Source organism: Hemicordylus capensis, chromosome 4, assembly GCF_027244095.1.
Source record: "Hemicordylus capensis ecotype Gifberg chromosome 4, rHemCap1.1.pri, whole genome shotgun sequence".
Classification (NCBI taxonomy): Eukaryota; Metazoa; Chordata; class Lepidosauria; order Squamata; family Cordylidae; genus Hemicordylus; species Hemicordylus capensis.
In genome coordinates this window covers 62,299,123-62,875,838 of record NC_069660.1, presented here as the reverse complement: position 1 = coordinate 62,875,838, position 576,716 = coordinate 62,299,123, and positions in this window count along the sequence as shown.

Below are 576,716 nucleotides of genomic sequence, written 5' to 3'. Positions count from 1 at the left end.
TGTGCAAGCTCAATTCCGCCGTGAATTTATCTACATGCAGCAGTAAAACTAAGTGGTTTCTAGGGCTGGAAATAGCCATGTTTGTTTTCTTATTCTTTAAGTACATAGAAGTCATTGGAGGAAAATACAAAACAAAGCCCAGCTTTCTGGTAGTCTAAGTATTGGGTTGTTTTAGTTGGAAGACAGAATTCAATCATTTGGAATATATTTTCGAAAGGCAGAGCTTTTTATAAAAGCAAGGCTTTCTGTGGTACTGCAACATAGCAGGAGCTTTCAAATGAAACCCCATGGAATAGCCAGGTTCCTTCCTTTTGACCTACCCAGTTGTGTGTGTGTGTGTAATTTTTTAAACTGAAAATGCGTGTTTGGATTTTACCAGTAGCAGCTCCATTTCTTGGAATATTTAAAGACAGGTTGAGGCTGGACACAGCAGTGAGAACATGTGCTATATGGAAATGGTAGCAGGGCAAGGAAGATTTATGGCCCTGTCCCATGGATGTGCCACGTGCTCAGGCAGCCACTATCATTGCTTCAGACATCCAGGTCCCGGAAGCAGCAGCATGAGGGGACAATTCACCTCTTGTGCTAGTGTAGAGACCTATCCCAGACTACAAAGCTTCCCCAGTGAAGTGCAGCTGTCCCCCCCCTCCCCCAGGGCAGGACAGGGAATAGATGACAGATGGGCAGGGAGGGAAGGGCTGGGGATAGGCCTTTACATTTATTATTTATTTATGTATTAAAACATTTTTATACCGCCCAAAACTTACATCTCTGGGCATTTTACAACAGAATAAAAACAAAGTAAAACATTTGTTAAGACAAAAATGGTGTGTGTGTGTGGGGGGGGGGGCACACACATTACAACAATTTAAAAATTTTTAAATAATATTTTAAAACAGCATTAAAACCATTAAAACAACATTAATTAAAAGCCTGGGTGAAGGGATGTGTTTTTAAAGACTTTTTAAAAGCTGTCAGAGATGGGGAGGCTCTTATTTCTGATGGGGAGGCTTATTTACATGGAGGTTTCCCAGACAGCAGGCTTTACAGCGGGTTTTCTGTGGGGCTTTACTGCAGTGGTGGAGGAAGCTAGCCGGCGACCCATGTTCCTCTCGCCGCAGCGGCCTCCCTGCCACCCCCCCCCCATGTCTGCCTTTAAAGGCAGGGAGAGCATTCCTGGCCCTGTTGTGTACTACATGCTTAAGTTTCTCCTCACAACAACCCTGTGAAGTAGGTTAGGCTGAGAGAGAAGTGACTGCCCCAGAGTCACCCAGCAAGTATTTGGCTGAATGGGGATTAGAGCTCGGGTCTCCCCCGTCCTGGTACAGCACTCTAACCAGTGCACCATGCTGGCTTTGCGAGTGAAGCAGCCTCCCAGATGGATGCAGGGGTCTGTGGCTTTGCTCGCAAATGGGGCTGCGCCCCCCATTCGGGAGCATATTCTGGCCAGCGTCACGTTCACAGCGCAGGCAGGGAGAGCAGCTCCCGGACATGCTGCGAATACAGCACTGGCCAGTATTTGCTCCCAAGTGGGGTGTGTGGTCCTGTTTGGGAGCCATGCCGCCCCCCACTGCATCTGACGTCTGACGCAGGGGGCATGGCTGGGGCCCCAGGTATGGCCCCTAGTTGGCAGCAGCCTGGGTTCTTTGAACCCATTCTCTCCACTGAGAGTTCACTGAGAGTTCATAGTTGCCCTCCCAAAATGACACAAAAAGTGGATTTTTTTTTACCCTGGATATAAATCTGGTTACACTCTGTGATGAAAAACCTGGATTGGGTGTGAATTGCTCACAGGGACTTTGGGGTAAATTTGGCCAATATATGAACACACACCTCCATTCCAGAGAAGATGTGAACAAAAAGCTGGGTGTGAAAAACTTCATGGCATCCTAAAGGGCTATTTATCAGCTCCAGAGCCCGAAGCAATGGAACAATCTTGTGCTGTTGTTCCCTAAAAGCAGCAGGGTGTAAGGGCCAAGTGGGTTAAAACAGAGCATCCCAAGGTAATATGGCCAAAGAAGGTCCATAGTGCTTATGATTGTTTATTATAATTATAAGATCTTAAGAGCGAGATTCTCAGCTCCAGCCCTCTGCACTTTTCCTTGAAAATATAGCCTCCTATTAACTTGTATTGATGACTCATAGCTTGAATAATCACTGGGTACAGAAGCACAGTGCACCCATCTTAAATAATTATTGTATTACTCAAGTGCTAAAATAATTAGTTAGATGAAGGCAACTAAGGACAGGCTGATGATTTCAAGTTGCTTTTCTGCCATAGAGGCCAAGTGGTTATTCCACTGAGGCTTCACATGTTATTGGCTGACCTGATGTGCAGAATTGTTGTTGCAAAGAAGGATTCCTGTGGAAACTCTGCTTCCTCATTTGCTGGTTCAGAACAGCGTCGGGACTTGCTTTGAAGTCTGCATCAGCCCTGGGGCACATCATTGCAGCTCTGTAATGCTGCACATCACGTTAGGCACTGTAAATAACCTCCAAACTACCTCTTATTGCAGAGAGCCCAAGGACAGTAACCAACTGGTGACCCAAAGGCAGAATCTGGCTCAGTCCCCTTTTAATGAGGTTTCTTCCCTACCTCACTTGCTCCAGAATATTCTTACATGCTCCATTGGGCAGCACTGGATTTTCTTGAGAAGGGGTGCTGTCAAGATCTAAAGCAGACATCAAGTAGTCTTCCACCCATCTATGAGATGGTGGGAAGGAGAATTGAGCCCAGAAACTATTACAGAGGCTTCTGGTGTGTCAATTCTGCATTTTCTGAGTCTTGCCCCACCCCTTTGCACTATCCGAGTCTCCCCCCAACACAAACACACACACACACACACACACACACACACACACACCGGCACTTCAGTAATGAGGTACACGGCCACTTCTGTCTAGGAAGCTGGCAATCCCTGTTCTTGGTTATAAAGGATTCATCAAATCTATTCCCACATAACCTTACTTCTAGAGAGGGGCGTGTGGCTTATCATTTAATGGCTGTATTTGCATTTAACATGGAAACTAGGGGTATGCAATTCGGGTTTGCGGGTGATTCGGCTCAGACCCAAACTGAATCACCCCTGTTCTGTTTTTTGCCCGAATCTGGGTCACCCGAATCACCCTTGATTCGGTTCGGATTTGAAGTTAATCTGAATCCAAATCCGAATCGATTTGGGGGGTAAAAAGGGGCCCAGGGGCAAAATTTTGGGGTGGGGTGGTAGTGCCCAATGGGTAGAGTTTACCACCCCAATTTCAGGGGGATTGGGCAAAGTCCTGATTTTTGGTGAATTTTTGAAGTTTTAGTGACTTTGGGGCAGTTTGGGGGCAGAAAGTGGATCTGCCCCAAAAGAGTGGGGTGGGGTGGTAGTGCCTAATGGGTGGAGGCTACCACCCCAATTTCAGGGGGATTGGGCAGAGGGCTGATTTTTGGGGGATATTTGAAGTTTGGGTGTCTTTGGGACAGATTGGGGGCAGAAAGTGGACCTGCCCCAAAGGAGTGGGGTGGGCTGGTAGATAGTGCCTAATGGGTGGAGGCTACCACCCATCCCCAATTTAAGAGTGATTGGGCAGAGGGGTGAATTTTGGTGAATTTATTTTTATGAGGTTTGTCTTCATAAGGTGAAGTGTGCTAAATTAATTACTTCCTCTTATTATTCATAGTAATAGAGAGTGTGAAAAAGTGAAAGTGGGGTCATGAGAGTTGTCTAATTGAAAAAAATCTCATTTGCTATGATACAATGAGAATTTGCTATGATACAATGAGAATTTGCTATGTTACCATGAGAATTTGCTATGATACAATGAGAATTCACACCTCAGAAGTTTTTTCTGAGGTGTGAATTCTCATTCTATCATAGCAAATGAGATTGTTTTCAATTAAACAACTCTCATGACCCCACTTTCACTTTTTCACACCTCAATTACTATGAATAATATGAGGAAGTAATCAATTTAGCACACTTCAAATTATGAAGACAAACCTCATAAAAATAAAATCACCAATATTCACCCCTCGCCCAATCACTCTTAAATTGGGGATGGGTGGTAGCCTCCACCCATCAGGCACTATCTACCAGCCCACCCCACTCCTTTGGGGCAGATCCACTTTCTGCCCCCAATCTGCCCCAAAGACACCCAAACTTCAAATATTCCCAAAAAATCAGCCCTCTGCCCAATCCCCCTGAAATTGGGGTGGTAGCCTCCACCCATTAGGCATTACTACCCCACCCCACTATTCTGCCCCAGGCCCCACTTTCTGTCCCAATCTGCCCCAATCTGCCCCAAAGACATGAAAATTTCAGAAATTTACCAAAAACCAGCCCTTTGCCCAATCCCCCTGAAATTGGGGTGGTAGCCTGCACCCATTAGGCACTACCACCCCACCCCACTCCTTTTGCCCAGATCCCATGCTATGCCCCCAAAGTCACTAAAACTTCAAAAAATTGCCAAAAATCAACCATGAACCGAATCACCCGAATTTTTCAGGTCCGAAATTTGGGTGATTCGGCTTGTGCCCGAAAAATATCGGGGGACATCGGGGGTGATTCGGTTCAGCCCCGAATCACCCAAAATTGTTCGTTTCGGGCACAGATCGTTCTGTGCCCGAAATTTTTTGCACATCCCTAATGGAAACCTTGCTCTCCTGTCTGAATTCAGACATAACAGAGAGCACTCTCTCAGCAGTCAGCGAGACTGCAGAAAGGAAGGGGAACTGGCTGTGTGGGCTTTCTTCTTGCATGAAGGATAGCCGCACAGCCAATCACGGTCGGAGAGAGGGAGGCGCTTCCTCCCTCAACTCTGGTTGAAGGGAACACAGTCTGTGGTTCCATACAGATGCAACACAGGCTGCATTGAACATCAAGTTGGGGTGATGAAACTCACTGCAAACCAAGGATTCATACTGGAGTTTCAGAGAGGAAACTTTGGGTCGCTTGCATCATGGAACTGGAGTTGCATGCATTCAGATGTAACAGTAGGACTAGGGATGTGCAGACCAGTCCGGTGGTCCGGTCTGGGGGTTCGGGGTTGAACCCCCCCCCCGTTGGACCGGAAACCAGACCACCGGGTCTGGTATGGCCGGTCTGCGAATATTTTTTTTAAATTAAATTAGGTGATAAGTAACTTTAGCCCCTTCGGGGGGCTTGCTAAAGCCATGGGGGGGTTACGCATGGGTTCCCTCTCCCCCTGCCGGCCTTCTTCATCACTGCCGCAGCCAGGTAACTTGAGCATTTTCAGCCCTTTCAAGCCTCCGTAAGAGCGCGCGGCCGCCATTTTGGTGGCCACCGCGCATGCGCAAATGCCCTCTGCGAGGCCACAGCATTTGTTAAATAAACGTTAGTTCACACAAACTGTGATTCCTTGTGGAATCACGATCACATTCCTTGTGGAATCACACTCACTCATTGGCTGCATTTGCATATAACGCGGAGCCGGAGTTAAAGGGGCAACAGGTTGTCCTACTCGGGGTGTGCACGGAACAGGGCCAGTTCAGTCCGGTCCCCCATTGAACCCCCCCTCCCGGTCTGGTCCTGGGACGGTGCACAAATTTTTTGTTTTTAAATTAAATTAGGTGCTAAGTACCTTTAGCCAGGGGCGTAACTACTATTAGGCAAGGGGAGGCAACTGCCTGGGGGCCCCCACACCTTGAGGGCCCCCCCAGAGGCAAGTCACATGTGAAGTGTGTGTATGTGTATCAGCGAGTGGCCCATTTTAAAATTTTGTCTCTGGGCCCACTCCAGCCTTGTTATGCCCCTGCCTTTAGCCCCTTCGGGGGGCTTGCTGAAGCCACGGGGTGTGTGTGTTTCTGCATGGGTTCCCTCTCCCCCTGCTGGCCTTCCTCATCACTGCCGTGGCCCGCCGCAGCTGGGTAACTTGAGCATTTTCGGCGCAATGGCGGCCACGCCCTCTTACAGAGGCCTGAAAGGGCCGGAAATGCTCAAGTTACCCGGCTGCGGTGGGCTGCGGAGGTGACGAGGAAGGCCGACAGGGGGAGAGGGAGCCTGCGTGGACACCCACCCCCCATGGCTTCAGCAAGCCCCCCGAAGGGGCTAAAGGTACTTATCATCTAATTTATTTTTTAAAAAACAACAAAAAATTTGCTGACCGGTCCGGGACGGGACCGGGGGGGCATTTGATGGGGGGCCAGACTGAATTGGCCCTGTTCCATGCACACTCCTAAGTAGGACAACCTCTTGCCCCTTTAACTCCGGCTCCACGTTATGTACAAATGCAGCCAATGAGTGAGTGTGATTCCACAAGGAATCACAGTTTGTGTGAACTAAGGTTTATTTAACAAAACTAGATAGGCATCACAACTATTACTCAATCTCAGTTTGTTTCCCATATTGTGCTTTGTTCACTTCTCACCCCTTCTCTCTGCTCTACCTTACTATTGCCAAGGCTTCTCCTCTTCAGCTAATCTCCAGTCTTTGGTCCTGCTTAGAAGGTGTGTATGGCAACCCAGCACAAACTCCTTCAGAGTTCTCCATCCTCTTTCTGAGCTCTTTGGCAGCTCTCAATATGCTCGCCAAGCAAAAAAACCAACAACATTTCTGCTCCTAGCCACTCTTCTCTCATCTACAGTTGCTCACCATTTCCAGTGAGCCACCAGTTAACCGTTTCCTACCCACTTTCCTGTGTGGCTGATTTTGCCCAAAGTGTACTTTTAAGTTCTGATTTGCTGTAACACACACCACTGCTTCCTCCCCTGTCTTTGGGAATCCCATGAACACCAAGATGTGATTCATCAGAGTCAAGGGCAGAGCTAATGGTGTTCAAGGGTGTCCCAAGAACATGGGCCCTTCTGCCCCTGGGAACTCCACTCTCTTACCTCCCCCTCCCTTTCCCCCTCCAGCTGTTCTTGCCACTTCTGTGCCTTGCTCTGGATTGCTGCCACTTCTGCACCTTGCACATCCACCTCCTATTTGCCTACCCGCTACACCTGCCTCCTTGCACTCTTCCTTTGCCTTCACCTGACCACTGCTGCTATTTGCCAAAGCAGGAAGAGCTGGCAAGCAGTGGGGCAGTAGGAAGCCAGGAGGGACACGAGAGCAGGTGAAAGGGTGGGGTGGGGGTCATGTGCACAAAAGCACGTGCCACTGTGGAGGGGCTGCACACCTCTGGGGGGAGGGCCACGTGCCGGGGGGGGGGAACACAGGTCCCAGTGATCAGAGTACCCAATTGGTGAACATATACATTATATTTTACAGTGCTGAAAATTTCTGCATGACTTTGAAGCAACAATGCAATAATTAGTGTTGTGATGTCACCAATAAAAGGAAACAATGTGGATTTAATAAACAACAAAAACCAAGATCAATTTAGGAATTTTAAATATAACTTTTAAAAATCAAACCACACTGCTTTCTTTAACTAATGACACCACAGCACTCTAATTATTGTATAGATCTTGGCTGGAGGTATTTAAGTTTTTTAGTTCTCCGTTTTTAGCTTTTTTAATTAATAACTTTTAATTTGACACTTTAAAAAATTGTGATCTTAAACGTGGTTTTAGTCTGGTCTTTTAACTTGTTAACTTTATTAAACTTTTCCTTTACATTGTATCTATTTTGTATCTGGTTTGTTGATGTTGTGAGCTTCCCCAAGCAGTACTGTACTGGAGGGGTGGGGTATAAATATTTTAAATAAATAATAAATAAATAGACTGCCCAAAATAAATTGTGGTTAGTTGACTAACCAGATGTGCATGTGTTCAGATGTACAAGCTAACCGTAGTTAGACAAAATACACTGTTCCATATGTTGGCTGAACTCATCCAATTTACCACATAAAAAGTAGAGATTTGACAGCCTGTTTGTTTGAACCACTTCATTAGACAGTACTAATTCAATCAATCAAAGCTCTTAGACCTTCTAATTCTGTGTAATCCTGCTTAGGTGCCCAGATAACATGGATACTGAATGTGTATAGATAAGGGTAGGAAGCTCTGACTCCCAATCTACATGTGTTCATCCAAACACTGGAAAGGAGCCTAAGGTGTGTAACTATGCAGACAGAAAGTTATGTGACTGGGAATCCTACCTTGGCAGGTTCCTGGTCCTTTGTAGAAAGACTTCTACATGCTCAGCTGTATGTATGGGGATCCTGTTCAGGTATTTGGATGAATGCAAGTCGCTTGCTGGGCTGAGCTTCCTATCCTGGTCTTCACACCTTCACAATATCCATCTGATCTGAATCCCGGAATAGGGTTACTGTAAAGTCCACAACTTAATTGGGCATGGACTCTACTACTGCTACAATGATGACTATGACTACAACTACAAATATTTATATACCACTTTTCAACAAAAGTTCCCAAAGTGGTTTCCATAGAGAAATAAAAATAAATAAATAAAACGGCTCCCTGTCTCCAAAGGGTTCACAATCTAAAAAGAAATGTAAGGTAGACACCAGCAACAGCCACTGGAGGGATGTTGTGCTGGGGTTGGATAGGGCCAGTTGCCCTCCCCCTGCTAAGTAAAGAAAACCACCAATTAAGAAAAGTACCACCTTGCTCAGTTAGCAGGGGAAACTAGACAGGGGGGCTATTCTCACGACCAGGAGAAAACAGGGAGCCTAGTCCGATTTCTCCTGGATGTCTGCTGCCATGGGAGCTGCGTGGCTCCTGGAAGCAAACCACCCAAACCACTCCTCCCTTAAACGAGGTTAGTGTAACGCCGTTTAGTTGATCATGTGCCACCACAGCATGGATGCGCACCATGGCAACACATGAGGAGACCCCCACCGGGAGGCTGAAACAAGCCTCCCTGTCTTGTAGGTCTCCCCAGGATGCCCCACGCACTCGTGTGGGACAACCTGGGACTTCCGGGGGCTGCATGGGATGGAGCTGGTAGTCGTGTGGGTGGCCAATCCGGCCACCCAGGGCTTGGAGGCTGCTTGTGTGTGGGGAGAGTGGGTAAAGCCCTCTCTCCCCACACAAACCCTCCTGGCACTTCACACGGGTCACGTGAAGTGCTGCAATGGCTGACATGAAAAATAGCCTACCACCTTTCTAAGGGTTCACTGAGGGGCTCTTGCGGACGTCAAAGGACTTTCCAGTACTGCCTTGAGGCAGCAGTTGCAAAAGCTGTGTTTCTGTAGGTTTCCCCATTCAGGACAATGAGGAAACCTGTGGAAGTGCAGCTTCCACAATTGCTGCCTCAGGACAGTGTGTATTGGAGGTTCCTTTGAAGTCTGTGATGTAATGCACAGCCTACCACCTTCATAAGGATCTGCTGCTGGGCTCTTGTGGAGCTTCCTTTGAAGTTCACAAGAGCCCAGCAGCAGATCCTTACGAAAGCGGTAGGTTGTACATTATGCCAGCCATTAACTGATATCACTTTGGATCTTCCTATGCAGGAAGCACTCTATCCAAGCACAATCAATTGAACTGATGAGACTTGTACAGAAGCACAACTTGGTGAATTGGTGTATGTGTATCTTCATCAGTTAAGAAATGTATTACTGAAACAAAATTTAGAGCAAACTTTAATTCCATTAAATATCCCTTGTTCAAATATTTGGAGTCAATGAAACATTGGATTTGAACTAATATTTGGTATTTTAACAAATACCAAATATTTGTTCTAATCCAAAGTTTCACTGACTCAAATTGAAGTTATATCTGGTTATTATGTTGTCCTTTTTCAAACTCATTAAGTCACTAACTCATTAAAATGAAGTCACATAATGAAGAAGAAACAACTTCTTCATAAGATCAAATCAGCTTATGGATACAGAACAGTGTAGTGGCGTTTAGACACAATTGGTAATATTCTCAGTTTTAAAAAATGTGAATATCCATTGTACAGAAATAAAAAGAAGCTATTCCCATGATGACTAGAAACCGGGCTAAGGGAGCCCAACCCGGCTTCTAGTGATCATCAGAACCACTGGGCTCACAGGCGAACTCGGTGGTTCCACAGCGGCTAGCCCGCCTAAGTAACCCTCCCACTAAACAAGATTAACAGAGCGAGCGCTCCATTAAGCTCGTTATTTTGATCATGTGACACAGTCAGGATGGGGGGGAGGGGAGGGGGCTCTGGGGGCTAGGGCATTGTGTGGTGGCACTCCTCTTCCCCTACCCCTGGAGCTTCCCAGCAAGCTATGGCCGGGTGCGGGAGTGCCCGACCAAAGCCGCCACTCATCTGGGCGGCCAATCTAGTCGCCCAGAAATGAGTGACTGCTCGTGTGTGGGGAGAGTGGGCTAAGCCCACTCTCCCCACCAGACCCCTTGGGGTTCTACACCTTCATCATGTGTAGAGCCTCAAAGAGAGGCTTACTTTATACAAATTATACTTTGCTTTTAGAACATTTGTGTGTACTGGCACCTCGCCCCAAACATACAGTACATATTCTTCTTCAGTGCAATGGAATCACAGTACTTTTATTTGTATAATTGCCAAGTAAATGCTTTCTCACATATTGAGGCTCTTCTCACAATCAGTGAGAAGAGCCTGGATGGGGTTTGTGGGGAGAGTGGGCTAAGCCCACTCTCCCTGAAGATGACCAGTCAGCTATCCCTGGGTGGCCACAGTGGACACCCACATGACTGCCGGCTCCATCATGGAGCCGGTGAGGGCTTGGGAGTTCAGGGGTCGCATGGCCCCCAGTAGTTCCAGCATGCCCTGCACAAGCTGGGAGGCCACTTTTTAGCCTCCTGGTCGGGGGTCTCCTTGCGAGTTGCTGTAGCATGGAGCCGCAGAGCGGCAGCACACAATCCGGTAACCCTGGTTAGCGGAGTGCTCACTCCGCTAACCTGGGCTAAGGGGAGGGGTGGTTTGGGCAGTTTGCTGCCGGGAGCCATTCGGCTCCCGTGGCAGCACATGACCGCCAAAAAGTGGGCTCGGCTTCCTTAGCCCGCTTTTTGGCGGTCGTGAGAATCACCTCATTAACTCATAATTTCTTCTCTTTTGGCAGAACTTTCTGTGGTACTTCATACAAAGTACAAATCTCCAAACAAAATTTTGCTCTACTATACGCAACGTCTCCTTGCTCTTTGCTGCTGATCCGTTTCTGTGGCTCATATTTCTGTGCATCCAACAAAAAAATAAATAAATCATGTATTCCAGCACTTCATCATGTTCCATTCATATTAACAAATGGTGCAGGCCTTGTAGGTGGTTATATAATTGCTTGTTAAGGTTAATAGGCCCTTTTCTTCTTTCTGTTTTGAAATCTCTGCTCAAAAAAACCCTGCATTTGTGGGTGGTATGTGGGTTGCATAAGAGTGGTTTTCTGGCAACTTCAAAAGGAGCTAATGCATTTGCAACCAAAATGTTAACAGTGATTGAATCCACAAGCATATAATGGATTGACCAATTTCTAATAGATAACTAGCTTCAGGATTTGCAGTGATTCACAGAAGGAGCTCAGCATGGAGGCTGGATGGTTGAGTGATTCAAGGGTATGCTTAGGACACTATAATTTTGTGTAGCCATATTTATGTGCAGCATCATTTTAGTGATGTTGAGGAAGTTCACAAATTATGAGCTTATAATATGAATTGTCACTGCTTGAAATACTGATTTTTATTATTCTGAGCACCCTGAAACTCTTCCTCCATTATAGTCAATGAGCAGCATCTGGATTAGGTAGCCATGCCTAAGTACCATCGGAACTCATTCATGACTAACTTAGTCTGGATGCTGCCCAATTTCTCCCCCTAAACCAGTCATGCAGAATGGATCAATTGGAACAGGATGAGAATGTGAATTTAAATATAGATCTAAATGCACACCTCATTGAATGCAATGCAGTGAAGATGAACATCTGTTTCCCTGATTAGCTGGGTTCACATGAAGAAGGCACTCTCCAGTTTAAAACAAACGAACTAATGGTGTGGCAGCAGAATGAGAAACAATGTCTGAAAAAAGACATGCATGTAAAATTGTGAGTTTTTTTGTAATGGCTGCAGCCCTGGAAAAATCTACTGTTCTGAAGTAATCCTGTGCCTTTCCCAGGATTTCAGGGGGTGACATTTAAAAACACACACTAGTGGAAGTGATATTAAAACTGAAGCTGGGAAAGACACTGTTCCCCCACCAGGAGTGAAGATGGAAGTGTAGCCTGCCCAGTTTCATGTCTTGACCCCACTACATAGTACAGGGTTCAGAGAAGAGGTGAGGGGCAAAGCCTGAGACTGAAGACTGCCCTTTTTATCCAGGCTTTTGGCCAGTGAGTTGACCCCTGCTCTTTAGGTTGCAGCTGTGACTATTTAGTTTTATTTTTTTGGAGAATGCTTTTATTGATGTTTTATGCTTGTTTGTTCTTAACTTGTTCACCACCCTGGGTTCTTTGGATGTAGGGTGGTAAATAAATAAATAAGCAAGTAAGAAAGCTTCAGCTCCAAACTGAAACGACTAATTTGAATCAGACCGAAGCAAAGTAGGACCTCCCTGAAGCATCGAATCGAATTGGAGCTCCTCTGAAGTGCTGAGGTAGCCCCCCAACTGAATAGGAATTGCTTCACGCAACCTTATATATCTATAATAAGCTAGAAAGAAAGTCATAACCATTCACACAGGTGACACACATTTAGATGAGAAATAGAGCTTGAAAGTGAAATCTTCTTTTCTGTGGTCTTCTTCATCATCCTCCTTCATTACTCTCCTTTGCCCTTGTCCAAGCTTGAATCCATCCTTCTTGAACACAGATGATAAGAGCTGTGTCTGTTAACAGTCGGTAACAGTACTGTATAAATGAGCTGCTGGTTAAATCAGCCAAGTTATAAAATATTCAGTGTAGTATTTGACAATCCACTTTCTTGATTTAATAGTTTGCATATGAAGGCAACCTGAAGTTTCAGTTCAGCGATTATCACTGATTTTGCAGCAAGTATTCAGCTATCCCTACTTTATTATGGATATGCCTGGATTTAATCCCAGAATAGAAACCACTAACATAAGTCTTCTGTAATGAAGCAATTCTATGTAAGTAAATCCAAGTTACAAATGATTCAGTCTGGCTGGTTGTTCATTCTGAGAACATAAGACAGTGACAAGCAACATTCTCCACCACTAACACTGCACTCAGCATTCTAAATAAGAAACATTCTTTTTTCAGGAAAGACATCAACATGTCAATGGCTGACATCCAGAGCAGACATCTCAAGATGCAGCTGAACTGTGTCCCAGCATGGAGAGACTGCTCTGAGCAAAGCTAGAGTGTTGCTGAGCAGCAGAGCATGCACACGGAGTGGGGCGGGAGGGGAGGAAGGAGTGATGTCGGCTACTCTCCCCTGCCCAGTAAGTTATTTTGCCTTCCCACTTTCAATCCCTCATGAGCAACTATTGGCAACAGTCCCTATCTAGTAACTGGAATGCTGCTATAGCAGTCTCAAGCACTGGGGATCCTGGAGGATGTCATTTTCCCAGGGCACCTGTCCTTCATTTGGATATAAGGCACCCTGAGAACAACATATCGCAGAGCCCTTGGTGCCAGTATTCCATGCACCATAGGAGTAAGCAGAGAGGCAAAGACAGGCATGTAAATGGATATGTGGTACTGGTATAAGTTTCTGAGCCAAAGAAGAACCATCATGTGTGGGGGGTGGGGGTGGCATTCAGTGTGGAATATAAGCTTTCATTCTGGGTGCACTGAATACAAGTAATGACAAGTTTCAGTGGCATCACTAGTTGTGGGGTATGTATGAGTGAATGATTTTTACAGCTAAAGATGATGTTTGCATGAATGAAATACTTTCAAGTCCAGAGCACTGAATATAAGCCAAATATGAGAGAGAGAGAGAGAGTGAGAGAGAGAGAGAGAGAGAGAGAGAGAGGTGTTCTATCAAAGCAAATACACTAAGGGATGTTCCTGAATCAAACATCTCATCCCATTCTTGTGATGGGTTGGAGCAGAGAGCATAGAAAAAACAAGTTGTCTGTGTGATAAGAATTCCCGCAGTACGGCAAAAATATGAGCTGAAGGCATTTACAGCTGAGAGCCTGACTGCTTCTCCTATATTGCTTTTAATCGGGCGTGCAGCCTCGGTGATTTGGTCTTTAATATGTGACAAACATCTGATCTGTTCTCCATTCTTCAGGCCTGTCTTGTTTCCTTTCTTGTTCCAGGGGGATGATTACAGAGCACTTTGTCAATAAGTCAGCAAACTTATCATACAGTAGATCAATGGGAGGTGGTTTTGTCCTAACCAGCCTCAGCATTATGGCCAGCGAATGCCAGATGGATTTAAAATGCTTTGTTGATGACTGTGTAGAGATATTCCTATCTCTGTGAGCTTTGCAAAAATCTAACAGTCCTGGTTACATATGAGAAATAGTCGTAGTATTTTCCATATCCATATGGCAACACAGAGAACCCTTGCTTGTATCATTGGCAGGTCTAGGAGTCAGCCCGGTAGGGTACCAGTTCAGGGGTCTACATACATAAGAAAGCCCACCTGACTTACAGTACCTCAGAGCCCCAGAGTTCACCTTTGTGTGGGGACAGCAGCAGCATGACTCTTTGAACTTAGAGAGTTGCTTTGTTCACCCTCCCTGTCTACAACTAGGCTTCCTTCAGAGGCCCCTGCGATTACCCAGTGGCCTCGGAGAAAGACCATTTGCAGATAGAGAGGAAGGGAGGAGATGACAACCGAGCAACTTGCTTAAGTGAGTGAGTTGCTCTGTCATCATATCCAATCTCCAGGCAAGACCACTGAAGATACGCCCCTGAGGCATGTCCCCCGCTGCCCACTGCCACCTGGTAACCCTTCCCCATTGGCCTCTGATAAGCTTCCATATGGGCAACACTGGAAGTGGTGGGTAACAGCAATGGGCAATCCTCCTCCAGCACTGGTGCCATTCCCATGGCCCACCTGCGATGCATATCAGGGTGCCAGGGCATCTGGGAAATCTAAAATAGCACTAAAGGAGGAGCCCCTCTTCAGCTGATTAGTAAGTTTTCAAGGGTACTGAGAATGCACCATTGGGGTGGGGGCTAAGTGGCAAGCATGCACCATCAGGTGATGCAGGTTGAGCAGCAAGCATGTGTCATCTGGGGACTGAGCAACAGCATGGAGGGTGCAAGTGCACAGCTTTGTCCTCGAGCCCACTGCAACCTGGTGTCACACCAGGCCATTGGGCATACTGGCTATACTGTGCAAGAGTACAGCAGCCTTGTAATGTTGCATTTGTGCAATTTGTGTAAGTTGAGCAAGTTGTGCAGATGCGAATTTGCAGAAGTCATGTTACACAGGAGCAAGTCCATGATTTCCAAAGGGCATACTCTTGTATAGTGCAAATTTTGCATTCGTTACTAGGCTGACGAACTCTTCCACAATATGTGAGCCACTGCAACAGTACTAAATATACGCTTCACCCCACTAGGCAGAGGATGGATTAATGCAAGCCATCAGCCATCTCATGGGTCCTCATTTCAAAACACATACCTGAAGCATGCCAATCATGGAGCCATCCATCCCATCTGATTGTATCACCCCTTTTGGAGAAACATTGCCTTGGTCCTCTGCGTTTTTGCTAGGGGACTGCTCCAGTGTAGAGCTGAAATCTTGAAACCAGCTACAGATGAGGGAGGAGAGAATGTGAGTGTTGGGGAAGGCATGTAAGGGTTTTGGCCAAGTAATGTCAAATGCATATCTATCCAGTCGACCAATGCCAACTTTCAAATGCATGTGTCACAGATGCTGAAGCTAGCTGTGCTGTCCTAGGCCCTACAATCTATCCCAAACCATGTGGATTACCATCTTTAAAGAAGAGCACCAACACAAGAACCAGCCCTGAAGCATGTCATAAGAGGTTCTTTGAAACCTTCCCATAAGAAGGCACATAGCAGGGTTTGTGTATCCTAGAATTATCACATTTCATTTTACCAAACAAATGTTTTTCTAAATGGGTAGCACCTACAATGCAATCCATAGTCAGCTTGTTTTGGGCAGGCTTTTCACATAGGACTGTAAAAATAAAAAAGGAAATGATTTATCCCCATGGTGCTCAAAAGCAATCAGTGTCGGCTCATGAGCTGTTGCCCTCCATTTCTCTGCAGCAGAATAATATCCTCCAGACTGAAGCCACTATGTACATACCAGACTGATCAATACACCCAGCTTCCTGGATCCATGTTATGTCCAGCATAATGTTTGACTTTTAGTGCATGCTGATATTATAGATGATTGATGGAGTTTTTATTGTTTTTAGTCCTGTTAGTTGATGGTTTTGCTGAATGTTTTATTGTTGCATATTATATAGGAATGTTTTAATGTTTGTGAGACGCTTGAGCAATCTTGGTTGGGAAACTGGGTAAAAATTCCAGGAATAATTATAAATAATAAGCAAAATTGCAGCCAAATTCCTTTAAAGTGAATTGAACAGCTTGAAGTTTCAGCAGTTCCAGGATGTCAGAATAGTGTTCTAGTAACACAACCCACCCCAGCTGCTTGAGACCTAGGAACATAAGAAGCTGCTTTACCAGATCATTGTCAGTCCAGTCAGATTATTGGTCCATCTACTGTAGCTTGCCATTGCCTATCTACAGTGACTGGCAGCAGCGCTCCAAGGTTTCAAGCAGGAATCTTTCCCAGCCCTACCTGGAGATGCCAGGGATTGAACCTGGGACATTCTCATGAAAAGCAGATGCTCCAACTCTGAGCTACAACCCCATCCCCAAAGGTGGCACGCATGGATCTCCCACCCAGACACTGAGTACACCAAGACTTGCTTAGCTTTAGCAAGGTGGCTGTATCATATGCCCTTAGGCCAGATCTGCTCAATGTTGGCCCCCCAGCTGTTTTTTTGACTACAACTCCCATAATCCCCAGCGGCTAATATCCAGGGATTGTGGGAACTGTAGGCCAAGATCTGCAGGAGGGCTGAAGTTGAGGAGCCATGCTCTGGGACCCAGACCTCTACCCAGGTGCTGCAGTGTGCATGAACTTTTTGGATTTTGCCATCTTCCCTTCTTGGCCTCAGCTTCACTAGCAAAGGAGAGTCACATCAGTACTATTCAAAACCACCATATGCTCTGATAGGCTTCCAGTTACTGTCAGCAACAGATAATGTCATTGGCTCACGCTGGCCACTTAGGGCCCCTGCCCAGGCACAGAATCTTTGTGAACTGGACTTTCCCTTCCTCCCCTGCTTACCCATGGCTTTTGGACAAAGGGATAGTTTATTTGTATCTGTTCAGGGCCACACACATGAAGTTGCCTACAGAACCTTTTCTGTGTGTTTGCTCATCCCTCATTATATATTTAAATACTGGCAGACATCCAGACTAATGAAGTGCTGGTCCTACATTGGTGCTACAGGGAGGGGTGATTTTTGTCCATCTTCTCTCTCTCTGAAGCCCACTGTGACTTCTGAAAATATGTTCCTGAGGGCTGTGCAACCTTCAGGGACATATTTTGGGAAGGCACAGCAGGCTTCAGAGGGAAAGGGAGATTGCAGCTCTCCTGTAGCACCAATGCAATGTTGATGCACAAATGCTAAGAGATCAGCCACTGTGTTTTGACCCTCTGTAATGGCTTTCCATGACACAGTTGTTTTTGACAAGACAAGCCAGCAGTTTGCTTATCAGAAAACAGCTTCCATTATACTTGGGTGTCTGTCTATGGTTGTTCCCATTATTAAGCACAGTGGAGTCTCTTCGCCAGCCCCTTAGCATCTATGCTTTCATTTTTAAAAAAAATAAATAGAAAAAATAGGTTTTTGCCCCCAGCTTACATTGCTCTGGGCTTCTTGAAGGAAGAGTGGGATATAAATGTAAATAAATAAGTTAAGCCCCAGAGGGCAAAATCTGGGATCTTCTCCAACCTTGGAAAAAATGGAAAAAACCATGAGCCCACAAAGCAAGGTTCAAGGAAACTCTATGAACCGATTAAGCAAAAGCTGGGCCAGTCTGTGTTTACGCACAGCCTCTGTAAGACCTCCCTTCACTCTCCATGTAATTGTAGGGGGCCTGCTCCTGCCCCACTCACAGTCAACTGGGCCAGATAGAAGCATATTTCTGCTTTTAAAACCAGGGAGAATTGCATCTGGATAAACCATTCAGATGCCTGTATATAGTAAATTATCATGGCTATCCTGATTGACTACTGGGCAGAAGAAGACTTCTAAACCCTAAGCCAGGGAGGCTCCACACCCTTTGGGCTCCACACTCTTTCCTGCCTCAACACCTGGAAGCAAATATGCCCTTCTTTCCTATTTAAATGGGGGCACCTGGTAAATTGTAAAATTGTAGCAATAATAGTTATAACATACAGCCAACTAGATTAAGCTATTGATACTTAATGGTTGGGTCATCAAAAAGGATGGTTGCATTCCTGAAAAACAACTTTGCAATTGTTCTATTTTGAACTCAGCCTCCTATATTAGATCTATATTGTTTAGATTAATGCATGGGTACACTAGGCAGGAGATTTTGAAGCTTTTAGGTGCCATTATACTGACACGTACTATAACTATTGAGAAATATTTCCTAATAAAGGTGGAATAAAATAGCACTTGCAATTATTTTTCCAAACTAGTGTCTAGAAAGCAGAATCAGACATAACATACTATCCAAACCAAACTAGAGGGTTGCATTTACAGAGCTGAATCCCAATAAAAGTTGGAGAAAGATACAACTTCCTCACTTTTTCTCGATGCTTACATTTCTGCTTGCACTCAACTTTCCCATTCACCATATTATTTAATCTGTTATTTCATTGTTCTTAAAGGCACAGATTCACTAGCCACATTAACAGGCTGGGGAAAGAAAAAACAAACAAATGACTTAAAAAGATTTGCGCCTGATTTGGACAGGAACTGTGACATATCCCTCTTGACTCCTTGGTTAGAAAACACAATTAAGTGAAGTAGAGTAGGGCCACTGGGAAGAAAATTGGCTGGATAGAAACGTGCAGAATTTAGGCACTCAATGGGAAGAAATCAATCGTTCCCGTCCCACTGGGATATGACACTTTGGGGGAAAGTTTGCTTTGTTATCCCTCCACTGTGTAGAGATGTGTGTTTAGTGTACAGTAATTCCTAAGCCAATCAATACACATCTCAGAATGAAAGATTGAAGCCGTCAAAGGCAGGAGCATCCCAGAGATGAGAAATGCCTGTGCAGGTTTTTCTTGGCCAGCTGTCAGTTCACATCCCCAGACTCCTTATTCTGACAAACTATGACTGCACTGTACATTATTTAACGTGGACACAGGCTTGCTGTGGTGTATGCCAGACCAGATGTGGCCACAAGCTGCTTTCTAGGGAATGTGAAGGACTCAAAAAAGTATCAGTGGTGATAGATTGATTGATTTGGTACATTTCTGTACTACCCCATATGCAAATCTCGGGGTGGTTCACAATCTAAAACACAACAATTAAAACTTTAACACAATTAAAACAATTTAAAAATAGATAACTCTAAAACATAAAATGCTAAAACTGTAAATTAAAAGTTTGATAATACAGGTATTTTCCAGGTTTTTCTTAAAAACGTCCAGAGAAGGAGAGGCTCTAATTTTGTTAGGAAGTGTGTTCCAAGGTCCTGGAGTAACCCTACAAAAGGCCTGGATTTGTATCATCACCAAATCCATTGGCAACTGCAACCAGACCTCCCCAATGATCTTATTAGGTGGTGGAGTTCATGAAGAAGAAAGTGTTATCTTAAATACTTGGACCCAAGCCATTCTGGCCTCTTTCACTGTTGTTTCATGACTATTCAGGGTTGAGGTTTATTAGGTGGGATATATATTTGAACATTATCTATCTATCTATCTATCTATCTATCTATCTATCTATCTATCTATCATATTTAAATACTGCCTGATATGTGTATCTCTAGGTGGTGTACACAATTTAAAACACAACAAATATAAAACAGAGTAAAAGCAATTAAAACAATTTCAGAATTAAAAAGTTTAAAACAATCATGGGATGAAAACAATTAAACAGTTTAAAACCAAAAGTCTTAGAAAACATATGTGTCTTGAGGGTCTTCCCAAAAGCAACCAGAGATGGAGATGTTCTCATTTTGACAACGAGCACATTCCAAAGCCCCCGGGCAGCAACAGAGAACACCCAGTCACCACCAAATGAGCTGGTGGCAACCATAATTGGGCCTCCCCAGATTATCTTAATAAGTGACAGGGTTCATGATGAATAATGCACTCTCTTTACTACCCCGGACCCAAGCTGTTGAAGTAATAACCAGCACTTTGTATTTCACTCAGAAACATATTGGCAGCCAGTGTAGTTCTTTTGAAATTGGTGTTATATGGTCATAAGAACAGCCCTGCTGGAACAGGCTGGAGGCCTATCTAGTCCAGCATTCTATTTCACACAATGGCCCACCAGATGCCTCTAAGAAGCCCACAGGCAAAAGGTGAGAGCATGCCCTCTCTCTTGCTGTTGTTCCCTTGATATTTAGAGACATCTTGCCTCTGAGGCTGGAAGTGGCCTGTAGCAACCAGACTAGCCATGGTTAAATCTGTCCTCCATGAATTTGTCTAAGCCCCCTTTAAAGCCATCCAAGCTGGCAGCCATCACCACATCCCATGGCAGAGATTTCCATAAATTAATTATGCACTGTGTGAAAAAGTACTTCCTTTTGTTGGTCAGTTTCATGGGATGTCTCCTGGTTCTAGAGCTGTGAGAGAGGGAGGAAAATGTCTCTCTGTCCACTCTCTTTACTCCATGCATAATTTTGTACACCTCAATCACGTTCTCCCATAGTTGCCTGACAAAAAAGCTCCAGACGCTGTAGCCTAGCCTCATAAGGAAGGTGCTCCAGCCCCTGATCATCTTGGTTGCCCTCTTCTGCACCTTTTCCAGTTTTACAATGTCCTTCTTAAGATACAGTGAACAGAACTGCAAGCAGTACTCCAAATGTGATTGCACTATAGATTTGTATAAAGGGATGATAATATTAGCATTTTTATTTTCGATCCCCTTCCTAATGATCCCTAACATGGAATCTGCTTTTTTCACAGCAGCTGCACACTGAGTTGACACTTGTTGTGAACTACACCTGGTTTTGCACTCTGTACATGCTCAGAGGGAAAGAGGGAAAGTCACATCATAAATAAACTGGATTGGTTCTTGGAGATGGTGACCATGTAGGACCATCTGGTGACCATCTGGGTGACCATCTGGGCATGCAAACAGAGGCAGAGAGAGACACACTCAGAAAGTTTAATGGGCTTTATTATAGAAAGTTGCTCATCAGGATAAAATTAAAAAAATATTTCCGATTCTAGTGTAATGTGCCTAACTAACATATGTGTGTGCAATCAGTAATTACAGTTATCTAACAATCTAACAAATCCTAATAAAATATTTAGAGAGAAACAGAGAGAGAAAAAGGAGGAAGGGGGGGCTTAGGAAGGGGGTAGCAGTGATTAGTAAGGAGGAGGAAAGTGGGGAGCAGGCTAGGCTGTGCGATGAATAGGCATCTCACCAGGTTCACGAAGAAGGCTTCAAAGGAATAGTTCATTGCTGGAACTTGAGAGCGATGCAGGCTTCAGATGGAGGAGAAACGCAGGTGCTGGAGAACAGGAGCCTGGGGTGCAAGCTTCAAGCAGTCAAGCAGGCTGGGGTCAGCTGCTCAGAGCAAAGTGAAGCACCATAGCTGGGTAGTCTGGACTTCTCACTGCGCAGCAAAGTCACAGACAGTTCCTGTCCATGGAAGGAGTTCCTGCTTTTAGCCGTGCGGCTTCAGCAGCAAACTCTGGGATGGCTCTTGTGCAAGTATGCTTGTTAGGCAAGATTGCTTGGCAGTATCATGGCTGGGGAGTCTTGACTTCTCACTGTGCAGCAGATGTCACAAACAGTCCCTTCTCCCTGGAAAGAGTTCCTGCCTCTAGCCCCACGGCTTGGGCAGCAAACCCTTGGATTGCTCATGAGCAAGTCTTGCTTGTAGGCAAAAGATTGCTAATCTGCCATGTCCAGAGACTCCTTCTTATAGTGGTTCCATCCTTTGATGTCCATTTGAGTCTCCTGGATCACAAAAGGTGTCAATTCCTGTTATCCTCTGGATATTGTCTTTTAATTATCAAAATTAGATCAGGATATTTGGTCAGTCCAGGGTAATCTCAATCCCATTTTTGGTTAGCTGTTATCTTGGGGAGGGGATGTTCTATTTTGCCCAAAGCAAATCTGTATCTCTGAGCTGCAAATGGACATCTTCTCTTGTCCCCAGATTCCTGGCCTGGTCCCAGAAGGTGTTAAAAGGTGTTAATAAAAGGACTAAATCTACAGGAGTTTTCCTAGAGTGGACTTTCTATAGACAGCAACAGAGTGTCCCCTTTGGGCATAGCAGAGCAATCATTGACAAGGATTAACACAGACTTCTTGCAACAGGAAAGAGGAGATCAGCCTCTGGCCTTTTCCACAGACATTATCTGATAGTGGACTGGGTCTCACGATCAGTGAGATCCGGTTTGGGGCAGTGAGCGGGAAGGGAGCCCTGGGCGGCCGGATTGGCTGCCCACACGATGGCTGGCTCCGTGACGGAGCCAGCGGGGGGTGGGGGAGCGGGGGCCATGTGGCCCCCGCAAGCCCCAGTATGCCCTGCGTGATTGCACAGGGCATACTGGGGAGACCCCTGGCCGGGGGTCTACTCGTGAGTAGGCGTGGCGTGAAGGCGCACCACGGCCACTCACGATCCTAAAAAGCAGGTTTGCTGGAGTGCTCGCTCTGCAAACCTGCTTTTTAGCAGGGGTTCTTGAGCGGGTTACCCGCTCAAGAACCACCAGGCTCGGCTGCAAGCCTGGTGGCTCTTACGGTCAACAAAAATCGGGCTAGCCTCTGCTAGCCTCTGAACCATCTCTCAGGTCCTGACCCCCCACCCCTGGCTCAGAGACATGTAGACATGTCACGGCATCTAAATATCCTTTCCAAGGCCTCTGCAACCCTACCAAGTGCTAATCTGAGGAGTATTTCTTGACTGCTGGATCGTTTACTGTTGATGGTTGATCCTAAAAGACAGAAGCTATCCACCACTTCAATGTCTTCATTGTCAATTCTGAGGCTGGTTGCTGTACTTGTTGTCATCAGTTTAGTCTTCTTTACATTTAGTTGTAGTCCCATTTTTACACTGTGCTCCTTGACCTTCATTACTAGAGCTTGCAGATCATCCACATTCTCAGCTATCAGAGTGGTGTCATCAGCGTAGCGCAGGTTATTGATATTTCTTCCTCCAGCTTTAAAGCCACGCTCATCTTCTTCCAATCCAGCTTCTCTCAGTATATATTCAGCATATACATTGAATAAAGAAGGCGAAAGTATACAGCCTTGTCTTACTCCTTTGCTGATCTGGAACCAGTCTGTTTCACCATGTTCCGTCTGGACTGTGGCTTCCTTTCCTGTATATAGGTTTCTCATGGGAACAATGAGGTGTTCTGGGATGCCCATTTTCCTAAGGATATTCCACAATTTGACATGGTTGATACAATCGAAGTCTTTAGTCAATAAAGCACATATTGACTTCTTTTTGGTATTCTTTGGCTTTCTCAATGTATTTAGTATCTGCTTAATTTAATAGACTTTTGCACAGCTGGATGGGTAATCACATGTGCAAATTGGTGCTACACATGGAACTCCCAGTCTTATCCAACATCTGGGTCTGCACATGGTGGCCTTTTCAAAAATGTGGAAGGGTACTAGCTGCAGAAGGAGATGTAAGGCGCTGGTGGACATGTTGAGTCAGAACTCTAAGCAGTCAGGCTCCTACAGCTCCTCTCCTTTACAACCAGGGCTGTGTTTCTGCACTGAACTTGTGCTCCTGATGTGGGAGCATGGCTAGATTCAGTTCCTTTGCCCCCCAACTCTGTCTAGCAACTAATTCATCAGGTTTGGGGTTGATTTCTATGATGGTTTTTATTGCATTGTTGATATTATGTTAATACTTTTGCTGGTTTTAGTGGAGGGTTTTTTGTTATTGTAATCAGTTTTGAACTTTTCTGAAGAGTGATGTATCACCATTCACAAACACACATATTGGGTGGACAGTCAAACCAACTGAGACACTTTTTGAGACACAAAGGATAGATGGGTCAAAGATTGGCCTCAATGGGCTGGAACTTCATAATCTATGGGATATGACCAAGAAGGCCTGCATTTACCCCTCCCCCCACCACCAGCCTGCTTAAAATGTGGAAACATCAAACATGGCTTTAAATGATGTTGGATTAGGGCTATTATGACTTCAGTGTAGCTGGAGAAAAGTGAACGATATTTTGGATATTTTCATGTGTACCTATACAGTTTTGCACTCACATAACAAGTGGAGTTGGACTGTACCTTGATGCAGTGAGTGGGGCTTTTTGTGGTGGGGGTGTAAGGGAAAGGGCAATTATACTCCCACTCTCACAGCATTACACTCCAGTCTGTCTTGTTTCTCACCATTCAACAGTATATATTGCCACTACAACTTCATAGTCAGTGTTATGCAACATGCATATTGCAAGGAAGTTTTGCACAGCCAATTTCCCATTCAAAAATTGAAGGTAAAAACTTTAAGTGATGATTTTGTCTCCCTTACAAATGATTCGTAGATTGCCCCCAATTTTGACAGCTACTTATCCTTTCTTTTTATTGAATTTCAAACTCATCTTTCAACTGCTGTAGATGAAGAATATTAGTTTCTGCAAGACCTCCCAATGGTAATCTCTTCCTTATGTGTTTGGTCCTTCACATTTATATCTCCTCTAAAGGTTATACTCCTCTAGCCACATTACATGTTATGAAACACCAGCTTACTAAGTATATATAGAAATCAATTACATTATATCACTGTGCCCCATGTCTGATCTGCCACCATCTTTTATACTTCCAGTGATGTGCCAGATCAGAAAATAATTAAAAATTGCGTTGAAGGTTGCAACCTAGTCTTTTCTCTTTCCCCTGTTGTCTTTTATGAGATTGGAGGAAGAATGTATTCTTCTATGAGTTGGCATACCAACTTCTTCTGAAAAGTCATAACTGTGGCTGGTAACATTGTAGAATAATATACAAATATCCTGAGATCATATAACTTTCCCCTCTCTGCAGAATGTTAGGGCTGAAGTTGTCAGAACAAGAGAGATGGATTGGGAAATATAAAACAAAATGCATCAGGAGAGACTGCTGAATTGGATGAAAGAAGCCCAAGAGGGGGAACACACAGTAAGATTGTGATATTTTAGGAGCAGTCTTTTCTGGCCATATTGCTTGGCCAGCACATTAAAAATATTCTAACTGCTAATCTTCATCTAGTCTTATTCTTAGATGATTTAAAAAATAAAATAAAACCAGGGAGCCTTTTGCAGGGAATTAAACTGAACCAAGTCTCAAAATCCAGTTCAGACACATTTTTTTTCCAGTGAACAAGAACTGAAGCCAAGTCTAAAAATCACTTGCTTGCTTAGAATCTGAACTGGAATGGATCCCCTAAACCCAAAGGGCTGAGTAGGACAATACTCAGACAGCTCTTCTAAATGCTTGAGGGAATAATGTGGGTGTACACATATCTCCCCACATGGAGTGTTGCCCCGTTACCACCAAATCATGCTTAGGGGAGGTTAGGATCTACATTATAGTAGTGTTAAAAGTGACTGGCATACTGTGCAAGCTTCCATTTACCTTGTAATGAAGTGTGAGTATAATGTGTAAGTGTTCTTGCACAAATGTGTGAAATTGTGTAAATTTCAGGAGGCAGATCTGTCCACTGTTACCCACAGTCCCATCACAGATGGATTACTGTAACACACACAAAGTGGGGCTGCCTTTAAAGAATATTCGGAAACTGCAGCTAGTGCAAAATGCAGCAGCTGGGATGTTAGCCAGAGCTGCCTGCTGGGACCATATTACCCCCATTTTGAAAGAGCTACATTGGCTCCCAATCTATTTCTGGGTCCAATTCAAGGTGCTGGTTTTGATCTTTAAAGCCCTAAATGGTTTGGGCCCTGGATACCTAAGGGACTGCCATATCCCAAGGGTTTCTGCCCTCTCGATGAAGTCACTGGGGGTGACCTTATTTCCGTGTGCTGAAAATGAGGGAGGCTTGCCTGTCGTGCACGTGGGACAGGGCCTTCTCAGTCATTGCCTCCAGACTTTGGAATGCTCTCCCGGTGGGCCTCCACTCCCCAATCTCCATCACAGTTTCTAGAAAGCAAGTAAAATCTTGGCTTTTTACCCAGGCTTTTAAATGAGTGTTTTGTTTTCTGCTGCTTCGTATCATATGGTTATATTATACATGTTTTTAAAAATTTAAATTAGTCTTGTATTTTTATATTTTGTATTCCATTTTAATTCTTATTGTGCAATTTATTATTGGTTTTATATTATTTTAAATGTTTTCTAAACCGCCTCTAGATTATTTTAATGAAAGGCAGTATTAAATTTGAACTATAAAATAAATAAATAAATGCAGTTGCAAGATAGACAGCCATTATTTCCGATGGTCGTCCGTTGTGCAACTTCCTTTGCAAATTTTGATTATTTGCACCCTTAAAATAAAGGGCATGTTTCAAGCTCAAAACTGAATCACCCTGTTTCAACTTGAAACGTTTTGAGTGTTTCGAGCACCATTTTGGTGGGCTGTTTTCCCCTGACTTATTTGTTTTCTGGTACTAGCTTCTTATTGGCTTGCAGTCTCCTTGCTTCTTGGTTGGCTTGTTAGCATCCAAATCAAGAATTGTCATGAGCAACTGTGCCCCCATTGGCTGGGGGAAGGAGGGGGAAACATTTTTGGACGAAATTTCAAAATATATTCAAAGGGACTGGTAGGCAGAGAGGGAGCCTTTCTAAACATTTAAAATTCTAAAATGTAATTTTAAATGAGGGTTTAACTTGGTCTTTTAACTTGTTAACTTAAACTTGGTCAACTCTGTTGGTCTTATTTTGCATTATATCTTTTTATTATGTTCTGAACCGCCCCGAGCTGTAGTGTACTGGAGGGATGGAGTATAAATACTAAATAAATAACTATTATTTATTAGAGACAGAACTATAATAGGATGTACAGGTCCAAAGAACCCATGTCCTCCTGCTCTGGGGCTGTCACACTCTTCTCTGGGGCCAGCTCACTTGCCTCCACTTACCTGCTAGTCAGCCACTCCTGGGGTTGCCACACTGGGGTTGTGTGTGGTGTGGGCTGGCAGAGAAAGATGACACAGAGTTTATTATTTTGTTGCAGACTATAAGGGAGAAACCTTTGAGGTTTAGATCACTGTAACACAACCATCAATTGGAGTGGGCTAAATAACAATATTTAGAAACCACTTATCCCATCCCACCCCCAATGCTGTTTTTCAGATATTTCTGTTCTGCTCTCTCCCAGAGTTTGCTGAAATTGAGTCAGGAAGGAAACAATGATTGTGAGAAACACTAGAGGCCATATGCTAAGGTAGAAAATTGTGTTCAGTATGACTGATAAAAATAAGGTGCAATTACTACAGAAATCTGAATTTACACAAAGGAATAAGAAGCATCCTTGAAATCATTCAAGCGTAAACTGAGGTCATAGCTAGGTTACCTGCTGACAGTTTTGTGCATGCTTTCAATCAGAATGAAACTCCAGGCTTTGGGAGGATATTGCCCTGCGCCAGCCTTTTGCAAGAGAATTGTCTTTGCCCTATGGGAAGGTATGAGGCTGTGGGTAGGATCGTGGAACACTGTTCAAAATGGATAACATAACCATTACCCTAGGTGACCCTAGGCCAGAGCTACCCAACTTTGACCCTTCTGCAGATGCTGGCCTACAGCTCCCATCATCCTTGATTATCGGCCACTATGGCAGAAGATGCTGGGAGCTGTAGTCCAAAAATAGCTGGAGGGCCACAGTGGAGTAGACCATACCTAGGCAGTAAAAGGCATACCTAGGTAGTGTCCCAAGTACTAGGTACTAGAGTGACTTTGCTTACCCTGGGGGTCCACTGGGTCTCCTCAATGGTCTTCTCAAAGATGCAGTGCTTAGGATGCACTGAGCTTCCCTCACCACCACCACCATTGCTAGGCATTTCCATGCACTAGTGAATGCTACAGAGCCAACAAGCCCACATCCCTCTTGGGTGTGTGCCTGGCTGCATGAAATGCAAGCCACTATTCTGGTTCTTGGCTTGGTCTCATTCTGGTTCTGACCTTCCAGCTCTGGCTCTCACTTGATGACTGTGAATAATAGCAAGGCCAATATGAGAAAATCAGTTAACAGAGAGGCGACATTCACACATAACACGGAACCACGGGTCCAACAGACCTGTGGTTCCGCTCCCCCTTCTGTCTGAATGTGAACATGACGGAGAGCTCCCTCTGCAGTCAGCAAGACTGCAGAGAGAAGGGGGAATTGGCTGTGCACGCTTCCTTCCTTCTTCCATGAAGGACAGCCCACCCAGCCAATCACAGCCAGAGTTGAAGGAGGAGCTTCCTTTCTCAACTACAGTTCTAGGAGATGCAGCCTGCAGGGCTCAGTTTGGACATACTGCTGGCTGCAGCACTCCTTGGGTTGCAGCGACAAAACTCATTACAACCTGAGGCTTCAGATTGGAGTTAGAAATCTGAAACCTCATGTTCATTGCCGCAACAAACCATAATTGCTGGCATTAGCATGTAACACTTCAGGAACCTCTAGCCTATTGAACTGCAGATGCGGCCAGATACTTAAAAGTATCTATCTGATTCAGCAAAATACAAAATAGACATGACTCACAAGTAATGATGGCAGGGGAGTGCATGGAATGGAACCGTGTGCTGCTGAACCGGTAAATACAGATCTTTGCGCACTTGGGCAGTGCCGGGGAGCGGCCAAGTGGCAGTGCCTCTGCCAGCAACCACACTGGCCAGTAAGAAGTACTTTATATTACTTTTCTCCCTCTCCCGGCTCCCTTCAATGTAGAACTGATCCACTTAAACTAGGCGTGGTTCGGTATGATTGCAGACTGAACCAGCCCACTTCGGTCCATGATCGAACTGACGAAGTGATCTGGTTGAATACAAACCGATACACCCCTAAATTATGGTGACTAAAGGAATCACAGTGTTCTGTGAGTGGTTGTATCTCATGGAGAACATCGAGCATGGAACAGAAACCTAGAGCATTTGACATTTTATAATACCATTGTAAACTGCAGAGTTTAACAAAAGTTCCTTTTGTTTTTGCAAAAAGTATTTACAAGTTTGCAGCAGCAAGTATTACACCATCATAAGATTTTAGCAGCATGAACTTTGCTCACTGACTAATTGAATACTTCTAAACACACCCCAATTGTTAGATGTTGGGCACATGCAATGAATACAGTTGGCTTCAGTGGGGCTTGCAGAGACCAAAGTGGATAAAGAATCTGTCTCTTCGTGTCCAAAGTTCTTTCATGAAAGGATTACTTTGATCTTGAATTAAATCTACATGTGAGAAGAGCCCAAAGGGCAGAACTGCTTGATTTGCCTTAGCTTGGTTTTCCCCGCCTTTTAAGGATAATAAATACAGACATAGAGAAGAAAGGACACATATAAATGGCTGGCATCAAAGAGCCACTCTTTAATGCCATTCAGATAATGTCATAGCACTCAGTCTTCCTAAATTTAAATTATTAGCAATGACCAAGCTCTGCTCCCTCTTGATGCATCACTTAACCCCATAATCAGAAAATCTATTCTATTCTCTGTCTTAGATTGATGATGTCACATTACACTTGTTTTTTCCACCAGACAGAGCAATCACGCTGGAGTGAATCAGTCCTGAGTGTGGCTGCAGAATGCCTATCATGAGTGTGATTAATATCTCTGATTCCTTTGGTAAGCCACAGCCTGCATTTCAGAACCTACTTTATTTGGGATGCATTAAGATGTCACTAATGGCTATTTTCCCCCAATGAATGATTTTGTTCCTATTCTTTAGATGATAACTCATTGCAGATGGCTTTAAGGTGCATATTAATAATTGTTCAAAATACAAGGTTTCTTTCTTTTATTGTAAGAAATTACACACAACAAGAGAATCAAAGCTTGCATGCCTTCAGTTACCCAAATGCAATAAGTAAAACACCGGTTTTCTCACTATAGTGTAACTAGGAAAATTCAGTATGATGTGGTGGGGAGAGAGTAGCCACTGACACATTCTTTGCATGGGCCCACCTTTTGTGAAAACTCATGATGTCCTATATCTTCAGTGTGGATAAGCAGTGAATTACCACTGGCTGCATATAAGTGTTGTGTGGCTTGAGGGTGCCACACAATGAATGAGCAAGCCTGAGACCCAGAAGAAAACCCCATTCTCCTTGTTTCTGTTGTGCACTAAATTTATCCCTTACTCTTGGAGTAAACAGATCTATGTGGGTGGCAGATATTGCATCATGCTTTGCTGTCCTTTTTTGCTTCGTTCTAATGTTTTAAAAAATTTGCTAGCAGTTTAAAAATTAGGGGTGTGCAAATCTATTCACTGTCAAATCAATTTGGGCAGAATCAGGGATGATTTGCAGATTTGACCCCAAATCAAGTCACCCTCAAAATAGAGGGCCCAATACGGGGTTGAGGAGAATCACCCCGATTTGACCCAAATCGATTCAGTGATTTGATTGCCATTTTGATGCCAGTTTTGATGCCAGGAAAATGGGCCTCAAAATGCCTCTCATTTCCAAGGAGAGCAGGTCTACCAATTGGGATCAGTGGGTAGACCAACCCTGTGCTCTAGATTTAGTACATCAGACCACCTTGGAGTACAGGTCCACCCAGGTAGACCTGTCCTCCGAGGTGGGCCAACGTGCTGACCAGAGCTGAGGGCTGGTCTACCCACTGATCCCAATTAGTAGACCAGCTCTCCCTGGAAAAACAGGAGAGCTGGTCTACCAATTCAGATTAGCAGGCCAACCCTCCACTCTGGACTTGGCACATCAGCCCACTTGGGAGGACAGGTCTGCCCAGGTAGACCTGTCCTCAGAGGTGGGCTGACACACTCACCGGAGCAGGGGGCTGTTCTACCTGCTGGTTTACCAATTGGTAAACCAGCCAATTGGACCTCCTGGTATTGCCCTGACTTTACCAAGAGGGCCAGTATTTCAGAAATTTAAAGTTGGAACCTCTGTCAGTAGCTTTGGACTTTACATTTCCCACTTCTGAAGAACAAAATTTTCAGTCCAGATGGGCAAGAAATAAACCATTTTGAAGCAAGAGACCGCTCTTCATTTAAAGAATTATATATTATTTTCCACAGGAAAAAATGGATGCCTTTCACTATAGAGTAGTACATCTCTATAGAAAACAGCCCCTCTTTTCATGAAAGAAAGGAATTGCTGGAAAGGCAGGCAGTGGGGATTATCCTTGTCCCTTCTGTATTCTGAAATGAGTTGTAACCTATGGAGTTTGCCTTCTCTTAAATCTAGAATAAATACAAGCAGCTTTGGTGAGAGAGTACCACTGAATGCAACCACCTAATGGCTCAGTGGGGAAGTAACTTACCTAGGGAGCAAGAGGTTGCTGGTTTGAATCCCCGCTGTTATGTTTCACACACCTATATTGGGAAGCAGCGATATAGGAAGATGCTGAAAGGCATCATCTCATACTGCATGGGAGTGTGATAAATGGTAAACCCCTCCTGTAGTCTACCAAAGAAAACTACATGGCTCTGTGGTTGCCAGGAGTCGACACCGACTCGATGGCACAACTTTACCACTGAATGCATCTTTTTACCATTGCTCAAAGAACAGTATTTTGCTGGGTTAGTACAGCAAAGGGAAAATAAAGAAATGGCGGGGGGAGCTCTTGCTACAATGACATTAGCCTAACAAACTATCTTGCTAAAAATACTTCTTTTCCTTTGGCCCTTAAAAGGTATTTTGAAGAATCTAATTTTAATTTGCTTTTGAAAATGGTGGTGGTGGTGGTGGTGGGGAGCCAGAGGCTTATAAAGCCTAAAAACATACGCTGACATCCAAACTAAGGAAGTATTGGTGTGATGTGAGAAGCAGCAGTGTTTCTAAGGAGTTCCTGACTTGTGCAGTACAGTGCTCACATGGAATTTCAGTGACCTCCCCTTTCCCTAAAAATGCTCTGTGCCACATGAAAATATGGCACAGAGGTCCAGAGACTGCATGATATGGGATCATAGCAACATATACTGAGTCAGACCATTGGTCTGTCTAGCTCAGTATTGCCTACACAGACTGGCAGTGGCTTCTCCAAGGGTGCAGGTGGGAATCTCTCTCAGCCCTATCTTGGAGAAGCCAGAGAGGGAATTTGAAACCTTCTACTCTTCCCAGAGCAGCTCCATCCCCTGAGGTGAATATCTTACAGTGTTCACATGTGACCCCCAGATAATATTTTTGTGTGGCACAGAGCATTTCTAGAGGAAGACAAGACTCATAATTCTTCTTCTATGCACAGTCACTGCTACTGAATTAGTTGAAGTCACTGGGAATACCACTGGTTTTCATGTAGCACTGGTGCTTCCTTAGTGTGGATGTTGGCCACTGAAATTGTTTAGTAGAATATGATGGTGGTGTTCATAATAAAGGCTGCTCTGAGCTGCTAAAGTATATCCTGAGAATTAGTGAATTCATCTCCAATCAGATTTGACATATACAAGTACTTAAATTTTGCACATATGCCATTGTTAATCCTATGTATCAACTCATTTATTGTTACTGGTGTATTTATCTCATGAAGAGTAGGCGGAAGCAGGTGTGCTTAAATTAAAATGTAGCCTGGGTGACATCTTCTTCTGTGAGAAAGGGGAAACTGTCCAGAAGATAATCAGGCTTCTGTTCTCTTGTGGGTGGCTATAAATCACTCATGGATCCAGATTAATGCATGGCATATTTATGTGTATACAGTTTGTATGCATGTATTCATGCAAGCAAAGTTCTATTGAGTTCTGAGAAAAATATTTCAAAATTCAAGAGTTGTAACATAACCAAATATTCTAAGTGTCAGATAGTCTGGAGTGTTTGGGCCCTTTGTTATCATGATTACATATGTTAACGTAGCTGGTATTGTTGGAAATTCTCTGTGGTGAGAGAATCCCTTTTTCAATATAGCAGAGTGCACAGAGGCACAAACACAGCGGATTTAGTTATGCATGCATGTGTGCTAAGAGTAAAGTAACTTGGAGCCAATTGCTAGTTTCAAATCAATATAAAAGGTATTTATTAAGGAACTCCATTCTAGATAGGAAAGTGAGGATTTAGGATCTCTAATCTATCTATCTAAATGGATGCAGATGGATTCACCATCTTCTCTGCACATATGGTGCAGGGCAAGAGACTTGCCATGTTGCAAGGTCAACAGCCAGGTAGGAAGAGAGAGAAGGAGGAAGGAAGTTGAATCCCCTAAGATTAGCAATCTACATTTCAAAGGGATAGCATCAGAGCAGCAGGAAGTGATGACCAAATGTCTTTGACCTTCTAGCCCTCTGACTTACTAGTCTGTCCTCCACTGTCTGAGGCAAAGAGACAGCGCAAAGTCCTTTACTTCCAACACCCCCTCTCGTTGTCTCGTGACTCAGTTCACAATATTCATTTTCTCTCTCAGCTTTTCAAAGCAGGGTCTTGGTAGTGGCTTAGTGAGTAAGTCTGCAAGCATTTCATTTGTCGGGCAGTAGAGCAACTTGATTAGTCCATCTTTCTGCAGACTTCTCACTACATGGTACTTCACATCAATATGTCTGGTACTCCTCTTTACATCTTCTTGTTTGGAGAGTTGAATGCAGCTTTGGTTGTCTTCATACACTGGTATGGGCTGTGGTACATCTGTACCTAGGTCCTTCAGTAGTTGACACAGCCATTGTATCTCGTGACAGCCCTGTGCAGCTGATACATATTCCGCTTCAGTGGTTGATGATGCTACTATGTCTTGTTTTCTGCTTGACCAGCTTATCGCTCCATCTCCATAGAAAATTATGTGACCACTGGTGGATTTCCTGTCTGTTATATCTCCACCCCAGTCTGCATCTACGTATGCTTCTAGTTTTGGTTCACTATTAGCTGGCAGCTTGAGCTTAAAGTGTGCAGTACCCTTTAGGTACCTAACAAGTCTTTTCATTGCATTCCAGTCCTTGACTGTTGGTGATGCAGTCTTTCTACAAAGTAAACCAACTGCTGTACTAATATCTGGCCTAGTGAGTGTACTAATGTATAAAAGCTTACCCAATGCTTCACGATATCTATGGTTGTCAGATAGTGGCTCAGTTTGATCTTCTTGCTTTATGTAGTTCACTTCCATTGGAGTTGGTGTAGGATTTGCATTTTCCAGTCTGAGCAAGTTTATCAAGTCTTTAATTTTCTGTTCTTGGTTGATCAGGAAACTTCCATCTTTCTCTCTTTGTACTTGAATGCCCAAGTAGTGTGCAATGTTGCCAAGTTGCTTGACTTCTACTTCTTTGTTCAGATGATCCATTATTTCCTTGCTGTCATCTGGATTTTCATAGGCAAAAATCAAATCATCAACATACGCCAAAATGTAAGTCCATTTCCCATCTCTGCATCTCGTGTACAGGCAGGGATCAGCTTCACTTCTTTTGAAGTTTGCTTGAAGCAGCATATCATTCAGTTTTATATTCCATGCTCTGGCAGCTTGTTTTAAACCATAAATGCTCTTTTGCAGTTTGCATACATAGTCCTCTTTGCCTTCCTGTAAGAAACCTGGTGGTTGTTGCATGTAAATGTCCTCTTCCAGTTCACCATGCAAGAATGCAGTTTTCACGTCTAGGTGCTCAACATGCATTCCTTTGCTAGCAGCAATACTTAACAGAGTCCTTACTGTGGTATGTTTAACCACTGGTGCAAAGGTTTCATCATAATCTTCTCCATATTTTTGTGAATATCCTTTTGCTACTAATCTGGCTTTGTAGCGCTGAATCTCACCATCAGCATCATGTTTGAGTTTGAAAACCCATTTGCAGCCAATAACTTTTCTTCCTTGTGGTAACTTAGTAAGAGTCCAGGTTTTGTTTTTCTGTAGAGCCTCAAGCTCTTCAATTGCAGCCTGTTTCCACTTCTGGGCTTCTGGTTGTGGTAGCTGGGATATTTCCTCCCATGATGAAGGTTCTGGTTGTTCCGCTGTTCTTGCGAGGTAGGACAGCCTCGGAGCTGGAACACCTCTGTTTGAGCGCGTTGATCGCCTCACCTCACCCTCTGTGGTCTCTTCTATCACCTCAGGTGCGTCTGGTGGATCGCTGGGGGTCTCTGTGTCAAGTGTGGTTGGATCTGGATCTGCTGTCTCCTCCTCCTCCTCAGTTCCTCTGAGATCAGGAAGCATAATCCAGTCATCAGGGTGCTTGGTCTGGTTGCTTGCTTCAGTGTAGGCCCCCTCTGAAGGTGTAGCTCTTTCATCCTCTTCAAAACACACTGCTCTGCTTATGGTTATCCTGTTGGTGTCAGGATCCAGAATTCTGTAGGCTTTGGATTGTGCTGCGTAGCCTACAAAAATCCCTTTTGTGGCCCTAGGCCCTAACTTAGTCCTTTTTTCCTTTGGGATGTATGAGTAAGCCGTGCTTCCAAAGACACGCAGATGCGTCATGGACGGCTTATGACCATGCCAAAGTTCATAAGGTGTTGTTTCAATAGGTTTTGTGTTCATTCTGTTGTGTATGTATGTAGCAGTCATGATGCCTTCTCCCCAGAATTTCTGTGGGAGGTGTGCGTCAGCAAGCATGCATCTTACCATGTCCAGTAGAGTTCTGTTCATTCTTTCTGCGATTCCATTTTGGGGCGGGCAGTAAGGCACCGTAGTTTGATGCACAATTCCATGTTCTCTCAAGAACTGCTGTGTAGCATTGGACATGTATTCTCCTCCATTGTCTGCGCGCAGGATCTTTGGCTTCCAGCCAAATTTGTTGCTTGCCATCGCCACATATTGTTTTAATTTCTCCAGCATCTCTGATTTTTCCTTCAGTAAATAAACACACGTGTATCGTGAGAAATCATCTGTTATAGTTAGAAAATATTTATGATTACCTATGGTTGCTGGTAGTGGTCCAGATATGTCACTGTGGATCAGATCCAAGGGTCCTTTCGTCTTCCTTTCACTCTGCTTTGGGAATGGCTTGTTTACTGCTTTGAACTCGAGACAAGAAACACAGTTAGTTACAGTGTCACATGGTACAAAATCAATGCCATTAGCTAATCCCTGTTCCTTCATGTTTTGAATTGATTCAAAACTTCTGTGTCCTAGTCTTCTGTGCCATAATTGTAAGCAGTTTCCATGCTGACACAACTTGGCTAGGTTCATTACATTAGGCTGGTATGCCTCAGGTCTGGACTGGGCTGGTCTTTCTCTGTCTGTAAATTGCTCTTCCACATGATAAAGACCTTGAAATTCCGAGCCCACAAGGCAAACTTTTCCATTCTGGGTAACAACACATTGTCCATTTTTAATATACAATTCACAGCCTTGTTGCTCTAGCTTGGATATTGAAATCAAGGAGCTTGAGAATTCAGGGATATACAAAACATCTCTCAGAAAAAATGGTTTAACAGATCCATCCAGCAATTTGCAATATACAATTCCTTCGCCCTTTTTCTTTGCTTTAATTGTAGTATTATTGCCCAAATAAACAGTCTCTTCAGGAATATCAAACAGTTCAGTATAGAAACTTAGATTTTTAGAAATATGGACAGATGACCCAGAATCTAAAATCAGCTTTTCATTATTTTTCATTAAATTAACACTATAGTTCTTGTTGAAATGTCTGTCTGTATACTTGGAATCTCTATTTTCATTCTCCTTTGTTTGACTGATATTCCCAGACCTCCTGGTCTGATTCTTGGGACAATGCGCCACCCGGTGGCCAAATTCGTTACATAGGAAACACCTGAAGGCTTTGTTTCCAGCTGACCTCATTTCAGCACTGGCGGTCATGTGACCTCTCTCTCTGGGCTGAGTTTCTCTGGTGTAATCTGCTCTCTTTGTATGCAAATGTGAGGTGCCCATGCGGTTCCCTCTTGCAGCATTTCCTCCAGCATTCCCTCCCCATCTCGGGTTACGTCTGGAATGATCAATTGTTGCTTTAAGAGCAAAGTTGCTAGCCAGTTCACTTTCATAGCGTGAGTTTAAAAGGTTTCTTCGGTTAGCCTCCGAAGACAATGTTTCTACAGCCTTTTCAAAGTTTAGATTGGTGTGGGTTTCCAATTGCCCAATTATAGTGCTATAGGAAGCAGGCAAGCTCAAGAACAGAGTCTCCAGCTTTTGACTCTCTGTAAATTCCTCTCCTGCTTGTCTAAATTGAAAAAAGAAATCTTCCAAAGTCCCAATAAAAGTAGAGAAACAGTCCCCATCTTTATATTGGAGATCTTGCAATTTTCGGCGTAAATTAAACGTGTATGCCCATCCTTTCCTCATATGCATAGAATCTAGCTTGTTTAGCATCTCCTTTGAGGTTCCAAGATCACAAATAGCATAAAGGAAAGTTTTACTCACGGAAGCGGCAATCATCGCTTGTGATTTTCGGTCCTTAATTAGCCAGAGTTCCTTCTCCTTTTTTTCAGCGTCCGAGGTTCCATCTGGCGGGGGGTCTTCCTCAGTAACTTGGTGGAGTCCCTCTGCTTTCAGTGCAATCCTCAGTCGAGTCTTCCATTCCAAGTAATTATCTGCTTCCAGGATGGTAAGCCTGAGTTTTCCCTCCAGGTATGCAGCCATGCTCACCGGCTCCAAAAGGCAGTTGCTGTAGATTAGCAATTCAAAGTGTCCACGCTAGATCTCAATGGATCTCCTGGAACAAACCTAACTATCTAGTTGCAGCACACGCAGCTCAAAATACTGCTCCCATAACTTGCTGGGCCCATAACCTGTTGGAAATTCTCTGTGGTGAGAGAATCCCTTTTTCAATATAGCAGAGTGCACAGAGGCACAAACACAGCGGATTTAGTTATGCATGCATGTGTGCTAAGAGTAAAGTAACTTGGAGCCAATTGCTAGTTTCAAATCAATATAAAAGGTATTTATTAAGGAACTCCATTCTAGATAGGAAAGTGAGGATTTAGGATCTCTAATCTATCTATCTAAATGGATGCAGATGGATTCACCATCTTCTCTGCACATATGGTGCAGGGCAAGAGACTTGCCATGTTGCAAGGTCAACAGCCAGGTAGGAAGAGAGAGAAGGAGGAAGGAAGTTGAATCCCCTAAGATTAGCAATCTACATTTCAAAGGGATAGCATCAGAGCAGCAGGAAGTGATGACCAAATGTCTTTGACCTTCTAGCCCTCTGACTTACTAGTCTGTCCTCCACTGTCTGAGGCAAAGAGACAGCGCAAAGTCCTTTACTTCCAACAGGTATGGGGTTGACTGCTTTCTTATGAGCTACATTTGCATAAAACAGAAGATATTCATAGAAATAGGCATGGGATGAATACTACTGCATGTTATAAAAGGCTCAAAGTAACAAGATCACTGAGCTAAATTGGAACTTCTTTTCTGCAGCGATCTATCTAGTTGGTCAACATTTCATTTCCAAACCACTGCGTATTCCAATCCAGATTCTGTGAGGACTGGATGTTCAATTCAGGATAGTTTCCATGGGCTCCAGTTCTTTATTTAAAACTAATATCCCTAGGCAATGAAATAACATGAAATGCTAATGAATCCAGTTGTCAGATTGGGAACCTCCATTTGCATCACATATCTTATGAGTCTCCATATGTGTGGCAGCCTGCTTGAGCGAATAGCATTATGCAAACAGAGTGATTGCTATGACACCAAATATTATTTTTTAATCACAGCAGAGCCCCAGTGTTCACCCCAGTCCCACGTTCATTGTTGCTTCCCCCAAGCATTTCTATTCTAATGGATTCATTTTGAGAAGATGAATTTCCAAGGGGTAAGATCCATCATTGGAAAGACTGTAATGCACTCTAACAATGCAAACATTAAAGCAGAGCAAAGATCATTGGTCCAGCCATTTTTCACATGTGTCTCTGGTTCTGTATAGATTGATGATGCTACTGCATTTATCAGCTAGATTCATGTCACATGTGGAGGCTGTTTTACAGTCTCCAACTTAACCTTGCTAGCACTGCTATATCACAATATCTTGAGTCTCCCTTAACAGTTTATAGGGCTCTTTCAGCAGTGTGGAGTGTAATGACATTCCAAACTGATATGTACATTTATATGAATTCTATCTTTCTGCATTCCCAGTGTGGGAAGCAAAAACTGTTTTCTTTATTATTTTCTCCCCCCTCTTTTTTATTTTTTTAAAAAAGCAATCTGGGTTATAAAGTTTGACTTAAATCAGCACTGACCTTTGTTCAACAGTTACTGAGTTAAAAACACACACACACATAAAACTGTCCATTTAGATATTGGTAGGGGAAAGAAAATGTATTGATTTTCTTAGTTTGTTGAGCCCCTCGGGCTTTTTACAGGTATTTGTATTTGCAGAAGGGACAGTGCAAAATGGGTGAGTTTATTCTTTATTCCCAGATAAAATTAAAATTCTGGTGCAAAATTGATGAGGCGCCTGTTCGATGCAGCATTGAATTTTGCTGGCTCAGTCGGTCTCTTGGATAGCAGACAGAACGTTTGTTTAAATTAAAGCATTGCTTGTCTAATCTTCTCCAGGAAAAAATAAAACAAAAACACCTTTACAGAAGAAAATCAAGGGTTTTTTTTTTAACCCTTCATGGTAGGTGAGAATGCAATCTCAGAGACAAATTCACTGCGAGTTTGCATGCAATTTGTTTTAAATTAGGACAAAAATGAGGGTAGGAAAAACCAAACCATTCTGAGATTCAATCAGAAATGCCTGGGGAAGAAACCTACTAAAAATGACCTGTGCTATATAGTCCTTATATAGTTCTTTCTTATCTAGGAAATGCCTCATATCTCCTTCTTCTAATACATCGATGTCTCACCCAACATTTCCTCTCCGTTAATAGCCTAGGTTTGTAAAATATTTGGATATAATATACTAATTTTTAAAAATTGTTTACCGAACTAGGTTGACATTTCCCTTTGATGTGAAATATTTCATTCAGATTTTTTTGGCCTATTTCTAATTGTAGAATTTGATTAAAATATTCTAATATATTAGAATGATATATTCTATAATGTAATATAATAACATAATGTATTGGGAAAGCTAAGTCTTACATTTTCATATTCATGCACAAGCCATTATCACACAGCACAACTGCACACAATAACCCAAGCCATTTCATATTGGCTGTTTACAAATTATGGCTGATTCTCATACATGATTACCATGGATTCTCTTGTTTTCTGCTTTATCTAGATGATTAGAGGTCAGATTTCCAAATCTGAATGCTAAGAAATAAATCCTTCCTCTTTTCCCATGCATACCAAGTACCCACATTGCACCCACATCAGTTAAAAAATGCTCCCAAAAGCTAAAGACCTCTAGATGCAGAGAAAAATAATCTTCAAGCAGGTATTTCTTACAAAGGTATATAAACAACTCTGGAAAAAAAAAGCCCTACAAAAAAAGCCAAGTCTCAGCTTGTAGTGATCAGTCACTGACCAGCTCCTCGTTCTCCTAAAGAGTGAACCGGAAGCGTACCCTGTCCTGACTGACAGGCAGTAACCTCTAGGAATCAGCCACTTAGCATACGATGGGTGGGATCTAGAGGGCCATGAGGCAGGAAGAGAAGCATTTCTTTGTGCAGTCAAAGCTAGGCTGGGCTGGCAGTCAGATGGCTGGCCAGGGAAATGGCTGCTGAAAGGAGATCTGCAGTTCTTGGAAGATAAGACTGCAGGGGTTTGAATTCTGTCCTGGAGTTTGGGGTGAGTTCAAGGGGAAAGGGAGCCAGGGCTCTTGACCTCGGGAAGTTTAGCCTAGGGAACAGTTTGTTAGTCAGTTTGTGTTAGATTTTTATTTTCCTTACATGTGCTCTGTATATCTGTGCAACTGGTCTATTGTTGTTTGACCTAGAATGGAACTAAGCTAAGGAAGCAATAGCCATCACCCATCCATTCAGCTAGGGTGTTGAAAGAGTCTATGCAAACTTTAAAGGTGCTTTTGTATTTTCTTACATCCATATTTTTTGCAATTGGGTAACCACGATTTTTAAAGTGTGCCCCTCCAATATCAGCTGCAGTGCTTTCTGGAAGGAACCTTGTAATCAACTGAGTGTTTTTACCTGTAACTAAAAAGAAAAAGCCTCACACAGAGACTGATTTATTTATTTTTAATTATATTCTTCGCAAATTTAAACCAGCCTCTTTGAGTGGATTTTTAACGCAGGAAAGGGAGGCTGGAAAGGGGTTTACTCAGTGCAAACACACGTCAATTTTATTGTTCAGCTACCAAGGTTTCTCACCATGTGTAAGCTTGCACATGGAAGGTTTTTGTACTTCTCCAATAGAAAGAGAGTCTCCCTGGAATTCCACCCAAATCCAGGTGTGTGGATGTGCTTAAACTCTGTAATAATTGCATGGTGGCGGCAGTGAATACTAAGTACAGAAAAGTTTAAAGGAATAGCCTTTGTGGGTGAAAGCATAGAGATGGGATGATTCAGCATTTTTTTCTTCCCCTCACATTGTCTTGCCTTAGGGCAAAGGCTGGGTTAAATCCACTACACAGCTACAGAAAAATATAGTCACATATCTGCGCAAAAGCTTTCCAAAATATATAATTTACTTATTATTTTTCTCCAGCCAGTGTATACAAACAACATTTTGAAAAACAATAAATCTCAATTTAAAACCAAAACAATAAGCCTATTCACACTAGAGGCTATTCATATGAGAGGAGAGCTGATCTTGTGGTAGCAAGCATGACTTGGCCCCCTAGCTAAGCAGGGTCCACCATGGTTGCATTTGAATGGGAGGCCACATGTGAGCACTATAAGATATTCCCCTCAGGGGATGGAGCCACTCTGGGAAGAGCAGAAGGTTTCAAGTTCCCTCTCTGGCTTCACCCTCTCTGCCCCTGTTATGGTTGTAAGAACAACCTTAATGACTAAAACTAACAGGGCACACATATTCAAAGCAGGAGATGACATTAATTCTAAATTCAAACAGCATACAGCCTGAATTTCTGTCTTACCCCAGGTCCAGGGTTGTGCAGGCAGCCTGAGCGTACACAGAGCAGGGCAGTTAGTGTGCCCAGCTTGAGAGGGAATCTCTATGCACGGTGCTTCTTGTACTGTGCATCTTAGGATTCCTGGAGGCCAGGACTCATTTTCCTGGCCTCCAGAGATCAGTGTTGCTCGGAGCAACAGAAATTTTGTGGGCTCATGGTAGGGGTGTGCAAACAGGTTCGAGGTCGAACAGGTTCAACCTTGAACCTGTTTGGTTTGACGGTCCAGCACTAGATCGAACTGGGCCAGCTGGTTTTGTGCACACCCCTAGTGCATGGCTATGCATCAAAAAGGAGAATATAAACCGTCTGGGGCGGGAAAGGAAGGATCCATCCTGCCTCCCTGCCACAGCCCACAAGTTTCTGCACCCTCCTGTTACATGGCCCCTTTTCTTGGAAACAATACTCTGCCCCACCTGGCTAGAGATAAGCACCTGTTGACCATCCTTTGCTCTGCCTGATTAGGGACATGCATAGCTAAAGCTGATTGGTGCATTATTGCTGGTTTCTACCTTGTAATTGGTTCTCCTTGTATACCAATGGCTGAGTTTTATTCTGCTTCTACAAGTATGATTGGTGTAGACCATGAAACTTGGCCTCTGATAGGCTCCGTATTCATTCCTATGGCCTGTAAACAATATAAAAGACTCTTGCCAAAAAGCCTGAGCATGTGCTCTTGGAAGAGAGACACTCAGCATGTTGGGATCAACAAATGCTTGGACCTGATGGATGGCTTTGCCTCTGCTCATTAAACGAACCCAGAATTCCTCCATCAGTGTGCTTACATTCCTACCCAAGATTCCTACAGATGCAGCTATATCTGGTCTTGTTATCATAGCTACATATAAAAGTTTCCCAATAGCTGTCCTATACTCACTGTTGTCTGGCAGAAGTTCGCTTTCCTCTCTGTTTTAGGTAACCTGTAGGTGTACATGTTTCTTTGGGCTCTGTAAGTCCCAAATACTCTAGGAATTCACCCCCCCCCCGTTTTTGGTTAAGCAAATAGCTTTCATCCTCTTCTCTCTCTCTCTCTCTCTCTCTGTATCCCAAGATAGTGTGAAATAGGCCCAAGATTTTTTTTACCTCTCTCACTATTCAGGTGCTTTTTATTTCAAGGCTGTCCTCTCTGCTTTCATAACAAATTATCAGATCATCAATGGATGGCAGTATATAGGTCCATCTGTTGTCTTTGAGCCTCGAGTACAGGCAAGGGTCAGCCTTTCCTTGGGTAAATCCCTCATTGACTAGCAACTGGTTTAATTTGACATTCCAGGCTCTTGCAGCCTGCTTTAGTCCATAGATACTTTTCTGCAGTTTACATACAAGTTTTTCCTTACTAGGTTCTACAAATCCTGGAGGCTGCTCCAAATAAATATCTTCTTTGATGTCTCCATGAAGAAATGCAGTTTTCACGTCTGTGTGATCCACTTGAATTTTCTTTGCTGCTGCAATGTTTAGGAGTGTCCTTACTGAGGTGTGTTTTACAATGGGACAAATGTCTCATCATAATCTTCCCCATATATTTACAAGAATCGCTTTGCCACCAGTCTTGCTTTAAAATGCTGGAATCTCCTTCTGCATTTTGCTTAATTCTACAAATTCACTTTCACCCCACAGTCTTTCTTCCCTTGGGTAGCTAAGATGGTTCATGTGTTATGTTTGTGCGATGATTCCATTTATTCTTTTGTAGCTTCCTCCCAGTTTTGTGCTTCAGTTACAGGTAAGTTATCCATTTCTTTCCACATGCTTGTTTCTTGAAACCTTTCTCTCTTTGCAATGTAGGAAAGTTTGTGCAATGTGTGTGTGGCAGAAGATCATCTATAAGAATTCAAGACTTTGTCACCAAATTTTAAATGAAATTCTTTGTCACCAAATTTTAAACAAAATTTAAATGAAATTATAACACAGTTCCGGTGTTATAAAGGTGGTGGTGGGGAATGTGTTGTATTCTATCTGCTAACTTGGCAAAGAGGCACCTTTTAATGTGGTGATTCTCTTTATTTAGCAGGGGGAGGGTAACTGGCCTCAAGTGACTGTTGCTGGTGTCTATCTTATATTTCTTTTAGATTGTGAGCCCTTTGGGGACAGAGATCCATCTTATTTATTTATTAATTATTTCTCTATGTAAACTGCCCTGAGCCATTTTTGGACGGGCGGTATATAAATTGAATTATTATTATTATTATTATTATTATTATTAATAATAATAATAATAAAAATAATAATAAGAAGAAAATAATGATGATCAATCATGCTCTGCACACCTGCAGTGATGTAGATAGGCTATACCTCCCTCGCAGCTCAGGTGGAAGAGGAATGCTGCAAGTCCATTGAATAATAGAGAAGGAGAAAAGAGGCCTTGAAGAATATATAAAGGACAGTGAAGAAGATGTACTTCAAATGGTCAAGAATGAGAAACTATTCAACACCAATGAAACAAAGCAGGCCTACAAGAAAGAACAAGTCAAGAATGGAGCAGAAAAATGGAGAAATAAGCCCCTGCATGGTCAATATTTGCACAATATAAGTGGAAAATCAGACATCACCAAGACCTGGCAATGGCTTAAGAATGGCAACTTGAAGAAAGAAACAGAGGGTTTAATACTGGCTGTGCAAGAACAGGCACTAAGAACAAATGCAATAAGAGCAAAAGTCGAAAAATCCACAACAAACAGCAAGTGCTGCCTTTGTAAAGAAGCAGATGAAACAGTGGACCACCTAATCAGCTGTGGTAAAAAGATTGCACAGACTGACTACAAACAAAGGCATGACAAGGTAGCAAGGATGATACACTGGAACATCTGCAAAAAATACAAGCTACCTGTAGCCAAACATTGGTGGGACCATAAAATTGAAAAAGTTGAAGAAAATGAAGATGTAAAAATATTATGGGACTTCCAACTACAAACAGACAAACATCTGCCACACAATACACCAGATATAACTGTAGTCGAGAAGAAAGAAGGCTTAAGAATGGCAACTTGAAGAAAGAAACAGAGGGTTTAATACTGGCTGCGCAAGAACAAGCACTAAGAACAAATGCAATAAGAGCAAAAGTCGAAAAATCAACAACAAACAGCAACTGCCGCCTTTGTAAGCTTGTAACTAACTTTGTAAGGTTGAGACTAACACTGGAAGAACAAAGAGGGGAGGAGTCCAGCAGTTTTATCCATGTCCCCCCACTCCCCAGTGCAATATGAGACACTGCAGTTGAGAGCTGATGCTGTCATGGTCCTAGCTCCAACAGCTTAAACCTGGCTACCATTTCTCTCCCAAAATGCTTCTGATCAAATATCATTCTAGGACATTGTGGGGGGAAATGGTGATATGTATTTTCCCCCACAATGCCTTGGAATAATTCTACATTTAAAGGCATTGGGTGGGGGGAAATGATGGCTGCCAGCTAGTGGCTATTGAGGTCAGTGCTGCAACCTCTGTTGTATGCCTCCACCAAAGTACCCCAAACCTTAGGGGATATGCCTTAGGTGACATAGGAGGGGGCCCACTGAAGGATCACTTACCAGGAGGCCTCTCAGAGCTGAATCTCTAGTCCTGGCTAGAGCCTCTTTTTAATTGCCTATGCCTTCTTTTGCAGGGGCCCAAGGAGAGATGTAACAGTCTGATAAACCAATTCCAGGCAGCATTTAAGGCCTCTTTGTATATACTCCTTCAAGACTCTCAGACATGGCAAAGAAGCCTTGGCATCTTTACTCATATAAACTGAAATCTGTGAAATGTCACGTGTCTCCCAGTCTTGGAAAGGCATACACCCCCAATTATGTGAATCTTTGTGGGCCTCCCCTTGTTCTAATTAATTGAGAACTAGGTCTGACTGGAGATCAGGATTAACTGTCAAAGAGATACATGAGGCAAGTGAGAATACATTTTCAATAGATTTCAATAGTGTACACAACATAAGCAAACATTTCTCATTGTTTATTTACCTGGATGGTCACCATTTAAATAGGGGTTGCCAAAAGCAGGATAATTTATTGAGGATTCAGCAAATAAAGCGTGATTTGAATCTGTCAGAGATAACCTTTGGAACACAACTGGACTACAGAATGAGTCCTGAGAAGCCAAGTGCTGGATCTGCTCTCCTCAGTTTCAGCAATGCCAGAGAAAAGAGCACATCTTGTGAGTTACAAGTGCAAAATGGTAGGCTGGCAAATGATGTCCCCCCTGCCCCAATGTTTCAAACATCATAGTTTGTTGTGCTTTCGAAGTGGTCTGAATCAAGAAAAGTGATAAATCAGAGTTCATTTCTGCAGCTTGTAAAATGTCTTTCTCTGAGCAACCTGGGACCATCGCAAGGGAAAATAAGAACATCCTCCTAAGTTCTCATTAAGGAAACAGAGACTCTGAGAGAGACCTCGGGGTCCCCTTGCTCCTATTTCTCCTCCAGATCTGGATCTGGAACACAATTCTATTAAAGTAGAATAAATAGCTACAAGAGAAATATTTAAAATATTTCTGAATATACTTGATTCATGAATATACTTTAGTATATTTATATGAATATACTAAAGTATGAATAAAGTGTGACTATATGATTGCCTCCCTCCCATGGAGAATGCTGTGGTACCCATACTGAGCAGGGAACTGACGATCCAAGAGAGAGGGGAACATGTTTTTTGTGAGTCACACAGCTTGCAGAAGCGGGGCTGCTGTGTGCCTGTTAAGCACTGCAGAAATGCAGCTGTTTAAATGTTACTCTCACTGAGAATGAGAAGTAGTGTTGCAACTTCATTTCCACAATGCTCAGTAGGCACACTGTAGCCCCACCTCCGCAAGCTGAGTGGACGTGCTTTACAGTGTCTCGCAAGGGGCATACAGGCCTCTCCCTTGGATCAGTATGGTATGGACAGTATGGGAGCCTGTATCTTTAAAGGCATTTGGGTTAAGCAGCACTTGTACCTTGCTGGATCTGCATCTTAGGGTGCCAATACACAGCTGATCAGTAGAACAGATAGACTCATATAATCATTGTGAAGGAAAAGATCCGATGACTGCTAAGATGTAGGCAAGAGGGGCTATGGTTCTTGAGACACAGATGTGCCTTCTGAAAGTTTCTCAAATGTGTTGTCACTTGAGGTTCTCAGAATTGTTCCCCTGCCTCATGCACAAAAGGTTTTATGTCCAATGGAAAACGATATATTTTTTAAGCAGGTCAAGGGTGAATCCAACAGTTTCCATAATGAGGCTAGGTGGATGCTTTCACTTTTTACATGCTGCAGAAATAAACTCTGATTTATCTCTTTCCCTTATTCAGACCATGTCGAAAGCATACCAAACTATGATGTTTGGAGCATGAAAAAACATCAGTCATGTTTTCAAGCAAACTATAAAACAGAGATAGCAGAATGTTTCTTGAAAATCCATATCATTTCCTAGACAAGAATGGTTTTCAGAAATCAATACATATTAGATTAGCTCAGCTTCAATCCTGACCCAGTATTTCAGACTTCACCAGTTTTAGGTAAAATAAAATGGTGATGTTGTATCATTCTTGTAGTTTGAGGTTAAACAATTGACCCACTGAAAGAACATGGATTATGGAATCCAAATGGATGGAATGCATTAGACTTGAGAGAAAAGTTTGACTTCATCCCTGCATCATGGCATAGATAGTTCCCTTTGTGATTTTGGTACTATGGATTTATTTATTTTATTTACTTAGTTGCTTTTGCAAAGGAGGAAAAAAGAGTTTTTTCAAACGTGCAGAGGACTTTTGGCAAGCAGAAACGCTCTCTAGGCCAAATGAAGGGCTGCTGGTAATTTGCACATTTTAGTTCCATGTAATAGAGATCATTTACATATCATTTTCATGAGCACAAGAGATGCCAAGCTACAGCTGGTGGACGAGTCACACTAATTCCAAAATAAGCTTATATGTTAACATTTCTGATACGAAATGCTATGAACTTTGAGTCAGCCTCTCCCAAAAAACTGAAATGGTATTAAAAATGATAATATAAAGTGCCTTCTTTTTTTTTTTTAATGCTTGCTGCCTTTTTTATTTTTAAGCACACATTCACATTGTTCACAGCATCATCACCACATTTTCAAACTTCTATCTGAAACCAAGGAGACTGGAAGCACAGATGCAGCTAATATCCATAATTTTAGGTTTCTGAAGCAAAATCTACAGATCCACAGCAGGGGATAAACATCTCAAATATAGTGGCTGTGTTCTCAAGTCCAGAACAATCGTGGTTAAAGAGTTAACCACAATCAGCCAGCCCCCCAGCCTTTTGACAGTGTACACATAAGCAAACATTTCTCATTGCTGATTTACCTGGATGTTCACCATTTAAACATGGGTTGCCAAAAGCAGGATAATTTACTGAGAACTCAGCAAATAAAGTGTGATTTGAATCTGTCAGAGATAACCTTATAAACTAGTGTACCCCTTCTGTCTCAAACCTTCAGCTCTGGTACCCCATAGAGATTTTGTGTACATACATGTGTGTACGCACACATGTGTGTGTGCAGCAGGTTACTCCAAACACTGGCTCATATCCAGACTAAGTACTCAGGAGTACTCAAATTGAAATTAATGGGACAAGTTTATGTGTTGATTAATTTCAATGGGAGTATTCAGTGCTAATTTTCTGAAAGCTGTTGGTCAAGCTGAGGGGAGGGGTAAATTGAACTTCAGCACATAGCCTGCCAATCAGGAGCAAAGGAGGGTCTTCTTTCTTCAGTGGACGCACAGCTGAAGACATATCAGCTACAAACCAGCAATCCTCAAATGGGTAACAAATAGTGCAGCTGCTGCACTGGGAGTCAGAAGAGCCCTAAGTAAGGAGAGACCTTGGGAGCCCTTCAAGTATCCCTAGGGGTACACCATACTAGTACCCCCTGTTGGGAATCTCTGCTGTATACAATACAACAATTAATACAACAAATAATTATATACTGCTTTTCAACAAAAGTTCCCAAAGCAGTTTACATAGATATAAACAAACAAACAAATAAAAATGGCTCCCTGTCCCCAAAGGGCTCAAAAAAGAAACATACAACAGTAATCAGCAACAGCCACTGGAGAGATGCTGTGCTGGGGTTGGGTAGGGCCAGTTGCTCTCCCCCTGCTCAATAAAGAGGATCACCACTTTAAAAAGGTGGCCTCTTTGCTCAGATAGCAGGGGAGAGAATACATCATCTATGCTAAAATATCTAAATAGGGCTATTATCTGAGAATCATTCAGTGCAACCTTGATTGGGAGTGGAAAAATGGAACAGGATTTTTAGGACTTCAGAATCTTTCACTACATTTTGCATCTTCTCTTGCCTAAGCAGAAACAGAATAAATTATGCAAAACAAGTGAATATATGCAAATTCCATTTTGATCGGTGCAGTATTTGTGTTACACTAACTTCTTGTTTCCTTCTGAAATGGCTAAATTGGAAGAGTTATTTTGATTTGTTAAAACCAGCACATGGCACTTTTAACCCATAGTATCTGAAATTCCATGACCCTTGCCAAACCTTAAACAAGAATAGGCAAAGTTGTTATTCTTTATCATGATCAAACAAATTACACTCTAAAAATTATGTGTGAGAAAGAGGAGGAGGTGGAGGATCAGTTGCAGACTTTGACTCAGGAGGGGTCAGGCTGGCTTAGTGAGATAGCCCCCAACTGTGAGTATATCTTGGCATCAGCAGGGTAGCCTGATGATGTGCAGTAGATTCTATGTAGTGCCATATGGAATGAAGAAAAACACGGAGACATTTTCATCAAATTACCTTTCCTTTAAAACAAAACACAAAAGAGTGAGATTCTAATTTCATTTCACGGCCCAAGCTGTTATGCAAAAGCACATTTAACCCAACTGCTAGAGAGGTCACTTACATCTGTAACTTATTTGCATCGAAAAGAGGCTGATTTCACCCTTAGTCAAAGGCTAACCTGGCATCACCATGCAAATATATTTAAATGAAATGTATCCAAGGCTGCAATATTACATTTCCAGGGAATAAAGGATAGTCCATCGGTTGTGAGTGAGCACTTCGTTTTGTTGATTGAAAACTCATTTCCAGAAAACGAAAAGTGCTTAAGAGAGTAAAAGAGGGATCATTCAGTGAGTTAGAAAATTACTCCAGTTCTCAGACCGTGTCCAACTAAATATAAAACAAACAAACTAGCAGAATTGAATTATTTAAAGTGCTTTTTACATTACCACACAGGAATGAACTGCAGAGAATGGCTTTGTGGCATCATGCAGTTTTCTTGCCACATGCAAAGCAGGGATTGTGGAAAAAAGAAATGTACCTTATTTACTCCAATAAAAAGACTTGTGACACCTTGAAAACAAACAGATTTATTCAGGGGCATAGATACCATAGAGCATGGTGAAACATTTGTCCTGGGACCACCAACCAAGAGAAGCCACCTGTTATGAACCTTCCCTCCCAGTCCTCATGGATGATAACTCTCTATGCATTGCACAGAAGAAGCTGAAAGCAAGAAGAAGGTGATGTGAAAGTTGCCAGCTCAGCTTTTTCCAATTCATGGGTTGACAACCTTGAATCTCCCCTCACCCTATTCATACATACACATTCTAACCTGCAATGGAAACCCTTTCAGGTCAGTGAGAAGGGGGCTGAGTGGGCAGATGGAGGGATAGGCAATAAGATGCCATTCAAGGCAATTGATCTGTTGTCTAACTCCCACTGGTGACCAGAGAAAGGCAAGCCCAGATTAAGTCAAAGTCACAGCAGTGCTCAACCCCAGTGGGGAGTCTTGAGACTTGGAGAGATCTGGCTTCAAGCTCCATAACGCTTACCACATTGACTTGCCTTCAGCTCCACAGCACACACCAAGGCTGTTCTCGTGAGTAGCCAAGACCGGGCTAGGGCACAAAAACTGGGCTTAGCTGCACTGTGTGAGCCATGCGGCTCCCGGTAGCACCTCGGTGGCAAACCTGGCTAAGAAGCCTGGTTGTTAAATGAGGTAAAAGGAGTGGGCACTCCCTTCTCCCCATTTAATTGACTGTGTATCAGTGCTGGTTACTTTCAGTCGGCACTGAAACATTGATGGGCACCTGCCAGTCATTGAGGGGATTCCCACAATGCACCGCAGACTCACTGGGATGACACGTCCTCATCTTTACTCCTCTGTGCTGTCCATGGCAGCCACAGACCATCTAGGCATGCAATTTGCACACCCAGCAACTCCACGTGGATCGTCTGTGGGGAAGACAAGCTTCTGCTACCTTCCACACCACCCACCCTCGAGTCCTCTCACTGGATTGTGAGAAAGGACTCACTGCCTCTTCCCTGAAGGGGAGACCAAGGCTGAGATGAAAAGACTGAAGTCCAGTTCAGGTGCAATCCATAATTGACCTCTCTGAGCCTATCAGTGAGCTAGCCAAGGAGCTATGGAGAATCCCACCCCTTTCTCTGATGAGTCCATGCATAGCCGGAGACATGAGGCACAAGGTGTGGATTGGCTCCCTCTGCATGTAACTTACAAAACCACACTGCTGTGCTGCTCTTCACCTATACTGACTGAAGAGCATACAGTGAGAGGATAATACCAGTAAAGTAAGTAACTGCCATGCTGCCTGCTGGGCACTAGATAGTTAAGTTGTTCATGACCATCATTCATGATAGCGAAGTTGTTCATTGTAAACTGCCCAGAGAACTTGCGTTTTGGGTGGTATAAAAATGTGACAAATAAATTAATAAACAAAATTATCACTTCTCTCCTCTCTTCTAAAATGGCCCCTGTGACTGGGGAGAGGAGGACAAAAAGTTCCCTCAGCATCTAGGGACTTTTGTGCTTGGAAGGCTTTCTCTTCTCAACCTCCCTGTTGGGGCATTTCAGTAGAAGAGGAGGAGAGTGATGACAAAGAGTAGCTTAACTCATTGGTTCCAGGTAGGCAGTGGATATAGCTATATATAATCAAAATACTGGCTGACATGATGTGCAGTGTTATGTTATGATAATCTCTGCCTCAGGGCTGCTGCAGACTTGTTCGGTGCCCTCTTTCACCCACTTGCAGGCTTCCCAAATGCAGCTGGCTGGCTACTGCATAAGGCAGGATGATGGACTGGATGGGCCTTTGACTTGATCTAGCAGGGTTCTTGATCAATCGTGTGTTCTTATGTTTTAAAGTTGTAGAACCTTTAATATTAATATTAACTTAATATTTCATGTGATTTTGAAAACTGATATAAATGCTAGGAACATAGGAAGCTGCCATAAACTGAGTCAGACCATTGGTCTATCTAGCTCAGTATTGTCTACACAGACTGGCAGTGGCTTCTCCAAGGTTGCAGGCAGGAATCTCTCTCAGCCTTTCCTTGGAGAAGCCAGGGAGTGGCTCACCGAGCAGCAGGGAATTTTCCCAGTGCGCCTCACCTGCTGCACTCGCTGGACTCTCCCTGCACCAGCTGCCCAGCTCCCCTTTCCCCCTCTCCCTGTCTGGAGAGCCCCACCTCCTCTCCTTCCAATTGGTAGTGAGAAGCAGGCTCAGACTGCCCTCAGGGCAACAGGGCATATTCCCATTACGCCTCACCCACCCCACACCACCTGGTGCACCCCACCCCAACACCCACCCTTAATTACCCATTCTGCTCAAACCCTGGCCCCCTCCCCACATACATTCCACCACCCTCTCAGTTCCTCCAATCCAGCCCTGGAAGCCAGGGAGGGAACTTGAAAGCCTTCTGCTCTTCCCAGAGCGGCTCCATCCCCTGAGGGGAATATCTTACACTGCTCACGTGTGGTCTCCCATTCAAATGCAACCAGGGCAGACCCTGCTTAGCTAAGGGGACAAGTCATGCTTGCTGCCACAAGACCAGCTCTCCAATGTTAGGAGCACTGCATCTTCAACTTTTTCTTTTAATCTCTATAGAAGTTCTTTGAGTAATTTCCCTCAGCACGTCAGCCACTAATGATAATAATAACAATGATAGCAGCAGCAACTGAGGGAGATGGATGTGGGAAATCCGTGGCTGGATCTCCTCACTTAAAAACAAAACAAAACTGTGAAGCTGCTATGGGGGCATTTAGTTTGGTTGGAGTAGTGCTGCTGTGTGACAGGGGCGTCTTTTCTCCCAGACTTCTGGGTAGAGGTCCGGTCCCCACAACCCTTGGGGCCTCTTAATTATGTGTTGGGTGGCCATGCTGCCCTCTGCCACTGGCCTGCGCTGTGTTTGGTGGCTGAGTGCAACTGGGCTCTGAGGGCTGAGTGTGGTTCCTGGCCAGCCCACTGAGTGCAGCCAGCCTGCAGCCTGCCTGAGACTCCTCCAGTTCTATGCACAGCTCTAGCAGTGGGGCCTGGCTGGGCCTGGCTGGATGAGCAGCCTGCTAAGCCGTTTCTGCCCGGCCATACCAGTGTGAGCATGTGCAGCCAGTGCACACACATGTATTGGTGCTGGGCATTGAGCAGCCTGCTGGAATCACACAAGGGAGCAGAGCAGTGCATATCTGCATAAATATACTTATTTTACATTCTTACATTCTTGTGAATCCAGTTGGTGTTTGGGCTCTCAAGAACATATGTGTTAAATACTGTGTGGTGTCATGATGTGTGTGCGTAGAGGGATGTTGATTATCTTGCGGGGGGAGGGGGCATAAGGCCTATAGGTCCAGGCTCCAAAATTACCCAACTGCACCTCTTCTGGGTGAAGAGGTGTCCAACTATTCTTATCCATTTCATTTTCCCAATCTAAATCACCCCTTAAATCTGCTATTAGTTCCACAGCAATGAAAGAAAGAAAGGGAGAGAGAGAGAAGAAAAGTTGCACAATACCGATACCCAATTTTTTCCTTGGGAGGGGGCTACTAGCAGCAGCTGAGGGGGACAGATTTAGACTGTGAACATTTTGGCTTGTGGTTGTAACATTAAAGAAAGCCCCATGGAAAGACTGTGAAAATAGCGTGGAGGTTTAAATGCCTCCCAGCACTGTTACTCTGATAAAAATTGAACTATCACCCCTTTAAAGATTTTTTTTTTTTTAAGTCAGATCTCCCACATCATATCTCTTTTGGCCCTAACCATGTGGATTTTTATTTTATAAATAATAGTCACTTACAGTACATTCTAATATTTTATTTTTTTTACAAAACAGCTTGTTGACCATCTGTCTCTGAGTTTTGGTTCCAAAAATAATCGTCTCACCTGCTTGTACTCTTTACCTCTGTGGCACCATGCTGCATGTCTCCTTTTATCTGTATTTATGCCTTTCTTGAATTAAATATGCTTAATAATTGCTTTAATTGATCATTTTTAATAATTAATTTTAATGCAATATTTAATGCACTCCTGCTTGAGGTCTTGTGGGGGGGGGTCGGGGAGAGTTAAATCTTTTTTTCTTACTTTTTTCAGCCACTGCTGCACAGTAGGGACAGAGGCAGCCAGTGGGGTGTGCAGGCACTTGCTTGAGGGGAGACCAAGGTGGGGAAGGCGGTCGCAGTGTTTGTGGCAAGAGCTCCTTCCTTGAGCCCACCTGCCTCCAAAATGAGAGGTTGGGTCATTTTTGGCCCATTTCAGGCCTCTGCACATGCATGTTTGGAGAGATCTTTTTGCAGCTCCTCACTATCTATTTTGGATTTTACTATCCTAAATTTGGCCACTTCTCTGTTTACCCCAAATTCTAGATCATTTATGAACAAGTTAATAAACCAGTTAACCCCACTTCCTACTTCCCTCCATTGTGGAAACTGTCCACAATGTCCACACTTACAGTATTCCTACCCTCTTTTCTGACCATCAACCAGTTACCGATCCACACACGTACTTGTCCCCTTATCCCATGACTGCTAAGTTTACTCAAGCCTTTGGTAGAGAACTTTGTCAAAAGCTTTTTGGAAGTCCAAGTATACTATGTCAACTGGGTCACCTTTATCCACATGGCTGTTGACACTCTCAGAGAACTCCAAAAGGTTAGTGAGGCAAGATATTCCCTTGCAGAAGCCAGGCTGGTTCTCCTTCAGCAAGGCCTTTTCTTCTATATGTTTAATAATAATGCCCTTAAGTATGCTTTTCATCAATTTACCCGGCACTGAAGTTAAGCTGACCAGTCTGTAATTTCTTGGATCCCCCCGAATCTCTTTTTGAAAGTCGGAGTTACATTGGCTATTTTCCCGTCCTCTGGTACAGAGTCTGATTGTAGGGACAAGTTACATATTTTTGCTAGGAGATCAGCAGTTTCACATCTGAGGTCCTTCAGAACGCTTGGGTGCATGTGATTTGTTAATTTTTAGTTTTTCAAAACAATTTAGAACACCTTCCCTTGTCACCTCAGATTGGCTCAGTTCTTCAGCCATTAAACCACCTTGGGATTGTTTGAATGAAAGGCGGTATATAAATTTAACAATATAAACAAACAAACAAACAGACCTACCTAAAAAGCTCAGTTCTGGAGAGGATATATGGTCAGTATCCTCCATTGTGAAGAAATATGCAAAGAACTCATTCAGCTTCTCTGCACTCTCCTTATCCTCCTTAATAATGCCTTTCACGCCCTCATCATCAAAGGGGCCAACCAGCACGCTTTCCTTCTTCCTGCAGGTAATGGTTGAGTCACCTCTGCTCTTAAAGGGCTGAGAGTCTTCCTTCCCACCTTGTCCATTAATTGGGAGTACTTTTTTCATTGATTAAATATGCATTAAAAAAAAAAACACAGCCCAGAGAGTGCTGAAGAGAGTCAAAACTCAGGTAAGTGGGAGTGAGATTCAGAGCTGCAGAGAGGGAGAATTCTGATTATTCCTCTCTTACTGTTCACACTATGGGAGACTAAAGAACCATTTGACTAGAGCAACTGAAAGGCATAATAAGGGAAGGCCTCTGTTGCTGTTGATACTGGGAAGGAAGAGAGCAGAGAATTTTTCCCCTGTGTCTCAATTCACATGGAAGTGAATCAGTAGAGGAAACCAAAATTGCTGTCCCTTTAATCCTTTATTCAATTCAAAATATGGCTCCTGTTAAAATTAATGACCAATGGCTGAATAGACTGCAAAATTCCCTGATTAAAAGCTGGACTCTGTGGGATTGTTTCACAGCTCTCACATTTCTAGCAACATATTCTTGCCACTGAATGAGGGTAATTTTGCAAACACTTGGCATTTTTACAGCACTTTTGGAGTATGCAAAGTGCTTTGTATATATTAATCCTTAAAACAGTCCTGTAAGGTAAGTATTGATGACTGACATACTGCACAATGCTCCATCTGCCTTGCACTAGAGTATTTGCATAATTGCAGAAGAGCGCTCTTGTGCAAAACCATAGAATTGTGCAAATGGAGTTGTGTGACAGAAGACATTGGAAATAATGGCTTCCTGTTGAACATCTCTGTTTGTGCAATTCTGTGATCTTTCACAAGAGTGCTCAATGGAGTGCTGTGTAGTATGTCAGCCATTATACACCATATTGCAGCTGAGGCTAAGATTTAGCTAAAGTCACTTAATGAGTTCATGGCAGAAGTAAGATTCAAACTTGGGGAGGCCTGATTCATGGCCTAGTCTCTTAGCCACTACACTATACCAGCCCTCTTCAGAGCCACTGACCTTGCTGTGAAAGGCTCCATATCTCATAAATTACCAATCCCCATGAGCTATCTAGTAATAAGGAAAATGCTGAGGATAAGGAACATCTTAGATAAACAGCGGACCATAAATAAGCAATAAAAATGACATAGAGAATAGATTAGGTAAAGACATAAAGTAAACTCTGTGGGAAGGTTAATTGTTGTTCTCTTCCCCTTCGCCTAGAGGCACTGAAAATAAACAAGAGGAGACATGTAAGCCATAGAATCCTGGGCTCAGGCCAACTGCCAGAAAAGACAATGAAAAGCCTTCAGTAATTCATTAGGTTTTGTATTGGTGGCTGATATCCTGACTAATGAAGGACCAGTGCAATGGGAGAAGCACCCAGGTAGCATCAGTGCTTCTGAAGAATCCCTGATAAATGCAGCACCAAAGCTAGTGAGTCTGTGTGTGTGTTGAGGAATTTCTTCAATGTCACACAAAAATATGTCCCTGGGTCTGTGTGTCCCTTAGGGGCATATTTTTGGGTGGCACAGAGCACTTTCTAGGGAAGGGAAGGTTGTCAAAATTTGCCCGCACTGCTGAGCCGCCAGTGTAGGTGAGCTAGATGAACTTTTTGGAAGCACCAGAGCTTCTTCTGTTGCACCAAGGATTATTCTGCATAATCACGAGCTCACCCAACTGAGGGAGCTGACCAGAGATTTATAACACAATAACCAGTTGTAGTTGCTGCTCAAGTTTCAGCTTTACTGATAAATGGCAAGTTTCAACAAACAGTCTCACCACGAATACAGAAACAAGAAGTCAAAGCACCACAGTCCCAGTAAATTTCTGATGACCCAGGCTATCCAGAACAACTCCAGAAGTCCAAATTCCAGGGCCACAAACTATCCGGGAAAAAGCACAAAGCTGATTAGACGTGTTGTTTCCAGCAGTCTGTTCAAGGCATAAGCAGCCACAGGCACATAATCAGCACTCTACCCCCACCAGCTGCCATAAATTCAAAGAAGGATCTTTGGATCCTTCCCTCCAAAGATCACTTGGCCCTGTTGTCTTCTTGCGAATAGTTGGCTACTTCTTCATAATTCTATCACCTGGCATTGACGCCTTTCCCGCCTGCGTCCTCTAGGTTATAATGGCCATTCAATCTCTGGCTCTGATCCTTCCCTCCAAAGATCACATGGCCCTGCTGGCTCCTCCGGCAGCAGACACTTACCCTAGCCTGTCTCCAATACCTCCCCACTCAGACCACAGACCTGATCCTCCTCAAGTGCTTCCCCACTTCCGGTAAGTCCCCTGCCTCCCACTCCTCTTCAGAATCCCCAGATGGGAGCATGACACTTGTTAGGATGTCAGCCAGTGAAAAATAACAGTGAACAATAGAAGAGCAGAGTGGGATATTCAGTAGTAGGGACATTTCAGAATGACCTTTGAAAGATCACACAACATCTGAGTCACACAGAGGCCAATTGCACAGGCATGGCGGCCTCCAAAATGGCCGACTCGCTGGAGGGGGAAGGCCCGAACAGGCCAAAGAGCCAACTGAATGGTCGGTGGTGGCATAAAGGGAAGCTGGTGGGGGAGGGGGAACCTCCATGGACCTCCCTCCAACTCCCCCAAAGGGGTTAAGTTAAAAAAACATCTTTTTTTAAAAACCCATCCGGACCGGACCGGACCAGACTGGGGGAGGCATTTTCCAAGGGGATGCCAGACCGAACTGGCCCAGTCCAGTTCGGGTCCAGTACAGACTTGAAATTAACTGGACCAGCCGGTTCCATGCACATCACTATCATCTGTTGAGTGAACAATAGAAGCTCTTGTATAGTGTGAAGAGCAGTTGCTTTGGCTTAGAGCAGGGGTTCTCAACGTTTGGTCCCCAGATGCTGCTGGACTTACAACTCCCATCATACCCAGCCACAATGGCCTTTGGCTGGGTATGTTGGGAGCTGTAGTCCAACAACAACTGGGAACCCAAGGTTGAGAACCTCTAATTTAGAGGCTGAGAAGCAAATAGTAGGCTTGTATGCATTCTGATTTGGATCTGACTGATCTGACTTCGGCAATGTTGGATTCTGATTCTATGGGATCTGCCGATTGTTGAATGTTGGATCGGATTTGGAATGACCCCCGTTTCTAGTGTTGTGAGAGAGGGAGAAAATTCATCTGTGTTCACTCTCCACACCTCTATCATGTCTCCCTGTAGGTACCTCTTTTCTAAAATAAAAAGCCTTGGCTCATAAGGAAGGTGTCCCAGGCCCCTGATCACCTTGGTTGCCCTCTTCTGCACCTTTTTGAGCTCTACAATTAGGGATGTGCGGTTCGGTCCGGATCCGGACCGGTTCGTCCCGAACCGGTCCGGATCCGGCGGCTCGATCCCGGACCGAATCGGGCCCTTCTGGGACCGAGCCGGACCGAATTCGAGCCGGTTCGGTACCGAACCGGCTCGGGTTTCCCGAACCGGTCCGGGAGTGCCGTTGAGTCTCTGGAGTGTCTCTTGAAACTTTAAAGTGTGTCCTCCATTTTGTGTCTCCTTCCCGAAACTTTTGCTCCTCCTTGCATCCATTTTGTGATGCTATTTCCAGGCATTGTATTGGCTGCGCTATTGATCCTTGATTGGCCAGAATGAGTCCTTTGGTCTGGTAGGCTGCTTGGCTGTTGCACTGTTGAGAGCTGGCACCCTGTTGGCCGTGGGGGGAGTGCAAAGGTGGGGGCTCCCAAAGGAGGGAATTTCAAACCTATATAAACCCAAGCCTCTTCTCTGGAAACTTCTCTTGGCTGCAGTTGTGGGATCATCTCTGAGACCTTGCTTGCTCTTTTGCTGCTGGTGTCTGCTGTGAGTCCCTGACTGTGTGTCACATTAGTGTGTGTCTGTCTCTCTGCTCTCTCTGTGTGTTGTTGTGTGCCACCTTGTCCATCTGCCCTCTGTCTGTCTCTGTCCAAACCTCTTTAATACTTTCCCCTCAACTTTTTCCAACTTTCCCTGTTGTGTTTTCTGTTCTCTTCACCCTTTCTCGCTCAACCCTTCTCCCAAAGTTTTGGCTTGCCCTCCTCCCCCCCCACCCCCCCCATCTTCTGCATTGCTTTCCTGTTTTTGTGCCTTGCCTGACTTTTGTTCCACTTTTTGAGTTTCATTCAATTATTGCTTCTGTGTAAATTTATATATTTGCTGATTTTGGTTTTTAATTAATAACTTCTGCTATTGTTATTGCTGGCTGCCTGTCTGAGTTGTGTTCCTGAGGATTTAGTTTATATTATTGCTGCAATTGGATTCCTTGTGTTCTGATTTTGATTGTTAATTTGTTCCCCTCTGGCCCTGCTCCTAGCTTCCCCCCTCCCTCCCTCCCTCCCTCCCACCCAGATAAGATTGTTTCCCTCCTGTGCTGCTGCCTGTTGAGTCTTGCATTCTTTGGATTTCTTTGTGGAATTAGGTTCTGGTTTTGGTTTTGCTCCCTGTGTGTGTCCCACCCACTCCCCCAGTCCCTCCCCCTGGTAGTTGTTAACCCCCCCCCCCCCCGCCCTGAGACTTTCTGGCTGGCCTTTGGTTTCCTTTTTTTTTACTTTGTGTATAGATTCTTTTGATTCAAATTTGATTGTTCCCCTGTGTGGCCCTCTGCTCCCAGCTTCCCCCTCCCTCCCCTCCAGAAACCCACTCCCCCCACTGCCACCTCCTCCTCCTCCACTCCTGCCCTGCCTGCCCCCTCCCACCCAGACTGAGTGTTGTTCCCCATCCTCCCTGGTGCTGCTGCTGCCTGTTGAGTCCTGTCTTAGTTACTTTGGTTTTTTGTGTGAAATCAATTAGCTTCTTTTGGTTCTGGTTTTGCTGTGTGTGTGTGTGTGTGTGTCCCATTCCTCCCTGCTGGTTGTTGTTGGTTCCTCCCCCCCCCCCCGACTTTCTGCCCATTGGTCCCAGGTTTTTTTTTTTTTTTTTGACTTTTTTTCATATTGTTTGGTTTGCTTTGATTGATTCATTGATTGTTCCCCTCTCTGTGTGGCCCTCTGCTCTGCTCCCAGCTTCCCCCCTCCCTCCCCTCCAGAAACCCACTCCCCCCACTGCCACCTCCTCCTCCTCCACTCCTGCCCTGCCTGCCCCCTCCCACCCAGATTCATCCCCCTTTACGCATACTAATCCCCCCAAAACACACCCTGCCCTCTGGTCTCTCCCCCTCTTGCCCCCCAACTCCCTGCTACATACCCCAGACCCCCTGAAACACACTCCACCTCCCAAACACCCTCTGGTCTCTCCCCCTCTTGCCCCCCTGACTCCCCGCTACATAACCCAGACCCCCTGAAACACACTCCACCTCCCAAACACCCTCTGGTCTCTCCCCCTCTTTCCCCCCTGACTCCCCGCTACATACCCCAGACCCCCTGAAACACACTCCACCTCCCAAACACCCTCTGGTCTCTCCCCCTCTTTTCCCCCTGACTCCCCGCTACATAACCCAGACCCCCTGAAACACACTCCACCTCCCAAACACCCTCTGGTCTCTCCCCCTTTCCCCCCTGACTCCCCGCTACATACCCCAGACCCCCTGAAACACACTCCACCTCCCAAACACCCTCTGTTGGTCTCTCCCCCTCTTTCCCCCCTGACTCCCCGCTACATACCCCAGACCCCCTGAAACACACTCCACCTCCCAAACACCCTCTGGTCTCTCCCCCTCTTTCCCCCCTGACTCCCCGCTACATACCCCAGACCCCCTGAAACACACTCCACCTCCCAAACACCCTCTGTTGGTCTCTCCCCCTCTTGGGACCGTCAATGCTGCTGCTGCTGTTCTCCTCCCACACCCGAATCCCCCTCCCTGCTGCTACATTACAGCTCCTCCTCTCTTCTTCCTCTCTCTCTCTCTTTCTCTCTCCTCATCCCTTCACTTCTTCTTCCTCCCACAGCTGCAGCCACACAGTATCCTACCTCCGACCTCACCTGGAGGTCCCCGCCATCGGTTTTTTTTTCTTTTGAAAGTTGTTTTATTTCATTTGTCTCTGCTTGGGGGTGAGTTGAGCAACAACACATAAATAGTGTTGTCTCCTCACTTCTGCCCCTCCATCGTTGAACTACCCCGGTTGCCTGTGCCTCGTGCGGCCGCCCTGTTGTGTCCCAGCCCAGGGGGTTGGCTGGCGGCGGCGCATCCGTGACCAGCAGTGAGCGGCAGGAGAAGGACCGGAAGAAGAGGGGTTAGTGCGTGTGCAATTGTGCACCTTTTGTTGCCCCCTTTCTCTCCCTAGCTGGCGGTTTTAAATAGGGACACCCCTATCTTGAAATGCATTTGGGTGTGGGGAGGAGGGAGAGGAGATGTACCATTGCAACTTGTGTCTTCATGCCCAATAAAGAAATTGCTGCTGTGTGTTGCGTTGCGTTGCATTGCATGCGTCTTGCAGGTGGTTTTTGAACAGGTGCCTTCTTCCAGAGTATTTCCTTGCCTCTGGGGCAGTCTGAGTGGGGTCAGGGGATCGGATGCTGCCACTACATGCTGGGCCAATGCCACGCCAGAGTGCTTCCTTGCCTCTGGGGCAGTCTGAGTGGGGTCCTGGGTTCTGATGCTGCCACCACATGCTGGGCCAATGCCACGCCAGAGTGCTTCCTTGCCTCTGGGGCAGTCTGAGTGGGGTCCTGGGTTCTGATGCTGCCACCACATGCTGGGCCAATGCCACGCCAGAGTGCTTCCTTGCCTCTGGGGCAGTCTGAGTGGGGTCCTGGGTTCTGATGCTGCCACTACATGCTGGGCCAATACACACATATGATGATGATCATGATGTTCAATCCATGAGGCTGCCATCAAGTGTTTGCTGCTGCTTGCTTGCCATGGCATTGGGTGGGCAGAATCACAGAGTGGGTGGGTTCAACCTCTGTGTAGGTGTGACTGGGTTCTGGTTTTGGTTGTGTGCAATTTAGAGTCACTAAATAGGCTGCATTGAGTTTGATGCTCCCCCCACAGGAGCATTACTTGAGAACCACCCCCCAGAACCCACACTTTGTGTTCCAGTTCACTAAATAAGGGTTTCCTCCTTTGATCTGCAGGTTCCCAAGCATTGACTGCGTCCCTCCCCCACCCCCGGTAGGTGCTGTGCCCTCCCCCCATCCACCCCCCCAAAAAAAGTTAAAAACTTGCCACCCACACCACAACTACTCCACCCAACTGCCCGTGCCACCCTCCCACACCGGGGGTCCACCCTTTAACCCCCTATTTTTTTAAAAAAACCCTCCCAGACCCATCTCCCCAATTGGCTTGGTGGTTGACTCCCAAATTCTAAAAGGACACCCTCCCCCTCACTTCGATTGGCTTCCCCCCCCATATCAAAAAGTCTTCCTTTCCCCCCAATTGGCTTCCTTTTTTGAAAACAAACTTCCCCCCCGCCGCCTCCAAATCAGCTGCCTTTTTTTTGGCCCCTAAGCCCCTCCAAATTATTTTTTTCACCCTGTCTGGCCTTCCTCCTAAAGTCTCCCTCCTTCTGACCTAGCAGCATGTCTGAGCGCCGTGTGGCGGGCAGGGCTCGCTCAAGGCTGGCAGGCAGAGGTGGGAGAGGCCAGGTGCGGGGTGCGCCTGCGGCACGGGGAGGGAGAGGACGCGGGGAGCCTGAGGACACCCCAGTTCTCCCCATTGGAGAATTCTTTGCTCCGGCCCCATCTTTGGTGCGCAGGATTCAGTTCCCCACGCCTGCTGCCGCCAATCGCGGCAGAGGCAGAGGCACCGTTAGGGCTGTGGCGGGTCCCTCCTCGCCGGCGGCACCAGGTGCTGCTGAGCTACCGCCAGTTGTTGAGGTGGAGGAGACTGTGGAGTTGGAGCAGGTAGAGGGCGGTGAGGACCGTGCGGCTGGCAGCGAGGCAGCCAGGTTCTCCCTCCCTCTGGGGCCCCTTCCCCCTATCCTTTTGCCGCTCAGTGGGGCCCCCCCTCGTGAAGCCCGACACTCTCGTGGGGAGCGGTCTGGCAAGGTGGTGGAGGAGAGGCCTGCCTCTCCGATGCCAGTTGAGCCGGGCCCTTCCTCCGCTGTGGAGGGCGGAAGGGGCGGGTTGGGTGGCAGCAGTGGGCAGGCAGCGGTGGCCGCCCCCCCCCCAGGACTGCAGCCACCCTGCGAGAAACGGCCTAGGACGGCGCCCAGGGCGCAGGAGGCCAAGGGCAGTGGTGCATGGGTGCATTTTGAGGTCCCTCAAGATGACCCATTCCACGCCCGCTGTGTCCACTGCAGGATGCTTGTCAGCCGTGGAAGGGACCCTGCGCACCTGGGTACGACGCCTATGTGGAGACACCTAGAGCGTCACCACCCAGGTCTCAGGGGACAGGCTGGCAGCGCTAGTGCGCCTTGTGCATCTGCCACTAGGGCGGGCAGCGGCAGTGTGCCAGCCAGCAGGCAGGCTACACTGCCCATCCAGCGGTGGACGCAGTCCTCGGGCAGCCAGCGTATTGTTCGCGTGGACCATCATCACCTCACCCGCCTCATAGGGGAGATGATTTCCACCGATGACCAGCCGTTTCAGGTGGTCGAGAACAACGGCTTCCGCCGGATTCTCCAACACCTGGCTCCCGAATACGTCATCCCCTCAAGGACCACGTTCAGCCGGAACGTGGTCCCCTCCCTGTACCGCCGGTGCAGGGAGCTCGTGTCGGCCGAGCTGCGTGCAGCTCTGGCCGGGACAAGCGTGCATTTCACGACTGACCTCTGGACCAGTGTCAGTGGGATGCACGCTTCTTTCCTGGCCCTCACTGCCCACTGGTGGGGACCGGAGAGTGAGGGGACCTCCGCGGGCGATGCTTCCGGGTCCGGCGCGGCTCCCGCTGCACTACGGCACAGGTGGGCCGTCCTGCACGTGGAGACGATGGACACGAGGCACACCGCGGAGGAGGTGGCGGCCGTACTCGACTGCCAGATAGAGGAGTGGATTGGCGGGTGTCCACACCTCTCCCGCGGCTTCATTGTCACCAACAATGGAGCCAACGTTACCGCCGCTGTCGAGACAGTCATGGACTGTGTGAACATACGGTGTATGGCACACACGCTCCATCTGACCGTCAGGGACTCCCTTAGCCTTAAGGAGCTGAAGGCGTCCCAGGAGAAGGGGGCCCGCCCCATCCCAGCTGCTGTTGCTGCCACGGCCACGCTTGTGGATAAGTCTTGCAAGCTGGCCGCCCACTTCCACCGCAGCGAGAAGTCCAGGAGACTGCTTCGCCAGAAGCAGGATGACCTTGGCCTTCCTCGCCATCTCATCCCTACGGATGTGGAGACGCGGTGGAACTCCACCTTCCTCCTGTTCCAGCGCCTGTTTGAGCAGGAGAGAGCCCTTGTCGCCCTGGCGAGGGACGAGTCCTTGGATGTCTGCGACTTCTCGAACGCAGAGTGGAAGCAGATGTCCGAGGCGGTGTCGGCACTCGAGCCCTTCCAGCTTGCCACGAAGGGCTTGTGTGGCGACACCACTCCCTTGAGCCAGGCGCTGCCCACAGCTGTTGGTCTCGAGAAGCTGATGGGTGGACTCCATATCTCTCTGACCACGCCAGAGGGTCGTGCTCTGGCTGGGAGGCTGAGGTCTGGGGTTGACAAGCGGCTCGTTGATGTGCTGGGAGACAGGGAGGAGTATGTCCTCGCTTGTCTCTGTCACCCAGCCCTCAAGGGCAATGCCGTGAGTGCCGACAAATTGCCCAGGTGGAAGGGCATCCTGGTCGAGAAGGTTAGGGAGGAGGAGGCCTCTAGGGCCCGCAGAGACCAGGGTGTTGGTAGTGGTGCGGGGGCAGCCCTCGCGGCCCAACCCGCACCCAGCAGCAGCATGGGTGGCCAGCCGGCGTCAGCTTCCCCTTCCCCTCCCTCTTCCCAGTCCAGCAGCGCGGCATCCCAGGCGGCGCCATCGCAGCAGCCACTTGCTACCGACTCGAGATCCGCCCAGTGGTTTCAGCGGTTCTGCTATGGCGCCATGCCTGGTATGCAGGAGGCTCGACCTGCCAGGCCCCCCTCCAGTGCTGAGCAATGCGTTGCGCAGTACTTGGAGGAGCCTGTGGAGGGAGACGGCATGGACTGCGCACAGTTCTGGGCGAGCCGCCGCCAAGTCTGGCCGGACCTGGCGGTGGTGGCTGTGCGCCTCCTCTCCTGCCCCCCAACCAGTGTCCAGAGCGAGCGGGTGTTTTCACGTGCCGGGGACGTGGTGACACCCTCTCGCTCCCACTTGGACCCTGGTCTGGTGGAGCAGCTGGTCTTCCTTAAGGTGAGCCTCCCCCTGTTGGGCTACCCCAAGCTGGAGTTTGAGCCGGGCGAGTGATTACCGTGGGTTGCCCCATGGTTGGTCACCTGCCTGGCTCGACCTCTGTGCTTATCCCTACCCTCCCCCCTTCCACCTCTAGCTGAGCTGACGTGACAGATGCTGAGCCGTGCCAGCCAGTCGCAGCGTGTAGTGTGCCCACACAGAGATGCAGTTGTAGTAGTAGTTGTAGTGCTGCGACTGGCCAGATGTTTACAATGCCCACGCCCACCTAAAAAGAAACCCAATGGTGACCAGCACAGGCCCTTTATCTATCCACCTGTCAGCATTTGGGGACCTGGCGTGGGCATGGCACACCCCCCCAAAGTAGCACAGCCCACAGAGTACTAGACTTAGCGGCAGCGGCGGGTATACGTTCTAAAATGCAGTGTAGATATGTAAATACTGTATGTAAATAAACATGTAAATAATTTTTTCTTTAAAAACCCCATGTTAAAATCAAGCCTCAAAATTATGCAAACGAAAGAAAAAAAGGTGACAAAGGGAGAACAAAATGATGAATGCCAAATGAATTGATTTTATTGAAAATGTTACCAGAAATCATGTGTGGGGGGCTTGGTTTACATGGAGAAAATGATTGGGTGATTTTTTCAAATGAAACGAATGAATTATTATCATCTTATGTTCATCTTGATTGTGGTCACTGTTGATGTTGGCTGATGGCAAAAAACCCAAAACCATCAGAATAGCAATGAACTGGCTGCCAACACAACATATTGATTGATAACTGTGCAGGGGGGGAATTGGGTCTGTGTGTGTGTGTGTGGTGCAGGCTCAGTCTGTCTCTTCCTGTTGTGTGTCTGTCTGTCTGTCTGTGTGAATGGATGCCTAGCACTGTCTCTGTGTGTGGATGTTTTCTGTGTGTAGTGTGGTGTGTGTCTGTCTACATGTTTTTTTTCCTCCCCCCCATGCCTCCCTCCATCCTTCCCCTCTCATCCTCTCCCCTTCCTCTTCACCACCTTCCATCCTCCCTCCCTTCCAGCCCACCACCGCCTCACCTGCCCCCAACCCCGGTCTGGCAGATGATGAGAGTCTGGTCTCTCCCACCGAAGCACACACGTGAGCACGTGTGTGCACAAATATGTGGCTGACCAACTCTGAGCCGGACCCTCCCCCCTTCAATCCCCTCTACATCCCTCTCCCCCTCCCCTTTCCTCCCCCCTGCCTCCCTGCCTCCCTCCCTGCCTCCCTCCCCCCTCCTAGCTAGCAGCGCACACATACACACACAAAACACCTGTGGTGGCAAACACCACCAGCACACATGCACTCACACTGGTGCCACCACCTCTGCCTTGGGCCTCTGTGTCCTTGAGCAGATATGTGGTGGTGGACCAGAGAAGCATTTCTTTCCAGCAAGGCAAAAGGCATGCACTCACTGCACACACACACACACACACACACACACACAGAAGGGGTGAAAAGACGAGAAGAGGCAACTTCTAGAACCAGCAGCAGCAGGTGAGTGTCGTGTAATTGTGTTGCTTCCCAAGGCCACTGCCCATGCTCAATGCTCAGTCTGCTGAAACTAAAGAACTAGCTACAATCATCCTTCCTCACACGCAGCTCAGCTCAGCTCAGCTGCACAGCACACTGACTAACTAGACACTACAGCTGGTGGTAGAAAAAACAGAAGTCTAGATTCTAGAAGATGTCCTGGTGAATTTTAAACTTTCAAATCTGTGCTAGGATTGCCTCGCCTCCTCCTCCTCCTCCTGCCCGTAATTGTGCCCTCTCCCCTTGCAGTTGCGCCGTCGTGATGGGTTGGTGATGTGCGTGCGCCGTCTACTTAGCTCTCTCCTCCTCATGTTGGCTGGGCTTGCCAGGCACTGGCTGGCAGCAGCTGTTGGCTGTGTGCTAGGCTCAGGCTGTGGCACACGTGACTGGACTGGGAATGTTATTGTAGCGGCAACACTGGTTGTGGTAGTAGCAGTAGTAGCTGTTGCTGTTGCTGGGCTGGTGGCTGCTGGCCTGTGCTGACTCTGCGCACTTGGTCTGGTCTGGTAATTTGGATGCAGATGTAGGGTGTGTGTGCATCATCCATGGGGAGCATCAGAGCAGAGCAGAGCAGGTTGGCTGGCTTCTGTCTGTCGGGCCTAGTCAGTGGCAGGCACTGAGTGAGGCGGTGGTTTCTTTGGGCATCACATCACCCATCATGCAGAGCGGCAGGTCTGCTGCTCTGCTGCTCCGCCTCCTGCTTCTTCTCTGTGTGTGCTGCTCTTGTGCTTAGTGTGCTGCTCCGCTGCTGCTGCTGTGCTGGCAGGCAGCACAGCAGTGGCCTTTTTGTTAGATCAGAGAGTGGGTGTTGTCTCTCTGAGTGTCCTCCTCTTACTTGCTTGGATAGGAGTGGTGGTAGTAGGTAGGCATTAAGATGGACTGACTAGGTGTTACGTGTTAGGGCGCCCAGAGAGAGGGGCCAAAAAGATGGGGTGGCAATTGTTGGGTTGCTCCTAGTATTATTGGTGAATTTTTGAAGAAAAATTTTTTTCCATTGGCTAGAATGGGGGTTTGGGGCTGCCCCAGACCCACCTCTGTGGGGTGGCAGCACCCCCAAAGTGGGTCCGGGGCCATGGCAAAAATGCCCTCAGTCCCTCCCAGCAATCCCCGGAGAGATAGGAGTGATGGTTCTGTTGTTTTTCTGAGGTGTTCTGAGTGAGTGTAGATTCTGTGATAGCAAATGAGAGTGGATTCATGGTGTCTCATTGGAAATCTCATAAGCTATCATAGAATCTACACTCAGAATACCTCAGAAAAACAACAGAACCATCACTCCTATCTCTACGGGGATTGCTGGGAGGGACTGAGGGCATTTTTGCCATGGCCCCGGACCCACTTTGGGGGTGCTGCCACCCCACAGAGGTGGGTCTGGGGCAGCCCTAAACCCCCATTCTAGCCAATGGAAAAAAAATTTCTTCAAAAATTCACCAATAATACTAGGAGCCACCAATTGCCTTGTGATTTTTGGGGGTGGAGGACACCCATGGGTGGCTACCACCCACCCCAGCTTTTTTGCCCCTAAGGGCTCCACATTGTGAGTTATGGTCAAAAATTAATTTTTTAAAAAAAAATTGTAAAAAATCAGAGGAAGGTCCAATCGACTTGAAATTTGGGTGGCAGGTAGAACACAATGTCCCCTTCAAAACCAGCCACTTTTTGTGATCCGAACCGGTTCGGTTAGGATCCGAACCGGTTCGAAACCGAACCGGACCGGGGGGGTGGTCCGGCAAAACCAAAACCGAACCACCCCGGTCCGGTCCGGACCCAGTTCGGACCTGAACCGAACCGGGAGAACCGGTTTTATGCACATCCCTATCTACAATGTCCTTCTTAAGATAGAATGTCCTCCTGCACATCTGTACATGGTACTCCAAATGTGGGCTGCACCATAGATTTCTATATTGGTATTTTTATTTTCAGTCCCTTTCCTAGAATGGAATTCACTTTTTTCACAGCTGCCACACACTGAGTTGACACTTTCAATGAGCTGTCCACCACGATCCCAAGATCTCTCTCCCGGTCAATCACTAACAGCTCAGATCCCGTCAGTGTATACATAAAATTGAAGTTTTTTGCCCCAATAGGCATCCGTTTACAATTGCTTACATTGAATCTCATTTGCCATTTTGTCACTCACTCACCCAGTTCGGAGAGATCCTGTTGCAGCTCCTCATAATCTGTTTTGGATTTCACTATCCCAAATAACTTAGTATCATCGGCAAATCTGGCCACTTTGCTACTTACTCCAACTTCTAGATCATTTATGAATAAATTAAAGAACACTGGTCCCAGGACATATCCCTGGGGGACCTCACTTCTTACTTCACTCAATTGTGGAAACTGCCCATTTATTCCTACCCTCTGTTTCCCATCCTTCAACCAGTTACCAATCCACACATGAACCTGTCCTGTCTTGTTTACTCACGAGCCTTTGGTGAGGAACTTTGTTACCTGTTGACACTCTCAAATAACTCAAAAGGTTAGTCAGTTTGGAAGCAGCTCTTGAGAAGACAAGGCTCAGACCAGGGGAGGCAACAAAACTTTTGTTTTCTTCCTTAAATAAGCAATCAAGCAGGCAGCCAGGCAAACAGGCAAACAGGTAAACGAATCAACGAGAAAGCAAGGGGGCAAGGACAAGGGGAGTTTGGTACGGCTGGTATTTCACTAGAGCTTGATTACTGCTGGCTAGGGGTTTATTTTTGACATGGCAGTTTCAGTTTCAGTTGTGTCTCAAGAGACAGTTGGTGGGGATTAGCTGCTGGTGAGCTATGCAGTTTGTCCACATTGCTGAGGAGGCTCAGTTTGGAAGCAGCTCTAGAGAAGATGAGGTTCAGACCAGGGGAGATTTGATACCTGGAGCTTTGCAAATAGGAGTTCGCTAACAAATATAGATTGAGTTTTGCTGGGAAGTGTGCGGGGGAGGTGCACAAGCAGGGGTAAAGCCAAGGGGAAGTGCAAGGGTGCAGTTGTACCCCCTGTGAATCTGGCTCCAGATTGGTAGTTCCTCCGCGGCGGCGGCTGCATAAAAAAGGGTTAATTTCACTTTCTGGTGCTATTCCTGCTCTTTCCCAACAGAGGGAGCAGCAGCAGCCTGATTTGTTCTCCTGGGGTCTTGTGCTCTTCCCCTACTCTGCCACTTGCCATGAGGACAATGGAGTTTTGGGCTGTTGGGCTTGTCTTCCCCCGGGAAAGTAAAGCATACAAAAACCCAACTCTTATCCATTTGTGTTGTGTGTGAGAGAAAGAGATTAAGCAACCAACCCCTTGCTTAAGCCATTGTATTCCTCTTCCCACTCCCACCCCCATGAGTGTGTGTGTATACACACACGTGAGAGAAGTAATCTCGATTTGTAGGCATGTATTTCTTTGTGTTTGTGTGAGAGAGTTTTACACTTTAAAAAAAATCAATTTCGGTTCTAATACAAACTTGTAAGAAAAACTGTCTCCATCCCAACAATATATCTTCTTGTGGGAAATTAGTCAGTTCTAATGTATTAAAAACTTTTAAAAGAATGAGAAGAAGAAATGCTCTTAACAAAATGGATCTGTTTCTGTTTCTGCCTTTTGTTCCTGCAGATACTAAACTCCTTATAGCTCTGATCTGGTCTCTGTATGTGGGTTTCTATCACCTTCTCTCTCTCTACAAACACACACACACAAATTTTAAATATATTTACATGCTACTTTCTCAACATGTTTCCCCTTACAAGCATTACTGTTTTATTTTGCTTTGTGCTAGTAACAGTAGCTCATATATAAAAAGCACATATTGAGGCCATTCACATGATGGGAGAAAATCGGGTTAGCCTGATTTTCTCCCATTGTGAGAACCACCGGGCTCGGCTGCGAGCCTGCTGGTCCATAAGCGGGTCACCAGCTTAAATAACCCTCCTCTAAGCCCAGGTTAGCAAAGCGAGCACTCTGATAACCTGGGCTCTATGATCGTGAGTTGCCACGGCACAGCTCCACAGTGCAGCAACTCACGAGTAGACACCACAACCTGGAGGCTTAAAAGCAGCCTCCCGGCTCGGGGGTCTCTCTAGCATGCCCTGCACACTCGCTCAGGGCATAAGAACATAAGAACAGACCTGCTGGATCAGGCCTAAGGCCCATCTGCCCAGCATCCTGTTTTGCACAGTGGCCCACCAGATGCCGCTGGAAGCCACAGGCAGCAGTTGAGGGCGTGCCCTCTCTCCTGCCATTACTCCCCTGCAACTGGTACTCAGAGGCATCCCGCCTTTGAGGCTGGAGGTGGCCCACAGTCCTCCAACGTAGCAATTGATAGACCTCTCCTCCATGAAGTTATCCAAACCCCTCTTCAAGCCATCCAGGTTGTTGGCTATCACCACATCCTGTGGCAGAGAGTTCCACAAGTGGATCACACATTGTGTGAAACAGTACTTCCGTTTGTTGGTCCTAGACCTCCTGGCAAGCAATTTCATGGAGTGACCCCTGGTTCTAGTGTTGTGTGAGAGGGAAGAGAATTTCTCTCTATCCACTTCATGCATGATTTTATAGACCTCTATCATGTCTCCCCGCAGTCGTCTTTTTTTCTAAACTAAAAAGTCCCAGGTGTTGTAGTCTTGCCTCATAAGAAAGGTGCTCTAGGACCCTGATCATCTTGGTTGCCCTCTTCTGTACCCTTTCCAGTTCTACAATGTCCTTTTTAAGATGTGGTGACCAGAATTGTACACAGTACTCCAGGTGTGGCCGCACCATAGTTTTGTATAAGGGCATTATAATATTAGCTGTTTTATTTTCAATCCCCTTCCTAATGATCCCTAGCATGGAATTGGCCTTTTTCACAGCTGCCACACATTGAGTCGACACTTTCAACGAGCTGTCAACCACAACCCCAAGATCCCTTTCCTGGTCCGTCATCAACAGCTCAGATCCCATCAGCATATACTTGAAGCTGGTGTTTTTCGTCCCAGTGTGCATCACCTTGCACTTGCCAACACTGAACCGCATTTGCCATTTTGTTACCCACTCCCCCAGTCTGGAGAGATCCTTTTGGAGTTCCTCACAATCCGTTTTGGATTTCACTATACCCGGAAGAGTTTGGTATCATCTGCAAATCTGGCCACCATGTTGCTTACCCCTGCTTCTAGATCATTTATTAATAAACTAAAAATCACCGGTCCCAGTACAGATCCCTGGGGAGGGATTCCTGGGCATGCTGGAGCTTCTGGGGGCTGTGTGGCTCCCGATCCCCCCCAGCTCCATAACAGAGCCAGCAGTCATGTGGGTGGTGAGTTCGGCCACCCGGAGCAGACTGATAGTGGGATCCGCCTTATTGTCTTTTTAATAAGCTTGTAATGGACTAAAATACCCCAAATTTTTGAAAGTAGCTTCACCAATTGCTAAATGAACTTTAAGCCTCCACCACCACCAAAAGTCTATTTTTATACACTTGCTTCAAAATAAGTCTTTGCAAATCAGATCACAAGAAACTCATTTTAAAAACTCTCTCGCAAACGAAATGCTTTGTTGTCTTTAAATCCTAAGAAATTGGGGTAACCATATGTGACATTCTGCTGTCCTGTTTGAAATTCAGCTGGTGGCCTTTCCTTCTGTAGTATATAGACAAACACTGTAGTTTATGCTTTTTGCTTGAACAAAATGCAAACTGGGCTGCTTGCTGCTATGATAGGTGTAAAAGAGCTGTTTGAGTTTGCTTCTGAGTTTACATGTTGAGGATTGGAGTGCATGTGGCTAAAAGTCAATATAAATATGTATATGTTACAGACATATATATTTTATATGTGACATATCACATATCCTGTTCTTCCTCCAAAGAGTCCAGGGTGGTATACATGATCTTCCTCCCCACTTTTATCCTCACAACAATCCTGTGAAGCAGGTTTGGAGGAGAGAGTGAGTGAGTGTGTGTGTGTCTCACCTAAAGTCCTGCAATGGGTTTCATGACTGATTGGGTATGCCAGGTTCCCCAGTCCTAGTCTTAACACTCTAATCACTACACCATACTGATTCTGAACAGTGTGTGGATATTGACTGCGGGAGAAAAAGGAGATTAATTATTAGTGGTAAAGTAAACTAGTGGGGAGAAGAATTTTAGATAGCATGAAATGGTTTAATTATCAAAATATGGGGAGGTTGTGGGCCCTGGGCAGGCTCTGTTGGCCTAAGCCCTAAATCTTTTAAGTACCTAGCAACACCTCTGTAAGGGAGAGAAGAAGAGGGGAGCGAGGCAGGATTATGCATGCAAAATCTGGTATCCGCAGGTATGTTGTTCAGAATTTCTTCTAAATATAATTTTTTAAAGATTCAATATTCCTCTGAGTGTTTTGGGGTGTAAAACGTAGTGCAATCAACTAATTTATGTTGGGGCTGTAATTTTTACCCCGATTAATTTGCATAGCACTAAAGAAGCTACTCACTTCAATTACAGAGTAGAATGCAGAGTTTAGTTGTTGCAGCTATTTAGAGAAGACACATGGAGATTCTTGTAGAACTAAATAATAAATAGATTTATTGGTGAAGTACACTTTGGATAGGAAAGACCTAACCCTAATCTATAGAAGTACACAATGAATAGGTAGGGAGAGATGTTTCCATCTGCTCTCTAAGAGGAAAGGAAGGGAATCTGACTCTCACAGGAAATGCCTGAGGAGTCCTATCAAGGGTCACAGAGTAGAGATAAAACAGCCACTGGTAAGGAGACGCTTACTCACTATCTCTGCTCTCAATGCCCCTATTGGTCATTAGGATAGTTGGTGCAAAAAGTCGATGTACTGCAACTCTATCTCCTTCAATTTAAATGGCAGGGCAAGGGACAGGGGCAGGGGAGAAAGGGAATGAGAGAAGTGGGGGAAGAGGAAGACAGAAAGTGGTGTGAGGTGGGCGTGCAGTGGCAGAAGGTGGCATAAGACTATGTGCGGTCTCCCAGAGGTTTATCGGAATCCAATCTGGCCCTCCACCAGATTTGAGTTTGACACCCCTGGCATAGTGCATTTCCAAGAGAGAGAAAATCCAAGCCCTGATATTTTTATATTGGGGGGTGGTATTCCTGTCGCACCCCCTCACTGTTCCCTTTAAGACGTGCGCACGCTCTCAAGTTTTCTGATGTCTGCTCATCCCGCTAAGGTTGAATTAGGAAGGCCTCACTCTGAATGCATCTGCATGCACAGTGCCTTGATACATCCACCCAGAACAAAACTCATTCCACAGAGATGAAAAAAATTAGAGGGGCCACTGCACCCCCTGTAATTTCATCCTGGATCTGCCCCTGCACACAAGCAGTCCCCCCCCTTTATCACAAAAGAGACACTCAGCATGAGGAGAAGGTGAGTACTATCCCACTTCTGTAATTTTTCTTGGCAAATGGAGCTTAAAACATTTAATTCGCTGACAACTGCAGCTAAGACCTAGCTTTCAAGTAAACAATTTTCATACATTCTAAATAGCCAATAAACATAGTTATGAAAGTAAAATGCCAGCATGAGAGGGAGTGTTTCCCAGTGTATTGCATATATGACTAAGGGGCAGAAGTCATGGGTGTGCACTCAAATTCCTGGCTCTCAGGGATCAAGTTCATTCTCTTGAAGGCAATGTGGCTGACCCAGAAAAGTTCAGAGGCAGAGAGGGATGTGGATGAGATCCTCAGGGATGTGATAGAGGCTAGGCCAATTTCAAGTGATGAGAGAGGATGTTCTAAACTGTCTTGAAAAACTAAAAATTAACAAATCGCCAGGGCCAGATGGCACCCACCCAAGAGGTTTGAAGGAACTCAGATATGAAATTGTTGATCTCTTTGCAAAAATATGTAACTTCTCCCTACAATCAGGCTCTGTACCAGAGGACTGGAAAGTAGCTAATGTAACTCCAGTTTTCAAAAAGGGATCCAGGGGGAATCAGAAAAAACACAGGCCAGTTAGATTAACTTCTGTGCTTGGTAAATTGATGGAAAGCATACTTAAGGACAAAATTATTAAACATATAGAAGAAGAGGCCTTGCTGAAGAAGAACCAGCATGGCTTCCACAAGGGCTAGTCTTGCCTCACTAGCCTTTTGGAGTTCTTTGAGCTCCAAAGAACTCTCTGGGCAGTGGATCCATAGAGCGTTGGTGGTGATGTGGTGAGGTGGGTAGGTGGGTGGGGCTTGGCTTCAGGTAGGCAGGAGATCTGTTGCACAAGGATAATAAAGGGATCTGTTTTTCTCCCCCTCCCCTCAGCACTGTGATTGGAGGAGAAGCATGAGGCCATTTGATGAAATTCTTCTTCATTGGCCACTGCCCTCTGCCACTCAAGACAAGGGAGAGCCATCTGAGACCACTCCCATAAAACCTTTCTCTTTAGATTTAAAGAAACACAATCTAAAAGCATTGATTTTTTTAAACTTCTGCATTTTTCTCAAGCTCCCCCCTTAAAAACATGAAAAATACACCAAAGAACATGATTTCAGCCTCTTTATTGAACCATGAGTAACAATCCCACAAAAATGTGTCATTTTTTAGGGATATTTGGTTGGAAAACATTGAGGGGAAGCTTTAACCACCCTACTTGCAATACCAATAGCAACAGCAAACACTAGTACTTCCTGTGTTAGAAATCCAGGAGCCTATTTTCCTCCTTCAATCCAGGGAAGGATATTAAAGGGAGAATAATTTTCACTAAACCCAAAACTGGAGCCCCCTTAAATATATATAGTTGTATAATTATAGGAAAACAATTTGGCTACCCTGTCCTGCACAGATTTATTTTAGATGAAATCACAGGCTACTCTCAAATAATCAAGAAACTTCCAGCATCTGGCACATGGCAATGACACCTTTGTTGCATACCAAGACCTGGAGTCTTCAATCTCTGCTGTTTCACTCCTGCTGCTAAGGGTGGTCTTCCCCTGGATGGCAGTGGTGAAGGCTACAGCACAGATTGCTAAGCACAAACAGTGTTGTAAGCCGGACAGTGTGGTAAGCCAAGTCTGAATACATCTTATTCATTTTGAGGTTCTGTGAATTACTCAGCAGAGTAATTCCACTCCATAGAGCATCTATCTATCTATCTATCTAAAACATGGTTCTGAACTATTTTAAAATTGTGTGTGTGTGTATGTGTATGTGTATGTGTATATGTATATGTATGTGAGATATATATATATATATATATAAAATTGGGCAAGTGATAATGGACTTCTATAAGTGGTTGAAGGGCCCTGGAATATTTTGCAAATGTTTTGAGTGGCCAGAAGAAAGAGTTGTTTAGTTAAGCTTCTTTGCACTAGTAAAGTGGTCTTGGTATCAGTCATCAGCCATATAACATGGTTTGCTGAGCATTTAACTAATACTTTTCTGATCTTTGGGTAATTGTTGCATGACGGGTGGCGCCAGAGGATTAAAGTGCTGCCAGAACACAAGTGTGTAGAGGAGGGAGCACACTGAAGATTCATGTCCTCCTTGGCTAGACGCAGGAAATAAAAAATTAATGCACATAAATATTGATCGGTGCAGACATGGAAATCAATTTGTACACTTCCTTGCTAAATGGAATAGGAACAATGTTCTATAGTTGTTTGGGAGTGAGTATATGAATATGAAATAGAGAGAGGAGATTCTGAATACAACTCTGAAGGGCCAAGCAAAACAGGTTTAGGAAGACTGTGGTGAGGGACTGACTCCAGCTTCTGAGATACACATTTCCATGAACAATTATCTGAGGCTGTTCTCATAAGCAGCCTAGCCCAGATTTGTGTGGAGTGCCAAGATCCCTGAGGATCCTGGTGCGCCCACCCTGCTTAACCCTGCTCCCAAGTCCAACTCTTAGCCAAGGTTAAGGGAGCAAGCACTCCTTAAACCCGGCTGCCAGGATAATGCATCTCCTCAGGCTCCATGCAGCCTGAGAAGCAGCATTCCCTCTAAGGTGTGTGCATGTGTGCACACTCACAAGTTTTTTAATGTCCACTCAGTTAATTTTAGATCCATCTCAGTTTGAATCAGGAAGGCCCCACTCTGAATGCACATGCACACACACTGCCTTGATACTGCCACCGAGAACAAAACTCATTCTGCACACAGATGAAATTAATTAGAGGGAACACTGCTGAGGAGACATAGAGATGGGCACCTAGAGCACACATCTGATGGGGGAATCCCCCAAGGCACTTTGCTCATTGTTAAATATCTGGAGGCTGGGAAAACAAGTCCCAGCCTCTGTTGATCTATGCTGCCAGGAGCAGCAGAGATAATTATTCACTCTGCTCCCAGAAGCACAGGTTGTGTGGGTGCACGGCTCGTGTGCTGAAGAAATGAAACTCGATCATCTGGGGGAAGGTAGGTTGAACCCTGCCTCCCCGCCCCCCTTCCCCACCACCCACCTGCGCGGTTGCATGAATAGCCCCTCTATATGTCCAAGCACTAAGCACTAAAAGGCTTAGTTCCATTTCCTGTTTCACTGCAGGAAGTGATTTATGATTCACGTACAGGTGGCCCTCATAGGAAGCTGCCATATACTGAGCCAGACCATTGGTCTATCTAGCTCAGTATTGTCTTCACAGACTGGCAGTGGCTACTCCAGGGCTGCAGGCAGGAGTCTCTCTCAGCCCTACCTTGGAGATGCCTGGGAGGGAACTTGGAACCTTCTGCTCTTCCCAGAGAGGCTCCATCTCCTGAGGGGAATATCTCACAGTGCTCATATGTGGTCTCCCATTCAGATGCAACCAAGATGGACCCTGCTTAGCTAAGGGGACAAATCATGCTTGCTACCACAAGACCAGCTCTCCTCTGCTGATTGAGGTTTCACGTATCAGCAGACGGGTCTTAGAGACCCATTTTATTCATCCATGGTATGAAAAATAGGCAAAAATTGCCTATTTGTGATTTTGAGTGGCTGGAAATGACCTGGAAATGACTTTTCTGATGTCAAAATTGTTTTTAAGTATTGTAATTGGTTTTAAATGGTTCTGAACTCTTTTAAAATTGTTTTTATATTGTTTTAAGCAGTGTTTTTTAAATGGTGTTCGTTTTTACCCATTGTTGCTGGGTACCAGGCTTGGAAGAAAACCAATGATCTAATATCAACAAAACGTACTGAACAGGATAGCTGTGAGAACACTGTTGTTTTATGGAGTGTCTGTAAAAGCACTCTTTGCCCATTTCGTTTTATGTTTTACTCTTAAACTCATCTTCCTGCACATGCCTGGCATGCCTCCTCCTCCTCGAATGAGAATGACTGAATTGGTGCAACCCATATACCAATAAACCCATAACCACACCAACAAATGCACTGCAATGTGACAAAAACCCCAGCAGAATGGGACTGGAGACAGGATTGTACAGTAGTCAAATTTGAGGTCATGAAGCAGCCAGATGTTTAGCTTTTGCTAGCCAGTTGATTGATTGATTGATTGATTGATTGTATTTCTGTACTACTTTGTATAGAAATCTCTAGGCAGTGTACAGATTAAAACATAATATGAAACAAAACATTTAAAATTCATAAAAACAGATAAAAATCACAATAGATAAGAACACGCATTAAAATTTAAAATTTCAATTTCAGTTAAAAGCCTGGGATAACAGGTATGTCTTCAAGGTCCTCCTAAAAGCAAACAGAGAAGGAGATGCTCTTATTTCAGCAGGGAGTGAGTTCCAAAGCCCTGGGGCAGCCACAGAGAAGGCCCGGTCCTGAGTTGCCACCAAACGAGTTGTCAGCAACCATAACCGGTTGCTGGTTATGGTTATCCATATATTATCTTACTAGGCAACAGGGTTCATGATGAAGAAGAAGGTGCTGTCTTAATACCCTGTACCTAAGCCGTTAAGGGCCTTATAGGTAATAACCAGCACTTTGTATTTCATTCTGAAACATATCGGCAGTCAGTGCAGTTCTTTAAGAATCAGTTATATGGTCCCTTCAGGTAAACCCAGAGACCAATCTGGCTGCTGCATTCTGTACCAATCGTAGTTTTCGAACTATGTACAAAGACAGCCCCACATAGAGTTCATTACAGTAGTCAAGACTAGAGGTTACCAGCATATGTACCACCGTTTTAAAGTCATTTGTCTCCAGAAATGGACGTATCTGGTGTATCAGCCAAAGCTGATAAAAAGCACTCCTGGCTACAGCCTCAACCCTGGAAACCAGGGAGAATTTGGGATCCAGGAGCACTCCCAGACTATGAAACTGATCTTTTAGGGGGAGTGTAACCCCATCCAAAACAGGCAGATCTAGCTATTAAAATTAAAAACTTAATTTGTCATTGCATACACTCGGGTTTGTATGTGTGTTTTTCATCCCACTTCCAAGGGCCACCCCATTCTACCTATAGCTATAGTGAGACTACTAAAGGGTTTTGGGGCTGTTTGATGGATGCATCCATAGGAAAAAAGGGTTTTCAGCAGCTGTAGAGACCATAGAGAGAAAGGAGTAAAAATGTTATTTATCTCATCAATTCTCCCACTCACAGTGCAGGCCAATGTTGGGCCATATCACACTGTATTTCCATTTCTGTTTTATATCGTAGGGTAGGGTTGACAGTGAATTACTCATTTGAACAAGAAATTGATTAGCTTTATTGGTAACCTCAGCACTAATAGATGATCAATTGATTGATCTTTTTTTTTAAAGTTACCAGCCAACTTTTTAAAAAAAATCTCACTCTTTTCCTTCACAAAAGAAGACTCACTTTTCAATCTGCAAGAAGAGCTGAATCAAATGTATCCTTGTGGATGAGGAGGGACACTAGTTAGAATTTTTAAAAAAAGCCTTGGACATTATATTAAAGGGATCCCACCCACCCCTTATGGCAACATGTTATGTAATTGTCATCACTTTTTAACACACCCAAAATGTTTTGCTGAGTAACATTGACAAATATATCAAATAAGCCTGTATCAGCATGTCTGATGTTTTGGACTCTCCAAAATGATTTGGGTTATGTATGCACAGAGTGATACTTCCAACACATGAAACTGCACATTAACAACATTTATACAAGTACATACAGCAGGACAATGCCTCAAGGGTGCATTTTGAGCCATATACAGAGAATCTCCCCCCAGTAATAAGGACAGCACCTCACAACCAATTGGTTAGAAGAAGAACAGATGTCTTTCCATCATATTATACCTCTGTTACTAATTTCCAAGCACTGAGACTGGGATTCAAGTTTGTTGGTTAAATCTGATTTCTCTGTTCTTGATAGAATTAGTGCTCCCTGGTTGTGGGGCAGACTATTTCACAACCAGGTTATACTCATTGGATAGTGCCTCTGACATCATTATGACATTACCTATCTGCATTTCATTCCTAAATACTTTTTCCTGTGGTGTTTTTTTTTAAATACTGCAGGGTTAACAACTTTATCCCATACAACAGCTTTTAAAAAGTGCCCAATGAAAGCAAAAGATACTCATTTTGTTACCATCTTGAAAGAACATTTCCACATAATTTTGATGGCTGACACTGTCAGCACCACGGAAGCTGCTGTGTGCTTGTAACAGCAGCATTTGTGCAGTTGTGCAAGAGTGCTGTTGTGCAAATGTTGAAATTGCATCCCATCTTCCATGATGGAACACAGGAACACAGGAAGCTGCCATTTACTGAGTCAGAGCATTGGTCCATCTAGCTCAGTATTGTCTACCCAGACTGGCAGCGGCTTCTCCAAGGTTCCTCTCAGGAGCTCCTCTCAGCCCTATCTTGGAAATGCCAGGGAGGGAACTTGGAACCTTCTGCTCTTCCCAGAGCAGCTCCAACCACTAAGGGGAATATCTTACAGTGCTCACATGTAGTCTCCCATTCAAATGCAACCAGGGTGGACCCTGCTTAGCTAAGGGGACAAGTCATGCTTGTTACCACAAGACCAGCTCATGCATATACGTAACTTCCAAGTGATATAGGTATACAGGTTTTCTTTGAGGAAAAGAAATTGCTTACAAAAAATAACAACCCGTTTAAGGTGGGGATAGAACTTAGAATAGAAGCTTAGTCCCTTACATTATGCACCAACCTAGTACATCCACAATGATAACAACAATAGCTTCCGCAGCTGTGATAGTGAGCATCAAAAATAACAACTGCTATCATCCTCATGCTTCAGGGCATAAAGAGATTGGGGTCAAGATGCAATGTTCTTCAGCATATTGTTCAGAGGCTAGGTGTACTGGTGGATTTTTCTTTTTTCTTTTTGCATCTTCCTTAGAAATGCTGGGCACAGAACAGATCACTCTAAAAGAGAAATTACTTGATTGTATATTTGCTTCTGTGAAAGCATGCCTCACAGGATGATCCTCTGAGAATTCCTGGCATAAAAACACCTATTATCTAATCCTTTCTGCATATATAAATAGGATTTGTCACAATGAAAGCCCCAAATGTAAGTCATCTTTCTCCTTGTTAGATGCGGTGGAGAAATATTTGGCAAAAAAAAGATAAGAGGCTCCAGTTGCCAGCAAACAGCTTTGTTCCATTTAGTCCTGGCGTCAAAAAGAAGCTGCCATTCTCCCCCAACTTTGCTTTCTCTTTAGACAAAGATTAAAATATCTAAAGATCTTTGGTTTAAATTGAGAGTAATATTTTCACATGTGCTTTAAAACGTGTGGAAATCGAGTTCTGCACCATGGAAATCAGCACTATGCTGGCTTTACAAATTAAGCTCCACCCACACTTGATTCTTGTCTTTCAGCTTGATGTTGGATGGAGAAGAGATTTGCTTGATGTTGGATGGAGAGATTTGTCCAGGCAGAAATTCAAGCGGTGCAGTTTTCCCAATCACTTGCTAGAGATGCATCCAATTAATTTCTGCCAGATGCATCTCTAAGGAGCAGTACTTTCCCCAAATGCTAGGGTAAATCCTATGCTGTGGAGTTTACTCTGGAGTAAACATGCAAAGGATTACTATTAGGCAGCTGCTGCAGATACCCAGAAGAAGCTCAGCAAACCAGTAATCTCTGCTCTGAATGAGGGTCAGATTAAACACACAGCCCATCTTGCTATGGTGGCTCAGTTGGCCCACACAGATAAGAAGAAAGGCAGGTGGCAGCCGTCTGTGGAGGAAATAGGCGGATTCTTCTCAGTAGCAATCAAGCCATTTGACATGTGCTTTGCTGTGCACTCTCAATTCATTACTCTGTTATAATGAGGACTTCAAAGACTAATCATTCTAGAAATACTTAACAGATTTCTAGTCAAAACAATAAAAGCATGAACTATTATACAGATCTGAACTTTTGAATATATTTAGAAGGATAAGAAAAATATATATGAAAGAAATGTATATTACTCTTGGCGACATTTAGGTCACCAACAAGTGAAATAAGCTCCCTAGAGGTCAATTTGCAAGTTGCTGTATCTTAGTCACAGGGGTGTAGCTATAATAGTTAATGGATGGGTTCAAAGAACCCAGGTCCCCCAGCTCCTGAGGGCCCCCCAGCTCCACCTCGCCCTATTTTCTTCATTATCTCCCTCACTCCGAGGGGCCGCCAGGGAGAGGGGCAAACATGGGCCTCTCTCCCCTAGCTATGTCCCTGCTTGATCATGTTTTAGCAGATTTCCCAGAAACATGCAGATAATAGCACTTGTTGCCTGATTGCTCCATGCCAAATTCAGTCAGAATGGATAGATGATTCAGATTTTATGACTAGAATGTTCAGGATTTATACGGTAGAATGTGGGGTTTTATATCTCTCCTTCAGTATACAAGCACTATCACAGGCCTGCTCAACTTTGGCCCCCCAGCTGTTCTTGGACTACAACTTCACACAATCTCCAGCCACAGTGACCAAATAGCCAGGGGTTATGGGAGTTGTAGGTCAAAAATCTGTAGGAGGGCCAAAGTTGAGCAGCCTGCACTATCATGAAGGGTGTGTGCATGGATCTGGGGGGTTTGGTTCAAGTCCAAACTGGACTGGGCCAATTCGGTCTGGCACCGCCTCAGACCCACCCACCTGGTTCGGTTCAGGGTGGGTGGGTTTTGTGCGCCTAAAAAACAAACAAACAAACAAACAAACAAACTTATCGTCTCTGGGGGAGTTGCCCAAGGCGGCTGGCGGTGGGTGTGTGTGTGTGTGTGTCTGCAGAGGTTCCCCCTAGCCTGCCAGCTTAGTCCATTGCGCAGGTGCGAAGGCCTCCAAATGGCTGCCATGCTGGTGAGGGAAGGCTGAAAACTGGCTAATTTATGGACTAAGAGAGGCCGGTGGGGGGAGGGGGAACCTCTGTGGTCCCCCCTGCTGCCTTGGATAAATCCCCGGAGGAAGTAAGTTTAAAATAAATAATTATAATAATAATAATAATAATAATGTGACGCACTACCTTGGCATGATTGTGGGGCTTGTGTGCTCTGATGAAGGTGAGAGATATGCCAGAGGTCCAACCATACTGGACAGGTCTCACCAGAGGAGCAGACAAAGAGTGCCTCTCCCATCAACAATATGGTGAGACGTAACTTTAATAAATCTATACCGGATCAGTCGTCGCCGGGTCAACAAGGGACCGCGCCAGGTGCTATAGTCCCTGGACATCTGGTGGCAAGTGGGCTACAGGGACTCAGGATCTTCAGTTGAGCAACCAGGGCTTGGAGACAGCAAAATCTACTGGACGAAACGTCGCTTAACCGAAAAAAAATATACAAAAAAACGCCAACAAGGAAATAAATGATCTGCTATTGACAAGTCTAGTCCAACTAGAAGAGTTTATTTTAAAAGAATGTACCAAATTTTGGAAAGAGAAGACCTCCAGATACAGAAATAACAGAAGGCTAGCAGACTAGAGAAGATACATAATAAGAAATAAAGTATTCACAGGAGTTGAGCTGGAAGAACTGCAATGAGCAACACAGGCTCAAGATATGAGAAGAAGAATTACCACCAACTGAAGCAGTTGCTCAGGAGCAGATGGAGGAGGTGTTGGAAAATAGCGAGGATACCACCGTTGACTGAACTGTTTCAAAATCCAAACGCAGGCAACCTCTCCCTTTGGCCTGTCACTCATCAAAAACCCAAATGCCGTTTAACAGAAAAGCAACAAGAACTAAAGCAAAAAATAACTGAGCACATGAACCAAACAACCACCAGGGTTCGACTTCCTGCTCTAAAAACAGTTGCCAAATACAACTTGCTCAGGCATTAAAAGATGTCAATGCTGCACTTGCAGAAATAACAACCAAGAATTTGCAAGAAACAAACCAACTAATGTACAGTGCAGCAACAATAACAACACAAGAGCTCTGATATAAGATCAGTGGACCCGTCAAAAAAGAAAGCAGTACATCACCTAAATGGAAGATTAGATAAGAAAATAAAATCTCCAGGGCTTAGATCAGATGCTAGTAAATTGAAAGCTATGAAAGACAAGAAGCTGAAGAATGAAAACACCAAACAGTATCTGATCCAAAAATACCACCTAGATTCAAGGAAAATTAAAGAAGTCCTGGAAATAATAATAAAGCAGCAAATAACAGCAGTGTCAAAGAAGATTAGCAGATATGAAGCCAGAATTACACAACACAGGCAGAATCTCCAATTCCAGTCGAATCAGAGACGTTTCTACCAAAGCATAGAAGGAGAAACTGCAAGAAACGTAGAAACACCAAATAAATAAATAAATAAATAAATAAATAAAACACCAAATAAATAAATAAATAACACCAAATAAGAGCCTCTGGTGGCTCAGTGGTAAAACTGCCGCCCTGTAACCAGAAGGTTACAAGTTCGATCCTGACCAGGGGCTCAAGGTTGACTCAGCCTTCCATCCTTCCGAGGTCGGTAAAATGAGTACCCAGAATGTTGGGGGGCAATATGCTAAATCATTGTAAACCGCTTAGAGAGCTTCCAGCTATAGAGCGGTATATAAATGTAAGTGCTATTGCTAAGTGCTAAATAAAGAAGAAAAAGTGCAATTGTGGTGGAAAATATGGGACAATCCAATAGATTATAATAAAAAAGCAGGCTGGATGAAAGAGGTCAAAAAATGTAACCAATAAATGCAAGATCTAATAATAACACCAGAATTAATAAGTGAAAGAGCAAAGAAAATTAAAAATTGGACTGCGCCAGGTGACGATGAACTGCATGGCTTCTGGCTTAAACACCTAACAAGCCTTCATAAACAACTATCAAAACAGTTCAATCACATTATGCAAGGAGGTGATATTGAACAATGGCTAACAACTGGGAAAACTCATCTCATCATGAAAGACCCAGCAAAAGGTGCAGTTCCAAGTAATTATAGACCGACAATCTGCCTGCCAACCATGTTCAAATTATTAACTGGAATAATAGCAGATGAAGTGATGCAACACTTATTAACTAACAAACAGCTTCCAGTTGAACAGAAAGGAAATTGTCCAAACACCAGAGGCACAAAAGACCAGCTGCTGATTGACAAAATGATTTTAGAAAACTGCAAGAGAAGAAAAACAAATCTAAGTGATGCATAGATTGACTACAAGAACGCCTTCGATTCATTGCCTCACACATGGATACTAAAATGTTTAGAAACAACTGGTGTCAGCAAAAATATTCAGATATTTATTAAAAAAGCAATGAGCATGTGGAGTACACAGTTAACAAAGCATTAAAAGAGGCATTTTCCAAGGGGACTCACTATCCCCTCTATTGTTTGTAATCGCCATGACCCCAATTTCACAAATACTAAACAAAACAAGCCTTGGATACCAAACATCTAAAACATCCAGTAAAATCAACCATCTGCTGTACATGGACGATCTGAAGTTGTATGGAAAGTCCCAGTCAGAAATCGAATCACTGCTAAACACTGTCCGTATATTCAGTAGCGATATAGCAATGGAGTTTGGACTAGACAAGTGTGCTGCATTAATAATGAACAGAGGGAAAATAAGAAAAACAGAAGGAATAGAACTGCCCAATGGAAGCAACACCAAGAACCTGGAAGAGAAAGAAACTTACAAAAACTTGGGCATTCTCCAGGCTGATAACATCGCACACACTGAAGTTAAAAGAAAAATTGGAAGTGAATACATCAGGAGAGTCAGAAAAATCCTCAAGTCCAAACTCAATGCCGGGAACATCATACAAGCCATAAACACCTGGGCTATACCTGTTCTCAGATACACTGCAGGAATAATAGACTGGACCCAGGCAGAGCTAGAGATGCTAGATCGTAAGACCAGGAAAATAATGATCATCAATCATGCTCTGCACTCCCGCAGTGATGTAGATGGGCTATACCTCCCTCGCAGCTCAGGTAGAAGTGGAATGCTGCAAGTCCATCAAACAGTAGAAGAGGAGAAAAGAGGCCTTGAAGAATAAATCATGGACAGTGAAGAAGATGCACTTCAAATGGTCAATAACACGAAACTATTCAACACCAATGAAACAAAGGAGGCCTACAAGAAAGAACAAGTCTAGAACCAAGCAGAAAAATGAAAAAAGAAGCCACTGCGTGATCAATATTTGCACAATATAAGCGGAAAATCAGACATCACGAAGATGCAAAAATATTATGGGACTTCCAACTACAAATAGACAAACATCTGCCGCACAATACACTAGATATAACTGTAGTCGAGAAGAAAGAAAAACACGTCAATATAATTGACGTAGCAATACCAGGGGATAGCAGAATAGAAGACAAAGAAATAGAAAAAAATAACATAATACAAAGATCTGCAAACTGAAATTGAAAGGCTGTGGCAGAAAAAGTCCAAAATAATCCCAGTGGTAATTGGCACCCTAGGTGCAATTCCAAAACACCTTGAAGAGCACCTCAGCACCATAGGTGCCACAGAAATCACCACCAGCCAATTACAAAAAGCAACTTTACTGGGAACAGCCTATATTTTGCGACAATATCTATAATAACCAACAGTATTGATGATAAAATTCAGGCATCCCAGGTCCTTGGGAAGGACTCGATGTCTAGATAAAACAAACCAGTCAATAACACCTGTCTGACTGTGTAAACAAGAAATAATAATAATAAAAACAACAACCTCACAAACCCCCAGGGGTTTTTGGTCCCGAGTCAGACCGAACAGGGTTTGGTTCAGTTCGACCCTGAACATTTTAATCAAACTGGTTCAATGTTGAACATGTTCACCATCGAACCTGTTTGCACATCCCTACTATCATGTCTAGGTGAGGAGACCTGGTCTTGTGGTAGCAAGCATGACTTGTCCCCTTAGCTAAGCAGGGTCCGCCCTGGTTGCATTTGAATGGGAGACTTGATGTGTGAGCGAGCACTGTCAGATATTCCCTCAGGGGATGAAGCCGCTCTGGGAAGAGCCTCTAGCTTCCAAGTTCCCTCCCTGGCTTCTCCAAGATAGGGCTGAGAGAGATTCCTGCCTGCAACCTTGGAGAAGCTGCTGCCAGTCTGTGAAGACAATACTGAGCTAGATAGACCAATGGTCTGACTCAGTATATGGCAGCTTCCTATGTTCTATGTTCCATGTCTGTATAATAACTGTTTTGAACTGTTTAATTCTTTTAAAGCCAAATTATGTTTTTGTTTATTTTTAAAAAGTAATTTTATGGCACTTTCCCCATAAAGACCAAAGCTGCAAAATGCAAAATACAATGGCCCATATTCAATGCAGTGAAAGACAGATGGTACTGCTGTATGTGTGTACACACTGACAGCAGTATTACAGAATGACCCTGTGCCACTACACAGCTGGTCGTGTTTGCATGCAAAATGGCAGCCAGTTTCATAGTAAACACCTTCATAGTTAATGAATCAGTGCCGTGATAAAGCATAAAGACAGAAATAATATCACATGGGCCTAACAAGGTTTTAGCATGGCACCTGAAATAGCACAGTGATGAGGCTAAGCAAATCATTGTGGGGAGGGCATTTCATAGTATTGGTGCCACTACTGAGAAGGCCCTGCTTCTAGTGGATAACCAGTGAACATTATTCAGCAAAAGCACACAGATCAAAGCCTCAGCTGTTGAATGGGACACCCAAGGAGGAACACACAGAAGATGCCCAGGTCTAACGTTGTGCAAGACTTTAAAGGAAGAACCAGTAATTTGAATTGAGCCCAGATTAGGGGGGAAGGGGGGCGGGATTTGAACATATTGCCAATAGGGGTGTGCACAAACCAAAAATTGAGTTTGGTTCGAATTTGGACAGAATTTGAACCAAACTGCCTTTCCTGAACTGGTTTGGTCAAACTGATGGCTGGTCCATTCCACTTGACCGAACCAGTTGGGTGGTTCAGGGGGCTATACTTGTAAAGGGGATTGAGGATTTCTTTTTGAGGATTGAGGATTTCTCTTTACAAGCAAAGGGATAGGGGAATCCTTGCAAAGTGTTCTAAAGGGGGGCCTGGAGGTGGTGAGAGAAGTTTCTTACTGGCCTGGCAGTGGTGGACAGCCCTTCCACTTGCCAGGCTGGTGCAGCCCATCTGCATCAAGCTGCCTGTGTGGCAGTGGTGAGGTTCTAGCCTCCATGGAAGGATCACAAACTGGCCCTTGGAGCTAGAGGTGTGCACGAACTGTTTGATCCCAAACTGGTCTGCCTGAACCAGGCTTCATTTGGTTTGATCACTGAACTGCCTCCAGTTGGGCTCATGATTGAACTGCCGAACTGGCCAGGTTTGAGTTCAACCGGTTTGGGATTGAACGGTTTGTGCACACCTGTAGCTCCCAATAAGGAGCCTAAGCTAAAAGCCTGGCTGCCTTATTTTGAACAAGCTGAGGTTTCTGAGTCCTTTACAAAGACAGCCCCATTTAGAACATCTAGAACAATAGTCCAGTCTAGAGATCACCAGAAGGTGGATAACTGTAGCCAGGTCTGATTTCTCACTCATCTCCTGTAATAATCAAATCCATGATACCATGTGTTACTTTGAGTGAAACCCTGGGCTAATCTAAGGGGGTTTTTTTTGCTGCCGCTCCCCCAATCCTTGGGTCTAATGCTGAGTGGCATAACAATGTTTATTTATTACATTTTTATACCTCCTGAAACTTTGGTATCTGGGTAGTTTATATATAGTTTGAAGCAACAATAAATAACAAAAAATTAAAAGAGCTAGAACAATTAAATTGTATATTAAATGATCAAGTCTTCTCTTAATTCTGTTTTAACATTGTTTTAATTATTACCATTTCTGTACTGACTTTCCTTTACAACTGTTGGTCAAACTATGTGTGACATTATGGGCATCTTTGAAAGACAGATTTAACCAGGAAGTGGCTCAAGAGCAGTCCTTTTATATATTTTAAAAAATCAGCTGGTGGTGGGGAGGAAGCTACCCTAGGAACTTGGTGCATGGTAAGAGACATGTCTCTTCAACCTACAGCAAGGACAAGGCATTTGTGCACCTTAACAAAGTTTGAAACTTATGCCCTCAGAGAAATGCACACAATTTTACCTTTCAAAACTGGTTCCTGCACTGGTTCTGATTTCTGCCTGTGATTCTCTGCCCAACTTGCCACTGACATTTGAAGTTGGGCAGATAATCTTGAGTAAAAGTCAGGCAGAAGTTAGGAACAGGTATAGGATCCAGAGGTTGATGGGTTCAGATGACACACCCACCAGAAGTGCACGTTCCCTGAGAACATCTGGTTTCCATCTTACTTACTTTTGGGCTGCCGTGTGAAGCAGTCCTATATAAAACAGCATCCTGCTATTCCCCTCTTGCCATAAGCAACGTATTTATAGCTTTAGTGAGAATCAGTCAGATCATGCATACATACCTACAATCAGATTGTAGGATTAGTGAATTACTGTTGAAAGGAGAGTAAGATTCTTGTTTTGCACTGCAGCTATATTTGTCTGCCTTCTGTAATGATTCAGCTAACCCCTCTTTCCTGCACACCACAAATGGTCAAATACCTTTGTGGTACTGTCCACTGAATGGTTTTGGGCCTTCATTTTAATACCTACAACTCGAAGCTTTAAAAATATATGCCATGGAATCTTAATTTTCTAACATTAGAAATATGAACGTGTTATAAAGTACAAGTGAATTTTGGCCCGTTGAATAACGGGCGCTAGTAACGGTGCTCCTTTGTGTCCCCCCTACCTTTAAGGGACAAATCGGCCCAGGGACTTGCCCCCGCCGGGCTGAGGAGACGGAGGCCGGGACAGGGGGCAGAGCGGAGGCCATGCAACTTTTTTTTAAAATGCTCCCGCCGCCGACGCCGCCGACCGCCCACCCTCCCTCCCAGCTGCCGAGTCCCCCTTACCCTGGCCGACTGCTGTCGGCCGAAGGAAGTCCTTAATTTAAGAGGCAGAGAGGAGCTCGCAAGCAGAGCTCCTCTCTGTGCAAAGCCTCTTGCCGAACTGCCGCTTTGGGCGCAAGGGACGCAAGCGCCCAAAGCGGCAGTTCGGCAAGAGGCTTTGCACAGAGAGGAGCTCTGCTTGCAAGCTCCTCTCTGCCTCTTAAATTAAGGGCTGTCTTTGGCCGACAGTAGTCGGCCAGGGTAAGGGGGACTCGGCAGCTGGGAGGGAGGGTGGGCGGTCGGCGGCGTCAGCAATTTTTTTAAAAGTTGCATGGCCTCCGCTCCTCCCCCGGCCTCCGTCTCTTTTGGCCGAGGCGGCGGCTCTGCCGCCGCCTCGGTCAGTTTCCCCCGCCGCCGCTTCTCCGGCTTCTTCGGGGCGGCCACTTCTGGCCGCCCAAGATGGCCGCCGGGTCCATGTCCAGAACAGGCCAGGCACGAACGCACGCTTGGTGTCCGTCCACGGACGGACACCAAGCGTTTTATTAGAGAGGATAACACTTGTTTAAACTGTCATTGGTTGATCTGTGATGCATGCTGTGTCCTAGGTGGCTGCCTTACTTGCCTACCCCTAGTCCTGGTTCTGCCTCTACTCTTTTTGTGCTGAAAAACAGCCCTTCCTTCCGAAGTGGCTATTTTCCCTTGAAGCAGCTCTTTCCAGCACTGATGAAGATAAGAAGGATGTCGACATCCTCTGGGCTATCACCCAACTAATGAGCTCTAAACTGCCTTTTGAATCTTCTCTGAAAAACTGCAGAAAGGATTGTTTTCCCCTCCAAGATATTTGTATGAATGAGAATCTCTGAAATTTTGGCACCTCAAGTCTAGTTCGCTGCTCTATAGCTTGACCAGCCCTAGAAAAACAGGCAAATGTGAGAAAAAGGACAAAACTCAACGCATAATTAAATGCCAATTGAAAATAATGAGCTGAAGCATAAACTCTACATTTTATTGTGTCTAAAGCATTTGTGCTATTTTAAGACTACAAACATCAGGTTTGACCTAGCAGAAAATAAACATGTACAAACTTAAGTTTATTATCACCAATAAACATTTATATTGGTTTTATAACAGTTTAACTGTCATGGTGTCTCCCAGAAGATCCTGGAAATTGTTAAGAATTGTTGAGCATGATGAGAATTTTCTGGTAGGGATCAGTAATTCCCCAAGCTGAACCATGGTTCCTTGGGGAGAAGGATTAACTGCTAGACAATGTTAAGTTTTTATTATCGGCACTACCTTAGGGTTTATGCATCTTATGGACTACATAATACATATGAGCAAAAAATACATGTGAAAACGTCATCTGGTACCTTGATGAAATTGAAAAATTGAGAAAATATTGAGTAAAAGGATATAGGGATGTGCACAGAACCACACCTCCATAGTTCGAAGGCGGCAGGGGTACCTCTTTAAGGGCAGGGGAGGGTGCACTCACCCCCCCCCCCCCACTGCTTTCCCCCTGCCAGCGCTGTTTGTTCCTAAAAACCTTTGGGGCAGCAGTGTACCTCCTTGCCACTCTGTTGCCCTCATCGGCCAAAAGTGGCTGGAAGTACCAGATGCGCATGCATACGTCACGTGTGCGCACATGCAAGTCATATGAGTGCACAGACAATGTGTGCACACACACCTGGTACTTCCGGCCGATGAGGGCAACTCTGCCACCTCGAAGGTTTTTCAGAACAAACGGCACCGACAGGGGGAAAGCAGTGGGAGGGGTGAGTGCACCCTTCCCCACTCTTAAAGAGGCACCCCCCTATAAAACTTCGAACCGGAGGCTGGTTCAAACCTGTTCAGACTCAGAGGTTCAAGGTAAAAGGACCTCCGAACAGGTTCGTGCACATCCCTAAAAGGATATGCAGCCAGAATCAAATCATATTGATTGATTGGTTGTTAAATGTGCATACTGCCTTTCATTAAAACAACCCCAAGGAAGTTCACACTGAAAAATTAAAACAAGAATATAAAAATTACACAATTTAAATATTAAGCTCAAATATAAAAACATAGATCTGACTAAAAAGATTTAAAATAGAAACACAATATAACAATACGAAATACAAAACAGCAGCAGTAGAGTCAATCATATAAAGGCCTGGGTAAAAAGCCAGGATTTCACACGCTTTTTAAAAACTGTGATAGAGACTGAGGAACTAATAGCTACCAGGAGAGCATTCCAGAGTCTGGGGACAGCAACTGAGAAGGCCCTGTCCTGCGTGCACGACAGCCGAGCCCCCCTCATTGTTGGCACCCGGAGCAGAGCCTCCTCAGATGACTTCGTCAAGCGGGTAGCAACCCTTGGGAGCAGGCAGTCCCTTAGGTAGCCTGGGCCCAAACCTTTAAGGGCTTTAAAGGTCAAAACCAGGACCTTGAATTGGACCCAGAAACAAAATGGCAGCCAGTGCAGCTCTTTCAAAATGGATGTGATGTGATCCCAGCTGGCAGATCCAAATAAAATCCTAGCTGCCACATTTTGCACTAGCTGCACTTTCTGAATACTCTTCAGGGGCAGCCCCACATAGAGCACATTACAGTAATCCAGACATGACGTGACTAAGGCATGGGTAACTGTGGCCAGATCTGCCTTTTCAAGAAAGGGACACAGCTGGTGCACTAGCCGAAGCCATGCAAAGGCACCCCTGGCCACTGCCTCCACCTGAGCTTCCAAAAGCAGAGCTGGGTCCATCAGTACCCCCAAGCTGTCTACTTGCTCCTTCAAGGCGAGTGCAACGCCATCCAGAACTGGTAGAATCTCCTCATCCCTATTGGCTCTTCTACTGACCAACATTACCTCCATCTTGTCCAAATTCAGTCTCAATTTAATAGCCCACATCCAACCCATCACTGCCTCCAACCCCCGATTCAGGACATCCACTGCCTCCCTAGGACCAGGTTACAAAGAGAGATGGAGCTGAGTGTGCATATTGCTGACAAATCAGTCCAAATCCCCAGATGACCTGTCCCAGTGGTTTCATGTAGATGTTGAACAGCATGGGGGACAAAACTGAACCCTGCAGGATCCCACAAGCCAATGGCCACAGAATTGAGCAATAGTCCCCCAGCACCACTTTCTGGACCCTTCCACCAAGAAAGGACCGGAGCCACTTCAAAACATTACCTCCAATTCCCATACTCAAGAGGTGGTCCAGAAGGATACCATGATCAATGGTATTGAATGCCACAGAGAGGTCCAGCAGAACCAACACTCCCCCTGTCTAGTTCCTGGTGTAGGTCATCCACTAGAGTGACCAAGGCAGTTTCAGTCCCATATTTGCAGTGCAAGCCAGATTGAAAAGCGTCTAGATAATCCGTATCATCCAAGACCCTCTGCGGCTGGGATGCCACCATGCGCTCTATCACCTTGCCTAAAAAAGGAAGGTTAGAGGCAGGTCTATAGTTGTCTGGGTTGGAGGAATCAAGGGAAGGCTTTTTAAATAATGGTCTTACCGTCGCCACCTTGAGGCATGATGGCATCCTGCCCTCCCTTAATGAAGCATTAATAATCACCTCCAAACATCTGCTTGTACCCTTCCTGGCAGCTTTTATTAGCCATTAAGGGCAAGGGTGAAGAATGCAGTATGTCACCCGCACACTGCCCAGGATCTTGTCCATATCCTCAGGCTGCACCAAGTGGAAAGAATCCAACACAATAGGACCAGACGGTACCCGAGGCACGTCTGACAGAACTGCCAAAACTCTGGAGTCCAAATCAGCATAGATGTGAGCGACTTTATCTGCAAAGTGACATACAAACTGATCAAAATGGGCTGTAGATGGTCCCTCCCCCATTACCTGGGGAGATGTGTGGAACAATGTCTTTGCTAAATTAAAGAGCTCCACTGGTCCGCACTGAGGAGATGCAATGGATGTGAAGAAAAAGTGTTTCTTCGCCACCCCCACAGCCACGGTGTAATCCCTAAAATGGGCTCTTGCCTATGTTTGGTTGGATTCATCATGACTCTTCCTCCAGCATTGTTCCAGCCATCGCCCGAGTTGTTTCATCACCCTAAGCTCCAAGGAAAACCAAGGAGCACAATGGGCTCTACCAAGCCAGAGAGGGTGCTTAAGAGCAAGTGTCTCAACAGCCCAGGCTGTCTCTCTGTTCCAGAGATTCACCAGGGCCTTGACAGAGTCACCAGCTCCAGACACTGGCAACTCCCTGAGGGCTGTCTGGAAACCAATCGGATCCATAAGCCTCTGGGGGTGGACCATTCTAACCAGTCCACCACCCCTGCAGAGGGGTGCAAATTAAACCCCACTAGATCTGTCCATTACAATGGAATTATCTCAAACTCCCCCACCTCCTGATCATTTATTTCCAGGTCAGCATAAACCAGATCCAGAGAATGTCCTGATATCAGCTGAGATATGCCCATGATTGTCATGGAAGCCATGAAATCCTGAGCCACTCCTACTAGTGGGTCCTGAGCATGGACATTGAAATCTCCCAAGACAATAAATTTGGGGGCACGCAAAGCCACCTCTGAGACCACCCCTGCCAGTTCAAGTAGGGAGACTGAAGTGCAGCAAGGTGGTTGGTACACCAGCAGAATCCCCAGCTTATCTCGAAGGCTCACTCTCAAGGACAAACACTGAAATTCTGAGATTGCCTGACCAGGCACCTGGAAATGGGAAAGGTCTCAAGATAGATGACCGCTATGTCCCCTCCCCAACTCTCCAGGTGGGGCTGCTGCATGATCAGGAAACCTGGAGGACAAAGCTGAGAGAGACCAACCCAACCCAGCTCATTCAACCAGGTCTCCATCACACATACCAGGTCAGCATGCTCATCCACAATCAAATCGTGGATGAGAGATGTTTTAGTGTTTACTGACCTGGCATTCAACAGCAGCACACTAATCCTCGAAGGAGTGTTCTCAGAGCACCCTGGGGCCAAAGGGTTGGGAGAAGAGCTGGAAAAAGGAACAGACCTCAATTGCCTGGACCGTTTTCCCCTGTAAGGGCTGGGATGCCTTTACATGCATCCCAGCCAACTCCCACCACCATACCTCCCTCTGCCCGCTACCTGTGATATTGCCACCCCCAACCATCCCCACTTTTCTGCTCTCCCAGACACATCTCCTCAACCAAACCAACCACAGCTCCTCTGTTTGATTTTTTTTTTAAGGTCCAAGACTAGCTTAGTATACTCTTTTGTTGGCTTCTTGATGGAAAAATGGAAGGTCTTCCGAGGCCTCAAGTTGCTCACTCCAAGACTGAGAGCCCTTGTGTTCTCTCCTTTAAGCTCATGCCAAGAGGCTCACACCCCTGGCCCAGTCTGCTCTTTGTAGCAGCAGCAGCCTCAGTAATGGACATACCTGTAGGAGGTGAGGCAGAGGCAAACACAACAGTCAGTGCCCCACCCAAGCTGTCTCTGTTCCATTCAAATATAACGGAATGGCTGACATCTTTTGCTTCAGTCTGAGGACACAAGACAGGCTCTGCAGTATTAGACCACAGACCATCTCTTGTTTCCAACAGTTGCCAAACCAGAAAGAGCATGGAGACAATTTTTGCTACCCAGCTACTGATATTCAGAAGTACAATTCGTCAGAACATGGAGGTTCCTTTTAGCTATGGAATCATTCAGCTAGGAACATAGGAACACAGGAAGCTGCCATATACCGAGTCAGACCCATAGGACCATCTAGCTCAGTATTGTCTTCACAGACTGGCAGTGGCTTCTCCAAGGCTGCAGGCAGGAATCTCTCTCAGCCCTATCTTGGAGATGCGGGAGGGAACTTAGAACCTTCTGCTCTTCCCAGAGAGGCTCCATCCCCTGAGGGGATTATCTTACAGTGCTCACATGTGGTCTCCCATTCAAATGCAACCAGGGTGGATCCTACTTAGCTAAGGGGACAAATCATGCTTGCTACCATAAGACCACCTCTCATACATTAAAAGCTATGTTTAATAGCTTTTGATAGACCTGTCCTCCACAGATTTGTCTAATCACCTTTAAAGCCATCTAAATGTGTGGCCATCACGACGTATTCTAACAGCAAATTCTGTAAATCATACAGAAAAGGTATTTTATTTTGTCTGTCCTGAACCTACTGCCCACAAATTTGATTAAGGCCGTCCTAGATTTTAATATTATAAGATTGGGGGGGGGGGAACCCAACTATTCACTTTCTCTTATACTATGCATGACTGTATAAGTCTCTATCATGGTTCTGGTTTGATTGTCTTGTCTTTTTCTAAACTAAGAAGCTCCAATCACTTTAACTTTTCCCCACAGAAAAGATGCACCAACAAATTGGTCATTTTGGTTGTCCTTTTGTGCACCTTTCCTAGTTCTGTGATATATTTTTTGAGAGGAGGCATCCGGAAAAGGGTTGAAATTCTCCCATTGGCCATATTCACATGTAACGTGAAACTACAGTTACATGGGGCAGAGGCTGGAATTTCTGTATGTCTGAATGCGTGAAACCACAGGCAAAAGCAACCTGCAGTCCCCCTCACCATATTCCAATTTGAACCTTTGGTTTGTAGTAAGTTTCACTGCCCCAGCTGAAGTTTTGCAGCAGCAGCATTATATCCGAATACGGATGCCGTCATAAATGCAGTTTTGTGCTCTTTCTGGAACCGTAATCATAGATAGAATGGCTCAGGCCTGCCCGGGATCATGCCCGCTCCATGCCTGAAGCACTTCTCACTGGCCATCTCTCTGAGCACTAGCCCTGCCCCCCTATCTCCAATCTAAGACAGCAGTTGCCTAGCAACGGGAATGCCACCATATCCCATCCCAAACTTGTAAGCCTGTCAAACAGGAAAGTCACATGAGGGCATACCCTCTTCCCACTCTGTCTCTTGTTCCCCACTCATAGCAATCAGGCGAGAACAGAGAGGGGATGGCAAGATGGGCACTATGTGCTTTGTTCTCTGAAAATGAAGTGATAAAAATGTATGTCCACTACCTTCTCTGATGGAACATCTCTGAAGTAAAGATATACATTACTGCCTAGAGCTGTATATATCAGGATGTATAGAAATACAATAAATAAATAATAAATAAATGTTCACATGCAGATGCAGTCGTGGTGGAAACATAAACAGGGCAACCCTATTAGATGTCTGGGATGGTAACATATGGTAGGGCGGTGATACCTGGTGTCAGGTTTAAAAGGCAGCCCCACACAGGAACTCTTGGATGGCTCAGGACTACTTTTTGTGCAAGATGTTTGTGAATGGGGGCCCAGCCCTTCCCCCTTGGGTTAAGATGTGCAGTCCCTAGGCTTACTAATGAGAAAGGCCAGGCATCAGGACCAGCATTGCCTCTAGTGAAAGGAGTGATTCTACATGGGTGATGACAACAGATGCTGCTCCTAAGCAGACCGTTGTCTCATGAGAGTGTAAGGCCATAGAGATGGCCTTCACAACTCATGAGAAGAACCATCTGGGTGGGGGGATCAGGAGATCAGGCAGAATCATTAATATTATGTGATGAAAGCCCTTCTCCCATGGACTGCTCTCTCACGGGAGTATTAGGCTATGGAGACACGCATGTAGGCTGGACATCAGGTGGGCTGGACATCATAAGCAAGCAATGGGGACGTGCACCTTGGTGATTCCATTCTCTTGGGGTTGCAGACAACTGGGGCTCCCCTCTCCCACAATTCTCCATGGTGGCAGATCTGCATATCATCATCATCATCATCATCATCATCATCATCATCATCATCATTCATTCATTCATTCTGTTTCTATACCGCCCTTCCAAAAATGGCTCAGGGCGGTTTACAGAGAGAAATAATAAATAAATAAGATAGATAAGATGCATATGCCACAACTCTGGTCGGAACCTGGGAAATTTGAATGATAGTTAAGATCTGTCCCCAGGTGTCATGGCCCAGACCCCTGAGTCAGAAGAGTCAGAGGAGGAGCGGGAGGATTTGGTTGGGAGAGCAGGATCAGAAGCACAGCAGGAGGGTTTGGAGGTGAGAACAGATGGATGTGAGAACAGGAGAGTTTGGCTGTGTGAACAGATGCTGCGGTGGAACTGCAGCAGACAGGGGAATCTGAACAGCTGGCAGAGATGAGGGCTGGGGAGACTGATCAGGAGGAAGCTGCAATTTCACCTGTATTAAGAAGACATCTCAAGAGAAAGGCTCAGTGGGAGACACGAAGGTGTAAGATCTCACGGGAGAGTGAATATAAATGCTGAGTCAGGACAGCCTGATTGGCTGCCAGTTATCTCGAGCCCTACATCAAGCAAACACTGTTCCTGAGACGATACTGTCAGCAACGTTGCTTACCGCAGACAGTGTTCCTTGTGCTTATAATTGTTCAACCTTTCTTGTTTCAGCCTATCCTTGTTCTGTCCCTTCCTTGCTCCTTTATTTCAGTTATTTCTCAGATGTCGTAGAGCGGGGTACCTAGTTTAGTTTCAAGGGGATTTTATTTTGTTTCTACTACTTTATTTTTGAGAGTCATCCTTCGCTTTCGTCCATGCAGCTAAGCTGCTACTTTCTTATCTACAGAATTTATATCTTGACTCACAGAAGTGGAGCTGGAGGGACTATAAATCCTGTCGAGTCAGCTGTGCCAACAGATTTACAACACCAGTCCCATTGTTTCTACGGTCTGCCCACCTGGCAACTCCCACACACATGGAATGTCAAAATCTCCTTGGGGTGTGTGAAAATCTTCTCTTGAAAGGAAAGGGGGTCACTGTGCAAAGGTTCTATCATTAACCAGAGAGAACAGTGGCCTCACACTAGCGAGCCCCCCCCTTTTTTGGATGGCTCAACTCATAAGCATGTAGTCTGACAGAAGACCAAAGGTTTTAGAGCCTAAGGTCTTCCTCAGTAGACTGGCCCTCTCATGAGAGGGCTAATCCCTGGGCAGCAAGCCACCATGGGGGCAGGAGTGTGGCTTGGTCTCCGTGGACTGCTTTTCCAGGGTGAGCCATTGCAAGAACGTTCTTGGTTACAGCCGGACAGACCCCAAGATCCTTTGGGATGCCCTCCCTCATATACATATCCCCTCCTAGGAAGTCATCATGTTCCCTTCCCTTCCCTTCCCTTGTAACAGAAAAATAGTGCCCTTCAGCTTCCCCTCACTGCCAGAAATTGTGCTTGTGCGAGAATGTTTTGTTGTGGGACTCTTATGAGGATGGTGGTGCTATTGCTGTCAGATAAAGGGCTTGCATGACATTTAAAGGGATCTATGTGCCCTTTCCCTGATGAGGGCTGCTAGTCCATTCCAAAAAGGCATGACCATGCTTGGCATGCCCTCTTGAAGATCATGGCCAATGGCTGTCACCCTGCAGACCTTTCTCAAGCCCACAGTCTTCCAACATGAGAGCTATGGAGCTTGCTGAGATGTAGACTCTGTGGAACAGGAAGAGGGAGGGGCTCCCCTGCCCTGAAAATTGAGGTTGCCAGGCTATGGTTGGATGGATGTCTGCAATGTGATTCATGGTTAGAAAAAATAACCGTGGGTTTGGTAACCTCCAGTTTCATGTTTCGTGCGTATGCGGCTATAGAGTTTCCCTTTTAACTTGCAGCTATAGAGTTTCCCTTAAGTTTTTTTTAAAAGGAAGTTTCCTCTTTTGAGATTAAAATGACCATGATGGCCTTTCTGGGCAATTCTTCACCTACATTCTGTTCAGTAAATAGAACTGGAAACTGAATTTCTCCTGCCGGTTTCACACCTGACCAGCTTAAATCCCCATTCAGTCATGAAATCCACTGAGTGACCTTGAACAAGTCATTATCTCTCAGCTTAACCTACCTCACAGAGTAGTAAGGTAATATAAAATATTTTTAACACACTGAAATGTTCTTTTGAAATTATTATTAATAATAATATGTAAAATGGGAATGATAGCAACCGACCTCACAGTGCCATTGACTGAATGAATAAATTGAAGAAATATTATTTGTCCTGTACTTTAAGGATACAATGGGCTTATTAAGTCATACAAAAATCCTACTATTAAGTGAAATATTATTAAGAGAAAATGTGGGATAGAAACAACTATGACTACACGACATGAACATATGATATTGGGCCAGTTCATACAATCCTCCAATCACCCCACAAGTGAGAGAAGTGCATTTATGCACAAGTCTCCCTGCCATTCCCATGTGCCATCCCAGAATTTAATCCTAGAATTCAGAAGAATGAACCCACAGCTTATGTGGCTGTGAGGTGGTGTGCCAGGAAGGAGAATATGTACATGCCCACAATTGTCCCTCACTTGATTGAGGGGGCCAGTTGGAGTATTGTCTGAACTGCCCCTATATATTATTCGAGAGATAAGTTTTGCAAGAAAAAAGTATCATCCTAACAAAACAACCAGGCATACAGATTGTAAAAAATAAACCACTGTTTCAATCACTCCTAATTGAAGTGAGGAACACAGAGTACCTCTTCAACATGAAAAACCACTCACAAAGAGAAAGAAAAAATAAAGTACAAACAGCAAACAAAAAACCCATTCAGTCTCATTATCTCACCAGAAAGAGACATCTATGATTTATACTAGCAAAAGCAGTCATGTTTATTGATTTCACTGGGATCACAGAAGGAGGAGGAGGAGGAGGAGGAGGAGGAGGAGGAGGAGGAGGAGGAGGAGGAGGAGGAGGAGGAGGAGGAGGAGGAGGAGGAGGTTTGTCATTTCAATGACAAATGATGAATCCACTCTCATTTGCTACCAGGGAATCTACACTCAGAACACCTCAGAAACAACAATACCCAGTACCCCATGGGCTTGTGGGTATGGAGGTGGTTGGCACCCTATATGCACTACACCACCACTCGCTCTGGGCCCAAGTGCCCCCCAAGTGGAGTTATGGGGCTGCTGAAACCCCCATTATTTCTTATGGGGAAAAGCTTAAAGACGTGCAAAATTCAGAAATTCTTTAATAATCAGCTCTTTGCCCAATTCCTTTAGAATCTGGGTGGTAGCAGGCATCCATTGGGGTACTACTACACGACCCACTCTTCTGCCCCCAAAGCCCCCTTTTCTGCCCCAAATCTGCCCCAAAGACATGCAAATTATTTTAAAAATCAGTCCTCTGCCCAATTCCTTTGGAATCTGGGTGGTAACAGGCACCTATTGGGGCACTAGCACCCAACCCACTGTGGTACTCCTAGGAGGCACCCACAGGTAGAAATGGGCACTGTCTGTCCCCATTGTCCCATAGGGTGGATGCAGCACACATCAACAACAGCAGCAGAGCTTTGCAAAGAACAAGGTTTCCAAAGGTCACGCACATCCACTGTGTCACTCACCACATCCACTGTGTCCCACCATCTCCCCCTCCGTAGAAATGCAAGTGATCTACACACAACAGTGTGAAACAACAACAATGAAATGCACTGCCCCACACGTCCCCTCCCAATGCAGTGTAACAGCAGCAGCTAGCAACAAGCAAGCGTGATATCAGATGCAGCAGACTTGGACAGCAGACTAGGGCCAACACAACAGCATCAAATGTGCCCTGTTCTCCCTCCCCCAAGCATTTTTCTTTTTCATCCACAATCAACAGTCACAGCTACATCTGTAGCACCCGGCCATAAAAGCAGGTAAAGTAAAACAACATTGCAGGATGCAAAACAACATTCTGCCAGTGGAACAGCTAGGTTTGGCTCCCCTCCCACCTACGCGAGTTGAAGAGTGATGATGACAACAACGGGACACAATTTTTTGGTGCATTTTTTGGACATTTCTGCAACTGATCTGAGCCTGTGGCACCAGCACAACCTATTGTAGATGCAAGCAATCTAGTTTGAATAAAAACACTGATGATGCTAGGTCACAATATGACCCAATCTTCATTGCAATGAAGTCCAGGGAGAGAGAGAGAGAACCTGTCCTGTGCCCATCCATGAGGTCCCCAAAATACAGCCATAACAATAAACCACCCAAGGCATTTGAATTGCAATATATGTATTTCTAGCAATAGCAATAGCAATAGCACTTACATTTATATACCGCTCTATAGCCGGAGCTCTCTAAGTGGTTTACAATGATTTTTAGCATATTGCCCCCAACATTCTGGGTACTTTCTAGACTTGAGATTATGTGGGGAGGGGGGAACATAGTATAACTGTTTGTACATGCTCTGCAAAAGGGTTAGTGGGTTTAGGGTTAAAATTTTGGCCATGGCCTCAGAATGCTATGTGCTCTCTAAGTCTGCATGACAGACATTTGAGGGCACCAGCAGCAAGCTCATCCTTGGTTATGGGTGGGGGTGGGGGTTGGTGGGTGCATATGTGTATGTGTGCTGCTGCTTCAGTCGCAGTCCTTCCATGGGTGGAAAAAAGCAAAGCAAAGTCTCAGACAACAAACAAAGATTCAACTGAAAGCCACATTGCAAAACAGAATGCATGAACAGCAACTCATCGTCATCACATTGTCAGCATCAGCATGCAAGCATCATATTTTTATCATACTGACATTGATCATTTTAATTTCAGCATCAATTCAAAATAGTCAATGAAAGCAATTCTTTCATATCAGCATGCATCTTCCAAAACCCTCCCTCCTGCCTCCCTCCCCACCAACCCCAGTCTCTGGTGGTGGTGGTGGTGCTGGGCCATAGTGGCGCCAGGCCAGGACACACCACTCACCTCCGTCATGGGCCTTGCCGTGTCTTGCATGGTTGAAACAAATCAAACAAACACTATTCAACATTAAAGGGAAACAAAGCAAACCCTCTGTGACAGTGTGCTCCGTGTGTGTGTGTGTGTGTGTGTGTGTGTGTGTGTGTGTGTAGTTCGACAAAAGCATGTGTGAGACATAGCATCCCAGAAACGTTCCTGTGCCTGCACATGCAGCAGCCTGCTTCTGTGATGGATGGTGTGCCAATTCTGCTTTTCGGCCCTCAGGACCTGGCAAGTGGGTGCTCCTGCAAGAGGGAGGGATCCACAGCTGTATGCTGCTGAGAGTGACTACAACTCCCATTGTCCCTACTAGTCTTGATGGTGGCCAGTCATTGCAACAGTGGGGAATGGGAGTTGTAGTCTCTCTCAGCAACATCTGGGAGCACTCACTTGTCCTAGCCCAGAATGCCAGCACAGCAGCAGTGCCTCATCTCACCATTCTCGGGCTGGCAGTATGTCAGTGCCTGTGTGCATATCTGCTGAATGTGTCAGCAGCCGTGACACATCTTGGTCGGGATGAGCTGCCATGGTGTGGGAGGCGCTGCATAGGGGGGTGACGTGAGTCACTCACCCTCCACAGACTGCTTGGGGTAGCCCAACAGGGGGAGGTTGGCATTCAAGAAGACCAGCTGCTTGACTAACTCAGGATCCAGACGTGAGCGTAGAGGGGTCACCACATCTCCGGCCTTGGAGAACAATCTCTCCCTTTAGACACTGGTTGGCACGCATGAGAGGAACTGGCCAGCAACGGCTGCCAAGTCCAGCCAGACATGGCGACACATTTCCCAAAACTGGCACACCTCCGTCTCCCGGCCTTCTGCTGGCTCCTGCAGGTAGAGCAGAACAGACTGCTCAGCACAGCTGCAGCAAGGGGCAGGATCCTCCTGCCCCCTGGCAAGACACCAAGGAAGCCCTCTGTGAACCACTGGGCAGCGGAACACGGAGGTGGCACTGGCCACTCCATTGGTGCCACTGCCAGAGAAACCACGCTGCTGGACTGGGAAGTGGTGAAGAAGACAGGTGGCAGTGCTGCTGGGGGTGGAATGTGCACTGCCAGGCTGTGCACCAGCCCCTTCCTCCTGGTCATTGTCTGCACCTAGCCTCTTCTGCTCTGCATGCCTGACTGCTCGACCAGGAGGTCCTTCCACCTGGGCAGCTGGGCAGGGGTGACAGCTCTGCCCTTCATCCTTGGTTCGCAGATGCATGCCAGGACATGCCATGCAGATGCACCCAAGGGTGTCACAATTGCATCCCCAGTGGTCAGAGTGGCCTGGAGATTACCCACGGTCTTCTCGAGGAGAAGACCTGTGGGCAAAGCCCGGCTCAGCGTAGCTGCTTCAGTACACAAGCTGTTTGTGGCAGCATAGAACGGCTTGAGTACTAAGACCAGCTCGGAAATAATCTGCCAGTCCACAGTGGACAGGTCACACACATCCAAGCCACTACAACTTGCCAGGCTGTGGATGGCTCTCTCTTGCTCCTGCAGGCTCTGGAGCAAGAGAAAGGTGAAGTTCCACCAACTAGGAACATCCTGGGTTATCAGGTGTTCAGGCAGGCCCAGCTTAATCTGCCTGGCCTTGACCTGGCCTTGACCTTGCCTTTTCACTCCGGTGGAAGTGGCCAGCAATCTTGTGGCACTTGTCCACAAGAGTGGCCACGGAAGCAGCAGGATCTGTGGTGGGAACTACACCTAACCTATGCTGGCACTTGGACTTCACCTCCTTAAGCCCAAGTGCATCCTGCATCACCAGGTTCAAAGTGTGTGCAGCGCAAGCAATGTGCACAAATTGAACCTGCCTGCCTGCCCTTCTAATGTTGGCTGCGTTGTTGGTGACCATGAAGCCTCGGCAGAGGTTTGGCTCCCCGGCTAGCCAAGTCCCCACCTGTTGGTTCGTGACTGCCAACAACTCATCCGACCTGTGGTCTGTACCCATCGCCTCTACATGCAACGCTGCCCAAGAAGGTTTGCCTGCATGGGAGGAGATGGATACAGCTCCAGCGGAGCTGATGTCCCCTCACCCCCGTGTCCCCAACAGTGGGCTGTCAGAGACATGAAGGCAGTGTACAGCCCGCTGCGGCTCATCCAGAGTTCCGCAGTGAAGTGCACACTGGTGCTTGGCCCAGCTGCATGCAACTGGGCAAACACAGCCTCCCCACATGCACGGTACATGCTGTCCTGGGAAGTCCCTGGGACAGGAAACACAGGGGCTTCCTCCTGGGCCTCCTCAGATGCAACCTTGGGGCCCCCACTCCACACAGGGACCGGTGGGGAGGGTTGCAAGGTGGATCTGGCTGGACTGGCAGCCTGTTCCACCTGCATCACCTCCACATCTGCCACGAGAAGAACTTCTTCCTTGATGGGTGGGCCCTCCCCACTAACTGCTGCCTGGCTGCAGGCCCTGGTGTAAGGCCAGGCAGACGTGAGAAGTCCAGCCTGTGCACCAAAGCAGGGGTGGGGGTGACTCATGGAATAGGCCCCTGTCACTGCCCCCCCCCCCCCGACCAGCAAGAAAAGGCCTCCCCCACCTGACACTCTTCTGCCCCTCCCCGCCATTTCTTTTGGGGCTTCTTTTAAAAACATTGACTTTTTAAAAAAAACTTTCTTGAAAGAATTGGGGGGCAAGGGGCAGAAGTGGGGTGAGTGTCTCAGGGAAGGGGACACTCAGTAGGGAGATGGACCAAGAACAGGGTCAGAGTGTGACCACTGCATTTGGGGGTGGGTGGTAAGGCAGGAGGCTAGAGTTTGTGCCTACTGCCCACTCAGAGCCTGTAGGTTGGGCTGGGCACAGGGAACAGACAGACACAATATAGGCTGCTGTTGCTGGACTACTGACCTGGGGTGATGACTGAAGGCTTTACTTGTTTAAAGGAAAGTTGGGATGGGGGTGGGGTGTTAAATGATCACAGTTAGGAGGCTGGAGTGTGTGCCCACTCAGAGCCTGTAGGCTGCTGGGCAGTAGGGAACAGATACAATAAGTTAGGGACTATTGTAATAGGGAACAGATACAATAGGGAACAGATACAATAACAGAAACAATAACTAGGGAACAGATATAATAACTAGGGAATTAGGGAAAAGAAGATACAATAGGCTGCTGCTGTACTGGGGTGGTGGCTGAAGGCCTTCTTTGTTTAAGGCTGCAGTTGGGGGTGGGGTGGTGGTAAATGGGCGCAGGGAGGAGGCTAGAGCATGTGCCCACTCAGAGCCTGTAGGCTGCTGGGCAGAGAATATTAATAATACTATATAAATTATGGGCACAGAGGGGGAAAAATATTTGGAATGGGGAAAAAGAGAATTTTTTTATAAAAAAAACCCACAAGGCTACGCTACCCTTCTAACTACCTACTAGTACTAGCTAATGGGAATCCCTCCCACAGACAGAAGAACCCCTATTTAAACTTCTTCTAAACTAAACAACACACAACTTTTTAAATTCAATTGCAACCACAAACCTCCCTCCAAACAGGAAAAAACACACACCAAAGAATACACAATTCCAGAGACACACGCGTGTGTTGTGGTGGTGGTGGTGGTGGTGGTGTGTGTTAAAATTAATGGGTACTCTCAGTCTAGGGCTTCACCCATGTTGAGTCTAGTATTCCACTTCTGTGGTTTGGTCTTTGAGAGTCTTTCTTCTTCAGTCTTCAGATGGGGCAAAATCCTTGAAAATCTGGCAGGGGCGGTGGGGGGGGGGGGGGGGGCTGGCCGGCCGGCCGGCCGGCCGTCCAGGTGGTCAGTGGCCACAGGTGCTCTGGGGCTGGTGGCTGGCACATGCAGGCAGTGATTCTCTCAGCATCAGGAAGAAGGAGTGAAAAGAGAATCAGATGAAATTCTCTTTTTCTTCTCAAAAATCAATTATTGATATTAATGCAGGAAAGAATCAGTGAATCCACCCCAGGATGGCACAGGCACTGGCAGACTGGGTGACACTTGTGGCAAGCAAGGCAGGCTGGCAAGGCAGAACAATAGGCAGCAATGCCAAGCAAAGCAAAAAGCAAAGTGCTCTCTCTCTTTCTCCTCCCACGAGGCAGAAAGGAAGAATGGCTGCCTGCTGCCTCTTTAAATACCTTTGAAAATCCCTCCTTAACTCCCCCCACCTTTGCCCCTTCTTCGTCCTTCCCCTGGCCAATACGGGGTCATTTTGCACTTTGCAGAACCAAAACAGCCATTCGGGAACAAGGAGACAATTGCCAGCAGATCAGCCTATTCTTTCCTTTACCAATCTGAAGCCTGGAAAGGCGGGAAATTCAAATCGACGTCAAACACAAAATGGAGACTACATTCAGAGATCGCCACAAAGTGGAGGTCCATAAGAACAAATCTTTTGGAGCCCAAATCAGGGTGTTTTGTTTTGTCTCCAAAACTTTCGGAAGTTGCAATCGGATGATTTGTTCTGTGCACAAATCGCCTGAAACGGCCTGATTCGGGTACAGAACATTCTGTACCCAAAACGTTTTGTACATCCCTACCATTTTATCCTTAAGGATGCTTCCATCAATTTGCCTGGAACAAATGCTAAGCTAACCAGCCTGTAATTTTCAAGATTGCCCCTGGATCCCTTTTTGAAAATCGGTGTTACATTTGCTACTTTCCAGTCCTCCGGTACAGAGCCTGATTGCAGGGATAAGTTATATATTTTAGCAAGGTGGTCGGCAATTTCACAATTGAGTTCTTTGAGGACTCTTGGATGGATGCCATCCGGCCCTGGTGATTTGCTAGTTTTCAGTTTTCTTTCAATTCTTTCTCCCCTGCCTTTGGAATGTGATATCCACCTACTAGTATGAGGGAAAAGATTGTTGCAGTTTGATAGGCAGAGAGAGCCTATCTCTGGGAGTGTTTAGCCCTTCAGTGGGCTAAAACTGAGGCACTTTTGGGGTGCAATTGCTCTCTGGAAATCTGATGAAGAATTAGAAGCGGAGCGGTCTGTTTTTTTGGAGCCTGCTAGCTTTCAATAGGCTCAGCTTCTATATTGTAAATAAACATATATTATAAAGACACCACAATTCTCCACTGCTCTGGCATCCAAACAAAACTAGTAATGTCCCCAAAACATGTAATTACTCAGTATGGGATACAAATTTTGTGATTTTGTAATGCATACTTATATAAGGTGCCATTCTTCTGATAGCCCACCCCTAAACACACTGTTCAGATAAGCCTTTATCTTGCTGCTGAAGTAACAGCAGGGAACTATCTCTCCCTCTCTAAGCATTGACATCTTCCTCCCTGCTGCTGCAATAGCAGCCAGGTAAGAGGATTTGGGAGCTCGCACAGGAAAGGGCTTGTAGGCTCATGGAGATGGAGAGTGGGATTTGGACTCTACTGTGCTTCAGTGATGTCATAAGGAGCACACACGGGTCTGAATTAGGCTCTGAAGTGGACAAAATAACAATAATACAATATGCTTGCACTGCAGTGTGACACAGTGTTGCAGTGTGACCAGTCATGGCCTCACACCAGAGAGACTGTGTCACACAGCAGCTGGGAGAAAGCTAAACACATGTATATTTCGATATGAACATGACATTATTCTTTTCTGCCTCTTTTCAGTACTAGAAAGCAGCATTTTACTGTGCACATTAATAGGGTGATTGAAGAGCTCCTGCATTAAGTTATAGGAAATCTATTAGGATGTAGATGGCTTAGACCATTTATTTCTCCCTGTTACCAGTTCAAGCCAAGGAACTGAATAGCTGTATATAAAGAAAGTGTCAAAAAGGCCATAGCTCTTCAACTTGCAATTGGTCCCTTAGTGCTTAGAGGCTTTGATTCTTCTTGGCATGTCTTGATAAGCTAATTCTTTCTCTTAATGGAAAGTAGCCAACTCATGAAACATGGTGGCCACCTCTCACCATGATCTTTGAAAGCACCTTTGGGAAAGAGAGCTCCATAGGGTTCAGGCTCCTCCAATATTTTACCAGGAGCATAGTGAGGGGAGAATGGCCTGTGTTCAAGCATTGAACATGGGTGGCCTTCATTCCCATGGTGGCACAGGGCCCTGACATGTGCTCATCCCCCACTCAACCATGCCACCTTGCCACTGTTTTTGCCTCTCACCAGGGCACCCAGGCCCATCCTGCTTCCTTTGGGCTGGGAGGCTCCTGGGAATCAGGGCATGCATGCACCCTGTGTCTCCATCAGGGTGCGTGTGCATCCTCATCCCAGTGGGCTTCTGGCCCAAAGGAAGCAGAGCAAGGCTCAGGAGCTGGGGTGAGTGGCTGGTGGCAGCAGCAACCAAAGCTCTGCTAAATCTGTCAGCCGAAGGGCTGCGGGCTGCCTCCCACAACCCAGGAGCTGGTGAACGACGACAGCATGAGTGGCAAGCAGATGTTAGATGAGCAGTTGGTGGCGGCAGCCGCAGCAGTGGCCAACTGGCCAGGGGGAGGCAGTGGGCTGAGAGGCAAGTGAGTCATTTCCCAGATGTCAGGCAGCACATGTTCCTTAAACATGTATGCACTATTATAAGTCTGCCCCTGATGTTTACATCTATTTGCACTGCCCAGAGAAGCATAAATCAGGTGGTATAGAAATATGGTAGGCAGGCAGAAAGACAGACAGAATAAATGTTTGTCCACAACTGGGCCTATCTCTGATGCTCAAAACAGAAAAAAATTATACATCTGCTGCCTTGATAAATGTTCCTCAGAAATGAAAACACTAGTTTGAATCTTATTCCTAATGTAGTCTTCCTAATGTTCTAGATCTGAATTTAAATAACAGTTTATACATGAAATCAATGGGAGATAGGTCTAGCCGTTCATTCTCAGCTACACATTTTCTTTCACCTATGTCAGTATGGAAAGAATTCTCAGGGAGGCGGTATCTGCCATGTAAGGACTATATGAGAATAAGAAAGTTTTTGGGAGGTGATGGTGGTAGTTAAAAAGCATCTGCAAAAGGGTAATTAGTCCATGGTAGATTAATTGGCCATTGGCATATCATCAGACTTGATTCTGGAACCATGGCCTGCCTCTACCATTTAGGATGGTAGGGCTATCTACCATCATAAATGGCTACTAGTCTGGTGGCTATAAGTCACCTCTAGCCTCAGAGGCAAGATGCCTCTAAATGCCAGTTGCAGGGGAGCCACAGTAGCAGAGAAGGCATGCCCTCTGCTCTTTCCTGTGGGCTTCCCAGAGGCATCTGGTTGGCCACTATGTGAAACAGGATGCTGAACTAGATAGCCCTTGGGCCTGATCCAGCAGGGCTGCTCTTATGTTCTTATGATTAAGAAGCAGGATTTAAAGGGCAGAAGTCACCATCACCCAGCAGTGTTGACCTCAGATCATCTCTGTTAAAACAAACAAACAAACAAACAAACAAACAAACAAACAGATTAAGCACTAGCATGGGAAAAGGTTCAAAACTTTCTCTCTCCGGCACCCCCTTTCAACTTCATGCATTTTTGTGCCAATTTGCAGCCATTGTTTTCTTTACCTCCTGCTGTTTAGCAGTGTGGGAAGTAGAAGAGTGAACCCCAATGGGCATTTGAATGGGAGTGGATAGAAAATGCGGGAGAAGAGAGAATACAAATGCAAATTGAATGCGGATGTTCCACTTCACACTGCATTACTTTCATTGGGATGCTCATTTGGATGTGTGCATTCCTGTGCAAGGGCGTGTCAGCTGGTTGCCTGAGAACACAAGTAGAGCCTAAATGAATCAGACCAAAGATCATACAGTCCAGCATTCTGCTGACCCTGTTTCAGCCAGCAATGTGCATCACCGCTGAAGTCCTAACTAAGATGGGGGCTACAGAGCTCAGCCATTCTCTTCTCAGATCCTAGAATGACTGTTGCTTCCAGCATCCTAAATATGCCCTATGTATATTTGCAGAGGATTCTTACTGATGCACCAGAACTGGTCCCAGTACAAGTTAGTCAGCATTCTACACAAAGCATGCTAATGGTGTGTATGATTGCCATCCTATGCAAAGGTAGCCTGCAGGAGTTTTCTGTATGAGCCAGGCACTTAGTGAATTTCCCAACACCTTTCTTTGTCACTTGCTATTTGTAGTCCATGGTGATGTTGATCTAATAGGAGGACAACGTGCAGTGCCAATTCATATTGGCATTGTAGTGCAATAGTGCCACTTGTCCATCTCTCTTGGCTTGGTAGATTCTGTTTTGGTTGATCAGCACTGATTTGACACTAACTCCTGTTTTTCAGTAAATGCTCATGTTTCATGATTGCAGCTTATGGTGGCACAAAAGGGGTGCTGCTTCTGTCAGTGTGGAGATGCATTTAGTGTTGCCAGTGATGCAACATGCTGCCCCCATTCACATGCAACACGTTGTTCCACGCCCGCTCCCCCTGTTCTCCTGTCTGAATTCGGACGTAACGGAGAGCGTGCTCTCTGCAGTCAGTGACACTGCAGAGAGGAGGGGAACTGGCTGTGCGGGCTTTTTCTTGACTGAAGGACAGCCTGCACAGCCAATCATGCCGGAGCTGAGCGAGGAGCTACGTTGGAGTTAATGTAGCCTACGTTTCTGCATTTGCATGTAATGCAGGCTCATAAAACCTTGGATTATGGTCACTATAACATGAAGCTTCAAATTGGAGTTCCATATCTGAACCCTTGGTTACATCACCGCACCTAACTCCAATTTCCTGCATTTGGATGTAATGTCCGTGGAACCTCTGGCCCATTCAACTATGATTCTGCTTTATATGCGAATGCAGCCCCTGCCTCTCTAGCCCAAACCTCTAAGTACACGGCATTGCCTAGTGCAGTTGCAGCTATACAAGCATATAGAAGCATGAATCCAAGTTACTGCACATGTGTAATACTATATCTTGTAACACTGTATTTCTGCAAACAGGCCTTGCACCTAATCTGATCTGTTTCTTTCATGCATTGTGGACCATAGGTTTGGGTTGCAATCTTAAGCACTTCTAGTTCTTGTCTGCCATACCCAGTATTCACAGAACACAGGAAGTTGCCTTATTCCAAGTCAGACCTTTGGTTCTTCTAGCTCAGTATTATTTACACTGACTAGCAGCAGCTCTCCAGGGTTTCAGACAGAAGTCTCTCCCAGCCCTACCCAGAGAACCTGGGACCTTCAGATGCTCTTCTACTGAGCTATGGCCCCATCCCCTAAGGGAAGTATCATACAGCACTCACATGTAGTCACCCATCCAAATGCAAACCAAGGCAAGTGCTGCTTAATAAAAGAGGCAATTCATCCTTTGTATTGCAACCCTTCTCCCCAAACTGATTATGATTAGGATTGCATTGAAAATGGGGAGATTCAAGCCAGATCTTGCTCTGGCCAAGAGATTTGATGGGGGTCCAATTTTTGTCACTCCACCTGAGAAAATATACTTTGGAATGTTTCTGGTAGAGGTGTGCAGAACTGGTTCAAATCGAACCAGCTTCTGTTCAAACCAGCCTGGATCAACAGATTCAAACTTGAACTAAACCGGCCTCAAAAAAAGGTGGCTGGTCCGAGTTTGAACCGGTGTACTTTGCACACCCCTAGTTTCTGGCAGAAATTCACTGGACTATTTTAAACAGACCAATTATGAATAAATCTTGGGGTAGTCTGTTGATCCCTCAGACTTTCTCTGTGCCTATAACCATTATGTGGTGGTGGTACAGTGGCTCTCTCTCAACACACCCTGGTAGGAGGGGGACCCCTGGAGGGCAGTTTGCAGAAGACCCACTGAAACCTGGAATGGGGTCTGACAGAAAGCTTATTTGACAGCAACTGTGCTGAAGCTAGGCCAGGGTAGGATCATCACTTGACCTTCTGGTATGAAACATGAAACATGTGAAAGATCCTGGTCACTGTGCTGTAGCATAATGCCATGTCTGTAACTTTATATAACTGTAGCCCCATTCAGACACGGTCCCCAGTGCCCACACCCACATGCATGTTGCTAATGAGCATTGGTTGAGGCCTGTGTGCAGATCTGAGTAAGTGTTCAAAAGGTTTTTCTCAGGCCTTGTCTCTATTTGACTGTGTGATTTGATCTTCGTTGGCACATAGAGAAAGCAGCTCCCAGGTCATGGAGGAGCTAACTGGTTTGCTTTTAATCAGGAGGGATGATCCAGACGTGAGCTATATTTATTGATGTAATTCTCCGAAACGCTGCTCATGTCTCTGCATTTATCTTGTTCCTGCTGTGGTCTGAGATCTATTTATTTGTTAGTTCTTAATGTGGAAATTTTACTATCAAACAAAATATGTAGCAACTCTCTCTTTCTCTCCTTTCCTGGCTATCTAAATTAAATCTGGTGCCTTGCTTTTCCTTCCGCCTTCACAGCCCACCCCCCATCCCCGCACCCACTGCAACAAGTCTAGAGCTCTCATACAATTCTGATTATGCATGCAGCTCCTAAAGTCAAGCTGGGTCTCTTTCACAGCCTGAAACATAAGATCATCGTACTCACAGAAAGAAAAGATCAGCAAAATAGGAGCTTGGTATTAATGCCAGGAAAGATCTCCACTTTTTTCAAGAATTATTACATACAGTACTTTACGTATGTAATACCATGGCTCAGTAATTAAAGGCAGGATGATTTATGAAGCTGCAGTGTAGGGAGAAGTTGTTCTCAGGCCTTCCTGTTGCAGATTCAATTGGAATAGCTTGTTCCAGTGATGTGGGGTTTTTTTTGGATCGTTCTAATTTCCTGGTTACAGTCCAACTGAATGTATCACCCCTTGCCCAGCAGATACTGATGTGGGTTCTTGCAGGTTTTTCCTTTCTACATAAAGGTGTTTTCCCCTGTGTCTTGTTAAAATAATCACAATATTTCCTTCTCAATATATGGCAACTTTCTCATCCCACTCCCTTCACATGCAGGAGATTTATTTGCTTGTGCAGTGTCCTGTAGACACTGCACATTTTGCATGTCTAAACTGTAGCAATTTCCACAATCTATTTAGTTGCTTCACAGTTTTCAATTGCAGTTGAAATCCTTGAGTTCTCAAGCTACATGCTATACAGTACTTCACTTGCACAAGAGAAATTAGAAAGCAGAAGAAATAAACAGCACCATGAAGGCCGTGTCAGCCACCTAATGGCACAGTGGGGAAATGACTTGACTAGCAAGCCAGAGGTTGCTGGTTTGAATCCCCGCTGGTATGTTTCCCAGACTTTGGGAAACACCTATATCAGGCAGCAGCAATATAGGAAGATGCTGAAAGGCATCATCTCGTACTGTGTGGGAGATGGCAATGGTAAATCTCTCCTGTATTCTACCAAAGACAACCATAGGGGTCTGTGGTCAACACCAACTTGACAGCACATTTTACTTTATGTAGGAAGTGAACTGTTTTTAGAGTTAGTGCCATATTTAGAAATGAATCTGTTGTTTCTCAGTGCACACAGGGATCTTCAGCAAGAACAGAGAACAAAGCCTGAAACTTTCAAGGTGTACAGAAATGGAAAAAATTGTAATGTATCTGCTACTGACCATTGACAGAGCCAGATCAGTCCCTGGTTCTTCTTTCCATTTTGTTCCCTCTCTTGCTAGTCCAGTAGAACAGTGGGGAGGCAAACAGCAGGCTTGCAGCTTTTCACCAAGACTCTAAGTTACACCCAATGGAGTCAGAAGCAAAATAGCAGTTCCCATGATCAACCATTAGGGTAGGAGAAGCCTCCTACCCTAATTTGGGAACTCTGCACACTCCCGTTTTTTTAAAATCATGTGTCAATTAAAAACAAGTGCAGAGGCTGGAAGCTTGATTGTAAGTTTTTCTTCCTACCTTGTTCTGAAGCTAGGGACGGAATTTGGGTAGGATGTGATTGTCCTACCCAGCTGGGGCTTAGCTCACAATTAAGCTTGCTTTTTAATTAACACATAATATAAGATTGGCACACTCCTGAATTAGATCATACAAACTGCACCAGTTGTGTGCGGTGGTGAGTAATGTTAGCAATAACCCCCTTTTCAGCCCAGACAGTACCAGGACTTTTCAAGTCCACACTGGCATTACCAGAGACCAAAGGGGGAAAGCCATTTTGCAATGGAATGTGAGAGAAGGATTGGTATCAGTGCTCCTCTTCCATGCTTAATACTGATAATGAAAGTGCTGATCAGATCTTTGACTAAATTAAATAACTTGGGAAAACCCTAGGAGGAAATTTATCTATAACTGCAAATAAATTTGGTGTGCATGTCTAGGATGGGAGAACTTAACCTAGCAAGTTAGCCAGCACTCAATTATCGGTGCAGGCCATAACATATGAGTCCTGGAGATTTCAAACCACGAGAATCTCTAGCTCAAGGAGCTGAAACCGCTGTTTAGGTGTCTCTTGATCTCCTACAACAACTTCAATCTAGCTGCCCAGAATTCCCCTTGCCAAGCAAACCTCCAGACTTATCATTCCAGCCCAGGCAAGTTGCAAGAGAGACAGATATAGCCTTGCAAATGCGAATTTTAGGACAGGGATTCCCTTTCCCCCTCTTTTTGTCTCTTTTCTATCTTTTACCAGTACAGCAGAGCATTCAGCCAGGGACTTCTGTTGTTAAAGCCATGCATAGCTGAAGAATGTCTTTTATCAGGAGACTAGCCCTGCTCAGAAGCATAGGGGAGATTCATATTTGTGAATAGGTGTCTATAACGACACAATGTTTGTCTACATTCTTTAGAAATCTCCATTCTGTCCTGCTTCACTAACACCCTAAATTATACTGACCAACTTGGGAGATTTGTGCACTCTCATTTATCTTCTCTCTAACCCTAACCTCCCCATTTTCCCACAAACTTATGTGCAGCTGCTGTGTGGATTTGTCACCTGGTCTACCTCAAGAGCAGCTGCATTGCATTGACTTTTTTTTTTTGGCCTACCCCCTCCATTTCTAACCAGCCTATTCCCTTGATTTTGTTATTAACTCTCTGCCTATCTCAGAAACCATCCCCACATAGCATTGTCAAACTAGCAGCTAGTTTTACAACTAGGAGATTTGTTAGAAGTCATGACTCCTAAAACTCTATGATCACCCCATTCATTTCAATGGTTATTATTGAATGCATTGCTTTTCTGTGTTGATGTCCGTACAAGCAAGTTTAGCCTCTCTGATTTCCTGTGTTAATGATTTGGTTTACTAGCATTGCAGTTAAAGATCTATTCTATTAACTCCCCAAATGAGATTGTGTATTTTGATTGCTTTTTAATAAACATTGAATATTTTGCATTAGAAGTTTGTTTTCTCCATTTGTATCATTCTAACATCTGTGCATGGGTTAGTCCTTGCTGCAGTGCAGAGATCCCATAGTTCATACGAATCTTGCTTCATGTGTTGTAACAGTCAGGTGCAAAATGGCGGCTCAGGGGTAGTAGTGGAGCCAGTGACTGGCATTCTGACCAAAGAACTGGTACAATGAGAGGAGCAGACTAACAGCACTGCCAGACTTACTGCACTAATGCACCAGAGAAGGGGAAATTTATGACAAACTCCCCCTTTCAAGGAAGCCCTCTTTGCCACCTGAAAATATGTCCCTAAGGGCTGCTCCTCTTATCACTGCCCCCCACTGGCCACCTTAGAAGCCTTTTAAAGGCAGGATTCCCCTTTGCTTGTAAAGGGTAATCCTCATTGGATTCCCCTTTACAAGCATAGCTCCTTGAACCATCAAACTGGGTTGAACTGGTCTGCAATGGACCGGGCTTGGTTCAGTTCAATCATGGAGCAGCCCACCTCTCCTGGAGGCCAGTTCAGTTTGCGGTCAAACCGGCCCAGTTCATTCATTGTGGACCGGTTTGATGTTGAATGGTTCATGCACACCCCTAGAATACAATACCACCTCATGGTAGTCAGATGTCTTCTGTTTCAGTCCACGATCTTATCTTCCACATTTGGCCCAAGGGCCAAGCCACTTATAGCACCTGTTAATTTATCACAACTTTTATCTTCCATCTTTCCATGTCAACTTTCTCTTCCTCACTAAGGATCAGTGGCTGATCCGGCCTAATGCATGTTGTGCTAGCGCAAGGATGTGCTAGGTGCTAGGTTATTTAAATTAAATAAATAAATTTAATGGGGGGGGACTTAAGTGGGCTAACTGCTGGGAGCCGTGTGGCTCCTGGTGGTTCCCACAACTGCAGGAAAGTGGGCTGGGATCCCTTAGCCCACTTTCCTGCAGTCAGGAGACTAGCCTTACTGTTTTGATAGTTTAAAATTTTGTTTAAAATTTTAAATTATTGTGGTTTTAGCCTTTTTATTTTGTTGTAATTTGCACTTTATTGTGAGTCACCAGAGATGTACGTTTTGGGCAGGATATAAATATGTCAAATAAATAAATAAAATAAGAAATAAATAAAGAAGAGAGAAACTATGTGCACAGGTATGGGTATTACCCATTGGGCATGTCATGCTTTCCCTACCCATAAATGAGACTGAGATATGCCTGCATGCCTGGGCATTAAGAATAATATAAAGCTCTAGGCTTTAATTTCCTTATAGGATTTCATTTCAGGCCTTTGTGTGATAGAATAAGTCTGCAACATGCATAGTCACCTTCCAGTTCTATGCTACAGTGCCTCTAAAATGATATCAAAATGCTTTTGACTGGCTCGTATTTAATGCTCAATGTACTTTTATTACTTACTCTCCTCAGCAATACTAAATAGTGCCTGGATTTTTCATTCTTATATGTAAATGCTTTCATGCTTGATTTTTTTGCATTTCATTTAAGCATTTAGCCCCATTTTCTTCTGGATCAAGGTAATTTTAAATTGGTATTGTAATCTTCAAAGAGTTTGCATCCCTCTCAACCTTCTGTCATCTTCTAATCTGACAAACCAAATTTCTGTACCACTATCTGTATCACTGGCAAAAAGATTGCTTGCCCTTCCTCTTCCAGAATAGTGCACGTAATGTTATTCCTATTTTACAAGGAACTACTGTTTGTATTTATTTTAATCCATCTGATGCTACTTTTATTTGGTGCACATTTCACTAATTTGTGTACTTATATATGGAAATGTCAGATTTTTCCTAGCAGATGCTGATTTGCCATCAGATTTTATCTTTTCCAACTAAGAATTGCTCTACTCCACCATTTTTCCAATGGAAATTCACCAGTAGATGCTGCTGCGGCTGCTAAATAAGTGGAACAAATAAGCAGGGGGTGGGGAGCATCTATCTGAGGGTTCAAAACTATAGTAGAACATGTGAGGTTGGCTGTGGGAGGAAATACAATGTCAGTGTCACAAGACAAGAAATGGCACCGGGTTCAGGGATGGGGGTAAGGATGGCAAGAACAACCGTTTTGTGGGATGAGAAGATTCAGATGGAGAAGGTATATAGGTGCCATGCATGTGGTTTTAAAATTCACTTAAGAAATGTGTTTTTGGGATTACTGATGATTAAGAAGCGGTAGAGTAAGAAGTGAGATAGGACATAGACCAAACAAAAAGACTTTTCAAAGTCTGCACGCAACTCTGGGCTTCTGATTCTAAGATATGTTTTACATTAAGGTGGTGGTGGGGGAACAACCTTTAGCCCATTAGCTAGATGAGTAATTAAACAAATGGATAGTCTGGTTTGATTGCTCATGATACATTCATGTTGGTTACTTCTTAAAAACTGACTTTCCGCTAAGAGTTAACACCATTGTTTTGAAATTATTTAATCTGTATATTATGTCATGCTAACTGGTTGATATTCCACTTGGGTTGATAATATTTCTGTTCTTAAATAAAGAGACCACTAAGGAACAACATTTAAAGGAAGACAAATACACGATTGGCTGCTAAGCACATGGGCCATGGGGAATGTAACCTTATTCTCAGAAAACTCTAAAACATTTGTTAATGGGGAAGGAAAACAGAGTTTGTGATTAGCCACAAAACAGCTTTCCTTTTTGTCTGCTTCCATTGAGGTATTCTGTAGAGGCTACTATCAAAGACAGGATCCAGATGGAACTCTGCTTTGACCCAATCTGGCTCTTGTTAATTGTTTCCTAATTCTGGAAGCTGATAACTGACTTGCATTTACAATCTTCTATTTTGTTTTTGTTTTTTACAGGTGAAACTCGGAAAATTAGAATATCGTGCAAAAGTCCATTAATTTCAGTAATGCAAATTAAAAGGTGAAACTGATATATGAGACAGACGCATTACATGCAAAGCGAGATAAGTCAAGCCTTAATTTGTTATAATTGTGATGATCATGGCGTACAGCTCATGAAAACCCCAAATCCACAATCCCAGAAAATTAGAATATTACATGGAACCAAGAAGACAAGGATTGTAGAATAGAACAATATCGGACCTCTGAAAAGTATACAGTGTACTGTGCTTGATTGGCCAGCAAACTCGCCTGACCTGACCCCATAGAGAATCTATGGGGCATTGCCAAGAGAAGGATGAGAGACATGAGACCAAACAATGCAGAAGAGCTGAAGGCCGCTAATGAAGCATCCTGGTCTTCCATAACACCTCATCAGTGCCACAGGCTGATAGCATCCATGCCATGCCGCATTGAGGCAGTAATTGCTGCAAAAGGGGCCCAAACCAAGTACTGAATACATATGCATGCTTATACTTTTCAGAGGTCCGATATTGTTCTATTCTACAATCCTTATCTTCTTGGTTCCATGTAATATTCTAATTTTCTGGGATTGTGGATTTGGGGTTCTCATGAGCTGTACGCCATGATCATCACAATTATAACAAATTAAGGCTTGACTTATCTCGCTTTGCATGTAATGCGTCTGTCTCATATATCAGTTTCACCTTTTAATTTGCATTACTGAAATTAATGGACTTTTGCATGATATTCTAATTTTCCGAGTTTCACCTGTATTTATTTTTTCAAATTTGTAGATTGCACCAAACTTCCATCTCTGGGCAGTTTACAACAACATCATACAGATTAAAGGTGAAGACCTTAAAACAATTTAAAACCACTAACTAGTTAAAAAGCTTGGGTCAAAAAACAAGTCTTTAGAGACTTTTTAAAAGTTTTCAGAGATGGGGAAGCTCTTAATTCAGCAGAAAGCACATTCCAGAGTCTCAGGGCAGCAACAGAGAAGGCTCTTCCCTGCATAGCCACTAGATGAGCTGATGGCAACATGCAGACTGACCTCTCCAGATGATCTCAATGGATGGTGGGGCTCATGGCAAAGATGACGTTCTCTTAAATACCCTGGGTCTAAGCTGTTCGGGGCTTTATAGGTTATAACAAGCACCTTGTATTTTGTCCAAATTGTATTTTAACAATTATTTTTTACTCTAATACAAAATTGTGTAGTGAAATCTAAAGAACTGACTAACCTCCACACTATTTCCTGATGGGAAGAGAGTTCAGCTATCCTAATAACCACTTAAAGCTGTGAGTGGCAGGGGGGTGTCTCCAGAGGTTTTCCTTTCCCCTGCTGGCCTCCATTTAGCCTCCATTTAGTCACAAAAAGCCCAGTTCGGGTGGTTTTCAGGCCATTCTGTGCCTCAGTTCCATGGCGGTAGCAATTTTGGAGGCTGTGGCACATGCCCAATGAGCCTCTGCATGGCTGCATCATGACCCAGGCCACACAGAGGTCTATTGGGCATGTGTGATGGCCTCCAAAATGGCCATCTCCATGGAGGTGAGGCCCTGAATGAGCCCAAAACTGCTCAAACTGGGTTATTTGCTACTAAATGGAAGCTAAATTGAGGCCTGCAGGGGGAGGGGACCTATGGAGCCCAGCCACTCCCCACAGCTGCAGAATAGCCCCCAGAGAGAAAGGCAGTGATTTTTATTACTTTTTAAAAAACATTAAAATTAAATAAACAAAAATGAAAGTCTGAACCCAAACTGGGGGTTGTTTGGTCTGAGATCGGGCTGAACAGGGGCCGGATCGGTTCAGGGGTGGTTCGATATCAAACCATCGAACTGGTTATGTTCTATGTTGAATGGGTTCGAATTCAAACCAGTTTGCACATCCCTAAGCAGCCCACATGCTTCTCTCTTTGATCTACGGTTCTCTGCATGTTCTGTCAGCCAGAAACTCCAGAACAATAGTGTCAGATATTTCTTGGTAAGATTTGTTTGTTGTCTGTAGGCAAATGTGGGGATATTTGGGAGCATGGGTAGTCAGTGTGTCAGCAGCAGGCACATGGTTAGCAGACAAAATTCTACCACACACTTTATGTGTTTGCTCTTTAGGGATATGCACAAAACTGGTTTGGCCTGTTTGGTTCAAATTCAAACCAAATTTGAACCAGGGTGGGTAGGTTCAGTTTTGGTTTTGCTCAATGCACCCCCCTCCTGGTTTGGTTAAAATTCAAACCCAGCTTGAACGAGTTCTAAAAGATTCCACATAGGATATAATGGGGACTTGAACTGGCCCATTATTCCCTATGAGGACTACCTAGGGGCACAAAACAGGCACCACCAAACCCCAAAGCAATCAAACGCTCCTGCGATTTTAGATGATTTTTTGAAGATTTTTCAATTTTTTGGCATTTTCCTGATAGGGAATAATGGGGATTTGATAATGCCCCAACTGACTCCCGAGTGTGTGTGTGTGTGTGTGTGTGTGTGTGTGTGTGTGTGTGCCTGGGCACCAAAGTGATTTTGGGTGCAAGGCAGGTATGGCCATAATGTAATGGACAGTGTGTAATCTTAATTGATGTGCACTCTGGATTTACATGGGGAAAATGCATGAGGAAAATGCAAAAATCATACAAAAATCATCTAAAAATCATGTAATATTGCAGGAGTGTCCAATTGCCTTGGGGTTTGGTGGATGGGTGCCTACCACCACCACCCCAGGTTCCCCCCCCCCAGGTACTCTGTATAGGGAATAATGGGCCAGTTCAATTCCCCATTATACCCTATGAGGGAAATGCAAAAATTTGAAAAATCTTCAAAAAAGCATCTAAAATCTGAGGAGTGTCCAATTGCTTTGGGGTTTGGTTGGTGGTAGGCTTGGTAGGTTGGTGGTAGGGAATAATGGGCCAGTGTGAGTCCCCATTATACCCTATGGGGAAAATGCAAATTTCTTTTTCAAAAAATCATTAAAATCGCTGGAGTGTCTGATTGCTTTGGGGTTTGGGTGGTGATTGGCACCCATGGGTACCTACCACCTTAACCCAGTTTTGGAGGATTGAACCTTCAAACCAGTTCAAATTGTACCAGGGTCTGTTATGTTCAAACTTGGACCGGCATTGCCACTTCAATGCCCTGTTTGGTTCAAATTCAAACCTTTGTACTGAACCGGTTCAAATTCGAACCTGTTTGCACATCCCTATTGCTCTCCTCCTCTGCCTGAACAGGGCTTCCATGAAACATATTTTTCTAAGCTCTATTCTAGCTGTTGTTGAACTACAAATCCCATCATCCCCAGCCACAATTTATTGTGGCAGGGAAGTTGAGAGTAGTAGTTCAACAAGAGCTGCAGGGCCAGGTTTGCCCACCCCTGCTCTATTATCACTTTTTCATGTGTACATGGAGGAGGAATGAGATTTCAGCCTAAACCTCTGCCATATTCACCAGCCCTGCCCCAGACAGTATATTGGGGTGCAGGGGAGTCTATGCAGGGAGTAAGGGAATGGGATTGGCAGGCACTATCTCACTCCCCCCTCACATGTTTAGTGAATGTATGTATAGGGGAGGTCTAAATGAACATTTCTTCCCCATGCAAAATCCACCATCCTTTAGGCAATGTTTGCCATTTTTGACCAGTTTGTGAGCGGGTGCAGAGCTGTTTACAAGAGGGAGGGTGTTAGCAAAACAAAGTGCTTATCTCCATTGTCATAGCAACTAAATGAATGTTTCCTCATCCTGATGTACTTAATTAATTAGTTGGGGCAAAAGCAGCAAATTGGGGAAATAATGGCTGTTAGCAGGTTAATACTTGCTGGGTGACTCTGGGCCAGTCACTTCTCTCTCAGCCTCACCTACTTCAGAGGGTTGTTGTGAGGAGAAACTCAAGTATGTTGTACACCGCTCTGGGCTCCTTGGAGGAAGAGTAGGAGATAATATGTTAAAAAAAGTGTGATGGCAGGGTTTCTTATGTATTTTAGTACCCCACTGAAATGGCAGCATTAACAGCAAAAATCAAACCATGTGTACACACACAAATTGGCACATCACTAAGAAGAATGGCAAAGCTAGGGAAATTAGATTAGTTTCCCCCTGAACTATTTTTATGTGCCGCAGTTTCAATGGGCAGTCCTGTGAGTAATAAAAGATGTTCTTCTTTCACAGCCTTTCATACAAGTTCACCTCTGATGTCATCTATCTATTTATTATCAGTGTGTCTGTCTATCTATCAATATATAGATATATATACACTCTCTGTTTCTGTATGATAGGTCATGTATTAAGCAACAATGCTTCTGCAATTTGCAGTGAAAGCCATCTAGTGGTTTCCTACTGCATAAAAAATGACCCAGTCAAATATATTCCATATTACTCAGTGGCTGACATATTTCCCTACAAAGCAATCCATTTTATTATAAGTTAAATTCAGTTTTCTTTTCCCTTTGTTCAGTTATGTCCAAGTCTTACATTTTCATTTCAGATTTACTGTACAACGTAAATATGGAAGTCATCTGTTAGAAACAGGCCTCTGTAACAGAAGAGTGATATTCCTCTCATGATGTATTTATTTGTGTTCTATTAGACAGCAATGCAGATGATCACACACAGAGTTCAGCTTCCTCACTGCAGAATTATAATGTAATAATGATAACAGTAATAATAGTACCAAATTTAGCTATGTTTTGGGCAACAAAATCTGAAATTTGCTTAAGAAGCTTTGTTTTTCATCTTAGATATACATTTGTTTAGCTAAAATAAAATTTTAAAACATGCTTTGCAACTCTCCATCCCTATTCAGAAATTCTGAATAAAACAGAAAACAACTCGACCACATTGCAAAGTATCACAAACTTCATAAGAATAGTGTAAGGAATCTTTCTAGTTAATATTCAGATTTATTTGAATATCTGCTGAGAAACGTGGGGATGTCTGGGGGTATGGATAGTCATCATATAAGCAGCAGAGGCATGATTAGTGAGCACAATCCCATTGCAAACTTTATGTGTTTTGCCTCCTTCAAACTGCATATTCTCATGTTCACAACTTGCTTTTCAAACATACTTCAATTTCAAAAGCAGTTTGCTATGTAACATGAGGCATTGCTGTTTAAGTAACAAAAGTCCCAAATCTTCCTGAGTGTCAATAATTGCACTGGCTCCTATGGGATTCCCCTCCACCACCTGTCCCAGGACAAATAGCATGTGTGGAAGCCCCTGTTTTGGTTGAGGACCATGATCATGGCAGAATTAAAGCCCTCCCTTACACCAGCAAAATTCACAAGAAAAAGCAAGCATGCCAATTACAGGATTGAAGTCATGTCTAATTTGGCTTAATTGCGTTGTTTGTTATTTGGTTGCTGGCCACAGACTACATTGATGCCAGTATAATTTTGCTTAAATAGGGTCAATAGTAACTTACATTTCAGCCTTGTATCTGAAATTCATAATTAATATTGAAATTTCTGTAAGGAACCTCAAACCCAAATATCTGAATTGGAACACCTAATGTAGAATCTGCCTAATCAGATGGATCAGGCATAGATTTTCAATGTTAAATTGGTTTCAGCCCTCTTCCTTTTCCCCATAGCTGTATCAGTGTCTATACAAAACAATTCTCAGATTGTAAATAGAGCTTTCCGACTGGAAATATGAGTCTTGCAACTGTTACTGCCCTGAGGTTCTAGCTAGACACCTCAACTATGCTTGTAGCTTAAAGTGGGGAAATTAGCTTGGCTTGGGGAACAACTCAGTTCCAGTATCAATCTGAGCAAACTTTGGCATGTTGGAAAAAAGAGGAAACAAGAATACAGTTCAAAGGCTTTATTAAAGGTAAAATGGGGGCACAGATGGCAAAAGTTTGGTTAGGTAATGCAATCAATCTTTGCTGAGAGTCTTGCTGGAAATTTTTTAGCTAAAGTCCTAATTAAGAGTAAATCAGGTTACTCTTAATCAGGCCAAGGCTCTTAGACCAGAGGCTTAAGGCTTGCCATGAAAAGTGCTTGGGAAGCAGGGAGGAGTCAGAGAAGGAAGAGAAGCAGTGAGGAGGTAAGAGGTTAGTTTACCTATCCCTCTCAGGTCAGGTGATGTGTTGGTTGCATGTTGGCAGTGAGGTCTCCTCACGGGGAACAGGCAAGAAAGAGGAGTGAGGAGTGAAGAAGAGGAGTGAGGAGTGAAGGGCTACAACCTCCATGTATGAGAGTCCAAAGAATAGTGATCCAAACAGATTCCGAGGCCATGTGCTTTTGCTTGAGGTAGATATACCTTGAAATGTGCCCTGAGGCACTTTCCAAGCCATTCTGCTTACTGAGGGTAGCAGATTCCATGAAAGACAAAGAAGTTAATTGCTACTTGAACTTCATCACTTTGGTTGTGCCTTGCCCAACAAAGCCAAGAGGAAGTTAGGCAAATGTGTTGTATGTGGTGAACAGAGCTGTGTTTGGTTGAAAATCTTCCTGGTGTAAAGAGATTCCAGGCTATCTTTCAGGTGTAAAAAGATTATACATCAATAGTTTTTATGAGCCTCTCCATTGAGTCCTTGCCAGCCAATTTGTTAATTCGTGACAAGTTTGGGAAATGTGCCGCTTATCTGAGTTACTCCCAAGAGTGCTTTGTTGTTATCTCTTTTAGATGAGGAGGTTTCTCCTGTCAGTGAGTTACCTTTGAAGTAGGGTCTGAATAACCTGGCATACCTCATTAGCGAGGTCTGGCATATCTCATTAGCATTCTTGTTTTGATGTGTTTTGATAGCTTAGACCTGAAGACATACTACCAGCATAACCTATGCTAGCGACCTGCTTTGAACCAAGAGTTAAGTTCTTTTTACTAGGCAGGGTGAAGTGGGTACTAAGATCATGAGCCCATGATACAGTGTGATTGAGACACTTTGGTGCTCTCTGGGCTACTCCAAAAAATGGCTTGCTGGCAACACAAGAATGCAGTATCAATGGAAACAGGAAGTTAATTTGATATTTGGTTCAAAGAATGAAGCAGAGTTGGGTCTGACCCAATGCCTTTAACAGTCTGAGAGCTACTAAGCCAAAAGAATTCACTGCTGAATCAGATCCCTGTGGCACCTCTACCAAAACATTCAGAAAGATACCTATGTCAGGTGAAAATAAATTCTGTTTGCAATATGAGTCAGAGCTAAAGCCCAAAGCCATTAATTATATTCTCTTGAAAGTTCAACACTTAGAAGCAGCAATGTTTTCCCAGTTAGAGTGTGTATCAAAACATTCATTTCACTTTCAACAGTAAGTTCACATCTCTCCAGAGATCTTGCAGACTTTATTTTATTTCTTCCATTTCATAGAAGTGAATAATGTTCTTCTCTGTCACTTCTTAATTTGAATAGTGACCCTTTACCTTCACTTGGCTGTCACTTCCCTCTCAGCCAGTTTGATATGACTGGCCCTTTCCCCCTAGTTAATTACACTAAGATGCATCCAGCAGCAAGATACACACCTTAAGCAAACTGAGAAGACTCAGTGCACCATCCACCCACTATAGCTCTGCAATTCATCTATTCTAAAGAGATTTAAAAATCACATGATGGCTATTAATAATAAGCAGTAAGGTTGTTCTTGTGACAATAACAGGGACAGGGCGGGTGGGTGGGTGGTGGTGGAAGCAAGGTTGAACCTAGCTTTCTTCCAGACAAGCAAGGAGCTCCTCTTGGGCCTGCCGTCACATGCCCACACAATCCACACTGCTCCCAGCAGAGCAGAGGCCAGGGAACAAGTCCCGTTCTCCAGGAATCCCATATTGCACAGCATAATGAGTGTGGTGCATTGGCAGATTTCCCATGAGCTGGACTCTCCCGACACTGTATTCGGTTGGGCTGTGTGCAGCCCAAGTACACAGATTACTCCGAACCTGTGATTGAGGGTGCAAATGTTCCCTCTAACTCTGGTTAAGGGCGGAATTAAAAACTGGGCTCATGGGGGCAGAAGTGCCGGGAACAGGAGTGATGCTGGCACATCACACAAGCAACCCAACCCAGGCTGGGCTGCCCTAGCCTGGGTTGCGCTGCTTGTGTGAATAGCCTTAGTGTTGTCCTAATGCAGATATTTTGAAGTTATGCATGACTGGTAAGGGGTCTTCTTAGAACAAAAGAAAGGGGTAGTGCTGTGAGATAGTACCTTGGTTAGAGGCAATTGGGACCACCCGCAAGTTGGATTCTGCCTCAGGCCACCCATTTGCACTTCCTACTGAAATATTTAGGACATCAAGAAAACCATGAAAGATAAAATATTAAGTGGTGGGTAGTTTTCATTGAACAGAAGACTACACATGGGTTCAGAAATACAAGATGAGACAGCAGAACTTTGAATGAAACATGAACCACACCTTCATTAACTATTTAATGGCTCTGCAATGATATAATGAAGATAAATCATTATATCATGATATAATCATGATATATCATGATATAATGATATAATGGCTCTGCACTAGAGACATATTTATTCATCCAGGCTTTTAATTAGATTTATAGTTTTAATATTTTAATGTTGGGTTTTTAAATGATTTTAATGTTAATGATTTTAATGTTTAAATGATTTTAATTGTTTAACTGATTTAATGTTTAAATGTTTTTAACTGTAATCCACCCAGAGATGCAGGCTGTGGGCGGTATAAAAATATGCTAAATAAATAAATAAGTCCTTGATTTACTTAGTTGTCTAATTCCCATTTGCAGTATGAGTATTAACATACTTGGGAGAAGACACATAACATATTTGCCCAGCTAATTCCCAAGGCTGGGTGATCTCACTCAGAATCTAGGAATAGTTTAAAGAACTGCTCCCAACTCCTAACAGCAACACCTTGAAAGATGAGCTGAAGGAAGCCTGGTCAAATAATGACTCCTTGTGCCAATTCACTCTGTGTAGGTGAGGTAAGACAGGAGCCACCTAATGGTGCAGCGGGGAAATGACTTGATTAGCAAGCCAGAGGTTGCTGGTTCGAATCCCTGTTGGTGGAAACACCTATATTGGGCAGCAGTGATATAGGAAGAGGCTGAAAGGCATCATCTCAGACTGCGCGGAAGATGACAATGGTAAACCCCTCCTGTATTCTACCAAAGATAACCACAGGGCTCTGTGATTGCCAGGAGTCGACACTGACTCAGTGGCACACTTTACTTTAGTAGATGAGACAGGTGGGCCCCAAGGGGTTTCTCGGCTATGTTCTTCTCAAGCCAAGTAGTCCTAAGAGGCTAGTCTAGGAAAAACTCTTCACTTTCTAAGTAATGTCTTGGGGTGATAATCAATGTCCCTTATTTCTTATTTTGCCCCCCACAGCTTTGCATGCAGTGTTATCTTGTAGTTGGGCCTAAGTTGACAGTATTATTCAAATTTAGCCCCAGCAGTATTCCCATCCAGTTAAAAAGTGGCCACAAACCAGCAATTAAATATAGAGTAGGTGAAACAGATTAAAACAAAACCACCTTTCCACACAGCCAACTTGGGATGAACACACACACACATCCTATTTGGTTCTCCAGTGGCAACTTGCTGACTTTACATTGTCTTGGGAGGGATAAAGATTGTGTGTGTGTGCACATGCATACACATGTGCACTGAGCTGACTAGGAACAGCATATTGATACGGATCTTCCAGCCATATGTACTAAGTTAGTGCTCACAACCTATTGGCTGGTCCACACAAGGCCACCATTGCCCATCCAAAGAATGGCTTTCCCCAAGCTTCATTCCACTAGAGGTAATTTCCCCCTCCTCCTCCCCAGTGACAAGGCTACTGTTTTCTACTCCCTTCCACTAGCTATGCATAGAGTTCCCTGGGAAGCTGTTGCAAGAGGGAATGTTCTAGCATCTTCTCCTGGAAAGATGATGATTAACAATACAGGTCAAGAATCCTATATCTGGACTGCTTGGGACCAGAGGTATTCCGGATTTCAGATTTTTCTGAATTTTGGAATATTTTCATAAATGAGATATCTTGGGCATGAAAGGTTACTGTTTTGTTTTGTTTTTAAGGTTTTCAATGGGATTGCACTTACACGCTTCTCAATGGGATTGCATTTACATGCTTCTCAATGGGATCACATTCCTTCCCGCCTTCCCTCCTTCCTCTCTCTGAGGGCAGCTTGAGAAGCGTGTGAGTGACAGTGCTTGAGGAGCAGTAAACAAAAGTCAGATAGCAAAGCCTGAGGGGAATAACTAAAAGGGTAGCTAACAAGCTGAGGAAGCAACAACAGCGAGTTTAGGGGCCGTAAGCGATTGCTCCTGCAAACTGAGCATCCCACCGAATCCCGGCCCCAATGCTTCCCAGCCGATTACAGAGCCGCTGTAATGTTCTCTCTGTGAGTTGCAGGCTTTTTGCTGCTTTGTTATACAGTAGTGTATATACTCTGTTAGCTGTTGAGTTGGGGCCGGGATTGGTTTGGGGGCTGAGGGGGAGGGGTTGTGTGGAGAGGCTGAAGCTACAAGCATTTTCTCTCTCTCTCTCTCTCTCTCTCTCTCTCGGCGTGGTGTCCGGATTTTGGAGCTTTCCAGATTTCGGGAGTCCGGATAAAGGATTTCCGACCTGTATTTATATTCCACTTTTCAACAACAAGAAAAAAGATGTCCTCAAAGGAGATTCCATATCAAAGAGAATGATAAAACATTATCTTCCTAGGAATGAAACAAAATCCCTTCCAATAACATTTTTGGCTCAAAATGCATGTGTGTAGTGGTTAGAGTGCTGGACTAGGACCGGGGAGACCCGAGTTCAAATCTCCATTCAGCCATAATACTAGCTGGGTGACTCTGGGCCAGTCACTTCTCTCTCAGCCTAACCTACTTCACAGGGTTGTTGTGAGGAGAAACTCAAGTATGTAGTACACCGCTCTGGGCTCCTTGGAGGAAGAGTGGGATATAAATGTAAAAATGTAAATATGTGTGTGTTTTGTGAAGTTGCCTCGAGCCCATCTTTTTCACAGCCACGTGTTTAATGGCCCTCATGGCAGTGGCAATAATGTTCTTGAAAGTCTCAGTAGCTTTCCCAGCAGGTCCTAGAATGAGGACAAAAAGCATTGCTCTCACTCTGATTACTTTCATCATGATAATGTCGTCACAAAACATAATAGTCATGAAGCCAGTCAGAATGACGGCAATGCTTCTTGGTCTCTTGCTAGGACTCTTGCTAGGGAAAAAATGGTGGCAGCCTACTGTTGAAACTCCCTGAAGGGCCATTGCCACAATCAGTTTCCCACTTACTCTGTCCCTTCAAGTCCCCTCGTTTGCCAAAATGCCATCTCTAACTTTGCAGCTTGCAGAATATGTGCCAGAGTTGTGCAAGCATTTGGTTCAGCCCTATTTCCTACACCTAAGTATCAAGCATAAAGTGCAGAACCATCAGAGGAGAGTTTTAAAGCAGTCCTCGCGCTCACTTAGCTTCTGACCCTCTGCCCTGTTAAAGTGTCTGCCTTTGGGATGTCACAAAAGAGGAGGCAAAAAGGACGACTTCAGTACAAAGGGCCTCTGCCAGCTGAATGCCAAGACTTTGAATAGACTGAAAAAAGGCTGTCAGCTTCATCTGAGCTTCCAGGACTTTTGCAAAGGTTCTGAGGGCATGGGAAGGGATGTAGGGGAGAACATTCCTGGAGAAAAGCAATTTCCATTTTTTACTATCTGGTTTTGCCACTGACTTCTTTTGCCCCCAAGACAGAACCTTTTTATAGTCTTAAAACAGTCTGAGCTGATTGCTGGAAGTCTATATAATACCTGCACTTTAGCATAAGAGGTCTGGGTAAATAAAAGGAATGGAGTTGAACTTAGGGTTCAGAGAGGACAGCAATAAGGTTTAAAAGGCATGTTGATGCCCAGGGCTTTGAGATGGCACTGGGAACTAGGGGGGAAAGCAGCAGTCACTTCAAACCAAAAATATTGAATGCTTCAGTCAGGCTAAAAGGAGGACTCAGTAAGTGAGGGTCAGCCAGTCATTCTTTATTGTACAAGTCAAAAGCCATGAGAAGGTTCAAAAACAGATAAGTAAAGAAGTATAGATTATAATGGAAATACAAATAACAAGTAGAAAATACAGTATATAAAAATATCCTCACAACCTTTTTGCAGCTGCCTAAGCAAAATTAGCTACCCATTACTATTTGGATTTTCCTCTCCCCAAAGCATTGCAATCTCTGCTAAAACAGAACCTTTTTTCTCTTCTCTTTTTATACCACTTTGAGAAGGGTTTGTTGTTGAAAAGCAGGATCTAAATAGTAGGAGTAGTAGTGACCATTTTCCGCAATCTTTAAAGATATGAGGCAGCATTTCCTGGAAGTTAAGAGTCAACTTTATTAGTTCAAACCCAAATCAAATACTGCAGCATGACTGGGCTATCCAGCCCCTTTTCCATGCAGGAACTTCTGAGCTTGAGATGCAATTCTCTGTGCCTAACTTTTGTTGGGTGATTACATCTCAGCAGGGGCATAGCTAGGGGAGAGGGGACCTGTGTTCATCCTTCGCTCTGGCGGCCCCCTCAGAGTGAGGGAGATAATGAAGAAAATCGGGAGTGGTGGATCTGGAGGGGCCTCAGGAGCTGGGTCCCCGGGTTCTTTGAACCCTTTCGCTCAATTATACCTACACTCCTGCATCCCAGTTTGAAGTAGTTTTGGAGCCTTTAGGCTGATCATTGCTCTTCTTAGCTCACCCATATAGGGTCAATGAGTCAGCAGAGCCACTCTTGCCCCTGGACTTCCAGGACCTTCACACCCACTTCACACCCCAAATCCTCTTTCATCTGTCCTGGGTGGTGTGGTCACCACACCACTGGCCCACACTGTGCTGGGCAGCCAAGCATGACCTCTCCTTTAGAGACAGAGTGGGGAAAGATATATGTGAGATGGGGATACGTTAAGTTGGGTGTTAAAATGTTTCTGCTAAGTCATATTTGCACAAATATACTTGTTTTATATGCGTACATTCTTGTGAATTCAGTTGCTGTTTGTGACCTCGATAACCCACATTAAAAATACTGTGTGTGTGTGTGTGTGTGTGTGTGTGTGTGTGTGTGTGTGTGTGTGTTGTAGGGGGATGATGCTTAACTTAACTGTGTGGGGGGGGGCTCCAAAGGCCTTTATGTCCAGGCTCCAATCAGGGGTGTGTCTAGGGGAGAGGGGACTCCTGTTTTCTTTACTCCCTGGCAGCCCTTCGGAGTGAGGAAGATCATGAAGAAAATAGGGAGGGGTGGAGCTGGGGAGCCCTCTGTAGGTGGGGGCAGGTTATTTGAACCCATCTGCTCAATTATAGCTACACCCCTGGCTCCAATATTATCTAAGTGCACCTCTGTGTGTCAGCAAGAAGCATCATCCTCTGCAAGCCATTCATCCTTTAAAGCTGGTAATTCCCCAATGCTACAAGTGGCTACAGTCAAATTTCCCTGAGTTATGAAGCTTCTAGGAAATGGCTGGAACACTTCTTCATGCAAATACCATGTGCCTTGAGTGCTTACCATTAAGCTATCCTAAATTCCCTCAAGCTTGCAAGCAAAACTGCTGTTGTGACCAAACAGAGCTCAATTAACTACAGAGAGCAGTATGAGATAGGCAAAAAGTTTCCTTATCATTGGCCAATTTGATGAAGAGCCAAAATACCTATCTGGCCCCTGAAAGGGAGACCAGCCCAAATTCAGTGCTTTCCAGGGAGGGAGGGATGCTGCTTTAAGTAAGGATTTGGGTAGGAGAGGGCTCAAATGGCTCTCTGGTCCACTCACTTCCACCAGCCTCATACTTTATCCAAGGCTGAGTGGGGCAAAATTGCTCCACCCAAGATGCACATGGGTGTGGAGCATCATTTTAAGAATGTGAATGCCCATCACAGGAAGTGAACTGACTGCAGTCCTATGCACACTTACCTGGGAGTAATCTCCACTGAACTCACCAAGACTAGCATCCAAGTAAACATGCTTAGGCTGTTTAAACTTAAACTGTAGATGTGATAAACATTTTTAAATCTTGATTGATTGATTGATTAAGTGCCATCAAGTCAGTGTCCAAAGTATGATAGTTTGAGCCTGGTCATTTGTGCCTCGAGTGGAAATTCTGGATTGATTTGTTCCATGAACCATTTGTTTGTTTTCCTGGCTGTTCATGGTATTCTCAATAGTCTTATCCAGCACCAAAGTTCAAAAGCCTCAATACTTTTTCTATCTTTCTTCTTCTAAGTCCAGCTTTCGCATCTATAGAGTGTCATGGGGAAAACTATTGTCATGCAATTCTCATCTTTGTAGGTATAGATACATCACAGCATCTAAATATCCTTTCCAAGGCCTTCATTGCAACTCTACCAAGTGCTAGTCTGTGGCGTATTCCTTGACTGCTGGATCCTTTACTGTTGATGGTCAATCCTAAAAGGCAGAAGCTATTCACCACTTCAGTGTCTTCATTATCAGTTCTGAGGCTGGTTGCTGTACCCATTGTCATTAGTTTAGTCTTCTTTACATTTAGTCATAGTCCCATTTTTTCATTGTGCTCCTTGACTTTCATTACTGGAGCTTGCAAATCATCCACATTCTCAGCTATCAGAGTGGTGTCATCAGCGTAGCGCAGGTTATTGACGTTTCTTCCTTCAACTTTAAAGCCATGCTCATATTCTTCCAATCCAGCTTCTCTCAGTATATGTTCAGCATATAAATTGAATAAATAAGGAGAAAGTATATAGCCTGGTCTTACTCCTTTGCCGATCTGGGACCAGTCTGTTTCATCATGTTGCGTCTGGACTGTGGCTTCCTTTCCTGTGTATAGATTTCTTATGAGAACAATGAGATGTTCTTGTGGACTAAGTGGTTCATGTCTGGTTGGCTAAAGATATATTGGATTATGTTTAGACTAATAGAAGATAGTCATAACAGAATGTTTGGTAAGCAACTCATCAAGGATTACTGTACTTAAAAAAAAGTGATTCTATTAATCACTCATGACAAGGGCCTACTTGTATATTAATGCACAAATATGGAAACTGTTACATCTCATTGGGTTATATCTATATCAGATGACAGCATAATGAACTTAAGTTTCTACCCAGCTTTGCACAAAGAAGCTAGAGCTGAGGGAGGTATGTACCGTATAGACAATATTGTAGAAAATGTATTTAATATAATTTCTGAAGTCTCAGCCTTCCCTCCTACTCACATTTGCAGCCAATACAACAAAGCAAAAAACACTTTAGCCATGAGCCTCTGGATTGCAAGAATTACCAAATTCCCTCAGTGGGTTCCTGTAAAATGAATTAGGAAATATGATGCTTGAGAGGTCTTTAAGTTAATATTCTGAAAATGTTTAGATCACATCCTATTAGAAACAAAAAATTGTTCCCAAATATTTAAAAATAGTAACTTGATCAGTCAAATTCCAGCTATTTTCCACCTATCTATATACAGAACTATGGCTAAAGATTACAATGTAGGTCTTCTTGAAATTGATATAAAAGATTCCTCATATCATTGTTTTTCATCCCACTTTGCATAATAATGATAATGATGCCAGCTGCATATTGCAAACTCCTAAATGGTGATCATAATATTAGGAAAGGAAAACCTAGGATATTCTAGTAGGCCCACAAGATTATTAATATAACCCTTAAAAAGCACTGAGGCAAGAAGACATCCATGTCTAACACCACAGATTAAGGAAACTGGATCCAAAATCTGTCCTTTAGTTCCAGCTTGGATATGCACAGTATTTTGAAATAGGTTTGTCAGCAAAGTATCAGGATTTTGATCTAGTTTGTGCCAACCTGCCCCACCCACCCCCGCCCCACACACATTCTTTATTAATTGAGTTGCCTGAATAAAATCTACAAAAGCTGCAAAGAGTAGTAGTTTTGGATCAAGTCATGGATAAAAGCTGAATTACATGAATAGCTCTTCTATGAATTATCTATAATAGAGAAGAACTCTTCCTGCTCTTTAGTGAAAGTACCATTCAGTTCTGCCCATGATTCTAGTTTATTTACTAGCAAATGAGTACAACATTTAAAAGAAATATTCAGAATGCTTATCAGCAAATAGTTATTTGGCTCAAACATACATCCCTTTTTAAAAAAACAGGAACAATTATATTGTTATTCTAGCTTAAGGGAACCATTCAATTACTATTAAGCCATGTAAATAATTTCACTGAATTGGTGCCCTACCACTTTACATTTTGCTTAAATAGTTCAAGTGGTTAACAGTTTTTGCCTGAAACTTTACTGTTTCTTAATTGCACTCTTGTCGCCTTCAGATATTGTCACAGGTGACCATTATGCAATTATCCCCATTAATGAAAACTTTAAGAAATACATAGAAATGAACCATGTTACATAAAGGCTTACACAAAATTGCATCTATGCTTAGGAATACTATAATCTGTAAAATGTTTAATTTCACTATATCCTTTAGCGGCCAGTTTCCCAAATGTACTGGAATGCAAAACAAATTGCCTCTGTGCTAGTTGGCCAGATTTGGGTCCAAAACAAATCGCCCAGATTTCGGACCTGAACAATTCGTAGATTCAGACCTCCATTTTGTGGTGATCTCTCTTGCTGTCTCCATTTTGTGTCAGGAAATGTTTTTGGAAACCCTCCCCTCCCAAGCTTCAGAATGGTGACTTACAGTGTGCAACGATTGGCTGGCGATTCCCCCCGGTTCCTGATTGGCTCATTTCCATTCAAATCTCTCATTGCCAGGGGTGACTGACCCTGCATTAGCTAGGGGAAGGGTCAAAGAAGGGACAAGGGTGAGGAGAGTTCGAAGGAGGAATTTTTAAATGTAGTTAAGGAGGCAGGCAGCCACCATTCTGCCTTTCTCCCTTGTGGGAGAAGAGAGAGAGCCAGAGGAGCTTTGTTTTTCCTTGTCTGCCTGTTGCCTGGAGTGGTTTCTCTGCTTTTTGTTTCTGCTATCCTGATTTGTCACACAGCCGCAATATATTATTAAGAATGGAGAGCACACATGGCAGCAATCCACCTCAGTTACCAAGTCTGCTCTTATACCTGCTGTAAGTGTAATGTCTGCATTAGCTCTGATTTCTCCCGATTTCTCCCTAACCCTAACCCTTACTGGCGGGGCAGCACCAGGATCAGCCATGACCCCTAGCTTCACATGAACAGCCTGGTAGGGCTGCTTGTGTGAACAGCCTTGTCGTAATCTATCTAGAAATCTTTTATGTTTTGTCTTTTAGAAGTTTGTCCCAGTCACCAGTGGGGTTCCTGTAGCAAGAGTGTGGTGGGTGGTGTCAAAAAGAAAAAGGAGGCAAAGGTGAAGAAGAAATGGAGTTGTCTCTGAATAAAATCTTAGTTAAACTTACATAAGATTTATTTGTCTTTAAGAAGGAAGCAGTTATAAAACACTACTACATCACAAAAACTGATTGTTCCCTTTTCCTGGCAAATTTCAGAAAACCCAAGCTGGTTGTTCTCCCCACTCCAGTAAGTTGACAGCTTTAACTAGGTTGTTTGTGCTCTACCAATAAGCATCATTAGACTTTTTCTCATATTTGTTCTAAGCTTGGAAAGAGTTACTGTAACTAGCCACAACGCTTCTTAATCTGTCCTCCAATTCCCCCCCGCCTTTAAAAATGTCTGTAATGCCTCAGTTGAAGAGCTTGATGCACTGCTGAGCCACTGTGGCTTGTACTGTGTTATTGCTTCATCATTCTTTATCTCTTATATTCTGTTGGTTGCCTTGGGTTTCAAATTTAGATTGTTAATTCCTGGAGGCAGAGGACTGCCTTTTCCAATGTGCTTTAAGAGTGTTAAGTAGGTTAAATATTTTTTAGAGGTGATTGCACAGTGGGGTCCTTGTTTATGATTGATGTTCCTAATAACAATAATAATCTCTATAGCTAATAATGATAACAATCCATATAGAAGATTGGCATAATTGTGGTTAAGATAAATTCCACTCATTTTAAAGTACAACAGCCTTAAGTGCTATTCTATTTGTTTCTACAGCAATTTTAGAAAAGAAAAATCAGTTACATTCATTGAGTTCTCATAATATATGTTACTTTATTTTTGCAAAAAATCATTTTTGTGTGTACAGCTATATTTTGTGTTTATTTTTAATGTTTTAAATAACTGAGTAGGCAAATGAGAGTGCAATTAAGAAATTAAAAATGTAAAGGCTTATATTCATATTGTCTTATAAATACTCATCTCATTTTATTGTGTAAGTTAAAACATTAAAAAGAGAACTGAAACTAAGAACAGATGTTTCGACATATATACGTCAGCTTCAGTGTTCTGTGTCCCACAGTTTAGAATCCACACTCTTATATCCAAAACTTTCCCCAATCTGATTAAATACCTAATTAATATATTAAAGGGGGAGGGGAAGAGGAGGGAAAGTTTGATTACTCACAGCTGTGCCTTTTTAACGCTGACAGAGAGGAGAAAAACCAGGGATAGGGAGGGTATGAAACAAAATGTTACTTACACCTTTTAATGGCCTGTGTATTTTAAGATTTCCTTCATTTCTTCTTTACAGTTGACTTCAGGTCATAGCTTATCCAAATATAGTGCTTCCCTTATCTCTCTTTTAAGTGTACATAAGATGTTTATGTTTAAGAACATAAGAACAGCCCTGCTGGATAAGGCCCATCTAGTCCAGCATCCTGTTTCTCACAGGGGCCCACCAGATGCTGCTGGAAGCCACAGGCAGGAGTTGAGGGTGTGCCCTCTCTCCTGCCATTACTCCCCTGCAACGGGCTCTCAGAGCCATCCTGCCTTTTGAGACTGGAGGTGGCCCACAGCCCTCCGACTAGTAGCCATTGATGGACCTCTCCTCCATGAAGTTATCCAAGCCCCTCTTAAAGCCATCCAGCTTGTTGGCTGTCACTATGTCCTGTGGCAGAGAGTTCCACAAATGGATCACGTGTTGTGTGAAAAAGTACTTCCGTTTGTTGGTCCTAGACCTCCTGGCAATCAATTTCATGGAGTGACCCCTGGTTCTAGTGTTGTGTGAGAGGGAAAATAATTTCTCTCCAAATTCTCCAAACCATGCATGATTTTATAGACCTCAGATTCAGATTCTAAAATGCTTACTTTGAGATTATGCATTCCAGATTTTGTATATAACTAATGGTCAGCAGAGGGGCTAGATAATTACCCAGTGGGACCATAAATATTAACTCCAGCCTAAATGAGAGAATTCAAAATAACCATCCAAGTTGCCCTGTTTTGTATGTAGTAGTAGTTAAAACATATAAATTGGGGGGGGGGATGTGTCCCTAACACCTCTCAGTGTTAGTGTTACACAGGCACTGCTGTGAGTCATCAACCTTTACCTCCTCCCCCTTTTAAGTATTAATTAGGTATTTAATCAGATTGGGGAAAGTTTTGGATATAAGAGTGCAGATTTTAAAGAGTGGGACATAGAACATTGAAGCTGATGTATATATCTCAAAATGTCTGTTCTTAGTTTCAGTTCTCTTTTTAATGTTTTAACTTACACAATAAAATAAGGTCTTGAGAGAAGTAGCTAACCCACCATGCATACTGCGTCACCATTGTATCGACTTTGTCTTATATATGTTTTAATAACTGAGAAACATACTACTTATAAAACAAATTATATTTTGCTTGTTGGCGCAATTTACTTTCTCTTTACTCTTCTTATTGTTTTCGATTTGAAGTGAATTTCATGGTGTTTTGAAAAGAGTGCTTTGATCCATAGAGTGACCGAGAGTTGGACATGACTGAATGGATAGAGAGAGAGAATTTCATGGCAAAGAGAATATTTGGGGCTAAAGAGAGTGATAATCCACAGTGAATAGGCAGCAATGTGCTATTTGGTTATTGTGGAATGGTCTAGATTTGGGAAGTGTAATAATATGGGGATGAAGACTGTCCTTCCCAAAAGGTGTTGTATTCACTAAACTATTTGAGAGAAGTAATTCCAGACTCTTCAACTGGAGTGATCAGCTGTATGACCTAGCCTTCACTTAAGTCACGCTGAGAGCCAGCATGGTGTAGTGGTTAGAGTGCTGTACTATGACTGGGGCGACCCCATTTAGCCATGATACTTGCTGGGTGACTCTGGGCCAGTCACTTCTCTCTCAACCTAACCTACTTCATAGACTTGTTGTGAGGAGAACCTTAAGTATGTAGTACACCACTCTGGGCTCCTTGGAGGAAGAGCAGGATATAAAATGTAAAAAAAAAAAAAGTTTGTCTGTCAAGATCTTGCAGGTGTTTTTTGTTTGTTTCTTTTAAAGGCTTAGGAGCAAGTCAGTCTCTCCCATGGAGCTTTCAGGGATAAATGGTAGGGTTGCAGTGTGACTGTGGAGTGAAAGCACCCTCAGATCAAGGGGTGGGTAAATTAAAGTGGATCTGCCTGAGGCTGGTGGATTCAAAGAATGCTGCTATATGGAGTTGGGCCCAAGCGGGGACTGATGATAGGCAATGTTTGCAGATATGTATAATTCATGGTGAAGTAGCAGCCATGCCTTCTTGCCACTTGCAGGCAGCAGGTGCTAAAAAAGAACCATACCACCAGCCATAAAAATGTACTGATACATATATTTTGAGAGTTTTCATTGAAACACCGCCCCCCGCCCACCATTTTCTGTCAAAATTCAAAACTTGTGAGATCAATAACAGCCCTAGCTAAGAGCAGAGAGATTTCTTGTGGCCCCTCTAACATCACAACACTCTTTTGCCATGAACATTTTCCAGAGTCTAATCTGCTCTAAATGTCTCTTGGAAACTTTTAAAATGTTGAGATAGAAAAGTTATGTTGGCGGGTGGACTTGATATTGAGTTGATATGAAATTTTTGTATTGTGTTTCTTTTTGTGTGCATATGTGTGTGTTGAGGCCCAATCCAAGCCCTGGGAACTGAGCAGGCTATGAAAACTAAATTATCGATCCCAACCCAATGTCCTGCTCTGGAAGCAGTAGAGTGAAAAACAGCATCCCATCTTGGCTGGCAAATAAGGCAAAAGAACAGCTCACCCGAATATATGAAGGTGCCTTCTCCATTAGTCCATTATCTTCTGCTCTTGCTGGATGAAGCTGCAGCTCAGTTGGGTCTTTTGCAGCCCTGGTATCTGGGATACTTTAAATTAGAGATTGTAAGGATCCAACCTTTTGTATGCAAAGCATGAACTGCTCTACCACTGAGCTATGAGTCTCAGGTTCTGTCTTATTTGCCTTGAATAATCCCAAAACCTTTCCTGTGACATATATTTGCCAACCTGTGGCAGCACTGCAGATGTGGCAGCACTGCAGATGATGGAGAAGGGGCGCCATAAGGGCAGGACCATCTCATAGAGTAGGAACATTGGATAAGATGTCCCTCTGTTCTAGAATGTGAGGACCACAAGTCCAGATTCTATGGGCTGCTGTTCAATGGAGAAGAAACCAAATGAAAACGCAAGCAAGTGTGGATAGCTCAGCTGAGAGCCTTTCATAATGTAGAGAGGTACTCTTCTGAGCTGACTTAAAAGGACAACCCTACAATGTTTTATCCCTGTAATGCAAGTGAATTGTAGGTCTCTTGGGTTCATACACACAGAGCAATCAAGTCTATTTTTCAGGATTAGAACACCCCTCTATGTTCTGCTGCCAGAATTTCAGATGTTCAGAAGAATCAATGTTATCCCCAAAATTGAAATATCCAGAGAAGAGAAACAAATTATCTTGAAAGAGGTAATAAACTGTATTAGCAACAAGAAGAAAAGAAACATCCTTCATTTACTTTCTCTGTATCTCAGAGCAGAAATCACTGCATATGTTAGCAAGGAATATACACACATTCTTTAATGGGGAAGAGAGTGAGTCACAATTGAAGTTCCACTTTTCCCAGTGAGATTCTGTAAATTATAGAAAATGTGATGACAGCTGATGAAATTAACGAGCTTAATTTCTTAAGCAGTAAAGACAATTACAGACAAGGTGGCACCTACACTAAATATTTTTATTAGGAATGCCAGTGCAGTTGCTAGGGTAACCATATTCTAAAAGGGACATGGCTTCTGTCCTTCTAAGATTTCTCTGGCAGGCAGAAATTTCACCGATGCAGCATCACTCATTATTGCATTGCAATGACTGAGAAAACTCAACATTGTTGGAGGAAAATCAGTTCCAGGGCATGGATGAGTGGGTTGACGTGGAGCAGTGAGTGCTACCACAAATGTAAAGTGTGTCCCACATCCATTGCTAGTGAAAGAGGAGCAATGAGCTGAAGAGCAGGAGCAAACTTGCTGTGTGACTCTCATGGGCATATTTCTGGCACTGAACAGTGCTTTTGTGGGGAGGGGAAAGAAGCAAAAATCACCTTCCAGTCACTCTTCCCACATACTGCCCTGCTCATTACACTGAAGGCTCCCTGTGACTCAATGATGGATCAGTGATGGATTATCATGTCAATGGATTATCATGTCAACAGATATTTATTACATGAAACATTTATGTTTAAAATATGGAGATTCTGTGTGCCATTTTCTGTGTTAATAGTGCTGATTTTTTGGTATATGCTAGTATTATATGATACATTATTTATATTATTATTTTATTTGTTCTAAAACTGAGACTGAAACCAGATAAGATGGAGGTACTCACTGTGTGGGGTCGAAACTGTGGAGATGAGTTTGATCTGCCTGTTCTGGATGGGGTCACACTTCCCCGGAAGGAACAAGTACGCAGTCTGGGTATGGTTCTGGATTCGAGCCTCTCCGTGTTGTCCCAGGTTGAGACCATGGCCAGAAGTGCCTTCTATAAGCTTTGGCTGATATGCCAGCTGTGTCCCTTTCTTGAGATAAACGACCTCAGAACAGTGGTACATATACTAGTAACCTCCAGACTGGATTACTGCAATGTGCTCTATGTGGGGCTGTCCTTGTGTGTAGTCCGAAAATTACAATTGGTACAGATTGCGGCAGCCAGGTTGGTCTCTGGGTTATCTAGGAGAGACCATATTACTCCCATTTTGAAAGATCTACATTGGCTGCTGATACGTTTCCGGGCAAAATACAAGGTGCTGGTTATAACCTATAAAGCCCTAAATGGCTTGGGCCATGGGCATTTAAGAGAACGTCATTATGATGTCGTTATGAGCCCCACCACCCACTGAGATAATCAGGAAAGGTCTGTCTGCAGTTTCCACCAGGTCGTTTGGTGGCTACTCGGGGACGAGCCTTCTCCACTGCTGCCCCAGAGCTTTGGAATGTGCTCCCTGCTGAAATAAGAGCATCCCCATCTCTGACAACTTTTTAAAAGTCTTTAAAGACACATCTATTCATCCAGGCTTTTAACTAAATATTGTTTTAATAGTTTTAACATTGTTTAAAATGTTTTAAGGTTTGAATTGTGGTAGTGTTTTAACTTTTGCTGTATCATTTATTTTGTTTTAACTGGTGTTTTAATTTTTGTTTTCATGTATTTTAACTGGTGTTTTAACTTTTTCTGTTTTGTTTGCTTTGTTGTGAACCACAAAGAGACGTGAGTTTTGGGCGGTATAAAAATATGTTAAATTTTTTTTAAAAGAAAAATGAAAAAAATGAAAACAGAAGAATAGGTTTTCAAAAAAATACTGAGCTCTTTGAAGTTTGCTAGTTTGCTTCAGTTAACTGCAGAAGAAACTTCAGCTTACAAAGGCAGAGCAAAAACACACTAAGCTGAAGGTCTGAGCACATAAAAGTCTTCCCATTAATCCTGTCACCAAAGGGCTCTGTTTTCTCTGTTGCCTTTTACATCTGTATCACAGAGTAGACCAATTCTATAATCACTGGATAACATTTCCCTTCATTTCAAACTTAGATCCCATTAGCATTTATCACATCAGCAAGAATGTCCCCTTGTGTTCCCAGAGGTGGTGACTATGCCAGAGGTACCAGAGAGCCTAATAAGCTTTCTTGTTGGCTAATAAGTTGCCTAAGGCAAACACAAGCCAGCCATCTTCAGTTTCTAGATACCAGCAATAGAGCAGCTTGATACTGGAATAATATCTTTAACATGCCTTGAAAAAGAGAATTCGCTCTCTCAGTTTCTTCATAGCTTTGCTTTCCAGTAATGGAATGACATGGAAACATAATAGGACAAACTACTTGTATGTGTACTCCTGTGACACTGGAGAAATTCCTATTTATAGTGCAGTAGTTTTTTTTGTAATTTGAACCAGCAATAGAGCCTACTATGTTTTCAAGTACTCTGCAAGGTACACTGAAGTAAGGAATAGTCATTCACCTACAGAAGTCAAAGGTCCAATTCACACATTCCAACATTCCAAAGGGAAGGTCACTTTGTTTAAAAACATAATAAAGGCTAAAAATCGTGGGGGCAATTTTTAGGGATGTGCAAACAAATTCATACCACAATAGATTTGATCCAAATCTGCCTGATTCGAGGGATTCAAATTTGAATTGAATCAGCCCATTTTGTATCAAATCGATCCAAATTGATTCGACCTATATGGAGGGTGGGAGGGGGAGGATTGCCTCCTTTCAGCCTTTTTTTTTTTTTAAAGAAAGAGGTGCTGGGGCACTTGGAAATTACTTTTGCTGTGTAGAGCCCACAGAAGGGGAGGTGGGAGATGGCAACCTGACCCACCATCCCTGGCCACTGCAGCTTCCTGGCCACTTCTTTTAAAAACAAGAGGTGTGGAGGCACCTTTGAACCGCTCCTGGGAGCAGTAACTGCAGACCATGCAGCAGCAAGGATGTGATGACCAGATCTACCATCCCTCCACACAACCTGCCAACCACTCACAGTGGGCTGTCCCATTAAATTGCATCTGCGCACACATGGGGAGGCCATTTAAAGAGATAGCCTGGGGTTCTTTTCACTAAAACACTGGTGTTTTTTATGTAAAATCACTGGTGTTCAGAGGCCATTTCAAGGGATAGCCAGCTGTGAATGCCTGGTGAGCTGCAGAGAGGGATGGTGGATTGGATCGCCTCCTCCCCAACATTGCGCGCTCTTCAGTGACCGCTCCCAGGAATGGTTCAAGGGTGCCTTTGCACCTCTTGTTTTTAAAAGCAGTGCCTGGCAGGCTGCAGGGGGATGGCAGGTCATGTCACCACCTCCCTCCCACTGCAGGCTCTGCAAAGCAAAGGTAATTTCCCAGTACCTCGTTATTTAAAAAAAAAAGTTGAAAGGAGGCTCTCCCCCACCCTACAGGTTGAATTGATTTGGATTTGATTCTAATCAAATCAAGTCTGAATTGAATCGGTTTGCTTAGGGCTGATTCAACTTGTGTTCGAAACAAAACATTTTGATTCAAATTTGAATCTAATCACAATTTTTGATTCGTGCACATCCCTAGCAATTCTCACCTATCTCTTCTTCACTTGGAAACGTTGGTGCAGAAGAGAGCAACCAAGATTATCAGGGGGCCTAGAGTACCTTCCTTATGAGGCAAGGCTACAACACCTGGGGCTTTTTAGTTTAGAAAAAAGATGATTGCAAGGAGACATTATAGAGGACATGAGGGAGGTCATATAAAATCATGCATGGTGTGGAGAAAGAGAGAAATGTTTCTCCCTCTCGCATAGCACTAGAACCAGGGGTCATCCCATGAAGTTGATTGCCAATAAATTTAGGACCAAAGAAAGGTAGTACTTTTTCCACACAACACATAATCAACTTGTGGAATTCTCTGCCAGAAGATGTGGTGACAGCCAACAACCTGGATGGCCTTAGGAGGGGTTCATGGAGGAAAGATCTATCAATGGCTACTAGCCTGAGGGCTATAAGCCACCTCCAGCCTCAGAGGCAGGATGCCTCTGGATACCAGTTGCAGGGGAGTAAGAGCAGGAGAGAGGGCTTGCCCTCAGTTCTTGCCTGTGGGCTTCCCAGCAGTATCTGGTGGGCCACTGTGTGAAACAAGATGCTGGACTAGATGGGTCTTGGACCTGATCCAGCAGAGCTCTTCTTATGTTCTTATGTAACATTCGGTGACACTTGAAATTATCAGGGACATAATTTTGGGTGGCATAGAGCACTTCTGGGGAAGGGAAGGAATGGTGAAAATAGCCCACCATGAGCATCCATACTGCTGAAGCATGGACTGCAGTTGCTACTCACATGCTCCATTTGCTTGCATGTGTGCAGCATTAGGCAAGATGTCTGACAGCATGTGGGGGTCACCACTTGTGGTGAATGCGCATGTGGATGTTCAGAATTGTCATTGATTCCCCAGTACATAGGTATTATTTGTACACAGTGTGAAAACCCCTCATCTGCTGGTCATCATATGAGATATTTTGCATATGGCATCAATTGACACCTCCTCAGACTAAATGACCAGCTATGTAAGGCTTTGATCATTCAGCTGGTGGGCAAGGCATTCTAAGGACACTGCTCTGTCCAGAAGGAATATGGACAAATGGGGTCCTCTCCCCCTACTTTTCTGTGCCCAGAATAGCTGGATATTTGCCCCAAAGGGCTAAGTTGGGAAAAGGGTAAAGGTGCTGAAATTTTGAATGTGAGGGTGATTGAATAAGGGAGCTAGATATCTGTCAAATTTTACTGGTATAAAAGAAAAATTAGCTGCTTCAAGACTGAACATAGCTCAGTGCCATCGTTCTATTCTAAACTGCAACACACTGAAAGAAATCCTCTTGGTGGAAATCCTTAGTTCCATATTGTCAGAGCCTGAAGCTAAGCATGGGTTTGTTATTAGAGATAAACCAGGCTTTAAATGGAATAAGCACATTGTTATCGGGAATCTGAGAGTTTAGCAAAATTGAATTGACTTGGCTTTTATGAGCAAAAAGCTACAAGCAAGGAGGAAGCCAAAAGGTCATCTCAAATGATACTACTAGATCTTCTTACTGACCTTGGTTTTTAACTGCTTGACCCTAATTAGCAATCTGATGTAAAAGAAGGGAGCTGCGGGTTTCCTTCTCAAGATGATGCAAATTTGGAATAGGTTCTTACTACTACTTCTACTATGAATACCGCTCTTCAACCAAAGTTCTCCAAGCAGTTTACATAGAAACATAGATAATACATAAATAAGATGGTTGCCTTTCCCCAAAGGGCTCACAATCTGAAAAATAAAATTAAAAAATATTTATTTATTTATTTATTTAACATATTTGTAAACTACCCAAAACACAACTCAAATTGTAGTATGATCATTCAGCAAAATAACATGTCTATGTAGTGCTTGAAATTCTGCTATATGTCAAACTTGCCAACACAGAAGAAATATATTTTAAAATAAGGAGGAAACGTAAATGTAATAGAAGGTGTGTATAATATCAACTGTTTTAGCAAATCATGCTCTTAAATCTAGTTTATTCCCCACAACTGCAAATAAAAGGAACTAGATACATTGCCTAATGTGTACATATGGTTTCAAAGCAACTTTGTATGCTGTCTGGGTGCATTAAAGTGATACATTACAGTCCAATGTTAAAAGGCATGCTTTGTGACACTTCTGAAAATGCTCAGTGCCATTCAAAAATTAATAGAAATTGTATCTAGAATCTGAACATGAGTGTAGTCTTTACTGGCAATGGCAAATTGCTATTTGCCACACTATTTTTGTTCTTAAATTAAAAATGCTCAGTGATGTCCTCAGATATGTCCACCTTAGAATCTCAAATACACAATGAGGTCATTCTCAAACCCAGGTAGGACAGCGCTAGCCTGGGTAGGGCTGGTTGTGAGATCAGGACCAATCTGACGCTCCTTCTCTGGGTAGCCTGCATTTTGTATCCAGTCTAAAAGTGAGGCAGAAGGGTGTGCATGCGCCCTCACTGCCTGGTCATGGGAAAGATCAGGTTGCCAGCTTCCACAGAACCAGGCAGAAGTAGTGGCCCAGCAGTGGGGAATCCCCCAATGCTCTGTGCTCCTCATGCAGTGCATTGTGGGATCCTAGAGGCTGCAGCCAGGTTTGCCACATCCTCCATGCTCATCTGGGAGTGCTTGAGTGCTATTTGTGTGAGCATGGCGGGTCTGGGAGCAGTGAGGATTGTGTGGGGGAAGGCAGGTAAGCTCCTGTCTTCCCTCCAGTCCTCTCCAGCCCCGGCAGCTAAGGTCATGTGAATGAACTTTATGACTTCTTATTAATCACAAGTACTCTATGATGTATTGTGGCGTTTAGCCTATATTAAGCTCCACACATAATGGCCGCCTAGACCCAGCTAAGTAAGCAGTAGGAGGCACCAGAGTTCTCAGTTCGGCTCATGACATTACCAAGAGCCATACCTTCTCTGGTGGACAGAAGCACACAGCAAAAAGATCTGTGGCTAGTACTCCTGTCATGTTCACATGAACAAACAGTACAAGTGCTAGACATGATTCTGCTTGTACAAGGAATCCATACTCCTCCTCCATTTCCCTTGGGGGCTCAGCACACTACATTTTAAGTTCTTAGCTGCTGTACATTTTAGTCTGCCCATGATGATTTTTTTCCTGCATGCCTATAGCTCTAAAAAAAATAATCCAGCTGTTACTGGGCATGTGCTAAGTCACTCTGGACAGGTTTTTAACAGTCAATTATGTCTGTTTCTAACAGCTGCAGTTGAAATCCAATATAAATAACCAGTCAGGACAGAGCAAAGCTCAGAATATACCTAGCACAAAAAGTCAGTTTTTGCATGGCTTGAAGAGCAATGGGCACTACAATTCAAGGCAGTCTAGGCAAACCCAAACTGACTTCAAGTCTTTGCCCAAAGGTTGTATGACTTACACTAACAGTACAGGAGTGAATAGTCATTCTAGACAAAGTGCATTCATCCACTAAGCATTATGGGCAAACTACATGCTATTAATGCACAAGTATAGCTTTGAAATTTTCAAAAGCATAGCTTTAGAAATTCACCTTTGCCTTAAAATGGGTGAATTTGCTCAGTAGGTTGTCTACAATAATGATTGCAAAGTGCCAAGACATTATAATGATGTTATTAAGCTATAATATAACCTCACATGTTATCAGGTGTAAACTCATACTCTACAAATACTAGAAGGGGGCTCTAGATTGGTATTGACAGCCCTCTTCAGATGTTCATGGGCACATGTATGGTGGCGGGAGAGCGGGGGCAGGCAGTGTCCTGCTCACTCTGTGAGTGTTTTAACACAGGTAGGCACTTTTGCCTATGATAAATGACTCTACCTTTGCAGAGGTTGTGATGGGGAGAGATACAGATATGCAGTGGAGCACACACTGAGTAAAGCACACACAGAGTAAAGCCACCTAATGGCTCAGTGGGGAAGTTACTTGCCTAGGGAGCAAGAGGCTGAGCAAGAGGTTGCTGGTTTGAATCCCCACTGGCACCTATACCGGGCAGCAGCCATATACTGCATGGGAGATGACAATGGTAAACCCCTCCTGTATTCTTCGAAAGAAAACCACAGGGCTCTATGGTCGCCAAGAGTCGACACTGACTCAATGGCACAACTTTACCTTTACCTTTACACACAGAGGAAAAGGGGTGGGGAAGGAGCTTTGACACTGCCCCCCCCCCCACGCATGTTAATGGAACATATGGAGCCCATCCGGAACATCTGAAAGGGTCTGGTATGATGAAGTAAATTCCTTCATGTGCTGCTTGAGCCTTCTCTGTGAACTAGTTTTCATTCCTCAAAATTATCAAACTACCACCCTTGTAAATACATTCAAGGCATTAAATACATTCAAAAAGAGTTTTTAAAAAGAAGTCTTCCTTCAGCTGTTGAATTAAGCTGTTATTCAAATTAGGTAGGGGGAAATACTTCTAAGACGATGAGAAGCAAATGCTGTCCTTCAGGCGCCTTTTTACTGAAGGCCTTTTAAAATAACAACAAAACCTTCCTATCTTTTATCTGCCTCTGTAAAACTGCAGTTTGAAGAAATGGAACAATAATGGTGTGTGTTGACAGCTTGTTTCTGACAAGGAGAATCAATTGGTTTTTTTTTTAAAAAAAGATACAGAGGCTGTTCTCACGAGCAGCCCAGACTTAGGCAAGCAAGCCTGGGCTGCATTGCCAGTGAGAACCGCCAGCATCCATGTGGAGCCTGGTGGTGCTGTAGTGCCAAATCCAGTGCTGAAGCCCGGCTCTTATTCAAGGTTGAGAGTGCCAGGCCATGCAGAGGCCCATTGCGCAGGTGCAGTGGCCTCCAAAATGGCTACCATGCCAGGGGGAAAGGCCAGAATGGCCGAATGGGCCGGTTTTGGACTGAAGGGAGGCCAGCGGGGGGAGGGGGAACCTCTGCAGACCCCGCTTCGGCTTGAAAAACACCCCCAGAGGGGGTAAGTTTAATTTTTTTTTCCAATTAAAAAAAAGTTTGCCAACCCTGCCCAGACCCAACTGAACTGGGGGGTGGCGGGTTTGAGCAGGTGCCGGACTGAACTGGCCTGGTCCGGTTCGAGTCCGAACTTGAACTGAACTGGGCCCGCCAGTTCTGTGTACACCCCTAACACAGAGATGGAGATCTAGAGCACCTGTCCGCTGGAGGAATCCCCCAGTGCACCTTGCTTGGCACATGGTGTACTATGGGATATCTGGAGGCTGGGACAATGAGTCTCAGCCTCAGAGCAATCTGCCCTGCTCCGTGCTGTATGGAGCAGTGCTGATAGTGTGTGAGCGTGCTCTGCACTCCCACCAAGCACAGCATGATCGTCCGGAGCGGGGTGGGGGTGGGAGGTAAGGTTTGCAAAGCTTTCCTCCTACTCACCTGCCCGGTAGGTCAAGTGAATGGCTGCTCAGTGTGCTTAGAGAAGGAGTGTATGTGTGTGTGCATACACTTGAAAAACTCTCTCTTGCTTTCCCCAAATTTACATGAAGTTTTCTATAGGCATTCTGACCAGCCCTACTTAACTGATTTCATGGGGATGCTGTGCGAGATTGCTGTCCATGCAGGTGTGGGTGATACTTAAAACACATTTATGAAGGATGCTGCAAACCTGCATCAAATAAAACATTTTGTTCTGTGGCTACTCTTCAAGACAGATGAATCATTTTAAAAAACAAAAAACCACCAATAAAAGCCAACAGACTTATTCTAAACATGGGTACCTTTTGTAACATATAGAAAAAAACAACTTTTTTCATCCTAGTGGTTTGGAAACCTAATGATCTCTGAAAATCTTATTGGTGACCATTGACCTGAGATCCTCCATCTTCTCCCCCTGAACTGAATTTTTTATTAAAGCACTTTGAATTAATTTGCTATGAAAATAAGAAAATATACTTCTTAGTATCCTAAGAAATGTCTAGCAATGCCCTCCTTCAGGAGATTTATATAGATTCAGGAGGTTTATATAGATGACCCAAAACAGCTAGATTGATCCATGTAGACTAACAACTTTGCATGCATGATACAAATCCCAGTCTGTATTGTGATGTTCATCCAGATTGCATATTTTATACAAATTGGACTATGCAATATTTGTTTATTATGAGCCAGCATGGTAGTGGTTAAAGTGCTGGACTAGGACTGGGGAGACCCGAGTTCAAATTCCCATTCAGCCATGATACTAGCTGGGTGACTCTGGGCCAGTCACTTCTCTCTCAGCCTAACCTATTTCACAGGGTTGTTGTGAGGAGAACCTTAAGTATGTAGTACAGTGCTTTGGGTTCCTTGGATGAAGAGCAGGATATAAAATGTAATAATAATAATTAATAAAATATTATGCATGCAGGGCCACTAGTTGTGTAAGACAAGTTATCTATGTCCACAGCCCAGCCGGATCAAAGACAGAGTGTAAAACTCAACTGAACTTTGTTCAGCTTGCAACATGGAGTTATTTTCCAAATCAAGTTCAGAATGTAAGAAACGTTCCTGAGAGAGAGAGAGAGAGAGAGAGAGAGAGAGAGAATGAACGAACAAAGGAAGTCCTTGGTGCATCTGACAGTACAATATTTAGCAAAAAAATTGCTAATGTTTTCTGGTGCTGGAAAACACTTATCAATATTAAGGAGTACATGGGAAAGAAGAAAGAGGCAAGAGCAAAACAGAACATTTAACAAGAGGGTAATTTAGCCTGTTGGCAAGTGCTTAAAGTCTGCTTCATGAAAAATTACGTGCACAATTGTGTGACTGGGATTCTGGGCTTTTATGCATAAATCATAGTATTGATTCAATGTGAATATCAAACGTACTGAGGTGTATAACTGCATGTGGGCAGAGTTAAAACGAGAGTGTGAAAATTGGAGAGGAGAAAACACCCCTCCTGCTGCTACTACAAAAACCTTGCTACAACAATCAAACAGCTGGAATTTATGCCGATTGTTAATTAAAACATACTGGTAGCCACCTTCTGTAGCATTCTCATGAGGGCTTCCAAGCAGGAGAGGACTTCCAAATGGCATATGTTCATCCTTTTAGAAATGAATTTTATTATTATTTTTAAAAGGAAATATAAAATACACCCAAACCCCCACACAGAGAGAGACATATATTTTAATGAAATTATGAGGAAAACTTTGTCTTTCACTTGAAGACAAAGCTCAGGAAGAGTGGACACTGACCCTACTTAAATGTAGGTTCTGCTGTGGAAATATGGATGCACTGTTTGAAGCAGTTGCACAACTGTACTCTTGGGCTCCACTGCCAGGGCTGGCTTCCACATATGCAGCAATTTTCAAACATTGGCACTGCCTTGTGCACCATGTGAGTCACTGGCTCTGTTCAGACAGCATCAAATCAAAATAATAGTAATAATAATAATAAGAAGAAGAAGAAGAAGAAGAAGAGGGGATAACAATTTGTGAATGATATGGTGGGAGGAGGCATTGTGTTCTCCTAAAACTATGAAGAAAGCTTACGTGCATATAAGTTGGATGTACCATGTGCTCTGTATGCACAGCCTAGGAGTCCACAGAAACACACATTGATATTCTCACATATGCTGCCTGTGTATGGCAAACCTCCCGCAGCCCAAACCTGTTGGAACTGAGACTCTAGCAGCATCTGCTTTCAGCTGTAATGTCTCAAAGTGACCATTGGGGAACTTTAGGGTCATGGATGAAAAGTGCTGGACTCCTCCCCTCTTTGTTCTCACAGAGTTTCTAGTCTCCATTTTGTCTCTCCTGAAGATGGCTGTTCGTTATAGTCTCTCTCTCTTCAGCCATAAACTGCAGCTAAAATAAGCTGCAGCCTCTTTCCATATGTTTGTAACCTTCTTAAATACATTCTTGTTTTTCAATTCTAAAGAACTGTTTCAAGACCTCTTGCTTGAGTGCTTTCTAATGAAACTGGTTTTGCTCTATTTTGGGACTGAACTGCCATTCTTCCCCTACAAAAACAACAGCCGACTATGGTTTGTTACATATTACTGATTTAGTTCATACTGAATTAATCATGTATATGTTACAGCTTTGTCAGCCTCTCCTGCATTTACAATCACACTTGATTAGATCTTTGCAGCCTTAGTCACTTGAAGCCAGAATACCTTCTATAGCTGCTGACCAAACCCAAGGACTGATGTAACAAGATAATCTGGGCAGGGGTGTAGCAAGTTTGTAGTGGGCCCTGGGCCAAAACGTTAAGATGCGTCCTTGGTCCCCTCTGGGCCTGCCACTTTTCACCCTGTATCTTTGCTGCAGAAGAGTGAGCTATCAGGGACATGTACCCCACCTGGTTCAATTATGCCTATAGCCCTGAATATGAGGAAAAAACAATGGGCACCAAGCTGCCAAATTTAGCCACATTAGTCTGATTTTATTTCATAGCATTGCTAAACATGTGGCTAAACATGAAATAGCATTGCTAAACATGAAATAAGTGGGATCTGAAAGTGCTTAACTTTGGTTGGATCTAGCAGAATGAAGATAGATAGATAGATAGATAGTCTTGTATTTGTTATATTGGGCAAGGTCATTTGCCTTGTCTTCCTATCATAATATCTCTAATGGTACAAAGATGCTCCTTTGTCTTGCATTTTTTAAAATAACTGTCCATCAGGATTTTAAGATTACCTTGGAGTGTATTTCTTCCATATAAAATGTTGTGCTTCAACTCTGCAATTCAGAATCCTGTTTCAGTTTAAATTGTTATTACTATAGCATTTATAATATAAAGCTGCTTGTGCCTCACTGACTGACCAACTCTCTGACATGGAACTCACAGACCAAACTACATTTAAAAAACCATGCTATTTTCACAGGTAGATTTCAGACCCTGCCCAGACTACCAAAAAGATTCCAGACCCTGGAAAAATGCAATAGTTCCCCAGAAAATCTGAATAAACTCTCCCATTGGAAAGCAGCAGGAATGATACCTCACAGAGATAGCAAAAGACTAGAGTCACAGAGAGTGAAACTGTTGATATGCTTGAAGACTGTACACCCCTTTACCAGTAAAATTTTATAACAACATTTCATACTTCTGCAAGTCTGATTTCTTCTGAACTGTTTTACTGGTTCAGGCAACAGACATAACTGTGGAATACTGAGAAAATGGGGAAGGGAATAGTTAAAGGTGAGGGGCAAATTAAGAACTAGGGGAGTCCAGAATGCTGATTGAGTTTCTAAATTCAGAATTAGGGTCAGAAGAACCAAGCTGTTTTCTCAACGTATGGGGGAAATAGCTCCCCTTTCCCAGATCAATTCTGAATCTGGCCAAGGGAACACCTCGGATTTGTGGTTCCCCACATGCCTCTTGCCCCTGGAAACTACAATGGAAATGTAGGAGAAAAGTAGTGCCTTTGTGACATTGAAAGCCTTTACACCAATGTTATGCCTGGAAACTAAAAAGCAAAGCATATAAGGAACCTATCATGTATGTAGTACAGTACTGTACAGAGCTGAGCAACAATCAGGACAGTTAGTTTGAAACATAACTGAATAGCAGTTCAGGACTTGGGGAAACAAAGACAAAAGTAAGGGGTCCAAGAGATAGGAAGGGGTGAGGGGGGGAGGAGGACAGGAGCCATATGAAAAAAGTTGAGTAAAGCCAACATTGTGATTGGCATTTATCCTCTATCAGACAATCATTATGGTCACATTTCCATTCATATTCCCATAAATTGGTGGGCATCTCACTAGTATATAAGACAACAAGGTGACTCATTTACAGAGCATGTAACTATGATAATACTGTTTTCATAAAGCAAAAGTAAAAGAGTTCATAATGGGTGAAATTCAGCTAGTTTATTTGTTGAAACAGTGTGTAGCAACTGAGTGGTCGATTGTACCCAGGGTCTATAAAATATAGCTTAGGGGGGATTTTGGGAAGAAGTGGAGTGAAGATCTCATGGGATGTTTTTTTTCCAGTTTCTGTGCTAGGAAATAATCAACTTAAAACAATCCAGCATGCAGTTTGGATTCCCTTCCAGCCAATTTTTGCAACTGCCTGACATGGGAATTGTAGATTGGTATCTACTGTTCAGAAGTTACTGGAGAGAATCCTGGTGGGACAGGTTCAGGTTTTATGTAAGGAGATTTAAACTAAAGCAATAATCAGGCTTCTGTTCAGAGCATGTCTGCTGCACTAAACCCTTAATAATAAATATTAATTAAATGCTAAGGCTATTCTAATTTCATTATATGAATTTAGTTCTTTCCCCAAAAAGACGTGGGAGGGAAGGGCTCAGTTGGAGAATTATTTTTATTATTACAAGCATTAGCCACTCTGTTGGAAGATTTTCAATCAATGTCATGCTATCCTTGCCATCCTGAGGTTAGAATGCAATTTAGTTTTCATCTGGCTACTAAGCACTTAGCTAAACTCCTCTGTGGCTAGATGGGACAAGAATATGAAACAGCATCATATGTGAGTTGTTTTCAGTGTAGATGCAGGATAGCCAGAGGCTATAGAATTCTGTGCATCAAACTCTTCAGATTCTGCATCTGAAATGAACAATACAGATTTTGTATACTATCATAAACTTGCATGGGATAGAGTTATACAATTTAATGTCCATGTGGGGGAGAGACAAAACTCCTGGCTCCAGTCTTTTCTGTCTCCAAGTCAGAGTAATGATTTTCTCCACCCCAGTCTGTTTTGATCATGACTGTGGTGTTGTGATGACTGACTCCAAGAAACAGTTAAAATAAATATACATATATAGATGTGCATAGAAACATATAGCCTTAATTAATCATCATGTGTCAAAAGTGTCAATCAGGCAAGCAGTCATCCTGTGTATAAAACAGTTATCTGAATTAATCTCCAGGAATCTTAGGTATAGGGGTGTGCACGGATGGTTCATGCCATACTGGTTTGGAGGTTCGGTCAAAGACTGAACCGAACCAGGAGCAGTTGAGGCAAACTAGTTTGGCAAGGTAAGGGGTGGCCTGGGCAAGGGAGGTGAGAGGGGTAATACGCTGCTGGTGCTGCTGTTCACCACTGCTTGCCCCCGCCCCCGACGCGGCCTGAAGCACGCTCCCTCTCCTTTACCAAGCTGCGGAGGTCAGAAGTGAGCCATCGCCAAGCTGGTGGCTGGGTAAAGGAGGAGGAAGCATGCTTGGGGCTACGCTGGAAGGGCAAGTGGTGGTGTCAGCATCCACGCCAGCTGGGTAAGCAGCTGTTTACCTCTCTCGCCACTCCTGCCAGGCTGCCCCTTACCATTAGCAGAGTCCCCCACCCCTGTACTTGTAAAGGGGAATCCTCAACAGATCCCCCTTCATTCCAAGTATACCCAATATTCCAAGTATATTGGCTGATTGAACCACCCGAACCGGTTCGATCTAACGGACCGGACCATTTAATCTAATGGACTGGACTGTTCAGTTTGACTGAACTAGTTTGGAACAACACAGTTCGAATTGGTTTGAATTTGAACCACATTTTTGGTCCATGCTTACTTATATAAGCATGGACCAAAAAACAAACAAACAAACTTACTTACTTACTTACTGCTTTACTTAGGTACAGTTGCTTTTTTAAAAAATGGTCCTCTGCTCTTTAATCAGCCTTTCATAGCAACTTGATCTGTAAGCACTGATAAGGCTTATCTCCATGTATTGAAAACGTTCACCTGCTGATTTCTGCAGATCCTGCTGTTGCTAAAGGCACAGGAACAAGCCAGGCGTTTCATTGGATTAGGTGGCAATCCTAGCTCAAGGAAAGCTTCTTCAAAGCAGAAATGGAATAGCCTATATTGTGTCCCCTTTGCACATAACAATGAGAGCAAGAAAGCTTCCTCCTATGTGTGGTTTCCTGTACAGTATTTTCTATTATTCCCAGCTGAGAAAAATCTTGTCAGACCATTGCTCAGTTCCAGCTCAGTCAGGATTCTTCATTATTGTTAAATTTCCAGTGCTCCAATGCATTCATAATTACTGAGTAGGGACCCCAAGTGCATTTCCAATCTTTTTTCCTCAGAGATGAATGGATCTTAAGAACCTTTTGCTTCAGAAGCAAATGGACTTTAAGAAATTTTTACCCTGGCATCACAGCATGCTTTTCCATTTTCATAATTTCATCCCATTGTCCTTAGTATATATTTGCATGCTTGAAAAATATGGTGATGGATAACTGCAGAATTGCACATCTCTACCTTTGGATCTTTTATGGGCTCAGCCTTCACCCAAAGCATTTAAATGATAACATCACTTTGAAAGAAGTAATTGCAGGGTATGGATTTTTATCAGAATGGAGTTTGATTATCTAAATGCTCTGTGGTGCTTTTGGATGAAGTTAAGGATGAGCGCTGCCTTGAAAGCAATTCATGCAGAACTTTGCATTGAACAAAGGAAGGTCTGATGTATGAGTAATCCACTTGCTAAAGACAGCAAGAAGCAGCAGCCAAGTTTAGCTTGGAATTCATTTCTCCAAAATCTAATCAGTAAAGTATATTTCAGATAATGGGATTCAGAATAATTGGATGCAACATGCCTAGTATTTGAAATTATGAGCTTAGGATATTCTTTTAGTGAAAGAAAGAGAGAGAGAGAGAGAGAGAACTCCACTGTGCTCACTAAATGTATATGATGGGGAACAATAACTGTTGTTCAAGCCTGACTCATTCTTATACAATGGTACTATGAATGACCCAGACTATTGCAAAGATCTGAACTGGTGTTTTGCACTCCTAAAAGCTTCCATCAACAGATATGGTATAGCACATGGCCCATGTGGATAGAAACATGAAAGGGGCCTGTTGTAATCCAAACAAATTACAGTTCCCATAGAACAAGATCTGTTCTTACAACTCTAAGCAACCAGTGCCTTGTAGTAATATTTCTTAGTAGGATAACAACATGCAGCAGGCATCATAGCAGGACATCTAGTGAGTTCTCTGGTGTGTTGTTGGAGTGGGACATATTAATTTGGTGATATGCCACAGGCTGCTGCACATGATCAGTGAGTCCCAGCACATCTGAGGACATCTGCAGGCAGTCCTAGGCTCATCAAGCATGCACAATGGGCCTCTTCAGTAATATGGCACAGTGATGTCATTGTATCACATTGATCAGAAATGTTTCTGTGCATGAACAGCGAGGTCTTGTGCCGTTCCTCTGGGCTGTGACTGGAATGAACTGGAGTTGGATGTGTCCCTGTTCCAGTCCAGAAACATTTCATCTCTAGCCAGTATACCAAAATCCAGATTCACATTCTGGGGGGATTTGTGGACATCCCCAATTCTGAAATAAGCACACTGATGTTCTTTTTCTCTTCCAGATTTTTTTCATTAATGCAGAATAACCATTAAGTCATCTCTAGGTATCCTTCTCTTGTAGATCCCACGATCGGGTAGCTGAGATAATGCTCCCAAATATTCTTCCCTCTGCTCATAAGCTACATGCATCACATCTGTGTTTAAGAATCTTTCCTCTTGAAATACAACTTAATCATAACTGCTTTTCAGAAATTGGTCTTAAAGCACTCTCATGGAAGAGTGGGATCATGCACACTCACAGCCTCGGGTCTTGCCCCATATACATGTTTAGCCAAAGGTCTGAATGAGCCTACAGACTGTATGCCTATAGGATCCAATAATGTGATCAGGGTTCTAAATGCTTATAGGAATTTCCTAATTTCCCCCCTACTAGTTCTGAAATTATTTTTCACATAATTAAATCTAGCCTGATGAGTCACTGTGATTCATTGATGGGGCTGAATTCACATGCTCAACGATTCTTTGTAACATACTGATCTTCAAAACATACCAAGTAGTTTTATTTGAAAACATACTAAATAATATTATTATCTTGCTACAGCAACGTAAAGCATAACTCAGATCTTGTCCTGTAGTCAAAGAGGAAAACATAATTCTTGATTGGCTCCACCTGAACAAATATCAGGCCTCCAGCCATGATGGTGATTCAATCAATCATTGCATATTTAAAGCGATACAATCAATAGACATACATAGTTAGCTTTACCATATAAATTCATTCTGGTCTGGGCAACTGTGTGCATAATGGATGCTGTGCATCAGTGAAAACATTGGTTTGGCGGTGCCCAGCAGAAGAAATACAACCAGCAAAAATAGCGGGGCTGCTTGAGGATTAACAGCACAATCTTACCACTCTTTCCTGATAAAGTAAGTCTCACTATGTACAAGGGGACTTAATTTCCAGTAAGCACATTTAGGATTGAAGCCTAAGTCTCCAAACATACTTCTGAAAGTATCTGAGCACACTCTCGGCTCCCCAGAGACTTTATGTATGCAAACTGTCTGTGCTTAGGCTCTGTGCACATGAGTAGAGAATCTTTTTTTTTTTTGGCAGGATTTCCAATTGCACAGGCAGAGCCTACATGTTTCTACACACACACACTCTCTGCATGTAAACTTTAGGCTGACCATGCAAAGAGGGAAAGCTCAGCTGGTGGCATCAGTGGTATTTCTCCCTCTACATGTATTCACTCTCTATGGCTGTAACGCAGGGCTGCACAGCATAAGGCCTGGGGCCCGAATTTGGCCCGCAGGGACTTTTTTGCTGGCCCACAGGCAGGAATATGGTCTGTCCTGCTCAATGCTGTTGACTGCTTAAGACCAGTTGCCCTCCACTCCTGGGCCAGAGCCTCTTGACACCATCCCTCTTTCCCCTTGCTTTCCCCCGGACTCCAGCCCTTTAATCATCATCATCATCATCATCATCATCATCATCATCATCATCACATTTATATCTCGCTCTTCCTCCAAGGAGTCCAGAGTGGTGTACTACATACTTGAGTTTCTCTTTCACAACAACCCTGTGAAGTAGGTTAGGCTGAGAGAGAAGTGACTGGCCCAGAGTCACCCAGCTAGTCTCATGGCTGAATGGGGATTTGAACTCGGGTCTCCCCGGTGCTAGTCCAGCACTCTAACCACTACACCATGCTGGCTCTGAACTTTTATTAACATTTTAAAGAATTAATTTTCATGTAATAATTAATCTGCTGAAAATTAACTTTGGCCCCCGCACAACAAATCATCATCATCATCAACAACAACAACAACAAATATTTATATATCACTTTTCAACAAAAGTTTCCAAAGCGGTTTACATAGAGAAATAACAAACAAACAAACAAGATGGCTCCCTGTCCCCAAAGGGCTCACAATCTAAAACGAAACATAAGATAGACACCAGCAACAGTCACTGGAAGTAATGTGCTGGGTGTGGATATGGCCAGTTACTCTCCTCCTGCTAATAAAGAGGTTGGGTCCTGGCTATTTAAGAGAGCGCCTCCTTTGTCATGAACGCTTCCACCTTTTATGATCTTCTGGAGAAGTCTGGTTACATTTAGTATAATGACCACACTGTCGCACAACCTTTTGTCATGCTGTTCTTGTGCTTACAGAGCACTAAGTGCATAATGTTGCGCAATATGTCAGCCAGAGATAGGAAAGTGTGTGTGTGTGGTGGGTGGGAGCCAGTGTTCCCTGTAACAGGGATTCCCAGATGTTGTTGATTACAACTCCCAGCAACCCCAGTTGTAATGGCCTTTGGCTGGGGATTATGGGAGTTGTAGTCTACAACATCTGGGAACCTCTGTTACAGGGAACACTGGTGGGAGCTCTAATGAACATTCTGCCTCCAGGGCGCTTTCCAGATTACACAGTAATACAGGCATTATTTACTTCGACTTGGCAGAATTGTATTGAAACTGTAAATAAAAGATGTTGCACAGAGCCACCCACAGGGGGAGCAGTCTTTTCTAAACTCCTACAATGGGAAAATACAGCAATTTTTTTACAACCTTGTAGGGCTGTAATGCAGTAATAAAACCCGAAATGAGGCATTGGAAATGTGCAGGGCACCTTGCTGACAGTGCAGGAACTGCAGTGTCGATACACAGGCAGTACAGAAGCACACTTAGCAGATATGTAGTGACACTGTTGTAGTGTCCAATCTGGAAAACGCTCAGGTCCCTCAGAGTGTCTTAGAAAGGCCCCAATAATGAGAGCAGAACATGGTGGGCGGGGGAGCACTTTGATGGAAGGTAAGCTGCAGACAGAAGGTAGATCAATAGCTGCAGACAGAAAGAAGGCAGTAGGCAAACTGTTTTAAGTAGCAAAAGGACCATGCAGGGAGTGGGTCCCCTTTTGCATTCCTGACCTGCAAGTTCCTTTGGTTGCTAAGAACAGAAAAACTACCTTATTTCTGGGGCAATAATGCTGAGGCAAATTCCTACATAAACAGTTTTGCGACCTTCACATCTCATTTGGCCCAGAGCAGTGCAGCGGGAAAATGCCTGACTAACAAGTAGAAGGTTGCCAGTTTGAATCCCCTGCTGGTACTATATCAGGCAGTGATATAGGGAGATGCTGAAAGGCATCATTCATCTCATTCTGCTCAGGAGGAGGCAATGGTAAACCCCTCCTGTATTCTACCAAAGAAAACCACAGTGCTCTATGGGCGCCAGGAGTCGAAATCGACTCGACAGCACACTTTACCTTTAGTAATATTTGCAGCTTAAAAGGATCAAAGGTTTTTGATGATCCTATGAAACCATCTCTTAGCACACCATCTCTTAGGCTAAAGTAAAATTTAGGAAGTATTTCATGAATGTTGATGCAGAATTGCTTGTTGTGTACTTCTGGTACTTAGTTTTGTACTTAGTTCTGGTCAAGCTTGATTCGAGCCTTAGCTGATCATTTCTTCCCCACATATTTTACTGTCCAGCCCAGATAACTTCTTTTTTTTAATCTTGGTTATAATCTGAAATAGTTTGTTTCTTGGTTATAATCTGATTTCATACACACATCCTTTTTCATTGCTATGTAAACTTCTACAAGTGTACATAAGTATATAAGTGTAGAGCTCCAGCCACTGCCCCACAACTGTCTTCTTCATGTTTACAAAGTTATTAGCATTGGGTAGATGGATGCCTTCCTGATAACTGAAAATCTTGGGTTAAACTTTGATGTTTCCTGATTGCTTGCATTGGGTAGAAGGGGGCCATTTGCCTTTCAATAATGTATAGGAAAGGAAAGAAGGTTATCCTGCTGTGAGAATAAATATATTGCTGAATGTGAAGTGGTGTATTAATTAAATGTCAGATATAATTACCTGAGGCAGACAGATGTGAAGCTTAGGTTTTCCCCCACACACACTTGTTTTCCTTGGATTTGAATCTGAACTTAGTATGTGCCACTCTGCAGAACAGTGGTATATAGAAAAACAACACCATTTCATTCCCATAATGGATGATACTGCCTTTTGGCATCAACACAGCAAGGCTATTCACACAAACAGCCCTATGCTGGCTTGTGTAGCTCTACCTGTGTAGGGCTGCTCATGTGAAGTCCCAGGATTGGGTTCAATCCCGGCGCTGCCTCCCCCGGTAGTTTTTTAAATTTGGGCTTTTACCTGGGTTAAAGGGTGTAAGTGCACTTTTTACCCCATGTCCGGGGTCATGTGAATGCTTGGGCTGCAAACAGCCCGAATCACCTGATGCACCACACTGCTCGCACGGTGCATTGGGATTCCTGGAGGCCGTGACCAGGGGTGTAGCTAGGGGAGAGGGGTCCTGTGTTCACCCCTCTCCCTGGTGGCTCCTCGGAGTGAGGGAGATAATGAAGAAAATAGGGAGGGGAGCTGGGGGCCTCAGGAGCTGGGAGCCCTGGGTTACTTGAACCCATCTGCTCAATTATAGCTACACCCCTGGCTGGGTCTCATTTTCCTGGTCTCCAGTGATCTACGTTGGTTGGAGCAGTGCAGATTGTGTGGGTGTGTGATGGCACACTGAAGAGTAGCAGGACAGTCATCTGGTAGGGAAGGTAGGTTCAACCGTGCCTCCCCACTCCGCCTGCCTGCCCTCCCTGCCCAACCAATGGTTGTGAGGACAACCTTAGCTTCTAGAAGGCCTTTCTGACACTATTAACTTTGCAGCTAAAGCATTTCCTGCTAAAGGAAAGCTCAACAGTTTTGCTTTTTAACATGAATCGAGTGGGTTGGCTAAATCAGGCACTTTTTCAGAAGCAAATGTAAATGCTGGGAAGAGCATCTTACTAATGAATGACTGTTTAATCCTATCACTCTCTGCCATTACCCTATTGCTAACTGGCAGTCTTCCAAAAGATGAGGGATATAGGATGCTCCATGGAGTACTGAGTTTGCTGATTTGCTTTCTACCCTAACCACCTTCTTTTTCATTTGTGTGTGTGTGTGTGTGTGTGTGTGTGTGTGTGTTTAAATCCCTCAGCCTTGCTGTAACTTTAATTCTTCAGCAGTATCCCATGCCTCTAGGTAGAGAGAAAGCAAATATGGACTGTGTTAGTCGCTACTAGTATATAGTTTTAAGAACTAGTAGAAAAAGAGCAAGGCAAAAAGAGAACAAAAATGAACATTGATTGAGATTGTTGTATTCCCCCCGCCCCACAAGCATGAGGATTAATGCTTAGCTTCCCACTGTTAAAGGCCAACGGCCAGAAATGTGATCCTGACCTATCACAGATCAACGTTTGGCTTGGCCAGAAGCATAGCTGGCTTAGTTTTTATAAGATAAATGCATGTATTGTACTGAAAAGCTGAGGACTAGTTAACATCATTGGGTTTCCTTAAGGGGAGAGAGCCAGATAGGCATCCACTCTGTGACTAGATACAGGTCAGTAGGCATGTCTGAAATTATGATATAGCAAAATCTAGACCATTTTGAAATATCAAGTGAGTGAAAGTAATCTTTTTAAAAAAAGAATACAAGAGTTCTTCTATAAATGAGAGTCCACAATTATTCAAAATATTCATTGAACACTGGAAAAGATGGCAGGGTACAATCATATGCAGCACTTCCCATTTTTATGGAGAGATGCTGAACCTCTTTTGATTCTCCATTCATTGGAATAAAGCAGACAGTCTGTGAATTGTTTTGCTTGTTCCTCTGTAAGGCCACTTTGTATTTTGCCAGGAATTGGGAAAGCATGAGTGACTTGCACTCCTGCTCTTCAGTCTCCACATCACCATAATATCAGTGAGCGAAGTGATAGAAATGAGAGAGCTCATTTGTCTGCCCTGCAGAAATGTTTGTGAACCTTGAATGTTATTGCAAAGTGTGCCATTGAGTCAGTGTCGGCTCCTGGTGACCACAGAGCCTTGTGGTTGTCTTTGGTAGAATACAGGAGGGGTTTACCATTGCCATTTCCCACAAAGCATGAGATGATGCCTTTCAGCATCTTCCTATGTCGCTGCTGCCTGATATAGGTGTTTCCCATAATTTGGGAAACATACCAGTGGAGATTTGAACTGGCAACCTCTGGTTTGCTGATCAAGTCATTTCCTCACTGTGCCATTAGGTGGCAAATGAATTGCATGTAAGAGGAATGCAATTCTATATCAAGAGGAAAAAGTGTGGTAGGCAAAACTTCCCTAGCTTCTAATATAATGTATGGAGCAGGGCTCATATTATTTCCCTGATGCTTAGATCTGTGAACATTCAAATTCACAGAGCACAACACAGCCAAAATCCTTGACTCTGTTTCATACATTACAGTGGAAGCTTCGGTATTCTGTGTACCAACATTGACTCCCTAATGGATGATAGCCCCATTCAGACATTTTTCCACCCAGGGCTGTCACTCACTGCCTTTCTCCAGTTGCTAATGGTAACAGTGGCAGTCATCTACAGATGGACCAGCAGTAACGGTGAGGGAAGGGGAGATACAGGCTGCCAATCACAGAAGTGTCTTCTGTCACAGTTACAGCAGGTCCCTCTGCAGATGAGTAGTACTGTAACCATGAACAGTTGGAGAGAGGGGGCAGGATGGTTCCAGGGCAGGACGTCCTACCCACTTCTGGAGCTGTAACCATTAGTGGGTTTGGGCGGTAAATGTCTGAATGGAGCTTATATCTCATCTTAATGCATTCTGGCCATTTACCATTTTAACACTGAGTGAATGCTCAGATTGTGCACAAGTTGTGCATGTACTCAAGACCATCATGCCAGAATGCCATTTATTTATGTACTCTGGCCCAAGATTTCCTATAAAGAACTGACAACTCCAAATGAGATTTTTGGTATCTAATTGACAACTGTACAAGGGGAACAATGTGCAAGTTCCTTTTTTTCAAATTTATAGAAAAGGGGGGGCAGGGAAGCAGTACTCAGTCATGTTTCCTATTTGAGCACTTTTTTAAAAGGACATTCAAAGCTGTCCTCTATTGCATCTCTGAGGAAGGATGTCCAGCTTGACAACAGAACAACCAGTAAACATAAAGCAGATTATTGTGTTCTGCTCTGCCTGGATACTGTCAATTAAATTATATGATTATATTAAATCATTTGACTCATTTACCCGAGGATATATTTTCTCTCTTAAATCTTCAGTCAAGCTGGATTCTTTCACAGGTCTAGAACAGATTGCAGTCAATACATCACATCTATTATTAACAGGAACCGAATACACTAAATTTTGGGAAATTTCTTTAGGGGATATGAAATGTTCAGGCTTTCCCCCCCTTTTGCTGTAGGATAACTATCCCTCCTTCTGAAGAGCTGACACAATTCTTCTTTCCCATTATTAGTTTACAGGATACACAATGTAACACCTCTTTACAAATCTAAATGGAAGATGTGAAAACTCTTCAGAGGTTTCAACACTCCCCACCCCACCATCAACACAGAGGTAGACATCTTGAGCAGCTGAACAAGATGCAAGACCACTTGGATAGACACACTGGATAGAGAATAGGTCATAGAGTCAAAAAAGGGGTAGACCACCAGCTGAGAACCATTGACAAGAGCGCTTCAGCTCACAACAGAGGCTTATAGTTCAAGACAGACTCTTGACTAAAATAGTACCTGATGGTGGGGAGGATCAAGGCACAAACTTAGTAGGAACTGCAGCACCTTCAGAAGATCCCCCATATTCCCTCTAGTCTCAACCACTGCATTACTAGTGATATTTTTTAACAGATCCAACATAGAATCACATATACAACCACCAGAAGCAATGCTCAGAGGCTGTTATTTTATTTTAATTTATTTTAATAGGTATTACCTATTATACCATCCGGGGATTTGGACTGAGGTGTCAGCAATATGCGGATGACACTCAGCTCTATCTCTCCTTGTCATCTGATCCTAGGGAGGCGGTGGATGTCCTGAATCGGGGGCTGGAGGCCGTGATGGGTTGGATGTGGGCTAACAAACTGAAATTGAATCCAGATAAGACGGAGGTACTGTTGGTCAGTAGGAGAGCCAATCGGGATGAGGAGATTTTACCGGTTCTGGATGGGGCTGCACTCCCCTTGAAGGAGCAAGTACGCAGCTTGGGGATACTACTGGACCTGGCTCTGCTTTTGGAGGCTCAGGTGGAGGCGGTGGCCAGGGGTGCCTTTGCACAGCTTCGGCTGGTGCGCCAGCTGCGTCCCTTTCTCGAGAAGGCAGATCTGGCCACGGTTACCCATGCCTTAGTCACGTCGTGGCTGGATTACTGTAACGCGCTCTATGTGGGGCTGCCCTTGAAGAATATCCGGAAACTGCAGCTAGTGCAAAATGCGGCAGCGAGGGTCTTATCCGGAGCTGCCCGTTGGGAACATATCACCCCCATTTTGAAAGAGGTGCACTGGCTTCCGATTTGTTTCCGGGTCCAATTCAAGGTGCTGGTTTTGACCTTTAAAGCCCTACACGGTTTGGGCCCGGGGTATTTGAGGGACCGCCTGCTCCCAAGGGTTGCTGCCCGCTTGACTAGGACATCTGAGGGGGCCCTGCTCCGGGTGCCGACAATGAGGGAGGCCCGGCTGTCGTGCACTCAAGACAGGGCCTTCTCTGTTGCTGCTCCTAGACTCTGGAATGCTCTCCCGGTGGCCATTCATTCCTTGGACTCCATCACAGCTTTTAGAAAGCTTTTAAAGACTTGGCTTTTTACCCAGGCTTTTACATAATCGTTTTTTACTGCTGTTCTTGTGTGTTTTTATCTGTTGTCTGTGTTTATGCTTGTTTTTAGCTTGTTGTTTTTACTGCTTTTTATTGTATGTTTTTAATTTTTGTAAACCGCCTTGGGGTTTTCTTTTAACGAAAGGCGGTATAAAAATGTAAAAATAAATAAAATAAAAATAAAAATAAATTACACAATACCTATTCTGTAAACTCTATCATCACTTCTTATACTTTCATGCTGCCCCAAATTATTGAGGGCTCCTACTCTTCACTCATTGACTGTTTTTACTCCAAGGTAATGCAATACAAGAATCCTTCCTTTTTTTTTACCCTAGGATTACCCTGTCTGAAAGCCTAAGTAAGGAAAACTGTATGAATGAAGTGGACTCTTTGAACAGACAGTGTCCTGGGCATCTTCCAAGTCTCTCTTACAGGCTCTGTGAAGACACATAAATTTTCCAAATTCGAAATGAGCAACCAGATCTATAAGAACACTGCCAGAAGGGTCCAAAATTATGAATTCATGAGCTAATTATAGTTCTCTTTTGCAATACAATGAACCAGTTGGTTATTAAAGTCCTAAAACATTGGACTTTTCAACTGGAACAGCTGGTACACACTATTATTTGGAGCAGGATTCTAAGGTTGGGTGTGGAGACAGTTACACAAGCGACATTTGGGAATACTGGAGTTGCTTTATATGTGAGAATTGTTGCTATAAATGAGCTTTTCAAGGGATGCTTTTCATTCCAGTTGTAGCCTGCCACAGAACTTATTTATGTTGCTAAGGTCCCACCACTGAAAAACATGGGAGGGTTCAGGGTCACCTTTAATGAAGCTCAGATTAGCTCCCCCATTTTTATCTCAAGGCAGCAGCTGGAAAGAGAGAGGTGCATTGTGGATCCTCTTTAAATATTGATCATGACGCTGTTAAAACCAAAGCCATAGACTCAGCGGTGGCCTGCCACAGCCTCTACAGTTTGCTGAATGCTTTTCTGCAGACAAGGGAAAGCTCCTTGAGTTATGATGTTAATAAGAGCAGCACAGGAGGAGTCCTTGATGTTCAAACAGAAGCCTAAAGAAGCATTTTCCACTGGCAGAGCTCTCTGGATACCAGACATGTTTAATGTGTCTCTGTCAGCTGTGCTGATGAGCTTCTAATATGGAGCCTTTCAAACTGAGTTGGTGCAATGTTTTCTCATGAGAATGTTTCCGCTCAAATTTCAAAATTGATACAGTCAAAGATGGTGCTATGGTATGTGTGCAGATGGGATGCTTTGTCCATAAGGATGGCTGCCAAATTAGATTTCCAAAAAATGAGGCTGTTGCTGGTTTTGGAATGCTGGCACCTGGCACAGTTGAAAAGGGAACTTTGGGGGAAGATTGTTGGGAGTCTTTGCTTTAAGCTTTTTAAGGTTTCTGGATATTTTCACATCATAAGATTCTTTTTGAAAATACTCAATATAAAGGGCTCAAGCCTATATTGTATGTTTTTTATTGCTATAAAACTGGCTTCAGACATTTGTGATCATACATTATTTTGCATTGCTTCCAGGGAAGAGTAGACATTAGGAAGGGATTCCCAACCACTTTTGCCTGCTGGTCTCAGAACAGGATATTAGTTTTAAACAGTGGCAATTTTTCCCTTCTATTTCCCCAGCTCTTTGTTCTTGACTTTTCAAAGATAACTTAAGGCTATTTAATAAAGCCAAAATATCTGGTAATTTTTCAGGAATGCCTGCCAATCCACTGAGACTGTCTCAACATGTAGTTTTTCGTTTTGCTAGCTTCAGTTTCTCCAGGCTAAAAACAGTTTTTCATCCAATTTTACCAGAATACAGTGAATATTTTATTTAAAACATTTCTGTGTACCACTGATCATCTGTAGCACAGACCACATCAAAACAATGGAGCTTGCCCATCTTTGTGAAAAAGATGATAATGACGATGATGTTCTTTTTACATCACATTAAATAAATCATTTCTTTATGGGATGGGACATTTATGGGATGATGCCATTCTCTCTGCAATAATTTGCTATTGGCTTCAGAGGGTATAGTCAGGAGACATACAACTCCTACCTCATTTGCAGTAGAGGTGGGGCTGAGGGTGAGAGATGGTGCCTCATGTGGAGAGAGTGGAAGGCACAGACTCAGTGCAGAAATCCCTCTCTCCCTATCCCTCTTCCTCCACCAGTGAATTATTTTTGCTACAGTCCCTGAAGCCTACTTGATTACATAAAACAAAAGGTGAAGGGCAAACTCTTCTGAGCTCACTTCAGAATTTCTTGGAAATGATCCATGTTACCAGAACTCAGATCACTTGCTGAGCCATTTTGAGCCAGGTCAGAGACGCTCTCCTCCCTGCCAGCTCCTCCCCCTTTCCTTGCCAGTATTGGCAGCCCTGGAGCAGCAAGAGAAGCAAAAGCATTGTTCGGAGAGGAGGGAATCTTTTGTTCTTCCTCGGCTCAGCACACCACGAGAAAAGAGGCAGTGGAGCAGCCACCCAGGGACTAAAAGCCCCCCACCCCCCACATTGTCATTCTTATGCCCTCTTCAGGAGATCACCAGAACAAAGGCATAGTGGCCCCTTGGATTTAGAGTCTTCTCTATGGCTACAGCCAGGGGCGGAGCTACCATTATGCGAACAAGTTCAAGGAACCTGGGCCACCAATGGGAAGGGCCGCCAAAGCCCACAGGGGGACATGGCTAGGGCTCCATAAGAGCCCCAAGCGAATTCCCCCTGCTCATTGCCTAGGCTCCGGGGAGCCCTGAGCCAGCTCTGCCCTGTCATTTCAGGCTGCGTATGCGGCCTGAAAGCCTCTATTTCCCTTTCTCTCCCTCCATCGAGGGAGAGAAAGGGAAATAGGTGCTTCCAGGCAGCAAGTGCTGCCTGAAATGACAGGGCAGACCTGGCTCGGGCTCTCTGGAGTTTGAGGCCACACCGCCTTTGCATGTGATGTCACATGCTAAGGGCATGTGGCCTCGAGCTCCGGAGAGCCTGAGCAAGCTCTGCACTGTCATTTTCAGTGCTCCCTTGCTAGAGGGAGAGAAAGGGAAATAGAGGATTTCAGGAAGCAAATGCTGCCTGAAATGAAAGGGCAGAGCTGGCTTGGGGCTCATTGGAGCCAAGGGGCAGGGTGTAGAGTTCCCTCAGGGCTCTTATGGAGCCTGAGCCACGTCCCGTGTGTGTGATGTCATGCTCATGGGACTTTGCTTGAGGGGCCGCCAGGCGGAGCTGGATCCAGGCCACCATGCAGCTGGCTGCGTGCCTGACTACAGCAATGTATTTGCATTGCAGTAGGCCTTGGGAAGACTCCACAATCCAAGGGCCATTGTACCCTTGCTTTGGTGCTCTGCAGAATTGGGCAACATAGCAATAATTGGAGGAGGAGGAGGAGGAGGAGGAGGAGGAGGAGGAGGAGGAGGAAGAAGAAGAAGAAGAAGAAGAAGAAGAAGAAGAAGAAGAAGAAGAAGAAGAAAGCCTTTGAGTACCCATGTGACAGCACCATCACTTTACTCTTGGAACATTGTGGGGTGGGATGATGAAACGGTGAGGGGTTGTGTATGGAACATTTCTCCAAGGTCTTCAAGCTCAGAAGAATTCTCAAGGCTCATTAAGTTCACCCCTCATATGTGTGTGTGGTTTTGCTGAGCTGCCAAAATTTTTCCCAGGCCTGAGCCTCAAGAACTTTGCCAACATCTCAAATCAATCTTAGAGTAAAACATCTCAATCTGGCTGTACAACAGCTCTTTCATATGTAGGCACTAACATATCAACAAATACCACTATCAAATCAGCCTCTCCAAAACTGCAGAGGTGACAGGAACAAAAGGAATTTATTTTTTAGAAAGACAAAGGAAACATAATTGTAATATTTGCTACTGCACACATTATAAAATTATGCCATGGGTCAGGACACTGAAGTGCAGAACAAACAGGCTTAACTTAACACAGTGCACTTCTTACATCAGCTCAAAATGGCGGCTGTCTCAGCTTTCAGTTCTCTGATGGTGTTTTCCAGAATTGCTTTCCTCAGTGCACCCACTTGTAGAACATGTTAGTTCCTACTATCATTATTACACAAAGCACTTCTGCAAACTTAGCCATATGTTTTGCCTATTGGACTATCTGAAAATTTTGCTCCTTAAGCAATTGCCTGATGTTTGAGCTATTAATATGGCCACAGCCATAAGAGTCAGAGGAAACCTGAGAGAAAAAGAGAAAACTGAGGAGAAATTGAAGGTTTATTTTGAGTGAAAAGAATTTACTATGAACTCTTGAATGAAAATAGTTTAAGATGCTGTAAATTCATTGTCGAAATGGATTTCTTTCCTTTTTAAAAAAAGGTTTTCTAGCATGGATTTCGATAAGAAAGTTGTCTAGTCTGAGCCAGGTGTACTGCTTCTGAGGAGAAGTGGACCTGATTTGCCTGCAGTGTGTGGGTTCCCCCCCCCCTTCCTTGAGGAATCTGAAGCTATTAGTTCTACAAGCACTTTTCTGCAGTGTACTTGTTCTCCGCCTGTGGCATGCTGTGATCTGCATTGTTTTTGACTTGGTAGGATGGTGGATAGATGGTCCTGCTTCAAAGATGTCTAGGCAACTGAACGTATATAGTTTAGTATCCATTATTCTGAACACTGAGCCTTTAGCTACAATGAATTGCTAACAATGCCATAGCAACAGGCAATCTAAACTAGGCTCATCATGAGCAGAACTGAGGCTGGTGGCACTAGAAGCAGCAGCCTATTTCCCAGTTTAAAACTCCTGATCGGTGAAGATTTTGAATCTGATTGATTACATGACGCTAAAGGGGAATGCATGCTGAATACTGTGATAATCTGTGAGTACTAGTCCATAACAGGTTGCACTGAGATGATTTTTAATATGTGTACCGTATTGTACAATTTTAGGTGCTTACTGCATTATCTGTAATATATTTCATGTTCTTAAAGTAGCAAAGTAAGTTTTGCTTTGTTAAACAAGTATTGTATAATAAATTTCAAATTTTCTCCAAATGCTCATTGTTTTTCATGGAGAAAGAGAAACCAAGGCCATGAAATTAAAACACTTTCCCCTCTTCAGGGCCTCAGAATTTCCCAGTGTTTTATGTATGATCCAGCAGCAAAAAAGTGCTTTTTAAATGATTATTCCAATGCAAGCAAAGACTATATGCAGCTGTTAGTACTGGCACTTGGATTTCTGCTTCAAGAATTTATATTTCTATATTTGTTTTTATATCTTTAATACTTTTGATGGATCTATTCCTTGATCCTAGCCAGGATTCAAACAAACAAACAAGTAATTGCAAGCTCAATCAACAGAATAGTCATACTGTACTAGAAAGGCAGAGAGCAATCTGGAAAGAACAGTGTTGGCATATGTGCAAAATTTGTTGTGTACTGTATGTACAAGAATGCAAGGTCTCCACATAAGGTACAAGAACACATGCTTTCTCACACCTTTTGTACAAGAACTTGATTCATCCCATCAGTTCTGGCTGTTTCATTCACTGAGTCTCCCCCCCCCCCCAAATCCACTACACATCTACATATGTCCTTGCTGAGCAAATGTGGTAACAAGGCTCTCAAGCCCACTCCAGAATAAAGAGTTGTCTTTGAGATAGGCTGCCATGGAGTGAATGAGTGGGATCTACATATTTCCCCTTTCTCCTTTTCCAATTTGCTTACTTTCCTAAGGCTACCTTCAGACATAATGGCAAACCAGAGGTAACCGTGCCAGAGGTTTGGTTTTGTAGTAATCTAAATGTGTGAAACCATGGTTTCCTCATGAAAGTGCCCTGAGGTTTTTGACCCCAAACCGTAATTTGCACAACCAGTTTGTAGTGAAATTTGCTGCTGAAATCTCAGATTTGAAGGCAGCATTGTGTCATCCAAATTCTGCCTAAGTCTTCAAGTGCTTCACATGATCATCTCAGCTATTCAGGGCTGAGGTGAGATTTGAATTGAGGAATTCTTGGCTGAAAGCCAGTTATTACATTGTTTTGGCGTCCAATATACTGCACAATAGCTAGCTTTTTGTTTGATTCCAACCTATCTGCCTTTGTTAAGATGTTTGTTCTACAGGTTTTTCTCTGTCACTTTCAGGAAAGATTGCATTCACAGGAATTCAAGCAAACATTGACGATTTTGAAGTTACTCTGCAAGAATTTCCAAATGGAAATCTGGCAATGCAGAGAATAAAGAAGCAAGGTGTGGTCTTTGCTACAATGATGGAACCTGAGACACTAAAACTCTCCACACCAGGTGTTTTTTTGTAAGCCTCAGGCCTTGAGCCATCTTCAGGTGATCTAAATACTTGTCTGTTGTACAATGAATGGAGGTGTGCTAGCCAGCTATGCCCTGCAGTGTCAATACACTCCATATTATGCCCCCTGCCTCCTGCAGTACACCATTCCCTGAAAATGTGCTGGGGTCGGGGACATATCCTTCATGTGATTCAGAACCCTGGAATGACCAAGGGCTCCGGATCTAGACAAAGGACCGCGTCTCACGATCCGTGAAAACCGGTTTGGGGCGGTGAGTGGGAAGAGCGGGCTAAGCGAGCGCACAGGGCATGCTGGCAAGACCCCCGGAGCTGGGAGGTGGCTTTTTGCTTCCCCTCCGGGGATTTCCTCATGAGTAGGCATGGCGCGAAGCTGTGCCGTGGCTACTCACGATTAGTAAAACCAGGTTTGTGGAGCGCTCGCTCTGCAAACTTGGTTTTAAGGCAGGGGTTCTTGAGCAGGTTATCTGCTCTAGAACCACCGGGCTTGGCTGCAAGCCCAGTCGTTCCTACGATTGGCAAAAATCGGGCTAGGATCTCCTAGCCCGATTTTTGCCGATTGTCAGAATAGCCCCAAACAGTGGCGGACATCCAGATGATTGCTGCACTGGTGCTACACAGAAGGGGAAATTTCTACCAATCTCCTCTTTCCTCTGAAGCCGACCGTGCATGTCAAATATGTGTGCCTGAGGACTGTGTGGCCCTCAGGGACATATTTTTGGGAGGCATAGTAGGCTTCAGAGGGAAGGGAAGAGTGGTGAAAATTGTCCCTTCCCATATGCATTGTTAATCTAGATGTCAGTCACTGAATCAGGAAACACTGGAGGGCATGGTAGTGGAGCATTTGGATCTTTGTGCGTGAGGTTAGCTGGTGTGCTCCTCTTTGTTGTCTGCCTGGGTATAACATACCTGAGTTTAAAATGCCTGAAGAGGGCTCCAGTGCTGGCCATTTCTGAGGTTCTCAGTGTACAGAGCAGAAGTATTGTGGTATACTGTAGCACTGCTGATTTGACTGGTTTGCAAGTCAGGGAATGCAAATCATGTACACATATGCACACAAATATCATCAGTAGCGAAGCCATCTGCATATAAACTTGTTCTGCTCATGGTTTTAAACTCTTATTGCTTTTTGAGTCAGAAAACAACTGACAAGTACTGTACAATGTTTTCATCTCTCCCCGCCTCCCCCCATTGCCAGTTTCTGTGATATGCCCTCCACTTACACATTCCCATTTTACATGAAAGAGAAAGAAAGCAAAAGAGCCACAATCCACACTTGGGAGGCATAAAGAGCATCTCTGTCCCTTCAACAGCAATTATCATTCAAGGCATGACAAATTTGCATCCTGTTTGTTTACTTTACAGGAATGCTCAACAGGGACCAGACTGCTGAAGTGGAGGTTTTATAAAACACATTTCTATTTCCTGAGGGCTGTGCCTTGGAACATTATTCTTGTTGGAGGAAAGTGAGTTACTTATTTGCCTGTGAGATGACTGGATCTATAAAGCCAGAGGCAAAATTGCACAGGAGTAACATGCTACATTTAGAAGAGGAAACAATGCACACATGCTATCTATCTATCTATCTAGGGAGGGAGGGAGAAGAAATTATCAGGTCACCATCTTTTAGCTCAGCATAAGGTAAATTTCTTTCCAGCAAAAGAAATGTGAGGGAAAAATTTAGCTATAATTATCAAGGGGAATAACAAAAACTTTACATCAGAAGCAGGAAACCTGCGAGGGAGGCAATTGGACCATTAGACAATGAGGGAGTGAAAGGGATTATTAAAGAGGATATGGTGGTTTCAGAGGATATGGAGGATATGAAGGTTGCAGAGAAGCAAAATGAGTTCTTTGCCTCCATCTTCATGGCAGAGGATACTGAGCATATATTTGTTCCTGAACCAGGCTTTTCGGGGATGGAGGCTAAAGAACTGAGTCAAATAGAAGTGACAAGAGATGACAGAAGTGACAAGGGATGATGATAAGATGATGACAAGTGACAAGAGATAGTCAGATAGAAGTGACAAGAGATTATGTTCTAAACTGTCTGAAAAAACTGAAAAGTAACAAATCGCCAGAGCCAGATGGGATCCATCCAAGAGTCCTCAAAGAATTCAAATGTGAAATTGAAGACCTCCTTGCTAAAATATATAACATCCCTGTAATCGGGCTCTGTACTGGAGGACTGGAAAGTAGCAAATGTAACACTGATTTTCAAAAAGGGATCCAAGGGGCGATCTGGGAAATTACAGGCTGGTTAACTTAACGTCCGTTCCAGGTAAATTGATGGAAAGCATCCTCAAAGATAAAATTGTAAAGCACAGAGATGAACAGGCCCTGCTGAGAGTGAACCAGCATGGCTTCCATAAAGGTAAATCTTGCCTCACAAACTTTTTGGAGTTCTTTGAGAGTGTCAACAAGTGTGTGGATCAAGGTGATCTAGTTGACATAGTCTACCTGGACTTCCAAAAAGCTTTTGACAAGGTTCCTCATCAGAGACTCCTGAGGAAACTTAGCAGTCATGGGATAAAGGGACAAGTACATGTGTGGATCGCTAACTGGTTGAAGGACAGGAAACAGAGGGTAGGTATAAATGGAGAGTTTTCACAATGGAGGGAAATAAGAAGTGGGGTCCCCCAGGGATCTGTACTCGGACTTGTGCTTTTTAATTTATTCATAAATGATCTAGAAGTTGGAGTAAGCAGTGAAATGGCCAGATTTGCAGATGATACCAAACTCTATTGGGTTGTGAAATCCAAAACGGCTTGTGAACAGCTCCAAAAGGATTTCTCCAAACTGGGTGAGTGGGCGACAAAATGGCAAATGCGGTTCAGTGTTGGCAAGTGTAAAGTGATGCACATTGGGACAAAAAAACCCAACTTCAGGTACATGCTGATGTGGGATCTGAGCTGTCAGACACTGACCAGGAGAAGGATCTTGGCGTTGTGGTGGACAGCTCGTTGAAAGTGTTGACAAAATGTGTGGCAGCTGTGGAAAAGGACAATTACATGCTAGGGATCATTAGGAAGAGGATTGAAAATAAAATGGCTAATATTATATTGCCCTTATACAAATTATGGTGCAGCCTCACCTGGAGTACTGCGTACAATTCTGGTCACCACATCTAAAAAAGTACATTGTAGAACTGTAAAAGGTGCGGAAGAGAGCAACCAAGATGATCGGGGCCTAGAGCACCTTTCATATGAGGCAAGGCTACAACACCTTGGGCTCTTTAGTTTAGAAAAAAGACAACTGTGGGGAGACACGATAGTTGTCTATAAAATCATGCATGATGTGGCGAAAGTGGATAGAGAGGAATTCTTCTCCCTCTCAGATAACACTAGAACCAGGGGTCATCCCATGAAATTGATTGCCGGGAAATCTAGGACCAACAAACAGAAGTACTTTTTCACACAACACATAATCATCTTGTGGAATTCTCTGCCACGAGATGTGGTGACAGCCAACAACCTGGATGGCCTTAGGAGGGGTTTGGATAACTTAATGGAGGAGAGTTCTATCATTGGCTACTAGTTGGAGGGCTAAAGACCACCTCCAGCCTCAAAGGCAGGATGCCTCTGAGTACCAGTTTCAGGGGAGTAACAGCAGGAGAGAGGGCATGCCCTCAACTCCTGCCTGTAGGCATCCAGCGGCATCTGGTGGGCCACTGTGTGAAACAGGATGCTGGTCTAGATGGGCCTTGGGCCTGACCCAGCAGGGCTGTTCTTATGTTGTTATATAATCCACACCTCCAGAGAATGTGTATATTTCTCAAGGTTGTTTTTGCCTCCTATGCTGCTTATTTTCAAGATTTTATTTTGCCATTAGTCATATTTTCAATTATAAATGCATACTTTCCTTTTATCCCCTCCAACTATTTAAAAGTATAGCAGATGTCTTAGAATGATGACTACTTATACTGTGGCTACCTTTGCATTTAGAACTTAGTTTTAATTTTGTTATACTTCTTTTTAAAAAAAGGAAAAAAAGAAATCACAAAATGGTTTGCGTAGCAAAAGGAATTTAAAGATTTATTCCTGGCCCAAAGGGGCTCACAATCTGAAAAGAAACACAAGGGGAAACCAGCAACAGCCACTGGAGATATGCTGCTGCTGCTGCTGCTGCTGCTGCTACTACTACTACTACTACTACTATGCTCGACTGAATAGGGGCAGTTGCTCTCCCTCTGCCATATATACGAGTGCCACTTGAAAAAATGCCTCATTGCCCAGTTAGCAGGGACAGTTAGCACATAACTGTTTAAGGGAAAAAAAAGTGTGTTTCTGTTTGGTTATCACAATACATTTCAGTACCAGGGGGTCAGGAGGGTGAGGAGTATGAAGTACCATGTTCCTTATCAATAGTTTATACTAGCATTCTGTTTTTGGTAACCTCCTAGGACAGGCCAGGATCCCGCCAGTTCTGAATGGAAACCAATCTGAAATAATGGATTAATATTCTAGACACCCACTGTATTTTCAGAAAGTTAATCCAGAGTTCATATTAGAACCAAACTGTTTCCACATCCTAGCCTGAGGTGATGACATTATCTCTAGTCACTGGATATTCAGGACCCTGCTGTGGTCTTTATGCTACAAATGGAGAACTCCTCACAACCTACAGTTCACATTACTTACAAAAGGTGTGGGGGGGGGAGTGACCAGGAGGGCTATATTTGTGGCATAAAGGCTGATGAAGAATCTTTAGCTCTTGGATGGTGGCTGTCATAACATAGGGAAGCTGTGACATATGGGGACTTCTGTGATGCCAAGCTGCCCTGGATGCTCATGTGCAGTGCTATTGCCTTCATGTCCAAATGCAACTATCCTGCTTAGTTGAACTGGACCTCTTCCTTCAGCATGGGCAGGATCTCCTTTTCAGCATGAATGTTTTCACAAGGCTCACTTCTGTCAAGCACTGTGACAATTTTAGCACACGCCAAAGCCTAAAAGGCTATTAAAGCCCAATTGGATTGATCAGGCCCTGACCCAGATGATCTGATGTCACAGCTAACATCAGTGTATAGCCACAACATTATCTGGCAAAAGTCCACATTTTGCATAGTTTGTTTGCATCTGTAGTGCCTACCCTGCATTTTGCTAATATATATGGGCCTTCAGAACCAGAGCAGCTAAGAGGGAGCAACAGACAAGATTTTACACACACTACACTGCTTTTACAATACTGTGTATGAATGCGCAGTATTGTGATCTCAGTAGAGAAAACTTAATATGTTAACTTTATAGGTGACAAAGATTCATGCTTCTCTCTGAGCAATATAGTCAGTACAGGATAAGAAGTCTGAATAACATCTAAGCCCTTTAGCGTACAGAGCTATTTAGACACACATGCATCAATACTTGCTTTAAGGTTCCAATATTTTGTGGGTCATTTATCAAATGTCACTGATGAGCAACTACCATCAACCAATTGCCTATCTTTTCATGAATATTCTGTTCTCCTAAAGATATATATATATCTCCTATAATTAAGCTATCTTTTAAACAGTTATAGCACATATTTCAGAATAGGCTAGTGCTCTGGCCTTTTGCAAATGTGCAGATATTTCCTTTGAGAATTGCCCTTTGACTTCAAGATGAAATGAACCCATCAAACACTATTTTGACATTACTAAGTACAAAGATAATCCAAGTAGATTCTTAACAAAAATGACCAAAAAGGTATCTTTTCCTATGAATTATGAATTATATTTATTGTTATCATACAAAGATGTAGCCTTGACAAAACAGAATATTTATTTAATCAAGAATATGGCATACAAGCTGTCAGGCAGACCTAGAAATCAAAGAAGCTTCCACTGATAAGGAAGAGGTAAAGGTAAAGTTGTGACCAGTGTTCGCTATAATTCTTTTGATCTATGTGCGATGTGCAGAATGAGTTTTGTTCTTGGTGGCAGTATCAAGGCAGTGTGTGTGCACATGTATTCCAAGTGTGGCCTGATTCCTGATTTAACTTGAATGGGATCTAAAGTAAACCGCCCTGAGCCATTTTTGGAAGGGGGGGGATATAGAAATTGAATACATACATACATACATACATGCATAAATAATGAATTTAACTGAGTAGACATCAGAAAATGTGTGAGTGTGCACACATGCACATGCCTTAGACAGAAAAGTAGTTGTGACCTAATATTATAATGCCCTTATACAAGACTATGGTGCGGCCACGCCTGGAGTACTGCGTACAATTCTGGTCCCTACATCTAAAAAAGGACATTGCAGAACTCGAAAAGGTGCAGAAGAGGGCAACCAAGATGACCAGGGGCCTAGTGCACCTTCCTTATGAGGCAAGGCTACAACACCTGGGGCTCTTTAGTTTTAAAAAAAGACAGCTATGGGGAGACATGATAGAGGTCTATAAAATCATGCATGATGTAGAGAAAATTGATAGAGAGAAATTTCTCTCTCATAACTCTAGAACCCATGAAATGGGTTGCCAAGAAATTTAGGTCCAACAAACGGAAGTACTTTTTCACACAACACATAATCAACTTGTGGAATTCTCTGCCACAAGATATGGTATTGGCTACTAGTTGGATGGCTTGAAGAGGGGTTTGGATAACTTCATGGAGGAGAGGTCTATCAGCAGCTACTAGTTGGAGGGCTATGAGTCACCTATAGCCTCAGAGGCAGGATGCCTCTGAATACCAGTTTCAGGGGAGTAACAGCAGGAGAGAGGGCATACCTTCCAGTCGGATTTGGTGGGCCACTGTGTGAAACAGGATGCTGGACTAGATGGGCCTTGGGCCTGATCCAGCAGGGCTGTTCTTATGTTCTTATGATCCCTGCAGGAGCCACTGGCAATGACGATAATCCCTGAGTAACCTCAGTTCTAGGGATGTGTACGGAACCAGTGGTGGCGGCTGGGAGGGAGATACCCTTAAGGACAGGAGAAGTGCACTTAGCCCCCCACTGCGTTTCCTCCACTGGCGTGTTTCCCCACTGGAAGTACCCGGCATGCATGCACACTATGGGTGTGTTCACATGCATACCCAACATTCACACGGGTGCCAGGTACTTCTAATCACTTCTGGTCTGAGGAGGCAACGGGGCAGCAGGGAGGTACAATGCCACCTCACTGGACCCTCTTACACTGCAGCACTGGCAGGGGAAATGTGTGTGTGTGTGGGGGGGGGGGGTAAGTGCAACCCCCCCAGTTCTTAAAGGTATTCCCCCACCTTCGAACCTGTCACACCACCAGTCTTTCAAATCTGTTCATAGGCCCATAAAAGGGCCTTCAAACAGGTTCGTGCACATCCCTACTCAGTTCTGGAAGAAAAGCCATACTTGGTGCTGCAGGAGGAGTCTGAGATCTTGGAGGAGCCTAGACCCTACTCAAGGCCCTTCTGATTCATCCCTGGTAGCTCAAGATCAATGACAATGCCAGATCCAGACCAACATCCAGAAATGGTGGATAAATTTCTGCCTGGCTGCTTGAGGCCCCACTTCCAATGAGCTTGGAAGGAGAGGAGAGCTGGTCTTGTGTTAGCAAGCATGACTTGTCCCCTTAGATAATCAGGGTCTGCCCTGGTTGCTTATGAATGGGAGACTTGATGTGTGAGCATTGTAAGAGATTCCCCTTAGGGGATGGAGCTGCTCTGGGAAGAGCAGAAGGTTCCAAGTTCCTTCCCTGCCATCTCCAAGATAGGACTGAGAGAGATTCCTGCCTGAAACCTTGGAGAACTGCCAGTCTGTGAAGACAATACTGAGCTAGGTAGACCAATGGTCTGACTCAGTATATGGCAGCTTCCTATGTTCTTACTCACTAACTTACTCATGAAGTAGAGGAAACACATGTAGGTGCAGAAATTGGATAAAGTCCAATTTCCAGGAAGGGGAGGAGTTGCCTGCTCCTATATCCACTCTTCACTTGCATCTGTCCAAACCCTTGCTAGTACAACAACTCAACATGGAAAATCTGTTCCCCTAGTCTGCTGCTCCAGCTCTCCTCTCTGCTATCTAACTCCAGCCTTGCTCCAATTCCAGTCTCCAACCTTACTCTCTGGTAACCCTGTTCACTCCCTTGCCTGCCCCTGCTGTATCCTTGGCAATTATAGGGATTACCAACCCTCCATGATTGGCCTGGAATCTCTAGAGATGAGCATTAATCTTCAGGTGATTATTGAAAGCAGTCCTGGAAATTTTAATGGCATGAAATTTTAAAATATATTGGGGGTGGGGGTTGTGGAATCCAGGCCCTGGTCACCACCAAACCAGCACATCTATCTTATCCTTTGTGTGGGCTTTCTTGCCCATCATGACAGACATTAACAAACCTGGAGGAAGATATGTAGTATTGGAATAGATGGACCAATGGTCTGACTCCATGTGAATAGCTTTATCTGTTCAAAGTAGTCTCCTCTGAATGGAATGGGCATGAGTAGTGTTTTGGAAGAATATCAAGGAGTTAAAAAAAATCCATTCACTTGTATCATTGAACTTTGAGTTTGATATAATATAAGTTGAGTTCGATGTAATATGATGAGAGTGTCGATGAAACATTCAAACCAATAAGTTTTTGCGGGACAGAATAAGTACTGACGCTTTTGAACAGGAAAACAAACAATGGATCATAGAACAAATCAATCCAGAATTTTCACTCGAGACACAAATGATCAGGCTCAAACTATCGTACTTCGGACACATTATGTGAAGATCCATAATGCTGGGGAAAGTTGAAGGTAAAAGAAGATGATCAGCAACAAGGTGGATGGACCACTGAGAGAACTAAAAGGCCAAGTTGAAGACAAATCATCCTGGAGATAATCTACCTGTGTGGTTGCTAAGAGTCAACACTGACTTGAAAGCACTTAATCAATCAATCAATCAATCAATCAGATTCACTAAAATTCTTTAAAAGATACATTACAGAAATCATGTACCAGAGTGGACCTTCACCATACTTTTCTCTATTCCAGTACTATTGTGCCACATGAATCTAAAGCTAATGGTAGCTTCCTCCATTTTGTCCATATTATGCATGGTATTTTCGGGTGTTTTTTTAAAATTGATTTTACTCTAATGTTATGGGACTGTACGATAAGTATATGCAAAACATACCAGCAAATTTTAATAGCATAATTTCATTTATTTATTTATTTATTTATTTATTTATTTATTTATTTATTTGTACACTTGTATCCTACTCTTCCTCCAAGGAGCTCAGAGCGGTGTATGGTTATTTTTATCCTCACAACAATCCTGAGAGGTAGGTTATGCTGAGAACTACATGACTGGCCCAGAGTCACCCAGTGAGTTTCATGGTTGAATGGGGATTTAAACTTGGGTCTTCCTGGTCCTTGTCCAACACTCTAATCACTATGCTGTGCTGGCTCAAATATGGGATTGTGTAACTTAATCTCATAAATATATTAACCAATCAGAATTTGTGTTTTGTATTTAAGCTTAGTTTGCTTTGTGTGGCTTGTTCAGCCATTTTGTTTGGTGAATATTTGGAGGCAGCCTTTGGAGGAGGGACTGAGGGCTGGGGGCAACATACTAACTTGAACAGCTAGAGAAGATTCTTCCTCACTTCACTGTTGGTGAGATTGGGTTGAAGTAGTTATGTGTTTGGGTTCATCTAGAGATGGGCAGACAGGGGGCGCCTTGGTTGAATGTGGGGCAGCTATTCCGGTGTTGTTCGGGAATAGAAGAAGTAACGTTGGCAGGTCAGCAGGCCGTTCCAGGGGAATCGTAGTCAGAAATTTAATAGCTGTCTCCCCTTCCGGCTGTCCTGCCAGCTCTATGAACCTGGGGAGCACTGCTAACAACTCACATAGCCTTACCTTGCTCCTCTGAAATGCCAGGTCGGTCCAAAATAAACCCGAGGTCATCCATGATTTGATTATGGATGAAGGGGCTGACCTGGTGTGTATCACCAAGACTTGCCTGAGGGAGGCTGGTGGCCCAGTCTGGTCCCAGCTTCTTCCTCCACGTTATTCTTTAGAGGACCAGGTGAGGGGACGTGGGTGGGGATGTGGAGTGGCTGTTGTCTATAAGGATAAGATCACCCTTACCAGGGTCCCTGTCGAGGTATCTGACCATATTGAATGTGTGTACCTAAGTTTGGGGACCAGGGATAGACTGGGACTTCTGTTGGTGTACCGATTGCCCTGCTGCCCGATGGAATCCCTTACTGAGCTCACGGACTTGGTTGCGGAACTTGGGTTGGAGTCTCACAGACTTTTGGTGCTGGGGGACTTCAGTGTTTGCTTCGGGACCAATTTGTCTGGGGCAGCTCAGGAGTTCATAGCGGCCATGACAACTATGGGCCTATCCCAAGCGGTCTCCGGACCGATGCACATTGCAGGTCACACGCTTGATTTGGTCTTTTACTCTGATCAGGGTGGTGTTCCGTGGGTGGGGACTCCTGTGAGTTCCCCATTGTCATGGACGGACCACCATCTGGATAAGGTTAGGCTTACAACCACTTTCCATCTCTGCAGGGGTGAGGGGCCTATTAGAATGGTCTGCCCAAAGAGGTTATTGGATCCAATAGGATTCCAAGAAGCCTTGAAGGGATTTAATGTTGGCTCTGCTGGTGATCCTGTTGATGCCCTGGTGCAAAACTGGAATAACATGCTCACCAGCGCAGTAGACACGACTGCTCCTAAGCGTCCCCTCCGACCTGCTTCAAAACAGACCCCTTGGTATATGGAAGATCTACGGGGGCAGAAGTGGCAAGGTAGGTGACCGGAGCGCAAGTTGAGAAAGATTCGACTTGAATCCGACAGATTACGACATAGAGCACATTTAAAGATCTATGCTCAGCCAATACGTGTGGCAAAGAAGCGGTTCTTTTCTGCCCGTATTGCATCTGCGAGTTCACATCCAGTGGAGTTGTTCAGGGTTGTGAGGGGGCTAGTAAGTGCCCCCCCTTCCTTGAATCAGAATTTGGAGCCATCAGTTACCCACTGCAATATGTTTGAAGATATGTTTTTTGTAGATAAAATCTGTTTATCTGTAGATAAAATATGTTTTTTGTAGATAAAATCTTTCGGATTCGGGCTGACTTAGACAGAGACTCCACAATTAATTCAATGTCTGAATTGGATGTGTCCGACAACTCCTCTTATGTGGTTTGACTGGATCGGTTTCAGTTTGTGACTCCTGAGGACATGGACAAGCTGCTTGGAGCGGTGAGGCCTACCACTTGTTCTCTTGTCCCTTGTCCAACATGGCTTGTTCTATCTAGCAGGGAGGCTGTTGTAGGAGGCCTGGTAGAAATCATAAATGCTTCTCCGAGGGAGGGCAGGATGCCTCCTTGTTTTAAGGAGGCAATTATTAGACCTCTTCTTAAGAAGCCTGCATTAGATCCCTCAGAGTTAAGCAACTATAGGCCTGTTCTCAGCCTCCCATGGCTGGGCAAGGTAATTGAGAGGGTGGGGGCCTCTCAGCTCCAGGCGGTGTTGGAGGAAATGGATTATCTAGACCCATTTCAAACTAGTTTTCGGGTGGGCTATGGGGTGGAGACTGCCTTGGTTGGCCTGATGGATGATCTCCAATTGGCAATTGACAGAGGAAGTGTGACTCTGTTGGTCCTTTTGAACCTCTCGGTGACTTTCGATACTATCGACCATAGTATCCTTCTGGAACGTCTGAGGGTGTTGTGGGTGGGGGGCACTATTTTACAGTGGTTCTGCTCCTACCTCTCGGACAGATTCCAGATGGTATCTGGAAGAGGGGAGACTGTTGCTCTTCGAAATCTGAGCTTTATTGTGTCCTTCAAGGCTCCATACTTTCTCCAATGCTCTTTAACATCTACATGAAACCACTGGGAGAGATCATCAGGGGATTTGGAGCAGGTGTTATCAGTATGCTGATGACACCTAAATCTATTTCTCCATTTCAACTTCTTCAGGAGATGGCATAACCTCCCTAAATGCTTGCTGGAAGCAGTAATGGGCTGGATGAGGGAGAATAAACTGAAACTGAATCCAGATAAGACGGAGGTACTTATTGTGCAGGGTCAGATCTCTAGAGATGATTTTGATCTGCCTGTTCTAGATGGGGTCACACTTCCCCAAAAGGAATAGGTTTGCAATCTGGGAGTACTTCTGGATCCACACCTCTCCCTGGTTTCTCAGGTAGAGGTGGTGGCCAAGGGTACTTTTTATCAGCTTCGGCTGATATGCCAGCTGCATCTGTTTCTTGAGATCGACAACCTCAAAACAGTGGTACATCTGTTGGTAACCTCCAGACTTGACTTCTGCAATGCGCTCTATGTGGGGCTGCCTTTGTATGTAGTCCGGAAGCTTCATTTGGTACGGAACGCGGCGGCCAGGTTGGTCTCTGGGTCATCTCGGAGAGATACACATCACTCCTTTGTTGATAGAGTTACACTGGCTGCCAATAGGTTTCCGGGCAAAATACAAAGTGCTTGTCATAACTTATAAAGCCCTAAATGGCTTAGGCCCTGGGTATCTAAGAGAACGTCTTATTCATTATGATCCCCACTGCCCATTGAGGTCGTCCGGAGTGGTCCGTCTCCAGTTGCCCCCAGCTTGGCTGGTGGCCACACGGGGACGGGCTTTCTCGGTTGCTGCCCCAAGATTGTGGAATGCGCTCCCTACCGAGATACGATCCTCCCCATCTCTGACAATTTTTAGAAAGCATTTGAAAGCCCACCTCTTCACCTGAGCTGTTTCTGTTCTTTAAAATTTTAAGGTTTTAATTCATGGTTGATTTTAAATTGTTAAATTGTTTTAAGTTTTTGTATATATTTTAACTTGTTTTATACTATTGTTAACCGTCCAGAGACAAAAGTTTGGGGTGGTGTACAGATGAAATAAATAAATAAATAAGATAAAGTAGTCCATATCAGAGGGTCCTCCCACACTCCCACACTCCCACTTTCTTAGCTTGTACTGTCTGAATCAGAAAAGTTTAATGGGTATGACAGACCTTGGGTTAGGGCGGTATAAAAATGTGCTAAATAAATAAATAATAACTGTTTTAAGTTCTAAGAAACTCTAGTAAAATACCCTGTGCATTAGAATTCATTCTAGAAATGTTTGCTCCATGTTTACAAAACATTTTTAATATATTTATGTTTTATCTTTTGCCTGCCTGATTTCATTCTGGCCTATGATTGATAACATTGTTTCAGTGAAAAATCGCACCCTGGTTTCAGAGATGTTATACAAGTGACAGTTTTTATAACACTCCCAAAATATTGTTAAGAAGCACCGTGTGTTTGTCTTTATGTGTGAGACTCAACATAGCAGGCAGATTTTGTCTGTGTATCTCCTATTGCAATGCAAAACATCATAAAGATGCAGTGATACCTCTTGCTTTGACAGTCTTTTAAATGAACAACCAAGCTTTAACAAACAGATTCTTTATCTGTGGGTAGAGCATATTTAGGTCCATAGGCATTCTCTGGCCATTATAATGCAGTTATTGGAGATAATGCTCTTCAAGTGTAATGTCTTATCACTGTTTTAGCATCCTGACACACAATCACCTCATATAATCACTTCAGTCAAGCCATTACACTACTAAAGGCTTTCAGCAGCTGGATGCATGAGTAATGAATGAATGAGGCAATCTGTGCTACAGTTAATCTAGGGAATGGATTAAAAAAATCATAATCTTTCTGAAGACACAGGGCACATTAAATGATTTAGCGCTGGTCAAGGTGATGTGGCTCAACCAGGAAAAGAAAAATGTTCTAGCCTAGCAATATAATCACTTGATAGAAGATTTCTTTGAATAATCACTTTACCACTCCTGCTACTACGAGGAATATTTATATACTGTTTTGCAACAAAAGTTATTAAAGTGGTTTACATAAAATATAACTAAAAAGAAGAAGAAGATTTCTTATCTTAAAGGATTGTGAGACCTAAAAGACTGTGAGCTCACAGTCTAAAAAGAAACACAAGCAGGAGCGTAACAAGGTTGGAGTGGGCCCAGAGACAAAATTTTAAAATGCCCCCCCCATCACTGCCTTCCTCTAAAAATTAATATATATATATATATTCAAGGAAGCTCGGGCATGCGTTGGGTGGGGGAGACATGTCTCTGGGCCTTCCCCCCAAGGCAGGGGGCCCCAAGACAATGGTCTCCCCTTGCCCTATTATAGTTATGCCCCTGAACACAAAGTAGACACCAGCAACAACCACTGGAGGGATACTCTGCTGGGCTTCAATGGGACATTTGCTCTCCCCTGGCTAAATATAAGAGAAAAACTAATTATTGAGGGATGCTGTGTTGGGGCTGAATAGGGAGCCGCAAGGGAAAGTGTTTCCTGTGCTGATTTCCAGTCACATTTGCTTATGATGAGGGAGTTTACATCCTATCAGCAATATGCATGGGGCTCAGCTCAGATCATCCTATGCTGTGCCACTATACATGTTAAAAAAGCATTTTGTGGTAGTGGGCAAACCAACACAGGTTGAATCCTGGGCACTCAGCATGGATACACATGATGCCCTCACTACAGGCTGAGAGAATTGTAAGTCAGGGATGGATGGATGGATAAGGCTTTTTGTGTGACTCCTAAGTAATGAAATGGTCACCTGAAATGGCTTCAGTCTTTCAGCCCAGCAGCAAATGATACCAATGACAGAAAATGACATGAGAAATATTGATAAACATAATTGAAAAGGTGCCAGGGATGTCTGCAGTTAAGAGTGTCCAATAATATCAGTGTTCCCTGGAAAAATTATACAGTAATAAAAACTGATGAGATTGTCATGTCTAAAAATGACAGGGCAAACTCATGACAGCTTATAGCTAAGATGATTAGGGACCACATTTTAATTTTCATGCTCCTAGAAGTATTGCTTGTATTAGAAGTGAAAAGGTAAGGGGCCCCTAATGAAATCCACCAGTTCCACTCCTCCCAATTGTAGCCAAAATATGCCACCTCTGTAGTTTTCTAAAAATGGCGGTTGACACATCCCACAAGGTAACACAGGCAGTTTTAAATAGCCAGTACTGCTGTGGGCATCTAAAACACCCACCCAAGTTGCTGTGCAACAGGGCTGTTCTGTTACTACTTTGTGATGTGACTTGCATTATTTCCCATGCAAGTCACATCACAATATGCAATCATGTAATGGTAAAGCCCTGTTGCTGTATCTCTGCTTTAAGAGATTTAACTTAGGCAATGGGGCTCTCAGTGGAAGAGTATCTGCATACTTGCATACAGAAGGTTCCACGTTTACTCCCTGGCATCTCCAGGAGCTTTCCTAGATAGCAGCAGTTTACTGCAAGGCTTTATTGTGCGTTTGTATTTAGAAACAAACAAAAACCCAGCACAAAAATTAAACCCCAGACTTAGATCGGGCTAAGCGCCAATGCGCAATGAAAAACTCAAATCGTATGTGGAGTGTTCCCGGATAGCTCGCAGGGACTTTGACTTCCATCTGGATGATATGTGAATGTACACCTGCCTTTCAAAAGTAAAATGACCGTCTGGGAACTCTCCAGGTAGGGCTGGAAGAGACTAGTGCCTATGCCTATAACCTTGGACAGCTGCTACGAGTCAGTGTAGACAATTTTGGGCTAGCTGGACCAGTGATCTGACTTGATAAGGTAGTTCCTATGTTTCAATGTTCCATTACAAAATGTAAGAGAACCAGGCACCCTTTGGCCCACTTTTCATTTGAGCACATATTTCTTATGAGCTAAGGTTTGTCCCTGTTTTCCCATTCCTTTCTTGCACAATTCTTTTCTATGCATTTCTTGTACATGCATACCTATGTCAGTATATTCAAGCGTATTCACATTCTAGCTATGAGCAGGGGCAGCAGAGTTACAGTTTACACAGCATATTGCTCTATCTTGCTGGATATAATCAGCCTTTGCTACTTGTAATTCAATATACTCACAAATAACATACCTTTAATAAAACCGAGAAGAAAACTGCAGATTATAGATATCTTTTAGGATAAGGTGTAAAATACACTAGGCTTCTGTTCTGGGGCATCTCTCTCTCTCTCTCTCTCTCTCTCTCTCTCTCACACACACACACACACACACACACACATATTATATATATATATATATGTATACTGCCACATACTGAGTCAGACCATAGGTCCATCAAGCTCAGTATTGTCTACACAGACTGGCAGCAGCTTCTCCAAGGTTGCAGGCAGGAATCTCTCTCAGCCCTATCTTGGAGATGCCAGGGAGGGAACTTGGAACCTTCTGCTCTTCCCAGAGCAGGTCCACCCCCTGAGGGGAATATTTTACAGTGCTCACACTTCTAGTCTCCCATTCATATGCAACCAGGGGGGACCCTGCTTAGCTAAGGGGATAAGGCATGCTTGCTACCACAGGTCCAGCTCTCCTCTCTGTGCGTGAGTGACTCAAGCAACCACCTGAAGTTTGGGAGGCACCGGGCATTTAAGTTATTCCTGACATTAAAAAGCTTCTGTAAGCTAAGAGGAAGTAAGTGTACTTTTATTTCATATATATGGCATTTATTACAGCATGAATAAATACAGATTTATAGCTCCATGCATGCAAATTTATTTTTATATGACAGGGATGATTTATGAATGCAGATCATGCATGAAAGGGGCTATAAATGCCATGAAAAGTATTCAAAAGATGAACCAATGGAGAGGGCACGGAATATGTTCCCCACCTTAAACTCCATTTGTTCTAGGGATGGTCCTGCACAGACATACAAGCTGGTGCAGGGCAAACATATTCCTAAAGGGATGAAAATAGTAAACTAGATACAGCAGGGAGATAGTGAATGCTGTCATTGCCTATATTCTTGTATGACTCTTCTTCTTGAGCATAACAGATAAGATAGTGGATGGATAAACTACTGGTATGATAAGAGTTAAGTTTTTTAAAATATCTTTAAGAGATGTAGCACCAGTACGACCCTTTTTGTAGTGATTATTCAAAAATCAGTTTGCTAATATAGACATAATGCAGCTACTGACAGATGTACTGGTTTGCCTGCCTGACCCCTCTTGACATCTTCATATGCTTTGTGGATATGAGCATAAGTGCTAAGTCTGAGCAAATGGGTAATGGACCAGATTAGTGCTGGAAAGTGAAAATATGGCGAGGTAGCAAAATGTCAACAGACCACATGCTAGTGTCTCTACGTTTATGGAAGAGCAGAAGATGGTGCACTGATGTGATTCAAATAAAATTTGTTTAACTATGCAGGTATGCAAATATTCCTTCATAATAGTTCATGTTTACAAAATCTTCTGAGCCATTTCCTTTCCATCCCATGAATTTTATATGAAATTGTCCCCAAGAGTGGTTAAATACTGCAAGATGCCCATGTGCACAAGTCACACTTTATGCTGCTTAGAAGTGCTTCTCTCCTCTGTTCTCCAGCTAAGGCCTAACAAGGATCAAAAAGTCTGCCACACGATTACAAGGGCAGTGGTTTTGTTAGGCACATTGGCCTCTATATGTCTTCTCAGCAGCTTTCATCAGGTACACAGTGGGGAATGGAGAGAATGAGTCATGTGGTTCCACACATAAAAATCCTAAATATACACTAGAGTTCTGTGGAACTGAGGGTCATGATACAGGTATTTATGTCACTGGGCATATTGTGTGCCCCATGAATGTCACCTTTTTTAAAACTGAAGAAAAGTGGGACAGGCTGGCAATCTGTATCTGTTGCATTTACTACTACTACTGTTGTGCATATTTACGTATATACTGCTTTTCAACAAAAAGCTGTCAATGGAAAAACAGGAAACAATGTGACAAAGCGTTTACAGAAAAGAAACAAATTATAAATATATAAATATAATAAATAAGATGGTTCCCTGTCCCTTCCATATAAAAAAGGTAGTGATGAAGAAAAGCAGTACAGTGCCATGGGAACTTCCTTCCTCTGCATGCTTGCATGCAAAAGGTTCCAAGTTCTCTCCCTGGCATCTTCAGACAGGGCTGAAAGAGACACCTGCCTGCAACCTTGGAGAAGCTGCTGCCAGTCTGTGTAGAGGATACTGAGCTAGATGGACCAATAGTCTGACTCAGTATAAGGCAGCTTCTTATGACCCTATGGCCTGCAGTCTTCCACTTGAAGCAGTCCCCTTCACTCTGCTTCATGACAGTGCCATATCTCTTGTGGTACTTCATGAAGTATCTCTCGTGATTCTTCAAACAGTGTCTCCAAATCTTTGCCTGCCAAGACATTGTGCACACGATGGCTAACCAAGAAGACAAATAGCATTTCTGCTGCTCCTCAACCTGCTACCATTGTATAAATTGAAACCGACAGAATTACCATTGATACAAATTAAAAACAAATAAAAAGGGTACACAGAACTGATTCCTCGAGTTCAAACTCCATTACTAACTGATTTACTGTGCAGTGACCTGTGATTGTTTGCACTCAGAAAGTGCTGCATGTGGATCCTATCAGCCTCATGGCCACGTCTCACACAAGTCAATAAGCTATTTAACTTAATGGGAAATGGTATTGACGGGACTTGGAATGCAGCTTAAAGGGGGTGCGGAGAGAAAAGAAGATGCAGCTGCAAAAAGCAGATAAAGTCCTCAACTTGGGAGAAGGGGATTGCTCATTGGATGTTTCCCTTTTGTTATCTCATTAATTAAAGTCCAGAGAAGCCTTGCTGGGCTTGAGAGAGTCAAAGCCCTGTAGAAAGGTGCTGAAGGGGTGGTTATTCTAGAACTTCTGTAAGGAACCATAGAGAAAACAGTGAAGCAATAAAACAAAGTAGTACAGCATTTCTCCCTTTTCAATGGAATAGTGCACATAGGAGTGAAAGTTTCATAAAGGAAAGATGTCACACCAATCAATCACTTCAGCTTGTATGCTATATTCTTGTTCTCAAATCAAATTTGAAACTTGGTTTGTGCAAATTTGAGTATTTTCTTGTACATGTGAGTTTCTGCTGATGCTGTTGTTATTTCTAATGCTGCACTTCAAGAGACTGGTGTTCTCCTTTCAAAATGTATGCATATTGAGACCTGGTTTCCTACCTAGGCAATCTCTTCTGCAACCCTTAGATCAGAACTGCAGGCAAAAATGTCTGGTTCATGAATGTCTATGGAATGGATTGTCTTCTGGAATTAGAGGACCTGTAAGCAAATGTTATGCCTTGTTGCCCTACAGGACAACTGCTTTTCCACTCACTTGTACAAGAATACTTACAGGACCAACTAAGATAATACACCTTTTGCATACCTGATGCCAACATGCTTAATTTTTCTAATATAAAGCAACATGGGGGGAGCCACTCTACTCTTCCATGCTTCCTGCAGCTCTAGTAGTCACCCACTGTCTTTGGGAAAGGAAGGCAATAGGGTAAGCAGGAAGCACAGCAGCAGAGCAAACACTGCAAGTGGAGAAATAAAAAAAAAAAATTCCCTATAGGTCCACAACAAAATCACCCCAAATTGGTAATTTGCCCCAAAGTAGCGACTTGCAGTAGTCACATTTGTGAGGATGGGGGAAACACAGTAAGGAACGAAGAGAAGGAAGTCCTAAAGAAGAGGCAGTTAATCAAAACACTGAAATATGTATGTTCATGCTGTGTTTTTACCCATTTCCCATTTGGGAAAGGGACTATTGTTTTGTGGTGGTGGATTGATGCCCAGGTCACTTGGTCACCTGGGCATGCAAATGGTCAGTGCTCATGCATGGCAGCCTTCAAAATGGCCACTGCGAGCTGGCAGAGGGCCAGGAAGGCCCGTAAATCAGTTGAACCAGCCCAAAAAGGACCAGGGGGAGGCTGGAGGGGGATGTCTTGAGACCCCCTTGCAGCCGTGACAGCAAACCCACACCCACCCCAGAGGCCAGCATTACAACCTGGACCTGCTGTTGAGTTATTTTATTATTATTATTATTATTATTATTATTATTATTATTATTATTAATTTACACAGTCAGACAGGTGTTATTGACTGATTTGTTTTATCCAGACATTGAGTCCTTCCCAAGGACCTGGGATGGCTAGATTTATTATTATTATTATTATTATTATTATTATTATTATTATTATTATTATTATTTCTTGTTTACACAGTCAGACAGGTGTTATTGACTGGTTTGTTTTATCCAGACATCGAGTCCTTCCCAAGGAACTGGGATGCCAGAATTTTATTGTCAATTGTTATAGATATCGTCGCAGAATATAGGCTGTTCCCAGTAAAGCTGCTCTTTGTAATTGGCTGATGGTGATTTCTGTGGCCCTTATGGTTTTGAGGTGCTCTTCAAGGTCTTTTGGAACTGCACCCAGGGCACCAATTACCACTGGGATTATTTTGGTCTTTTTCTGCCACAGCCTTTCAATTTCAATTTGTAGATAGTTTTGTATTTTGCGATCTTTTCTATTTCTTTTTCTTCTATTCTGCTATCCCCTGGTATTGCTATGTCGATTATTTTGACTTGTTTTTCTTTCTTCTCGACTAAAGTTATATCTGGTGTATTGTGTGGCAGATATTTGTCTGTTTTGTAGTTGGAAGTCCCATAATATTTTTACATCTTCATTTTCTTTAACCTTTTCAATTTTATGGTCCCACCAATTTTTGGCTACAGGTAGCTTGTATTTTTGGCAGATGTTCCAGTGTATCATCCCTGCTCCCTTGTCATGCCTTTGTTTGTAGTCAGTCTGTGCGATCTTCTTACAACAGCTGATCAGGTGGTCCACTGTTTCATCTGCTTCTTTACAAAGGCGGCACTTGCTGTTTGTGGTGGATTTTTCGACTTCTGCTCTTATTGCATTGGTTCTTAGTGCCTGTTCTTGCACAGCCAGTATTAAACCCTCTGTTTCTTTCTTCAAGCAACCATTCTTAAGCCATTGCCAGGTCTTGGTGATGTCTGATTTTCCACTTATATTGTGCAAATATTGACCATGCAGGGCTTATTTTTCCATTTTTTCTGCTCGGTTCTTGACTTGTTCTTTGTCCCCAGACCCCAGCCCAAGAAGACACCGACACAATTTGTTGGGTGAAACTTGTCATAACTTTATTAACTTAATCAACACTGAGCAAGCGAACTGGGTAGGGATGTTCCCCCACCCCGAGACAGTGCGGGACCTAGCAATGGCCAGGTTCGGACACCCTGGTCCTCCCCTGCACCTTGCTTGGGCGACACACCCGGGCTCAGGAGAGCATCAGGTGCCGGCCTGATCCATCTCCTTTCTACCAACCCCAAGCAAGGGCCTGGATCCTTCTAGGCGTTTGCACACCCCGGACTGCGCACCCCAAGGATCTGAAAAGTCCTGAAGCCAGTTCATGGTGAATCGTCATCCCTGGGCTGCACAAGCCACAAGGGAGAGATTGACCAATCACCCATTCAACCACCCAAGGGTGCTCACCGATGTTAAACCCACTATTTTCCAACTAAAACCGCACTGTCCCTGCCAGCCATGACCTAACTAAATAACAACTTCCCCTAACGGTACAGAACAGAGTAGGCGGAAAAAAACCCAACCAATGCCAATCTGTTGAGAGCAAAAAATTCCTACTCGGCCCCCCAAAAGGGCAACCAGCCTCTAGGCCCGCTCTGCTACAGGGAAGGGAGGGTAGGAAAGTCTCGGGCTGGACTGAAACTTTGGGCGGGAAGATGCTGAAAACGGCCATCAAGCCCCACCCACAAGGCCCGAGAACCAATCAGTGTCCCCCTGGCCAGTTGCCGGGCTGAGACAAATTGCCCTCCCTCCTGCAACAAGGCCGGGGGAGGGGCATTCTTGTAGGCCTGCTTTCTTTCATTGGTGTTGAATAGTTTCCCGTTATTGACCATTTGAAGTGCATCTTCTTCACTATCCTTGATATATTCTTCAAGGCCTTTTTTCTCCTCCTCTACTGTTTGATGGACTTGCAGCATTCCTCTTCCACCTGAGCTGTGAGGGAGGTAGAGCCTATCAACATCACTGCGGGGGTGCAGAGCATGATTGATGGTCATTATTTTCCTGGTCTTACGATCTAGCGTCTCTAGCTCTGCCTGGGTCCAGTCTATTATTCCTTCAGTGTATCTGATAACAGGTATAGCCCAGGTGTTTATGGCTTGTATGGTGTTTCCGCCATTGAGTTTGGATTTGAGGATTTTTCTAACTCCTGATGTATTCACTTCCAATTTTTCTTTTAACTTCAGTGTGTGCGATGTTATCAGCCTGGAGAATGCCCAAGTATTTGTAATGTTCTTTCTCTTCCAGGTTCTTGATCTTGCTTCCATTGGGCAGTTCTATTACTTCTGTTTTTCTTATTTTTCCTTTGTTCAGTATTAATGCAGCACACTTGTCTAGTCCAAACTCCATTGCTATATCGCTACTGAATATACGGACAGTGTTTAGCAGTGATTCAATTTCTGACTGGGACTTTCCATACAACTTCAGATTGTCCATGTACAGCAGATGGTTGATTTTACTGGATGTTTTAGATGTTTGGTATCCGAGGCCTGTTTTGTTTAGTATTTGTGAAAGTGGAGTCATGGTGATTACAAACTACAGAGGGGATAGTGAGTCCCCTTGGAAAATGCCTCTTCTAATGCTAACCTGTCCAACTGTCCCGCCATTGATTGTTAACTGTGTACTCCACATGCTCATTGCTTTTTTTATAAATATCTGAATGTTTTTGCTGACACCAGTTGTTTCTAAACATTTTAGTATCCATGTGTGAGGCAATGAATTGAAGGCTTTCTTGTCATCAATCCATGCAACACTTAGATTTGTTTTTCTTCTCTTGCAGTTTTCTAAAATCATTTTGTCAATCAGTAGCTGGTCTTTTGTGCCTCTGGTGTTCCGGCAATTTCCTTTCTGTTCAACTGGAAGCTGCTTATTAGTTAATAAGTGTTGCATCACTTCATCTGCTATTATTCCAGTTAATAATTTGAACACGGTTGTCAGGCAGGTAATTGGTCTATAATTACTTGGAACTGCACCTTTTGCTGGGTCTTTCATTATGAGATGAGTTTTCCCAGTTGTTAGCCATTGTTCAGTATCACTGCCTTGCGTAATGTGATTGAAATGTTTTAATGGTTGTATATGAAGGATTGTTAGGTGTTTAAGCCCAAATCCCGCTGCTCTCCGCTTGAATAAGCGGAGCAGCATTCTTGCCTGGCCCCCTTTTAGGAAGCACGAGGCTTGGCTTGGCCTGATTGGCCAAAGGGCAATCAGGGCTTAAGCCGCGCATCCTGCTCCGGGCCCGAGAGAGCTCACTTCACTCTCTGAAGGTACCCACCCTCCCTTACCTAGGTACAGTCTGGTCGGCTGGTCGCCTATTGCGGCCGAGCAGGAATTTTTTGGGCGCTCACTTGATTGGCCAGTAGTGTGCGCCTTTTTGCGCCTGCTCTTGACTGTACCAACCCGTAGTTAGGTAGTATTTATTTTGGTCACAATATGGCAGGTGCAGTGCGGTTGGGAAGATCTTATCAGGCTGGTGAACACCTTCGGGTAAGCGTTTGGCTAGGGGTCGGGAAGGGCAACTCCCTAGAGACTGCACGGCTCAGGGATATCTGCCCTTGGTCGACCTACTCTGACGGGCTAAGCCCCATGGAATGGCTGAACGGCTACCTGGGGGCAATGCTAGATCAGGGGACCGGCATTAGGCTGGCTAGGATAGGCAGCCCCGGTTTCGGAGCATTTGGGGCTGCCTGGAGCCAAGGTGCATCACCCTATGCTATAGGTTAGGCATGCCCTGGTGGCGCATGCCTACAGTACTACACTGTAGGAGGAGATGAGCCAACCCCTGCTCTTTAATTGGTTGTTGAAGTTTAAATAAATTGTGGCCCTTAATTCACACCAATACCATGTGTCGCGTGTCTTCCTGGGTGTCGGGCAAGCCATGCAGTTCATCATCGCCTGGCGCAGTCCAATTTTTAATTTTCTTTGCCCTTTCACTTATTAATTCTGGTGTTATTATTAGATCTTGCACTTGATGGTTACATTTTTCGACCTCTTTCATCCAGCCTGCTTTTTTATTATAATCTATTGGATTGTCCCATAATTTCCCCCAGAATTGCACTGTTTCTTCTTTATTTGGTGTTTCTAGGTTTCTTGCAGTTTCTCCTTCTATGCTTTGGTAGAAACGTCTCTGATTCGACTGGAATTGGAGATTCTGCCTGTGTTGTGTAATTTTGGCTTCGTATCTGCTAATCTTCTTTGACACTGCTGTTATTTGCTGCTTTATTATTTCCAGGACTTCTCTAATTTTCCTTGAATCTAGGTGGTATTTTTGGATCAGATACTGTTTGGTGTTTTCATTCTTCAGCTTCTTGTCTTTCATATCTTTCAATTTACTAGCATCTGATCTAAGCCTGGAGATTTTATTTTCTAATCGAATCTTCCATTTAGGTGATGTACTGCTTTCTTTTTTTACAGGTCCACTGATCTTATATCCGAGCTCTTGTGTTGTTATTGTTGCTGCACTGTACATTAGTTGGTTTGTTTCTTGCAAATTATTGGTTGTTATTTCTGCAAGTGCAGCATTGACATCTTTTAATGCCTGAGCAAGTTGTATTTTGGCAACTGTTTTTAGAGCTGGAAGTCGAACCCTGGTGGTTGTTTGGTTCATGTGCTCAGTTATTTTTTGCTTTAGTTCTTGTTGCTTTTCTGTTAAACGGCATTTGGGGTTTTGAGGTGAAGGCAAAGGGGAGGTTGCCTAGTTTTGATTTTGGAACAGTTCAGTAACAGTGGCATCCTCGATTTCCAACACCTCCTCCACCTGCGCCTGAGCAGCTTCTTCAGTTGGTGGTAATTCTTCTTCCATATCTTGAGCCTGTGTTGCTCTTTGCAGTTCTTCCAGCTCAACTCCTGTGAATACTTTATTTCTTGTTATGAATCTTCTCTGGTCTGCTAGCCTTTGTTCTGTTATTTCTGTATCTGGATGCTTCTCTTTCCAAATTTGGTACATTCTTTTTAAATAACCTCTTCTAGTTGGACTAGACGTGTAATAGCAGATCATTATTTTCTTGTTGGCATTTTTCGTTTTTGTTTTTGTTTTTGGTTAAGCGACGTTTCTTCCAGTAACCTTGCAGTCTCCAGCCCTGGTTGCTCAACTGAAGTTCCTGAGTCCTGTTGCCCACTTGCCACCAGATATCCAGGGACTATAGCACCTGGCGCGGTGCTTGTTGACCCGGGTGACGACCGATCCGGTATAGATTTATTAAAGTTACGTCTCACCATATTGTTGATGGGAGAGGCACTCTTTGTCTGGCTCCTCTGGTGAGACCTGTCCAGTATGGTTGGACCTCTGGCATAGCTCTCACCTTCCTCAGAGCACACAAGCCCCACAACCATGCCAAGGTAGTGCCTCACTGGGGGGTATTATTATTATTATTATTATTATTATTATTATTATTATTATTTTAAAAGTAGAACCCTGAACCAGCTCGAATTTGAGCCAAACAGGGTTCTAGTTCAGGGTGCCTAAATGGAACATGCCCGATCTGGTTTGAGTCCGGTTCAGACTCACACAGAAGCGGGCAAACCAGTTTTTTGCACGTCCCTAGCACTGGGGCACTTTTCTGTAATCACAGGGTGGGAAGTGGTTTATCTTCTAAACCACTCCTCATCATGTACTGTAAATACTAAATTAAACTAACACAAACCTGAATTTACACTTTTTGTAGAGGAATGGTTCAGACGAACCCGCTCCCCCGCACATGATTATGGAAAGGTGGCCTTGCCGTCAGTAGGAGAGAAGGATGTGTGTGCTCACAGAGTATACATGCTTCATTTTTTGTGTTGGGGGTTGGCAGATGAATTATCATCCAAACCAACCCCTTAATCTTTGTATGTTCTCTGTATGGCCTATGGCTGTAATAAGTTGATTGATTGATTGAACCAACCCCTTGCTGAATTTGGTGAATTTGAAAAACTCTATGAATGTAAGTTTCAATGGTGTTATAAAGTAATGAGGAGATTCTCACGGTCAGCAAAAAGCGGGCTAAGGGAGCCTAGCCCACTTTTTGCTGTTTGTCTACTGCCACGGGAGCCATGCGGCTCCCAGCAGCAAACCCTCCTAATTCCCCCTCCCCTTGGCTGAGGTTAGTGGAGCGAGTGCTCTGCTAACCCCATCTTTTTGGTGGTGTATTGCCATGGCATGGCTCCACGCCACGGCAACACACAAGGAGACCCCCCACTGGGAGGCTGAAACAAGCCTCCCAACCCTGGGGGGGGGGTCTCCAGGATGCCCTGCACGAGCGGCATCCTGGAACTTTTGGGGTCTGCATGGCCCCCGATCCCCACAGCCCACGCTGGCTCAATGACAGAGCCGGCAGTTGTTTGGGTGGCCAATCCAGCCACCCAAGGCTTCCCTTCCAATTGTCTGTGGAGCGAGCCGACTAAGCCCGCTCTCCCCACAAACCCCTTTACGGCGAGCCTCACTATGTATTTCACAGGCATGGACCATTCTAAAACATCAGAAACATCAGAGACATCATCATTATCATCTGATCTTCTTCTCTCTTTCATTTCAAATTTAATTCTTGGTATCTGTGTTCATATATCTGTTTCTGAGTTTTGTTTTGCAGAATACCTGTTGTGTTTAGATAACCCCTTTTCTGGATCTGCAAAGCTGCCTCTTGCTCCGTTTGTGACTTTAACTGGCAGGTTACCCTCCAAAAGTAAATGGCAGGGAGCTTGGCAAACATCAAGCAACAAGGTCTTGGAGCATTTTAAATCCCCGAGGGCATGAGTGAAGAACCCAGAGACTCCCTTGCTACGATTTCTATGGCAACAGCATGCGTTTGAGATGAAAGTTGCATTCAGAATGTCACATGCATCTCAAAAATGTAAGGAGAAGAAACAGCACACTGTGGAGATTTTTAATTAGGTGGCACAGCAGTCTGGTTCTGTCAAATTGTTAATATATATATATATATTTATGATGGAGAGCTAAATGGCCAAAAGGTGACTAAATGTAAAATGAAAAGGAGTAGCAGAAAGAACATTACCATAACAGGTAACAAGCTGGGGTTGCTGACTACTATGTGTATATTTGCTGTTCCTTAGTCCTGCCCATGTGGCATTTTGCCCACCATATTGCCTTTCAGATGATCATGAGCACAGACCATAATTTGGGGTGGCGGGGATTGCCTTGATCAACAACAAAGGAATGTTGCTTGGGACAGTTCACTCACAGTTCCTTTCTATCCACAACAAATGAAATGACTTCCCCCAGATTGCTCGGGGTAGGGGGAGTATGTGTTTTTCAGCAACTTAGATAATATGTTTGGGGTGAACCACTACTCTCAACAAATTTTGAGGTGGATCTTGAAAGCTGAATTTATTTCATTCATCAAAGAGGGCACACGTTCAGTAGCAGGAAGGCAGAAACAATGTTTGTCCAGGGAGAGCAGGGGTGTGCAGAACTGGCTCAAATTGAACTGGGTTCAATTTGAACTAGCCTGGTTCAACTAATTCAAACGAAGTGGACCGCCCTAAAAAAAAAAGTGGATCAGCCTCAAAGTGGTCTGGCAAAGGGGTGGAGAGATCCTTTAAAAGTGTTCTAAATGCGGCTGGGGATGGTGGTGAGAGGACATCTTACTGGCTTCGGTGGTGGTAGTATAGCGGCTCCTCTAAGCCCTGCTGACACTTCCCCCCACAGCATCTGTGGAAGCCTGAGATGCTGAAAGGCTACTGTACATCTGCGGAGGTCTGAACTGGGCCGCCGTCGGCCTGTGGTACTGCAGGAAAGTGCCAGTGGAGTTTAGTGGAGCTGCTGCCACCGCAGCAGCCAATAAAATGCCCTCTCATCACCACCCCAACCACTCTTAGAACAATTATTAACCCACGCTTTTGCTAGTAAAGGGGAATCTTCACTGGATTAACCCAGTTTAACCAAACAGATGAGACCACCAGCTGGTTCAACCGAACTAGCTCGTGAATTCAAACCAAACTTCCAAACCCAGTTCCATGCATACCCCTAAGGTGGAGAATCCACCTTTGATTTCACCATTAGTCTGCTCAGTAGATACCTACATATTGTGTGAAATGATTCCCTTAAGATAAGTACACCCTGCTCTCTCTCACCAATTTGTAGAAACCACAGTTTTGAATACTTGATAAGAGCAGAACATGTGACCCTGGGCCCAGTGTGAAAAAATTACCATGTTCAAATTTGTTTTTTCTGGCCAGCACACATTTAGGGGTGTGCAAGATTTCTTTCCCCAGCTTGGTATTCGGTTCATTTTCATTGCTTAAGCCCCTGTTCATTTTATCATTCATTTTTGAGAATTAGTTGAATATTTTGTAGTACTTGCATTACATGTGTGCTGGTTTTCCTACAAGCTTCCTCTGCTCTTCATTCTCTTCACTCTCCAGTGTAGATCATACATACCAACTTAAGATTCCATCTAAATTTCACATCCAATTTGGCTAAATTTACTGTGTAATATGAGATCCACAAGAATACACACAGAACCAAACCCTTCTTGTTAATCATTAAAGGCAAATATACATCTATACATATCCCAGTTGAACAGAGTTCAGAAGATGAGAAGCTGGAGTTATTCATAAGACAAAGGAGATACTTCTGGTTATTATACATACCACTCCTTCAAACCCATCACTCCTTCCAAACCAGTATATTGATCACAGTAGAAAAAAACAACAGAAGCAACACAGAGAAGATAATCATTAGCATGTCAGATATAGAGTTATGGATCAAAAGCGGCTAAAACAGTGAGGGGGAAATATTGAATGACACTTAAACCTAAGCCAGAACTCCCAGACATTGGGCCTTAACTGGGCTGTGTGTTTAACCACCCCGAAGATGTGTGAGTGTGAATGAGTGTGTGAGAGAGAAAGAGAGAGAAGAATAAGACTCTAGTAATTTACCTTAAAATGTACCCAGTAGTCTGAATTCTTCTGAAACTATGACCAGAGGGAATACAGTGGAGGTGGTGGAGACTGCTGAAAATTGGCTCCCCTTTTGGTGTTTCAATTAGAAATATGCCCCTGGTTTAAATTGCTGAGCTCTGCTAAATCTGTCCCATGGATTATGAGTAGTGTCTCTCTAGTCATTAATATTGAACCGGAGACCCAGCCTATAATTACTTTCCCTTATGAAAATGTTTTTAAATGAAATAAGGAAAGAGGGAATGGTGCTCCATGCTGTTTGCCTACAAAGGCTTTACTACTTGTCATTTTACAGCAAATGGTATACCCTAAAATGAAAGGCTAAAATTACATGCTAAAGCAATACAAAGAAACAAGGATTAGCCATCTTGTCCTCTACTACATCACTTTTATTCAAAAAGTGAGCTACCCTATGAGCATGTTCATGTTCCCAGAAAAAAGCAATCAATTTATATGATTCTTTAAATTTATATTTGCTTTTGTTGTTATAAGAAAGTAGTGCTAAAACTGATTCCTAAGTTTAAAACAAGAAACACTCAGACAGTTCAGACATAGTGCAGAACCGTAGGTCCAGTGGACCTATGGTTCCACGCCTCTCCCTCGCTCCCCCATCTACATTTGGATGACAGGGGAAAGCTGTTCTTTGCAGTCAGCGGGACTGCAGAGAGGTAGGGGAGCTGGCTGTGCGGGCTTCCTTCTTGGACAGTCTGCACAGCCAACTGGGCTGGAGTGAGGGAGGAGCTTCCTCCTTCAACTCTGGCTCTGTGGACCCCTAACTGCAGTGTCAGGATTCGTACATAATGCTGACACCACAAAACCAGAGTTAAGGATGGCAAAACTCCACTGTGGCTGAAGGTACTCCACTGTGTACTTTGGTGAGGAAAACCACAGGTCCCTTTTCTCAATTCCAGTTTTCCAAGTTCAGACAACCAGCTTCAGAAACCAGAAGTGAATACAAATACGACAACGAGACAAATATCTATATACCACTCCCAAAGCAGTATATAAAAGTTCCCAAAGGGTTTTACATAGATATAAATAAATAAATAAAATGGCTCCCTGTCCACAAAGGGCTCACAATCTAAAAAAGAAACATAAGATAAACACCAGCGACAGCCATTGATGTTGTGCTAGGGATGGAGAGGACCAGTTGCTCTCCCCATGCTAAATAAAGAGAAACACCACTTTAGAAAGGTGCCTCTTTGCTCAGTTAGCAGGGGACCTCCAGTCCAGTGTCCTATGTCGCCTGAACTCAGCCTCAATCACTGCAAGAAAATGTAATATTGTACAATGAAGGGCCATTATCTGTTGCCCAATATGGGCATTATTTCCAGCATTACTCTAATAATCTATCTATCTATATTTCTCTAAGGCATACCTGTCACTAATCCCATGTGTGGCAGCACTCACAAGAGTTCAGGAGCGAGGGGAGGGAGAGAGGAATGCAGGAACGTGGCGTCCAGCCACCAAGTGAAAGCAGCAGCAGAACTGGCTGAAGGAACGGGGATGGGGATAGGGTGAGAAAGAATGAACAGGCTGAAGGGATGTTGGGGTGGGGGGGGTGCTAATGAACTGGCTGAAGAGACAAGGGGAGAACAAACGAACTGGTTGAAAGGATGAGGGGAGAATGGCTGAAGGGTTGGAGATGAAATGAAGATGGGGCAGAGATCCGGATTGCTTGCGGCGGGGGGGGGGGGGTGGGCAGGGAGAACTAGGTGTGCAGATGCTCTGTGCTGGGCCAGCTAGTTCCCTCATATTTCAGGTATTTATCGAAGGGCTATCAATCTTGCCCACACAAAGGCAACCCAGAGGACTGTGGAGAACTTGGATCACAATGCAATTTGCATAGTGATCTTTAGGTGTTAGTATGAAACAGGAGCTGGTTTGACATATCACACTCTGGAGTACACTGCTGTGGCCACGGCCTCCAGGGAACTCAAGTTCCTCTCTGCCCAGTGCAACAGTATTGAAGTCTCGTGCATCAAGGGTTGGGACTTCGTCCCCCCTTGCCGATTGACATGCGCTTTGGCCGTTGCACTGTTTGTCCTCACCAGGACGTGCCAATTCTGGACTGTTGGAAGAAAGTGCACCAGGGCGTACCGGATTGCACAAAGTTCCAGCCAACTGATGGACTGGAGACGCTCGGACGGAGCTGATCTGCTTGCAGCTGTGGCTGACACACTGGGGGTGAGGGGGGAACACAGTAATGCACTGCACACTTGTACGGTGCATCATTGGGGCTCCAGGGGGTGGGGCGACATGCAGCAGTGCATCCCAGCACTCCAACCCAGGGAGCTCCAGTGGGAGCTGCTGCAAGTCTGGGCAGGCAATTCGCCTACCCAGGGACTTGAAGGAGATCATCTGCAGGGAGGGTAAGTTAAACCCTCCTTCCCCGCAAACTGCCCCAGAGCTCTTCTCACGGATCGTGAAAAGAACTCTATTATGTACAAGAGCACTGAGTAACTTTCCTCTTCTGTGCCAAACACCTCATTAAGAGAGTTCAGTTCAAGGTTTATTACAGTCTATGACCAGCACAACAAGGAAATAGAATAGAACATACAATAAGAGAGGAGTAACTGAAGGCCTCTTTCCCAAGAAACTGGGAATGTTCCTGAAAACATGTGTATTCATTGTTTTTAACACAATACCATTACAAAAGTCTTTTGTTTAAGTTCACAAACCTTCAACATAGTATATTTTCAAACTATGGCTGACAGAAATGAGGGCGCTGCATTTCAGGAACATTTCCTGCAGTATCAACAATCCTCATTTTCAACAGTTTTGAACATGTTCACCTGTTTATTTATATAGCTCCCCTTCTGATTTCATTTGCCCTCAGTGATTCCATCACAGAGCCTATTCAGTATGTGCTCCCTGACATGCTGGGCTCACCAATGTGATAAATCCTGCTTAATTGCTGTCCTGAGCATTTTGAAAAAAGTATGGGATATACAGGTAATAAATAATCCAGGAAAGAGAAAGGCAGTAACCAAGGGGAAAACTGGAGCTGAAGCAGCAATAGCAGTGGCACTGAAAAGGATTGGGGGAAAAATCTTTATACTTAATTCTCTTAGCCAGCCACCAGCCATGTGTAGGGATGTGGCAAGGCTATGTGTGCCAGTGAGGGAGGCACCTGATTGGCTGGGCGCTGATTGACTGCTGTTCACCAGACTCATAGCAGTGAGGAAAAGCAGGCAAGGTGGCGATGGGCCTGGCCAAGTTGGGGAGGTGGTGGCGGGCCCGGCTGCAGCGGCAGAGAGACAGTGGTGGGCCCGGCTGTGGCAGGGAGGTGGTGGGCCCAGCTGCGGTGTGGAGGTGGCAGCGGGCCTGGCCGCGGTGGGGAGGCAGAAGCAGCGAGGAGGCAGCAGCGGGCCCAGCTGCTAGGGTGAGGAAGCGGCGGCAGAAGGGGAGGGGACGGGCTGGCTTGAAAGCCGGCCAGAAACTGGCGGGGGGGGGGGGCGCAGGCCAGGCGGGCATCAGAGATGCCTGGGGGAAGAGGGCGCAGACATTCTGCGTCGGGTCTGCTAGTGTGTATTTAATGTGCTTTTCACAAAATAGTTCTACCTCTACTTTCTTTGCTGTTTTCGGACCAAAATAGGAACTGGAGAATATTTAGCATAGCCCTATTCCAAACAAATCTCCTATTTTAGTTGTTCCAGTTCTAATTTCTGAAATTAACTTGAGGCTACAGCCTAGCTGACTTTAAGCCAACCGACTGCTGCTAATATGAGTGGCACTCTAAAATAAGTTGATTCAATGTATTCACAATAAGGAAAGCTTTCTGCAATGGGACAGGACTTTCCAAACACACAAACTAGATAATAGATTTTGTGATCACTTCTGTCCCGTGGCAAACAATCATGGGTCACAAAACCATAAACCAGAGGCTAATGGATTTTCAACAACATGCTTCAGCCCTTTGCACATTTTTTAATTTGCTTTTAATTTGTATTGATCTTCTCTGTTCTGCTTCAGTCGTACCAATGTCAGCAGGTTAGAAATTGCTCCGAAGAGAGTGAATGTCTCTGAAATAGCAGGGAAATGAAAAGCAAACACACTCCCATGTGTGTGCACACTTTTTGAAAAATGATTAGAAGACACTGGCAGGAGCTCTTCTAGCAGATCGTGCCAATTAAACCTGTGGATGTAGGGAGCCTTTGCTATGGATGCATTTAAGAAATCATGTAGTACACAAAATTCATAGCCCCACATTGGTCTCTGTGAACTATCTGTTTGCTTCTATGAATTAACCTATAGAATTCTCTGCCACAAGATGCAATGACAGCCACCAGCCTGGATGGCTTTAACAAGGGCTTAGAATCATGGAGGACAAGTCTTACCAGTGGCTATTAGTCTGAAGTCACCTCCAGCCTAAGAGGCAAGATGCCTCTAAATACCAGTTGCAGGGGAATAAGAGCAGGAGAGAGGCATGCCCTCTGCTCTGGTCTGCGGGCTTCCCAGAGACATCTAGTGGGCCACTGTGTGAAACAGGATGCGGGATTAGATAGGCCTTGGACCTGATCTACCAGGGCTGTTCTTATGTTCTCTTTGCTTAATCAAAGGGGGCTCATGCCAATAAAACACTTTGCATCAGGGGGGTAGGAAGCTTACCTTCAGCCAGATCATGAAGTCATGCTGGCGGCTCCCCTGTCCCTTGCTATTTCTAACCATGTGTGCAAAGTGCATGATCCCCAAGCCACACCCCCTTTGTTTGATGTCAGATTCAGGGGAAATGACTACTGTCAGGGAGAGGGTCTGTTCAGACCCTCTCCCATCCTCCCCAGTCAGTGTTTTATCAAACCTTCCAGCATTTCATAGGTTCATTGAAATGCTGACAGGCTAGGCTTCCCCCCCCCAGTCAGGAAGAGAGGAGCATGCCTCACACTCCCAGCTGCAGGGGCGTAACTAGGGAAAATGGCACCTAGGGCAAGCACTGAAATTGCGCCCCCGCCGCTGCCCTTGTCCAAAGTATACAAATTTGATAAATAAATAAACAGAAATAAATATTGACATTCTCTCATGCACCCCATGATAATTTCAGCCATCATGATAATGCTGGAACAAGGAAGCAATTCTGAATATACAGTAACAAAGAGAGAGAACTGCTACCTTTCCACTCCTCAAACCCCTAGAATTATACATGAACACCAAATCAGATGTCCCATCAATCACAATCAGTAGCCCATGATCTATTGAACACTTTAGAATGTAACTTGCACTTACTTTATCAAACTTTTAGTTCAGAATGTTTTTAAGTTTTATGAATAGTTAATTTAAGTTGTTTTACATGATTTAATCTTGTAATTGTTGCTTGTATTTTTAGCCTATAAACTGCCCAGAGATTTGTATATGGGGTAGTATATGTAAATGTGAAAAAAACAAAACACAAAGCAAATCTCTTAAATAGAAAGGAAGTTGAATCAAACCAGCGATTGGAGTCTGATTAAGCCAGCTTGGGAGGGGGGAAAAACATCCCAAGTATTCGAGCTAATCTCTGAGATCTGACACATAACGGAGACTATGGGCAGTAGGGCAAAAAGAGTACCATAACTACCGTTCTGAGATCACACTCCAGGGAAGTTTGTCTCATAAGTTTCACAGTGAGGAAAGTTGTTCTAGCTGGCTCTCTGTTGTGTGCAGCGAGCACAAGCCAAAAGCACAGCCCCTCTTGGAGCAGAGGCACTCTTTCCCCAAGGAGTTTGGCGGGGACCCCGCAGGCAGCTCCTACCTTCATAGCCACCATCGGTTGAAGAGTTGTTCTTAGTTGTTCTTAGCAAATATATTCACTCCCCCCCTCAACAAACAAAATAATAAAACTAAACCAAAATGCTGGCACACCTACTTGCAAAAGCATGCAGGCACGCAATTTCAAAGCAATGCATTGCATGCAAACTGGAGCAAAGGACTGCAAAACAGAACAGACCCTTTTCGACCTGCATTTTGATGATTTAAAGAAGTTTATAAGGGAGTTAGCTACCACCCCTTCCCCTGTTTGGGTCGGTAGAACGGCGCTCCATTCTCTCTCTCTCTCTCTCTCTCTCTCTCTCTCTCTATCTATGAAAGCTAGCCATGGCCCATGGGGCAGCAGCAGCATACCTCCCTGCCGCCCCTTCCCCCCTTCTTGGCCAGAAGTAGGGCGTGTGCCCCATGAGCGCTAGTTCTAGTTCTGGCCGAACAAGCCCCCCCACCTGCCAGTGAGCAGTACTTGCCGATTATTTTCAAGCAGCATTTGCTGCCTGAAATCGTCTATTCCCCTTTCTCTCCCTCATCATATGCAAAGGGGGTGTGGCCTCGAGCTCCAAAGAGCCCAAGCCAGCTCTTCAGTCTCATTTCAGGCAGTGCTTGCTGCCTGAAAGCATCTATTCTCCCTTTCTCTCCCTCTTTGGAGGGAGAGAAAGGGGAATAGATGCTTTCAGGAAGCAAATGCTGCTTGAAAATAATTGGCAAGTGATGCTCACTGGGGGGAGGCTCCTAGTAGCCCTGGGATGGGTGGGTGCTGTGCACGCTCTCCAGCAGCCAATGGAAGAGCGCCCGCCCTCCCCCGGACTCAGAGATCTCATGAGCGAGGGGGAGATTTAATTTTTTAAAAAAAAAATTGTGGAGGTTGGGGCACAGCAGGCACTTTGTGCCCCCCCCCCACAACTGGTGCCTAGGGCATGTGCCCTGCCTGCCCCACCCTGGTTATGCATCTGCCCAGCTGGCCAGTGTTTCAGCTGGGTGTGGTGTAGCGGAAGAATGGCAGTTCGGTCTCCAAATAGCCAAGCCAAGCCAGTTTGATTAGAAAGCAGCAAAGCAAGAGGTCTTGAGACAGTTCTTTAGTATTGAAGAACTACAAGGATTTGTTTAAAGAAAAGGTTACAAACGAATGTGAAAAAGCCTGCTGTTTAATTTCAGCTGTAGCTCATAGCTGAAGAGAGAGAGCAAAACAAACAGCCATCTCAGGAGAGACAAAATGGAGACTAACACTGGAAGAACAAAGAGGGGAGGAGTCTAGTACGTTTATCCATGACTCTAAACCCCACCCCCAGTGGTCATTATGAGACATTTGTTTGTTTGTTTGTTTGTGTATTGAATGTATATTTTGCCTAGTATAAAAATCTCTAGGTGGTGTACAGAATTAAAACATAAAATATAGCACATTTATAATTCATAAAAAGATAAAAATCATAGATTAAAACACATTAACAACACATTAAAATTTAAAATGTTTACATTGCAGCTGAGAGCTGGGTCCTAGCTCCAACATGCGGGCGGGGGCAAAGAGGCACCCTACAAGGTCAAGGAGTGCCTTTGCTCCACTACCACCACCCCAGACCATGGCAGCCCTTGCTGCATTGTCCCCACACCCCTTCTTTGCATCATGGAAGGTTTCTTGGAATGATCTCCAGAAATGTTTATACGTGAAACATTTATGTAGAATGGGTCCCACCAGCTTACTCATAGATCTCCTGAGACGAACAGTCATGTATGAAGCCATCATCCAGCCAGCCTCACCATGATTGACTGCTAGCAACATTTCATGAATGGTGAGCCCATTCTGTGGTTGCAAATGGTGGCTTTGGAGCCATCCCATGGATATAAAATGTTATATCAGAACTTGGTTGATTGCTACATTTGTAATAATCTACTTAGGTACTCATTTTTAAAGCTCAAGCTATAGAGATATAAACTTTAGTATTCATACCCCATTAAACAGCCAAAAATGCCACTACAGTGCCATGTGCCCACTACAAATGTGGCAAATCTTGTTTGCTGTGTATGCTAATCAGGGCTGTAGGAGTACAAGGGTCCTCATCAGGACACATGGTGGTTTTGTGATCTCCATGTCTCCACAGCCCCTATAATAATAATTCTGCCATTGGAAGAGAAACATAGTGTTTGCTAGCAAGCAATTAGTCAGTCAGTCAGTCACTAACCTGGAACACGCAATATAATGAAAATGCAGTATGAAAATACAGATCATGGCAGATGATGGGAATAAATGTATCTGATGCCAATAAAGGACAGAAAGTGAGGTACACCAACTGGAAAAAGCATACTAAATTAGTGTGTAGGAGGGGAAAAATATTTTGAATAGGCACTACTGACGAACTCTGCCTAGAAGAATAATTTCCCACATTTTTTCCTCTGTATCCTTTGTTTATGATGACCATGTTGTATCAAGCTTCAAAGTGAATGTAGTATGCTAGTTTTGACAGATGAGTCTGGAGGGTGATATCTTCAAATTACAGCAGAGGGGCAGTGTAGACTTTTTTATACCTCCCTCCATAGTTGCTCAAATGTCAGATCCTCTGATATTTTCTTTTAGCATCTCTCTCTGCTGCTGCTTGATAAAGGAAGGTCAGTTTTTTGCAGTTTAGATTACTGATTGCCCCCACACCCCCAGGCCCAGTGCAAGGAAATACAAGACAAGTTCTTTTTGGGGTGGAAAGGGCCACAACTTTATTGGTAGTTAATAACTAATAATAACTTGGATGGTAGCAATAAACAAAACTCCACCCCCAGCAGTGCTGGCCTAAATAAGACTGGAGTCAGACTCTCATCCTTCTTGAGCCTTTTGGGTGACACATCTTGGCTCAGAGCCTAGAATCAGGTCAAATTGATTTTTGCTTGTCTTTACCAACCCAACAGGTCTGGACCTTTCATGGACTTCACCCAAACAAGCTGTATAGCCTTTGAATGGATGAAGCCCAGGAAGCAGGTATGGGTGAAAATACTGTCCCTGAGCTGTGCAGCCTCTAAGGACAAGTTAACCACCACCCCCTGATTTAAAAAGCCCAAGGATGCTCATCAATGAAACCCATCCTAACTCTACCCAAGCCCACACTGCCCTTGCCATAGGGAAGTCCAGCCTTTGTTGTCCAGCCCCCCCTCCACTTACCTACCCACCCACCCAATTACCCAAGGTCCCAGCTGATGCCCCTAACAGCCCAACACACCGGAAGCAGACCAGTGGATATGGCTTGGCCAAAAGACTCGGGGCACTATCCACCCTATCACTAACTAAGCAGGAAGACAAACACCGTACACACCCCTCCCTCTCAACAACCAAATATCAGATCCATGCTGCCACACCAGTGGAACCCAATGCATTCACAAGACCCCAAGGAAGGGTATGCCAGAGAGCCACTGCTCTGCAAGCCCCAAATAAACAAAACAAGGTAACAAGGCACATCACCAGTGCAATGTCCAAATGCTTTGCAAACTCCATCATCAATAACTCATGTGTTGAACGGTAGACTGCAAAGAGCCACCATATGGCCCATGGCATGCTATGCATAGATGAAGTCTAAGAATGCTTGGAGGATGTATCCCCTGACCCACCTCATCTCTTCTGGTAGGAGGGGGGTCCATCTGCTCCCCATTGCTTGTTCTGATTGCAGTTGGAATTGTGGTGCTTCCCACCACAGACCCAACAAGCATGACAAAACCTGCACGGGTTAAGCAGACAGTGCCCACTGTTGTTGAATTCCCAACATACAAGGTGGGGTTGAACCCCTTGTGTACCCGTTCCTGTCCCATCCTCCAAACTGGATGGCTTGGACAGCAGATGGCTGCTATCTGCCCTATCTCCCTGCATGGGCCTGGAAAGGGACATGATCAAGAGCCACAATTCCCAAATCGGGGTGTCCCAGGAGATGGAAGGGTCCAGCACCAAGCACATGCATAAATTCTTATCAGACCGCTCCCAAGATATGCCTGAGAAATCCATAAATGCACAGTGAAAAAGCTCTAGGTATTTCACCAATGCTGGGACCCACAAGGGCTGGATCTGCATGACCACCCCCATATAAATGGTATACCTGAGAGCCAATTATTCCAAGTATGCTCTACAGGTTTACACTTTGTGGCCTCATGCGCCTTACTCAGGGTCCCCTCCTTGTCCTTCACACTGGGCTCCCTGAAAAGGAGGTTAAACACAACAATATATTCCCCACCCCCGCCATATTTTCTCCCTGGTCAATGGCAGCAGGTGGTCAATTAGAAAAAGAGTGCTGAGGAGAGGGGACCACCTCCATAGGAAAAGCCACAGACACCCCATCATTGGTGCTCAGCACAGCAGGAAATGCATTACCACACCAAACTAGAGAGCAATTTCCATAAGGGGAGGAGCCCACACTAGCTCAGCTGGGCATCCTCCCTGTTGGACCAACAGGTGAAGCAGGTAGCCAAAACTCCCCAAATCCCATGTCTGGATAAGCCACATTCACAAGGGGGCCAGGCAGCCCAATTCCCCATAGCCTCACCATCACCTGTTGGTGCTGCATCCAACCTCTGAATGGCATCTGCCCCAGATCCAGGAGCTGGGGTCACTGGTGATCCAATGGGAGCAGGAGGCTCTGGCATAGGTATCAGGTCCACTGCATCCTGTATCCTCTGGTCACTCCTGCCAGTGCCTTGTTCAAGTGTTGCCAGCCTGCTGGAGAGATCACAGATCAAATCAGCTCTAACTGCTCCCCTAGTACATTTCTTGCCAGAAAAATCTGGCTTGGAGGGCCCAGCATCATCAGCCTCACATCCTTCCTGCTTTTCCTTCTCCAGCACCTCTAGTTGGGCAATAAGTGCTTGGACTTCAACCAAATCCTCTACTTCCTCTGAAGACAACAGAGAGGGTGCAGGTTTCTTCGGTGGCTGTACAAGGTGGCCACCATCCTCACACTTAGCCTTTTTAGGTGCTATACTCCACTGCAGATCCCCCCCCCCAATGCCCAACAGGAGACCCCAAGATGCACTGTCCCATGCTCTCTCCTTCCCAAACCTACCACATCTACCAAACACTGAGAAAAACCTCCTGGTGCAGATGGGAGTCTCTCAACACCCCTCAACCTCAAGCCACCCTCCTTGGGAATGTGCTCCAAAATAAAAGGTGGTGGTGGGGAAGTCTTCCCCTGCCCGATGCCTGAAACCCTTGGGGCTAACACTCTACTGCTGCCAGATTAGCCCTCACCTTGTGCCAACTGCAAACCAAGGGAGCCCTGCTTAGCAAGGGGACAAAGTATGCCTGCTACCAAGGTGAGTGCTCTCCCCTTCCTGGACCCCCGTGCCCACTGAACACCAGGAGAAAACCTCCAGCGGTAGAGTCTCCCAACAGCCTCACCTGCATGCTGCCCTGTGCAGGTATGCACTCCAAATTAAAAACGCAGCCAAGGGAAGGCTTTCCCAGCCTGTTGTCTGAGCTCTTGGGGCCGAATGCTCCACTCCTCCTCTGCTGCTGCACTCCTTTGCTTGCAGTCATCCCAGGTCTCCAAGCCCCAAATAGGCCGAAGCTGACTTTAGCACTGCAATGCAGACCCACTTGTCACCGCTGAATCCACCCTGCCTGGCTGGAAACAACAGCAGACGCCACTCTCTGGGGCTCTCCACCACCAGTCTGTGCTGCCACTGCCTAGCTTGCCCCACTGCGGTTCCTTCCCAGCTTAGAGAAGAGCAAAAATAGCCGCCTCTCCAGAGCCTGTCCGCAGCAAACTGAGTCCAGGAGAGTGTGTGTCCAGGAACAGCCTGAAAACCCTGCCTCTTCATGAGGCCCAAAATCCTCCCCCTCACTCCGTGCCTTCTAGCATGGGGTGAGGCATAAAGCTACCACACAACATGAGGCCATTGGGTGGCCCAGTCTGCCAATAGCTAATGCCAAAGACCCCAAAGCTCAAAATGTAGAACCCCCAGAAGACCTTAATTCAGTCCGAAATGTTTAATGCATCTTTGAACAGACTTCTGAACTCAAGGTTCAGATGTGGAAAGATGGTCTTCCTTAAGTGTGATGCTTTGAGAAAGTGATATTCTCTGTCAAATTTACAAAATCTTCTTCCTCTTGTCAATAAAAATTCAAAGTAGAGAGATCATGAATATGATGAATTTAGTTAGTTAATAGTTCAAATCATGTATGTATGAGGGCTGGAAATCTTGTGTCAGAAAGTGAAATATCAGTGAATTCAAATTGTCCTACCAATACCTCAGGAGCTGGCAGTTTGCAGTATCTCTAAGATCTAAATTTGTTTTCACACATGGCTCTAAAATTAGGTTTTGCATTTCATATATTGGTTTAAATCTACATTTTAGCCAATCTACATTGGCTATTCAGCTTAAAACTGAGTCCATTCTGTTTTGTGTCCTGTATTATCAATGTTCAGGTATAAACACAAATAGTTTGTGAGGAGAAATGCTTCAAGGATCTTGTATGGGGTGATGGGTGGGGGGCAGGAAGCCTCTTCTGACATTACAAAAATATACATTTGCCATTTTCTGGCTGCATCTCTACATAATTATTAAAAAAACCCACAAGTTGGGAAATATAACACTGAAAACTGTTCTAGGAGCATGTTTCACATTGCAAATTCATTCATATACAAAACAGTTTGTTTTGTGCTTTCCACAAAGATCCATACTCAGAAATATATGATTTAAAGGTAAAGTGTGCTGTAAAGTCAATTTCAATTCCTGGCGCCCACAGAGCCCTGTGGTTTTCTTTGGTAGATTTCAGGAGGGGTTTACCATTGCCTCCTCCCTTGCAGTATGAGATAATGCCTATCAGCATCTTCATATATCACTGTTGCCCAATATAGTACCAACAGGGATTCGAACTGGCAACCTTCTGCTTGTTAGTCAAGCATTTTCCCGCTGCGCCATTAGGCAGACCAAAAAAGTAGCAACACATGCGCACAGCTTCCCATTGCAATTGGCATGGACAAATTTTGATTCCATGCCTTGAAGGCAAAAAGGACCTTTATCCTATTACTAGTTCTCTGAGTCTTTCAGGCATTCCCACCTCAATTTCCCTAAGCTTGCTTTTATCACATCCTAATAGTGCATTCATAAGCAATTTGCTTTGGGCAATTAGACTCCTTGATACTAAGCAGTAAGATGTTATTGTTTAAATATTTTAACTTGAGCTGGTGTTATTTATTCAGTAGAAATCTATGTTAACTCCCTACCCCCTTTTCTTTTTGTGCAAAAGAGCCCAACTAAACTCAATCAGTATGAATCTGATATAAATCTACCCACTTTGCTAAATGTACTACAAATACAAATATTTTTCCCTGTCTAAAATGTAAGAGGCTGGGGTGGTTGGGGGTTTTTTTGGTGGGGTTTTTTGCATGTCTCATCCTCTTTAATCGCCTAAACACACATTTCCATACCAATAGATTTAGAGCTGGGTTGTCAGAAGAGGCTGTTCTGAATTGTGTTCTACCAGATGCTTTTTACAGATAGCTAGTCTTTCTGCATAAACCAGTTAAAATTTTAAAATGGCCCTTTTCTTTCTGCATCACACTTGCATATTTACCTCTGCTTCTATTAAAGTGCCAGGAAATGACATTCCATGCTGAGGAAGTTATTCTCCCTCAGTGGCTTCCTTAGTGAATTTACTCAATAAGTCAAGACAACGCTTTTCTCTCTCTGTGTATGTTTGTATCCCTTTAAAATGAATGTAATGTTGCAGACAGCCCTGGAGACTGAAATGCTTTATTAACCCAGAGAAGAAATACAGCAAGGGCAAAGGAAAGGCCAGCCCTTCCCTCAATTTGCTCTGTTTCATTCAGTAAATTCACTTATTTTCTCATCTCCTGTTTCTGTTCCACAAGATAACCAATATGCTGCTCTGTATGCTTTCCTTCCACATTGTGCAGGAAGCTTTATTGGTGAGACTGCATGGTTGATTTCTAATGGTGAGTTGGATCCTTTCACACTTGGGGCACAAGTTCATATCTTGTCCATGTCAGTGGGGGATGGAATGCTAGTGCAATATTAGGCACTTTATAAGCAAAACACAACCATAAGTAATATAGAATAGATTGCACTGTAAGTTGTCTTCACATGGTTAACACAGGAGGTGGGAATCCTGAACTCACTCACTTAGAAGTAAAATTGAAAATGGAATTGACAGGAATTATTTCCAATAAAATGAATTCATGATAGACTTGTAAGCTGTACACCCACTTGTAATATGCACCTGGTTGATTTTTGAGCATTTTCCTAAGCAATGGTTTAAAATGATTTCTTGTTACTTATGAATAGTGGATGGAGAGGAAGGAAGCAGTTTAGTTCACCATGTTAAAAAAAAAATCAAATGGTTTAAAGTCTACATTAGTTTAAAAAGGAACATATCAAAGCCAGCAAGATTCAAATGTGTCAATAGGCTTTACAGAGTATGAAATTCTTTCAAACCACCCAGCAAGAAGAGGGATGAGGCCATAGCTTAGTGGTAGAGCACCTGCTTTGCATACTGAAGGTCCCAGATTTAATCCACAGCATCTCCAGGTAGGGCTGGGAAAGACTCTTGCCTGAAACCTTGCAGATAGGGGTGTACACAGAACTGACCGCAGTGGTTTAGTTTGAATTTGAACCAAATTTGAACCAAACTGCCAGTCTGCGAACTGGTTTGTTAGAAACAGCCAGCAGTTCAGTTCATGCTGTTGAAGTGGGTTGAGCCGGTTCAGCCCAGTACAAGTGCCTTTGCTTGTAAAGGGGGATCTGGTCTTTCAAGAATTCTGTTACCTAAGCACAGCCAGGAATGTAGCTGCTCAGAAGGGCCAGGGCGATGCATGGTGGACCTTGCAGAAGCAGCACTAAAAGAAACAATTTGGATAAAATAGGAACAACTCAGACAATGGCTGGGATGATGCTGAAGGAAGAGTCATGATGAATCCAAATGAACATGGGCTAGAACCCATTTTAGGGACTACTTCTTGGCTGTGGAGGTGATAGGGGTGTGCAATTCGGTATTTTCGGTGTTTTGGTTCGGACCTGAACCGAAACACCCCTGTTCTGTGCCTGAATTTTGCTCACCCGAATCACCCCCGATTCGGTTAGGATTCGGATTTACCAGAATCCGAATCTGAATTGATTCGGGTACGAAAAACGGGTCCTGGTGCCAAAAGAGTGGGGTGGGGTGGTAGTTCCCAATGGGTGGAGGCTACCACCCCAATTGCAGAGGGATTGGGCAAAGGGCTGATTTTTGGTGACTTTTTGAAGTTTTAGTGTCTTTGGGGCAGATCCGGGGCATAACGTGGGATCTGGGCCAGAAAAGTGGGGTGGGGGTGGTAGTGCCTAATGGGTGGAGGCTACCACCCCAATCTCAGAGTGATTGGGCAGAGGGCTGATTTTTGGTGAATTTCTGAAGTTTACGCATCTTTAAGGTTTTCCCCCATTAAGTATAATGGAGGGTATATCGCTTCACGTCGGGGGGGGAGGGGTGGCCTAGAGCGGTGTGGGGTTGGTGGTAGTGCCGGGTAGGGGCAAGGAAGCTACCTGAATTTTTTCAAAGGATTTGGGCAGAGGGCTGATTTTTGGTTAATTGTTGAAGTTCATGTCTTTAAGGTTTAGATTATATGATAGCAAATTAGAGTGGATTCATGGTGTGTCATTGAAAATCTCATTTGCTATCATAGAATCCACACTCAGAATACCTCAGAAACAACAGAACCCTGTACGCCATGGGTTAGAAACCCATGGGGGTGGTTGGCACCCTATGTGCACTACACCACCACTCGCTCTGGGCCACCCCAGCACCCCCCAAGTGCACTTATGGGGCTGCTGAAAGCTCCATTCTATTATAACTTATGAGGAAAAACCTTAAAGACGCGTAAACTTCAACAATTCACCAAAAATCAGCCCTCTGCCCAAATCCTTTGAAAAATTTCAGGTAGCTTCCTTGCCCCTACCCGGCACTACCACCAACCCCACACCGCTCTAGGCCACCCCTTCCCCCCCGATGTGAAGCGATATACCCTCCATTATACTTTATGGGGGGAAACCTTAAAGACGCGTAAACTTCAGAAATTCACCAAAAATCAGCCCTCTGCCCAATCACTCTGAGATTGGGGTGGTAGCCTCCACCCATTAGGCACTACCAACCCACCCCACTCTTTTGGCCCAGATCCCACGTTATGCCCCCTATCTGCCCCAAAGACACTAAAACGTCAGAAATTCACCAAAAATCAGCCCTTTGCCCAATCCCTCTGCAACTGGGGTGGTAACCTCCACCCATTAGGCACTACAACCCCACCCCACTCTTTTGGCCCCATGACCTTTTCAATTAAAGTAAAAGGAAAGCAATTTCTGCATTGAAATCTATGGAGGCAAAAAGGCGGGAAATTCAAAGAGACGTCAAACTGAAAACGGAGGGGGAAGAAGAAGACAAGGCTGGCACTTTTCTAGGGCACAAAAAGGAGACCCGAAACACCCGAAAAATTCAGACCCAAAACAGGGGTGATTAGTTTTGGGTCCGAAAATTATCGGGTCTCATCATGGGTGATTCGGTTCGGCTCCGAATCACCTGAAATTGGTCATTTCGGGCACAGATCATTCTGTGCCCGAAATGTTTTGCACATCCCTAGTGGTAAATAAACATTTTTCTCTGCATCCATTGTGTCTTTTCAGTGCAGGCCAGCACAGCTTTTTCATGTAGCAAAGTTATTGCTTCACACATCCCCCTGTGTAATCTGGTATGGATTCCCCTTTACAAGCAATTGAGATCCCTAGTGTAATGTGGGTAGAACCATCTATAGCCTGCTGTGGTCAATTTGCATGCCAGTTTGCAGACCAAGTTGCTCACATCTGTGCTGATTTGCATGCCAGGATTGTGGAAATTCCAGCAGATGTCTGGTCCTATTGTGTTGGATTCTTTTCATTTGGTGCAGCCTGAGGATGTGGACAAAATCCTGGGCAGTGTGTGGGGAACATTGCACGCTCCAGACCCTTGCCCTTCATGGTTAATAAAATCTGCTAGGGCAGGTATGGGCATGTGGTTGGAGGAAAAAATCAATGCTTCATTAAGGCATGGCAGGATGCCATCATGCCTCAAGGAGGTGGTGGTGAGACCACTATTAATAAAGCCCTCCTTTGATCCCTGCAACCTGAACAATGACAGACCAGTTTCTATCCTCCCCCTTTTGGGCAAGGTGATAGAGCGTGTGGTGGCATCTCAGCTGCAGGGGGTCTTGATGATACGGATTATCTAGCTCCCTTGCAATCTGGCTTTGATCCTGGATATGGGACTGGAACTGCCTTGCTCACCCAAGTTGATGACCTACACTGGGAACTTGACAGGGGGAATGCATCCCTCTTGGTTCTGCTGGACCTCACACAGTATTCAAGACCATTGACCATGGTATCTTGCTGGACTGCCTCTCGAGTATGGGAATTGGAGGCACTGCTTTCGAATGGCTTAGGTCCTTTCTTGGGGGGAGGGTCCAGAAAGTGATGCTGGGGGACTACTACTCAGCTCCTTGGCCATTAGGGTTTTGTTTTGTTCCCCATGCTGCTTAACTTCTACATGAAACTTCTAGGAGAGGTCATCCATGGACTTGGACTGATTTTTCAGCAATATGAAGATGACACTCAGCTCTGTCTTTCCTTATCATGTGATCCTAGGGAGACAGTGGATGTGCTGAGTCGGGGGCTAGAGGCAGTGATGGGCTGGATGTGGGCTAGTAAACTGAGATTGAATCCAGACAAGATGGAGGTGCTGTTGGTCAGTACGAGAGCTAATCGGGATTCTACCAGTTCTGGATGGTATTGCAGTCCCCTTGAAAGAGCAAGTGTGCAGCTTGGGGGTACTGCTGGACTCGGCTCTCTTTTGGATACTCAGGTGGAGGTGGTGGCCAGAGGTCCTTTTGCACAGCTTTGGCTAGTGCGCCAGCTGTGTCCCTTTCTTGAGAAGACAGATCTGTCCACAGTTACCCATGCCCTAGTCATGTCACAGCTGGATTACTGTAACACGCCCTATGTGGGGCTGACCTTACTGAAGTGCAAAATGTGGCAGCTAGGATTTTAACCAGAGCTGAATATTACATTGTTACACCCATTCTGGATATTACATTCTGAATATTACACCCATTCGGAAAGAGCTGCAGTGGCTACCAATTTGTTTCTGGGTCCAATTCAAGGTGCTGTTTTTGACCTTTAAAGCCCTTAAAGGTTATCTGATGGACTGCCTGCTCCCAAGGGTTTCTGCCTACTTGACAAGATCATCGGAGGGGGCTCTGCTCTGGGTGCCAACAATGAGAGAGGCTTGGCAGTTGAGCATGCGGGACAGGGCCTTCTCAGCAGGTGCAGAGGGAGCCAAGTGGAGGACTGGGTTCTGCCACTGCCACACATACACCCCAACCTCACCCCCTGCATCTGTCATATGATGCAGGTCTTGCTTAGCCCCCCCCCCGCGTGTTTAGCCCCACGTCAGCATTGGCCTGTTCAGGAGAGAAATCGGCTGGAGCTGTGTTCACAGCACAGCCGAAGCAACTTTCCCTGCCTTTTAAAGAGGGAGAACGCAGTGCTAGCCGATCTAACTCTTGAACAGGGCCATGTGGCCCTGATTGGGAGCAAAATTGGCCAGCGCTGTGTTTGCAGCATGGCCAGGAGCAGCTCTCCCTGCCTTTAAAAGGCAGGGAGCGTCGCTCCAGCTGATTGTTTGCTTGCAAACAGGGCTGCACGGCCCCATTTGGGAGCAAAATCACGCCCATGCATCTGACATCAGACACGAGAGCTGTGTCTGGGTCCACAATGTGCAGCTCCTGATTGTCAGTGGCCCAGATTCTTTTAACCCACACGCCCAATGGTGGCTCTGCCCTGGCTTCTCAGTCATTGCCCCTTAGGCTTTTGAATGTTCTCCTGGCTGGCATCCGCTCCTCAGTCTTCATCACTGTTTTTAGAAAAGATGTGGCTCTTCACCTAGGCTTTGAAACGAGTGTATAGTTTTTACTACTGCTGCTCTTTGTTTTGTGTATTATTGTTTTATATAGTTATAAAAACTTTTAAATAGAGATTATATTTATAGTTAATATCTTTTTGTATTTTAATTGTGCATTGTTTTAATGATATTGTAAACCACTTTGAGGTTATTTTAATGAAAAGTGGTATAGAAATTGAACAATAAAGCTAGGAAAAATCTTCTGTTTGCTCCTGTGGCTGCTCTGGCAGATGCATTGGATGAGCCTGTACTTGGGTGATGCATGAAGGATCTGCAAAGGAAAGTGCACTGAGCTATGGAATATATCATGGACACAAAAACGGAATTGCTGTTTTTTGTTCGGTTTTCAAATTTCTGCTCTTTGCATGGACATGCAGGGCTGATTTCATGCAGATTTTCCACTACTGGGAAGAATTCATTTCCTTTGCCTCCTTCTGTCCACATGAGCTGACACAAATCTGTATTTAAAGGTTATTTATGGGCTTTATTGACTCTGTCCAACTAAGATGAAAATGTGTACTGTCCTGATAACCTCTGTGAAATGGCTTTATTGGCTGGTACGTCCTGGTTGAAAGACTTATTAATCACAACCAAAAAGGATGAACTTTTATCAGCACAAGCATCTAGAATACTTTGCCTTATCAGTCCTGTCCTGAGAAAGGGATAACAATCTTGGGTCCTGGTAAATTAATTAGAATCTCTGATATGTAATTAAAAAATAAATAAACAGGGAACCGTGGGACAGTTTTATTGATGGTAAAGCTGAGAAATCATTGGAAACTACCCACAGCTTCCCTTTTGTTGACTACAACTGAGGGATACAGAATCTCAGGTATTCTGCTGCCCAGAGATAAACCCTCTGGATGTGATACATATACCTGATACATATACCACACATGCACAATACCATGATGTATAGGTTCTAAGAAGGGGGTGGGACTTAGACTGTAAAGGAGGATTAGAAACATTGGGGGAACTTAGTCCAACTCAAACTATTCTATAGGCAAATGGAAGAGATGCTTAGGAGTCTGAAGACCTTTATTTTCCTTCTCCCAGAAAGATTTTAAAAAATATATATTTTAAGGTATCACAGAATAGCGATTCTGTTTGGTTTCTCATTCATAGTTCATGTGATGTATTTTTCAACTAAGTAAGTGAGCATCATTCATTTGCTCTGGTGCAGAGATCAGTGTGTGCTCAGATGTACACAAGGATATCTTTCATATATGGGGTTTCTCTTTCTTTGCAGGAGAAACAGAAAGAGGTTTTATAAGACTAGTAAAATCTCTCAGGGGGATTTTATGCACCAGTAGGTCATTCCTGGGTTCATCTGAAGCAAATTTGGAAGTGGAGTTCAGGTAAACCATACAATAAATTGCAAGAGAAGCAAAAAGAATGTTGAGAAGACTACCAATTTTTTTCAGGGGCTTTCTGATTTTTCCTACTCCAAGAATGCATATGGAAATGGTAACTTCTGGCTGTAGGTATCTTTACCCATGACTGAACACTGAAACCCAGGCTTCTGGAGCCCTTTTAATTGTATGTTTGTATGATCAAATGAAAGAGTCTCATTGCTGTGAGACAGAACCTATACTGAAGACCCTCATTATTTGCGGGGCTTATGTTCTCACTTGAAACCGTGAGTATGAAAACTGCGAATAAAGAAACATTATGGGAATACAGGGGTTAGGATCATTAAAAAATTAAAAAAAAAAACCCATAACTTAAGAACAGCCCTGCTGGATCAGGCCCATGGCCCATCTAGTCCAGCATCCTGTTTCACACAGTGGCCCACCAGATGACACTGGGAGCCTACAGGCAGGAGTTGAGGGCATGCCCTCTCTCCTGCTGTTACTCCTTTGCAAGTGGTATTCAGAGGCATCCTGCCTCGCAGGATGGAAGTGGCCTATAGCCCTCCAGGTAGTAGCTGTTGATAGACCTCTCCTCCATGAAGTTATCCAAACCCCTCTTAAATCCATCCACCAGCACACCTTGTGGCAGAGAATTCCACAAGTACTTCTGTTTGTTGGTCCTAAATTTCCTGGCAATCAATTTTGTGGGATGGCCCTGGTTCTAGTGTTATGTGAGAGGGAGAAGAATTTCTCTCTATCCACTTTCTCCACACCATGCATGATTTTATAGACCTCTATCATGTCTCCCCATAGTCATCTTTTTTCTAAACTACCCTGTTTCCCTGAAAGACCTACCCCGAAAGTAAGACCTAGCAGTAATTTCTGATGTACCGCTAATTGCCCTAGTGCATTTTTTGGGGCTAAAATTAATATAAGACACTGTCTTATTTTTGGGGAAACACGGTAAAAAGCCCCAGGTGTTGTAGCCTTGCTTCATAAGGAAGGTGCTCTAGGCCCCTGATCATCTTGATTGCCCTCTTCTGTACCTTTTCCAGTTCTACAATGTCCTTTTTTAGATGTAGGGACCAGAACTGTATGCAGTACTCCAGGAGTGGCCGCACCATAGTTTTGTATAAGGACATTATAATATTAGCAGTTTTATTTTCACTTCTCCCTGTTCTAATGATCCCTAGCATGGAATTGGCCTTTTTCACATTGAGTCGACATTTTCAATGAGCTGTCGACCACAACCCCAAGATCCCTCTCCTGCTCAGTTACCAACAGCTCAGATCCCATCAGCGCATATGTGTCGTCAGGTTGTTTTGCCCCATTATGCTTCACTTTATACTTGCTAACATTGAACTCATCTGCCATTTTGTTACCCACTTCTTCTGCTTTATGGCTTCCTTGATTTTACCTGTCAATAAAAAATAAGAGTAATAAAGCACAATACCTTGCTCTCTGGGTCTCCAGTCTCCAGCAGTGCCCCCCAAATCTCCTAAGTTTTCAAGATTTTGTGTGAATATTTATAGAAAAAAACTTTTTAAAAATAAGAACCACAAAATGGCTCTATATTGCAGAATGGTACCTGGAAATGACCCTAGAAGTCCTTTCCAGACACTCAGAAACCAATAGGCAAATTTTGCCTATTTTTCTACTGGTGAGTAAAGAAACAGGTTTCTAGGGCCCAACCATGGATACACGAAGCTGCGATCCATGAGTCCATTGATAACAAGGCCCTCCTGTCTCTTAAATTTCATTTTTAAAAAGATGTAATAATATAGTACTCTGGAAACAACATCACATAACCCTCACATATAAGTAATTTATAGTTCAAATTTTGGGACATATGAAAAGAAAAGCAAAACAACAAGAAACTATTTTGTTCATTTTAAAAACATGTAAGATATGGTTTGGTCTTGCAACTTCTAACATGTGCCAAATTTCTGTCTGATATGTTTTGAAAGGCTGAAAAATGAGAAAATCTGGAAGTTAGTGAGTCTGAAAGCTGACTTGAGCACTGGGCCAATTTGTCTAAAGAGCCTCCATTTTGCATCTAGCTGTGCTGAGAGAGTTGTGATTTCATGATTCTCAAAATTTGTTCCATAGCCATTCCAACATATATCTGAAGGGTGGCATTTCCTTATCCTAACATAGTGTCAGTAATACTTTTCAAATCAATAATTACATGAGTGGCTGAACAGCAAAAGAAACAGATTCACCTTTCAAAGTGGTGATGCTCTTCTGTTCAGGAGTGGGAGAGCAATTGGCCCCATTCAGCCCCAGCATAGCATTCATCTAGTGGCTGGGGTCTACCTTGTGTTTCTTTTTAGACTGAGAGCTCCTTTGGGGACAGGAAACCATGTTGTTGTTGTTGTTGTTGTTGCTGTTGCTGTTGTTGTTGTTAGTACAAACCCCACTAACAAGTGTTGAACAATATACAAGTATTACTAGTTCAAGTGCTCTAGCTCTATTTGCATGGCATGTTTATTGTTTATTTATTTATTAAATATATACCCCGCCCAGACGTCTCTGGGAGGCTCTATGTTCAATGCACATAAAATCTGTGAACAGTGGCTGACATGGCATGCAATGCTAACAGTGATGGGAGGATATTGTGACACCACTGTTGTGGACACAGAAGTAGCAGAGCCTCTGGGAAGAACTCCAGTTGCACAACTAGTGCTACTATAAATGTTGCTACCAGTTAGTGCGGATAGACAGTATTGAGCTAAATGGACTAATGGACTGCCACAATATAAGGCAGCTTCACATGCATTTTCAGCCATGCACCATTTAAATTGGCCTGAAGTATGCCTGTGATGAAAAGAAACTATGTACATGAAATAGAAAGGCAGCAGCTCAAAGAAATGCACAGCCGCTCTCATGTTTTACTAGGTAACACATTCTATAGTGATGGAAATGGGAAGAAAGACAAACTCTCAAAAACACAACCCATTCAGTCTGTGTTTACCAACAGAAAGAATGTTGTGGGGAGTTGGCAGTGCCATGCCTGGCTGATGGTCAGGCCTGACCTCACCCACATGGACAGGGAGGTGAGGCCAGAGAGGAGACAGACAGAAAGGCTGCAGACACAGACAGGTCTAGGTCAGAGCTGTGGGGCAGGGCAGGATAGAGATGTATATGGAACCAGTTTGGCAGGTTTGGTTTGAATCCGGATCAGATTCAAACCGACCCAGCCCAGTTTGGTGTCCAGCTGAATGAATTGGGCCGAACCGGTTCATGGGCTGGTTTGAATATACTTGTAATAAAGTATGTTTGACCAGCTCTGCCTCCCCCCTCTGCACGGTGGCCATTTTGAAGGGTCATGCTAGGCCTCTCAGAAGCCAATTGTGCAGGCACAGTGGCCTCCAAAATGGCCACTGTGCCAAGGGGGAAGAGCTGGTCGAATGGGCCAGTTTGGGCTGCACTGAGGCCAGTGCGGGGGGGGGACCTCCATGGACCACCAACACCCCCACCTCCAACAACTCCCTCTGAGGGGATAAGTGCCTTAATTTTTTTTAACGAGGGGGGGGAAAGACCACGAACCCCCGAACAGTCGGAGGGTGTTCAGTCTGGGGTCAGACTGAACAGGAGATGGTTCAATTCGACTCAGAACCGTCAAACTGAGCCAGTTTGATGTTGAACTGGCTCAGTGTCGAGCCAGTTTGCACATCCCTAGTCTGTTTCAAACTCAGACCGGCCGAACTGGGCCGTTTTGATTCGAACCACAGTTTGAACTGAGCTGGCTCATACACCCCCAGGGTGGAGCAATGCAGCAAAGGAGACCAAAGAGCAGGAAGGCCGGAGTGGGAAGGAATGCTGCGGGCGCTTGTCAGTGGACAGGTCCACAAGTGACTTATCCTTTCATGAGAACTGTAGGGTTTGTGGCTCAGCGATCTAAAGATCTAAATAATGAGAAGGAGGAAGGTACTGGAGGGCAAGCAAGCCCAGTAATGGCCCTTACACTCCCAGTGTGAGCATTCAAGAGGGAGTTGTAGGCAGACATCCAAAGGAGAAAGGGCTAGAGGTGGCTGCAAATCCTCCCCACTCCTACATCCTTCCCCCAGAACTATGGACGTATCCAAGAGACAAGAGGCCTCCTTGGGCATCCCAAGAAAACCCACAAATGTTTCACCAAGACATTTGTAGGAATATTCACGTGTAGATTATGTGTATATGTGCTTCCTCTCTGCTTGTAATGGGCCTCAGAGGATGGTTAATATTCAGATTAATACAAAATAGAACTAAAGAAATACAATTAATACATAGTGGTTTTTTTCAAAAAAATCTTGACATTATGATCTTTGTTTCACAGATCCATTTTTAAATTACGTTGTCCACTTGCATATGGGAGAAAGGTGAGTAAAGAAAGTGATTTTGGGGGAAAATATTCAGACAGAGAGGCTTCATCAGAGATTTTAACCCCCAAACCTAGAGTGAAGAGATGCAGTTCTGTCACCATGGTAACTGGGTAACAGGCCTCTCCTGAGCTGAAACTGTCATTCACATTAAATTGGGGTGAATCATCTGTCTGAGTTTAGTGACATGGATAGGACATGGCTAACACAATCCATGAAGGAATAAGTTATCCTTATTCATGACGATAGTTCATAATAGCTTAAACGTCGGACTTGTGGACAGGACTTGCCCAAGACATTTTGGTGCTTGAGTTAGAAAATCTTCCACAGTAAAATTACAATAATGAATAATTGACAATAACCTGATTTTAAATCAGCCTGAATTTGCCACCTATTTGAATCATCATAGCATCCCTAAGATTTAGGACCATAATATATGATATGGACTTACCCAAAATGACCCAGGGGGCTGTACTATATAGCCCACAATTCAACCTCCACACCCAGAATTCAGTCTCCTGCTCTGCTTGCTGGGCTATCAGCTTTGGACTGGCTTGAGGTTTGATAGAGCCCTTGGCAAGGTACATTGTCATCTGGTATAACTTCTCCTATGCTGATGTCCCCTAAGGTTTGTGGGGAACTGTTCTGAGTGGCAATGCTGGTGAGTTTGCTTTCCTCCTTTCAATGGCTGCATGCCACAGTAGGAATATTACTGTGGGCCCGTGGGAATGGCAGCCCGGATTGGAAGATAGCAGCCTGGCCCAATCCTTCCTGAGAGGCCTGTCCTGCCTGGGCACTGGGGTCCCAACAGCTGCTCAAAGGTCTCATGTGCTAATGCCATCCCTTGCTCACACATTCCAATACATCTATATGATATTTGACCCCAGTGAGGAAAGTAATATAAAAATCTATTCACAAGATAGTCACACAATAAAAAGAGACCAATTACATTATATTCTGATGTTGACACTTTCTGGTTCTAGTATCATATTCAATATTTGTATAGGGTGGTATACAAATGTACTGAATGAATGAATGAATGAATGAATGAATGAATGAAATAGTGGAGGTCATGAACTATTTTGTATAGATTCTTTCATATTTATCGATCCTTTGTGGGCTACAGTGACTGGGTTTGTACCTTGATACAGCAAAAAGCAAAATTTTGTAATGTTTCTTCATTCATTTTAACAACCTGTCCCCCCACCCCCGGAAATGTTACTTTTGTCTCACCACATTCTCCGTTCTTTTCACATGGGACTTGTGTAAATTGTATTGTTATGGCTCCCATCTCTACTGGATAATGGAAAATGTCTTTATAAAAGGAAAGCCTAGGAAAACATAATAGCCATGGCTTTTGGAGGGACACCTGGGGCCTGAGACATATTATTAAAATACTAATTTGGAGATCCTTGCTGCTTATGGAAAATGTCTATCCTGATAACTCTGAGGATGTGTTTGTTTTTTTGAAAAATTATTTAAAGAAGAATGGTGTGTTTTTAACAAATCTGTTATTTTATTTACATATATGGTTGGGTTTTATTTGTGGAGCATATTTTTAAAGAAGATTGCATGTTTTGCATATTTTAAGATTCTAGTTATTTCCTCGTGTACATTGCTTGTCTGAAAGATCTCTGTAGAAGCAACACAGTGTGAGAAGCACTATGTTTGACATTTTGAATAATATATGAAATACATATGAATAATCTGTATACATAGATTAAATAATGACATTGTACTTACTTATTAAACACATACTGTTGGATGGTATTCCAAGATCAATTATATATGGAGTGGTGTGGGGAAGACTGCTATTAACTTCAAGAGACATTTTGTTCCAAATCTTATGATAATAGCCAATCATAGGGCAAAATCAAACTGCATATATCTTCTGTTTTGTACTCTCATTCAGGGATATAAAGAAACTGGGGGAGGAGAGAGTGTTTGTGGGTAGTGCGGTGGCGGGGAAGGATCCAGTTTTTTTGGGAACATACCAAAGAAAACCACAGGGCTCTGTGGGCAGCAGGAGTCGAAACTGACTTGACAGCACACTTTACCTTTACTATTACATCAACAGCCACAAAGTCCTTTTAAACATTTACAAAGGAATGTTTACTAGGGATGTGCACGAACCACAGTTTGAGCACATTTCATGAGCAGGGCCCTGGAGATTTAAGAAAGAGGAGAGCAGGTCCTTAACTGCTGTCTACCACTCCATGCAGCTTCCTGCCAAGGCAGCGTGCATTGCCCAAAGCCCTGTGCATTGTCAGCATGCACATTGTGTCTGCGCATATGTGGGCACCATTTGCATGGCCAGCATGGTGTTGCTGACCAAGCATATAGCTCCCACGCGTGCATGGATGCAGTGTGGGTGCTGATGCCATGCGGGGCTTCTTGGGATGTGCGATGCCCCGGCAGGAAGCTTCTTGGGGTGGCAGAGAGCAATTAAGGACCTGCACTTCTCTTTCTTAAATCTCCTGGGCCCTGCTCCCGAAATGTGTTCAAACTGCGGTTCAAACCGTAGTTCATGCACATCCCTAATGATTACAAGTACTGGAGTAATAACATTCCCATTCCTCATGCTGCTTTTAAACAACTTTTTAAAATCCCCTGAATTAGAAAAGTGGCTTATGTGGCACAGGAAATTCCCATTTGGGAGGCGGTTGTCTAAGCTCTATTACATAAGCTAAGCTAGCTGTTGGTTTCTCTGTTCTAACCACAGTCACTAAGTACTTAGAAGAAAAGGTGCTGTCTCTAAGTAACTTTTTTTATTATTTCAGCAGAGATATTCAGCAAAGACCCATCCATGTTGGTCCCCTGGGATAAAAAAAGACCAACTCATGTCCACAGAATAAACATCGTCGATTTCCATATGAAATGCTTATGGGGATTTGTGGGGTGATCGTTGACAATTCCAACATAGGCGACTGTAAGGAGCGGGGAGAGATGATACGAATGCATCACAAACCTTCCTGATAGGTAGTAGGCAGGAGGTGAAGGAGCCAATGCTAGTCCTGCTAGATCAGCTGGCAGTGGGGAGTGCTTAAACCAGTGGCAGTGGCGAGGGTGGTGAGGTTAAGTACCTTTAAAAGCCTTTACCTGCGATACCGCCAGCACCTGTTGGCCACAGGGAGCAGCAGCGCACTGCCTGGTATCCCAAGCAGCAGCTGCCCCACCTATGGCATTCACTTAGCCTCTGCACATGTGCAGTGGCCAGTTGCATTATCTGCAACACTTTGCTGACAACACAAATGACTGTTGTGCATGGGCAGGGTAGCCATCAGTTGGGATTTTGGGTGGCGAGGCTCTGCTCCTCGCGGCTTGCAAGTGCTGGCAGTATCTCAGGTAAGGAGTTTTGAATGTACCTCTCCCTGCCTCCCCTGCGCTGCCCTCACTGGCCACTATTGCCTTAAACCCTGAGAATGATGGGGTCACTCAAGGTTCCAACTACTTAAACTTGAAAAACATGGTAAGTGCATCAGCTGATGATAATGCATTTAAACTACCTGAAACCTGTCTAAATTACTCAGCTATTTTCAGTGGGAGAAGGAGAGTGAGTGATGTTCAAATCTAGGAAACACAAGTAGTCATTCACACATTATGTTCAACTCATGCACAGTCTGTGTCAGGTGGACCTCGTTATCCACAGATTCCATATCTGTGGATTTGCATATCCGTGGTTGGGAAAAATACACCCAACTTCAGCATATGTGGGGGAGAAAAAAACATGCTGACCTTCTGTATCAGTGGGTTGAAGGTGGCCGGAAATGACCACAGAGGTCATTTGCAGCCGCCATTTTCTTCAACAGAGCCACAAAATGGCTGCCGTCTTTGTATAAAAATAGCAGGGGGACTACCAATTGGTTTTTTGCCAATTTGGCGGCACAGCACAACTTAGGAGAAGTAGCAGAGCATGGTAAGAAGCTCCCCCCACTATGAAATTGGGCTGATTTCCGGCCAATTTCAGCCGACTAAGAACCTAACCTCTGCAATCCCATAGCCCCAATGACTTGATATTCATGGTTTCCATATCTGTAGCTGCAGCTTGGAATATTGGGACCTCTTTGAATATCGAGGTTCTCCGGTATAGTTTATGAGCATACAGATCTGTACACATGTACAGGCTATTCACACTTTACGTTCAACACACATAAAGTAGTACACTCCTATCTGTAGCCTGTATATCACAATGGCATCATGGGATCATGTAAGTAATCAGATTTGATTATGTGCTGACATTACGGAGGGAAAAAAGAAGCCACATTTTTGAGGGGAAAGGAAGTTGCTCAGAAGAGGAAGGAACATACTCCATTGCCAAGATAACTGGACTGACAAACCCTATTTTGCTTCACTGTGATGAAACCACCTCAGTGCAGCAAGAAAAGCAGCACTGGTTGCCTTCATTATGGAGACACCTTCTGTCTTGCTGTGCTGTGGCAATTTATTTGCAGCATGCAGCAAGACAGAGAGCAATCACTTTGTTGCCTTGGCAACAGTGACATGTTCTATCCTCTCAGGTACACTGACATGCCCCCTTCAGGGTTCCCAAAGCCTCTCCAAAGGGGGCACTTTTCATCAAAAGGGGTAGCACATGAGGGGTGCAAAAATATCTTTGAACTTTGGTCCCCATTTTGGCTCAGTTTGTTTCAATTTACATGACACATTTCTATAATACATTTTAATGCTTTGGATCATTTTTTATTTTTTTAAAGATAGTGGCTCACATTCCACACAGTGTAATGTGAGCAGTTTAGCACTGTCTGTGTTGCTGCATGTATCTAAAAGACCTCTGGCAGTGTTGCAGAACTGATCAGTTCTGTAGTGACTTAAAATTGTGCAAGTGCAGTCACATGACACAACATGCATTATTTGGCATTGCAGTTGGGACATATGCCACACCAAAGTGTAGAGCAAAATATGACAAAGAATCCAGGCATGTAGCTAGGGGAGAGTGGACTTGTGTTTGCTCCTCTTCCCAGTGGTTCCTCCCTCATGCACACTAGCCACACCTCCTGAATATGATGTCACATGCAGAGGCCATGGCCGGCACCCAGAAGGGAAGGAGCAGACTGCCAGAGCTCATTTCCCAGCTGACTTCATTTATGGCTGTGTGTTTTCTTTGTTCTCTCCTTTGCTCAGAGTGAGGAGGAGAACAAAGAAAATACCCAGCAGTCAAGGACACTGACTGAAAATTAGACCACTGGCGCTCAGGAGGAGAGGCCAAGTGGCATCCACTAGCTGGACGGCTCATGTTCTTCGAACCCAATTATGGCTCCACCCTTAAAATAATCTTGATTTCCCCACCATAGTTCTTCCTTTTGATGCAAAATAGTTTTACTGTTACTTCAAAGGGCTTTCAAATGGAGGAGTAGAGAGACATCCTTAATGCTCATCTTCAGTTATGTTTAGACTTAATTTCCAGGTCTAATACTAAATGGTAGTTTATTCTTTGCAGTTTTGACCTTATTTGCTTCTTGCTTAGGTTGCAGATCTTAGTGCTTACCAGCACATATTGCTGAATATCATTCTGCCCACCCCACCCCCACCACCCCCGCCGCCAGTTTTAACATTTGAAAGAACAGAAACTTGTCTGTAAAGGAAATTTAATAAACCGTTGTGAGAATTCTGAAAGGAGGGATGAAATGAATATATATTGACAGTTCAATCTTAAAATGTGTGCTCAGAAGCAAGTCCCATTTAGTTCAATGGGGCTTGTTCAGGGGTGTAGCTATAACTGAGCAGATGGGTTCAAAGACTCGGGGGGGGGCAGCTCCTGAGGGCCCCCCAGCTCCAACCCTCCCTATTTTCTTCATTATATGCCTCACTCCAAGGGGAGAGGGGTGAACATGGGCCCCCTCTCCCCTGGCTGCACGTTTGGGTTTGTTCTTTTGTAAGCATGCACTTGGAAAGTTATGTCCAGTTCTTTCTACCTTCTTGTACAAATAAGAAGATCGGATCTTTCCACACCTGAACTTTATATGGGAAGAATCAAGAGCAAATGTGAACTGGACAATGCTGAATGAACCAGATAAAAAAACATTTACAAGCAGAAAATAGATAACATGCAGCTACCACATGAAATGTTCAACTTAGCTAATAGGAAGTGGTGGTGGGGAAACAATATGCAAGAGTGGAAAGGAAACAAACTCCTGCCAGCCTCAGTCTCTCACTGCAGGCCTGCTGACTCAAGCATAGCACAGCTCCTTGAAGACATATGTAAAAATGTTTGAGAAGCGCATTTTGAGCCATTTGCTCTTCGCTTCCCGGCTCTCATTAAAATAATCTTTTTGGATTGTCTGTGGAGTTATTTTTTGCTCTCCTAAGTGGTTCAGAACAGAGCATAGATTAGAACAGACGAATTGCTAAACCTGTTAAGTTACTTTTCTACTCGGATCAGCTTTATGTCCTATCCATCAGAGGCCATGAAAACTTGAGGAACCACAAAGAAGGAAACTATTTAGCACATGGATTGGGAAGCCAATCTTATGGTCCAGCTACTTCACTGGCTGTTGTGTCCGAACTAGCATGGCTGTAAAGTTTCTGGGATCCAGGGCTCCTACAGCAGCACAGTTAAAAGCATAAAAAATAACAGTAGGAACAAAATCTGATAAAGCAACTCCAAAAGCTCCTCCCACAGCATGCCTGGAAACTGTGTCATCACCTACCAATCATGATAATGTTCACCACTAATACTCTCACCCATGCATAGAAAGTGCCAATTGATATTTTATGCATATACTGTATAGAAGTCACTAAATAATATGTGGTAATTGCAGAAATGCCAAGCTGACATAAATAGACACCATCCCATACAAAATATACAAAATGTTGCCAGAAGGAGCCCACAGAGTAGCCCACAAGTCGGGAGGCTTGCATGCACTCACCTTTTATATCTTTGTTAGGGGAGATGTTATAGCCATTAGGACAATATTCTCTTATTGCTGTACAGAGTTACATTGGAACTCTGTCTCCAGATGTATTTTGCTACCATATCCAGGAAGAATGATTCAGAAGTTTCAGCACCCCCAAAAAATGTTTAGTCTGGCTATTTCATCTATCTATCTATCTATCTATCTATCTATCTATCTATCTATCTATCTATCTATCTATCTATCTATCTATCTATACTTTGCCTTGATCCTTCAGCTGGACATTGGGCTGGGGAGGGATGCATCCAGGTAGACATTCAACAGGTGCAGCTTCCCCAAGTGTGGGTGTATGGAGTCTCATTTCTAAAGCCAGCATGATGTACAAGACTATACAAAGTCTTTACAGCTTCTGTGATGCAATAGGGCTAAATTGTAGACCGCCTAACTGATTTGAACCAAATTTGGTACAGTTGTAGTGAGTGACACACAGGGACACCTCAACGGTGTGGTTTGTGATGATGTAATCCACCCCAATTCAAGATGGCAGACACATGAATATTTGAGGTGCAATTGGGCTAACTTGTGAACAGCCTAACCAATTTGAAACAAATTTGTTACAGGTGTAGGGACACATACAGATGGCTCAAGGGTGTTGTTTGTAATGATGTCATCCACCCTGGTTCAAGATGGCAGACTCATGAATGTTTAAGGTGCAGGTGGGAACAAATTTGGACCAAATTGGGGTACAGTTGTAGGGACACCTCAAATGCGTAGTTTGTGATCCACCCCAATTCAAGATGGTGGACACATGAACATTTGCTGTGCAAGTGGCCTACCGATTTGGATCAAATTTAGTCCAGTTGTAGGGATAGTGAAAGGAAATTAGGTAGATTAATTCTTAATAGAACAACTTGCCCTATTCTGAGGTGGTGATGGTGGTCGGGTTGGAATATTTGAGTAAAACATTTATGAAATGTGTGTTTTATTCTCCCCCACTGCTGCAAAATAAAACTTTTTACAGAACTGTTTCCAGTTAGTCAGTAATCATAAGGACTAAAGACACCACCTTCTAAATAACAGAAATATCACAGCAAATGGTTTTTTAATCCAGAGACATATCTCATTTTAACCCCCTCCCTGCATTGTACTAATCTGTTCCATTCTCGTAACTGGATTTTCATGATATTCTTTTTGGTAATACCCCAATTTATATGAAAATAATTTCTGGTAAGGCTAAATGTGTCATCTTAGAAATCAAAAGAGGAATTTATGATGCTTCATCTGACCTTTATTAATAATTTAACAGGTTAGTCTCTCTTTCCTTCTTAACCAATGAGAAGGAAAGTATGTTAACATGCTATTTCCTTCCCACCTCACAGTTTCCCTAGCCCCTCCCTCCAATTGCAAATTGCAATCTTTTAGTGCTCTGTGGATGTTCATGTGCCTATCTGTCATATTTTTGAAATGGTTGCCGAAGATTTTAATTGCTAAAATGCAGCTTGCCATAACAATTGGTTAATGGACCGTCTGTTAAGCATATGCAATATTTAGTTGCAAATATAAAGAAGCACATCAACATCACTACCATTCTAGAGCTAATGGCTTGTTATTTTTGAAAGCTACTACAAACAGCTTATGTACTCCTGTAGAGATGGAAAGAAGGAATAAGGTTCACAGATCAGAAGCATGAAGGAACCTGTATACTGGCTCATGGTTAATATTTGTTTTTTTGTTTTTGTTTATTATATTTTTACACCACCCCAAACTTCCATCTCTGGGTGGTTTGCAGCAACATAAACAAAGTAAAACCCTAAAACAATTTAAAACCACAAGTCCAGTTTAAAAACCTGTATGAATAAATGTCTTTAGATACTTTGTAAAAGTTGCCAGAGATGGAGCATCTCTTAATTCAGCAGGGAGTGCATTCCATAGTCTTGGGCCGTCAACAGAGATGGCCCGATGAGCCAGTGGCAACTACAGACCAACCTCTCTGGATGATCTCAATGGGCAATGGGGCTCATAGTGGAATCTGTGCAAGAGGCAGTCTCCACCCCATAGCCCACCCCAAAACCAGTTTGAAATGGATCTAGACAATGAGGCTATGTACACAATTGTAGATTGTAGAGAGTGGGCTTAGCCCATTCTCTCCGCAAACCCGGACAAAGCGGATCTCACCCACCTCAATCAGTTTCCTCCAATACTGTCTGGAGCTGGGAGACCATCACTTTCTCAATCACCTTGCCCAACCATGGAAGATTAGAGACAGACCTATCATTGCTCAATTCTGAGAGATACAATCCAGGCTTCTTCAGAAGAGGTCTAATAATTGACTCCTTAAGATCTTGCCCTCCCTCAGAGAAGCATTTATAATATCTACTAGGCCCTCTTTAACTACCCTACTGCCAGATAGTATAAGCCATGTCATACAAGGGTCAAGGGAACAGGTGGTAGGTCTCACCATTCCAAGCAGCTTATGCACATAATCAGGAATTGCAAACTGAAACTGCTACAACATGATCATATAAGAGGAGTTGCTGGACACTAAGGGTGTGCATGAACCATTTTGTGTGGTTTGGTCTGGACCGAAATTGAACCGAATTCAGACCGAACCACAGGTGTACAAACAGCTTCCAGTTGAATCGACCACCTGGCCCGGTCTGTTTAACCGAACCAGCCTGGTTAAGATTATCTTTTGCTTGTAAAGGGGAATTCTTTAAAGAGGGCTTGCTGGTATGGGTGGCGCCAAGGAAGGCAGCAAGAGGCACCTGTAAAAGTAAATGCTAAGGTGATTATCGGTGGCAGTACTAAGCAGCTCTGCTTCCTCCAGCAGGCAGCCCTCATGGCAGTACAGCTTTGCACTCACCTGGCACATGCTTGACCATGCAAATGGCCATTGTGCATTCATGGAGCCCAGGTGAGTGTGGAGCTGCACGGCTGTGTGGGCTGCTAGCTGGGGGGAGCGCCACTGCTCAGTACCACTGCTAATAAGCACATTAGCATTTACCTTTACAGGTGCCTCTCGTCACCCTACCCCCACCCTACCCCCACCCCGCCCTTTGAAAAAATTCCCCTTTACAAGCAAAGGGGAATCATCATCAGATTCCAATTTACATAGCAGCACAAACCACCGAACTGATTCACCTCGAACTGGGCTCAGTTAGGCTCGATCGCAGACTGGCCCCCTTTCCTGAAGGTATGTCTGGTTTGTGATTGAACCGGCCCAGTTTGCAGTGAACCAGTTTGCTTCTAACCATTTGTGCACATTCCTACTGGATGCAATAAATGTGGAGTCTGAGTCTAAGTCAGCCCGAATAAGAGATTTTATCCACAAAATACTCATTAAAAACATCACAATGGGTAATTGATGGTTCCAAATTCTGATTCAAGGGAGGAGGGACATGTACTAGCCCTCTCACAACCCTAAACAACTCTGCTGGATGTGAGCTTGTAGATGCAATACGGACTGAAAGGATCACTTCTTTGCTGCATATCACCTGAGCATATATCTTCAAATGCGCTCTATGTTGTAATCTACTGGATTTGAGTCAAGTCTTTCTCCACTTGTGCTCCAGTCATCTATCTTGCTACTTCAGCCCCCATAGTTCTTCTGTATACAAAGGGGACGATTCTGAAGCAGGTAGGAGAGGACACTTAGGAACGATCATGTCAACTGCCCTGGTGTGTCTGCTGTTCCAGTTTTCCACCAGGGCATCGACAGAATCACCAGCAGAGCCAACACTAAATCCTTCCAAGGCTTCTTGGAATCCTATTGGGTGCAATAACCTTCTTGGGTGGACCATTCTAATACGCCCCTCATCCCTGTGGAGGTGGGACGTACTTGTGAGTCCAACCTTAACCAGATGGTGGTCCATCCATGACAATGGGGAAATCACAGGAGTCCCTGCCCACGGAACTGCACCCTGATCAGAGTAAAAGACCAGATCAAGTGTGTGTCCAGCACTGGTCCCAAGAGCACCCCGGACAAATTGGACTCAAAGTGAACATTGAAGTCCCCCACTACCATAAGCCTGGGAGACTCCAATGCCAAGCCAAAGACCAAATCCATCAGCTAAGTTAGGGACTCTGTTGGGCAGAGGGGTGAGTGGTACACAAACGAAAGTCTTTCCCTGGTCACCAAACTTAAGAACACATATTAGATTTGGTCAGACACTTTGACAGGGATCCTAATGAGGGAGATGTTATTCTTATATAGCACAGCCACTCCATCTCCCTGCCCACGTCATTTCACCTGCTCCTCAACAGAGTACCCTGAAGGGAAAAGCTAGGACCAAACTGGGCCACCACCCTCCCCCAACCTGGTATGGTCAGCCCCTTCATCCATAATCAGATCATAGATGGTTTCTGAGTTATTCTGGACCGACCTGGCATTACAAAGGAGCAAGGTGGCTCTGTGGGTATTTGGCACTGCTCCTCAAGGTCAAATAGCTGGCAGGACAGTTGGAAGGGGAAACAGCTACAGGTCGAGTACCCCTTATCTGGACTGCTTGGGACCAGCCGTGTTCCAGATTTTGGACTTTTCTGGATTTTGGAGTCTGCAGTACTTTGGAATCTAGACTTTTGGAGTCTACAGTACAGGGTACAGGCAGAACTCTTGTGAGAGTGTGCGAAGTTTCCAGTGGTGAGCAATAATGGTGGCAGTGAGGAGGTGGACGGCTGAAGAGGCGAGTGGAGGAGGTGGGAGGCGCTGGTGGTGCCGGGGCTGGGGGGGTGAGTGGTGGTGGTGGTGGTGGGACCGCCTGGCCTGGCCCTGAGGGAGGCAGTGGTGAGACAGCCCTGGCCCTGGGGAAGGCGGTTTGACTAAATTTTTTAAGTGAGCTGAGGCTTTGTTTGTTTGTTTATTTATTTATTCATTACGGTGTGGTGTCCGGATTTTGGAGTATTCTGGATTTGGGGTATCTGGATAAGGGATACCTGACCTGTATTACATTTCTGATTTTCTATCCCCTGTAACAGCCTGCTAACCTGTCAATGTTACTCCTTCTTTTCCCCACCACCACCAGAATAGCCATCCACATTCAATGGACACCCACCCATCTCCCCATCTCCAAACAAGCCTAGATACATTGTAGACTTACTTCACCTAAGATTCAATAACAGAACCCTTCTCAACAACAGCTTCTGCTGTTTAAATTAAACAACAAGTAATTAGGGGTGTGCATTTTGGAATTTTCTTGTTTCGATTTGTATCCAAATCAAAACATCCCCGTTTTGTTTTGTACCCAAATTTTCTGAATCCGAATCAGCCCTGTTTTGTTTTGTAGCCAAATTTTCCGAATCCGAATTGATTTGGATTTTTAAATAGGGTCCCACGGCAAAAAGAGTGGGTGGTGGTGGTACTGTCCAATGGGTGGAAGCTACCACCCAAATTTCAAAGGAATTAGGCAAATGGCTGATTTCTTTGTGATTTTTTAAAAAGTGATTTTTAAAGTTTACGCGTCTTTAAGGTTTTTCCCCACTAGGTATAATGGAGGGTGTATCGCTTCATGTCAGGGGGAAAGGGATGGCCTACAGCAGTGTGGGGTTGGTGGTAGTGCCAGGTAGGGGCAAGGAAGCTGCCTGAATTTTTTCAAAGGATTTGTGCAGAGGGCTGATTTTTGGTGAATTGTTGAAGTTTATGCGCCTTTAAGCTTTTTCCTCATAAGGTATAATGGAGCTTTCAGCAGCCCCATAAGTGCACTTGGGGGGTGCTGGGGTGGCCCAGAGCGAGTAGTGGTGTAGTGCACATAGGGTGCCAACCACCCCCATGGGTTTCTAACCCATGGCGTACAGGGTTCTGTTGTTTCTGAGGTATTCTGAGTGTAGATTCTATGATAGCAAATTAGTGTGGATTCATGGTGTCTCATTCAAAATCTCAGTTGCTATAATAAAATCCACACTCAGAATACCTCAGAAACAACAGAACTCTGTACAGAACCCTTATGAGGAAAAACCTTAAAGACACGTAAACTTCAACAATTCACCAAAAATCAGCCCTCTGCCCAAATCCTTTGAAAAAATTCAGGTAGCTTCCTTGCCCCTACCTGGCACTACCACCAACCCCACACTGCTCTAGGCCACCCCTTTCCCCCTGACGTTAAGCGATACACCCTCCATTCTACCTAATAGGGGAAAACCTTAAAGACGCGTAAACTTCAAAAATCACTTAAAAATCAGCCCATTGCCCAATTCCTTTCAAATAATTCTGATAGCTCCCTTGCCCACCCTAGGAACTACCACCCACCACACTCCACTCTACGACACCCCTTTCCCCCCGACGTGAAGCTATACATTTGCTGCAATCCTAATTATTCTCTTTGAGGAATTCAAAAATACTTTAAAAATTCACCAATAATCAGAGGAGTGTCCAATTGCCTTGGGGTTTTGTGGGTGGTAGGCACCCCTGTCTGTCTACCACCCACCCTGCTTTTGTGCCCCTAGGTGCTCCACAATAGGGGATATGGACTGGTTTGGGTCCCATTATACTCTATGAGAAAAATAATTAAAAATATTTCAAATATTCATTAAAAATCGTAGGACTGTCCTATTGCTTCAGGGTTTAGGTGGCTGTTGGCACCCATGGGTGCTCCACAATAAGGTATAATGGCCTGGTTGGAGTCCCATTATATCCTATGAGAAAAAAATAAAAATAATTTTCAAAAATTCATTAAAAAAATTGTACGAGTGTCCGATTGCTTTGGGATTTGGGTGACAGGTACCCCTGGGTGCCAGCTACCATCCTACCAATTTTTGGGTGTTTGAACCAGTTTGATTCTGAACCAAACCAGGGGGTGGTTTGAACAAAACCAAAACCGAACCACCCCATCCTTTTTTGAACCCGGTTCGAATTCGAACCGAACTGGGCGAACCGGTTTTGTGCACATCCCTAGTTTGTAGCCTTGTTAGCTCCTGAGGGTCACCTGTCCGCTTCTCTCCAGCACAGGAACCTTCAGAAACGGGTAGGTTATGCCCCTGGGTGGTCTCCCTCTTGGGTTGAAAGGACTCACTACACTGTTTCTGCTTTCAACTTTGAAATGTTGGTGAGCATGTGTTAGTAAACAGTGGAGAGGAAGTGGCATATATGAGGGTAAAGAAGGATGTTGGTAGGCCATGAGCTTCTGGTAGTAGAGGGAAGATCTGTGAATCAAGATATTCCTTCAAGAGCTAACACTGTTGTTCATTGTTTAGGCTTTGTGAAAGAAATATTTCCAAGCTTCTGAACAAATAGTATATATATTATTTATGTATCAATGTGTATGTTTGCGTGTGTGTAGATATATATTGTTGTGATATGGTAGTATTTAACAGTGAATTGCACTCAGGATATGAGAACTGCAATAATGTGGTAGTATTTAGCTGCTGGCTATTCTTTCATAAGTATGATCACTGGCTGATGGATGAAGACATTTAGACAATAAAGTCCTTCACGTGACCCAAATCCCTTGAGGCTAGAGAGGCCTGAGGGGGGAGTATACCAGCCACATGATTCCCCCCACATGATTTTCTTGATCCCGTTACCATGCCAGGCTGCTGTGCACATGATTGCCACTGCGGGGAGCTACGTGGTGTTCTGGAGGATATGCAGTCTGGCCTCCAGAAATCCCACAATACACCACACGAGGAGCTCAATGCATTGGGGGATTTCCCCATGAGCCAGGCACTCTAGGTGCCCGGCTCTGTGTCTGACCTCAGTAAAAGCCCGGGGAAAACTTTGGGCTTCCCTGCAGGGCAGCACCAGCCTCAGCCTCAATCCTGGTGCTTCACATGAGCAGCCTTATCTAGGTAGGGCGGCACAAGCCTGAGTAGGGCTGCTTGTGTGAACAGCCTTAAAGTGTTGCCAATAACTCTATGACCCTAGATGGCTCTCATTCTAGAGGAGTCTAGCACTAACATGTGACAAAGGCACATATTTCCCACCTTCTGGCAGAGATGACCTCAGCACCCCTTGTTCCCTGGTGTCAAAGGTATATGTGTTAAGCTGTTGTAAAAAGAGCAGGCTGCTAGGTAGAGGATCAGGCACAGGGACTGTTGGAGAGACAGCCTGGAATAAAGCAGCCAAGGGCAGCATCTCAGATTTGACCTCTCTAATGTAACCTGCTGCTGACTTGGAAGAATTACCTGCTATCTTCTATCTCCATCTAATGCTCATCTTGTATATTTGTTGTAAATAAACCAAATGCTACAAAGACACACCATCACACTGCAATGACTCTGTTTCCAAAGGAAACCAGACCTAAGGCTCTGCAGACCGCCAGAACTTCTCACTGCTTGAGGAAGTGGGACAACCAGATCTTATATCTATCTAGAATTGGTAAACATATGAAAAAACAAGCACAAATCCATACAGAGTCCATCCATCCTGTGTGTTTATACATTTCCTTCCCGCCCCATTTAAAGGTACCATTTATATATCTATTCTATTCCTTTTAGGAATAATAGGCCTGTAATGGCTGCTGGCCGTCTGCATGGCCAGTAGCCTTTCTTGAAGCACAGAAGGTCGCCAGTTCTTGCCTTGTTGTGAAGAATAATAGTCCTTTTGTGAAATATTTCCATTTTATACCATTAAGGCTCTTCTCATCTAAAGCTAACCCAGTTTATGTTCCCTCATCTGTTACCTTCTGTTGGAGTCAATAAAAACTAATAATCTCTTAAGAGTGTCCAGGGCATTTGCATGCAGCAATCACTGGCAATAGTCCCTTTCATGGAATGAAAGGGATGATACATGAGGTTTAATGAGAATAAGATATATTTTAGGTTCTTTATTGGGGAAAGGGGGGGAGGGAGAGCAAAAACAGAATCGGCTCAGCAGCCTTCTTCCCAGAAGTCACATGCATATGCAAAAGCCGCCTAATTGCCCTCTTTAGAATCTAATCATTCTGGATTTTACAAGCTGCATTATAGAACCTGACATGCTTATTTTTCCCTCGTCTATTATGTTTGTAAGCAGTGATCCTTCTGAAAAGAAAATCAACCCCTATTTTTATCTGGTGCAGCCATCTCCCTTTTTCTCTCAGTCTCCCTCCTCCTGCCCCTTCTTCTATCAGCTGAATGGCACAGCATTACTGTGTGTATTAATTGCCCCGTAAAATGCACTCGAAGTCATTATAATTCCCCATTCAAAACTATTATCTTGGGCCATTATGTCTTTGCATTATATTTATTTAAATGTGGTTCTTCCGAATTAGCTCATTTTTAACAGCTAGCCATGCTGGAAATATCGTTACAGCCAAGGGTGCTCACAGATATGCGTGAAGATTGCCTTTACAGAAGTTCTTGGTGTTATTTTGTGCAAAATGAAAAGTTGGCACTCTTAATTGCCTGTAGGGGTTTTTTGTATGAAAATTTGTGGGAACATATGATCAGATCCACTCTAAAATACAAGTTCCAACAGGACTTAGGAATATGGACATGTTGTTTTACTAGCCCCAGTTGAAGTCAATGAGATTTAAATGGCATACTTATGTGCAGAATTTTGGCCCAAGTGGCTACTGAGGTTGTCTCTGCACATGACTGGAATATTCTTTCCTGGTCCTTGTACCAGTATAGATGGCTGTATACCAAAGGTGCAAGAATTTCCACTGGGTCCTCCTATGATGTTCTAGAATTGCTACTACCAGCTCTTCCCTGTATTATAATGAAAATAATTCTTCTGTGACATGTTTCCAGGGGTTGAAAAGAGTGTATATACATGTGAGTATGTTTTATTTTATTGAATTATCTTTAGTCCAGGGGTACACAACCTTTTCCTTTATGTGGACCACTGCATCATTATCAAAAGCTTTTGTGGACCACCATGTAAAATATTTTCAACGTTGAAGAAAATTTTTAAAACGACATTTCCTAAGAGGCCAGAATCCTTCCTGCTGGGAATAACCCAAGGAGAGTTTTCCAGAAGAAATTTAACATTTTTAATGTATGCAACCATGGCGGCTAGGATAGTATATGCACAGAAATGGAAAGACACTAAAATGCCCTCAAAAGAAGACTGGTTGATAAAAATTTTGGAATATGCTGAGATGGCAAAGCTTACAGCACTTACAAATGATGAAAATTTGGAATCTTTCAAGGAAGATTGGGAACCATTTTTACTTTACTTAAAGAACTATTTTTCTAATATGGACTTTTCAGCAGGGTTTGAAATATAGTAATAACAGCAGGTTGGGTTGGGTAAAATCGAGTAGTAATGTGGAGTATCTATGTTTTAAATTATTATAGCAATGGTTTATATGTATAGTTAACGTGAACCATGCAGATAGGTAAGTGGGAAGTCAATATTTACTTAATTAAATAAATGAATGTAATTTGAATGTAAATGCCAATAAAAATTTAAAATGGAAAAACTGGCAGTGGTGACTCTCCAGGGCAGCAGTCAGGGGACCTTTTTCCTCCTACCTGGAGATTCCAGGGATTGAATCTGAGACTTTCTGGATGAAAAGTTCATCGTCTACCATACATACGACAGTAGAATAGAACCATTGGTCATGTTATGGATACTGGCGGACATCTAGACTAACAAAGCCACAATGCTATAGGAGATGCACTGGTGCAGTGCCAGTACTTCTGAATACATCCAGACTATAATGGTGCTTGCACAAGAGAGGATTTTAATGACCCCCCCCCTTCCCACATTCTGTGCCACCTGAAAATATATCCCTGAGGGCTGCAAATTTTCAGATGACTTTGAGCACTTCATGGGGAAGGGGAGATCATCAAAATTTGCCTCCCACTGCTGAGCCAGCAGTGGTGCTGAGTTAGTTTATCTCTCCCATAGCACAGGTGGTTCATTAGTCTGGATGTCAGCCAACAACTGTTGGGTGTTAATACTAATATATACTCATTATGTATGCAGCTGGAGAAGGAAAAGATCTGCTCTGCTCTCAATTTTCTGTCAATAGGATAACTTTTATTCCATGGCATCCATCATGTGATCTAGGTATTATATACATGTGCTTCAGTACATCTTTATCATGCATAAATTATAGTTGTGCATTGTAAAACCATTTCCTTGAGCCTTCCATCAATCAAACTGCATTTCTCCCATACATTTCCAAGTTAAATTCGTTTCTTCCTATCACCCGTTCCAACTCCCGACCACTGTTATAACTGAATAAATATAGTAACTCCTTGAGGTGTTGTACCTACCTTTGTTAAATGAAATGTGTAATTGACAGTCTCACTACAGAATTCCCTGTCTGGAAATATCTGGTCCTCGTTTGGTCTCTTTCATTTTGACACTCATTATATTTATTCTCTCACAATAGGAATATTAATGCCTCGTATTCATTGTGGAACCATCCCTTCTGTAAAACAGAAGGTCTCTCACATGAGCCAAAGTGCACCACTGTGCCTCCTGTTATTCCATCCTTTAAAGGATGCAATATATCAGGGAAGCTTTCTGGCAGTTCCTCCCACTGAATCACTGATGTAGGCTGCATTAACTCTGGATTCTTAATATAGTAGTTTCACTCCTTACCTTTCTTAGTGACTGTGATTTGAGGTCAGATTTGTAAAGAACCTCTCAGTAAGTATCCCTGCTACTGAGCACTGACTTTGAAAATAGATAGTGAGGAGGGTTTGAAGCAACTCTCTCCTTCGAGAGAGTGAGTAAAAATAACTGCTTGTATGATCGGGAAAGAGAACATGCAAGTCCAGCTCAGTAAAGGCAAAAGAAATCAGACAGTGCATCCCATACATAAAATAGAAAAACTAATTAGGTCAAAAGTCTTATAAACTTTAGTGTGGATTCAGTTTTTTAATCTTAGATCTATGGCTCATTATAGGTGTCTGTTTCTCACAAAGATTCCAGTGCTTAAACACAGAGGCTGACATCCTGACGAACGCTGCATCCATGCATCTCTGCCTCAGCAGTAGTGTCCCTGCTTCAGAAGCATGGGTGCTCACATTCTCTCTCTCTCTCTCTCTCTCTCTCTCTCTCTCTCTCTCTCTCTCTCTCTCTCTCTCTCAGCCAATCTCTCCTTCCCCTGGAAGCACTCTAAGCAACCCAGACACATGTTCCTGATGGATGTAAGACTCTCAGGGACATGTATCTGAGTTACAACGAGCACTTCTGAGGGAAGGGGAGAAGGGCAAAACCGAGCACCCCCAGTATGTGAACCCCTACTCCACCACTGCAGCTGTGCATCATGGACTCAGCATTAGTTAGGATGTTGATGATTTTCATGTGGCACTATGAAAGCCTAACACATCTATTGTAGCATAAGCTCTCATTTATTAAAGACCACTTCACGAGAAGCATGAAGTATAATCCTCACTAGATTGGTACACAAGGGTAAAGAGAAAATACCAGTTCTTCTCTAATCATGAATATAGGGAACTAACTGAAAGCTGGGAAGTCAGATGGCAGAAGATTTGATTTCGGTGTTCTCAATATTGTTCTCTGTACCTATGTCTATATACATGCCTATTGAGGCTTATATTTCACACATTTGATGAAGTGGACCATAGTCCATGCAAACTTATATGTGACAAATTTATATAAAGGCCATATAAGCCTAAATCTTAAATAGAAATAAATTTATTTTATTGATAATATACAATAAATATAAACATACAATAAATTTATACTATAAATATACAATAAATTTATATAAAGGCCATATAAGCCTAAAACCTAAATATAAAACATTATATTTAGGTCATATAAACCTAAAAACTTGGGCTTGAAGGTTCCGCATGCCTCTGGTGTTTTTTCTGCTGCAGATTAACACGGCTACAGCTCTGGAAGTAATGCCTAAACAATTCAAAATCTCCTGATCATCAAAACAAATTAATATCTGTTGTAATTTCCAACTTCATTATTTAACTTGCAATTGGTAAAAAAAAATTATTTGTTGAAAACCGAATGCAGATGTTAGCCTGGGTTTCATTTCAAATACAGAGCTCTATCTATCTATCTATCTATCTATCTATCTATCTATCTATCTATCAAATTTTTATACCACCCCAAACTGTCATCTCTGGTATCTATCTATCCATCTATCTATCTATCTATCTATCTATCTATCTATCTATCTATCTATCTATCTATCTACCTACCTACTTACCTACCTACCTAATTTGTACACCACCCCAAACTTTCATCTCTGGGTGGTTAACAATAGCATAAAACAAGTTAAAAACATATACAAAAAGTTAAAACAATTTAACAATTTAAAAATCAACCACAGATTAAAACCTAAAAATATTAAAAAGCTGAAAAAGCTTGGGTGAAGAGGTGGGTTTTCAAATGCTTTTTAAAAATTGTCAGAGATGGGGAGTAATGTATCTCAGTAGGGAGTGGATTCCACAGTCTTGTGGCAGCAACCGAGAAGGCCTGTCCCTGTGTGGCCACCAGCCATGCTGGCGGCAACTACCGATGAACCTCTCCGGATGACCTCAATGGGTGGTGGGGCTCATAATGAAGAAGACATTCTCTTAGATACCTAGGGCCTAAGCCGTTTATAAGTTATAACTAGCACTTTGTATTTTGCCCAGAAACCTACTGGCCGCCAGTGTAGCTCTATCAGCAAAGGAGTGATGTGGTCTCTCTGAGATGACCCAGAGACCAACCTGGCCTCTGCATTCTGTACCAACTGAAGTCTCCAGACTGTGTACAAAGGCAGCCCCACATAGAGCACATTGCAGAAGTCAAGTCTGGAGGTTACCAACATATGTACCACTGTTTTGAGGTTGTTGATCTCAAGAAACAGATGCAGCTGGCATATCAGCTGAAGCTGATATAAAGCCCCTCTGGCCACTGCCTCAATCTGAGAAACCAGGGAGAGGTGTGAATCCAGAAGTACTCCCAGACTGTGAACCTGTTCCTTTAGGGGAAGTGTGACCCCATCTATAACAGGCAGATCAAAATCGTCTCTGGAGTTCTGACCCTGCACAATAAGTACTTCCATCTTATCTAGATTCATCCTCAGTTTATTCTCCCTCATCCAGCCCATTACTGCTTCCAGGCAGGAATTTAGGGAGGTTATGCCCTCTCCTGAAGAAATTGACATGGAGAAGTAGATCTGGGTGTCATTAGCATACTGATAACACCCTGCTCCAAATCCCATGATGATCTCTCCCAGCAGTTTCATGTAGATGTTAAAAAGCATTGGAGAGAGTATGGAGCCTTGAGGGACACCATACTTAAACTCAGATTTCAAAGAGCAACAGTCTCCAATCGATACCATCTGGAATCTGTCCGAGAGGGAGGAGTGGATCCACTGTAAAACAGTGCCTTCTACCTGCAACATTCTCAGATGTTCCAGAAGGATACTTTGGTCAATAGTATCGAAAGCCACCGAGAGGTCCAAAAGGACCAACAGAGTCACACTTCCTCTGTCAGTTTCCAATTGGAGATCATCCATCAGGCCAACCAAGGCAGTCTCCACCTCATAGCCCACCCAAAAGCCAGTTTGAAATGGCTTCCAGTTTGAAATGGCCAGTTTGAAATGGCTTATATCATCACATGGTGGTCTACGCTTTTATAACACTGATACATTTCACTCAGTGTTACAAAATCAGCCCTGAAACTGGGAGATAGAAATGTGAATTTCTATAAAGTTCTATTGCTGAATGAAACATACCCCTAAGAAAACTTTGATGTGCAAGAGAATAAAGACGCTTGTTTTGCTTTATAAATAAAACGTCTGTTATACATACATTTTAATCCTATTCCTCATAGGTCTTCTGACTATTTAAGATCAAAGCACATGTTCATAGTTTATGTGACTCCATTTGTCTAACTAATTTGCTAGGCCACAGGGGCAATTACGAGACTCTGTTCAGTGGGTCCTTGCAACATAGGCAGAAAACCTCTCTTATCACTCCCAAACATCCCCCTGTTGTTCAGCAAAAGGAGGGATTGTATGAGTCATATACATGTTCCCCTTGGATATTTTGTATGCTAGTCCAAAGGATTTCCCTTGAATGCTTTGGATGCTAGTCCCTTTTTAACTATTTGTATATTACTGTAAATGGGTACCCAATAGAACAAGTGTCTCTCCACTCATTGTATAATTTAGCAGCAACTTCAAAACAAATGCTTTTGTTCAAATATAGGGATGAGAGAATAAAGAGAGCCACTCTATAGGTTTGGAGCCAAAATTTCTCCAAAGTGCAATTTGAAAGAGATTTGTTAGAGTTCCTTCTAGAAGAAACATCAGATATTTTTCTCAAATGTTTCTCTACATCCCTGGGAGCCATATTGGTTGGTTGTGCCATTGAGTCGGTGTCGACTCCTGGCAACCACAGAGCCATGTGGTTTGCTTAGTACAGGGATTCTCAAACTTGGGTCCTTGGGTGTTATTGGACTTCAACTCCCATAATCCCCAGCCTCAGTGGCCTTTGGTTGGGGATTATGGGAGTTGAAGTCCAATAACACCTGAGGACCCAAGTTTGAGAATCACTGGCTTAGTAGAATACAGGAGGGGTTTACCATTGCCTCCCCCGCCCCACAGAGTATGAGCTGATGTCTTTCAGCATCTTCCTATATCACTGCTGCCCAAGTTTCCCATAGTTTGGGAAACACACCAGTGGGGATTTGAACCAACAGCCTCCTGCTCTCTAGGAGCCATGTAGTGGGATATAATTTTTATTTTTTTTAAATCATCATTTAAAAAGGAAAGAAAAGGAAAGGAAATAAAAGCAATAGTACCTATGAACTCAAATGTCCCAATAGTCCAAGGACATGTCCCAAAGCCTAGTGCCTCAATCTAGATAAGAAGATCCATATGTGGAAACATGCCTATCACTGGATCAGGAATTGTGGATTAAAGTTGAATGCATAACCAAATCTATCTGCATTGCATTACTTTAAGTGGGATGTGATTTGGTTGACCATTCAAATGTTCATCTTGGTTTCCATTCTGTTACAACTTGTCCAAAGGAAAGGAGTGCTGTGTTGCCGCCCAGAAGTGGATTAAAGTAATTCTACAGCAGTCCCATTGCTACACCATTGGGGCAGCCTTTGAAGTTGTATAGTAGCCCCAGTGAGTCCTCACTGTCAATGGGAGACAGCACCCACACTGTAGAGCTATTGTAAGAGGTGCAAAAAAATTAAAAATAAATAAAAATGGCCGACATCCAAACTAACATTGTGCAAATGTTCCCTACCACTATTGTTAGTAAAGCTGGTAGTAACAGCATGCTGTTACTACCAGCTTTATTAACAATAGTGGTAGGGAACAAAGACATAAAACCCATTCTTAATTTGGTAAATAAAAGGTGTACAGTAATGCGTTTCCCTACCCCTTTCCTTAACTAACAAGTGCAACATGTTCTGTAGGGTCTTCAGAAGCTTCTGGGAGCTTGTTACAGAAACAAGCAAAGAAAGGAGCTTCCCCAGATCGGATACAGAAGGGAGGCCTGCAAATATTTCAATTCATGGGCCTGTCTCTATTTGTTTCAGGTAATGAAGAGGGTCTCTTTCTCATGAATGAGGCAAGTTGTCTTTTGTTGGAGAGTATTTTAAATTTGGGGGTAAGTTGGGCTGAATTTGGAACCTTAATCTTGAGTGAAGTGTAGTATTGTAAAATTCCTTAGCTGTTATGTATATAACTATATTGAAGTATATGTGTTTGAAAAGAAAAACTTCTGAGAGCTTGAAAAAGTGATGTGTGAAGGTGAGTGGGTATTTTAATTTGGCTTCTGTCTAAAATCCTGGGTGAGTTGAGTTTTAATGTGTTTGGGTCTGTCTGGAGATGGGGAGACGGAGGGTGTATCCGCTGATTATGGGTCAGCTATTCCAGTGGTGCTGGGGAATAGAAGAAGTAACATTGACAGGTCAGCAGGCCATTTCAGAGGAAGGGAGATCAGAAACTTAATTGCTGTTTCCCCTTCTGGCTTTCTTGCCAGCTCTTTGACCTTGGAAAGCAATCCCAACCACCCACAGAGCCTTGTCTTGCTCCTTTGTAATGCCAGGTTGCCCTAGAATAAGCCTGAAATCATCCATGTTCTGATTCTGGGTGAAGGGGCCGATCTGGTATGTATTACAGAGACTTAGTTGGGGCGGCTGGTGGCCCAGTTTGGTTCCAGCTTCTTCCTCCAGGGTACTCTGTTGAGAAGCAGGGGAGGGGACATGGACGAGGAGGTGGAGTGGCTATGGTCTATAAGAACAATATCTCCCATGCCAGATCCCTGTCAAAGTGTCTGACCATATTGAATGGGTGTACCTAAGTTTGGGGACCAGGGATAGACTGGGACTTCGGTTGGTGTACCGATCACCCCGCCACCTGACAGAGTCCTTAACTGAGCTGGAGAACTTGGTCTTGGTCTTGGCATTGGAGTCTCCCAGGCTTGTGGTGCTCGGGGACTTCAATGTCCTCTTTGGAACCATTTGTCTGGGGCAGTTCAGGAGTTCAGAGCTGCCAAAATAACTACCGGCCTATCCCAAGTGGTCTCGGGACTGATGCATATTGCTGGTCAAACACTTGATCTGATCTTTCACGGTGGTGTTCTATGTGTGGGGACTCCGGAGATTTCCCCATTGTCATGGACAGAGTATCCTCTGGTTAAGGTTGGACCCACGGCCACGTCCCACCTCAGCAGGGGTAGAGGGTCCATTAGGATGATTCGCCCGAGAAGGTTATTGGATCCCATAGGATTCCAGGAAGCCTTGGAAGGATTTAGTGTTGGCTCTGCTGGTAATCCTGTCGACAATCTGGTGGAGAATTGGAATAATCAACTCACCAGGGCAGTGGACATGATTGCTCCTAAGCATCCTCTCCGACCCGCTTCGAAACTGGCCCCTTGGTATACAGAAGAACTATGGGAGCTGAAGTGGTGAGGTAGACAGCTAGAGCACAAGTGGAGAAAGACTTGACTTGAATCCGATAGATTATTACATAGAGAGCATTGGAAGATCTATGCTCATGTGATAAGTGTGGCAAAGAAGCGATTCTTTTCCTCCCATATCGCATCTGCAAGTTCACATCCTGCAGAGTTGTTCAGGGTCATGAAAGGGATAATGTGTGCCCCTTCCCTCTTGAATCAATACTTGGAACCAACAATTACTTGCTGTGACTTTTTAATGAGTTTTTTGTGGACAAAAACTCTCTTGTTCAGGCTGACTTAGATTCAAACTCCAGAATTGTTACAGAATCTGATGCTGAGGTGTCCAGCAGCAACTCTTATGAAACTCCCAGATCAGTTTCAGTTTGCGACCCCTGAGAATGTGGACAGGTTGCTTGGAATGGTGCAGCCTACCACCTGTCCTCTTGATCCTTGCCCAACATGGCTTATAATATTTGGCAGGGAAGCTGTTGTAGAGGGCCTGGTAGAGATAATAAATGCTTCTCTGAAGGAGGACAGGATGCCTCCTTGTCTTAAGGAGGCAATCATTAGACCACTTCTGAAGAAGCCAGCCTTGGATCCCTCAGAGTTAAGCAATTACAGGCCTGTCTTCAACCTTCCATGCCTGGGCAAGGTGATTGAGAAGGTGGTGGCCTCCCAGCTCTAGACAGTCTTGGAGGCCTTTTTAAATTTGTTACAGGGTCTGTAATCAAGTGCTATCTTCACTACCCTTTAAACAATGATCTTAAAGAGGCCAAGGCCAAGAGGACTATTTCTGTGGTTTCTCTCTCTCTCTACCTCCAAGATCACATATGTGTATGGAAATTTCTATATGTGCATCCTCAGGGGTGCTGAAGAGAATTGAGTATTTTCTTATTGGAAAATACTTCTTTGTATAATTGAGGGCTATGGTATAATAGCAGCAAGATTACCGTTTATGTTGTAAATTTAATCTGGTTTAAAAATATGTTAATCTGGTTTAATTGTGTTTAATCTGGTTAAAATTGATGGAAAGCATTCTCAAGGATAAAACTGTTCAGCATATAAAAGAACAGACCCTGCTGAGGAAGAACAAGCATGGCTTCTGCAAAAATAAAAAATCTTGCCTCATCAACCTTTTGGAATTCTTTGAGAGAGCAAACAAGTTCATGGATAAAGTTGATCCAGTTGACATAGTATATCTGGACTTTCAAAAAGCTTTTGACAAAGTTCCTCATCAAAGACTCTTGAGAAAACATAGCAGTTATGAGATAAGGGGACAGCTTCATGTCTGGATTGATAACTGGTTGAAGGACAGGGAACAGAGGGTAGGTATAAATGCACAGTTATCTAAATGGAGGGAAGTAAGAAGTGGGGTTCCTCAGGGATCTGTACTGGAACCAGTACAGATCCCTGATTTTGTGCTTTTTAATTTATTTACAAAGTGCTTTTTAATTTATTCACAAATGATCTAGAAGTTGGGGTAAGCAGCAAGGTGGCCAAATTTGCAGATGACACCAAACTATTTAGGATTGTGAAATCCAAAAGAGATTGCAAGGAGCTTCAAAAGGATCTCTCCAGGGGAGTGGGTAACAAAATGGCAGATGACTTCAATGTTAGCAAGTATAAAGTGAAGCATAATGGGGTAAAACAACCCAACTATACATATGCGCTGATGGGATCTCAGCTGTCAGTGAATGACCAGGAGAGGGATCTTGGGGTCATGGTGAATAGCTTGTTGAAAGTGTCAACTCAATGTGCTGCAGCTGTGAAAAAGGCCAGTTCCATGCTTGGAATCATTAGGAAGAGGATTGTAAATAAAACTGCTAATATTATAATGCCCTTATACAAAACTATGGTGCGGCCATATTTGAAGTACTGCACACAATTCTGGTCACCATATCTTAAGAAGGACATTGTAGAACTGGAAAAGGTGCAGAAGAGGACAACCAAGATGATTGGGGCCTAGAGAACCTTCCTTAAGAGGCAAGGCTACAACACCTGGGGCTTTTTAGTTTAGAAAAAAAAAAGACGACAGGGGAGACATGATATGAACATAAGAACAGCCCTGCTAAACCAGGCCCAAGGCCTATCTAGTCCAGCATCCTGTTTCACACAGTGGCCCACCAGATGCCACTGGGAGCCTAGAGGCAGGAGTTGAGGGCATGCCCTCTCTCCTGCTGTTACTCCTCTGCAACTGATATTCAGAGGCATCCTGCCTCACAGGCTGGAAGTGACCTATAGTCCCACCATGATAGAGGTCTATAAAGTCATGCATGGTGTGGAGAAAGCTTATAGAGAGAATTTTTTCTCCCTCTCACATAACACTAGAAACAGGGGTCATCCTATGGAACTGATTGCCACGAAATTTAGGACCAACAAAAGGAAGTACTTTTTCACACAACACATAATTAAACTATGGGATTCTCTGCCACAAGATGTGGCGACTGCCAACAGCCTGGGTGGCTTTAAGAAGGGCTTAGATAAATTCATGGAGGACAGGTCTGTCAATGGCTAATAGTCTGAGGGCTATAGGCCACCTCCAGCCTCAGGGGCAAGATGGCTCTAAATACCAGTTGCAGGGGAGTAGCAGTAGGGGAGAGGGAATGCCCTCAGCCTGTGGGCTTCCGAGAGGCATCTGGTTGGCCACTGTGCGAAACAGGATGCTGGACTGGATGGGCTTTGGGCCTGATGGTTCTTATGTGTTCTGATTTAAGAAAAATATTTAATATCAATCATATTGTATTTGTTATTGTATTCATCTCAAAAACTTGGTTTAGGGAATTGTGCAGCCATGGATGGGAGTTCCACTGTCCAGTAAGATTGAACCCACCTACCCCTTAAGGGGAGGGGGTTACAAAAGTACAATAAACAAAATTGTACATACACATCAAGGTTGACTAGTCGCAGGGATGGTCAAAGCTGCATTGCACTTACACAACAATGGTGGGACAGGATGTACACATCTATGTCTGCACCTTGATGTGCAAATGAACCATTGTAATGGCCAGTGTCTAGAAACAATAGAACAATAAAATTTAATCTACTCTGGAATGCAAGCTCCAGACTTGGCAGAACCAGTTAGTGCAACATCCTGGCACAACATGTTTGTGTACATGCAGCATTAGTCTGGATATCAGCCAGTGTATGGGAAGCACTTTGAACACTTATAAGCGCTAAATAAATGCTAATAGTCTTATTTTATAGGAATTGAGACTTTCCATCCTTAGATGTCAGCCTTTGGGGATTTTTTTGATGGCATACACCAGCATCTCAAGCATTAATTAGCAAGATCTGCTTTGATTTTATTCTTATATCTAACACTCGGTTGTTGGTATTTGCAAGATGACAACAATATTTTCTATTGGGTGGTGCTTGTCATTGAAGGCTATTCAATCTCTCTTGACCATGAAAGATGCAATAATATTTAAATGCATGAGATTTCACTGCCAGTAGCTATTTTAAATGCCTAATCCAAAGGTGACCAAAAGCTCATGGAGGACCATGCTGACAAATTTCCATGCACCTCAGGGTTGTACTGAAATTACACATCCATTTTTAACATCACGGCTCCAATGTAAAGACCTAGAATTAAGGGTGATTGTGCTCCAACTTTCTTGATTGAAATGACATGTAGATTTTGTCCATCAGTGGCAAAAGAAAACCACTCTGTCTACAACCTCAGTCATTGGTGGTACTGCCAAAATCTGCAAGGGGTGGCTATTCCTGCTATGAGTAATGCTTGATATGTTTGTTTGATCTAGAGACAGGACATCCTTTGATGCAAGATGAATTATTGTTGCATACTCATTTTTATCTAGCACAAGAGGTCACACTGCCTATGGCAAATGATAAGCACATTTTTTGCCATCAGTAGAAGTAGCTAATTGTTGTAGGAATAGAGAACTATTTTCAGAATATGGATGCTATTCAGCTCCTCTTGGCAAATGTAAAAGAGTTTAAGCAGTCAAAATTCTGTTGATGGAGGAGCAATGCAATATACTGGAGTCTGTTTATTTTTTTCGGTTAAACAAACAAACAAACAAACATTTCCTGCACCCACAAATATAAATTTTTGTATTGTACTTGGATTTGTGGTGATACTATCCTCAACTCCTATTTGTTGCATGCGCAAGCAGCATCAGTGGGAGGAGAGCTGGTTTTGTAGTAGCAAGCATGAATTGTCCCCTTTGCTAAGCAGAGTCCACCCTGGTTGGCATTTGAATGGGAAACTGAATGTGATCGCTACTAAGATATTCCCCTCAAGGGATGGAGCCACTCTGGGAAGAGCATCTGCATGCTTGCATGCAGAAGGTTCCAGGTTCCCTCCCTGGCATCGCCAGATAGAGCTGAGAGAGTCTCCTGCCTGTAACTTTAGAGAAGCTACTGCCAATCCATGTTATATATACTGAGCTAGATGGACCAATGGCCTGACTCAGTATAAAGCAGCTTCCTATTATCCTATGTTGCAGTGGAGTACAATTGTCTTTCTGCCTATGTCCACCCACAATGAGGTTATCAAAGCCTATCATTTCAATGTTCTAACATTGGGTTATTTATTTATCCCTACCATTTTATCCCTTCTTTCTCTCATGGAGTTTAGAGTGTTATACATGAGGTTGCCAGGCAGTGTCCCATTGAGGTAGTGGCCGATTTAGCTTCAGAAACCATTCCTGTGGTGGAGCATGTGTGCTGTGTCTCTTAGGAGCTACAACATGAATCTGCCCTCTAGTGTCAACATACCCAGGGAGGGTACAATGCAGGAGTGGGCCATGCTGAATGTAAAGCAGATGTGCCCACGGCCCCTAGGGCTAAATGCAGTCGAATGAACATTACAATTGTAAATTGGTTTTAAAAGGTAAAAAAGCATTCATGCAGAGATGAGTTCAGATGTGCTTCAGCCTGCCATTTTGCATAGGATTTAATTCCAGAAATGAAATTTACACAAAATCATAAATATAATTCAAGTTGGAAAAAGATATCGATCCACAGATTTCACTGACATTTACAAATAAATGATGTATTGCTCTTTTCATTTTGCTGGCTGGGCTGACCCAAATGGCCTTTACATAATTTACTTTTGATTAAAGAAATGCTTCAACACAAAGAACTCAAAACTAAAATCAATACATTTATGACACCATTTCTGAAGGGGAAAAATATTATATGGGATAAGTTGAAAAATTCCTTTGAAGGTACTGAAATAAAGAAAAACATACAGTATTTCGTCTAGGGACAGATGTCACACAGAAGCACTGGATACAATGTAAAATATTTAATACTAATTTCATGTCTGTACCCATCAGGCAGTGCAAGTATTAATATGCTGGCTGTAAATAAGAAAACTTCAAACTTCTCAAAAAATCTAAATGAGAAAATTTTACACTTTTTCAAACACTTTACACTTTTCCAAAATATGTATCTCTATAGCAGCTGATGAGTATGTCTTTGCTGTCCAAGCAGGGTTGCCGATCCTCCCCTAAGCCTTCGAGTTTTCTCATCATTTTACTAAACTACCCCCATCAAACCTAATAACCCATATCTCCCCCCCGGCAATGTATTTCCTCCCCCCTGCCAAAAAAAGAGAGGAGTTACTCTTCAAGCTTTCCCTCTGTCCACTTCCCTGTGTTCAAGTATGAATATACTTTGGAATGTTCTAATGTCTGTTCATAAGGATAGATTGATTCAGATCTTACCCCAAGAACACTGAGAAATGTAGTAACATAGGACTGGAAAGGACTATCCAGTTGGACTCCATGAGTGACATTTCAACTAAATTACATTACTAGCAAATCAACGAAATCAAGAGATAAAGACTTGGACCGGAGAAACATTGCTTCACCTTTGTCCCACGTCTGCTATGGATTCATGATGCAGTCTTGCTCAAGTCACTCCTGTTCTTAGCCTCACCTCAGTAAAATGGAAATAATTGGGATCTAATTAAAATGGTGTTGGTGGGGAAACACAACAGATTTGAAAGCACTTTGCTCCAGAGAAGATGGGAGTGGGTGAGGTGTGAGGCTGTGACTTTGCCCGCTTGTTTGCTGGGAGATTGATTGCAACCACCCCAGCCTCCTCCCGCTCTTGCTTGGCCAGGACAGCTTGAACATTGGCTCAGCAATGCTGCCTTGACTGTGCCTTCCTTCCTGAGTTGCTAATAATCAACACCTGTGGGCACTAAATGAACCTCAGAGCCTCTCACAAGAGGAAAGATTCTGGTGTGTGTGTGTGGGGGGGGTGACTTTTAAGAAAAATGGCTTGTGCACCTTCCTTATAAGTCCAAATCAGAAATTTAACAGCTGTTTCCCCTTCTGGCTGTCCTGCCAGCTCTTTGACCTCAGGGAGCCGTGCCAACTACTCACAGAGCCTCACCTTGCTCTTTTGTAATGCCCGGTCAGTCCAGAATAAACCAGAAATAATCCATGATTTGATTATGGATGAAGGGACTGACCTGGTATGTATAGCAAAGACTTGGCTGGGGGGAGCTGGTGACCCAGCAGGGTTCCAGCTTCTCCCTTCAGGATACTCTGTAGAGGAGTAGGTGAGGGGAGGCAGAGTTGCTGTGGTCTATAAGAATAACAACCCTTTTACCAGGATCCCTGTGGAAGTATCTGACCATATTGAATAAGTGTACTTAAGTTTGGGGATTAGGGATAGACTATTACTTCTGTTGGTATACCAATTGCCCCACTGAACAACAGCATCCCTAACTGAGCTCACAGACTTGGTCATGGGATTGGCATTGGAGTCTCCCAGACTTGTGGTGCTTTAGGATTTCAGTGTTCTCGGGAGTTCATAGCAACCATGACAAATATGGGCTTATCCCAAGAGGTCTCAGGACCGATGCACATTGCAGGTAACATGCTCAATATGGTCTTTTACTCTGATCTGTAGGTGCGAACTCCTGTGATTTCCCCATTGTCATGAACAGACAACCATGTGGTTAAGGCTGGACTCACAATCACATCCCACCTCCACATGGGTGAGGTGCCTATTAGAATGGTCTGCCAGAAAAGGTTATTGGATCCAATAGGATTCCAAGAAGCCTTAGAAGGATTTAGTGTTGGCTCTGCTAGTGATCCTGTTGATGCCCTGGTGGAGAATTGGAATAGCCAACTCACCAGGGAAGTAAGCACAATCGCTCATAAGCGTCCTCTCCAACCTGCTTCAGAACTGGCCCTTTGGTATATGGAAAATCTACGGGAGTTGAAGCGGCAAAATAGACGACTACAGCGCAAGTGGAGGGGGATTCGACTCAAATCCAAATATTACAACATAGAGTGCATTTATTTATTTCATTTCTATACTGCCCTTCCAAAATGGCTCAGGGTGGTTTACATTAAAGCAAAACTAAAATCAAGTAACTATTAAAATCAAAAACTGTAAAAACAACACAAAACCATTAAAAAGATTAAAACAGTATTTAAAACCCTGGAAGGCCAGGCTAAACAGATAGGTCTTAAGGGCTCCCCTGAAGGCCAATAATGAACTTAAATTGTTCATTTAAGAATGTATGTATTTTTAAAAATGTTTAATTAGATCTGTTTTTATATTTTAGCATAATATTTTAATTGTGTAATTTTTATAGTCTTGTTTTAACTTTTTCTATGTGAACCGCCTTGTGGTTGTTTTAATGAAAGGTGGTATATCAATTTAACAATAAAAATAAAAATAAATTACGGATTTCTGCTGGGAGTGCATTCCACGGCCCTGGAGCAGCTACAGAGAAGGTCGACCTCTGAGTTGCCACTAGACGTCTGTGACCTATGTTCTGGCAATACGTGCAGCAAAGAAGCTATTATTTTCTGCCCATATTGCATCTGCAGGCTCACATCCTCCGGAGTTATTCAGGGTTGTGAGGGGCCTATTACATGTCCCTCTTCCCTTGAATCAGAATTTGGAACCATCAATTACCTCCTGTGATGTATTTAATGAGTTCTTTGTGGACAAAATCTCTTGCATTTGGGCTGACTTAGACTCAGATCCCACAATTGTTGCAGTGTCTGAATCAGAGATATCCAACAACCCCTCTTATGTGGTTAGGCTGGATCAGTTTCAGTTCGTGACTCCTGAGGATGTGGACAAGCTGCTTGGAGTGGTGTGGCCTACCACCTGTTCTTTTGGCCCTTGTCCAACATGATTTATATAATCTGGCAGGGGGTGGGGTGGGGCTATAGAAGGCCTGATAGATATTATAAATGCTTCTCTGAGGAGGGCAGGATGCCTTCTTGTCTAAAGGAGGCAATCATTAGACCTCTTCTGAAGAAGACTGCATTGGATCCCTCAGAGTTAAGCAACTATTGGCCTGTCTCCAACCTTCCAAGGCTGGGCAACGTCATTGAGAGGGTGGTGGCCTCAGGGGCGTATCTAGGGCAGGGCAGGCAGGGCATGTGCCCCGGGTGCCACTTGAAGGGGGCGCCATTTTTTTAAATTAATTTTTTTAAATGGCCACCAAAAACAAAATAGCCACTGTGCATGCTCAAATGGCCTCTGTGAGGCCCTAGGCCATGCCAGGCCTCACAGAGGCCATTTGAGCATGCATGGCAGCCATTTTGTTTTCAGCGGCCATATATATATATACTGCACATGCTCAAATGGTCCCTGCAAAGCCCTAGAGGCCAGCGAGGGGAGGGGGGGACCTTTGAAGACCCACCCCACAGCCTTTAGGAAGCCCCCAAAGGGGCTACAGGTATTTTTTAAAATTTAATATAATATAAGTCACTGTACACATGTTCAGTTTGGCACTATGTACAGAGAATCAGGGCTTGTGAATTCTGAGCTGACGCTTATGAGCTAGGATTGTATTCATTTGCTCTTACTTTGCTTCTTGTGATAAGTGAGTTAAATGTAATGTCTGAATAATATGGCTATTAATGGTGAGTTTGTCCATGAATCAAGTGAAATCCTTAGTATTAAGGCCCACTGGGAGTTTATTGCTCTCTTTCTCTCATTTTAACTGTCTTTCTGAAATACTAGAATATATTCCAAGCAGTGACACAGTTTACTCTGCATATCCTTTATTATTTTTAGAGTATCTGGGAAAAGTCAAATTCTCCATTTATTTTTTAAACCTATGTAATAGTGATGCTACAATGCATAGTAGGGAAATAGACATTAGTTTTTCAAGTACACCTCCACATAGTATTTGGATATTTCATGAGCCCCAGCATACTGAAATTTGTAGTTTTCCAGCACTTTTTGGTCTGGCTATGTCCACAGCTAAATAGTTTTTGAAATATTAAAAGATTTACAAGCTTGACTTGTATTTTAAAGCTGATATTATGGTAAAGTTATCTGAAAGATGGGTGTCAGATGTTTGGACAGGGATGCAATTTCAGTGCTTGCCCTAGGCGCTATTTTCCCTAGATACGCCTCTGGGTGGCCTCTCAGCTCCAGACAGTTCTGAAGCAAACTGATTATCTAGAATGATTTCAAACTGGCTTTTGCGTGGACTCTGGGGTGGAAACTGCCTTGGTCAGCCTGATGGATGATCTCCAATTAGGAACTGACAGAGGGAATGTCACTCTATTGGTCCTCTTGGATCTCTCAGTGGCTTTCGATACTATCGACCATAAAAAAGCCATATAGAGGCTCACATTTCAAAAATCAACAGTCTCCAAGCAACACCATCTGGAATCTGCCCGAAAGGTAGGAGCAGTACAACTGCAAAGCAGTTCCTCCCACCCCAAACACTCTCAGACCTTCTCGAACATCTAAGAGTGCTGGGGGGTGGGAGGCCCTGCTTAGCAGTGGTTCTGCTCCTACAATTCGGGCAGATCCCAGATGGTGTTGCTTGGAGACTGTTGCTCTTTGAAATGTGAGTTTCTGTATTGCATCCCTCAGGGTTCCATGCTGTCTCCAGTGCTTTTTAATATCTACATGAAATCACTGGGAGAGATCATCTGGCGATTTGGTGCAGGTGTAACAGTATGCTGATGGCACTCAAATCTATTTCTTCAGGTCAAGGAGAAATAGGCATATCCTATTTCTCATAAGAAGAAGTATATTCTCCCTAAATGCCTGCTTGGAGGTGGTAATGGGCTGCATGAAAGATAATAAACTGAGACTTAATCTGGATAAGACAGAGGTACTTACTGTGCAGAGTCAGAACTCCAGAGACAATTTTGATGTACCTGTTCGGGATGGGGTCACACTTCCCCAGAAGGCACAGGTACGTAATCTGAGAGGGTTTCTGGATCCGAACCTCTCCCTGATATCTCAGGTTGAGGCAGTGGCCAAAGGTGCTTTCTGACAGCTTTGACTGATACACCAGCTGCGTCAGTTTCATGAGATGAACAACCTTAGAACAGTGGCACATATTTTAATTAATTAATTAATCAATCAAACAAACAAACAAACATATTTGTATACCACCCAAATGCAAGTCCCTGGATGGTTTACAACAAAACAATACAATCAACATATTAAAAGGTTAAAACATTACAACAACTTAAAATTTAAAATATTAAAACTATTAAAAACCATCAAACTATTTAAACATTATCTAATTAAAAGCCTGGGTGAACAAATGAGTCTCGACTGCCTTTTTAAAAGTTGTAAGAGATGGGGAGACTCTTATTTCAGCAGGGAGAATGTTCCAAGGCCTTGGAGCAGCAATGGAGAAGGCCCATCCGCAAAAAGCCACCAGATGAGCCACTGGCAACTACCGACGAACCTCTCCTGATGATCTCAAAGGGTGGTGTGGCTCATAGTGAAGAAGACATTCTCTTAAATACCCAGGGCCTAAGCTGTTTAGGGCTTTATAGGTTATAAGCAAGACCTTGTATTTTGCCCGGAAACATATGCTGAGAACCTCCAGACTTGACTATTGCAATGTACTCTATATGTCTTTGCCTTTGTACATTTGTACTTGGCCGTGCAGGCTCCATAATGGCTGCCGGGCGAAGGCTGAAAACTGGCCGAAGAGTGCCCAAACCAGCTGAGTGGGGCATGAGGAAGGCCAGGGGGAAGGGGGAAACCTCCGTAGACATCTCCCCCCCCCCCCGCCGCTGCCTCCAGTCACCCCCCTGAGGGGAATAAAGGTAATTTTTTAAAAAGTTTTTTTTAATGAAGTGAAGCTCACTGACTCCCATGGACTGAACCGAACCCCGGTGGGGGGGGGTTCGAGGGGCGTGCCAGAACTGAACAGGGCCAGCTGGTTCTGTGCACATCTCTACTGTCTGTAGAGATCATCCAGATAGGTTTGTCTGCTATTGCCACCGGCTTATCTGGTGGCCACACAGGGATGGGCCTTCTCTGTTGCTGCTCCAAGATTCTGGAATGCGCTCCCTGCTGAAATAAGAATCTCCTCATCTCTGACAACTTTGAAAATGTACCTGAAGTCTTACCTTTTCACCCATTTCTTTTTAAAAAATGACTGTGGTTTTAAATTGTTTTAAGATATTTATCTTCTGTGTTTTAACTGTTTTATGTTGTAAACTGCTCAGAGATGAAAGTTTTGGGTGGTATACAAATTAGATAGATGGATAGATAGATAGATAGATAGATAGATAGAATGTGCTTTCTACATTATCAATTGTTAAAATTTTAAAAATCCAAACATTAAAAACCACATGACACTTATGCATAGAGGAGGGTGGAATTAAACTCTTGTTACACCAAATTGATTTCCCCATTAGCCATCGCATTGCCATATGATGGAAACTGAAAATCTAACAATGGGGAAAGTGATGGTGACAGTAAGATAAAGTGATGCAACTTGAATAATGATATCCAAAAATGTGTATTTCTTCACCCCAACTGTGCACAACATGCGTAATTTATGCAGAGACTCTGACAACTGGGTATAAGAAAATGATAAACTCTTTGCCCATTTTGAAGCAATGTTAGAAAACCTGAAACTCTTTCATAGAGCCTCTGGTCTGGATATGCATTTCCAATTATTCCAGAAAATAGAGAGGCAGCATTGTCTTCCCTGGGAAAAATCTTAGCCGAAATAGATGTGGCAGAGGCTGGCAGATGAATGGCTAGGATCTTATAACAATAGGTATGTTGCAACATTTCTGCTTCCCCCCTGTGCTCCTTGAAAATATATGAAATAGGAGGAAGCAGTAAAGGGATGTAAAAGCATTTCCTGAACTGCAGGCAAAGCCTATTTCATAACCAAGACTGGAGATTGCTTATCGGATAGCAGTTCTTTGCTTTTCACAGGTAAGTGCAATATAATAAACTAAGGAAGTTGAGACAATAGAAAATAAAACTATAGGGGACCATGTTGGTGCTGATCTCATATGGGAAGTGTAACATTCAAAGTGGTTGAAATATCTTTTAGAGAACACGGCAAATGTGAAACATTACCAGAAATTACAATGGTCAGTTGTACAGTTGTGATGGTCCTGTGAAATGAAAACCAAGCACATTATCAAAACGATTGTGAGAAACAATTGTCACTCTGCAAGTACACTGGGGAAAAATATACACTATGCTACATTTTGTTTGCATCGAGCCATGCTTAAGATGCTGCTGACCCAGGAGCTGCAACATTAGGAGTCTCTGGACCACAGTGGGGAAAATCGGATCTTACCAGATGATTATGCCTGGAGACAAATTATTCTCATCCATTTGGGCAAACAGGAAACCAATATAACTCAAATATTTGCTTTCATCAAGCAGCTAAGCAAAAACATTTAGCTAAGCTGGTTAAATACATGGAATCAAATCATGACTATTTTGCTTTAACTGTTATTTGGGCTGGGCTATTTGAGGTATTTTACATGTTGCAGAATAAGGTGGTAAAGTTGTGCAGGAGAATTGTGGGTTGTTCTTTTTAGGCCCAGAAAAGAAGCAATGGATAAAATTGGAACACCTGAGCCATTTTTGGAAGGGCGGTATATAAATCAAATAAATAAATAAATAATAAAATTGCACGATTTAATATCCCCAAACTTTTGTATGCAGATGATGCAGCAGTCATTTCACGTACTCCAATTGGTCTGTACTCCAATCTGTCCAAGCTGTGAGATCTATAATCCAATACTGTAAAGAGAACAGGTTGCTTATCAACTTCCAAAAATAGAAAATCATGGTATTTGCGGAAAGAGTAAGACCACAAAAATGGATTGTTGAGGGAAACAGAATTGAACAGTTTCCTAATTTAAAATATCTGGGAGTAGGGGTGTGCACAAACCATTCAATGCCAAACTGATTCGACGGCAGGATCAAGGTGAACCAGTTCTTTGAGGCCCACATTATATAGGGGCACAAGTGGGAATCTATATTAATCAAGATGCCATAGAAACAGTTTGAACTAAAATTTTAAGGATCATCCTCTTTGCCCCAGATGCATGTCTAATGCAGTACTCACATTAGAGACTGGTATGCCCCAAATTGAGGTGAGGGCTTGGAGGTATATAATCAGCTATTGGCTCAAGGTTTAGTTTGTCTGGACAGTATTAGTGTTGCTAATCCTGTCAGATGAACACTTGTCCAGTTGGAAGTCTGAAATTGCAAAGAAGTTACTTTCACATGGCCTTTCAATAGAGCTCCTTTCTTCTCTAGGTTGCAATTAGGCCAAACAAGTATTTATTCAGAGACTGAATGATATGGAATATCAAAATGAAGTTAATAGAATATCACAGAATATGAAAATCCGGGCTGCAAATTTTGCCTGGGAACCTCCAAATTATTTAACAAAACTCACTTTTCCCAGAATGTGAAAGGCATTCTTTAGGACTAGACACAACGTTCGTCCTTCTGCGCTTTTGCAGAGTAGATATTCTAAGTGCAGAGTGAACTTGTCAGTGTGGGTCATAGGAGATTGAAATGATGCAACATGTTTTGTTGTTTTGTCCCTTTTATAAGGACTCTCACATTAAATATTTCATCCCCCTATTGCTGAAATATTCAAGTAGGCTGGATGGGTTTTATATCACATTACTTCTTTCTGATACAAACCAATTTATAACTTGTACAGTAGCTATGTTTTGTGTGGCAGTGGTGAAAACATGACAACAAATGACTCAGTCATGATCCAGTAGGTTCTGAATGTTTTTGTTCTTTGATGTTGTTAAACTTGGTAGCTGATCTTTGATCATAAATAAAGATTGTTTGATGATTCTCATAGACCTTCTAGTCAGTTTATTTGTTATAGAGTAAAAGTGAACACAAAAGAGATGCTTACATTGCGTACAGGTCTTCAACAAGCCTGCCATGTATCCAAAATTTTAGATAGTGCTCCTCAGATGGAAGGCTGTCATGCAGTTGCCTCTTCAATAGGGAATGGATCCCTATTGTTTCTGAATAGTTTCGGAACCAACTCACGGAAGGGTTGCCAGAACCTAAGGGGTATACTCATGAGTCAAATGGGCCGTAAGCCAGAATTTGGCTTTTTAAAAGCCAAATCTGGCCACCTAGACTCACGTTGCCGGCAACACACTCGATTTGGTCTTTTGTTTGGATCAGGGGGGTGTTCCGTGGGTGGGGGATCCTGTCGTTTCCCCATTGTCATGGACGGACCACTACCTGGTTAAGGTTGGACTCACAGCTGTAATCCACCCCTGCAGGGGTGGTGGACCTATTAGGATGGTCCATCCGAAAAGGCTGCTGGACCCAGTGGGATTTCAAAAGACCTTGGAGGATTTTGACGTTGGTGCGGCCGGTAATTCTGTCGATGCCCTGGTGGGAACCTGGAACAGGGAATTCAACAGGGCAGTAGACATGATTGCTCCTAAGCGTCCCTTCCAACCTGCTTCAAAAATGGCCCCTTGGTATACTGAGGAGTTGTGGGGGCTGAAGCGGTTGGGTAGGTGAATAGAGCACAAGTGGAGGAGAACTCAGTTTGAATCCAACAGGATACAGCATGTGACCCATCTGAAGACTTATGCAGTCGCGGTGCGTGCAGTAAAAAAGAGTTTTTGGTCTGCGTGCATTGCGGCTGCAGGTTTGTGCTCAGCAGAGCTATCCCGGGTTGTTTCTTCTCCTTCTGCCTCAAATCAGTCCCCAGGGTCATTCTGCTGTGATGCCTTTAATGGTTTTTTTTGTGAACAAGATCTCCTGTATTTGGGCCGACTTGGACTCCACTATTTTTGCAGGGTCTATGGAGGAGGTGTCCGGCAATCCCTCTTGCAGTATTAGATTGGATCAGTTTCAATCTGTGACTCCTGAGGATGTGGACGAGCTGCTTGGGGCGGTGTGGCCTAGCACCTGTTCTCTGGATCCTTGCCGGACTTGGCTGCTTCTCTCTAGCAGGGAGATTGTTGGAGATGGCCTAGTTAATGTCATAAATGCATCGCTGAGGGAGGGTAGAGTGCCCCCTTGTTTGAAGGAGGGATTGATTAGACCACTCCTAAAGAAGCCTTCTCTGGACCCCTAGCGATGGACAGTTACAGGCCAATCTCCAATCTCCCTTGGCTGGGCAAGGTGATTGAGAGGGTGGTGGCCAACCAACTCCAGGCAATCTTGGAGGAAACTGATTCTCTAGACCCATTTCAAACTGGCTTTAGGGCTGGCTATGGGGTTGAGACAGCCTTGGTCAGCCTGATGGATGACCTTTACCGGGGAATTGACAGAGGGAGTGTGACTCTGCTGGTTCTTCTAGATCCCTCGGCGGTGTTCAATACCATCGACCATGGTATCCTTCTGGATCGCCTGGGGGAGTTGGGGATGGGGGCACTGCTTTGCAGTGGTTCTGCTCCTATCTCTTGGGTAGATTCCCGCTGGTGGAGCTTGGTGACAGTTGCTCCTCAAAACGGGAGCTGTTATATGGAGTCCCCCAGGGCTCCATTCTGTCACCAATGCTTTTTAATATCTACATGAAACCGCTGGGTGAGGTCATCAGAAGATTTGGTGCTGGGTGTTATCAGTATGCTGATGACACTCAAATCTACTTCTCCTTTTCATCTTCAGGAAGGGGCACTCATTCCCTAAATGTCTGCCTACAGGCAGTAATGGGCTGGATGAGGGAGAACAAATTGAAGCTGAATACAAGCAAGATGGAGGTCCTCATTGTGGGGGCTCAGAATCTGAGGGGTGATTTAGATCTTCCTGTGCTGGATGGGGTTACATTCCCTTCAAAGGAGCAGGCGTGCAGCTTGGGAGTACTCCTGGACCCAGGTCTCAGCCTGGTATCTCAGGTGGAGGCCATGGCCAGGAGTGCTTTCTATCAGCTTTGGCTAATTCGACAGCTATGCTCATTCCTCTAAGAGGATGACCTCAAAACAGTGGTGCACCAGCTGGTAACCTCCTGCCTTGACTACTGCAATGCGCTCTACATGGGGCTGCCTTTGTACGTAGTCCAGAATGCAGCAGCCAGATTGGTCTCTGGGTAACCTGGAGAGACCATATCATGCCTGTTTTGAAACAGTTGCACTGTCTGCCGATATGTTTCTGGGCAAAATACAAAGTGCTGGTTATTACCTTTAAAGCCCTGAACAGCTTAGGTCCGAGTTATCTACGAGCGCCTTCTTCTACATGATCCCTACCACATGTTAAGGTCATCTGAGGAGGTCTGTCTCCATTTGCCCCCGGTTTGTCTGGTGGCGACGCAGAGGTAGGCCTTTTCTGTAGCTGCTCCTGGACTGTGGAATGCACTCCTGGCAGAAATTTGTAATTGGAGATCATTGCTGTCCTTCTTTTTGGCCTGGCCTTCCAGGGTTTTAAATGATTTATTGTTTTACATTGTTTTAAATTGTTGCCCTGATTTCCAGGGTTTTTAGCTGCTTAATTGGTTTTGTTGTGTTTTGATAGTTTGATTTTGATTGTTGATTTGTTTTAATTGTTTTTGTCATGCTGTGAACTGCCCTGAGCCATTTTGGAGGGGCGGTATACAAATCTAATAAATAAATAAATAAATAAATAAATAAATAATATTGGACTGGATTATTTTCTCTATGCCAACACGAATAATTTTTACTGCTCATTTGTCATGGTGTAGAGTTCTTTAAGTAGATCTGCCATTTTAATTCTTGCTATGTTACATTAGTGGGAAGAGAACCTAGTATGGAGTCTTTGGCAAACCTTACACAATTTTCCACCAGATAAATGACATATCAGATATCATAAAGAAGCATGTGTACCTTCTCTTTCTCTCTCTCCCCCCACCCCCGTTTATTGCTTTGAAATGAAAAAGTAATGCCCAAAGCAGGTTTTTGCCCCTCTCTTGATTTATTACTCATTTTAAAAGCTGGTAGGAGATATTTGGCCCAACGTGTAGTGATCTTTAAAAGTCATTTTATGGTGGGATTTGAGAAACTAAATTATCTAAAGGGTCAAACATGCAGTTAACCCTGAGAAAGCAAAATGTTTTAATTTTGCCTGATACACTTTGGCCTTAGAACCGATTGTATGTTTGAACCCTTCCAGTGACCTCGTTTATAAAAACAGATTATCAATGTTCACTGTGAAGCAGAAAAATTGACCCCTCCTCCTCTGTTGCTCTCTGTACTCAATTAGTCACCAAGTCATGTCCTTTTTCTCCATGTAGCATTGTGGAAATTGCCCCCATACCAGAAGACATGAGGCAATAAAGAAGCTGAACCACAATGTGGGAGAAAGGGCCACAGCTTTATTAAACATTAAGATGAATGTGACTGCAGCAGGTAAAATTCTCCACCAGTGCTCCCATCAATGTGAGCCTACCTTAGGTCAGAGGTCAGACAGCATATTTTCCTCCAGCCCTTCAGGGCAAACACACCCTGGCTCAGCAGAGATGGGGTTGCATGTGCTCCTGGAGCTGCAAGTGCTGGTGCAAACCTCAGATGCCACCGTTAATGTGAACTTGCCTTATGTCTCTTTACAGAATTTCAAAATCCAGTAGCCAAGGTGAAACCTTTGCTGCTGTTTACATGATCACTTGTCACAGGATGAAAGAGAAGTGGGTGAGGAATCCCTGATCCTCTCAGGGGTTGTTGACTCTTTTTAACTCTCTTCATCCCTGGAACACAAATTGGATCAATGTTTAAAATAAGGAAAAGGTAGGTAAGATGAGGTATCTTAACTAATCATTTGTCTAGGATAGACGAGCACATTCCCTGTTATTCCAGTTATTCATATGAGACCAAATTTTATTTCTTTCAAGTCTGCAATTAAAAAAAAGTTATTTCCCAATATTGTAATAATAGCAGAGGGCATCCAGAACAAACCCTAAAGGATGTTGTAATGGCAACTTACTTTTTACAGGTAGTAGTAGTGTAAAAGAGAGGGCAAAGAAAACAGTAAATAAATTGAGTTATGCCCTCTTCTTTGTGTCATCTGGGAGCATCTGGCTTAAGCCAGCAGCATAAACGGTGTCTACCTTTAATTTCATGTTGTTGTCAGTGTGATAGTTCAAGATCGTTATTTATAGCTAGAATAAAATTAATGCAAGAAACCTATAAAACCAAGAGGTTATTTTGCTCAATGAGCCTGTCTGGAATTAGACTTATCCACAGTGGTCAGACTATTTGAATGTATTATCTATGATCTAAATGCCTTTTTTCTTGGGGGGGGGGGTGGATGGGAAAGGGAAAATGATGTAAATGGTTGATTTTTTGCTAGTTATTTAAACTATGGATTTAACATATTGGAAATAATATAAACACTGCTATCCTTGACTTTATTATACAATCCACACTTCCTCAAGGAAAGTGTTGGTGGCATCTTTAAGGCATCTCCAAAGTACTGAAAAACGCTTAGTTCAATGTAACCTTTGGTACCTGGGAGACATTTTTTTTCTGAATTATAATTGGATACAGGGTTCCCTCTGTACTCAGAAAGCTACACACACATTTCCCCTCCTTTGTCAGCTCCTGGAACAATAGCTGCCTCTTGTTCTACCTCCCTTGGGATGTTTGACAGAGAAATTAGGGGATTGATATTGCATAGGGCCTCTCCATTCTTAGAGGAAGAGCAGTGGATGCGTCCAATATGGTGACTGAATTTTAAAATGCACACTTCAGTCACTCTTGTAGCAAGCTAGTAGCCACATTCCCATGTAACATGAAGCCAGAGGTTGCTGAACATGCCACACTTGTAAGAGCCCCACAAGAAAAGAGCCTTGCACAAGCACAATTTCTGAGGGGTGTGTGTGTGTGTGTGTGTGTGTGTGTGCGCGCTGAGTGCCACAATTTATCTGTAACTCAGGAAAGGGAAGGGAACATGATAACTTCCTAGGAGGGATATGAATATGATGGAAGGTAAAGGATCCTGGGGTCTGGCCCACTGTGACCAAGGATGCTCTTGTGAAGGCTCTTGTGAAAGCTCAGTCCAAACCAAAGAAGACCAGACCACATTTCTGCCCCCATTACAGTTTGCCACCAGGAGATTAACACTCTCATGAGAGGGCCTATCTACTGAAGAGAACTTTAGGCTCACCAGCCTTCAGTCTTGTATCTGACTGCATGCTCATGAGTTGAGTGATCCAAATAAAGTGGGGTGGGCCCTGCTTATGTGGGGGCTCCGTCCTCTCTGTTTAATAAGAGTTATTTTGCATAATGACCCCCCTCCTCTCCAGGGAAGCCTTTGGTGCACCCATATGAGATTTTGACACACCGTGTGTCTGGTTGTAGCCAGGTGGGCAGACTGGGGAAACACTTGGACTGGGGACAGATCTTAACTCTGATTCAAATTTCCCAGGTTTGGACTGGCATTATGGTATATGCAGATCTGATGCCATGAGAAATCGTGGGAGAGAGGAGCATGAGTTGTCTGCAACCCTGAGAGAGTGGGGTTGCCATACCAGGCAAAAATAAAAATGGACATGTTGAATTAGGCAGACAGGCTAGCAGAATGCCCTCTTTGACTGCCCCAAAGTCCAGGGGTAGGAGCGCCTCTGACTTCAAGGTGCTAGTTATAACCTCTAAAGCCCTAAACAGCTTAGGCCCAGGGTATTTAAGAGAACACCTTCTTCACTATGAGCCCCATCACCCATCGAGTTCATCTAGAGAGGTTCATCTGCAGTTGCCACCAGCTTGTTGTCAACAGCGTTCTCTGTTTCCACCTCAAGACTGGAATCTGCTCAATGATGAAATAAGAGCTTCCCCATCTCTGGAAACTTTTTAAAGGTCTCTAAAGACACATTTATTTACTCAAGCTTTTTAACTAGACTTGTGGTTTTAAATCATTTTAAGGTTTTTATTTCTGGTGTGTGTGTGTGTGTGTGTGTGTGTGTGTGTGTGTGTGTGTGTGTTGTAAACTGCCCAGAGATGGAAGTTTGGGGTGATATAAAAATCTTATCAACAAACAAACAAGCACCCATTTTATGCCACAGAAATAACTGACTTCTCAGTGGAATAGATGGCAATATTGTACAAAGCTGGACTGGTGGAAGAGCCACTTATAAATGGGATGCTCCCCACTGTTGAGTCATCTCCTTGAGGAAGCCTGAGTTCTTGATGGACATAAGAAATGTTAATGTGCTAAAAGGAATGTAAGTTGCCTTCAACCTGTCCAGCCACCCCAGAATACAATCAAAGCCAGAAACCTAAAGCTGGATATGCAGATAACAAGCCATTGTGGCCAATAGAGAGAGTGTTCTGGTCTTCCTCTCTGAATGGACACAGGTCTCATATCCCATTACATTCCCAGCTATGATACTTTCTCCTTTTGCTTTATCACCCTCAAGTGTCAGAATGTTTCCTGCTCTATTAACCCTCACTGGCTGCCATGGGGTATTTCTGTACCCCTAGAAGCCCAAAACAATTAATGGTTTGTTCTTAATTCTAAAATTTTGTCCATATGGGGCACTGCCACCTCAGTAAACAAAATATGCAAAGAGCAGGTCATTAGCATAAATGATTTTGCCTCCTTAATCAAGAAACTTCTGGGGTACAAGTTTGCACCATAGGGGTACAGTCATATCCCTGAGTTAGTTGACTTGCAGAACATCCACTATCTTAGTGAAATATATTCCTCTAGGACTTGGTTTGCCTCTGCAAGTTTTGCTTGGTTGACTTATGGGCCAGGGTGCATTCAAAATTCACCATAATGGCAAATTTTGGAGAGAGAAAAAAAAAGGCCACAAATTTAACCTATTGGCACCTAGCAATGACTGCCCCTTGTGTAACCCTTCAATATGTTTTGTAGGTGACCTATTGGTCAGGGTGAATTTAGAGTTCACCATGATGAAAACTTTGGAACAATCTCACCTAGCAATGAATACCCCTTAACACCTAACAATATTATTTGACCCCTGTGTCACCCCTGAACACAGGAAAAATTCATTATCACCTGTTCTCAAGAGGAAGGAAACTCTTCTTGACCTTGGCATTCTTGCCAAGTCATTGCACTTTTGACCTTTCAAAATAAGGAGTGCCATGTCAGCTAGTCATCATTGCCTTTACATATGGGCTCCATTTCCCTTTTCCTATTAGCAAGGGCAGAAAAGCAAGTAAGTGTGAAGATCAAGCAAGAGAACAGGAGGAGAAGAAGAGCAAAGCATAATGGATGCTCCCTCAACAGTAGATACTTCTGTATACCTCTCTGCCATGGTTGCCAGGGCTGGCCAATGTGGGGTACAGAGTTACCCCATAACAACAACATTTTCATTTTCATGACTTCTGGTGAAGGTTAAACAACTTTGCCCCTTCTCCCTTGCTGCCCCTAATGCTTGTAACAACCCTCCAGAACTCTTGTCTGATGCCTCCAATCTTACTTGCTTCAAATTTCTTCTTAAAACCCACCTTTCTGTGAACTCTTGACACATTGTCTTAAAACAGAGGATGGTTCTTAGTGACTGAGCATGCAGGAAGACCCAGTGTCATTCTCTGGATAGGCTTGGGAGAAATCTCCATCCAAAACTCTTGAGAGCTTGTGGTTCTCACAATCAGCTGATGTGAAGTATGCTGCCAAAAATCGGGAGGCGCAAGCTCTCTTGTGAAAGCTGGTAAAATAATCATGTGCCAACTCAACGCTGGCTGGGTGCCACATCCTGCTGGACATTCAACCATGATCACCAATTAAAATTCTGATCTACAGTGCTGATCATGTTTGAATGCCTGTCAGGGCACACCATACAGCCGATATTGGCGCTGGCACATAATAACTTTACCAGCTTTCACTGGAGCATGTGTGCCTCCATCTCCCAACTTTTGATGGCATACTTAACAGTGTCCAATGTGAGGATCCTCTCAATATTGAGTTAGATGGACCAGTGTTCTGACTGAGTAAAAGGCAGTTTCACATGCTCAATATACACAGTGCTCCTGTGACTCCAGAGGCACTTCTGGGAGCTTCCAGTATTGTGTGTTGTATGCAGTGGTTCACATGGAACTGAGTCCATGTGGCAGCAGGCACACACAAGCCCACAGAAAATCATGTGGAGAAAATGTAGCATCTTGGCTGCATGTGTGCACTAACTGCAAATGGTATATTATTCAGGATTGTGGTTCCGGTGCCAGTAAAACTGCCGTTTCAGTTAGCCTTAGGGGTGTGCAATTCGGATTTTTGGTGTTTCGATTCGGATCCAAACTGAAACACCCCTGTTCTGTTTTGTATCCGAATATTGCCCATCCGAATCACCCCGATTCTATTCGGATCCAAATTAATCCGAATCCAAATTGATTTGGATTTAAAAAATGGGTCCTGGGGTGAAGAGAGTGGGGTGGGTGGTAGTGCCCAATGGGTGGAGGCTACCACCCAAATTTCAGAGGGATTGGCCAAAGGGCTGATTTTTGGTGAATTTTTGAAGTTTTAGTGTCTTTGGGGCAGATTGGGGGCATAACGTGGGATCTGGGCCAAAAGAGTGGGGTGGGGTGGTAGTGCCTAATGGGTGGAGGCTACCACCCCAATTTCAGAGTGATTGGGCAGAGGGCTGATTTTTGGTGAATTTCTGAAGTTTACGCGTTTTTAAGGTTTTCCCCCATTAGGTATAATGAAGGGTGTATCACTTCACGTTGGGGGGAAAGGGGTGGCCTAGAGTGGTGTGGGGTTGGTGGTAGTTCTGGGTAGGGGCAAGGAAGCTACCTGAATTTTTTCAAAGGATTTGGGCAGAGGGCTGATTTTTGGTGAATTGTTGAAGTTTACGCGTCTTTAAGGTTTTTCCTCATAAGGTGGTATAATGGAGCTTTCAGCAGCCCCATAAGTGCACTTGGGGGGTGCTGGGGTGGCCCAGAGCGAGTGGTGGTGTAGTTCACATAGGGTGCCAACCACCCCCATTGGTTTCTAACCCATGGGGTACAAGGTTCTGTTGTTTCTGAGGTATTCTGAGTGTGGATTCTATGATAGCAAATGAGATTTTCTATGAGACACCATGAATCCACTCTAATTTGCTATCATAGAATCCACACACAGAATACCTCAGAAACAACAGAACCCTGTACCCCATGGGTTAGAAACCCATGGGGGTGGTTGGCACCCTATGTGAACTACACCACCACTCGCTCTGGGCCACCCCAGCACCCCCCAAGTGCACTTATGGGGCTGCTGAAAGCTCCATTACCACTATTGGGCACTACCACCCCATCCCACTATTTTGCCCCTGGGACCCGAAATTTGAGCAGACATCACATCAGACCTTTTTTCATTGAAGTCAATGGGATGCAAAAAGGTGGGAAATTCAAATCAAAATGTAGGGGGGAAAAGAAGGCCACAAAATGGAGCTCCAAAACATCCAAATATTTCGGATCCGAAACAAGGGTGATTCGTTTCGGATCAGAAATTATTCGGATTTCTTTGAGGGTGATTCGGTTCGGCTCCGAATCACCCAAAATTCGCTGTTTCGGGTACAGATCGTTCTGTACCCGAAACGATTCGCACATCTCTAATTAGCCTTTTAGAAACATAGATCTGAAAGGCACCATCTAGTCAGCTGTTCCATGATGGGATGTTTGCTACCTAAAATCCCTGCAAGGTTATCCTTGTTCTGAAAGCCTCAAAGGAAGATTAAAACAACAGACAAACAAAACAAAAAACCTCTCTAGGCAGCTTATGATATTTCTAAACTTTCCTCACAGAAATGCATTTTATTTGTTTGTTTGTTTGTTTGTTTGTATATCCCACTCTTCCTCCAAGGAGCTGAGAGCAGTGTACATGGTGATTTTTATCCTCACAACAACCCTGTGAGGTAGGTTAGGCTGAGAGATACATGACTGGCCCAGAGTCACCCAGTGAGTTTCATGGTTGAATGGGGATTCACACTCAGGACTTCCCGGTCCTAGTCCAACACTCTAACCACCATGCTAATGAAAGTTGATAAAATCAATAATTTTCAACATGGTGTGATGCTGAGCTTTGTCATGGGCTTTGATAGTGTAGTCTGAACATTCATGGCTGTCCAACTAGATGAAAGATACTCTAATACTGTGATGTATACTTCAGATGACCCAGCAAAATGTGTTTCATTTCAAGGAGATAGTGTGTTGTCTTGCAAAACATAAAAACAAAAAACAAAAAAATGCAACACGATACTTTCCAGATTTCCAAGGATTACAATTATATAGGAAGCACAATGGCATCATTAAGCAACAAATTTGTTTGGAAATTCTTGCTTTGCGTCTCAGTGGAGATGAAATATGGTCGCTTGTGACAGAAGAAACAATAAAGGGAGAACAAGTGTTCCCAATGTGCTTCCTGAAACAAGACAATCTGATCTGCAGCCTGAATACTGGTGCAATTACAAGACCTCGAGCACTGAGCAGTAACAGATGGAATTCTCTACCCTCTCACTCTCTTTGGTGATGAGGTGAATGGTTTCCCCACAGGGAAAGTAGAAAGAGTTGGCAAAATCTGTACCAACATCTGGCTGCCAGTAGAATTGTGCATATTGATGCACATATATTAGGAAAGCTGCAGAAAGACCTTTGATTAAATAATGACTAATTTGGACAGGTCATAATCTCAGGGGTAAAGGATTCTGAACTTGGCCCAAATATCCACATTACATAGATAATCACTGATGCAAAACCATCACTCTCGTTCCCATCTAAAGGAATCTAAACTCATTATCATTGTCCCTGAACTTTTGACTTGCACATGGAAGTTGGCATGGACTAATATTACAACAGCAGCTCATTTAAAGGAAGAGGACATAATCTCTGTAAATGTCTTAAGAACAGAAGGATAGAATTGTTGAATTAGACTACTGATTCTTACAGTCTTGTATACATTGCTGATCAGATCTAGATGCTTGGAGGAAAGTGTATAGCAGTCATCCACTTTCAGGTTCATATACTTTTAAAATATAGAAACAAACAGTGTAAGCTTTAGGGTCAAACTACACATGATGTTTAAGTGCTATTTGCTCTGATGGGCTTAATTTTCCTTTAGGGTTATAGCCCTACATGCATTATGACCCCAGTCCATTGATTGATTGATTGATTGATTGATTAACTGCCGTCAAGTCGGTGTCGACTCTTAGCAACCACATAGATAGGTTCTCTCTAGGATGATCTGTCTTCAACTTGGCCTTTAAGGTCCCTCAGTGGTGGGTTCATTGCTGTCGTAATCGAGTCCATCCACCTTGCTGCTGGTTGTCCTCTTCTTCTCTTTCCTTTCACTTTCCCCAGCATTATGGACTTTTCGAGGGAGCTGGGTCTTTGCATAATGTGTCTGAAGTATGATAGTTTGAGCTTGGTCATTTGTGCCTTGAGTGAAAATTCTGGATTGATTTGTTCTATGATCCATTTGTTTGTTTTCCTGGCTGTCCATGGTATCCTCAAAAGTCTTCTCCAGCATCAAAGTTCGAAAGTGTCAATGCTTTTTCTAACTTGCTTCTTCAAAGTCCAGCTTTCATATCCATAGAGTGTCATGGGGAAAACCATTGTCCAAATGATTCTAATCTTTGTAGGTGTAGACACGTCACAGCATCTAAATATCCTTTCCAAGGCCTTCATTGCAACCCTACCAAGTGCTAGTCTGCAGAGTATTTCTTGAAGCTGGATCCTTTACTATTGACGGTCGATCCTAAAAGGCAGAAGCTATCCACCACTTCAATGTCTTCATTATCAATTCTGAGTCTGTACCCATTGTCATTAGTTTAGTCTTCTTGACATTTAATTGTAGTCCCATTTTTTCACTGTGCTCCTTGACATTCATTACTAGAGCTTGCAGATCATCCGCATTCTCAGCTATCAGAATGGTGTCATCAGCGTAATGCAGGTTATTGATGTTTCTTCCTCCAACTTTAAAACCACGTGCATCTTCTTCCAATCCAGATTTTCTTAGTATATGTTCAGCATATAAATTGAATAGAGAAAGAGAAGGTATAAAGCCTTGCCTTACTCCTTTGCTGATCTGGAACCAGTCTGTTTGCAGATCTGGAACTATGTCTTGTCTGGACTGTGGCTTCCTGTCCTGTGTATAGGTTTCTCATGAGAACAATGAGATGTTCTGGGATGCCCATTTTCCTAAGGATATCCCACAACCTGATATGGTTGATGCAATTGAAGGCTTTTCTGTAGTCAATAAAGCACATATTTCTTTCTTTCTGGTATTCTTTGGCTTTCTCATTTATCCAGCGTGCATCAGCAATGATGTCTCTTGTTCCTCGGCCTTTTCTGAAGCCAGCTTGGACATCCAGCATTTTTCTTTCCACATAGGGCTTTAATCTGCATTGGATGATCCACAATCTGTTAAGTCTCCTTTCTTTGGTATAGGTATGTAGACTGACCTCTTCCAATCTGTTGGCCACTGTGTCGTTCTCCACATTTGCTGGCATAGTTTGGTTAGAGCCTTGACTGATTCTTCTTCTGTTGCCTGCCATATTTCTGTAGCTATTCAATCAATTCCTGTAGCCTTCCAACTTGGTAATGATTGGAGTGCTGATCTAACTTCATCTTCCCATACTAGAGGTTCTTGCAAGTAGGGATTATCTTCTAGAGTATCTTGGATGTTGACATCCCTGCTGAACAGATTTTCAGTATATTCCTTCCATCACCCCAATCCATAGGCTTCCCCAAACCAGTTGCTATTTACTCCAGAAAAAAACTTATTGACACCATAGGAACATTATTCCCATCTCCCATTTAAATAGAAGCTGTCTTGCTCCCTTATGGATTGGGGCCATGTTGCTGGGTAAGATTAAAGCTCTCCCCCATCCATCTGTTGTGGTCCCAATTCAGCTGCTATTGATTAAACAGGAACTAAGCCCATCAGCGTTAATAATTCTTTAAATGTTTAGTTTGACCTTAAACATGTCGTTCAGAACAGATTGAAAGGACAAGCTTGCTGATGAACTGCTATATGGGTAACTGAACCACAGGGAGAGCAGTCATACTGCACTGTAAAACTTAACACAGGAGCTTGCACTCTGTGTACCTTGAGGTCAGGAGAAAGAAAGATCACAGCATCAGTGGAGCTGGTGTGAAATAATGGGAAAAGCAAGGACCTAAAAAAAGTAAAAGAGCGTTATTCACTCATTCATGTCCCAGACAACGAGAAGCGGAGACATCACTGGGGAAATTGCAGTCTGGTTGCCTGTTCATGGCCTTCCATGAACAAGAATAGGTGCCCTTTTTTAGCAACAAAGGCACCTGGAGTACATAGTATGCTCCTGGTGACAAGCCAAGTTAAGCGTGTGCAGAGAAAGCCCTTTTTGCTCAAGTCATTTCTAACTGCCTCACTCATTTTCCACTGCATTCAAGCTTACCCTCTGAAGATATGTTTCCTCTTCATATACATTTCTACACCTCTTTCTTTAGATGTCTCACAACATACTGTACATTGTCCTCTATAGAAGCATCTTTTTTATCAGGAGCTTTTCAAAGGCCACAACAGATGGCAGAATAAGATATTTAGACAGCAAAACAAGGCCATCTGTGTTATACATGGGGTTCTCTCAGCTATTCAGAGTGACAAAAGCCATGATCCAGGTCTTATGTTTTCTTCTGTCCTTGCTGTGAATACCCACGAAGGCAGATCTGTTGTTTACATAAGGCTTCTGAAATGGTTTTCTGTGCTTGCCCTTCTCTGTTTTCAGAATGAATCTTTAAAGACCTGCTGCAAGTTGATTCACGCATGCAGAAACAGCACATGGTCAACCCACCCTGGATTGTATCACTTTAGCTACAGGTAGAGAATGGCATGATTGAATGACCCCCTCCCTACATACACATAAAGGAAAAAATAACTCTCCACACATTAAAAGCTAGCATGTCAAGGATAAATATTATAGCCAATGAGAAAGCTCTTCTCCCCTACCACATATTTGTTTTGCATGGGTAAAGAGCTTTTCACATGAAAGAATACTGAAACATGTTCATTCTTATCTGCCTGAAGTACCAAGGTAATACAGTCCATAGAGTGCAGTACCATGTCCAATGCATATGTTTTAATCAGCCCTGATTTGGTTTGATTTCAGTTAGTATTTTTTATCTGCAGCAAGACTTTAATATGCAGATGGTTAAAACATGGAAATGAATCTTGGAGCTGAATCTTGGAAATGAATCTTAGAGAGCCAGTGTGGCGTAGTGGTTAGAGTGCTGGACTAGGACCAGGGAGACCCGAGTTCAAATCCCCATTTAGCCATGATACTAGCTGGGTGACTCTGGGCCAGTCACTTCTCTCTCAGCCCAACCTACTTCACAGGGTTGTTGTGAGGAGAAACCTAAGTATGTAGTAAATCGCTCTGGGCTCTTTGTAGGAAAAGCGGGATATAAAATGTAAAATAATAATAATAATTCACGCAGCAGCTTTTTGCAATGCATGCCACACTGTTTAAGAACTAAGTTAGTAGCGTGGGAGCTGAGACCAGCTCCTTTTGTTAGATGTCTCCCCAGACACAAACTATAGGAGATCACAAGGCAGTTCGCACAAATATAATTAGGGTAGGACATGTCTGGCCTTAGTTTGGGAGCTGTGCACATTCCCATTTTGTGATTATGTATGAGGGGAGCAGCAAGGTCGGAGGGGGAGGAAGTCTCATCTGGGAGAGAGGAGCTGGGCTGGATGGCACTGCCCTGCCCAGCTCTTGTACCCAGCACTTTACTGAGGTAGGAGAAATGGCCACCCGACCCATCTTCTCTCTCCCAGATGATCACTTCCTCCCCTTCCGTCCTTGCTGTTTCCCATGCACACAATCACAAAATGGGAGCTTGCACAACTCCCAAACTAGGGTAGATGTCCTACCATAATTATAAGGGTGTGAACTGCCTTATTCTTGCGTAAGCTCTATTGAGGCCTGCTTTTAATCAAGTTGAGTTTGCCAAAATGGTAGCCTAAACTCACTTTCCTAAATGGAAGCAGAAAAGTGAGAAGGGGGTTCCAGCAGCAGACTATAGGAACATGTGATTCTGGCTTAATGAAAATACTTGGCACTTTATGCCTTGGGTATGAAGAGCACACACAATTCTGTCTAGCTGCCATTACTCCTATTATGTATTTTCATCTGTATTTCCCTACTCAGAATGAATTCTACTTTGGATAGGGAATGACATCCTCAAATATATTGACTGAGCCAAACAGAATTCAAATATTAAAAAAACAGTACATTTAGGCACAGAAGAATTCAAGGCACAACCGGAGTGCATAACCCAAGGTACACATTGGCAAGTTCATTTGTAGTAATGGTTCATATGCCTTGGGTATGAAGAGCACACACAATTCTGTCTAGCTGCCATTACTCCTATTATGTATTTTCATCTGTATTTCCCTACTCAGAATGAATTCTACTTTGGATAGGGAATGACATCCTCAAATATATTGACTGAGCCAAACAGAATTCAAATATTAAAAAAACAGTACATTTAGGCACAGAAGAATTCAAGGCACAACCAGAGTGCATAACCCAAGGTATACATTGGCAAGTTCATTTGTAGTAATGGTTGGATTGGCTTTAGGCCAAAGCTCTGCAACAATCAGTCAAGAACTTTGTATGATGTGAGGGAAACTAGTGGGTGAATTTCCAGGAGCCAGGAAAAAAGGGGCATAAAAAAGAGGGAAGGAAGCCTGGTGAAACCATCCAAAGGTACCGTACAACAGATTCTTTTTATACCTTGAAACAGGATTTAGTAGGGTGTGCACTAGTTTTTGAATGAACAGGGGGGAAATGGAACTGAATGGAGCCCATTTAGTTCATTTTTAATTCATGACAAAAGAAATGATCAGCACTCTGAATGAATATGGAATAGGTTACTCATTCATAACCCATTCATTATTCACTCAGAGTTCATTCAGACTGGGAAGGTTTTAAACACCTTGTTCCCCAGAAATGGCTGCTGCTGGTAAAGTAGCTCACTCCCTTCAGGGGATCCTATGGGGAATTGGGTTTTGTCCCCCAGCAGCTATTTTCTGTGAAGCAGGTTCTTTGAATTCCCCTTAGTGACTATGGAAAAAATGAATGAAATACTAGCAAATGAGTAACTGTTATTTTCTCAACTAAATGTCTAAACAAATGAAGTTCTTAATAGTGAAAATGAATGAAATAATTAAGTGGCAAACAATAAATAAATCTTGCATACTAGTCAAGGAGTTAGGCAAGGATCCCTGCTAACTTTAAACCGCCCTGAACCATTTTTGGAAGGGCGGGATAGAAATCAAACAAACAAATAAATAAATAAGGACTTGGAAAAACTTGAAAAATTACCATTCACTAACTAAACTGGATGTCACTAGCAGCAACTCTAAGCAGGGTGAGAGATAAAGAAACTAGGCTTAAAAGGGGATGTGCCAACCTCTAGATGGATTTGTTGGTGTTTGTAAGAAGACTAAATGTCATCCTAAAGTGCCTCCTCATTTTCACTGCCAAATTTATAAGTAAGAAAATGGAGAGTTCATGGGGATGTGGGCAATTTTTTGGAAACTTTGAGGGCTCACTGGAGTAGTGGTAACAACATGGGTGTCCTTTCTTTTACACTGTGCCTTTGCAGGCAGTGGAAGCAGCAGAGCTGGGAATGCTGGAAGTGGTCTGGTGGCTGGCTCCTTCCAGCTGCACTACACACACACACACACACACACACACACACACACACACACACACACTCAGAATGCATGGTGGAATGGCAAACATCATGCCTTTGCAGGTTCAGTAGAAAAGAAAAGATTACAGCCATGCTGCAACCCACCCCTGTCACGAAATTTAGTGAACAATCAGGCAAAAAGTCCTGTTCCATTCTTTCCCCAAACTGGTTTTAACTCTTCCCCTGAACAATTTTGCTGAAAGCAATTTCCAGCACTGCAGAAGAGTGGCAAAGGGCAAGGTTGTGTGGCATGCACTTTCAGCCACAAATGTAACCCACTAACAACACTGATAGATATGAAAAGATACTAGGCCTATTCACATGTTATGTCCAACACTCGTACAATGAGTCTATAGTGTGCACAGGTACAGATCTGTACACAGGTACAGACATTCACATTTTACGCTCAATGCAGGTTCAGCAGTACACTTCCTATCAGTACCATGCATTTGAGAGGCCGGCATCCAAAATGATAATCACTTAAAATGAACACAGGTACAGTCATCCAAGCCACCTAATGGCTCATTGGGGAAATGCTTGACTATCAAGCAAGAGATTGCCAGTTCGAATCCCCACTGGTACCCCTATACTGGGCATCAGCAATATAGGAAGATGCTGAAAGGCATCATCTCATACTGCGCAGGAGATGGCAATGGTAAACCACTCCTGTATTCTACAAAAGGGCTCTGTGGCCGCCAGGAGCCAAAACTGACTGGACAGCACACTTTACTTTACAGTCATCCACACAAACATGTATAGACATCTATACACTCGTGCAACATAATCTCTGAGTCAGTCTATTGGCTAGTTGCAAAATTGCATATTATGCTAATGAAATTGTATCTTCCAATTAGAAAGGCATGTGTGAAGGAGTGAAACACATGAGGCCCTGAATCTCTAAAGGGGGGTTTGACTCAGCAGAGCTCAAAAAGGCAACAAAAGCTTTTTGCTTGAAGTTGGCAACCCAGATAACATATCTGCAAATAAACATCTCTTACATATAAATGTAAGAGATTACATCTAAGGCATGCAACCCCTCAGGACCTGCTAATCACATCTCCAAGGCAGGCTTGCTCCCTATTAAATAAACTGGCTCACATGATGCACAGCCCAGTGTTGCTGTAAAGTTCCACTCGAGGGCTGCTGCAGATTCATAAGCAGCCCCAACACTGTTCAGAACAAGCAATTGTGCAAGCAGTGCTACTGCATTTTCCCCCATTCACCACTTATGAGTCCATAGCAGCTCCAGGATGGAGCATTACACCAACAGTGGGCTGCGCCATCATGTCAGCTATTGTTAATAGTTTCTTTAAGCATAAAATCACCTGAGAACTGTTATCTCACTACACTTCCAAATACCATGAGCTTAGAATGACATGTAACAAAAGGAAGTTATTTCCAGAAGCCTCTTAAAGGGTTAGATTTGTTCTTTACAGTGTTTCATTCCTGGAAGCAACATTCACAATCAGAAATTCCTGTTATTCTAATATACTTTGTGATGTGTGTGGCTGTTGGAAAACGTTAAAGTTACAGACCATTAAGGCTGCTACTGAGCCATTCTTTTTCATGATGCTTTTGGATCAACAATGGCAATGAAAGTCATGAAACAAGTTCTGGTAAGAACCAATCTGCCTACTTTCCTTTCACTATAATCTTAATTGATAATTACCATCTTCACAAGTTAGCCCATTTCTGCCTCAAATGTTCTATCATCCATCATCTTGAATTGGGGTGCATGACATCACAAACTACACTATCGAGGTATCCCTATGTGTCACTGCACTAACTTTGAACTGCACTAAATTTGGTCAAAATCTGTTCCTACTTGTGCCTCAAATGTTCACACATCTGCCATCTTGAACTGGGATGGATGACATAATTTCAAACGATGCCGTTGAATTGTCCATATGTGTCCCTACAGTTGCACCCAATTTGGTTTAAATCGGTGAAGAGGTTCACAATTTAGCCCTCAGCTTGCACCTCAAACATTCATGGAGCTATCTTCTTGAATTGGAGTGGATGACATAATAAAATATGCCATTGAGGTGTCCCTATGTATCACTACAACTGTTCCAGATTTGGTTCAAATTGGTGAGGTGGTTCACAAGTTAGCCCACTTGCACCTTAAACATTCATATGTCCAACATCTTGAATTGGGGTGGCTGACATCATCACAAACAATGTTGTTGAGGTTCCCTATGTGTTCCTACATCTGTACCAAAGGTAGTTAAAATTGGTCCAGGCATTGCAAAGTCGATAGAGGGACACACACAGACACACACAGAGCTGAATGATCTCATAAGCTTACTTTCCTTAAGGAAAATAGGCTAAAAATGTGGAACAAATACTTCTGGAATGAGACATTTTCACAATAGTTTGATTGATTAAATCTGTTTCTACACTTTGCTCAAAATGCTACCATTTTTAGTTCTAGCTGCCAGCTCAGTAAGGATCTTGTAAGCTCCATGATAGGAATGCATTGCATCTATGGAATGACTCACTTTCTTTGCTTACCTTTACCATGAAATTGTCTGTAGTCTTTAATATCAGAGGGGTTTGCCCTCTATTCCTTTTTTAATCATAACACAACAAAAACCATCTGGATTTCTGAAATGTCAGAAAACATTTTGTCTATCTGCAGACCAAACACAGACAAGGTAATTATCCCTTGCCATCACCCTTTCTTACACTGACATAAAAAAGAAAAATACAGGTATTTTTCACAATGTCTGTTAACTAGTTTCTTAAGAAATACATTTGACTTGTAGTTTCTGAAGGTTGATAGACATAACATTGCTCTTTTTTTCATTGAAAAATCTAAGATTGTGAGAATCAGACTATATGACTACAGGTGGCCTTCGCTATTCGTGGGGATTCCATTCTTGCCTATAGGCAGGACTTAACTCTATGGGAATTGGGGGGGGGTGATTTAGGCAAAAAAAATGCCTAAAATGTGGGCAGGGGGGATAAATAAGAGTAGAACTGTACAGTACCATGCTCTCCAGGGTTGCAGGGCTCCAGAAATGCCCCCGAAAACTGTAAAATCAGCCAAAGTTTTGGTGGATTTTTAAAAAAGTATTAGCTTATGACAAAGAATACAACAATACAGTTATTTATATACTGCTTTCCAACAAAAGTTCCCAAAGTGGTCTACATAGATATAAATAAATAAATAAAATGGCTCTGTGTCCCCAAATGGCTCACAATTTTAAAAAGAAACATAAGATAGACACCAGCAACAACCACTGGAGCTATGCTGTGCTGGGGCTGGATAGGGCCAGTTGCTCTCCCGCTGCTCAATAAAGAGACTCACCACTTTTAAAAAGTGCCTCTTTTCTCAGTTAGCAATTAAAGGAGTCAAATATTATTTCCACCGTTAATTGGTTATAATTCAACTACCCATTCAACTACAGATTACACTCTTATATCAAGAGTGTAATCTGTAGACCCTGTGACAACAGTTTCTGTTGGTGCATTGAACAGTGCTGATCATATGTGGACCAACGTGATGCTGACTGGTGACTCTGCATGAACATTTTGGTAAACGTTAGCTTGAGGTGGTATTTTCTTATTCTCCCATAGATAAATTGTTTAATGAACTGGCCTCCAAGTTGTTACACCAATATTTAACCATGCCCTAGAAAATATTATCTTCAAATCATTTAGCAGTACTGATTTCAGCACTTGGGGGTGCATTTTTAAGGCATCATGATGGAACTAGTAGGCGAGACCTGTTGTTGACCAAACAAAGTCATTTAGATTACACTTACAGGAAAGTTCAAGAAATTAAATATATGCAATAGCATTTTGCATTCATGTACTTGCAAAAGGACAGTTTTGAAATCTGTAGGATTTCAACTTAAAACGTTATTCATTTTATTGTATAGTGACCATATATGGTAAACTTGAATCATCATAAATTTGAATCTGAGAATGCTCTTCTGCTTCTCTTCGGCATGATGTCATTTTGGAATTATTGATCTTATTTAATGAATTTTAAATATTTGTTGAAAACAATATAGTAAAATATGATTGAATTCAGAATTTCTTCTTTTTAAAAACACAACTTTTTAAAAGCTTCCCCCCAGCATATTCCAGTGTAAAATGTAGTGCATTCAGCTAATGTAAGTGGCAGAATTGTTCATGCAAAATTTGGTATCTGTAGGTAACCAAGAAGTATGATATTCAGAATTTCTTCTAAAAATTACATTTTTTTAAAAACCACCAAGCACATTTTGGTGTAAAAAGTACTGCATTCAGCTAATTTCAGTGGCAGGATTGTGTATGCAAAATTTGGTATCTCTAGGTCATTGGGAAGTATGGCTTTATTTTGCAGCAACCAACCAACCAACCAACCAACCAATTCTTCAAAATATATAACAGATAATGAGAACATTACACTTCATGGTGATACTTCCATGTTCAAAATGCAGATTCTGTCTGAAAGCTTTGGATTTTATTAGATCATTTCCTCAGCCTTCTTCTCACATACTGAGGCTGTTCTCACACGCAGCCTAACCTGGGCTAGGGAAGCCCAGCCTGTATTAGGCTGTGCATGAGAATGACTGGGATCAGGCCCGATCCTAGTGGGGATTATAAAATGATCATCTGGGGGGTGGGGAGGTGAGGAGCACAGCCTTCCTCCACCTGCCTGCTCCATCTGCCCGGTTGTGCTCATTGTGTTAGGTGGCCAGAGGACCGTTTAATAGGAAGTCAGTTCCTTCATTGACCTGACAGTCATTTTTCACATTTCATCAGTCCCAATGGGCAGAGAGGGAGCTTATATGTCCAAAGATTTACAGTCTGAATGGATCACAAGAAAAACTTTTGACTGAATTTCTCTGTTTCCCATGGGTCATGCTAACCACAAATTAAATTGCACCATTTACAACAATGTAGGAACCACTTCAACTGCTAAAATATTAAGGGAGACAAAATAAATATTGCACTGGTGTTGAAACTGCTGTAACTGCATAAAAGTAAAGCTTTGTATGTCATCTCTGCCTTTTAATTTGAGGCTCCCTCTTCCTATGAACATGCATATTGGGGTGGAAGAAAATACTCCAGTTCTTCACTTCATGTTTCTGAAGTAGAGCTGTATCCCAGTTGTACAGAGCACATGTATTGCATGCAGGAAGTCCAGATTCAGTCCCTTGCATCTCTAGGTAGTGCTGAGAAAGACTCTTGCATGAAATCCTGGAGAGCTGTTGCCATCAGTGTTGACAACACTGACATGACGGACCAATGATTCGACTAAGGCAACTCCATATTTTTAAACATGATGCTCCACTTTTAAGAATGTCTTCTGAAACATAATGCAAAAATGGCTTAGGGAAGATCAAAACAAGTCCCCATTTCCCACAACTTCAGATATTATGAAATGTACTGAGGAAATTCATCTCCACTTTCGACATATGTACAGAAATGCTCATATGTACTTAAGAAAATATACAGATAGATCATACCCTACTCAGGAAGACTGACTCCTTTGTATAGACTGGCTGATGAATTCTGGTCCAAATGCAGAATGAATCCTTTATCAGGAATGGATTCCTGTATTGCCCATTATATTGTAGACATAAATCAAGGAACATAACAACAATTGACCCTTCTGGATTTAACAACAATTTTAAAGTCTTTTATTTTACTACCTGCAAAGTGTTAATGGGACCCAAGCAGCAGAAGAGTCAACTTAGCCCAAGGGTGTCTTAGTGGATGCCATCAGATGACCATTCGTGCTGATCTCTGTAGTTTAATATTTCTTAGCCATAAACATGAGGCTGGCTTTTTTTCTGCTGGAAGAGCACTTTTTAAAGCAGCAAGATCTTATCTTTCATTTTGTATAGATCAGCTTTGCAGCATCTTGAAGTATTTATAGTTTTAATACATAACCATAAATGCCCCCTAAACAAGGAATATTGCACCTTTAGATTACTGTTATTGCTTTATTGCTCATCACAGCTATAAATTAATATCTTCCCCTGGCAATACCGGGCGCGCACAGAATTAGGTTACAACATGCGTAAACAAGAAGCTATTAAAGCGTTGCTGTTCCTTAAAAGTCTTTATAGTTTACTAGTGTACACCTGTAGGTGTTTCAATTAAAGAGCTACACGCTTGCCCAGTAATTGCCCTCCTCTATGAGATAGGATTTTGGCAGTCAGGAAAAGAAAAGCAAGACTAAAAGGTGGAAAATTGGAATATAAAACAGTGAAAGTGAAACAGCTATAAAATAAAATCATGGATTCAAATTATGCTAATTAGGTCCTTTTACATCATGTTAACTCTACACTCTGGCTGCTGGTAAGATGCTGCTGTTCTGCACCTCTGGGCAAAACGTCTTTGAGTCAATGTCAGGCCTCAGCTTATGGCTAATCATTAGCTGCAACAAAAAGTGAATTTATTTTCCGAAATCCTGCTATTGCTTTACTTCATTCCACCTGGTTTATGGACAATCAGATTTTTGAGGAGAGAAGACAAGGTCATGCTGCAAAATCTATCACTATTAGTCATAGCCATGGGAACAAAGATGGGATGCAAAGATCATTTGGTACAGATTCCCTCTTACATCTTGTGAAGAAGAGTATGTAATGATAGTAGGAACAAAGGGTAGCATAAGTAGTATATGGAGGGAAACCGTTTTGAGTGACACCAATGGAGCATTGTAACTTAGGGCAGCAGTCCTTTTGGGTTGTTGCTGTAAGTGTTGCACAGTGCTAAGGGAAATTTTTGTGGTGGTGGCAAGAGGTCTGACTGTCTTCCTCTCTCCCTTCTCTTCTTCCCACTTCCCTGAACAAATGTTTCTATTGCAGTATCTCAGGCTGGCAACAGGTTATGTCATTTCCCCAGGGCACCCAATGTCCATATTAATGTCATGCACCTTAGCAGGGGCGTAACAAGGCTGGAGTGGGCCCAGAGACAAAATTTTAAAATGGGCCCCTCGCGGATGCACACACACACACACTTCACAATATATAGTCATGTGACTTGCCTCATGTGACTTGCCTCTGGGGGGCCCCTCGAGGCGTGGGAGCCCCCAGGCAGCCGCCTCCCCTTGCCTAATGGTAGTTACGCCCCTGCACCTTAGGAAAATCACATGGCAAGCCTGGGATGCTGCTGTAGATCTTTCTAGTCAATGAAGTGGAGGGAATCTTCCTCCCTGCTGCCACTACTACAGCTGCCACAGCAGCAGCCAGGCAGGTGAATGGGTGGGAATGGGAGGGAAGGGTTCTTGTCCAGCTCAGATTAAAATCCCAGCTAGAGAACAAGGCAGGGTTGTAATGTTTGCCTTCTCTTCAAGGCGAGAACTATGAGTTGGGGAGGTTTGTATTCTGAAACAAAGAAGTACAACTTCAGCAGCATTACTACTTAGTGATGCTTAAAAAAATCTTCTGGTTTGTGTGTGTGTGTGTATATATATATATATATTTCATGTCAATGGTATGTGTCTTATGAGGATTTTACTGTTATGGTTTTTAATATGCTGTTAGCCGCCTTGGGCGCCACTGGATGGAAAGGTGGGTTATAATAAATATGTATAATAAATGCATTATAACAAAATATTGTAGATGCTTTTAGAACTTGGCTTTTAGGTGACTGAATACATTTCTGAATACAGGGGAAAAAATCTGCAACACCTTGACTATGAAACCTGCTTTTTAATCTCACAATAAAGAGATTCAAATACTTGCTTCTTGAGGTTACTGACCTATTGTTCAATGTGCCAGCAACTAAGATGCCAGAACTAAGATAATTGAATTAATCACATAAGTGGGTTGCACATGCATCAGATGTTCAGTTGCATCTGTAAAGAAGGGGGGTGTAATTTGTCCTGTTTAAGTTTCTCTGAGCGTTTCAAGGTTTTTAGCTCCTGACAATATATATTTTAAATTCAAATTGAAGAGAATACTTGCTATATAGTTGGCTCTGAGGTTGCATTCCCCAGTATCTTTCACATACATATCTTGTCTCCTAGAGGATAAAATACATGTTCCTTTACATGCTGTATTTACTCAAACAACCTGAGCATTATTATCAGCCATGATGTTTAGACTGCAGTTAAAAATTATGCTGAACTGAATGGGCTTGTTGCACTCACTCCACAGTTAATTAGTTAATTTCTCAAATCCCAGCTGCTGTAGATCCCCCCCACCTTTTTACAGGTTAATTATTTGCTTGCTTTTAATGGTCATCCTTTTCTAGTACAAAAGTCCAGGGCTTGCTTTGGGGGCTATGTGGCATTCAGTTTTAGTTTCCCTCTTGCCTTGAGGAAGACAGTGGAAGGTGTCAGCTAGGGCTGAGGTGAGTTACACTTGGTGGGAGGGGCCATGTTGAGTCTATTGAGCCTGTCTGCCTGAGGCCTAAATAAGAGGCAACAGCAAGAGAAATTAGTGAACAGACCTTAGTGAACAGGAATTAGCCAACAGGGTCATTGGAGTTTTGCTTGGAGTTTAGCAGGAAAGTGTGTGAGGGAGCTTGAAAGGAGCCCCCTTGATCACGAGGAGGCCAGCGGGAAGAGAAGGTACATACTACTTCCTCTTTCATATTCTCGGGAAATAAAGCTTGAACTGTTTAGTTGAATAGCTGACAGCTTCAGCAGAGACCTGATTTTCAAATAAACAATCTCTAGACAGTCAGCAAAACCATTCATGAAGATAGAAAGCCAACCGGGGAGATGGTGCTTCCCAGTGTATTGTACATGGGCAGAAGTTGTGGGTGTGTACTTGGTGCAAGGAGCTCCTGGCTCTCAGCAAACATGTCCGTTCCCTTGAAGCCAATGTGGCTGACCTAGGGAAGCTCAGAGAGTCAGAGAAGCCCATGGACGAGGCATCCAGGGACGTGATAGAGGCATCACACTTCCAGGCTTAAGGCTCCTATACTGTCAGGGAGAATGAAGGTCTCGAGGAAGGAAGACATCATTCTGAAAAAGAGGGAAATGCTCCCTTAGAAGGGACCCCTTCTGTGAGAGATGAGCCCATATCCTCTTGCATAGGGGATACTCCACTGTGGGCTGGGGGCCTCCTAGTAGTGGGCAGTTCGATAATTAGGGGTATAAAGAGAGGAGTCTGTGACCTCTGTGTAGATCGCAGGTCACAGACTCATCTCTTTATACCCCTAATGGAACCAGACTGCTGGTGCTTAAAAGGTCACAGAGCAGCTTTTAAAATGATGGGATTCATGGGATTACCCCTGGTTCTAGTGTTGTGAGAGAGGGAGAAACATTTCTCTCTGTCCACTCTCTCTATTCCATGCATAGTTTTAAACATCTCTATCATGTCCCCCCCCAATCACCTTTTTCCCCAACTGAAAAGCCCCAGATGCTGTAGCCTTGCCTCAAAAAGAAGGTGCCCAGGCCGCTGATCATCTTTGTTGCTCTTTTTTGCACCTTTTCCAGTTCTACAATGTCCTTGTAAAATTTAGGACTGACTAAAGGAAGTACTTTTTCACACAATGCATAATTAACCTATGGAATTCTCTGCCACAAGATGTGGTGACAGCCAACAACTAGAGATGTGCAGTTCGACTGTTCGGGGTAAAACTGAACCACCCCTTGTTTGGTTGGACCCTGGACCAAACTCTCCCAGGGGTTCATGATTTTTTAAAATTACATTTAAAAATTATCCTTACCCCCTCCAGGGCAGTTGTTCAAGGTAGTGTGTAGGGAGTGTCCGTGGAGGTCCCCCTTCCCCCGGCAGCCCCCCTGGAGGTTCCCCCTCCCACCGGCGGCCTCCCTTATGCCATATTTCACCATGCCTGCACAATGGGCCACACAGAGGCCCATTGAGCAGGTGTGGCGACCTCCAAAATGGCCACTGCGCTGAGGGGGAAAGGCCGACAAGTGGCCAAAGAGCGGCCGAATGATGGCATGAGAGGCCAGTGGGGGGAGGGAGTACCTCCGCGGATCCCCTCCTCCCACCACCTTGAACAACTCCCCCAGAGGGGGTGAGTGGGTGAGTGAGCCATTTTGAATGGGCAGTATAAAAATTGAATAAATAAATAAATAAATAAATGTGTGTAAATAAATAATGTGTAATAAATCTTTTTACTTAGAAAAAAATATGCCCCCCCGACTGAACCAAACTGGGGGGGGGGGTTTGAGAGGGTGCCAGACCCAACTGGCCTGGTCTGGTTCAGGCCAAGTTTGGACGCAAACCGAACCAGACCAGCCAGTTCCACGCACACACCTACCAACAACCTGTATGGCTTTAAGAGGGATTGAGATAAATTCATGGAGGACAGGTTTATCAAATAATTTTGTCCATGACAGCCATAATCCCCAGCACCTAACAGGAGTGTTTGTGTTCAGAATTCCCTTTCCACCCTCCTGAAATCTCCCAGTACACCATAGCGGAAAGAGTTAAACTCAAGGTGTGCATCCTCCTGATCTTAATCATATCTTTCAGAATACTAAAAGTTATCGGGGCTTGAGCTAATCAACCCCCCCCCCACACACACACACCCATACACACACATTTTATTTTTAATTCTCTCTCTCTCTCTCTCTCTCTCTCTCTCTCTCTCATTTTGTTACTCTTGTAAATATTTTTACCCCACTTTCTATTATGGATATTCTATTTTGGATATTCACTCTTCAATTAATATTGAAGGTTCACACTCCCGTGTGACTAAGAAATTTAATCAATAATGTAACAGTATAAGATGCGGTTGATTCTTAAAAGCTCCCATTATTTTCTGCAGGAAATCTGGGACAAGTATATATTACTGTATCGACCCCAGGCAATATAAAAGTAGGGTGTGCACAAACCACTCGATCCCAAACTGGTTCATCTTGAACCAGGCTGGTTCGAAAGCTGGGTTGCTGGATCACTAACTGAACCAGAGGTGGTTTGGTCTGCAGCTGAACCAAACCAAGCCCAGTTTGGGCAGACTGGTTCAGGTTTAGGACAGAAAGGGCAGCCAGTGTGTGTGTGTGGGGGGGGGGGGGGGGTAGCATCAAGAGAAGTAGTTGAATGTTCTTACGGACTGGTGCAGGCTTCCAGTGCAACTGCTTTCCCTCCTGGCACAGCCCAAGTGTGTGGTGATCCCTTTTCAGCAAGCTGCCCATGTAGTGGTGGTGCGGTTCCCGCCTCTGCAGATGCATGGAAGGCAGAACCATGCCGCCGCCATGCAGGCAGGCAGATTGCTGAGGAGGGATCACTGTGCACTTGGGCTGCACCAGGGGGGTGAACATTAAACTACTTATCTTGCCTCCCCCCAGCTGCTCTTTAGAGGAAGAGGAATCCTCAGTGGATTCCTCTTTACAAGTATAGCCCCTCAAAACGCCAAACTGGTACAGTCAGACTGGACCAGCCAGTCAGTTCAACTGAACCGGTTCAAGGACAGGCAGTTTGGTTTGAATTCGGTCCAAATTTGAACCGAACCGCGATTTTCAGTTCATGCACACCCCTATATAAAAGAGCTAAGTTGGCATGGAGCCCTGCTGAGAACAATCCATCTTCTCCCAGTCATCTGCCAGGCTCCTGAAAGATCTGCATCTAACCATCTTCATTCTCCAGGATCCTGACATTGGACTATATTCTGCCTGCCTGTGTGGCTCCTGCCATCTCTTCTTGTACCAGACTTATCAGACTTTTCTTCCTCCATATCCAACTCTGGACTGTGCATTGCCAAGACTGGATGGTAACGATCCTGATGTATCTGAAAATTTTGTTTGGCTTCCTGACTTTGAATGTTGTACCAGAATATAGTGTGAAACTGTAGTTGTGAAATCTTGAAAAGAGTTACACAGCACCCTCATGTCACACCTTATCTGGAAAGGCTGACATTTTGGATGGGACTCTCCATGAAAATAATAATTCATATATGTTAATTTCAGGGCTGATTCAAATGTTCATTCTCTAACATACAGTAGTGTGAACTAAATGGTGTGACTGACCTTTTAAGATTTTCATGTGGTTTCTTTGTTTGAAAGCTTCCCAGCATCGAAATTGAGTCCCAGATTACACCTACCTCAGAGGTAAGCATGAATTTTCTCTCTGAAGTGATTTTAAAAACATTTTTAACAACACAAGAGAAGACTATGCCATGTCAGAGGATAAACATTTGAGCCAACTTTAAATGTACAGCAGTTTTAAATGCCCACAGATTAGCAATGAAGGAGTTCTGAGAAAGAACACGTTGGTATGGGATATTTCTCAATATTCATGTACAATAGAAACTACATAGAAGAGTGCTTTTTAAAATGAAATGTACATTCTGATCATTGCGGATTTTTCATTTTATTTACAAATGCAGGACAATTTAATACTCTGCTAGTCTCGAAACTTTTGAAGGCAGGCCACGGCTAAGCCATGAGCACAAACTGCAGAAGACTAATTTAAAATTGTTCAGATAGCATCCCTACATTTCTGCAGATCCCTAAACTTTAATTTCTATTTTCTTCTCTTCTTTTTTTACTTGCAGCCCTAGGATAACTATCCAGTTGCAAATACTCTTGTTTGAACATTTGTCATTTGAAACTTGGGGGGTCCAGTCTACTGGTTCCACCAGAATTAAAAACCCCGCACACATTGTCTCTCCCTTTGTGGTATCTCAGATTCACAGTTTGAATCAGGAGGGGAGCATGCAGCTGAAGATATTGGTGCCTGGAAGGTCACAGAGAGAGAATTAATGTTGAAGCCCACCATGTCATCTGTATAGAATTGGCAACTGCTGTTCATAACAGACTCAGCTCCCATGGCAAACATTAGTTCATTACTGGCTTAGTCACAACTAGCTTAGGAAGAGGGAACTATGTGTGTTATAAAGAGCCACAGGGGGCAACAGACTCTGTGAATGCAATTTGACTTTTCACATCTTCCAGGAAGTATTTCTGGTCTTTGTGGCAGCAAGTGCAACACAGTTCTTTGCAAGCACCAGTATCTGTAGAAACTGAGTAACACTTGATAAGCTACGGACATTAATTAATGCTACATTTCAATGGAATGTGGCTGAAATAATGTATGGTGGCCACTTGAAGAGTAAAGGGAAATTCATCATGGTATTATGCTGAATGTCAAAGGAAGCAATGATAATTTGCCACTTTCTGTATAATGTAATGTAATCTGAAAGTAATTTGGGTTGGATAGCCTTGAGCTTCCATATTATATTCAGACATAGGATGGGAGATGCTGTACTACCAAAGAGTAATTTAAAAATAGGCTGAGCTGCCTCACACATCTGATACACAGGATCTATTTCCATATAATGTATATCACGGATGACATGAAGGGTTGTCTTGATTGACACACCAGCCTTCTTGGAAGACTGAATTCTGTCCCCACACGCTTCATGTGAACATCTCTGAAATTAATGTGAGGGGTTGTATGACACCAATTATAGGTAAATTCTACCCTTTTAGCCTTGAATCTGGAGTCAAAAGAACAAACTACCACTCTGCCCACTTTGAAAATAGTTTATTGTTTTTGCTCTCACTTCCAAGTCTGTTCAGATCTTGTTGCTCCCCCAGTGACAACACTGGAAGCTGACAGGATCCATTCTGATCCCTCTCATAGCCTCCTGAAACCTCCCCTGCCTAACTGACTCTCTCTCCCTCTCCTACTTACTTTTTCATGGCTGCAGTGGTGGCGAGATAATAGAGAATCTATCTATCTATCTATCTATCTATCTATCTATCTATCTATCTATCTATCTAATAAATTTGTATACCATCCACTACAAAAGTCTCTAGGCGATTTACAGCATAAAACAAACCAAGAGTGAAACAAACCAAGAATCTGACAGTTAAAACATAAAACCAGATTAAAATATCCATTAAAATGCCAACTAACTAAAAGGCTTGGCTGAAGAGATGTCTCTTAAGTTGCTTCCTAAAAGCCAATGCGGATGGAGCAGCTCTAATCTCAACAGGAAGAGCATTCCACAGTCCTGGGGCAAGTACCAAGAAGACACACCAGATGCAAGGACTGCCTTTGTAGGTAATCCGGAAGCTGCAATTGGTACAGAATGCTGCTGCCAGATTCGTCTCTGGGACGTCCCATAGAGACCATATTACTCCTGTACTATGACAAGCTGGTGGCATCCTCAGACAAACCTCCCCTGAAGATCTTGATAGGTTGTGGGGTTCATAACAAAGAAGGTGTTCTCTTAAAAACCCTGGGCCCAAGCCATTAAGGGCATTATAGGTAATAAACAGCCCTTTGTATTTTGCCTGGAAAACTATTGGTAGCCAGTATAGATCTTCTAGAACAGGAGTAATATGGTCTCTATGGGACGTCCCGCAGATGAATCTGGCAGCAGCATTCTGTACCAATTGCAGCTTCCGGACTACCTGCAAAGGCAGTCCTTGCATCCGGCACACTATAATGACTCCATGCCAAACACTAGGGAGGGGAGGGAAATGTATCAGCATTCTCCTGGTGCCACTGCTGGAGCACAAGAAAGGTAAGTGGCAGATCAAGGTGTGGGTGGAATGCAGGCGGATAACATTGCACACACTGAAGTTAAAAGAAAAATTGGAAGTGAATACATCAGGAGAGTTAGAAAAATCCTAAAGTCCAAACTCAATGGCGGGAACACCATACAAGCCATAAACACCTGGGCTATACCTGTTATCAGATACACTGCAAGAATAATAGACTGGACCCAGGCAGAGCTAGAGACACTAGATTGTAAGACCAGGAAAATCATGACCATCAATCATGCTCTGCACCCCCGCAGTGATGTAGATAGGCTATACCTCCCTCGTAGCTCAGGTGGAAGAGGAATGCTGCAAGTCCATCAAACAGTAGAGGAGGAAAAAAGAGGCCTTACAGAATATATCAAGGACAGTGAAGAAAGATGCCCTTAAAATGGTCAATAATGAGAAACTATTAAACACCAATGAAACAAAACAAGTCAAGAACCGAGCAGAAAAATGGAGAAATAAGCCACTGCATGGTCAATATTTGCACAATATAAGTGGAAAATCAGACATCACCAAGACCTGGCAATGGCTTAAGAATGACAACTTGAAGAAAGAAACAGAGGGTTTAATACTGGCTTCACAAGAACAGGCACTAAGAACAAATGCAATAAGCAAAAGTCAAAAAATCCACAACAAACAGCAAGTGCCGCCTTTGTAAAGAAGCAGATGAAACAGTGGACCACCTAATCAGCTGTTGTAAAAAGATCGCACAGACTGACTACAAACAAAGGCATGACAAGCTAGCAGGGTTAATACACTGGAACATCTGCAAACAATACAAGCTACCTGTAGCCAAAAATTGGTGGGACCATACAATTGAAAAAGTTGTAAAAAATGAAGATGCAAAAATATTATGGGCATAATATTGACTGTTGACTACAAACAGACAAACATCTGCCACACAATACACCAGATATAACTGTAGTCAATAAGAAAGAAAAACAAGTTAAAATAATCGACATAGCAATACCAGGGTATAGCAGAATAGAAGAAAAAGAAATAGAAAAAATCACCAAATACAAAGATCTACAAATTGAAATTGAAAGACTGTGGCAAAAGAAGACCAAAATAATCCCAGTGGTAATTGGTGCCCTAGGTGCAATTCCAAAACAACTTGAAGAGCACCTCAACACCACAGGGGCCACAGAAATCACCATCAGCCAATTACAAAAAGCAACTTTACTGGGAACAGCCTATTTTCTGTGACCATATCTATAATAACAGCAACAACATTGATAACAAAATTCAGCCGTCCCAGGTCCTTGGGAAGGACTCGATGTCTGGATAAAGCAAACACACAGTCAATAAAACCTGTCTGACTGTGTAAACAAGGAATAATAATAATATAATACCTAATATATTAGAATAGACCTTGACCTAATCTAACAAGGCAGCTCTTATATTCTTATCAGCATCTGGAGGAAAGGATTGTCATTTGAAGAAATGCATATCATTTACCTACCATAGGGAGATATGAGGATGGGCTCAGTGGTAGAGCATATGCTTTGCACCTCTAGACAGGGCAGGGAAAGTCCCCTGTCTGAAATCATGGAAAGCTGCTGCCAATCAGTACTGAGCTAGATGGGCCAATGGTTTGACTAAGTAGGAGTCAGGCTTGGAAACAAAGTCTCCCTCTAGTTTGGAATTCTGACTAGACTTGTTTCGTCTCTACCTGGGTATAGCAGACCCACTTAGACAATGTTTGAATTGGGCTTTTACTTGATTTCATAAGGATGGTGTTTAAATAAACTGGATCATTTTAGTTTTCCTTCCCAGTATTTCCCCCCACTCTATAATATCTTTTTGGATGCTGGACACTTAGATGTATATCGAGTGTCTGATATCCTGACTAACAAAGGACCAGTGCAACAGGAAAAGCACTAGTGCTTCTGAAATGTCCAACTAATTAAGTTACAATGCTAGGTGGAGGCAAATTTTGATTACCTCTCTTTCCACAAGAAGTGCTCTGTGGAACCTGAAAATATCCAGGGACATAATTTTGAGTGGAACAGAGGCTTCCTGGAATAGGAAAATGTTAAAATTCACACACACACCCCAGCAGTGGTGCTTTGTTAACCTGAAACTCTTCAGAAACACTGGTGCTGCACCAGTGCTTCTTCCATTGCACCAGTGCTTTATTCAGCAGGATATGAACATAAGAAAATAAGAGCCTTACTCAATCTGCACACTGAGTTATTATTATTACAGTCCCAAGACTCCTTTTTTGAACAGTGACAACTGATTCTCCTCCTTCTCTTCCTCCTTCTCACCCAGTGAGCATTGAGGTCCAAGCAGGCCTCTCCAATCTAAGTTCAACAATCAACAATTTAGGATATGAAATCCCAAAGAGATTGGGAGGAGCTCCAAAAGTATCTCTCCAAGCTGGTGGAGTGGGCAACAAAATTGCAGATGTGGTTCAATAATAGCAAGTGTAAAGTGATGCATATTGGGGCAAAAAACCCCAACTTCAGATATACACTGAAGGGGTCTAAGCTGTCGGTGACTGACCAGGAGAGAGATCTTGGGGCCATGGTAGACAGTTCTTTGCAAGTGTTGACACAATGTGTAGCAGTTGTGAGAAAGGCAAATTCCATGCTTGGAATTATTAGGAAGAGGATTTAAAATAAAACTGCGATTAACATGCCCTTATACAAATCTATGTTGTGGCCACATTTGGAGTACTATGTACAGTTCTAATCACCATACCTCAAAAAGGACATTATAGAGCTGGAGAAGGTGAAGAAGAGGCAGCCAGTGAGGGGCCTAGAGCATCTTCCTTATGAGGTAAGGCTACAACACATGGGGTGTTTCAGTTTAGAAAAAAGTAGACTGAGGGGCGATGTGATAGAGATCTATAAAATTATGCATGGTGTGGAGAGAATGGAGAGAGAAGTTGTTCTTGCATAACACTAGAACAAGGGGTCATCCCATGAAACTGAAACCCTAGAAATTTAGGACCAACCAAAGGAAGTACTTTTTTACACAATTCATAATTAACCTATGGGATTCTATGCCACAATATGTAGTGACAGCCACCAGCCTGGATAGTTTTAAGAAGAGCTTAGATACATTCATGGAAGTCAAATCTATCAACGACTACTGGTCTGAAGGCTATGTAGGCCACCTCCAGCTTTAGAAGCAAGATGCCTCTTAATACCAGTTGCAGGGGAGCAACAGCAGGAGTGAGGGCATGCACATACCTCTTTGCCTGTGGGCTTCTTAGAGGTGGGCCACTGTGTGAAACAGGATGCTGGACTAGATTGGCCTTTTGCCTGATCCAGCAGAGTTGTTCTTATGTTCTTAACTACTAGGCCTGTGCACCACCAAAAATGTCAGATCACAGGGAAGCCAATATGACCTCCCCAACACCACCAGAGGTGGATTGAGGTTAGATTTGAACCAACATTTTACCAACATTCCTGCCACAGCCCCCACCGTCCATTCCCCCTTGTCTTCCTCCACCCTTATAATTAAAGTTCTAAAAGAGTCACTACCACCACTCTGGGTTACTATTGCCACCACTACTGGGTTGCTGTGCTACTGGGTCTCTGCTGGAGGTCTCTGGTGCTGCCGCTGCTGCTACTGGCCACTGCACTGCTGGAATTATGAGGAAGAGGATTCCTAATTATTAGGAAGATAATCGGAGGCCTCTGGTATAGCAACAAGCTTTAGTGTCTCAGAGAGGGGTGGGGGAATGGGCAGTTTAAAAAGGCACCATATGTGGTGTTCGCCTTTTTTAGGAATGCCCAGAAGGACCCTGTGGTGCGGTGCATTGTGGGGATTACTCTTTCCCCCCATTCTCCTTCACACACATCACTTCATACACTAAAGATTGCTGCCAGCACCAGAGACCTCCAATGGAAGCCTGGCAGCACAGCAACTGGCAGCAGCAGTGCCACCATTACTGGAGGCCTCTAATGGAAGCCCAGTGGCTCAGCCCTGCAGGCTGCAGCAGCAACAGTACCAGTACCAGATGCCTGCAACAGAAGGCCAGTGACTAATCAGTCCAGCAGCTGTAGACTATTAAACTTTAAACTCTTTTTAAACTTTAAAGATAAGAGTGGAGGAGAGCAGGGGAAGGGTTTGGGGTAGTTCTGACAGACATGTTGGAACTATGACTAATTCCATGCCAATAAGAGGGAATTTAGTCAGAGTTCTGACTTTGTAATTCTCTCCTATCAGTTGTAGAATTAATGCCTACTAGCTGATCCGGGGCAGAGCATCTGTGCCCCTGTGCCCCTGTCTCTCCCCTCCCCATCTTCATTTCATCTCCATCCCTTCAGCCCCAATCCGTTCTCCCCCTCCCAGTCCACTTTCTCTCACTGCCCTGTGGCGGCACTTTCCCTCCCCGCCTGGCCTGGCCACCTCCTGCCGGCCGTCCTGGCCACTGCTGCCCACCTACCCATGCCTCTATCTGGCAGCAGCTTGCAAGTTCTTGTGAGAGCTGCCACACATGGGATTAGTGACTGGTACATTTAAGAGAAATATAGATAGAAAGATAGATAGATAGACAGACAGACAGACAGATAGACAAATAGATGGATAGTGCTGACCTGGGGAGTATTGAGTCCAACAAGGCTATCAGAACAATCTGACTGCACAGGCCTACTAAGTACTATACCTCACTGGCCATCACTGGTATGTGGTCAGAATTTTTTGATCCAACGTGCAACTCTTACCTACATTAAATCTCATCTGCCATTTTGTTATCTCTCTACCATAAAGCTCACTCAGACTCCACTGAAATGGAAGGATATGGGTGGAAATGTGCAAGCACAGCCATTAAGGGCTATTTGTTTTTCAAGGATACTAGCTGTGCATTACGGGAATTGGATCTCTGTCCCTCCCTCCCTCCCTCCCTCCCACTCACTTACACACACACATACACACACACACACAGGTCCTTTCTCATAGTCTACAATAACTGTAAGTTGATAATGGGTGTCACTTTATGTAGCTTTTGTTCTGTTTTTAAATCAAAAGACACGTATGTGTACAAAGAGCCATAACATCCCTACAGAATATTCCAACCAGCACTCCTGCTGTATCATAAAAGTATCCTTTTGTATGAAACTGTGGATGATTTATATGATTTCCCGCCCCCTACTCAATTAAGTGTTTGGTTGCAGTAAAAAGTCCTCTGCCATAAAAGTCTGTTCAGAAGGATTTCATAGCACCTTATTAATTTCTCTTGCTGCTTGATGCTACAGCTTCCATGGGGAAAAATGCAATTCAGTGGAAGTTGCTCTGTACAATATTATTCTAACACATTGGAAAGCATCATTGTAAGTTCTCTTTCGAAATAAAAGTTATAAAGGGATATTTTAAAAGCCTATAAATCAGTATTCACAGCAGCACTATAGATGCTAATTCGTAAAAAATGAAATAATGTGGAACATTTGCAATATATTCCACCAGAGTCCCATACAGTTGTTTTAATGCTGTATTGTCAGTGTGATAAGAGTAGATTTTTTTCATTAACTTCACCTTACATTTATGAAGGGAATGTGATGTATGTCTCTTTTCAGAGATCTTTAGTAATGATTATTATTTATTTATACAGTGTTTAAAGTATGCAAGCCATTTTGCATCCAGGCTAGAAGTCAGGCAAGTGCTAGAGTACCTTACTATCAACAATAAAGAAAAGTGAGGAAGGCAAAGCGAGCTTCTATGTTGTTTATGTTTTATGCTGCAAAGGGTCTTGGATGATACGGATTCTCTAGACCAGGGATCCTCAACGTTGGGCCCCCAGATGTTCTTGGACTTCAACTCCCATAATCCCCAGGCCCAGTGGCCTTTGGCTGGGGATTATGGGAGTTGAAGTCCAAGAACATCTGGGGGTCCAACGTTGAGGATCCCTGCTTTGGACCCTTTTCAATCTGGCTTTCACCCTGAGTTTGGGACTGAAACTGCCTCGGTTGCCCTGTTGGATAACCTACACGAGGAACAAGATATGGGGAATGCATCCCTGTTGGTTCTGATGGACATCTTAGTGGCATTCAGTACCATCAACCATGGTATCCTTCTGGACCACCTCTCATGAATTGGGGATTGGGGTGGTGCATTGGAGTGGTTCCGGTCCTTTCTTGGGGGGAGGTCCCAGAAGGTGGTGTAGGGGGATTTCTGCTCGACTCCTTAGCCTCTGGCTTATGGGGTCCTGCAGAGCTCAGAACTGCCCCCCATATTGTTTAACATCTAAATGGCTTGGGCACAGCATATTTAAGAGAGCATCTTCTCCTTCAGGTCCCCCACCACTTAGTAAGATCATTGAGAAAGGTCTGCCTGTTGTTGCCCCCATCTGCCATTCTTACAAGAGGGAATTATTCTTAATTTTGCAATTGGTTTGTCCAGAGGTGTTTCATATGTGTGGGCACCAGTAACTTGAAGGATCACCTTCTACCCACCTGATGAGATCTGTTTGGCCCATGCTGAAGCCTGACTGTCATGCATGCAGGATAGCGCCTTCCCTTAATACTCCCCTCAGAAAAGATCTGCACAGTGTCTTCTCTCCCAGAACTTAGTAAATGTCTAAAGGCTTTTTTTTATTTGTCTGGACTTTTGACCAGGAGACACAGAAGTTCGCCTTGGTCTTCTGGTATTTTAATCGTGTGCTTGCTAATTGTTTTAGGCCTGTTCACACGGCCATTTGGGGGTGGATTGTGTTGGAAGTAAAGGACTTTGTGCTGTCTCTTTGCCTCAGACAGTGGAGGACAGACTAGTAAGTCAGAGGGCTAGAAGGTAAAAGACATTTGGTCATCACTTCCCGCTGCTCTGATGCTATCCCTTTGAAATGTAGATTGCTAATCTTAGGGGATTCAACTTCCTTCCTCCCTCTCTCTCTTGCTACCTGGCTGTTGACCTTGCAACATGGCAAGTCTCTTGCCCTGCACCATATGTGCAGAGAAGATGGTGAATCCATCTGCATCCATTTAGATAGATAGATTAGAGATCCTAAATCCTCACTTTCCTATCTAGAATGGAGTTCCTTAATACATGCCTTTTATATTGATTTGAAACTAGCAATTGGCTCCAAGTTACTTTACTCTTAGCACACATGCATGCCTAACTAAATCCGCTGTGTTTGTGCCTCTGTGCACTCTGCTATATTGAAAAAGGGATTCTCTCACCACAGAGAATTTCCAACACATTGGAGGGTTGGAAAGTTCCAACCTCATTAGCAGCACATAAGCAGAATCTCCTTTTGGGTCAGTAAACCCAGGAAACACATGATTAATCCGCGCCCGACATCCATTGTTTGAGAGATGATAGTTTTCTGAGGCCTCCATGTCTTCCCAGCATGTATTGAACTGCCAGTAGACTGGAAAGCCTCTTTACATCAGCAGCTGCCCTTTGATTGGCCATGAAGGAGCAGGAGGTGGACTCAGCCCTGCTGGACTTAGCCGCAACAGCTACAGGATCACAAAGTGTGCTTTATAGAGTGGCACACCCATGGTTGGCAGCCCCTGTAGCCACAGCTCTCTATCATTTCCAGGCCTTCTGGTTCCCCATGGCTGGATAAAAGAGGTAAGTGGATCCACATAACCAGAATAGCAAGGGAGGAGAGCTCTCCTTGGGTTAAGGGCAGGGTACAAAAGCTGGGTTACCCTGCTTTGAGAAATCTGGATTGGAAGGAATTTCGTCAGTTCACAGATTCATGCAAACAAAGGTAGCCTGCCTCCTACCCTGTAAAGAGGCCTATTAGTTATTGTTTTATGAGGTGTTATTGTTATAGTTTGATTTGTTGTACACTGCATTGATCTTTTTACTTTTTTCTGTAAGGGCGGTCTAGAAATTGAACAAATAAATAATAATAAATAAATAATAAATGAAGGGCAGTTTAGAAATGTAAAGATAAAATAAAATAAATTAAGCTCCAAATCAATTAAAATCAAAGCATGAAAGCTAAATTTGGCTTCTGAGCAAAAAAAAAAAAAAAAAAAAAAAAGTCCCCCGCAGAAGTTCCATCATCATGTCCCATTATTCTCATATATATGTACTTGCTCCAAAGAATTGTGAGGTCTGAAAAGAACAGAGGGAGAGGTGGAGCCTCAAGCTGATATTCAAAAGTAGTAATTGCTTGTGACATGTATGCATTGCAATAGCAATCCTCCTAGGGGCAAAGGGTCTTCATGTCTCTTTGGTAGGCCAGCTAAAACCATGATACAATATAATGTATAGTTTGCTAATCTGAGCATCTTATGGGAATTTCTTCAGCCCCAAACTTTGCTCCCCCTTTCCCACCCTTCCCTTCCTGTACTTCTTGAGATTCCTGCAATGGGCTTTCTTTCCAAAATGTTAAACGTTCATTTTCTTCTTGATAGGGCTTCCAAGATAAAAAGACATCAAACTCCATTGGATTTTGATTTTTGTCACACATTTGTTCCATTTACTATCCAGAAATTTCCACTATTTCTTGCTTTCAAAGGCACTATCATGTTTGTACCTTCAGCAAATTTCAGCTCTTGCATCCATATGCTAAGATGAAAATAAACATTCCAATTGAAGTCTCATGGCTTGTTTTTAAATGTATGATGACCAAATCTTGTTTTAGCTGGTGAATACAGCTGTTATCATGTCTATTAGGGATGTACATAAAACCGGTTTGCCAGGTTCGGTTCGAATTCGAACCGGGTTCGAACTGAGGGTGGTGGTTCAGTTTTGGTTTTGCTGAAACCACCCCCGGTTCAGTTCGAATTCCAACTGGTTTCAAACTGGTTCAAAAAGTAGGTAGGGTGGTAGGCACCCTTGGGTGCCAACTACCACCCAAACCTCAAAACAATTGGACATTCCTATGATTTTATATGAATTTTTAAAATAATTTCCATTGTTGCCCATAACTCCCTCTGTGGAGTACTTAGGGGTAAAAATCTGGGGTGGGTGGTAGGCACCCATGGGCATCTCCCACCTACAAATTCCCAAGGCAATTAATTGCCCCTAGTATTAATGGTCAATTTCTGGGGGGGGGGATTTCCCATAGGATTTAATGAGGATTTGGGGCAGCCCTGATCCCCGCCTCTGTGAGGTGGCAGCACCCCAAAGTGGGTCTGAGGCCATGGCAAAAATGGCCTCAGTCCCTCCAAGAAATCCCCAGACTGATAGGAGTGATGGTTTTTTATTTTTATTTTTATTTATTTTATTTATTTATTTTATTTGTATACCGCCCTTCCAAAATGGCTCAGGGTGGTTTTTGGCATTTTCTAAGGCATTAGATATATCTCATAGGGATTGCTTGAAAGTGTGTCACTGGGTGAAAGGTTAAGCCATCAATCCTTATGAGATATTATTTAATGCCTTAGAAAATCCTTTAAAAAACCCCACCCATCACTCCTATCAATCTGGGGATTTCTTGGAGGGACTGAGGCCATTTTTGCCATGGCCCCAGACTCACTTTGGGGTGCTGCCACCCCACAGAGGCGGGTTTCAGGGCCACCCCAAATCCTCATTATATCCTATGGGGGAATTTCCCCCCCAAAAAATTCACCAAAAATACTAGCGGCACCCATCAATTGCCACCCCAGCTTTTTTGCCCCTATTTGGGCACCCTAACACCACCCAGGTCAGTCCACCTTACCTACCCAAGCAACTAAGATGACACAGGCCACCAACTAGTGTTGACAATGACAATGATCTAAAAAGCCACTGCCTGCCAGCACAGCACACACAGAGAAGAAGCAGACCTGCTCTGCTGCTCCTGCAGGATGGATGATGCAAAAAAACCAAACAAACACAAAAAACCACCGCCTCAGTGCCTGCCCACTGAGGCCACCACAGACAGAAGCTGACCTCATCTGCTCTGCTGCTCTCCACCTTCATCATGGATGCACAGTTGCACACACTACAGCTGAAAAGGCCAAGAAGGGGTCCAGGCAGGCCAAGGGACCAATCCAAAACAAACCAAGCACAGACTACTAGCTACTACTACTACTACTACTACTACTACTACTACTATTACTACTAGTGGTGCACCAACATCACACACCACAGCATGGGCATAGCACACAGCCAGCAGCTGCTGCCCACACAAGCCAACAAGACCTAACTAGATGACATACAGCAGTAGAAGCCAGCCCGTGTGACAACGCAACTGCAAGGGGAGGGCATAATTACAGGCAGGATTCGATTCTAATACAGATAGAAAGGTAAAATTTACTTGTGAAGAACCACCAGTGTGTCTACACAGTGCAGCTGAGAGCTGAGTGTGATGATAGAGCAGAGCATTGAGCATTGCAACACTCACCTGCTGGTTCAGTAGTTCTCTCTATATCTCTAGTCTTGTCCAGTGTCACTGTCTTCTTCATCTCTTCATGTGTGCAGTGGCTGCATGCCTTTTGCCTTGCTTGGGGAAAGAAATGGGTCTGTCTGGTCCACCACATCTTTGCTCTAGGACGCAGAGGCCCAAGGCAGGTGGTGGCACCAGTGTGAGTGCATGCGTGTTTGTTTGGCCAGGTGTTGTTGTGTGCTGCTGGCTAGGAGAGGAGAAGGGAGGGGGAGGGGAGAGGGATGTTCCAGAGGGGATTGAAGGGGGAGGAGGGTCCGGCTCAGATTAGGTCGTATGCCAACATCACACGTGACTGATGAGTGTGCTTCGGTGGGAGACCAGTTCTCATCAGGTTGCTGTGGAAGGGAGGATGGAAGGGTGATGAAGAAGAGGATGGAGGGAGGGAGGGAGGGAGGGAGGGGAAAAACATGCAGACACAGACAGACACCACACTACAGCAAGCATCCATCCACACACAGAGACAGTACTAACAACATCCATCCACACATACACAGCAGAAACAGCCTACACACACACACACACACACACACACACACACACACACACACACACTACGTTTCTCTCCAGACAAGTACAAACAGCACAGACAGATACAGACCCAATTCCCTCCCCTTCCCTCAAAGAACCCAGACAATCAATCAATCAATATGTTGTGTTGACAAGTAAGTTCTATGATTATAATTTGTTAGTCAACATCAACAGTAATCATAATCAACAACATGAGAATTCATTCAGCAAGCATTAAAAAGATATTAAACACATTTTTAATGTAAACCAACCCCACACATGATTTCTTTGATAACATATTTTAAAAAAATCAATACTTCTTGGAGTCATCATTTGTGTACAAGTATGATTTTTAATATGTTTGGAGGGTTGATTAACAGAATTTTTTTGGAAATTATTATTTACATATTTACAGAACGTGTACCCGCTGCCGCCGGTGCTAGTCTGGTGGTATTATTGTGGGGCTGTGCTACTTTTAGGTGCATGTGCCGTGCCCATGCCAAGCCCCCAAATGCTGACAGGTGGAGATAAGGGCTTGTTGTTGTCAGCATCGGGTTTCTTACGTGGGCGTGGGCGTGGGGGGTGTATAAACATGTGGCCAGTCGCAGCACCAGTAGAAGGCACACTGCGACTTGGCTGGCACGGCTCAGCATCTATCACGGCAGGTGACCAACCATGGGGCAACCACGGTAATCACTCACCCAGCTCCCGCTCCAGCTCAGGGTAGCCCAGAAGGGGGACGTTGACCTTAAGGAAGACCAACTGTTCCACCAGACCAGCGTCCAACTGGGAGTGAGAGGGGGTCACCACGTCCCTGGCACATGAAAACACCCACTCGCTCTGGACACTGGTTGGGGGGCAGGAGAGGAGGCACACAGCAACCACCGCCAGGTCCAGCCAGACTTGGCAGCGGGTCACCCAGAACTGTGCATGGTCCATCAAGCTGTCTTCCTCCACAGGCTCCTCCAAGTACTGGGCAGCGGATTGCTCAGCACTGGAGGGCCTGGCAGGTCGAGCCTCCCGCACACCAGGCAAGGCACCAAGGCACACCCGCTGAAACCACTGGGTGGATTTTGCAGAGAGCAAGTGCCTGCTGCGTTGACGCTGCCAGTGATGCCACGCTGCTGGACTGGGAAGAGGAAGGGGAAAGGCAAGCTGACACTGACGCACTGCCGCTGGATGCGGGTCACTGGGGGGGAGACACACCCACACCACTGCCACCCTCCTGGTCTCTCCTGGTCCTAGCGACCTCCTCCTCCCTAACTTTCTGGACCAGGAGGGCCCTCCACCCGGGCAAGTTGCTGGCACTCATGACATTGCACTTGATGGTCATGTTGCAGAAACAAGTGAGGATATACTCCTCCCTGCTACCCAACTCACCAACAAGCTGCTTGGCCACCCCAGACTTCAGTCTTCCAGCCAGAGCACAACCCTCTAGTGTGGTCAGAGAAGTCTGGAGTTCGCCCATCAGCTTCTCCAGACCCAGAGCTGTGGGCAGTGCCTGGCTCAAGGGAGTGGTGTTGCCACACAAGCCCTTCATGGCAAGCTGGAAGGGCTCGAGTGCCGACACCGCCTCTGACATCTGCTTCCACTCTGCATGCGAGAGGTCACAGACAGCCAAGGACTCGTCCCTCGCCAGGGCAACAAGGGCTCTCTCCTGCTCCAACAGGCGCTGGAAAAGAAGGAAGGTGGAGTTCCACCATGTCTCTACATCCGTTGGGATGAGATGATGAGGAAGCAGGTGCCTGGACTTCTCGCTGCGGTGGAAGTGGCCGGCCAGCTTGCGAGCCTTCTCAACAAGCGTGGCCGTGGCGGCAGCAGCACCTTGAAGGGGACGGACCTGGGAGGATGCCTTCAGCTCCCTAAGGCCGAGGGCATCCCTAACAGCCAGATGGAGCATGTGTGCCATACACTGTATGTTCACACATCCCAGGACTGTCTTGATGGCGGCGGTAATGTTGGCCCCATTGTCCATGACAATGAAGCCGCGGGAGAGGTGTGGACACCCGCCAATCAACACCTCAATCCGACAGCTGCGTATGGCCACTACCTCGTCCATGGTGTGCCTTGTGTCCATCGTCTCCACATGCAGAATGGTCCACCTGCGCCATAGTGCAGTGGGAGATGCGCTGGACCCAGAGGCAGTGCCCACGGATGTCCCCTCTCTCTCTGGGCCCCACCAGTGGGCAGTGAGGGCCAGGAAAGCAGCATGCATCCCACTGACACTGGTCCAAAGGTCAGTCATGAAATGCACGCTGGTGCCTGCCGGGGCTGTACGCAGCCTGGCAGACACGAGCTCCCTGCACTGGTGGTACAGGGAGGGGACGATGTTCCATCTGAACGTGGTCCTTGAGGGGATGATGTAGTCAGGAGCAAGGTACTGGAGAATCCGGCAGAAGCCGGAGTTCTCGACCACCTGAAATGGCTGGTCATCTGTGGAAATCATCTGCCCTATGAGGCGGGTGAGGTGATGATGGTCCACACGAACAGTACACTTACTGCCTGACACCTGTGTCCACCGCTGGACTGGCAGTGTAGCCTGCTTTCTGGCTGGTGCAGGGACACTGCCCTTGTCTGCCCTAGTGGCAGGAGCACCAGGCGCACTAGCACTGCCAGCGGGGCCAAGGAGAGCTGGGTGATGACAGTCCATGTGTCTCCACATGGGCGTTGTACCCAGGTGCTTGGGATCCTTGCCCCGACTGACCTGCTCCCTGCAGTGGACACAGCGGGCATAGTTCGGGGCATTTTCAGGGATCTCAAAATGCCACCAGAAACCACTGCCTTTGGCCTCCTGCATCCTGGGTGCTGTCTTAGGCCTCTTTCTTCTGGGTGGCTGCAGTCCTGGTGGGGGGGGGCGGCCGCTGCTGCCTGCCCACTGCTACCACCCATCCCCCTTCTGCCCTGTGTGGAAGAGGAAGGGCCTGGCTCCACTGTCAGAGGAGAGGCAGGCCTCTCCACTACCTCAGCAGCAGACCCTTCCTCATCAAAGCCAGAGTGGTGTAAGGTCCAATTGGGATCATTTTCTTATATAAGTGCATAGATAGGTTAGCCATATTGTATTAGATAAATGCTTGACATGAGTCTGTTTGCTTGATACAGTTTAGACCTTGATCTTAGCATGAACCCATGAGTGAATGCCGTCACGAAAGGTGGATTTCCAAATCCCACACAATGCGTCCAAATTAGATATCCTTCTTATGGGCCAGTCCCTAAACCTCCAACGGTTGGACAGAAAGGAGACATGCCAAATTTCCCTGTTGTTTGACCATGTTTGAAAATGCCAAATTCCCCTGTTCCAGCAAATCTTCCATGCTGTCAAAAACAGCCCCCATCTAGAGCTTTTGTCTTAAATTAGAGAGAATCAGCCTGTCAACTCAGGCACACTTCCTCATTTTTCAGTACTTCAGATCGAAAGTACGCCAAGACTCGGTGTTCCATTTGAAGGGGGGTCGCTTGGCCCCTGCCTTGTTCCTCTTTCACATCTTCCCTAGCCAATTATATTAAATGTCAAGGGGGACAGGTTAGCCAAGGGTCATGGATGGTCAGGACCCCTTCTTTATCCAATCACTATTAGTGCGTAGGTGGGAAAGGTGAGAGTACTTAAAACCCTGATCTGGGGCGAAAAGGGGTCGATGGGACCAGTGGACGCAGAGGGTGAAGAAAATAGAGAAAGGAGGGGAAGGAATTGATCGCCCAACCTGAAACACCCGACACCTCACAAGAAAGAAACATCAGTTTCTTTTGGTAAGCTCAGGGGAATTGAATAAGCCACAAAGAGTGAGTGGAAGTTCTGGCAATCTATAGAGTGTCATTTTGATATTGTATTAATTGCTGTGAGGGAAAGAAAAACCATTGTGTGCACTACTGCGATTCATCTGAATATTGGTAAGAAAATAAATCTGTTTTGATTAAATATAATCTCTCCACTTCTCCTCGTGTCTTCTTGGGTCTTGAGATCCTTGACAGCCAAGGCCATCAGAAAGAACCCAGTTAGCGTGAGAATTTTTGGAGTCCTCATTTATTCCTGGTTGCAGGGATTTTGAGTTGCCAAAAATCTCTTACAGTGGTAAGACCCACCACTGCTGGATGCCACCACAACTTCATGGGGGGTGGCCTCACTGAGCAGCAAAATGATAGGGGGAAGGGCCCCAAGAGGGAGGGAGAACCTGGCTGCATCGCTGTCAGACGTAACATCCTCCCTGCCCGCTGCCTGCTCCCCCACACCAGCAGTCTCCTCCACCACCACTGGTGGTGCCCCAGCAGCACCTGGAGCTGAGGGACCCACCAGAGCCCTAGTGCCAGTGGCTCTGACTTGGCCTCAGTCAGCAGCAGGCTGGGGAAAATCTAGCCTGTGCACAAACCCCTCAGCTGGGGCAAAAAATTCTGCAATGGTGACTGGGGTATCATCAGGCTCATCCCCACATCCTCTCACTTGCTGCCCCACAGCCACAGACACAGCCCACACCCGGCCTCTCCCACCTCTGCCTGCCAACCTTAGGCGAGGCCTGGCCTGAACACAGCGCTCGCATTGCTCAGACATAGTAAAGGTGGGAGACTGTTTGAGAAAGTCTGGAAAGGGGCAAAAAAATAGTTTGGAAGGGGAGAAGGGGCAAAAAAGGCCAATTAATTTGGAGCTGGGAGGGAATTTTGTGGGGGAAAGCCAATGGGGTGAAGGGAAGACTTTCAACGGGGGGGGGGCAATTTAGGTGAGGTGAGGGGAACCTTTTGGTTAAGTTTGAAAAAGCCAATCGGGGAGGGGGTGTTAAAATTTAAGTAAAGGGGGGGAACCCTGGGTGGGAACCCTGGGTGGGTGGCACAGGCAGTTAGATGGATTAGTTGTGGGGGGACAAGTTTTTTTATTATGAGGGAAATAGATTGGCGGGGGGGATTAGGACACAGCACCTGCCTGTGTTCGGAGGGATGGAGTCAAAGCTTGGGGAACCTGAAAATCAAACAAAACCCTTATTTAGTGAAAAGTGTAGTTTAAGATTGGCGGTGGCGGGGGGGGACGGACAATTAAATTGCTAAGCCTACCTACCTAGCCTATTTTAAATGACCCGTTTAACAAAACCCACCCACTCCACCCAGAGTAAGCAAGCAAAATACACACAATAGCAATCATCAACACAATAATAACAATAGCCCGGGGGGGCTGCAAAAAAAGAAACAACCTGCAAAAGAAGCACCATATCTTCAAGTAAACAACAACAACAGAACAATACATCACAAAATATCCCTTCCCACATCCAAATGCATTGCAAAATACAGGGGTCGCTATTTAGAACCACCAACTAGGGATGGGGACAACAAAAGGTGCACACATGCGTATGCATACACTCACTCCTCTTCTTCCGGTCCTTCTCCTGCCACACACTGCTGGTCAGACGTGCAAACCAGCCCCCCACCCCACCCCGGCCTGGTACACAGAAAGGGCGGCACAGGGAGCCGGGGTGGTCAAGGACGGTTGAGAGGGGCAGAATGAGGAGTCACTATTTGTGACTCACCCACCCACAAGCAGTGACAAATAAAATGAAAGATAGATAGATAGATAGATAGATAGATAGATAGATAGATAGATAGATAGATAGATACACACCGATGGCAGGTGCTGTGGGCTGCAGCTGTGGGAATGAAAGAAGGAAAGGAGACAGGAAGAGAGACTAGAGCAGAGCAGACAGAGTCAGAGAGTGAAGGAGGAGACAACAGAGCAGGAGTTAGGAGTGAGTGAGAGAGAGCAGCACAGAGAGAGGGGGGTGAGTGGGGGTGATGTAGCTGGGAGTGGGAGTTGTAGGAGAAAGGGAACAGCAGCAGCAGGCCCAAGGGGGCAGAGAGGGGGGTGAGTGGGGGTGATGTAGCTGGGAGTGGGGGTATTAGGAGGAAGGGGGCAGCAGGCCCAAGAGGGCAGAGAGAGGGGGTGAGTGAAACTAGCTGGGAGGGGGGTTTCAGAAGGAAGGGGCAGCAGGCCCAAGGGCCACATGGGGAGTGAGTGGGGGGGAATCTGGATGGGAGGGGGAGATTAGCAGAGCAGGAGTAGGGGGGCACCGGGCCCCAAGGAGCACAAAATAAATCAACAACAAGTCAACAACAAAAACCAGGAGTGACCCAACAAAAGCAAAAGTGCAAAAAACCTCAGGAAATAATGTACAACAACAGAACAAACAAACTCTTCAATAATATTAATAGGAGAAATCAAGCAAATCAGAGCACACACAGAGAGCAGAAATTAATATTTTTTAAAAACAAAAAATCTTCAAAAACCAACCCAGGCAGGCAGGCACAGACTAGGAGGGAGGGGGGCAGTGGGGGGAATCTGGATGGAAGGGGGGAGTCTGGATGGGAGGGGGGATGGCAGGAGGAGGGGGCAGCAGGCCCAGAAGGGACGCACAAAAATCAATAATTAAATCAACACAGCAATAAATATATAACAGCAAACAATAATCAGGAATCAACAATAATCAATAAAAATGAACCCAGCAGAAATCAATCAAATGCAAAGCAAAGCACAAACAGAGAAGGAGGGGGACAGGTTCCAGAGGGGGGCAGATGGCACAAGAGGAGGTCAGGGGAGACCAGGCCGGGCTGCAGGGCCTAGGCCCTGGGTCAGCCAGGGGACTGGTCTGGGATGGGATCCAGGCAGGGGATGGGATGACAGGGAGGGAGGCAGGAACAACAAGAAGACTTTAAAAAAGCACACTAAACAAAGAACAAAATCAAAGCAAAAATAAATCAGCAGGAAAAGAGATAAACAAGAAGAGAGGCAGGGTATGAAATCAATGCAGATGGATGGGGGGTGGGGGGAGGCCAAGGCCTAGGGCCCTGGCCAAATAATGAAGGAATGAAAGAATGAATGGATGAGAGAAAGACAACACAACAACAATAATAGATGGGGAAAGAAGCTGTAAAGTAACACAGTCACAGACACAGGGCAGAGAATGGACAAAAGAAAGAGCAGGAGAACAGACACAGTCAAGGACTCACACAGCTAGTCAGCACAGCAAGGTCCAAATGATCCCACAACTGCAGCCAAAGAGAATTTTCCAGGCCAGAGGCTTGGCTAAAATAGGTTTGAAACTCCCTCCTTTGGGAGCCCCCACCTTTGCACTCCCCCCCCCCCCGGCCAACAGGGTGCCAGCTCTCAAACAGTGGTACACTCCACAGCCTACCAGAGTGCAAGACTCATTCTTCCAATCAAATGATCAATAGCCCAGCCAATGCAAAGTCTGAAAAATAGGCTCACAAAATGGAGGCCAGGAGCAAAAGTGAAGAATGATCCACAAAATGGAGGACACACACACACACACACACACAGAGAGAGAGAGTCTTAACAGACCCTAGGCACTCCATGGCACATCCAAACTGGTTTGAACCAGTTCGAACCGAACCGGTTCGGATTTGGTTCGAACTCGGACCAGAAGAGCAAAACCAGAGCCCTGTTTGGAATGAGTTTGAACCGTTGAACCGAGCCAGTTCGAACTCGAACCAGTTCGCACATCCCTAATGTCTATTATTCATGACATTATTTCCTCCTGGCCATCCTTCCCTAGTTCCCCAGTACTGAAGAGCTGTGCTAACATTTATTGCTTTCTTTCTTTTCCAATGTAAAGTTATGGCTGCATGTTGCTATCATTATCATTTAGGTTTCTTTTCTTTTAACCAGTATGTAGTCTTGGTCCTTCGGCAGTTAGACTTCCTTAGCTCATTCTGTTTTCCCCCTTGTGCTTTAACAAATGGCCTACTGCTGAGAACACATGTAATGGCCATTTCTGTGCTGCACCAAACATTGCATGGTGTGCCTGGAATGGATTCAGAAGCTGCCAGAATGTGTGTTGTCCTGAGTCCATGCTGAAAATTGTTCCACCTCAACTGAATCTGGCCCAGATTCTGGTGGGGCAGAATCCACTGCCATTGAAAATAGCATATGGTGTGAGCTGTCCATCTGCTGCAGTAGTTCTGATGTGGCTTCTTTGAGGGCAGAGATGTGCCTTTTGGTCCCACTGTCTCCTGAACTGATGTTTCCCCTATTGCATCTGTTCTTTTCAATCAAAAATACTGGCTGACATCCTGACAAAGGAAGCAGTGGTGCAGCAATAGGATCAGCATAACAATGCTTTCACCCCTTCCCCTGTATACCAGCACTGGTGCATGGAGGATGGGGCAATTTTTGACAGCCTTTCCTTCCTTAGGCAGTGCTTTTGTGCTACCCCAAAATATGTCCCTGATTCTGATCTTCTCTCTGCACTGGTGTTTCCTTAGTCAGGATGACAGCCATTTTTGCTGAATGTCAATAATCCTATATCAATCATCTAAACTTCCCTCCGGAAATTTTGGTATTGACTAATTTTTCCCTTTTTTTGTTTGGATTCTACTTTAGACATACTCAGTAGCAACTTTAGCATAAGTATATGGTTTCATATATTTATCTACCAAACTATAATCTACTAGGCCAGGGTTTAAACTCTTGCCTCCTAGCAGCAGTCTTGACAACTGTTCTACTACATCAGATCAGAAGTTGACTGTTTTGACCTTACTCTTGTGTTCATTCTTAAATGGCCATGCCCCCATACATTTATGCCTGTAGGCATTGCAAGACATGGAGCTGCTCTAGGCATCCTACTGTCCTCAAAACATGTCCCTCTGCTCCTTTCTCTAGTCTCTGGCTTTTAAAATGTTAGAGCAGGAGTGGAGGAGGAGAGCAGTGGCAGCTCATACCACTGCTAGTGAAGGAAAGGTAGGCCCCCACTCGGATGGGAATGAGAAAGAAGTCCCCTATCAGAGTGCAGACTGGGTGGTAGTAAAATTGCACAACTGTTGCAGTTAGCTATGAGGATATGAGGCAAAATGATAAATGATCACATGTAATCATTCAGAGTTTCTTAATGCATATACAGCTCTTCTACATCTTGTATGTTTAGGTGTGTATAATCTTTTTGTGTGATAGTTTTCACTTGCAATGCTGTGTTATCATGGCATTGTTCTGTTTACTGAAGTCTGCTGACTGGTTTTTTAAAAAAACTGATTAGTTAGTTGAGATCCAGAAGGAAGTTATGAACTGTGGGAAGTGAGGTTGCAGGCTGTGGGGTCGGTGTAAATTGGTATGCTTTGCATATCATGAGACTTGGGAAAGGATCTAGGACTCTAGAGAAAGGGATATCTGGGCTGGAGGATGGTGGGGATTGCTGCTCAACACCCTTTGTGCACTGAGAGTCTTCAAAATAGGTCTGGGGCTCTGGAGGGAGAAAGATCTGGTCTGGGAAGGGGAACGGTTGCTTTTCATGCTGGGGTGCATGTGTGTGCATGCAGTTTACCACGTCATTTCAAGTGCAGTAAGTCTTGGGCTAGGCTCCTAGCAGCAGTAAAAACCAATAACAATAAACTGGTAGATGAAATCTGTCAAGCAACCACCAGCTAAAAGGGTTCCAGAAGCATAAAAAGTTATCTAATTACATGACTAAGATTTGAAGGGTAGGGGGCAGCAAACCCAGCTAGTAATGCCTATGAGAACCCGCATGTTCAAGCCCTCCAACTCAGCCCATTCAAATGTGGGTAGCGGGTAGCAAATAACTGAAACCTGATATATCTGACCAGCGTCTTTCGTTGAGTGAGCTCGTGACAGCTTGTTTCCAGCCCTTTGAACCTTGAAGAGCTGGGGAAGATGACAGAACCCCTCCAAAACCAGCTTGACCAGTTAACTGCTGCAGTTGCAGCGCTTCAAACACAGTTAGTGACTCAACACCTGGCTGTAAATCGTAAGTGCCCTGTGGCAGTTCCAGATAAGTTTGATGGATCTCCAGTTAAGTTTTATGGGGTTTTTAACAATGTGAACTCTTCATGCAATTAAAAGCAGAGGATTTTCTTGAAGATAGATTTAAAATGGAGTTTGTGATAAGCCTCCTGACTGGGCCTGCAGCCAAATGGGCTACTCCTTTCTTGCTTCAAGGGGTACCTCTTCTTGCTAATTATGCAGCTTTTGTGGCTGAGTTGCGGGCTGTTTACAAAGATCCTTCAAAGGCAGAGACTGCCAACAGGCAGATTCGACGTTTGCGTCAAGGAAAATACTCTGTTGCCATGTATTCCAGCTCCTTTCTTTTGTTGAGCCAAGACTTAGCTTGGAATGATGCAGCTCTGATGGACCAATACTAGGAGGGCTTGTCAGATGAAGTTCTGGATGAGCTTGCGAGGCTGGAGCGACCCTTAATCAGGCAGCCTTGTTTCCAACTGCTGGAAACAATATGTCAAATCAGCTCGAGCCTCCATCGGAGAGATTTTGACCTTGTAATTGGACTCCTCACTCCTGTATCCCTGCTGATGAATCTGCCTCTCTAGCAAATAAAACAACTGAAACCTGATATCTCTGACCAGCGTCTTTCATTGAGTGAGCTCAAGACAGATAGCCCAGATCCTGTACCCGAGTTCTTACCAAGATAGGATGAAAAGAGGAGCCATCCTACCTTGGTGTTTGCTTGTGTATCAGCACTTCCCTTCCTCTCCAGCTCCCAGCAACCGGCCACTATGTTTGTGAGAGAAAACTGCAGCTACCAGGGCTGCTATCTATGAATGTGCCACTCTGCACAGTGCACTCTATGGTCTTATGCTAGCAATGGCTTGAATGGGGCTGGGCCCACCTCTTACCACCTCATGGCCAATCAGAGTATGACTGCTGGCATCATGAGGTTTCCTGCCTCCTTACTGCTCAACACATGCCAGAAAAGTTCTCCTTAGATTGGGAGGATCTTCTGTGTTTCACACTTACCACTGCTGTGATCAACTGTGGGGTGTGTTCGCAGAGCCAAATGGAGGCTCTGATAATCTGTGAGAACCAGGGTATGTGTTCTTCCCTCCCCCAAGAAACTCCCAGATGTTTATGTATTCTGTATTTCTCTAGCACAAAAATATAGTACAGAGGCACCAGTTAAACATGCCTCAGGGGGGCATCACAAATTTTGGGTTTCATCACAAAATGTTTTCTCTAGTCTTCAATCTCCTTAACTTCAGAATGTGGGGATCCATGGAAAAGGAGCTTTGATGAAGATCTTAATTGACAAACAAGTTTGTGTGCATGAAAATGGGTCCCATTTGTCTTGGGTCCCAGGTTGTTTAGGGCTTTAAAGGCTAAAGCCTAACCAGCACCTTGAGCTCAGAAATAAACAAGACCTTTCAACACTGGCATGATATGTTTATGGAAGTCAGTCCTAGCATCCTGGCCTCTGCATTGGAAACCAGCTGTAGCTTCTTAATGGTCCTCAAGGGCAGTCCTTCATTACAGTAATCTATTTTGAATAGTACTATGATATGGGACATTGTGCCCAGGACATCTCAGCCAAACACAGTTGCTGACTTTTGTTTTGTTACAGACAGTGTCCATTTTACACATGCACGTGCGTGCATGTGCGCACACACACACGCACACGCACACACACACACTGCATGTGGTGCTGGCATGGATGACCTGTATTTTGAAGTCCAGGAAAGATAGGAATCATCCCCAGTCTTTCCTAATCTGCCCGCCTGAAGCGTCTCAGACACATGAAGTGGCCTGGACCCCTTGGAAGTCTGGAAGGGTTGAGTGGAAAGGGGGAAGGTATGAAGCATGAGTTCTATAGGGGTATCTGGGGCCCCAAATCAGCAGGGCCCCCTATAGTTGGGAGGTCTACCTCATGAGAATACAATCAAACAGAGAGCTGAAACACATGGTGTTTATATTTTCTCTGGTGGACTGGCCCTCTTATGAGAAGGCTAATCCCCTTGCCAGAAAGCCAGCATGGGTTCAGGAGTGTGTCAGGTCTCCCTGAATTGCTTAGCCCGGGTCTGCTAGTCTAAGAACACCGGGTGGTTGTGGTTCGGTTCGACCCCAATCCCCCAAACCCCTGGACCGGACCACCGGTCTGGTCCACACATCCCTAGTGGGAATGCCCACTTAACTCCTTTTTAAATTTCCCTAAGGTAAATTTTGCTATTTGGACTTTGCTTCGTCTGTAATTGTCTCAAACCCTCCTGGCAGATTCAGAACACAGAGGGGGGGGAAATCCCCCTTGAAACAGTTTCTTTGAATATAGCTATATCCTAGAGCACACTAAAAAAGTGAGAATAGGAATTTCTTCCTGTACACAGTGCACATGACAGTATAGTAGCAGCTGTTTTAGCAGCAGATTAGTCTGCCTTGGTAGCTTAAGACAACACCAGTATGTGTAGATGCCAATTTTTGGCGTCCACATATGTGTAGGAAACTGTTTATAGTGGAAATAATGAGGAATGCTCAACAATGTTACCTCATACAGTAAAACACAATGGCCACCATTTCATATTATGGCACTTGAAACCACCTTTAAAGCTTTAGAAAAGTGGTGTATCTCATACTTTCCAACGTTGCACAGCTGAACACAAGGATACTCTTGCCTAAGCCTTACACACCCACTATATATTGGTGAAAGGTTTTCTCCACGTGCTATGTGCTGTATACATTCTCTCTACAATAGCCTGTCTCATTCCAGTTTATAAAGCAAATAACTGTTAATAAAATGACCACAATAGTTCTTTAATCTCATAAAATATTTGGTTGATCGGATAGAATAGATGCAAACTCAACAGGCAATTTAGGAATGCAGCTGAAGGAAGTGTGTGCACTCTGGTAAAAATGTACAAATGTAAAACTTGTTTTCAAAAAGGCATATCTAAAATCCTCCCAAAGAACAAAATAGACTGTGATTTAAGAATGAGTACCAGAAAATAGGGCCTATCCCTGGTGAATAAGGGCAGGTGGAGCATGTGATCAGGGGCATGGCCACCATTGAGCAAACAGATTCAAAGAACCTAGGCCACCAATGAAAAGGGCCATTGAAGCCCCCATTGTGTGTGATGTCACATGCAAAGGGGGCATAGCCCGATTGCCAGAAGGCCCATCCCAGGCCTCCCTGTTTCATTTCCATGCAGCATTTGCTGCCTGACAGCAAACTCTGCTTGAAATGAGAGGAAGGGGAGCTCACCTGGGCTATCCCAAGCCCAGGCCACGCCCCCTTTGTGTGTGACATCATGAGCATGGGGGCGTGGCTCAGGCTTGAGATAGCCTGTGTTCGCTCTCCCCTTCTCATTTCAGGCAACGTTTGCTACCTGACAGCATTTATTTTTATTTTTCTCCCTCACTGAAGGGAGAGGAAGCGAAATAAACACTGTCAGGCAGCAAATACTGCCTGAAATGAGAGAGGGAAAGCTCGTTCGGGGCTCTCTGGAACCCAAGCCACATGCTGTGCATGTGATGTCACACGCATGGGGCATTACTGGTGGGGCCACTGGCCGGGGTGGAACACAGGCCCCTGTTTGGCTGGCTCTGCTACTGCATGTGATATCTAATGTAAGACTCAGTAACCAACATTCATACCAAGGAAGTGTCGGTGCTACATGAGATGCGGTGGCAATTCTGATGCTTCAACTAAATCAGTGATAGTGAATGTTGACAACCTCCCCTTCCCCATATGCACTCTGTGCCAAAAGAAAATATGTCCCTGAGGATTGCGCAGTCCCTCAGTGGAAGGGGGATTTCTCAAATTACTCCTACCCCTAACCTGCCCCCCCCATGCTAGCACCAGTGCTTTGTAAGATGGGAATTCATTGCACGTGCCAGTGCTGCTCACGTAGCACCGGTATTTCCTTAGTTTGAATGTTGGCCAATAGCTATAATCCAAAGAAATTATGAAGACCCAGGGAGTCCATAACTAATTAAAGAAAACCAAAATTTGTCTGTTTTATAAATAAATTCATAGTCTTGTGAGGCGGGATATACTCGTTCGACTGATAGCAATCCTACTGTGATGTGTACAAATTTAGTTTCCTCTCGAGTTTCTGCTAGTGGGACAGGCCTTGTAGAATTGGCTTTAGCACTATAGTTGATGTATGCTTATTTGATGAATAAAGAGCTATTTTTTTCCATCCTGGTTAGAAGCATATATGTGGAGGCCCTTCCACTCCCATTCCTAGTTATAGTAGCTATGCTGAGGAACTTCCACAAAGGAGTCCTGATCTGGTTTTGTGTAAATTGCAGCTGTAATTGATATGTTGGTGATTAACATATATCCACATTGAGTGCATCCACCCTCTGTAACATGGAGACCTACCCTCTTGTGCCTGTTTTCCAGCATGCATTGCCATTCTGTGTGTATGAATCATTGCAATCCCATATGGCTTTGTTGTGCTTGTGTGGAATATTTGCTGGTTCATCTAATTTTCTTATCTTCCTGGCTTCTGTTAGAAAGAGAGATCTCTTTCCTAAATTACAGAATTATGAAAAACATTCTCATGCAAATGATCCAACAGGGGGAAACAAAAATACATTTAGGTTCCCATGGAGGAGAAAACTCCCAGCAAAACACAATATATGAGCTTGCACAGTTTTACCAAATACAAATTCGGATAATAACTTAATGACCTTTAAAAGGTCAAAACCGTATATGGTCAATAAGCCGATAGCTTATAACCTTATAATAACCATTGATTTTACCATATAAATGGATTGAAGGAAGAAAGCAATAGGCTACTTAAATAAATCTTATTTAAATGAATGAAGGTGGGCTAACTTGGAGGTATAATCAGTGCATGAGGTATGATGGATGGCTGCCCAATTAAGGTAACTAGGTTTCCAAAATGTTAATGGGATCCAAACTGAGTTCTAATGAGTTTGCTCCAGGCCTAAGACTATATTTGTGGCATAATTATGCACTGTTTACAATATGCATCTCATATACCCAGAAGCAACAAATAGACTAACCAGTGAAACACTCATTTGACTGAACTAACTTTATTTTTTAAATAGATGTTAAGGCCAAAGGGGATCATTCTGATCAGCTACTAATCTGACCTCCAGCAGCCCGCACACAGATTTTAAGTATCAACCAGCATGTTTTTGCATCTAAGCCAACAACATGTGGTTCAGTGGTATACATTGATCATCTGCTAGAAATTCCTACATACTTGGGTAAGAAAGAAGCTTGGCGCAATGTCAAAAAACAATGACGAAGTGAAAATGTTCAGTGGGATCCTTATGAGTTTTCTCTCCACTGCTGTTGCCCTATGGCTGATGCATATGTTTTACCCGAGTTTATAATAATACTTGTCCCCACACTGATAAGATGTAAGGCAACATAACTGGAAGGAAAGGACCACAACTTTATTAAGACAAAACAACAACAACAACAACAAGAAGAAGTGAAATAGTTATGAGATTTCTCTCCACCCTGTTTCACAGTGTGGGAAGTTTTCTTCCCTTAAATCCTGTTCAGTGATTAAACCCCAGATAAGAGCAGTGGCACACCTCTTAGACTGATCTGAGGTATATTGCCTCAAACCCTTGAGGTTCTACATAGCAATAATGACTAATAGCCACTTATGGACCACTCTTCCTCTATTAATGGTTCTGATTTTCTTTTAAAGCCATCTAAGCTATGTTAAGGTGGTGTGTTTTATTTTGGATCAACTTGTTGGCAAGGTCATTTTTACATTATTTATCAGGGAGGTGTACTTGTACTTGTATATTAGCTTGTATATTGTACTTGTACACTTAGCTGAGTCTGAGAGAGAATTTGAATTTTTTTCTACCATTTTGTTATGCATTTTAGAACTGTTTTGTTGTAATGCTGAGTAATTATTATAATGCAAAAATGCACCTTAATGTGTTTTTGCATATAATGACTATCAAAATGCAGACTATCAAAATGCAAACACAATAAATGCCACAAGACTCTTTATTGGTTTTGCATTTTGATAGTTACTTATCATTCAACAAAACAGTGTTACATAACATACTTCATGTGACTGAACGCAGGAAATTGCCTTCTGATGATTCGGTCCATTGATCCATCTAGTTCAGCATTTTACACTGACTCGTAGCAGCATTCCAGGGGTTTCCAGACAGGAGTCATTTCCAGTCCTATCTAGAGATGTACTGGATTGATCTTGGGATGTTGTTGTTGTTGTTGTTCTTCTTCTTCTTCCTCCTCCTCCTCCTCCTTCTCAGGGAGAATATTAACTAGAAATTAGAAATGTTTGTATACTTTAATGGGGACACACATTAATGGGGACATACATCTAAACCTTAAAAGGCAGAAATACTAAGAAGTGTCTATCAGCTATTTCCACCTGCTAACAATAAGAATAAGCTATTGAGTTACAGATGCTCAAAACCCCAGCAGCATTAGGGCTTTGCCACACAAAAGGAAAAAAATAATCATCTAAATGGGTGGGCAGTAATGGAGGAGGCATAAGAAATAAATACCAAAGCATGAGATAGGTAGGCATGTGTCAGACTCTGCAGGTCCAGGCCCCATATCTTTTAAGTGCCTAGCAACACCCTTGGCCACAATTGTGAATGGATCACCCTGCCAAAGGATGCTTGCCTTTCCTTCTCCTTGCTGGCCTCCCATTCCCAGATGAAAAGTATTCTTCAAGCAGGCCTCTGGCCTAGAGATTTTGACTCTCTTCGGCTAGTGGTGTATTAGCTGATTTTATTTGTAGTTTGTTTCTGTTTTTTAATAGTGCTTTTTAAAGTTGTGAGTGTTTGTGCATGTGTATCTAGGTCTTTGTCTGTGTGCATGTGTGTATATGTATAATCATATGTGTTAGACCAAAATATTGGGTTCTGTTCTGACCCAATGAGACCCAATGGTGATACTGTTTGGGAAAGCCATGTTTGCCCCTCCCAACAGTCATGCTGTGTGTGTTCATTTAGGGTCAGTCAGAATATTGATATGCTTGTGGGATACCAACTCGCCCTGCCCTGTCTTGTCCTCTCTGCCCCGTCCTCTACCTGGAATGTGCGTGGGGCAGGGTCCAGGCTGCTTTGCTTCCTCTTTATCCTGGAAAGAGCACTGAACTAGCTTTTTGCTTTTCCAACTGTGTTTTTTTAATGTGATTTCCCCCCTTTAGCTATCCTACTAAGTGCCTGATTGGCCTGGGTAATCCCAGAAAAAATAGGCCTGATAAGACATTTAGTATGGCACCTTTTTTTCTAGGACCTAGAGTGGTTCCAAGGAGGGAATGGAGAGGGAGTGTGTGGGGGACAGTCCAGCAGACATGTTGGAACTCCAGGGGAGTTTCACAGCAACAACAAGAAGACTCCCAATGGTTCCAAAGGTCATAGACCATCTGTTGTCACTGCGGAATTGCTTTCAACAACACTGTCAAGCAGACTGACACAACTGCATGCATAGATAGATAGATAGATAGATAGATAGATAGATAGATAGATAGATATAGACACTAGGTGACCCCACACAGAGCATCTGCACACTAGTACCTTATTGCTGTTATCCCTGTCTGCCACATTTGCCACTCGCACTCCCACTTTCTAACCATTCTTGGCTTCCCCCCCACACACATCTTTTTCTCAGCTCCCCCTGTAATGGCTCAGACCTCTGACTCAGAAGAGTCAGAGGAGGAATGGGAGGACTCAGTTGGAAGTGCAGGCTCAGAGGCACAGCAACAGGATTTGGTAGGGAGAACAGACTCTGGAGCTGAGGAATCGGAACAGCTGCCAGACATGAGGGCTGAGGAGGCTGATCAGGAGGAGGCGGAGATTTTGCCTGTCTTGAGAAGACGTCTCAAGAGGAAGGCTCAGTGGGAGACACACAGGCAGAAGATATCACAGGAGAGGAAGTAGAAGTGCTGACTCCGGAAAGCCTGATTGGCTGCCAGTTATCTTGAGCCCTAGATTAAGCAGTCTGTTAGTTGCACAGATTGCTGTCAGCAACTTTCGCTTACCACAGACCGTGTTCCTATTTAGAATTCCTCAACCGTTCGAGTTCCAGTTTGCCCTTGTTCTGTTCTTTCCTGCTCTGTTGTCCCTTGTTCTATTCATTCCTTGCTCTGTTGTTTTCTTTTCAGTTATTACTCAGTTATCATAGAGGGGGGTACCTAGTTTAGTTCAGGGGACTTTATTCATTTACTAATATTTTTCTTTGTGAGTCTTTCATTTTCCTTTGTGCAGCATCGCCACTACTTTCTGTTTAACTCACAGGGGGAGAGCTGAAGGGGTTGTAAATCCTGTTGGGTTAGCTGAGCTAACAGATTCATGACACCCCCATGTGCTCTGTTTTTCCTATATTTACCCCTCCCAGCGACTGTACAGGCAGTGGAGAGGGTAGCACAGCTGCCTTCTCCGGGCCCGCTTGTCAGCCAAATGGCAAGTCAGGCCACACTGGGGCCCAAAGAGACCTCTCTGCAGGTGCAGAGTGGTCTGATTGGGCCCCAGTGCGACCTTACCTGCCATTTGGCCAGTAGGTGGGCTCGGTGAAGGAGGCTGCACTGCGCTCTCCACCGCCTGCTAAGCTGGTCTCCTCGCGTCTCTGCACAGGTGAAGAGAGGCTGATTCAGCCCCAGTGTGGCCCAACCTGCAATTTGGCTAGCAAGCCAGCCTGGAGAGGGAAGCGGTGCCACCTTTGAATCACCTACTCGGCTGGTCTCCTCGCATGGAGGACAACCATACTTGGGCCATTCTTGGCAGTGGCACTCAGCAGGAGAGGCAGCTGGGAACTGTCTGAGCACTCAGCAGTGGCAGTTCGCACCAGCAGTTTCTCTCCCCCCACCTTATTTCCCTCATACACTGCAGTTGCCGCCGCTTTCTCTCAGCCAGCCAGCCACCACTTTCCAGCATTCCTCTTCCTCTCCAGGCAGCTGCTAAATAAATATAAGGCTATTGGATACACCACAACAACTTCAGAAAGAGTGGTTTTAGGGCTGCAGTCTCTGTTAGTAACATTTCTACTCCTGCTTATCATCATAGTTACACAATACAGTAACCCTAAAGGTTCAGTCTTCAAGTCTTAATAGTATCCTGGCACAGGTGGTGTTGTATCTCTCACATTATGGTCAGTAGCATCTTAAATTTGCCATCTGAGTAGCTCTAATTCCATTTTAGTGTGCGGTAATATTTAGTAGCATCTGGATACACAGTTCCATCTGCTTCTGCCATTTGCCTTCAATAAAAGGAAGATCACCAAGCACAATACCCATTGGGAAGCTATCTTCCATAGCTCCCATTGATTTCGGGGGGGGGAGCATTTCTCAGGACACACTTCCAGTGGTATTGTGCCCTTTCTTCATTTCACATCCCATTTAGACCACCCCCTGCATTGGCTTCAGTGCATGGTCTGTGAAGGAAACAAGAGGATTTGGTGTTCATAAAGGGAAACAGAAAGAAAGACCCTTTACTTATTTTTGAAGGCGCTAACAAGGACTGATGTGGCAGGTACATAATTAAAGGTTATGTTGATGAGCTCAGCAATAGCCAATTCCCTCCCCCCTTCAGTCCAAGAATCCTTTTAAATCCATGTCGTATTTGGTCACCAGTTTTACAACTGTGACAAGTAATTTTTACAGAAACACTATTAGGGGTTGTAAACTTTAATGATTTTTCTTTTTCTTTCTTTCTTTCTGAATTCTTGTTGTTAGATTGCTGTAATTAACCAGGCCCATGCACCTTCAAAAGGGGAAAAAACAAATTTAATATTACTATAAAAATCACCACAGTGCTCGACAATACCAACCTTAACAGCTCTCTAACCAAAGAGCAGACCAGGGCTGACAACACACGAGGAGTCATTATTGTAACTAAATTAGACCGTTTGTTTTCTCTCCCTCAAATCGAAATGTGTAGGAGCTGCTTTATTGCAAAACAGACATTAAAATTCCAGCAAGACCTCAGAGAGAAAGTAATTTCTATTTTATCAGTGCTGTAAAGCTGTCTTTATGTTCTGAAGCAGGAAATATTGCAAGGATATTTATAGCTTCAGCACCAAAGCCAGTTTGAATAGAAATGTTACTGCAGTCGGCAGAGCTGTCATGCTGCTCAGTGGAGCAAGGAATTTTAGTGAATTTGTGAATTACTGTTGCAGTCTTGATAAGTCTTTCAGTGAGGCTGGTGTGTGTCTGGATCTGTTTTGTGGGGCTGGGATAATGATGAAAGTCTCTGATTGCTTGAAGCGGAGATTGAAATGATTGAAATGATAGTCTGAAGCTAATCAGTTTCATTTGCCAAGCCTTTCCCACCAAAGACAAGGATTCTAAACTTTGGTTGCTGTCACCACAAATGATCAAGGCGTTCAATGTGTACAGTATGACCATTCAATGTGCACACTACAAGTGTTCCGTTCTGAAAGGCTGAGCTGTCTCTTTACCCAGCAGTAAAAGAGAAGTTATACGGGCTGACATGATGCTTTAATGGGGATGGAAGACATCGGCGGCACCACTGCTGGGGCCACAGAAGCAGTGGCAACACTGTTTCCAGCCTGTGCAAGCAGCATCTCCATGTTTTCTCCCATTTGTCACTAGGGGAGAAACTGTGTGGCCACTGCTTGTGTAGCCATCAGTCAGGAACAGACTTGAGCCCCAAGTTAGCATTTTTCAGAGGAAAACATATTATCCCACTCTTCATCAATCCTGTAAGGTTGGATAGGATGAAAGATAGTGACTGGCCCAAGGGCAAGGGCAGACCTATAATTGAGCACTCATATGCTCTGCATGAGGGCTGCCTGGGGGGAGGTGAGCTTCTGAGCTTACCCCCATTGACCTCCACAGCAGCCTCCTGTTCACCCCTGCAGCCCCCCTACTCACTGCCTCCATCACCTGCCTCTTGTGGTGCTCCTTGCCTATCCACTGCTCTCCTCCAATGATACCATGGGTGGGTGAGTGAGCAGTGGTGACATCCTGCCAAAAAATCCAGACTGCTGCCAGTGACATTACTATAGTGCCCAAGGGCATCTAGTCAGCTTCATGGCTGAGTGGGCAATTAAAGCTGGGTCCCTAGCACTATCTCCACTATACCACATTGGCTGTCTATATGGCCGCAGAAGCACAATCAAATTTTTATCCATGAGCCATTCAGCTCTTGCGCTGATTGTTTTAGCATCTGCCTCCTTGTTTACTTAAATTATTGACAAAATTTTATCCTACATTTCCTTTAACGTGTTGCTGTTGCAGTAATGTACTGCAGCATAACAAGATACTGCATAGCCCCCTACTCTTCCATCAGCAGGGCACCTCTGTAGCAGTTAAGAATTCTGTCATTGCTTTAGGAGGAATGGCAGGGGGAACTGTATGAGATACCATATATTTAAACGACATTAAATATAAAACATTTCACCATTTGATCTATCTTCTAGGTCCCAGGCATATGAGGTGGCAGTTTTGCAGTAGCTAAGCAGATCTATTCTAGACCATGACCCGGATGGAGGACGTCCGGGAACTCTACTATTGTAGATCCCTGATTGTTTACCCTTACTGTTTGGAAGGGAATGAATGAATGAATGAATGAAAATATCACACAATAGCCATATTCAGACATAGGGATGTGCAGAACATTCTGTGTTTGGAACTTTCCAAATTGATACAGGCCATTTCAAAATAGGTCAAATGAAGGGCTTGTTCCAAGCTCAGAACAAAATGGCCCGTTCTGAGTCAGAATGTTCCAAGTGTCACTTTGGAATCCAAAATGACACTCTTCTGGCCTCTGTACACATGCAGTGGCCATTTGTGAGGTCAGCATCACCTTGCCAATAGCTGCCACATGACGCGGAACGGGGTCATGCCATCAGAACAATCGGCTTAACTGCTTGTTCCAGTGGATCATTCTGCGGATTTAGCATTCCGTTCTGAGCTCGGAACAGAATGCTAAATCCATTATGTGCACATCCTTATTCAGACATTATCACTGGAGGTTGTACACGGACAGCCTCATCCCCAGTCTCCTGAGGTGTGTAATCATGCTGACAGCTGTCACCTCTTCAGATGATGGCTGTAAGTGTGATTAACCTGCCCAGCAGGGGAGAGTGATTAATGCACCAGGCAGGACTTCCACCTCATTTTTAGGACTTCCACCTCATTGTAATCTTCAATAATAACATCTGAATAAGGCTCCTGTCCCATTAAGAATGATGGGATGAGGCTGTAGTTCAGTGCTAGAGCATCTGCTTTGCATGCAGAAGGTCCTAGGTTCAGTGCTTGACATATTCAGGTAGGGCTGGGATGTTTCCTCCCTGAAACATTAGAGGGTCATTATCAGTTAGTGTACTCATGGACCAACAGTCTGACTCAGTATAAGGCAGCTTACCAGGTTCCTATGAAGAACATGCATGGCAGTGATACATCTCAGTTATTATGTCTGCTCATATATCCACAGTAAATGTAATATCTGAATTAGCTCTTATTCCAGTGATGCTTTGCAGGTATTTTGAACACTGCTGGTTATTCTGATTTTTGTTTGATTGGGGTACCTGCACATTCATATCATAATTGTACTCATTTACCACATAATCACTCTTATGCTATAGGAAAGTTGGGCATCTTAACAGAAACTCAATGCTCAAGCTCATTATTCAGATCTTATGATCACTGACTGACATCCAGATTAATGTTACGTGCACCAAAACATGTTTAACAAGCACAATGGGAGAGGGGCAGTTTTCAAGTCACAAGCTGCACAATTTAAAATGTGTTTTGCATGCATATGTATATGCATATGCACCCTAAGGCAGTTGTATTACAAAGAGAGAAATCCACGTCTTTCCCCTTCCCTTCCATTTTTGGGAAGGGAACGGAACATGTTTGGGGGGAAAACAAAACACAGCAGTGCCTGAAAAGTGCAAAGGTAAAGGACAGGGTTAAGAAAAGGAAGGGGGCACCTATTTAAGCTTCGTACACTTCATGACAAAGATAAGGAGTTGAAAGAAGAACAAGATACCAACTGTGGGTGGAACTGGACTTGTCAAGTGTCTAATAAATCCCAACCCTGACAGTAGTTTCAGGCCTACAGGCTTTTATAGCTGGCGGGGAAAAACCCTATTGAACTGTGAATGTCAGCTTCATGGCATCTTCCTAGTCTTCCGGGAATGGAGTGGCTGACCCTGCAGAATTTGTGCTCTGCAGGATTGGAATGAAGGCTTGTGATACATAGCAAACCCAAGGCTGGAATCCTTGCTGTGCCCCATCACCAGGAATTTATTTATGTTCCTGTGGGTATAAGAGACACAATGTGGTAAAAAAAGGGACTAGCTCTGTTTATGTGCTCATATTTGCAAATGAGATACAATTCCTGATCTCCCTGCCCAGCTCAGAGATGCAACATGTGCTGGAAAAGCAAAGTTTGCCAGAGAAAATCAGTTCTGCTGTTTGTCATCCCCCCTTTACACATATGTCTCAGTCCTCAGAAAGACAGGAGCTGTGACTTCTAATTTACGTACCTGACATTTTCTTAGCAACCATCCTCACTGATTGATTTATGATTTATCAGAAGTCACAGCACATTGATTCACACCCTCCCAGGACAAATACAGCCTGGACAACTTGTGAACTGTGCTTGCAACATATACTTTATCCTCTTAGCTTAAGACATTCTAAGGCTATCCACACAAGCAGCCCTACCCAGGTTAGGATGACCTACCTGGGTAGGGCTGCTCATGTGCAGTGACGGGATCAAGACCAATCCCAGCGCTGCCTCCCACGAAAGCCCAAGTTTTGTACCTGAGCTTTTATCTGGGTTAATGGGTGCAAAAGTGCCCTTTACCCCAGGTATGGAGTTGTGTGTATGCTTGGGCTGCACGCAACCCAAGCATAGTCAGGTGCTTAGATCACCCAACTCCTGGGGGAACCTCCCAAGGCACTGTGCTGGTCACACAGTTAATTGTGGGATTCCTGAAGGCTGGTGAAACAAGTCTCAGCCTCCAGAGATCCCTGCTGCTCTGTGCAGTACAGATTTTGTGGGCACGTGGCAGCACAGCAATGGTAACAACAACTATCATCTGGGGGGCGGGGAAGGTAGGTTCCACTATGCTTCCCCTTCTGCCCACCCAGTCGTGAGAATGGCCTTACAATCTAGTATACAATACATGAACTGAAAAGGGCCTCAGATGAGCCATTTGACATTATGCCTATGAGTATACTTTTAATGCTGATGACAAAATATCATAATCAGAATGTCAGGGACAGCACATCAAAATCCACATTCAAAACAGTGTAAAAACATAAGAGCCTTGCTGTAAACATAAGAGCCTTGCTGGACTGCCTATCTACAGTAGTCCATCATCCTGTTTCCCACAGTGGCCAACCAGTTCCTTCTCTGTAGGAGATGAAAGAATATTTCCTTTCTTGCTGCAACCGGCATTTCGAGGAATACTGAACCTGGAGGCTAGTAGCCACTTATAGACTTGTCTTGGTAGAGTTGTCTAATCCCCTTTTAAAGCCCTCATTTAAAGCCCTTTTAAAGGACTAGTTTGGATAGGAGTTTTCTGGCCCATCCTGACATCTTCCTGGCATGTTCCTTTATTGAGTGGCAAGGGGAACAGCTCATCTGAACTATTCTACATGCGACCCAAATACAAGTTGAAACAAATATTTGGATCTCATGTAGAGTGGCAACTTGGACAAACTACATGGAGTGGCAATTTGAGTTGCACGTAGGGTAGCAATTTGATCTCCCACACACAATAAAAGAACACAGCAGGAGCACATCAAGACATCTGCAAAAGACATCAGAATGGGCATGCTGTCAGCACATCCCTCTTTTAATTGTGTGTGCTGAACAAGTAAAGTCTGCACCAGTCCTAAGTAGTTGCTATCACCACATGTTGAATTCCATAGTTTAATTATAGGGTTTGTGAAGAAGTACTTTCTTTTGTTCTCCCTAGATCTTCTGCCATTCAGTTTCATTGGATTAGTTCCTGGTTCTACTGGTGTGTATGTGTGAGAGAAACTTCTCTCTGTCCACTTTCTCCATACACTAGAAATGACCCTGCAAGAATTAGTCTAAATACAAAGACCAACAGCTGAGCTGAGCTTTCTAGTCAAGTGGTCACTGTTCTTGATTCTATTTGACAGCATGAATCAAGTGAAGCTACTCTTGCAGCAAACAGTTTGCAATAAAGCACACTCTACTAGCCATCTCTCTGTTTCCCCACAGACTGACAGTTAGTAGAGCTTTTAAATTTAGAGATGGTTCCATTTGGGGTTACATATTTTCTCCCTGAAGGGATTCACTTATCAGAAATGGATTGTATAGATCTGTTAACAAGAAAGAACAATATCCCTTTGACTGTAGCAAATCAAAAGATGAAATCCTCTCTTGAATGGAACATCTTTGGATTAAGGATGTGGCACCTATTAGAGTTGCATCAAAGGGAGATGCAACTCTAAAACAACTGGTTGTCCCATCTTGCATTAAAGTTGCAATAGTTATTGCAGAACAGAACTAAGCAAGACAAAAAACTCCACTCTGGACTTGGTAAGAATGCTCCCTTCCACATCTACTTATAGGTGAGGGTACCATTCTCCTTAAAAATAAAATTTGAAATTACGATTAGTAGTAGTGGCAGTAGTAGCAGTACTAGTAGTAAAATTATAAACAATAGTGACTTCCCCAATCTGATAACCTCCCTTCATATCGCATGATTCATCTATACATACCAACAGTTCTACTGCTTTGAACAAGTCATTAAAGGCACAAGTCAATTTTAATTTTTATTAGGTCCTATACAGGAACCATAGGACCCCGACAAATATGTATGACTGATAGTTAAAAAACAACCTTCCTACTCACAAGACCTATTCAGACATTGGCTGCCTTTGTCATGGGCATGCTGTCAGATTCCGAGGAGGAGGAGGCAGGCGATGTGACAGTGGAGGAGGGAGTGCAGCTACCTCAAAGGCAAGAAGTTGCAGAGGCAAGTGGGACTGACTCACAGTATGTTGAAAAAGAAACAGAGCCTAGTACGACAGCTCCTGTGGAGAAGGTGCAGCCGATCTCAGCTGTAGAGAGGCGTCAGTCGAAGAGACAGGAGGAGATAAGGAGACACATGCGCAGAATGGCTCAAGTAACAAGGAGAGCGGCTGAGTCAGGGACCCATGACTGAGAGCACATGGCTTCAGACTATTTAATATGGCTTCGCCACAGCTGCATTGCTGGTAGCAATGTCGTGCTTGGGTGAGCTACCCAGCTGTGTCGCTTGTTTGTCTGTGCTTTGACTCCAGACCATTTGGACTCTGTGGAATTCGACTTGGACTTGGTTTGACTGACTGGATATTGTAACGACTCAGACTGGCTGTGGTTTGGACATTGCTTACTGTTTGGCTCTGACATTCTCCTTTTGACCCTTTGCCCGTTGCACGCTCTGTCTGCTGATATATAGCTCTTGATTCACCTTACAGGTTTACAACAGCCTTGTCCAATGGACCACATTGTCCAATGGACTGTTGGCCACAGGTCCAATGAACCTGCAGTTCTGCCCCCCGCCCCATTCTCCTGTCCGCTTTCAGACATTCAGGAGAGCTGCCTCTCTGCAGTCAGTGAGACAGCAGAGAGGTGGGGGTGCAGGCTGTGTGGGCTTCCTTCTTGATGGAAGGACAGTCCACACAGCCAATCAGGCTGGAGTGAGGGAGGAGCTTCCTTCCTCAATTCCAGTTCCATGAAGCCAAAACTGTGATGCCCACATTCAGATGTAAAGCTGTTGCTGCTAGAGGTAAGGGTGGTGAAACTCCACTCTGACCCAAGGTTCAGAATTGGAAAGGGAAACCATGGGTCCCTTCTTGCCCTTAACTCTGGTTTCATCAATTTGGACGTGCGGCTTGAGAAACCGCAAAGGTGATGGGGCCTTTGGTTTCCTAGTACATCTGAATTTGGCGATTATGTTGTGCCTACACTCAGATGTCTGTTCACATGCACATGTTTTTGTATCTCTAACTATACCTGCATGAATTTCAAAAGATGAGCCTAGGTATAGTATAGAGGGTATAGTATAGACACCTTCAAATGCAAGAGACAGATTGGAAGAGTAGTGCTGTGCCTGCGTTCAATGTAAAATGTGAATAATTGCACCTGTATATTGATCTTTACCTGTATATCCTGTATACACAGATTTCTCAAGTGTTGAGCAGCATAACTGTCAATTGAGCATAAATCTTTACTCATTATTGACACGGGATAGGTTTTATTGAAAAGCTCTAGCTGCTGAAAGTTTCATAGCATTTCCACAGGACTATTTTAAAGTTCTGATTGGAGACACTAGGTGCCCTTTATGAGCTAATATGCATACAGTACCTTTCATCTCTGATTTCCACTGCTATAAGCTGATAGAGTTTTGTGCACCATATAATTTTGATAGTGATGTAGTCTCAATTCTAATGATAACAACCAGTTATAAAATAGCCAGACCTGAATAATATATTCTTTTTATAAGTGCTGCCTCATAGTCCTTTGCATTTTAATGCAGTTTGGTCATTTTAATGCTTAATGTACTGGCAGCTAAATAATGATTTAATTCATTAGTTGCTTCAGAATCATTTGTGCTATTTGCCACCAAGTAGGCATATCTAGTTGAAATTCATTTTGCCTAACAGTGGCCTAAGGAGAGTCAAAGTCAGCTTTATTCATATAGTAGCGCCCCCCGCATCTGTTCTTGGCAGGGGCGTATCTAGGGTAGGGCAGGCAGGACACGTGCCCCGGGCGCCACTTGAAGGGGGTGCCATTTTGTAAATTTTTTTTAAAAAAAAAAATGGCTGCGGAAAACAAAATGGCTGCTGTGCATGCTCAAATTGCCTCTGTGAGGCCCTAGGTCATTCCAGGCTTTGCAGAGGCGATTTGAGCATGCACGGTGGCCATTTTGTTTTCAGTCGCCTTTTAAAAAAAAAGAAGATTATTTTTAAAAACGGCCACTGCACATGCTCAAATGGTCCCTGCGAGGCCCTAAAGGCCAGTGGGGTGAGGGGGAACCTTTGCAAACCCCTCCAGCCTGTAGGAAGTCCCCCAAAGGGGCTATGGGTAAAAATAATAATAATAATAATATAAGACACTGTACACATATTCAGATTGGCACTATGTACAAAGAATCAGGGCTTGTGAATTCTGAGCTGACGCTTATGAGCTAGGATTGTATTCATTTGCTCTTACTTTGCTTCTTGTGATAAGTGAGTTAAATGTGATGTCTTGCTAATATGGCTATTAATGGTGAGTTTGTCTTTGAATCAGTGTGAAATCCTTAATATTAAGCCCCACTGGGAGTTTCTTGCTCTCTTTCTCTCATTTTAACTGTCTTTCTGAAAGACTAGAATATATTCCAAGCAGTGACACAGTTTACTCTGCATATCCTTTAATTATTTACAGAGTATCTGGGAAAAGTCAAATTCTCCATTGATTTTTAAAACTTATGTAATGGTGATGCTACAATGCATAGTAGAGAATTAGACAGGCACTTCTGTTTAGTTTAACAAGTATACCTCCACATAGTATTTGGGTATTTCATGAGCCCCCGCATACTGAAATTTGTCGTTTTCCAGCATTTTTTGGTCTGGCTAAGTCCACTGCTAAATATTTTTTGAAATATTAAAAGATTAACGAGCTTGACTTGTATTTTTCAGCTGATATTATGGTAACGTTATCTCAAAGAAGGGTGTCAGATGCTTGGACAGGGGGCGCAATTTCAGTGCTTGCCCTAGGCGCCATTTTCCCTAGATACGCCTCTGGTTCTTGGGATCAGACAAAGAGATCCATGTGATTGAGCAATGGGCCTGGTCTACATGCCGCAGAATGAAGTGAGGGTGTAGAATGGATTGGATCATTTCAGACTGTAGGGGGTGATGGTGGTACCACTTTTGAATGCTCCACGATGCTTCCTGCAATTAAAATAAATAAACAAATGGCACACTAAGCAGAAAGTTTCTTGTCCACCCTTCTCCTGTTTAGCCCAGATTTCTAGATGCAGGAGTATTAAACTAAGGGGCACATTCAAAAAATATGACCCTCTATCCGCAGTCTTTGCTGGTTTAGTCCATTCTACCACTACCACTGCCGCGACCATGAATATTTATATACTGCTTTTCAACAAACGTTCCCACAGAAGTTTACTTAGAAAAATAAATAAATAATACATAAGATAGTTCCCTCTTGCCAAAGGGCCCACAATCTAAAAAGAAACTTGAGGCAGACACCAGGACCAGCCACTGGAGGAATGTTGTGCTGGGCCTGAACAGGGAGAGTTGTTTTCCCCCTGCTAAATATAAGAGAAGCTCAAGGGTTTTATAATTGAGTGGATGGGTTCAAAGAACCCGGGCCCCTCAGCATCTAAGGGCCTCCTAGCTCCACCCCTTCTTTTTTTAAAAAAATATTTCCCTTACTCCGAGTTGCCGCTGGAGAGAAGGTCAAACACGGGCCCTCTCTCCCCTAGATACACCCCTGGAGAAGCCCCACTTGGGAAAGTATCACTTCAGAATATCACATCATTCTGCTGCATTGGCCTTATTTGAAATCTAGAATGAATCCACATCATCCAAGAGAAGCATAAATTATATCGGAGGCTGTCTCGTTTTATGAAGACTCATTTATGATGATTAAGGGCCTGTTTTGTGGTTAGGATTTGGAGCAGCTTCCCCCCATTTCAGTTATTCTGAGGCAACCATAAGTGCTTCAACTTTGAGATGAGTCTGTATAAGAAGGTTTCAGTGTCTTACTTGCTCGGTTTCTAATTGATCAACATAGTTGAAGGTCAGGAAGCAAGATTGTTTGCTGTAATAGTATCACACCCTCCTCATGGTATTATTTTCTGAGCCATCTTGGGCAGGTCACAAAGAATATGCAAAGGACTGTATTTCTGCCAGCTGTAAATGAGATGCAGTAGCTTTGTAAGCTGGGATGGTTTATCCTTAATTGGAATTTGTATGTACTGTATTTATCTCTCCCCCCAATCTATAAATAAGGCTTGTGTTTTGGCAATTACTGATGTCTGCTGTCATTTCTCAAGGCTGGGCTTTTGATGAAGCACCCAGTGTTATAGGCTAATATTTCTCATTCCTATCAGTTCCTAATTCTATTTCTGTATGGAAATATAGCCACAGCTTTATGCATGATGATTTTCTTTCTCTTTTTGCCTCCCAGAGAAATAAAAGGATGGAGGAGGGAAATGATTGAGGGCTTCGGGTGCTACTCTGCTCATTTTTCTTGAGGGGAAACATTCCTGAGGAACTGCTAAATAAAGAGAGGAGCCCTCCTGACCCCCTCTTCTGTGCCTAGAATTTTCATGGCAGGAGACGGGGGGGGGGGAATCTCTCAAGATCTAAGGGAGCATCATTTGAGCCTCACTCAGTATGACTTCGCTGACCCTGCACTAGGCTACATCTGCATTTATAAACATGTATTCTAGCTAATTTTATATTTCTTTCCATATTTGATTTGCTCACTAAATTTCTCTTGCTTTTGAAGCAACCCCTTTTCCTCCCCCCCCACTCACACACACATACCCTCCTCCTCATATCTTTTTCTGACTTCTTGATGTATTTCACATTGAACATTAGAGTTCCCAACAAATCACACTCATGTTCCTAACATATCTTTATTCTTCATAAAGGAAATGGGCACAACTAGTTGTGCAAACACAGTAGCCCTAGTCACACGTTAGGAACATGGGAAGCTGCCTTATACCAAGTCAGACCATTGGTCCATGCACTGGTAGCTGTTGAGGTTGGCACTGGTGGGGCAGTGAGAGGTACCTTTAAAAAGCAATTACCGTTGATATTGCCGGCACCCTCAAACCACGAATTAAGTGCCCCACCTAACACCCCACATGGCAGCTGCTTTGGCTCCAGCACTCACTTGGCTTCTGTGCATGCATGGAGGCCTTTTGTGTGGTCAGCAACAACATGCTGACCATGGTGTCACAGCTGCAGCACTCACCTGGCCTCTGCATCTGCATGGAGGCCATTTGCGTGGTCAGCATGGTGTTTCAATGACAAACAATGAATTCACTCTCATTTGCTACCAGAGAATCTATACTCAGAACAGCTCAGAAACAACAATACCCAGTACCCCATGGGCTTGTGGGTATGGGGGTGGTTGACACCCTATGGGCACTACACCACCACTCGCTCTGGGCCACCCCGGTGCCCCCCAAGTGGAGTTATGTGGCTGCTGAAACCCCCGTTATTCCCTGTGGGGGGAGAGCTTAAAGACGCGCAAACTTCACAATTCCTTTAAAAATCAGCCCGTTGCCATATTCCTTTGGAAGTTGGATGGTAGCAGGCACCCATTGGGGCACTACCACCCAACCCACTCTTCTGCCCCCAAAGCCGCTTTTCTGCCACAAAGACATGCAAACTTGAGAAATTCTCTAAAAACCAGTCCTTTGCCCAATTCCTTTCAAATCTGGGTGGTAGCAGGCACCCATTGGGGCACTACTACTCGACCCACTGTGGCACTCCTAGGAGGCACCCACAGGCAGAAATGGGCACTATCTGTCCCCCTTGTCCCATAGGGTGGATGCAGCACACATCAACAACAGCAGAGCTTTGCAAAGAACAAGGATTCCAAAGGTCACACACATCCACTGTGTCACACACTCACCACATCCCTTGTGTTCCCCCCAGAAATGCAATTGATCTACACACAACAATGTGAGACAACAACAATGAAATGCACTGCCCCACGCACCCCTCCCAGTGCAAGGTAACAGCAGTAGCCAGCAACAAGCATGCAGGCAAGTGTGATATCATAGATGCAGCAGACTAGGGCAGCAGACTAGGGCCAACAACAGCATCAGATGTCCCCTGCCCTCCCTCCCACAAGCATTTTTCATCCACAAGCAACAGACACAGCTACATCTGTGGCACCCAGCCATAAAAGCAGGTTAAGTAAGGAAGGGTGAAAAACAACATTCTGCAACTGGAACAGCAAAGCCCCCCCCCCCCGCCTAAAAAAGTAAAAGAGTGATGATGACAACAATGGCACACAATTTTTGGTGCTTTTTTTTTTAAACTTTTCTGCAATAGATTGGAGCCTAGATTGGAGCACAATAGATTGGAGCACAACCTATTGTAGATGCAAGCAATCTGGTTTGAATAAAAATGATGATGATGCTAGAAGTCACAATATGACCCAATCTTCATTGCAAAGAAGTCCGGGGGGGGGGGGAGAGGGAGAGGGAGAGGGAGAGAGAGAGAGAGAGGACCTGTCCTGTGCCTATCCATGAGGCCCCCAAAATAGGCCCCCAAAATACAGGCACAACAACAAACCATCCAAGGCATTTGAATTGCAGAATATCTATCTATCTATCTATCTATCTATCTATCTATCTATCTATCTATCTATCATATTTTTACACTGCCCAAAACTTACGTCTCTTGGCAGTCTACAACAAGATTAAAAAGTAAAACATTAATTAAAAACAAAAATAAAACAAAACAAAAATTTTAAAGCAAGAAATGTAAAACACAATTTAAAATTTTTAAAACAATATTCTAAAAATAACATTCAAAACAATTCAAAACAAAACTATATATATATAAACAAAATATATATATATACTGCTAGACCTGAGATTAGCATAGTATACCTGTGTGTGTGCTCTGTGAATGGGTTAGTGTTTCAGGGTTAATTTTTGCCATGGCCTCAGAATGTTGCAGTTGGGGGTGGGGGGTAAATGGGTGCAGGGAGAAGGCTAGAGTCTGTACCTTCCTGCCCACTCAGAGCAAGTAGGATGCTGGGCAGATGATATTAAAACTGATATATTATGGGCACAGAGGGCTGGAGGACAGGCTTCTGTTTTCTAAAAAATGCCAAAAAGAATATCTTTAGAATGGAAAAAAAAAAGACAGAATTATTTTTTAAAAAACCACGAGGCTACTCTACCCTTCTAACCACCTACTAGTACTAGCAAACGGGCTTCCCTCTGACATAGAACCCCTGTTTAAACTTCTTCTAAATAGCACATAACTTTTTAAATTCAAATGCAACCCCAAACCTCCCTCCAAACAGGAAAAAAACCAAGAATACACAATTCCAGAGGGGTGTGTGTGTGTGTGTGTGTGTGTGTGTGTGTGTGTGTGTGAAAATGGGCACTCACTCAGTCTAAGGCTTCACCCACGTTGTGTGTCCAGTTGTCCACTTCTGTGGTCTGGTCTCTGAGTCTACTCTTTCTTCTTCAGTCTTTTTCTTGACTTCTTCTCCTTCTTCAGTCTTTAGATTTGGGGGGGCTGGGGCAAAAGCTTAGATAATCTGGGAGGAAAGGGTCTGGCTGGCCAAGTGGCCAGTGACTACAGGCACTGGGGCTGGTGGCCAGCACAGACACAGCAGGCAGAGGCAGGCAGTGATTCTCTCAAGGGGGTGAAATAAGAATTTTCCTCAGGAACAAAAAAGCAATGCAGCAGATAATCCATTCCCAGGCTGGCATGCAGTAGCCAGCAGGGGCAGGCAGGCTGGGTGGCAAGGCAGGCTGGCAAGGCAGAAGGCAGCATTGCAAGGCAAAGCAAAGCAAAGCTCTCTCTCCCTCTCCTCCTAAGAGGAAGAAAAGCAGAATAGTGGCTTCTGCCTCTTTAAATCTGATTGAAAATCCCTCCTTGAACTCCACCCCCCCCACACACACCCTTGCCCCTTCTTTGATCCTTCCCCTGGCCAATGTTGGGTCAGTCAGGAGTGGCAAGAGCCAAAAGAGCTAATCGGGAACAAGGAGACAATTGTCAGCAGATCAGCCCATACTTTCGTTCATTCATCTGAAGACGGGAAATTCAAATAGTCGCCAAACACAAAATGGAGGCTACATGGAGATTGCCACAAAATGGAGGTATGAAACAACAAAACTTTTGGATCCGAAATTCAGGCAATTTGTTTTGTGCACAAATCTTTCAGGACTTGCAGTCGGGCGATTTGTTTTGTGCACAAATCGCCTGAAACAGCCTGTTCATCGTTCTGTACCCGAAATATTTTGCACATCTGTATTGGAGTGGACCAGGCTGCTGGTGGTGGGTGATTTCAATGTCCATTTTGGGACCTGGTTGTCATGGGCAGCTCAGGAGCTCATAGCAGCCATGATGACTATGGACCTATCCCAAGTTGTCTCTGGACCAACTCATGATGCAGGTCACACTGTCAACTTGGCCTTTTGCTCTGATCAGGGTGGTGTCTCATGGGTGTGGACCCCTGTTATCTCCCCACTATCATGGACAGATCACCATCTGGTTAAGGTAAGACTTGCAGCCACAACCCACCTCTGAAGGGGTGAAGGACTCATTAGGTTGGTCTGCCTGAGAAGGTTATTAGATCCAATAGGATTCCAAGAAGCCTTGGAAGGGTTTCAAGCTGGCTCTGCTAGGATTCTGTCAATGCTCTGATGCAAATATGGAATAATGAACTTACTAGAGTGGTAGACACAATAGCTCCTAAGTGTCCTCTCCAACCTACTTTAAAGTCAGCCTCATGGTATTCAGATGAACTGTGGGAATTGAAGCGGTGAGGCAGACGACTAGAGCTCAAGTGGAGGAATAAATGGCACAAATCCAATAGATTGCAACATAGAGCTCATTTGAGGATCTATGCTTTGGCAGTGCAGATTGCAAAGAAGCAGTTCTTTTCTGCCCACATTGCTTCTGCAAATTCACTTCCAGTTGAGTTGTCTAGGGTTGTGAGTGGGCTACTTCATGCCCTCTCTGCCTTGGATTTGAACTTGGAACAATCTGTCACTCACTGTAATGTGTTTAACAACTTTTTTGCAGATAAAAAATCTTGTATTCGTGCTGAACTAGACTCCACAGTTACTGCAGTCTATCATAGAGGTGCCCAGCAACCCCTCTTGTAGGATTGAATTGGATCATTTTCAGTTTGTTACTTCTGAAGATGTGGACAAACTGCTTCGGACTGAACTTCCCACTACCTTCTCCCTTGATCCTTGCCCAACTTGGCTTATTTCATCTGGCAGTCTTATTATTAGAGAGGGTCTGGCCAATATCATAAATGCCTCTCTGAGGGAGGGCAGGATGCCTCCTTGTCTTAAGGAGGCTATTACTAGACCTTATTTGAAGAAACCTGCATTGGATCCTTCAGACTTAGCTAATTACAGACCCGTCTCTAATCTTCCTTGGTTGGGCAAGGTGGTTGTGCGAGTGGTTGCTTCTCAGCTCCAGGCAGTCTTGGATGACACAGATTACTTAGATCCTTCCCAGACTGGCTTTCGGGTGGGCTGTGGGGTTGAGACTGCCTTGGTCAGCCTGATGGTTGATCTCCAGTTGGCTATCAACAGAGGGTGTGTGACTCTGCTGATCCTTTTGAATTGCTCGGTGGCTTTTGATACCATTTACCATGGTATCCTGCTGGGTCACTTGAAAGGGGTGGGATTGGGTGGCACTGTTTTACAGTGGTTCTGTTCCCACCTCTCTGGCAGATTCCAGATGGTGTCACTTGGAGACTGTTGCTCTGAAAAGCGAGAGCTAAGTGTGGGGTTGCACAAGGCTCCATACTGTCTCCAATGCTTTTTAACATCTACATGAAACTACTCGGAGAGATCATCAGGAAGTTTGGTCTGGGATGCTATCAATATGCTAACACTCAGATATCTTTTTCCATACCAACTTCATCAGGAAATGGCATGACCCCACCCCCCCCACCCCCAAGTACCTGCCTGGAGGTAATATTGGCTGGATGAAGGATAACAGGCTGAAGTTGAATCCAAACAAGATGGAGGTACTGTCTGTAGGGGGTCGGGATCCAAGAGATGGTATAGATCTGCCTGTTCTGGGTGGGGCTACACTCCCCCTAAAAGATCAGATTGGTAGTCTGGGAGTCCTCCTAGGTCCCAAACTCTCCCTAGTTTCTCAGGTTGAGGCAGTAGCCAGGAGTGCTTTTTATCAGCTTCCGCTGATACGCCAGATATGTCCATTTCTGGAGACAAATGACCTTAAAATGGTAGTACATATGCTGGTAAGCTCTAAGCTTGACTATTGTAATGCACTCTACATGGGGTTCCCTTTGTATGTAGTTTGGAAACTACAATTTGTATAGAACGCGACAGCCAGATTGGTCTCTGGGTTTCCCCGAAGGGACCATATAAAACCAATTCTAAAAGAACTGCATTGGCTGCCGATATGTTTCCGGGTGAAATATAAAGTGCTGGTTATTACCTATAAAGCCCTTAATGGCTTAGGTCCAGGGTACCTAAGAGAGTGCCTTCTCTGTCGTGAACCCTGTTGCCTATTAAGATCACCTGAGAGGTCCAGTTACGGTTTCTGCCAACTCGTTAGGTGGCAACTCGGGACCGGGCCTTCTCTGTGGCTGCCCCAGGGCTTTGGAACGTGCTCCCTGATGAAATAAGAGCATCTCTTTCTCTGTTTGCTTTTAAAAAGACCCTGGAGACATAGCTATTTCCCCAGGCCTTCAACTGAGAGGAAACATTTAAATTTTAATGTGTTTCTAACTATTATTTTTATCTTTTTATGAATTTTAATGTTTTATATTATATTTTGTTTTAATTATGTACACCACCTTGAGATTGTTATACTAGGCAGTATATAAATTCAATAAATACATAATAAATAAATGATGCTTGTTTCTTTCTATATCCTCTGGTGCTGATTTGTAAGCACTGGGTCAAATAAGCAATTGGTGGGATTCACCCATATACGCATCTCAGGAAGGAGAAAGAAGCAATGACAAGAAGAAAACGGTCTGCCAAATATTCCTGACTGAAGTTACAAATGGAGCAGAGGCCAGAGGATTATCCACAATGATTCTGTATGCTTTCCTTTCTGGAGGTGGAGCTCTCTTCTCCAGTGAATTGAATGGGAATGGCTTTGTGGACAAAGGAGCACCACTTGTGCAATGATGCTCAAATGCCTTCACTCTCCTAGACTGGGATGGCTGGCAGCACTCTTCAAAATGTCCTACATAATCATGAAGACTAGACAAATTCCTTTTAATGAAAGCAGATGTTCACATAAGTCTATAGGTCAATCACTGCTGTTTTTCTGTTCACATGATATCCTCTATCATTTAAATATGTTGGAGAACTACAGTACTGTATATTCATCATGTAACTTTCAAAAAGCCATGAAAAGAGATGGTGAGTGATATTTTCTAATACTCTAAAATTTCACTTAATTGTGTTTCTTGTCTTACTAGGCGAAGCCTCTTTGTGGCATGTCCAAAGGACAGAGTTGGCAACATCTGCTGTCATGCATGCATGTTGCAGGGGCTCTGCTAATAATCAGTTGATTGATTGAAATGAATTAGCAGCCCCGCCCTGTCTTGTGCTGAGCTCCATGATTTTCCTCTTATGTGTGGCAGTTCTATTTTAAAATCTTGGATCTCTATTGATTTTGTAGAAGAAAGAACACTAATATTCCCAAGTGTCCATCTATCTCCACCCTCTCTGCTCCTGACACTACATTGCAGGGAAGAATGTTATATGAGGTTTCAGTCTGGCCTCATTCGGGTCAGCAGTAAATCTATACTAAATTAAGTAGCCATCTCTTTCTTTTTTAAACTTCTAAAAAGTTGGTATGGTTAAAGGATAAAGCATGCAACAAATGTTGAAACCCTGAGCATGATGATGAGATTTGGAGAAAAGTGGGTTCATTCAGTCTAAGGAATCACTTCGAATTCCACTCCAATGAGAAACTAAACTTATTGTAGTGCTTTTTAAAGGCTTAATGAAGCCTAATATTGGCTGACATGAGGAAAATTACTCTAAGTAGTCCCACTGAAATTAAAAAGACAAGGTAGGCATTTCCATGGGATCATTTTGAGTAAATTTCCTCATCCTATCGGCCATTATATTTATTGTGTGTAATATGTACCAAACTGTCTGTAACTGGAAATGCTCTTATAACTAGTTGCAAAGAATGGCTGTTTTGAAGGGATATTTTTTGGAAGGGCTATGCACAAAGGAAATTATTGGTGACAGAATCAGTTCTGATCTGATACTGGTAATTGTTACCTCCTGTTGATGATGCAATTGGGTAGATGTATAGAAATGAGCCAACATATTGGATCAGTTTGATGCATTGGTGGGTAGATGTGGGCTTATCTCACACCAAGAAGTGGGCTGCTTTCTGAGAAGCCTTTAAAATACCACCCTTTCCCCTCTGAAATTGGCCCACAATGCCTAGAGTAAGGAAACAACACAAGGTCATGTCCATTCTTTTTCCCAGTGTTTTACTGGAGGAGTGGGGAAAATATTTTCTGTATAGTTGCAGGGCAGTATGCTAGAAAAAAACATGGAATTCATGATGTTGCTTCCTTTCCAGGCCATTGTGTGATGATTCCAAAGGTGAGAAAGGCGGCCTTCTAAGGTGCTGCTGTTGTGGCTGCCTGAAAAGCAGTTGCTTTCCATACAGAAGATAGAAGAGAATCCACTTCTCAGTTTCAGCTAAGCCCCCCACTGATATAGTTTGGTACAATATGATATTGTATTGCAGCCAACTGTATCTTTTTATCATATTTCCCCCCACTGGATTACATCTGAAGGAAAAATGCCTAGGAAGGCTTGCCTTGCATCATATCCGTTCCTATTGTTGGCCCAATGTAATGCACAGCCCTGTTTTTTTGGCAGATATGCCCCCCAGATGTCTGACAATTGTTTTGGCAATTGATTTGGAAGTGAAATGTTTGTTTAGTCATTTGTACTGTCTCCTGTACTCTCTCTAAATTGATTTCATTTGCTTTAAGAATCATCAGCATGTTAACAGGTCTGATTTGCCACACAGCATTATAATCCTATTCACGGCAGTGGTGGTCAATGTGGGTGCCGCTGGGAAGCACCTTTAGCTGTAAATCTGTAGGTTCTTACTTCTCCTCCCACCACGCCTCAAAGTTGTTCAGAGCAGCGCTGCATGACCCAATATGGAGCACATTTGCATGGCCAGCAAATGGCCGCCACACATCCGTGGAGGCCAGCTGAGTGGCGAAGCTGATCCTCTGCTGCAACGAGTGCTGGGTGGTGTGATGCTGCTCCTTGAATAGCTTTCAGGTGCAGTGGGAGGGTGTGCCCTGAACAGCTTTCAGGTGCAGCAGGAGAAGAGGTAAGCACCTACGAATTGACAGTTAAAGGTGCCTCCCCCACTGGCGGTGCCCGTACCGGCCACCACTATGTGATCCTTGACTGGTGGGGTTCACCCATCTGCCCAGCTCAGGAGGGAGAAAGAAGCAATGACATGAAAAAGGTGTGCCAAAGCTGCAGCAGGTAGGGGAATCAATGGTGGCAAGCTGAGAGAGGGAAAGGAGTGAATATTCTGACAATTAAAGCACTATTGGGAAAATACTCCTTAGCCTCTGATACAGCTATTTTGGGCTCAACAAGCATGGCTCTATTTATAAGACCCCACTGCTAAACTGGGTGAATGATTCGTCTTTAATTATGATGAGCAAGCTTCTTTGCCTCCAGCAGGCTCAATAAGAACCATTCCTCAGAAGGAGCTTTGAAGAATGATATATGAAAGACGCCACAAAACATCTTGAGATCAATTGCCATAATTATCCTTTGAATAATTTCCCACCATTATTCAGCCCTTGCATATTGAACATGAAAAGGCTCTTTCCAGGCCAGCAAGAAGCTCTTGGGTCCCAAGATTTAGAGCTCATTGTACAGGAGTCCAATGCTTTGGATGCCCTCGGGAAATGTATTTTTAGATTGTCAAGAGGATAAAGAGAAATATGGTACTTTAATCTTCATCGTCTTTGTCTTCTGTTCATTTCCGTATATTACACTTCCTAATAAGCCTGTGAGAGTGATAGACATGAAGGCATACAAATAGATATCTCTAAGAGTGACATATGGAAAGTGCCAAAACCATTAGTTGCATGACTTACAAAAGAGCTCTTGTGTAGCGGGAGAAGAAAGCAACGGAAGAAAAAGCAACAGAAGACCAGCAACTGCACAGGTTCCCTGCTGTTCCTCTTCACTGCCTGGCTGCAGTTTAAGTGGGTTACATCTCAGCTAGTGAGGTAGGAGTGCATTTCTCTGCTGTACTACTGCTGCAGTTTTTAACCCCTGCCCAAGCGATTGTGAGAGTCAGCATGGCAGCTGTTTATGTGAAGTCTTTCTAAAATCCTGCCTATTAACCAAAGTTCCCAAAGAGGCAATTTATTGAAATACAATAGCTGGCATTCTGACTAACAATGCACTTGTGCAATAAACGAAGTTGGGCTTGCATAAGAAGGCAGGGATGTGCAAACCGGCTCAGTGTCGATCCGGTTCGGTTCAATGGTCCGCGGTTGAATCAAACCACCCCCTGTTCAGTCTAACCCCGGACTAAACATGCCTTGACTGTTCGGGGGTTTGTGGACTTTTTTAAAAAATGTAACTTACCCCCTACAAGGGAGTTGTTGGAGGCAGGGGGGCAGGGTCCGCTGAGGTTCCCCTTCCTCTGCTGGCCTCAATGCAGCCGGAACTGGTGAGTTCGGCCAGCTCTTTTGCCCATTCGGACCTACGCCCTTGGCATGGAGGCCATTTTGGAGGCTACCATGCCTGTGCAATTGGCCTCTGAAAGGCCTGGGTCATGCAGGGTTTTTTTAAAAAATACCCCCTCCCTTTTTTAACATTTTCCCAATTTTTTAAAAAAGCCTCAGGGTCTTCGGGAATATCTGAGCACCATGTGGCGAGCAAAGCTCGCAGCAGGGTGGCAGGCAGAGGTGGGAGGGGTCCTCAAGCTGGTGCAGGAGGCCAGAGGGGGGAGAGAAAATATCATCCTGGGGTCCCACAGGTCCCCATCGGCGAATTGTGAGGCGGTGGCACGAAGGCTTTCCTATCTGGAGGCGCCTGCTGCCACCAAGCCAGGTCCTGGACCAGTGGTGGGTCCATCGGGTGGTGCACCACTGGGGCTGGTGTCCAGTGCAGAGCCTGGTGGTGCTGCCAGGGAAGCTTCTTCCATGGTGGGGTGGAGGGCAGGGGCTTGATGGCTGGCAGTCTAGCCAGATTTTCCCTCCCTCTTGCAGCCTCTTTTCAAGGATGCAAAGCTGCTGGGGACGACCTCCATGTGGTGACACATACGACGGTGTCACCCGGATCTCCTTGACTCCACTGGCAGCACTAGTGCGCCTTGTGTGTCTGCTACTAGCGCTGACAAGGGCAGTGCTTCAGCTTCCATGAAGCAGGGCACGCTGCCAATCAAGCGGTGGATGCAATTGTTGGGCAAGAAGTGCCCTGGTCATGTGGACCCACGTCTCCTCACTTGCCTAATAGGGGAGATGATGGCAACTGATGACCAGCCTTTTCAGGTGGTCGAGAACTCCGGCTTCCACCAGATACTCCAGCTGCTAGCCCTGACTACACCATCCCCTCAAAGAGCACGTTCAGCTGGAATGTGGTCCCTTCCCTGTACAAGTGGTGCAGGGAGCTCATGTCAGCCATGCTGCATGCAGCACCGGCTGGCACCAGCGTGCATTTCACCTCTGATCTGTGGAACAGCGTGAGTGGGATGCACGCTACTTTCCTGGCCCTGACTGCCCACTGGTGGGGTACAGAGAGAGAGGGGACCTCCGGTGCTGCCTCTGGCACCAGCACATCCCACACCACATTTTGGCACAGGTGGGCCATCTTGTACGTGGAGACTTTGGATGTCAAGCACACCAAGGAGGAGGTGGCAGTCGTACTTGGCCACCGAATTGATGAGTGGATAGGCAGGTAGCCACACCTCTCCTGAGGCTTCATTGTGACAGACAATGGTTCCAGTGTCACGGCAGCAGTAGAGTCAGTGTTGGAGTGTGTGAACATCCGCTGAATGGCACACATGCTCCACCGGATGCCACCGGATGCCCTTGGCTTCAATGAAGTGAAGGTGTCCAGGGAACATGGCTGCCCCATGGTAGGTGCTGTTGCTGCCATGGCTGTGCTTGTGAAGAAGTCCCACAAGATTGCAGCCCTCTTCCACTGGAGTGAGAAGTCCAGGTGCCTGCTTCACGAGCGGCAGCATGTCCATGGGCTTCCACAACATCTCATCCCCATGGATGTAGATACCCGGTGGAATGCCACCTTCCTCTTGTTCGAGCACCTGCTGTATCAGGAGGTGGCCCTTGATGACCTGGTGAGGAACGAGTCTTTAGGCATGTGCAATCTATCCAATGTGGAGTGGACGCTCATGTCTGAGATCGTGTTGGCACTTGAGCCCTTCCTGTTTGCCATAAAGAGCTTGTGTGGCAACACCACTCCTCTGAGCCAGGCCCTGCCTGCAGTTCTCCTCCTGGAGAAGCTGATGGGTGAACTCTGTACATGGCTGAACACACCAGAGGGGCGTGCTCTGGCTGGAAGACTGAGGGCCGGGGTTGTCAACAGGCTGGTTGATGACTTGGGTGACAGGGATGAGGATGTCCTGGCTTGGCTCTGTGACCTGACCATCAAGGGCAATGTTGTTTGCCCAATGACTTGACCAGGAGGGACTTCCTGGTAGATAGAATTAGGGAAGAGGAGGTCACTAGGGCTGGCAGAGACCAGGAGGGTGGTGATGGTGTGCCCCCCGAGCATGCATGACCCACACCCAACAGCAGCAGTGTGGGCGACCCTTCAGCTCCCACCCCTTCTTCTTCGCAGTCAGGTGGCACGGCATTTCAGGCAGTGGCACCAATGCAACAGGCAGTTCCTCCTGCTAAATCAGCCCAGTGGTTTAAGTGGGTGTGCCTTGGTGCCTTGCCTGGTTTGCAGGAGGCTTGGCCTACCATGCCCACCAGTGCTGCACAATGCGTTACCCAGTACTTGGAGGAGCCTGTGGAGGAAGACCCCGAGATGGACCGTGCGCAGTTCTGGGCAACCCACCACCAAGTCTGGCTGAACCTGGCAGTGTTTGCTGTGCACATCTTCTCCTGCCCACCAACTCCTCTCCTGCCCACAAACTAGCATCCAGAGCGAGCAGGTGTTTGCATGTGCGGGCAACATGATAACACCTGTTCAGTTCCAGTTGGGCCCTGGCTTGGTCAAGCAGTTGGTTTCCCTCAAGGTTAACCTCCCCCCGCTGGGCTACCCCAAGCTGGAGGTTGAGCTGGGCAAGTGATTGACCCATAGTTGACCTATGGTGCCGGTCACCTGCCCAGCAGAAGCTTCCACTCATCTCTCCCCTTCCTCCTTCAGTCATGCCATGTCAAAGCATGCTCGCTAGTGCTGTGACTTTGCAACTGGATATACACCCCCACTGGCGTAACCCGATGCTGAACTAGCCCCTGGTTCCACCTGACCACAGCACTCAGGAGGCCGCAAGCACACTGACAGACACTAGGCGGTTTGTCCCAATGTGGCACTGTGTAGATGGTGTTTACATATTTTGATGTGTGTTGTGTTGCTTGTTGTTGTACATAGTTGACTTGCGAGGAGAGGGCAGCGGGATGGCCAAAATGTATATTTGTAAATATTTCAGTGTGTGTAAATATGTGCTTGTGTAGATAGAAGTGTTGTGTGTGCATATGTATTTTATAGATTGGTTTGTTTTTATATTTTTAGCTTAATACTTTTATTGTCATTTTATTGTATGTTTTTTAACTTTTGTAAACTGCCTTGCAATTGTTTTTAATGAAAGGCGGTATATAAATGCAACAATAAATAAATAAAATAAATAAAATAAATATGTATGCGTGAGTGTGTGTGTGCATGGAGGTTTCTTCTGGTGTGTGTGTGTGTGTGTGTGTGTGTGTGGTGGATGTTGTCAGTAGTAGAAGTTTTTCCTTTCCTTTCTGTAGATAGTGTTTTTGGTCTGGTTTGTGTTGATAGATAGATGTTGTTGGTGTAAATATTACTGTATAGCTGCTGTGTATAGATGGATTTGTATATATACTTGTGTATATATGTATTTGTGAATTGTTTTTGTTAGGTGTGCCCCCACATTTCCCTCTCATTTGGTTCTGCTGACACGTACGCACACACAAACACACCAGACATGCATGCATTGGTCATGATGAGTAAGTGGTCTCCCTCCACACCACGTTGTGTTTGGCCTCCACTGACCCACTTCTGAGCTGGGCTTTTGTATCCCTTTAATTTTTTCAGAGCCCTCCCTGAAAAATATATTTATACAGAGAAATAACAAAGCTAGCTAGCAGCACACACATGCACACACCAAACACAAACACACATGCACACCGCTGGTGCCACCACGTGCCTGGGGCCCTGTGTGGCCTCCAGCAAAGATGTGGTGGACCAAACACTCTGAGGCATTTCTTTCCCTACAGGCAAAAAGCATGCATTGCACACGAAGAGAAGAGCAGAAAAACCAGGTGCGTGTTACTTTAAGTTCTTCAGTATGTTGGTGTGTTTTTGCCTTGCCCCTCTTTCTTTGCAGTTTGCATGCCAGATTTGTTGTACTTCCTTGTGCCATCTAATTAGGTCTTGTTGGTTTGTGGCTGTTGTTGTTGTTTGGTTTGGTCCCCTTGGCTTTGCAGTTGTGCGGGCACAGCAGCAGGTCTGTATCTGTGGTGGTTTTTTGGTTTCCAGTTGGTTGTCTTCTTAGTTGTGACACTGTGTGTTGTTATGGTGGCCTGCTAGGGGCACAAAACTGGGGTTGGTGGTGGGCACCCATGGCTAGCACTCTCATGAGAGGACCAGTCTTTTGGGGAGGACCTAAGGGTTAAATACCCTTGGTCTTCTGTCAGACTGTGTGCTAATAAGTTGAGCTAACCCAACAAAGCGGCCCCTGCTTCTTTGCCCTCCCATCTCTGGTTAAAGATAAAACATTTGCACTGCAACCCCCTCCTCCCCTGGTAAGTCTTGCACAGAACCAAAGGAGATTGTGACACTCCATATGTCAGAGCCCAGCCATGTCTGTGAACAGGGGAAATATCATCAGGTGACTGACAGATCTTTACTCCAATTCAAAATTCACAGGTTTGGGCCAGTGTTGTGTTGTATGCAGATTTTCTGCCATGGGGAATCAAGGGGAGCCCCAATTCTGAGTGATCCCAGGAAACTGGGGTCGCCATTTCAAGGCACAAGCAAGAGTGCACATGTCCACATGGGCCGACGCTGGCAGGGGACACACTTTGGCAGCTACTTGGAAGCAGTCACCAAGACAGGGAGAGCAGTTGCCGTGGTACCCATCCTCGTGGCTTTCCTGCATAGAGCAACCTGGCTTGATATAGGGGCCCCATGGCCTGACACTCTTGTGAGAAGAGAGGTCTGAGGGAGAAGAGGTTGTTTTGTCATCACACATTATTAGCTATTCTACCCAAAACCTCTGTCCCCACAGACAGTTCTTCTCATGAGTTGTGAGGGGTTGTCCCCATGGCCTTATACTCTCATGAGTGAGCTCTGTTTGGGATCAGCAACCTTTGTCATCAGATGCCGAATCATTCCTTTCACTTAGGCAATGCTGATCCTGCTGCCTGGCCCTTCTCATGAGAAAGCCTAGGGAGCACACAGTACCCCCAAGAGGATGGAGCTGGGGGCCCCTTCCCAACTTTTTTGTGCAAAAAATTGAAAATGGTTATTCAAGAATCACTGGGTAGGGCTGCCTTTTAAACCCAACCGTGGGTACCCCCTTGCCATATGTTCCCGTTGCGGTCCTGTAATGGGGTGCCCTGCTTATGTCACCACCTGGGGTATTTGTGCTTGTGAACACACATCATAGTTGGTTTATTCTCAGGGAGCAAAGCACATAATGCCCATCTTGTCCTCTTTCCCTTCTGCTTGCTAGGAGGGCGTAGCAAGGGACAGAGTGTGAAGAGGGAATGCTCCTGTCAAGCTACTTTGCTGCTTGACAGGCTGACAAGCTTGGGATGTGAGGTGGTAGTGTCCCTGTTGCCGGGAAACTGCTTTGTTGCATCAGAGACAGGAGGGGCAGGACTGGTGCTCAGAGAGGCGGCCATAGAGAAACACTGCAGGCATGGAGTAGACGCAATCCTAGGTGGGCCTACACCATCTCTATGATTGCGGTTTCAAAAACTGCACGGAACCGTGGTTATGGCATCATCCGTATTTGGATGTAACAGTTTGGTGGCCAAACCTCAGGTCTCGGCAGTGAACCTTATTGCAAACCAAAGGTTCAAATTGGAGTTTGGTGAGGCAAACCGCAGGTTGAGTTCGCCACAAAACTGTGGTTCCATGCATTTGGACATAACAGAATTGCAACCTTTGCCCTATGTAACTCAAGTTTCTCATTGTGTCTGAATCCAACCAGTGACTAACAACTTCCTTGGTTCTGTTATGACATTATATACCACTTTTCAACAAACAAGTTCTCAAATCAGTTTACATAAAAAGTATGAGAAAATAGTTTCCAGTTCCAAAGTGATTCACTATCTAAAAGACGAACAAAGGACACAACAGCAAAAGCCACTGAACAGAAGCTATACTGGGCTTATTAGCAACAGTTGCTCTCCCCATGCAAAATATAAGAAAAACACCACTTTAAAAGGTGTCTCCTTGTAGGAACCAGTTTGGCTGGAACCAGTTTGGCCGGTTAGGTTTGAAACTGATCCAGTTTGGGGGATATACTTGTAAACAAGAATCTGTTGATTCCCCACCCCTTTATCAGGGGTAAGGGATGGCCAGGCAGGGGTGGCGGAAGAGGGAATAAGGTTCTTACCCATCCTCCAGCACTGCCACTCACCCTCCATGAGTGCACTCTTTCTCTCCATGACCAAATCACTGGCTTGGTGATGGCTTGGCTGTGGCCTCTGTGCATGTATGGAGATCATTTGAATGGCATCCACACATGCAAGGACTTAACTTGCAGGGCCATGCAAATGATCATTGCACATGCACAGAGGCTAGAATGGAGCTGCCACCAAGCTGGTGGCTTGGTAATGGGGCAAGGAGTGTGCTTGGGGCCGCAGAGAGGGCACGTGGTGGTGAGTGGTGGCACCAGCAGCCCAATAAGGACCTTATTCCCTCTTTTGCCACCCGTGCCTGGCTGCCCCTTATCATGCTGAACTGGTTTGCCAAAACCGGTTTGCCAAAGCCTGGTTCAGTTTGATCATGGACCAAATCACTGAACATCCCCTGGTTCAAGGCAAACCAGTTCTGCACGAACTGTCTGTGCACACACCTACCTCCTTACTTAGTTATCAAGGATTACGAACTATGTATGTTGTGAAGAGTGGAGTGGCTTAGGATGGCTTTGATGGGTGGCATCCAAACTAGTGCTCCATCAGCAGAAACTCCTTCAATGAATGAAAGAGTGTTGCACTTGTGTAAAGAGCCCATGTACTTGTGCAGTGCTAATTCCATTAATAGATGATGTTTCCATCTATGGAGCTCTAGTCTGGATGTTTCCCATAAAAGAAATGTAATTTGGTGTATAGAATGAAAAGGAAAATGAGAGATGCTGAACTGAGCACTATCTGAAATTCTTTGCCAGAGAGTGGGCAACTTCACAAGTCACACCAAATGTGAAGTTCAGTTGAGTGGCCATAGCACGAGTAATGTGCACACACTCTATTTCTGGTGTTGGGTCAAATATGCCATGATTGGGCATGTCATACAAAACTGCCAGTCTTGGAATATTCTACCCTACTTGTGGTCTGAATTCCTGACATACCTAACTAAGTTCAGAAGTAAGGGTCAGATGTCAGATTTCAGACTGCAAGTTGGGTAGAATATGCCAAGATTGGTGGGTTCATACAACATGACTGATCTCAGCATGTCTGTCCCAACACTGGAAGTAGGGTGTACACACATCCCTGGGGCTCTGGCCGCTCTGCCAAAATTCAGATTTGGTGTGACATGTGAAGTTGCCCAACAGGTGTCAGAGGGAAGAGGGAACACATATCATTTGGTGGGGCAACTGGGCTGACAGTTCCCCACCTTGATGCAGTCATTTGAATCTGACTAATTGGAGCAGAATATGGGGATGGGGAAGTGTATTTGTGTGTATATTCAAATGTATATTCCCCTGAAAGTTGTGAAGTGCTGATGGATAGAATCCATATTAAAATGTTACTGTTCAGGGCTTGCTACTGTTTTCTCCTCATTCGTTACTGATAAAAGGAATGATGGAGTGGAATTATCATCAGTTCAAGTTATCCTTTGCAGCAAACCATGCATTTTGAGATGCAAGTGGAGAATGGTGTTAGGGAAACTCATAATAAACACACATAATCTAGAGATGCCAAAATTCTGCCCTGGGTACATTGTAAAATAAATATTTGAAGAAAGTGAGAAATTATCTGAAGGAATTATTACATCAGAGGGTGATTACAATGCTGTTTGGAAATGAGTGCAGGATAGATACCATGACACTGGGTGTGAGTAGCTAGTTATCTGATTCTTTTTGGGATTGGATGTCAGAAACCTGGAAACAGACAAAATAGTTACAACAGCAGATCTGGCCAATATTTTTTACTCATCAGCTCATTGTTCTTTTTCAAAAATATGCTTTGTATAGATATCTATGGAATGGGTGAGTGTAGATGTGAAAGCTGAAATATTAGCAAGGGCTTTCTGGAGATAATGTTCCTCTAACCATTCAGTAGCAGTACGAAAGTAATATGTTGAAAAGCTCACCATGGCGACTGAAGAATATAATACTTAGTGATGTTACGTTAGTGAAAGAATGCTCAGGTATTAAAACTTTTCTTCTTAAAGAAAAGGTATTAAGACTTTTATTCTATGTCAACAAAACAAATGGTCTATTTGTTTGGAAGGTAGAAAAGGTTTGAACAACACAGGATTTTTCAGTATGAAAATAAATAAAACTATAGAAGTTCTTAAAATAAATCAATAGTGTGAGATAAATATAAACAAAAGTAGAGGTAAAAGGAATTTGAGAACAGTGGAGAAGGTTAGACAAGAACTTGGTTTTTTGGATAGAGAAAGTGCTGGAAAGGCATTTGCCAAAGCTTCATGGAGAGTGTTTGTTGGTAAGGTTGATCAAGTTGATAAACTCCTAGAAAATATTGAAACTGGAGGACACTAAGAAGCATATGTCTCCTATTAAAAAGGAGCATGGGGATGAGTTACCATAATTTTGGGTAGAAACGCCGCCGCGGGTACGTTTATAAGTTGTTTATCACTGCCTGCGGTGTTTACGCTGATGCGGCATTTATGTATGGATTCGGGGGCAAGCCGGAAAAATGCTAATGCTGATATGGCGTTTACACAAGATTTCCGGACAGGATTCCTCTTGCCAATTTTGTTGGGGGGAATGGTGCCCAAATGGCATAAGAGCTACACTGCTAGTTTGAAGCTGAGAGTTGTGCTAAGAGCAGAACAGATTGGAAATAGAGCTGCAGCCCATGATTTTGAAGTGGATAAATGCTGCATTCATAGGTGGAAATTGGAAAACAATGACCCGGCAAGTATGCTGAAATCAAAACATGCAAGGAGAAGTGGTGTTGCAGCCTGGCCTGATTTGGGGAATAACCTCGAGGAGTGGATTAAAGAGCAGAGAGAAAAAGGACTGCCACTCTCTACTGTGAAAATCTGCCTACAAGCAAAATTAATGGCAGAACAAATGGGAATAACGGACTTTAAAGGTAGCCCGTGTTGGTGCTATAGATTTATGAGGTGAAAGAATTTATCTGTGCACACTAAAACAACAATGGCACAGCAGCTGCCAAAAGATTGGCAGGGGGCTGGGAATCAGTTTTTTTTAAAGTTCGTTGCAAATATGGACGAAGTTCCACTGACATTTGGCTGTCCCCTGAATAGGACTGTAAATGAAAAAGGAGAAAAAACAGTTTCATTAGACACAACCAGAAATGAGAAGACATCTTTCACGTGCATATTAGCCTGCACCACAAATGGCGACAAACTAAAACCAATGCTATTTTTTAAACAGAAATCTATCCCAAAATGAGATTTCCCTTTGGATGCTATTATTTGTGCTAATGAGAAAAGGTGGATGTGTGAAGACATAAAGTTTGAATGGCTTAATGAAATTTGGTGGAAAATAAATTTGGCTTTTTTTCCCAACCACGTGGCATTTTAATAATGGACTTGATTTGTGCACACTTACTGGATTCAGTTAAAAATGAATGCAAAAAGGTATCAGCTATTATAGCTGTGATTCCTGGTGGTTTGACCAAAATCTTACAGCCCTTAGACCTATCCATGAACAAGGCATTCAAATGTGAAATGCAAAAGCCTTGAGAAAACCGAATGAGGAAAGTCCTGCATACATTCACAAAGCAAACTACGGTGAGGTCGCAAAATGGGTTTCAGAAGCATGGAAAGCTGTTAAAACTTTTTCAGTGATTTCTGGTTTCACAGAAGCTGTAATTATACAATCTGAAAATGCTGAAAGCAATGCAAAACATTTCACAAGAGGATGAAAATGACGAGGATGCAAACTATCCTGAAAAATTAGATGAGACCTTGTTAAATCTTTTTATTTCGGCGATCGATGATTCAGACTTCGAAGGTTTCCTTTGAAGTGCAATTTGAAGTTTATAATTTTTGGAATGTGATGTGAAAAAAAGGAACCAATGTTTCCTTTGAAGTGCAATTTGAAGTTTATAATGTGATGTGCTTAAAAATAATAATAAAAAAAGGTTTCCTATGACGTAATGGGAAATGACTTCTACAATGTGATGTGTTGAAATTTTAAAAAAACCATTATGTTATGCATTTATGTCTTAATTTCCTTTTCTTGCATTAAGACCGATGAGGATATGGGTTACTAGTGATTTACACTGTAATGCTTAGCTGTAGTAAAATTTTAAACTTAAATGTAGTAAAATTGTAAGCGTTCCACACAACCAAAAAAATAATGCATGATGCTGTCCTCTAACTGTGGCATTTACGCTGAGGCGGCATTTCTTCTGGCTTTCTGCAATTTTTAAGCCCTTTCCCCTTACCCTGGCATTTAGGCCAATGCTGCGTTTCTTTCTACCCAAAATTATGGTATATTTATTTTATTGAGAATTTTATCCTACCTTTCCATTCAGAGAGTGCCCAATTTGCTTATAACTATAATAGAAATACAATTAAATAACAACAACAAAAAATGTTAAATGTCTTTAAGGGAGTGAAAATATGTTGTTCAATTCATAATAGCTATATGAAAAGGTAACCATCAAAGGTTAAACCATACAATCCCATTTCAAGAAGTTTTCAAAAGACTAAAAACCAACCAAGCTGCGATCTTATTCCAGCTGGACCATCCAGCCTTCTATCTCTTACCTGGTTTTTCAAAAACCAGAAAAATGGAGAAATTTCCTCTTCTCATTAGAGGTAGATTATTCCCAATCTCCCTTCCATATGTGAAAGAACGTAGTGCCCTTGCCCACACTGTTCCACCTGAAATGGTGACATCCACAAGGGAAGCATCTCTGGCACCAACCTTCTGCCCATGTTGGCAGATTGGCAGAAGTTTAGCACCTGTGTCAAAGCTAATACTCATCACTCAGCTTTGAAAATGGCTGCTTAGGTGGACAGGTGTCAGCTGGACAAGGTGGATTGGGGACATGGTCAAGTGACTTGGGCCAAGATGATTTGTTAACTTATCCTTAACTTGTTAGTCTCCTTTGCATCATCATGACAGCAATAGAGGATCAAGGACTAGATTGTATCATTGGCTGATATGATTTGGACAATTACTCAAAGTAGTCCAATTGAAATTACAGTGACAAGCTGTACAGTGCTTAACTTGTCCTTTAATTTCAAAGTGACTTCTGGAATAATTTTCCTCATCATTTCAGCTACTAATGTCATCCTATTTCACTATTAAATCAAGATTTCAATATAATGATGACTATCTTTGCTAATTATCTAAATGTCTTTTTTAGGTAATAATATCTTTGTAGATTAGATTAATTTATCCAGAGCAAGGAGAATGACTGACAATATTATATGAGTGATTGATACCTTTTCTTGTTAAATCCAGAGCTATTCCAACTGTTGACCATTTCTGTGATTTGAAAAAGGCTTCTGATAGAATCAGCTGGAAGTTTCTTGATTCTAATCAAGAGATTTGTTTTAGTATTAAGGAGATTAATTGGAATGATGTGTAGATTGCCACAAGTGATCTATCAAGATCACTTCTTTGACTGGTATGTTTTATTTGGGAAGAGAAATTTGTTAGGATTTTCCCATTGCCTATCTTCTTTGTTTTACATACACTACCATTAGCTGTTTTTTTATTTTATTAGGAGTAAAGATTCTATAAAGGAATTTGGACACATAAGAGAGAACACAAAATCCCTTTGTATGCTGATGATGTGGGAGGGCTATTGTCTAATCAAGAACATTTAATCAGAGAGCTGAAAAGTTTATTATAATTCAGTAAAGTCTCAATCATCAGTTTTGGCAAATCCGAATATATTTATTTTAATTTAGATGCAAGAACAGCTAATGAAATCTTAGCAATGACAGGGTTGGGGCAAATCAATGTTCTTGTCAAACATTTCTTCAAACCTTATCTTAATCAGTTCTTTGAGTGGGGAAAAATGTGGGCAGAAGTGTCAATATTGGAACACTGTTATACAAGATAAATCCTGGCTTGGATAAAACATGACATTTCCCCCATCTGATTCTTTTCAGCTGAATATTTTCTGAGGCAAGCTGGAGGGAGCTAACATCACTATTTCTGATTTCTAATAGTTAATGTTACTTCTTTGATATACAAATACAATAGAATGTGTTCCTTTTTAACTTAAAAAATAGATCTTGTGAATTAATGCATCTCTGCAAGAAGACTAGAAAATGTTTTCAATTCCATAAAAATGTTACAAGTTCCCTTGTGCTGTTGCTTCCTCCCATATCCCAGCTTAGGTTCTAAAACATATTAATACACATCCCCTTTTAAAAGCAAGAAAATTATATCATGACTAACTTGCACTTCTATCAGACCTTATGTTCAGTCTACTTAGATATCACTCATAATAGACAGAATTATGCCATAACCCCAATTTCATACCTCTAGGATTTTTTCTAACCCATTCCCGCCCCCACCACAAACAAAAAGAGATTAAACAAAATATACTGTGTGCTGTTGTTGTCCACGAATGTACTGCATATTATACTGGCACAGTAGTGCCCATGTAGTTAAGATGAGGAGTTGTTTCAACATTCTGCCATTAAGAGCCCTGAACATTCTATTGGTCATAGAATCAAAACTGTCTATCAAATCTGCCTGAATGTAAGCAGATATCAACTAGGTGATAACAGACATAACTCCTCCAAATTTGGCATAGATCTGTTGAAAAATGCCTGCACCTTCTATTACCTATTAGCTCCTTTTAAAAGGTAATATCACCTCCTAAAAAGAGTGTGTTCACGTATTAGCCATGGGTTTTTTTGCAATTAGATAACATACCTTATTTATTTATTTATTCATCCATCCATCCATCCATCCATCCATCCATCCATCCATCCATCATATTTGTATACCACCTGATATGTAAATCTCTAGGCGGTGTACAGATCCCAACATTAAAATCACAGGTAAAAATACATAAAACATGATAAAAACAATATAAAAGAAATTATTAAAATTATTAAAATTCTAATTAAAAGCTTGCAAGAACAGGAAAGTCTTAAGGGTCTTCCTGAAAACAAACAGAGAAGGAGATGATCTTAGTTCAGCAGGGAGCATATTCCAAAGCCCCAAGGTAGCCACAGAGAAAGCCCAGTCCTGAGTTACCACCAGACGAGCTGGTGGCAACCGCAACCGAACCTGTCCAGAAGGTTATAAAAGGCGGGTGGGTTCATGACAGAGGAGGCATTATCTTAAATAGTCTGATCTCAAGCCGTTAAAGGCTTTATTAGGTAATAATAAGCACTTTGTATTTCACCAGGAAACATATTGGCAATATTGGATTTTGCCTACTGAGGGTTCTGAACCCAGAGTTGGGAGAGGAAGTCCTGGCAAGTCCTGGAGAATAGCTTGGTTCTGAAAGCAGCTGCTTGATAAGGAGTGTCTATGAGTAGTCTGACACTTCTATAGTTAAACAAATATTCCCTTCCTTCTCCCTTTCCTTTTATATATGAGACTGTACAAAGTCTTTACAGCTTATATGGTGCAGAAGTTAAGATAGGCAATTTAATTTGCCGTTTCCATGCTTTTTAGAGCATGTGTGAAAATTGAAAACATCTTAACTGAATGGATCTGTTCAAACACAGTTTGAAAGTTGTGAACCACTCAGAACATAAATATGGGTGTCTGCAGGAATTTTTCAGGTGTGTGTGTGCAGAGTATATACATACAAATATCTACATAAAATATGTAAATAGAAAAATCTAAATGCAGGCCATAAATCCAGGGAGATAGGAAACACTTATATTTGTAACAGATCCCAAGCATTCCAGGGTTCTCCCCACTCTCGTTGGTTCAGGGACGTGCTGTTCTAAGGAATAGTCAATGAGGTCATTCACACAATAAAAAACTGTGTTCTACGCAGGTTTGGGAGCTGTGTGTGCTCCCAGTTTCAGGTTGTGTGGAAGCAGGGTAGGAGGAAAACCTAGGTAGCGTTTCTTCCTACCTTGCTTCCACACAATCACGTCAACTCAGGTTTTCCTCCTACCCTGCTTTCACACAATCAAAAATTGGGACTATACACAGCTCCCAAATCAGGGTAGAACACAATGAGGCAGTTCCCACAATCAGTGGGAGCTGCCTGGATGGGGTTTGCGAGCAGTCAGTCTGCTCTGGGTGGCCGAACCGGCCACCTACACAACTGCTGGCTCCGTTACGGAGCCGTCAGGGGCTGGGAGGATCGGGGGCCACGTGGCCCCTGGAAGCTTCAGCATGCCCTGCGCGAGTACGCAGGGCATGCTGGAGAGACCCCCGAGCCAGGACGCTGCTTTTCAACCTCCCAGTCGGGGGTTTACTCATGAGTTGCTGCGGCACAGAACCACGCCATGGCAACTCACAATTGGAAAGCCCAGGTTAGCAGAGTGCTTGCTCTGGTAACCTGGGCTTAAGGCAGGGGCAATTAAGTGGGTTACCCGCTTAAGAACCACTGGGCTCGAAGGCCGAGCTCAGTGGTTCTCATGATGGGAGAAAATCGGGTTAGCCTATGCTAGCCCGATTTTCTCCCATCGTGTGAATAGCCTCAGTTTCTGATTATGTGAATGACTTCAGATTTTGTGTGAATGACCTCAATGAGGCTCTTCTCACGAGCAGCCTATCCCAGGCTAGGGCAGGGCTAGGCTGCTCCTGTGGAGCGCTGGGATCCATATGGATCCTGGCACTCCAGCCCAGCCAAACCTTACTTTGAACCCCAGCTTTTAGGTTAAAAGGAGCATGGCTCCAATGTTAAATCCGGGCAGCCGGATTAATGGAATGCTTGCACCCTTTAACTCTTAGGTTAAGCCCGGCTCCAAAGTGAAAGGGAGCAAGTGTTCCCTTAACCCAACTGCTAGTAAGTTGATCCCTGCCTTTTCCCCCACCTTCCCTCTCCACCCCAGTACTGGTGGTGAAAACGACCTCACTGACTTAGTTTACAAGAGTTTCTCCTTTGGCAGCCTCTCTGATTTTTATTTGGAATTGTATTTGTTTTATTGAGACTGTGTTGTTGCTTAAATTATTAATGATGTTAATATCATTATACAAAACAATTTATAAGCCACTCCAGAAGTCTGGACTGAAGAGAGGATCCAGATATTTGTAATAAATAAATACATTTTTTATTATCTTGAAGTTTTGGTCAGGGAGCTGTTAGTATGCCCCAAGCACTAAGTTACTTTTCAGGCCTCATATTTTTTTACTCACAGTGATTCTGTGAAGAGTTTTCTCTTAATGTTTTCTAGTTTATTGTACTCTATGTACCCTATGTAACATATAGAGCATCACTCACTCACTCACTGCCCTTTTCTGTCCTATCTATAGCTGTTATATCCAGCACTAACTATACCACAGATCCTCTCTGTTCCACCACATTTTGCATATTACCATTAGATCTATGTTCTTGTTTGGTACCAAGTATTAGTCCTGTGCACGTTCAGAAAATTTGGCTTTAGATTCAACCCGATCCAAATTTGACAAGATCAGATTCAGATTATATAGGCTCTGATGATATCAAATACTGGATTGGATTCAGAATCTGAATCTGAATTCTGACTCAAATCCGGATTTCTCCCATAGTGGTCAATAGAGAAATTTAAAAATATCACTAAAACTAACCACTTGTTCATGGAGCCTTGAAACATGCCACACATGTGAGGAAGGAGATCAGGGGACCCTGTAGAGAATTTGAAAATATTTAGTCAATCCCTTGATATTTGGTGAATTTTTGAATGTTTTGTAAAAATGGCTAAAAATAATGAAATCTAGATTGTTTCGAACAAGAACTTTACAAAAACTTCTGAAACCGAAGCTTGTCCATGGGCCATCATTCCTTCAGAATGTGGAGGAATCTGCCCTTTGCCTTTTGAAAAAGAAGTAACAGTATGCCCCTTGTACTCCCCTTTTTATATATCCTGAATGATGGGCATACAGTTATGAAATCTGGCAAACACGAAGTCCACATTGAAAGGGCAGGAACATGCAGATCTTTTTAAAGGGATTAAAAGGATTTCACACCTTATAGTCCTTTGGCTAGAAGCGAAAGCAAGAAATCCTTTCTAATCACACACAAAAAATTCAAATTACTTTCAATTTTATTGACTGTGTGCTTTTGCAATGGGGAGGACAAAAATTAATATAAAATGCAAGGAATGTCCTTGTTCCTCCACTTGTGGGTGGAATAACAGTCCCGGGGAGATCCAAAACATTTTGTAAAGTCTTGGCTTGAAACAAACCAGATTTTACTTTTTTTTTTTTTTTTTGCAATTTTAAAGAAAAATCTCAAAAATTCACCAAAAATTAGGCGATTGACCCATAGCTTTAATAACAACAACAACAACAACAACAACAACAACACAGAGTCCTGCCAATGTGGACTTTATATGTGCCAAAATTCTTTACTGTATGCTCATCCATTCTGGAAATAAAAAGGTCGGGGGTCAAAAGGAACAATTTCATGAAGGCATCCATTTTCATGAAGGCAAAGGGCAGATTCATCATCATCATTATTATTATTTTACACAGTCAGACAGGTGTTATTGACTGGTTTGTTTTATCCAGACATCGAGTCCTTCCCAAGGACCTGGGATGCCAGAATTTTATTGTCAATGTTGTTGCTGTTGTTATAGGTATCGTCGCAGAATATAGGCTGTTCCCAGTAAAGCTGCTGGTGATTTCTGTGGCCACATTAAAAGGTGCCTCATTGCCAAGTTACCATCATGCTGTTGGAATGATGCTCCAAGGGAGATCTAGAGTTTCACCATTTTTTTGTAAAGTTCTGGTTCGAAACAATTCATATTTCACCATTTTTAGCCATTTTAAACTTTCAAAAATCAGATGATTGACCAAATATCTTCACATTCACTACAGTAGGCCCTAACCTCCTTCTCCACAAATGTGGCATATTTCAAGACTCTGTGACCAAACAGTGATTTTTAGTGATTTTTAAAAATTTCCCAATTCACCTCTGTGGGGGGAAATTCTATTCCATGTTGCTAAATCCAAAATTCTGAAGTATTTCCAAAATTAATTTTGGAATTAATTCCAACTTTACTGATCCATTTTTTTAAAAACTGGATTTGGATTTTACCAGTTTTTACTGATTGGGGGCAATTTTGGATAGAATCTGAATTTTCAAATCAAACCAAGTATTTTAGCTTTCTGGACTTGGCTTGGAGGCTTCTAGCATCAGCATATAATCGTCTACTCATTGAATCACTCTCAAAATAGACTTTTGATGTGCAATTTCTGCTCTGACCCCTTGGTCTCTTTAACCAGTTGTCATGTTTTTCCAGTATGGTTGTTGTCAAGTTTTACTTTGAGAATCTGAAGCATTCACACCATGATCTTTAAGCATGATTTGCCCTGCAGGGAATCCTCTGAGCCCCAGTTCATTTTGGCTTTCCCACAGAAATCAGTTTAAAAGCTGCTCTGCACCCATTTTGATGTTAAATAGTTTAGCTCCATGCATGCAGTTTCAAGTGAAGCCCATTTATTTTCTACTGTCTTGGTTTGCCCCAGAATATCCTTCAGTGCCTACCAAAGTTAAAGTTGACATCATGGTCTCACCCTTTCAATGAGATCCTTCAGCTCTTCGTGTCTAGCCAGCCCTGCCAATGAAGCATTTTTAGAAATGCTACTTTATAGACCCTGAATATTTGAACATTAAAGTTTAAGATCTCAAATACTATATAAAAAGTAGCTGTTCTACAAATCTCAGAGTAGTTTCAGATGCAAGGGGAATAGGAAGCTCAATTGTCTCAAGTTCCTATTTCAGCACTTTTCTTTAGCATCCAAAGTGGAACCTTTGCATCTCCCACTCCACCAAAATGCATATGTTCCTTATGCAGGGACAGCTTGCTCATCTCTTTGTGAGAATGTGTGACAGTTCTGTTTGGAACATAAATTACTGCCAGAGCTATTTGTTTAGCAGGACACACAGCAACAGCACAATATGCAAAACTGGGCAGAAGCCAACAAGATACAATCAGGAAGCTGGAAGTTTGCAAAACAACTCACTCCAAAAATAAAGAAAAGCAAATGCAAAGCAAAAACGAGCAAGAGCAAGAAAGAGTTTAGAAAGACACTTTCTTGCTGAATAGGGGGAAGTTAGAAGAGTTCTTCTTAAATTGTAAGAGATTCTTTTGCTCTTTCAACCCTTTAAGTGAACTCAGTTTAGAAGGAGCATACAGACAGAGCTAAGAGCATCTCATTCTTAAGTCAGCCAAGAAAACCTTGTGTTAAGGCATAATTGAGCATGTCTCCCACTGACCTGTACTAGAAACATATCCATTTTAATGATATCTAGTGGTATTAATTGTAATGGTGTCTGGAGAAACCTGGAAGTCTGAGTTGATAATATCTACACTGACCTATCCTGTGTGAACTATAGGTCAAAGAACACCACAAGAGAAACAAATACTCATCATAGCATATCACCTCTGAGCATGAAGATTCACCAGCCAGCATCAAGTCAGTTTGCGGATCATAACTGTGAAAATTCTGAACCCTGTTCAGACATTCAGAGATAACACCATTGAACATACTTACAGGGGTGTGCCAGATTGGCCTGCAATCAAACCAGTCCTCCATGAACCAGGCCAGTTCAACTGGTTCAATCATGGACTGGATCAGCCCTTGCGAAAGGCATCCAGTCCACGACTGAACTGAATCAAGCCCGGTTCTTCTGTGGATTGACCTTTTAAAAGTCAACTAGAAGGCGCTTACCAGCAGGCCTGCTGCACTCCCCCCACCTTGCAGCGGCGGTGATGGCAATATCTGGCCTCCATGAATGCGTGGAGGCCATTTGCAGCATGGTCAGCATCACGTTGGCCATGCAGATGGTCTCCACGCATGTGCAGAGACCAGATATTTCCACCACCACTGCTGCAAGAAGGGGGGAGTGTGGCAGGCCTGCTGGTAAGCACCTTCTAGTTGACTTTTAAAGACACCTCTCACTCGCCACTCCCCCACCACCCTTTGCAAAAACTTTTTTCCTTCAGAAGCAATGAGGAATCCTCACTAGATTCTCTTTTACAGCTGGTTGAACCAGTGAAGTGGTTCAAGTAGGTTCAGTCAGACAGTCCAGATGGTCAGACTGACCAAAGCAGTTCGTGGGCCACAATCCAGTCCAAATTTAATTCAAATTCAGACTGAATTAAGATTGAATTTGGACCGAACAACAAAAATTGGTTCTGTGCACACCCCTACACACTTACAAGGCTGAAAGAGGGTCAGAAATCCCACTCCCTCACCCCACTCTTGAGAATTACAACAGCATTCGTCTGAAGAGACAAATTCTGTAAGGATTTCTTCCTCTGTTTTTGTGATCGGGAGGCTGGGGTGCTCCAGTCTCCTGATCATGGAAATGCAAGCAGTCAGGCTTATAGCATTTGTCTCTTCAGATGAATGCTGCTCTAAGTGTGAAGAGCATGCTTAGAGCATGGGAGTGAGCAAGTGGGACTTCTAACCCCGTTTGAGCCTTGTAAGCATGTTCAATGGCGTTTTCTGAATGCTTGCTCAGGACTCTGGTTTTTACCGTAACGAGATGTTCATGTCGTTTGGTAAGCCAAATACATTGCCCCTTACAGGACTGAATCCATATAATTCTGTCTGTTTTTGTTAAAAGTATAAAAAACATGAGTCTTTCAATATTTTGCCACACTTTGTAACTTTTCTGTATAATGTCCCTTCAGGCTAAAATCTGGATGAGAAAATCACACTTGGGAATAAATGTAATTGGATTCTTTTTTAAATAAAGCTCTTTTTTTGTTTCCTCTAGTTTTGTTTGAAAAGGGGAAAAGTTCACAAATGTTCCTTTTTACAGCTTCATAGGCAGTTTTGTGTGGCTGCAACAGCAAAAAAAGTGTGAAAAACAAATCACACAAGCCTATTAATTGGTCTTAATTCATTGGACTGAGCCTAGTGAGCTAGAAAATAGAAAAACTAAACATGATGAGATAGATGTGTCTGCAATATTTCGGCTAGAGTGCCTTTTGGACTGATGGTGAGGCACTCTTTCTCAATAGAGAGTTCTGTTATGGATCAGAATGACTTCAATCTGAATGCTAAGAATCCTTTGAAGTTTAGAAATAATCTAATGAGAGGACTGTCTCTTAAACATATGGCTCACAGTTTCATAAATCTGCTTGTGCACAGTGTACATGCATACAAGCAGAAGTTTTAAAAGAAGAAAGACAATTAGGATGCCACTCCTGCCTCTGTTTTGTAGACAGGAACAATGGGATTTTAGATAAATCTGAAAAGATTTCCACTTCAAAGAAAATGTTTCCCCTTATGTGTAGCTAGAGATTGTTGAATCAATCCACCATCATAGGATGTGGTGGAGGCAATGCATTTTACAAAAAGTAAATGGGTAATTCTGCATGCTGAGAATAGCCAAAGACCATTTAATTGCACCAATTTAGTGTCAGAGATCAAAAACTCATTTATCCACAGCTGCAGTCCTAAGCATACTTAAGCTGCTAAGCATACTAGGGAGTAATGCCCAATGGGATATACTTCTGAGTAGACACATTTAGAATGGCATTGTAAGAATATTAGATGTTTAAATGTAGACTTATGCAAAGACTACTTTCTTCATCTGCTTAGCATGCAGGAAATCCATAGTAAGGGAGGGGCGGATTTCCTCCATTGCATTCCTTCATTGTTCCATGGCTTTCCTCTGCTGTGTGTGCCAGTCTTCCTGAATTCCTGGTTTAACTAGGAGAATTTCTAGAATTTCCAGAAATGGTACAAGTCTATTTGCCATATATTTCAGTTCCTTCAGTTAACTGGCATCTTTTCTCCCACCCCCACTTCTTCCTTACCAACATGCAAATTTGACCCCCCAAAAAAGCAATCTTGATATAATTGTATGTATGATTGCATTTAAGTATGTGTGCATGCATGCGTATGCAAGATACTACACAAAGGTATCTTGCTGCAATCATACATAAAATCACAGTGGCTGACATCGTCACTAACGGTGTGCACCAAAGAGTCCAAAAAGCTATGTGCTTTTAAAAAAAAATGTGCTGTAGCTGCCTGCCTGCTTCTGAAATGTACATGCTGGAATAGAGTGGAGGGCAATCGTTGCTGATCTCCCCCTCTGCTGGACATGCTCTGAAATGTGCAAATATGTCCTTGAGGGTCATGGACATATTTTAACTTACACAGAGTGCTTCCAGGGGAAGGAGAACACTCCAAAAATCCCTCCTGCTCTCAAACATGTATTTTTCAAAGCAAGTAAGCAACTGCTGCATGTGTGCTTTTGGGGCTCTGCTTGCACAGGGTGAGTTTATTTTTTTCAATGTTTTATAGTCGTCTATGGGTACACTGAGTGGGGGAAAATGCCAATAAACTAAATAACTCCAAGTTGCAGCAAACGCTACATGCTTTGTATAAACCTCAGAAATACAAACTAAATGTGGAGGGATTCCCAGTGCTACTTGGAAAGAAGACCAGAAAATGCAGGTCTGCAAAATCAAGGAAGAATTTTAGACTAGAAATATACAAATGCATCTACTTGCAGATTTCTTAGAGAGCAATGCCCAGATGAAAATAGCACTAGGCCAGGTGTAGCACTCAGATAAAATAGCACTGGAAAGTTGATGGCTTGGAAGATGGGAAACAGAAGTTCATCCAGGATAAACAAGGTCCCAGAATTCTATATTCTCCCAATTCTCCAAGAACCTTTAACTTTGCCTGGGCAGATGACAAATCTTGAGGAGGCAGTTAGGGGGATTCTGCAGGCATAACGTCATGGCCACTACCCAGTTCTTTCCCAATGGGAGTAGCACTGGAAGTGCGATGGTGCACTCCTTTGTAGTTATGGATCAGCACTGCAATTAAAAGCAACATGGACATTCTGCAGAGTGGCTCAGAAGCAGTGAGTGCACCCCTCTCTTCAACAGGCAACTTGCTGTGCAGTATGGGAGCCAAGGGCAGATGAACTTCCAGGCTTCATTCAGCTGGACAATGTTTTGTTGAAAATATACCCGACATCCAGACTAATGCTTAGGGGTGTGCAAGCTGGCGCAATTCAAACTGTGCTTTGAATCAAACTACGCCAGTTCAGGTTGTCTGAGTTTGAATTGGACCAGCCCCCTGAAGGACCAGCCCAGCCTTGGTTTGAACTGAACCAGTTTAGACTGGCTTGGGGTTATACTTGTAAAGGGGATTCCTCAATAGATACGACCAGTAAAGGGGCAGGGGGTGTTTCCCTCAGCCTAGAGGGGAGAGGAGGGGAGTCTGTAGTACTTGCAAATACTGGTGGCAGTGGCAGCACGGGGCGGCTCTCTCACACACCCTTGTCAGCCTCCCTCAGAGTAGCTAGGCTACTGGTTTAGGCCTGGTGGTGGCCTGGTTCAGGTCTTCTCCGGTCCAGTTCTGGCCTCCATGCATGCGTGGAGGCCATTTTAGTGACCCCCACACAAATGGTCATGCAAATGGTCTCCGTGCATGAATGGAGGCCAAACTGGGCTGGAAAAGGCCTGAACTGGGCTGCCACTGGCCCTGGCTGCTCTACAGGAGGCTGGTCGGGGGTGGGGGGAGCCATCCCCCTCTGTCTCTCCCGTGGCCACTGCCACCACTATTTGTAAGTACTACAGACTCCCATCCCGCCCCTTCAAGGGTTGGAGAAACCCCACTGCCCCTTTACTAGTAAAGAGGAATCCTCACTGGATTCCCCTTTACCAGTTTACCACCAAACTGGTCCATGAACCAGTTCAAACTGTTCCAGAGGTAGAATCAGACCGGGTCTGGTTCAACCAGGACTGAACTAGCCCGAGTTGGTTAGAATCTAGTTTGGATTTGAACCAAACCAGCAGAACCGGTTTTGTGCACACCCCTATTAAAGCTGCACTAGCACAACAAACAAAATTGTGCACATGCAAGAAGGTCATGTGGCTGTATAAAGTCTCCGGGATGTTTGAAATTCCTTGCTTGTGCAAACATTCCCTGCAGTGTGAATGGGCTGAGGAAAAAGTTTCCCAGAAGGAAGTGTACCATAGTCTGCATGCCTTGTGCAAGTGCAAGAATGTTTGTGCTAGCACAACCCTAGCGTGAAACACAAACTTAGCTCCTGATGTAGTGAAGCTGGTTAGTGCAACATACTTGCAATAGCATAACAGTTTTAGTCTAGATGTCAACCATCATGTTTACATTCAGGTTTTTAAAACATGTTTAGCTGTTTCTAATTCTTCTTTTTAAAACTAAAAATAAATGAAAGTGGTGAATTCTTAATTAACTGTGCTGTTAAAAGTTTCCCTGACATAAAAATGCTCCTAAGAAACGTCCAGCAGAAATAAAGAAGCCATATGCAGCAGAACTAAAGAACTGTTTTACACATTCTAGTGCAAAGAAGTGATGATTAGTGAAAGCGGAGGGTAAGGACTGTGAATATTTTCATTACCTAGTTAGGTTCCTGCTATCAGTCAGCTGGCTTTTTGGACTAGCAAACTTTATCAGATTACTGAGAAGGCGAAAAACATATCATAATAGACACTGCGGCTACCATAAAAATGAAATCTAATGATAATTATGTGCATCAGGCTAGTCAACCAAAAACTCTATTAGCTAATGAGATTAGACAGAAATCCTGTCCAGCACCAATTAATCACACAGCAATGCCAATATGCCTTAGTCTAAAAGGCCACCTGGCTGCCTACCTGAGGAAGTGGGGAGGGGAATGACACTGCAGAATTGGACATTTGTAGACGAAACAAAATATTACAGGTTATCCCCTACAAATGCTTGGAAATGCATGCCACAGAAGGCAGACTTGTCTCATGTCTGGTGGGCTGTTCCAAAGCACACCAATACTGGTTACAGGTCATTCAAATATTTTTTTTAATTGCTGGAATAAGACTTGCTTTTGATCCTATAATCATATCCTTGACTGACTTACAAATAACTTGTAACTCTTGAAATGTGACAATTAATTGCAAAATTGGTGGTGTCTTTGCTAGAACTTGGAAACTGTCAAATATACTACAACATACAATGTAGCTCTTTTGCAGCTTTTTGGAACCAGAGGTGTGACCAAGAGAGAGTGGGTTTCCCTCCCCTGTATTGTTTATATAAATGCTATATAACTTTCCCAACTTTTATAACATAAAATCATTTTTTAAAGGAATTTGTTACTTTTAACAAACACCATGCATTCAATCATATTAATGAACAAACTTATAATCTTCACTACGAATGTCTCAGCAGTGCACATTTTGGATGAGCAAGGGCCAAGTTTTCAATGTTTCATGTTATGTGTTCAGTGTATAAATAGCCAGGCGGTTGTGCGAGCAGTGAAAAATAGTGACCAGATTGAGAGTGATCAGATGCTTGGAGCCAGGATTGGGTCACTTGTCCAAGACAGTGACAGTAATTCCTTCACCTTTGTAGCCAAGATGCCCACTCCAAAAGAATTTGACCAATACAGATCAGACGTGTAAATAATTAAGTTGGGTCCCACTTTTAAAGCTGTGTCCTGTGTCTTCATTCAGGAGATGTGGGGCAATGCACATAGCTGGGAACACGCAACTCTTTCAGACAGTTTTACATTTCTTATTTGAACTTGGCAGAGAATTATGTGCTACAGCACACGCACCAGTCATCCCCAAACTCAGAAAAGCTGACTTCTGTTGATTTATCAGTTATGAGTATTTAGCAAAATTAAGCATGTATGTTCTTATTTTGCACACTCCATTCTGCTGCTGGTAACCATGGGAAAGGGCAAAGAATCATGCCAGATAATTTTGGTTTCATCCCTTGACCAGTGAAAATTTTACTGAAGTGTGCTCCAACAATGGAGATTTTTCACTCCACACTGGCTGACATGAAACGGAAGAAGCTCCGTGGAGATGCAAACAGATTGAAACTGCACTCAGCCATTGTCTTATCCATGCCCACAAGGTGCCTGCCTCTCTCTCTCTCTCTCTCTCTCTCTCTCTCTCTCTCTCACACTCACACACACACACACACACACACACACACGACCTCTGTCCCATGTCTGCAATGCAAACTGCCCAAGGGCCCTCCCTACATGCCTTTAATATGTGTTCTTTGATTCAGTCCATAGAGAATGATGAAGGCAAGAGTATGTGCTCTGTGTGATCAAATACTTAAATAATGTACCACTGAGCAAGACTGGCATATATAGATCATGCAGGGGCGTATCTAGGGGTAGGGCAGGCAGGACACGTGCCCCGGGCGCCACTTGAAGGGGGGGCGCCATTTTGTAAAATTATTTTTTTAAAAAAATGGCTGCCAAAAACAAAATGGTGACTGTGCATGCTCAAATGGCATCTGTGAGGCCCTAGGTCATGCCAGGCTTTGCAGAGGCCATTTGAGCATGCACGGTGGCCATTTTGTTTTCGGTGGCCTTAAAAAAAAGATTATTTTAAAAAACCGCCACTGCACATGCTCAAATGGTCCCTGCGAGGCCCTAGAGGCCAGCAGAGTGAGGGGGAACCTTTGCAACCCCCCCAGCCTTTAGGAAGCCCCCCAAAGGGGCTACAGGTAATAATAATAATAATAATAATAATAATAATAATAATAATAATAATAAATAATAAATAATAAATAAAAAATATAAGACACTGTGCACATATTCAGATTGGCACTATGTACAGAGAATCAGGGCTTGTGAATACTGAGCTGACACTTATGAGCTAGGATTGTATTCATTTGCTCTTACTTTGCTTCTTGTGATAAGTGAGTTAAATGTGATGTCTTGCTAATATGGCTATTAATGGTGAGTTTGTCTTTGAATCAGTGTGAAGTCCTTAATATTAAGGCCCACTGGGAGTTTCTTGCTCTCTTTCTCTCATTTTAACTGTCTTTCTGAAAGACTAGAATATATTCCAAGCAGTGACACAGTTTACTCTGCATATCCTTTAATTATTTTCAGAGTATCTGGGAAAAGTCAAATTCTCCATTGATTTTTAAAACTTATGTAATGGTGATGCTACAATGCATAGTAGAGAATTAGACACACACTTCTGTTTGGTTTTCCAAGTACACCTCCACATTGTATTTGGGTATTTCATGAGCCCCAGCATACTGAAATTTGTCATTTTCCAGCATTTTTTGGTTTGGCTAAGTCCACTGCTAAATAGTTTTTGAAATATTAAAAGATTAACGAGCTTGACTTGTATTTTTCAGCTGATATTATGGTAAAGTTATCTGAAAGATGGGTGTCAGATGCTTGGACAGGGGGCGTAATTTCAGTGTTTGCCCTAGGCGCTATTTTCCCTAGATACGCCTCTGAGATCATGCACGGAAGGATTCTAGTCATATATTTAAAAATACAACACCAAAAAGAGAGCTCAGATCAACTTGGGAGTTCCCTCCTTCTGGGGACTTAATGAAAAACTGTGACAAAATGAAAGCATGATAGCAAAAGCAAATGGAGAACAGGAGAGAAACATCAAGAAATCAAATAATGTATTTAAAAGTGCAAAGCACCTAAACTGATGAAGAGTGCATTCTTTAAAGGCATATGAAAGTGAAGGAATATCAAAGTAAAGCAATCACAAGACGCTTTATAAATACAGAGGGAAAGGAAATGAACTAAAAGCATAGCAGCCATGTAAATGCATGCTGTTCTAATCTCTTGAGGAGGTCATTGTTTACAAATATACATAAATACAAAAGGAGACATATTCACTGTGTAAGTGATAGAGCCTCTTCTCAAGATCCATGAGAAGGGCTCCAGGGAGGTCTGCAGGGAGAGCGTGTTGCATTTACCCTCCTGCAGACTAGCTTCTCCCCTTCCCCCAGCAGCTCTGAGTGTTGGGGTGCCAGGATATCCCACCCCCTGGAGCTCCAATAATGCACCACGTGAGTGTGGTGCATTATGGGGATCCCCTTCCCCAAGTGTGCCAGCCGCGGCTGACACATGAGCAAATAAATGGCTAAATAGGCGGGTTTGCTGCCATGGAGCCACCGGGATCAGCCCGATCCCAGGGGTTCACACGCATGTGCAAAACCAGGCTGGGCTCCCTTAGCACAGTTTTGCACCTGTGTGTGAATTGCCTCATAGAATCCTAGAATCTTAGAATTGTAAGGGACCTTGGTGGTCTTGTAGTCAGTCCTCTGCTCAGTGGAGGAAAATGTAACTGTAGTCATAATCCTCAGTCCAAAAGACGACATTAAAAATGATTTTGATATGCAATGATCTAGAATTCTGCCCCACCCACCCCAGTCCAGCATGTTAGATCTCTCCCTGATTGTATTTGCTTGGCTACCCTTTTAGATTGTAGCCCCCTCTATCCGTAATAAGTGTGGTTGTTCTTTGTCGGTTTCTCCTGTTTGTCTCCCCCCCGCTCCACACACACACACACTGCAAAACTGTGAGACATGCTCAGAGGTGCATGGTGGGAGATCATCCGGTGTATATCTTACTGATATATTGAGTAGGGAAACAAATTAACTAAGACCCTTTGATCTCAAGATTAGCTACTGGTCGTTTACCTATGGGATTTTATCTGAAATGAAGCTCTAATCACACTAACCACATAAATGGTTTAAGAAGAGATTAAAATTAAGTTTCTCAAATATGAGCTGAATTTAAATTTCATATTTCCACACAACAGGACTCAATCCTGAATTCCTTATGCAAGCAAAATTCTCATTGGAATTAAAACTCCTTCTGATTAAGCATAATGGAACAGAAGATCCATCCTTGATAAGGATTAAAAAGGCTTTCAGTTTCCCACTGTATCCATCCGACTATTTATTTTCCATTCAGTAGTCTGGGTGATTTTATTTACTTAGCCATTACACTTATTTGGCCATGGAGAATGGCATCATAACCTGGGAGGATGACTGGTCAATTATTTGATTCAGCTCTAAAACAGATTGGTCATTTCTATGCATGACAAGGGTATATAAAACATTATAAGATTAAGGGAATTAATGCTATGGCATTTGTAAAAAGAATACAAGAGCTTCTACTTCAGGGTTAAAAACTAATCATTCCCTGTTAGATATTAGGAAGAGACCTCTTGGGAGCAGATTATCCTGTCCCATTCTATCACAAGGGTTTTGCATATTGCTCTGAAGAATTTGAATATAGATTCAGTCCATGAGGATTGCCAATGGGTCCTTAAGAGAAGGGGGGCTTTGTGCAACTTCAAAGTCATCATTTTAGTTAGGAATTGACTCCACTTTATGCAACAACCAAAAACTGTGCTTTACCCGGGTTGGGAGCTGTTTGTGCTCCCAATTTTCAGTTGTGTGGAAGAAGATAAGAGGAAAATTTGGGTAGACGTGATTGTGTGCAAGCACGGTAGGAGGAAAAGCTACCCAGGTGTTTCTCCCACCTTTCTTCCACACATTCACTTCTACCCAGGTTTTCCTCCCACCTTCCTTCGCCACAACTGAAAATTGGGAGCTCACACAGCTCTCAAACTTGGGTAGAACATAGTTTTTGATTGTGTGAATGACCTCTTTAAGTAGTATTTAAATAAAGAACATAACATAAGAACATAGAAAAAAGAGAAAAGGCCTATCTAGTCCAGCACCCCGTTTCCTATAGTGACCAACCAGGTGCCTTGGGAAGTTACACATGAAGGAGATGAATGCATGCTCCCTCTCCTGCCATTGCTCCCATGGTATTTGGATGCTTCCTGCCTCTGAACATGGAGGTAGCCTATGAGGCTATTCTCACAACTAGCAGGAACCATGCTAAGGGAGCCTAGCCTGGTTCCTGCAGCTCCTGAGAACCAACGGGCTCAAGGGCAAGTCTAGTAGGGTTGTGCAATTTTTTCTGTTTTGTATTTAGCCTGAATCTGAAACACCCCATTTTGTTCTTTGTTCAAAACCAGCCAATCCAAAACACCCCAATTTTGTTCATTGTTCAAAATTGTAAAATCCAAATCTGAAATGTTTTGGATTTAAAAAAATTGCCCCAGGGCAAAACTAGCTGGTGGGGGTGGTAGAGCCCAATGGGTGGAAGCTACCACCTACATTTCAGAGGAATTGGGCAAAGGGCTGATTTTTTGTGAATTTTTGAAGTTTTAAGATTTTTCCCATAGGGAATAATGGAGGTTTGGGCAAAAGTATAGCTTCATGTCGGGGGGGAAGGGGGTGGCCCAGTGCAGAGCAGGGTGGGTGGTAGTGCGCAGTGGGGGCAAGGGAGCTGCCAGAATTATTTCAAAGGAATTGGACAGAGGGCTGATTTTCAAAGATTTAATGGAGTTTATGCGTCTTTAAGGTTCTTCACCATAGGGAATGATGGAGGTTTCAGCAGCCCCATAACTGCACTTAGGGGGCACTGGGGTGGCCCAAAACAAGTGGTGGTGTAGAGCACATAGGGTGCCAACAACCTCCATGGGTTACTAACCCATGGGTTACTGGGGTTCTGTTGTTTCTGAGATGTTTTGAGTGTAGATTCTCAGGTAGCAAATGAGAGTGGATTCATGGTTTGTCATTGAAAATCTCATATGCTACCAGAGAATCTACACTCAGAACACCTCAGAAACAACAGAACCCAGCACCCCATGGGTTAGCAACCCATGTGGATGGTTAGCACCCTATGTGCACTACACCACCACTCACTCTGGGCCATCCCGGTACCCCCCAAGTGGAGTTATGGGGCTGCTGAAACCTCCATTATTCCCTATGGGGAAAAAATCTTAAAGACGCTTATACTTCAACACATCACAAATAATCAGCCCTTTCCCAATTTCTTTGGAATCTGGGTTGTGGCAGCCTGATAGTCACTCATTGGGGCACTACCACCCAACCCACTCTTCTGCCCCTGGATTCATTCCCAGGCTAGCATGCAGTAGCCATTGCAGGCTGGCAGCCTGGGCTCAGGCTGGCAACAAGGCAGGCATAGACAATGGCATGGCATCATGGCAACTTGAGGCATGCAATGCTGCAAACTTGTTCTCTCTCTCTCTCTCTCTCTCTCTCTCTCTCTCTCTCTCTCTCTCTCTCTCTCTCTCCAATGAGACAGAAAGGCAGAATGGCAACTACTAACTTGCTGAATGAATTGAAAACCCCTCCTTGAATTCCTCCCCTACTCTTGCCCCTTCTTCGACTCTTCCCCTGTCCAATGTGGGGTCAGTAAAGAGTGGCAAGAGGCAAAAGAGCCAATGGGGAACAAGGAGGGAATCATCAGCAGGTCAGCCCATGCTTTAGGTCACCGATCGGAAGGCTGGAAGGGCAGGAAATTCAAAGAGATGTCAAACACAAAAGGGAGACTGACTCAGAGATTGCCACAAAATGGAGGTCCGAAACAAAAGGTTTTGTAGTTGAAACAAAACGTTTTGTAGCCGAAACAGGGACATTTTGTTTTGTATATTCTGCTTTTGTATCTGGAAAGTGGGTGTTTGGTTTTGTCTACAAAACACCTGAAATGGGCTGTTTTAGGTACAAAACATTTTGTATCCGAAACGTTTTGCACATCCCTAGAGCCTGGTGGCTCCCTGTGGCAAGCCTGCTTGCGTGGCCACCCTCTTAATCAAGGTTAACGGAGCAAGCGCTCCATTAACCTTTTTGGGGGGGGAGTTGTGTGTCTGCCGCGGCTGCTTGCAGCTGTGACGGACACACTCGGGGGGAGGGGGGTCTCAGGAATGCACAGTGCACTCATGTGGTGCATTACTGGGGCTCCGGGGGGAGGGGTGCAGCATGGCAGCACTTTCCTTCACCTGACCCCCAGAGCGGCTGGGTGAGACAGAGAGGTGCAGGAGCACCAGAGTCCAGCTGCCACCTGTCTCAGTGGGTGATCCACTTGCCCAGCAATGGGTACGTGATCATCTGTGGGGAGAGTGGGTCAAAGCAACTTTCCCTGCAAACCTCCTCCTGGTGCTTCACACTGCTTGTGTGAAGCACCTCTATAACCACCAGGCTGTAAGAACATAAGAAGAAATTGCACGTGGAGAGGCATTTGATAAGGTTTGCCATGAGGGAGACAGGATGTGCGTGCTCCTGCTGTATTTGTGTCCCTAATCTCATGGAAGTAGGACCTGCTGGTCATTATTGTCCACACTGGCCCATGGGGAGAAATAAATATGTGTAAATATTCCAAAACAGGTTTAAAAGTATGATGGAGTAAGTAACTGAAATTAATAGAAAGCAGCAAGGATTTTGACAAAGTGAATGCTATCCTTGATCACAGTGAAATCTTTGCCTGCATAAAAATCAGCAAACCTATTTCTTCTCATTTGCACTCTTTACGCAGAGATTCAGAATTAAAGGTCTGTCCTGGTTACTAAACCATTTCATTTCCTCAGGACAATCCTCCAGGCTGGTATTAAAAAGCGACTTTGCATAAAAGCCATCATGTTATGGATATTTGGCTGGTGTTCAAAGTAAGCATATAAAAGGTAGCCGACAAAAAAAAAAGAGGTTTGGGCAGATGCAGTCAAATCACACAAAAAGGGAGCCACATAAAACAGTTCTAAATCCTCACAAATACTAATTTGTTGTGCCTGATAACACAGAGATATACACAGAACAGAGATCTGTATCTATTCTCCCCACTAAAAAAACAACAACCCCAAAACAAAACAAAAACACACAACCACCCCATCTCTGGTATCTTTAGACTTTCCTCAGAATTCCTCTAATACTTTACCAGAGAAAGTACTTTGTATTAGGGATGTGCATGAATCAATTTTTTGGATTTGATTTGTACCCAAATTGAATCACTACTGATTTGTTTTGGGTTCAAATGTGGCCAGCTAGCACAGGCAGTTTGTTTTGTCCACAAATCACCCCAAACTGCTAGATTTGGGTACAAATTGTTTTGTACCCAAATCGATTTGCACATCCCTACTTTGTATGGCACACTTTAGGCAAAATTCAGTGAAAAATAAATCATGTATGGGTGTATAGAGCCTTCCAAACTATTTTCACTTGTTTTACTGGAAAGGTTGTTTGTTTGTTTGTTTGTTTGTTTTGCTTTGCTTTGCTTTCCTTCAATTTTTTGGTAGATATTTTGCCTGAAGAGGAAATCCCAAATCTCCTTTTAGTTTTTCATTAGGCAAATATTTCAATGGCAGTTCTCACAAAGAAATACTGTTCACATGAAGAACTTTATGTTTATACAATACACAGTTTTTCTGACCGAGTCTCTCCCACATCCCTCCTTCAAAGAACAAGCCTCCCCACTGGTAAGGAACAGTTTGGAAGTATGTTGTGCAATCTTGTGCAATCTCCACTCGCCTCAGTCCTTGGTTCAAAAGGGCATCTAATTTCTTTACAACCCCCAGAAAAATTGCTATTTCAGACATTTTTGGTTTTCAAACATGTGAGATTTTACACCCTGCTGGAGGTTTTTAAAAAGACTTATTCCACAAAAAGTTAATTACTAATTAGAAAATTAAATTATACAATATAAATTATTTTTATCAAGCACAAGAGCAATAAAATACTTTAAGTGCTTTTGGCGCATCTGAGTTTTAAACAAAATAATGATTTGATTCACATCCTCCTTTGAGTTCCTGATTCTATACCTTGTATTCTTCCCATGAGGGCCTCTTTATAAAGCAATTTTGTAATTAGGAATAAATTGCTTTGAAGAGTGACACTTTTTCCATTTCAGTAGTATAAAAATGGCCTACCGTGTGTGTGTGTGTGTGTGTGTGTGTGTGTGTGTGTGGATTAGGTTCCATTTGTTTTCAAAGACAGATTGGAAAGAGACTGCAGATATAATTTTGGAATAATTGCATTTAATACGTTTAGTTACAAAAGACTGAATTATACACACTTTACTTTCCCTTTGAAGCCATTACCGATCTTCACAACTCCCAGTGGTTAAGATGACGCTGTGCTGTAGTGTGGAATTCAACAGAGCTTGATGCCAACATTATAATCCAAAAGGAGTGACTACTCATTTAAACCTTAGATTGATATACAGGCATAAAAATTACTATATTGGCCCAGAGAAGTTACCCATGAAGCCCATTATTCTGTCTCCTATAAAGGTCATCATCAATTCATTACATGATATTGCAATAGACACACCTGATTCCAAGACACTATTTCCCCTTCCTCTTTGGAAGACAAAAAAGTCTCTCTCTCTTTTTATGCTTTTCTAGACTGGGAGTTTTTCCAGACTGCCAGCTTACTGTGGGGGGTGGGGGTGGAGGTGGCTTAATTTAGCACAAGTTAGGATGAGAGTATATAAACTGCCTTTATGTGCATATAAGCCTAAATAAGGAAAAATCAAAGTAAATCTGAGCTGTTCACATTGCTGCCACTATCACCTCCTGCTGCCTTTCCTTTCCCGCCTCCTCTTCCACAGGATATTCATCATTTCTAATTTCTAATTCCTGTGAATATCTCCACAGGATATTCATCATTTCTAATTTCGCTTTCCAAGAGTTTCTCCACTTCTTAAAAAAGAATTGCTTCTCTGGTGGTAGAGCACCATGCTGCAACTTTTTTAAAAAAGAGCGGGAAATGACAGAGTATCCCACCAAAGCATTTTTAAAATTGCAACTATTTTAGTACTCATTTACAATGCATTAAGGGTAATCCGTAAGCTGAATAATGCCACTGGATACATGAATGACATCTTACTATTGCCATACTGGTCACTGTAAATTCCTCCTTCATATGAATGGCCCCTACCCTAAGCATAAGGAAGCTGGAGTAAATCACTGTTTGGAAAATCTCAGTGTTTCTATGTTTTTTCCTGGATTCTCTTCCCTGGGTGCTGCATCATTTTAGGAGCCAGATCCTATATTAGCAACTAAGAACATTCAAAAGACCTGCCGTATCAGGCCAAATAAGTACAGCATCCTGCTTTAGGGATGTGCAAACAGGTTCGATTCCGAACATTTTTTGCATCGAACCAGTTCAGTTTGATGGTTCAATATCGAATTGGTTCAGTTTGATGGTTCAACCCCAGCCTGTTTAGGGAGTTCTCAGTTAAACCCCCCCCCCCCCATTTACTCACCACCTCTGGGGGGTCACTGCAACAGTGGGGGGGGGACACCAGAAGTACCCCCTCCCCCCACTGGCCTCCTTTTATGCCCAAATTGCCCAGTTTGGGCAGTCATTGGCTCATCCCAGGACTTCCCTCCATTGCAGAGGCCATTTTGGAGGCCGCCGTGCATGCCCAATGGGCCTCTGCATGGCTGGGTCATGAACCGAACCAGGGAGGTTCGGAGGGTGCCAAAACCAAACATGCCCAATCAGGTTTGAGTCTGGACCAGATTCAAACCAGACTGGGCAACCCAGTTTTGTGCACACCCCTATCCTTCTTCACACAATGGTCAACTAGCTACATCTGGGAAGCCTGCAAGCGGAGAAAAGAGAGCACCCCCTCCTCCCATATGGCGGCTGGGCGGGAGTCACTGCAGCTGGGTGGGTAGGGTGGTGGGTAGGTGGCGGGGGGAGGCTGGTTGCACTCACCTTCTTCTCAGATGAACGATCACATGGTCTAGGTTCTCATCTCTGTGTCCTCTGGGGCTGAACGTAGCTCCAGCGAACACACAGTTCTGGAACATGTGTTAAGTGCTCACTCGAGCCCTTAACCCCAGCGAAGAGCTGGGCTTTAAAGGGGGGCTAGGCAGAGGCGTAGCTAGGGAAAATGGCGCCTAGGGCAAGCACTGAAATTGCGCCCCCTGTCCAAACATCTGACACACATCTTTCAGATAACTTTACCATAATATCAGCTCAAAAATACAAGTCAAGCTCGTTAATCTTTTAATATTTCAAAACCTATTTAGCAGTGGACATAGCCAGACCAAAAAATGCTGGGAAACTACATATTTCAGAATGCTGGGGCTCATGAAATACTCAAATACTATGTGGAGATGTACTTAGAAAACCAAACAGAAGTGTGTGTCTAATTCTCTACTATGCATTGTAGCATCACTATTACATAAGTATTAAAAATAAATGGAGAATTTGACTTTTCCCAGATATCCTGACAATAATTAAAGGATATGCAGAGTAAACTGTGTCACTGCTTGGAATATATTCTAGTATTTCAGAAAGACAGTTAAAATGAGAGAAAGAGAGCAAGAAACTCCCAGTGGGCCTTAATACGAAGGATTTCACACTGATTCGATATCGCATTTAACTCACTTATCACAAGAAGCAAAGTAAGAGCAAATGAATACAATCCTAGCTCATAAGCTTCAGCTCAGTATTCACAAGCCCTGATTCTCTGTACATAGTGCCATTTTTTAAAAAAAATTATCTGTAGCCCCTTTGGGGGGCTTCCTGAAGGCCGTGGGGGAGGGGTCTGCAAAGGTTCCCCTCCCCCCGCTGGCCTCTAGAGACTCGCAGGGACCATTTGAGCATGTGCGGTGGCCATTTTTTAATTTAAAAAAAAAATGGCTGCTGAAAACAAAATGGCCACTGCACATGCTCAAATAGCCTCTGTGAGGGCTGGCATGGCCTGGGGCCTCACAGAGGTCATTTGAGCATGCGCGCTGGCCATTTTGTTTTTGGTGGCCATTTTTTAATTTTTAAAAATGGCGCCCCCTTCAAGTGGTAACCTGCCTGCCTTACCTTAGATATGCCCCTGGGGCTAGGTGGTGTTGCCCCGCTGGGATTGGGCCCGATCCTGGCAGTTCTCACATACTGCCTAACTGGTGCTGCACTTCTCTAGCCTGTGTTAGGGTGTATGTGAGAACAGCTTTACAGTGCGAATAAGGATGAGGATGGGTTTCCCTGATTGCCTTGTCTAATAGCCTTGAATTCATTCCTTTGAAAGGAAAATTCATCCTCTGAAAAGAAAAATCTACCAAGCAGTGCTATTGTACCATTTCAATTTGATGCTTTCATGCAACTTTACTTTCGTATAAAAGAACCCAGACAAATCAATGGCTAGCAGTCTTGATGGCTATAGGCTACCTCCAGGTTCTGAGGCAAGGTGCTTCTGCAAACCAGTTGTAGGGGTGCACCAGCAGGAGATGGGGCATACCTTCATCTCCTGATTGTGGGCTTCCCAGAAACATTTGCCACTGTGAGAAACAGGATGCTGGATTAAGTAGACCTTGAGCTTGATCCAGCAAGGCTCTTCTTTTGTTCTTAATTCCCAGTGAAATTAATAGAAATTGTAAAGAATGTGGCCTTCTCCCTAGCATTTCCTGGGAGGGGGAGTTTGGTGGTGAGGCAGGGGAGACGTGTAAGGGTGGAGCAAAGGATTATTTTGTGCCCAGTTATAGGCCATCTCACAAGGTGTACATGACAGGAAGATAGGGTATTGGTAGTGGCATAGGAAGAGCATGGGCAGCCTGTGTGCTCATGGGCAGCCGTCCCGTCGCGGTGACATGCTCTCTACACTGGTGGCAGATAATCCCAGTGTTGATAATGGCTGAGACATGGTGGAGGAGGCCACCCTGCCCCCAGCAATGGCAGAGGCATGCTCCTACCACCCGTGAAGCCATGCTCCAGCCTGCTCTGACCCTGAGGCAGCTGGGAATGAAGAGTGTGCACACACACATGCCCTTGTTCCCAGCTGCCCCAGGACAGAGAGGCAGAGCTGGTCTTGTGGTAGCAAGCATGACTTGTCCCCATAGCTAAGCAGGGTCTGCCCTGGTTGCATATGAATGGGAGACTTGATGTGAGAGCACTGCAAGATATACCCCTCAGGGGATGAAGCCGCTCTGGGAAGAGCAGAAGGTTTCAAGTTCCCTCTCTGGCTTCTCCAAGATAGGGCTGAGAGAGATTCCTGCCTGCAACCTTGGAGAAGCCGGTGCCAGTCTGTGAAGACAATACTGAGCTAGATAGACCAATGGTCTGACTCAGTATATGGCAGTTTCCTATGTTCCTATGACTGTCAGAACCCTGAATGACTGGGAAGCAGCAGTGGGCTGCAGGAGCATCCTGCTGCACCAGGGATAGGCAGTGTGGCGCACTATCGTGAAGAGGAGCACAACAGTGGACAGCAGCAGGAGCTGCTGTTAAGCTGGCAAGTGTGGGAGGCAAGGCAGAGGGAGGCAAGCAAGGCAGGATGAGACAGCTCCAGAGGCAGGCAGTGTGGGTTCTTTAGACCAGGGATTCTCAATGTTGGGTCCCCAGATGTTATTGGACTTCAACTCCCATAATCCCCAACCAAAGGCCATTGGGGCTGGGGATCATGGGAGTTGATGTCCAGTATCTGGTGACCCAACGTTGAGAATCCCTGCTTTAGACTGTCTGCCCTATTGTAGCTCTGCCTCTGGGGTTGTGTGGCTTAGAAATTCAAAATAAATGAATAATGAAATAAATATATTTCCAGATGTTCGGATTTAACAAGATTTCTTTCGCAATCCTGTTTCAACAAACCTGTTTCCTCTTAGAAAAGATGGACATTTTTCTTTTAGCCCTTTCCCTCTAAATAGAAAGAGAATCCCCGACACCCCAGCCTGGACCACAGAAAACATGTTATGTCTCCACAGCTGGTTCCAGTTATCTGAACCATAGAAACCATTCCATGAACTCTTCCAGCCCCCCAGTCTTCCAGCTTTCTAGACTACTATGGGTGGCAAGCAATAAGATCAAGGCCCAAATTAACAATGTACAAAGTAGATTTACATTTTCAAAGAATCTGAGGGGGGGGGAAATTAGATCTTTGCAATGAGAAACTCTCAATGGAGAGGACAGCTGCAATGATAAGAGTTTACTGGCGCTGGTGTAAAACAAACAGTTTGTCTTGGCAAGGATTTGGCAAGCAGAGACTGTGCCTACTGGATTATGGGCTTATTACATGCAATTATGTTTGTTTATAAAAGAGTGAATGGCAGCCACAGACAGAGCTGACTCCAGCATCCGTTCTCGGAGCAGGTGACAGGTAAGGGACTGGAACATTGTAAGTGAAGTTAGCCAGCAGCCATTAGGATTTAAATAGGTTCATTAAAAGAAGATTCTTTAATAAGACTTGTTCACTAAAGGCCAGATGTTGCCTGTTAAGACACAGACTAGCTGTAAAGGTGACAGGTAGGGCAACCACAGATGGATACGTCCTTCTTAAAGCATGTGTCATAATTATTATGATGTTAGCTTAGCACTACATGTTAGCTTAGCACTGCTGAAAGGCATTCTCTCATACTGTGCAGGAGGAGACAGTGTTAAACCCTTCTTTTATTCTACCAAAGACAACCACAGGGTTCTGTGGTCGCCAGGAGTTGACACCGACTCAATGGTACCTTTAAACTACAGGACACCCTTGTTATTCTTCATTGGATTCTTCATTGGATACTCTGTAACAAAAAACAAAAGAAAATGAAGGAAAGGATTTGGGAGTTTAGCCATACCACAAGTGAAAACCTCACACTACAGTATCAGTACAGGGAAAAGAGCTACACACTGGAGCTAAAACCATGTTTTTGGAAATGACTTCCTTATATAAGGTGTGCATGCACACACAACACTTAGATACAACATAGTAAACAGGGTGATCCTTATGATGCCACGTTCTGATGTAATGCTTCAGAAAGTAAAACCACATGAGTAATTTTTGTAAACTGCCCAGAGATATAAGTTTTGGCCAATATAAAAATAAGTTAATAATTTTTTAAACAAAATAATGCAGGTGTTCAGACATTGAGGCTCTTCTCACGATCGGTGAGAAGAGCCATGAGGGGGGTTGCGAAGAGTTGAGCAGTCAGTCTGCTCCGGGTGGCCGCAGGAGCTGCCCACATGACTGCTGGCTCTGTCATGGAGACGGCAGGGGCTGAGGAGTTTGGGGGCTGCACGGCCCCCAAAAGCTCCAGCATGCCCTGTGTGAGTGTGCAGGGCATGCTGGAGAGACCCCCAAGCCGGGAGGCTGCTTTTCAGCCTCCCAGTCGGGGGTCTCCTCATGAGTTGGTGTGGTGCAGAGCCGCACTGCAGCAACTCACTATAAAAAAGCCCAGGTTTGTGGAGCGCTCGCTCCACAAACCCAGTTTAAGGGGAGGGGTAATTTGGCGGGTTAACAGCCTGGAGGACACCGGGCTTGCCTGCGAGCCTGGTCATTCTCACGGTCCACTTCAATTGGGCTAAGCTCCCCTAGCCTGATTTCGGTGGACCGTGTGAATAGCCTCATTGTGAGACACACAGAATGAAGTTACATTATAAAAAATGACAATAGGAGGTTACTGAAGGACAGTATAGTGAACACACATCTCAGTGTCCAGTGGCAAATTTAATGATAATGATTACTCAGAAAGGGATTGGAAATAAAATCGCCAGTATAATAATGCCTTTATTACAGCCTGTAGTACAGTGACATAGGAATAGTGGCTGACATCCAGACTAACTGTTTGCTAATGCACCAGGGTTTTCTTTTGCATGAAAGTGGGGAGGTGATTTTCATCAATCTCCCCTTCCCTCTGCAGCTCCCTGTGCCTCTTGAAACTATCTTCCTGATATTGCCCCCTAAAACCCTCAGGGACATAGTTTTGAGAGGGAGGGAAGGAAATGGTTGGGCTGAGGTGAAGGTATCATGCTAAGGAGCGTGCTGTAGCTAAGTTGCAGCCTTGAGTTTAGCTGGTCTTGAGTTAAACTCACCAGACATCCCCCTCTCATCTTGTTTCTCTATGTAAACTACTTTGAAAAATTTAATTGATAAGGAGGGACAATTAAGGAGGAGCCCCCAAACAAGGGAAGGCCCACTGTAAGGCCACTAGGACCAGAATCTGAAATTATTTAGGTGCGCCCCGATTGCATTCCCCTTGAAGAAGCTGGTTTTCAACTTTGGAGTTCTCCTGATAGCCAGGTGATGGTTGTGGCCTGGGGTCCCTTTGCCTAGCTTTGGCTGCTGTGCCCGTATCTATCTCAGTCAGACTTTGCTACATTGTATTTGGATTATTGTAATGCATTCTGTGTGAAGCTGTTTTTGAAGACCATTCAGAAGCTGCAACAAGTACAAAATGCAGCTGCAAGAATCCTGACTGGTGCGAAGTTTTCAGAACATATTCTGGCACAGTTCCATCAGTTATCGGTTTGCTTCTGGACAGGATTCAAGGTACTGATAATGACTTTTAAGTTCCTAATCCATTTGGGCTCATGATATTTGAAGGACTGTCTTGCCCCTCATGAATCTGCCCCTCCTATTAGATTGTTGTAAAGGAGACCCTACTGGAGTTTAGGTAGTTTCACTCACTCACCCCTGCTCCAGTGGGGCATCCATTAGTCGCTGCCACCACTCACTGCTTCCAGAGAGAACTCAGTCTGGGTCTGAACACCTCCCCCCAGACACTTTTGAGGAACCCCTCTATCACTACAGAACAGGAGCCGGGAGCAGTTCATCCCATTTAGGTGAGTTTCTCTTTAAAGTAGCTCAAACAAGCAGTCAGCTCATGGGGAGTGACGACTCCAGAGTCTATGTATATGCACACACAAGAGGTGAGATTGTTCTCTCTAAAAGATTATGCTATTAATATACAAGAACCAAGGTGGATAGGGGAGTAGGCAGGCATTAGTAAAATAGAGCAAAAGTCATTTCTAGCTCCTAACACATTATAAAGCCTAAGCAAAGCACTTAGATATTTTGGTGTTGGGTGGTTGAGCATGTCGATGGGAAATAGCTTACATCTTAACAAAGGCAACACACAACTTTTAAAGGGCTCCTTAGGTAAAGCACCTGGATGGATGGTGAGCCCCCTCCACCAATCAGGTAGGCCATGAGGGCTCAGGTGGACAGCTCCTCAGCCAATGTGGAGGTGGGATGCCCGAGGGGGTAGAGGCGATTGTGGGGTTGCCACCAGTCCGTAGTTCAAGAGTTTTCCAGTTACCATCCCCATGAGGGAGTTGAGGTGCAAAGTGTCTATTTTTCCTGTATCAGACAGGATTAGAAATTGGTGAAGGGCAGGTCCGGTGGATGCTGTAGACATGGTGCTCTTGCTTTCAAGATAATGGAGGCTAACTCTCATCATACACGCAGTTCCTTGACAATGGTTTAATATTTAAATGGAGATATTAAACAGATGGAACTCCTGTGTGTTCCATCAGCAATAGAGGTTCATCTTACAAACACATTGAAGACTCAATAGTCATTCTACTACTACTTTCTCTTCCACATGAGATATCCTCACTGCATGTCTTTTGGTGTAAACTGAAATTTCTTTTTTAGCTGGCTTTAGGATCATGTTTCTACAGAGTCCATGTGTCTTCTTCTCATATTATTTATTTATTTATTTAAAACATTTCTATACCACCCAAAATGCAAGTCTCTGAGCGGTTTACAACAAAACAATAAAAACCGATAAAAAGATTAAAACATTACAACAATTACAATTTAAAATGTTAAAACTATTAAAAACACAATTGAAACAATATTTAATTAAAAGCCTGGGTGAACAAATGTGTCTTGACTACCTTTTATAAAGTTGTAAGAGATGGGGAGGCTCTTATTTCAGCAGGAAGTGTGTTCCAAATCCTCAGGGCAGCAACGGAGAAGGTCTGTCCCTGAGTAGCCACCAGAGGATCAAGTGGCAACTGCAGACAAACCTCTCCAGATGATCTCAATAGATGGTGTGGTTCATTGTATTCCATCCTGTTGTATTTTAATGTTCTGGTATTCCTTCTTATCCCTGCTTTTGCTGATGGTTTTAATTACGGTTTGTAAACCACTTTGACTTCTTTAGGAAGGTGGGATATAATGGTTGGTAGATAGATAGATAGATAGATGAGAATGATGTAAAGTAAAAGAACTTGAATCTGAAGTTTCTTCTCTGAAGAAAGGTTTTTCAGAGCAGCTGTTTATCAACAAAAATCAACTGTACAACACAGTTTAAATAAGGAGCTGAAAAATGGCAAGTGAGACATGGATCTTGCACTTATCTGCTAATTTACTGCAGGGCCTACCACTGGAAGTGCTGCTGTCTCTGTAGGGTAGACATTTTACAAGGCACAGTTTAGTATTAAACCTGATTTAGATACTCTGCTAGAAGATCCAACTGTTGTTCTGAGCCCAGAAGGGGAAACAGTGAGAGGGCAGAGAGAACAGAATTTAGAGGAATGATGATATATTTGAATAAAAATAATATTCAAAGAATGGAGCATCTTTTTCAAATAAATTACCCCTTTTCCTCTCATGCATTGCAAGGGATTATATGATGCAACCATATTTTCCTCATTACAAAAGTGTAACTTGTGGTGAACTAGGGCCTACATTATTGATCTTCACCCCTATTTTATACATGCATGAGGCGGCATGTACAAAACAAATATAGCTGTCCTCATCACATCTGTTTTTGCTCTAGGTAAAACTAAATATGGTTCTCTGGTAGAGAATATCAGTTTTCAACAAGCATGTGAGAATGAGCTTGGCAAAGGAAATACAGGTCAACCTTATTAATCATGGTACTGCTATTCGCAATTCCACATATCCACATGCACATATGTGCAGTTTCGGGATGACCAGAAATAACCTCGGCAGTTATTTCCGGCCACCATTTTGTGAAAAGAAGCCATTTTGTGGCTCATTTGATTTTTTTAAAAACATTTCCCCAGATTTTTCACCAGAAAATGGTGCATTTGGGACTGGGGAGGTGCATTCCTAGACAGCTGGAGACCCACAGACCACAGTAGGGCACTTTATTTCGCTATTTTTTGTCCCACCCAATTTTTGCCCATTTTCCAGCCTCCAGGAACCTAATCCCTCCATTCATTTCATCACAATGCTCCATTATCCATGGTTCTGTTATCTGAAGTTGTAGTGGAGAACAGAACCCCAGTAGATAATGGGGTTCACCTGTACCTGAAACCAAGAAAAATTGTTGACTAAGGATTAATGTCTCAGGAAGAATGGATTCAGTGGCTGATTACTGTTGGAATATCCACAATAGCTCTCAACAGCCAAAAAGCACGGTTGGTTTGCACAGTACTTAGCTAACTGATACACGCCTTATCAGTGAAGCCTGCAGCTGTTGGTAGATAACCCCCATGCCTTGAGGATATTTTATGATGGCACTGCTTAAGGGTATGTCTCAACAGGGAGCGGAAACCAAGGCTGCAAGCCAGATGTCTTAAGAGTGTAAATGGAAAATATAATACTTGTAGGCAAATTGGAACCTTTGGGGTTAAAGTAACACTTTAGCTTGTATGCAATGCACAGGTACGGAAGTTCTTTACTCAAGGGTATAAAAAGGGGGCTGCCCTGCCAGACTGGTCAGGCGGCCAAACCCCAAAGCTTTTGCTAGCACTGAAATAAAGCTTTGTTTGAAACTTTGATACAGGTGTCTGTTAAAATACCTAACCAAGAGATGAAGGCAATACATGGAGTAATTACCCTTCTAACACTACTATGCTTCTTAATGTACTTCTTAATATTTTCAGTCTGGAATAATTATATCACACATAACTTGATATTTAGGGTTAATGTACAATGTTGATGAGGGCCTATTTTGGACTATGCTGGACTATGGAAACTCATACTGAAAAGGAACAGTGGACCAGAATCTGAACCAAATGCAGACAAATAAAGGGGAAGTCTAACATTTTGCTGTGTACAATGACTCTAGCAAAGAGGCCATATTTAGGCTAACTTTGCTTGGAAAAAGGACCTCCGAGCAAGAGTAAGGCACAGCTTGGTACCATTTAGCCAAGGAGCTCTTGAAGACAAGGCAGCTAATCAGTCTTGGAGCTATAGGTCTTGGAATGTATGTGAGGAGGAGGCTGGAAGACCCATTCCACCTGCACAGGGAGCATATTCCAAAGCCCCAGGGCAGCCACAGAGAAGGCTCAAGTTGCCACCAAATGAGATGGTGGCAACTATAACCAGACCTCACCAGATGATCTTAATAGGCATCTGGGTTAATGACAAAGGAGGTGCTCTCTTAAATACCCTGGACCCAAGCTGTTAAGGGCTTTATAGGTATACTCCTCCAAAGAGGCTCCTTTTTAAAGCGGTGATTCTCTTATATTTAGCAGGGGGAGAGCAACTGGACCTATCCATCCCCAGCACAGCATCGCTCCAGTGGCTGTTGCTGGTATCTGCATTATGTTTCTTTTTAGACTGTGAGTCCTTCGGGGACAGGGGACCATCTTATTTATGTATTGCTTATTTTTCTATGTAAACCACTTTGAGAACTTTGTTTGAAGAGCAGCATATAAATATTCTTCTTCGTCATTGTAGTAGTAGGTGGTGGTGGTATTCGTCCTATTATATAGGGCTAATATAATGGTACAGGCTTGGATCCACAGTGCTAGACCACACAAAAGGCATTAATAGGGTTTGCAAAAGGAAGGAAGGAAGGATAAAAGAAAAAATACCATTTTTCTACAGGTGGGACTGAGACCTGGAGTAAGATTTGGCATTTCCAGCTGGCCACAGATCTAACTAGTAAAACCAATTCTGGCTGGGAGCCAATATCCATGTCTGAAAAGCACATTTCAGAGGCAGTACATTTTCAGTACATTTCAGAGGCAGCCAGACAAAGGTTATTTGCTATTGATTCCACCTCCAAAACTTTAGGTCTACTTCACACATTATGCTTTTCCCTGATGGAGGACTGTATATGTTCACATTTGACAATCCTAAACATGTGCATTGGAATCCAGGCAGTCACCCAACATATCAATCTACACATAGGTTGCCTAGTATTTCCTATTCAGAAGTATTTTCTGTGTAGGAAAAATATGTCTGCATGCTGCCATGGTCAGAAAGGAGCAAACAGTTAAAATAAAAGCAGGACTGATGGAGCAGTGAATGAGAAAGGCACAATGGGAAAATTCTACCTTTAAACTTATGATTATAAGGTAGCAAACCCATGTACAAATCTGTCGCTGTTTTTATTATTGCAGTTGTATCCTGCCTTTCCCCCCACAAATGGACCTCAGAGTGATCCCAGTGATCTCTCATCCAAGTGAAGCTTCAGATTTGACCTGGCTCTTGCCATGTGAATAGGCATGGGATGTAGGATGCTATATCCCATTCTTAATAAATCACATTACCTTGCCTTTACATTTTGCAGGGCAACCTTGCTCTATATTGTTTGGAACTAACTCCAGAAGCAGACTTTGAGTGTTTAAAATGTACTACTTGTTTTGAGATGTCATCATTTAGAAGAAATTCAAGGGTACTGGAAAACAGGATGATGTGGATGTAATCAGCAGTGAATCCTAAATCAGATGGTTACTACATTTTAAAGTGAGCAGGTGACACCACAACATCCAAATATATGAGCTCTTCAGAGTCTATAAGAAGTTCCTACTCACAATGCCATTCTTATGAGCCTCAACAGAATGCCAAAGTGTTTATGAGAATTTCTTTTAGTCAATAGGCATTTCAGCAGATTTTCTGCTCAGTGTAGTTGATTGATTGATTGATTAATGCTGTTTAGTCGGTGTCGATTCTTAGCAACCACATAGGTAGATTCTATCCAGGAAGATCTGTCTTCAACTTGGCCTTTAAGATCTCTCAGTGGTGCATTCATTGCTGTCGTAATTGAGTTCATCCACCTTGCTGCTGGTTGTCCTTTTCTTCTCTTTTTTCTTCTCTCTAACTTTTCCCAGCATTATGGACTTGTATCCTCAAAAGACTTCTCCAGAACCAAAGTTCAAAAGTGTCAATGCTTTTTCTGTTCTGTCCCTCAGGGCTCCATATTGTCTCTGATGCTGTTTAACATCTATATGAAACCACTGGGAGAGTTCATTAGAAGATTTGGTGCAGGGTGTTATCAGTATGCTGATGACACCCAAATATATTTCTCCATGTCAGCATCCGTTTCTTGAGATAAATGACCTCAAAACAGTGGTACTTCTGCTGGTAACCTCCAGACTTGATTACTGCAATGTGCTCTATATGGGGCTGCCTTTGTACGTAGTCTGGAAACTGCAGTTGGTTCAGAACGCGGCAGCCGGGTTGGTCTCTGGGTCATCTAGGAGAGACCATATTACTCCTGTGTTGAAGGAATTGCACCAGCTACCGATATGTTTCCAGGCAAAATACAAGCTGCTGGTTATTACCTATAAAGTCCTAAACAGCTTAAGCCCTGGGTATTTAAGAGAACATCTTCTTTACCATGAGCCCCACCACCTGTTGAGATCATCCAGAGAGGCTGGCCTGCAATTGCCACCAACTCACTTGGCAGCTACTTGGGAATGGGCCTTTTCCATTGCTGTTCTTGGATTTTGGAATGCACTCCCTGTTGAAATAATAGCCTCCCCATCTCTGGCAACTTTTAAAGAGGTGCTGAAGACACATTTATTCACCCAGGCTTTCAATTGGATTTAAGGTTTAAATTTTTAATGCTGGTTTTAAATGATTTCAATGTTAATGTTTTTAATGTTTAAATGATTTTAATTGTTTAATTGATTTAATTTTGATTCTAACTGTTAATTGATTTTAATTGTTTTTATTTGTTGTTAGCCATCCTGAGTCATTTTTGAGGGGCAGTATATAAATCAATCAATCAATCAAACAAACAAAAATATACTGCTTCTTAATAGTCCGGCTTTTGCATCCATAGAGTGAAAAACCATTGTCTGAACGATACTAATTTTTGTAGGTATAGACACGTCATGGCATCTAAATATCCTTTCCAAGGCCTTCACTGCAACCTTACCAAGTGCTAGTCTGTGGCATATTTCTTAACTGCTGGATCCTTTACTGTTGATGGTCGATCCTAAAAGGCAGAAGCTATCCACCACTTCAATGTCTTCATTGTCAATTCTGAGGCTGGTTGCTGTACCCATTGTCATTAGTTTAGTCTTCTTGACATTTAGTCGTAGTCCCATTTTTTCACTGTGCTCCTTGACATTCATTACCTAGAGCATGCAGAATATCTGCATTCTCTGCTATTAGAGTGGTGTCATCAGCATAGTACAGGTTATTGCTGTTTCTTCCTCCAGCTTTAAAACTATGCTGAACTTCTACCAATCCAGCTTCTCTCAGTATATGTTCAGCATATAAGTTGAATAAATAAGGAGTAAGTAGACAGCCTTGTCTTACTCCTTTCCCAATCTGGAACCAGTCTGTTTCACCATGTTCCGTCTGGACTGTAGCTTCCTTTCCTGTGTATACGTTTCTCATGAGAATAATGAGATGTTCCTGGACAACCATTTTCCTAAGGACATTCCACAATTTGACATGGTTGATGCAATCGAAGGCTTTTACATAGTCAATAAAGCACATATTGACTTCTTTTTGGTATTCTTTGGCTTTCTCAATTATCCAGCGTGCATGTACAATGATGTCTCTTGTTTCTCTGCCTTTTCTGAAACCAGATTGAATATCCGGCATTTTCCACGTAGGGCTCTAATCTGTGTTGGATTATCCTGAGCATTATTTTGCTAGCATGTGAAATTACGGATATTGTGCGATGTTTTAAGCACTCTCCTTTCTTTGATATGGGTATGTAGACTGACCTCTTCCAATCTGTTGACCACTGTGTCATTCTCCAAAGTTGCTGGCATAGTTTGGTTAGAGCCTTGACTGATACTTCTTCTGTTGCCTGCCATATTTCTGTAGCTATTCCATCAGTTCCTGTAGCCTTCTGACTTGGTAATAACTGCTGATCTAACTTCCTCTTCCCATACTAGAGGTTCTTGCAAGTAGGGAATATCTTCTAGAGTATCTTGGATGTTGACGTCCCTGTGTAGTTAGCTGGTATGAAAAAAGGGAATCCCTTTATCTTTTAGACACCTACATTAGGCAATACATGATAACTCCCTGGACTGTTGGATCATATTTTCTGCAGAAATATAGGAGAACATTCAGCAAAAGGCTCTTGAAAATTGCTGATGCAGAAGGACCCACAGAAGCAAAGTATTTGCATACAAGAAGAGGCCTGGCGCAATTTTCTCTAATTATTATAGGGGAAGGACAGCAGCACTTGCTTTGCATGTGGAGCTATCAGGATAAATTCCTAGTATTTCCAGATTAGGCTGGGGAATTCCCTACCTGAAAACCCCAGTGCTGAAGGACTCATCAAAGTCATTCACACAATCAAATACTGTGTTCTACCTGAGTTCTGCAACCAGCCTCCTGGCCATAGGGGTCTCTCCAGAATGCCCTACACACTTGTGCGGGGCATCCTGGAACTTCCAGGGGCCACACAGCCCCCAATTCCCACAGTCCCCACAGCTCCAGCCACCCAGGGCTGGATTTGGCCACCACTGCCTTGCAGTGCCAAAATGCAGTGCCAAAAACTTCAATAATTCTAGCTGCCATATGCACAGCTGGGGTGTGTGTGTGGGGTGAGCCGAAGAGGCTTTCCTCCACCCCTGTGGTGGCAGAAGTGTGCAGAGCATGAGCAGCTGCTGGGCCTGATTGTTCAGCCCACTGGCCCTTGAGAACTGCGAAGTGCTCCAGCGTGCCTGCACAGTTGGAATAGTGTTGCAAGCCCCAACATCATCGGCTTGCAACACTCTACTCTAAAAGGGCCGAACTGGGACTCTGAGCCGAACAGTCAGGCCCAGTGGTTGCTCCCTGCTGCTGCCATCACCCCCACAGGGTGGGGGAGTCCTGCTTGGCTCACTCCCAACACCCCCTGTCTGCACACATGGCGGCTAGAATTATTGAAGTTTTGATGCCATGGTTTTGTGCCACAGGGCAGCAGTGGGGTGGGGGCAGGAAGCCCCCCTGGACCTTGGAGGCCACAGACTGGGGCCACAGGGTCTGGGAGTAGGAGCGCCTCTGGTCATAGGAGAGCTTTGGCTGCCCTTTAGAATTGGCTGCAACTCAGAAGGTCCACCACTCATCTAGAGAATAAAGGCCTTAATAACATTTTTCAAACTTGTTACCTTCAGGGAATCCTTTTCATACTGATATGTCTGTGAAATAACACCTCCACATCTGCCCCAAAATATTGGGGCAATGCAAAGGATTCTGGAACATATTCTAGGTTTTATTGACACAGGTAAAGCAAGGCAGCTGTCAAAGCTATTTGGCTTCACTGTTGCACTGCATTAGATGTTCTCTTGCAGCTGTGCATGGCAGAGGATGACCAATAGTGGGCAAGCAAGCTGCTTTTCAAGGAAGCTTGTCTGTCATTGCTGAGCTTGCTGATCTCTAAGAAGCTTCCCAGGGATCATACGGTTCTCTAGAATATTGTGAAGATGAGCGCCACCTGACAGATGCAATAAGGTTGGGGGTGGCCCTGTGATAAGGTTGGGCTTGCCTGGGTGTCATGGAAGAATGCCCCTATGTGCTCTCAGGACATCCCTTTATCATTTGAGTGGGGGTTTCATCTGAATCACCCCTTTACATGTGCTCCAAAACCCTATTTAAATACCCATTCATGTGATTAAGGGACACCCCAACAGTGTATATTAGGGATGTGCACAAACTGGTTTGGCAGTCCTTTTGTGGACTGCTGAACTGGTCTGAAGGTCCAGAGGTTTGGCGCAGGGGGGTTACCTTTAAGGATTGGGGAGGGTGCTTTTACCCCCCCCCCCACACACACACCATGTTTTCCCCACCAGCATTTTCTTTAAAATCACTGGCTTGGAGCAGGAGCGTACCTCCTTGCCGCCCCAGTCAGCTTCAAACTGGAAGTGCTTGATGTGTGTGGCATGTCTGCCAGTTCATGTAGATCCCTAGTGTATATTGTATATTGGGATGTCCTCTGTGGTGTCAGATCAGGCGTGCTCTCAGCAAGATTCCATCTTTATCACATGTTGCATCAGGCATTCATCTGAACTCACCCAGTTAGAGCTTTGCTGGGTCTCAAGGTTATCTGAAGGTTATCTGAAAGGTTATCTGAAATACTAGATATGAACTGCAAAATGACAGCATAGCTTCTTCACAACCCATCAGCACATGATCCATACTATGGTGGAGACTTCTACTGGGAATTTTAAAATAATTTGGAAATAGCATGCTCTCTCAATAGTTCAGCATAGAAACTACCAATTTGCAAAACAACAAGAAGTCCTGTCTCTCATTTGTTTGTGTTAGTAGCTTGAAAGAATGACAAAATAAAAGCTTTGAAGATAACAAAGAACAACAACTAAACTAAGATGCTTTATTGGCAATCATTCATTCTGCAGATGCTCACTGTTGGTGTTGCAGTTTGGGCAGTCCTTTGAAGAAAATGCTAGTTTGGGATTAGAAAGGAGTTCCCTAAGTCAAATAACCTCATGAGGAGAAGAGACAGCATTTAAATGTGTTATTTTTACTGGTGTTACTGGATATCACAGTCCCAATGTGGGGAAAGGGGATAAGAAACATTTGTTATTATCAGCTATTGTCAGTATGAACCTGATGTGAAAGATCTTGTATTTCTACCCAGGGAAACAGCTCCAATTGAAATTTAAGTGCATGGCTGTCTAACTGCCTTTGTTTGAAAATCCCAGTCATTTTTCTCTGTGACATTCATCCTGCAATTTCACCCACAATGAAAATACTTTTTTAAAAAAGAAGTCAATGGTGTCTGAGTTTCCATACTTCCTGTAGTGGGAAATTTATCATTGCTCTGAGCACAGTGGAGCTGTCATTACCATCACCCTCTCACACCAATCTTGCACAAAACAACTAAGCAATTTGCTGATTGACAAAACCTTGTGGTCCATGTGGTCTCTTGCTATTGCCCACTGTTAGAGTTTAATCCCACGCTGGTTTACAGATAGCTTATTTAGTGTAATGTGTAAATTTGAAATCTCTTAGTATTTTCTGTCCAAGTAGCCACCACCTTGTGATTAGGGGAGGGACTCGTGTATGTATGCATATATTCAAGTATTGATATGTTCCTGCCTTGTGGTATGGGACTAGGTCTAGTGACTTCTTGCTCTTTTCCAAACCTATAGAATTTGACATAGTATAGTAATCAAGAGGTAACTTTTCTTCAGGGTTTTTGTCTGGCAAACCTTTATTTCACATACTAGAAGGTGAAACCCATCATTGACAGGCAAAGTCATTTTCTGCAGATGAGATTATACTTATAGGAAAGTTCAAGAAATAAAATATATGTAATAGAATTTTGTATTAATGTGCTTGCAAAAGGGAAGTAAAATAACAGTTTGAAATTGCAGGATGTCAGCTTCAAACTATTTGTTTTATTGAATAATTACTATATACTAAATTTGAATCTGAAAAAGGTCTGCTTCTCTTGGGCATGATGTCATTTTGGAATTATTGATCTGATTATTGTGTGCTAAAAAGCTGCAGAGAACAATAACAAAATAAGATGGTTATATTCAGAATTTCTTCTTAAAAACAAAAAACCTTTCCCCCAGCATATTCTGGTGCATATTAAATTTGCATTCAGCTAATTTAAGATGCAGGATTGTTTATGAAAAAATTGGTATCTGTAGGTGACAGTGAAGTATAATATTCCAAATGTCTTCTAAAAAACACTCCCCCCCCCCCAATAATTAAATATCCACCAAGCATATTTTAGTGTAAAAAGTAGCTAATATCAGCAGCAGGATTGTGTATGAAAAATTTGGTATCTGTAGGTCATTGGGAAGCATGGCTTTATTTTGCACAAACCAACCACCCACCCAACCAAACAATTAAAAAAAATCTTCAAAATATATAATAGATATGATATGTATATGCCCCAGTGCTGCAGAATTATTTAGATCAGGGGGAACTAGGTGAAGTTCATCATATGATTCATCATATCAGGGGGACCAGTGTGTGAGGTGGGTCAGCAAGGTTACCAAAACATGGAACTGTAAGAATTCTTTCTTGCTTTCTGCCTCTTAGGAGTATCAGAGGGTGACTTAATAATCTTGAACATCTGGCCCCTCCCCAGGCACCACAGAGCATAGCTGTCTCCACCCTGTATTTCAGATCAAATATGTTTATTCCTCAGGCGAAGCTATATATCTGGTTATTATGAGGCATTAAAAAGTTTCAGTGGTTGCCCAACCACTGAAACAGTAGATTGAACCTTGAAGTCAGGGCCGGGAAGACATAGCACAGAATTAGGAGTGATGAAACAGACCAGGAACTGAGGGCAGGAAGCTAGCTGGGAGTCAGTTTAAAAGCCAAGGGTCAGAGTTGAGCAGACAAACAAGAACCAAGAGAAGACAAGCCAAATGTCAGAGCCAAAATCAAAGGTTGAAGCCAAGCAGGAGCGAAAACCAGGAAACACACTAGGTCCAAGAAGACCTTGAAACACACAAGACCTGAGCCCAGGCAGGAAGCATTCATATCTGTGCTGTCCGGGAAGGATCCAATGAGAAGCTTGGTTGGGTGGGATTAATCTAGGACTTAAGAATTCCATACCTAGCAAGGCCGCTGGAGTTCACCAGGTTCTACATGATGCAGCAGCATGCAGGTTCTCTGACTCCCAGACTTATTACAGAATTAGGGATGTGCACAAAACCGGTTCGCCCGGTTTGGTTCGAATTTGAACCGGGTTCGAACCAGGAGGGGATGGTTGGGTTTTGGTTTTGTTCGAACCACCCCCTGGTTCGGTTCGGATTCGAACCAGTTAGAACCAGTTTGGACACCCAAAAATTGGAAGTATGGTAGCTGGCACCCAGGGGTACCTGTCACCCAAACCCCAAAGCAACCGGACACTCGTACAATTTTTTATAAATTTTTGAAAATTATTTTTATTTTTTCTCATAGGGTATAATGGGACTCGAATGAGGCCATTATACCTTATTGTGGAGCACCCATGGGTGCCAACAACCACTCAAACCCTGAAGCAATAGGACAGTCCTACGATTTTCAATGAATATTTGAAATATTTTTAATTATTTTTCTCATAGAGCATAATGGGACCCGAACCAGTCCATATCCCCTATTGTGGAGCACCTAGGGGCACAAAAGCGGGGTGGGTGGTAGACAGACAGGGGTGCCTACCACCCACAAAACCCCAAGGCAATTGGACACTCCTCTGATTATTGGTGAATTTTTAAAGTATTTTTGAATTCCTCATAGAGAATAATTAGGATTGCAGCAAATGTATAGCTTCACGTCGGGGGGAAAGGGGTGTCGTAGAGTGGAGTGTGGTGGGTGGTAGTTCCTAGGGTGGGCAAGGAAGCTATCAGAATTATTTGAAAGGAATTGGGCAAAGGGATTATTTTTAAGTGATTTTTGAAGTTTACGCGTCTTTAAGGTTTCCCCCCATTAGGTATAATTGAGGGTGTATCGCTTCACGTCAGGGGGAAAGGGGTGGCCTAGAGCAGTGATGGGTTGGTGGTAGTGCCAGGTAGGGGCAAGGAAGCTACCTGAATTTTTTCAAAGGATTTGGGCAAAGGGCTGATTTTTGGTGAATTGTTGAAGTTTACGAGTGTCCGAGTGCTTTGGGGTTTGGGTGACAGGTACCCCGGGTGCCAGCTTCCATGCTACCAATTTTTGGGTGTCTGAACCCCTTCTAACTGGTTCAAATTGAACCACCCCCTGGTTCGGTTTGAATTCGAACCTGCAGCTCGCACCTGATGGCTGGTTCGGTTCAAATTTGAACCTCCGAACCACCCTGGTTCAAATTTGAACCGGTTCAAATTCAAACCGGTTCGCACATCCCTATACAGAATGTTCCCGGCAAAAAGTGATAACAATGGATGCTCTTGAAATACACAACCTTTTGCAATTTAGTCTCATTTTTTTCAGTTTGCTGTGACTCTAACACTCATCCCTGTACACATGAGCACGCTTTTCTTTGCTTCCTCACTTCTGAAAATGGACCTGCTGCTCCCTGTCACTCTATCCTATTTACCCAGCCAACCACAATCCATCTGCTAGTTTCCCTAAGTACACTGGTACTATGCAGTATGCACAGAGGGTATGAAAATACTACTACTAGTAGTAGTAGTGGCAGTACACCACTTTTCAGCAGAAATTCCCAAAGCAGTTTACATACATACATAGACTGTTTGATTAAGTGCAGGCAAGTTGGTGACAACTCTTAGCTACCACATAGATAGATTCTCTCCAGGATGATCTGTCTTCAAGTTGGCCTTTAAGGTCTTTCAGTGGTGCATTCATTGCTGTTGTAATTGAGTCCATCCACCTTGCTGCTGGTCATCCTCTTCTTTTTCCTTCTACTTTCCCCAGCATTATGGACTTCTCAAGGGAGCTGGGTTTTTGCATAATATGTCCAAAGTATGACAGTTTGAGCCTGCTCATTTGTGCCTCAAGTGAAAATTCTGGATTGATTTGTTCTATGATCCATTTGTTTGTTTTCCTGGCTGTCCATGGTATCCTCAAAAGTCTTCTCCAGCACCAAAGTTCCAAAGTGTCAATACTTTTTCTGTCTTGCTTCTTCAAAGTCCAGCTTTTGCATCCGTATGTACATACATATATACGATGGTCCCCTGCCCCCCAAGTGCTTAAAACCTAAATTGAAATGTAAGGTAGACACCAGCAATAGCTACTAGAAGGATGCTGTATTGGGGGTAGATAGAGCCGGTTTCTCTCCCTCTGCTTAATATAAGAGATCCAGCTCTTCAAAAGGTGCCTCTTTGCTCATTTATCAAGCATAACTGAAAAAGAAAACAATGATGAATCTACCAGCTATATGGGTGCAAGGTAGAATAGATAGCGAGCCCTTTCTCACAAGCAGTGGAAAGGGCTTGAGGCTGGGCTGCAGGGAAGGCAGGTTAAACCTACCTTCCCTGCAGATGATCACTCTTCCATTGCTGGGCGCACTACTCATGTGCCCAGATGATTCCCTGCTGGCCCAAGCAATGGGGAGGGCCAGGGGCTGGGATGTCTTGTCCTGCCCCCAGACATCCCATAATACACCATGTGAGTGGTGCATTATATGGATTCCCCTGATCTCTCTGCTGTCTGTTAGCCATGGTTTTAGAGGGAGACTCTGTAAGCAGGTTTGACGCCACGGTGCCATGGTGCCACTGGGTTTGGGCCTGATCTTGGTAGTATACATGGGCATGCAAAACTGGGCTGGACTTCCTTAGCCCAGTTATGCACATGCATGTGAATAGCCTCAGTGCTTGTGAACCTGTTGCGTGGCCTGGGAGTCATTTTTCCTATCTGAGAACACAACAACCAAAAACTATTAATCCATATATACTTTAAAACAAGTTGTTCTAGTAAGAACTAATCAGCTGACTTTCCTTTCACTGTCTCTACAACTGGACTAAATTTGGTTCAAATCAAGGTTCACAAGTTAGATCTCTTGCAGCTCAAATGTTCATGCATCCACCATCTTGGATCAGGGTGGATGACATTATTACAAACTATACCATTGAGGTTTCCCTATGTGTCTGTCACTACAACTGTATCAAATTTGGTTCAAATGAGTTAGATAGTCCTCAAATTAGTCATGAGCTATTCTGTAATGGCAGTCTAGAAATCAAATCAAATCAAATCAATAAATAAATAGATAAATAAGTAAGTAAGTAAATAAATATTAGTGCACTTGCCTCTCAAAAGTTCACACGTCCACCATCTTCAAGGTGGATGGCATCATCTCAAACTATGTTGCTGAGGTGTCCCTGTGTGTCACTCACTGCAGCTGTATACAATTTGGTTTAAATCAGTTAGACAGTCCATAAATCATCCCGCTTGTGCCTCGGATATTCACACACGATCTTGAATTGGAGTGGATGACATCATCACTAACCATGCCATTTGGGCATTCCGATGTGTCCCTACAGCTGTAGCAAGTTTGGTTCATATTGGTTAAATGGTTCACAAGTTAGCCCACTTGTGCCTCAAAAGTTTACACATCTGCCATCTTGGATTAGGGTGGATGACATCATCACAAACTATGTCATTGAGGTGTGCCTGTGAGTCACTCACTGTAACTGTATGCAATTTGATTTAAATCAGTTAGACAGTCAACAGATTAGCCTGCTTGTGCCTCAGATGTACACACAGCCGCCATCTTGAATTGGAGCAGATGACATTGTCACACAGCATACCATTTGGGCATCCCTATGTGTCCCTACAACTGTAGCAAATTTGGTTCAAATTGGTTAAGCGGTTCACAAGTTAGCCCACTTGCACCTCAAAAGTTTACATGTGGGCCATCTTGGATCAGAGTGGATAGTATCATCACAAACTAAGCTGTTGAGGTGCCCCTATGTGTCCCTACAACTGTTCCAAGTTTGGTTCATATTGGTCCAGCCGTTGTGAAGTTGATGGCGGGGGACACATGGACACACACAGAATGCTGGGTGATCTCATAAGCCTACTGGAAAATAGGCTAAAAGGGATATTGCAGCTTGCTTTCATAGGTCTTCTTTTGGCCTGTCTTGAATTGCAATCCATTTCAGGGGTACAGATCCTGAATAGGCCGGGAGTCATAGCTCAGTGGTAGAGTGTCTGCTTTGCATGCAGAAGGTCCAAGGATCAATCCATTATCTCCAGGTAGAGCTTGGAAAGACACTTGCCTAAAACCTTGAAGAGTCACTGCCAGTCACTGTAGACTATACTGAACAAGTTGAACCAATGGTCAGAGTTCCTAAGCATTTGAGTAGTTTTCCCCCAACTGCTTTTCTGTCCTGCAAAACATATTTTTCTCCCCACAAAAGTGTCTCCCCCACCAAAAAAGTGAAGAGCTTTCCCTCAAGCTTCCCCTCTGTTTGTACTGGTGATATCTCTGTTGCTACTAATAATTCACAGCTGGAAGAAGGAAGGGAAAAGGAAGACAGAAGATCACTAGGTGACAAAGTGGTGAACTGAGCTGGGAACTGAAAGTTACATTCTGTTCTGCCTTCTTGAAAAGCTTATGTCTGTAATCTTGATCTAGAAAGTGGACAGGCATCAACTTCACACCAATTTCCTCTATTTTTCCTCTACCATTGAATAACTGGTATCAGTCCTGATTGTGTATGCTTGTGATTGGCATGATACAAATGAGGAAGAGGCTTTAAAAAAAAGTCAAATGTGATGCGTTCCGCAAAGAAACATAGCTGAAGCAATGGTTATCCCCACATTATTCTTCTATTTACTTCCTCTTGACCTTGGCTACATGAGGCACGCCTCCATCTCACACCGCCCTTTCACCCCTAAATAGATGGCTATCGCTTTGCAGACAAAGCCCACATCCAGAAGTCCAATTTTGAAGACTGTTAAGATTGTCTGCCCTTCATTTAAATTCCTTCTCCTGTCAAACTGACGGTGACATTAACAAGCATGCACAGAAGGGGGCTTTGTGCCAATTAACAATTTCTCGTTAGCTTAATTAGGGGACACATGTTTTTAATCACAGCTAAGAATGTGGAGTGATTGAAGAATTGATTCTGAGCTTTTGAAAGCTTCACTGTCAGCGCATGGAATTTAATTCGGCAGATGTGGTTAAAAAGAGCGAGGGAGCTCTTTAAGTGACTTTGCCTAAATGGCCTTAATAGTAGACTAAAGCAAAAGAAATGGCAATTATGTGGAAAATGCTTCCCTAGCGTCATCACAGACAGAATCTCACTAGATATAATAACTGGGACATCAACAAATGAATATGCATGTGTACTGCTTTTTAAAATCCACAATTGTCTTTCTCTATCCCTCCACTCCCATCTTATAAGTGAATTTCTGGTGTGTAAGCCCTGCTTAAAATAAACAGATAGGAGTTGCATAGGGCCAGTACAGAATTGAGTTACTACATCATATACGAACAGGTTTCAAGCACTAACAATATTTATTTATTTAACATATTTCTATACTGCCCAGAACACAAGTTCTCTGCGCGATTCACAAGACAATAAAAACAACCAATAAAAGCTCAACAATTAAAATTTAAAATGATGAAATTATTAAAACACAATTAAAACACAATTAAAAGAATATCTAATTAAAAGCCTGGGTGAACAAATGCATCTTGACTGCCCTTTTAAAAGTTATAAGAGATGGGGAGGCTCTAAGTTATTTCAGCAGGAGGTGTGTTCCAGAGCCTTGGGGCAGCAATGGAGAAGGCCTGTCCCTGAGTAGCCACCAGAAGAGCCAGTGGCAAATGCAGATGAACCTCTCCAGATGATCTCAATGTGTGGTACGGTTCATAGCAAAGAAGATGTTCTCTTAAATACCCAAGGCCCAAGCTGTTTAGGGCTTTATAGGTTATAAACAAAACCTTGTACTTTGCCCAGAAACTTATCAGCAGCCAGTGTAGATCTTTTAAGAAAGGAGTGATATGGTCTTTCCAAGATGACCCAGAGACCAATCTGGCTGCCGCATTCTGGACCAACTGGAGTTTCCAGACTATGTACAAAGGCAGCCCCACATAGAGTGCATTGTAGTAGTCAAGTCTGGAGGTGACCAGCAGATGTGCTACTGTTCTAAGGTCATTTATCTCAAGAAATGGACGCAGCTGGCGTATCAGCCAAAGCTGATAGAAGGCACCTCTGGCCACTGCTTCAACCTGGGACACCAGGGAGAGTTTTGTGTCCAGAAGCATCCCCAGACTGTGTACCTGTTCCTTCTGGGGAAGTGTGACCCAATCCAGAACAGGCAGATCAAAATCATCTCCTGATTTCCAACCCTGCACAATAAGTACCTCCTTCTTATCTGGATTCAGTCTCAGTTTGTTATGTCTCATCCAGTCCTTCACTGCCTCCAGGCAGACATTTAGGGAGGTTATGCCTTCTCCTGATGATGTTGACATGGAGAAATAGATTTGGGTGTCATCAGCATACTGATAGCACCCTGCACCAAATCTCCTGATGATCTCTCCCAGCGGTTTCATGTAGATGTTAAACAACATTGGAGACAATACGGAGCCCTGAGGGACACCATACCAGAGGTCAGTTTCTGAAGAACAGTCGCTGAGAGATACCATCTGGAATCTGCCCGAGAGGTAAGAGTGGAACCACTACAAAGCAGTGCCTCTCACCCCCAACCCCCTCAGCTGCTTCAGAAGGAAACTATGGTCGATAGTATTAAAAGCCACTGAGAGGTTCAAAAGGACCAAAAGAGTCACACTTCCCCTGTCAATTCCAAATAGGAGAGGAATGAAGTGGACTTCAATGTCCACTTTGGGACCGATTTGTCTGGGGCGGCTCAGGAATTCATAGCGGCCATGACAAATATGGGCCTATCCCAAAGGGTCTTGGGACCAATGCACGTTGCAGGTTGCACACTTGATCTGGTCTTTCACTCTGATCAGGGTGGTGTTCTGTGGGTGGGGACTCCTGTGATTTCCCCATTGTCATGGACGGACCACCATCTGGTTGAGGTTGGACTCACGGTCACACCCCACCTTTGCAGGGGTGAGGGGTTTTCATGAGCCCCAGAATACTGGAAAACTACATATTTCAGTATGCTGGGGCTCATGAAATACCCAAATACTATGTGGAGGTATACTTGGAAAACTAAACAGAAGTGCCTGTCTAATTCTCTACTATGCATTGTAGCATCACTATTACATAAGTATTAAAAATAAATGGAGAATTTGACTTTTCCCAGATACTCTGACAATAATTAAAGGATATACAGAGTAAACTGTGTCACTGCTTGGAATATATTCTAGTATTTCAGAAAGATAGTTAAAATGAGAGTAATAGAGCAAGAAACTCCCAGTGGGCCTTAATATGGAGGATTTCACACTGATTCGATATCGCATTTAACTCACTTATCACAAGAAGCAAAGTAAGAGCAAATGAATGCAATCCTAGCTCATAAGCTTCAGCTCAGTATTCACAAGTCCTGATTCTCTGTATATAGTACCATTTTTTAAAAAATTTTTTAATCTGTAGCCCCTTTGGGGGCTTCCTAAAGGCCGTGGGGGAGGGGTCTGCAAAGGTTCCCCCTCCCCCCGCTGGCCTCTAGGCCTCTAGGGCCTCGCAGAGACCATTTGAGCATGTGCGGTGGCCATTTTAAATATATATATATATATATATATATATATATATATATATATATATATATAAATAAAAATAAATGGCCGCTGAAAACAAAATGGCCACTGCGCATGCTCAAATGGCCTCTGTAAGGCCTGGCATGGCCTGGGGCCTCACAGAGGTCATTTGAGCATGTGCGCTGGCCATTTTGTTTTTGGTGGCCATTTTTTAATTTTAAAAAATGGCGCCCCCCTTCAATTGGCGCCCAGGGCACGTGCCCTGCCTGCCCTACCTTAGATATGCCCCTGAGGATGATTGAACTTGAATCTGACAGATTACAACATAGAGCACATTTGAAGATCTATGCTGTGGCATAGATCGGGCAGTAAAGAAGTGATTCTTTTCAGCCCATAAGTTCACATCCAGCAGATTTTGTGCAGGGTTGTGAGAGGGCTAGTGAGAGCCCCTCCTCCCTTGAATCAGAATTTGGAACCATCTATTACCCGCTGTGATGTGTTTAATGGTTTTTGTGTGTGGATAAAATCTCTCATATATGGGCCGACTTAGATTTAGACCCCACAATTACTGCAGTGCCTGAATCGAAGGTGTCCTGTGACTCCTCTTATGTGGTCAGGCTGGCTCAGTTTTACTTTGTGACTTGTGAGGATGTGGACAAGCTGCTTGGAGCGATGCAGCCTACCACCTGTTCTCTTGATCTTTGCCCAACATGGCTAATACTATCTGGCAGTAAGGTTGTTGTAGAAGGCCTAGTAGAGATAATTAATGCTTCTGTGAGGGAAGGCATGATGCCTCCTTGTCTTAAGGAGGCAATTATTAGACAACATCTTAAGAAGCCTGCGCTGGATTCCTCAGAGTTGAGCAACCATAGGCCTGTCTCCAACCTTCCGTGGCTGGGCGAGGGTGGTGGTGGTGGCCTCCCAACTCCCAGCAGTCTTGGATGAAACTGATTATCTAGACCTGTTTCAGACTGGCTTTCAGGTGGGCTATGCAGTGGACTGCCTTGGTCAGCCTGATGGATGGTCTCCAATTGAGAATTGACAGAGGAAGTGTGATCTGCCAGCTTTGGGTAGTGTCACACTTCCCCAGAAGGAACAGGTACGCAATCTGTGGGTGCTTCTGGACACAAACCTCTCTCTGGTGTCCCAGTTTGAGGCAGTGGCTAGAGGTGCCTTTTATCAGCTTCAGCTGATATGCCAGCTGCATCCATTTCTTGAGATAAATGATCTCAGAACATTAGTACATTTGCTGGTCTCCAACTGCAGTTGGTCCAGAATGCCGCAGATAGGTTGGTCTCTGGGTCACCTTGGAGAGTATTGGGCTGAGTATTTAATGCCTTCTTCACTATGAACCACACTGCCCATTGAGATCATCTGGAGAGGTTCATCTGCAGTTGCCATAGCTCTTCTGGTGGCTACTCAGAGACAGGCCTTCTCCATTGCTGCCCCGAGGCTTTGGAATGCGCTCCCTCTTGAAATAAGAGCCTCCCCATCTTTTACAACTTTTTAAAAGGCAGTAAAGACATTTATTCACCCAGGCTTTTAATTAGATATTGTTTTAATTGTGTTTTTAATAGTTTTATCATTTTAAATTTTAATTATTATAATGTTTTAATCTTTTTTCTGTTTTTATTGTTTTGTTGTAAACGGCCCAGAGACTTGCATTTTGGGCTGTATATAAATGTTTTAGATAGATAGATAGATAGATAGATAGATCTGCATAGGTTTTCAACTTTATTGAAGCTGTAGTAGTTTATCTTTCCTTCCTGCTACAAACAGTGCTCCTAGTGCTTTTAACAACAGACAATATTGTATCTAAGAACACCACAACAGAGTTGAAGAAATGGGAAATATACTGCTTGCTGTATGCCATAAAGCTTTGTAAGTCTTATAGCAGAGTCCTTGTCCCTGGAATAAAGGCACCCTATAGAAAGGGAACTAAATGCCACAGCTCCCTCGACTAACTAACTAACAAAAGACCCCATCTCTGTGGTGGGAAATAGACCATAGTGCAGTCTTCAAAGGAAATAATTTCTCAGCACACGAAAGCTCTGCATCACACAGTTTTTTAAAAATGATTTTTTCCCCACTTTCACTAGGCTCCTCATGATGCCCAATAAAATTTCATCTCTAGCTTCCAGCAACCTGGAGCGTCAATGACTAGAAACACCATTAAAGTGACATGTTCACATTGATAATGTTAGGCTAGTTGATCTGGACAGGTACTGTGGGATATTGTCTGGGTTAAAGGACCTTCCCCTTTTATGACCTGAAGAAAATTGTTATGGAACTTCACTACTGCAGCTTAAGCTACAATTAGATCCTAAGTGTCATGAAATACTGCATTTCCTTGAAGGCACAGAGTCAGTATGCTATCAGCTGTTAAGCTTAGTAGCTTATAGGCTGAAGACACCACTTCTCCCTCACACAATGCCTTGACTTGCTCTTCTGCTGGCTCTGAGATTGCAGTTTGGGGAAAATGATTGTCTCATCTCAGCTGATTTTTATCAATCTCTACTCAAGAGTCCAGAAAAACTGAGTAAGCTTCTATATTTTGGAGCTCAGCCATAGCTTTATATGCGATTATGAAATTCTGTGTTTGTTTTATTTTATTTATTTTAGTTTAGTTTATTTTAAGTGTATAGCTTTCCTGCCATAAATGGGCCACAAACATTTCATCAAACAAGGGCCAAATTCAGATGTAACAGGAAATCTAAGGTCCCTTCACCTTCAGTTGGGCCAGAAACTCCATTTCTGCAGTGCCAGCATTAAATCCGAATGCTGGCACCACAATTTGGGCCCCACAGAACCAGAGTTGAGGGAGGAAGCCCAATTGGCTCTCTGGGCTATCCTTCTGTTAAGCCAGCTCCCCAGCTTCTCTGCAGTCTTGCTGACTGCAGAGAGGCAGATCTCCCAAACATATTAATGAAGATGTAGATTAATGTAGAGTGGGAGGATGGGGGATGCGGAACCATGGCTCTATTGGACCCACGGTTCTAAAACTGGCCAACGTGACTCTAAAGAAAAATAATACATATAAAAATATGCAGCAATGGAGTAGTCCAATAGTTAAAGGAAATCTATTTCTCTCACTCACCTTTCTCTAAATAGGATTGACTTTTGGAGCCATAGTAAATATCCCCAAAATTAATGTGTTCACACACACACACACACACACACACACACACCTCTCTAAACACATATCTCATCTGAATTGGAGGCATTCAGACATAATGAATGGATATGAACTTAATGTCAACAGTCAGTTCAGTTTTACTTCCTGTATTACAGTAGGTGGTATACAGCTATAACTGTATTACAGTATAACTGTATTACTTCCTGTATTACAGTAGGTGGTATACAGCTATAACTTTGAAAGAGGTGAGAAATGTTACTTCTATCCTTATTGAAAAGTTTAGATAATGGTCTATTAAGCTAGGTTTAAGTGTTGAATCTATAGGGAATGCTTCATCAGTAGGGTTGCCAATTCTGCAAACATGATTGTAGTGGCTGGCATTCAGACTAGCAAAGTGGCTGACATCCAGACTAACAAAGTAGCAGTGCTTTGGGAGAAGCAACAATGCTTCTGAAAAGATAGCTAACTCAGCACCTCTGCTCATACAGTGGGGAGCATGGGGATTTCAGCAACCGCCCCATCCCTCAGAAGCACTCTGTGTCATTAAAAATATCTTCCTGAAGGTTTTACAGTCCCAAGGGACATATTTTTGGGGTGGCATAGAGTAGTTCCAAGGGAAGGGGAGGTCACTGAAATTCACCCCACCCACCCACCCACAAACAGCAGTGCAGCATGAGTCTGGAACTCTTCAGAAGCATTGATGCTTCTCCTGTAGCATAGGTGCTTCATTTGTCTGGATGTCAACCAGTGCTTTTATCTCTTCTCCAGGGCTTTGTTCAATATCTCTGGATTTTCCCACCATCTGAAGTATGGTGAATGCTGACAAAAAGCAGGGCCTTCTTATTTGTGGCACCAGATTTGTGAAATGCCCTCTCTTGGGAGAGCTCCCTAGCCCCAATCAAAATGTGGCTTTTTAGATAAGCTTCTGATATGGCCTGAATGCTGGTTCAGTTATTTTTATCCTCCTGCTGCATTGGGCTATATCCTTTTTGGGGGTTAGATAAGGCTTTGTTTTCAAATGGCTTTTTTATTCTGTTCGTGGTTTGGTTTTGGTTTTTGGTGAATAAGGTTTGGATTGGATTTCAATGCCACTATGCTTTCCTTATGAAGAAAGCAAGATATCACATTTTCAAAAAATAAAGTTATCCACATGCCATGGAAAACATAAATATGAATAAAAACTAAAATAAAATTCAGGTTTCTATAAGGAAGTTCTTTAGAGGCTAGAAATGGGCATCATCATAAAAATAACTCGGCATTGTATAAAAATATTTTAAAAGATAAAAGAAACTTCCTTTTAGTTAACAACAAAGAGAAGAAAGGGAGCAGTGGGAATTTGTGAGGGAAAGAAGGAATATGTTAATAGATCTTTCTTTTTTCTTTTCCTTTTTGAAAGACAAAATTTTATTATCACGCTGAGGAAGAAAACATGGACATTTTAGGTCTCTATCCTCAGCTTCCTGATCCCCGGCTCTTAGTCCCCTGTTTGCTGTAGCCCTCACTTTCATTTTATAGTATTTCTTAACTTATTCCTTTTGTCATTTCATTCTAACCTTGCATTTGAAAAACGAGAATACAGCATATAGTGGTATGTGCCAGATGTGAGAAATGATGACATTTACTGGCAATAGTATATATAGCAATAAAGGCCTCAAGGTCTCTGATGGTGGTAAGAGTGTTTATGCATGTGCTACAATGTCTATGAAGTTGCAGCTAAAGCAAATAAGTGGGAAACCTGCCACTACAGCTTAAGAAACATGATATGACCAGAAACCTTTGCAATATAAATGCATAAGATGTCTACCCACAAGCATAGACACATAGATGGGCTCTATACAAGCAATAGGGCTGAGACAAAACAGGAGGACACTTGTAACAAAAACTTTCTCAAGCTTTGAAAAGCATCCCTCTTCAGTTTTCTGGGGATTGGGGAAGTGAAAAGAGGCTAGAGTGTTCACCCATTCAGAGTGAGGACAATGCTGCATGTTTTTATTCTGGTTTGGGTTTCTGACATCATCATGTGGCCAAATCTGATCAGTTTGGTGGTGTTCTCATAACTCAGAGTGAGGGTGAAGGTGTTGCCCTTCTTCTGAATAGGTTTTGTGTGGTAATCATGTGATCAAATCATATTTAGTATGTGGTATTGCTATGGTGTAACCATGCCAGCTGTAATCCCCAGTTGACTGGGGCTTTGTAGTTAGCATGGAGAAACTCTAAGCAAATAAACTGGTGCCAAAGGAGTTGTTAATCAGGCAGCAAACAAGCAGCAAGAAACAGCAAAAGCATGAAGTGGGGGGCTTTTTGAGGAACATTTCAGGCTTCCTTAAAGCATTGTTTACTGAGAAAATATTCATGGCTAAATATTCTGAGCAGCCTTCATGAACGCTTCATCCTTTTTATATGTTATAATAGACAAACTATCTACAAAGAATCTCAGGGTACTTGTAGAAATAGGAAGGGATGTCCTCAGCTTCAGATGCAATTTCTATTACCATTTCTAATTGTACTCCATTATCTGTCCATATTTGGACTCTTTCATACATGGATTGCCATCAAATTTGACCTAGACTGAAATGTCAAGGTTAATTTGGAGGTTCATTCTCAAATGAAAACTCTGAGGGAAGTTTTGAGGGAAGCAAAGTTTCAATAAGACTAACAAATAGGGCTGTGCATTGCATTGAACTGATAATCTGTTCCAAGGCAATACAAGCTGTACCGGAGCTTTCTTCTCAGGAAGCAGTTCTAAAGAATAATTCCTCTGATAGTGGTGTACACAAAACTGGAAAAATCAGTTTGGCTCAAATCTGAACTGGATTTGAGCTGGCCTGGCCTGGTCTGGTTTTGGGCACACTTGAACTGGACCCAGTTTGAGTGTGAACCGAACTGGTACGAAAAGCTTGGAGGCCTACTGGTAAAGCGGAATCTGATAAGGATTCCTCTTTACCAGTAAAGGGCAAGAAGGTGCAGGGGGGCTTCCGAAGAAGTAGAGTGAGCCGGAGGGAAGTAAAAAGATATCTTAGAAGTGCTGCTGCTGGTGGCTGCAGCAGCAGCAACCACGGGGGGCAGTGGTAGCAGCGGTCATGCAAATGACCTCTGCGCATGTGTGGAGATCATTTTAGTGACCACCTGTGCAGAGGCTTGAACCAGGCCCAAACCAGGCCAGAACCAGTCCAAGCTACTCATGGGGAGGCCAGTGGGAGTGGGGAGGGAGATGCCCCCACCCCCACCCCTGCCCCCCATGGCTGCCAGCCACTGGTGGCACTTCTAGGGTGCCTTCTTACTCCCCTCCCACCTGCTCTACTTTTATGGAAGGCCCCCTGACTCCCTTTGTTGGTAAAGGGGAATCCTTACCGGATTCCCCTTTACCAGTAGAGTTTTGAGCCGGCCTAGTTCAAACTTGGACTGAACTCAGCCCAGTTCGGTTTGACCCAAACACTTTGAGCTGAGTGAGCTTGAACTCGAGGCTGACTCACACACCCCATCCTCTGATATCAACAATATATTTGATGCAATACTACATCATATTGGCATTGCATTGAATCTATCAGAAGACTGGGGGGGGTGTTACCTCCAAAGAAGATCTGGTCTGGTCCCCAGGAAGTGGAGGCCCAGAAGGCAGCCAAGGTGGCCATGGTTCAAATCGCCACCCTCTATCTTTGCACTCTAGAAATTACCAGGGCAGGAAGCAACATTATCATGATATTGCATCCTTCTCCAGGAGTTTTCCCAGTCAGCAGGTTTTACTGTGGGTTTTCTGTGAGGCTTTCCTGCAAGTTTGAAGTCCCCCCCCCCAAAAAAAAACCCAGTACAAAAAGTGGATTTTATTTACCCTGGATATAAACCGGGCTACAGTCTAACATGCGATGAAAAACAAGATTTGTGTGTAAAGTGCTCCCTGATAGCTTGCAGGAACTTCGGGGTAAATTTGGCCAATATGTGCACGCACACTTCCTTTCTGGAGGAGATGTGAACTAAACACCCGGTGTGAAAAAAGTCCTGGTGAATTACTGGGGAATAAATGGCCATGCCCTGTAACTATAAGGGTGTGGCCATTTTCCCCCTCCCCCTCAGCAATTCACCAGGAAAAGGATGCAATGTAATGACATTACTTCCTGTGCTACTGCACTCTAAGATACAAAGATGGAAGAAAAGTCTGCATTTTGTGACTGCTGCTGTTGTCAGAAGGCAGCCATTTTCTACACAGAACCTGGTTCTTTATTTAAGCTAAGTCCCCCAACCCCACCCTGATATATTGAGTCAAAAATAATGATAAGCTTGAGCCTAATCACCTTCTGAATCATTTACATGATGTAAGAGTAGCTAGGATCAATATTGGAATCATGATTGGACTGATAATTCATCCCATGCTTGCACTGCCCTACTAGTGACGTTTCAAGTTCATAATCCTCTATGTTTTTAAATTACATTTCTACCAACCTTTCTTCCACATCGGAACTCAAGGGGGATTCTTAAGGAGTCGCTCAGCCAGGTATCAGTCACACCCAGACCTGTTAAGCTTCAGAGTGGTTTCTTTTTCATGTGCATTCACACCACACTCTGGGACTAAGTTGCATATTAAATGGAAGTCCAAGCCAAATTTGAAAGTTTGTACACAAGCTAAACAAAATGTTGAAATTCATGCTTGGGCTACGTTGTTGTTGTTGTTGGGAAAAGAGTACTGGTAAAACTAGCAACATTTCTCAGGGGGTAGTGGTGGTTAGAGGGTCTTTCATATACCTACCCACCGCCATTTTTGAAGTTAGCAAGAGGTGATTTTTCCTCTCCATTTTTACATGATAAAATGGCCTTATGAAATCTCCCCCACTGGGTAAAACAGCAAATTATATGTATTGAAAATCATTAGCTTTCTGAGATTCAGAGACCAACATTTTGCCACCCACATATTCTGCAATGTTTGAATGAACCATACCTTGAAGGAAGAAGAAACATGGTGTCTCTCCCCCGCCCCCGCCACCAGTACACTTGGACAATTGCTAGGCTCCTTCTATAGTAGATACATTCTGATCAGCTTTGAATTATCTCTGTGCTCTTTCCTGTGGGTGTGCAGTGACCTTGTTATGGCTTTGTTGTCTGAACAGATTTGGCACATGTCAGCTAAAGTGAGGAATCATTTCTCTCTCTCCCCCCCCCCCGCCAACACATGCGTGCACAAGCATTACATTTTTCGGGGAATATATTTCTTTCCAATCTAATAAATATTGTGGTAGAGTAAAGGTCAGAGCTAGATGAGTTGTCTTAACTAGCCAACTGCAAACATTCAAAGGACAAGGCAAGCAAACCTCAGAACTAGTTTGAATAGGCCTCATTTTTTAATTGTGTGTGCTCACTCAATTAATGCCCAGGTATGTAATACCTGAAACAGTGCTGGACATTTTAAGCTGGTTTTAATTTTATTTTAATTAGTTATTTATTTTATCTTTTTAAAATATTTGTGAACCACCTAGAGCCATCTGGGTGAAGCAGTATAAAAATTAAATGAACGAATAACTAAATAAAATAAATAAAGGAAGCACTAAGGAAAATACATACTCATATAGCCATGTCCAGAGACTCAACTCTTTCTCTAGTTGATGTTACCTATTGTGTTTGTTCTCTACAGGTATTTGTTATTGGCATATTGTAAAGGTTACCTGACTCATCTTCAAGAGCCTTCTCATGAGGATACAGCAAAATACCAAAGGAAGTATGGTCAATTATACTTCTGCCCTTTCCTCTTCTCTTGAGTATTTGAAGTGAAACAACAATATGACTTCATAGTCAGCAACAAATAAGTGTCTGGTCTTTGAGGCAAAAGTCACTGCACATCTGCTTGGATTTTTTTTTTCTTTTTTCTTCTTCTTCAGGTAGATCAAACCAAGCTCAAAGCCGGCTGAGAAAATTACCGGAGACTGGTATTATCTACTTCTTCCTGGTCTCAGTAGACTTTGGCAAATGTACTGTTTTGGATTTTTCTTTTTACAATTTTCTGTAGCCATGAAAAAGGCAAGATTCCAGTGAAGTTTCCCATCTAGTGAAATGCTGATGAGAGAAACCTTCAAACAAATTCAGCTTTGAGGAAATATGATTGTTATGACTCCTCTCCTAAAAACTACCAAGAGTTTTCTGAGTATGAATGCAAATAAGATTATGAATGATGGGAGGATTGTCCAGTTCAGTTCCTTTATTATACTTCTCTCTGCCTCTTCTGTATGCCTCTTCAATTCTGGCTTTAAAAGGGTGGAAAACCTAAAATGGATTCTGGAATTGGAGCATGTGCCGTTTTCTCCAGCATTTACAGGCAGCATTAATGCATGGCAAGATACAATCTTGATATGACCATTTTGTTATTCTGCAAAAAGCATTCCTGATATGATTGTATGTCATTTTTGTGTAGTGTGTTTTACTGATGCACACACAGACTGCAAATTGATAAAACACAGTGCAGAAATAATACTGATACAACTGTATGTTCAATCACATTGCTGTTGTTTTATGGTGTTCTTTCAGTGAACATCAGAAGAACTCTGCACAAAAATGAATCTTGATGTAGTCATGAAGTAGTTTTGCAGTTGTGACACCAACTGCACAGTGCTGTCTAAAAAAAACCAGACATAAAAATTAAAACAAATTGGAGAAATGGAGAAGCTTTGATGTGTACTTTAAAATCATGATCGGGTAATCCAGAAATCCAAAATCCAGGAAAAAAATTCAAAGAATTTCAGAAGTATCCTGGTTATAACTGGGCCTTTGGCTAATTCAGTGTATGTTCCAAAGCTGATGTAACTGTGCCATTTTGCTTTTGATGGTAATCCAGTTAGCCCCCTCCATGATTCAAACTGACACTGCTCTTTATTTTAAGGCAGAAAAGGATTAGCAAAAGTGGCAATACTCTGACTTTATTTTTATATGACCCCTACAACTATGGACTATGTTTAAACATTCTATTTACCCAGAAAACACTTTTTTTTGTTTAGTAGGAACTTTTCCTCCTTGACATGTTTCTGTCATGACAATGAAGCCCTTAGTACATTTGTGACATTAAGTGGAGTTGATATTCTAGCCCAACTGCATATGATGCTGTCACTTCTGGTGCCCAATCAAGGGTGTTGGTCAGTGAAGTAATGGTCAAACAAATGTATAAAATTAGGTCACGGGAAAGTATATCTGGATAAACCAAGAAAAACAAATGAATGATGAGGTAGGCTGTTTGTCACCGCCTCTCTGCAAAGACCAGCTTGAGAAAATGAGAAAAGTCATACTGGCAGATCTTTGCCTTATGCCTGACAGCACTCTTGCATGTCTGCAAAGAACTGTGCTAATAGTGATGGGCAAATTCTCCACAGTTTGTTTCTGAATTGGCTTATGAGCTTTCTCAGTGAGCATTTGTGCAGGTGTGGGGGATGTCTGTTTCCGGGTATTATCTTCCAGTCACATCCCCCCACCCCGGCAAGAATTTTCAGTTGTTTTCACATGGTTTTTCTTGGGAGGAACCCTGGAATTTGCTTCAGATTTTACCTTTTCAAAATATCATTGCCACCTCTAATGTGAACTGGTGGTTCAGGACACATGCACCTTGTAATATTGCTCCCAGCAGTAGCTATGGTTGAGAATTGATTGGGAGTTCAGTAAAACATACCTAAATAGGACAGGATTTTAGACATGGATAGAAAATGATTTTAGACATGGATAGAAAATAGCAACCCCATCCAATGTTTGCAAGAAAGAAAAGAATACGTTCCAAACAGAGAAGATGTTTACCAAAGAAGCAAAAGGCTGATTGATCAGGTGCTCTGATCATATAATTCACAGAAATCAACTTTCATTGCAAGTAAGGGGTTAAGAATAAATAACGTATGTACATGTATCTATAGAGCAGTGTGATGAGCTAGAATGCTGACTGCACACATACAGAATCTCAGTTTTAAATTCAGGGTTGAAGACAATCTTCTAGAGGAAGTGGTACCTATCGCATCATTAAAAGTTGGACAAATTCATATTCTGAACCAAATTATTATAAACTTCAGCAACATCCTTCTGTATTTCAAAAAACACACATTTGAATAGAGTTCTCTTTTAATTGTGTTTATTTTGATTTTTTAATCTGTTGCATCCTCAGGGCTTAGGGGCCGGTTGATTGATTGATTGATTGATTGATTGATTAAGTGCTGTCAAGTCAGTGTCCACTCTTAGCGACCACATAGATAGATTCTCTCCAGGATGATTTGTCTTCAACTTGGCCTTTAAGGTCTCCCAGTGGTGCATTCAGGTTACAACATTTGAAAAATCAGTACTAAAAAAGTGAAATAAAAATGTCACCTAAAACATTCAATATATACAGTAAATAATTCAAAGTGCTAAGTAGCTGCTCACATTGGCCATTAAAAATAAGCACATATAGACAGATCATAAAATGCATCCAGACAATACTCTGACTTGTATATGAATCCAGATTTGATAGAAGTTCTCATTCAAAGTTCTTCATTCATTATTCCTATTTCATGTTTTTTTCAATTCATAACTTCTTATTAGTTATTGATGATTTTAGGGTTTGCATAACAAAAGGAAAAAATTGTTGTTGTTGTTATTATTTCTTATTTACACAGTCAGACAGGTGTTATTGACTGGTTTGTTTTATCCAGACATCGAGTCCTTCCCAAGGACCTGGGATGGCTGAATTTTATCATCTATACTGTTGGTTATTATAGATATCATCGCAAAATATAGGCTGTTCCCAGTAAAGTTGCTTTTTGTAATTGGCTGATGGTGATTTCTGTGGCCCCTATGATGTTGAGGTGCTCTTCAAGTTGTTTTGGAATTGCACCTAGGGTGCCAATTACCACTGGGGTGGTTTTTTTCTGCCACAGCCTTTCAATTTCAATTTGTAGATCTTTGTATTTTGTGATCCTTTCTATTTCTTTTTCTTCTATTCTGCTATACCCTGGTAGTGCTATGCCGATTCTTTTGACTTGTTTTTCTTTCTTCTCGACTACAGTTATATCTGGTGTATTGTGTGGCAGATGTTTGTCTGTTTGTAGTTGGAAGTCCCATAATATTTTTGCATCTTCATTTTCTACCACTTTTTCAATTGTATGGTCCCACCAATTTTTGGCTACAGGTAGCTTGTATTTTTGGCAGATGTTCCAGTGTATCATCCCTGCTACCTTGTCATGCCTTTGTTTGTAGTCAGTCTGTGCGATCTTTTTACAACAGCTGATTAGGTGGTCCACGGTTTCATCTGCTTCCTTACAAAGGTGGCACTTGCTGTTTGTTGTGGATTTTTCTACTTTGGCTCTTATTGCATTTGTTCTTAGTGCCATTTCTTGTGCAGCCAGTATTAAACCCTCTGTTTCTTTCTTCAAGTTGCCATTCTTAAGCCATTGCCAGGTCTTGGTGATGTCTGATTTTCCACTTATATTGTCAAATATTGACCATGCAGTGGCTTATTTTTCCATTTTTCTGCTCGTTTCTTGACTTGTTCTTTCTTGTAGGCCTGCTTTGTTTCATTGGTGTTGAATAGTTTCTCGTTATTGACCATTTTAAGGGCATCTTTCTTCACTGTCCTTGATATATTCTGTAAGGCCTCTTTTCTCCTCCTCTACTGTTTGATGGACTTGCAGCATTCCTCTTCCACCTGAGCTGTGAGGGAGGTATAGCCTATCTATATCACTGCGGGGGTGCTATTATTATTATTATTATTATTATTATTATTATTAATAATTTGATTTCTATACTGCCCTTCCAAAAATGGCTCAGGGCGGTTTACACAGAGAAATAAACAAGATGGCACCCTGTCCCCAAAGGGCTCACAGTCTAAAAAGTAACATAAGATAGACACCAGCAACAGTTACTGGAGGTCCTGTGCTAGGAGTGGATAGGGCCAGTTACTCTCCCCTGCTAAATAAAGAGAATCACCACATTAAAAGGTGCCTCTGCCCAAGTTAGCAAAAATGACATTGAAATCAGAATTTGGTAACCAAGGAGAAGGAAGGCAGGACGTTGTGCTGTGGGGCTGGAACAGTCATGCAAGTAGCATAAGCCTGAGGTTGAGTGCAAGCTGTGAGCTGAGAAGTCCTCTAGTTCAAATGCCTCAGCCACAAATTCAGTAGGTAGCCCTCAGGAAAGCCACTGTCATCTCTCTGCCTCCGTCTCTCATCTACGAAATGGAGAGCATGATGCTGACCTAACATATAAGACTATTGCAAAGATCATTAAGGTAATGTATGTGATGTACTATATACACTTGAAGTGTGCTATACAAATGCTATTCACCACTGTAATTATTATTAGCAATAGGATCTTCGATAATGTATATTTCTCATTTCTTAGATAGAAAGTACTATTCTCAGAAGTACATTTCTGAATATTATTAAAAACAATAAATTGAGGTTTCACCATTTAAAACCCCCTACACAATTACTGCAAACAGTACAATTTACAGGAAGGGGAAAACATTTAAAATAAAATGAATTCCAAACAAACATATTTCAAAGCAATAGAAGGATTATTTTAAAAAAACACAACTTGTCTGTGGAAATTGATAAAAAAAGCCTTATTCTTAATTTCCACCACATCTATTAAGAGCCAGCCATGTGGAGAAGCTATTAGTAGTGGTGATATTTCAACCTGTATTCTTTTTCTAATTGATGTATTCTTTAATTAATGTTGTGCAGACAAAGTAGACCATGTTCTCACAAATTATATACACACACATTAATTAAAGAGGCTTACAGTCTCAAAAATGAATTCCAGCTTTAGGACTAAGTGCTGAAAGGCCAAAATCCAAATGTTAACCCTTTTGAAACATCCTCTCTGGGAATATAGGAATATGCTGTGCATATGGGCTGCTTCAGATGATACATCTGACTGATCCTGCTCACCATACGATTATTTATTTATTTACTTACTACATTTATATCCTGCTCTTCCTCCAAGGAGCCCAGAGCAGTGAACATGGTTATGTTTATCCTCACAACAACCCTGCACGGTAGGTTAGGCTGAGAGATAACTGACTGTCCCCAAGTCACCCAGTGAGTTTCATGGCTGAACCAGAATTGTTCAGCCATGAACAGGTCAGCCCCTGCTGACTTGGCAAAGAGGCACCTTTTACCGTGGTGATTCTCTTTATTTAGCAGGGGGAGAGATTTAACTGGCCCTACCCACCCCCAGCACAGTACCTGCAGTGACTGTTGCTGGTGTCTATCTTATGTTTCATTTTAGATTGTGAGCCCTTTGGGGACAGAGATCCATCTTATTTATTTATTGTTTCTCTGTGTAAACCACTCTGAGCCATCTTTGGAAGGACGATACAGAAATCGAATGAATGAATGAATGAATGAATGAATTTGAAATGAGTCTCTCCAGTCCTAGTCCAACATTCTAACCACTATACTATACTGGCTCTCAGGGATATGAATGGCCATGGCCCACTTCCCTTCCTGGTGTGTTGTTCCATTTTTTATAATCGTGTTGGGGCAGGAAGATCTGAAGGTTGGCTTCCCAGATTGGCTGATTGTGGCTTCAAAGCCCCCATTGCAGCACAGTGCCAGGAAGGAGGAAGCTTTGCCTAGGCAACCTGGGAAGTGCTCCCTTTTCCCTGCAGCATGGACCAGCACTCCATTCCTTTCATTAAAAGTGGGAGGGGGGCCTTCACAGTAGGGCTATGAAGCTCAACCTTAGTAATAGTGTGGAGTTTGGCCCCTTGAGAAGCTTTCTCAAAGGCTGAATTTGGATGTAATAGGATATTGGAAGTCTCTTCACCTCCACCTGAATTCAGGAAAATGGAGTTAAAGGTGAAAAGTGACCCACAGTTTCCCTCCCTGAACTCCAGTCTGAACCTTTGGTTCAGAGTTGAGTTTGGGGCATCTTCAGTTCTGGTTTTAAGGCACCAGTATTACATCCGAATGCTGACACGGCAGTTTGACTCCATGGAACTGGAGTTCAGGGAGGCAGCTCCTCCCTCACTCCAACCTGATTGGCTGTGCAGGCTGTCCTCCTGTTAAGAAGGTAGTCTGCACAGTCTCTGCAGTCTTGCTGAGTGCATAGAGGCAGCTCTCCTGAACATCTGAATGAGGAGGGCAGAGTGGGGGAGGAGGCATGGAACTGCTGTTCCATTGGACTCATGGTTCCAGGTTATGTCCTTAAAACCCATCTGTTTGGCCTGGCCTTTCAGGGTTTTTAATTAGTTTTAATTGTTTTAATGTTAACCTGGTTTTCAGGGTTTTGATTGTTTTGATTGTTTAATTGTTTTTAAGATGTTTTTAAATTGGTGTTTATAATTGTATTTCTGTTTTAATTGTTTTTAATTATTTCTAACTGTAGACTGTAACTGTAAACCGCCCTGAGCCAGCTCGGAAGGGCAGTATAAAAATCGAATGAATGAATGTCTGAAGGCGGCCAGTGGATGCTTTTAAATCAGTCAGATTTCTGTGGAGTTCTTTGTAACTGCTGGACTAAATACCTTGTATTACAGAATGTTTAAAATTGGCATGTGCTAATTGTGCTAATTTATGGATTGGCTCTGTGCCAGAGCACAGTAAAAAAATACACCAACATGGATACTGGTTGCAAAATCTACGTTTTAGAGAAGTTTAAAGTTGAATTACACACATTTTTGTCTGGTCTAATTTGGGGTTGATGGCCGGGGGTGCCAACATTTTATGATTTTTCATTAAACAATATTGGCAAAAAATATTTCATGAAGTTCATTGTCATTGCTGAGTTTCCTAGAGAAATTATGGAATGGATTGCAGGAAATAATATTTAGAACCAATTGTAACACTGCTTTCATGCTGGTTTCAGCAAGGCAAGCCCTTGTGTATATAGACAGATAATCCTTCACATAAAGCTTTTGGAGCCTCCTGTGGAGTCAGGAGGATTTACAAGACTGTGTTTTTTGCATCAAGGATGACTGAGAATATGACCTCCCTTAAAAATCCCTTGTTTAGACCTAGCTGCTGGGGATTAGGTGATACTATTCTAGGAGAAATGGGTTGTAAACTGATGACCTCTAACCACACAACTTAATCTTTAGTCAGAATAATAGGTCTACAAAGCCTATCATCCTTCCTGGCTCCTCCCTTCCCCCACTCAGAGGGGTCCTTTCCATTCATGGAAGTTGACACATTTTCATAAAGAAATAAATGAAGATGTATGTAAGCACTTTTTGACAGGTGCAGGTCAATTAACCACATTTGTATGTCTATACAATCACATTCTGCATAATGCAGCCTTCCCATTCAGGAAGAGTGGCTCTGTGATGGGAATTTCTTTTGTTCAAAATGTCTTCATTGAGACACTTTTTCTTCTGTAGCTTTGTTTCAGCAGACAACAAACAGAAGAGCCCAAAGGGAAAAAACAAGGCCCCATGCTGAAAATATGTCAACATGAAACACACACACAAACACACACACACACAAACACTGGATTGAGTCTGTTTATGGAAATGATAAAGCAAACACTAAATAATATTCAGACATTATTGTAATAAATGTCTTCAGCCAAACCCTGTACTCATGGAAGGCGAGGGAGGCAGAATGACATATTAAATCAGCACAGGGGGTGGGATTATCAGGTGGCATTGCAATTATATACAATTACAATAAATCAATCAATAACTCATTAGTATCTCTACATTTTATTAATAAGTAGATAAACAACTCCAAAAATCCAGTGATCAACAGTTCATGGAAGGTACTAAGATAAATTCAAACAGAAGAGCAATGTAGGAAGCAATCTCCTGCTAGCTGATCAGGAAAAGTGAGATAAAGGCTGGGAAAGGGAGAGATCTGGTTAATAATGATGAATAACTATTCAGAATGGGAGAAACAAAATGAAGCTTTTATCATTAAAATTGGCCTTCATATAATTTTCCGATAACTGCAAAATCACCAATTACAATATTTTCCAAATAATCAGGAATATCTTTAGGATTTCTCCACCTTCTGTCTCAACATATAGTGTACAATCAATGCTTGGAATAATCATAAATATTTTTCATTCACCCACAAAACCATGAACTTTTATGAATAATATGTATTGCAGTATCAGACAACAGCCATTTTCCTGCTGACATGGTTCCTTTCCCATTTTGTTTACCCAAGCTTTAATTGGACCTATAATGCTGAAATGTTTGTTCAGGTCAACATAGTGTGGAAGAAAATAACGAGCATTCCTAATATTATATTAGAGTTCAACTATATTAGAGTTCAGTCTAAAGTAGTCCTCTATTATAGAGGATAATCCTCCTTTTGGGGTCCATGTCCTCTTCCCCCATGTCTTCTTCATTGTTTTCTTTTTTGGAGATGTGGACATGGCCACCCTGATTGATTGATTGATTAAGTTAGTGCCATCAAGTCGGTGTCGACTCTTAGCAGCCACATAGGGTAGCCACACGGCCACGCTACTGACAATGAAGTCAGGGAATACAACTAATATTGCATAATTTTACTGCTGCTTTGTCTAAGATTGGGGCAGCTTGGTGTGGAGGGTGGGAGGACAAGACAGACATACTTTTCTGCCTGTTTATTTTTTAATGTTGCCATTGGCATAGTTTGGGCTCATGTATGTTAATTCATATTTACTTCTATACATATAAACTAACATATGCAAACTTCACATGAATTAGCATCCTCTTTTCATCCTTTTTTGTCCTCCTTTTTGACAATGTGGACCTGGCCACCCTAGCCTAGAGTGGTTCACACAACATTTTTTTTCTGTCATTAGTTGATCTGAGTTTTGGATTTTAATTCTTTAGCTAGTTTTTTCAGTAGGTTAGGGAGTTGCATTCCATCATTAGCTATTTCATCTACTAAAATATTGTGAAATGACATTACATATGGCTCAAGAAAAACTGCTGACTCATGATATATATGTCACGTGCTTTGCACATTTTAATTCTCTTTTTTTCTTTACCAGCTGCTACTGGCCACATTTATTATGGAAAACAGTGAAGCAGCACTAATGAGAAGTAACAATTTATGAATAAACAAAACCCCCATCACATCCTTTCCTGTACAACATGCCATGCAAAGTGAAAGAGGAAGAGACTGCTCAACTTCAGACTTTTCACTTGCATCACCAGGGACAAGCAGGATGGAAGCTCCTTCAATCATTTCAGATTCTGTAACTAGATTTTTAAAACACTATGGCATAAAATGTTAAATTGATTCAGCAGTGTTTTTTTAATAAAGGAAGTATAGATGGGCTCATTTCAAAAGTGTTAATTGTTTAGAAAAGCTGGATCTAATCTAGGACACAGTGGCTGACATGGTATGCAGCCTTATGAGGGTGAATCAAGGGCTCCATCCTCACAAGTAGCCTAAAAAGTAGGCTTGCCTCACAAGCATGAGGAGCCTATTTTCATTTGTCTCCTCTTCCGGAAAATCCCCTTTTTGTTTGTTTATTTATTTGTATACCACCTGATATGTACATCTCTAGGTGTTGATGCACATATCTAGGTGGTGATGAACATATCAATGGCCCTCAGGAACCTGTTCCTGGCATCAAAAATGGCTTTTGCAGGGAGGGAAGAAAAGCAAAAAAACAACTCTCTCCACTGCCTTCCTATGCACAGGACTGTGAGGCAAGCTTCAGCCACACCTAGTTTTTAGGCTAGTTTTGTGGAAGAGCTCTTGTTTAAGGCTGTAAATCATGTCAACCACTGTGGAAGATTGGATCTAATAAAAACCATACCACACATTATGCGGGAGATTTATGGTGAAATGTTCCAGTCGCTGATATCCAGACTAACATAACACTAGCATGACAGAAGATGAGCAATTTTCTCATCTTTTCCTTGTGAATTCCACTGTGCTTCCTGAAAACATGTCCTTGAGTGATTGCACAAGGAACATAATGCTTGGGAGTAACAGTGGGCTTCAAAGAGAAGAAGAGGCCAGGAAAAATCTAAGGATGTGCATGAAACGGATTTTGCATTTTGTTTTGAGCTTGCCCATTTCTCTTGTTGTGGGTTGGGTGGTAGGTGGCACCCAGCCTGCCCTACCACACAACCCACTTTGGTGCCACGAGGAACTACCCATGGGGAACAATGGGGTGTTTTGAGGTTCCCCATTGTTCCCAATGGCCGGAACAAGCTGCACTCACAGAGTGCACAGTAGAGATGAGCCTGAATGGGCTCAGGCAGCCACAAGCGGGGTAGGCAGCAGTTCCCTTAAAAAGCAGATAATCACATCTTTACCTGCTCCTGCACTGCCCCACCACATTCCCACGTGTGGTGCTCACTCTACAAAAGGCCGCACATGGCTGTGGTGCTGCTCCCTCAATCCTCTGTGTGGCTGCAACATGCACATGGCTGCCATGCATGCACACAGTATGCACACAGAAGCACATAGTAAAAGGGAATCTGTTCCTCCCAACACAGAACACACATTTCAAACACCGTCCAAAAATGGCCAAAAAAGAATCACTGGCCCAGAATCCACTGCCAGCCATAGTTCTTGTGCTGCAGTAACATCATTGGCATCCGGTGCTCTCTCACACACAATTCTGACTCCTTACTTCTTAGCATTGCAACAGCTTCCACAGCAGCACCCTTTGCAGCAAGCATAGCCATAAGCTCAACTAGCAGCAAGCATAGCCGTAAGCTCAGCTTCAGCCATATTTTGACTGAGTACACCTTGCAATGCAGATTGCAGAGCAGACCGGAGCAGTGAGTGAAACACAAGTTAGTCTCAAGACCAGACATTGAGTTCATCACAGCAATCACCAAGAAATATTACAGAGAGAGAGCTGCCATTGTCCCTTGCCATAACACTATCTCACAAACAAACTGACCATCAGCCTTTTATGTGTCTCTCTTTTTGACCGACAGTGATATTGATGTGGCAAAATTTTGCTACATTGCAAGCTGTGTAAGGAAGCAATTGGTAAAAGCATGAGTGTCAATTGTGCTACAGTATATATTGTTATATTGTAAATGGTGTTCTGTAAGAAAGTGTTCTGTATTGTAAATGGTGTTCTGTATGGGCAGAATAATGATTGCTGGAGGTTACTACTTATTTATAGAGGGTATTCTGATGATCAGGTGAAATCAGGCTAGGAGAGCCTAGCCTGATTTCACCTGCGCATGTGAGCCACTGGGCTTGCAGGCGAGCCCAGTGGCTTCCAGGCGGTTAACCCGCCTAACTACCCCTCCCCTTAAACTGGGTTTGCAGAGTGATTTCTCCATAAATCCAGTTTTTAAAATCGTGAGTAGCTGTGGTGTGGCTTCGTGCCGTGGCTAATTACTAGTAGACCTCCAGCTGGGAGGCTTAAAAGCTCGCGTAGGGCATACTGGAGCTTCCAGGGGCCACGCGGCCCCTGATCCTCCCAGCCCCCGCTGGCTCCATCAGACAGAACAGACTGTCTGCTTGTCTGTGAGGAAACCCTCTCACAAACCCCCTAGAGGCTCTTCTCATCAGTCGTGAGAAGAGCCTCACTGTGTTGTATTTTTGTCTGGTCAATGACAAAAATAAAGATTCCATTCCATTCCTTTCCACAAACAAACCAAACCACAACTCAAGGAAGGCAAGGAAGGCATGCAAGTTCCGCCTTTGTCAATCTGAGTTCCAGCAAAACCAGATAGTTATAGCAGCAACAGCACAGTATAACAGTGCAGAGGGGAAACCCCCCCACAAAATCAAACCTTATTTGATTCCTTCCTCCTCTCCTCCTGATGTATGCTCTTAAAGACAGGCACACTAAAAGGGCTCACTCTGCCTGTCCATCCCATTGAATGCATTTTTAAATTGCTCCTCCCTCCCCCAGCCAATGGGGGCACAGTGGTTTACAGCAATAAAATCAATAAATTTTAACAATTAAAATATAAAAATCAAATTAGAATACCCATTAAAACTACTAAACAGGTAAAAAGCTTAGTTGAAGAAATGCATCTTTAGTTTTTTTCCTAAAAGCCAACAGGAATGGAGCAGCTCTAATCCCAAAAAGAAGTGCATTCCACAATCCTGGGGTAACTACAGAGAAGACTCATCTTTGAGTCACCACCAGATGAGCCAGTGGCATGCTCAGATGAACCTCCCCTGAATATCTTAATAGGTGGTGGGGTGCATAACAAAGGTGTTCCCTTAAATACCCTGGGCCCAAGCCATTAAGTGCTTTATAGGTAATAATAAGTACTTTGGATTTTGCCCAGAGCCCTATTGGTATCCAGTGTAGTTCTTTTAAAACTGGAGTAATATGGACCTTAGAGAAATCCTGGAGACCAATTTGGTAGCAGCATTCTGCACCAGTTACAATTTCCGGACCATGTACAAAGGCAGCCCTATGTAGAGCACATTATAGTAGTCAAGCCTGGAGGTTACCAGCATGTGCACCACTGTCTTAAGGTCACTCATTTCCAGGAAAGGGCACAGTTGGCGAACCAGCCAAAGCTGATAGAAAGCATCCTGGCCACCGCCTCCACCTGAGGTATTAGAGAGAGGGGGTTGGGTCCAGAAGTACTCCCAAACTGAAAATCTATTCCTTCTTGGGGAGTGTAACCCCATCCAGAACTGGCAGATCTATCCCATTTCCCGAACTGTGGCTTCCTACAATGAGCATATCCGTCTTGTTGTGAAAGTGTTTTAACTGTTTGTTTTTTATTCTTATATTGTAATTTGGATCATGTACACTGCTTAGAGATGTATATATCTGGCAGTATAGAAATATGATAAACAAACAAACACAGATATATCCTATGTAGCATGTAGTTTGGCCCTAATTACCATACCTGAAAGTTCTTTTAAAATAGGCCCTAATAGGCACTAGATTTCTCAGTCCTGAGAACATTAGAAACTGGGAGCTCATCCACTCCTTAAATCTTCCTGTCAATGTCAGGGTTATTGAATAATACAGCTTGACATCTTCTCACATTTCCTTTATTATTGCTTTGTTTGATAATAAAGCAGTCTCAAAAATGTCCTGCATGCTCCAGTAAGTTTTCTCTATTAATAGTTTTATTAATCTGAGTACAATATTTTATGCATCATGTTGAACACCTTTTCCTCTCATCTCAGAGATGAATACTGTATATTGGGGTTGGAAGTAAGTTTTCTCATTACAGTTTCAGTGGAGACACACTTCTGCACTTCAGGCTGCACTTTTACTGGCTGACATATTTTGTAGTGAAACCCAGGCAGTTCAATACCTTGCACCACTGCAGGTTACAGGTATCTAAAGCATGACCTGCACTGTTGTGGAACAATCCTGTTCCACTACTACTTAAAATTGTACAGTCATAGATGTGTGATACAACATCCATTGGAAATAATATTTTAGACAACCGCATGGGTTCAGGTGATTCTGAACCATCTACATTATGCTGCACAACATGACAGCCACTATTTAAAGGATACGTTTTCTGATGTGACTGTTTTAAGATGCTTTTCTGGTTCTTACTTTTAAAGTTTGTTTGTTTGTTTGTTTTTTGGTTTTTTGGTGTTTTTTGTTTGTTTGTTTATTTATTTATTTAGGCTCTGATGGATCAAAATGATTGGGCTCTGATTGATCGAAATGATATTTTTATATCATTCATTTTATATCATTCTGTGTGTGTGTGTGTGTGTGTGTGTGTGTGTGTGTGTGTGTGTACACATGAAAATTATGTTCCATGTTTAATCGAGTTATCTTGGGTACTGCAAAGCCATACAAGCATACTAGTCCTGGAAGAGAATATATGATATTGAAGGTTTAACCTCTAGGTCAAAAATCTGTTTTCTTCACTGCTTGGAGCCTTATACTTGACCTGAATAAAAATTTTCCCCATGGCAAAATTAAATCTTCCTGCCATGTGGCAGCAGAGCAGGGAAGGAAGGAGGACGGCGATGCTAGAATGACTCTCATAAAGTACACACAGTAATTTTTTAGACATCAGTAGAAATGGCTTGATCAGTTGGGCTGTATTTGTAAAGTACCTCAAAAGTTTAAAAACACACACCATGGAACCTGCATATGATTGTGACTTGTACTTTCTAAACCATAATAGAATTAATACATTTGGAAATGGACAACTATCTGTGTACAGTGTAATAAAAATGGGGTTGCCATATTAGATTGTGATCCAGCACACCACTTATCTAGTACAAATGGGTAGATTTTGCCCTTTACTTCATATACTTGAGGAAGGACAACTGCACTGAACTGAACTGAGCAAGTTCAAAAATGAAATGGAAGATAGAAATTGTGTGTATGTGTACTGATGGGTGAGGGATAAGGGTGAGGCTTGTACCATGTTGGCTGACAAAGATGCAGCAAAAAGTAATTTACTCTGAGGCGACAGTTTGAAGGGAGAAGAAAAATAAACTAACAGGAGGGAGTTTAGGCTCATTAGCATCCTGGTCACCATATTTCATCATTAATAATAATAAAGATGGATGGGTAAGTCATAATAAAGCACTGCTCCATTCTTTAGTGAGCACACTATTAAAAAGAGGCAGGGACAACTGGAAGTGAGCATGAAGAATGGGTCAGACATGACATCAGGCTGCTGTCTCCAAAATTATAGCCCCTCTGCAGGGAGCCAGCTGATTTATGCCAGCCATTGGAAAAGGCAATTAGGACTTTCCATACCGCCATCTTTAATGCATCCTGAGTTCCACAGAGCACCAACTTCCAACAGCCGTGACTGGGATGTCTGAGGGTTCATCATTCAAATGATGGCAGGTCCCTTTTATGAATATTCTGCCTAATGTGAAATCTATTCTCAGTATAAAGGGGAGATACAAGATATAGAAATAGAACAAAAGAGAAATAACCACAATTTATTTCAAGGGATGACAGGAGATGGGAAAATTAGATGATAAAAGGTTGTGTTGTTAAAGCAAGAAATGGGGAAAGGTAGATCCAAAGCAGTATTCCCAAAGACTACAACCCTCATGATTGTGTCTTACTTTTTAAAGAGCTTCTCCATTTCCATTTCCCTGACACTAGTAAAGAGGGTTTTGTTTTGTTTTGTTTTGTTAACTTTTCCCCCATAGAGATACAGTAGCTGTGGGGATGGCAGCATTTTTGAATTGGCCTTAGAGAAAGCCTTTTTTAGTCATGAACCCTGACACCTATTGAGATCATCAGGAGAGGTCCATTTACATCTGCTGCCGGTTCATCCCCTGGGACTTGGGAACATGCTGCTCCCAGGCAGAATAAGAGCTTCCCCATATTAAGTTGCCTTTTAAAAGATCTTTTAAGACACACATATTCTCTCAGGCTTTGTATTGTATGTTACCAGCTCACTCAGATTATGGAAGAGGAACTCCAGATATGGCCTCAGTGCATGGGCAGACCAGCATGATCCCTCAGGCCCCCCAGCTGTGCTGTGAAGGCCTTTAACAGTATGCACCAGCACTTTAAACTGTGTCTGGTGTTGCTGATATTTATTCTAGTGATCTGGGACCAGCAGATGACAAAGTGAGTCACCAAATCATTAAATGAGTCCACAGCCAAATGGCCATTTGTTATTAGGCCCTAATTTAAACTAGGATGGCTTGATAACTCACTTTTAAACAAGCCCTCTCCTCCACCATCAAAGTGAATCAGCTCTCATGAACTGGTGAAAATGTCAGCAGAGATGTACAAATTGATTCGCCATCAAATCAATTTGACTCAAATCTGGCTGATTCTGATCGAATCTAGCTTAATCTATCCAACTTTTACTGTATAGGGGGAGGGGAGAGGGAGGCAAGGGAGAGCCTCATTTAACTTACTTTAAAAACAAACAAAGAGGCGCCCTGAAATCTGAAATTACCTTTATTATGTAGAGCTCGCAGCAGAGGGGAGGCAGCAACCTGACCTACCAGCCCCCTTTGAGGAAGAAGAGGTGCAGAGGCACCGTTGAACCACTCGTGGCAGGAGCAGTAACTGCAGAGCCCACAGTGGGGGGAGGTGACGAACCAACCCGCCATTCCCCTACAACCACGGATGCTTCTCTGATGAAGAAGAGGCACAGGGAGTCTCCTTGTTGCAATAGCTCATGGCGGTTAAACATTGCTAACAGCGGCAGAGAGGCGGTGACCAGACCCACCATCCCTGTTCTTTTAGCTAAAGGTCTAAATGGTCTCCCCACACCTGCTCAGAGGCCATTGAAAGGAGACTGCTTAGCCCATGTTAGTCAGTGTGACTTGAGCGGCCAGCCAGGTTGGCTGCAGCATTCTCCCTAACAGGGATTCCCAGATGTTGTTGACTACAACTCCCAGCATCCCCAGCTGCAATGGCCTTTGCTTGAGGATTATGGGAGTTGTAGTCAACAACATCTGGGAATCCCTGTTGGAGGGAAAACTGGTTGGCTGCCGGGAGGAATGGCGGATTCAGCCACCACCTCCCAACTGCTGCCCGCAATGTTTACTGCTCCCGTCAGGAGCAGTTAGAACAAGGAACCTCCACATGCCTCTTCTTCATCAGAGAAGCATCCAACGGCTGCAGCAGGATAGATCGCTGCCTCCTCCCTGCTGTGGGCTCTGCATAATTAAAGTAATTTCAGATTTTGGAGGGCCCCAGCACCTCTTTGTTTTCATTTTTAAAGTCAGTTAAATGAGGCTCTCCTCCCCTCACACACATGCACAGCCCAGGTCAAATCTATTCAGATTCAATTAGAATCCAATCTAGTCCGAATCAAATCAATCTGGTTTCAAACAGGAAAGATTCATGTTCGAATCAAAACAGCAGGAAACGAATTGCAATTTTCAATTTATGCACATCCCTAATTGTCAACACCTGTCCTTGTTTCTCTCAGAATAATCTCAGTTCACTTGCTTTTTTTAGGTAGAAGACTGCAGGGTTCATCCCACTCCTAGTAGCTGCCTCCTCAGGTATCATAAAACTTTGATGTGGAACCTGTGTAGATCACAGCAGTTATTCAGCTCTGGAAAACCACAGGTTTAGAGTGAAATACTGAAACTTTCACTTTGCCATCCCTAATGTTGATGGAGTTCCTGTTGTCAGGTTTTATACTATACAACATTCTTATTTTAGCCTCTGTTACTGCAAATTGTAGCCACAGCTTTGTAGTGCTTTGATTCCAGTTCTTAACTGATGCCTCTGATGCACCAGGATTCAATCTTACAAGAGTATGAGCATGCTCAGGCTTCCATGCATGTCCCTTGGGTGAGAAGTACTTGATAAGTGCTGAGTATTATTATGTTAGCACTTGGGAGTGCAAAAGATTATCATCATTGTGTCACTGAAAACATAATTAGAGCTCTGTTATGAAAACATGCATATGGTGGGAGCCAGCCTACATTGCACCTCTCTCTTAATTATGCTTCAAAAGAAGACATAAGCTCTGCTTAATTATAGAAAGCATAAATTCAAAATTACCTTTTATCAACACTGTTTGCTTTTGCAACCCTGCAATTCTAATAAAAAGAAAGCACAGCCTAACATGTAGTGAACCTGAATGTAGCAAGTTCCAGTACAACAGTAGCTGAATGCATCCTGCATGAACTATTTCTTCAAAGAGTGTTCAGTTCTAAGGGCAGTGCATTCATGGATTGTTCATAGTACTCTATGGTGAGGAAAAGTTCCATACATGCAGCACGTGTGGAAATTTCCCACCTCCTAGGCAGCTTTGAGATAATGTGAAGTTGTTGAACAATCTCAAGCAGCAGGTTATTGGAGTGGGGAAGTAGCATTAGCTAGTGCAGCAGCTGCTTCTCCAGGTCTCAGCTGTGGGCCTTCCTCCTCCTCCACTTCCTCCTCCTCCTCCTTCACACTGCCCTTGCTACCCTCCTCTTCCTTTTTGCTTGGTACCCTCCACTCCACCTTCCTCATTCATTCAGTTTGAAAAGGAAGAGGGGAAGGGAGAAGAAGAGGAAGTGTGTGAAAGAGGTGTTCCCCTCAATACTTCTTTTTCCATTCTGTTTGCTTCTCCCTTTTCAAATGTAACAATCATGGGAGCCAGAGTCTGTTGTGTATTGCTGCCAAGAGGAGAAAGAGAAGGGCAGTAAGGGTGGTTCAGAGGAGGAGAGCGGGGAGGGATAGTAGTGGTGTGACAGTAGTAGGTGAGGCCATGTTGGGCAGGGAGCATGCAGTGAGAGTGACATTTGGAGCCCCACCTCAGATTCCCAAAGGTCTTGGGTCACTGCTGACAGAAAACCTGCAAACATAATGGTAAAAGAAGAGGGGTTATAAAAGCAAGAGAAGGCAGGCCTATAAGTATAATCAATCTTATAAACCAGGGGTTCCCAACCGGTGGTGCTCCAGATGTTAAATTACAACTCCTATCATCCCCAGGCACAATAAATTGTAACTGGTGGGTGCTGTAGTTCAGCAACATCTGGAGTACCAGAAGTTGGGTACCCATGTTATATATCCATTCATTGATGATCCTTGGCCAGTCAATTTGTGTCCACCAATTTTTAGGCTCTCCTGAAGTATGTTCAGATGGACCAAAGCTTTTGTGAGAGAAACAATTACTTCAGCAGGGGGCAGGGGATGGGTGAAAGACAGTTTTAACTACAGCTGTAGAATATCACAGTCAGTGCAGCATCTTGTTGAAAATTGTCCTTTTATTATATTTGTTGGAGGCTTGGAGGCTTTGAACAATGAAGACAACAATGCTGCTAGATTGCATTCACTAAATAAATCAAAATAATAATCTGGGTTCAATATCAGCTTATGAGGGTGAAGACAGGGAATGTTGCTGATCTGAACTAAATGTCCAGCTACAGAGTTCATCACTTGATGGGTTATAGTCAACCACCATAGAAGATTTTTTTGTTTGAGATTCAGATTCTTTCTTGCTGTCACATTTTCTGTTGGGGTGAGTGAGTGTGTGTGTGTGTGTGTGGTGATCATGCTCCTGGCAGTTGACAGGTGATTTTTTTTTTAATTCACAGGACTCCAGACTGAAGGAAGGAAGCCTTCTCTTTCATTTGACTTCAGATATTATCTTGTGGTATAATTATGAATCCAAATCAGAGTGAGGACAATGCTGCCCACTCTTGAGGGGGTAAAAGAATGCCCCCCACCTACAGCTCAAGCAGTTCCATTGCTGGTCTCACTCCATTCTTCACCCTGTCCGTACACTCCAAACCTGCTAAAATGTCGCACCCCCAACTTCACAACCCGCAAATTGGCTGGTGAAGTTTGGAGAGGAGCACAGAGCTAGATTTTATTACTCTTCTTGCTGCATCACAGAAATTCAGTCCTGGGATGCAGAGTGCCCTCTACTTCCCTAGAAGAAAGATTAATGACAGAGTGAAAATATGGTAAACATATAGTTCCTGCAATGAATTGAAAGTAGGGATGTGCATGAAGTGTTTCATGCACATCCTGGGGGTCTTACCTGCTTTCCTCCATGGCCCCTCACTGCCTCCCCTGCTGCCCCAATGTGGCGCAGTCGGGATTAAACGGCCCACCACGTGGCTGCAGGGCTGCTCCCAGCAGCCCATGGGTAGGGTCACCACATAAATGGTGTATGTGCATGTGCCATCTTGAGTGGTCAGCAATAGGGATGTGCACAGAACTGGCTGGCCCAGTTCAGTTTGAGTCTGGACTGGACTCGAACCTGACCGGACTAGTTCAGTCTGGCACCCCTTCAACCCTCCCTGGTTCAGTCTGGCGAGAGGGGGTTCATGAATAAATTATATTTCCTTTAGCCCCTTCGGGGGGCTTCCTCTAGGCTGTGGGGGAGTTGGTGGTGGTGGTGTCCGTGAAGGTTCCCCCTCCCCCTGCTGGCCTTGGTCATCAGCACTGTGGCCTGTTCAGCCTTTCCCCCCCAGTCCATTGGGGCCTCTGTGTGTTGGCACAGTGGCCATTTTGTCTGCTGCAGCACATGTGCAAATGGCCCCTGCAAGGCCTGGCATGGTGGCCATTTTAAATAAATAAATATTTATTTATTTATTTAAACAATGGCTGCCATGCATGTGAAAATGGCCTCGCAGAGACCATTTGTGCATGTGTGGCGGTGGGAAAATGGCCATCGCGCCAACATACAGAGACCCGAATGGGCCAAAAAAAGTGGCTGGACAGGCTGCGGCAGTGATGACCGAGGCTAGCAGGGGGAGGGGAAACCTTTGTGGACCACCAACTGGGGCGGCATGGGGTGGTGGAGGGACCATGGAGGAGCAGGTAAGTCCTGCTTTCCTTTTCTTAAAGCATTCGCTCACCCTAGCCAAAGCAATTCGGCGGGGTGAGCTCGAAGTGCTTTGGCTCCTTGAAATAGAGCCTCCAAGACATTTCATGCACATCCATAATTGAAAGACCCTTTGGAGGAGAGATGAAGGTCTCATGATCCCACCCTTTCATACAAATGACCCTGCTGTAATATGGGGAGAGGGATGGTGTTTTTACTGGCCTCTCACTTTACTTACCCCACACAAATCTTCCCTCTTGGGGTGTGGAGTGCACTATATCTCCACTGAGGGGATGGAGCCATTCTGGGAAAAGCAGAAGGTTTCAAGTTCCCTCTCTGGGTTCTCCAAGATAGGGCTGAGAGAGATTCCTGCCTGCAACCTTGGAGAAGCCGCTGCCAATCTGTGTAGACAATACTGAGCTAGATGGACCAATAGACTGACTCAATATATGGCAGTTTCCTATGTTCCTATGTTCCCATACATCTTAAGCAGGGAGTTATCTTACCTAAGGAATCAATTTTAAGAACACTGCTTTTGCTTGTTTATTTGTCTTGTTTTATTGTTTTAATAAGTTGTGAACCATTTTGAGGCAAATTTTTTTTAAAAAATGAAGGGTGGTTTATAAGTGCAATAAATCAGTAAAAGTAATAGATCCACCATGTAAGTGCAACATTTACAATAGTCTGATATTTACTTCTGGCTACTTTCATAAATAGACTTGCACCATATTCACTCATTTTGATGAGTTCACATACAAACACACATGAATACCTTCACAGAAAGAACTGATTTAACACTGAATAATTTAATTTCTTTATATCAGAAGTAGTGACTTTCTAATTTGAGCCTACTTATTTCAGTAGTTAAGTAACTCATCATGTATATATGTCTATTATTACAGGAGCTGAACTGGAGTCACAATATTGAAATGCAAGTGACAGTTTCACAGTGCAAAGTCATGAATTATGAGTTGTGATTATGTTGAGTTAACCTTTTAACAACATGGCAAAGAAAGTTCCTTAACGCAGTGAGAATTTGAATCCCACTTTGTGAACTCATGACATTTTTTGCTTTGAATATCAGCTGAGCTGCATCTCTAAAAGAAATAATTCCCATTATCTGAACCTTGCACATTTGCAACTTCTAGGCATCAGAGCTCACTGGATCCGCCTATGTATCCCCATGTCAGTCTAATCCTGCAAAAAATTACCTCCCATTTCTTTGAAGCCATGATCGAATATTTTAGCTATCTCCCAGGCTATTTGGATAAATGAAGCTGACCTGCACAAGCATCCATCAAATCCCAAATGCAGTAGACTTCAGAACCAGGAAATCCATTTTTCCAAAGGGAGAGTTCACTTGTTTTCCCCTCTGCATTTTCTGCTAGAAGTCATAACTTCAAATTTTAAAGCCTTCATAGCAGTTCATGTCTTACAATGCTAACCTTGGCTTGTGCAGCAGCTTCTTTTTATGAAGTTTACTTGAAACTTTTCAGACAAGTTATAGTTTCCATTTGCATACATTATTATGTGAAACATTTCCTGGATATTGTCCCCCCACCCCCGAAGTGCTATGGTTTTGTTGGGACTGAATCAGAATTCATGATTGTTTTCAGTTTGGAAGATGGCAAAATTATTTAGTCTCCCTCTGTATAGCCAGTGTGTCATCAATCTCTCCTGAAAGAATGCTATCTAAATCAGTAGAATCTTACCATGCAAATTATAGGAAGTGTTATTATTAGAAGCGGATGGTCAGGATTCATTGCCATTTGCAGTTTCAATGAGCTCAAGCTTGCTCCAAGTAAAGTACCTTGAGGAACGTGGCTTACTCTCAAATACACAAATACATCTCTAGTTCCTAGAAGGACATGATTGAAGAAATCCTAGCTAAGGAGATACATTTTTATAATATAATTTTTTTAATCCTTGGGGCTATGCACATGCTCAGGCAAAACTGGGCTAGGAAAGCCCAGCCCAGTTTTGCCTGTGTGTGTGTGAACCACTGAGAGCCACAAGGCTCCCGGCAGCAAACATGGCAGCAAACCCTGTTAGGTGCCCCTGTTATTAGCCAGGGATTAGGGCACAAGCGCACCCGAAACCCGGCTAATAGATTGTGAGGCTATTCAAAAAAGGGAGAAAATCAGGCTAGCAGAGGCAAACCCAGTTTTTCTAATCGTGTGTTGCTGCGGCGTGGCTCCGCGCCATGGCAAATCACGAGTAGACCCCCTACTGGGAGGCTTAAAAGCAGCCTCCCGGCTTGGGGGTCTCTCCAGCATGCCCCGCGCACTCACGCAGGTCACGCTGGAACTTCTGGCAGCTGGGAAGCCCCTGAACCCCCCCACCAGTTCCGTGACGGAGCTGGCAGTTGTGTGAGTGGCCAGTTCGGCTGCCCGGAGCAGACTGACTGCTCGTGTGCATGGAGAGTGGGCTAAGCCTGCTCTCCCCGCTAACACTGGAGGCGGGTCTCCTTGATCGTGAGACCCGCCTCTGTATGTGGGATCATGCATTATGGGGATGCTCCCCATAATGCACCACACAGTCACTTGGTGCATTGTGGAAGTTCTGGGGGTCTCCCAGCCCCAGAAACTAGTGGTGTGTCCGAACCGGTCCGGCAGCCATTCCAAAGAATGGCCGAACTGCCGGACCGGTCCGGCCCTGCCTGGTTCGGGTCCGGGTGGGGGGTATGTCTTTAAGGGCGGGGAGGGCTTGCTTAGCCCTCCCGCCTCCTTGCCCCCGCCAGCGTCCGTATTGTACTGTATAGGGGCACTGGAAACCAGCCACCCCCACCCCCCGCTGCCGCCGCCGCGAAATAACCTCTAAAACCATCCAGCCCTCCCTCCCTCCCAGCTAGCTGCCCACCCACCCAGTCGCTCACCCGGTCGCTGGATAAAAAGCGAGAGGAGCTCCGGCACAGAGCTCCTCTCGCTTGGAAGGCCTCCAGCAGAATGGTGGCTTGCGCGCGCGCGCATGCGCGCACCGCAAACCACGCCGTTCTCCGGAGGCCCGGTCTACCCGGCGGGAAAGGGCCGGGTAGACCGGGCCTCCGATCGCTGGGTAGACCGGGCCTCCGATCGCTGGAGGCCCGGTCTACCCAGTGATCGGAGGCCCGGTCTACCCGGCCCTTTCCCGGCGGGTCGACCGGGCCTCCGATTGCTGAGTAGACCGGGCCTCCGGCGATCGGAGGCCCGGTCTACCCAGCGATCGGAGGCCCGGTCTACCCGGCCCTTTCCCGCCGGGTAGACCGGGCCTCCGGAGAACGGCGTGGTTTGCGGCGTGCGCATGCGCGCGCGCGCAAGCCACCATTCTGCTGGAGGCCTTCCAAGCGAGAGGAGCTCTGTGCCGGAGCTCCTCTCGCTTTTTATCCAGCGACCGGGTGAGCGACTGGGTGGGTGGGTGGGTGGGCGGGCAGCTAGCTGGGAGGGAGGGAGGGCTGGATGGTTTTAGAGGTTATTTCGCCGCCGCGGCGGCGGCGGCGGGGGGGGGCGGCTGGTTTCCAGCGCCCCTATACAGTACAATACGGGCGCTGGCGGGGGCAAGGAGGCGGGAGGGCTAAGCAAGCCCTCCCCGCCCTAAAAACAAGGCCCCCCTTCGGTGCCGGTCCGGACTTCTCCAGACCGTGCACATCCCTACCAGAAACTCCTTGCTGCCAACAGGAGCCAGCCATTGCAAGCGATCCACCCAGGGAGAGTGATCCACCCAGGGATTACAAGAGAGAGCAGATCATCTGTGGAAGAGGTAAGCATTTCAAGGTATCCTACCGTCTCCCTTTTGGAGCCCTTTCTCTGATCGTGAAAAAGGGCTCTCTGAATCATTGGGATAGACACATGTTAGGACAAAGTGGCTCACATTTGCTCCTTTGGTTGCTCTTATCATTTCTGTACCGCCAAAATTTATATCTCTAGGCGGTTTATATGGTAAAATCATATTATGTGCAGCCTTATGCCTCTGTAATGTTCCACCCCAGGGTTGCTGTGGACTATGAAGCAACTCTGACACTTCTCTGAATAAGCAGTTGTGCAAACAGGGCGATCACAGTATTCCCCACTGTGGTGAATAGGGAAAACTTTAGTAGCACTGTTTGTGCAACTGCTTGTACCTGCAGCAGCCTTGGGACTGAGCATTATGGAGACGTAACATTGTGCATCATGTGGGCCATTGTTATTAATTCATGTAATGCATAGTGAGACTTAAGCCACTGGCAGGTTCCCCTTATATATAGCTTTTATTTGAAAGGATATGTCAATGCAATATATTTCAAACTGTGCTCAAGGGAACTCTGGAGTTCCATGGGAGCTTATCAGAGGTTCTTCAACAGGAAGATCAGCTGGATGAGGTTTCCTGATAGATAGCTTTCCTACCCACACTAGTGATCTTCTCCTGCAAGCTGCAGCTTCATAGAATTGTTGGGTGTATTCTTGTTGGAGATGGAGTTTCAGTGCATTCACTTTTTGCACTGACTATTCTAATGACCACTAGGGGCATTGGGAGTAGAGATAGTTAGTGAGGGTCCCCTTACCTGTCCCCTGCTTGCTTGTACTCTATGACCCCTGCTTTGACTTCTCAGGTACTTACTGTAGTGAGTCAATCCTCTTCCTTTTCTCCTAGAGAGAAGATGGAAACATCTCTCTCCCCCCCACCTATTCATTATGTAGCTAATCAGTGAGACCCGGTTTGTGAAGCAGAGCGGGGAGGGAGCCCTGGGTGGCCGGATCAGCTGCCCACACGATTGCCGGCTCCGTAATGGAACCGGTGGGGGTGGGGGGGAGCAGGGGCCAATCGGCCCCCAGAAGCTCCAGCATGCCCTGCGCAAGTGCGCAGGGCATGCTGGCAAGACCCCCAGAGCCGGGAGATGGATTTTCACCTCCCCTCCAGGGGTCTCCTCATGAGTAGCCATGGCACACAGCTGCGCAGCCACGCAGCGGCTACTCATGATCTTGAAAACCAGGTTTGTGGAGCGCTCACTCTGCCAACCCGGTTTTAGGGGAGGGGTACTTAGGCGGGTTAACCGCCTGGGAGCCACCGGGCTTGCCTGCGAGCCCGGTGGCTCCCACGATCAGGAAAAATCAGGCTAGGCTCTCCTGGTCCAATTTTGCCTGATCATGGGAATAGCTCCATAATGTAGCTGATAGATAGGATAGGTCTTTCCTATCCCAAATGTACTTCATCAATAAATCAATTTAGTTTGGACTCTACAGTGATCTCCATGCATGTTACTCTAAATAGCTGCAACAAATAAACTCTGCACTCTGTAACTGGAGTGGAGGTGTCTGATCCTGGTTATCTACCCTGGTTAAATGCAGGTTAACCACAGTGGTTTGACCAAGATCGCCTGGGAAATTGCATTCTCGCAACCAGCCGGTCTCAGAAATCCTGGTTAACTCTTTAACCAGGATTCCAATAATTGTGGGAACATAGCCTAAGTTTAATAAATTGTTAATACCATAAATAAATAAAAATACAATAATATAAAATAAGGGAAGGAGGGAGGGAGCAAGCAAGCTTTGCACTCTAATTTCCATGCTTCTTTACAACCCACAAGTTTGTTATGCACAGGTCTCTCCTAATCCCATCAGATGCAGGAAGGTGACAAATTAAGCAACTCCACTATAAAGAGAAAATAAGATAGGCTACAGTCTGGAGTTTTGTGAAGTTTCAAAGAAGAAGCCCAAAGATTAATTAAAAGTAGAATGGGTTGTTAATGTTAAACTGCCAGCAGGAATGGGAATAAATCAAAATTCATTCAACCTGTTTCCTCTCTGTATCTTTTGGCAATTTTTTCTTTCTATGAATTCATCAGTGTGTGTTGGGAAGACACAGGAATGGTTAGCAGCATTCAGTTCCATAGAACTTTAGCTTTGAACTGTCATGGCTATTTCATTTTATTTAATTTTGTACTCTTCTCTTTTGCCACTCATGAGCAGGTGAAATCTTGCCACTTATAAGCTCATTTTTTATTAACAGAGGCCAGAATGAGGGGATCTTGGAAGTATTTTACTTAGTTGAGTGGGTAATGAGAGGCCAGGATAAAGAACGTCACAAATGTCTCCCATCTCTTTGCTAGATGCAGCCAGCCTCTTGGGGCTTGCCCACTTGTGCTAATTGGCTGCTTCCCCAAGCAGAATTAGGAATCCATTCACATGAACATTTCTGATGCACTGAATCAGCTTTTAAATCCTGTTAGCATATCTTACAAACCTTCTGTGGTACGGAAACTGAGGACATGCCCTCAAATACACTGGAGATGCTTCTAGATCCCATGTTGATGGCATCCCAGCCAGGCTGCTCTCCAGGGCTGCCCAAAGAGATCACATTAAACCAATTTTAAAAGAACTACACTGACTGCCGATAAGTTTCCAGGCAAAATACAAAGTGTTGGCCATTACCTATTAGGGATGTGTGAAATGTTTCGGGTACAAAACAATCTGTACCTAAAACAGCCCGTTTCGGGTGTTTTGTAGCCAAAACAAATCGCCCTTTAGCACTTTCCAGAAATTGTGTGTACACAACAAATCATCCCTGTTTCGGGTACAAAAGTTTTGTTGTTTCGGACCTCTATTTTGTGCCGATCTCTGAGTTAGTCTCCATTTTGTCTTTGATGTCTATTTGAATTTCCTGCCTTCAAAGCAGTGAACAAAAGCATGGGCTGATCTGCTGACAATTGTCTCCTTGCTCCTGATTGGCTCCTCTGGCTCTTGCCACTCCTGACTGACCCCACATTGGCCAGGGGAAGGGTCAAAGAAGGGGCAGGGGTGGGAAGGAGTTCAAGGAGGGATTCATTCATTCATTCATACATACATCATTCATTCAGATTTAAAGAGACAGCAGCAACATTTTGCCTTGTTCTGCCTCATACTCACTCATGGCTCTTAGGCAGTTCTGGGGAAGAGACAGCTGTCGTGGTGCACGTTGGCACCAGCGATGTGGGGAAATGTAATTGGGAGGTCCTGGAAGCCAAATTTAGGCTGATAGGTAGCATTTTGAAGTCCAGGACCCCCAAGGTAGCATTCTCAGAAATGCTACCTGTTCCATGCACAGGTACAGTGAGACAGGAAGAGCTGATGGGTTTCAATGCATGGATGAGATGTTGGTGCCGGGAGGAGGGGTTTAGATTTGTTAGGCACTAGGATACATTTTGGGGCAAGCAAGGCCTGTACAAAAGGGATGGGCTGCACTTGAACCAAGATGGAACCAGACTGCTGGCGCTTAAAATCAAAAAGGTTGCAGAGCAGCTTTTAAAATGATGCCTAGGGAACAGCCGATGGGAGCTGGGCAGTATCCCGTTCGGCAAAAGCCATCCCTTAAAGTGTGAGGGTGCAAAGGATTCAGATAAAAGAGAAGGGGACAGAGCAGAACCTCATAAAGAGCAGATGGGAGACTGTGCCAGCAGGTCAAAGAGTCAACAGAAGAGCAGACATCAGGTGAGAGATTCAGCATATAGGTGCTTATATGCCAATGCCAGAAGCCTCCGAGCCAAGATGGGTGAGCTGGAGTGTTTAGTTGCTAACGCAGAAATAGATATAGGGGGCATAACAGAAACATGGTGAAACAGTGAGAACCAGTGGGACACTGTTATCCCTGGCTATAAACTCTATAGAAAGGACAGGGAGGGGTGCCTTGGAGGAGGGGTAGCACTGTATGTTAAAGAAGGGATAGAATCTAACAAGCTAGAAAACCTAGGTGGACTGGAATCCTCCACAGAAACCCTGTGGGTGACTATACAAGGCCTGAAAGGGAACGTGCTACTGGAAACGTGCTACCGCCCTCCGGATCACAATGCCGACAGTGACTAGGAGTTGCAGGAGAAAATCAGGGAGGCATCAAGGAGAGGCAGGGCTGTAATTATGGGTGACTTCAATTACCCACACATAGACTGGGTAAATTCACAGTCATGTCAGGACAAAGAGGTCAAATTTCTAGATACGCTAAATGACTGTGCCCTAGAACAGTTGATTTTGAAACCAACGAGAGAGAAGGCAACCTTGGACCTAATTCTGAGTGGCACCCAGGACCTGGTGCGTAATGTCAGTGTCATCAACCCTTTAGGGAGCAGTGATTATAGTGACATCAAATTCAGCATACATGCGGGGAGAGAATCACCAAGGATGTCTAACACAGAAATTTTGAATTTCAGAAGAGGAGACTTCTCCAGAATGAGGAGTAGGGATGTGTGAACCAGTTCAGATCTGAACCGGTTCTGATCCAAACCGGGGCGGTTCGGCGGTTCGGATCTGAACCGAACCAGTCATCAGGTTCGGGCTGCAGGTTCGAATTCAAACCAAACCGGGGTGGTTTGATTCAGACCGGTTAGGACCAGTTTGGATCAGTTCAGACACCCAGAAATTGGTAGGATAGTAGCTGGAACCCAGGGGTACCAGTCACCCAAACCCCAAAGTAATCGGACGCTCGTACAATTTTTAATGAATTTTTGAAAATTATTTTTTTTCTCATAGGATATAATGGGACTCGAACCAGGCCATTATTCCTTATGGTGGAGCACACATGGTTGCCAACAACCATGCAAACCCTGAAGCAATCAGACACCCCTATGAATTTTTATGAATATTTGAAATATTTTCAATTATTTTTCTCATAGAGTATAATGGGACCCAAACCAGTCCATATCCCCTATTGTGGAGCACCTAGGGGCACAAAATCGGGGTGGGTGGTAGACAGACAGGGGTGCCTACCACCCAAAAAATCCCAAGGCAATTGGACACTCCTCTGATTATTGGTGAATTGTTAAAATATTTTTGAATTCCTCATAGAGAATAATGAGGATTGCAGCAAATGTATAGCTTCATGTCGGGGGGAAAGGGGTGTCGTAGAATGGAGTGTGGGGTTGGTGGTAGTGCCAGTTAGGGGCAAGGAAGCTACCTGAATTTTTTCAAAGGATTTGGGCAGAGGGCTGATTTTTGGTGAATTGTTGAAGTTTACGCGTCTTTAAGGTTTTTCCTCATAATAAGTTATAATGGAGCTTTCAGCAGCCCCATAAGTGCACTTGGGGGGTGCTGGGGTGGCCCAGAGCGAGTGGTAGTGTAGTGAACATAGGGTGCCAACCACCCCCATGGGTTTCTAACCCATGGGGTACAGGATTCTCTTGTTTCTGAGGTATTGAGTGTGGATTCTATGATAGCAAATGAGATTTTCAATGAGACACCATGAATCCACTCTAATATGCTATCATAGAATTGACACTCAATACTTCAGAAACAAGAGAACCCTGTACCCCATGGGTTAGAAACCAATGGGGGTGGTTGGCACCCTATGTTCACTACACCACCACTCGCTCTGGGCCACCCCAGCACCCCCCAATGCACTTATGGGGCTGCTGAAATCCCCATTATAACTTATTATGAGGAAAAACCTTAAAGATGCATAAACTTCAACAATTCACCAAAAATCAGCCCTCTGCCCAAATCCCCTACCAATTTCTGGGCATCCGAACCGGTCCGAACCGGTCTGAACTGGTCTGAACCTGTTTGGATCCGAACCAAACCAGGTGGTGGTTCGAACAAAACCAAAACCGAACCACCCCCTCCTGGTTTTGACCCAGTTCAGATCCAAACCGAACTGGCTGAACCGGTTTTGTGCACATCCCTAATTAGGAGTATGGTGAAAAGAAAGCTGAAAGTGAAAATCAGGGGAGTCACTTTGCTCCAGAGTGCATGGAGTTTACTCAAAACCACAATACTAGAAGCCCAGTTAGATTGTATACCCAATAGGAGGAAAGGTACCACTAAGTTCAGGAGAATGCCAGCAAGGCTAATGGGTACCGTCAAGGAAGCCCTAAAAGGGAAGAAGATTCCCTTCCAAAATTGGAAGGCCTGTCCAAATGAAGAGAACAGAAAGGAACACAAACTCAGGCAAAAGAAATGCAAGGTGACAATAAGGGAGGCAAAAAGAGAGTTTGAGGAACATTTAGCCAAAAGTATCAAGGGGAATAACAAAAACTTCTTTAAATACATCAGAAGCAGGAAACCTGCCAGGGAGGTAGTTGGACCATTAGACAATGAAGGAGTGAAAGGGATTATTAAGTAGGATATGGAGGTTGCAGAGAAGCTGAATGAGTTCTTTGCGTCTGTCTTCACGGCAGAGGATACTTAGTTTATACCTGTTCCTGAACCAGGCTCTTTAGGGATGGAGGCTAGAGAGCTGAGTCAGATAGAAGTGACAAGAGATGATGTTCTAAACTATCTGGAAAATCTGAAAGCTAACAAATCACCAGGGCTGGATGGCATCCATCCAAGAGTCCTCAAGGAACTCAAATGTGAAATTGCCAACCTCCTTGCTAAAATATATAACGTATCCCTGAAATTGGGATACCAGAGGACTGTACCAGAGGATTGTACCAGAGGACTGGAGAGTAGCAAATGTAACACAGCTTTTCAAAAAGGGGTCCAGGGGCGATCCGGGAAATTACATGTTGGTTAGCCTAACGTCTGTTCCAGGCAAATTGATGGAAAGCATCCTCAAGGATAAAATTGTAAAGCACCTAGAAGAACAGGCCCTACTGGGAGTGAGCCAGCATGGCTTCTGCAAAGGTAAATCTTGCCTGACCAACCTTTTGGAGTTCTTTGAGAGTGTCAACAAGTGTGTGGATCAAGGTGATCTAGTTGACATAGTATACCTGGACTTCCAAGAAGCTTTTGACAAAGTTCCTCATCAAAGACTCCTGTGGAAACTTAGCAGTCATGGGATAAGGGGACAAGTACATGTGTGGATTGCTAACTGGTTGAAAGACAGGAAACAGAGGGTAGGTATAAACAGAGAGTTTTCACAATGGAGGGAAGTAAGAAGTGGGTTCCCCCAGGGATCTGTACTGGGACCGGTGCTTTTTAATTTATTCATAAATGATCTAGAAGAAGGGGTAAGCAGCGATGTGGCCACATTTGCAGATGATACCAAGCTCTTCCGGGTAGTGAAATCCAATACGGATTGTGAGGAGCTCTAAAAGGATCTCTCCAGCCTGGGGGAGTGGGTAACAAAATGGCAAATGCGGTTCAATGTTAGTAAGTGTAAGGTGATGCTCATTGGGACGAAAATCCCAACTTCAAGTATATGCTGATGGGATCCGAGCTCTCAGTGACGGACCAGGAGAGGGATCTTGGGACCGTGGTGGACAGCTCGTTGAAAGTGTCGACTCAATGTGTGGCAGCTGTGAAAAAGGCCAATTCCATGATAGGGATCATTAGGAAGGGGATTGAAAACAAAACTGCTAATATTATAACGGCCTTATACAAACTATGGTGCAACCACACTTGTGAGTACTGTGTAAAATTCTGGTCACAACATCTTAAAAAGGACATTGTTAAACTGGAAAAGGTGCAGAAGAGGGCAACCAAGATGATCAGGGGCCTAGAGCACCTTTCTTATGAGGCAAGACTACAACACCTGGGGCTTTTTATTTTAGAAAAAAGGTGACTGCGGGGAGACATGATAGAGGTCTATAAAATCATGCATGGTGTGGAGAAAGTGGAGAGAGAGACATTCTTTTTCCTCTCACACAACACTAGAACCAGGGATCACTCCATGAAATTGATTGCCAGGAGGTCTATGACCAACAAACGGAAGTACTGTTTCACACAACGTGTGATCCACTTGATCCACAGAACTCTCTGCCACAGGATGTGGGGACAGCCAACAACCTGGATGGCTTTAAGAGGGGTTTGGATAACTTCATGGAGGAGAGGTCTATCAATGACTACCGGTCGGAGGGCTGTGGGCCACCTCCAGCCTCAAAGGCCGGATGCCTCTGAGTACCAGTTGCAGGGGAGTAATGGCAGGAGAGAGGGCAAGCCCTCAACTCCTGCCTATGGCTTCCAGCGGCATCTGGTGGGCCACTGTGTGAAACGGGATGCTGGACCAGCACAAACAGAGACTCAGAGCGGTCATTCTGTGTGGTGTTTGACCTGGGTGTTTGACCTGGGTTTGGGAGCTGTGTGTGCTCCCACTTTTCAGTTGTGTGGAAGCAAAGTAAGAGTAAAAGCTGGGTAGAATACAATGAGCCGGGTCTCACGATTAGTGAGACCTGGTTTGGTGAGCTGAGCGGGGAGAGCGGGCTAAGCCAGCTCTCCCCACTCACGATCAGGGAGGGAGCCCTGGGCGGCTGGATCAGCCGCCCACACGATTGCCAGCTCTGTGACGGAGCTGGTGGGGGCTGGTGGGAGTGGGGGGAGCGCACAGGGCATGCTGGCAAGACCCCCCTGAGCTGGGAGGCAGCTTTTTGCCTCCCCTCTGGGGGTCTCCTCATGAGTAGCCATTCCACGGAGCCACGCCGCGGCTACTCACAATTTAAAAAACCACAGGTTTGCGCAGTGCTCACTCTGCAAACATGATTTTAGAGGAGGGGTATTTAGGCAGGTTAACCGCCTGGGAGCCACCAGGCTCGCTTGTGAGCCCAGTGGCTCCCATGATCAGCCAAAATCAGGCTAGGCCCCCTTAGCCTGATTTTGGCTGATTGTGGGAATAGCCCCAAAGTGTGGAAGCATGGCAGGAGGAAAAGCGACCCAGGTTTTCCTCCTACCTTGCTTCCACACAACTGGAAATTGGGAGCACACACACCTCCCAAATTCAGGTAGAACACAGTTTTTGATTGTGTGGATGATCTTAGAGATTGGTAGGAAACAAAAGGCTTAGTAAATATGCTAAGTTAAATGTTGGTATTAAAGACCTTAATATAATTTGCAACTCTGGAGCTATTTGTTAAAGATGAACCAAGAGAGTACAAAACAATGAGGTCATTCACAGAATCAAAAACTGTGTTCTACCCAGGTTTGGGGGCTGTGTGTGCTCCCAATTTCCAGTTGTGGGTTGGCAAGAGGAAACATGGGTAGATTTTTCTTCTACCTTGCTTCCACACAATCACTTCTGCCCAGGCTTTCTTCCAGCCTTGCTTCCACACAACTGAATATTGGGAGCACATACAGCTCCCAAACCTAGGTAGAACAAAATTTTTGATAGTGTGAATGACCTCAGTGTGTTATAAGTTGTGCTGCCTTTGACTAGTGTTTGGAATCACATCTGGTCCTGAATGTCGAAACCAGAATCCTGCTGAAAGCCCTTTTACGAAGTCAAAGTATGAGAAATATTTCTCTCCCCATAGCTGGGAGTGGAAAACGCTGTCCTGTCTGCTTCCAGATATGAAAGTAAAGGGACTGGAGGAATTGCAAGATGAGAAAAGAGCTAAAATTTCAATCCAGTTTGAAGCAATTATTATTGAAAGGGGACATATAATGCTGGTTATAGTTTTAGAGCTTCACTACTAATCTGTTTCCAGTCTCAAATTCAAAGTTCTGGTTTCAGTCCTAAATATCTGGAACTTGGGTATCTAAAGGATCACTTTCCCTCACAGCAACAAGCCCACCCTCTGGGACCTTCCTTGATAGGGATCCCTTCTCTGAATACTCCTGCCTTTGGAGGTTGGACAAGTAACTCTTGGACAGTGAGCTTCTTTGAGAAGACCCAAGGACAGTCAAAGTGACTCTTCTCATGATCAGTAAGAAGAGTGGATGGGGTTTGTGGGGAGAGCTGGCTAAGCCTGCTCTCCCCGCAGACGAGAAGTCAGTCTGCTCCAGGAGGCCGAACCGGCCGCCCACACAACTGCCGGCTCCGTTATAGGGCCGGCCAGGGCAGGGGGGATCGGAGGCTGCATGTGAGTGCACAGGGCATGCTGGAGAGATCCCCGAGCCGGGAGGCTGCTTTTAAGCCTCCCGGTCGGGGGTCTACTCGTGAGTTGCCGCGGTGCGAAGCCACACTGTTGTGGCAACTCACGATTGTAGAGCCCGGTTTAGCGGAGTGCTCCCTCTGCTAACCTGGGCTGAGGGGAGGTTTACTTAAGCGAGTTACCCGCTTGGAGCCTGCTGGGCTCGCCTGCGAGCCCGGTGGTTTTCACAGAGACGAAATCAGGCTAGGCTCCCCTAGCCCGATTTCACCTGATTGTGGGAATAGCCTCAAACTCTCTTCCCAGACTTGCACCTGATGCCTTGCTTGATCACTTTTAGGCACCAGGCCAAATCTCTCTTGTTCTCTAATGTAATGTCCTTAACAGCTTTTTATGGTACCATTTTAATTGCCTTTGCTACCATTTTAATTGATACTATTTTAATTGCCTTTTACTGGTGTTTTACTGGTGTTTTGTTTGGATTTTTGCCAGTTGCTCTTATTATTTTATCTGCTTCTATTATAGATCTTTTATTGTGCATTTGTTTTTATATATGTATTGTTTTTTAGTTTTTACTGTTTTTTAGGACCTTGCAATGCTTTCTACAACTACGTATAACCCCCTCCTGCAAAGACAGCAGCCTCTAAAGCAAGTACAGTTCCCAAGATGCCTAGCACCTCTCCCAAGATTGCAGGAAGGAAATCGGGGGGTGGGGGGGAACACCTATTGGAAATAATTTTAAAAAGCAAAACCATTGTAAATGCTGTTTCCTCACAGCTGGGAGTGAAAACACATTGCCATGTCTCCTATCATGTAAGTAAGTAAAGAAATTGAAATGTCAGTCTGATCTGAAGCAATGTTTTCAAATCAAGTTAAAGCAAATTGTACCCCCTCCCAACTGCTTAATTGAATTAGGGCCCTTTTGAAGCATCAAGGAAGACATCACATTGGCAGTGTTTCACACTACCCTACAATAAGTCCTCTTAGAAAGTGGCAACATAGTCCTATACAGACTTCATGTTGTATGTGCATATAGATGTCTGTACATATATGTATATTTTTGTGTGAATGACTGCACATGTGTTCACTTTAAAAAAAATAACCAGGGTAAAGGCCCCCTCTAATGCAGGGTAGAGATAAGAACTGTTATTATTACACATGCATTGAACATAATGGGGCTATTCCCACAATCAGGCAAAATCAGGCTAGGGGAGGGCATGCTCGAGCTTCCGGAGGGCAGATTGGCCCCCACTCCCTGCAGCCCCCGCAGAGCAGGCAATCGTGTGGGTGGCCGATTTGGCCGCCCAGGGCTCCCGCCCTGCTCGTGTGCGGGGAGAGCGGGCTTAGCCCGCTCTTCCCGCTTTGCTGCACCAACTGGGTCTCACTGATCATGAGACCCGGCTCAATGTATGAATAACTGTAGATTCACTTACTGTACACTGTACACATGAATCAACATGATGTTGGAAAACTTGATCTAAACTGATTGCAAGCTGGAAACTCTGGTGAACTTGGAAAATAATAAGATTCTCATCACAGGTTGCAAATGTATGTTACCTTGTTGTCATATTGTAGTGTATAACATCCATGGGTTGATTTTATAGGTGGCCCTCATAATTCACGGGAGTTTTGTTCCTGCAAAGTAGCGCAAATGTGGAAACCACTAATAAAGAAACCTTACTCCTATGGTAATCCAAGGGTTAGGTTCCTTACTCTGAAAAAAAATGCTTTAAAAAGCAGGGAGGCATAGAAATAAGGATAGAAAAGCATAGTACCTTGTTCTCCAGGTCTCCAGGGATGTCCCCCAAATCTTCTTATTTTTCATTTACATATTTCTAAACAAAAAAGAGCCACATAATGGCTCTCTGTTTCAAAATAGTGGCCAGAAATGACATCAGAATTCATTTCTGGCCGCTCAGAAACCATGGATAGGTGACAATTGTCTATATTTCATACTGCAGATAAAGAAATTGGGTCCCTAAGACCCATCCTCAGATACATGAAATCGCAATCCACAAAACCATGGACAACGAGGGTTGTAACCTGTAACAACCTGTGACCTTTAAAGGAGACTAAATGAGAATCTTTTTTTTTTTTAAACCCCAAAGGTTAATCACACGACAACATAGTATAAAATGGTGATTACTTTCTCATCTCCACAATATCTGCACTCTATGCTATCTCTCTAGACATGAAGGTCAGAAAGCTCATTGTTAACAAACCCAATTATGACAACTGAATAAAAAGAAATTTATCTTACAAGGTCTATCACTTTGTTAATGAACCTGTGCACTAAAGTACACCTGTTTCTTAGATTTATGGGCATCCTATGCATCTATTAAGGGTTTACTGATGTTTTGGATGGGTAGCTTTTTGGCACTTGGGATCTGGACAGAAGTTGATCTAACACAATTTCTTTCATGAAGGGGTAATGATAGTTATATAACTTTATTACAGTCTGCAACCACTATTAAGAACATCCGTGGATCAAGACATCTTATAACAAAGTCTCTATACAATTATACATAAATATGTATAATAAAGCACCATAAGAAAAATGGGGAGCAAGTCTTAATTTATCCAAAGATGAATTCTGCAAATTATAGCATGAAACCAGACAACTTTGTTTGTTATTTCATTATTACGATCAGATAGCAACCAAGTGATATAGAACTCACCCAAATGTGCAGGAAACCTTCCTGTCAGAGGTATCATTAACTCTCCCCATGAATCTCAATATAATTGAAAGTATAGAAACATATGCTCAATAGATTCAACTACATCGGTATCAAAGAGCATTTTCATTCTCCATAGGAAATTTTAGCATATCTTTCATCCAAAACTGCTGAGGGAAGGGCATCAGATCTTGCTCACACAAATGCTCTCGTGTGTGATGGAGTTACAAGAGATTGGAAGGAACTAGCCAATCTACTCCTCTCATGGTACCAAGTCTTAAAACGTTCAGGAATCCATACTATATCAGTCTATCCATATCTGTTATTCGTTGCTTAACCATTGACATTAACTTCTCTATACCTACATTGTCTACACATTAACCTGAAATGATAATTCCAAACCAATGGTACTAAATTTCATATATATTGTTTGTTTCTAAGTTGAGTGAAACTCATTTTAGAATTAAAGCCATCAAATCCACTAGATCTATCTATCTATCTATCTATCTATCTATCTATTGTTAAATTTCTATACCGCCTTTCATTAAAAACAATCCCAAGGCGGTAACTTCACTTTAAGCCAATAATTACATGAACAGATCGACATTCGAGTTCTGATTTTACACATACCTATCTCCAACTGTAAAAAGGAATTAGAGGTTTCCCTTGCCATCTGCAGGATCACCCTTAAAAATTTCATTTGAACAGTTTCAACTAGACTATAATTATTGTTTGTTTGTTTATTTATTTATTTAAAATATTTATACCCCACCCCTCCAGAACACCAGAACACTACTTTTCGGGGTGGCTCACAACATTAATAAAACAGATACAACCTAAAATTAAAAAAACTAATACAATTAAAAGAGTTAAGGTAAACAACTTAAAAGCCCAAGTTAAAACCACAATTAAAATTACAACTTTTTTAAAAAAAAGTTTCAAATTAAAAGATATTTTAAAAGCTGAAAACTGAGACCCATAAAAACTAAAGAACCTACCACATATAAGCAGCACATAAAACTTTAAAAAGCCTCTTTAAAAAGATGATTTGGTTTTTTAAAAAAAAAATTAAAAAAAAATAACACTGAGGAAGGGAGCATGGCGAAGTTCTTCAGGGAGGGTGTTCCAAAGCTGAGGGGCCACAACCGAAAAGGCCCTGTTTGTAGACCCCACCAACCGGCTCGCTGTTAGTGGCGAGGCCATGAGCAGGGTCTGAGATGACAAATGGAGGGCCCTGGTAGGAGTAAGGGAGCTAAGGGAACTCCCTTAGCTCCCTGTACTAAGGGAGCCCAGTCCAGTTTTGCACACATGCAAAATGTAGCCCGATCCTGGTGGCTACACGATGGCAAACCTGCCTATTTAGCCACCCTCTTAAATGAGGTAAAGGCAGCAAGTGTTGTGGGGAGCCCAGGGATGTGAAGAGGATTCCCATAATGCACTGCACACTTGCACTCGTGCGATGCATTATTGGAGATTGGGGTGGGGGACAACATGGCAGCAACATGGCAGCTCGGCCCAGCACCTGAACCTTGTTGTCTGGGCGAAAGATCTGCCTGACCAGGGAAGGAAGGCCGATAGTCTGCAGGGAGGGTAAGTGAAACCTGATCTCCCCACAGACCTCCCCAGAGCCCTTCCCACTGATCATGAGAAGAGCTCCTAAATCTTCATTTTATATTATTTCAGAGTTCCTGCTGTTATATGCCATTATAAAGACATAATAAAGTCATCTGTACAATCAAAAAATGTGTTCTAACCAGGTTTGGGAGCTGTGTGTGCTCCCAATTTTTCATTGTGTGGAAGAAAGTTAGGAGGAAAACTGGGGTAGCTTTTTCTCCTACCTTGCTTCCGCACAACTGAAAATTAGGAGCACACACAGCTCCCAAACCCAGGTAGAACACAGTAGAGCTCTTCTCATGATCAGTGAGAAGAGGTCCATGGAGGTCTGCAAGGAGAGCGGGTTTGACTTACCTTCCCTGCAGATGAGCAGCTCTTCGTCCATGGGTGGTTGGATTTCCCACCCAGATGAGCAGTGGCTCCCACTGTAGCTCCTGAGGTCAGGGTCCTGGGATGTGCCGTGCATTGCCCCACCCTGCCGAAGTTCCAATAATGCACCATGTGAGTGTGTGGTGCATTATTAGGACCCCCCTCCCACCCGATCTAACTGTGCAAGAAGTCAGATGACACATGATCAATAAAATTAGGTTAAGGGAGAGGCTACTTACATGGGTTTGCTGCTGTGTAGCCACCTGGATCAGGCTCGATCCCAATGGTTCACACGAGTGTGAAAAACTGGACTGGGCTCCCTTAGCCCAGTTTTTCATGCTCGTGTGGATAGCCTCAGTTTTTTATTGCATGAGCAACCTCATTATTGCCTTTAACAGCTTGGATTAATAGAGCCCAGTTCTTCTTTTGCATCTCCCTCTACTTTATTTCAAGTAACCACTTACATATATTTTTCTTACCTGTTTGAATAATTAGATCCTATATTCCTTGCAAAGAATACTTAGGCCTCTTCTACCTTCCCAACACTCTATGAAGCTATTCATATGCACGTGCAAAACTGGGCTAAGGAAGCCAAGCCCGGTTTTGCGCGTGCGTGTGTACTGCCGGGATTGGACCCGATCCCAGCGGCACTGTGGCAGCACACCCACCTACAGAGCCACCCTCCAAAGAAGTTAGAAACGCCGTTTCTACGATCATCTGTCCGACTGCAGGGCTCCCAGTCAGCTTTGGGGAGAGGAGGGGTGAAACCAGGGGCATATCTATAGGGGGGCAGGGGGGGCAGGTGCCCCGGGCACCACTTGAAGGGGGGGCGCAATTTCTTAAAATTAAATAATTTTAAAAAATGGCCACCAAAAACAAAATGGTCACTGGGCATGCTCAAATGACCTCTGTGAGGCCCTAGGGCATGCCATGCCTCGCAGAGGCCATTTGAGCATGCACAGTGGCCATTTTGTTTTCAGCGGCCATTTTTAAAATATATATATTTTAAAAAATGACCACCGCACATGCTCAAATGGTGCCTCTGAGGCCCTAGAGGACAGTGGGAGGAGGGGGGAACTTTGCAGACCCCCCACAGCCTTTAAGATGTCCCCCGAAGGGGCTACAGGTATTTTTTTTTAAATTAATATAATATGTCACTGTACACATATTCAGATTGGCACTATGTACAGAGAATCAGGGCTTGTGAATACTGAGCTGAAGTTTATGAGCTAAGATTGTATCCATTTGCTCTTACTTTGCTTCTTGTGATAAGTGAGTTAAATGTGATGTCTTAATAATATGGCTATTAATGGTCAGTTTGTCTTTGAATCAATGTGAAATCCTTAGCATTAAGGCCCACTGGGAGTTTCTTGCTCTTTCTCTCATTTTTACTGTCTTTCTGAAAGACTAGAATATATTCCAAGCAGTGACACAGTTTACTCTGCATATCCTTTAATTATTTTCAGAGTATCTGGGAAAAGTCAAATTCTCCATTTATTTTTAAAACTTATGTAATCGTGATGCTACAATGGATAGCAGAGAATTAGACAGGCACTTCTTTTCGTTTTTCCAAGTACAACTCAGCATAATATTTGGGGATTTCATGAGCCCCAGCATACTGAAATTTGTCGTTTTCCAGCATTTTAACCTGAGCTATCCAAACAAATTAATGATAGCCCCACAATTTGGGTAGTTTAAAAAAATAAATCTGAAGTGGTAGATAGGAGCTTGACCACATGTATGATATTGGCAATTTTTGTAATTTTTAAAATTTTTAAAATAAAAGTTTTCTGAAACATGTGTGTCAGTCAGATGTATGTTGGGGGGGGTGGCGGGGGGGGTGCGGCGGGGGGGCGCAATTTCAGTGCTTGCCCTGGGCGCCGTTTTCCCTAGTTATGCCACTGGGTGAAACCCATAATGCACTGCACACTCCACCCAAAGGGAAGAACCAGATCCTTGGCAGGGAGATAGGCTTTTTAAGGCTTCCTCCCTGCTAGCCCTCTTGTCCTTTCTCACTGTTTGGGAGAAAGGGCTCTATATCAAACCAGATTTTATCTCCTTTTTTTAGCCCTCATCCCCATGGATCTACAGACCAGATTTTATTTTATTGATTGATTGATTGATTGATTGATTGTTAAATTTATACCCCACCTTTCGTTAAGAAAATCCCAAGGCGGCTCACAATAAAATTTAAAAACAAGAGCATTAAAAAGATGTCTTCATAACTCCTGCATTATCAAAGAACATTGATCTATCACAGTCTCCTCAAATCCCCCTACCAATATCCCCCTTTGCAATGCTATCATCTTCTCAGAGTTTAACAGCACTTGGATTTTTTCAGCAACTTGTCTAGACCAGGGATTCTCAACGTGTGGGTACCCTGATGTAATTGAACTTCAACTCCCATAATTCCCAGCCAAAGGCCACTGGTGCTGGGGATTATGGGAGTTGAAGTCCAATAACATCTGGGGACCCACACGTTGAGAAACCCTGGTCTAGACCATTTAACCCATACACAGCCACTAGCTGATCACTCACCAGAAAAAAAATTAAAATCATCATCACCATCATCATCATCATCAAGAATACGCAGTGAAGGAAACAAAGATACTTTCAGCTTGATATAATGCTGCCAGACCAGAGCGGGTGTGGACAGGGGTTGAAGGAGATGCGCTGTTATTTTTGCACCAAAGGTCAGCAGATTGGTATAACTCCTTCATTTGTGCAGTCACTTAGCATCAGGCATGTGAGTTTCACATTGATTTTTATCTATAGGTAGCCTTTAAAAGCTGTGATACTGAGGACCACATAGTGGGCTTTCAGGCTATAAATATGGGTTATGGTTGAAAATAACTCTAGGGTGAACTGGGAGATTACAGTGAAGTGGGCTAACATTGTCCATTTCCTTCTCCCTATTTGCAAGAGCACTTCCCTGTCTTTCCTTGAAGAAGAAAGACATAGAATACTATAGTTGTTTTTTTAAAAAAATAATTCACATTATTTGAAAGGCTCTTTCATTATTGATTTTAATACAGCCAGTGTAATAGTAAATATGAGGGGGGGGGAAGAGAGAGAGAGGGAAGGAGAGGGAGGGGGGAATACCACAATATAATTCTTGTATTATAGTTTTACAACTATTGGGAATTTTCCTTTTGGCCAAAATATTAATTAAATATTATCATGTACTGAGGTTGATCACACAACTGGGTGGGCGGGGTGGTGGGTGGGTGGGTGAAGCTTTTTTTACTCACCTCCCCGCCGCAGATGAGCAAGTTCTTGTTTTGTGGAGAGCAGACTTCACTTCCATATGAGCAGCGCTGCATGGCACAGCACACAGCTCTGGAGGCTGGAATGATGCGTCTCACCCTCCAGGAATCCCACAAAGCACCATGTGACCCATGCAATGCATTGGGGGATTCCCCCAAGAGTCGAGCACTCTTGGTGCCCATCTCTGTGTCCAACTGGGTTGGAAACAGCCTGTGCTTCCGCATGAGCAAGTAGCCCGGGTTAAGAGAGCATTCGCTCCCTTCATCTTTAACAGCTGGGCTAAAAAGCTGGGCTAGGTGGTGCTGCCCTGATGGGATCAGGCCCGTCATGCACAGGTTCTCATGCACAGCCTAACCCAGGTTCGGCTTCCCTAGCCTGGGCTAGGCTGCACATGAAGACAGTCTCACTCTGTATTCTGTTGGATGACAACCTAACTAAAGCTTTGCATGGGCCGCAAAAAATGGCATGTATGCAGCAATAGAGTCCCCAATTCTGGGGTGTAGGAGCATGTGTGCAGGGGAGTGATTTTTTGCCAATCTTCCCTTCCCCTGAAGTGGTCTGTGCAGCATGAAATTTTGTCCCTGGGGGCTGTATGGCCCTCAGGGCCATAATTTTGCACTGCACTGAGTGCTGTAAGGGGAAAGGGAGATTGGCAAAAATCACACCCCCACACTGCACACGAGCCCCCATGCTTCAGAAGCTGGGATATTGTAACTGCATATGTGTTCTTTTTTGGCTGCACACACAGAGCTTTAGTTAGAGCTTCCTTACTTACAGAAGATCCCTGTGTCAGACATGAACTCACTGGGTATTTCGCATTTGTAATATACGATTGTTATTAATATGGCTCACTTTATAGGACGGATGGAAAAATTGTTATAGATGACTCCTGCTACCTGGACAAAGAGGGACTTTTTAAAGTGGTGTGAGCCTTTTGACAGGGAATAATCTTCTCATCTGGTTTTATGTTTTAACTATTAAATTCTTGGTTTGTTTTATGCTGTATACCGCCTAGAGACTTCGGTAGTGGGTGGTATACAAATTAAATAAATAAATAAATAGATAGATAAATAAATAAATAAATTCCCTTTTAGATAAAATGCTTTGAGAACTTTTCCCACTAACAAGTAGTATGTAAATAGTCTAGAGAATGAGGCTATTCCCACGATCAGCCAAAATCGGGCTAGGGGAGCCTAGCCCAATTTTGGATGATCGTGGGAGCCTCTGGGCTCGCAGCCAAGCCCGGTTGCCTCCTGGTGGTTAACCCACTTAAGTACCCCTCCCCTTAAACCGGGTTTGCGGAGCGAGCGCTCCACAAACACAGTTTTTCTGATCATGAGTAGCTGCAGTGCAGCTCCACGCCACAGCTACTCATAAGTAAAAAAAAAAAAAAAAAAGCCGCCTCCCAGCTCGGGGGGTCTCTCCAGTATGCCCTGTGCGCTGACGCAGGGCATACTGGAGCTTCCGGGGGCCATGCAGCCTCTGAACTCCCCAGCCCCTGCCAGCTCCATCCTGGAGCCAGTGATTGTGCAGGCTCCTGTCCTGCTCATGTGTGGGGAGAGTGGGCTTAGCCCTCTCTCCCTGCTTCCCTTCCCTAACCAGGTCTCACTGATCATGAGACCCAGCTCAATGAATGAATGAATGAATGAATGAATGAATGAATGAAATTTATTCAAAATATTTGGAGCAACAGAAAATAAATACCAAGCTTCTTTGCATAAGAAAGTACGTTCTTGTGCTCACCTGATTCCTTTATCCGGCATGGTGTAACTTTGATTCATCTGAGCAGCTGAAATCCTAATACTGAGTTAGATAGACTAACTGGTGTGATCCAGCAATGCTCTGCCATGGTCACCCAGAGGCTTTACAGACAGGGCTGTTACCCCAAATCTCCTTTGGGAGATAGTTTGTGCATTCACACACCAGCCAAATTTACCCCAATGTTCCTTCAAGATCCTTGGACCCACTCCCCATACAAATCGGGCTTTGTCTTGCGAATTCTAGCTTATCTTGAGGTATTTCTGGGATTTTTTTAATGCTGGTTTTAAGCTACTTATTCTGAAAATGCCAGAGCAAATAGGGAGAGGCAAGGATGTAGAATCATTAGCATGATAAGAGGGATACTCTCTTTAGAAATGCAGATATAGCTCTTCAAAAGCTATTTCTCAACCACCCACCCACTCCCTCCGCCTATTGGCTAGAAGGAAAACACAGAGGCATGCCATGTGAACTTGCATCAAAACAAAATCCGAGAGCAGAGGGGAGGGGCTGCTTCCCTCAATGCCATGAGTATGATTCGAAGTGGCTTCGCTCAACATTTACCCCATAGCATGAAGCCATGTGCAAATAACTTCCTGGGGGCGGGATTTGAGAGACTGCTGAGTTGTGGCTGGGAGAAAGACTTCAGGATCCGCAATATGTATGCACAAATTCTTCCTGTGTCCACTTGGAATTTAACCAAAGACTGCAGATACTCTGCAAATTTAAAACGCCGTGAAGCAATAAATGTTGTAATGGGCACAAATGGACAGGAAACCCATAATGAAGTGAGCTCTCTTAATACTGAACTACCAAAGAGCTTTCATGTTCCTGTGGTGGGAAGATTCTTTTTTCAGCAGCAAACCCTATGACCCTTGAGTTTCAAAAATGGTTTGCCAAGTGGCAGAGAAGAATGCTCTGTAGGAGACAGAAAGGTGTACAATTGTCTCAATCAAGCAGTGACCATAAGAGCAACAAATCATCCTTATAGGATCACACCAAAGGATGATCTAGTTCTGCATTCTGCTTTCAACCACTCAAATGCATGAAGGTGCATGATCCCAGAAGTACCTTTAGGCTGATAACTTCCTAAAGCAGCACCATGTGTTTTCCAGAAGACCTGAGGAAGTCTGGCATTGAAATGAAATGTTTCCAAAAAAGGTTATTAAAAGAAGAAGATATTCAAGCATGATAGTTGTCTGTATTGTGGATATGATTCATTACAATATCAATTCTAACTGCAATCCTGTGCCTAATTACGTATACACAAGGGTGGGGTTGTTTTTTACCGAGCAGAACTGTATCTTATATTTCAGCAGTATTCACTGCTTATGTATTATGTCTTGAATGTTTGTTTGTACAGCAAAAGTGTTTTTGGCATGTTTCCTGTGAGAGAGAGATATATATTTTCATTTGGCACTGACTTCTCTGAAACTTTATTCTGTGAACTTTATCCTCGGGGCATATAAGGTTATGGAATAGTAAGCAGTTCATAAGCAGTGATGCTCTGATTTTACTAGTTAATAATGATGACAATCACAATTTTTATCTCCTGGTCATTAAACCATAATTTTAAATGCTCCATTTGAGTAACAGGCCTCCCACTCAGTAGAGCATTGCAGAATTACTGCGTGTGCCATGAACCACCATGACCCTCTGGCAAAAGCAGCCATAACCTCATCAGAGCTTCTTAGAAGAGACTATTAAAGGTGCTAATGGGAACAAGGTATTTAAATTCATGACTCAGTGAGGATTATCCGAAGTAAGTTGTTTTATACTGATGCCTGAGTTCCTTTGAGTGTCTCAAAAGGATGAGAATAAACATTGCGGGGCGGGGGGCGGGGGGGGGGAGAGAAGCAATCATTTTGGATGACTTTGCTGCTTCACCTTTAGAGAATACTTATATTAAACAACCTCCAGCCTTGTGCCACATTTAACTCTGAGCATTACTATGACTTTTCAGTACCTCTTATGATGTCAATTTGAAAGAAACCCATATGGCTTTTTTCACAGTATCCATGTAAATACAGATGTGGGAGCTGGCTAAAGTTAATCATCTTGAGTAAGTCCCAGGGAAAGCAATTAGATTTAAGGAGAAGAGAGCTGGTCTTGAGGTAGCAAGCCTGACTTATTCCCCTTAGGGGATGGACCCACTCTGGGAAGAGCAGAAGGTTCCAAGTTCCCTCCCTGGCTTCTCCAAGATAGGACAAGATTTTTTTTTTGATAGGACAAGATTTTTTTATTGAACCAACAAACTACCAAAGCATACAGTATGTTGCCAAAGCACAATTATATACAAAGTGGTTGTTTGTACATGATATATCTACAAAGATTTACAAACAAGGATTTGGAAATCCACAAGGTTATGAAGTATATGCAGGTAGTACTGTAACTCGGGGGTGGGGGATTTCAAGGCACATAAGGTAATCGGAGGGTGGGGGGGGGTTACGTCCAACGTCCATTTCCACAATTTGTCCCATTGCTGTTTAGAAGAGATACTCTTGTCTTTTTGCACATAACCATACAAACTTTTCCAGAAGAGATTTACTGTCTCATCTGCATGAACCTCTTGGTCGTGTCTTCCCTCCCTATTCCTATGCAGGAGCATTGCATAAGTGACATACAGGTTTACTCACCTGATTACGAGAAGGGGAACGTTCCTATTCCCTAGTATGAGGGCACCCGTTCCGTCCTGCTTCCTTGAAGGTTTCTTTCTGGGACCTTGAAAGGAGGTTCTATCGCTCAAACCCGAGGTTAGTTCTTCCCAAGTCTGTTTTTCCAAATCAGGCCACTCTAACAGTTTGCTTACTCTCCAAGATAGGGCTGAGAGGGATTCCTGCCTGCAACCTTGGAGAAGCCACTGCCAGTCTGTATAAATACTGAGCTAGATGGACCTATGGTCTGACTCCGTATATGGCAGCTTCCTATGTCCCTATGTAAGGTAGTTGGTTCACATAAGATGTCCACAGCACACATGGTAACGACGGGATCATGCTGAAAGTGTGTGTACCCTGATGTCATCGGGGGATGTCCTGACATACTCTCAGGGCATCCCTTAATTGTGTGAAGGGGCTGCTTCTCTGAATTATTTCTGTACTTATGTTCTCAAATATATTGGGACATGTGTAGAAGAGAGATGCAGATGAACTGACCACCAACCCCCCCACAAGATTAAGGAATATGGGGGTGTTTCCTGGTAATGTTGGTGTGGATGCATTCTTGGAATGACCCTGTCATAAAGTGTTTTGTGGGCATTTAATCTCAACTGAACCATGAAAATATTACCAATTGCCTGAAATAGAACACCAAAGGGTTAGGGATGGGCAAAACATTTTGATGTCAAAATGTTTCAGCTTGATATGGGTCATTTTGAGCGCTTTTAGCTTGAGACAGAACACCCTTAAAATAAAGACCTTTTTCAAGCTCGGAACAAAACAACCCTGTTTTGATCAAAACATTTTGAGCACTATTTTGGAGGCCTGTTTTTTACCATGCTGATTAGTTTCCTGGCACTGTCTTCTGATTGGCTTGCAATCTCTTTGCTTCTTGGTTGGCTTGTTATCATACAAATCAAGTGTTTTCATGGGCAACTGTGCCCCCATTGGGCATCCTATGGGGGTTTAGGGGGAAGGTTAAACATTTGCTTGAAATATCCCACTTGCCCATTTCTTTTGTGGGTCGGGTGGTAGGTAGCATTTATCATGCCCTATCACACAACCCACTTTGGTGTCCCTAGGAGCTACCATGGGGTGTTTTGAGTTTCCCCATTGTTCCCTATGGCCAAAACACTCAAAAGTTTTCAAGTTTTGTTTCATCAAAACAAGTTCAACTGATGTTTCGGTGAAATGTTTTGACCATCTGCTTTGCATTTTTAGCTCAAAGCAAAACACAATATCTGTTTCGTGCACATCCCTACAAATGGTTCATCTTCACATTCTTCTCTTCTCTTCTGTCAAAATCACACCTTCATTTCCAGCTTTCTGTCTTTCACCTCTGCCCGCTTTCTTCCTTTTTTTTAAGGGAAGACAGACAGACAGACTTTATTGTTCTTGCCATAGGCCGTGACATAAGGAAAGGAGAAAGAAAAGCAGCATAGTGCTGTTCCATCTTCCTTCCTCTGCAGCCCATCCATGTGGGATACTGGCTGGCTGCTCTGCCACCCTGCAGAATGAGCCCACAGTCCAATGCCAGTAGTAGTCCACTTCATCCTGCTATATAGCAGGGCCAACCCAATCCTGACCACAACTGGCACTTAGAAAAGTATTCAAGAATGTACTTTTCTAGAAAAAGAGTAATACTTGTGGGTTACCCTCTCACCTGTCTCCTAAAACACCCAGAATTAGCACATGGCAAAGCATACAAATGCACACTGACTTCATACTGCCAGGGAATATTAGCAGCAGACAGCAACACCCAAATGTGGCATTTCAGTGAGCTGTCCGGGACAGAGAGTTAGGCTGAAGGGCCGCAAGCAACTTGCTTCTCTTCAGCCTGGAGCCTAAAGGGAGGGGCATGGGCCTCCAAGGATGCACATAATTTGATACATGTTCTCCAAGCCCATTGCCCCCGCTTCAGCCTCTTTTAAGCTGCAAGTGAGAAGTTTTAAGGATCACTGGGGAAGGATTGGTCTTGTTGGACATGCTGCTCCCAGTTCAATCACCCCTGAATCCTTTAAGCTGTAATAAGGGAGAGACGTTACCCCTTCACAAAGGAGGACAAGGAGAATTGCTTGCTCTGAGACCAATTCCTCCCCCCTCCCTCTCACACACACTGCAGTTGTTTTTCCACAGTTCCCCACTTGCAAGATATTAACTTCAAAAGGGCATCACATGTGAACATCCTTGCTGTCTAGTCTATTTAAGTACTCCATGCATCCTCCACGTTATAGACATGTGTCATGTCAGGAATACATGGGACTGCAGCAGGCACGTGGCCACCATTGAGCAGGTGAGGATGAGCATCCCCTGGCTGCTGCAGTCTTGAGCACTTCCAGGGGCCACCAGAGGCTTCCCCCTGCCCCCCACCAACAGTGGGGCAGGGGGCTGCCGGTAGAACTCATCCGGCGTCCACCGGCAAGCTCTCTATGCCCCTGGACTGCAGCTCACCACAGAGCTGTCTAATCATGGTATGACTCCACTACATAATTAACATTAGTACTGTATTATGGACCATCCAGCCTGAAGTCATCTGTGCAGTTTATAAACCTTGAGAATCTGACGCATTAAATCTTGATGTTTATATTTCTCAGTGGTCAGCTCTACAATAGTTACACCAAAGAGATTAATATTTCTTAGACTGCCAGGAAGCCACATACCCTATCCTCTGCAGTAGTAAATGGTATTTATTGATAGGCCTTGGGTGGGGGGCAGGGAATCAATGTCAACTGAGTACCTTGGTCATATATATATATATATATATATATATATATATATATATATATATATATATGAAACTATGCCTCCATTTATAAACTGCAGTAAGCTGTATGTATTTGTTTATTTCGGCCCAAGGCCAGCATAACTGCAGTAAGCTATATTTGTTTGTCTTTGTTCTTTGCTTCCATCCTAATAAAATAATACTGAGTGGAAAGAGATGTACAAACAAAGCATCACTGTATTTGGCTATATCTTCAATGACAGCACAAGAAAGAAAAAGCTCTGTGACTCAATAAATGACTGTACACATACACATGCACAAGCATACAAATGATTACAGCTGTCATTCTCACAACTTTTGGAGTAAATGCAGATGGCATGAAATAATATTTGCAAGCAACTAATAGAATTTTAATGGCCTTTGAAAGAAAATAAAAGGAAAAGCACAGGATGTGTAAGGTATGTATACCATTGCAATGCTAGTACCAAAAAAAAAAAAAGATAGTGTGTATGTAGATCTTACATTTGCTCGCATTTATACAGGCAGATCCCTTGTGCCTGTTATTTATGTAAGGCTTAAAGAGCAACTGCAGTCTACAAAATAATCAGTGATGCATCTGCATAAAGCAGGAAGTTTGCATTATGCAAATGTCATATATGATGAATGAAATGCACCAAACATCTTGAGGATTCACAGATGTTAAGCATGCCAGGAAACATGGAAAGAAGCAAAGACTGTGAATTAATTTATTTTCATGTTTTAACACAGTTGTCTAAATTACGCAATCAGGCAGCAACACAACATTGTTAATGTTCACTTGCCTATTAATTTCTAAAGGCCATCCATCACCTCTGACCGGATCTGCTGAGGAGAAGGCAACAGGAGAAGTCATCATTACATATGACTAATCAGGACTAAGCTTTGCATGGAGCTTCCAGTCAGGCATGTTTACAAATAGGAACTGGGGGTGGGGGTGGGGGGGCAATCCACAATTTCCACACTCAGTGAACATTTTCAGCTCCTAATATTCTGAACATGGCTTTCATATTTTCATATGTTGTGCTTTGTGAGCACAGAGGAGAAAACTTATGACACAATTCTTTTCCATTTGCGTGTGAAGGGTAAGAACATAAGAAAAGGCCTGCTGGATCATGACAAAGTTTATGAGGTCCAGCATCTCCCCACCACCACCACCACCCCACAGTAGCCATCCAGATGCCTATGGGAAGCCCACAAGCAGGAGATGAATGCATGCACCCTCTCCCATTGTGGCTCCCTTGCAATTGGAATTCAGGGGCCCCCTGCCTCTGAACCTGGAAGCAGCCTATAACCATCTAGACTAGTAGCCATTGAAGTCCTCCAAGAATTTGCCTAAGCTTCTTTTAAAGGCACCCAAGCTGGGGGCCATCACCATAACCTCTAGCAGAGAATTCCATAGATTAGAACTATGTGGGAAAAGTACTTCCTTTTGTTGGTCCTAAATTTCCTGGCAATCAATTTCATGAGATGTCATATAGAGAGAAAAACTTCTTTCTATTCACTTGCTTCCTGATTGATTGATTGATTAATTAAGTGCTGTCAAGTCGGTGTTGACTCTTAACGACCACGTAAATAGATTCTCTCCAGGATTATCTGTCTTCAACTTGGCCTTCAAGGTCGCTCAGTGGTGCATTCATTGCTATCGTAATCAAGTCCATCTACCTTGCTGCTGGTCGTCCTCTCTTTCTCTTTCTTTGAACTTTCCCCAGCATTACAGACATCTAAAGGGAGCTGGGTCTTCGCATAATGTGTCCAAAGTAAGATAGTTTGAGCCTGGTCATTTGTGCCTGGAGTGAAAATTCTGGATTGATTTGTTTATGATCCATTTGTTTGTTTTCCTGGCTGTCCATGGTATCCTCAAAAGTCTTCTCCAGAACCAAGACCTGCTATGCTGCCTCATCGTGCTAGCAGGGAGTTCCTGGGAGGGATGAGCAAAGTACGCCAGGAGGTATACTCCCAAAAGGTCACCCAAAGTGCTAAGGTCAACCCAGTTGCCCAGATAAAGCAAGCAGGCACCTATATTGGGCATCAGCGATATAGGAAGGTGCTGAAGGCAGACAATCACTTCAGTGACAATGACAAAGGCATCATTTCATACTGCGTGGGAGAAGGCGACGGTAAACCACTTCTGTATTTTACCAAGAAAACCACTTGCTTCATACCACATGTAATTTTAGAAACCTCCATCATGTCTCCCCTTAATTGCTTTTTTTCTGAACTAAAAAGCCCTAGATTCAAGGAATGTGTTGTAACCCCTTGATCATTGCCCCCACACTCGAGCCACAAGGAAGACACAGACACATTTCAAATTGGGTAAACAGGCCACAACTGTATTGAATAATCAAATTAGCAAACTGAGTGTGGAATAAACTCCACCCACCAACAGTGTGGGCCTATCAAAGGCTGGGTTCAGACATTTCTGTCCTTCCCCGCATCTTGAATGGGTGACACACCCTGACTCAAGGGTAGAAGCATGCAATCCTGCTTCATCTCCATCATTGCCAACCCCAAAGGGTCAGGGCAACTTCTAGGGCTTTCCAACCCCCAAGACGCACAGTCTTTAAGGTCTGCGAAGCCCTGAAGCAGGTGTCATGGCTAATCAAAATCCCTGAGCCATGAAGCCTTAGAGGACCGATTGACCAATCCACCTTTTCAAACTGCCCAAGGTGCTCACCAATCTCAAACCCTTCTACACCTCCACCCAGCCTGCATTGTATCTGCCACAGAGGGAGGTCAGCCTAGCTTGGCTTTCCTCCCCAACCACCATCCAAGAGTTCAACAAGCCAATGTCACAAGTTAACCCCATACAAATCACATCCCTCCGTGGAGAAATGAAACCCATCAGCCCAAATAGACAAGGTGACGAATGCACGATTGCCAGCTGTGGGATAAAAGTGCCTCCACATGTGACAACCTGTCTGCCCATGGTGAGGTCAAACTCTTTTCAGACCGTTCTTACCTGAAAATTCTGGATCCAAGGCCTGACCCAGCTCTGCCACCAATCAGTCCAAATAATAACTACCCCCAGAATGCAGCAAAAACCAGGAGCGAGATTGGTGGTGGCTTGTTGAACTCAGGAGAGCCCAGTTTGCTTACCTAAATCATGCCTCCCCCAGGTCATTCCCACCCCTGTCTTGGAAGGTCATTCCCACCTATGTCCCACAGTCTTGGGAGGGACACTAGCTGCTAGCTATACCCACAGCAAATGGAGCCACTGGCTCCATAGCATACTCTGGTTGCCCAACCAGAATACACTGGCACACTTCCCCAGACTGAGTTGGGAATACATCTGCAAGGTGCCAGCTCACTTGTAGGCCCAGAAGGCCATGGAATGGCCACAAAGCAGAACACACACAGGAGCCACTGCTCAGTCAGCATGTGCCAAAAGAACAGAAAGTCTTCAACATCCAGCTATCCAACCAGCACACGCAGGCACTCTAGGAGAGGAGAGCTGGTCTTGTGGTAGCAAGCATGACTTGTCCCCATAGCTAAGCAGGGTCTGCCCTGGTTGCATATGAATGGGAGACTTGATGTGTGAGCACTGCAAGATATTCCCCTTGGGGGATGAAGCCACTCTGGGAAGAGCAGAAGGTTCCAAGTTCCCTCCCTGGCTTCTCCAAGATAGGGCTGAGAGAGATTCCTGCCTGCAACCTTGGAGAAGCCACTGCCAGTCTGTGAAGACAATACTAAGCTAGATAGACCAATGGTCTGACTCAGTATATGGCAGTTTCCTATGTTCCTATGCCCCAAATCGAATTGGGTACACATCTGCGAGGTGCTGGTTTGATTTTAGGCCCAGAAGACCATGGAATGGCCGCATGTCAGAACACGCACAGGAGCTGCTGCTCTGCAAACACCTGCCAAAGGAACAGAAATATTGTAACACCCTGCAGTAGGCCAGGGAGTACCGCAACATAGTGTTAGATGTCAGATGCAGGGGGTGGGGTCTCGCTCCTGAACAGGGCTGCGTGGCCCAGTCTGGGAGTTTGATCCAGTTGAATGTGGCCAGGAGTGGATCTCCCTGCTGCAAGGAGAGCCGCTCCTGACCATGCTAACTCCTGAACGGGGCCACACAGCCCTGTTTGAGAGCTAGATCAGGGTCAGCCCTGCATTCGCAGCATAGCCCGACGCAGCTTTCCCTGAGGAGAGTCGCTCCTGGCTGCGCTGTGAAGGCAGCTCTGGCCATCTAACTTCCAAACAGCGCCCCACGACTCTGTTCAGGAGCTAAACCAGCCCTCCCGTGTCTGATGTCAGATGTGTGTGGGGGGGGGGGGTGTCATTGCCATGAGATGTGGCCCCTGAGGGGCAGCAGCCTGGGTTCTTTGAACCTGGACACCAAATGGTGGCTATGCCCCTGGGACTTGAGGCCTATTGCTCTTCCCAAAGCAGCCATCCCTTGAGGGGAATAGTAATAAGAATATAAGAACAGCCCTGCTGTATCAGTCCCATGGCCCATCTAGTCCAGCACCAGATGCCGCTGGAAGCCTACAGGCAGGAGTTCAGGGCATGCCCTCCCTCCTGCTGTTACTCCCCTGCAAATGGTACTCAGAGGCATCCTGCCTCTAGTAGCCATTGATAGACCTCTCCTCCATGAAGTGATCCAAACCCCTCTTAAAGCCATCCGGGTTTGGGGCTGTCACCACATCTTCTGGCAGAGAATTCCACAAGTTTATTATGCATTGTGTGAAAAAGTACTTCCATTTCTTGGTCCTAGATTTCCCGGCAATCAATTTCATGGGATGACCCCTGGTTCTAGTGTTATGGGAGAGGGAGCAAAACTATCTACTTTCTCCACATCATGCATGATTTTATAGACCTCTATCATGTCTCCCTGTAGTCACCTTTCCCCCCCTAAACTAAATAGCCCCAGGTGTTGTAGCTTTGCCACATAAGAAACGTGCTCAAGGCCCCTGATCATCTTGGTTGCCCTCTTCTGCACCTTTTCCAGTTCAACAATGTCCTTTTTTAGATGTGGTGACCAGAATTGTACACAGTACTCCAGGTGTGACCATATCACAGTTTTGTATAAGGGCATTGCAATATTAGTAGTTTTATTTTCAATCCCCTTCCTAATGATCCCTAGCTTGGAATTGGCCTTTTTCACAGCTGCCGCACATTGAGTTAACACTTTCAATGAGCTGTCCACCATGACCCCAAGATCCCTCTCCTGGTCAGTCACCAACAGCTCAGATCCCATCAACATATACTTGAAGCTGAGGTTTTTCGTCCCAATGTGCATCACTTTACACTTGCCAACATTGAATCGCATTTGCCATTTTGTTGCCCACTCATCCAATCTGGAGAGATCCTTTTGGAGCTCCTCACAATCTGTTTTGGATTTCACTATCCAAAAGAATTTACTATAATCCACAAATTTGGCCACCTTGCTATTTACCCCAACTTCTAGATCAGTTATGAATAAATTAAAGAGCACCAGTCCCAGTACAGATCCCTGGGGGACTCCACTTCTTACTTCCCTCCATTGTGAAAACTTTCAGTTTAGACCTACCCTCTGTTTCCTGTCCTTCAACCAGTTAGCAATCCACACATGTACGTTTCTCCGTATCCCATGACTGCTAAGTTTTCTCAGCAGTCTTTGATGAGGAACTTTGTTGAAAGCTTTTTGGAAGTCCAGGTATGCCTTCATCTACACACTTGTTGATTCTCTCAGAGAACTCCAAAAGGTTTGTGAGGCAAAATTTACCTTTGCAGAAGTCGTGCTGGTTCTCTCCCAGCAGGACCTGTTGTTCTATTTGCTTTACAATTTTATCCTTGAGGATGCTTTCCATCAAATTGCCTGGAACAGACAAATCGCGGTGAGAGCCGCTGGGATCCCATTACACCCAGCCCTCATAGCATGCTCCCTTGTCAGAGGTTGTCTTCAGCCTGAAGGCCATGTGGCTTGGAAGGAGCTGCAGAAAATAGCTCCCTCCCTGAAGCCAGTAAGAAGCAAACGGGAGAGGGGAGGCGAGGGATAGCTTTGACAGCATGCAAGCCCTGCCTCCCCTTCAGTTCTGAGCAATCAGGGTGCTCCCTGTGGCTGTTGCTGAGGGGGTGGGGCAAAGAACCACCCCCCAGCACGAGGCTGCAGGATGGGGCATTTTGGTTGCCCTCTTCTTCATCTTTTCCAATTCTGCAAATCTCAACCTTTTTAATGTTATGACCAGAACTGTACACAGTACTCCAAATGCAGCTGCACCATAGATTTATATAATGGCATTATAATATTCACAGTTTTATTTTCAGTCCCCTTCCTAATGATCCTCAGCATGGGACTGTTCTGAGTTGACATTTCCAATGAACTGTGCACCATGACCCCAACATTCCTCTCATGGTCAATCATCGATAGCTCAGACCCCATCAGTGTATAAGTGAAGCTGGGATGTTTTGCCCCAATATGCATCACTTTACACTTACTCACATTGGACTTCATTTACCATTTTGTAGGCAGTAAGCTAAGGCATTCTTCTCCAGACAATCAGACAGACCAGTCCTTCTGACACCGATAGAAATGATATTGCATAGCATGTAATAACTTTTTGTTACTATGTAATTTGTGTTGATGTGATTAGCTGATAATAGTGGTTGTGGAAGTACAGCAGTAACAAAAGGAGATGGAAGCCAAAGAGCAGAAGATTCCCACAAACAAAGCAATATGGCAGCATAACGGTTCCTCCAAATCTCTGGACTTCCTGTAAATTAGCTAACTATTTTTAAAAAATATTTCATTCCATCAAAACTCATGTAGTTCAACCTGAAATATTAATACAATGAAAATTCAACACAATCCTTGCCAAAATACAAGTTCAAACAAGAAGACTGGTTAGAGTTCTAAAATTTCTTTTGGGTACATTTTACTTGCCTTTCAATTTTGATTAAATATAGCAATGGCAAGAATTCATATATTCATTGGGCAATGGTGAAATATGGCAGTGTCAAATGAGCATTAGTACAGTTTTCAAATTCCTTCTGTTTCACGCACAGGTTCTTTGCTAGCCTTTGGCAAACTAGTATTAGTTATAAAGACATTCATAATAAATCGTCCCACAATATTGGTCAAATCAGTCTATTTCTGAACAGGTGGTATTGATTCTCTTGTATGTAGTCAGTTCTTTTACTTTTTCCTGGGCTGAACTCACAAAATGAATGAAACCTATTCCAGTAAGCCATGATCCTTGCAGATATATTATTATTTATATTGTAGCATCCATGTTTATGGTGCTCTACAAAAAGAGGACAGGCCCTTGCCTCAAGAGATTTGCAACCCAGAAATTGAGATGTACAGTTCCAATCATGGGGAGATTTTTGAAGTGAGGATAAAGTTAGATGTGTATGAAGGAATATCTGCCACTGTTGACATGACAGAAGTCGATAAAAGTATACAGGATGGATACACAAGTGAATAGAGAGAAGTATTTTTCCTGTTCTATAATGCAGATGACTCTGGTCATTCAGTGAAAATTGATGGGCAGGAGATTCAGGACAGTCAGAGCAAAGTAGTTCTTCACACAATACATAATTGATTTTTGGAATTCCCTGCTCCAAAATGTGGTGAATGCCATTAAAACATAGCTAGATTAGACCAATTCATAGAATCGTAGACATTTAAAGGTATAAGGGATCTCAGAGGTTTTTTAGTCCAGTCCTCTGCTCATTGCAGGGAACTGCTATGGCTTCTTCACCCCGAGCACATTCCCCCAGCCCTTTATTTATCCATCACTAGGTGGGCACTGCAGTGCTGGGAGTGAGTGGGAAGGATTCCCTCCCACTTTTCCCTTTGCCCAGATGCATGGCCCAGGGTGATAGGAGGTGAAGGGAGGGGAAGAAACCTCCCCTCCTTCCCACTGTCCACTGCTGCTCCCTCATAGAGGACTGGGGGGAGTATGATGGGCAGCTATCCCTGATGTCTTCTGGGTTCAAGTTTGGAAAAGAACTTTGGGGGCTCATTAATCTCCCCTTGCTCAGGGCAGACTATTTTTAAGATCCCCCCAGGTTGTTCGCTGAGCTTGAGATTGGAGACGTTCACCACCTTCTGTAGAAGAAAGGATTGGATCCCATTTCTTAACTGATCTATTTATAGCAATGCAACAAATATGCCTCATTTTCAGAAAGGAAAGTCTCTCATTTGTAGATGCACATAAGTATAACATGTGAACTAACCATTTTTGAACTACCCTACCATCACAAATATTGCACAGTTGCTTTTGTAGCTAAGTGTCCTGAAAAGGCAATGCCACTTTTCAGCAAAGCAATTTCTTTTTGCCAAAATAATTTAGGGGGTTTTGCATATCCTAAATAGTTCTGTACTGATGATTGATTTTCTTGTTAAACAGAAAGGACATATGCTCATGTTTATGAGCTATTGATTTCCTGAATGACATCAAAGATGCTAACCAGCATTTCAGATGATAGGTGATAAAGGAAAATAAGTTAATAGCAATCATGACAACCCAAATTATATAAAAAATGGGATCCATGTAAAAGTGCATATGAAAGATGCACAAATTGTGTGTAACGGTATGCTGACATTTTAAAAATCGATATGATTTTAAAAAAATATACACCTCAACAAGCAGCTTATCACTCAACTGACAAACAAAAATCACTGCCAGAAGAAACTTGGAAGTTACTTTGTGAATGCTATTTTATTCACAAAAAATAAGTTTCTGTTGCTTTTCTACTGAGAGTCAAACTAGATACAATGTGGACCTTCCTTGATTAGAACTCCCAAAGCCTATTCACATGGCTGAGTGGATGCCCGGCAGTGGGTGGGTGGATGTTGGGCTGTAGGTAGGCGAGGGCAGATTCCAACTTAACTTCCCCTCAGATGATTAAAAAAATGCTGCTGGGAGCACAATTTATGCTTCCCAAGGCAGTGGGCCCCCAGACAACTGTCTCCCCTTGCCCTATTATAGTTACGCCCCTGGTGCAAACCTCACAAATCTCCCCTTTCCTGTTCCTCTGGCATTATGTGAGTCATGAGAACTCGCCCTTTGAACAGAACCCCCTTTATCTCTCAGGTGAGCTTCATGCAGCCCTTGGTATCTAATGGCTAGATTTCCCCTAAAGCAATAAATCTAGAGATTCCTCTTCAGGTGAAAATCAGTGGGGTTTTCAAATAAGTGGAAGGGCTTTCAATAAGACTAGCAACGTTTCCGAGAGAAGGTTTACACACATCCCTAGAAAACCATTATACTATACTATTTATTTAGTCATTCATTTATTTAATAAATTTCTATACCACCCCAAGCTTACGTCTCTGGGCGGTTCACAATAAAAACACAATCAAAACAAAATTAAAACATTAAAACAATGTAAAACTTACAAGTTAAAAATATTAAAACTGTAACTCTGATTAAAAGCCTGGATGAACAAATGTGTCTTAATTGACTTTTTAAAAGTTGTCAGAGATGGGGAAGCTCTTATTTCAACAGGAAGCATATTCCTCAGGGCAGCAATGGAGAAGGCCCATTCCCGAGTAGCCACCAGAGGAGCCAGTGGCAACTATAGATGAACCTCTCCAGATGATCTTAATGGGCGGTGGGGATCATAGCAAATAAGACGTTCTCTTAAATACCAAGGGCCTACGCTGTTTAGGGCTTTATAGGTTATTGGTTATATTAAACCTTCACTATACAATTTATGATTTATGATTACGACAGTCTTGCAATGAGGGCCTTGGAAAGGATATTTAGATGCTGTGACGTGTCTACGCCTACAAAGATTAGCATTGTTTAGACAATGGTTTTTCCCATGACACTCTAAGGATGTGAAAGCTGGACTTTGAAGAAACAAGATAGAAAAAGCATTGACGCTTTTGAAATTTGGTGCTGGAGGAGACTTTTGAGGATACCATGGACAGCCAGGAAAACAAACACATGGATCATAGAACAAATCAATCCAGAATTTTCACTCGAGGCACAAATGACCAGGCTCAAACTATCATACTCTGGACAAATTATGAGAAGATCCAGCTCCCCTGAGAAGTTCATAATGCTGGGAAAAGTTGAAGGAAAGAGAAGCAGCAATGTAGATGGACTTGATTACGACAGTAATGAATGCAGCACTGAGAGACCTTGAAGGCCAAGTTGAAGACAGATCATCCTGGAGAGAATCTATCTATGTGGTTGATAAGAGTTGACACTTACTTAACGGCACTTAATCAGTCAGTCAATCAATCAATCAATCAATACCATTTACCAACCCACATTCACATTTTCCTGTGCGTGGTGCTCCTCTGATTCTTATTGCTGAAATTATCTGGGAGTCTTGCACCTCAGTTCTCTCCCAGCACAATGAAGATGCTTTCCATTGCTTGTGGATCCTTCCTGGGAATTGTGAATATTAGCTAATTAATGCACAGAATGTGTTGCAGAGGAGAAAACTGCTGAGTGTGTTTATTAATTCCTCCTTTCTAGCTGATGCAGATGGCTCCCCATAGTCCATTTCAATAACACTTCTACCACTCACTTCTGTTCTCCATGTTCTAACTGATGGAGGCTATTGCTGATTCTGTAGGATGTAGTCCAATACACATTACTGCTGACCCATCTCTGATATTCAGCTTCCATTTCTTTCTTGTTCATTTTCAGTCCAATTACCTGCAATTCCACCTGCTTTGAAATGGAATTCCATTCCATCCACCCTTATGTGAATGTTAATTCACATAGAAATTAATAACAGATGTTAAAATATATAACAGTAATCATTTAATCACTCAGAATATGTTTCCCTTGCACTTGCTTTTGCTGATTTGTATCATGACCCTGCACCTTAATATGTTTGTGTGCATGTATGAAAGTGGATTTATATTTCTTCTGTAGCAAAGCAGAAGCTTACATGCATCACTTTCCTTTGCCTCCTGAGAGCAAGTGAATCTTCCCTTTCTCCTATGCTCCATAGATATTAAACACATTATTCTGTTTGGGTTGAATTCTAGTAAAATTAAATTTCCCTACTGAAGCCCATCTTTCCATCTGTGAAGCTGAGCCTGCAGGGCTATGCCGCTTCCAGAAATTCAAGGGGGGTGGGCGGGGGGAGACCAAGAAAAAGCATCATAGGGGACAGCCACCATTTCCCCTTTATTAGCAGTTTTATGCCAGACATGATAAATTTGAGCATCAGTGGTGCAAATTCCAACATCTGCTCTGTCTCTACCCCACAGACGTGTTGACAGGTGTACTCTCCTCTTCTGCATTGCTCAGGAGCTGACAGATGGACTGTCAGCAGTAAATAAAGGATGGAACCTCACAGAGGAGTAGCAGGGGGCTCCTGAACTTTTCATGCATTTCTGTTAATTTGGTTTTAATACTCCCCTCTTCTGAAAAGCTCATTCCCACCCCCAGTCTGAAGCTCAACAGCTTTTGGCAATTGCATACTCCCCCCACCCCGCCCCCTCTGGCTTGTCTCCCTCTCTCCCCCTCCCTTGGGAAAGGAAAGCTAAATGATGTTAATCTGCCAAATATTTCTCATCATTAGGAATGCAGTAAAAATTAACATAACCCTCATCAGAAATTAACTGCCAAAGCAAATGAGGTTAAAGGTGAATGAGGGAAGCCAGCTTCTTTTCTCTTAGTGTTTTTGAAAAGAATAGAGTGAGGAGGAGGTGGTAATCTAGGTTTTTAAAAAACATATAATTTTTGAAGGAGATCTCGACTATCTGAAATGTTTAGTTTGTTAGCATTCACTGTGAATGACTTCACTTAAATGTGAACATTTCTCCCATTTACAAAACTGTCTGATTTTTCATTGGTTTGGGCAAGACCCCAGGCTATCTGGAGAGAGATATGTATGATCCAACCATGCCCAGAGGCATTGCCATTGTACAGATGACAATAACACACATATTAGATTGTAAGTACAGTACATTCAGGAAATGTGAGCCCCTGCCTTAGCTCTTTGTAGTAGACAGAGGAGAGCTGGTCTTGTGGTAGCAAGCATGACTTGTCCCATGAGCTAAGCAGGGTCTGTCCTGGTTGCATATGAATGGGAAACTAGAAGTGTAAGCACTGTAAGATATTCCCCTCAGGGGATGGAGCCACTCTGCGATGAGCAGAAGGTTTCAAGTTCCCTCCCAGATAGGGCTGAGAGAGATTCCTCCCTGCAAACTTGGAGAAGCCGCTGCCAGTCTGTGAAGATAATACTGAGCTAGATAGACCAAGGGTCTGACTCAGTATATGGCAGCTTCCTATGTTCCTAGTAAACAATAATGACTCGACTCATTACTTTAGTTTTAGAAGGTCCCAATTCTACTCCACTTGTGGAACAATATTATTTTTTAAAAATTGCAATTATTGAGATGTGTGTTGTAGCAAGCATGAAAGGGTAGCAGCCCTTTGCTAAACAGGGTCCATCCTGGTTTGCATTTGAATGGGACACTGCATGTGAGCACTGGAAAATATTCCCCTCAGGGGATGAGGCTGCTCTGGGAAGAGCATCTAGGTTCCAAGTTCCCTCCCTGGCAACTCTAAGATAGGGCTGAGAGAGACTCCTGCCTGCAAACTTGGAGAAACCACTGCCAGTCTGTTTAGACAATACTGAGCTAGATAGACCAGTGGTCTGACTCAGTATAAGGCAGCTTCCTATCTTCCTATGTTCCGCAATTGTTGCACAGGATCTAACCCATTCTATGACTTTATTAAGGAATGGCACCATGAAGGATGGAAAGTAAGAATGCCAAGGACTTCTGTCACTTTTATTTGCAGCCAAGATAGCTTTAAGTAGAGCATTAGATGTTGGGAACAGACCATCACACAGAAAGTCCAGGCAGAAAGTCCATCTTTGCTCCAGGTGGGAAACTTGTCTGAGGCCCTGCAGAGCCACAGCTTGTTGATGCAGACAGTGCTGAACTAGGTAGACCAGTAACCTGACCAGTAAGGCAACGTGATATGTTCATATGCATGAGGTAGTTTCCGATAAATAATAATGAAACATTGGTTTCTTAGTTCAACCATGATTCTTATTTTAAAATTTGCTTAGATTGTTAGGGCTGTGCATTCCAAATCCTCTTTCCAAACAGATCCAGTTTTGAATGTATATGTTTTTATATTCATAATGGGACCTATGTGCAACACCAATGGCAGGTAAAATGGTGCATGGCAGCAGCAGAAGGAGCTGAAAGAAACAACAACCCCCTTGTCAGACAACAGCAGTGGTCACACTCTAGGGCCAGTGGTTCCCAAACTGAATTCCTCTAGATATTGCTGAATTACAACTCCCATCATTCCCAGTTATAATTTATCATGGCTGAGGGTAATGGCCATCGTAGTTCAGAAACATCTGGGAGAACCCAGGTTAGGAACCACTACCGTAGTCTGTCACGTTTCGAGATGTGGAGGGTAGGGGTTGCTGGCAGTCCTGTCCAAAGAAACCAGAGGCAGGTGTGTGGACCCAAACAGGCATGGGTTGGATTCCAAAGTAGGCAAAGAGAAAGCGATGAGTAGGGATGTGCATAGAACTGGCTGGCCCGATTCGGCTTGAGTCCAGAGTGGACTCGAACCCGACCGGGCCATTTTGGTCCGGCACCCCCTAGAACGCCCCCCCCCCAGCTTGGTCCAGTCCAGGAGAGTTTGCGGACCTTTTAATGTTTTTTTTTAAATTACCTAATCTCCCTTGGGGGAGTTACTGGAGGCGAGGGCGGGTGTCAGCGGAGGTTCCCCCTCCCCCCGCCAGCTCTCCTTATTGCCCCCTCTGGGCAGCTCAGCCACTCTTCGGCTGGTTTTCAGCCTTCTCCCAGTGGCGCGGCAGCCACTTTGGAGGCCACGTGCCTACGCGATTAGCCTCTGCGTGGCCCGGGCCATGCAGTGGCCAATGGCTGCTGGTCCGCTGGGAGAAGACTGAAAACCAGCTGAAGTGTGGCCGAATGGCTGAAGAGCCGGCCAAACTGGCCGGAGGGGGCAATAAGGAGAGATTTTGGGGGGAGGGTGAACTTCTGTGGACCCCCCTGCCACCAGCTCCAGGAACTCCCTCGAGTGGAATAAGCACTATATATGCACACACACACACACACACACACACACACACACACACACACACACACATATAAAGCTCCATGAACCCCTCGAACATTTGTGGGGTGTTTGGTCCGAGGTCGGACCGAACAGGGGGTGGTTAGGTTTGACCCAGAACCATCAAACCGAACCAGTTCGGTGTCGAGCTGGTTTGCACACCCCTAGCAATGAGGCCAAGGCTCTATAGACCATGGGGAATCAGGATTGTTCCTTGGAGTTAGTAAAAAATTCTCAGCCAGCCTGCTATGGCAGCTTGTACAACACAGCCTTTGCAACACTGCCTTTGTTGCCTTTACAACACAGCTTGTACAACACAGCCTTTGCAACACAGAGCTTAGTATACCAGGCCTGCAGTGAGACCACAGTGCTTGTGGCATAGGAAGTTAGACTGGAGTCTGATGGCTGGAAGCCCCAGTTTAGGGCTCCCTGGTGCCTCATATGTACCTGAACCCTGCTTGAGAATTAGCTTTGACAACCATCAGATATGTAGCAAGGGAAGCTCAGTGGAGGAGCATCTGCTTTGCATGCAGAAGGTCCAATCCCTGGCATCTGCAGGCAGGCCTGGAAAATGCCTATCTGAAAACCTGGAGAGCCGCTGCTGGTTGATGTAGATGGTATTGAGCTAGATGGACCAATGGTATGACATGGCAGAAGGCAGATTCTTATGTAAGCAAAAAGTAGCCTGCAAAGTCCTCACATGTCCTGTATCTTGGTACTTAGGTAAGCTCCTATGGAGCAGAGCCCACAGGCCCTTTAATCATGGCCATTAGTCTCTCATAATGTTTCTCTAAGAATCACATAATGCTGTCATCTTCTTACCTGCTCACCTGGCACAGACAAAACAGAAGCTGTGTACTTACTTATTGCACAAATGAGGTGAGTCATCCAAGATCTCTTAGGAATCCTGTGATTCATTTATTATTTATTTAAAATATTGTATCTGACTCCTCCAGTGTGACTCGGCTTGGGGCGGCTCACAGATGCAGAGTGATGTAACAGAAATGGAGGGCACCATTTTTGTTTCTGTTCCCAAGTCAGAGGACACAATGGAAAAAAGAAACCATAGCCTAATTGTTACTGAGTCTCCAGTGGTGAGTTCAATAGTTACTCTACAATGGCAATCAATCCATGTTGTGCAAAAATTGAGTTTCCCCCCCAGCTTTGTTAATTTTTTATACCAAAACAACAACCAAACCCACTTGAGATTAATTAAAAGTACATCACCCCCTCCAAAAAACACCAACAGATTCCTTGCCCTTTGTTTTCTTTCTCTAGCAACACCATCTAGTCTGTGGAGATTTCTATACAAATAAACAGTGTTAAATCAAAAGTGAATGAATGCTAAGCTTATCTAAAAAACCTAAGCCTTTATTAAATCTTCTTGAGGTGAGGACTGCTTGCATTTGAGATACATGGCTTAATGGTGAAGTAAAATAAAATAATTTTAATTCTGTTATTTGTTTAGAGTAATAGCCTGCCCTCATTAAGAGCCTAAAGGCATAACAGTTCCATTAAAACAATCTGATTATAATACCATTAAAAGTCCCATGCCTCTGCCTGCTTAACCTTAATGCCAGAAAGGCGATGCAAACAGCTTTTGCAAGTCTTCTAAAAGGTTTTAGGTGCAAGGCAACCAGGCCCTGAGAGATCACACACTTTCTTATTTTCTGTAGCAATCTTCCAAATTCCAAGTTCCAAACAATTGTAACAGATTCAATGTATGATAATTGGTTACATAAGGGTGATAGACAGACCACTGAGGACTGATTACAAGTTGCCTCCTTAATAAGACAACACGTTTAATTGAGTACCTCTTCACTTGGTTTTAGAATCTAGGAAAAGAAGGAAACAGGCTCCATTTCAAAAGCAGCCCCCAAAAGTAACGGTGGCTAGAGAGAAAGAGTGATCAGATGCAAAAGAGAACAAAGCTCCTGACATGCTTCTGGCAGGTGCCTCTTCTCATGCAAGAGTTAGAAAATCTGCAGCTGCCACCACTTTGACATAAAGGTACAGTACAGGATACCAGTCCTCATTTGCACTTGGTCACACCATAAAGTAAGCTCTATCAGGTGTTATTGGCAAAGACTGTGCTCAAGTACAATCTTCAGTGCATGCCAAAAGTTCCTTCCCTGGCACATCACTCACTAGTCCTACCTGGTGGGTCACATGGTTACAGTGTTCATCTCAAGAGGCAAATGCTGAAAGCATGATGGTGGTGCTTCCATGATCAGTAGACTCAGGTACTCTTCAGGTGAACACGAGTTACCCATCAAGGAAGGCAACTGAGTGATGTGCTGGGGGAGGGACTTCCAGCACTCTGTCGGAGGCTGTACAGGGAGTATAGCCTCCACAAATAATGTCTGAATAGGACTTGTGAGACAGCCATACCACTCTGTCTCCATTAGTGGCATTGACTTGTAAAAAAGAAACAGTAAATTACTCTGTCAGAAGTAGGGGTGTGCGAATTGGTTTGAGCTCAAACTGGGGTTGAGTCAAACTGGCCTGGTTCAACCAGTCCGAGCTCAAACTGGAACGGCCCATCAAAAAGGGGAGGGGGCAATCTGAGTTCAAGCCAAACTGGGCCCAGTTCATATCGAACAGGTTTGACCCGGTTTGACCAGTTCAGTTGCTTATAAACAGGAATTGGGTAAAAATTCCCCTTTACAAGCATCCGGGGAGGGAGGGTTGAAAAGGGGCAGGCAGGGGTCCACGCCCTTATTTGTTGCTGTGGCACATGGCTCCTATGTGGCAGCAAGGGGCCGGTGACAGCTTCCTTAGGCCACACCAGCACTCCCCCCATCTTCCTGGGTTGGCAGGGGCCTAGTTTGAGACACTATACAAGCACAGAGGCCATTAGAGTGGCCTCCATGCTTGTGTAGAGACCAAAACCAGACCTTCATAGGCCTGGGATGATGGGGGGAAGTGCCATCGGGGCCTAGGGGAACCATACCACCACTGTGGTGAGTAAGTTAGCCTCCCATGTGCCCCCTGCCTGCCCTCCCCCCCCAATGCTTGTAAAAGGGAATCTTTACAAGATTCTCCTTTATAAGCATCCAAACTGGGTCAAACCAGTTTGACCCACTTCGACCCGCTTTGACTGGACTGCCACCAGTTCAAACAAATCGACTTGCATACCAGGCAGTTTGGTTCAAGTTCAGTTCAATTCAGTCTGCTCTTAATGATTATGTGCACACCCCTAGTCAGAAACTTTCTCCCTCTTGTCTTCTGAGCAAAGCTATGGGGACACTCTATGTTGAGTTTTAATTATTGGCCCTTTCAGCTACATTGACTAGTGGTGACATGCTGAATCCTAAAGCATAGGTCTTTCCAAGCCCTGCTACCCAAGATCCATTTCTTAAATATACTAGGGATTGATTTGGGATGCAATTATGTGCATCCCAAATGCACTCAACTATGCACTCTACCATGCACTCTACCACTGAGCTTACCCACAGAGAGAGAATGGAAGCTCCTGGCTTATCCAGAGGCAAGATGTCAACCATTAGATTCACTCAAAGCTTTCCTCTCCAAGGCAGGCCAAGAAGCAGCCTATCAAGGGCAAAAGAGCATACTTTGTGTGTGAAATTTGTGCTGTGCTGGGACTTTTAAGGAGGGGTGAGGGCTCTCCTTTCCTGTGGTACTTTTACAACTCTGTTGTAAAATAATACATTAGTGAAAATCTATCCTTGGGCTTCTCTTATCCAGACACTATTGATTTCTGTGCATTACCTTGTGTATATTTGATGCGTTTTGACTAGGCAGTTTCCCCCGCCCTTCTTTTTTCTGATGAAAGCAAACTAAATTAAGACATGGGATTGTTGTGTTGGCTCCTCCACTTGTATATATATATTTTATTTTATTTTATGTATTGATTTATATACCACTCTTCAGTGAAAAATTATATGCTAAAACAGACTTAAAACATGTTATGCCCAAAATGTCCTTGGTGTAAGATGAGATCATAATAACAAACATAACATATCAATATTCCTTATTGATCAGGACAAAGCTAATCACTCCTACCATGTTGCTTGCTCTAATGATAATGGCAATAATTAAAATAAACCTCTGCTCAGTGTTTTTACCTCTGCCAGTCAGAATTCAGAAGCTTGACAAGCTCTAATCTTCCTGATTTAATGGAATTGTGTTATAGCACAGAGTTGGTGGGGCAAAAAAACAAAACAAAAAATCCCCATTACAACTAAGGCTCTACTGATTTAAGATTCTCCTAATACTCTGTCAACAGTTCTCTGTCAAGGGATTTTCAAGGAACAGGGCAACCCAGGTGTCAAATCAGCCGAGAGCAGAGATTCCGGAGCAAGCAGTTCATTAGTGTCGCTAATGTACGTGAGGTGTAAGCTCCATAGAGGGGTGCAGAAAAGAACATTAGAGGCATCTTGCCATAATGAGCTGGAAAGTCTGCTTAAAGGGCAGACAGAATGATTCGCTCTGTCTTTCTGAGTGCCCTGTGAAGGATTCACAGTAATGGAATGCACAGAGCACAGGAGTGCTAGCCCCTATAGTGGGAAGCAATTGCTTCCCACACATCTTTACAAAATGGAAGGTTGCTCTTTTTATGAGAATGGAAGGCACAATGTTCAAGGGGGGAGAATCTGCCAGTGCAAATATGTAGCAAGAGCAATTAAATGCTTTCCGATGTTGCCCATCAGAGACTGTCCAAAATTCTGGGCAATCTGTGGGGTTTGTTTCACTAGCAGATGGATACTGGCCACTAAACTGCAGGTTTAGAAAACAAACAAACATAAAGCAATTTAGACTTGAAATTTATGAGATGAAATTGGTTTATATTAAGACTTTGCAAAACATTTTCAACTTTCATTTTCCAAATTGAAACACACAGTTTTAATGGGGTAGAATTTCTTTCCTCCAAAATACTTAGGCTGTGCAAATATTTCCTTTAAAAATATATATTCTTTCGTACCATTGTTTCCCTCTGCATTCTTCTTCCTCCTTGCTGGGTCAGTCACAGGGGTAATCTCTAAACCAGTTTGCGAAATCTTGCTACTGTTTCTTCTTCCCTGTACAGATTTCTTGGATATGAGAAGGGCCCTCCAGATTTGCCTAGAGATCTCACTTGAGGCTGGTGGCTTTCACAGGATCCACTGCAGTTTTCATGATCAGAATGATAAAAAATTATAAAAATCATATAGCTGTTTTCCCAGTTGGAGTAAAGGAGGTCTGTCTACAGCAAAAATAGTTTTTCCGAAACCTTCCAGACAATACCATCCCTGCCCACACAATCAGCAAGGGGTTGTACCAAGAGTGTATCTGTCGGGATGTCCTCTGTGAATAATCTCAACCCTCTTGTGGCATGTTCCTTTATAACATTGGGGGGGGGGGGGCTGTTCATCCAAATGTTCCCTCTATATGTGCTCCAAATACTTTTTAAAACAATGAACAGCCTGCCCTCCCCCACCCGCATCATATAATAAAGGGATGTCAGGAAATCATTTCCTCTGTGGAGATCCCAATGAGTGCACCCCCTTTCTAGTCACATGGGCTGGAGCGGTATCATTGTCTTTCCAAAGACACTTCCTGGACTACTTACAAAGGCTATTGTCTGGGGGAAAGTAAGTTGAACCCTGTGTTAACACACCCCACCTGCCCTCCCTGCCCTGGCATTGGTCATGATAATGATTTTATTGTGTGCTTCAGTGTCCAAGAAGCTGCTATGTGAGCAGAGCCAGAAAGTTATTCATATGCATAGGGCACAATTCAGAGTGCTAAATTTGACTTACGAAGCCCTATACAGCCTGGGCCTAAGATACTTGTAGGTCTGTTGGCACCCATATGAACTTAAGATCATACTTTCTGGAGATGCAATGGATAGCAACAAGGAGCAAGGCCTTTTTAGTTGTGGTGCCTTGACTCTGGAACTTCTTTCCCTTTTCTTTCTTCCCCATTCACCAAGCGCCTTCACTGATTGTTTCTCAGTAGCAGGCAAAAACATGTTTATTCTGCTTAAAAGTTTTTATAATGCTGTTTCTGTTGAGCTTTTTTATCCATTTAATTGAATTTGTTTTACATTTTATTATAAAAGTTATGATGTTATTGTCTTCCTATGTTTTCTTAGCTGCCTCGGGAATCTTTGATTGAAAGACAGGAAGGATTGGAGAAGCCACCTTGCTTTTCACCTTGGAGAAGCAACCTTGGAGAAGCCACTGCCAGTCTGGGTAGACAATACTGAGCTAGATGGACCACTGGCCTGACTCAGTATATGGCAGCTTCCTATCTTCCTATGTTCCTATGCTTCCTATGTTCCTAAGGCTGTTCTCACGAGCAGCCTAATCAAGGCTAGGGCAGTCCAACCTGGGATGGCTGCTTGTGTGGAGCTTTGGGATCCAAGCAGATCCTGGTGTTCCCACCTAGCCTAACCCTACGGTTAAGCATGCCCTTAACCTGGCTTCCAGGATCCTGTGTCTCCTCCAGCTGCATGCAACGCGAGGGGACACAGAGATGGGCACCTAGAGCACCCATCTGATGGGGGGATCCCCCAATGTACAGTGCTCAGTGTGCAGTACATTGTGAGATTCCCGAAGGCCAGGGTTTCCTAGCTTCTGGAACACCATGCCAGTTCTGTCACTGCAGCAGAAATCATGTGCATGGCGGTGCGGCATTGCTCAGGTCATCCTAGATCGTCTGACGGAAAGGTAGGTTAAATCCTGCCTTCCCCTCGCCTTCCCTCCCAAGTCCAACAATGTTCATGTGAATGACCTTAGGGTGTAAACGTTTAAACAAACAAGTGGTGGTGTTTCTTAGTCAAATATTTGGCTTCCAGAATTGGGCACAGTGACAAAAGTTATTATGACATGACTTCTTTGTAGGTTTGGTGATGCTTGATCTCCAGGAGAGGACAGACAGACAGTATAAACCAGTGTGAGAGTGAAGCAGGAAATCTACCTATTATATGGAAGACCGGCTGGGTGATCTGGCAAATGAGAGTTCCTGTAAACAGGTCTCTTTTTACTCTTACCTTATTTCACTTAGCTTGATAAGAATTGAGTGCAAAAGCATTCCTGGGTGGTTGCCGACTTTAAACCTGCTTAATACAAAAGGCTTCAGACACAATGATTTCATGAGCTTTCACATTCAATCTGATGTCAAGCCTGAAACAAGAAGGATAAAAAGCATTATGTGTGACTTAGACACTCAGTCCTGCTTATCATAGCTATGGCAAGTGACAGACCATGTGGGGGGAAATTTAAAGCATTTCAACTTCCATGGCTGTCTCCCTTCCTCTCTTCTCCCCACCTCACTTCCTTATTTATCTGCCAAGACCCCAGAGTTCAGAATTCTGACTTCCTTTTGCAAGAGCTGATGAGAGTTATTGATGCTTAAAATATTCATGGAGCCACATTCTATGCATTCCCTGCTGTGGCTTTTGGTACAGAGGAATTACTTTTCAAGGTAAATCTATACAAGTTTGATATTGCACAGGGGCTTCTTTGGATGTTGTTGAAAATAAGTATATAAATATCCTTTATAAATACAAACGATAATGCCAGGCCATGGTTTGATGTTACATAAATGAGTCTTGTGTTCACACACTGCACCTGTTTAAATGACCTGGCAAATCATGACTTCTTGGACTGGGAATGCAAGCTGAGCCCTCCCATGCCTATATGTTGCCTTCTCCACTTAATGGCCTCTGCTTATGTGCTGCTGCTGATATTCTGTTTAGATAAAACCATGGTTCAGCACGCTGGCTGAACTCAAAATTCTTTTTAACTCTGGTTTATGAACTGGAGCTGTCACTCCTCGCTGATTCTCCCCAGCACTGCTGGAGCGAGAATTTAGGAAATCCCAAAGCCCTCTGCAATGTCAAACTTTTATAGATGAGCCCCTTTTGCTCAAAGCTGTCCAAGGTCTGTGATGGTCTGTGATGGTCTGTGAAAGCTCTTTGATGGCGGAGAGCCCACCTTCACCCATAATGGTATATAAACCCCAGTTCAATCAGGAAGTGAAACCAGAGTTTAATCTCAGTTTCACATTTGGGTTTAACTATGGCCTTTTTTAAAAGCTTGGGCCCTAAACGTTTCGGAGGCCATTATAGAGGCCTCCGAAACGTTTCAGCAGCCGAGGCGTTTCGGCAGTAGTGGGGGTATTCCCTTAAGGGGAGGGGAGGGTGCACTCCTGCCACATTTCTGCATGTGCACTCCTCCTGCCACATTTCCTGCATGTGCACTCCTGCCACATTTCCCCCGCCGGTGCTCGGTTGTTTTAAAGCCTCCTCCCTGCTGCCCCGTTGCCCTCATTGTCCGGAAGTGGCCAGAAGTACTGGGCTCGCATGCACCCATCACGTGTGCGTGTGTGCCCGTCTGCTGTGCGCACATGACAGGCGTATGCACATGCGCACCCGGTACTTCCGGCCACTTCCAACTGATGAGGGCAATGGGGCGGCAGGGAGGAACACTGCCACCCTGAGGGGCTTTAAAACAACAGAGCACCGGCGGGGGAAATGTGGCAGGAGGAGTGAGTGCACCCTCTCCTGCCCTTAAAGGAATACCTCCACCACCACTGAAATGTGGCAGAGCCGTTTCAGGCCCAAGCCTGCTTTTTAAGACTCTGAGAGGCCCAGGGGCAGAATGCTTATTTGGGCCGCCTTCTTTTCTCTGGCTGATGTACTGCACAAAGTTACGCACACAGTGGAATGTAACTTGTGTGTGCAGTTGTGCCACAGCACTGTTGCGCAAGGGCTAACATGGCACAAATGGGGTTGTGCAACTGTATAACCATTCTATATAATGGATTCACTGCTGCACAATTCCATTTGTACAATTTTTGCACTTTCACAAAGTGCAAATTCCACAGCGGTGCTCTTGCACAACTGCGCAAGTATTCTGTTGCACTGCATGTATAACATTGCACAGTATGTCAGCCACTACATCCTGTGTCAATGCAATAAGCCCCCACAACTGAAATAACTCCTGATCCTGGGGTTAGTGGAATAGTTTTACTACCTTGAATAAAAAGTATCAATCTGATCAATTCAAATGCTGAAGCTATTCTCACAATGGGGGGAAACCGGACTAAAGGAGCCCAGCCTGGGTTTTCCCCATCGTGAGAACCACCAGGCTTGCAGGCAAGCCCGGTGGTTCTCTGGTGGCTAGCCTGCCAAAGAAGCCCTCCCCTTAACCCAGTTATTTATTTATTTATTTATTTATTTGATTTATATACCGCTCTTCCAAAATGGCTCAGGGCAGCACTCTGCTAACCTGGGTTTTCTGGTCGTGGGCACTAGGAGACCCCCACCAGGAGAAGACACACAAGGAGACCCCCGCTGGGAGGCTGAAACAAGCCTCCCAGTCCCAGGGGTCTCCCCAGGATGCCCCACACACTCACGTGGGGCATCCTGTGACTTCTGGGGGCCAAGCGGCCCCCGATCCCTACAGACCCTACCAGCTCCATGATGGAGCCGGTAGTCGTGTGGGTGATCAATCTGTCCGCCCAGCAACGAGCTAAGCCCTCTCTCCCTGTAGAACCCTCCCAGATTCTACACACGGGTCATGTGTAGCGCCTCACTGGATCATACCTTGGATGGGGCCCTCTCCATGTGTGGGACTCAGCGCAATTGCCCCTCTTCTCCTCCCCAAAGGCCATTGTTTTAACTGTGATTTAACCATAGTTAAACAGCATTCGATTTGGAGAAATTGCATTGCTGTTATTTTACCTAACCTGGATTTAAGCATCACAGTTCCACACCACAACTAAGAAGAAAAGGGGAAAGTGGAGCGTGTGGACTCAAAACGGTTCAGGACTCCTGCCTGAAACTCTGGAGAAGCTGCAGCCAGTGTCTGTGTTGACAATACTGAGAGAGATGGACCAATGGTCTGCCTCAATATAAGGAAGTTTCCAATATTCCTGTGTATTCCCAACCCAACAAACCAGCTTTTGGGATCATCTGAGCTAGCCCACTACTTTCTCTCCTCCTATCCCTACTACTCTGCTTCAATTAGTTACTTCCTCATTAGCATAAACTAGTTTGCTATTACAACTGAACTTGCAAACTAGGGTATGCCCTTGCCCTCTACACCACACCTGAAGGTCAGATCTGAACCATGAGCACAAGATTTGTTCTCATAGCACCAAAGTATGTTTTGGTGTTGCGTCTGAACTGTGCCATTGTTTTAACTGTTCTCAGCAGGTTTTGTTTTTTTAATTTACAGCTTAATTTATTTTAAAAAGAAAAAGAAAAGCCAATCCAATTTTAAAAATGGATTACAGCATAGAAAAGACTGCACATCAGCATTGCCTCTTGTTTTATTAAAGAGTCTGTAATGTGATTCAAATTGATCTTTTCTTTTTAAAGCAGACTGGAACAAAAGTGCTCTTTTGTATATGAATGATTTTTGTTTGTTTGTTTAAATGTTTACATGTGCATAGATATATTTTATTTCCTTCCCATGCAGTCACAGATGAAGGAGACTTGGAGCAGGCAGGACTGTAGTTAGCATAGGAACATAGGAAGCTGCCATATACTGAGTCAGACCATTGGTCTATCTAGCTCAGTATTGTCTTCACAGACTGGCAGAGGCTTCTCCAGGGTTGCAGGCAGGAATCTCTCTCAGCCCTATCTTGCAGAAGCCAGGGAGGGAACTTGAAACCTTCTGCTCTTCCCAGAGCAGCTTCATCCCCTGAGGGGAACATCTTGCAGTGCACACACTTCTAGTCTCCCACTCATATGCAACCAGGGTGGACCCTGCTTAGCTAAGGGGACAAGTCATGCTTGATACCACAAGACCAGCTCTCCTCTCCTACAACAGTATAAAGTATAAAGCACAGTATAAAGCACAGCACAGTAAGTGATTACCCTCAAGAGCAAGCCTAAAACTGAACAAAAATAAAAGTGATGTAGTGTCAGTAAGGGTTTTTAAACGTTTAAACTGTAATCCTGCACTAAGTTCCATACACTTAAGCCCACTGTCATGAAGAGGTCTTACTAGCATAATCCTATGCATTTTTTTAAAAACCAAGAAGTAAATCCCATTGTGTTCTCCCTAGTAAATATGTTTAGGATTGCAACCTTAGTCCATAATCATGCAGTACTGTGATCTTAAGCATGCTTATTCAAAAGTAATTCCTATGAGTTCAATGCAGATTCTCAAGGATGTATATACAGGACTGTAGTTTTAATCTGATATATGAACCATGAGTCAGAAAAGATATGGATGCTAACAATAATCCCAAGGGAAAACAAGCTTTCTATTAGCTAGCAAAGGTCTTATCTGGGTTTTTGATTGTGCCTTAGATCTTAAAGCCTAGATAAAAGGAAATGCAATCAATTAGGTTCTGAAGCACATCAGCATTTCTAATACAGGAACAATTCTTGTGTCATTCTCAAGGAGGAGAGCTGGTCTTGTGGTAGCAAGCATGCATTGTCCCCTTTGCTAAGCAGGGTCTGCCCTGGTTTGCATTTGAATGGGTCATTTGAATTGCTCATTCATGTGTGAGCACTGTAAAATATTCTCTTTAGGGGATGGGGCTGCTCTGGGAAGAACACCTGCAGGCTTGCATGCAGAAGGTTCCAAGTTCCTTCCCTGGCAACTCCAAGATAAGGCTGAAAGAGACTCCTGCCTGCAGCCTTGACAAAACAGCTGCCGGTCTGTGTAGACAATCCTGAACTAGATGGACCAATGGTCTGACTCAGTATATGGCAGCTTCCTGTGTTCCTATGTCTCAGAAAGGAAAGACAGAGGAATGAGCTCAATTGGATTTGAACAGATCAGGAGTGAGAAGAAGACACCCTCTTCTGTGAAATATATGTGCCCTTCAGTGCCAGCAGCTAACTCCAAAAAGCAGTGGTTCTAGAAACCATCTTGTATAGAGTTTACAAAGGTGTATAAGATCCATCTCTTTAAGAAAGCATGTGGCTATGCTAGGAATGGCTATGTTGGGTTTATGTTGTTGCTGTTGTTCCTGTTGCTTTTATTGCACTTAAAATATTTTATACTGTGTTTATGGGTTTTGATCATCATTGCAAGTTGCCTTGAGGGTAGGCAAGTCAGGATAGAAATATTTTAAATAAATCACTGCAGTAGTATTACAGACTGTTCTGCAGTAATGAACTTCACTGTGAACTCAGTACTGCCAAGTGAAACTGGTATATTCCAAAAACAGCAGAATTATTATTATTTGGCTAGTAATTACACATCTATTTTTAATGCAGTATGTATTTTAGTGTTCTGATTGTGATATTTTATGGTTTGTCTTTATACATTGCTGCATTTTACCTTTGGGGTGCTACCTTCAGCCTCTGGCTTGGTAGTATAAAAATTAAGAAAAAAAATAAACTATTTTAAAAATAATAATAATAATAATAAACTAATATTTAAAAAACCCCAAAGAAACTGGGTGCATTAAAAAGAGTCAGATGACTTAAAACACACACACACACATACACGCAATAGTGCCTGCTATAAATCCAATAGTTCTGGATTAGTACCCGTAGTCAATAGCAAAACAGGTTATACCGCCCACAGAAAAGCACACCTCCAGTAGCCAAGTGCTTCTTTGCTATAACTAACATAAGGCTTTTTCAGCTATACAGAAAAAGGGTCACCTTCTGAATTCCTGGCCCTACTGCCATGTTCTTTAGAGAGCTCCAATGCAAATATTAACCCACCATGACCCTGCTCAGCTTGAGAGACCTGTCAAGATCACAGCACAAGGTGGCACATCTGAAGCTTTAAAAATGAGTATTTTGTAGAGAAGTAGGTGAGAGTACTGCATACATGTCAATATAAAAGCCACTCATGCCATTCGGAAATCTGAATTCACAAATGTTGTTGCTAGACTGCATAGCTTTTATAGCCATGGGATAAAAGTGAGAACCTTTTCAGATATGTGGGTCTTCAAACAGCACAAAAGCTCCTATGGGGGATGGGGACTTATAAATACATGCAATCAGAGAGACAGGAAGAACATTATACAAGGCTGTCTGTTCAGTTAGGGACAAAGTGTAGTTTTTCACCACACAGACAAGGCAGTTCTAGGCTTAGAATGTGCAAGTTCATTGTAGTTGGCCTAGAGGGAGACTCTTAAGACAGGTTAGTAAACATAAATAACAAGGGTTAATACACTTCTTTTACTAGAGCTGACAAGGTCTATAAATATGTGCTTCTTACATAAGGCACCTGGATTCCCAAGAGCCCCAATTTTCCTTTCTTCCTTCAGTATCTCTAAAAGCGTTTTCCCATTGCCAACCTGAGTGCTGAATTTAACACAGTGGCCACATTTGCACATAACGGATCCAATGGACCCACAGTTACATTCCCCACCCACCCCAAATTTGGACATAATGGAGAGCAGGGAGCCTGCAGTCAGTGCAGATAGGAGGGTGAACTGTCTGTGTGGGCTTCCTTCTTGCATGAAAGACAGCCCGCTCAGCCAATCATGGCTAGAGAGAGGGAGGAGCTTCCGTTCCATTCTTGAAGGGAACACAGCCTGCAGTTCTGAATTCAGATGTAACACAGGCTGAGTTCAACCTTGGGTTGGGACGACAACATACCCGAGAGTTCAAATTGGAACTCCAAAGAGAAAAGCTCAGGTCACTTGCATGACAGAACCAGAGATACATGTATTTGGACATTACAGTTTGGCAACACCTGGCCCCTTTAATTCTAGTTCCGCATTACATGTCATTGTGGCCAGTATTTTCTTGCATGATCCTTTACAATGGCAAGTCCTGAAGAATCATAATATGTATTCAGCATAACACAGAGCACAGACTAAACTGCCTTCAACCATTCCCTGATCCCCAAAATTGCATTCTAATGCAGGTTTGAGGGACTAGTTGTGAAAACTAAATGTCTGATATGTCTCATTTGCTGGCATTAATTATGTTTAGAATTATGTTTCTTGTCCAGTGGGGCTCTGCTAATGAAACATGGTTGACCAATCTCTTGAGGAAATACAATAGTCTAATCCTCCACGTCTGGAGGGGTGAATATCCCACTAGCTTCTGGGGTGCCCGTACCACCGGTCCATGCCAGGCAGCCGAGTGCATGACTCAGAGGGCGGCTGCAGCCAACCCACTGCCTGTGCATGGCTCTCCCACCTGCCAATCTCCTGTTATTCATGGCTGTTGGGGGGCTGGGCTGAGGGCCAAGCATGGCTGCCTGATTCTGCAGTGGCTAAGACTGAGGGCAGAACAAGCCTGCCTGCAGCCTGCCTCTGGCCGCCTTCTTCTGCAGCAGCTAAGGCACTGGGCCTGGGCTGTGTCTGGCTGGGCCTGGAGCAGGCGAGCTGCTTCCCCACACTTGCACACTGCAATTCATGAGCACCGCATGCATGACATCATGCACAGTCACCCTGGACCCAGGCGGGACATTTTGGGAGGCCCCCCAGGCCTAGTCTGGGTCCACTGAAGATAGCTAATTTAAGAAGCAGGGTTGTCCATACAAATGTGATATGTACAGGTCAGTGGGAATATTCATAATTTATTCTTTTAAAAAAATCAAAACAGTTTCCAGCTTTCCCTGAGCATATTTTGTTGGTGGGGAGGGAAGTCCATTCAGCTCATTTAAGTGGCAGCACTGTCCATTCAAAATATGGCATACGCAGGTCAGTGAGACGTATCTTATTCAGAATTTCTTCTAAAAATACAAAAACCAAAGAAGTTTCCAACTTCCCCTGAGCATGTCCTACTGTGAGAAATAGTGAGAAATAGTGCATTGCATCATCTTGAGGTGGGGCTGGCGAGGGGTAGAGGCGAAGTGGGAGCAAAAGGCCTTTACGTCCAGGCTCCAAAATTACAAAGGTGCACCTCTGCTTCAGGGACTTGACTCAGATAAGTTCAGTTATTCTACATGCTCTCCCCAAAGATTGTTATTAATAAGTGTTTGTTCAGTAATCCTGCAGTATCTATCTTGTTTGCTGACATCACTGTACTGATGTCACATGGTCTGGAAGTATGCATGTTTTAAGCCCTAATAAGATGTGTATGTTTTTGTATGAATGTATACATTCATTTTAAAAGTGAACCTGGATATACACCCTCTCAAATGCAGGGTACGGATAGGAAGTGTACTACTGTACATAGATTGAACATGTGTACCTGTACATGCTTATGGATCTATATGTATGAGCACTGTACAAAGATTGTATGTCTGTTAACCATACCATGGTAATACAGTTTTAAGGGCACACAGAACATACTCATCAGGCAGAACAGACTGGTGTCAATTAAAGGTAAAGTCAGTGTAGTAGGGCAATGGCAACAGGAGTCCAGAGTATGAGGGGGGCTGTACTCACTATGTCCCACTGCCCCACCCACAAGTGCTTCTCCTAGTGACCTCTCCTTTCGTTCTCCCTTTGGGCTTGCTCAGTGGATAGATCTAAGGCATGCACAATCATGTCTGTTTCTAGCAAAATGACCCTTAGAGTGGAATTAGAGAGCCATCAAGGATTGGTTTTACAGTGTGCTGTTGAGTCAGAGTTGACTCCTGGTAACCACAGAGTCCTGTGGTTATCTTTGGTAGAATACAGAAGGGGATTATCATTGCCATCTCCTGCACAGTACGAGATGATGTCTTTCGACATCTTCCTATATTGCTGCTGCCCAATATAGCTGTTTTCCATAGTCTGGGAAATATACCAGTGGGGATTTGAACCGGCAACCTCTGGCTTGCTAGTCAAGTCATTTCCCTGCTGTGCCATTAAACGGCCTAGGATTGGTTTTACAAATTCACTAACAGGCTCTGCACTATCCCCAGCCCCTTTATCATCTTGTGGGATATACAGGTCATGCTATGTTGGAGATTACCAAGTGTGCTTCAGCAATGGGGTCATGTCTCCCCATGGCATCTTTCTTGCTGCTCCCCCCCCCACCCCTGCAACTGGCTCTATATGATGCCCTGATATTAAGTGAGGAGTGGCTTCACTTTTGCCTGTCTGGGAACCATGATTCTTCCAGCACAATGGTCCGTAAAATAAGCCCAGATCTGGGTCTTGGACGGTCAGTTACAAGCACCAAATTATTGTACAAATACTGGCTGATGTTCTCGGCAGGGTAATGTGAATGGATGATTCATCACTGCCTGCACCCTTGTGAGTGTCTAAAACACCATCTGTAGTGTTCAGGGACGTAGCAAGGTTGGAGGGGGCCCAGAGACAAGATTTTAAAATGGGCCCCTCACTGATATACACACACAAACACACTTCACAATATATAGTGCACTCACACTCACATCCCCATTATGAATACGGTGAAAATCTAGTTCACATTGAATCTAGTTTTTTTTACTCTCTGCTCCTGCCGATCTCCAAGAGACTCAACATAATTCATAGGGGGTGCAACGTGGGTGGGTGGGGAGTCATGTGATGTGCCTCTGGGGGCCCCCTCGAGGCAGTGGGGCCCCAAGACGACTGCCTCCCCTTGCCTAATGGTAGTTATGCCCCTGGTAGTGTTATAGAACAGCCCTGTTTTGCTGCAACTTAAAAGTGCATGGTTGCAGTGTTCAATGCCTGTTATTTCTGATGAGCACTGCAGTGTGCCACAACAATTGTGCCATTTTAAGTCACAGCAGAACAGCACTATACCACAATATGATGGGTGGTGTTTTAGACTCATGCAGAGGTGTGAGTGGTGATGAACCATCTACAATACTCTGCAGAGAATGTCAGTCACTTGTAAGTCAGTACCCCTAGATAGCTGATGTGTTAATCATAAAACAGAGTGCTTCAAAATTCTATGACAATTTGAAAGCATCTTGAAAGTATATGAGAAGGTGCTACTTGGAGATACATGAAAATATGCATACAGAGTAAATAACATTGCTTGGAAGTTAGCTTAGAATTTTGTGCATGACTTGATCATGCAGAGTCCTTTTGTTGTTGACCTGCAGGTGGTGTGTACAAAACTCCTACAGTGCAGAATGCACACAAATGTTATCTAGAGACATTAAAGAAAACTGTTTGACATTGAATATCAAATTGATTTCTTGCCAGGATTTCACAAGGACACATGTGACAGTAAATGACATGCTTAAGCCTTACAAAGGGAAATAATAATAAACATGTCCAATGTGAAATGCATCAGTTTCTATGCCACACTGAATTAAGCACATCCTCACAGATCTGACGTTCTGTTTGCTGGGTAATAAAGTTAAAAGCTGCATCACCCCCCACCCCCAAAAGAGAGAGAGGCATATAAAGCTCTTAAGGAGGGAAATGATCCAAAACTTTGGAGAAGACAGACATCCTATTCTTTTCTCTCTCACACACACAATGACACACTGACCTTGAACTTTCTTATTTAATTTCCTATTTATGTTATTTTAGTAAAATCATTACCAATCCAATCAAAACAGAAACAAACTAAAATAATCAAGCCATACAAAGGGCAAGCTGCAACCATAACTTAGTGTCAGCAATAACTAGGCATAGCTGTAAGTCATCAACCTTCTCCTCCTCTCTCCTCCCCAATTTTTTTATGTATTACCCAGGTATTTAATTAGATTGGGGGGAAATCTTGGATATCAGTGTGGATTTTAAACAGTGGGATATAGAACACTGAAGCTGATGTATATACGCTGAAACGTCTGTTCTGTGTTGCAATTTGCTCTTTGTATATTTTAATTTATGCAATAAAATAAACTTTGGAGAGAAGTTTACTCTAGGGACACTCTAGAGAATTTATGCAATAAAATAAACTCTGGAAAGAAGTTTACTCTACGGACACTCTAGAGAAGTTGACTATAGGGAGCCAGCGTGGTGTAGTGGTTAGAGTGCTGGACTAGGACTGGGGAGACCCGAGTTCAAATCCCCATTCAGCCATGACACTAGCTGGGTGACTCTGGGCCAGTCACTTCTCTCTCAGCCTAACCTACTTCACAGGGTTGTTGTGAGGAGAAACTCAAGTATGTAGTACACTGCTCTGGGCTCCTTGGAGGAAGAGTGGGATATAAATGTAATAATAATAATAAATACTAATACTAATACTAATACTAATACTAATAAGTATTATAACAGATCCATCATACATATTGTATTGCCATTACATCAACTAATTCATAACTTAATAAGAAAAAGATTATCCATTGAGCATTATCGAAAGTAAAAAAATGTTGACTTGACTAAAAGATAGAAGGGTAGGTGTTAAACAAGTATTTCTGGGAAAGGAATTACCAAATTGGCAAACAGCACAGAAAAGACCCTATCCTGGTTACCTTCCCCTGAAAGAAAGGGCACCTGGAGCAGGGATAGGGCTGCTAATGGAAAAGAGGACTAGTCTCCTATACCTTTAAGATATGCACAGAAGAGGGGATTTCAGCAGGTGCTGCTTGTCATGCAGGCAAAATAAAAACAGCACCTGCTGAAATTCCTTCTTCTATGCATACCTTAAAGGCACAGGAGACCTATCCTCTTTTCCATATGGTATCCCTAAGCAGGGGTGCAAACAAGATTTTCTGGGCCCAGTCCACTGTAAGTGGATTGCTGGGTTTGTTGAAAACTGTGCCGTACTGATCACCTTGGTAGGAATGGTGGAAGAGCCATGGTGAGCAGGTAGGTGCAGACAGGTGGGGTAGCATTTCCTCACAGAGATGCTGTCTCCAGGCCCCATAGGGACTTCTTTTCTCCCCCTGTTGGTGACCCTAGTGTCTCAAATAAAGCTATATTCATGACTGCCACCAGGGCGGGGAGGGTGGTGAAGGGAAGGCATGGTCCTACCCAGATGATCCTTAATCTTCTTGTGGGTGCGCCATCACATGTCCACATGATCTGCGCTGCTCTGTGCAGCATGGATTGCTGGAGTCCAGGACTCATTTTCCTGGCCTCTGGCAATACCTCAATGCACCGCATGATGAGCGCAGTGCATTGAGGGATACCCCTGGGAGTTGGGCACTCTAGGCACCTGACTCTGTGTATGCTCAGGCTGTGTGCAGCCCGAGCATACACACAACCACAGCACTGGGGTTAAGGGCTCACTTGCACCCTTAAATCTGGCTAAAGGCCAGGGTTTAAAGTTGGGCTACCTTCGAGGACAGCGCTGGGATCGGGTTTGATCCTGGTGGTGCACACAGGAAACCAAACCTAGGCTTGGCTGCCCTGGTCTGGGTTTGGCTGCTCATGTGCATAGCCTTATAGTTTCATACAAAAGTTGTTCCTTCATATTGCCTACTCTTGGGTGAACAATTAATTATATGTTCTATCAGGCTGCAGATCTTGCCTTGTTAACGTTCTCTATCCCCATCATTACTTCTCCATAAGCAAAGAGGTTTTTTCCATACTGGCTAGGATCCATTGAGAATTTTCCAATTTATTCAATGGGCTTAAGAAGCTACAGGGGAAAAAATCTAGTACTTATTGGGGAAATGAAAGCTAAATGTAATATTGGCCACATTCGCACATAACATGAAACGAGAGATGAAGGGTTTCCAGTTTCAATTTCTGTAAGTCCAAATGTGGGCAACTGTATTTTTGCCCCCAAAGGGACTCACGGTTTCCCTCCTTGGACCCTGATTTGTACCTTCAGTTTGTAGTGAGTTTCATCACCTGTATCTCAAATTCTGTGGTGCCAGCATTACAGCCCAATGCAGCACCACAGTCTTGCTGTCCAGCAACCATAGTGGAGGGAGGAACGTCCTCACTCGCTCTGGCTGCTATTGGCTGCTGGGGCTATCCTTAAGTCAAGAAGGAAGCCCAGGCAGCCAGTTCCCCCTCCTCTCTGCAGTCTCATTGACTGCAGAGAGGGAATTCTCTGTGACATCCTAATTCGGACGGGAGAGAGCGGGGAGTGGAACCATGGGTCTAGTGGACCCACAGTTCCATGTTACATGCAAATGTGGCCAGAAGGACACCCAAAATGGAAGGTTGTACAATTATACAATATAGCAGGAGGCATTAAGGCATGTTTAACATAAGAAAGAGAAACAAACATTTCTATCAAAGGGTGGACAGAACGTTCTTCAAGAAAATTGCAACCATCAATGCCCCCAGCCTTATTAATGTACAGATTTAATGTGCTGATGACATCCCAAATTTTGCCTGTCATCAAATTTGACAATGAGCCATATATAGAAACTGCTAGGGGTGGGGGTGGGAGAGAGAGAGAGAGAGAGAGCGCACTGATGTGATTGACATCTCTGCTTCAATGCCTCAGGCTTGCTGCTGTTCCAAGCATGCTGCAATTGGTTCATCTCCCTTCCAATCACAGTGTTTGGGTGGAGGAACACAGAATTGAAAATTACAAGGTGTCTAAGCCAAAATGCCATCTTTCTGTGAGAGGCTCTTCAGAAGAGTGTTGGAAAGGAACTGCTTTCCACCGAAAGTTGCAACTGAATATTGTTGACCTCATCTGAATGTATATATTCAAACCAAAAGTGAGGGGGAGGTTTGCCTGCTTCTCTGGAACCCTGGCCATTCTGCATGAAATGGGGTTAGTATCAAATCCTAATGGTGCAGTGGGGAAATAACTTGCCTAGGGAGCAAGCGGTTGCTGGTTCAAATCTCCACTGGTATGTTTCCCAGACTACTGGAAACACTTGTATCAGGCAGCAGTGATATAGGAAGATGAGTTGGCCATGGTAAACCCCTCCTGTAGTCTACCAAAGAAAACCACATGGCTCTGTGTTGACAGCACAACTTTACCTTATCAAATCCTAAGAAGGGCCCACCATCTACTCTTAAGACAGGTTTGCTATGCCTTTTAGTTTCATCTGATTCTGTCTTACAATAATATATTCCAATGATTTCCCATCATTTCCTATGGGCCAAGATAGCCTCTGGGACAATGCATCAAACTATTTGATCCAGGCCAGTACAATTATCAGATGCATGATTCAATAATTGCTTGCATCAGAATCGAATGGGATCTGATAATTTTGGCTGTGCACAGTTCCAGTGTTTTTCTTTTGCCATCAGCCTCTTTGCTGCATGCATCCCTCTGATTCCTGAATGCAAGGTAAAGCATCCATCATGTCTGCTTTAGATGTGACACAAGCCAGGGGTAAACCACTGACCTGTGTAAGTGGTTCATGCAGCTCCTACCCACTTAAACATGTGCTGGCCTTTACTTACGTAGCTTTCACACATGCAGCATCGGCATACCAACACCTCAGCCTCCAAAATTCTAAATTCCAGTTCACTTCTGGAAGGGGAAAGGGATAGAGAAAGACAGTTCTTTGGGGTAAGGAACTTACAGTGCTCATATACTATACAGCACCTAAACAATGACCTTAATGGAAGGCTGAAGGTAATGCGACTGTAATATCAAAGAATAATGAATGGTCCCTGCTTGGTTTCCCAGTGAGTAACAATTAATAATATTTGAGCTCCTGCTGGCCCCCATCCCCAAGAGATTAATGTAACTGCCACCTCCTGCCATGCACTTTGCAGCATTAACATAAAGTTTCTATTGAATAGCAGTTTGATCCATTTGTGTTTACTTTATTCCTGTGTCCTGACAGAAAGGGAGACAGAGAATTTACATAATTAATAATGACCTGAGTTTAATGCCTGCACTGAAACCCTAACTATCTATGTTAACTAATTACATCTATAACCATGCCAGGCAGGTAAAATACTCTCTTAAGCCTTTTGAGACAACATTATTCACCTGGGATTACGTGAGGGTGTTTTTCAACTCCAACCATTAGCAGGGATGGCTCCGGTCATCCATTAAAGGCAAATCCTTTTACTCTTAAGACAAGGAACACAAAAGGAAGGATTGCTGGAAAAGGAATGCATTGAGGTGTTGGATTAGTACAATGCCATGATTTCGTTTCTGCATTACTGAAAGAGGCAGTAGCAGCTGGTGCAGGCACTGCCCTGTGGGGGGGGGGAGCAGCGGCAAGAGGCACCTTTAAGGTTACCTCCGCTCCAGCCGCACCTGTAAGCTGCTCCAAGCAGCGGCGCACCGGAGCATCGGCTCCGCCACTCACCTGGCCACTGGTGGGGGATCAGCTTCGTATAAGCCAGGCAAGTGGCAGATCTGATCTCCCGCAGCAGGGAGTGCTGGGTTATGTGCTGCTGCTCAGAGCTGCTTACAGGTGCAGCCTGAGCGGAGGTAAGCACCTAGTAATATCTGATTAAAATTGCCTCTTGCTGTCCTGCCCAGTGGCACCCACATCGGCGGCTACTGGAAAGAGGGACACGGCTTTCAAACCTAGTTGCAAATAAAGTTTCCTGAAAGTTTAGCAACTTTGCTCTCAGATTTATTATTATTCTTGTGTATCATTGCTACAACACTTTTTAGTGGTTTATAATCATTACAACATTTATACTAAAAACAATATTGTGGGGTAGGTCATAAAATTCCCATATGTGGGGCAGTCCTCCCCCCCCCCCCAATCCTCCACTCTTGGCTCAATCCTAGAATTATTTTTATTTCCAGAGAAGTGGGTAAACAAAAATTTCTTCATTTGTAAAGTACTATCCTGAATTCTAGGAAAATCAATTTCCATTTCCTCTGTAGCCTAGAGGACTTCAGTTACACTAGAGAAATTGCTTAGGATCTGATTCTAAAACTGATTTGTCAGCACAATTCCCATTTATTTCAACACTATCTGAGTACTTTAGAGACTTAGCTATTGATCTCACTATTCCTCAGTTCTCCATCTGAGTAATGGAGATAACAAAATGGCAAACAAATAAAGACACACATAAGCGCATGAAAAGGGTCAGGGATTTAAAAAGTTGTCTTTCCTTCTCACCAGAATCAGTCAGAGTGGATATGTGCTTGCTTGCTGGTGGAATGAAATAGCTACCGATAAGTTCTCATCATGGCAGCCTACTTGGATTCTATCCAATGTTACTCAAAATTCTATTTGCCATTTAAAAACTGGTTGCACATTTAAAAGTCTGTCATGGGGAATTTTATTATGTTTACAATTTGAATAGGACTCCGATAAAATGGAGGAGGAATGCATTTTGTTAGCACTTTGACCCCAGGCAGAATGCACCTCAATTCTGGTGACCTTTCAAGAGGGACTGCAAATAGGAGCATAAGTGAAGGCAATGAGGGTAGGAATAATCACCCTTGCTCTGAATTAGCTTAATATTAGTCCTATTCACATGTTATGTTTAACACTTTACAATGAGTGTACAGCATACACAGGTACAGATCTGTACATTGATACAGTTATTCACCCATTGAACACTAGTACAGTTGTATACTTCCTGTCTGTACCATGCATTTGAGGAACCTGTACCCAGGTTCACTTTTTAAATGAATGCAGGTATAGTCATTAATACAAAAGCCACATACAAGTGTACAGATAACTGTACACTCGCACAGCATAATGTCTGAATAGGGCTGGAGAGGAGAGCTGGTCTTGTGGTAGCAAGCATGACTTGTCCCCATAGCTAAGCAGGGTCTGCCCTAGTTGCATCTGAATGGGAGACTTGATGTGTGAGCACTGAAAGATATTCCCCTCAGGGGATGAAGCCGCTCTGGGAAGAGCAGAAGGTTTCAGGTTCCCTCCCTAGCTTCTCCAAGATAGGGCCGAGAGAGATTCTTGCCTGCAACCTTGGAAAAGCCGCTGCCAGTATGTGAAGACAATACTGAGCTAGATAGACCAATGGTCTGATGCAGTATATGGCAGTTTCCTATGTTTCCTATGGCTATTGCCACATAGTAAAACTTGATTGGCTACATTGTTTTCTTACATCACCATGTGATCCCTGATTGGCTTGAATCACTATTCCCAGCAAAAAGACAACAGTATTTTGAAGAATGGTGCTGAAACAACTGCTGTAAGTTGCAGTGGACAGGCATAAGCAAGGTAAGCATTTGCTGCCGCTATGAATATTTATATAACACTTTTCAACAAAAAGTTCTCAAAGTGGTTTACAAAGAAAAAAGAAACAAGATCATTCCCCAATCCCAAAGTGCTCACAATCTAAAAAGAAACACATGTTGTTCTAGTAAGAACTAATCTACCTAATTTCCTTTCTCTATCCCTACAACTGGATTAAATTTGGTCAAAATGAGGTCCACAAGTAACACCTCTTGAACTTCAAATGTTCACATGTCCACCATCTTGGATCAGGGAGGATTACATCATTACAAATGACACCACTGAGGTGCCCCTGAGTGTCACTCACTACAACTGTACCAAATTTGGTTCAAATTGGTTAGACAGTCTACAAGTTAGTGCACTTGCACTCCAACAGTTCACACGCCCACCATCTTGAATGAGGTGAATGACATCATCACAAACTACACTATTGCGGCATCCCTATGTGTCCCTACAGCTGTAGCAAATTTGGTTCAAATTGGTTAGGTACAAAGGCAGCCCCACATAGAGTTCATTGCAATAGTCAAGCCAGGCCTCTAGCCAGCCTCCAAATGTTTGGGGGGAGACTGCAGAAGTCAGGGGAGGCAGGGTTATAAAATGTTCAGTGAAAACAGTCAGTGAGGCTGGGGAGGAAAGAGAATTTTTTGGTGTGGCAGGTACACACCATGCCACCAGCTGGCTATGGGTCTGAGACAAGCCTGGAGGTTATCAGCTGATGTACCTCTGTTTTGAGATCATTCTCTTCAAGGAATGGACACAGCTGTCAAATCAGCCAAAGTTGATGGAAACTACTCCTGGCCATACTCTCCACCTGAGATACCATTGTGAGGCCTGGATCCAAGAGCACTCCCAAGCTGTGTACCTGTTCGTTCTGGGGGAGTGTAACCTCATCCAGCACAGGAAGATCTAACTCATCCCTCAAATTCCGATCCTCCACAATGAGCAACTCTGTCTTGCTTAGATTCAGCTTCAAATTGTTGTCCCTCATCCAGCCCATTACTGCACGTAGGCAAGCATTTAGGGAGTGAATGCCATTTCCTGATGATGATGATGATGATGATGATGATGATGATGATGATGATAAATAGATTTGGGGGTCATTAGCATACTGATAACACCCTGCACAAAATCTCCTGATGACCTCACCCTGTGTGTAGATGTTAAAAAGCATTAGTGAAAGCATGGAGCCCCAAGGACTCCATATAATAGCTCCCATTTCGAAGAGCAGCCATCACCAAGTTCCGCCATCTGGAATCTGCCTGAGAGATAGGAGCGGAACCACTGCAAAGCAGTGCCTCCTATCCCCAACTCCCCCAGGCAATCCAGAAGGATATTATAGCTATTATCTATTATCGATAGATATAGATATAGGTATAGGTATAGGTATAGGTATAGATATAGATATAGATATAGATATAGATATATCCCTCCTTTCATTTGGCATAGCCTTAAATTTGAATAGAATTCTGTTCTGGATGCAAGACTTATTGATATGAAGACACCATACATATGCTAGCCAATTAATGTATTGTAAATAGTGAAGAGCTTCAGGGGGGTGGAGCTACCACATGGACAGCCTCTCCCACCTCCTCCCTCTGGCCAGCTGGCCACTCTTGCTGCCTCACTGGCTGGCAGCTTCTGCTTTGCCCACCTGCCACTGCTGCTTGCCACCTCAGCTGGGAATGGAGGGTACATGTGTGCAGGCTTGGCTGGAAAAGAAGAGTGTGTGTGCCAGGAGCAACAACAACAGCAGCGGTGGTGGTGGTGGTGCTGCCACTGCTGATAGTGAGCACTGAAGACATGTGCTGCTACTGGGGGGGTATCTGCAACAGGGCGGCGGGACATAGGCCCCTTCTGCCCTCGCTAAGCTACTGAAGAGTTCAAACAAAAGCATTCACCTCCATCAATTATTTTCAAACTTTTCAGCACCAGGGAAACTTTTACATGCAGACTTGTCTGCCAAGGAACCTTTGCGCATTGCGAAGGACTCTGGGGAGTATTTTAGGGTGCCTATCCAATTCATGGAGAGCTCCTATCAGTCCTGCTGGTCCACATGAAGTGAGAGTGTAATCTAGAACACTAGATCACTTCCCTGCAGCTGTACACTGTAAGGGAAGATTAATAGTGTGGCAAGCTGTATTTTAGGGAAGATAGACTGCTATTCCTGATATTTTCACTGAGCAATCCCTGGGATTCCTCAGAAAACAGTTTGAAAGCCATTGCCATACACTGACAATTTGGGATCTTTTCCTCTAATTAAACAGCTACTAGGATAAATTTGTTTATATTCTGGTGAAACGTGTAAACCTACATTCCATGTTTTCTAAGGCATACACCCATTGTTGCTATTTAACAACTTGTGGGCTGGACTGCCCACAACCTTTGCCTTTGGCCCACCTTTGCAAAATACACAATAGCTTTGAAATCAAAGGAGGGACTTGCCTGGAAAAACCCTGCTCAACTGTATTACATTATTATGCTATTATTCACTTGACAGTTTCTGCTTGGTCTCCTCCCTGGGAATTTTAAGTAGGCAGGAGACTCTCAACTGCTAGGTGCAGTGGGAGGTTTTGAACAAGAGAACATTTTATTCCCTCAGACGAAGTAAACTTGTAATTCCTAATAAAAGAACAATGCTGTTTGCCGAGTCAGATGAAATGCTTTTAAAGAGGGCTAATCAGATTCTACATTAATGAGAGAAAAATATGATGCTAATCAACATCCCGGCAGCTCTCTAGGCTGCAGGCCTATTAAACTTCATAAAATTTTAATGACTGAAAGAGCAAAACTGTTTGTAAGGAGTCTCCAGTGGCAAAGGCAGGGTCTTGAGTACCATTCACCTCTCATTACATTGAATTAGCCTCACTTTCAGATCCTAAACACAGACTAGAGAGCTGCATTTTCCACCAGGTCTTGGAAGATTCTGTTTGAAAATATTCTCCAAGCATTTCTTTATTCCCCTGCTTTTTAGACTGCGTCCCACACCATTTCCATCCTAACTACTTCAGCTTTAATTAATGAAATTTGTTTTCCTTAAAGGCTTCTGGGAAATACCACAACTTTTTGTGGTCTGCATGTGCCTGCCACAACTTTTGAGTGCAGCAAACTGGGCAGTGGTCAGTCAGAAGTACATTTGGCAGCTACCTGCAAAACCATCCTGACGTTATATACATGTGCAAGACACCAGCACAGCTGAAGACAAACTAGTGCTGAACTGTATTTTCAACAACTTCAAAATTTTACACATAAAGAGGGGAGTGGGAGTGGGAAGGGTGCAACGTCCTCCCCATCCCCGCCAGTGTTACATTTCATGCCAGTTCACTGTTGTTCACAGCTCTGACTGGCTGCTGTTTTGGCACCAAATTTTAAAATCAGCCTTCTGGTTCCTAGAAGCGGGGACATCATCATCACCTAGCCAATCAGATTCAGCTACATATTTAATAGCATCACTGAAGGTTAAGAACTGTCTTTGAGCTTTGTTTACTCTCAGCAACATCTTCATGCAGCTATGTAATTTAGCTATGTGATTTTTTCCATGATTTCTGGGCAAAAGAAAGCTTTTAAAAAGTGGGGGAGATAAGCAGCTGATTGGGACTGCAAGCAGATTAAAAATGGGGTTGGGAATAAGAACACTTAAGGGCTGTGCACATGTAGAGGCTAGAGATGTGTGAACAGGTTTGACATCAAACCGGTTCGGTTAGATAGTTTGATAGTGGACTGACCCTCCCCCCCGCCCCAGCAATTCAGTTCAATATTGAATTTAACCCACTGGGCTGTTCTGTGTGTATGTTCTAATTTAAAACAAACAAACAAAAAACATGACCCAGGCCACACAGAGGCCCACTGGGCATGTGCAGCAGCCTCCAAAATGGCCGCCACAGGGATGAAGCCTGGAATGGACCAAAGACTGCCTAAACCACGAAATTTGGGCACTAATGGAGGCCAGTGGGGGGAACTCTGGAGACCCCAGTGACCTCAGAGAATCCCCCCTGAGGGGGTGAATTTTTTAAAAAATGTTATTTAAAAAAAAATCATGGGGGTGGGATCCCGGACCAAGCTGGGGTGGGGTTCTGGGGGTGGCAAAACCAAACATGCCCAGTCCAGTTCAAGTCAGGTCTGGACTCAAACTGAATCTGGTACACAGTTTTGTGCACACCCCTAGTAGAGGCAACAATGAATTGAGAAATAGTGCACAGCTGGTGGGGGCATCACTCTCCAGCATAAATACTTGTTCTAAATATTTACCAGACCAATTAATACTGAGTAGCCTCAGGCTGAAGGTACCAGTGGAGAGGCATATTGGTCTGGCATGTCTTGTTGATAGCCATTGCCAGTGTGATGTAGTAGAAGGTGTTAGTAGAGCTAAAGAGAAACTCAGTTCAAGTCCTTGCTTAGCTATGATGCTCTATGAGTGAACTTGAGGAGGTCACCATAATATGGGATAATCTTATTCATATTACCCTGAGCTCCTTTAACAAAGGGTGGAATTCACATATTTGAATGGCTGATTCCATTCTCATAAAGCCATGACTCATTTTAATATCAGTTAAAATATGTCTTCTTTTTGATAGAGTTTGAGGATGCCCTTTGGCTTCCAAGTCCTAAGTCAGCACAGTGTCACACACAACCCCACCCATGCCTGGAGTTAACGCTGAACATATGACATTTCTAGAATATCTCTCCTTTTCTTTTCTTTTTTGGCTCTCAATTCTCCTCACGTTTAACCTAGTGCTGTTCAACTGACTTCAATTATTTTATTCCATTGCAAACGAGTTGGATTGTACTAGGCGATGTCCTATTTACAAAGCTCACAGCTAGCCTTGCAGAATGTTGAAACTGCTGGGGTTGTCTGCAATAATAACACATTGTAAGAAGCAGTTTGCATGAAGCATTGTTAAAGGTTTGTCCAAACTCAGAAAACAAAGAGCTGCCAGTGGGCTTTTACAACACAATGTTCCTCAAAATTGCCATCCATTATGCAGATTAACTACTAAAACTCACAGATGGCACCTTTCATAAAGGCTTAAGGAGGGCAGCCTCCCAGCTTATAAAATCCACTAATTTACCTGAATGTTGAAAGGTGCTGCCCCTCTAAGTATGTTCTGAGTACTGCCCCTTGACTAAGCCCCTCTCTATTTCACTTTTATAAAATACAGGGCTTGGGATTAATACCCAGTATTCAATTTCTAAAATAAGAAATGCCCTGAGGCTCAAACCTTCATTGAAATTGCACTGAAGCCCTTACCTCAAATAACAGATGTGTGAGTATTCATTAGGAGGAAAAGAAATAGTATGCAGAGATGAAAAATGTTCCTAAACGTTGGCTGCACAGGAAAAAAAGAAACAGTTTACTCTGAGGTCTGGTATGGCCATGGTGAGGAAACCCAGGATTCAGAGGAAAACTGAAATATTTTCAATATTTAATTAATTTAACTATCATTACTAATAATGTGGTTAGCTCCTTTGAGTGAAGAGAAACAACATATAATGCCCGTGCTGACATTATTGTAATGGCAACAAAACCAACTCATGCTTGTAGCAAAGCAGCTTGGAAATTAATATATTCAAGTATATATGTAAAGCAGTGGGATAATGCCACCAGATGCCATTTTTTTGCAGAACATTCATATATGTATTACTTTAGACAAAGCTTGCCATACAAGCAAATACTGTTGGAAGATGCCATAGTTTTGCATGTGTGAAGTACTGGGTTATACTCAAATATCTGCAGATACAGGATCTCAGGGCTGTTCCAAAAGACCTCATTTAAAATTATGGGCTGAAAATAGTGGTTTTAGGGGCAGTTGAAAAATTCCCTGAAGAATTGTGAGAATATTGGCTGATGTGATACATAAGTTGAAAGCAGTCCACGGAGAAGTTCCATCACAGCCCTAATATTCTGGGGGCTTGCTGCTAGAAAAATAATGTACATTATGAGAAGCATAACCTATGGAGGATCAAGGCTCAAAGGTCAAATGGTCAAAAGCCCCAAGTTATCTCATCTATTGCGGTAACTCCTCCTCCTCTACATAGTTTTTTAATCCAAAGTTATTGGATTTGAAATGAACTTTAGGCATGATCTAAAGGAAAAAAGCTTTTCAATACTGAAAACCAAGTCAAAAGTACCTTTGCTGTAATCAAATATATATGTGCAATGTGAAATTTCTTGCAAGCAGTCCTATTTCTAAGGTAAATGGTAGTGGTCACACTTTCCTCTCAACCTTTTCTTAAAATCCATATTGCACTTCATTTCGAGGAACATCAATACATGGTCTTTTCAGCATCAGACTAAGAAGTCTTTCAAAGGTCATCTTCGTTAGTCAAGATAGTTCAGACCAGGGTTCTTTATATGGAACTGTGGTACAGCATTATGTAGACTTTAGACTAAAGAGCTCTCCAGTCATTCTGTATGCTGCTAACTGGATTCTCTGTAATAACTGTTTGTTCCCCCATCTTAATCTTAATTGGTAGAGAGTCATAAAATATGAATTAGAAATTCAGGTGTAATATGCCGCCTGAGGGTGTTTGTTTTACTTTCTTGGAAGGCCAGGGTGGAAAATGTTTGAGCATTACTTAAACCAACCAATTCTAGTTTTTTAAAAAACATACAAATACATTATAGGTTAATTACGAAATGCTTGCATATTCACCATGCTTGACATTTCAATAATGGTGGCCCTGCTTTAAATAGATACTGTAAACAAAGCTCAAAGAAACTGTAGCTCCAGTGCCACAGGAGGGGGAAGAGAAGTGTCCTGCCACCCATTCAGAAGATGTGTCCCAGCTGCCACCAAGCCACAATGTCCCCAGCATCACCCCAACAACAGGGCCAAAGCAGGAACTGCAAGTGTCCAAGTTTCTGACCGACACAAGCTGGGGAGAGTGACCTCATTACATAGGCAAAGAGGAAATGGCTCAGTGCTGGACCCTGGATATTTTGCAAGAGGTGAGAGGAGGGCAGTGTTCCTGTCAAGTCTGATAAAGACCAACCTTTGAAGGCGCATCCAGAATTCTCTGCCCACATAATTAGGAAGACAGCCGAAGATAGAAGAGGCATAAGAAGAGGATAGCAGTATCAGTGCATTAAATCCCCCCTCTTTGTTATCAAATCACACCCTCAGTCTTGGGTTTTGTCCCCCATTTTGGCAAGCAAAACTGTCAAGTAGACAGGAGTTTGTGCCTTGAGATTTGGCCTCCATTTCAGGCAAATGAGATGGTCATGGGGACCAGAGCTTGTGCATTGACCCTGGAAAAGGCAGGAACCACACCCAGTGCTCTTGAGTTTCTCAGGTTAAGTTTCCAGCCAGGCAAGTACAGATTCCGGAACAAAGGAAATCTGAATGGACCAATTGATCCCACCGGAATGCAGTCAAAAACAACTCTTTGGCACTGATTGAACTGGCACACCAAGATCCTGGTCTGCTTTATATAGTACTGCCTCTTCCACATGGCTCCCAGAACCCTTAATATAAAACCTTAACATACTTACATTGCAAAACATCCTCTCTGCTTTTTGTGAGCTTGAAAAATCCACAGTTCAGAATCCCCCTTGCTTTTGCCTTCCTTTTTTCACTCTTACCCCCATAACTCCATGTACTTTTAGGACTGGGCTTACTGATGGACCCTCTGCCCAAGATTGCTCTGGAACTCCCAATCAGGCACCCCCTCCAGCTCCCCATATCGAGTTTGTGACACACACCATGCACCAACTGAACAGTGTGTCCATAATTCCTGACTAAGTTTTGGGCTTATGTGGGGAATCAGCAAATCTAGAGTAAGCAGTTCATTACAGGATAAATTTTTGCAAAGCTTTGGTCTTGGAAATTACTGACAGAAAGTTTGAGTAAGAATACAATCAGGTTTATTGAAGGGTAACAGAAAGGAAATCTTGATTAATAACTAATACGATTAATAAAACTAAAAAAATAAATTGTAGGTCACAAAGAGGCAATTTAGCTTAAGATCCAAATTAGAATCAACTCAGGGCTGGCCAGAGAAATGGGCCTTTAGGAAACAGCTTTAGACTTAAAAGAGAGCAAGAGGGGGGAGAAAAAAGTGTTCAGACTGGAGCAGAGGTTGGTTAGTATCCATGAATTCTTCTGATTGTGTGTCAGACACTTGTTGCTGATGGACCTCTCTCCAGAAGCAAGCAGGAAAACAGTATGGAAGAGTGGAAACATGCATGCCACTCATCAGTCAGGAAGCCAGTAAAAGTCTAAAGGTGGTCTGATCCCCGGAAGACCAGTTCCCTGATGCAGCCAAGTGTGCTGTGAAGATTGGAACTGGAGACAGGGTTAAACTGGAGGTTGAAAACGGGACGGGCATGAGGGCCAAGGCACAGCCAGATGGAATAGCTGATGCCCAGATGCACATACTCGCAGTGGGTGAATCCAGAGAATAGAACACTGTCTGATGGGATTTGGGATATAAATAGACAGAGATCTGCCTTCAGGCCATCTATGGACTACACCTCTTGCCTGAGATGGGTGGCATCTGTGGTGGACAAAAGAATACATTTTGTCCTTTTCTGTCCTAGGTGGGTGTGCTCTAAAGCACAATGAAGTGAAAAGGTTTAGACATCCTGAATGTAAAAATATTGAATAGGTGGACTCAGAACTTATCTCGAGTCAGGAAGACATTCTGGATGGAAGATTGGAATTTCTTTAACATAATGAGTGGTTTTCCCGAGATTCATGCCAACCATTAACACTTATGTTAGAGGGATAAGCCTGCTGCAATCGTATCTTTTCTTCCTGTGAAGGTGATTATTTAGAAGGCTAATCCTTTGTGCCAACCAAGGATGGTTGACATAACCATCCTGCTAACTACCTGCTAACTTGGCAAAGAGGCACCTTTTAACATGGTGATTCTCTTAATTTGGCAGGGTGAGAATAACTGGCACTATCCACCCCCAACACAGTACTTCCAGTGACTGTTGCTGGTGTCTATCTGATGTTTCTTTTAGACTGTAAGCCCTTTCGGGATAGGGATCCATCTTATTTATTTATTATTTCTCTGTAAACTGCCCAGAGCCATTTTTTGAAGGGCGGTATTGAAATTGAATAAATAATAATAATAACAACAACAATAACAACAGTGATGTAGATAGGCTATACCTCCCTCGCAGCTCAGGTGGAAGAGGAATGCTGCAACTCCATCAAACAGTAGAGGAGGAGAAATGAGGCCTTGAAGAATATATCAAGGACAGTAAAGAAAGATGCATTTCAAATGGTCAATAATGAGAAACCAATAAACACCAATGAAACAAAGCAGGCCTACAAGAAATAACAAGTCAAGAACCAAGCAGAAAAATAGAAAAAATAAGCAACTGCATGGTCAATATTTGCACAATACAACTGGAAAATCAAACATCACCAAGACCTGGCAGTGGCTTAAGAATGGCAACTTGAAGAAAGAAACAGAGGGTTTTTTATTTTATTTATTTTATTTATTTATTTTTGCATTTATATACCGCCTTTCGTTAAAAAGATAACCCCAAGGCGGTTTACAAAAGTTAAAAACATACAATAAAAAGACAATAAAAACATCATGTTAAAAATATAAAAACAGGCATAAATACAATACAACAAATAAAAACACAGAGAGGCTGCAGTAGAAAACGATCATGTAAAAGCCTGGGTAAAAAGCCAAGTCTTTAAAAGCTTTCTAAAAGCCGTGATGGAGTCCAAGGAACGAATGGCCACTGGGAGAGCATTCCAGAGTCTGGGGGCAGCAACAGAGAAGGCCCTGTCCCGAGTGCACGACAGCCGGGCCTCCCTCATTGTCGGCACCCGGAGCAGGGCCCCCTCAGATGTCCTTGTCAAGCGGGCAGAAACCCTTGGGAGCAGGCGGTCCCTCAAATACCCCGGGCCCAAACCGTTTAGGGCTTTAAAGGTCAAAACCAGCACCTTGAATTGGACCCGGAAACGAACCAGCAGCCAGTGCAGCTCTTTCAAAATGGGGGTGATATGTTCCCAACGGGCAGCTCTGGATAAAACCCTCGCTGCTGCGTTTTGCACTAGCTGCAGTTTCCGGATATTCTTCAAGGGCAGCCCCACGTAGAGCGCGTTACAGTAATCCAGCCGCGACGTGACTAAGGCGTGGGTAACCGTGGCCAGATCTGCCTTCTCGAGAAAGGGACGCAGCTGGCGCACCAGCCGAAGCCGTGCAAAGGCACCCCTGGCCACCGCCTCCACCTGAGCTTCCAAAAGCAGAGCCAGGTCCAGTAGTACCCCCAAGCTGCGTACTTGCTCCTTCAAGGGGAGTGCAACCCCATCCAGAACCGGTAAAATCTCCTCATCCCGATTGGCTCTCCTACTGACCAACAGTACCTCCGTCTTATCCGGATTCAATTTCAGTTTGTTAGCCCACATCCACCCCATCACGGCCTCCAGCCCCCGATTCAGGACATCCACTGCCTCCCTAGGATCAGATGACAAGGAGAGATAGAGCTGAGTGTCATCCGCATATTGCTGACAACTCAGTCCAAATCTCCGGATGACCTCTCCCAGCGGCTTCATGTAGATGTTAAACAGCATGGGGGACAAGACCGATCCCTGCGGGACCCCACAGGCCAACGGCCACGGGGCCGAGCAGTAGTCCCCCAGCACCACCTTCTGAACCCTCCCCTCAAGAAAGGACCGAAACCACTGCAACGCAGTGCCTCCGATTCCCATACTCGAGAGGCGGCCCAGAAGGATACCATGGTCGATGGTATCGAACGCCGCCGAGAGGTCCAGCAGAACCAACAGGGACGCACTCCCCCTGTCTAGTTCCCGGCGTAGGGTTTAATATTAGCCTCACAAGAACAGGCACTAAGAACAAATGCAATAAGAGCAAAAGTAGAGAAATCTACAACAAACAGCAAGTGCCACCTTTGTAAAGAAGCAGATGAAACCGTGGACCACCTAATCAGCTGTTGTAAAAAGATCACACAGACTGACTCCAACAAAGGCATCACAAGGTAGCAGGGATGATACACTGGAACATCTACAAAAAATACAAGCTACCTATAGCCAAAAATTGGTGGGACCATAAAATTGAAATGGTTGTAGAAAATGAAGATGCAAAAATATTATGGGACTTCCAATTACAAACAGAAAAACATCTGCCACACAATACACCACATATAACGGTAGACAAGAAGAAAGAAAAGTTATAATAATAGACATAGCAATACCAGGTGATAGCAGAATAGAAGAAAAAGAAATAGGAAAAATCACAAAATACAAAGATCTACAAATTGAAATTGAAAGGCTGTGGCAGAAGAAGACCAAAATAATCCCAGCGGTAATTGGCGCCCTAGGTGCAATTCCAAAACACCTTGAAGAGCACCTCAACACCATAGGGGCCACAGAAATCACCATCAGCCAATTACAAAACGCAACTTTACTGGGAACAGCCTAAATTCTGCGATGATATCTATAACAACAACAACAACAACAATATTGATAGTAAAATCCAGCCATCCCAGGTCCTTGGGAAGGACTCGATGTCTGGATAAAACAAACCAGTCAATAACACCTGTCTGACTTTGTAAACAAGAAATAAAAACAACAACAACAACAACAACCTGACCTGGAGTTACCATCCCATGCTACATGCTAAGTGACATATCATTGTTAGTTAGCCCATGTAGGCAAATGGTGAGCCCATGATCCCGCGAGTTCAGCTAGTCAAAATGGAAACTAAAGAAGTGTGCTGTCAAGTCAATTAAGACTCCTGGCACCCACAGAGTACTGTGGTTTTCTTTGGTAGAATACAGGAGGGGTTTACCATTGCCTCCTCCTGTGCAGTATGAGATGATGCCTTTCAGCATCTTCCTATATTGCTGCTGCCCGATATAGTACCAGCAGGGATTTGTACCAGCAACCTTCTGCTTGTTCGTCAAGCATTTCCCTGCTGTGCCACAAGCCTGAATTTCCAAATCACATGTAGGGATGCTGCTGGGAGTCCACAAACATGCTATTCTCTTAACAGGACCAATAAGTAAAGGTTGAATGAGGGCAGTGTGTTATTGAAGGATGAGGAGCTGACAGGAAGGTCTTTTGGGAGGGCAGCTGGAATTTTCTAAGCTTTGAATTGGCTCAGAAAGTTATCCAATTTTTTCCCATTTTGGGAGAAGAAATTTGATGATCTTTTAGCCAATTTGAATTCAGAAGAGAGGGGACACTTGGCTATCTCTGAATGAGGAGGAAGAGACATAAGTGGACAGTCTGGTGGCTGTGGGCCACCTCCAGCCTCAGTGGCACTATGGTTCTCAATACCAGTTGCAGGGGAGCAACAGAAGGAGAGAGGACATGCACATACCTCTTGCCTGTGGGTTCCCAGAGACATCTGGTGGGCCACTGTGTGAAATAGGATGCTGGACTAGATGGGCTTTGGGCCTGATCCAATAGGGCTGTTCTTCTGTTGTTATATTCTTAACCACAAATGCAACATTTTTTGTTTAGCCTTAGTGGGGTTGTGGTTGTAGGGGCTGTCATGACAAACTCCACACTTCAAAATTTACCACTACATCACTGCTGGTGATCCAAGACCAGCCCTGTAGTATCTTTCATTTAAGATTCCTGATAGTGGTATGCAGGGAACCAGTGTCTGCTGGTTCAAAAGTGGGGGGGGATATCTTTAAGGATGGGGGAGGGTACTCTTACCCCTCCCACCATGTTTCCCCCTCTCCCCCCCCCCCCGTCCAGTGGGGCAGCAACGTACTTCCTTGCCACCCTGGTGCCTCCTTGGACCAGAAGTGGCTGGAAGTGCCCAGTGCGTGCAAATTGGACATTCGAGTTCAGAGGCCCGTAAAAGGGCCTCTGAACTGGTCCGTGCACATCCCTAATTCCTGATGGAATACTTACTTATGCATCAAAAGCTGTCATGTTCAAGTCCCACAGATTTCAAGAACAAGAATAATAATTTTGCCAGTATGAAACTCACGTAGGTACACTGCTTGCTAATGCTGCATACCATTCTAACTGGCTGCAGCATAAAAGACATAAACCAGAAAAGGACGTGGATGAGCAGTCTCTCTGCAGTGGTCTTACTTTTGACATCATTTATTCAAGCTTCCTCAAGGAAAGTATTCTGTGGGATATTCAGCAGCCATCAGCTTACTTAATACCCCAGTGGCCGGCGCCGCATGTTCTACAGAGTTGTTGCTGTATCTTATCAGAAGCTTTTTAAAAAATTAATTCTCTTGAAGTCCTTCTCTTTTTAAATAGCACCAGATAAGGCTGCCTATGACCTTGTAATAAACTTGCAGCGCATCAATATTACCAGACACTTCCTTGCTTCTGAATATGGCAGGCACTCCTTAAAAGAAAAAACGGTTATACTGGTAGATATGATACCATAGCAAGCAGGCAGCAAGCAAAGTGATATGGTTGCTACAACTGCATCAGAAGGTATGTCTCCACAACAAATGTAAACCGGTTTTAATATGACCAGTCACCATTAGGCTCTGCTAGACTTGGGTCAAAGTATAAACTAGTGGGTCCTCCTTCTATTTAAGAATGCCATACAGACTGATGAACAAAACTTATTAGAAATAAACAGTAAGGAAATACAAAAGTGTGTGTGTGTGAGAGTGAAATTGGTTCATTATTATTTATTATACACCATATTTTACTATGATTGTACTTGCAACTTTTTCTGGCTTTTAGTCTTGAATTACTGATTCAGCATTGTCTGCAACTCAGCATTCTCTTTGTTTCTTGCCTTCAGTTCACTTGTCTTCAACGCCTGTCCTGTTCTAACTGATTTCTGTTCATTTTCTCCCATTCATTTCCCTTTTATCCTTTATTTATCCCAGCCCTAAACAAATTAATTTCATTTCTCTCCCTTCATTTTCTGCATCAGTTTGTATCCATTATTCCTCCTTTCCCATGCATTTTTCTTCCTTCCCCCAAATCTATTTATCTTGGCAACCCTGCCTACCCCGCACACAAATACATATACTTTTGTAATATTTTGTAATAAACTCAGAAGTGAGTCCTAGCAGACATAAGAGTGCTCAATGTTCTTCAATTTCTCACTCTTATCAGACAGGGATTTTATTTAAGAGAGAAGGAAAAGCTTCTGCTCCAGCCTCTTATATACCAAGTCAGATAACCTCATTTTTAAGCAACCAATCATTGAAAGCCACTCGAGCGACTGACAACAAAGGCTGGAAAAGCTCACTGTAAGGAACACCCCACAGACTAAGGGCAAAGAGCCTAATTAGGAACAATAGACTGAAGCGATCTAGGAAGCAGCTAATTTTGGAGCTGAAACCATCGGAAACACTATGGCTGACAACGCTCTGTCCACCTTGAAATGGAGTGTTTGTGCAGTTGTGCCGGAGCATTCTTGCACAAGACCAGAGAATTGCACATATGCAGTTGCATGACAGGGGGCCATTGGAAATAATGTTACTCTATCACGCAACTAACTTGTTTCTATAATGAACTATTTTTTTTAAAGAACATTAATAAGACTTTAAAAAAATTAAACTCCATGTCTGAGCATTTATAATGGAAATAGTAACATGATCCTTAACATTATGAAGACATAACACTGTACTCTGGTGTTGCTGCAGAGTCAGAAGGCAGCCTCGACTCTGTTGCGAATGGGCAGTTGCACTAGCAGTGCTTGCACAGTTTCCCCAATGTTCACGAGAAAAACTGCAGAAGTGCTGCTAGTGCAACCACCCATTCTTAATAGCATTGGGGCTGCCTTCTGACTCCAAAACAGCCCCTGTGGCACAGCATTATGCCTCTGTAACACAGCACATCATACTAGCCACTATGGCAAAAGGAAGAAGTGTGTATTTCCCCATTGTCAAGTTGTACTAGATGGAATATTGATGGGATATTGTTAGGAATTAAGAACCACACTCTTAGATCATGATCTGGGTAGGACAAGTGTCCTACCCAGCTTCAGGAACTGTTTGTGCTCCAGCTTTTCAATTGTATGTTAGAAAAAACCTAGGTAGGAGGAGGGGAGAGTATTCATCTGCCAGCCAGGAGCTGGATAGGACAGTGCTGTCCTAACCAACACTTATACCCAGCATTTTATTGAGAGTGGACAGAAGTCTGTCCTACCCAGCTCCTGATTTGTAGATGCTCGCTCTCCTCTCCTCCTACCTAGGTTTTTGCTAACACACAACCAAAAATCAGGAGCACACACAGATCCTGAAGCTAGGCAAGATGCTTGTCCTACCCCCATACGATCATGTGAACTGGCTGTCTTTCGTCCATATTGGGCTTATTTTCTAACAGTGTATAACTGGGCTGAGGAATGCAACCCAAAATAGTGACTACGTATGTACTGCATATTTTCAAAAACAGCTCTTGAACCTAAAAGCCTACATAAGTTTTTCTTCTACTGGTTTCAACACATAATGTTTCTGCCACAGAGTACATAAGATTTTAATTATGCTGAACAGTTTGATCATTTTTGGAGAAGAAATTAATAAATGATATAAATAAATCAATGGACAGTCTATGGATTTGAGCTATGGATTTGTTTTTGCAATCTCAACACTTTTTGACAATATATATGTCTATATGTATAGGTAAGCATAATTAAAAAATGGCTTCATTCCCCAGAAATACTGCAGTGTTGTAAAATAAATTAATGGGAATATGTTTGCAAAGGAATTGCAAAACAACCTTAAATCCATGTAAACATTTAACTTAATGTTAAAGTTGAAAATGAGCCCATTTTATGCAGAATATGCTTTTTTTCAAAGCTGAAATGAGTGAGCTTTCAATCCAGAAGTCCAGATCCAGAAGGACAAGTCTCCTACCTTTGGTACAGTACCGGCCGGTGTGGATGCTGCTGGTGTGTGTGTGTGTGTGTGGGAGGCGAGAGGCACCTTTAAACATAAATTAGTAGCTTCTAACCTTTGCTCTGGCCACACCTGCACACTGCTTGAGCAGCAGCGTACCCCCCAGAACTCCCTGCAGTGGGAATTGGCTCTGCCAATCACCTGGCTTCTGCAGAACCGATCCCCCACCAGTGGCCAGGTGATTGACGGAGCAGATTGCTACTTCAGGGAGTGCCGGGTGGCATTTTGCTGTTCAGAACAACTTGCAGAGGTAAAGGAAAAAGGAAGGATTGTGCTGTCGAGTCGGTGTCGACTCCTGGCGACCACAGAGCCATGTGGTCTTCTTGAGAGAATAAAGCAGTGGTTTACCATTGCCTTTCTCCTGAACAGTATGAGATGATGCCTTTGCCATTGTCTCTGAAGTGAGCATCCACCTCCAGCACCTTTCTATATCGCAGCTGCCAGATATAGGTGACTACAAATATATAGGTAAGCACCTACTAATTTATACTTAAAGGTGCCTTTTGTCACACACACACACACACACACAACCTGGTGGTGCCCGCACCGGCCGCTGTTGCTCTGGTAGTTCCTTTCTACACTTTCTATGCAATTAACAAAGCCAATTTTTCCTTCTACAGAAAAAAAAAACTTGTAGCTTTAATATCTTGATACTCAGGAAATGGCATTGCTTGTGTGTTGAACATGGGGGGAGGGAGGGAAAGAGAGGTGGATGTATATTTGTTTTCCAGAACTTCGTTTTTTCATAAATATGGTTCCAGGTTAACTTAGTTTTGAAACCCATACAACAGTCAAACTCCAAACCCTATTCCTACCACATATGGTTAGTATTATTTGCAATTTATACATGGCCATATAAGAGAGGACTATGAATGTGTCTGCATGGGAACTTCCTGTATTCCCACTTTGGAATTTCCCCTTCCTTTTGAGCTGTAAACCTGAACCTGCAGACTGTGCATACACTTACTTTCATGGGCCGGAGCAACTCTGATAATCACAGAACCAGAAACACAAGGAAGGTGGGCATAGACTTTGGGGTGCCCAGCCAAATAATTTCAAAATCTCTTCTCCGCTTTGGCTAAAACTGCACGTTACAACTTCTAAACAGCTGAAGGAAGGAAGCACTGTTCAGGAGACCACATGACAACACCAGATTTAGGCTTGAGGGAGTCTTGGCAAGATGACCTCTGGTGGACCCCTCTTATCTGGTTCGCTCCTTCCTTACCTTACTGGGGCAGCAGATGCAGATTTCTTCCATTTCCATCAGGCTACCAGCAGCAATAATGGTGTCTTAGCCAGTGGCTGCTGCCTGCCATGTCCCCCGTTCCCCCCCCCCCCGATGTCTCAGGGAATGTCACAACACTTCATGGGGTTTAGTTGGGGGGAAACATGGTGGACAGAAGCCACCAGCAAAAATGTTGTTGTTACTGCTGCTGACCTGCTAAACATGGAAGAAACCCACATCCACTTCCCTCACAAGGGGTAGGGGGCCATCCAGCTGCTGGCCATTGACTGCTGACTAGGGGTGTGCACAAAACTGGCTTGGCCAGTTTGGTTCTAATATGAACCCAATTCGAACCAGTGTGGGTAGGTTTGGTTTTGGTTTTGCTCAAACCCAACTTGAAATGGTTCTAAAAGGTTCTAAATCCCTATTTGGGGACTCAAACCAGCCCATTATTCACTATGCAGAGCATCTAGGGGCACAAAACTACTACTGCTACTGCCACAAACAAACACACTATGGCACAAGGCAGCAAAACCAACCCAGCATGCAAACTGCAAAGAAAGAGGGTGAGGCAGAAACAAATCACCATTGCATGTGTCGCCACATGGAGGTCATCCCCAGATGCTTAGCATCTTTGCCCTGACTGACCTTTTTGGATTGTGAGCCCTGTGGAGACAGGGATCCATCTTATTTATTTATTATTTCTCTGTGTAAACCGCCCTGAGCCATTTTTGCAAGGGCGGTATAGAAATCAAATGAATGAATGAATGAATGAATGAAATCATTCCACTCACATTCCACTCACACTGTTCCAGAGATCAGTGGTAAAATACACGCTGGTGCCAGCCAGCGCTGCACACAGTGTGGCTGACACCCTGCATCTCACACACAGGGAGGGGGCCACAGTCCGGCTGCACATAGTCCTTGAGGGAATTGTGTAGTTGCTGGATAATCCAGTGGAAGCCCAGGTTCTCAACCATCTGAAAAGGTTGTTCATCATTAGCCATCATCTCCCCTAAGAGGTGGGTGAGAAAACATGGGTCCACTTGACAAGGACACTTCCTGCCAGACAACTGTGTCCACTGCTTGGCAGCATTCCCTACTTCAGGGAAGCCTTCACACTGCCCTTGTCAGCACTAGTTGCTGGCACACTAGGTGCACTAATGCTGTCAGCAGAGTCAAGGAGATCCAGGTGACACCATTGCATGTGTCGCCACATGGAGGTCATCCCCAGATGCTTAGCATCCTTGCCCTGACTGACCTGTGCCCTGCAGTGAACATACTGAGCAGTGGTTGGGTCATCACACTGTAGCTGCAGGATTGTAGCCTTCATGGTTCCAATAAAATTAGAAATTTACCAGATTGTGCTTGCTGTACTGGGCTCTTGTTTACTGGCCTCCAGCTCCAGTGGAGAGCATGGAAACAGTGCAACATGGTAATAGTCTGATCTGTGATGATTGGATACATATGTTCTATATGTGAAAGGAATTCATATTTTCCTCTGAGCCAGCTGTGTTTTCCATCAGGGAAAAGTTTATAATCAGACATTTCCCAAACATTGCTACAAAATATAATTATCTAAGAAGTTACAGTAAATAAGGCTTGCTATTGTAACCTCTACTAATAGAGGGCAAAGTAAATGCCACCCAACTGATCCCACAGTGTGACGTAAAAGGGAGTCTATTATATTTCCATTTCCAGTGCCAGTCTGTCCAGCACCTAACAGTTGTCGGGCAGGACGAGGTTTGCAGTTGGGCCTTGTAAGGACAGGGCACACGTGTGTGTTTGCCTGCCGCCCATGAGGAGGTGGGCCATAGGGTTGCACTGGCCCAAAGTGGGAGCGAGAGCTGCGTGTGTATATACACACACACACACACACCACTTCTAACCAGGCTCCCACCCACCCTCCCAATTAGCCAGTGAGAGACTAGCTGGTCGCTTCTGAGCTGAGTAGGGATTTTTGTCTCCACCCAGATTGGCTTGGGGTGTAGGATTTTTTGCCTACTCCTCACTGATGCATGTTTTAGGGGATTTAGGAGTGGGAGTCATTGTTAAGGTGTTGGTCACATGAGCGGGTGGGTGCAGGCAAGGTAATGTAGGGTATGCATTGGTGTTCAACCGGAGACACCTTTGTTAGGTGAAGGGTAGCTCCATGAAACAGCCCCCCAGGTTTTTGCATCCCGGGCTTGCTGGGAATGGACCATTTTAGGTGGCCACTTGGATCACCCACTCAGAGCTTGTGGGGGCTTGAGCAGGGCATGACCTGGGCAGTTGCCTCCTCAGCACAGTAAACTGTATGGCTGGAAGAAGTGAGGCAGCAGTTGCTGCTGGCAGCATTCAGGCCAGGTTATGGCCCAAACAGTTATGGGGCAGACAGTTCTTGTTAGGAGGCTGAATCCCCCTGTTAGGGGTTGGAGTTGCCCGCACTCTAGTTAACAGTTGCTAAGCTTCTGGCATATCCTTTATAGATAGTTAATAAAGTGTAACCCTATTTCATCCCATTCACGTGTGTCCTGTCTTCATTTGGGGGTCCAGGGGCAAAGACTCTTGTCCTTAGTTTTGCAGCTTGCCATGTCCTGGAGTGATGTGACTCTTCAAAGCTCTTTATCTTTGGCACAGGTGACCTGCTAGCCATTATTTTCCTCTGTTGTCAGTGACTGACAGTCTGACTAACAAAGTGTGCATGCAGCAAAGGAAGTATATGTGCAGCTGCTGCCTTTCAGACTATAGCAAGCACTTGTGCGGGGAGGGGACAAATCTTCCAATTTCCCCTTCCCTCTGAAGTGCTCTATTATATCATCCAGTTATATGTCCTGGAGCTTGCACAACCCTCAGGAATGTATTGTCAGGTGAAACAGAGCACTTTAGAGGGAAGGGAGCTCTGTAGTTATTGTCCACCCTATGCCCCTGATTTGCCCCTGCTGCTTTTGCTTGGAACACAGCAGTTACATGTATGCTTCTTTTGCCATACCTGCACATGATCATCAGGATGTTGGCCATTGCTATTTACTACAAAGTGTCAATATTACAGCAGTGTCAGGGAGTTTCAAGACCTGATTGCACCAAAACAAGGGGGTTTGGGGAACAAAAAATGTGTCTTGGGATCTAGTAGGATTGGCTTTTGTGCTGAAAGATTTAAGTCATCTCTCTTTTATATGTGATTTATCATTCATGGTATTTGGCTTGACATGGAGAAGAAAAAAGCAGGATGAAAAAATGAAACAGGTGGGAACAGGTGGTGTGAGCTTTTGATGACCACAAAGTGAATAAGAGAACATTAAGAAGACAGATCTCCTATCTTCCTCTAATTTATTGTCAACATAGTGTATTCAGGATCCTATTACCTAGGCCTGAGAAGCAGGACTTGGCAATTTGCATGAAATAAGTCAGCATGGTTGCTATATGGAGCTTTGGATGAATGAAACAGATTGTTGGAAGATGCTTTTTCAACACATGCTTCTGACGTTTGAACACAGGGTATTAAAATTCACTTAGATTGCTTTGCATGTTGTGAGAAAGGAAAGTATGAATGAAATTATCAGTAGGAGTCAGAATCAGGGTTGCCAGAACCTAAGGGGTATACTCGTGGGTCAAATGGGCCGTAAGCCAGAATTTGGCTTTTTTAAAGCCAAATTTGGCCACTTAGGTCAGAATAATATTAACATTCTTTTACACATCTTGCCATGTGCATGTGTCAAATGCGTCATCATTTGGCAGGATGATAAGCTGGCCAAGCTTGTCTGGGGTGAGAAAGTTCACCTTGGGGGAATTATTTGTTTCGGCTCAAAACAAGGGTCTAGCAGAAACATGGCATTATCTGGTGACTATGGATGTTTTCAAGATCCTCATATCTCTTGGAATTCCTCCATAGTGTTCGGACTGCTTTACAAACTACCCATAAAGGGTTTGGATAGGTCTGTCAACAGCTATTAGCAATGGTTTTGAAATGGAACTTCAATTTAAGGAAGGGAATAGACTATAGCACCTGAGTACCAAATGCTGGAGAGATAAAACAGCAAGGAAGAGACTGTTGCTCATGCCCTGCTTGAGGCATGGCAGAGGCATCTAGCTGACCACTGATGGAAACAAGATGCTGAACTGATTGAGTGGAGGAGAATATACATTGCATAAGAGAGGTTCTGTACCTTAGATCAGTGATTTGGGGACTGGTCTTTAGAGGTAGCTACAGGTGAGGCTCCAGAACATTATGGTGTCTACAGGTGAGGCCATGCAACCCAGTCATATCTCATACAAGTCAATGAAAAGCCAATGGCTTAGTGACCACAACAAACATCTCTAGAGGCCACATGTGGCCACTGTGATCACACTGGAAAAATCATGCCCTACTCAGTAATTAATGGGCTCTTCAAGCTGTTTCTAAAGCCCTAAAGGGGGTATTTTGAGTCTCACTGAAGTATTAGGGTAGGTAGACTAGAATATCTTTTTAGAAGTCCTGAAAAATCTGAAATTATATGATTTTTAACCTGAATCTGGAAAGCCTTTGATCCATTGTGAGGAAAAATGAAAAAGAAAGGTCTGTAGCCATCCTCTCAGGGACACAGCAGTTTTCATCTGATGGTGCCAGAGACATATTTCCATTTAATTCTGAATTTACACAAAGATGCTGTAAAAATGAATGATTTTGACTTTCCAACAGAGAAGCAGGGTCATAACGCCTCCACCTTCCACACATTTTAGCCACAAGATCAATAAAATGCATTATATGAATTGCTCCCACACACCCTATTGAGACAGAATGGCTCCACCATGTTCAGCTTCTTGCTCGAAGCTGCATGATGAATTGGGCATTTGGACGGGTGCATTCCAGTCACCAAAAAAAAATGAGCATGTGACTCATACTTTCAACTGTTAAATAGGAAGAAATACATCTGTAAATGCAAGGTGTAAAGCGCAAGATGTTGATAGAATTAGGCGTAGTGCTTAGTATGTGCAAATCAGTGGTAATGATTAAAAACAACTCTCTTCTTTGGAAAGGTTAAGTGTCTCATCTCAGATAAAAGGAATTGTCTGCACCAGCAATCTTCAGTGCTGGAGTGAGATCAAGTGCACATACCAGGAGAAAAGGAATATTTTGCTATATAACACAAATACCAGAGAGGACTGGAGCAAAGAGAACAGGTGGAGAGGTGCACATAAAATGAAGGCCTCAGATAATATTTCCTTTATATGGAATATCACATCAGTCCAATTTCCAAATTATTGGAAATAATTTGGAAATAAATTCCAAAATTTATTTGGAATATCACATTGGCCCAATAACATGAGGCCCATGTCTCATAACACTTTGTTATGGAGTGGCTAGTATTATTATTTATTATTATCACATCAGTCCAAAACATTTCCCAGTGTTTCATCGACTCTATTGAAAGTACTTCCCTGACTCCCATTATTCTAATAACAAACTTTCTGATAGTTTTAAATTTTTGTAGCTTTTGATCTAGAGTGCCAGAAAAAAGAGCAGATTGAAAACAACAGCAAACGGTACTGTCCCATGTAGTTTTGTGCATGGATATGTAAACATGTCTTTGCACAAATTCATGTGCAGGTAGGTAAAGCCCAGGAAGCAGGTATGAGGGCAACAAAGCCCCTGAGCCGCAAAGCATCTGAAGATAGGTTAACCACTCACCTAATTTAACTAGCCCAAGGATGTTCACCACTGCAACCCCACCCTCACTCTATACCCAGCCCACACTGCTCCTGCCACTGGGAAAGGCTAGCCTGGCCTGGCCTGGCCCTCCCACCCCTCCAAAATTTTAAGGAATCTCTGCCCCAGTTATGATCTCAGTTATGCCCCAGTTATGATCTCAGCTCAGGGCAGGATGTGAAAGCTGGATCTGAAATGCCCCCCTCTGGCCATTACCTCTTTGCCCATATCCCTATTAATCTTCCACCTGGCCCTTTCGATGACCTTTAGGTTGATTAGAATATGCCAAGGAGCTGCTGCTCGTCCAGCACATCAAACGGAGGGAAAACTCTAAGACTTACTGAACATAAGGCATAAACACGTGAGAATGCCAATGCCCAATTTGTTTATCTTCACCAACTGAAAAGCCCAAGTGAGAAGTGGCTGAGGCCACACCAATGCAGAAGGAGTGTAGGCCACATTGCATTGCATGTGCCTTGCTTATCACAGACCATGACTAGAACTTCATCAAACAACTCCCAGAAGCATGAACAAAAAGGCAACCACTGCTGACAGGGTATCCTGCCAGATACTCAGAGAGGGCTCACTCTGAACATATGGTCAGGTAATTAGCACAATGCAGCTGTATAGCCTGGTCTTTTCCCATCCCATAGGGGAACGGCTTGCCCTCCTAAAACCCAGAGGAGGAGAGCCACCCACGGCTTGCCCTGCTACACCCACAGGGGGCAAGCCAAGCCACCACATCCCACAGGGGAACGGCTTGCCCTCCTAAAACCCAGAGGAGGGGAGCCACCCACAGCTTGCCCCACTACGCCCACAGGGGGCAAGCCACCACACACTCTACCCTACCCTGGTAGGGAGGAGCTCCACCAGAGCTGCGGACAAGCCCAGTGAGGTTTCCTTTTTCCTCTTCAGGAGGATGCCAGACCACCTGGAAACCCCCAGAGGACACCCCGGACAATGTGCCACCCCCAACCTACAAGGTGAGACCGGTTCCCCTGCTCTCCTGGCTTGGACTCTACCCTGGACTCTGTCCAGATTCACATACACGTGGAACCGAAGGAGGACTTACATACATTGGCGATGCCTTGCAGCTTGTGACTAACTCAGAGGGACTCTTATTTTCTTATGGCTGTCTCAACCTGCATGTATGTATGTATGTATGTATGTATGTATGTATGTATGTATGTATATATGTATGTATGTAACCTCCCGCCTCTGGAACGTGATCTATAACATATCTGCATGCTAAACGAACCATGCCAGCACAGCGGCTGAACTGCACAGTGACAGGAACTCCTGCTGAAAACACCCCTGGAGGACCCCCTGGAACTGGAGAAGACCCTCCGCCGTCAAGGACCCATGCCCAGAGGCTGCAATTGGCAGAAGAAGACTGGCACAGCCCTGCCGGCCACACGCAAGGTGAGGCTGGAATCTGACCCTCCCTTGGACCTTTTGGACATACCTCTCATTGAACTCTTTTAACTGGACTCTACCCAAACCCGTAGGAACTTGCGTACAGTGCTATATTCTCTCTACCGTTGCAACCACACATTTGTTAGTACGCGGCCGTGTTTTATCAGGAAATTCTATTCACTGTTGCTTTTGTAAACCATATGTTAAACATTCTCTAATAAATTCAATCTCTGAGACCTCCGATGCTGGAATAATCCAAAAAAAGACTACCAACACTGAGGCCCTGAAAAGAGAAACCTCCCATGACGAAAAACATATCGTCGGGAGAGCAGCCAGAATGTAATGAAGCAGATCTGGTGCAAATTAGCCATCTAGCATCTGGCGTAGCTGGGTTAATCTGGCTCCAACTTTCCAATATCCTCTTGATTCTGAAATCAGCTGAAGTGTGAGTCCACCCTCTTGCTTTGACCTCAAAAGAAAGGGATAAGAGATAAACAGAAGGTGTACCCATTAGAACATCCTCCCAGTGTGTCTCTTGATCGCACATGGGGTGGTTCTTCTGAAGGGTCCTGAAACATGCGCTCGAAATAGTGCATGTCTAGAGGCCATTTGGATAAATAGCCCCCCCACATGATAAATGGATGCACTGGGAGGATATCTTATGGGCATGCTCTTGATCCACGCCCTACTTCTTCACATGTGCTAAGGCCAGTATCTATTATGAATGGGATCCTGTTTAACGGTACTTGCCTTCCCCCTCCCAATTTTCCCTGCCCTTTTCACATACTTCTTGTGGTGGTGTTTGCCACTGCATGAAATTTGGGGTGTGTAGTTGCTGTGTATTAGCATCTCATCCGCTAATGTTTTTTTGTAGTGGCTTTGCAGCATGAAATTTTTTAACAAGTTATTCTGGTAAAAACTAATCGGCCTACTTTCCTTTCACTATAATCTTAATTGATAATCACCATCCTTAATTGATAATTACCATGGGAGCCAGCATGGTGTAGTGGTTAGAGTCCTGGACTAGGACCGGGGAGACCCGAGTTCAAATCCCCATTCAGCCATGATATTGGCTGGGTGACTCTGGGCCAGTCACTTCTCTCTCAGCCTAACCTACTTCACAAGGTTGTTGTGGAAGAGAAACTTAAGTATGTAGTATACCGCTCTGGGCTCCTTGGAGGAAGAGCAGGATATAAATGTAATAATAATAATCCTCATAAGTATGCTAGCCTTACATGTTTGCACGTCCGCCATCTTTAATTGGGGTGGATGACATAGTCACAAACTATGCCCTTGTCGCTATGTGTCCTGTAGCAAATTTAATTTATTTTCTATTTTATTTATTTAACACATTTGTATTCCGCCCAAAACACAAGTCTCTGAGAGGTTTACAACAAAACAATAAAAACAACTGATGAAAAGATTAAAACATTTCATTCATTCATTCATTCATTTGATTTCTATACTGCCCTACCAAAAAAGGCTCAGGGCAGTTTACACAGAGAAATAACAAACAGTCACTGGAGGTACTGCACTGGGGGTGGATAGGGCCTTTACTCTTCCCCTGCTAAATAAAGAGAATCACCACATTAAAAGGTGCCTCTTTGCCAAGTTAGCAGGGGTTATTTCAACAATTAAAATTTAAAATATTAAAACTATTAAAAACACAATTAAAACAATTTCTAATTAAAAGCCTGGGTGAACAAATGCATCTTGACTGCCTTTTTAAAAGTTGTAAGAGATGGAGAAGCTCTTATTTCAGCAGGAAGTGTGTTCCAAAGCTGCGGGTCAGCAATGGAGAAGGCCCATCCCGGAGTAGCCACCAGATGAGTCAGTGACAACTGCAAACAAATCTCTCCAGATGATCTCAATGGGCAGTGTGGTTCATAGCAAAGAAGACGTTCTCTTAAATACCTAGGGGCCAAGCTGTTTAGGGCTTTATAGGTTATAACTATACTCCTGCTAACTTGGCAAAGAGGCACCTTTTAAGGTGGTGATTCTCTTTATTTAGCAGGGGGAGAGTAACTGGCCCTATCCACCCACAGCACAATACCTCCAGTGACTCTTGTTGGCGTCTATCTTGTGCTTCTTTTTAAGTTGTGAGCCCTTTGGGGACAGGGATCCAACTTATTTATTTATTATTTCTCTGTGTAAACCATCCTGAGCTATTTTTAGAAGGGTGGTATAGAAAGCAAGCAAGCAAGCAAGCAAGCAAGCAAGCAAGCAAACAAACAAACAAACAATAAATAAATAATAATAAAACCTTGTACTTTGCCCGGAAACTTATCAGCCACCAGTGTAGATCTTTTAAAATAGGAATGATATGGTCTCTCCAAGATGACCCAGAGACCAACCTGGCTGCCATATTCTGGACTAACTGCAGTTTCTGTACAAAGGCAGCCCCACATAGAGCACATTGCAGTAATCATGTCTGGAGGTGACCAGCAGATGTACTACTTTTCTGAGGTCATTTATCTCAAGAAACGGATGCAACTGGCATATCAGCTAAAGCTGATAAAAGGCACCTCTGGCCACTGCCTCAACCTGGGACACCAGGGAGAGGTTTGTGTCCAGAAGCACCCCCAGACTGTGTACCTTCTGGGGAAGTTTGACCCCATCCAGAACTGGCAGATCAAAATCATCTTCCGAATTCCAACCCAGCACAATAAGTACCTCCGTCTTATCTGGATTCAGCCTCAGCCTGTTACTTCTCATCCAGCCCATCACTGCCTCCAAGCAGGCATTTAGGAAGGTTATGCCTTCTCCTGATGATATTGACATGGAGAAAAAGATTTCGGTGTCATCAGCATACTGATAACACCCTGTACCAGATCTCCTGATGATCTCTCCCAGCAGTTTCAACATCAGAGACAATATGGAGCTCTAATAATTCAAATCGGTTAGATGCTTCACAAGTTAGCCCACTTGTGCCTCAAGCAGTCATGCATTTGCCATCTTGAATCAGAGCGGATAACATCACCACAGACTACCCCACTGAGGTGTCCCTATGTGTCACTCACTACAACTGTACCAAATTTAGTTCAAATTGGTTAGGTGGTACACAAGTTAGCTCACCTGCACCTCAAATGTTGACATAGATTATAGGAACATAGAAGGCTGCCATATACAGAGTCAGACCATTGGACTATCTAGCTCAGTATTGTCTAAACAGACTGGCAGCAGCTTCTCCAAGGTTGCAGGCAGGAATCTCTCAGCCTTATCTTGGAGAAGCCAGGGAGGGAACTTGAAACCTAGATGCTCTTCCCAGAACGGCTCCAGCCTCTAAGGGGAATAACTTACAGTGCTCACATGTAGTCTCCCATTCAAATGCAACCAAGGCAGACCCTGCTTAGCTAAGGAGACAAGTAATGCTTGCTACCACAAGACCAACTCTCCTCTCAGACCAGCTCTCCAGCATTTCTACCATATTGAATCGGGGTGGATGACCTCATCACAAACTATGCCACTGAGGCATGCCTGTGTGTCCCTATACACAGCTGTAGAAAATTTGGTTCAGATTTATTAGGGGGTTCACAAGTTAACCCTCTTGTGACTCAAACCTTCACAATTCCACCATCTTGAATTGGGGTAGATGACATAATCACATGAGGTATCATTGAGGTGTCCCTCTGTATCCCTACAACTGTACCCAATTTGTTTCATATTGGTTCAGGCATTGCGAAATTGATAGGGTGTCCACACACAGAGACACACGGATATACACAGATGGGAAGAGAGAGAGAGAGAGAGAGAGAGAGAGAGAGAGAATATGTTAGGTGATCTCATAAGCTTACTTTCCTTAAGGATGGTAGGCTTTAAAGAAGGGTTCTGGGGGAAAGTTAATGTTGGTGATGCAACTCCTCCTAATTCTTAGTACCAGCAACCTTATTGACCACTAGGGGCAATCCAGGAAAGTGCCTATATCTTTAAATAATGGGCTAGTCCAGAAATATGGACACAGAGAGAAGAAGAAGAAGAAGAAGAAGAAGAAGAAGAAGAAGAAGAAGAAGAAGAAGAAGAAGAAGAAGAAGAAGAAGAAGAAGAAGAAGAAGAAGAAGAAGAAATATCACAGAAAAAATAATCCAGTAAAATTGCACAAAGACAAGAAAATCTACTGCACCCAGACCAAATGATGACATGAGACAACTGTAATAGAGTAAAATGGACTATGATTGACAGAGATTGACAGAGATTTAAAGAAAGAGGATTGGTGCTTCACCCCCTTAAGACCCGCTGCTTCATCATGATTATTCAAACCTAAACAAATAGGGCAACTCACCTCGGTTCCAGGCATCATCAACCCTATGGCTGGTGATGTCCATCTAGCTGACCTAATGTCAAGACACCTGCTTTAGGATCACCACCCCCAAGCCGCAAAGCCTTTAAGGCTGGTGATTCCACAGCCGGTTGGAGTAAATCCTAAACCAGTGCTCCTTGGACAGGGTTTGGCTGCTTGTGCGCACAACCTCAGCATTTAACCAAGATAGATAACAAGGACTGAATCCTGGTTTTGTCCTGGTTAATCAGAGTGGTTTGAACAGGATTGTCCTAAAATTCTGGGTACTCACAATCAACTCTACAGAGCTCACTAATCCTGATAAGCTTTTTAAGGAGGATCCTTGTGATTGTGTGAATCCAGCCTATATTTTAATCTGATTTTTGAAATTGAAATGCATCATTAACTGCAGTTCTAATTCAAAATGGAAAAGCCTGATAATGTTTTTCATAGGCAGAATTCTGAGGATATTGATTGACTGATTCTTTTAAAAAGAAAAAGAAGAAGAAAAAGAAAAGAAATCCAGGGCTACATCTGTAAAGGATTAGAAGCAAGATTTTACCTGTTAATTTAGTTATGACCATAGCAGTCATATATAATGATCAATAATCATTGCAGACATGCATCTGCTATATCTCCAGAGTATGAAGTGACACTTGAAGAGCACTATGGAGCAACACCACTGGACATGGAGCAACGGATCCCTAATTGCATTTTTGTCAATTTCAGAGTCACAAAACAATGGCATGAAGAAAGCTCAACTCGCTCGATGCTTTTCTTATGGTCCCAAAAGAGCTAACAAGCTTGTTTTCTACATTTAATCTCCCGAGATGCCATTATAAAGAATATTGTTGGTTTACTGGTAACAGGTAAGAAGCCATAATTAATTTTCTGACATGTAGAGAACTGTGACATGGGGGTCTTGCCTGTTTACAGTAAAGAAAATCTGGGGTCTTAAGGCCATGGGTAGTATTTAAGCAGACAAATGAGCACCATGCTAACTATCTAGCCCAACTGAATTATGAAAAAGGTTCAGAATTAACATCTAAACCACCAACAAAATCCTAACAAACAGTGAAATGACAGGTAGATTTTAAGCCAGCAAAAGTCCTTTTTGGAAGTCTGAAGCAACAATTCACATGTTATGGTCAATGCATTTACAGTCTATGTATAGTGAATACACATATGGATCTGTATGCATGTACACTTATTAACATACTATGTTCCATATACATTCAGTGTATATTCAGTGGTGCATATCATATCTGTACCCTGAGTATGAGGAAGCTTGTACTCAGGTTCACGGATACAATCATTCACATAAAAACTTAGACATGTGTACAGACATGTGTACAGACACATGTACATGTGCACAGACACACATACAACATAATGGCTGAACAAGCTGTGTACAGTGCATGTGTGTACATATCCAAGCTGTGTACAGTGCATGTGTGTACATATCCATACAAATGTACAGATCTGTACACATGAACATTATTCATACATTATGGTAAGCACACATATAGTAGCATACTTCATATCTGTACCCAGCATCTGAGGAGACCTATACCCAGATTCACTTTTAAAATGAAAATGTATACAATCATTCACACAAAAATATGGTCTTGTTCCCATGTACTTGTTCACATGTATAACATAATGGCCAACATCCTAATTAATGAAGTGTGGGTGCTCCATAAGATATACTGGCACTGTGGACATGATTGACCAAGTAAGCACTGGCAGTTGCATAGGAGGGGAGTGAATTTCAATGACCTTTCCTTCCTCAGAAGCCCACTGTGTCAACCAAAAATATATCCCTGTGGGTTGTGCAGCTGCCAGGGAAATATATTATGGGGAAAGGGGAGGTCATCAAAATTCATTCTGCCACATGAGCACCAGTACTGCATGAGTCTGGAATTTATCTGCAGCACTGGCACATCTCAAGGAGCTCCAGTGCTTTGTTAGTTAGGATGTCAGTCAGTCATATTGGAACCAGCATGCTGTAGTGGTTAGAGTGATGGACTAGGACTGGGGCGACCCGAGTTCAAATCCCCATTCAGCCATGAAGCTTGCTAGGTGACCCTGGGCCAGTCACTTCTCTCTCAGCCTAACCTACTTCACAGGGTTGTTGTGAGGAGAAACTCAAGAATGTAGTACACTGCTCTGGACTCCTTGGAGGAAGAGCAGAATATAAAGTTAGCATCCCCCTGCTAACTTGGCAAAGAGGCACCTTTTAACATGGTGATTCTCTTTATTTAGCAGGGGAGAGTAACTGGCCCTATGCACCTCCAGCAAAGTACCTCCAGTGACTGTTGCTGGTGTCTATCTTATGTTTCTTTTTAGATTGTGAGCCCTTTGGGGGCAGGGATCCATCTTATCTTATTTATTTATTATTTCTCTGTATTAACTGCCCTGAGCCATTTTTGGAAGGGTGGTATAGAAATTGAATTAATAATAATAATAATAATAATAATAATAATAATAATCCTCTCTAATAAAACGCTTGGTGTCCGTCCGTGGACAGGCACCAAGCATGTGTTCGTGCCTCCCTGCCCTGTTCTGCGCCTGCGCAAAGCGCAGCCGCAGAACAGGGCAAGGGAGACACGCTCGCCGGTACCCGGCGGACATCTTGGGCGGCCAGAAGTGGCTGCTCAGAAGAAGCCGGGAAGAGGCGGCGAGGGAAACGGCGGGGCCAGAAGCAGCCGCCGCGAAGATAGGAAAGAGGCGGAGGGGAAAGAGGCGGCGGGGGAAGCCGGCCGAGGTGGTGGCGGAGCCGCCACCGAGGCCTGGCGTCACCGCTAAAGCCGGCCAGGGGGAAAACTTTGGGGCCCGACTTCCCCACACTAGAGCCCGACATCCCCGCACCCCTCCCCCATGAACAAGGGCCAACATGGCCCAGGAAAATGCCACCGCAGCGGCCGCCGCCAACCGCCCTCCCAGTAGCCCGATCCCGCCTTCCCCGCTCCCCCACACATGAACAAGGGCCAACATGGCCAGGAAAATGCCTCTGCGGCCGCCGCCGCCAACCGCCCACCCAGCTGCCCGAGACCTCCTTACCCAAAGAAGAACCAACCCCGACGACCGAGGAAAAAGGAGCTCACAAAAAGAGCTCCTCTCTCGGCAAAGACACTGCCCAGACTGCTGCTGGGCGTCCTTTACGCCCAATGCAACAGTCCGGGAAGAGGCTTGCCCGAGAAATGAGCTCTGCTTGCGAGCTCCTTTCTCCGTCGCGTTCAAAACAGTGAGTAAAGTTGCCAGGTTGGGGGGGGGAGCGCAAGACTCTTCTGGGCAGGGGAGAGGGGGAAGGGGGGAGGGCAAGTGGGGGAGGGGGGAGGGCAAGAGGGAGGGTTGGAGGGGGGGCAAGAGGGAATGGGGCAGGGAGGAGGGCAAGAACGAGTGGGGCAGGGGGGAAGAGGGAGGGCCAAGAGGGAGTGGGTCAGGGTGGAGGGGCAAGAGGGAGTGGGGCATGGGGAGGGGAGAGGGCAAGAGGGAGTGGGGCAGGGGGGAAGAGGAAGGGCAAGAGGGAGTGGGGCAAGAGGGAGTGGGTCAGGGGGGAGGGGGGAGGGCAAGAGGGAGTGGGGCAGGAGGAGGGGAAAGGGCAAGAGGGAGTTAGGCAGGGGGAGGGGGAAGGGAAGGGCAAGAGGGAGTAGGGTGGCAGGACAGACTGGGGCAGGAGGCTGACAGGAAGGGGAGGGTGTGAGCGGGGTGGGAGGGGGAGGAAGAGAGGCCAGAGTGTGGGGCAGGAGGGAGGGTGGGACAGGAGAGACAAACAAACACACACACACACACACACAAAGAAAAAAAGATGAAGAACACATAAAGGGGGGTAAAAAGGCTAGCGCCCGTTGTTATAACGGCCTTAAAAATACTAGTAATAATAATAAAGCCCCCCAGTGAGGCACTACCTTGATGTGGTTGTGGGGCTTGTGTGCTCTGATGAAGGTGAGAGCTATGCCAGAGGTCCAACCATACTGGACAGGTCTCACCAGAGCAGCCAGACAAAGAGTGCCTCTCCCATCAACAATATGGTGAGACATAACTTTAATAAATCTATACCGGATCGGTCGTCGCCCGGGTCAACAAGGACTGTGCCAGGTGCTATAGTCCCTGGACATCTGGTGGCAAGTGGGCTACAGGACTCAGTCAGGATCTTCAGTTGAGCAACCAGGGCTGGAGACAGCAAAGCTACTGGAAGAAACGTTGCTTAACCGAAAAAAATATACAAAAAATTCCAAGAAGGAAATAATGATCTGCTATTACAAGTCTAGTCCATATAGAAGAGGTGATTTAAAAAGAATGTTCCAAATTTGGAAAGAGAAGCATCCAGATACAGAAATAACAGAACAAAGGCTAGCAGACCAGAGAAGATTCATAATAAGAAATAAAGTATTCACAGGAGTTGAGCTGGAAGAACTGCAAAGAGCAACACAGGCTCAAGATATGGAAGAAGAATTACCACCAACTGAAGCAGTTGCTCAGGCGCAGATGGAGGAGGTGTTGGAAATAGAGGATACCACCGTTGCTGAACTGTTTCAAAATCAAAACCAGGCAACCTCCCCTTTGCCTTCACCTCAAAAACCCAAATGCCATTTAACAGAAAAGCAACACGAACTAAAGTAAAAAATAACTGAGCACATGAACCAAACAACCACCAGGGTTCGACTTCCCGCTCTAAAAACAGTTGCCAAAAAACAACTTGCTCAGACATTAAAAGATGTCAATGCTGCACTTGCAGAAATAACAACCAAGAATTTGCAAGAAACAAACCAACTAATGTACAGTGCAGCAACAATAACAACACAAGAGCTCAGATATAAGATCAGTGGACCTGTAAAAAAAGAAAGCAGTACATCACCTAAATGGAAGATTAGATTAAAAAATAAAATCTCCAGGCTTAGATCAGATGCTAGTAAATTGAAAGATATGAAAGACAAGAAGCTGAAGAATGAAAACACCAAACAGTATCTGATCCAAAAATACCACCTAGATTGAAGGAGAATTAGAGAACTCCTGGAAATAATAAAGCAGCAAATAACAGCAGTGTCAAAGAAGATTAGCAGATATGAAGCCAGAATTACACAAGACAGGCAGAATCTCCAATTCCAGTCGAATCAGAGACGTTTCTACCAAAGCATAGAAGGAGAAACTGCAAGAAACGTAGAAACACCAAATAAAGAAGAAACAGTGCAATTCTGGGGGAAATTATGGGACAATCCAATAGATTATAATAAAAAAGCATGCTGGATGAAAGAGGTCAAAAAATGTAACCAACAAATGCAAGATCTAATAATAAAACCAGAATTAATAAGTGAAAGAGCAAAGAAAATTAAAAATTGGACTGTGCCAGGCGACGATGAACTGCATGGCTTCTGGCTTAAACGCCTAACAAGCCTTCATAAACAACTATCAAAACAGTTCAATCACATTATGAAAGGCGGTGATATTGAACAATGGCTAACAACTGGGAAAACTCATCTCATTATGAAAGACCCAGCAAAAGGTGCAGTTCCAAGTAATTATAGACCAATAACCTGCCTGCCAACCATGTTCAAATTATTAACTGGAATAACAGCAGATGAAGTGATGCAACACTTATTAACTAACAAACAGCTTTCAGTTGAACAGAAAGGAAATTGCCCGAACACCAGAGGCACAAACGACCAGCTGCTGATTGACAAAATGATTTTAGAAAACTGCAAGAGAAGAAAAACAAATCTAAGTGTTGCATGGATTGACTACAAGAAAGCCTTCGATTCATTGCCTCACACATGGATACAAAAATGTTTAGAAACAACTGGTGTCAGCAAAAACATTCAGATATTTATTTAAAAAGCAATGAGCATGTGGAGTACACAGTTAACAATCAATGGCGAGGCACTTGGACAGATTAGCATTAGAAGAGGCATCTTCCAAGGGGACTCACTATCACCTCTATTGTTTGTAATCACCATGACCCCACTTTCACAAATACTAAACAAAACAAGCCTTGGATACCAAACATCTAAAACATCCAGTAAAATCAACAATCTGCTGTACATGGACGATCTGAAGTTGTATGGAAAGTCCCAGTCAGAAATTGAATCACTGCTAAACACTGTCCGTATATTCAGTAGCGATATAGCAATGGAGTTTGGACTAGACAAGTGTGCTGCATTAATAATGAACAGAGGGAAAATAAGAAAAACAGAAGGAATAGAACTGCCCAATGGAAGCAAGATCAAGAACCTGGAAGAGAAAGAACCTTACAAATACTTGGGCATTCTCCAGGCTGATAACATCGCACACACTGAAGTTAAAAGAAAAATTGGAAGTGAATACATCAGGAAAGTCAGAAAAATCCTCAAGTCCAAACTCAATGGTGGGAACATCATACAAGTCATAAACACCTGGACTATACCTGTTATTAGATACACTGCAGGAATAATAGACTGGACCCAGGCAGAGCAAGAGACGCTAGATCGTAAGACCAGGAAAATCATGACCATCAATCATGCTCTACACCCCGCAGTGATGTAGATAGGCTCTACCTCCCTCGCAGCTCAGGTGGAAGAGGAATGCTGCAAGTCCATCATACAGTAGAGGAGGAGAAAAGAGGCCTTGAAGAATATATAAGGGACAGTAAAGAAGATGCACTTCAAATGGTCAAGAATGCGAAACTATTCAACACCAATGAAACAAAACAGGCCTAAAAGAAAGAACGAGTCAAGAACCGAGCAGAAAAATGGAGAAATAAGCCCCTGCATGGTCAATATTTGCACAATATAAGTGGAAAATCAGACATCACCAAGACCTGGCAAGGGCTTAAGAATGGCAACTTGAAGAAAGAATACTGGATGCACAAGAACAGGTACTAAGAACAAATGCAATAAGAACAAAAGTAGAAAAAACCACAACAAACAGCAAGTGCCGCCTTTGTAAAGAAGCAGATGAAACAGTGGACCACCTGATCAGCTGTTGTAAGAAGATCGCACAGACTGACTACAAACAAAGGCATGACAAGGTAGCATGGATGATACACTGGAACATCTGTAAAAAATACAAGCTACTTGTAGCCAAGAATTGGTGGGACCATAAAATTGAAAAAGTTGAAGAAAATGAAGATGTAAAAATGTTGTGGGACTTCCGACTACAAACAGACAAACATCTGCCACACAATACACCAGATATCACTGTATTCGAGAAGAAAGAAAAACAAGTCAAAATAATCGACATAGCAATACCAGGGGATAGCAGAATAGAAGAAAAAGAAAGAAAGAAATCACCAAATACAAAGATCTACAAATTGAAATTGAAAGGCTGTGGCAGAAGAAGACCAAAATAATCCCAGTAGTAATTGGTGCCCTAGGTACAATTCCAAAACAACTTGAAGAGCACCTCAACACCATAGAGGCCACAGAAATCACCATCAGCCCATTACAAAAAGCAACTTTACTGGGAACAGCCTATATTTTGCGACGATATCTATAATAACCAACAGTATTGATGATAAAATCCAGCCATCCTAGGTCCTTGGGAAGGACTCAATGTCTGGATAAAACAAACCAGTCAATAACACCTGCCTGACTGTGTAAACAAGACATAATAATAATAAATGTAAAAATAAATAAATAAATAAATAAATAAATAAATAAATAAATAAATAAATATTGTTGAGATTAACATTTTGACTGTATTCATAATACACTTTCTGTAACCTAATCTTTTGTCAGAGCTAACTAAGCGTGTACCTTTGTGAGGTACAGGGGAACAAAACGATCCAGAAGAGAAGGGGCATTTCCTTTTCATATCTGTTGCCTATGAGTCACATGTTAATCGGGGGGGGGGGGATGGTTCCTTCATGTTTCTCCATGACATTATGAAAGACCTGAGCCAGCCAAAGTTAAGCACTTCCCACTCCTATTGATTTCAATGGGAAGGTTAAATATATGCTTAAATCTCTCCCATTGAAAGCAATGGGATTTTAAGTGCTCAGCTTTTGACTGCATTGGGTCTAAAGGGTCATGAAGCATGTATGACTATAATTTCTAGACATTATTGTGGAAATCATATGTGTGTGTGCGCTCTCTCTCTCTCTCTCTCTCTCTCTCATAATAGTATCCTTTTATAGAGATTCATGCACATCTGGGGGTGGCAGAGAGTGGGCACATTAAAAGGAGGAAGGCAGGTCTTACCTGTCCCTCTATGGCCCCTCTGCTGCCCCCTGCTACTCCAGTGCAGTGCTGTTGGGATTAAACTCCCTGCGCATGCCATTGACACAGAAATGGCATCTGAGTATGTGCGGATGCCATTTTGAGTGGTCAGCAACACCATGCTGACCACTCAATATGACATCCATGCATGCTCAGATGCCATTTCCATACCAACGCTGCCCCAAGGGCTGCTGGGAGGAGGCCTGTAGCCGCACATGTCGCATTTAATCCTGACAGTGCTGCCCTGTGGCATTGGGGTGTGTGTGGAGGGTAATGGAGGGGCAGATAAGACCTGCCTCCCTCTTTTTAAAATGCCCACTCGTGCCCAGTGAAGCAATTTGGTGGGGGCAGCTCGAAGCCCCCACCAAATAGAGGTGCCAAAACACTTTGTGCACATCTTTTAACATATTATTTGTAACAGAAGTAATATTACTGTGGAAATCCATGTACATGAAGCTTTATGAAGTATGAGAGCACAGGTGCCTTTCCCAAAGGGCCTCCAATCTAGAAATCAACACAAGGAAGATAATCAAGGAAGGGAAGGCAATAAGCAGGCCTAAACCTGGAAAGAATATGCAATTATTTCAGGTACATATGCTTTGGCTTAGTTATAGCAAGGGATAGTACGGTGTGAAAACTATGGGATTGTGCCAAACACTTCATGGATTTTTAAATCTTTCTCTTCCTTCAAATTAAAATATCTTCACATTAGGTTTTTTTGAAACCAGAGTCCACTTGGTTTCTTTTCAGCCCTGAGGGGCAACCCTCATGCGGCAGGGCGAGGTGGTTTCCTGAGGTGCAGGCATGTGGAGAGGTGCAGGGGGTGGCCCACAGATGCAACTCACATGGTACTGTCCTTTGCCTCTGGCAGAAAAATGTCTAGTACTGCCCCATCAGCCCTCATGTTCCAGACTGCAGAAGGGGACTGGAACAACTCTTCAGCTAACCAGGCCACAGATCATATGTTGCATAACTAGGTCTTATCAGAACTGATTTGTGTATTGGCTCCTCTACAGAAGGATCACTTGAAGCAGATGACCAACTTCAATTTCCTCCACAACAATTCTCCATGAACTCCAATCGTCTTCTTTGCGTTCATTAGAGTTGTGTCTTTTATGCCACCCAGAGACGTAGGTTTGGGGCAGAATATAAATATATTAAATGAATGAATGAATGAATGAATGAATGAATTTTGTATCACTTAACATCATTTATCTCTCCAGTTTTCTCCTTTCTTTGAAGAGAAAGATATATCTTAAATGTAAGTTCAGAGTACTTTAACTTATGTTAATTATTTTTGCTGCTATATGCCATGCATTTAGCATACGGGTGACTCTTGTTATCCATTGTCTTGTGGATCACAGTTTTGCATATCTATGGTTGGGTTTAAGCGACCCAGTTTCTTTATTCGTGGTTAAAAAAAACTAGGCAAAATCCACCTATCCGCGTTTACTGGGTGGCCCGAAATGATTTATGGTGTTGTTTCTCGCCAGCATTTTGCAGCAGGGAGCCATTTTGTGGCTCCTTTAAAAAAAACAAAAAACCCTGAGATTTTTTGGGAAAATTCAGAAAAATTTGGAGGATTTGTGAGGGGTTTTTTGGGGGGGGGGCTTTCTGGAGAGCTGGAGGACAGGAGAGCAAGGTGCTGTGCTTTTCTCTTTATTTCTGTATTTTAGCCATTTTTTAAACTTAAGGAACCTAACCCCTGGATTCCCTTAGGGATAAGGTTTGTTATTCTCAGTTTCTGCATTCACACCTATAGGAGAGAACAAAATGCCCACAAATAATGAGGGACACACACACACACACACACACACACACACACTACATACTGTATTGTACAACAAATAGCTCAAAGGCAGATCTAAGTGGCTGCAGTCAACTGTTGGAGAAGGGCACTCCAGATTTTTATAGCATCACAGAGGAATCTAGGCTGCACTTTTAGGATTGTATGCTACATCTCTGGAATCCCTAAAAATCTTGAAAATCCAAATCCTTGCTGGCTTTGGGGGCACTGGATTGGCCATGCTGGAGTCAAATATGGAACTGGTCACCCTCAGCTGCTATTTGGCTACATTAAATTTAAAAAAGAAAAACAGGGCCAAATGACCTGATTAACAACATGTCTAGTTTGGCCCACAGAGATCACTGCCTGACATCCAGTAAATTACACAACCAAACTACTCAGGTGTTACTCTAAAGGACTACTTAATTTTTATAAGACTTCTGTTGAATAATTAAATGGCGATGTCAGCCACTGTCTTCTTAATCTTGGATTAAGTGCATAAATACTTTTTATATTTCTTCTGTTGCCCTATTGCAATTCTTTAGCATTCCTGTCCAGGGGAAAAGAAAAGAAAAAAACCATTGTTGGCATTTTACAGATTGATAACAGGCTTTTCTGCTTCAAGCATATGGAACAGAAAAAAACTCCAAAGTCACAATGCATTATAATGTATTAATTTATGCATTCACAGAAGCCTTGATCTTATTTTAAAAGAGAAACATCTTGTTCACATTCCAGGTGTTGGAAAGATGTAATGTCACATTCTCATATCTGTGGCACTCAGAGAATAGAGCCCTTGTTTGACTAGATGTGCCCCCTATCCTATGTATCCGTGTACAGATTTTATTCCCTAGAACACAAAGCCTTTTGATACAGAAGCTTTATTCTCACCAGATGTTTCATTACCTTGCCATAGTGAGAATCTAAAACCCTGACTTAGTTTGGTTGGTGGGAATGAATATGTATTGATAATTTCCTAGCCCACCTGGCAAAATGTGCATTTAAAATGAAAGCATAGAATTCTGATCTTATTAGAAATGCCCAGGGTGTATTGCTGAAGAGCATTAGTGAAATTATACGCTGGCCAGCTTGTTTGCAAAATGGAGTTTTGGTAAAACCCTAGCAATGACAGGCAAAGGAAAGGAAAGACTGTGCAATTGAGTCGGTGTTAACTCCTAGAGATCACATTCCATGTTATTCTCTTGGTAGAATACAGGAGTGGTTTACCTCTGTGCCTCCTCCCATGCAGTATGAGATGATGCCTTCAGCACTTTCCTATATCACTACTGCCCAATATAGGTGACTACAGATATATTTACTAGGCAGATTCTGGAAGCACACCGGTGGAGATTTGAACTAACAGCCTCTTCCACTCTAGGCAAGCTGTTTCCCCAGTGTACCACCACAAGGACCTGCCTGAAATACTGCAGACGTTTCCCAAGAGCACACACTGGCTTAGCTATAGTCAATGAAGTTGCACTGGCCAGGAGAAAGGAACTATGAATTTCTGTTTAAACTTCAATGTAGCGTCGCTCAAATCGAGAGAGCCATCTCTGCAACACAAACCACCCCCAAACCGGAAATGACATCCTAGCTGATGTTGCATACTTAGGCCTTTTAATATACATGGTTGCCACTCTATTACTCCCATGTCAATCCTTCTGAGTACATTTAAAGACTTATACTCAGAAGGTTCTTTTTGGCATGTTTATATGGCATGCAAGCAACTCACCTCCTATTGGCCCAGGTATAACTTGCATGTTATATACATGTGCTCATGGGCATCCACAGGACTTTTCCCATGGTGAGCAAAAATTAAAACACAACAGGTTGCAACCAACATTAATATTGGCTCAATCCACTGCGTTGGGTGGGTGTTCCCTCACCCCAGATGCCCATGAATATGCTGTCTAGAAAGATCAGATGGGTGGAAGCTTTACATATACTCAGATTGGTGTGGGAGGTCACACTTGTGAAGGGGGTGTTACATGTTTAAAATGGGTTATTATTAGTATGCCAGAGAGAAGCTATGTAGAAACAAGCCCTCCATCTTCAGCTCCTATATAGAAGGGGTATTCTCAACCTTGAGTCCCCAAATGTTGCTGAAGTACAACTCTCATCATTCTCAGCCACAATGGCCTTTGTAGTCCAACAACATCTAGGGAGCCAAGGTTGAGAACCCCTGCAATACATGTTTATGATAGCTGATGTCCTTTTGTGCACACTGCACAAGCAAATGTAATTATGTCCCATGCTTCAGAATTTTTAGCAGCTACCTGTAGGGGTATGCACAAAACTGCCTGGCCCAGTTTGGTTTGAAGTTGAACCAGACCCAAACGGAACTGGGCCAGTTTGGTTTTTCCTCCCATCAGAAACCTCCCCCCCCCAATTTGGTTTGGTTGGGGGGGTAGTAACCCCCCCTTTTTAAATTACCCCCTCCCTGGGTGCTTCTCTGAGGTGGCGGGGGGGTGCCTGTGGAGGTTTCCCCTCCTCCCATTGGCCTTCCTTTATGCAAAAATCACCCGGTTTGGGAGGTCTTTGGCCCTTTCCAGGCCTATTCTCTGGCATGGTGGCCATGGTGGAGGCCACCGCACATGTGTAGTGGGTCCCTATGTGGCCTGGGTCATGACCCAGCCATGCAGGGTCCCACTGTGCATGCATGGTGGCCTCCAAAATGGCAACTGAGCCTGGGAATAGGCCTGGAAAGGTCTGAAGACCACCCAATCCAGGCAATTTTTGCATAAAGGAAGGCTGGCAGGGAGAGGGGAAACCTCCATGGATGCCCCCCCGCCACCTTGAAGAAGTCCCCTGGAGGGGATAAGTAAAAAAGGGGGGGAATTAAAAATTGCTTGACAAACCCCCAAACTGGGGTGTGTGTGTTTTCTCCAGGGTCGAGCCGAACTGGGGGTGGTTTGACTTGACCCAATCCTTTGAAACGAACTGGTTCGATATCAAACTGGTTCAGATTCAAACTTGTTTGCACACCCCTAGCTAGCTGTACTATTTTTTATTTGTACCATTAGGGCCTCATGACACATGCAGTTTAAATGCCTAACCTCATGACAATGCTAAAGAAACTTACCATTCTTCATTCTGATCTATTGTTTTCCCCTCCATTTCCATCAGCCTAGTAAGTGTTCATGTTTGGTCTTTCATTTTGAATTCCTGAATTAGATTTGGAAGGTACGCTACCTAATTAAATGGTGTTCAGCAAGATAATTATAGCAGCTAATTGCCAAGCTAATTAAATAAATAAAACATGCCCAATTCCCACCCTATCAATTCTGAATTGATAGTTTGAAATACGATTGCTTTTCACTGATTGCCATTAATACCAATTGCAGCAGCTGATTAATGGACCTGAGCACTTGTGATTTGCAGTCCAAAAATGCAACAATGTGTCTTGGCTGAAATTCACATGCAGCCAGGCTTCCCATAACTGCAGCAGGAGAATGTGAGCAAGAGGAAAAAAAGAGATGCCATTAACACCAAATAAACTGGCATTTGGCCCTTACGGGTCTGGTAATCACTATTACCATTGAAAGATAAAATGCTAACCGCTAATTTATCTTGATGTGAAGGCACAAAAATAGGGATTATAGGCTGATATCCAGTCTAAATTATACAATAGTACTACTCAAGAATTACGCTAAAGAAATACTTAATTTCAACAGGACCTCTGTTGACTAATTTAGTTAGAATGTGAAGCGTCAGACAGGGTTCAGTGGGGAAAGCGGGCTAAGCCCGCTCTCCCCACAGACGATCACCCTCGGAGCCCTGGGTGGCCAGATTGGCTGCCCACATGATTACTGGCTCTGTCATGGAGCCGGTAAGGCCTGCAGGGATACAGGGCCGCCCGACCCCTTAAAGTCCCAGGATGCCCCGCGTGAGTGCGCAGGGCATCCTGGGGAGACTCCCAAGAATGGGAGGCTTGTTTTAGCCTCCTGGCAGGGGTCTCCTCATGAGTCACCAAAGTGCGGAGCCACGCCATGGTGACTCATGATCACCAAAATGGGGTTAGGGATCGCTCAACTAACCTCATTTAAGGGGAGGGCTGCTTTAGCGGGCTAGCCGCCAGAGAACCACTGGGCTTGCCCATGCACCTGGTGGTCCTCACAATGGGGAAAAACTGGGCTGGGCTCCTGTAGCTCAGTTTTCCCCCATCATGAGAATAGGCTCAGTATATACAGCATTTTGTGTTTCCAACTCTTGCTGAAGCCATTCATGAAATTTTTTCTCTCACCCCCCCCCCACATTTTTCACAAGATCAAGCCATTAAAATCTCCAGGATTACTCTCTAGCCACCTGGAAGTTGATCCAATTCCTGGACTCTCCGGGCCAGTCCTAGACAAATAGCAATTCTAATGGCATTATATATACTAAAACCTGAATTCTGATATCTATAGCAGGCATACACCATCCCTTATCATACATGCAAACATACATATATGAAGCTCCTTTATACAGAACTGAGGTCACACTATGTCCCCATTTACACGTAACACCAAACCAGAGTTGAATGGGGCAGAAGTTGGAATTCTTGTATGAACGAATGTGTGAAACCATTGTTTCATGGCAAAATCGACCTGCGGTTTCCCTCACCAATCTCCAGTTAGAACCTTCAGTTTGTAGTGAGTTTCGCTGCTCCAACCTGAGGTTTGAAGGCAGAAGCATTATGTCTCAACACAAACACTGCCATAACCACAGTTTGGTGATGTTTCTGGATCCAAAATAATAGAGAGGGCGGCTCAGTCCCACCCAGGAATGCATCTGCTCCATGCCTGCCATGCTTCTTGATGCCCACCTCTCAGAACACTTGCCCCAACCCCTGTCTCTATGTTCATCAAGCCGTTGTCCGACAACAAGGACACCATCTTGTCCCATCCCAAGCTTCTAAGCTTGTGCTTGTCAAAGGGAAAAGTCACATGGGGAATGCCTGCTTTCCACTGTGTCTCTTGTTCCTCCCTCTGAAAACCAGAAGAGAAAGGGGGCAGGATGGTAGGGTGGGCACTATGTTTGTTGGTCACCCAAAATAAATCGACAAAGCATTATGTTCACAAGCACATGCAGTCATGGTGGCACCATAAACCGGGCAACCCAATTAGATCACTGCAAAGATAACAGATGGCAAGGCAGCGATACCTGGGGTTGGCTTTAAATGGCAGCCCCATCCAGGAATTCTTGAATGTCTCTGCTCTATTTTTTATACAATAAACTTGGGGAAAGGGGCGCCCAACCCCTTCCCCTTGGGTGCAAGAACATACTCTATGGCATTACTCATGAAAAAACCATCCAGGGGAAAGAACAGCTAATAATGTGTGACAATCACTCTCTCATGAGAGTGAAAGACCATGCAGACATGCACATGGGCGGGACGGGCAGGTGCTTCCCAGCCTGGTTGCCTGACACAAGCAAGCTGCGGGGGTGGGTACCCCAGCAACACCTCTCCTTGCCTTGGCAACTGCCACAAAGAAGCAGTCCAAGCAGGCCCTCTGCCACTCTGGTAGTCTATTGGCACACACCCATGTTGGTTTTTGCCCAGCATGGCAACCGTACTTTATTGGGATTGCTGATCACCGGGGGTCCCCTCTCCTGTGATTTCCCATGGCAGCTGATATGCATATTCTACAATGCTGGCCCAAACCCCCGAAATTTGACTGAGAGTAAAGGTCTATCCCCAGTCCTGATGTTTCCCTAGTCTGCCCACCCTGTACTGCCCAGATACATGGAATGGCCACTACTCCTTGGGAGTATGAAAGCATAGCTGGGAGACGACGGGGTCATGGTGTACAAGTTCTATTATTTACCAGAGAGAATGGGGACCCCACACAAGCAGGGCCCCCTTAATTTGGATGGCCTAACTTATGAGAGTACAGTCTGATGGGAGACCAAAGGTCTTGGGGCCTCTGGTCCAACCATACCAAAATCAAGGAGAAACTGAGTATACTTTGATTTTGTGTTTGTGCCTTGTTACTGAGAGCTTTCCATTATATGGGTTGGTAGAATTCACTCATTTCAGAACTGTTGTATGGTATTTAACTGGTTATGCTACCTTAACTAATTTTATGTCACTGACTCATTTGAAGTTACTTATTATTTTATTCTACATATAATTTATACAAACATGACATTAGAATAAACTAATTTAGCACACCCCAGGATTTTAAAAAAAATCATCATCCATCCAGTTAAGTAACATGCCCCGAAGCTTACAATAAATTAACACCCAATCACAAGTTGTATCCCATAAAATAAATTAATATTTCATTTCTTTGAACAAAATGCCATTTTCATAATGTCATGTCTTCTGATGTTTCTCCATCATATGACTCTTCATTATATCATAGTGTTCTAGTTTATTGCATTGTGTTTTTGTTTCATCTTGTTCTGTCCTGATTTAATATATGATGCCCTCATTCATTTTTCTTTTAAATCAAAGAGCCATATGAAGTTCACAAGTAAAAGCTTGGAAATCAAAGGAAATTCAGTATCCAGATGTTCACAGTGGATCTCTAAAGTGTGCATCCACACTTCCTGTGTTGGGACACTGCAGTCCCTACGCTGACAGCAGGGTGCCGTTCACATTTCCGATGCCTTGTTTAGAATGTAATCACTGCAATATAGATGCTATGACATCGTGTATCTGGCGTAAAAAGGTTGCTTTTTTCTGGTTTGTTAGGTTTTTTGGATTGTTAGGGAGCAAGACTACTCCCCCTGCTGTTTATGTTTCAAATGCAATTTGCCTTGATGGAAGCATTTTGCTGCTGTTGAGCAGCTAATCTGGAAAGCACTCTGGAAGCACTCTTTTACACCCTTAAATATGACCCTGAAGTTTGTGTAGCTCTCAGGGACATATTTAGGTCTCTAGAAAATACTACTAGGGTCATTTCAACTACTGGTAAGAATAACGCAGAGACTTAGCCCAACTCAAATGCCATTTTTGCAGATTGGGAGCTGCTGCTGCATGTTACTAGGGGCTTATAGCATCCTTACAACAGCATTTACAGAAAATGGCTATGTTTCAGTCAAATGATACTACACAGTATGCCATACCTCCGCCACACTAGAAAAACAAACAAGTCTTACAAAGGGAGACCATTTTAAACTGATGCTGCATGGGCTGGAGTCATAGTAAGATTATGACATTTTACCTCTGACTTTCTAGATTCTCATCCACACCCACTTGTGAAGATTGTGGCCAACTCACACTAGCAATTTAGGTGGGACTTATCAGCTGTTAAATGTATCACTTGAAGAGCTTGCTTCCACTGATGGTATTACTTAGTGCCCGCCCCCCCGAAATCTTTGTTAACCATTTTACACAACCACACCATCACTTGTTGGCTGTAGTTATCACTTGATTGAACATGGTTAGGTGAAATGAACCACAGAGTTACTTACAACGAGAGTCTTGTTTCATATGGTCAAACAGAGGATACTGAATGCATGGAACAGAACACATCCCCTGCCATGCCACTAACCTCCATTTTTTAATACACAGAGCTGAAACATGAACATGGCTTATGAGGCTCACTTTCCATTTTTAGGGGAGGTTTTGAAGACACCTCTTCTGCATAATGGCTGGCATGATGCACAGTGCTCCATTGTCACAATGCTCCATTCTGGGGTTGCTGCAGACACACAGGCAGCCCTGATACTGTTAAGATGAGAAGTTGCACAAGAAATGCTACTTGACCACTTACAACAATGAGAATAACTGGTAGTGCTGCCTGTGCAAGCACTCATTCTTAACAGCATTGCATCTGCCTGTGCTTCTGCAGCAGCCTTGGCATGGTGCATTCCAGCAATGGAACATGGTGTGTCAACTCAGCCACTTTTTTTAAAAAAAAACCTTTCATTTTATTTGCAGATTTTTAAAAATGTTGCTTGAAACATCAGGACCTTACAGTATAAATAGCAGCACATACTGTGCATTTTGAAAAGCTCTTATTCCAAGCTGAAAAGCGTGGATAACGTAAAGGCATGCTTCCTTTTTAAGGCTACCGTTTGAGGCTCTGTCACTTTGCTTCTTCAATGTCAAGTACAATCTCAAGGCAGGCCATTTTCTCTTGTATATTTCTGAAATTTCTCAGCCTCTGCATCACTGCAATCACAATACATTACAACTGATGCGATATAACATGACACATCACTTTAAAAACATTTGAACAGAGCTCCTTTTTTATTAAAAGACGCAGTTTTAAAACTAGTTGTTCTTCCTTAGAAGTAAAGAACCCATCAGTGAGTAACATAATCATGGACTAAGGAGCTGATGATGAGCCAAGGCCTGACGTCAGACTGACTTTGTGCTTTACAACGGTTTCCACTATATTGCCCCCAAAGTATGTTAGTCGTGGACTGGAGCCCTTTTCTCCTATGTACTGGATATATCCTAGCAATAGGATATATTGCTATTTTTTTTTTTTTTTGCTAAAAAAAAAACAACAGAAGTATAGATTTCATAGAATAATCACAGCATAATACTAATCTAATTGATTTAGAAATACTAATGCATCTGAGAGCATTATTCCCAGCCACCCCAAATATTCAGAGGACACAGGCAATAGTAGTCAGAATGCAACTTTCACAGGAGATTATTTCTACAAGTAAACAGCTTACATACCAAGAAGGACAGATTGGAAGCCTTCACCTGAATACTCAAGCTTTCCATGTACAGGAAGATCAGGACATGGAAGTGCTTTCAAACCTCCCCATGAACATTCTGAGGTGATAACAGTTACATGGAGGACTGTAGCTTATGCTAACTCCATCTTGGGCTTTGAAATCCATTCTCCATTCTTTCTGGGATATAATATCCAGCTCATGCTAAGGGAAGTGAAGTGTGGGAAGTGAGGAGAGGCAATGGCAGAGGGAAGCAAAGCCAAATTAAAGCAGAAACTTTAGCCAGCAAAGAGCAGCAAGAAAAGAACAAACAATTTTAGAATTGAAAGGGATCTTGAACGTCTTCTAGTCAAATGTTTCCATAGGTAACAGCAGAGGGATTCACCAAATGGGAGCAATCACTGTTTATTTGATTGGATATTAATAATCAAGAACTATAAAATTTGCAGGGAGGGGGATGAAGATGCTATTATTGTTTTTCTGCCCTCCCCACAGAAGTCCTTTTTAGGGGCTACCCTGAGGGACATATTCTTGGTAGAGCTTGAAAAGAGCTTTTGTGAGAAGGGGATTGAATGGGGAAATTGCATCTTCATCCCTCTCCCCATGCACTTGAGCACAGCTAGTTTACATGCGCCTTGTGAGTGGGGAGCTCTTACTCTGTGCTCCTAAACCTGCACAATGTGGGTCAGTCCATCAATATGGACACTGCAGCTTGACTCAGTTGGGTTTTTTGGAGATCATGGTCACAATCTAGAGGAAATTATGATTGAACCTCCATGTCATCACATTTTGATGGCGTAGAGCATATTTATTAACATCAACACCATGAGTGACATAGTGCGCAATGTTATGCGCAAGGTGGAATGTAATGTTTGTGCAGTTATGCAACAGCACACTTGCTCAACTTTACTAACATTACATGACACTACATGTGTAACATTGCACAATGTGTCAGCCAATATACTTTCAATGCCGTGAAGGTAGTCCATAAGTGTCAATTATACTTGATTTAAAAATAAGCCTGGGTAGAAGACTCTTGGGCCGGGGTGTCAATTTGCCAGCCTGGATGAAGTCCTCAGAGCTTTACAGTCTGGCTCCCAAGATGCTTTCACCGCCATGCTTCTCCTCCCCACTCTATCACACTTCTCCTCCCTGCTGCTGTGCTTCTTCCCCTGCTCCCACTGTGCTCCGAAGCAGTGGCAGTCCTCTGAGCCCTCGGTAACTACTATTCAGAAGTGGAAGTGAAGACTTGCTTACTCCCTCCCTAGGGCTGGTTGAGGCAGGCCCTGGATGCGGGGGAGGGAGAGCTGTTGAGCTGGCTGGCTGAGGTATCTGCAAGCCATAGGGAAGTATGTTATTCAGAATTTTTTCAATTTTTTAAAAAAATCAAACTTCCTCTGAGCATATTCTAATGTAAAAAGAGGAGAGAGAAGGAAGAAAGGAAGGAAGTGAGAGAAAGAGGGTGGAGGAGCAGAAAGACAAAGTGTGAGGCAGGTGTGAGAAGGCAGGGTGTGGTGAGTGCAGCTCCCGGGAGGTGCATTGGAATCAAATCTGTCCCACTGCATTCTAAAAACTGAACATTTGTGGGAGTGGGCAGGATAAAAAGACGGTAACCCAAGAAATACCCAGAGCTTCAAATGTAAATTGCTTTTGTGTGCTGCCCTGAGCAACATTGCACTGGAGGGGTGGGATATACATATTTTAAATAAAATAAATAAATTGCTGGTTGGGTATTAACTTTTAAATGGATGAAAAGTACATCAATAATTTTCTTTTAAAATTGTAAGCAATAAACAAATTATCATTTATTTATTTATATTTTTCAGAGAAGCACCTCTAATTAGGAGCTGGATATACTGAAGGAAAGCACCATATGTGAAATTATGCTAATATGTAAAGTATTTGATGAGCTTTTATTAAAGCAGTGGGGGTGTTGATTTTATAGTTCCTGATTATTAATATCCAAATCAAATAAACTGCTATAGATCCAGTTAATGTTGCCCACTGAAATGAGGTTTAAATTAGCCAGAGGCAGAGGTTGTGTGTGTGCCTTTCTCAAGCATTCAATCACGTTGATGTACCAGAACCACAAGAGCAATTTCATTCTTGGCATAATCAGAGGCATTTGTGGCATCCGGGAATCTACCAAGGTAGCAATTTTCTAGATAATCAACTTAATGTCTTCATTCTAAGTGCATTTATATGTGTAAGTTAATTAGGGAAGTTAATTTTCACAAATGGCAGAAAATCTGCATTTTCCAGCAGGGTTTTGTTGCTGTGCCAATTGCAAATTCAAGGTAGACAAGATAACCTGACATTCCATTTCTGTTACAGCGATCTGTCCTAGGGCATGAGTGGAGCACATCTGAGTCCCCTACAGATACTCAATTAATATGAACATGGGGGGGTGGGGGGTGGTGCCTGCTTCACTCTGATTCAAACTTCTATATGTTCAGGGGACCTATGAAATAATTGTAAGTAGTAATAGTAGTAGTAAGAAAATAATCTTTACATATACAGGATGTAGATACATACAAGTTGTGGGTACTGTATAAGCAGGGATCCAGCCTTTTGCTGTTCTGAACAGAGCCTGAAGGCCAGAATAGAGCCTATATGTGTACAACATGTGTATGCATGTAGGCGCCAAGTGATCAGGATCATGTGCACAACTTGTATGCACGTACACTCTGTTCAGAACTTCAGTTCACTCATACCGATTCACACATCTCCACAAACACACACATCTACACACACACACACACACACACACACACACACACACACACAGCCCAAACATATACAGGGATTTGTTTGTTTCTGTTGGTAAAAGCGTTCTCTCCGAGCTGACTATTTCAGAGGACATTTACACAATCAAAAACTGGGGCTATTCCCACAATCGGGGAAAATCGGGCTAGGAAAGCCTAGCCTGATTTTTCCCAATCATCAGAACCACCAGGCTCGGCTGTGAGCCGGGTGGTTCTGGAGTGGGTAACCCTCTCAAGAACCCCTGCCCCACAACCAGGTTTGCAGAGCGAGCACGCCACAAACCTGGTTTTTTTAATCGTGAGTAGCCGCGGTGTGGCTTCGTGCCATGCCTACTCATGAGTAGACCCCCGGAGGAGAGGCGAAAAGCCACCTCCCAGCTCCGGGGGTCTCCCCAGTATGCCCTGCGCACTCGTGCAGGGCATACTGGGGCTTCCGGGGGCCGCGCAGCCCTGAGCTCCCCAGCCCCCGCTGGCTCCGTCTCGGGGCCAGCAATCATGTGGGCGGCTCTTCCGGCCGCCCAGGGCTCCCTCCCCTCTCACCCAAAGAAACCGGGTCTCACGGATCGTGAGACCTGGCTCACTGTGTTCTACCCGGGTTTGGTTGTTGTGTGTGCTCCCAATTTTTGCTTGTGTGGAAGCAAGGTTACAGGAAGACCTGGGTAGAAGTGATTGTGTGGAAGCAAGGTAGGAGAAAAAGGTACCCAGGTTTTGCTCTAACCTTGCTTCCACACAACCAAAAATTGGGAGCACACACAGCAAACAAACCAGGGTAGAACACTGTTTTTGATTGTGTGAATGACCTCTCAGAAAGATAAAAGAACTGTTTTTCAGTGGATTGGCCAAGTAGGCAGTAGCTCCACATATCCAAAACCTCAAAAGCATGAAATGCATGCCTATTGCCCAATAGCAGTCCCTCATCTAGAATGAATAAAGGAAAATAGTTTGCATCTGGACAATTACTTTACTAACACGTATTGTTCAGTTTTACTAGCACAGAGCTGATATGTGAGCTGATGTTAGCATCCATCTCCAAGTGGCTCAGACCAAACTCCTACTAAGGAATCTTCCTTTTAATGTGAAGGATCTGCAATCCCACTTAGACTTTGATTAGAATCTATCACATCATGTGCCTATTTTGTTCCTTTGCAATTGTTTCTTGGACATTTCCAAATCTGAATATTCCCTTCAATGTGCCACACTGTGCCTCTGATTATATAATACACTTTTACCAACAAGGGGACATAATTATATAAGTGGCAACACACACAAAAATCATGGTAAGTTGAAGATATGGCAGACAGAGGAAGGGGACTCCTCTCTTGTTTTTTCCTCCCATCTCTCTGTTCCCCTTTCCCTTTGTTTTATCTTCCCTGCCCCCTCATGCTCTCTATCTCTCCTTTGGGGCTCTCTCCCTCTTTCCCAACCTTACTGTTTCATCACTATCTCCTCCTGGTACAGGCTCCTTCCTTCTCTGCTTGATTGACTAGCAAAGGAGAAAGGAGTACTCTAGAAGGAATTTCAGCACAAGAGGAGAATTTGGCAGCCCCAGTGAAGAGGGCTGGGGAGCTCTGCTGTCAAGAATGACCGACGAATTGACTTTTATTTATTTATTTCATGTATATATCACCCATCCAATCTGGATAGCAGTCCACATTAAAAAAATCAACATAAAACATAAAATAAAAAGCAGTTAAATTATTAAGATAATAATTATTATTGGTAGGCCAGCAGGTCATTATAGGGGAAGGCATTTAGAAACATAATGGCTATTGCCCCTTCCAGCAAGCCTACCACCTCTTTGACCTTAGAGAGCAATGCCAATCACCCACAGAACCTCTCACCTTATTACTCTGTAATGCCAGGTCGGTTCACAATAAATCTGAAGTAATGCATGCCTTGATCATGGATGAAGGAGCTGACTTGGTATGTATCACAGAGACCTGGTCGGGAGAGACTAGTGGTCCAGTTTGGTCCCAGCTTCTTCCAGAGGGTTACTCCATGGTGGAGCAGGTGAAAGGATGTGGATGGAGAGGTGGGGTAGTTGTGGTCTATAAGAATACCATCTCCCTTACCAGGATCCCTGTCAGGGGTGTGCAAACTGGCTCAACATCAAGCCAGTTTGACATTGAGCCGGTATGGTCCGATGGCTTGGGGTCTAACCAAACCAGCCCCTATTCGGTCTGACCCTGAACCAAACACCCCCGGGGTTCGCGGACCTTTTTTAGTAGTAGTAGCAGCAATAACAACAACAACAACATTGGTAATAAAATTCAGCTATCCCAGGTCCTTGGGAAGGACTCGATGTCTGGATAAAACAAACCAGTCAATAACACCTGTCTGACTGTGTAAACAAGAAATAATAATATTTTAACTAGGGATGTGCACAAAAATCTTCGGCGCCGACAGGGGTAGCACTTTAAGGGCAGGGGAGGGTGTACTCACCCCTCCCGCCACATTTCCCCCGCTGGCGCGCTGTTGATTTTAAGCCCCTCGGGGCGGAAGCGTTCCTCTCTGCCACCCCGTTTTCCCCGTCAGCCGGAAGTGGCAGGACTTCCTTCATAATGGCCTCCAAAACGTTTCGGGCACAAGCCTAATTTTAACCTTTACTCCCCTCTGGGGAGTTGCTGGAAGCGGTGGGGGGGGTGTCTGTGGAAGTACCCCATCCTCCACCGGCCTTTGATATGCCCCCCTCCTGTCAGTTTGGATGATTCTTCGCCCATTAAGGTGCTCTTTGGCCAGTTTTCGGCCTTCACCCGGCAGCTATTTTGGAGGCCGCATGCCTGCACACTGCACCTCTGCGTGGTCCGGGCCGAACCAAAGAGCCAGGCAAACCAGCTGGAGGAGGCTATATAGAGAGCCGGTGCGGGGAGGAGGAACCTCTGTGTACCCCACCCCCCGCCTCCAGGAAATCCCCAGAGGGGAGTAAAGGTTAATTTTAGGGGTGTGCAATTTGGATTTTTGGTGTTTCGATTCAGATCTGAACCGAAACACCCCTGTTCTGTTCTGTATCTGAATATTGCCCATCCGAATCACCCCTGATTCAATTCAGATCCGAATTAATCCGAATCTGAATCGATTCGGATTAAAAAAAGGGCCCTGGGGCCAAAAGAGTGGGGTGGGGTGGTAGTGCCTAATGGGTGGAGGCTACCACCCCAATTGCAGAGGGATTGGCCAAAGGGCTGATTTGTGGTGAACTGTTGAAGTTTATGCGTCTTTAAGGTTTCCCCCCATTAGGTATAATGTAGGGTGTATCGCTTCACGTCAGGGGGAAAGGGGTGGCCTAGAGTGGTGTGGGGTTGGTGGTAGTGCCGGGTAGGGGCAAGGAAGCTGCCTGAATTTTTTCAAAGGACTTGGGCAGAGGGCTGATATTTGGTGAATTGTTGAAGTTTACGCGTCTTTAAGGTTTTTCCTCATAATGTATAATGAAGATTTCAGCAGCCCCATAAGTGCACTTGGGGGTGCTGGGGTGGCCCAGAGCGAGTGGTGGTGTAGTTCACATAGGGTGCCAACCACCTCCATGGGTTTCTAACCCATGGGGTGCAGGTTTCTGTTGTTTCTGAGGTATTCTGAGTGTGGATTCTATGATAGCAAATTAGAGAGGATTCATGGTGTCTCATTGAAAATCATTTGCTGGGAGTGGCTCAAGAGTTCATAGCGGCCATGATGACTGTGGGCCTATCCCAATTGGTCTCTGGACTGACACATGATTCTGGTCACACACTCGATTTAGTCTTTTGCTCTGATCAGGGTGGTGTTCTTTGTGTGGGGACTTCTCTCATCTCCCCATTGTCACATTGTCATGGACGGATCACCATCTGGTTATGGTAGAAGTTATAGCCTTGGCCCACCTTTGCAGGGGTGAAGGATCTATTAGGTTGGTCTGCCCAAGGAGTATATTGGATCCAATAGGATTCCAAGAAGCCTTGGAAGGGTTTAGGGTTGGTTCTGCTAGTGATTCTGTTGATGCTGTGGTGCAAACATGGAATAATGAACTCACTAAAGCAGTAGACAGAATTGCTCCTAAGTGTCCTCTCCGACCTGCTTTAAGGACAGCCCCATGGTATTCAGATGAGTTACGAGAGCTAAAGCAGCGAGGTAGACGACTAGAGCACAAGAGGAGGAAGACTCGGAGCGAGTCTAATTGGATACAACACAGAGCACATTTGAAGATCTATTAAAAGCCAGGCTAAAAAGATGGGTCTTTATGGCTGTCTTGAAGGCCTCCAAAGATCTTAAGCTTCTTATACCCATGAGGATGCATTCCACAACCTACAGGCAACAGCTGAGAAAGTCTAATCCAAGGCTGCCACCAGATGAACCAGTGGCACCCGAAGATGGACCTCTCCTGATTATCTTAATGAGCAGTGGGGATCGTGCAGGGAAAGACATTCTCTCAGGTATATTGCAGCTCACTCTCCAGACACAACACGTTTCAATGGGTTTCTGTTTCACTTCTGCTCCTCAACCTCTACCCATAATCAGTGCTGGCCTCAGCTTCATGGGGGTCAAGTCCCTTTGCAGGCCCCTTTACAAGCAGTGGGGTGGTGCAGTCATACTAGTGACTGCCATCTTTTTACCGATACTGCAGTTATCTTGCCCCTGCTGTTGTGACACTAATTGTAACAGTAGGGAAGAGGCATTGTATAGTTAAAAGAAGATGATAGCTACTTGCACAGCTGTCAATGTGCACTCTGAGCTACTGCAACCACAAGAGTTTGGAAAAAGTTTACTTTGGCTATAGCAGCAGTGGTTTGGAATGGCCCTGGTGGCCGCCATCTTTTTTCACCAGAGCCTAGGTGGCTAGGGGCCTTTTAATGACCTAAACCTTGGACAGTGCCCAAGTCTGTTGACCTCTGATGCTAGTACTGCCCAGTGCCCTCTGTTCATTTTGAGTTCATAGCTTGGTTGATTACCTGTCTGAGCTCCAGTTCTGAGATTATTGGCAAAGACCCTTCTGTTAGGCTGAAGGGAAATGAGCACCTAGCCTTAATGAAATGCATGCAAATGTCCCTGTTGCAGAAATGCTTGCACTCTTGCCTCTGCTGCTGTACACACTCCTTGCAGAATGAGGGAAGAGCATCTTACTCATGCGACATCAGATTTGGAGCTTTGACTTCCTTCATATTACTGCAAGGCTAGGAGGATTTCTGCCACTGGTAGAGACCCTCTGCTATCCTGCAGAACGCCTCCATTTCATGTGTTCAGTGGTCCACACTCATACAATGAAGTTTAGAAATAAACAGAAGCAAATACCTTCTGACGCTAATAACAAGCACTGCCCATGCTGCTGCAAGCATATTAACAATGCCCACAGAGCTGCATACCAAGGCATCTACACTGTGGCATCAAGTCACGCAAATAGGACACCCATTATTTGTGACAAATATTTATATACTGCTTTTCAACCCAAGTTCCCGAAGCTGTTTACATAGTTATAAATAAATCAATACAATGGCTCCCTGTCTGCAAAGGGCTCGCAGTCTTAAAAAGAAACATAAGATAGACACCAGCAACCACCACTGGAGGGATGCTGGGCTGGGGATGGATAAGGCCAGTTGCTCTCCCCCTGCTATATAAAGAGAATCACCACTTTTAAAAGGTGCCTCTCTGCTCAGTTTGCAGGGGAAATGGCCTCCCTGTTGTGCAACTGCATCTGCACAATTTCACACCAGAGCAGAGCTGCCCTGGTACACAGCTCCACTGATGTTGTATACATATGCACAGCAGTGCAGATTGTGTTGGAAAGTCTCTGTGGTGAGAGAATCCCTTTCTCATTATAGCAGAGTGCACAGAGGCACAACACAGCGGATTAGTTAAGCATGCGTGTGTGCTGAGAGTAAAGTAACTTGGAGCCAATTCATAGTTTCAAATCAATATAAAAGGCATTTATTAAGGAACTCCATTCTAGATAGGAAAGTGAGGAGTTAGGATCCCTAATCTGTCTATCTAGCTGGATGCAGATGGATTCTGCATCTTCTCTGCACACATGGTGCAGGGAGAGAGGCTTGCCATGTTGCAAGGTAGAAAGGCAGGTAGGAGGGGAAGAGAGAGAGGAGGGAAGTTGAATCCCTAAGAGTAGCAATCTACATTTCAAAGGGATAGCATCAGAGCAGTGGAGAAGTGATGACCAATGTCTTGACTCTCTAGCCCTCTGACTTACTAGTCTGTCCTCCACTGTCTGAGGCAAAGAGACAGCGCAAAGTCCTTTAACTTCCAACAGATTGTGCTCCAACTCCCTACGTTGCATTTCACAGTATTTGAGCCAGAGGAGACTGAATTTGACAGAACTGCATAAATTGAAGTCAGAAACACAGTTTGTGTGATTATCCTTATGCAAGTGCTCAAAAACACCACAGAACCTCCTAATCAGTATGTTTAGTGAATATATGGATGTTCTGGAGCAAAACAAGATGCAAAATATGGTGGTATGCATCTTGTTGTATTCAATGTTCCTCCCAACTAGCCCACTGATGTCAACATTTTAAAAAATTCTCTGCCGTATCTCTAGTTGACAATGGGAACAAAGCGAAGGCAATTGTGGTTTAGTTATGCTTTTTGGCTCACAGCTCTGCTGTATGAGCTTTATGAATGGACCAGCAGATATTTCAGTGAGAGTTAACACTGATGATCTATTTTCTCTGGCCAAATGATGTCTTTCAAAGTCCAAGACAAATGTTTGATGTCAAAAAGAAAAATACCCTGGAAACAGATCATATAGAATGTGAAACTGAACCTGCACAGCTGTGCATTGCAGAAAGCGGCACATAAGGTTGGGAAGCAGTGTGCGTGTTTGAGAGGTGGAGCTCAGGCTATCTATCTATCTATCTATCTATCTATCTATCTATCTATCTATCGATCTATCTATCTATCTATCAGAGGCGTATCTAGGGGAAATAGCGCCTAGGGCAAGCACTGAAATTGCGCCCCCTGTCCAAACATCTGACACACATCTTTCAGATAACTTTACCATAATATCAGCTGAAAAATACAAGTCAAGCTCACTAATCTTTTAATATTTCAAAAACTATGTAGCAGTGGATGTAGACAGACCAAAAAAATGCTGGGAAACTACAAATTTCAGTATGCTGGAGCTCATGAAATACCCAAATACTATGTGGAGATGTACTTGGAAAACTAAACAGAAGTGCCTGTCTAATTCTCTACTATGCATTGTAGCATCACTATTACATAAGTTTTAAAAATAAATGGAGAATTTGACTTTCCCCAGATACTCTGGAAATAATTAAAGGATATGCAGAGTAAACTGGGTCTCTGCTTGGAATATATTCTAGTATTTCAGAAAGACAGTTAAAATGAGAGCAAGAGAGCAAGAAACATCCAGTGGGCCTTAATACTAAGGATTTCACACTGATTCAAAGACAAACTCACCATTAACAGCCATATTATTAAGACATCACATTTAACTCACTTATCACAAAAAGCAAAGTAAGAGCAAATGAATACAATTCTAGCACATAAACTTCAGCTCATTATTCACAAGCCCCGACTCTCTGTACATAGTGCCAAACTGAAAATGTGTACAATGACTTATTATATATATATATATATATATATATATATATATATATATATATATTTACTTGTAGCCCCTTCTGGGGGCTTCCTAAAGGCTGGGGGGGCATGCAAAGGTTCCCCCACCCCCTGTTGGCCTCTAGGGCTCACAGGGACCATTTGAGCATGTGCGATGGCCATTTTTTAAAAAAAAAATTTTAAAAATGGCCACTGAAAACAAAATGGCTTCCGTACATGCTCAAATGGCCTCTGCATGGCCTGGCATGGCCTAGGGCCTCACAGAGGCCATTTGAGCATGCACAGTGACCATTTTGTTTTCAGCAGCCATTTTTTAAATTTTTTTATTTTAGAAAAATGGTGACCCCCTTTAAGTGGTGCCTGCGGCACGTGCCCTGCCTGCCCCACCCTAGATGCACCCCTGCTATCTATCTATCTATTCAGTTTCTATACTGCCCTTCCAAAATGGCTCAGGGAAGTTTACATTAAAACAAAACAATTAAAATCAAGTAACAGTTAAAAACAGAGGTTGTAAAGAACCTTATGGTGTTGTAAAACATGATAAAACAATCTATATATTTAATTCTCTTAGCCAACATGCATGTCCTAGATTTGGCAGCGGAATTCTCACGACATGTTGTGAGAGTTCCGCCGCCAAAGGGTGAGAGTTGCAGGCAAGGAAAAATGGCAGCGGGCAATATTGGCGGGCCACAAAACACCCTGAGGAGGCGAAGCGGGCTCAGCTGGCCGCCAGGAAGCCAGGACGGTGGGACGGGATGGTGGGACGCTGGGAGGCAGGAAGCCAGGACGCTGGGAGGCAGAACAGCCTGACCAAGTCAGGCCGTCCTGGGAAAGGATAAGGTGGCGGCAGCAGCACAGCCTGGCCTGGCAGCCAGGAGTGGGAACAGGAGGTGGCAGCAGCAGGGTAGCTGGAGGAGGCACTGGCGAGAGGGGTGAGTGAGAAACGGGTGACAGTGCAAAGCCCCTGGCTCCTGTTGGAGGCCAGGGTGGGAGGGAAACGGGAGGTGGGACTTTGCCACCCGGGAGGAGGTTCCCTGTTTTCCACCCACTGAGGTAAAATTCACAGTGTGGGGGAGGAGGAGAGGAATGGAAGGGGAGGGAGGACAAGAGAGAGGGGATCAGGAGAGAGGGGGCAGGGGGCGAAGGCAAGAGAGTGTGGGGCAGGAGGGGGGCAAGAGAGGGCAGCAGGAGGAAGGGGAAGAGGGGCAGGAAGAAGGGGAGAAGGGTGGGAGGGGAGGGCAGGGGGCAAGAGAGAGGGGAGCAGGAGGGAGGGGGCAGGGGGTGAGGGCTAGAGAGTGTGGGGCAGGAGGGGGAGGGGGCAAGAGAGTGTGGGGCAGGAGGGAAGGGGAGTGAGGGCACGATAGGGGGGCAGGAAGGAGGGCAAGAGAGAGTGGGGCATGAGGAAGGGGGAGGAGGGGCACGAGAGAGAGGAGGGGGAAGGAGGGCAAGAAAGTGTGGGGCAGGAGGGAAAGAAGGGGCAGGAGGGAGAGTGAGGGAGGGCAAGAGAGTCGAGCAGGAAGGAGGGGGAGGGAGGCAAGAGAGTATGGGGCAGAGAGAGTGGGGCAGGAGGGAGGGGAAGGGAGGGCAAGAGAGAGTGGGGCAGGAGGGTACAGCAGGCCCCAAAGAGCACACAGATTCTCTGTGCGGGTAGGCTAGTAAAACATTCAAAACAGTTTTAAAACCTTGAAAAACCAGGTTACAACATTAAAAGCATTTACAACAATTTAAAAACCCTGGAAGGCCAGGCCAAAGAGATATGTTTTGAGGGCTCTCTTGAAAGCCAATAAAGAGTTCAGATTACAGATTTCTGCAGAGAGTGCATTCCACAGCCCAGGAGCAGCTACAGAGAAGGTCCACCTCTGAGTTGCCACGAGACACACTAGCTGGAGCTGGACCTCCTCAGATGACCTTAATGTGTGGTGAGGATCATGCAGAAGATAACAAGAGTTCATCCAAAAATTCTCTTAAAAGCAGTTTCTGAACATACATGAATGCAATTGCACAATGGACAGCCATTATTTCCAATGACTGTCCATTGTGCAACTGCATTCATGCAATTTTCAGCACTTGTGCAAGAAAATTGCGCAATCCATGGACACTCTTGTGCAATCTATGGACACTGTGTTACAGTGTCTATGCAGCAGTTTCTGTGATGCCCAAGAGGCTGTGCAGTATAAAAGTCAATGGGTATGAAAAAGGTTATGAGGACACTTGAATGCAAAGTGACTCTGGTGTGTGCACATGCATGAACACGCATGTCAGAGACTTGAGAACAAACCATTCTCAGCACTTCCTCCCCAAAGGCACCCACTAGCATGCAGAAGGAAAGGGAAAACTCAATTCTTCTGAGGCACAGCACAAGGACTAATTTTAAGTCTGAAATGCAGGACCTAGTATAAAGGAGGCTATCCTGCTTACCCCTGGTGAACACATTTTGTAATATCCTGTTACCATTACTTTAACTGCATTATCTGAAACCCAAATAGACTGTATGTCATTATACTGTGCCTTCTGTGCCTTTTACCTCATATCTCCTAGAAGATTGACACCATGGGCCGATTTGGCCAATACTTCTCTGTCAAGCCCAACCACACACAATAAGAACATGTGTATACCATGAGTGCATACATCTTTCCCCCTTCCTAGCATGCCAGGACATATTTCCTGATTCACATGGGTGGGTAGTGGTTCATCCAAACAGCTGCATGTGCTACAAACACTGGTGTAAATAGTATGCACATTGCACATGCCCTTATCTCATGTGGTTGAGTTGGTTGGAGAAATGTCATCCAAACCAGCCATTTGACAATAAAAATAAGCATGAGAAATAATTAGGACAATACATAAAACAACTCACAATAGTCTTAAGAGATACAATAAGGCAAAGATTAATATCTGAGAAATCAAGAAAAAATGAAAGAAAACGATAATAGTTTCTTCCTGTATTGAGTAGTGGTGTCTATGGAACAAAATTTTAGGCACTTGATATTTGGAAATTACTATTGTGCTGCTTTAGACATTATTTGAACTTGAAGATCTTCCAGACAAATAAACAAACAGAAGAATGAATTTGTGCAAGAAGAGACAGAAGGGGGAATTATGTGAACAACTGTTACATTTGACACAGCAGTTTATAATCCCAATAGTTTGTTTACCTGATCATGTACTATTGTAGTTATTTTAGGGATGGTAGCAGAGAGAAAAAGAGTACACCACACATACACTCACACAGAGTTCAGCATAACTGCCTCCAGCGTTATTGTTTTGGTGCCCTCAATTATCCTGATAAACATGAAATGTTATGGCCAGTAGAACACCTGCAATGTACTCATCACAGAAGGTGTCAAATCTGACAAGTAAAAATCAGAACTGCTTGAAATGTTAATTGTTATTATTTTACAGAAAATTCTTTTTTCCACTTAAAAATTGAGTTTAATGTAGATTCTTTGTTTTTTAATATAGATTCTTTTTTTAAAATGCTAATTTTTATGGAAGCAATTAAAACACGGCATTGGGGGTGGGGCCGGTTAGTTATTATGTAAACCTAGCATGCATAATAATATTGGAAAGATATATAATTTCAACCAGCTTTTCTCCAAATAATAAAGCATGAAATAAAGCTGTATATATGGTAGTTGGTCCTGTATCTGTTTTGTCTATGCCTATATATAGTGCCACTATATAGAGCCACTATAGTGCAATGGCTTGAAGATTGGGATCAGATCTGGGATGTTGAGCTAAATTCTATTCCCTGTAATGAAGCTGGGAGAAGTGCTCCATCACCCTTTGTAGAAGTTATTAATTATCATTCAAGGCACTGGTTAAATTTCACTCACAGGGGAATGAAAAATGAAGCAAATGCTCTATGAAAATCATCATCAGAGGGGAAATCCTTTAAAAGGTCATGCACATGACCGTCTCCAGTGGGAGGGCGTGGAGGGTGTGGGGGGGAGGCAAGATCCAGTTTACCTTCCCCCCCAGATGATCTTGGTTGTATGGGACATGCTGCTTACTTGCCTTCACATGATACATGCTGCTCCCGGCAGCGTGGATCTCTGGAAGCCAAGAAAATGAATCCCAGACTCAACCCCCACCAACAAATTCAAGGAATTAAGGCCTCCAGGAAACCCTAAATGCACAGCAACATTGTGCATTTAGGGATTCCACTCTGTGCATGCTTGGGCTGTATGCAACCCAAGCATACACACAACCCCTGACCTGGGGTAAAGGGTGTGCTTGCATCCTTTAACCCAAGTAAAAGCCTGGGTAAAAAACTTGGGCTTGGGGTCGAGGCAGCACCGGATCAGGATTGCTTCTGGAGTTGCACATGAGCAGCCAAGTCCAGGCTGGGCTTGCTGCTCATGTGAACAGCCTAAATGTTTTTAGCCAGAAACAAATAGTTCTACATAGAACTAATGGAGCCTACTTTCCACTGCTTTTAACATAGCGACTCTTATCTAGGACCTCCTCCAATGTGCTCTGAATTTGGTTTACATTTGTCAGCACATGGGTTTCAAAAGGGTGTTGTCTATATTCTGAGTGGCTGTCATCTTGAAACAACTTGGCAAATAGGCATAAAATAAAATAAAATAAAATACCCCTGTTGGTGTCAACTACTACTAGGACCCCTTCTCATGTTCTGTGAATTTCTTTGTTTCTGACTGTGAACACAGGAGTTACAAAGGGGTGCTAATTATATTTTGATTAGCTACCATCTGCAACAATAACATAGATTGCCCAGAAAATCCTGCCCCCCCAAACACTAGGGATGTGCATAAAACCGGTTCTCCCGGTTCGGTTCGGGTCCGAACCGGGTCCGGACTGGACCGGGGTGGTTCGGTTTTGGTTTTGCCAGACCACCCCCCCGGTCCGGTTCGGTTTCGAACTGGTTCGGATCCGAACCGAACCGGTTCGGATCACAAAAAGTGGCTTGTTTTGAAGGGGACATTGTGTTCTACCTGCCACCCAAATTTCAAGTCGATTGGACCTTCCTCTGATTTTTTACAAATTTTTTTCAAAAAATAAATTTTTGCCCATAACTCACAATGTGGAGCCCTTAGGGGCAAAAAAGCTGGGGTGGGTGGTAGCCACCCATGGGTGTCCTCCACCCCAAAAATCCCAAGGCAATTGGTGGCTCCTAGTATTATTGGTGAATTTCTGAAGAAAATTTTTTTTTCCATTGGCTAGAATGGGGGTTCGGGGCTGCCCCAGACCCACCTCTGTGGGGTGGCAGCACCCCCAAAGTGGGTCCGGGGCCATGGCAAAAATGCCCTCAGTCCCTCCCAGCAATCCCCGTAGAGATAGGAGTGATGGTTCTGTTGTTTTTCTGAGGTATTCTGAGTGTTGATTCTATGATAGCTTATGAGATTTCCAATGAGACACCATGAATCCACTCTCATTTGCTATCACAGAATCCACACTCACTCAGAACACCTCAGAAAAACAACAGAACCATCACTCCTATCTCTACGGGGATTGCTGGGAGGGACTGAGGGCATTTTTGCCATGGCCCCGGACCCACTTTGGCGGTGCTGCCACCCCACAGAGGCGGGTCTGGGGCAGCCCCGAACCCCCATTCTAGCCAATGGAAAAAAAATTTTTCTTCAGAAATTCACCAATAATACTAGGAGCAACCCAACAATTGCCACCCCATCTTTTTGGCGCCTCTCTCTGGGCGCCCTAACACGTAACACCTAGTCAGTCCATCTTAATGCCTACCTACTACCACCACTCCTATCCAAGCAAGTAAGAGGAGGACACTCAGAGAGACAACACCCACTCTCTGATCTAACAAAAAGGCCACTGCTGTGCTGCCTGCCAGCACAGCAGCAGCAGCGGAGCAGCACACTAAGCACAAGAGCAGCACACACAGAGAAGAAGCAGGAGGCGGAGCAGCAGACCTGCCGCTCTGCATGATGGGTGACGTGATGCCCAAAGAAACCACCGCCTCACTCAGTGCCTGCCACTGACTAGGCCCGACAGACAGAAGCCAGCCAACCTGCTCTGCTCTGCTCTGATGCTCCCCATGGATGATGCACACACACCCTACATCTGCATCCCAATGACCAGACCAGACCAGACCAAGTGCGCAGAGTCAGCACAGGCCAGCAGCCACCAGCCCAGCAACAACAACAGCTACTACTGCTACCACCACAACCAGTGTTGCCGCTACAATAACATTCCCAGTCCAGTCACGCGCGCCACAGCCTGAGCCTAGCACACAGCCAACAGCTGCTGCCAGCCAGTGCCTGGCAAGCCCAGCCAACATGAGGAGGAGAGAGCTAAGTAGACGGCGCACGCACATCACCAACCCATCACGACGGCGCAACTGCAAGGGGAGAGGGCACAATTACAGGCAGGAGGAGGAGGAGGAGGCAAGGCAATCCTAGCACAGATTTGAAAGTTTAAAATCCACCAGGACATCTTCTAGAATCTAGACTTCTGTTTTTTCTACCACCAGCTGTAGTGTCTAGTTAGTCAGTGTGCTGTGCAGCTGAGCTGAGCTGAGCTGAGCTGCATGTGAGGAAGGGTGATTGTAGCTAGTTCTTTAGTTTCAGCAGACTGAGCATTGAGCATGGGCAGTGGCCTTGGGAAGCAACACAATTACACGACACTCACCTGCTGCTGCTGGTTCTAGAAGTTGCCTCTTCTCGTCTTCACCTCTTTGTGTGTGTGTGTGTGTGTGTGTGTGTGCAGTGAGTGCATGCCTTTTGCCTTGCTGGAAAGAAATGCTTCTCTGGTCCACCACCACATATCTGCTCAAGGACACAGAGGCCCAAGGCAGAGGTGGTGGCACCAGTGTGAGTGCATGTGTGCTGGTGGTGTTTGCCACCACAGGTGTTTTTTGTGTGTATGTGTGCGCTGCTAGCTAGGAGGGGGGAGGGAGGGAGGCAGGGAGGCAGGGGGGAGGAAAGGGGAGGGGGAGAGGGATGTAGAGGGGATTGAAGGGGGGAGGGTCCGGCTCAGAGTTGGTCAGCCACATATTTGTGCACACACGTGCTCACGTGTGTGCTTCGGTGGGAGAGACCAGACTCTCATCATCTGCCAGACCGGGGTTGGGGGCAGGTGAGGCGGTGGTGGGCTGGAAGGGAGGGAGGATGGAAGGTGGTGAAGAGGAAGGGGAGAGGATGAGAGGGGAAGGATGGAGGGAGGCATGGGGGGGAGGAAAAAAAACACGTAGACAGACACACACCACACTACACACAGAAAGCATCCACACACAGAGACAGTGCTAGGCATCCATTCACACAGACAGACAGACAGACACACAACAGGAAGAGACAGACTGAGCCTGCACCACACACACACACACAGACCCAATTCCCCCCCTGCACAGTTATCAATCAATATGTTGTGTTGGCAGCCAGTTCATTGCTATTCTGATGGTTTTGGGTTTTTTGCCATCAGCCAACATCAACAGTGACCACAATCAAGATGAACATAAGATGATAATAATTCATTCGTTTCATTTCAAAAAATCACCCAATCATTTTCTCCATGTAAACCAAGCCCCCCACACATGATTTCTGGTGACATTTTCAATAAAATCAATTCATTTGGCATTCATCATTTTGTTCTCCCTTTGTCACCTTTTTTTCTTTCTTTTGCATAATTTTGAGGCTTGATTTTGACATGGGGTTTTTAAAGAAAAAATTATTTACATGTTTATTTACATACAGTATTTACATATCTACACTGCATTTTTGAACGTATACCCGCCGCTGCCGCTAAGTCTAGTACTCCGTGGGCTGTGCTACTTTGGGGGGGTGTGCCGTGCCCACGCCAGGTCCCCAAATGCTGACAGGTGGATAGATAAAGGGCCTGTGCTGGTCAGCATTGGGTTTCTTTTTAGGTGGGCGTGGGCATTGTAAACATCTGGCCAGTCGCAGCACTACAACTACTACTACAACTGCATCTCTGTGTGGGCACACTACACGCTGCGACTGGCTGGCACGGCTCAGCATCTGTCACGTCAGCTCAGCTAGAGGTGGAAGGGGGGAGGGTAGGGATAAGCAGAGGTCGAGCCAGGCAGGTGACCAACCATGGGGCAACCCACGGTAATCACTCGCCCGTCTCAAACTGCAGCTTGGGGTAGCCCAACAGGGGGAGGTTCACCTTAAGGAAGACCAGCTGCTCCACCAGACCAGGGTCCAAGCGGGAGCGAGAGGGTGTCACCACGTCCCCGGCACGTGAAAACACCCGCTCGCTCTGGACACTGGTTGGGGGGCAGGAGAGGAGGCGCACAGCCACCACCGCCAGGTCCGGCCAGACTTGGCGGCGGCTCGCCCAGAACTGTGCGCAGTCCACGCCGTCTCCCTCCACAGGCTCCTCCAAGTACTGCGCAACGCATTGCTCAGCACTGGAGGGGGGCCTGGCAGGTCGAGCCTCCCGCATACCAGGCATGGCGCCATAGCAGAACCGCTGAAACCACTGGGCGGATCTCGAGTCGGTAGCAAATGGCTGCTGCGATGGCGCCGCCTGGGATGCCGCGCTGCTGGACTGGGAAGAGGGAGGGGAAGGGGAAGCTGACGCCGGCTGGCCGCCCATGCTGCTGCTGGGTGCGGGTTGGGCCGCGAGGGCTGCCCCCGCACCACTACCAACACCCTGGTCTCTGCGGGCCCTAGCGGCCTCCTCCTCCCTAACCTTCTCGACCAGGATGCCCTTCCACCTGGGCAAGTCGTCGGCACTCACGGCATTGCCCTTGAGGGCTGGGTGACAGAGACAAGCGAGGACATACTCCTCCCTGTCTCCCAGCACATCAACGAGCCGCTTGTCAACCCCAGACCTCAGCCTCCCAGCCAGAGCACGACCCTCTGGCGTGGTCAGAGAGATATGGAGTCCACCCATCAGCTTCTCGAGACCAACAGCTGTGGGCAGCGCCTGGCTCAAGGGAGTGGTGTCGCCACACAAGCCCTTCGTGGCAAGCTGGAAGGGCTCGAGTGCCGACACCGCCTCGGACATCTGCTTCCACTCTGCGTTCGAGAAGTCGCAGACATCCAAGGACTCGTCCCTCACCAGGGCGACAAGGGCTCTCTCCTGCTCCAACAGGCGCTGGAACAGGAGGAAGGTGGAGTTCCACCGCGTCTCCACATCCGTAGGGATGAGATGGCGAGGAAGGCCAAGGTCATCCTGCTTCTGGCGAAGCAGTCTCCTGGACTTCTCGCTGCGGTGGAAGTGGGCGGCCAGCTTGAGGGACTTATCCACAAGCGTGGCCGTGGCAGCAACAGCACCTGCGATGGGGCGGGCCCCCTTCTCCTGGGACGCCCTCAGCTCCTTAAGGCCAAGGGCGTCCCTGACGGTCAGATGGAGCGTGTGTGCCATACACCGTATGTTCACACAGTCCATGACTGTCTCGACAGCGGCGGTAACGTTGGCTCCATTGTCGGTGACAATGAAGCCGCGGGAGAGGTGTGGACACCCGCCAATCCACTCCTCTATCTGGCGGTCGAGTACGGCCGCCACCTCCTCCGCGGTGTGCCTCGTGTCCATCGTCTCCACGTGCAGGACGGCCCACCTGTGCCGTAGTGCATCGGGAGCCGCGCCGGACCCGGAAGCATCGCCCGCGGAGGTCCCCTCACTCTCCGGTCCCCACCAGTGGGCAGTGAGGGCCAGGAAAGAAGCGTGCATCCCACTGACACTGGTCCAGAGGTCAGTCGTGAAATGCACGCTTGTCCCGGCCGGAGCTGCACGCAGCTCGGCCGACACGAGCTCCCTGCACCGGCGGTACAGGGAGGGGACCACGTTCCGGCTGAACGTCGTCCTCGAGGGGATGACGTATTCGGGAGCCAGGTATTGGAGAATACGGCGGAAGCCGTTGTTCTCGACCACCTGAAACGGCTGGTCATCGGTGGAAATCATCTCCCCTATGAGGCGGGTGAGGTGATGATGGTCCACGCGAACAATACGCTGGCTGCCCGAGGACTGCGTCCACCGCTGGACGGGCAGTGTAGCCTGCCTGCTGGCTGGCACACTGCCGCTGCCCGCCCTAGTGGCAGATGCACAAGGCGCACTAGCGCTGCCAGCCTGTCCCCTGAGACCTGGGTGGTGACGCTCTAGGTGTCTCCACATAGGCGTCGTACCCAGGTGCGCAGGGTCCCTTCCACGGCTGACAAGCATCCTGCAGTGGACACAGCGGGCGTGGAATGGGGCATCTTGAGGGACCTCAAAATGCACCCATGCACCACTGCCCTTGGCCTCCTGCGCCCTGGGCGCCGTCCTAGGCCGTTTCTCGCAGGGTGGCTGCAGTCCTGGGGGGGGGCGGCCGCCGCTGCCTGCCCACTGCTGCCACCCAACCCGCCCCTTCTGCCCTCCACAGCGGAGGAAGGGCCCGGCTCAACTGGCATCGGAGAGGCAGGCCTCTCCTCCACCACCTCGCCAGACCGCTCCCCACCAGAGTGTTGGGCTTCACGAGGGGGGGCCCCACTGAGCGGCGAAAGGATAGGGGGAAGGGGCCCCAGAGGGAGGGAGAACCTGGCTGCATCGCTGCCAGCCGCACGGTCCTCACCGCCCTCTACCTGCTCTTCCAACTCCACAGTCTCCTCCACCTCAACAACTGGCGGTAGCTCAGCAGCACCTGGTGCCGCCGGCGAGGAGGGACCCGCCACAGCCCTAACAGTGCCTCTGCCTCTGCCGCGATTGGCGGCAGCAGGCGTGGGGAACTGAATCCTGCGCACCAAAGATGGGGCCGGAGCAAAGAATTCTCCAATGGGGAGAACTGGGGTGTCCTCAGGCTCCCCGCGTCCTCTCCCTCCCCGTGCCGCAGGCGCACCCCGCACCTGGCCTCTCCCACCTCTGCCTGCCAGCCTTGAGCGAGCCCTGCCCGCCACACGGCGCTCAGACATGCTGCTAGGTCAGAAGGAGGGAGACTTTAGGAGGAAGGCCAGACAGGGTCAAAAAAATAATTTGGAGGGGCTTAGGGGCCAAAAAAAAGGCAGCTGATTTGGAGGCGGCGGGGGGGAAGTTTGTTTTCAAAAAAGGAAGCCAATTGGGGGGAAAGGAAGACTTTTTGATATGGGGGGGGGAAGCCAATCGAAGTGAGGGGGAGGGTGTCCTTTTTGAATTTGGGAGTCAACCACCAAGCCAATTGGGGAGATGGGTCTGGGAGGGGTTTTTTTTAGAAAAATAGGGGGTTAAAGGGTGGAACCCCGGTGTGGGAGGGTGGCACGGGCAGTTGGGTGGAGTAGTTGTGGTGTGGGTGGCAAGTTTTTAGCTTTTTGGGGGGGGGAGTGGATGGGGAGGGCACAGCACCTACCGGGGGTGGGGGAGGGATGCAGTCAACGCTTGGGAACCTGCAGATCAAAGGAGGAAACCCTTATTTAGTGAACTGGAACACAAAGTGTGGGTTCTGGGGGGTGGTTCTCAAGTAATGCTCCTGTGGGGGGAGCATCAAACTCAATGCAGCCTATTTAGTGACTCTAAATTGCACACAACCAAAACCAGAACCCAGTCACACCAACACAGAGGTTGAACCCACCCACTCTGTGACTCTGCCTGCCCAATGCCATGGCAAGCAAGCAGCAGCAAACACTTGATGGCAGCCTCATGGATTGAACATCATGATCATCATCATACGTGTGTATTGGCCCAGCATGTAGTGGCAGCATCAGAGCCCAGCCAGGACCCCACTCAGACTGCCCCAGAGGCAAGGAAGCACTCTGGCATGGCATGGGCCCAGCATGTAGTGGCAGCATCGCATCAGAACCCTGGACCCCACTCAGACTGCCCCAGAGGCAAGGAAGCACTCTGGAAGGCACCTGTTCAAAAACCACCTGCAAGACGCATGCAATGCAACGCAACACACAGCAGCAATTTCTTTACTGGGCATGGGCATGAAGACACAAGTTTTACAACAGTACATCTCCTCTCCAAGGTTCCCTCCCTCCTCCCCACACCCAAATGCATTTCAGAATAGGGGTGTCCCTATTTAAAACCGCCAGCTAGGGAGAGAAAGGGGCAACAAAAGGTGCACAATCGCACACGCACTAACCCCTCTTCTTCCGGTCCTTCTCCTGCCGCTCACTGCTGGTCACGGATTCGCCGCCGCCAGCCAGCCACCCTGGGCTGAGACACAGCAGGGCGGCCGCACGAGGCACACAGGCAACCGGGGTAGTTCAACAACGATGGAGGGGCAGAAGTGAGGAGACAACACTATTTGTGTCGCTCAACTCACCCCCAAGCAGAGACAAAATCAACCAAAAACTATAAAAAGAAAAAAAACCCGATGGCAGCCGCCAGGTGGGTAGGCTACTGTGTGCGGCTGCAGCTGTGGGAGAGGAGGTGGAAAGTGAAGGGGAGCAGAGAGAGAAAAGACTAAGAGAGAGAGAAAAGAGAGGGGGGGCAGGGACAAAGAGAAAGAGAGGAGAGAGAGAAAAAAGAAAGAGAGAGAGAGGAGAAAGAGAGATGATAGAGAGAAAGAGGAGAGAGGAGAAGCGCAGCGCAGCAGGGAGGGGGGTTTCAGGTGTGGGGGGAGGACACAGCAGTAGCAGCGGTCCAAAGAGGTGGGGGGAGCAGAGAGGGTGTGTGTGGTTGGGGGCTAGTGTGTGGCAGGGGGCCTGGGGTAAGTGGAGAGAGTCGGGGGCAAGGAGGAAAAGAGGTGGGGTGGGGGGAGCAGAGAGGGTGTGTTTGGTTGGGGCCTAGTGTGTGGCAGGGGGCCTGGGGTAAGTGGAGAGAGTCGGGGGCAAGGAGTAAAAGAGGTGGGGTGGGGGGAGCAGAGAGGGTGTGTGTGGTTGGGGCTAGTGTGTGGCAGGGGGCCTGGGGTAAGTGGAGAGAGTCAGGGGCAAGGAGGAAAAGAGGTGGGGTGGGGGGAGCAGAGAGGGTGTGTGTGGTTGGGGGCTAGTGTGTGGCAGGGGGCCTGGGGTAAGTGGAGAGAGTCGGGGGCAAGGAGGAAAAGAGGTGGGGTGGGGGGAGCAGAGAGGGTGTGTGTGGTTGGGGGCTAGTGTGTGGCAGGGGGCCTGGGGTAAGTGGAGAGAGTCGGGGGCAAGGAGGAAAAGAGGTGGGGTGGGGGGAGCAGAGAGGGTGTGTTTGGTTGGGGGCTAGTGTGTGGCAGGGGGCCTGGGGTAAGTGGAGAGAGTCGGGGGCAAGGAGGAAAAGAGGTGGGGTGGGGGGAGCAGAGAGGGTGTGTGTGGTTGGGGGCTAGTGTGTGGCAGGGGGCCTGGGGTAAGTGGAGAGAGTCGGGGGCAAGGAGGAAAAGAGGTGGGGTGGGGGGAGCAGAGAGGGTGTGTGTGGTTGGGGGCTAGTGTGTGGCAGGGGGCCTGGGGTAAGTGGAGAGAGTCAGGGGCAAGGAGGAAAAGAGGTGGGGTGGGGGGAGCAGAGAGGGTGTGTGTGGTTGGGGGCTAGTGTGTGGCAGGGGGCCTGGGGTGAGTGGAGAGAGTCAGGGGCAAGGAGAAAAAGAGGTGGGGTGGGGGGAGCAGAGAGGGTGTGTGTGGTTGGGGGCTAGTGTGTGGCAGAGGGGTGTTGGGGGGAAGGGGAGGGGGCAACAACAAACAGCAAAGGAGAAACTGGAACAACTCGGGCAGCAGCAGCGATTAGGCTGGATGGGGTGGTTGGGGGAGGAGCTGGGCCTGGGCTAGGGTAGGGTCTGGGAGGAGGGAGGGTGGGGGGGGCAGGCAGGGGGGGGAGGAGGAGGAGGAGGGTAGCAAAATATATAAAGCAATATATATCAAGAGAACACAAGCCAGAAGTTTTAAAAAAAAAATTTAAAGAAAGACTATAACCAGCAGAAAAAACTTGGGGGTGGGGGTGTGGGGAGGGGGAACCAAACACAGACTCTGAGGGGGGCCACTAAGTGAACAGAGACAATGAAACCACAATTGCTGCAAATTAATAATAGCAAATGAATAAGTGGAACCAAGCAAAGAAAACTGGACTCGGTTTGGCAGCAGCAAACTTGGGAGAAGGCTGGATGGGGTGGGGTTGGGGTGGGGTGTGGTTGGACTTGGAGGGGCAAGTTTGGAGCAGGGAACCAAAACTGATTATATGGGACAACAAGAAACAACAACAGAATCCTCTGGGGGTGGGGGGGAGGGATTCAGGGAACCAACTCGCAGGGCAGCAGCAGTCAGCAGAAACAAACAAAATGGTACAATTTAAGCAAAACCAGCAAGCAATATATAACTGAAACCAATGGAATGCAATGTGAAAATCAAAAAGTTGGACAACAACAAGGCAGGACAAAGAGCAATAATTAATGGAAGAAGATTTAAAGCAATGAGGATGCAGTGGGTGGGAGTGGGGGAGGGGGAGGGTAGGCCCAAAGGATGAGAAGGGAAAGGGGGGGAGGGGGGGAGAAAAGCAGACAGACAAGGAACAGGGAAAATGGGGGGAAATTAAGAAGAAAGTAAAGTGAAGTAACACACAGTATACAGACAAGAGACAGACAGAGAGAGGAGACACACAGAGAGTCACAAAGGGCAGGTGGACAAAGGATTAGACAGAGCACACACAGAGAGACACAGGACACAGTCAGGACTCACAGAGACACCAGAGCAGCCAGCAAAGGGCAAGCAGGTCTCAGAGATGATCCCACAACTGCAGCCAAGAGAAGTTTCCAGAGAAGAGGCTTGGGTTTATATAGGTTTGAAATTCCCTCCTTTGGGAGCCCCCACCTTTGCACTCCCCCCACGGCCAACAGGGTGCCAGCTCTCAACAGTGCAACAGCCAAGCAGCCTACCAGACCAAAGGACTCATTCTGGCCAATCAAGGATCAATAGCGCAGCCAATACAATGCCTGGAAATAGCATCACAAAATGGATGCAAGGAGGAGCAAAAGTTTCGGGAAGGAGACACAAAATGGAGGACAGACTTGGAACTTTAAAGAGACACTCCAGAGACTCAATTTCATTCCCGAACCGGTTCGGGAAACCCGAGCCGGTTTGGTACCGAACCGGCTCGAATTCGGTCCGGCTCGGTCCCGGAAGGGCCCGATTCGGTCCGGGATCGAGCCGCCGGATCCGGACCGGTTCGGACGAACCGGTCCGGATCCGAACCGAACCGCACATCCCTACCAAACACACACACACATCCATCAGGGTCCCCTTGGACCTTTTCCAATGCGATATGAATTTGGTTTGTATTGGACTCTAAATGCAAAAGTGATTAGAGAAGGACATGTGTGCACACATACACAGACATGATGAACTCAAAAGCCTTCTTCCCTTCAGAAAGGAGATTGAAACTGTAGTGCTGAGCCCATTTGCAGGCAGTGTAAACAGTGAAGCATTTCAGTGATGTTCAGGGGCTTAAATGAAGATTACATGTGGCAGCGGAGGAGCAGTCCCCTTCTGTGGGGGAGGGAATGGTGGTTGCCAGGAAGACCACCACTATCACAAACTTACAGCAGTGGCATAAGTGAGCATGCTAGCAAAAAAAGGTTATGGTTTTCATCCCCTTTTTGCCCTCCTCCAATGCAAGCTGAATGTTATCTCCCTCAAAGTGGATGGCAATGCCATATCTCAGGTTAATTTTAATGGCTTCATTTGTTATATGTATATGCCTCCTCTCTGCTTTGGAATTCAAAGTGGCTTATAGTTTTTTTAAAAAAATATATTGAATCCACAACAAAAATGACACAAGATGAAATTGAGTTGTTTCAGAGCAGGGTTGGACCTTTCAGGAGCTGATAATATGAACTCCCCTGGCATTCTTTCCCTCAGAGCATGCAAACCTTAAGCATACCATGGGAAGGTAGGGAAAGGGCTGACCTAACAGTCCTCTTAAGCCAGTGATGGTTCCTTCAGGAGCTGAAGTTAGGATCTCCTCCTCCAACTCCTTCCTTCCTTCAGGGCACACAGGTCTTAAGTAACCCCTCAGAAGGTTGAGGAAAGGCTGCTCCAACAGTTCTCTCTGGCCAGAGCTAGCCCCTTCAGGAGCTTATAATGTGAGCTGCTTTGGCCTGAATGCTCTTCTTCATTCCTTCAGAGCATACTGGTCCTAAGCACTATGCAGCCTCTGGCAAAGTGTGGAAAGAGCAGCCCCAACATTTTTCTCAGCACAGATCTAGTTTTTTTAAGAACTGATATGAGATTCCCTGGCCTGGTTGTTTCTTCTGCCTGTCCCTCAGGGCATGCAGACCGGAAATTCATGATTCCTAAACTATTAAAATAATTAACACTGTAACTAAAATTTAGGTTGCTGCTCACAGATGTCTTAAATATTTCAGAAAAACAATACATTTAGATTTTTCTGGATGCCATTATCTGTAGGTAAAAATGTTTTTGACTCTCTGCAATACTTAATACAACATTTATCTTTGTCATAGTTACAGCCACCTTCGGCTGTTCCTCAGGGTTGCAGGAGGGTATGGGGTGGCATATACTGTGAAAATAAGCAACATAGTAGCAAGAACTTGAACTAAAAGCAAAATTGTTATGCTTTCAGGTATTCAATTGGCAGTTGATAGAACTATGATGGAGCATAGATGTTGGTAAACAACAGTTACAGCAACCAGCATCTCAGTAAATACATATTTCAAAACACCTTGAGGTAGAATGTAGAAGTGCACAACAAAACAAGTAAAACAATTTTTCACTGAGGTGCTTATGAGTCATATGCTTCTTTCTGACACTGAAACTGTACTGCTGAGATGTAAAAAAGACCAAAAAAAAAAAAAAAAAAAAGTCAGAGGAGCCTAATTTTTCTGCCTGTTAGTGTGAGAAAATAACATCATAAAAAACTGTTCCAGTAGATGAGATTTCTCAGTGATGGATGCTTAGGAAAGGGCACAATGGCCATTATGTTCTCATTGCAGGGCCATTGCTATAGTGTGGCAAGCACTTACTCAGGAGCACATGTTGGACACTGAAGGAACTAACAATAAACTAGAACTATTCCCAACTTTTGTGAATATTTTCAAATGTGCCCCAAAATGCCTCCCCTTTCAGTGATTTTTTTCAACACACTGTACAAATGTTTGCTTATTGATTTTATTGATATATTTTATGGACTTATTCATATTTATTTATTGTTTATTAATCTGATTTCTTTACCACCCTTCCAAAAATGGCTCAAGAACCTTACAGTTTCTTCCTTACCATTGTTAGAACTGGGAAGAAAATGAGAGATATCATGTCTCTTACCCTTTCTCTCAATTGCCTTCAGTGACTTTGTTATGTAGCTGAATCTGATTGGCTCTGTAAGGCTGAGACAATTACTGAGTGATCTCTGATTGGGTGGGATCACTTATGATTAATGTCACAAAAAGGAAGCAGCAGCAGCAGCCAGACAAGAATGGTACTGAAGCAGCTGCATTTGCCATGAGATATGGAGACTAAAGTGTTTTACGGTTCAGTACTTATGTGAATGTATGAGTGCAAATACAATAATGGAGTTGTGATCATTGTTCCCATTTGTCTGCCTTCATTCAAACGATGCGCAGTCTCTTGGTGCAGAGTTCAGAAACATGTCAGTTCTAGCAATAGTAAGTATGAAGGAACCTGCTCTTCCTCTATATCCAGTCTCACACTAGGTAATGATGTAGGCATGAAATTCATCTCCCTCCATTTTAGAACTGTATTTACCTGAATCCTAAACCCCCCTGCCCCAAGTTCTTTGCTGCTAACAACTGGGGGGCGGGGGTCATCTTATATTCAGAGTTTACACAGGTATAACCTGTATTTAACCTGTATTTTTATGGAGGTCATCTTCAATTCGGAGTCCTCTTGTATCTGGGTGAATACAGTAATAATTCAGCAGGCCTCTGTAAAAGCATGAAAAATGTCTTCCCATTGAAAATAAAAACAAAAAGCACTGTGCACCCTCTGATTTGGTTTTGTGGTTTCATCTCCCAGCCATCAAAGGGGATG